Raw genomic sequence first — 473468 nt, forward strand, 5'->3', positions numbered from 1 at the left:
TTTCTTAAGGCTAGGTTCCCACCGTGAGTATTTGGTGAGTTTTTGATTTTGCAAATTCTAGCTAAATTAGATAACTCATGTCTTTTCATTGCGTTTTTTAGTGGAATTTTTTAGATGCATTTTTATTGTGTTTTTGACGCTGCATAAATTTCTATCAATCCCATTCTCTTCGCTAGACCTCAAAGACACTGCATTTTTGACACGTTGAAAATATGAAGCCTCAAAAATCAATTGTGGGAACTTAAGTTTTTAAAAGGCATTCCAAAACGTTTTGTGAGTGCTTTTTTTGGAATTTTTAGAAGTGGGGCTATTCAAAAAAAACAGCCCAAAAAGATGAAGTGTGAACATATTCTAAGAGTTTTTTATTGGAGCAGGTGTGTCAAAGAATAGGAAAATTCCAGACCAGATACTGTCCTATCAAAACGCTACATAAAACGCAGAACAATACTCTTCGAAGCTGCCAGACGAAACCAAAACCTCCGCAAAAAACGCCCCAGAGAAGAGGGTTTCTTGTAGCAATTTTCATCATAAAGTTTGTTTTTGAATGCCTTAAAAAAAAACTCAGTGTGCACAAAGCCTTATATCTCCTAACTGAATCACTTCGTGAATACTTTGTATTTTTTTAGAGATTTTTGTCATTTTTGGGTTCTAATCTCTGCCCTCTGATACAGAAGTTTAAAAGTCAGGATCACTGAGAAAGTATGAGGTAGGACAAAATATTTTATTTTCTTAAAATCGGTTTACATGGTCATATAAACACATCACTTCGATCACAAGTAAACAGTCATGATGTTCAGATTAAAAAATAAATAAAATTGAACGCAAGAGATGTATTTTATATTTGAGACCCAGAGTTTAGAATATGAGCAAAAAATATAAGGTGTTGCCAAAAAACCACATGTAGTGATGCCTGATTCCACCGTACCAGGGGTCAATTTTGCTCATTTAGAGTATGTGCACACAGCGGCTTTTTCAGGGGGTTTGGCTCAGGAATACCCCTGAAAAAGCCTTAGAGAAACAATCAAAATAATGAGCATATGTACTGCAATACCAAAACGACTTGCTGTGCGTATCGCATTGAAGAAACCCCCTGTTGTATACATAAAAAAACTTTGGAGTTTCAGCTCCAAAAACTCAACAAAAAGACAGTGTTTGCATACCCTGAGGATGTGTTGACACTGAACTGTCCTATGTTCGCGTGGAGGTTTTCTTTAAGAGTTTTCGGAGACAGATCCTCTCCAAAATCCTCCTCCCCGAAAAAATGCTTAGAAAACTCTTGCCATTCATTTTTATGGGAAATTCACTTGACTGTTCATATGAGCAGTATTGAAAACTTTTTTGTTTTCCTGAAAAAGTTTTGAAAACCGACAGGTGGACAAGAAGAAAAGTGCAGGTCACCTCTTAGAAGCAGATCTTGAAGGAAACATCTCCAAAGTAAGCAGACAAATGCTTCAGGAACAAAAATTTTCTTAAAACTTTTTCAAAAATATCCAAAACCCCTTCAGGAAATAAAAGTTTCCTCCAACAACTCCCCCCCAAAAAAGAGCGTTTCTTTAAACTTTTTCCATTTGAAAAACTCATAGTTTTTGAAGGTCTCAAAAACTCTGTGAACATAGCTTAAAAGGGCTTCTGTTACGGCATGTGGGCATTAGAAAATGGATCCTAATCTCAGGACCACCCATGAGCCAAAATGTAAAGTTCCTAGATAAGAGAAGCTCCCGCCCACGAGGATCCATTCTGACCATCTATTACATAGTAGTCAGCATTCATTCCCGTGTCTGAAATGTATAGAATACTACATTGTGCTGAAAGTCAAAATTTATGGTCAGAAGGGAGAGCAATCCGTTTGCGGCATCAGTTTTTTTCGAACTTTTCAGTTAGCGGGCTGTTAGACAAAAAACAGCCACTTCCAAATCAGTAAAGGTCAATAACCTAATCCTCTGTTGTCACATTACACAGTCACTATGTTCCTGTACTAAAACCAGAAACAGTGCCACATCTGTGCATGGTAGTGTCTGGTATTGCAGCTCGACTTTACTAAAGGGAATGGGACTGAGATGCAATACCACACATGACCGCTTCTGGGAAAAATCTGAGATAATTTAGTAACTATACTGTGAATGCACTAGATGTCTGTTTTTTATTGTTTTAATGATCAAATTAATTTTCCATGTGTTGTCATATCTAGATTCTTGCTTTGACAGATGGCGCTCCGGTTTAGCAAGATGCTCAGAATCTCTCATTTACATGTTGATGAGTTTTTTAAAGAAAAAAAAACACTCTGTGGACAGCTGACAATTAATGGATTGCACACATTTGGACAATATTTGTCATTTCTGAGATTAAAGGGAATCATTCGTCAAAGAGTGGTATTCTTTAAATCAGGATTTTATGTTAATATATTTAAAAAAAATGGATAATGTAATTTTACAATTTTCACCATGACCACTAGGCCTGATATAAAACCTATTGTGAGTGGTGGATCCTGTGTTATCTACTGTATATAGAGGTGTTATCAGTCATTGTACAGGAGGAGGAGGTGAGCTGTGACATCACCTATTGTGAATGGTGGATCCTGTGTTATCTACTGTATATAGAGGTGTTATCAGTCATTGTACAGGAGGAGGATGTGAGCTGTGACATTACCTATTGTGAATGGTGGATCCTGTGTTGTCTACTGTATATAGAGGTGTTATCAGTCATTGTACAGGAAAAGGAGGTGAGCTGTGATTTCACCTATTGTAAATGGTGGATCCTGTGTTATGTACTGTATATAGAGGTGTTATCAGTCATTGTACAGAAGGGGGAGGATGTGAGCTGTGACATTACCTATTGTGAATGGTGGATCCTGTGTTATCTACTGTATATAGAGGTGCTATCAGTCATTGTACAGGAGGAGGTGGTGAGCTGTGACATCACCTATTGTGAATGGTGGATCCTGTATTATCTACTGTATATAGAGGTGTTATCGGTCATTGTACAGGAGGAGGAGGACGTGAGCTGTGATATCGCCTATTGTGAATGGTGGATCCTGTGTTATCTACTGTATATAGAGGTGTTATCAGTCATTGTACAGGAGGAGGAGGTGAGCTGTGACATCACCTATTGTGAATGGTGGATCCTGTGTTATCTACTGTATATAGAGGTGTTATCAGTCATTGTACAGGGGGAGGTGAGCTGTGACATCATCTATTGTGAATGGTGGATCCTGTGTTATCTACTGTATATAGAGGTGATATCAGTCATTGTACAGGAGGAGGAGGTGAGCTGTGACATCACCTATTGTGAATGGTGGATCCTGTGTTATTTACTGTGTATAGAGGTGTTATCAGTCATTGTACAGGAGGGGGAGGATGTGAGCTGTGACATTACCTATTGTGAATGGTGGATCCTGTGTTGTCTACTTTATATAGAGGTGTTATCAGTCATTGTACAGGAGGAGGAGGTGAGCTGTGACATCACCTATTGTGAATGGTGGATCCTGTGTTATCTACTGTATATAGAGGTGTTATCAGTCATTGTACGGGAGGAGGTGAGCTGTGACATCACCTATTGTGAATGGTGGATCATTTGTTATCTACTGTATATAGAGGTGTTATCAATCATTGTACAGGAGGAGGTGAGCTGTGACATCATCTATTGTGAATGGTGGGTCCTGTGTTATCTACTGTATATAGATGTGTTATCAGTCATTGTACAGGAGGAGGTGAGCTGTGACATCACCTATTGTGAATGGTGGGTCCTGTGTTATCTACTGTATATAGAGGTGTTATCAGTCATTGTACAGGAGAAGGAGGAGGTGAGCTGTGACATCACCTATTGTGAATGGTGGATCCTGTTTTATCTACTGTATATAGAGGTGTTATCAGTCATTGTACAGGAGGAGGAGGTGAGATGTGGCATCACCTATTGTGAATGGTGGATCCTGTGTTATCTACTGTATATAGAGGTGTTATCAGTCATTGTACAGGAGGAGGTGGTGAGCTTTGACCCATTGTTGATGGATCCTGTGTTACCCACTGTGTATAGAGACGTTACAGTTCACTAGAACCCAGTCTGTGATGATAATGAGTCTGCTAAAATTCTTCTGTAAAGAATAGAAAGTGTAAGGTCCAATGTTGTAGGTGAATATTGCAGGGTTTCTATTTTTTATTTAAAATAGATGGTGATTGTAAAAAACATATTTAAAAAAAAAAAACATTATAAAAAGCATTATAAAACATTTCTTAAAAATATATATATTTAACATAAAAACCTGATTTAAATAATAGGTCATTTTCTGATAAACGATTCCTTAAAAAAAAATTTGCAGCAAGATTGCGATTATGTGATGAGCATGTCTGGCATCGCAGCTCAGTCACATTGAACTTTAGGCTGCAGATGTTTCGGTACATAAGGCTGAGCTGCAGTACCCAAAAACTGCCACTACTCGGTGACTGTTTACACCAGCTGATCGGTTGGGGTGTCGGGTGACAGACTGGCGCCAATTCTGATATTAAAATTTGGATTTTTTTAATTGTTAATTTTTTTTTTTACAACATTTACTAATGATACACTGGAACTGGAACCTGCAATCCTCTGTTTGCATTGACAATACACTGCACTACTCGTGTAGTACAGTGCATTACCTAACACATCAGGCTTTGACTGACATCTAGCCTATTAGTGCGGCGAGATCTGATAGGTTAAAGCAGTCGTTAACCCCTTTAAGCCCAAAGTTCGAGTGCTCATGGCAGGAATGAATGACGGCTGTCCGGACAGATGCAGGGGGACCGGAACGCACACAATGCAATGACGGAAACACATTGTCATGGTCGTACGGTGGACGTCCTCACAGTAGAAAAGTGGTACGATTTATCGTAAAGTGCTTTGTACGTGGATCAGAGATGCCTAGAAGACATCAACCTCCAGAACGTGGACGTGTAATAAGTGGTGTTCCCTAACTGGTGGCTCAGGAGTCATCGGCAGTGTAAGTCTATGGGTTCGTGGAAAAAATCGGACCGCAATCGGATGGAGTAGACTGTGCGTCTCCTGTACAGGTCGTGGGGCGTAGATCCACAGATTCCCTGCTAGATCAATCCTAGCTTGCTTACAGTGATAGACCATAGGTGACTGTGCCAGGGGCACTGGGTATCGGCCCAGCCTTCTCCCCTGGACTTTCCATACATAGTGGGCCCACCGCCACCGTCACAGCAGCTCCTGTCCATTCTTACCTTACCAAGCGGGCGTTCAATGATGACAAACTGGAGAACATAGGGCCCATTTTCTGTGCGATCATGTATTATTAAGCCCATCCATTGATAGCAATATATAACGAACAGAGAACTCGGCCAACAAAAATTATCTCCATTTTCAATAATTACTTGATAGAAAATATTATAGAAAAAAAAAAAGAATAAATTAGCATTGTATAAAAAAATAAGACTTCATGTATTGGGGTAAATAAATAAATATGATTTAAAAGCATCCAAAAAGCAAAATTAGGCAATAAGTTAGGTGACGATACAGACACACAACTCGCATACACCAATTTCCATCTTAGGTGCTGCCCATGATTGTATAGAAAACCTGATGCAAAAGAAGAATAAAAAGTTATAGAAAATAATTTACACTCCATAAGTTGGAACGATGGAAAGAAAGACCAACTTTTTTTTGGGGGGGAAGGAATCTCCTGCGTTGTATTAAATCATGCAGGCACCCTTTCTAACCTCCAATTCTGCTGCCTGGCACTTGTGGTTCCACATCTGCGCTTTAGCCCTTACAACATAGTAAAGTATGGCGGCCATTGCTTCTGGTCGGCATTGACGAACGAGTCATGGGCTGGTTCCTCAACAAAACCATCTTCTCTTTTAAATCAGTAAATTAGCAAATTTTTTACCTTTTTTTTCTTTTCGTCCAGCATGAAAAAACATGAATGCTGAAACCACCATCATCCATCCATTGAGGTATTAAAGGGAATGTGTCATCAGAAAATGACCCACTGTTTAAGGGTATGTGCACACGACGTCTTATTTCCACCAGCAGACCCATGGAGTTTTTCTAGGTCGCTACAGGAAAATTAGAACAATTTTTCTTTTCATGTATTAGCTGTAGTTTGGTCATTTTTGCGTCCCCACGAAGAATGAAAATGTTCCGCAGCATGAAGCGGTTAAAAAAAAAGTTGCAAAAGACTGAACATCAAGCGTTTTTTTCACATGGCTGTGCATTATGTTCATTTTTCAATGCGGTTTGGCGGCACTTTTTTTTAGGTGGAACGTGCCTGAAAAAGACATCGTGTGCACAATCTGTATTTAATTAAAAAAAAATGAGTTGCAATTTTCACAACAGTCACTGGGGTTAATCTCATATTTCCTGTTCTTTCAGGATATTCACATGCACATTAGCAGCAATAGACTGACCCTTTTTTTTTTTCGTATTGAAGCATCTAATGAGCGTGTGCAAGGGTCATTGTGAAGCGAGAGGGAAGAGGTGAGCTGTGACGTCGCCCATTGTGATTGATAATCACATCCTGCCTGTGATGATAATGAGGCTGCTGAAAACTCTTTTGGAAATAGGAGTCTAAAATAACCCAAGTGACCAGTGTGAACATTTGCAACGTTTTTAATATAGCGTGTTTAAAAACATACAAAAACCCCACTGATTTAAGGTCATTTTCTGATAACACGATCTCAGTATATATCATCCACATAAAATGCCACAATAATTGATGGACCCCTAGTCACTGGCTGCAAAAGTGTGAGTCTAGAGCTATGGTTTACCTGCTGGGAGTTGTAGTTTTACAATATCTATATAGTCACAGGCTGGATAACGTTGTCCTCATATGGATTTGGTATGATATAAAAATATATGGTTCGTGTTGAAATATGACCTTTAAAAAAAAAAAAAGTAAAAAAAAAAACTCCTAAACCACTGGTAGGAAGCAATGTAATTAGCAAATTAATAAAGATTCGTCGTCACTAGTGCTGCTCTCCGACAGGGGGTGCGAGGTCGGCGGCGTTGGTACCAACACTGTGTGTTCATAATGGTCATGGACCCCCAAAGGCTCGTCATGGCAAGAAGATGCACAGCTCGGCGGCTGCTCGTTCCCCTGATTTTGGACATTCGCTGAGCTGTCTGAGTGGCCAGAGTTTTTTAAAGGCAATCGCAATGGGTCCTTGATAGGTCTATGGCTATGGGTCCTTAAATAAAACGCGTCCAAGAGTTCAGCCGAAGACGTCTCTCCGTGTCTCACTCCTGGGTCTTCCCTTATGGCTGGATTGAAATACCCATGGCAAGGGTTTTCAGAGTCTGACATCTCTGTCTCCATCTCTGCTCGAGAGTCAGAGTGATCCTGCGGCAGGACGTTTAGAGGAAGCTGCTCCGCAGACCCCCGTTCCGGATGCACCTGGTAGTCCGCAGAATCAGAACTGTCTCCTTCTTGGCTAGAAGTTTGTGTTTCGGTGTTTAAAGTTTCCGGAGGGGTCATAGGGCTCGGCCAGGTGTCTTCACCTCTACCGGGGTCTGTCTCCCCGAACCGAGCCTGAGAAAGGAGTGATGAGGTCAGGAGGGGGATTTGCCCCCTTGCTCGGGGACGATGGAATAATCTGTTCCAAAGTCTTCCCAGACGTCTCCTGGAGGAAGCCCTTCTCGAAGAATGTCGCCTCATCTGCCGTCGCATTGCCGTCCGGATATTTTGCAGCATGGACACCTGGAAAAAAAAGGAATTGGGTGAATAACTGGACAGATCATTGTATCTCCTGTAATACTCTGTGCTGCTGTGTAGGTTATGGCACTGGGTCTTGTGCAGTGGTGGCCCAACACCACTCACCGTACCTTGCACCCCATAGACATGCACGCTCATATCGGCAGAGCGTGCATGTGTTTTCAGTGGGGAGGGAAATAAGCAGGTGCCAGAAACTTCTGGAGACTGCTTATCACCTGTGGGCACAAAGGATGTAGGGCTGAACATCAACAGGCATGACCCTTCCTTCTTTGGCATTTTTTTGGGGGGTACAGCCAGGATAACCTCCATAAACAGAAGATGGGTGACTGTTTTTTTCCCCCAAAATCATAGCTTTTGTCAGATCTTTATTTCATGTCCATCACCATCTTTCTACGAAATTGACACACTCCTAAGCTGAAATACTCTGTGCTGCAGAAAGAATACAGTGGAAGGGACTTTACTTGAGAGTCACTGACAGCTGGAAAATCTTCAACGGGAGGAATGAGCCCCTGTGCAATGAGCTGCCCGTAAGAAGGAGGAGCCTCGCGTCTCACAAACTCCGCCTCTAAGCGGGTCATTTGTGTTTCAAATGCCCTAGAGGAAAAAAAAATAATAATGATACAAGTGTAAATTAAAAAGGTACAAACAAAAGAAAAATGGTCACTCAAAAAAAATACAATGTTAATGCTAATTATTCTGCTTGTAAAGATAATACGTTTCCAGAAGATTTAGATTAAAAGTTACTGCCTTGTTCCAGAAACAGCGCCTCTCATGTCCGCAGGCTGGCAGAGCAGCTCAGCACAATTCTAATTGCTGATTTCTTCCGATATTAGCGCCATTCTTGCTCCTTGGCCCTGCAGGTTATTGCAGCACAGCCCATTCATTTGAATGCAACTAAACTGTAAAATTATATAGTTTGCCCTTTGACTATTGTATTACCCTACCTACAATAATAGACCTAGCCCTAACCCTAGCTTTAATCCTAACCATAGCCTTATGCTTATCACTATTCCTAGCATGATCTCTAACCCTAGCCTTATGACTATCACTATACCTAGCCTTATGTCTAACCCTAACCTTAACCCTAGCTTTATCCCTAACCCTATCGTTACTCCAATCCATATCTCTGTTCCTAGCCTTGTGCCTCACCCGATTTTTAGCCCTAGAATTATGCCTATCACTCTCTCTAGCCTTATTCCTAACCCTACCCTAAACCATATCCCTATGTCTATCAACAGCCTTATCTCTAACCTTAGCCCTAACCCTATACCTATTCCTAAGCTGAATCCAAGCTCTAACCCTTTACCTAAACCTATCCCTAACAATAGTTAGGGATAAAAATAAGAGTAAAAAACTTAACAGCAGCTCTTGGTAGTGGTGAAGTTTGTATTGAATCATGAACAAAGCTCCGGGAGCCCCTAAAGTCATAAGCATCCAGGACACCGGCTCTTTGGCAACCCCAACACTCCGCCTTTGCATACTACTCATAACACTAGGATGAGTAGGAAGCAGCTCATATTAATAGGGAACTCAAGACAAATTTGCAATTCAACGTCTAAGCAAACAATATTTCCACCCTATGGTGGAGGGATGCATAGTCTTACCTATACTCCCGGCTTCGAAGAGAATATAGCTTGAAGGCGCAGCCCAAGGCGATGACCAAGAGCAGACCGCACACCAAGCTGCCAATCAAAGCAGCAGTGATGACCTTTCTAGGCACAATCACCAGGCAGTTTTGTTCATCGCTTCCGTCCTGGCAATCTTCTTGTCCGTCGCAGCGCCACGTTTCGAAAATACACAAGTTGGTCCCACAGTGGAAATTCCCCGGTTGGCACGTGAAGCAGTTTTTTTCATCAGAGCCATCTGGGCAGTTTTTCTGGTTATTGCAGCGGTCGAGGTAAGAGTAGCACAAGCCGCTTCCTCCCTCGCAAGGATACTCGTTGCTTTGACAGGGTTTACAGTTTTCTTCGTCTTTGCCGTTGGGGCAGTGCCACCAACCATCACAAGTCTGACGTTCCGAGTAACAGATATCATCAATTCCACAAGGCTGCTCCCATGGCAGGCAGTAGCCTTTAACTTGGTAAGTGGCGTTAAAACCGTGGCCCATGCTCTTCGGTCGTGTGTGGTATGACAGGGTGAGCTGGCCATTGGCAGACTCGGCGCTGACCGTGTGGCGGTTGTTGCGGAAGGAGAGGGTTTGCAACAGTCTATCGCTCCTCTCGCCGATCCCTTCGTATACTTTCACGTAATCGCTGTAGCCCAGCAACAGGTCAATCTGAAGAATGACGTGGCGATTGTCTTGGGTGTCTACGTACCAAACGCAACGAAGATCCGACCGGCTGTGATCTGGGCGGAAAAAGTCTGGTGAAGCAAAAGAGCCATAAAAGTTGCTGAGTTTTCCGCCGCAGGTAAGTTCGGGACAATTCTCTTCATCAGCGCCGGACATGCAGTCTTTTACCGAGTTGCACCTCAATTCGTTAGACATGCATTGCGTGGAGTGAGCCGAGCTGCAGGGGAACGTTCCCACAGGACACAGGGTGGTCCGTATCTCGGTGGAAGGGTTCGTACAGTTCTGTTCATCCGAGTTATCTCCACATTCATCTACGGAGTTGCACCTCCAAGTATTCGGGATACACTTCCCATTCCCGCAGAGAAATTCATCGGTCGGACACGACGTTAGCCCCATTTTTCCTTTTTGGGAAATAAAAAAAGAAATATTCTATTAATCAATCAATATAAAGTGAATGTGATACAAATAAACTGGTGGTCTTGCAACTCTCGGGCGTTGGGTTTATTCCTTCAAAGCAACTTCTATAAGAAATTAGTCTTGTTTGGTTACGTTGCTGACATATGTAATTGCTAACAGTGTCATATGGACTGAATACTACAGTGGGCCACATTAGGGGTCCGCTGCACCTTGGCATCAGATGCCTACAGGTGTGCATTTTTTAGAAGAAATGAAGGAAAGGGCACAAAGCAAGGCTTGGGTCACACAACCGAATTTTCTCTCATCCAAGAAAATAGGGCAATTACGTAAACCCCAATCTGATCAAACACTGTGATCCGAGCGAAGGGGAACTGCAGCGTGGCCCCATTAAAGTCAATGGTGTCAGTTGTCTGGGAGCACAGCTGCATCCTTTCATTTTCAGGATCACTGAGGGTCCCAGGAGTCAGATCCCCACATATGTTATTTAAGGAAATAAATACCTCTCTAATACTGCCATATACAGCTAATGATTATACTCTCCTCCCTGGACAGTAATGCAATAAAAAGCGCATATTGCTACGATATGTCATAACATTTGGATTGTTGCATGTCTTATGTCTGAGACCCCTCTTGTAGAGGTGCCTGCAGTTTTTTTCCTGCACCTCTCGCTTCGGATCACCTGATGCACAGAGAAATATGACAACGCATTACCGACGTCACAGTGTGAATCCGTCCGTACATTTTTTGGATCAGTGATGTTCCCAACAATTGGATCTTAGCAATATGCCAAAATTTTACAATGCTGGGAATAATTACTTTAATTTATAGATAAATGCTTATCTTCCTCGGAAACTGTCACACCTTCGTCCTTCTGAGCCGACTGTCACACCTTCGTCCTCCTGAGCAGACTGTCACACCTTCGTCCTCCTGAGCTGACTGTCACACCTTCGTCCTCCTGAGCTGACTGTCACACCTTCATTCTCCTGAGCTGACTGTCACACCTTCGTCCTCCTGAGCCGACTGTCACACCTTCGTCCTCCTGAGCAGACTGTCACACCTTCGTCCTCCTGAGCCGACTGTCACACCTTCGTACTCTTGAGCAGACTGTCACACCTTCGTCCTCCTGAGCAGACTGTCACACCTTCGTCCTTCTGAGCCGACTGTCACACCTTCGTCCTCCTGAGCTGACTGTCACACCATCGTCCTCCTGAGCAGACTGTCACACCTTCGTCCTCCTGAGCAGACTGTCACACCTTCGTCCTCCTGAGCCGACTGTCACACCTTCGTCCTCTTGAGCCGACTGTCACACCTTCGTCCTCCTGAGCCGACTGTCACACCTTCGTCCTCCTGAGCTGACTGTCACACCTTCGTCCTCCTGAGCCGACTGTCACACCTTCGTCCTCCTGACCCGAGTGTCGCACCTTCGTCCTCTTTCGGCTCAGTAGGATGAAGGTAACAATTTTCCAGTGGAGAAATTTGGAAAAGCGTTTAGAATGAGGCGATCCCATTATCTGAACAACCGCGCTGTAGTTACCACTGTAATGACAACTGCTCAGAGTACTTTGCTTAATCTTCGCGGCTCGAGAGATGATTTCTATCAAATTGCACTCCACTTAAAGAGATTTTCAGGCAGTCACGTCCTGTGATTTACAACACCTCTGCTCCTCTGCCAGATGGATATTAACGGGAAATGTGAGAGATGTGGAAGGAGAGGAGACGGGTGGACAGGGGCGCTGAACAGGGAGACGGTAATGGAATATGAAATGGACAGAAGCGCGCCGTCTGGGCATACACAAGAGATCGACCTCATGCGAAAAGGAAATGGGAATGCAAAGAAGTAAACAAAAAGAAAAGAAAGCAATTATCTCTGTATCCAAGCAAAGAAAAAAGGGCAATATTTTATAAAATCAGAGATAAAACAAAAATGAAGTCCCCCAGTATATACCTCTTATGTACGACAGCCGGAATCCCTGAGACTGCCCGGAACTGAAGGGATCGGAATGAAAGAACATCCAAACATGATCCCGCAATGAAACGAAGGCCGGGGGAATAATAGATCCGCAGACTTTATATCCTTCCCTTTTAGAAGACGGACCGATCAGTAACCAGTCAATAGTGCACTTGTGAGAATCCTGAATATCAAAATTCTTAAAACTGTGGGAAAAAAAAAATTACATTAAAAATGTATTTTACGAGAGTCAGAAATTTAGGATCATAAATACATCGTAATCAACTAGTGATAACAGAATGGCTACTTGGGACCCTGGTTTGCCCGGATTTCGTGGCTGCCGGATCGTCTTGACAACTTTTTAACATTCCCAGGTGCTTGGTGGGCTATGGACACGTTGGGGGGTGTAAGTCGGGAAAGTGTGCAAAAACGAGATTTAATTCGACATTATATGCAAAAAAGCTGAGACACATTTGGGGGTGGAAGCGGCTGCCGATAGCGAGTCACCTAATTGTTATGACGTCTCCGTGGTCTCCTTGAATAAACCAGCTACAGTTCATGGTAGGGGGGTAGTTCAGGGGCCACGCGGGACTGTAAATGACGCCTCTCCGTTCCGTATGTTGTTCCAGTTCTCCGCTGCACGCAGCTGCTGAGATACAAAAAACATAAGCTCGGATTCTGCGCCAAAATAACGAGGATCGAGGCAACGAGAGGTATATAATCTAGTGCATGTATGGAAACTGCGACAAGAAGGTCGGACTCCTCGGCCAACAACTCCTATTTCCCAATCTTCAATGTTTTAGGACTTTCTTAATAACTGCAGCAATTGCAGTCGCCTCTTGCAGCATATGGATACGTTCACATGGGACTGATAAGCTGTCGATTTCCCACTGGGATATTCATATGTAAAATTCCCTAAAGTAGAGTAATCAGAACATTTTCCCCTGCAGAGGATCAGTCCTACATGGATGTAGCCGAAAAATTCAACAAAGCTAAAGTAAGCATGACCCTGGCACTCTAGTGTTGTAGGACTACAAGTCCCAGCACGTGCCATACCTAACCTTTCTAGAGCTCGGGTCAACAGAAACACAGGTAACTAAAAACAAAGCTAATATCACAGATGACATATCTACTTGAATTCATAACTGAAAAATGTGGAAAAAAACGACAGGGTTTTGGTCTAGGTATTCCCACCCCTATCCTTGATACCACAGCATTGGGAACAAGGTAAAAACAAATAAGTGTCTTACCTGTAAAAGGAAAGGTGGAATCTACCCATCCAAGTGCATTAACTAGAAGAACAACAGATGATATATTATGACAATATCACGTAGTATACAAGTTACATTTTGTAAATGACAAAAGATGCCACCTACTGTATGTAGAAGAATAGACTTAATATAATACTGTCATTGTATACAAAAATATAACTACTATAATACTGCCCCTATGTACAAGAATATAACTACTGTAATACTGCTCCTATGTTCAAGAATATAACTACTATAATACTGCTCCTATGTTCAAGAATATAACTACTATAATACTGCCCCTATGTACAAGAATATAACGACTATAATACTGCTCCTATGTACAACAATATAACTACTATAATACTACTCCTATGTGCAAGATTATAACTACTATAATACTGCCCCTATGTACAAGATTATAACTACTATAATACTGCCCCTATGTACCAGAATATAACTACTATAATACTGCTCCTATGTACAAGATTATAACTACTATAATACTGCCCCTATGTACCAAAATATAACTACTATAATACTGCTCCTATGTACAAGAATATAACTACTATAATACTGCTCCCTATGTACAAGAATATAACTACTATATTACTGCTCCTATGTACAAGAATATAACTACTATAATACTGCCCCTATGTACAAGAATATAACTACTATAATACTGCCCCATGTACAAGAATATAACTACTATAATACTGTCCCCTATGTACAAGAATATAACTACTATAATACTGCTCCTATGTACAAGAATATAACTACTATAATACTGCTCCTATGTACAGGAATATAGCTACTATAATACTGCCCCTATGTACAAGAATATAACTACTATAATACTGTCCCCTATGTACAAGAATATAACTACTATAATACTGCTCCTATGTACAAGAATATAACTACTATAATGCTGCCCCTATGTACAGGAATATAACTACTATAATACTGCTCCTATGTACAGGAATATAACTACTATAATACTGCCCCTATGTACAAGAATATAACTACTATAATGCTGTCCCCTATGTACAAGAATATAACTACTATAATACTGCTCCTATGTACAAGAATATAACTACTATAATACTGCTCCTATGTACAGGAATATAGCTACTATAATACTGCCCCTATGTACAAGAATATAACTACTATAATACTGTCCCCTATGTACAAGAATATAACTACTATAATACTGCTCCTATGTACAAGAATATAACTACTATAATGCTGCCCCTATGTACAGGAATATAACTACTATAATACTGCTCCTATGTACAGGAATATAACTACTATAATACTGCCCCTATGTACAAGAATATAACTACTATAATGCTGCCCCTATGTACAAGAATATAACTGCTATAATACTGCTCCTATGTACAAGAATATAACTACTATAATACTGCTCCTATATACAGGAATATAACTACTATAATACTGCTCCCATGTACAAGAATATAACTACTATAATACTGCCCCTATGTACAAGAATATAACTACTATAATACTGCCCCATGTACAAGAATATAACTACTATAATACTGTCCCCTATGTACAAGAATATAACTACTATAATACTGCTCCTATGTACAAGAATATAACTACTATAATACTGCTCCTATGTACAGGAATATAGCTACTATAATACTGCCCCTATGTACAAGAATATAACTACTATAATACTGTCCCCTATGTACAAGAATATAACTACTATAATACTGCTCCTATGTACAAGAATATAACTACTATAATGCTGCCCCTATGTACAGGAATATAACTACTATAATACTGCTCCTATGTACAGGAATATAACTACTATAATACTGCCCCTATGTACAAGAATATAACTACTATAATGCTGTCCCCTATGTACAAGAATATAACTACTATAATACTGCTCCTATGTACAAGAATATAACTACTATAATACTGCTCCTATGTACAGGAATATAGCTACTATAATACTGCCCCTATGTACAAGAATATAACTACTATAATACTGTCCCCTATGTACAAGAATATAACTACTATAATACTGCTCCTATGTACAAGAATATAACTACTATAATGCTGCCCCTATGTACAGGAATATAACTACTATAATACTGCTCCTATGTACAGGAATATAACTACTATAATACTGCCCCTATGTACAAGAATATAACTACTATAATGCTGCCCCTATGTACAAGAATATAACTGCTATAATACTGCTCCTATGTACAAGAATATAACTACTATAATACTGCTCCTATATACAGGAATATAACTACTATAATACTGCTCCTATGTACAAGAATATAAATACTATAATACTGCTCCTATGTACAAGAATATAACTACTATAATACTGCCCCCTATCTACAAGAATATAACTACTATAATACTGCTTCTATGTACAAGAATATAACTACTATAATACTGCTCCTATGTACAAGAATATAACTACTATAATACTGCTCCTATATACAGGAATATAACTACTATAATACTGCTCCTATGTACAAGAATATAAATACTATAATACTGCTCCTATGTACAAGAATATAACTACTATAATACTGCTCCTATATACAGGAATATAACTACTATAATACTGCTCCTATGTACAAGAATATAAATACTATAATACTGCTCCTATGTACAAGAATATAACTACTATAATACTGCTCCTATATACAGGAATATAACTACTATAATACTGCTCCTATGTACAAGAATATAAATACTATAATACTGCTCCTATGTACAAGAATATAACTACTATAATACTGCCCCCTATCTACAAGAATATAACTACTATAATACTGCTTCTATGTACAAGAATATAACTACTATAATACTGCTCCTATGTACAAGAATATAACTACTATAATACTGCTCCTATGTACAAGAATATAACTACTATAATACTGCTCCTATATACAGGAATATAACTACTATAATACTGCTCCTATGTACAAGAATATAAATACTATAATACTGCTCCTATGTACAAGAATATAACTACTATAATACTGCCCCCTATCTACAAGAATATAACTACTATAATACTGCTTCTATGTACAAGAATATAACTACTATAATACTGCTCCTATGTACAAGAATATAACTACTATAATACTGCTTCTATGTACAAGAATATAACTACTATAATACTGCTCCTATGTACAAGAATATAAATACTATAATGCTGCCCCTATGTACAAGAATATAACTACTATAATACTGTCCTCTACAGATAACAATATGGGCCTGTACAGAGAGAAGACACGGTATATGTTAGGTCTATTGCCTAGTATCGTTGGTATTACAGAACCTCTGAGGTCACATTGATGCTGTGAATTTGCCAGGAAAATAAGCATAACACCATATGTCACTGATAGAAATCTTTGTGTAGGACATGACAGGATTATGATTATGTTTGTCACATGGCTGCTAAAAATGGGGCTTTGTGCCAGTGTAATTAATAGGGCGGAAAAATAACACACAGGGGACATGTATTTTTCCACAAAACCATTAATATAATCTATGACTCAAAAGAAGAAAAACCTCAGATAACAAAAATAGACAGGGTTTGGTAAATTTGTACAACCTAGTCCATAATTCACTGCATACAAAACAAATATTATGTTGAAACCTATAAAAGTCGGTAACATATAAATACTTCATGTGGGTGATAAACCGAACGTATCGACGTCTGGAAAAACAGCATCTAAAACTGCCTGTATTACTATTCCAAACACATACAAGGTCAACACAAACATCTGCCCAATTATTTATGACTATGACCATGCTAAAAAACGAGGGATTAAGGACTGATCTGCTGTCAGAATCAAAAAAGTCCTTTATTCTAAGGAAAGGAAAAAGATCTCAGATGCACAAAAATCGCTAATGCAGTTTTATCATAATTTCCTCATTTTTTTTATTTTATGCATTAAGTTAGACTTTAATTGGTACAGGAATATAACTACTATAATACTGCCTCCTGTATACAAGAATATAACTACTATAATACTGCCCCTATGTACAAGAATATAACTACTATAATACTGCTCCTATGTACAAGAATATAACTACTATAATACTGCTCCTGTGTACAAGAATATAACTACTATAATACTGCCCCTATGTACAAGAATATAACTACTATAATACTGCTCCTATGTAGAAGAATATAACTACTATATTACTGCCCCTATGTACAAGAATATAACTACTATATTACTGCCTCCTATGTACAAGAATATAACTACTATAATACTGCTCCTATGTACAAGAATATAACTACTATAATACTGCCTCCTGTATACAAGAATATAACTACTATAATACTGTCCCTATGTACAAGAATATAACTACAATAATACTGCCCCTATGTACAAGAATATAACTACTATAATATTGCTCCTATGTACAAGAATATAACTACTATAATACTGCCCCTATATACAAGAATATAACTACTATAATACTGCCTCCTGTATACAAGGATATAACTACTATAATACTGTCCCTATGTACAAGAATATAACTACAATAATACTGCCCCTATGTACAAGAATATAACTACTATAATATTGCTCCTATGTACAAGAATATAACTACTATAATACTGCCCCTATATACAAGAATATAACTACTATAATACTGCCTCCTGTATACAAGAAAATAACTACTATAATACTGTCCCTATGTACAAGAATATAACTACAATAATACTGCTCCTATGTAGAAGAGTATACGGTAAGTACTATAACAATCCCCCCTTAGATACAAGAAGAAAACTACTGCTTTGGGTCCGTAATAAATTCCTTGGCCGGTACGGATAATATGTGCGTAGAATTACCATTGATCGATTATAATGGCCCAGACATTATATGGCATCCAACAGATTTCCACTTTTGATTATTTTGGACAGGTCATTCCTAGAGGAATTGCTCAGAGGTTCAGCCATTTTCGATAAGAGGTTGGAACACCCAGAAAGCAGCGGATGGCAGACCCTTAGAATCCATGGTGACATTTGGAGGGAATGTAGGCAGACGTTGGCGGGCCTGCCAGCTCTCATCTTCCCATCCTGTTCTTTCATCTGTATTTGAATTTAATTAGTGAGCCCCAAAGGCTGATCCGCAGAATCCTTCTCAACATCAAGCCAGTAAATATTCCCGCGATCTGCTCACAAAGTGAGCTAATTCTTCCCCATCAATAGGATAATGATCAGTCTGGATTCATTCCTCAACAGCCGAGGAATACGAGGAGATGGAAGCGAGAAGCTGTCTCAATATTGACTTTACAACATTGCCAGCAAGAAGACACTTGCCAAATTGCTGCAGGATTTCGAGCGACTAAGCAACTGCTTGTTCTATCTCTTCATTAATATGACGTCTGGGCCCACCTGCAGAAGTGGAGGCAGCTGGGGCGCGAGGTGCGGAGGGGGACGTCAGGAGAGGAGACAGAATGTAGATTTACATAATGATAAAAGACACACCGCAAGGCGAAAAACACAAACGCCTCTCCCCATCGGTCCAGGTGTCAATGTGATACCATCAAAATAACAGACATTTTAATGCTTTTCTGGGGCAGCGCGAGCATTTAACGGTAGCATCACATTTTGATGACTTAATGAAATCTTCAGAAAACATCTTGAGCGCCTGGAAGATTAGAGATCATGAGCACAGACGTATCGCGGATTTCGATGGTGCTCAAAATTAGAGGCGTAACGCAAAAAAAAGCGCACAGGATGCGGTTTATCACAACCAATTCCAAAAGTAATAAGTGCTCCCCAATAAACCTTTCCCCATCCCTCTAGGCCAGAAGGTCAGGAATCGACGGCCTCCTCTCCGCAGCTTGTTCCCATCCTTAGTGAAATTGTCTACTTGGAGAAGATGGGTCAGGGAGTTGAAGGGGAAAATGCAGAAGGTAACGGCAACACATACACCTCTTGACTGTTCAGGAAGGGACCCAAAAGAATGAAAAGAGTGAAGTGCGTGCAAATGTGCCACCATGAAAATGGGGTTCAACCACCTCCAGGCCATCCCTCCTGGAGCACTTCTGCACCTCGTGCTAAGTACTCAGCCCATGTCTTCAATCCTGGAGAACTGGGTCACCTACAGTCGAGTATATGACCTGTTTTGAAAACAGCCTGAAGCTTCAAGACTGTGACCACAATCCCTGTTTAAAAACTTTAGCACTCTCCAATACAAGCTGTATTAGGCCTCCTTCGCACATCCGGGTGATTTTGACACTTGAAAAAAAAAATAGTACTGGTGAGATCCTTGGTCTGTGTCGGTGTGCCATCCGTGTAAACATATGTGACCTCCGTGTGACACGTATGGAATGAAATGCAACATAGAAATTAAAGAGTGATAGGTATTAAAGATGTTCACAGATAGAGATAGTGATGAGGAACATGACAGATAGAGGTCAGTGTGCTTTATAATCATTGCTTTGTGCGTTTATTTTTCTGTACTTTATTTTATTAATAAATAAATATTAAAAAATGCCTTGGCATCCCTTGTAATTTTCATAACCAGCAGAGGGAAAGCCGACCACTGGGGGCTGATGTTACTAGTCTGGGAAAGGGGCCAATAGCCCTAAATGTTCCAAAGCTGTTAATAACAGCTCACAGCTGTTTGGTTAGCCTTTACTGGTTAGTTTACAGGCAACCCCAGAAAAAAAAATTACGGAAGGTCTAGAATCTCTACCCAGCAAAGGCTAAACAGACAGCTATGGGCCGATATTAATAGCCAGGGAAGGAGGAATGGATATTGGACCCCCTCCCAGGGTAAGAACATTATACCTTAGCCACCCCAGAAATGGCGTATCCATAAGATGCACCAAATCTGGAGATTAGTCTCCAAAAGAGGCGATTTGCAGTTCTTAAAAAAACGGACCGCACATGGACATAAAAAATAGACGTGTGAAGGGGGCTTTATACAGTTATTCTCGCTCAGGGAAGGCGCAGATGAGTGTATTTGCTGTCTGAGTGCTATCCGACAAAACGTGAGATCACACCCGGATCAATGTTAGTTCTGTGCACAAATCCGATTTTTGCTTGGACAGAGATGGAGGAAAAACTTGCGACATGCCTTAGTTTTCTTTTCAAAAGGTAAAAAAAAAACAAAGCTGCACTTTAAAGTACTATTTCTTCTGATATTTCTGAAATCGAATGCACATATTTATTTTTTTCCTTGCGGATTTGAACCATAAAAGATTTTTTTTTCAAACCTGCAGAATGTCAGTTCTTTTGGCATTATCCATGCAATAAACGGGGGGAAATAAAACACAAATAAAAACGTGTTAAAATCGAGTAAAAAAAAAAATGGCACAAGAAAATAAAATACCTTTTATTTGTGGTGTAAAAAATTGGTCTAAAAACAAGTGAAGAGTTGGTGTAAAGATAGAAAAAAGTATCTAAAGATGCACCAAATATACAATCCAGAATGGACCCCGTGATACATTTAGCACAATTTTTGGCTTCTATTTTTTTAGGCATTTTTTACATTACAAATTACGTGACACATAAATCATGAGATAACTTATCAAATAGAAAAAAAAATGCAGATCTAAAGGTCTAAAGAGCCAGACACTGGGTAAAAACGTCAAGCATACGGCACGCTGGGCTCATTTTTGCACTTTCTAGTTATAAATAAAATTATGATGCAAGCCGCATTCGGAGAGGTTGGCTCGCTCTGGTAAACAGGTCCCTGTGTGCACCGGCTTTGAGCAGAGTTCAATGAAGATGAAAGGGAATCGGCTGTGGATGGCAGAATTCATCTGAGAGGTTATTTCCTAGCAACTCAAGACATGGAATAGAAGCGACTTACAAGTAGCTACAAACATGTAAAACCCATTAAGTCACAAGTATGGGGCCAACTTAGAAGGAAAGTTTCTTAGGGAGACAGCAGGGTTTGTTTTTTCAACAGTCTGTATCAGTGACATCTGGAGTACTTCGTAGAGACAGACACAGTGCCCTCAAAACAGTGACACCCAGAGTGCCCACATAACACTTACGGTATTCATTATCATGCGCTCCATCTGTCACTGTTGTATGGGCACTCAGGCTGTCATCATGGAGCACTCCATCTGTCACTCTTATATGGGCACTCAGGCTGTCATCATGGAGCACTCCATCTGTCACTCTTGTATGGGCACTCAGGCTGTCATCATGGAGCACTCCATCTGTCACTGTTGTATGGGCACTCAGGCTGTCATCATGGAGCACTCCATCTGTCACTGTTGTATGGGCACTCAGGCTGTCATCATGGAGCACTCCATCTGTCACTGTTATGTGTGTACTCAGGATGTCATCATGGAGCACTCCATCTGTCACTGTTGTATGGGCACTCAGACTGTCATCATGGAGCACTCCACCTGTCACTGTTGTATGGGCACTCAGACTGTCATCATGGAGCACTCCATCTGTCACTGTTGTATGGGCACTCAGGCTGTCATCATGGAGCACGCCATCTGTCACTGTTGTATGGGCACTAAGGCTGTCATCATGGAGCACTCCATCTGTCACTGTTATGTGTGTACTCAGGATGTCATCATGGAGCACTCCATCTGTCACTGTTGTATGGGCACTCAGACTGTCATCATGGAGCACTCCACCTGTCACTGTTGTATGGGCACTCAGACTGTCATCATGGAGCACTCCATCTGTCACTGTTGTATGGGCACTCAGGCTGTCATCATGGAGCACTCCATCTGTCACTGTTATGTGTGTACTCAGGATGTCATCATGGAGCACTCCATCTGTCACTGTTGTATGGGCACTCAGACTGTCATCATGGAGCACTCCACCTGTCACTGTTGTATGGGCACTCAGACTGTCATCATGGAGCACTCCATCTGTCACTGTTGTATGGGCACTCAGGCTGTCATCATGGAGCACTCCATCTGTCACTGTTGTATGGGCACTAAGGCTGTCATCATGGAGCACTCCATCTGTCACTGTTATGTGTGTACACAGGCTGTCATCATGGAGCACTCCATCTGTCACTGTTGTATGGGCACTCAGGCTGTCATCATGGAGCACTCCATCTGTCACTGTTGTATGGGCACTCAGGCTGTCATCATGGAGCACTCCATCTGTCACTGTTGTATGAGCACTCAGACTGTCATCATGGAGCACTCCATCTGTCACTGTTGTATGGGCACTCAGACTGTCATCATGGAGCACTCCATCTGTCACTGTTGTATGGGCACTCAGGCTGTCATCATGGAGCACTCCATCTGTCACTCTTATATGGGCACTCAGACTGTCATCATTGAGCACTCCATCTGTCACTGTTGTATGGGCACTCAGACTATCATCATGGAGCACTCCATCTGTCACTGTTGTATGGGCACTCAGACTGTCATCATGGAGCACTCCATCTGTCACTGTTATGTGTGCACTCAGGCTGTCATCATGGAGCACTCCATCTGTCACGGTTGTATGGGCACTCAGGCTGTCATCATGGAGCACCCCATCTGTCACTCTTATATGGGCACTCAGGCTGTCATCGTGGAGCACTTCATCTGTCACTGTTGTATGGGCACTCAGGATGTCATCATGGAGCACTCCATCTGTCACTGTTATGTGTGTACTCAGGCTGTCATCATGGAGCACTCCATCTGTCACTCTTATATGGGCACTCAGGCTGTCATCATGGAGCACTCCATCTGTCACTTTTGTATGGGCACTCAGGCTGTCATCATGGAGCACTCCATCTGTCACTGTTGTATGGGCACTCAGGCTGTCATCATGGAGCACTCCATCTGTCACTGTTGTATGGGCACTCAGACTGTCATCATGGAGCACTCCATCTGTCACTGTTGTATGGGCACTCAGGCTGTCATCATGGAGCACTCCATCTGTCACTGTTATGTGTGTTCTCAGGCTGTCATCATGGAGCACTCCATCTGTCACTGTTATGTGTGTACTCAGGATGTCATCATGGAGCACTCCATCTGTCACTGTTAGGCACTGACAGCCACAGTGACCACATTACAGTGGCAGCTACAATGCTCAATTTTGATAACCAAGGGGTCCATATAACAGTGACAGCTGGCGTGCTTCTTAATGACAGCTACAGTGTCCATATAACAGTGGCAGCTTGAGTGTTTCATAGTGACAGCCACAGTGTCCATATAATAGTGACTGTTGGAGTGCCCCATAATATCAGCCACATGGACAATAATTCATCTTGGCTACCACGTAATTCTACACTTGCCATTGCAGAAGAAATTACTAGTAGGTTGCACCTTCCTTGTTTGCTGGGTGTCTTAATAGCCAGGATTAATGCGATATGGGGGGCCACATTACAGCCAACCAGTAATCTAAAAATCCATGGAGATAGAGTATTGTGGCTCCATTTAGATCAGATCTCTATTACAAAGCCCATAACCTGCTTCTTCTTTAAGGCCATTCTCGAGGAATTCTCATGGCCCCCAAAGGGAAAACAGGTCCTCCTATGGCGTAAAACAGAACCGCAAAGAATCCACATGACGCGTACTCTGTGCACCCCAAATTCATGGCTCTAGTACAATCAGAGCATGGATTCCTAAATAAAGAAGCCAGATCATCCACATGTGCCCTACTGGTAGACCAGTGACGAGGAACGAAATATATCTGCAATGTCTGTCAGCGCTTACAACAAAGAAGCTGTCTGGTATCATTAGGAAAAATGAAGCAATATAATGACTTAACTCCTAACCCAAGTCCGAGCCATTAGTAATGTCAGCAGCACTGGGCTGTGGCACATGATGTAATGCTTCATTATGAACTACTGTATGTTACATAATACTCCACGGGACTTATACATTTACAGATACAAGGTCTCACCGGCACTAGATATAATGTAGCACTCCCATTGTCACTGCCGCCAATGGAATCATCAATTTAAGCTTTCGCACATTTATCCAGACAGAAAATCAGACACAAAGGAGTCGATTCACTAAAGGTCGATATGAACCAAACCATAGGATCACAGCTAAGAGGAAAGCTGTTGGCGGATGTGAATTATTGGAAATCTGAAAAATGCTGAATATTTTTTTTAAATGCCTTTTTTTTTTTGCAATTATGTGTAATCGGTTGTGAAACTACAACCCTGTGCATGTCCTGACAACCTGTCACGTTAGGAGTTGTAGTATCAGAATAGCTGATAAGCCAATGGTTGGACATCCCTAAAGGAAAAAAAAGTAGGTTTAGGAAATGGATGGAGCTAGGTTCACAATAGCATGCAATATGTTTCTGTTCTGGACTATGATGCCATGCCGGGTGGAACCCATTTACTATAATAAGGAGGCTCAGATGCCAGTTTGGACCTACTCTTAAGGCCCCCATTAGACTAATGTCAGCCAAATCCGGCAATATTGACAGTCTAAGGGCAGTCCCACACGTCCAGATAATTCCGGTACCGGAAAAATCGGTACCGGAACTATCCGTGTCCGTGTGCCCGTGCGTTTCTGTGGCACATCAGTGTGGCACACGGGCGGCACATGTGTGCCGCCCGTGTGCCCACTGGGTACCACACGCACCGTGCAGGAGACAGCACTAAAGTTTAGCGCTGTACCCTGCATCTGGTGCTGAAGCCGTGATTCATATCTTCTCTGCAGCAGCGTTTGCTGTAGAGAAGATATGAATTTTCCTTTTTTTTTTTGTTTCTCATGTTTAAAATAAAGGTCCATGTCCCCACCTCCCTCCCACCCCCTGTGCGCCCGCCCGCTGTTCTTAAAATACTCACCCGGCTCCCTCGCTGGCTGGCACTGCTTCCTCTCCTGGCCGCACCTTTTACTGTATAAGCGGTCACGTGGGGCCGCCGATTACAGAAATGAATATGCGGCTCCACCTCCCACAGGGGTGGAGCTGCATATTCATCACTGTAAATGAGTGGCCCCATGTGACCGCTCATACAGTAGAAGGTGCGGCCAGGACAGGAAGCAGCGCCAGCCAGCGAGGGAGCCGGGTGAGTATTTTAAGAACAGCGGGCGGGCGCACAGGGGGTGGGAGGGAGGTGGGGACATGGACCTTTATTTTAAACACGAGAAACAAAAAAAAAAAGGAAAATTCATATCTTCTCTACAGCAAACGCTGCTGCAGAGAAGATACCCTGTTTTTTACATCTTTTACTAGCACTTGCGGATTACTGCAACATTTTTTCAAACTGAGTGTTTTTGGTTTTACTATTCTCTTTTGTGTCTGCAGAGAAGATATGAATCGCGACTTCAGCACCAGTGGGGGGGGACAGCGCTTACTGTAGCGCTGTCTCCTGCACGGCACACGGACTGCACATGGACAACGTCCGTGTGCGGTACGTGTTTTGCACGGACCCATTGACTTTAATGGGTCCGTGTAATCCGTGCGCTCCCACGAACACTGACATGTCTCCGTGTTTGACACACGGAGACACGGTCCGCAGAAAATCAATGACATGTGCACAGATGCATTGATTTGAATGTGTCTACGTGTGTCAGTGGCTCCGTTACGTGAGGAAACTGTCACCTCACGTACCGGAGCCACTGACGTGTGAAACCGGCCTAATGAGTATTGGGGAGAGATGTCAATCGTGCACAGGACCGGACTGACCGACAGGAGAATCCTCCGGTAGGCCACCCCATGTGAAAGAGTGCTAATGAGTAGTGATATTGCACTTGAGTCACAATTTGCAGAAAAAGATATAATCTATTTATTAAAAAAGCTAGCCAAATTATTACATAGAACCAAAAGTAAATTTGTGTACTAGAGTCAGGTTAGTTTTGCATGTAGCTGAACAGTGGGCCCCAAGAATCAATGTTACTGGTCAAGTAAAATCCAAGCATAGGGGCAAATTTATTGAGCACTTCACTCCAGTTTTGTGCTAAAATGTCGCAAAATGCTTGAGCGACTTATAGCAAGTTTAAAGGCTTTTTTTTATGCCAGTTGTAACCAACTTTTTGGTAAGTGGGCAAAGCTTGTCCCGAAGGGGGTAGGCCTGACAAACTCATCATAATTTAAGCCACAAAAGTTCCTGGCTGGCGTACATTTATTTTTGGCGTTGCATGGCACCTGAAAGAGATGCCAAATTCATTAAGAGGCGCAAACCTCTTTTGGCGCATCCTTTTCCGACACTCTTCTCACCAAGACTGACTTGCAACAGGCCAATCTTGATGAATTGGGGGGCAATAGTTTATTTTCTTACTGCTCCGGCCAAAAAAAGTGGGGACGCAGAGGGTACAAGTCTACTGGTTTGCAGCCTGTAAAAAGTTCTGTAAGCTTCTGAAGCTTCATTGATTGTTGGTAATCGATTGTTGCAAGGCTCATTGTCTCGTTGGGGCAAATCCACACACAGCAGACATTTTTGTCTCGGATCTGCAGCACAATGGGCGCATGTTTGACTTTTGCGGTCCCACCAATCAGCTGATTGAATGGGAGCCGTGCCATTTCATTGATGGGGACCCTGGAAGTTGAAACCCCCACCCCACCGATCGGCTGCTGAGCTTTATTGTAAACTATCAATCACAGTTCTATGCATAGCAGATCTTCCAGTGTAATGCATGCTCGTATTCCTATATTGCAAGTTAATGGCTTAGAGTGCACAATCATGTCTTTACAATATGCACACATATGTTGTATTTGACAGGTGAATGTTAGATAGATGGATCCCAACACGGACATCATTGATCTCCACCGGTGGATGTAAGGACAGAGCAGAAGATGGAAAAGGATGAAATGAGATCACATCTAAGGTACATTTACACTAATGGCAGTAGGCTCACACCTTCCACACTAATCCGAAATTTAAAGGGGTTCAACAAAATTTTTTTTTTAAGATGTATGGATTTACAAAAAAAAAAAAAAATCTACTACTGTCCATGTTACAGATGCAACTCAGATTGGGTTTGCTGGCAACTTGAAAGATGTATTCTGGTCCCCAGAGATTATCATTGATCCATTGAATAGGTGATAATGATAGATATGTGTGTGGACCCCCACTGATTGTCCCTATTCTGGTTCTCCTCTGACTGCATGGCTCTGTTCACATGTCCAGCAATCATCCGCTACAACTGATCCAGCACTAATCTGTTAACCCCCAAAAAAAGTTGTGCAGACAACTTTTTTTTGTCCGGCTTAAAAAAAAAAATGATTTCAAGTGGATCCATTTTTTTTTTTACATTGAAGTCTAAGGAAACGGATCCGTAAATTAGCTATTGGTTTTCTTCCATTTGAAACAGATCCAGTTGGTAATAAACGGATCCTTTTCAAATGAAAGAAAAACTGACGGATAATTAACGGATTCGTTTTTCTAAGACTTCAATGTTAAAAAAAGATAAATAAAATAAATAGATCCAGTAGAACAGTTTTTTACCCAGACAAAAAAAAGTTGTGTCTCCGCAATTTTTTGCCAATGGATTAGCGCTACATCCATTCTAATGGACGATTACTGTACATGTGAACAAAACCTTAAAAAAAAAAATACAGCTAGGAGGAGCTTAAAAAAAAAAAAAGGAGCACCAGGGTCAGGGGCAGACAAAGACAGAAGAGGAGCAGTAGATGGACCATTAGTTTTCAGAGTCTGTGATACAAACTGCTTGCAATTTTGGCAGTGGATATGGGCACAGGTGGCACCAATGATGTACCCGCTCCTGACCAGGGTGCGTGTGTCTGAACCTTTTGCATTCAGCTCCACCTGGCCATGGTCTTGCTGTCAGGTGAGACCAAGGGGGAAACACTAGTCCTATCTTCTCGCAATCGGTGGAGTCCATGTGGTGGTGATTTATGGAGACCGAAACATCCCTTTAAGTAAAGTCAATAGAACCACAGGTGGGTTGGGTATTGCAGCCTTAATAGTGACCCTAAAATGCGGCTGTATTATGACTATGGGAAGATGGGATATGGAGAGTTAGTTGCTGGGGTCAGAAGGGATATTTATTTTCCTTGGCTAAGAAAAGTAATGGTGTCTTTATGACCCTGCGTTCTTTCGTAATGTAATAATATGAGATGACGTACTCCGTGCACCCCAATAGCATGGCTCCACTATAATCAAAAGTAATGGTGTCTTTATGACCCTGCGTTCTTTCGTAATGTAATAATATGAGATGACGTACTCCGTGCACCCCAATAGCATGGCTCCACTATAATCAAAAGTAATGGTGTCTTTATGACCCTGCGTTCTTTCGTAATGTAATAATATGAGATGACGTACTCCGTGCACCCCAATAACATGGCTCCACTATAATCAGAGCATGGATTCCTAGATAAAGAAGCCGGATAGTCCACATGTGCCCTACTGGTAGACCAGTGACGAGGAACGAAATAAATCTGCAATGTCTGTCAGTGCTTACAACAAAGAACCTGTCTGGTATCATTAGGAAAAATAAAGCATTATTATGACTTAACTCCTAGCCCATGTATATATGAGTACCACCTGCCCTAGCTATGCACAGCGCTCCTCTCACCCAATGGCAGACGATCTCCACCTGTAATAATAACACAAGAGCTTGGTGTTGGCTGCTGTCAGCTGCTATGTGCAAGGAGATAAAGCCCAGAGATGGAAGGGCCACAGGAGCAGCCCAAGTCCTGAGTGGCACATTTAGAAGATGAGATCATAGTATTAACCCCTATCATTGCTGGAGTGGAAGCAAAACCCACACTGTACAGACAGACCCTGCGGATTCAACGCAGCGCCACAAACTACTGCAAATGCACCCAGCTGGGACCACCACGCAAGTTATGACCATTGCATTGCCCAGACACCCCCCAATATCATGCACAAACCTAATTCTCTGCCATCTGGAAGGGTTATAAAAGAGGATGACAGCAGGTACTCACCCAAGCAAATGACAGAAATATGATGGAGAAAGTCCAGCCTGGCTGTGCTGCGCATGGTGTTGAGGGGGGCTGCGATCCTTTGTCAGGCAGCCAGGGGGGTGCAGGAGGGGAGAGGCTCCACATCAGCTGTCTCTTTTGTTAGACAGGGGATGAGCACTTGTCATTTCCAGCAGCACATATGCATTAAAGTGGAGCCTTTTTCTCTTGTGTCTGTGTGCTGTATGGGAGGAGGAGGAGGAGGAGTGCAGGCTGGAGGAGGAGGAGAAAAGGAAGCATCTCCTAGTGCTGCAGCTGATGACACTACTTCCTCACATATATGCAAGACCCCCACTCCTCCTCTTCTTCCAGGCCCCCTTATTCTACCAGCAGGGCATCCTCACCTTCAGATACACCTTCTGGCAGATGCCCCCTAACTGCTCACCTCTCTCTGCCTCCCCCTACTGATCAGTCAGGGTACTGCCCCTTAGGGAACTGGCCAGCCCCCTCTATCCCTGCACTGAGATCACCTGGAAATCCTGACACTGACCAATGACTGGAGCCTCTCAGCTGTCACTGTCTGCTCATAATTTTATATATATATATATATATATATATATACAGTGGGGCAAAAAAGTATTTAGTCAGTCAGCAATAGTGCAAGTTCCACCACTTAAAAAGATGAGAGGCGTCTGAAATTTACATCATAGGTAGACCTCAACTATGGGAGACAAACTGAGAAAAAAAAATCCAGAAAATCACATTGTCTGTTTTTTTAACATTTTATTTGCATATTATGGTGGAAAATAAGTACTTGGTCAGAAACAAAATTTCATCTCAATACTTTGTAACATATCCTTTGTTGGCAATGACAGAGGTCAAACGTTTTCTGTAAGTCTTCACAAGGTTGCCACACACTGTTGTTGGTATGTTGGCCCATTCCTCCATGCAGATCTCCTCTAGAGCAGTGATGTTTTTGGCTTTTCGCTTGGCAACACGGACTTTCAACTCCCTCCAAAGGTTTTCTATAGGGTTGAGATCTGGAGACTGGCTAGGCCACTCCAGGACCTTGAAATGCTTCTTACGAAGCCACTCCTTCGTTGCCCTGGCGGTGTGCTTTGGATCATTGTCATGTTTAAAGACCCAGCCACGTTTCATCTTCAATGCCCTTGCTGATGGAAGGAGGTTTGCACTCAAAATCTCACGATACATGGCCCCATTCATTCTTTCATGTACCCGGATCAGTCGTCCTGGCCCCTTTGCAGAGAAACAGCCCCAAAGCATGATGTTTCCACCACCATGCTTTACAGTAGGTATGGTGTTTGATGGATGCAACTCAGTATTCTTTTTCCTCCAAACACGACAAGTTGTGTTTCTACCAAACAGTTCCAGTTTGGTTTCATCAGACCATAGGACATTCTCCCAAAACTCCTCTGGATCATCCAAATGCTCTCTAGCAAACTTCAGACGGGCCCGGACATGTACTGGCTTAAGCAGTGGGACACGTCTGGCACTGCAGGATCTGAGTCCATGGTGGCGTAGTGTGTTACTTATGGTAGGCCTTGTTACATTGGTCCCAGCTCTCTGCAGTTCATTCACTAGGTCCCCCCGCGTGGTTCTGGGATTTTTGCTCACCGTTCTTGTGATCATTCTGACCCCACGGGGTGGGATTTTGCGTGGAGCCCCAGATCGAGGGAGATTATCAGTGGTCTTGTATGTCTTCCATTTTCTAATTATTGCTCCCACTGTTGATTTCTTCACTCCAAGCTGGTTGGCTATTGCAGATTCAGTCTTCCCAGCCTGGTGCAGGGCTACAATTTTGTTTCTGGTGTCCTTTGACAGCTCTTTGGTCTTCACCATAGTGGAGTTTGGAGTCAGACTGTTTGAGGGTGTGCACAGGTGTCTTTTTATACTGATAACAAGTTTAAACAGGTGCCATTACTACAGGTAATGAGTGGAGGAAAGAGGAGGCTCTTAAAGAAGAAGTTACAGGTCTGTGAGAGCCAGAAATCTTGATTGTTTGTTTCTGACCAAATATTTATTTTCCGCCATAATATGCAAATAAAATGTTAAACAAAACAGACAATGTGATTTTCTGGATTTTTTTTTCTCAGTTTGTCTCCCATAGTTGAGGTCTACCTATGATGTAAATTACAGACGCCTCTCATCTTTTTAAGTGGTGGAACTTGCACTATTGCTGACTGACTAAATACTTTTTTGCCCCACTGTATATATATATATACAGTACAGACAAAAAGTTTGGACACACCTTCTCATTTAAAGATTTTTCTGTATTTTCATGACTATGAATATTGTAAATTCACACTGAAGGCATCAAAACTATGAATTAACACATGTGGAATTATATACTTAACAAAAAAGTTTGTAACAACTGTATATATGTGTGTGTGCAATAAATGTATCAAATTGCAAAGAATCAAATATTGGGTACTATTCATCTTAATTATAAAATGCTGCGGAATATGTTATAGAAATGAATTTATCAATATTTTGGGTTTATTATGTTTAAAAATAACAGTTTATTTATAAAACATAGTAACATTCCGCATAACAATTATTACAATGTAGAATATGTTTCTAACGAGTATTTAGAATGGGTATACTAACTCCTCTCCTTCTGCCAAACCTTACCTGGCAATAGGGTATTTTGGTGCAACTTTAATTTACATTTGCATAACTATAATCAGTTTTAGAATCCACCTATATTTCAGTATTTTAACGTTTTCTTTCGCAAATCCTAAAAACGAATGATGGCGATGGGACTGGCTTCTCGCTATTTACTCCAAAAGAACAAAACCACATTAAATATCGTGTGCGCACAAATGAAAGTTAACAAAAAATATATATTTTTTTTTATGAACAAAGAATGTAAAGGTATGAACACATCTAAAACCAATTATAACACCGACAATCCCCAATGATATAATGACTCAGTGGGGACCAAACGTATTTGTGTTATGTAATATTCGGATTCCTCCCTCAAAAACAATACTGCAAAATTAATGTAAAAAAAATGTGCAAAATAAAGAAATACAGTGTAATCAATGATTGCAGATAAATAAATCCCTGAAAATTTAAAAAAACATAAGTTTAAAAAATACAGGATGTAATTTGTTATTATTTCAGCATCAGTAATGTATGTACACAGTGACTGCACCAGCAGAATAGTGAGTGCAGCTCTGGGGTATAATACAGGATGTAACTCAGGATCAGTAAAGTAATGTATGTACACAGTGACTGCACCAGCAGAATAGTGAGTGCAGCTCTGGGGTATAATACAGGATGTAACTCAGGATCAGTAATGTAATGTATGTACACAGTGACTGCACCAGCAGAATAGTGAGTGCCGCTCTGGAGTATAATACAGGATGTAACTCAGGATCAGTAATGTAATGTATGTACACAGTGACTGCACCAGCAGAATAGTGAGTGCAGCTCTGGAGTATAATACAGGATGTAACTCAGGATCAGTAATGTAATGTATGTACACAGTGACTGCACCAGCAGAATAGTGAGTGCAGCTCTGGGGTATAATACAGGATGTAACTATGGATCAGTAATGTAATGTATGTACACAGTGACTGCACCAGCAGAATAGTGAGTGCAGCTCTGGGGTATAATACAGGATGTAACTCAGGATCAGTAATGTAATGTATGTACACAGTGACTGCACCAGCAGAATAGTGAGTGCAGCTCTGGGGTATAATACAGGATGTAACTATGGATTAGTAATGTAATGTATGTACACAGTGACTGCACCAGCAGAATAGTGAGTGCAGCTCTGGGGTATAATACAGGATGTAACTATGGATTAGTAATGTAATGTATGTACACAGTGACTGCACCAGCAGAATAGTGAGGGCAGCTCTGGAGTATAGTACAGGATGTAACTCTGGATCAGTAATGTAATGTATGAACACAGTGACTGCACCAGCAGAATAGTGAGTGCAGCTCTGGAGTATAATACAGGATGTAACTCTGGATCAGTAATGTAATGTATGTACACAGTGACTGCACCAGCAGAATAGTGAGTGCAGCTCTGGAGTATAATACAGGATGTAACTCAGGATCAGTAATGTAATGTATGTACACAGTGACTGCACCAGCAGAATAGTGAGTGCAGCTCTGGAGTATAATACAGGATGTAACTCAGGATCAGTAATGTAATGTATGTACACGGTGACTGCTCCAGCAGAATAGTGAGTGCAGCTCTGGGGTGTAATACAGGTGGTAACTCAGGATCAGTAATGTAATGTATGTGCACAGTGACTGCACCAGCAGAATACTGAGTGCAGCTCTGGAGTATAATACAGGATGTAACTCAGGATCAGTAATGTAATGTATGTACACAGTGACTGCACCAGCAGAATAGTGAGTGCAGCTCTGGGGTATAATACAGGAGGTAACTCAGGATCAGTAATGTAATGTATGTACACAGTGACTGCACCAGCAGAATAGTGAGTGCAGCTCTGGGGTATAATACAGGATGTAACTCAGGATCAGTAATGTAATGTATGTATACAGTGACTGCACCAGCAGAATAGTGAGTGCAGCTCTGGAGTATAATACAGGATGTAACTCAGGATCAGTAATGTAATGCATGTACACAGTGACTGCACCAGCAGAATAGCGAGTGCAGCTCTGGAGTATAATACAGGATATAACTCAGGATCAGTAATGTAATGTATGTACACAGTGACTGCACCAGCAGAATAGTGAGTGCAGCTCTGGAATATAATACAGGATATAACTCAGGATCAGTAATGTAATGTATGTACACAGTGACTGCACCAGCAGAATAGTGAGTGCAGCTCTGGGGTATAATACAGGATGTAACTCAGGATCAGTAATGTAATGTATGTGCACAGTGACTGCACCAGCAGAATAGTGAGTGCAGCTCTGGGGTATAATACAGGATATAACTCAGGATCAGTAATGTAATATATGTACACAGTGACTGCACCAGCAGAATAGTGACTGCAGCTCTGGGGTACAATACAGGATGTAACTCAGGATCAGTACAGGATCAGTGTTGCAGGTGACTTCTCTTCATATAAAGTCTATATCTATACGATCACTGTACCATTATAACCAGCGGTGGACATATTGTGTCCTATCACCTTCTCTCCAATAATACCAGCAGAATAGTGAGTGCATCACTATTTTCTATTGAATGGAGCCATCCATTGTACTTTTGCAATCTATTAATGTAATTTATTAATAATAATAATAATGGGAACTCATTTACCTTGAACATTACGATTATTTCTTTTTTTTCATGCGATTACTCATCTAGATTTCCCAAACGTCTCACACCAGGATGAAAGGCTTTTTTTCTCTCTATTATTTATTATTTATAGATTATTTTTTCATTCACAGATTTTTGCATTAGTTGTCAAATTATTAATATCTGTTCGCTGTTGGTTTTCCCTAGAGATTGCCCTCATTATGTCATTATCTCCAGTCTAGCACTAATACTGTTTAGTGCCTTTACAATTTTCTAAAGCATGTTGCCATGGATGGTAAGCGCACAGGGGTATATACACTGCTCCAAAAATAAGGAGAACACTGAAATACCGCATCCTATATATCATCGAATGAAATATTCCAGTTGCAATTCTTTATTTATTACATACTGGAATGCGTTGAGAACAATAAAACCTAAAAATGATCAATGTAAATCAAAATGAATATCCCATGGAGGTCTGGATTTGGAATGATGCTCAAAATCAAAGTGGAAAATCAAATTACAGGCTGATCCAACTTCAGTGGAAATGCCTTAAGACCATAAAATGATGCTCAGTAGTGTGTGTGGCCTCCACGTACCTGTATGACCTCCCTACAACACCTGAGCATGCTCTTGATGAGACGGCGGATGTTCTCCTGAGAGTTCTTTTCCCAGACATGGATTAAAGCATCAGGCAACACGCGGACAGTTTGTGGTGCAACGTAGTGCTGGTGGATGGAACAAAACATTATGTCCCAGATGTTCTCAATTGCATTAATTTCTGGGGAACGGACAGGGCAGTTCATAGCGTTAATGCCTTCATCATGCAGGAACTGCCAACACACTTCAGCCACATGAGGCCTAGCATTGTCATGCATCAGAAGAAACCCAGGGCCCACTGCACCCCCATATGGTCTCATAATGAGTCTGAGGATCTCATCCCAGTACCCCTTGGCAGTCAGGCTACCTCTGGAGTGCACATGGAGGGCTGTGCGGCCCTCCAAAGAAATGCCACCCCACACCATTGCTAACCCACTGCCAAATCGATCATGCTGTAGGATGTTGATGGCAGCAGGATGTTCTGCACGGTGTCTCCAGATTCTAGACACATCTATCATATCTTGGTATTCTCTGGCAAAAGCTAATTGCCCTGCACAGTTTTGGGCTGTAAGCACAACATCCACTTGTGGACGTCGGGCCGTCATACCACCCTCATGGAGTCTAGTTCTGACAATTTGAGCAGACACATGGTTGCTAGTGGCCTGCTGGAGGTCATTTTGCAGGGCTCTGTCACTGCTCCTCCTGTTCCTCCCTTCAGAAAGGAGGAGGTAGCGGTCCTGCCGCTGGGTAATTGCCCTCCTACGGCCACCTCAACATCTCTTAGTGTACTGGCCTCTCTCCTGGTATCTGGTCAATACTCTGGACACTACGCTGACAGACACAGCTACTCTTCTTGCCACAGCTCGCATTGATGTGCCATCCTCGATGAGCTTCACTACCTGAACAACTTTTGTGGGTTGTAGACACCACCTCATGCTACTCTACAGTACCTCTATGGTTGAGAGCAATGACAAAATACAAAAGTGACAAAAACAACAGCCAAATAGGATGAAAACAGATACACACGTGGTCAAAATTGTTGGTACCCCTCGCTTAATGACAGAAAAACCCACAATGGTTACAGAAATAACTTGAAACTGACAAAAGTAATGATAAATAAAAGATCTATGAAAATGAGCAAATGAAAGTCAGACATTGCTTTTCAACCATGCTTCCACAGAATAAAAAAAAAAATAAAACTCATGAAATAGGCTTGGACAGAAATGATGGTACCCCTGAAAATAATGTGACAAAAGGGACATGTTAAATCGCGGTGTGTCCACTATCATCACAGGGGTCTACAATCCTGGAATCAGTGAGTGGCCTGTATATAGGGCTGCAGATACTCACTGTGCTGTTTGGTGACATGGTGTGTATCACACTCAACATGGACCAGAGGAAGCGAAGGAAAGAGTTGTCTCCGGAGATTAGAAAGAAAATTATAGACAAACATGTTAAAGGTAAAAGTTATAAGACATCTCCAAGCAGCTTGATGCTCCTGTGACTACAGCTGGACATATCATTCAGAAATGTGAGATCCTTGGGACTGTAGCCGACCTCCTTGGAAGTGGCCGCAGGAGGAAAACTGATGACAAATCAAAGAGACGGATAATACAAATAGTAATGCGCTCCAGGTTCCTGGTCGTTGCAGTAATATCATTTTCCTCTACGGGAGAGTGGTGTTACGTTTGGAGGCAAAGAAGGACAACTGAAATCCAGGTATCACAAACATGCAACACATTTCGCACTCCAGGCCACCAGGGGGAGCTATGCTCCTATTTATTAGGGCACTCTTCACACTTAGGTAAAACTGGTTGTCTGGGGAGGGAGTTAGGCAGTTGCTGGCTGAGATTTGCTCAGGTAGTTGGTCCCTGGCAGGGGTGGGAGCCTGTCAGCGGCCGAGACAGAAGGACACGGAGCTGTGCCTGCCCTAAGTGCAGCAGTTCCTAAGAAAGAGACACATATTGTAACTGTATTGTAGAGAGGGTGAAGAAGTCATACCAAAGGAGTGGATACCAGGAGGAGTTCTGCCCTACACAGGCTGCCTTCTTCTAAGGCGCAGGTTCCCGGTAGCCGGAGCACCGAGGGAGCAACCGTCCTTTATGCCTTGCTCCAGAGACCGGTAGGACAGCTAATTTCACATTACTGATCCGCCCCTACACCCAGGAGGCAAGGTGGCACTGCTTAGAGGCTGGGGCATGATAGAGTCCCTGTAAAACGCCTCAAGCCACCGGTCATACGGGTTTGTCCTATCCATCTGGGGAACAGAGAGAGAGACATAACATCTACAACATCTGTGAGGACCTTAGGAGAAGCACAGCAGTAAGGTACTACAACATCCAGGCGCTAGAGGAAGGCTACTGATTTCTAACTGGACAAGGGCACTCTGGATTTGCCTCCAAACCGGCCGGACTCTGCCTGCCCTGTGATCTGTGCTCTGGACTGTGGATGCTGAAGCCTTCAGTAAAAGGTAAAGAGACTGCAACCTTGTGTCCTCCTTCTTTACTGCGCCTCTCACCATCCACCATCTACACACTGGGAAGCCCTGGGGACATACTTCACCTGTGCGAAGGTATACCATCTAGCTGCCATAACATCACCCCAGCGGAGCTCTAAGCAGCGTCGGTCACCCTGACCGCATACCACAAATGGCGTCACGAACATATCCCTTTAAAGACCTTTCACTTTAACACGGACGTCCCGAGGGCCACGGACCGGGTCAGCCACCGTGACATCCCCCTGAGAACCGAAGGACCCGGTAACGAGTACCCCACTGTCCACGGGTGGTGCTCCAGTAACAAAAGAGCCCAGAAAAACTATTAAACAGGTTAAAAGGTGAACTTTAAGCTCAAGGAACATCAGTGTCAGATCGCACCATCCGTTGTTGTATGAGCCAAAGTGGACTTCATTGGAGACGATCAAGGAGGACACAATTGTTGAAAAAAGCCAGACTGGAATTTGCCAAACTACATATTGACAAGCCACAAAGCTTCTGGGAGAATGTCCTATGGACAGGTGAGACAAAAATGGAACTTTTTGGAAAGCACATCAGCTCTATGTTCTCAGATGGAAAAATGAAGCATATCAAGAAAAGAACACTGTCCCTACTGTGAAACATGGAGGAGGCTCTAGTTATGTTCTGGGGCTGCTTTGCAACTGGCACAGGGTGTCTTCAATCTGTGCAGGGTACAATGAAATCTCAACACTGTCCCTACTGTGAAACATGGAGGAGGCTCTAGTTATGTTCTGGGGCTGCTTTGCAACTGGCACAGGGTGTCTTCAATCTGTGCAGGGTACAATGAAATCTCAAGACTATCAAGGTATTCTAGAGAGAAATGTGCTGCCCAGTGTCAGAAAGCTTGGTCTCAGTCGCAGGTCGTGGGTCTTGCAACAGGATAATGACCCGAAACACAAAGCTAAAAACACCCAAGAATGGCTAAGAGGAAAACATTGGACTATTCTGAAGTGACCTTCTATGAGCCCTGACCTAAATCCTATTGAGCATCTTTGGAAAGAGCTGAAACATGCCGTCTGGAAAAGGCAACCTCCAAACATGAGACGACTGAAGCAGTTTGCTCTTGAGGAGCGGCCAAAATACCTGTCAAGAGGTGCAGAAGTCTCATTGACAGTTACAGGAATCGTGTGATTGCAGTGATTGCCTCAAAAGTTTGTGCAACAAAATATTAAGTTAAAGGGACCATCATTTCTGTCCAGGTCTATTTCTGTGGCCATTGTGGGTTTTTCTGTCATTAAATGAGGGGTACCAACAATTTTGACCACGTGTGTAAATGGTCTGTGGTCACCCCTGCAGAACCACTCCTTTATAGGGAAGTCTGGTGTAACAGATCCACAACTATATGCCCAGTGCAATAAACTTGTATATTTCTGTATATTTATGATTTGAACATACAAGAAAACTTGTTTTTGTTTTTTTTTTCGTTATCGGAAGTTTAATTTGTAAAAAGTTAAAATTTTTCCCTTGTTTTTCATCTTAATTCATTTTCCCAGATTTTATGTATGTTGTCTCTGCTGATTTTAGAGTAGTACCATACATGAGAAGGGGTTGCATGCAAATTACAGATACCATTTACAGTAAGCAAACTAACAATTACAGACTGACACAGAGGGGTGAGGACCCTGCCCTTGCAGGCTTACATTCTACAGGATGGCTCAAGCCACTCATTGTCCCTCCCCCAGGAATGTCTTTGTTTGGTGACTCCAAAAAGTAAATAGTAGAAAGAGGAGTGCATGTCATTACTCAGCCCACTCAGTGATGTCACAACGAGAGGGTATATCTTACCCCTGTTCAGTTGGGAGTAGTGTTGGTCCAGGAAGTGAGCTAACAACAGCTCGGCAAGCTGTCCTCATGCATCTAGATATTTATGGACGTCTTTCTCCTGCTCAGTTCATGAGGAGAAGTAACACATGTAAGTGTTCTTTTCAATTTTAACTCCTGTTTATTTGTAATTCCATTGTACATATATTTGTCTTCTTTATAATATATTTTTAATACTTTGTAAACACTGCCTAGCTTTTTATGGAGTAAAATGTAAAATTACTAGCTTGCCTCTTCATGCTCTAAATGAACTGTCCCATCCTCTGAAGTGAATTACGCTATTGATTTGGGATGGCTACGGACACGTTAATCCTTAGGAAATCGGAGCTGGTGGCAGCATACTTTGTTCTGTGCTTTTTGGAGGCTTTGTAGTGATGGCGGCGTTGATAATTATTGTTCCCGCCGGAGTGGGAGTAGTTATATTGCCCTGCTGCAGTGTGCCCAATAGCCAGTACATAGCAGGCAGCCTTTTTGGCGACTAAATACCCTAGGTGCAGTACCTAGACTGACCTGAGGGTAAGGGAGGCGCCAGAGAGCTGCAAGTGCCAATCCGGAACTGGGAAGTGGGATGTGATGGTGGGAAATGGTATGTGTATATAATTTTGTTTGTATTAATATTTTACTGATTATCATGGTGTTCTCTTGTAGGATGAGTTATTTGCTAATTGATGAATGGCTGTGGTTGCCATCTGATATCAGCCCCCACAGTACTGTATTGTTGTCTTCTCACAGTGTCAGTGAATTAGCCTGTTTGCTAATATGCTAATGACATATTGAACTAGCTTGTTGAAACAATGAGCCCCTGAGATCTTCCACCTCCTGACCTGTGAATGAGGTGGGGGACTTTTAAAATATCAGGGAGGTGTCCATAAGTGCACCCATTGGCAGCAATGTTAACGCGCATCGCTAGCGCGTGCCATTTTCGGCACACGCTAGCGATGTGCCGTTCTTTTGTGACGCGCCTCGGACGCTGCTTGCAGCGTCCGAGGCGCGCCCGAGGTCCGTTCCCCGCTCTCGCAGATCGGGGATCTGCGCTAGAGGGAACGTTAAACGCGACCCCAAAAAATACATTGCGTTAGCGCAATCCGCTAGCGCTATGCGCTAAATGGATTGCCCTAACGCAATGGGAACCTAGCCTTACTGAACTGCATTCAGGTTCTGGACTATCTTATCCTTTGTGTGGTGAATTGTATATGGAACTTTCGTATTTTTGCCTAAATAAAGGTCTTGGGATTGTTCACTGTTCTCTTGCTCTGTTGATTGTGTGATACTGGAGAAGGACCCTGTGACAACTGTTGGCAGCAGTGGGATCAACAGAGCGTAACCAAATGGAGAACTGTCATGATCCCAATGGCAGGGGATCACAAAAGGACAAGCACAAAAAACAAAACAAGCTCTAGGGTGATGGAAACTAAGCTGACCGCGATCCTGAACCTAACACACAACTAGCTGTAGCCGGGGAACGTGCCTACGATGATTCCTAGACGTCTCGCGCCAGCCGAAGGACTAACTTCCCCTATTAGAAGAAACACAGACCTCTCTTGCCTCCAGAGAAACACCCCACATAAATAGCAGCCCCCCACATGTAATGACGGTGAAATGAGAGGAAAGCACATACGTAGTTATGAAAACAGATTCAGCAAAATGAGGCCCGCTGTCACGATATGGTATGAAATATCATAAGTAGTTCTTTTGCTAGCCTGAGTGGGCTAAGCCCCCCCTTCTTGGAGTAACAGTTGTAGCTGCAAATTCCTGGCTTTCCTTCTCAGAGAGTGTGGGGGTTAGAAGTTTTATGGCCGAACGGAATTTACGACTGGCATTTCCTGTGTAAGCTCTTGTCCAGCTAGAACAGGAAAAATGGCTCCAAAAATCCATGAAAGATTCTTTGTTTAGTTTTTGTTAGATATTAGGCAAACGATTTAAGCTAGAAATACGAAAATATATATTCGTAGTCCCACTCGGTGTAGCTACACATCTCATGACACTCGGGTTTCTAACTCCATCTGGTAAAGAAGTAGGGTTTTCTCTGTAAATATGTATCCCAGATAGGACATATTTGATCTCATTAGAATGCTCACGTTAATCCGAGATGAATTATGGGTTTGGTATGACTCTGTCATGTTTTGTAGTGAAGTTATAGAACTTAGAGAGAATAGTTTAAAGTTTAGGCAGAATGTAGAGAGAGGAGGGTCTGGATAAGCCAGCCTTTCTGTGATGTCACAGCCTTAATGTTTTAAGTGTCTGGCAGGCTCTGAGGCGTCACTTTTTTTTGTTGATTTCTCCCTCTGGACTGCTTGGTCCTATTGTCCTGGAAGAGCTGGTACATCCCATGGACTGGGATGTATGGAAACTGCACTAGCCTGGATGCCTGCAATGCTTTTAATATGTGAGTGTTATCTTTTCTCATTTATTCCCTTTATGTTATAATTACCCTTGTACATATTTGCAATTGTCTCATGTATAACATCTTTATAAACTATTTTTGATAACGCACTGCCTAGTTATTTTGAATGGGATATACTATTATATATTAGTTCGTTCTCCTGCTCTAAACCGTACCCTAAGTCTCTTGAAGGGAAAATACGCTACTGTTACTGTTGTGTTGGGTTAGCTTCGGACCCGTTTAATCGAAGCTGGTGGCAGCGAAAGTGTGCTGACGGTTGGATTATGCTGAAGCAACTGCGGGTTTGATAATTATTGTTCCTGCCTGTGTGGGAGTAGTTATCGCGTCGCTGCAGCGTGCCCAATAGCCAGTACATAGCAGGCAGCCTTTCTGGCGACTAATTACCCAGGGTGCAGTACCTAATCTGACCTGAGAGTAAGGGGGCGCCAGAGAGCTGCAAGTGTTAAGTGGAACTGTAAGCGGGATATACATAAATCCCTGCAGTTCGTGGTATATAGAAAAGCAGTGGGATACCTAGAATAAGCCCCTGCTGTAAACTAAGAGGTCAATAGCCTTGTGTGTGGTTTTTCATCACATTGTTAGCAGTGGAGGGATAACTAAGATAAGCCCCCCTGCACATGTGATAGCCGTCTGTTGGCCTAAAGTCACCCTGATCCGTGACGTAGGGGTGACGGTCACGGTGTGAATCCTGACCCAGTGGTGACAGCGGTCAGGGGAATCGTGACAATTGGTGGCAAGGCGGTGGGATATCTTAGAGCATTAGTGATTTGGTTTGAGTAATCATTCCTCTCACTAAAAACTTGCAGAAAGTTCTTGCGAGGACTCTGCGCAAATAAGTTTGGAGAACGAACTCAGTGCTTTTTAGTTGTGAGACAATTGCGTACTGGTAATTATCCCCTCCCTTTCTCTTCGTTTTTCTATCCTATCTTTTATTTGGCAACCATGGTTGTGCTGGGAGAAACCTTCTATGAGCAGCAGACCAGAGACACCCTTGTCGCCTTATGCAAGTCACAGCACATTGACTCTGCAAGCAAAAACAAAGCCCAACTGGTCGCAGATCTGGTGCAATGGGAAGCCGCTCGAGACCAATCTCAGAGCTCAGAGGCCGCAGAAGCCAGCACAAGCGAACATGGTGCTGCAGCAGAGGTCCAACCACTGAATGCTGGCCCTGTTAGCAATCCGGGCGAATTGGACCCCCACCTGCAGGCGGCCTTGAAAGAATTCCCCATTGACGACCATGAGGGACGTCGGCAGCTGATTCAGCAATACCGGCAGGAGGCCCAGCGAGCTGAGAGAGAGGCCCGAGCTGAGAGAGAGGCCCGAGCTGAGAGAGAGGCACAGGCCCAGCGAGCCGAGCGGCAAGCTGAGCGGGAGTACCAGCTGCAGTTAGCCCGACTGCAAATGCAGGGGTTGTCTCAGACCAACCGTGAGCCCAGCAGCGCTCAGATACCTAAGCCCCGGCCCGATCACTTCCCTGTTATGGAGAAGGACGGAGACTTGGACACTTTTCTGCGGGCCTTTGAGAAAGCCTGCAGACAGTACCGGCTGCCTACAGATGAATGGGCCCGATACCTGACACCAGGGCTGAAAGGTAAAGCTCTGGAGGCGTTTGCTGCCCTCCCTCAAGAACAAGATGGAGACTATGAGGCCATCAAGCAGGCTCTGATAGCCAAGTACCAGCTTACACCCGAGGTGTACCGTAGAAAGTTCCGGACCCTCCAACGTGGCCCACACGACAGTTACAGTGATGTGGTGCATGGACTGGGGACCCACTTTGACCAGTGGACCCAAGGACTGTCAGTGACCACCTTTGCACAGCTGCGAGACCTGATGATCAAAGACCAGTTTTTTCATCTTTGCCCAGCTGAGGTGCGACAGTTCGTGATGGACAGAGAACCCAAAGACGTGACGAAAGCAGCGCAGATTGCCGATGCCTATGAGGCCAACCGTAGATCGGAAGCGCGGAAGCCAGTCACCACCAGCTGGAGAGGGGGTAAGCCTGCAACCAACGCCAGTACCCCTGCCAGCCAACACACCAGAGGTCCTGTCCCTGTGGCCAACAGCACCAGACCTACCACCGAACCTCGCGCGTGTTACACCTGCAAGCGGCCTGGGCATATCAGTACCTTCTGTCCAGACAGGCCGAAGAACCCCCCAGCCAAGGCCCCAGGGCCTAATGCAGCAGTTCTTTTGGTGGGTGGTGTGGTTGGGAGAGTGTGTGACAACGTACAGCCCGTCACTGTGGGAGGCCATGTTGCTACAGGCCTCAAGGACACCGGGGCTGAACGAACCCTCATCCGACCCGAACTGGCGGCCCCTGAAGAAATCATTCCGGGGAAAACCCTAACTGTCACTGGGATTGGGGGCATCAGCTGTCCCTTACCAATGGCCCGGGTTTTTATTGATTGGGGTGCTGGGAGCGGGGTGAAGGAAGTGGGGCTGTCTGATAATTTGCCCACTGATGTTTTGTTGGGGACTGATTTGGGGAGGATGTATGCATACTACGTTCCTGACACCCCTCCCCAATCTACTAATGAGGGTAAAGTTAACCCTGATGATGATGATGATGGGAAATCGCATGTGTTACCTGACCATGCTTTATCTTGTGTTGATGCATCTACTAATGATTTTTTCCCTAGGATTGATGGTGAAAATGTTGTACCTGTGCCAGCTGAACCTGATAATGATTTTTCTGTGAAGGTTAATGTGTCCATAGGTACAGGTGTGCCCAGCCACGTCGCTCTGCGGAGTGAGACGGCTGAGGAACCCCTAACAGGGGCAAGTGTCGGTGCTACAGGAAATGGGGAGATGCATGGGAACCGTGAGGAAGGTGACGCCATGAAAGTGACCAGTGCCACCGAAGAAGGTAACTGGCCCATAAGTAGCCCAGCCCCTGGAGTGTTGGGGGTGGATGGGGAGGTAGAGCCCATAGCAGCGCCGGCTGATGGGCCTGTAGAAACCCCCGGGGAGACAGCCTACGTAGCTGCTGTCACCCGCAGTCAGAGTGCCCGGAACGCAGATAACTGTCAGCCTTCCGGACCCTCCTCCGTCATCACGGTGACTGAACCAGAGGTGGACCCAGAGCAGGTCCAAGAGGGTTCCCGTGGGGAAGGGACCCTGACGTCGCTTTTGGCTTCCCCTAGCCAGGAGTTTCAGGCCGCTCTGCACACAGATGCGAGCCTAGAGAGTTTGAGACAACTCGCCGAGACGCCCACCTCCGTGACTGATAAGGAGAGGGTGTTCTGGGAACAAGGAAGGTTATACCGGGAGACAGTACCCGGAGAATCACAAAAGGAGTGGTTGAGGGAAAGACAGCTGGTCGTCCCGCAGCAATTCCGGGGTGAGTTGTTGCGGATTGCCCATGAGATCCCGCTAGCTGGACACTTGGGGATCAGCAAAACTAAGGCCCGGCTGTCTCAACACTTCTATTGGCCTAAGATGGGGACAGATGTGTCAAACTACTGCCGCTCCTGTGTCACCTGTCAAAGAGTGGGGAAGGCAGGGCCTGCTCTTAAGGCTCCCCTGATCCCTCTGCCAGTGATAGAAGAGCCTTTCCAGAGGATCGCGGTGGACATTGTGGGCCCGCTGGCCGTCCCCAGCAGCTCTGGAAAGCAATACATCCTTACTGTGGTAGACTATGCTACCCGGTACCCAGAGGCAGTGGCTCTGTCGTCAACTAGGGCAGATAAGGTGGCGGATGCCCTGTTGGCCATCTTTTCATGTGTAGGATTTCCCAGGGAAATGCTTACTGATCAAGGGACCCAATTTATGTCTCGCCTAATGGAGGCTCTCTGTAAGAAAATGCAGGTGAAGCACCTGGTATCGAGTGCGTATCACCCACAGACCAATGGCTTGTGTGAACGCTTCAATGGTACCCTCAAACAGATGCTACGCATGCTGGTTGAGACTCAAGGGCGCGACTGGGAGCGGTACCTCCCACACCTGCTGTTCGCTTACCGAGAGGTTCCGCAGGCCTCGACGGGGTTCTCCCCCTTCGAGCTCCTGTACGGCAGGCGAGTTCGGGGACCCCTTGGGTTGGTAAGAGAATCCTGGGAAGAGGAGCCGAACCCTTCTGAAGTGTCCATAGTGGAGTATGTCATGCGCTTCCGTGACAAGATGCAGACCTTGACGCAGTTGGTGCATGACAACATGACGCAGGCTCAGGCTGATCAGAAGCACTGGTACGACCAGAACGCCCGGGAGCGGACCTACCACGTGGGTCAAAAGGTGTGGGTGCTGGTCCCCGTACCAACGGATAAGCTTCAGGCAGCCTGGGAGGGCCTGTACGTCGTCCACCAACAGCTCAACCCGGTCACTTACGTGGTCACGCTTGACCATGCTCGGGGTAGGCGAAAGGCCTTTCACGTCAACATGATGAAGGCTCATCACGAACGTGAACCTTTCGTCCTACCGGTCTGCAGCTTGCCCGAAGACGGTGAGGAAGACACCCCCCTGGACTTGCTGGCCCAAGCCAAGGCCAATGGGTCCATCGAGGATGTGGAGGTAAGCGCCTCGTTAACTGAACCCCAGCGGGTGCAGTTGCAAACCACACTGGAACCCTTCCGGGTCGTATTCTCCAACCGACCTGGGAGGACTGAGTTAGCCGTCCACGAGGTGGACACCGGGAATCACGCCCCACTACGGCGAACACCCTATCGAATCTCTGACCAGGTGCAGCAGACTATGCGCCAAGAGATCGATGAGATGTTACAGCTGGGGGTGATTCGACGGTCAAAGAGCGCGTGGGCATCGCCTGTAGTTCTCGTGCCAAAGAAGGACCGGACCACACGGTTCTGCGTGGACTACAGGGGGCTCAACGCCATCACAGCCTCGGATGCGCACCCAATGCCGCGCATCGAGGAGCTGCTTGAGAAGTTAGCTGGCGCAAAATACCTGACAATAATGGATTTGAGTAGAGGATACTGGCAGATTCCCCTGAGCCCCGAGGCGCAGGAGAAGTCCGCCTTTATCACACCCTTTGGACTGTACGAGTCCACGGTCATGCCCTTCGGCATGAAGAATGCCCCTGCCACTTTCCAGCGGATGGTCAACCGCCTGCTTCAGGGACTGGAGACGTACGCCGTGGCGTACTTGGATGACATTGCCATCTTCAGTCCCTCCTGGAAGGAACACCTGCAGCATCTCGAGGAGGTGCTCAGGCGGATTCACCAAGCAGGACTGACTATCAAGCCGGGGAAGTGTCAGATGGGCAAGAGGGAGGTTCACTACCTAGGACACCGGGTAGGCGGAGGCACCCTGAAGCCAGGGCCGGAGAAAGTGGGCGCGATCGTGAACTGGCCCACTCCCGTGACCAAGAAACAGGTGATGTCCTTCTTGGGCACTGCAGGGTACTATAGGCGCTTCGTACAGCACTATAGTAGCCTGGCAAAACCTTTGACGGACCTCACCAGGAAGAAGCTACCCCACATCGTCAACTGGACAGATGGCTGTGAGGGGGCTTTCAAGGCGTTGAAAACCGCACTGTGCAACGCCCCTGTGTTGAAAGCAGTCGACAGCAGTTGACCGTTCTTGGTGCAGACCGACGCCAGCGAGTTTGGCCTTGGTGCTGTACTCAGCCAGGTTGACTCGGAGGACCAAGAGCACCCCGTGTTATACCTGAGTCGGAAACTTTTGCCGAGGGAAGTGGCCTACTCCACCATCGAGAAGGAGTGCCTGGCCATAGTCTGGGCGCTGCAGCGCTTGCAGCCCTACTTGTACGGTCACACCTTCACTGTGGTGACCGACCACAACCCTCTGCGCTGGCTAAACGCCATGTGTGGAACCAACGGCAGGTTGCTACGCTGGAGCCTTGCCCTTCAGCAGTTTGACTTCACCATTGAACATAAAACGGGCAAAGAGCATGGGAATGCAGATGGACTCTCCCGCCAGGGTGAACCTACTGAGGTGCCCATGGAGGCATACCGTGGGGTACTGCCTCCCTAGCGCACACCAAAAGGGGGAGGTGTCACGATATGGTATGAAATATCATAAGTAGTTCTTTTGCTAGCCTGAGTGGGCTAAGCCCCCCCTTCTTGGAGTAACAGTTGTAGCTGCAAATTCCTGGCTTTCCTTCTCAGAGAGTGTGGGGGTTAGAAGTTTTATGGCCGAACGGAATTTACGACTGGCATTTCCTGTGTAAGCTCTTGTCCAGCTAGAACAGGAAAAATGGCTCCAAAAATCCATGAAAGATTCTTTGTTTAGTTTTTGTTAGATATTAGGCAAACGATTTAAGCTAGAAATACGAAAATATATATTCGTAGTCCCACTCGGTGTAGCTACACATCTCATGACACTCGGGTTTCTAACTCCATCTGGTAAAGAAGTAGGGTTTTCTCTGTAAATATGTATCCCAGATAGGACATATTTGATCTCATTAGAATGCTCACGTTAATCCGAGATGAATTATGGGTTTGGTATGACTCTGTCATGTTTTGTAGTGAAGTTATAGAACTTAGAGAGAATAGTTTAAAGTTTAGGCAGAATGTAGAGAGAGGAGGGTCTGGATAAGCCAGCCTTTCTGTGATGTCACAGCCTTAATGTTTTAAGTGTCTGGCAGGCTCTGAGGCGTCACTTTTTTTTGCTGATTTCTCCCTCTGGACTGCTTGGTCCTATTGTCCTGGAAGAGCTGGTACATCCCATGGACTGGGATGTATGGAAACTGCACTAGCCTGGATGCCTGCAATGCTTTTAATATGTGAGTGTTATCTTTTCTCATTTATTCCCTTTATGTTATAATTACCCTTGTACATATTTGCAATTGTCTCATGTATAACATCTTTATAAACTATTTTTGATAACGCACTGCCTAGTTATTTTGAATGGGATATACTATTATATATTAGTTCGTTCTCCTGCTCTAAACCGTACCCTAAGTCTCTTGAAGGGAAAATACGCTACTGTTACTGTTGTGTTGGGTTAGCTTCGGACCCGTTTAATCGAAGCTGGTGGCAGCGAAAGTGTGCTGACGGTTGGATTATGCTGAAGCAACTGCGGGTTTGATAATTATTGTTCCTGCCTGTGTGGGAGTAGTTATCGCGTCGCTGCAGCGTGCCCAATAGCCAGTACATAGCAGGCAGCCTTTCTGGCGACTAATTACCCAGGGTGCAGTACCTAATCTGACCTGAGAGTAAGGGGGCGCCAGAGAGCTGCAAGTGTTAAGTGGAACTGTAAGCGGGATATACATAAATCCCTGCAGTTCGTGGTATATAGAAAAGCAGTGGGATACCTAGAATAAGCCCCTGCTGTAAACTAAGAGGTCAATAGCCTTGTGTGTGGTTTTTCATCACATTGTTAGCAGTGGAGGGATAACTAAGATAAGCCCCCCTGCACATGTGATAGCCGTCTGTTGGCCTAAAGTCACCCTGATCCGTGACGTAGGGGTGACGGTCACGGTGTGAATCCTGACCCAGTGGTGACAGCGGTCAGGGGAATCGTGACACCCGCTAAAGCTAGATAGCAGAGGATACAAAAGTGAACTGCGCGGTCAGCGAAAAACCCTACAAAAAACCATCCTGAAATTACTTGAACTCATGTGCCAACTCATGGAACATGAGGAGTAATATCAGCCCACTAGAGCAACCAGCAAAAAGGAATCACATATCTGCAAGCTGGACTAAGACAAAAATTAAGCAAAACGTGGAACAGGAAAATCAAAAACTTAGCTTGTCCTGAAGATTACAGAAGCGGGAAGCAGAGGTAACAAGACACACTGATTACATTGATAGCCGGCGAGGAAATGACAAGAAAGCCAGGTTAAATAGGAAACTCCCATATCCTGATAGAACAGGTGGACACCAGAGACCGCAGAAAACACAAGTCACCCAGTACCATCTGTAACCACCAGAGGGAGCCCAAAAACAGAATCCACAACAGTACCCCCCCTTGAGGAGGGGTCACCGAACCCTCACGAGAACCACCAGGGCGACCAGGATGAGCCCTATGAAATGCACGGACCAAATCAGCAGCATGAACATCAGAGGCAACCACCCAAGAATTATCCTCCTGACCATAACCCTTCCACTTGACCAAATATTGGAGTTTCCGTCTGGAAACACGAGAATCCAAGATCTTCTCCACAACATACTCCAATTCTCCCTCCACCAGCACCGGAGCAGGAGGTTCAAGCGAAGGAACAACAGGTACCTCATACCTCCGCAACAACGACCAATGGAACACATTATGAATAGCAAACGATGCCGGGAGATCCAAACGAAACGACACAGGGTTAAGAATTTCCAAGATCCTATAGGGACCGATGAACCGAGGCTTGAACTTAGGAGAAGAGACCTTCATAGGAACAAAACGAGAAGACAACCACACCAAGTCCCCAACATGAAGTCGAGGACCCACGCGGCGACGGCGATTAGCAAACTGCTGAGCCCTCTCCTGGGACAACTTCAAATTGTCCACCACATGACTCCAAATCTGATGCAACCTATCCACCACCATGTCCACTCCAGGACAATCAGAAGGCTCCACCTGACCAGAGGAAAAACGAGGATGAAACCCCGAATTACAAAAGAAAGGAGAAACCAAGGTAGCAGAACTAGCCCGATTATTAAGGGCAAATTCGGCAAGCGGCAAAAAGGTAACCCAGTCATCTTGATCAGCAGAAACAAAACACCTTAAATAAGTTTCCAAGGTCTGATTAGTTCGTTCCGTCTGGCCATTCGTCTGAGGATGGAATGCAGACGAAAAGGACAAATCAATGCCCATCTTAGCACAGAACGTCCGCCAAAATCTAGACACAAACTGGGATCCCCTGTCAGAAACGATGTTCTCCGGAATCCCATGCAAACGAACCACGTTCTGAAGAAACAGAGGGACCAACTCAGAGGAGGAAGGTAACTTAGGCAAGGGTACCAGATGAACCATCTTAGAAAAGCGGTCACACACAACCCAGATGACGGACATTTTTTGAGAGACAGGGAGATCCGAAATAAAGTCCATGGAAATGTGCGTCCAAGGCCTCTTCGGGATAGGCAAAGGTGACAACAATCCACTGGCCCGAGAACAGCAAGGCTTAGCCCGAGCGCAAACTTCACAAGACTGCACAAAAGAACGCACATCCCTCGACAAGGAAGGCCACCAAAAAGACCTGGCCACCAAGTCTCTAGTACCAAATATTCCAGGATGACCTGCCAACACAGAAGAATGGACCTCGGAGATGACTCTACTGGTCCAATTATCCGGAACAAACAGTCTTTCAGGCGGACAACGATCAGGTTTATCCGCCTGAAACTCCTGCAAAGCACGTCGCAAGTCTGGGGAGACAGCCGACAAAATCACCCCATCCCTAAGGATACCAGTGGGCTCAGAATTTCCAGGGGAGTCAGGCACAAAACTCCTAGAAAGAGCGTCCGCCTTCACATTCTTTGAACCTGGCAGGTATGAAACCACAAAATCGAAACGGGAGAAAAACAGTGACCAACGAGCCTGTCTAGGATTCAGACGCTTGGCAGACTCAAGGTAAATCAGATTTTTGTGATCAGTCAAGACCACCACACGATGTCTAGCACCCTCAAGCCAATGATGCCACTCCTCAAATGCCCACTTCATGGCCAAAAGCTCCCGATTACCAACATCATAATTCCGCTCAGTGGGCGAAAACTTTCTAGAAAAGAACGCACATGGCTTCATCACTGAGCAATCGGAGCTTCTCTGCGACAAAACCGCCCCCGCTCCAATCTCGGAAGCATCAACCTCAACCTGAAAAGGAAGCGAAACATCTGGCTGACGCAACACAGGAGCAGAAGAAAACCGGCGCTTAAGTTCCTGAAAGGCCTCCACAGCCGCAGGAGACCAATCAGCAACATCAGCACCCTTCTTAGTCAAATCCGTCAAAGGCTTAACAACACTAGAAAAATTAGTTATGAAACGACGATAAAAATTAGCAAAGCCCAAGAACTTCTGTAGACTCTTAAGAGATGTAGGCTGCGTCCAGTCACAAATAGCCTGAACCTTGACGGGATCCATCTCAATAGTAGAAGGGGAAAAAATATACCCCAAAAAAGAAATCTTCTGGACTCCAAAGAGACACTTTGAACCTTTTACAAACAAAGAATTGGCCCGCAGGACCTGAAACACCTTCCTGACCTGCTGAACATGGGACTCCCAGTCATCAGAAAAAAACAAAACATCATCCAAATACACAATCATAAATTTATCCAGATATTCACGGAAAATATCGTGCATAAAGGACTGGAAGACAGAAGGAGCATTAGAAAGTCCAAAAGGCATCACCAAATACTCAAAATGGCCCTCAGGCGTATTAAATGCGGTTTTCCACTCATCACCCTGCTTTATCCGCACAAGATTATACGCACCCCGAAGATCAATCTTAGTGAACCATTTAGCCCCCTTAATGCGAGCGAACAAATCAGTCAACAATGGCAAAGGATACTGATATTTGACTGTAATCTTATTCAAAAGACGGTAATCTATACAAGGCCTCAAGGAACCATCTTTTTTGGCCACGAAAAAAAAACCTGCTCCCAAAGGGGACGAAGATGGACGGATATGTCCCTTTTCCAAGGACTCCTTAACATAATCCCGCTTAGCAGTATGCTCTGGCACTGACAGATTGAACAAACGTCCTTTAGGAAATTTACTGCCAGGAATCAAATCTATAGCACAATCGCAATCCCTGTGAGGAGGAAGCGAATTGAGCTTAGGCTCCTCAAAAACATCCCGATAATCAGACAAAAATACAGGAACCTCAGAAGGAGTAGATGAAGCGATAGAAATCGGAGGTGCATCATCATGAACCCCCTGACATCCCCAGCTTAACACAGACATCGTTTTCCAGTCCAAGACTGGGTTATGAGTTTGTAACCATGGAAGACCAAGCACTAAGACATCATGTAAATTATACAGTACCAGGAAGCGAATCACCTCCTGATGAACGGGAGTCATACGCATGGTCACTTGTGTCCAGTACTGAGGTTTGTTCATAGCCAAAGGTGTAGAGTCAATTCCTTTCAAAGGAATAGGGACTTCCAGAGGCTCCAGACTAAACCCACAGCGGTTGGCAAAAGACCATTCCATAAGACTCAGGGCAGCGCCTGAATCCACATAGGCATCGACGGAAATGGCTGATAATGAACAAATCAGAGTCACAGACAGAATGAACTTAGACTGTAAAGTACTAATGGCAACAGACTTATCAACCTTTTTTGTGCGTTTAGAGCATGCTGATATAACATGAGCTGAATCACCACAATAAAAACACAACCCATTTTTCCGCCTATAGTTTTGCCGTTCACTTCTGGACTGAATTCTATCACATTGCATTGTCTCAGGTGCCTGTTCAGAAGACACCGCCAAATGGTGCACAGGTTTGCGCTCCCGTAAACGCCGATCAATCTGAATAGCCATAGTCATAGACTCATTCAGACCTGTAGGCGCAGGGAACCCCACCATAACATCTTTAATGGCCTCAGAAAGGCCATCTCTGAATCTTGCAGCCAGGGCGCACTCATTCCACTGAGTAAGCACCGACCATTTCCGAAATTTCTGACAATATATTTCTGCTTCATCTTGCCCCTGAGAGAGAGCCAATAAAGCTTTTTCAGCCTGAATCTCTAGGTTAGGTTCCTCATAGAGCAAACCCAATGCCAGAAAAAACGCATCCACATTGAGCAACGCAGGATCCCCTGGTGCCAATGCAAATGCCCAATTCTGAGGGTCACCCCGCAGGAAAGATATAACAATTTTGACTTGCTGAGCAGGGTCTCCAGAGGAGCGAGATTTTAAAGAAAGAAACAACTTGCAATTGTTCCTAAAATTCAGAAAACTAGATCTATCTCCAGAAAAAAACTCTGGGATAGGAATTCTAGGTTCAGACATAGGAGCATGTACAACAAAATCTTGTATATTTTGAACCTTAGCAGCAAGATTATTCAGGCTGGAAGCCAATCTCTGGACGTCCATGATAAACAGCTGAGGTCAGAGCCATTCAGGGATTAAGAGGAGGTAAGACGCAGCCAGGCTGCAATTAAGGCTAGGCAGCAAACTCTGAGGGAAAAAAAAAAAAAAAACTTCCTCAGACTACTTTTCCTCCTACTTCAGCCAATACGATTACCACTTTTTGGCCGGCTATACTGTCATGATCCCAATGGCAGGGGATCACAAAAGGACAAGCACAAAAAACAAAACAAGCTCTAGGGTGATGGAAACTAAGCTGACCGCGATCCTGAACCTAACACACAACTAGCTGTAGCCGGGGAACGTGCCTACGATGATTCCTAGACGTCTCGCGCCAGCCGAAGGACTAATTTCCCCTATTAGAAGAAACACAGACCTCTCTTGCCTCCAGAGAAACACCCCACAGAAATAGCAGCCCCCCACATGTAATGACGGTGAAATGAGAGGAAAGCACATACGTAGTTATGAAAACAGATTCAGCAAAATGAGGCCCGCTAAAGCTAGATAGCAGAGGATACAAAAGTGAACTGCGCGGTCAGCGAAAAACCCTACAAAAAACCATCCTGAAATTACTTGAACTCATGTGCCAACTCATGGAACATGAGGAGTAATATCAGCCCACTAGAGCAACCAGCAAAAAGGAATCACATATCTGCAAGCTGGACTAAGACAAAAATTAAGCAAAACGTGGAACAGGAAAATCAAAAACTTAGCTTGTCCTGAAGATTACAGAAGCGGGAAGCAGAGGTAACAAGACACACTGATTACATTGATAGCCGGCTAGGAAATGACAAGAAAGCCAGGTTAAATAGGAAACTCCCATATCCTGATAGAACAGGTGGACACCAGAGACCGCAGAAAACACAAGTCACCCAGTACCATCTGTAACCACCAGAGGGAGCCCAAAAACAGAATCCACAACAGAGAACTACCCACAGAGTGAATACAGAAATTGGACTGTATCCAGTTTACAGGAGAGAGCCAGAGACCTGGGCCTGAACTACCAGGGACTGACTAAAGAGTCCTTAATTGATCTACTGGTTGGTGCTAACCAGACCACCTACTCCCATATGTCTGAAGGACAAGCCCAGGAGATGAGGACCCCCACCCCAAAAAGCCAGTGGGTGGTGTGGTACAAAGAAGAGATGGCGGTTCTGGGTCCAGGTGTCTCTCAGGAGGATAACAAGGAGGCTGCTTGCCGAGCACAGCGGAGACAAGAAGTGATGGAGCTTGAAAGAGGGAGTAATGCAATGTGGAGTGCAAACCCAACGATCTGGAAGCCTGTACAGATCACCCGGACAGACTTCAAGCCATTTGATGAGGCTTCCAGAGATGTGGAGGGGTTCTTCAAGGACTTAAAGCAGCAGTGTGCTGTGATGGAGGTGCCCCACTCTGGCTGGATGCGTTTCTTAGTGGGACTCCTGAACGGTAGCCTGGCGGAGGCTTACCGAACTATTGACTCACAGCGGAATCGGGATTATAACATTGTAAAGCAGACTATCCTGGATTACCATGCTATCACCCCAGACTCATATAGGGTCAAGTTCCGAGACCACCCATGCACCACGGGGGGATCGTTTAGGATGTATGCACATAAGATGTCCCAGGCATGTCGGAGATGGCTGGAAGCAGAAAACGCCTTTACTGTGGAAGATGTTATACAGGTGTTCCTTATAGAACAATTTCTTGTCACGTGGCCCGCAGAGGTACGGGAATGGGTCCGGGAGCACACGCCGTGTACCGTGGATAGAGCTGCAGCCCTGGCCGATGAAACCCTTACTATCCGACCGCAATGGAGGAGGCTTCTGGACAATGAACCACAGCCTGCTCCGGCGTCCCATCGCCCTCTGATTATGTCTGCCCTTCCACCTAGTCACAAGCCGATGACAATCATGTCTCACAATCCTGGGCCCCAACAGTTCCGACCATGACCTGGGGGTATCACCAAGAGGAGATGTTATGGGTGTAGGCAACCTGGGCATTTGCAATCCAGCTGTCCCTCAAGGATTCGGAGGGAGCCCCACACATCCCCAACTCGTCCAGTGCATTTTGTGCACTCCATCCTGCCTGAGGAAGAGTTACCACCACCCCCACCTAAGAGGACCAACGGCCCAAGTACCATAGATACCCCTCCTGGAGAGTATGGACTCCAGCCATTGTCCCTCAGAAATACAGAGCAACGGCATCGCCACCTGCAGGATGTCTTAATTGATGGATACAAAGTGTCGGGATTTAGAGACGGGGAATTCCTGATTATTGCTGACCCCCGTGTTGTTCGACCCGAGTCAATTCACCAAGGCCCGGGAATTCCCATTGTCCTGGTGGGGGGTGTCCGCAAATATATACTGCGAGCTTTAGTACATTTGGATTATGGTTTTGGAGAAAAATTTTGTTGGATAGGAGTTATGGGAGGACTTCCTGCAGATATACTCCTTGGAAATGACATTGGGTAGTTACAGTGCTGTGTCATTTTGTGGGAGCAGTCACCCGACTACAGGCCCTTCAAGCACCACAACATCCAGACCTCACTGGGGAGCAATCTGTTTGGCCAGAAGGTCTGTGCGCCTCGCACTCTTCTGAAAGAACAAATGGAGTGAGATATCGCAGATACCGGAATGCCCATCATTCCCTATGTTCTAGAGTTCAGAGATCATCTCGCCCAGCTAGCTACCTTGGCTAAAGAACATCAGCGAATGGCCCAGTCCAGACAAAAAATCTGGTATGACCATAAAGCCAGGACCTGGAATTTTATGGACAACAAGTGCTCATGATTATTGCAGCCCCTGCCACTGTACAAGGAACTATAAACAGTGGAGCAATGTGGACTAAAGTGAGCAGGCCAGAGGTTGGTGTAGACGGATGTTTCCAAGTCATACATCTTCCATAGCCCCCAAGGCTCCATTCAGAGACCTGGACTCTGTCCAATAAATCATCCCGTATAAACGGCATCCCGGAGGGACAATACATAATAGCCACATTTTCCAAAATCTCTTCCTTTTTTTAAAGTCCCGCATCTTCCATGTCCCCCCTGAGCCTGGGAGATTCGTGCATATTTCAGGAGCGTATGGGCCAATGGGCAGAAATAATGTAACGGACCCTCCTAGAGAGAGGAGTGGGTTGAGCCGCAGTACCAGATGTGGCCATGCAACTATAGAGGGCGCTAATTGTAAGGGGATAGTCCCATTTTCATAAATGGGTATTGTCAGATCGAGCTTATAAATACGAGCAATTTTTCTATTAAAATGTTCAGCCATTTTTGAGGTAACACTTTTGTTTACAGCTCGTCGTCTTGGAGACCGACCACTGCTTGTAGAACATGCGCGGTGTTTTTTTTTCTATTGAGCTTGTAGTCCCTGTTGTGAAGCTGGCGAGGATCACTGGAGCGCGCGCTGTCGTCACCTCCTAACCCCGACCAGCTTCGGGGGCAGTCCTTATAAGCTAGAGAGCTGCGGTGGTCGGTCTCCTTGGCAACGAGCTGTAAACAAAAGAAAAATGTGAATAGCTCAAGGACTAAATTACAAAAGTGCTTGTTTTTATGTGCACTATCCATCCATGAAGGTAGGAGTGACCCTTTAATTTGGCGCGGCGTGCAAATGAGCCTGCTCTGTTGGGGTCCCCCGCATGATCCCTCATTATCGGCCTGTCATAATTATAGACGATCACTGTAACACCCCTTTAAAAATACAGGGTACACAAGGGTGACTGCAAGCTGTTCCTAGAAATGGTCACCTCCCCGGCCTCCTCCAGCTGCAGGGTGACTACTGGAATCTGTATCTGACACTTCCGCCAAGTGGCCACTAGATGGCGCATTCCTACAGTAGTTTGGCCCAGCGCAGCCACCGTAGCCGTTGCTATAGAGATGAGAACTCCGGAAGTGAGATGTCCCTGCACTGGAACAGAATGAACCCGAGCGAGGAGGAGACCGTGTGGAACAGTGAGAGATTGTCCCAGGTGGTCACACTGCCCTCAGTCACTACATAAAGCTCAGCGAGCACTGTCCAAAGCAACCAATCAGAAAGTGAAAGGAGCAAGCTGATTGGTTGTAATTATAATTTTTTCTTTCAATCAACTTTATGTATAAATAACAGCAATAATTACTATTCTGTTACCCATAGCAACCAATCAGATTACTCCTTTTATATTTGAGAAGCAGGTGAAAAAATGAAAAGAGCTGTCTCATTGGTTTATAGTATTGTATTTTTTTTCCAGTCAGCTTTATATGTAAACTGTTTATATTCAGTGTGACACTAGAGAATGTGGATTAACTGAAGTGGTCAAATAAAGTCATACATTTTCCAAGAATTAGTTATGAAATAATTCTGTCATTAATTTTTTTTATCAGGAAAGACGGTGGTGTTATGCCTAATACCGCCATATAGTGCATAAACAGACGTCCACGCGCTATATATACACGCCGTGTACGCTTATACAGAGCGCTCATAAAATGTTCACGCTAAAATGGGTGTATGACAGATCCACGGTCCGGAGGGGCAGCGCGTCCCCAGGAATTACGCTAACAATCCACCGAAAAAGCATTCTCCATTTCTGATTTTCCTGTGGAAGCTGAATCAACGTTAACCAGTCGCTTGGGCGCTGCAGGCGATCAACAGACACTGATTGGCTGCAGTGTTCATGTCTTGTCCAAAGCAGAAGAAACCGTGTGGACAACAACTCCTTTCACACAATCGCCATTTTTGAGCACATTGTGTTTTTATAGATTTGTCATTTATATTATTTTTTTTCAGGTTCCTTTAAGAGTCTTAAAGGCACACGGCGGGGCTGTCACTTCTTGCCATTTCTGTTTTGAGGATACGAAACTCCTGACAAGTTCCCATGATACAACAGCAAAACTGTGGGTAGGTGACTCCCGGGGTACTGGGCTGGACCTGCAAATTTGGGGACTGTGTTTCCATGACTGTAACACTTCTGTAGTCCGTCATCGTCATCTGGTAGCCTGAACACCTAGTCATGGGCTATCCAGAATTACAGCCCATCATGGCTCTACTACACTGTGTGCAGAATTATTAGGCAAGTTGTGTTTTGATCACATGATACTTTTTATACATGTTGTCCTGCTCCAAGCTCTTCAGGTTTGAGCACCAACTACTAATTCAGTAAATCAGGTGATGTGCATCTCTTTAATGAAGAGGGGTGTTGTCTAATGACATCAACACTCTATATAAGGTGTGCTTAATTATTAGGCAACTTCCTTTCCTTTGGCAAAATGGGTCAGAAAAGAGATTTGACGGGTTCTGAAAAGTCCAAAATTGTGAGATGTCTTGCAGAGGGATGCAGCAGTCTTGAAATTACCAAGCTTTTGAAGCGTAATCACCGAATAATCAAGCGTTTCATGGCAAATAGCCAACAGGGTCGCAAGAAACGTGTTGTGCAAAAAAGGTGCAAAATAACTGCCCATGAATTGAGGAAAATCAAGTGCGAAGCTGCCAAAATGCCATTTGCCACCAGTTTTGCCATATTTCAGAGCTGCAACGTTACTGGAGTAACAAAAAGCACAAGGTGTGCGATACTCAAGGACATGGCCAAGGTAAGGAAGGCTGAAACACGACCATCTTTGTACAAGAAACATAATAATAATAATAATAATTTTTATTTATATAGCGCCAACATATTCCGCAGCGCTTTACAAATTATAGAGGGGACTTGTACAGACAATAGACATTACAGCATAACAGAAATACAGTTCAAAACAGATACCAGGAGGAATGAGGGCCCTGCTCGCAAGCTTACAAACTATGAGGAAAAGGGGAGACACGAGAGGTGGATGGTAACAATTGCTATAGTTATTCGGACCGGCCATAGTGTAAGGCTCGGGTGTTCATGTAAAGCTGCATGAACCAGTTAATTGCCTAAGTATGTAGCAGTAACGACACAGAAGGCTATTAACTGCACAAAGTGTATGAGAACATGATGCGAGGAGCCTGATTTTTTTTTTATTAAATAGGCCACACAGGGATCGTTAGGTTAATGCATTGAGGCGGTAGGCCAGTCTGAACAAATGAGTTTTTAGGGTACGCTTAAAACTGTGGGGATTGGGGATTAATCGTATTAACCTAGGTAGTGCATTCCAAAGAATCGGCGCAGCACGTGTAAAGCCTTGGAGATGGGAGTGGGAGGTTCTGATTATTGAGGATGCTAACCTCAGGTCATTAGCGGAGCGGAGGGCACGGGTAGGGTGGTAGACTGAGACCAGAGAGGAGATGTATGGTGGTGCTGAGCCATGGAGTGCTTTGTGGATGAGGATAGTAGTTTTGTACTTGATTCTGGAGTGGATGGGTAGCCAGTGTAATGACTGGCACAAGGTAGAGGCATCGGTGTAATGGTTGGTGAGGAATATGATCCTGGCAGCAGCATTCAGGACAGATTGGAGCGGGGAAAGTTTGGTAAGAGGGAGGCCGATTAGTAGAGAGTTACAATAGTCCAGACGAGAGTGAATAAGTGAAACAGTAAGAGTTTTTTTCAGAGTCGAAAGTAAGAAAAGGGCGAATTCTAGAAATATTTTTGAGATGCAGGTAAGAAGAGCGAGCCAGTGATCGGATGTGGGGGGTGAATGAAAGCTCCGAATCAAGGATGACCCCAAGGCAGCGGGCATGTTGCTTTGGAGTAATGGTGGACCCGCACACGGAGATGGCAATGTCAGGCAAAGATAGGTTAGTAGAGGGAGAGAACACAAGGAGTTCAGTTTTTGACAGGTTTAGTTTCAGATAGAGGGAGGACATGATGCTAGAGACAGCGAAACATAAGATAAAACGTCAAGACTGGGCCAGAAATATCTTAAGACTGACTTTTCAAAGGTTTTATGGACTGATGAAATGAGAGTGACTCTTGATGGGCCGGATGGATGGGCCAGAGGCTGGATCAGTAAAGGGCAGAGAGCTCCACTCCGACTCAGACGCCAGCAAGGTGGAGGTGGGGGACTGGTATGGGCTGGGATCATCAAAGATGAACTTGTGGGACCTTTTCGGGTTGAGGATGGAATGAAGCTCAACTCCCAGACCTACTGCCAGTTTCTGGAAGACAACTTCTTCAAGCAGTGGTACAGGAAAAAGTCGGTATTGTTCAAGAAAAACATGATTTTCATCAGGACAATGCTCCATCACATGCCTCCAACTACTCCACAGCATGACTGGCCAGTAAAGGTCTCAAAGAAGACAAAATAATGACATGGCCCCCTTGTTCACCTGATCTGAACCCCATAAAGAACCTGTGGTCCCTCATAAATTGTGAGATCTACAGGGAGGGAAAACAGTCCACCTCTCGGAGCAGTGTCTGGAGGCTGTGGTGGCTGCTGCACCAATGTTCATCGTAACCAGATCAAGTAGCTGACAGAATCTATGGATGGAGGCTGCTGAGCGTCATCAAAAAGAAAGGGGGCTATATTGGTCAGTAATTTTATGGGGTTTTGTTTTTGCATGTTAGAAATGTTTATTTCTAAATTTTGTGCAGTTATATTGGTTTACCTGATGAAAATAAACAAGTGAGATGGGAATATTTGGTTTTTTTACGTTGCCTAATAATTCTGCACAGTAATAGTTACAAAAAAAGGCAAAAAGAAAAGAAAGCAGCACAGCTCAAAGTCCAGAGATTAATAAATAACTGTGACACATCCTGAGTATGTAGCAGTCCGCGGGATAAATGGAGGTGCTTGCGTGGAATAAAGTCTGAGAAATCACAAATAGTTACCTGCACAAACAGATGTCCTCCTAAGATAGCCAAATCTAAAAAAAAAACCACTCCAACTTCCAAAAATATAAAGCTTTGATATTTATGAGTCTTTTGGGTTGATTGAGATCATAGTTGTTGATCAATAATAAAAATAATCCTCTAAAATACAACTTGCCTAATAATTTTGCACATAGTGTATGAATCCATATTGTAGGCAATACAGTGGTCATAGGCAAGTCCCATACTGCCCTTAAAGGGGTTGTCCACTACCATTAATAGCCTATCCTTATGATAGCTCATCAATGTCTGATCAGTCGGAGTCCAGCAGCCGTCACCCCCACCAATTAGATGTATTAGGGAAACATTGACCGGAACTGCTCAATTTGCAGAGCTGCTCCATCTTCTGATAGTGAGCGCTGGGTACTGCACATCTGCCTCCTATTCAAATAGATAAGGGGAGGATCTGCAGTACCCTGCGCCTCGCCACTATCAGAAAGACGGAGCAGCTCCGCAGTTGAGCAGTTCTGGCCACCACCAACACCAAGAACGTCTGATCATCGGGCGTGCTTTGTGTCAGACCCCGACCTAGGACATCAATGATAAAGTAGTGGGAACCTCTTTAAAGGGATTGTCCAGGAATTGTTGCATTCAGACGCTGACATGGTCGCTACTAACCTGTGATTCATGGTCATGTTATAGAAAGATCCCTTATTGAGCTCCCATTATTAGCCAGAGCAGAGATCTGCTGGATGTTAATGGTCACCTGGCCATGTAATGTCACTTATACAGAGAACTGTGATGATATGGAGGCAGCCATAACTGTATCTGATTCTTCCTGACTGAACAGTAATTTTTCTATTTTTTATTTTATTTTTTTAGGCTGTCTCTACTTGTTCCCCGATCTGTGATTTTAAAGATGAGCACAGTGGTCCTATCTCTGACTGCAATCCGACAGGTGCCACAGCAGGTGACAATTTTCTCATCAACTTTTAATTTTGGTCATCCAACATTCACGGTCCGACCGTGGCTCTCCCGACCCGAACTCTGCAGCCTCATATATTCCTATGAGGATGTTGGGTTAGGCTTAGGAGAACCATGGCCGGTTTGGACTTCTCGGGTCTTACTTGGACCGTCAATTTTTTTTGATGTGTGAAACCAGCCTTAAACGGTTTGTCTCAATGAGATAATATCCTTTTATTAATGAAGCCATCATGATGATGATATCTGCTAGGCCGCTGCAGAGAAAATGCTCCCTTACCTGGTGGCCTCTCGGCTGTATAACTGTCCCTGTAATGCATCATTGGGCCAGGTGCCATTCTGGCACATCGATGTGGGATCCAACCATGAGTGCAGTTTGCAATGGGGGATCAATGCTCCCTGTGCTTTTTATCATTAATGTTTCCTTCTATTGTGTTAATCATAATTTTCTTGACCTGTAGGATGGTGACATCATCATATGACAAAACTGTCAAGCTTTGGGATTTGCAGACCGGGAAAGTGCTGGTATGTAATGATTACTATTACTCTATATATACTGTATATGATGTATCATAAATAATATAATATTCTGTCACCAGTGGTCGGTGAGCCTGGATGGCCTTGTGTCACGATATTGTATGAAATATCATTTAAGTTTTGTTTCTCTGCCAGCACATATAGGGTGGGCGGTGACTCCCCCCCTTTCCTTTAAGTCAGGGTTTAGCTTTCCTTTTCAATGGATGTAGAAGAGCTTGCCTTGTCAATGCATGTGGGGGAGTTTTATTGAAGAAAGGTATTTACGACTAGGCTCAAATCTGCCTCCAGCAGAAAACTGGATTAGAAGCTTCCAGAATCCATGACAGTCTTTGTTCTAGATATTGGGCCAACGACTGGGGCTAAGAGAATATTAAATAGATATTGCTAAAGTCCATCGGAGCCTCTATCCATCACGGTAAACATGAGCTTCTAACTCCAGCAGGTAAAAAAGTAGGGATTTCTCTGTAATTATGCATCACACATAGGACATATTTGATCTCATTAGAATGCCAATGTTAATATGAGATGAATGCTGGGTTTGTTATGACCATGACATGTTCTGTAGCGGAGTTACAGGCATTAGACAAATTTAGGTTAAAGTTAGTTAAACTAAAGAGGTAGGAGGGACGGGGTAAACCAACCCCTTTCTGTGATGTCACAGGCTGCAGCTATAAGTTTTTGGCCAGACCCCAGCAGTCAGTCGGTCTGCTGGAATCTATGTGAGTCTGACTTGAAGAGCTGTTCCCAACCAGTTCTAATGCATTGAGACAGATGAAAACGCCACTAGCCTGGTTGCCTGCAATGCTCTGAACACATGTAAGTGTTACGTCTCATTTAACCCCTGTTTATTTTATAATTACCTTGTACATATTTTCAATTGTCTCATATTGTAACATCTTTATATGACTTTTTATAAACACTGCCTGAAACGTTTGACGGAGTATAATATTTAATACTAGAGTCGTTCTTCATGCTCTAAAACGTACCCTAAGTCTTCTGAAGGGAATTACGCTACTGTTTTGGGTTAGCTTCGGACCCGTTTAATCGAAGCTGGTGGCAGCAATACCGTGTGCCGGCCTTTGGGTGTCATTGTAGCGACTGCGGCGTTGATAATTATTGTTCCTGCCTGAGTGGGAGTAGTTAATCGCGTCGCTGCAGCGTGCCCAATAGCCAGTACATAGCAGGCAGCCTTTCTGGCGACTAATTACCCCAGGTGCAGTACCTAATCTGACCTGAGAGTAAGGGGGGCGCAAGAAAGCTGCAAGTTTCAAGTGGAACTGTAAGCGGGATATACATAAATCCCTGCAGTTTGTGGTATATTGAAGAGCAGTAGGATGCCTAAAATAAGCCCCTGCTGTAAACTAAGAGGTCAATTGCCTTGTGTGTGTTTTTTCATCACATTGTGGAGTGGAGGGATAACTAAGATAAGCCCCCTGCACATGTGATAGCCGTCTGTTGGCCTAAAGTTGCCCCGACCCGTGACGTAGGGGTGACGGTCACGGTGTGAATCGTGACACCTTGTTACATCATGCAACGTTTCAAGAGATGGAAAACACGTATTCTGCAGCGTTGATGTGGAAAATGGCATCTGTATCATTGTGTCACGCCGTTAACGGCGATAATGGGGCAGGACGGCGTACTGGGACCCGCACCTGTCCCTACCACTATAGTGGGGCCCTGGCTTTCCCTTATCTCAGGGGTACCTATGATGGTTAGGAGGCCTGTGCCACCAGCGTAGCCATGTCTCCTATGCAAGCCCTATCAGTGGCCCCCTCTCCCCCCAAGAGAGGTGGACTGCACCAGTGTATAAATACGACAATTAAACAGGGTATACAGACAAGGTAACTAAAAGTCTCAAACTCACCAAATGCTCACACAGCCTCAGAGGAAACACAGAGAAGGGAAGAGGGGGGGAAAAACTAGGAAGGAAAACAGGTTTAACATGCAACCAAAACAGCAGACACCAATCTCTGTAAATAAACCTCCAAGCTCCTAATACCACGCTCCTTCTCACTCCAAGCCAGGCAGCAGAACTGATCACTGACAACAGTTGTAGTCAAAGCTGAGTCTATATAGGAGCGGAGATTACCAAAACCAAATCAGCTGAGAGACCTGTTATGACCTGGTGGTTAGGAGCACCTGGAATGACCTGATAGTTAAACCTCATACAGGACGAGCTCTGGGATGTGGGAACTCTGCTGACCGCAAGCCCTAATCCTATCACACACACTAGAAATAGCCGTGGAGCGCTCCTGACCAGACCTAAGCGCCTCGTCACAGCCTAAGAACTATCTAGCCCTAGAGATAGAAAATAAAGCCTACCTTGCCTCAGAGAAATTCCCCAAAGGTAAAGGAAGCCCCCCACATATATTGACTGAGTAAAGATGAAAGTCACAAACGCAGAAATTAAAGCAAGTTTCAGCAAAGGGAGGCCAGACTTACTAAATAGACAGAGGATAGAAAAGGTAACTTTGCGATCAGCACAAAAACCTACAAAAGACCACGCAGAGTGTGCAAAAAAGACCTCCGCACCGACTCACGGTGCGGAGGGACCACTCTGCATCCCAGAGTTTCCAGCTAGCAAGACAAAATCATGATAACCAACTGGACAAGAAAACAGTGAACAAATAATGACTATCAGGAACTTAGCTTCTGCAGGAGAAGGCAGGTCACCAGAGAGATCCCCTGAACAAATGCAAAAACATTGACAGCTGGCATGGAGTAACGATCTGAGAGGAGTTAAATAGAGCAGCCAACCAAAGGATAAACCACGTCACCTGTGTAAGGAACCTCAGAAGCCGCAGCTTCACTCATAGCCACCAGAGGGAGCCCATAGACAGAACTCGCCGAAGTACCATTCACGACCACAGAAGGGAGCTCGACAACAGAATTCACAACAGAGACCCAGCTCTCAGTAACTTCAGTAACAAGGTTTAACTCCTGCCCTGCTGACACAAGACAGCCAGGTCAGAATTCAGGAGAAGAGCTTCTGTTGATCGTGTGTGAACGAGGCCCAGAGCGCTGCAGTTCTCTGGAACCTTTCTGTCGCTGTAGCCCCGTGACCTATTGATTGCACATTGGCTTCCAAAGTGATGTATATTAAAGGTAATTCTACTCATTAAAGGGTTATTCCTACGATAGTAAGGTGTCCCTGGAAATACTACTCTGCTTCCTTCCAGACTTTGAGATGGGGCCGATGCAACCAGTCAGATCTGTGCTTCCAAACACTGATTTGCTCCTAAAAAAAGTTCTGTTTGTTTACTAAGTTTCATATTTTTTCAGTGTGAACAGTGCAAGAAGCCGTTTCCTATCATGTACTGGGTCAATGCAAACGTGATCACCAAATGCTTCTTCTGTCGCCTCTCTGCCCCGTGTAGCAGTATGCCCACCCTGCCCATGGTGCTCCCCACCAGCCCCTGTGCCGTGTAATATCACATCTATATTAGATGTGAATTATAACGCCTGTTATTACAGCAGGAATAAAGGTGAAAATGCCGAAAAAAGCAAAATAAGAGACCTTTGTTTATGGCTTGTTATTGGATTCTGGTTCTTTATGATGTAATGAGTGTGTATATGTCTGTATGGATGTGTATATGTATATACTATATATGTGTGTGTGTACATGTATGTGCAGTGTGTTTGTGTGCATGTACGGTGTATGTGTGTGTTTATGTACTATATATGTGAGTGTGTATGTACTATATATGTGTGTGTGTACTATATATATATGTGTGTGTGTGCTATATATGTGTGTATGTACTATATATGTGTGTGTATATGTATGTATGCTCTGGACGCTATGCTGACACACAGCTACTCTTCTTGCCACAGATAGCATTCATGTGTCATCCTCAATGAGCTTCACTACCTGAACAACTACTGTGGGTTGTAGACACCACCTCATGCTACTGTACCTCTAGGGGTGAGAGCAATGACAAAATACAAAAGTGACCAAAACAACAGCCAAATAGGATGAGAACAGATACACATGGTCAAAATTGTTGGTACCCCTCGTTTAATGACAGAAAACCCAGAATGGTCACAGACATAACTTTAATCTGACAAAAGTAATAATAAATAAAAGATCTATTAAAATGAGCAAATGAAAGTCAGACATTGCTTTTCAGCCATGTGTCCACAGAATTAAAAAAAAAAAATAAAACTCATGAAATTGGCCTGGACAGAAATGATGGTACCCCTGAAAATAATGTGACAAAAGGGACATGTTAAATCAAGGTGTGTCCACTAACTATCATCACAGGGGTCTACAATCTTGTAATCAGTGAGTGGCCTGTATAGAGGGCTACAGATACTTACTGTGCTGTTTGGTGACATGGTGTGTATCATCCAACTTCCCTGATTCGTCTCACCCTGCATCCAACTGCTATTCCTGGTATATCCTCTAGCCCCAATCCCATCACCATCACCCAACTTTCCTGCTTCTTCCATCTGCTAATCCTGGTATGCAGGGCTGCCACTAGAAATTTTGGGGCCCCAGCTTTCTGCCCTCCCTGTGTCCAGCTTTCTGCCCTCCCTGTGTCCAGCTTTCTGCCCCCCATGTCCAGCTTTCCGCCCGTGTCCAGCTTTCTGCCCCCCCTGTGTCCAGCGTTCTGCCCCTGTGCGCAGCTTTCTGCCCCTGTGTCCAGCTTTCTACCCCTGTGTCCAGCTTTCTGCCCGTGTCCAGCTTTCTGCCCCCCGTGTCCAGCTTTCTGCCCCCTCCTGTGTCCAGCTTTCTGCCCTCCCTGTGTCCAGCTTTCTGCCCCCCATGTCCAGCTTTCTGCCCCCCCGTGTCCAGCTTTCTGCCCCCCCGTGTCCAGCTTTCTGCCCTCCCTGTGTCCAGCTTTCTGCCCCCCCGTGTCCAGCTTTCTGCCCGTGTCCAGCTTTCTGCCCCCCTGTGCGCAGCTTTCTGCCCCTGTGTCCAGCAATCTGCCCCTGTGTCCAGCTTTCTGCCCCTGTGTCCAGCTTTCTGCCCGTGTCCAGCTTTCTGCCCCCCGTGTTCAGCGTTCTGCCCCTGTGTCCAGCGTTCTGCCCCTGTGTCCAGCGTTCTGCCCCTGTGTCCAGCGTTCTGCCCCTGTGCCCAGCGTTCTGCCCCTGAGCCCACCGGTCTGCCCCCCCCCCCGTGTCCAGCTTCTGCCCCCCCGTGTCCAGCTTTCTGCCCCCCCCCGTGTCCAGCTTTCTGCCCCCCATGTGTCCAGCGTTCTGCCCCTGTTTCCAGAGTTCTGCCCCTGTGTCCAGCGTTCTGCCCCTGTGTCCAGCGTTCTGCCCCTGTGTCCAGCGTTCTGCCCCTGTGTCCAGCGTTCTGCCCCTGTGCCCAGCGTTCTGGCCCTAAGCCCAGCGGTCTGCCCCCCCCGTGTCTAGCTTCTGCCCCCCCGTGTCCAGCTTCTGCCCCCCCGTGTCCAGCTTTCTGCCCCCCCCCGTGTCCAGCTTTCTGTCCCCCCCCCTGTGTCCAGCTTTCTGCCCCCCCTGTGTCCAGCTTTCTGCCCCCCCCTGTGTCCACTGCCCCCCCCTGTCCAGCGTTCTGCCCCCCCCCTGTGTCCAGCTTTCTGACCCCCCCCCCCCCGTGTCCAGCTTTCTGCCCCCCCCCTGTGTCCAGCTTTCTGCCCCCCCCCTGTGTCCAGCTTTCCGCCCTCCCTGTGTCCAGCTTTACTGCCCTGGGCCCCCCCGGATCGCCGCTCTCAATAAAAAAAAACAAAAAAAACAAGTTCTGCTTATCTGCCGCGCTCCCGCTCTCTCCACGCAGCTGCAGCGTGCACTCGCCGGCGACTGACAATGACGTCAGACGCCGGTGACCTGCATGCTGCGGCTGACGTCAGCTGCCAGCCTCAGATTGGCTGGCGGCTGTTAACTATTGACGTGCGGGCGCGGGCCCGCACGTCAATAGCGATAAACAGCTGCAGCGCCGGCCGCCGCTAAGGGCCCGGTTCAGCTTGCGTCTGCCGGTAAGGTCCCGGTGAGCAGATAAGACGGGGCACGATGCGGGCCCCCTCTGCTCACCGGGCCCCATACGCCAGTCACGGCCGTCATGAACTGATGGCGGCCCTGCTGGTATGTCCTCTGGCTGCTATTACTATTTAATTTTTCCTTCCTGCATGTTTTGCCACCATAATTCTTTGATGCTTTATCTCTCCATTCGATTCTAATGATTTCCTTTTGCATTTACCCTTCTGACTTCTAATTAATCCCCTCCTGTGTCTGTGATCAGTCTCCCTGCTGCTCCTCCCTCCTGATCACACCGGGCCTATTTCATGTGCACTTAGCCTGCTATATTCAGAGCCGCAGGTCTGTCTGGACCGTGGTCTGTCTCTATAAGGATGGCTCTAAAAGGATGACAGCAGAAATATGCCATAAATTAGCCAGAAGATAACAGAAGGTATGACTAACCACTGTTAATGTTAGTCACCCGCCAGGGCCATGGGGTACTCGGTACCGGGTCCGGTACTTAAAGGGGATGTCACGGTGGCTGCGACCTGATCCGTGGACCTGGGCGCCCAAGTAAACGGGGAAAGGTCTTTTAAGGGATTAATAAAGTTTTGTATTTGTGACACCACCTGTGGTTCTCGGTTAGAGGGGATCGACTCTGCTTAAAGGGGTCCTCTGGGGTGATACTACTGCAGTAAGATTGTGACGCTTGCCACAGGTGAAGCGGGGTCCCCAGGGCTCCCAATGTGTGTGGCAAGGGTGGTGAATGCTGATAAAAAATGGAGGACACAAGGTTGTAACGTCTTTACCTGGTTTACTGATGGTAGCAGGCCACAGTCCAGGGTGCCAGGAACAGGTGATGATATGGTCCGGCTGGCCTGGAGGCAAAGGTGGATCCCTCTCCCAGGTGAGGTCCATAAGCCTTCCTACCCGCACTAGTTTGCGAGGTCCCTGCTGCCTGTAGCTTGCTGGCAAAGTCCTCTCTCTCCTGTCCTGGGACAGTTACCCGTATGGTGAGCAGCTTGAGCTGTTTTATAGGATCTCTATCACGACCCGGGCTCTTCAGGTGCTGCTTCACCTTCAGGAATGGTGAGGGCAAATAACATACAGTCCTATGCCCTCCGGTTCTGCCGTGTGACCTGGAGTACAACACGACCTCATGGGTTCCTGCGCTTCGGCTCTGAGGGTGCCTGGTCACAGTTCCCCTCCGGGCCCCATTCCTTCTTCTGTGCTCCTTTCCTCTAATCGTCACTGCACTCAACCCCTCGGGTTATCCTTCTTTCCTGGAGCTGCAGCACAGTCCTGGCTGCACGGCTCCACTCTCTGCTCCCCACTCCTCACTCTTCAGTGTCTGCTCCAGACTAATCTAACTCCTCCTCCAGGCCAGGATACTTAAAGCAAGGGAAGCTCCCCTGAATTCGGGTTCAGAGCTCTCCCGTCTGGCCTGGATTCAGAACATGGTGAATGTAGGTGCTTACCTGGTAAAGAGAATCCTCCTTGCCTCCAAGCATGATATCGCCTTCCCCGAAAGGATGGCAACATCACTGTAACAACTGGTTACCTGGGGTGTTACAAATGTACTAAATTTCTTTCCCTTTCCACCACACGTACTCTCATCATGCTGACATATGCTTAACAGTTTTGGCTCTATTACTCCTTAATCTTCTTCGTTATCCCCAAACCCCAGCACCCTCTAACCAAGTAATTATCTCTTCCTGCCTTCCCACCTGACCTCCTCCGCTGACTTGCTCCTCAACCTCAGATCTCTCCTAATAAAACACAAAACAAGCCGCCCACTCTCCTTCTCCCACCTGTTCTGTCTCTCTATGCTTCTCTTCACTGCTGGCGACATATCTCCCAATCTTGGACCCCCACATCTCATACCTCCCATTATTATCCCCTTCTATCGCTCCCAACCCAACATAAACACCCAAAATCTTGCCCACCTCAAATACGTGCCCTTGACGCCCACCACCCTGCTCCCTCTCTGGATCACTCTGGAATGCCCGCTCTGTCTGCAGTAAACTCCACGTGATTCATGACCTCTTTACCTGTTGTAATATTTCCTGTTATGAACTGGTGATTCAGAAACACAATAGACCTGGTGGTTAAGAGCACACAAAGTGACCTGATAGTTAATAATAACATAGGACGAGCTCTGGGACGTGGGAACTCTGCTGACCGCAATCCCTAATCCTATCATACCACACTAGAGGTAGCCGTGGAGCGCTCCTGACCAGACCTAGGCGCCTCGGGCACAGCCTGAGAAACTAGCTAGCCCTGAAGATAGAAAAAATAAGCCTACCTTGCCTCAGAGAAATTCCCCAAAGGAAAAGGCAGCCCCCCACATATAATGACTGTGAGTAAAGATGAAAATACAAACACAGAGATGAAATAGGTTTTAGCAAAGTGAGGCCCGACTTACTGAATAGACCGAGGATAGGAAAGATAGCTTTGCGGTCAGCACAAAAACCTACAAAAAACCACGCAGAGGGCGCAAAAAGACCCTCCGCACCGACTAACGGTACGGAGGTGCTTCCTCTGCGTCCCAGAGCTTCCAGCAAGCAAGAAAAACCAATATAGCAAGCTGGACAGAAAAAATAGCAAACAAAAGTAACACAAGCAGAACTTAGCTTATGCAGTGAAGACAGGCCACAAGAATGATCCAGGAGAGAGCAAGACCAATACTGGAACATTGACTGGAGGCCAGGAACAAAGAACTAGGTGGAGTTAAATAGAGCAGCACCTAACGACTTAACCTCATCACCTGAGGAAGGAAACTCAGAAGCCGCAGCCCCACTCACATCCACCAAAGGAAGCTCATAGACAGAACCAGCCGCAGTACCACTCATGACCACAGGAGGGAGCTTGACCACAGAATTCACAACAGTACCCCCCCTTGAGGAGGGGTCACCGAACCCTCACCAGAGCCCCCAGGCCGACCAGGATGAGCCAAATGAAAGGCACGAACCAGATCGGCAGCATGAACATCAGAGGCAAAGACCCAGGAATTATCTTCCTGACCATAACCCTTCCACTTAGCCAGGTACTGGAGTTTCCGTCTCGAAATACGAGAATCCAAAATCTTCTACACTATATACGCCAACTCCCCCTCAACCAAAACCGGGGCAGGAGGATCAACGGATGGAACCACAGGTGCCACGTATCTCCGCAACAATGACCTATGGAATACATTATGGATGGAAAAAGAAGCTGGAAGGGTCAAACGAAAAGACACAGGATTAAGAACCTCAGAAATCCTATATGGACCAATGAAACGAGGCTTAAACTTAGGAGAGGAAACTTTCATAGGAATATAACGAGACGACAACCAAACGAAATCCCCAACACGAAGTCGGGGACCCACACAGCGCCTGCGGTTAGCGAAACGATGAGCCTTCTCCTGGGACAATGTGAAATTGTCCACTACATGAGTCCAAATCTGCTGCAACCTTTCCACCACAGTATCCACACCAGGACAGTCCGAAGACTCAACCTGCCCTGAAGAGAAACGAGGATGGAAACCAGAATTGCAGAAAAACGGCGAAACCAAAGTAGCCGAGCTGGCCCGATTATTAAGGGCGAACTCAGCCAAAGGCAAAAAGGACACCCAATCATCCTGATCAGCAGAAACAAAACATCTCAGATATGTTTCCAAGGTCTGATTGGTTCGTTCAGTTTGGCCATTTGTCTGAGGATGGAAAGCTGAGGAAAAAGACAAATCAATGCCCATCCTAGCACAAAAGGTTCGCCAAAACCTCAAAACAAACTGGGAACCTCTGTCAGAAACGATGCTCTCTGGAATGCCATGTAAACGAACCACATGCTGGAAAAACAATGGCACCAAATCAGAGGAGAATGGCAATTTAGACAAGGGTAGCAAATGGACCATCTTAGAGAAGCGATCACAAACTACCCAAATGACCGACATCTTTTGAGAGACGGGGAGATCCGAAATAAAATCCATAGAGATATGTGTCCAGGGCCTCTTTGGGACTGGCAAGGGCAAAAGCAACCCACTGGCACGAGAACAGCAGGGCTTAGCCCGAGCACAAATCCCACAGGACTGCACAAACGAACGCACATCCCGCGACAGAGACGGCCACCAAAAGGATCTAGCCACCAAATCTCTGGTACCAAAGATTCCAGGATGACCAGCCAACACCGAACAATGAACCTCAGAGATAACTCTACTCGTCCATTTATCAGGGACAAACAGTTTCTCCGCTGGGCAACGGTCAGGTCTATTAGCCTGAAATTTTTGCAGCACCCGCCGCAAATCAGGGGAGATGGCAGACAAAATTACCCCCTCTTTGAGAATACCCGCCGGCTCAGGCAAACCCGGAGAGTCGGGCACAAAACTCCTAGACAGGGCATCCGCCTTCACATTTTTAGAGCCCGGAAGGTACGAAACCACAAAGTCAAAACGGGAGAAAAACAGCGACCAACGAGCCTGTCTAGGATTCAACCGTTTGGCAGACTCGAGATACGTCAAGTTCTTGTGATCAGTCAAGACCACCACGCGATGCTTAGCTCCTTCCAGCCAATGACGCCACTCCTCGAATGCCCACTTCATGGCCAGCAACTCTCGATTGCCAACATCATAATTATGCTCAGCAGGCGAAAACTTCCTGGAAAAGAAGGCACGTGGTTTCATCACCGAGCCATCAGAACTTCTTTGCGACAAAACAGCCCCTGCTCCAATCTCAGAAGCATCAACCTCGACCTGGAACGGGAGCGAAACATCTGGTTGGCATAACACAGGGGCAGAAGAAAAACGACGCTTCAACTCTTGAAAAGCTTCCACAGCAGCAGAAGACCAATTGACCACATCAGCACCCTTCTTGGTTAAATCAGTCAACGGTTTAGCAATACTAGAAAAATTATTGATGAAGCGACGATAAAACTTAGCAAAGCCCAGGAACTTTTGCAGACTCTTCAGAGATGTCGGCTGAGTCCAATCATAAATGGCCTGAACTTTAACAGGGTCCATCTCGATAGTAGAAGGGGAAAAAATTAAACCCAAAAATGAAACCTTCTGAACACCAAAGAGACACTTTGACCCCTTCACAAACAAAGAATTCGCACGCAGGACCTGGAACACCATTCTAACCTGCTTCACGTGAGACTCCCAATCATCCGAGAAGACCAAAATATCATCCAAGTATACAATCAGGAATTTATCCAGGTACTCTCGGAAGATGTCATGCATAAAGGACTGAAATACTGATGGAGCATTAGAAAGCCCGAATGGCATAACCAGGTACTCAAAATGGCCCTCGGGCGTATTAAATGCTGTTTTCCATTCATCGCCTTGTTTAATACGCACAAGATTATACGCACCACGAAGATCTATCTTGGTGAACCAACTAGCCCCCTTAATCCGAGCAAACAAATCAGACAGCAGCGGCAAGGGGTACTGAAATTTGACTGTGATTTTGTTTAGAAGGCGGTAATCAATACAAGGTCTCAGCGAACCATCCTTCTTGGCCACAAAAAAGAACCCTGCTCCCAATGGCGACGACGACGGGCGAATATGACCCTTCTCCAAGGATTCCTTTACGTAACTCCGCATAGCGGCGTGCTCAGGCACAGATAAATTAAACAGTCGACCTTTAGGAAACTTACTACCAGGAATCAAATCGATAGCACAATCGCAATCCCTATGCGGAGGTAGGGCATTGGACTTGGGCTCATCAAATTCATCCCGGTAATCCGACAAGAACTCTGGGACCTCAGAAGGGGTGGATGATGAAATAGACATAAATGGAACATCACCATGTACCCCCTGACAACCCCAGCTGGACACAGACATAGATTTCCAATCCAATACTGGGTTATGGACTTGTAGCCATGGCAACCCCAAAACGACCACATCATGCAGATTATGCAATACCAGAAAGCGGATATCCTCCTGATGTGCAGGAGCCATGCACATGGTCAATTGGGTCCAATACTGAGGCTTATTCTTGGCCAAAGGCGTAGCATCAATTCCTCTTAATGGAATAGGATACTGCAAGGGCTCCAAGAAAAACCCACAGCGCCTAGCAAAGTCCAAGTCCATCAAATTCAGGGCAGCGCCTGAATCCACAAATGCCATGACAGAATAGGATGACAAAGAGCAGATCAAAGTAACGGACAAAAGAAATTTCGACTGTACCGTACCAATGGTGGCAGACCTAGCGAACCGCTTAGTGCGCTTAGGACAATCGGAGATAGCATGAGTGGAATCACCACAATAAAAACACAGCCCATTCCGACGTCTGTGTTCTTGCCGTTCAGCTCTGGTCAAAGTCCTATCACATTGCATAGGCTCAGGTTTATGCTCAGATAATACCGCCAAATGGTGCACATTTTTACGCTCACGTAAGCGTCGATCGATCTGAATGGCCAAAGACATAGACTCATTCAGACCTGCAGGCATAGGAAATCCCACCATGACATCCTTAAGGGCTTCAGAGAGACCCTTTCTGAAAATTGCTGCCAGCGCACATTCATTCCATTGAGTGAGCACAGACCACTTCCTAAACTTCTGACAATATATCTCTACCTCATCCTGACCCTGACACAGAGCCAGCAAATTTTTTTCTGCCTGATCCACTGAATTAGGTTCATCATACAGCAATCCGAGCGCCAGAAAAAACGCATCAATATCGCATAATGCAGGATCTCCTGGCGCAAGGGAAAATGCCCAGTCTTGAGGGTCGCCACGTAAAAAAGAAATAATGATCTTTACTTGTTGAACTGGGTCACCAGAGGAGCGGGGTTTCAAAGCCAGAAACAGTTTACAATTATTTTTGAAATTCAGAAACTTAGCTCTATCTCCAGAAAATAAGTCAGGAATAGGAATTCTAGGTTCTAACATAGATTTTTGAACCACAATGTCTTGAATATTTTGTACTCTTGCAGCGAGATGATCCACACAAGAAAACAGACCTTTAATGTCCATCACTACACCTGTGTCCTGAACCACCCAAATGTCTAGGGGAAAAGAAAGGCAAAACACAGTGCAGAGAAAAAAAAATGGTCTCAGAACTTCTCTTTTCCCTCTATTGAGAAGCATTAGTACTTTGGGCCTGTTATGAACTGGTGATTCAGAAACACAATAGACCTGGTGGTTAAGAGCACACAAAGTGACCTGATAGTTAATAATAACATAGGACGAGCTCTGGGACGTGGGAACTCTGCTGACCGCAATCCCTAATCCTATCATACCACACTAGAGGTAGCCATGGAGCGCTCCTGACCAGACCTAGGCGCCTCGGGCACAGCCTGAGAAACTAGCTAGCCCTGAAGATAGAAAAATAAGCCTACCTTGCCTCAGAGAAATTCCCCAAAGGAAAAGGCAGCCCCCCACATATAATGACTGTGAGTAAAGATGAAAATACAAACACAGAGATGAAATAGGTTTTAGCAAAGTGAGGCCCGACTTACTGAATAGACCGAGGATAGGAAAGATAGCTTTGCGGTCAGCACAAAAACCTACAAACAACCACGCAGAGGGCGCAAAAAGACCCTCCGCACCGACTAACGGTATGGAGATGCTTCCTCTGCGTCCCAGAGCTTCCAGCAAGCAAGAAAAACCAATATATCAAGCTGGACAGAAAAAATAGCAAACAAAAGTAACACAAGCAGAACTTAGCTTATGCAGTGAAGACAGGCCACAAGAACGATCCAGGAGAGAGCAAGACCAATACTGGAACATTGACTGGAGGCCAGGAACAAAGAACTAGGTGGAGTTAAATAGAGCAGCACCTAACGACTTAACCTCATCACCTGAGGAAGGAAACTCAGAAGCCGCAGCCCCACTCACATCCACCAAAGGAAGCTCATAGACAGAACCAGCCGCAGTACCACTCATGACCACAGGAGGGAGCTTGACCACAGAATTCACAACAATTTCCTTCCTGGGCCTCACTGAAACATGGCTGACACCCTCTGACACAGCCTACCCTGCTGCTCTATGTTACGACGGCCTCCACTTCACCCACACTCTTCCTCCTGGCAACAGACATTGTGGAGGAGTGGGCCTTCTCATTTCTTCCAACTGTACCTTTAACCCAATTCCACCTCTACCCTCCCTTATCCTCCTCTCATTCGAAATCCACTCTGTCCGCATCTACTCACCCTCCAGCCTCCAATTGGCCATCATATACTGACCTCCGGGCCCGACCACTGCCTTTATTGACCAATTCTCCACCTGGCTCCTTCACTTTCTCTCTGCTGACATTACCACCATCATCATGGGTGACTTCAACATCCCCATTGACACCCACCAGTCAGCAGCCTCCAAACTCCTGTCCCTTACTTCTTCTTTTGGACTTGCTCAGTGGTCCTCCTCAGCCACTCACACAGACGGACACACATTAGACCTGGTCTTGACCCGTTTCTGCTCCCTATCTAACTTCACAACCTCCCCTCTCCCTCTATCGGACCACCATCTACTCACTTTCTCATCCCTGTCCTCCACACCTGTCACGCATGTCCAGCAACATGTGCACCCTCGCAGAAACATCGCACATCTAGACCCTCGCACACTCTCTGACTCTATTCAGCCACTGTCCTCCATAGCTTCACTACACGACACAGACAGTGCCACTAGTTTCTACAATGGCACTCTGGCATCAGCCATCGACTCGGTCATCCCTGTCATTCATAGAGTGTGACCAATCAATAGACAACCCTGGCACAATAACATCACTAAAAAGTTCCGGCAAGTATCAAGAATCGCAGAACAGCGTTGGAAGAAAACGCATTCGCAAGATGATTTCACTGCACGCGGCCGCAGCTGACCGAGACACAGATAACATTTCATCGCTTGAGTGAGGAAGCAACGCCAGCAGGGGGCATGGAGGTGCCTGGGGGCTCAATTAAAACATGCATGTCAGGTGGCTACAGGAGGACGAGTCTATTGTCGTCCCAGCCAAACCGTCTCCAACATGAAATCATGAATTATGGACGCACCGTCCGAGGTACAGGTTTATAAAAAATATCCTCATTACCCTGAAGAAATTGCGCATCTGACAGTGCAACTCCCGGGTCAGTGAGAGTTCTGGAACCTGAGATATAGAGATCAGCCTCCCACAGCGACCGAATGGGTCCAGGTTTGATCCCTGTACGACCGGCAGAACAAACCACATGCGCTGGTACCAACCGTGCACTGATCCGATCATCCTGAGAGAAGTGATTCCATTTAGTAGATATTAGGAACAGATTTTGCAGGGAAGCTGTGGGGTGGAGATTGCTAGCACACCCAGATACAGGGAGAGGGACACAGAAGGTTTAAGAGCTGAGAACACTTGGAGAGTTTGACACAACCTAAGATGATGATGAAATAAGGAAGAGGGCATATGCCAGCCAGAGGGAAGAAAGCACATGCTTTTTGGGGGCTGCCCGGCAACTAAGTCTTGTACCTGTGGAACGCAGAGCTCCCCAGCCTCCACAAGCGACCTTCAACCTGGTAAATTGACCTCCAGTTTTATACCTCTAAGCCTTGTACTGTTATTGTTATATTTTACTCAGACTGTAACTCTTGATATATTTTTACTGTATATATCTTGCAATTACCTAGTGCACCCTTAAGGCAATTAAATCATAAATTATTTTGGGCTGATCCTTTTATTCTGATTGCGAATCTTAGAATACCCAGCGTGGGTAACAGGGCAGTCTCTCCGGTGGCCATTTGGTCTAGGTGCAGTTCCCTTATTGACCTGAGAGACAAAGGGGGCACCGGAGAGCTGTGCCTGTGTAGTGACGTCACAGATTGGTGACGGGGGAGAAACCGGGTTTCCTTCACAACTTACTTTTAGCCAAAGCTAACAGACAGTTCTCTATACTCCCCCTTTGCAAATCCCTTCACTGGCTCCCATTTTCCCAGCGTATCCAGTTTAAACTACTAACACTGACCTACAAAGCCATCCATTACCTTTCTCCTCCATATATTTCCATACTAATTTCTCAATATCTTCCCTAATGTAATCTCCGGTCCTCCTAAGACCGCTTTCTCTTCTCCACGCTTATTCAGAAATGTAAGATCCATGGGAATCTACCCAACCTCCCTGGATGTGGCCCCGGGGGAAAACTGATGAAAATTCAATAAGACTGATCATACGAATGGTAACAAAAGAGCCCAGAAAAACTTCTAAACAGATTAAAGGTAAACTTCAAGCTCAAGTAACATCAGTGTCAGCTAGCACCATCCGTCGTTGTATGAGCCAAAGTGGACTTCATGGGAAGCGATCAAGAAGGAAACCATTGTTGAAAAAAATCATAAAAAAGCCAGACTGGAATTTGCCAAACTACATGTTGACAAGCCACAAAGCTTCTGGGAGAATGTCCTATGGACAAAAAAATTGAACTTTTTGGCAAGGCACTATCAGCTCTATGTTCACAGTCAGAAAAATGAAGCATATCAAGAAAAGAACACTGTCCCTACTGTGAAACATGGAGGAGGCTCTGTTATGTTCTGGGGCTGTTTTGCTGCAATTGGCACAGGGTGTCTACAATCTGTGCAGGGTACAATGAAATCTCAAGACTATCAAGTGATTCTAGAGGGAAATGTGCTGCGCAGTGTCAGAAAGTTTGGTCTCAGTCGCAGGTCATGGGTCTTGCAACAGGATAATGACCCAAAACACACAGCTAAAAACACCCAAAAATGGCTAAGAGGAAAACATTGGACTATTCTAAAGTAGCCTTCTATGAGCCCTGATCTAAATTCTATTAAGCATCTTTGGAAAGAGCTGAAACATGCCATCTGGAATAGGCAACCTTCAAACACGAGACGACTGGAGCAGTTTGCTCTTGAGGAGTGGGCCAAAATACCTGTCGAGAGGCGCAGAAGTCTCATTGACAGTTACAGAAATCGTTTGATTGCAGTGATTGCCTCAAAAGTTTGTGCAACAAAATATTAAGTAAAGGGGACCATCATTTCTGTCCAGGTCTATTTCATGAGTTTTATTTGTTTTTAAATTCTCTGGAAGCATGGTTGAAAAGCAATGTCTGACTTTCATTTGTTCATTTTCATATAATTTTTATTTATTATTACTTTTGTCAGATTCAAGTTATTTCTGTGACCATTGTGTTTTTCTGCCATTAAATGAGGGGTACCAACAATTTTGACCACATGTGTAAATGGTCTGTGGTCACCCCTGCAGAACCACTCCTTTATAGGGAAGTCTGGTGTAACAGGTCCACAACTAAATCCCCGCTGCAATAAACTTGTATATTTGTGTATATTTATGATTTGAACATACAAGAAAACTTGTTTTTTTTTTGTTATCATTGTAAGTTTAATTTGTAAAAAGTTGACATTTTCCCTTGTTTTTCATCTTAATTCAGTAGTGCTTATTAGAGTAGCTCTTTCTATCATATAGATGTCACTTCAAAGTTGGTGATAAGGAAAGTTTTAATTAATAAATCACAAAAGCGAAAAGAAAAATGGCAAATTTTCATTTTTTTTTACATGCTTATAAAATAAATGAAATAAAAGTGTCAAAATTATCTCTTTTAACTTGTATATTCAAAAATCTGCTGGTTTATTAAAATTGCTTTTATGTTTCTGTAAGGCAATTTTAATTACAAAAAGCATTGAATATCACGGTATAGTATTCACGATTACTATCATCCTTATTTTATGATGTATTAGATGTCATTACTGTTACTAGTTTACAATCTCTCCTTCATCAACTCTAAGCATTTCCTTTCTGTTTGTAAATTCCCTCTTCCATTGTGTAGATTTTGATGTGCTTGTATTTTTCTGACTTAAACCAGTTTTTGACAATTATTTTACATTTTTCATCATTTTTATGGTCAATGGTTATGTGAAGGTTATCTTGAGATCTCTCTTTAGTTATTTCTAGTTCTTCCGAATTATTAATGTATATTACATCTGCTTTACCATCACTGGCATAATTATCAATCATTTTAGTTCCTGTGGCGTCCATGAGATTATAGATATCTTTGCCTTCTCCTCCTTGGAGAAAGTCATTACCGCCCAATGGTTGAATCAGATCGTTACCTCCCGCGCCTCTGATATAGTTACTATCGTCGTTTCCTATCAAGATGTCGTCATAACTGGTGCCCACCATGTTCTCAATTCCAAAGTAGAGGTCACCTTCCGCATCTGAACCGGCTCCATATCCAAGATATAGATTTACAAACACACCAGTTTTCTTTTGAAGATCTCCAAAGAATAACAAAGTATCGGATCCTGTACCTCCATAAACTGCATCTGCCCCCTGACCGGGGTAGATAACATCATCACCTTCACCACCTAAAATAATATCGTTTCCTTCGCCTCCATGAATCTTGTCATCTCCGGCTCCTCCGGAGAGGTAATCTTTCCCACTAGAACCTTGAAGTATGTCATCTCCTTCTAGACCATAGATTACGTCTGTGTCCTTACCCCCTATGATTGTGTTATTTAAAGTATTTCCAGTAATAAAGTTTATTTTCTGGAGAGACCCATATACAATCGGTACTTCATGAAGAGTCTTACTAGAGAGATCAAAATGTAAATCCATAGACGAGAATCTTTCATCTACTAATAATGGCTGGATTTCCAAACGGTCGGTGAAAGTGAACAACACGTCATTTGTCTTAACTATCAAATGTATATGGTCCGTAGCTTTCTGCAACATTTCAAGTCTACATTCCCATTGGGCAACTGTTGGAGCACTTATTACTATTTGAGTCTTGTGATATGTGTCAAATCTGACTAAAATATCTTTAAAGTTGACATCAAGTATAAAATAATCCACCTGTAGATCTAAAGCGTAATTGTTAAGCTTGTATTTGCCTTTATAATGCTTTTTCAGTACATAGGTGTCACTGCCTTCTCCACCTGACATTACTCCTCCATTCGTCCCAGGATCAATATAATTGTCTTTCTCATTTCCGAATATGATGGTGTATCTGGGAGGACCCATTATCTTAGTTGCTCCTTCATAGATCCCGGACCTGGTATCAATGATAACGTCAGGGATTGTATCTCTGGAGTTATCTACAGCATATATTACAGGTGTGAGTCCACTGGGAATACTGAATGTAATTCCATCTTCTGTTTGTATTTGCAAATGTCTGTAGCTTTCTGATCTGAACCAGTTATGTAGTAAAATGCTGCAAAAGTCGGCAACTTGGATTTGAAGACTAACAAATGAAAAAGTGGAATTTGTCTGCGACCAAGCAAGATCGAATTTTAGTGAGCTGTATTTCTTCTTGATGAATAGGACATCCATGGCGCCATCTTCTGCGTAGTTATCAATGAACATATTCTCTTTCCCACAGTCAATGACATAGGTGTCACTTCCTCCTCTTCCTGTAAGAGATCCCCCACCTTTACCTGCCTGGATGAAATTTGGTTTCTCATTACCTTGGATGATATCATAGTGAGAGGATCCAATCACGGTCATTATATTCTCGTTTCTGGGAATGGTATTTAAATCAATATTTATCCCCTTAGGGAACTGACTGTAGTCTAATATTAGTGGAATAATCCTTGGCTCTGACGTGTTGGTGATCTGGAACACCACTAAATCTTGGGATTTGAATATGACGTGTTGCCAATGCCATCCTCTGTACCAATCCTCCATGATCACACACATTTTTCCTCTGGGTTTCCAAACCTTCAAAGAGTGCTGAGGAACAATGTCAACCTTCAGGTCTGCATAGCTTGCCGGCAACTGTACAATGTCTACCAGGCCATCGTACGCAAAGTTGTTAATGGTGTCACAATCTTCCTTTTCTTGTATAATGTACATATCCATCCCGTCACTTCCAGCCAAATAATTTTTACCACCTTTTCCCTGAAATACATTATTAAGGCGATTCCCGTATATAATGTCACTATTGTTACTGCCGATAACTGTGACCACTGTCTCCCAAAGTGAATCATTGAGATAAATCCGTGCACCAGAGTCTTTACTTGAAAAATCTAAACTAAAAGGCTCCATAGGAACAATCCCGTTTATTCTAACTTTTCCAGTCTTTAACAGAGCCCCTTCCACACTTTTAAAAGTCATATGCCTATATTCTTCTCCAAGGAACCAGTTTTTTATCAGGATTTCATGAAGGTTACTGTTGAAAAGTTTCAGATTATTTTGTACTTTTTTCGCATTGATTTGTTGAAGAGGAATGTTGAAAATGAGGAGGTCCATCTCGTTATCGTTTGCCTGATTACAGATCTCGGTTTGTCCCGCGTTTTTCGGGATGTAATAGATGTCCTGACCGTTCCCACCATGGACAAAGGTTTTCTGAGGCCCTAAATAAAAAATGTCATTACCATCATTGCCAAATAGTTCATAGTGGTATCTGTCCAGAGTGTAGGAAAGTCCTTTGATAATGTTCTGCTGCACGGCATAGAATCGATTTGGTTTGGAGTTGCCCACATATGTACCATGCAGAGATCTGTCTTCGGGTGCCATGGAAGAAATAACATCTTCTGTTTTCAAGGGTATGAACCAAAGCATGGTGGCGGTTTTATGCATCATTTTAATATTTACTGTTTCTCCAATCCCCATAACCAGATCCACCAACTCACAATTTGTTTCAAAGGGAATCACTTTCACAATTTTGTTGGAAGTAAGAGGATCGGTTAATGTAATGTTCATTGTACTCTGGTCCGTTAACTCAACCCGTAAATTTCCTCCATAGGCAGAATATTCCCCTTCAGTGAAGTCTATCTTTTTGTGACACCTGTGTCCATCATCTATATCTAAGATTTTGTAGTAGTTCTCAGCAGTCTGCAGGTTGTGTACAAGATCCATAGACTTTTTGTGCTCTTGTTCGAGGTTATAAACGCTATAGATAAATCCCGGGAGAGTTATCTGTTGCAATATTTGTAAAAAGCTGGACCCTATATCTCTTAGGGCTAATCCAATCCCCTTTAACACAGCCTTGAATTTGTCTTCTATGCCGGCATCAGAGGGTAAAGCATCCAACTCGTGTTTTATTTCATGGTACATTGGGTCAATACCAAGACGGACAATACTCAAAGCCACAGTGACTGGAAGCATTTCAGGACCAGCCAGAGATGTGATAAATATTATGCTATCAAGAGCAGCATCTGCTATCCCAACTGGAGTTTTCTGATGAAGATCCTCATATATATTAAATATTGTGAATCCTAAAGAAAGCATGGGGACTGTTTTAGCTACGGCACCGGCTTCAGTCAGAGCACTTGTGAACTTTACTGCTGAAGCTTCCTCAAGTCCGACAGATATCTGGGAAATGGATTTCTGTGCAATATCGCCAACAAATTTATTAACTGCTGAATTGATACCAGTCAGCTCTGTTATTCCATGGACACCTTGGGCTAACATTACTGCTCCTTCCGATTTTCGTCCTTCTGCAAACATCTGATTGGCGCCCTGAAATCCCATCAAGGTTCCATAGATTCCAAGTCCACGATTGACTTTTTCGTAACCAGAAACATCATTATAGTATGAATGTAAGACTTCATCTGAACTCGGAGATCCCTTTTTACCTGGTACTTTAATCTTCTTAGTCTCCAAGGGATTCATTTCATTTTCTAAGTCTATCGTAGTTGCACGTTCATCGCTCTCTATTGATTTTATTTTCCATTTCTCACCAAAGTTTGGAGAGACTAGTTCCTTTATATTCTTGGTGATCTGCTCCTTTAGTTGCTGTCTGTCCTCTGCCATTTTTAAGTGGAATTCTGTTTCTAAGCTTTTTCCCCTTGCTCTCTCTTCCAGATCTTTAAAAGAACTCATGCCATCGTCAGATAATTGCTCTGTATTAGGCCATACTTGCGTTCTGCACTTTTCATCAATATTTAGTTCATTTATAGGAAGATTTTCCGATATGCTTTGGGTTATTCTATTGTCTTCATTTTGAGACATTTCTATTGGTTCGGGTAGATTTTTAGGTTTGTAATGATAATATTTTGTTCGGAATTTTCTGGTTAACCAAAGCTTCATTGCCGATACTGTTTCCTGTGCAACCTGATCATTCATGTTCTCTGTTGCGGTGGTCTCGTAATCCAGTCCTATTGCGGCATTGTTTCCACTCCATGTGAACCCTCTTGCCATTGGGTTCCTGTAACGAAAATGTGACCATGATGATTCTGTATCCCACAGTAGACGATTTGTAATAAACATTGCTGGATTCCGAACAGCCTCAGAAATATGAGTGGCGAGGACAGCCATCCCGTTATAAGCATTTATCTTACCGATATCATGGTGGTGGTTGCCTACCCATTGCTGTGCCATCTCCACAAACAACCAAGGACTTTCCATGAATCTCATTTCATCATAAGTTACATGTTCCTGATTTCTAATGTTACAAAATTCTTCATTTATGAGATTAGCATTTGTTACGCCATATAATCTAAAATAAAAGTCTGCCAAGTTTATGCTGTAGATGTAGTCCTTAAATTGATAATATTTAACCGTGTTTTTCAAACTGTCTTGAATTTTATGATAAATATAATTAACTTGCCTAATATTTCTTTGATTTGAGAGACGATTCCATATATCCTTTAAATTCATATTATTGTCAATTGTAATTCCATTCCTCCTCAGTATACGAGCGAAGTTGTTCAGCTCATTCCTTCTCATCTCATTAGAACTTTGTATGATGTATTTGATATTTTCTTTTAAACTATCTAATCCTTCTACAACTTGGACCTGAATATTTTCTTCCATTATAGTTTCAGTTTCATCCATGCTTCTTCTATAATATACATCTAAACCTATGGTCTTTACCTCTTGAGCTTCTGTGTTAAACAACCCTCTCACATTGTCATCTATTAGTTGGCCAACACGTTCATCGTTAATGTGGTATAACACCCCATTCTCATTGTAATATAGTGGATAATTTTCTATATTCCTTGGCGCTAGAGGGTCAAACTCGTGTTCGATGTTCTGACTTTCTATCCATTCTGGTCTTCTATCCTTTGAGACGCTCTCTTCCACGAGATTTTTATTATTGTCTAAATAGAATTTTCGCTTGTGAATTGGGATGTATTTGCCCCACAGCTCTGGATTATTAAAATCAACAGTGCGTTTGCTACCATCTTCCTGCACTATGATCTTCGTTGTGCGAAGAGAGAGTGAACCTATAGATAATCCAGCATTATCCAGGTCCAAAAGGAAGTCTTTCGCAAAGGTTTTTCCTTCTTTTCCTGCCCCGGCATCACAAGAGACTATACTGATTTCTCTAATTTTGGGTGAACCTGAAGACCAGTGAATTGGGGATGAAGGTTCACGAAGCTTCAATATATCTTTTGCCAACTGATCAGATGTTTTTCCACCTACAGACACATGGCCATCTCTGTGACCGCCATGTCCAACCATAGTGATTTTGGTATCTCCAGTTATATCTATTGCATTATTTGCTTTTACAAGTCTGAATTGTTCAGATTCTGCATCATATTTCAGTAAGGCTTTCTGGCGATTTATTTCTGTCTCCTTGCTGAATAAGTGGTCTGCGGCACGTTGGACAGGTTCATCAGATCCAAGTTGGAGAATTATTTCTCGGTCTATTCTAATGTCAGGTATTTTCCTTTCTAGCTCCTTGTTGTTTTCTTTCACTGCTCTGGAAACCACCTATGAGAAGAAACATTTACGTAAAAGTAAGTTTTGGTAAAACGGGCATATATTGTAAATTTCTTACATTTTATGTGTGATACATATTAGCCCCTTACCGACATATGACGTATTGGCTCCCTAACTTTGATGCGTGCTCAGAAACTGAGCCTATATCTTTGCCGGCAGATGATTGCTGAGTTATTAAGCCATCATCTTCCTCTAAAAGCCGCAGATGGAGCAAAACTCCTCCAGCGGCTGTTAAGCATTTAAATGCTGCTATTAATCTGTGACAGTGGTATTTACAGCATTGTTGCGTTCATCAAAGTCCAATCTATCAAAGTATAAAATAAATTAGCCTGATTGGTAATCGACGTAACGAGAAGAAAAATAAAAACGCCAAAATTGTGGGTGGTTTTCCATCTGTCTCAAAAAATGTAATATGAGGCAATCAAAGTATTATATCTACCCCAAAATGGTGTCAATAAAACAAGCCTCCTACAGCTCCATTACCCAAAAATTGGAAACGTTACGGCTCTTGCAATATGATGACACAAGCAAATTTTTTTTGTACATATTCCTGATTTTTATTTCACCACTTAAAATGTTGCTAATAAAAGATTGCACAAAAAAAACAAGTCCTCAAATAATTCCATCAATGGACAAATAATAAAATTATGCTTATAAAAAAAGTTATTTTCTGTTGACACATTCCCTTTAAGTTGTATTATGTAATAGTTTAGTGCATCCCAGGCTGCATTTCCTTATGAGCCACTGTCTTTTATCTATGTGTTCACCCACCTGGGCTATCTCCTCTCTGTCTTCATTTCGTGAAGTTTCCATCCATAATTGTAAATTTTGATTTTCGGTCCTGTAAAACAAAATATATATATTACCATCCAATATTCATTAATTGCTACAAACAAACTTTAAACTAATATACCATATATACTCGAGTATAAGCCAAGAATTTCAGCCCATTTTTTTAGGCTGAAATTGCCTCTCTCGGCTTATACTCGAGTCATACCCAGGGGTCGGCAGTGGAGGTGGAGCAGCAGCTGTGTAATCATACTTACCTGCTCCTGGCGCGGTCCCTGGTTCCCCGGCGCTGGCAGCTTCTTACTGTAGTGAGCGGTCACATGGTACCGCTCATTACAGTAATGAATATGGACCCCTCTCCACTCCCATAGGGGTGGAGCCACATGCTCATTACTGTAATGAGCGGTACCATGTGACCGCTCACTACAGGAACCAGGGACCGCGCCAGGAGCAGGTGAGTATAACGCAGTGTGCGATATTCACCTTCTCCCCGTTCCACTGCCGCCGGCCACCGCTGCATCTTCTGCGTCCTCTGCACTGACGCTCAGGTCAGAGGGCGCGATGACACGATTAGTGCGCGCGCCACCCTCTGCCTGAACAGTCAGTGCAGAGGACGGGGAAGACACAGCGGCGGCAAGCGACGGTGGAACGGGGAGCAGGTGAATATAGCAAGTGCCGGGGGCCTGAGCGACGAGAGGTGAGTATGTGATTTTTTAATTTTTTTTATCGCAGCAACAGCATATGGGGCAAATGTCTACATGGAGCATCTTATGGGGCCATAATCACCATTTGTGTAGCTTTATATGGGGCAAATGTCTACATGGATTATCTTATGGGGCCATAATCAATGTTTGTGCAGCATTATATGGGGCAAATATCTGTATGGAGCATCTTATGGGGCCATAATCCGCATTTTTGCAGCATTATATGGGGCAAATGTCTGTTTGGAGCATTTTATGGGGCCATAATCAACGTTTGTGCAGCATTATATGGGGCAAATGTCTATATGGAGCATCTTATGGGGCCATAATCAGCATTTGTGCAGCATTATATGGGGCAAATATCTCTATGGAGCATCTTATGTGGCCATAATCCACATTTGTGCAGCATTATATGGGGCATATTTTAATATGGAGCATTTTATGGGGCCCATCATAAACTGTATGGAGCATTATATGGGGCTCCTGATTCAATATGGGTATTCAAAAACACTTAACCTACTGATGTCTCAATTAATTTTACTTTTATTGGTATCTATTTGCATTTTTGACATTTACCGGTAGCTGCTGCATTTTCCACCCTAGGCTTATACTCGAGTCATTAAGTTTTCCCAGTTTTTTTTGTGGCATAATTAGGGGTCTCGGCTTATACTCGGGTCGGCTTATAGTTGAGTATATACGGTAATAGAAAAACGATGTTTCATTAGGCTTTATACCAGCGGAAGACGACTATTTTTTATTTTTTTGTAAATAATTGTTTTGATTTTTTTCTGCAATTCTCTTTTAATACCTTTTTCCAAACCTACACATCAGACACAGTCCAGTCCATACACTACAGGTGGCACCTAGGATGCCAGCGTTCAACTACGGGCCGAGGAAGTTTGCACTACCCTGGACCGGCTTCTATGGAGTAAAGAAGTGGACTCCAGACCTGGGTAGTGTGAATCTATTAGATCTCTTCTGGATAGTATGTCAGGGGCAGACTGACCCGCTGATTCTTATCCATTAGGACAATGTTCTTACACCGATGTGCAGGGCCGGACTGGCATGGGACATATCTCACAAATTTCAGATGGACCACTCTGGCCGTGGGCAGGATTGATTACAACATTGTTAACAGTATCAGCGTTCTCAGGATATCAGTAGTGTTAACAGTTATGTCGGAGCATAGAGCCTCCGGCTCATTACTCTCTCTCTTATACCAGCAGGAGGCATGCAATGTCCAACCTGTGGTCTACTTTAGGCGGCGCCATGCAAGTGACGTCAGGTGGCACAATGTCATTACTGCATCACAGCGGTTCACTGCGCGGCAAGCCGGCAGAGAAGGTGGAGGTTGTGGTAGATAGGGAGCTGTGCAGCCATGATACTGTATGGGGGCCATCATACTGTATGGGGAGCTGTTGGTGCCTTCTTACTGTATGGGGGGCTGTGGGGCCCATCAAATTGTATAGAGGGTTGTAGGCACCAACATACTGTAATGGGGGCTATAAGGGGCATTATACTATATTGTAGGATGTGGGTGGACAGCATAATCTATTGGGTCTGTTGGGGACATCATACTATATTGGGGTTGTCAGGAACATCATATTGTGTGTGTGTGGGGGGAATACTATGTATAGGGAATTGTGAAGCCTTCATACTGTTTGTAGTACTATGGGGAGACATCATAATTTATGGGGTCTGTGGATGACAATACAGTGTATAGAGAGCTGTACAGTCATCAACTTTTGGGATGATCATTTTGGTGCGAATATCTCTTTTAAGTGGACCTATGTTATCCTGTTTCTATATTTGTGAGTTCTTACATGTATACCAATAAATAGATAAATAGATTTTTGTATAGGGGACTATTTGAGACATCATACTGTATGAGGTGCTTTGGGTGACATTATACTACATGGGAAAGGTGGAGGACATTATACTGTATGGAGACTGTGGGGAAAATTATACCGTATGGGGCCTGTGGGGGACATTATACTGTATGGGGGGCTGTGGAGGACATTATACTGTATGAGGGCTGTGGGTGACATACTGTATGAGGGCTGTGGGGGACATTATACTGTATGGGGGCTGTGGGTGACAAACCATTTGAGAGCTGTGGGGGACATTATACTATATGGGGGTTCTGTGTGACATACTATATGGAGGAGGTGGGGGACATTATACCGTATGGGGACTGTGGGTGATATTATACTATGTGGGTGCTGTGGGGTACTTTACACCGTATGAGGGCTGTAGGTGACATTGTAATGTATGAGGGCTGTGAGGGACATTATACTATATGGGGCTGTGAGTGACATTATACTGTATGAGGGCTGTTGGGGACATTATACTGTATGGGGGCTGTGGGGGACATTATACTGTATGGGGGTCTGCGGGGAACAATACTGGGCTTTACATGGAAAGCTAAATAGATAGGATGCACAGCCCAATGGGGAGGAGGCACACCCCCAAACGTACCAAGTAAGAAAAATTAAAGGAACACCAAAACCTTGGACCATCATTACTCCTGTATGTATAAGTGCAATGTGTAGGTGCACATTCACACTCTGACCAATAACAGACAAAACCTAAGATAAAACAAATGAATATATAAAATACTGACCCACTGATTTCTTTCGACTATGAAGATATTCTGCCCCTGATGTGTGTTGGATGAATGACACTACCATTATTGTGTTGGGAGCATGAATGCCCTATTTTATTTTATGTGTTTTTTTTATTTATTGCTCTATTGGTAATGTGAATTTAAACCTTTGTGACTTTAGCAAAAAAAATGTTGGCTCTGCATTTCTTTTTCTCAGGTAAAACTTATATTACAGATTTTTGCACCAACCTAAGATCCAGATTTTCCCCATCTGCTCCAGCGATCTTGGTTCTGTAGTGTTCCAAGTACTGAAATTCTCTAGGTGCTGAAAGCAAAACATACAGAATAGATGAGGCTTCCTGCGTTTATAGTCATAGACAGCTCAGGGATCATTTTTGTCTGGAAGCTTTTACACTTTCCTAAACTTTTGGGGTGGAACATTTAAGTGCGATCATCTCTTTGAGGTGTACCTATGTTACCCTGTTTCCATATTTGTGAGTTCTTACATGTGTAACAATAAACAGATGAATAGATTTTTGTTTGGATATATTATATTGGATTATTTCGGTCATTTTTAGCGCCAATTTTCTGCTCTGTTGCTTGCAGCATTGGAGAGGGCACAGTCAGGGCCAGTGGCTTGATGATACCACTGGTCATGAACAATCCCAGCTATTTTAGCTATGTCCTAACCCAAACTAAGAAGGGATTTACATAAATTCATCCCAAAAGTTGGATTCCAGCCCAGGTTGTTGCATCTCTAGGGGCATCAGACCTAAATTTCTACGGCAACGAAGGAGCCGAGATGGCCAAGTGGGGTGCTGCAGCTTATTTGATCCTCTGATCTGTGGAGGTTCTTGAGATTGCACACCAACGATCATATGGTAGTGGTATAACCTATGGATCAGCATTCACTCGGAAGTCCACTAACTCCATTAGTTTTTTTTCTTTATGATGACCAATCTAATTTGGAGTTCGGCTTCTGGAACAGTTGTAACCGCAGTTGAAAAGTTACATAAAACCTACGTAAAGCCATCTTACTCTCCTTACCATCATTTACACTGTTCACTCTCTGAATATTCAGCACGTGCACAGTGGTCCACAGGACGATGCACAACCAAAACGACCTCTTCTTTGAATCCATCTTTTAGATCATAAGCATAGTCTAGAGAAAAGGAAAACCAGGTGGAAAGCCGAATGACTGACAAAATGTAGTTCTTAAATGGTCACTGTCACTAAATCAAAACTCTGCATAAATCAATAGTACAAAGGAACATAAGAAACATTGTAATCTGTCTTATCGAAGAAATATTCTCTCTCCACTCATGAGCCACTTCTTCCAATGTTGTAAGTTGAGGTGTCCATTTTTAGGGTTGCACAGCAGTCATCCCTATTCTATATAGTAAAGAAACATATAAACATATGTTTTATAACATGGGAACCCATTGAGTGTGACAGATAGAATCTGCACTTTTGATTTAGAATAATCCAGCAACTATAGGGGTTTAAATTAGTTATAGCAGACAGGGAGTGGCTAGCTCAGCCCCAGCTATTGTGTCCTGGACATCCAAGAGGAAGGTGTGTGTTAGAGCAGGGGTCCCCAACTCCAGTCCTCAAGGCCCACCAACAGGTCATGTTTTCAGGATTTCCTTAGTATTGCCCAGGTGATAATTGCATTACCTGTGCAAAACAAAGGAAAACCTGAAAACATGATCTGTTGGTGGGCCTTGAGGACTGGAGTTGGGGAACACTGTGTAAGGGTACCGTCACACTATACGATTTACCTACGATCACGACCAGCGATATGACCTGGCCGTGATCGTAGGTAAATCGTAGTGTGGTCGCTGGAGAGCTGTCACACAGACAGCTCTCCAGCGACCAACGATGCCGAGGTCCCTGGGTAACCAGGGTAAACATCGGGTAACTAAGCGCAGGACCGCGCTTAGTAACCCGATGTTTACCCTGGTTACAAGCGTAAAACTAAAAAAAAACAAACAGCACATACTTACATTCTGGTGTCCGTCAGGTCCCTTGCAGTCTCTGCTTCCCGCACTGTGACTGCCGGCCGTAAAGTGAAAGTGAAAGCACAGCCGCTGTGCTCTGCTTTCACTTTACGGCCGGCAGTCACAGTGCTGGAAGCAGACGGCAAGGGACCTGACGGACACCAGAATGTAAGTATGTGCTGTTTGTTTTTTTTTAGTTTTACGCTTGTAACCAGGGTAAACATCGGGTTACTAAGCGCGGCCCTGCGCTTAGTTACCCGATGTTTACCCTGGTTACAAGCGAACGCATCGCTGGATCGCATCGCTAGATCGCTAGATCGGTGTCACACACACCGATCTAGCGATGACCGCGGGAGATCCAGCGATGAAAGAAAGTTCCATACGATCTGCTACGACGTACGATTCTCAGCAGGATCCCTGATCGCTGCTGCGTGTCAGACACAGCGATATCGTAACGATATCGCTGGAACGTCACGAATCGTACCGTCGTAGCGATCGAAATGGTATAGTGTGACGGTACCCTTAGAGAGTCTCCTGACAGACTGAAACCAGATAAGCTGTATAGACCAGTTAATCCTGGGAAGCGGTTGCTGTAATCATAGAAGCAGTCAGGAAAGCCAGGAGCATCTTTATTAGCTCAATATAGAAGTGGAAGAGCTACAGCACCAGACTCATCCCCCTACCCCCACCTTACTGCATGAGTAAGATACAGTTCTGCTTAGGTTAAGACACTGTGTGTGAAGAAAAGTTACCGTATGTATAAAGAGACTTTCATGTATGTTGATGAAGCATTGCATGAAGAGATGTGATTCTGTGTGATGAAAATAAGCTTCAATAAAGCCCCTGTGATCAACTCCAGCTCAGAACTGTCATAGCTGTGTGTTTGTAAACCGTTAGCTCCCCTCTAATGTGAAGAATTATAATTAACAGTCGCCCTGAGTAAGATTTCCCCAGGATTCCAAAAATAACTCATGTTTTTTTGCATCACCTTCATATACTGAGTGGCGTGCACGCAGCATGAGGACTGAGGCCGCTAAGGGTTGATTATGGGCTCCAACAGGATTCCGTTTTGTGTCAATTTTTAGAATGTGCAGAACTTTTTCTAAAAACGGATGCAAAGCAGATCCCAGTTGGAACCCATAACAATCGATGGGGTCCCTCTGCTTTAGTTTGCATCATTAATGCAACAGATCCGTTTTGTGCATTCATCGCAGACTTGCATTTTTTATGTACAAATCACATTTTTCCAACTAGACTTTAAAGCTCAGTTCACACTGCGCGTGTTTGCTGGTGGGGGGGTGGTTTCTGCACCAAAACCTGAGTGCTTGGCAGAAAAGGAGCTGCTGCAAAAATGCAGGTTTTTCTGTGTTTTTTTGGTGGCAGTTTTGCTGCATTTTTTCATGCTTTTTTTTCCAGTTCAATAGGTGAAAAATGCTGAAAGAAGTAACATGCCAAAAAAACATGTAAAGCACAAAATACTGATGAAAAAAAAATAATAATAATGTGTTCATGCGATTTCTGCCATCTCATAGGCTTTGCTAGTACTGTGTAAAGAAGGTAAAAATTAGCATTAAAAAAGCATGAAAAAAATGCAGCAAAAACACCCAGTGTGAACTTATCCTTTACGGTAAAATCAGGATCCAAACAATGTTTGCTGGAGCATTGCACTTTTTTTTTTTTAATATAAATTGGCAGTTTATGCAATGCATACAAAAACACCTCCTCTCAGTTGTGCCATGTCACAGGTCAGTGCAGGACTCGCAAAAAAAAAAAAGAAAGAAAGAAACAAAAAAAAAAGCTGGCACAGAGCTGTATTGTGACTGTGCACTTTGCAAAATTTTTCCCGTAAGTGAACTGATCTGCAGTTGTGGATTTTGAACATGCAACGCATAAAGTGACATAAATCTGCATACAGCAACTTTGATGTCGATTTGCTGCGCAAAATCTGCAGCAAAACCTTTTACCTGTGCATGTACCCTATCAGATAAATGTCGGCCAAAATTTCTGGTTTTGTCCATTTCGACCTTAGAAACTATACATGACTGATCTGTTGAGATAGCGGATTACTGTCTAACAATACAAAGAGTTAATGAGTACCTATAATTTATAGATATACAGGATAGGTAGTGACGAGCGAGTATACTCGATGCTCGGTTTTTGCCGAGCACGCTCGGGTGGTCTCCGAGTATTTGTGACTGCTCGGAGATTTAGTTTTTGTTGACGCAGCTGGATGATTTACGGCTGCTAGACAGGCGAGTACATGTGGGGGTTGCCTGGCTGCTAGGGAATCTCCACGTCTTCACGCTGTCTAGCTGCTGTAAATCATCCAGCTGCATCAACAAAGACTAAATCTCCGAGCAGTCACAAATACTTGGTGACCACCCGAGCATGCTCGGCAAAACCCGAGCAACGAGTATACTCGCTCATCACTAATGATAGGTACTAGCTAACGTGCAACAGATTGGTGGGTTTGGACCTGAGAGCCCATCCATGGTCTGAAAATGCCCCTTTGTGGTGCAATGAGCGAGTTCACAGTGTAGTGCACAGGATCAATACTAAATATAAGGGTCCGGACACCATATCCGGATCTAGAGCCTTACTACAGAATCTGTGCACTTTGTGGCTCATTGGTGGGGGTCTCAAGACCTGGATTGATCTGCTTTACATGTTAGGTACCACCTCTCATTCGGTCAATTCTGCCCGAATCCCGAATCTGCACAACTGCAGCCGGTATATTATCCTCTGAAACGCTTCAGAGGTTCAGAGAATGTATACGTTGAAGATTTGGCCAGCGACCATAGCGGTGGGCCAGACTAGTCCTGCTCTGCCCCCGGCCGGCTCTTCCTCGCCCCTCTGTAGGTGATTGACAGATCTCACTCTCATGTACATAGGGAGGAATCTGTCAGTCACTTGCCGCAGCGCTGGGAAGAGCCGGCCAGGGGCACCACAAGACTATTCTAGTACCCGGACGGATCTTCAAAGTATAATTTTTCTTAAACTCTGGAACATTTCAGGGAATAATATCCTTGGCTGCGATGGTGTAGCCAGGCCCTGATTCAGTTTGGGCAGCAGGAATCGCCTGACGTAAATATACATGAACTATAATAAGAGCGGACAGTGGCGCCTATAGGTGCACAACTCTCTCCTAGTGCGGGAACAGAATTGTTCTACTGATTGCCCAGGGTCCCAGTGGTCGGACATGGATGACATATCACTTACCATCACTTTGAAATCTTACCTGGACGCAGTGATGATGAGGATGATCTGATGAGGGAGAGATGACACCGTCACACAAATGAAATCCATAATGGCATCCTCTCCCCAAAATGTGCTGTATATCCCCAGTGTTTATACAGGAGGTTAATCAGTCCTGGTGGCAAACATTGCAGAAATACAAACCTGACGTACTGGAAATGTTCGGTTCAAGGTCGCCCCGTATTAACAAATATTTGCTACAAGTCGAGTTTTCACTTTTGGTTTTGCTTGTGTCCATCATTTTCTAGAATTTTTTTGTGAGTGACTGTAAGTTTGTAGGATGGAAACATTCTTGGCCCCGTTCATCAAACTGCTGGACACATTAGAGACTGAATTATGTGCACAAATAGGTTTAATTGAAATGCACGGGATCCCTAGCAACAGGGCTGGACCAGGAGGCACGAGACACCTAGTCCTGTAGTAATAATCTCCTGCTGATAAAACACTGATTTAATGATCTAATAAGGGACACATCACTAGAATCAAGGGTCTCTGCTCCTGCATAATTCTGCTCTCAGATTACATAGATAAATCCTGCTGCAGATATATTCCCTTTAACCTCTTAGACACCGTGGCTAATAAAGCATTTGGACCTCTTTTCCAAGTCATACATCTTCCATAGCCCCCAAGGCTCCATTCAGAGACCTGGACTCTGTCCAATAAATCATCCCGTATAAACGGCATCCCGGAGGGATAATACATAATAGCCACATTTTCCAAAATCTCTTCCTTTTTTTTAAAGTCCCGCATCTTCCATGTCCACCCTGAGCCTGGGAGATTCGTGCATATTTCAGGAGTGTTAGGGAGTATGGGCTAATGGGCAGAAATAATGTAACGGACCCTCCTAGAGAGAGGAGCGGGTTGAGCTGCAGTACCAGATGTGGCCATGAAACTGTAGAGGGCGCTGTTTTAAGGGGATAGTCCCATTTTCATAAATGGGTATTGTCAGATCGAGCTTATAAATACGAGCAACTTTTCTATTAAAATGTTCAGCCATTTTTGAGGTAACACTTGTGTTTACAGCTCGTCGTCTTGGTGACCGAGAGAGAACTCCTCAACCTCAGATCTTTCCTAATAAAACACAAAACAAGCCGCCCACTCTCCTTCTCCCACCTGCTCTATCTCTCTCTGCTTCTCTTCACTGCTGGCGACATATCTCCCAATCTTGGACCCCCACATCTCATACCTCCCATTATTATCCCCTTCTATCGCTCCCAACCCAACATAAACACCCAAAATCTTACTCACCTCAAATACGTGCCCTTGACGCCCACCACCCTGCTCCCTCTCTCTGGATCACTCTGGAATGCTCACTCTGTCTGCAATAAACTCTACGTGATTCACGACCTCTTTGCCTGTTGTAATATTTCCTTCCTGGGCCTCACTGAAACATGGCTGACAACCTCTGACACAGCCTCCCCTGCTGCTCTATGTTACGGCGGCCTCCACTTCACCCACACTCTTCCTCCTGGCAACAGACATTGTGGAGGAGTTGGCCTTCTCCTTTCTTCCAACTGTACCTTTAACCCAATTCCACCTCTACCTTCCCTTATCCTCCCAATGTATACAATAAACTTGGCACTCAAAACGGTAGTAAGGTGAAGTTAATTGACTTTATTGCACGTCCCAGATACAGTTTCAACAGTTAAACGTTTTCGGTCCCACCGGACCTTCTTCAGAACAATTTCCAATTTATCTGATGCAAAATACCAAGAAAGGCATATGGAACAATATTTTAGTTTCTGTCTGGTTACACAATATCACATATTAGGTGCAAAAATTAAGAGAAATTAACAAAAGATATGTCTACAAAGGAAAACAACAAAAAATAAAAAAAGGGCAGAAAAATATCAAACAAATATCAAAACCAAGTATATACACAATATACGATAATTAAGCGGATGCTACCGCAGCCTACGATTAACTCCAAGGACTAAACATTTAATGGAGATCTGACTCAGAAAAATTGCATATAGTATACTATGCTATAAAGAGCCCCTATGAGAAAAGGATATATGTTCATAGGTGAGGGGTGGAGCTCCCACGTGGATCAGAAATGAAGTGACGATATTTATTCATCTTTATAGCCTGATAAACTTAGTGCATGGTATAACGTGCCTAGGGAGATAAAGCATATAGGGTGTTGAAATCTAAACACAGACTAAACCTATATATGGAAAATAGAATAAGAGTACCTGGTAGTGGTGCTAAATGGTATGAGGTAAGATTGAAGCTGTAGATTAAAGTGTGTAGTGAGGATGAAGAGCCATGATGAATGGTAAAAAATGAATAAAAATGAATAAAAAATGAAAAATGAGTCACCTGGTTAAGCTGGTTACAACATGTGGAAGGAAAAATCACCTTCTAACGCGAAACTGTGGAGTAATGCTGTAAAAAGTAAAAAATTACCAGAGGGAGAATGTGAGTTGTGGTGAAAATAATGCAGCATGTGGGATAAATGTCCTTAAGAGAGGGTTGACAGGGGGCTTACCAATAAATGGGAAAACGAAGGGGCTCTAGGCGAACTAAGTCGCTAATGGAGTCTGTGGCCCATAATCTGCGTGATAAGGAAGCACACAATAAGATAAATGCCTGACCACCGTGTCTAATCAGACCGCTATTTAAGGACGCTGCATGTGGGGACCAGCCCGACTTACCAGGGTGAGGAGCTCAGATCTGCGTGGCACAGGATCGCCAGAGAGGGACGCACTGAATGCCTGGGTATTACTTCCGGGTTTAAGTGCAGTCTGACGCGTCACATGGTGCCACACGTCATCACAGAAAAAACGGGACGCTCTAGCGTTGTAATTTGCTCTAAAATGTGACGTTAGATAGTGCTATAAAGCGAAACGCTGGAGCGTTGTAATATGCTCTAAAAATGAGACGCAGGAGAGTTATATAAGTGTCTGCTGTCTGTGTAGCGCGCTGGAGCGCAATATAAAGATAGAAGGTGCTATATGAGCGTGCTATGAAGATGTGAGCAGGAGGTTAAGGGTAGAAACCTTCAGTAATAGTCTACTGAGTGGCATCCTATATACTATATACTATACCGTGAAGAGTGCAGGGTGCCACGAGGGAAGCATAAAGAGGGAAGAGGTTTTAGTGATTCTAAAAAGATAAAGAAAACAGGATCAATACTGACATATCTTATTGAACAAATGTCAACCACATGTTCAAGCATAATACAAGGGTACAGCTTAGAGGAAACTAGATGTATCAAAATCTCTATTAAGGCCTTTCGGTTCCAAAGTCTGTAAAGTGAAAATCCAATAGGCCTCACGTTTCTTGAGCAGCCTTGTCCTGCTCTGTCTTCTTCTCCCTTGGTTGACATGTTCCAATACCTGATAGCGTAGTTGGGCAACGCCACCATCCATTCTCAAGACAGGTTCAGGCCTCAATCCACCGTCATTGGAACATTCTAAGCAAGAGCTATCCTAGAGTTCCAGAATTTCAGCAACCTTTCCTGTCTTGTTACCGGCGCCCAACCAACATTAAGTACAAGTTGGTGAGGGCTGATGTAGGTTCTGACGTTCGAGTACCTAGACAGACTTTTCTACGCACTCAAAAACTGGGAACTTTTCCCTGCTTAAACTGTCTGCAGTGTAATAATGTCCAGAAGGGAGACAAGGTCTTCCACCCGCACACTGGAAAAGGCATTCCTATACGAGGCTTCTTCACTTGTGATTCCTCGTATGTAATCTACATCATTAAGTGCCCCTGCGGCCTGGCATACGTTGGAGAAACTACTCAAGCCATACGTGATCGTGTATCACAACATAAGTCGAACATACGGTGTAACAGGGACCATCTTCCCCTCCCACACCATTTCCGTACTATGGGCCATAGCGTTGCCCAACTACGCTATCAGGTATTGGAACATGTCGACCAAGGGAGAAGGGGACAGAGTAGGACAAGGCTGCTCAAGAAACGTGAGGCCTATTGGATTTTCACTTTACAGACTTTGGAACCGAAAGGCCTTAATAGAGATTTTGATACATCTAGTTTCCTCTAAGCTGTACCCTTGTATTATGCTTGAACATGTGGTTGACATTTGTTCAATAAGATATGTCAGTATTGATCCTGTTTTCTTTATCTTTTTAGAATCACTAAAACCTCTTCCCTCTTTATGCTTCCCTCGTGGCACCCTGCACTCTTCACGGTATAGTATATAGTATATAGGATGCCACTCAGTAGACTATTACTGAAGGTTTCTACCCTTAACCTCCTGCTCACATCTTCATAGCACGCTCATATAGCACCTTCTATCTTTATATTGCGCTCCAGCGCGCTACACAGACAGCAGACACTTATATAACTCTCCTGCGTCTCATTTTTAGAGCATATTACAACGCTCCAGCGTTTCGCTTTATAGCACTATCTAACGTCACATTTTAGAGCAAATTACAACGCTAGAGCGTCCCGTTTTTTCTGTGATGACGTGTGGCACCATGTGACGCGTCAGACTGCACTTAAACCCGGAAGTAATACCCAGGCATTCAGTGCGTCCCTCTCTGGCGATCCTGTGCCACGCAGATCTGAGCTCCTCACCCTGGTAAGTCGGGCTGGTCCCCACATGCAGCGTCCTTAGATAGCGGTCTGATTAGACACGGTGGTCAGGCATTTATCTTATTGTGTGCTTCCTTATCACGCAGATTATGGGCCACAGACTCCATTAGCGACTTAGTTCGCCTAGAGCCCCTTCGTTTTCCCATTTATTGGTAAGCCCCCTGTCAACCCTCTCTTAAGGACATTTATCCCACATGCTGCATTATTTTCACCACCACTCACATTCTCCCTCTGGTAATTTTTTACTTTTTACAGCATTACTCCACAGTTTCGCGTTAGAAGGTGATTTTTCCTTCCACATGTTGTAACCAGCTTAACCAGGTGACTCATTTTTCATTTTTTATTCATTTTTATTCATTTTTTTACCATTCATCATGGCTCTTCATCCTCACTACACACTTTAATCTACAGCTTCAATCTTACCTCATACCATTTAGCACCACTACCAGGTACTCTTATTCTATTTTCCATATATAGGTTTAGTCTGTGTTTAGATTTCAACACCCTATATGCTTTATCTCCCTAGGCACGTTATACCATGCACTAAGTTTATCAGGCTATAAAGATGAATAAATATCGTCACTTCATTTCTGATCCACGTGGGAGCTCCACCCCTCACCTATGAACATATATCCTTTTCTCATAGGGGCTCTTTATAGCATAGTATACTATATGCAATTTTTCTGAGTCAGATCTCCATTAAATGTTTAGTCCTTGGAGTTAATCGTAGGCTGCGGTAGCATCCGCTTAATTATCGTATATTGTGTATATACTTGGTTTTGATATTTGTTTGATATTTTTCTGTCCTTTTTTTATTTTTTGTTGTTTTCCTTTGTAGACATATCTTTTGTTAATTTCTCTTAATTTTTGCACCTAATATGTGATATTGTGTAACCAGACAGAAACTAAAATATTGTTCCATATGCCTTTCTTGGTATTTTGCATCAGATAAATTGGAAATTGTTCTGAAGAAGGTCCGGTGGGACCGAAAACGTTTAACTGTTGAAACTGTATCTGGGACGTGCAATAAAGTCAATTAACTTCACCTTACTACCGTTTTGAGTGCCAAGTTTATTGTATACATTGATTGACGGGTTGGAGACCCTACTTGAGAACCATATCTCACCATCCAGCAGAGTGCCGTGTTTTGTACATTATTTGTATTTCCCTTATCCTCCCCTCATTTGAAGTCCACTCTGTCCGCATCTACTCTCCCTCCAGCCTCTAAATGGCCATCATATACCGACCTCCGGGACCGACCACTGCCTTTATTGACCAATTCTCCACCTGGCTCCTTCACTTTCTCTCTGCTGACATTACCACCATCATCATGGGTGACTTCAACATCCCCATTGACACCCACCAGTCAGCAGCCTCCAAACTCCTGTCCCTTACTTCATCTTTTGGACTCACTCAGTAGTCCTCCTCAGCCACCCACACAGACGGACATACATTAGACCTGGTCTTGACCCATTTCTGCTCCCTATCTAACTTCACAACCTCCCCTCTCCCTCTATCTGACCACCATCTACTCACTTTCTCATCACTGTCCTCCACACCTGTCACGCATGTCCAGCAACATGTGCACCCTCGCACACTCTCTGACTCTATTCAGCCACTGTCCTCCATAGCTTCACTCCACGACACAGACACTGCCACTAGTTTCTACAATGCCACTCTGGCATCAGCCATCGACTCGGTTATCCCCGTCATGCATAGAGTGCGACCAATCAATAGACAACCCTGGCACAATAACATCACTAAAAAGCTTCGGCAAGTATCCAGAATCGCAGAACAGCATTGGAAGAAAACGCATTCGCAAGATGATTTCACTGCACTCAAACAAGAAACACTCGTATTCACATCAGCTCTCACCTCTGCTAAACAGGCCTTTTTCACATCCCTCGTATCTTCTTTGTCTCACAACCCAAAACGGTTGTTCAACACCTTTAACTCCCTCCTCCGTCCACCACTGCCCCTCCGACTTCCTTAATCTCTGAGGACTTTGCCACACACTTCAAAAATAAGATAGACCAAACAAGGCAAGTCTTTGTTGTCAAACCACGATCCCTTTGTATGCCAGACCAATGCCCTAACCCCATATCTTCCCTCTCCAAAAATCACTGAAGGACAGCTTGCTCGTCTTCTCTCCAAATCACACCTCACCACTTGTGCACTTGACCCCATCCCATCCCACCTCCTCCCCAACCTCACCACCACACTAATCCCATCTCTTCAATCTATCACTAACCTCTGGTACCTTCCCTTCTGCTTTCAAACATGCCACAATCACACCTATTCCCAAAAAGCCTTCCCTTGACCCGAGCGCTATGTCCAGCTACCGCCCCATATCTTTGCTACAATTGGCTTCCAAACTCCTTGAGCAGCACGTCCACGCTGAACTTTCCTCTCACTTTGCATCTAACTCTCTCTTCGACAACCTACAAACTGGCTTATGTCCCCACCATTCCACTGAAACTGCCCTGACCAAACTTACAAATGACTTATGTGATGAGGGAGCAGCCGCCATCTTTGGATACGGGGCATACTAACAAAGATTGGCGTGACACCATTTGGTCCCATATCAGAATTCACCTGGTCACACATCTGCAGGGATGAGCACTCCTGGCCCCCACCTTTTCCCCTACCTGAATGAAGACCTTTTAGTATGGTAATAGACTAGGCCAGTGTAACAGGCAGATAGCACTTCAAAGCTTGAGTGAGGAAGCCACGCCAGCAGGGGGCATGGAGGTGCCTGGGGGCTCAATTAAAGCATGCATGTCAGGTGGCTACAGGAGGACGAGTATTGTCGTCCCAGCCAAACCGTCTCCAACATGAAATCATGAATTATGGACGCACCGTCCGAGGTTCAGGCTCATAAAAAATATCCTCATCGCCCTGAAGGAATTGCGCATCTGACAGTGCAACTCCCGGGTCAGTGAGAGTTTTGGAACCAGAGATACAAAGATCAGCCTCCCACAGTGACCGAATGAGTCCAGGTTTGATCCCTTTACGACCGGCAGAACAAACCACATGCGATGGTACCGCCCGTGTACTGATCCGATCATCCTGAGAGAAGTCATTCCATTTAGTAGATATTGGGAACAGATTTTGCAGGGAAGCTGAGGGGTAGAGATTGCTAGCCCACCCAGATACAGGGGGAGGGACACAGAAGGTTTAAGAGCTGAGGACACTTGAAGAGTGTGACACAACTAAAGAAGATGATGATGAAATAAGGAAGAGGGCATATGCCAGTCAGAGGGGAGCAAGCACATGCTTTTTGGGGGCTGCCCGGCAACTAAGTCTTGTACCTGTGGAATGCAGAGCTCCCCAGCCTCCACAAACGACCTTCAACCTGGTAAATTGACCTCCAGCTTTATACCTCTAAGCCTTGTACTATTATTGTTATATTTTACTCTGACTGTAACTCTTGATATATTTTTACTGTATATCTCTTTTAATTACCTAGTGCGCCTATAAGGCAATTAAATCATAAATTAATTTTGGGCTGATCCTTTTATTCTGATTGCGAATCTTAGAATACCCAGCGTGGGTAACAGGGCAGTCTCCCCGGCGGCCATTTGCTCTAGGTGAAGTTCCCTTAGTGACCTGAGAGACAAAGGGGGCACCGGAGAGCTGTGCCTGTGTAGTGACGTCACGGATTGGTGACATGGGAGGAACCGGGTTTCCTTCACAACTTACAGCCAAAGCTAACAGACAGTTCTCTATACTCCTCCTTCTAGACCTGTCCTCTGCCTTCGACACAGTTGACCACTGCCTCCTACTACAGATCCTCTCTTCCTCTGGTGTCAAAGACCTTGCTCTATCCTGGATCTCCTCATGCCTCACCAACCGCACATTTAGTGTTTCCTACTCCCATAATACCTCTTCATCTCGCCCCCTCTCTGTTGGTGTCCCTCAAGGCTCTGTCCTAGGACCTCTTCTCTTCTCAATCTATACCCTTGGCCTGGGACAACTCCTAAAGTCCTATGGCTTCCAGTACCATCTATATGCCGATGACACTCAGATCTATCTCTCTGGCCCAGATGTCACCTCTCTGCTCTCCAGAATCCCAGAGTGTCTATCAGCCATATACTCCTTCTCCTCTTGCTTCCTCAAACTCAATGTGGACAAAACCGAACTAATTATCTTCCCTCCATATCGCACATCTTCCCTACCTGATCTATCTTTCACAATATAAGAATTCACACTTTCCTCGTCCCGGTAATCCGCTGCCTTGGAGTAACCCTTGACTCTGCCTTGTCCTTTAAACTGCACATCCAAGCTCTCGCCACCTCCTGTCGCCTCCAGCTCAAAAATATTTCCAGAATCCGTCCTTTCCGCAACCCTCAGTCTACCAAAATGCTTGTGCATGCCCTAATCATCTCTCCCCTCGACTACTGCAACATCCTCCTTTGTGGCCTACCCTCTAACACTCTCGCACCCCTCCAGTCCATGCTTAACTCTGCTGCCCGACTACTTAATCCCTCTCCTCGCTACTCTCCTCAGTTTAAACTACTAACACTGACCTACAAAGTCATCCATAACCTTTCTCCTCCATATATTTCCGTACTAATTTCTCAATATCTTCCCTAATGTAATCTCCGGTCCTCCTAAGACCGCCTTCTCTCCTCCACACTTATTCGCTTCTCACCCAATCGCCTCCAAGACTTCTCCCGAATATCCCCCATCATCTGGAATTATGTGTCCCAACACGTCCGGTTCTCCACCACATTTGGATCTTTCAAATGGAACCTGAAAACCCATCTCTTCAAAGAAGCTTACAACCTGTAATGACCAAACGATCACCTCAACACCAACGGAGCTACCTCAACCCCCGACCTAAGGTCTCCTTCCCCACAATCCCGTAGCATGTAAGCCCGCAAGGGCAGGGTCCTCTTCCCTCTGTATCAGTCGGTCAATCTTAGTTTTGTTTACTGTAAGTGATATTTGTATTTTGATGTAACCCCGTCTCATGTACAGCACCATGGAATTAATAGTGCTGTATAAATAAATAAATAATAATAATAATCACACTCAACATGGACCAGAGAAAGCGAAGGAAAGAGTTGTCCCAGGAGATTAGAGAGAAAATTATAGACAAACATGTTAAAGGTAAAAGCTATAAGACCATCTCCAAGCAGCTTGATGTTGCTGTGACTACAGTTGCACATATTATTCAGAAATGTAAGATCCATGGGACTGTAGCCAACCTCCCTGGAAGTGGCCGCAGGAGGAAAACCGATGACAAATCAAAAAGACTGATAATACGAATGGTAACAAAAGAGACCAGAAAAACTTCTAAACAGATTAAAGGTGAACTTTAAGCTCATGGAACATCAGTGTCAGATCGCACCATCCGTCGTTGTATGAGCCAAAGTGGACTTCATGGAAGACGATCAAGGAGGACACCATTGTTGAAAAAAATCATAAAAAAGCCAGACTGGAATTTGCCAAACTACATGTTGTCAAGCCACAAAGCTTCTGAGAGAATGTCCTATGGACAAAAAATGGAACTTTTTGGGAAGGCACTATCAGCTTTATGTTCACAGTCAGAAAAATGAAGCATATCAAGAAAAGAACACTGTCCCTACTGTGAAACATGGAGGAGGCTCTGTTATGTTCTGGGGCTGCTTTGCTGCAATTGGCACAGGGTGTCTAGAATCTGTGCAGGATACAATGAAATCTCAAGGGATTCTAGAGGGAAATGTGCTGCCCAGTTTCAGAAAGCTTGGTCTCAGTCGCAGGTCGTGGGTCTTGCAACAGGATAATAAGCCAAAACACAGAGCTAAAAACACCCAAGAATGGCTAAAAGGAAAACATTGGACTATTCTGAAGTGTCCTTCTATGAGCCCTGATCTAAATTCTATTAAGCATCTTTGGAAAGAGTTGAAACATGCCGTCTGGAAAAGGCAACCTTCAAACATGAGACGACTGGAGCAGTTTGCTCTTGAGGAGTGGGCCAAAATACCTGTCGAGAGGTGCAGAAGTCTCACTGACAGTTACAGGAATCGTTTGATTGCAGTAATTACCTCAAAAGTTTGTGCAACAAAATATTAAGTTAAGGGGACCATCATTTCTGTCCAGGCCTATTTCATGAGTTTTATTTGTTTTTAAATTCTGTGGAAGCATGGTTAAAAAGCAATGTCTGACTTTCATTTGTTCATTTTCATAGAATTTTTATTTATTATTACTTTTGTCAGATTCAAGTTATTTCTGTGACCATTGTGTGTTTTTCTTTTTCTGTCATTAAATGAGGGGCACCAACAATTTTGACCACGTGTGTAAATGGTCTGTGGTCACCCCTGCAGAACCACTCCTTTATAGGGAAGTCTGGTGTAACAGGTCCACAACTAAATCCACGCTGCAATAAACTTGTATATTTGTGTATATTTATGATTTGAACATACAAGAAAACTTGTTGTTTTTTTTTTGTAATCATTGTAAGTTTCATTTGTAATAAGTTGACATTTTCCCTTGTTTGTAATCTTAATTCATTTTCCCAGATTTTATGTATGTTGTCTCTGCTGATTTTAGAGTAGTGCTTATTAGATTAGCTCTTTCTATCATATAGACGTCACCTCAAAGTTGGTGATAAGGAAAGTTTTAATTATTAAATCACAAAAGCGGAAAGAAAAATGGCAAATCTTCTTTTTTTTTTTACATGCTTATAAAAGAAATGAAATAAAAGTGTCAAAATTATCTCTTAACTTGTATATTCAAAAATCTGCTGCTTTATTAAAATTGCTTTTATGTTTCTGTAAGGCAATTTTAATTACAAAAAGCAATGCATATCACGGTACAGTATTCACGATTACTATCATTCTTATTTTATGATGTATTCGATGTCATTACTGTTACTAGTTGACAATCTCTCCTTCATCAACTCTAAGCATTTCCTTTCTGTTTGTAAATTCCCTCTTCCATTGTGTAGATTTTGATGTGCTTGTATTTTTCTGACTTAAACCAGTTTTTGACAATTATTTTACATTTTTCATCATTTTTATGGTCAATGGTTATGTGAAGGTTATCTTGAGATCTCTCTTTAGTTATTTCTAGTTCTTCCGAATGATTAATGTAAATTACATCTGCTTTACCATCACTGGCATAATTATCAATCATTTTAGTTCCTGTGGCGTCCATGAGATTATAGATATCTTTGCCTTCTCCTCCTTGGAGAAAGTCATTACCGCCCAATGGTTGAATCAGATCGTTACCTCCCGCGCCTCTGATATAGTTACTATCGTCGTTTCCTATCAAGATGTCGTCATAACTGGTGCCCACCACGTTCTCAATTCCAAAGTAGAGGTCACCTTCCGCATCTGAACCGGCTCCATATCCAAGATATAGATTTACAAACACACCAGTTTTCTTTTGAAGATCTCCAAAGAATAATAAAGTATCGGATCCAGTACCTCCATAAACTGCATCTGCCCCCTGACCGGGGTAGATAACATCATCACCTTCACCACCTAAAATAATATCGTTTCCTTCGCCTCCATGAATCTTGTCATCTCCGGCTCCTCCGGAGAGGTAATCTTTCCCACTAGAACCTTGAAGTATGTCATCTCCTTCTAGACCGTAGATTACGTCTGTGTCCTTACCCCCTATGATTGTGTTATTCAAAGTATTTCCAGTAATAAAGTTTCTTTTCTGGAGAGACCCATATACAATCGGTACTTCATGAAGAGTCTTACTAGAGAGATCAAGGTGTAAATCCATAGACGAGAATCTTTCATCTACTAATAATGGCTGGATTTCCAAACGGTCAGTGAAAGTGAACAACACGTCATTTGTCTTAACTATCAAATGTATATGGTCCGTAGCTTTCTGCAACATTTCAAGTCTACATTCCCATTGGGCAACTGTTGGAGCACTTATTACTATTTGAGTCTTGTGATATGTGTCAAATCTGACTAAAATATCTTTAAAGTTGACATCAAGTATAAAATAATCCACCTGTAGATCTAAAGCATAATTGTTAAGCTTGTAGATGCCTTTATAATGCTTTTTCAGTACATAGGTGTCACTGCCTTCTCCACCTGACATTACTCCTCCATTCGTCCCAGGATCAATATAATTGTCTTTCTCATTTCCTAATATGATGGTGTATCTGGGAGGACCCATTATCTTAGTTGCTCCTTCATAGATCCCGGACCTGGTATCAATGACAACGTCAGGTATTGTATCTCTGGAGTTATCTACAGCATATATTACAGGTGTGAGTCCACTGGGAATACTGAATGTAATTCCATCTTCTGTTTGTATTTGCAAATGTCTGTAGCTTTCTGATCGGAACCAGTTATGTAGTAAAATGTTGCAAAAGTCGGCAACATGGATTTGAAGACTAACAAATGAAAAAGTGGAATTTGTCTGCGACCAAGCAAGATCGAATTTTAGTGAGCTGTATTTCTTCTTGATGAAAAGGACATCCATGGCGCCATCTTCTGCGTAGTTATCAATGAACATATTCTCTTTCCCACAGTCAATGACATAGGTGTCACTTCCTCCTCTTCCTGTAAGAGATCCCCCACCTTTACCTGCCTGGATGAAATTTGGTTTCTCATTACCTTGGATGATATCATAGTGAGAGGACCCAATCACGGTCATTATATTCTCGTTTCTGGGAATGGTATTTAAATCAATATTTATCCCCTTAGGGAACTGACTGTAGTCTAATATTAGTGGAATAATCCTTGGCTCTGACGTGTTGGTGATCTGGAACACCACTAAATCTTGGGATTTGAATATGACGTGTTGCCAATGCCACCCTCTGTACCAATCCTCCATGATCACACACATTTTTCCTCTGGGTTTCCAAACCTTCAAAGAGTGCTGAGGAACAACGTTAACCTTCAGGTCTGCATAGCTTGCCGGCAACTGTACAATGTCTACCAGGCCATCGTACGCAAAGTTGTTAATGGTGTCACAATCTTCCTTTTCTTGTATAATGTACATGTCCATCCCGTCACTTCCAGCCAAATAATTTTTACCACCTTTTCCCTGAAATACATTATTAAGGCGATTCCCATATATAATGTCACTATTGTTACTGCCGATAACTGTGACCACTGTCTCCCAAAGTGAATCATTGAGATAAATCCGTGCACCAGAGTCTTTACTTGAAAAATCTAAACTAAAAGGCTCCATAGGAACAATCCCGTTCATTCTAACTTTTCCAGTCTTTAACAGAGCCCCTTCCACACTTTTAAAAGTCATATGCCTATACTCTTCTCCAAGGAACCAGTTTTTAATCATGATTTCATGAAGGTTACTGTTGAAAAGTTTCAGATTATTTTGTACTTTTTTCGCATTGATTTGTTGAAGAGGAATGTTGAAAATGAGGAGGTCCATCTCGTTATCGTTTGCCTGATTACAGATCTCGGTTTGTCCCGCGTTCTTCGGGATGTAATAGATGTCCTGACCGTTCCCACCGTGGACAAAGGTTTTCTGAGGCCCTAAATAAAAAATGTCATTACCATCATTGCCAAATAGTTCATAGTGGTATCTGTCCAGAGTGTAGGAAAGTCCTTTGATATTGTTCTGCTGCACGGCATAGAATCGATTTGGTCTGGAGTTGCCCACATATGTACCATGCAGAGATCTGTCTTCGGGTGCCATGGAAGAAATAACATCTTTTGTTTTCAAGGGTATTAACCAAAACATGGTGGCGGTTTTATGCATCATTTTAATATTTACTGTTTCTCCAATCCCCATAACCAGATCCACCAACTCACAATTTGTTTCAAAGGGAATCACTTTCACAATTTTGTTGGAAGTAAGAGGATCGGTTAATGTAATGTTCATTGTACTCTGGTCCGTTAACTCAACCCGTAAATTTCCTCCATAGGCAGAATATTCCCCTTCAGTGAAGTCTATCTTTTTGTGACACCTGTGTCCATCATCTATATCTAAGATTTTGTAGTAGTTCTCAGCAGTCTGCAGGTTGTGTACAAGATCCATAGACTTTTTGTGCTCTTGTTCGAGGTTATAAACGCTATAGATAAATCCCGGGAGAGTTATCTGTTGCAATATTTGTAAAAAGCTGGACCCTATATCTCTTAGGGCTAATCCAATGCCCTTTAACACAGCCTTGAATTTGTCTTCTACGCCAGCATCAGAGGGTAAAGCATCCAACTCGTGTTTTATTTCATGGTACATTGGGTCAATACCAAGACGGACAATACTCAAAGCCACAGTGACTGGAAGCATTTCAGGACCAGCCAGAGATGTGATAAATATTATGCTATCAAGAGCAGCATCTGCTATCCCAACTGGAGTTTTCTGATGAAGATCCTCATATATATTAAATATTGTGAATCCTAAAGAAAGCATGGGGACTGTTTTAGCTACGGCACCGGCTTCAGTTAGAGCACTTGTGAACTTTACTGCTGAAGCTTCCTCAAGTCTGACAGATATCTGGGAAATGGATTTCTGTGCAATATCGCCAACAAATTTATTAACTGCTGAATTGATACCAGTCAGCTCTGTTATTCCATGGACACCTTGGGCTAACATTACTGCTCCTTCCGATTTTCGTCCTTCTGCAAACATCTGATTGGCGCCCTGAAATCCCATCAAGGTTCCATAGATTCCAAGTCCACGATTGACTTTTTCGTAACCAGAAACATCATTATAGTATGAATGTAAGACTTCATCTGAACTCGGAGATCCCTTTTTACCTGGTACTTCAATCTTCTTAGTCTCCAAGGGATTCATTTCATTTTCTAAGTCTATCGTAGTTGCACGTTCATCGCTCTCTATTGATTTTATTTTCCATTTCTCACCAAAGTTTGGAGAGACTAGTTCCTTTATATTCTTGGCGATCTGCTCCTTTAGTTGCTGTCTGTCCTCTGCCATTTTTAAGTGGAATTCTGTTTCTAAGCTTTTTCCCCTTGCTCTCTCTTCCAGATCTTTAAAAGAACTTATGCCATCGTCAGATAATTGCTCTGTATTAGGCCATACTTGCGTTCTGCACTTTTCATCAATATTTAGGTCATTTATAGGAAGATTTTCTGATATGCTTTGGGTTATTCTATTGTCTTCATTTTGAGACATTTCTATTGGTTCGGGTAGATTTTTAGGTTTGTAATGATAATATTTTGTTCGGAATTTTCTGGTTAACCAAAGCTTCATTGCCGATACTGTTTCCTGTGCAACCTGATCATTCATGTTCTCTGTTGCGGTGGTCTTGTAATCCAGTCCTATTGCGGCATTGTTTCCACTCCATGTGAACCCTCTTGCCATTGGGTTCCTGTAACGAAAATGTGACCATGATGATTCTGTATCCCACAGTAGACGATTTGTGATAAACATTGCTGGATTCCGAACAGCCTCAGAAATATGAGTGGCGAGGACAGCCATCCCGTTATAAGCATTTATCTTACCGATATCACGGTGGTGGTTGCCTACCCATTGCTGTGCCATCTCCACAAACAACCAAGGACTTTCCATGAATCTCATTTCATCATAAGTTACGTGTTTCTGATTTCTAATGTTACAAAATTCTTCATTTATGAGATTAGCATTAGTTACGCCATATAATCTAACATAAAAGTCTGCCAAGTTTATGCTGTAGATGTAGTCCTTAAATCGATAATATTTAACCTTTTTATCCAAAGTGTTTTGAATTTCATGATAAATCCAATTAACATACCCAATATTTCTTTTTTCTGAGAGACTATTCCATATATCCTTTAAGTTTATATTATTGTCAATTGTAATTCCATACCTCTTCAGCATTTCAGCGACGTTGTTCAGCTCATTCCTTCTTATCTCATTAGAACTTTGTATGATGTATTTGATATTTTCTTTTAAACTATCTAATCCTTCTACAACTTGGACCTGAATATTTTCTTTCATTCTAGGTTTAGTTTCATCCATGCTTCTTCTATAATATACATCTAAACCCATGGTGTTTACGCCTTGAGCTTCTGTGTTAAACAACCCTCTCACATTGTCATCTATTAGTTGGCCAACACTTTCATCGTTAATGTGGTATAACACCCCGTTCTCTTTGTAATATAGTGGATAATTTTCTATATTCCTCGGAGCTAGAGGGTCAAACTCGTGTTCGATGTTCTGACTTTCTATCCATTCTGGTCTTCTATCCTTTGAGACGCTCTCTTCCATGAGATTTTTATTATTATCTAAATAGAATTTTCGCTTGTGAATTGAGACATATTTGCCCCACAGCGCTGGATTATCAAAATCAACAGTGCGTTTGCTACCATCTTCCTGCACTATGATCTTCGTTGTGCGAAGAGAGAGTGAACCTATAGATAATCCAGCATTATCCAGGTCCAAAAGGAAGTCTTTCGCAAAGGTTTTTCCTTCTTTTCCTGCCCCGGCATCACAAGAGACTATACTGATTTCTCTAATTTTGGGTGAACCTGAAGACCAGTGAATTGGGGATGAAGGTTCACGAAGCTTCAATATATCTTTTGCCAACTGATCAGATGTTTTTCCACCTACAGACACATGGCCATCTCTGTGACCACCATGTCCAACCATAGTGATTTTGGTATCTCCAGTTATATCTATTGCATTATTTGCTTTTACAAGTCTGAATTGTTCAGATTGTGCATCATATTTCAGTAAGGCTTTCTGGCGACTTATTTCTGTCTCCTTGCTGAACAAGTGGTCTGCGGCACGTTGGACAGGTTCATCAGATCCAAGTTGGAGAATTATTTCTCGGTCTATTCTAATGTCAGGTATTTTCCTTTCTAGCTCCTTGTTGTTTTCTTTCACTGCTCTGGAAACCACCTATGAGAAGAAACATTTACGTAAAAGTAGGTTTTGGTAAAACGGGCATATATTGTAAATTTCTTACATTTTATGTTTGATACATAGTAGCCCCTTACCTACATATGACGTATTGGCTCCCTGACTTTGATGCGGGCTCAGAAACTGAGCCTATATCTTTGCCGGCAGATGATTGCTGAGTTATTAAGCCATCATCTTCCTCTAACAGCCGCAGATGGAGCAAAACTCCTCCAGCGGCTGTTGAGCAGTTAAATGCTGCTATTAATCTGTGACAGTGGCATTTACAGTATTGTTGCATTCATCAAAGTCCGATCTATCAAAGTATAAAATAAATTAACCTGATTGGTAATCGACGTAACGAGAAGAAAAATAAAAACGCCAAAATTGTGGGTGGTTTTCCATCTGTCTCAAAAAATGTAATATGAGGCAATCAAAGTATTATATCTACCCCAAAATGGTGTCAATAAAACAAGCCTCCTACAGCTCCATTACCGAAAAATTGGAAACGTTACGGCTCTTGAAACATGATGACACAAGCAAATTTTTTTGTACATATTCCTGATTTTTTTTTCACCACTTAAAATGTTGCTAATAAAAGATTGCACAAAAAAAACAAGTCCTCAAATAATTCCATCAATGGAAAAATTATAAAATTATGCTTATAAAAAAAGTTATTTTCTGTTGACACATTCCCTTTAAGTTGTATTATGTAATAGTTTAGTTCCTCCCGTTATACTGACACTCAGGCTGCATTTCCTTATGAGCCACTGTCTTTTATCTATGTGTTCACCCACCTTGGCTATCTCCTCTCTGTTTTCATTTTGTGAAGTTTCCATCCATAATTGTAAGTTTTGATTTTCGGTCCTGTAAAAAAAAAAATATATTACCATCCAATATTGATTAATTGCTACAAACAAACTTTAAACTAATATACCGGATATACTCGAGTATAAGCCGAGAATTTCAGCCCACTTTTTAAGGCTGAAATTGCCCCTCTCGGCTTATACTTGAGTCATACCCAGGGGTCGGCAGGGGAGCAGCAGCTGTGTAATCATACTCTCCTGCTCCTGGCATGGTCCCTGGTTCCCCGGCGCCAGCAGCTTCTTACTGTAGTGAGCGGTCACATGGTGCCGCTCATTACAGTAATGAATATGGACCCCACTCCACTCCCATTGTGGGAGGAGCCGCATATTCATTACTGTAATGAGCGGTACCATGTGACCGCTCAATACAGGAAGAAGCTGCCAGCATCGGGGAACCAGGGACCGCTCCAGGAGCAGGTGAGTATAACGCAGTGTGCGATATTCACCTGCTCCCCGTTCCACCGCCGCCGGGCGCCGCTGCTTCTTCCGCGTCCTCTGCACCAACGCTCAGGTCAGAGGACACGATGACATGATTAGACCGCGCCACCCTCTGCCTGAACAGTCAGTGCAGAGGACGGGGAAGATGCAGCGGCGGCAGGCGACGGTGGAACAGAGAGCAGGTGAATATAGCATGTGCCGGGGGCCTGAGCGATGAGAGGTATGTGATTTCTTTATTTCTTTGTATCGCAGCAACAGCATATGGGGCAAATGTCTACATGGAGCATCTTATGGGGCCATAGTCAGCCTTTGTGCAGCTTTATATTGGGCAAATATCTTTATGGAGCATCTTATAGGGCCATAATCAACGTTTGTGCAGCATTATATGGGGCAAATGTCTGTATGGAGCATCTTATGTGACCATAATCCGCATTTGTACAGCATTACATGGGGCATATTTTAATATGGAGCATCTTATGGGGCCCATCATAAACTTTATGGAGCATTATATGGGGCTCCTGATTCAATATGGGTATTCAAAAACACTTAACCTAATGATGTCTCAATTAATTTTAATTTTATTGGTATCTATTTGCATTTTTGACATTTACCGGTGGCTGCTGCATTTTCCATCCTAAGCTTATACTCGAGTCATTAAGTTTTCCCAGTTTTTTTGTGGCAAAATTAGGGGTCTCGGCTTATACTCGGGTCAGCTTATAGTCGAGTATATACGGTAATAGAAATACGATGTTTCATTAGGCTTCATACCAGCAGAAGACAACTATTTTTTATTTTTTTGTAAATAATAGTTTTGAGTTTTTTTGCAATTCTGTTTTAATACATTTTTCCAAACCTACACATCAGACAAGGGAGAGTCCAGTCCATACACTATAGGTGGCATCTAGGATGCCAGAGTTCAACTACGGGCCGAGGACGTTCGCACTACACTGGGCCGGCTTCTATGGAGTAAAGAAGTAGACTCCGGACCTGGGTAGTGTGAATCTATTAGATCTCTTCTGGATAGTATATCAGGTGCAAGACTGACCCGCTGGTTCTTATCCACTATTTTCTGACACCGATGTGCAGGGCCAGACTGGCATGGGACAAATCTCTCAAATTTCAGATGGACCACTCTGGCCGTGGGCAGGATTGATTACAAGATTGTTAACAGTATCAGCGTTCTCAGGATATCAGTAGTGTTAACAGTTATGTCGGAGCATAGAGCCGCCGGCTCCTTACTCTCTCTCTTATACCAGCAGAAGACATGCAATGTCCGACCTGCGGTCTACTTTAGATGGCGCCATGCAAATGACGTCAGGTGGCACAATGTCATCACTGCATCACACCGGTTCACTGCGCGGCAAGCCCGCAGAGAAGGTGGAGGTTGTGGTAGATAGGGAGCTGTGCAGCCATGATACTGTACGGGGGGCCATCATACTGTATGGGGAGCTGTTGGTGCCTTCTTACTGTATGGGGGGCTGTGGGACCCATCAAATTGTATGGAGGGTTGTAGGCACCAACATACTGTAATGGGGGCTATAGGGGGCATTATATTGTAAGATGTGGGGGGACAGCATAATCTATTGGGTCTGTTGGGGACATTATACTATATTGGGGTTGTCAGGAGCATCATATTGTGTGGTGGAAAATACTATGTATAGGGAATTATGAAGCCTTCATACTGTTTGGAGTACTATGGGGAGACATCATAATTTATGGGGTCTGTGGATGACAATACAGGGTATAGAGAGCTGTACAGTCATCAACTTTTGGGATGATCATTTGGGTGCGAGTATCTCTTTGAAGTGGACCTATGTTATCGTGTCTCTAGATTTGTGAGTTCTTACTCTTACATGTATACCAATAAATAGATAAATAGATTTTTGTATAGGGGACTATTTGAGACATCATACTGTATGAGGTGCTTTGGGTGACATTATACTACATGGAAAAGGTGGAGAACATTATACGGTATGGGGGGACTGTGGGTGATATTATACTGTATGGGTGCTGTGGGGTACTTTATACAGTATGAGGGCTGTGGGTGACATTATACTGTATAAGGAGGCTGTGGGGGACATTATACTGTATGAGGGCTGTGGGTGACATTATACTGTATGAGGGCTGTTGGGGACATTATACTGTATGGGGGCTGTGGGTGACAAACCGTATGAGGGCTGTGGGGGACATTATACTCTAAGGGGGCTGTGTGTGACATACTATATGGGGGAGGTGGGGGACATTATACCGTGTGGGGACTGTGGGTGATATTATACTATGTGGGTGCTGTGGAGTACTTTACACCGTATGAGGGCTGTGGGTGACATTGTAATGTGTGAGGGCTGTGAGGGACATTATACTATATGGGGGCTGTGAGGGACATTATACTATATGGGGCTGTGAGTGACATTATACTGTCTGGGGGCTGTGGGGGACATTATACTATATGGGGGTCTGCGGGGAACAATACTGTGCTTTACATGGAAAGCTAAATAGATAGGATGCACAGCCCAATGGGGAGGAGGCACACCCCCAAACGTACCAAGTAAGAAAAATTAAAGGAACACCAAAACCTTGGACTATCACTCGTGTATGTATAAGTGCAATGTGTAGGTGCACATTGACACTCTGATCAATAACAGACGAAACCTAAGATAAAACAAATTAATATATGAAATACTGACCCACTGATTCCTCGAGAATATTCTGCCCCTGATGTGTGTTGGATAAATGACACTACCACTATTGTGTTGGGAGCATGAATGCCCTATTTTATTTTATGTGTTTTTTTTTTTTATTTATTGCTCTATTGGTAATGTGATTTTAAACCTTAATGACTTTAGCAAAAAAAATGTTGGCTCTGCATTTCTTTTTCTCAGGTAAAACTTATATTACACATTTTTGCACCAACCTAAGATCCAGATTTTCCCCATCTGCTCCAGCGATCTTGGTTCTGTAGTGTTCCAAGTACTGAAATTCTCTAGGTGCTGAAAGCAAAACATAACAGAATAGATGAGGCTTCCTGCGTCTATAGTCATAGACAGCTCAGGGAACATTTTTGTCTGGAAGCTTTTACACTTTCCTAAACTTTTGGGGTGGAACATTTAAGTGCGATCATCTCTTTGAGGTGTACCTATGTTACCCTGTTTCCATATTTGTGAGTTCTTACATGTGTAACAATAAATAGATAAATAGATTTTTGTTTGGATATATTATATTGGATTATTGCGGCAATTTTTAGCGCCAATTTTCTGCTCGGTTGCTTGCAGCATTGGAGAGGGCACAGTCAGGGTCAGTGGCTTGATGATGCCACTGGTCATGAACAATCCCACCTATTTTAGCTATGTCCTAACCCAAACTAAGAAGGGATTTACATAAACCCATCCCAAAAGTTGGATTCCAGCCCAGGTTGTTGCATTTGTAAGGGTTTCAGACCTAAATTTCTACGGCAACGAAGGAGCAGAGATGGCCAAGTGGGGTGCTGCAGCTTATTTGATCCTCTGATCTGTGGAGGTACTTGAGATTGCACACCAACGATCATATGTTAGTTGGTATAACCTATGGATCAGCATTCACTCGAAAGTCCACTAACTCCATTAGTTTTTTTTTTATGATGACCAATCTAATTTGGAGTTTGGCTTCTGGAACAGTTGTAACCGCAGTTGAAAAGTTACATAAAACCTACGTAAAGCCATCTTACTCTCCTTACCATCATTTACACCGTTCACTCTCTGAATATTCAGCACGTGCACAGTGGTCCACAGGACGATGCACAACCAAAACGACCTCTTCTTTGAATCCATCTTTTAGATCATAAACATAGTCTAGAGAAAACGAAAACCAGGTGGAAAGCCCAATGACTGACAAAATATAGTTCTTAAATGGTCATCAAAACTGCATAAATCAATAGTACAAAGGAACATAAGAAACATTGTAATATGTCTTATCGAAGAAATATTTTTCTGTCTCCACTCATGAGCCACTTCTTCCAATGTTGTAAGTTGAGGTGTCCATTTTTAGGGTTGCACAGCAGTCATCCCTATTCTATACAGTAAAGAAACATATAAACATATGTTTTATAACATGGGAACCCATTGAGTGTGACAGATAGAATCTGCACTTTTGATTTAGAATAATCCAGCAACTATACGGGTTTAAATTAGTTATAGCAGACAGGGAGTGGCTAGCTCAGCCCCAGCTATTGTGTCCTGGACATCCAAGAGGAAGGTGTGTGTTAGAGTCTCCTGACAGACTGAAACCAGATAAGCTGTATAGACCAGTTAATCCTTACAGCGGTTGCTGTAATCATAGAAGCAGTCAGGAAAGCCAGGAGCATCTTTATTAGCTCAATATAGAAGTGGAAGAGCTACAGCACCAGACTCATCCCCCTACCCCCACCTTACTGCATAAGTAAGATACAGTTCTGCTTAGGTTAAGACACTGTGTGTGAAGAGAAGTTATGTATAAAGAGACTTTCATGTATGTTGATGAAGCATTGCATGAAGAGATGTGATTCTGTGTGATGAAAATAAGCTTCAATAAAGCCCCTGTGATCAACTCCAGCTCAGAACTGTCATAGCTGTGTGCTTGTAAACCGTTAGCTCCCCTCTAATGTGAAGAATTATAATTAACGGTCGCCCTGAGTAAGATTTCCCCAGGATTCCAAAAATAACTCATGTTTTTTTGCTTCACCTTCTTATACTGAGTGGCATGCACGCAACATGAGGACTGAGGCCGCTAAGTGTTGATTATGGGCTCCAACAGGATTCCGTTTTGTGTCAATTTTTAGAATGTGCAGAACTTTTTCTAAAAACGGACGCAAAGCAGAACCCAGTTGGAACCCATAACAATCGATGGGGTCCCTCTGCTTTAGTTTGCATCAGTAATGCAACAGATCCGTTTTGTGCATTCATCGCAGACTTGCATTTTTTATGTTCACACTGCGCGTTTTTGCTGGTGGGGGTGGTTTCTGCACCAAAACCTGAGTGCTTGGCAGAAAAGGAGCTGCTGCAAAAATGCAGGTTTCTCTGTGTTTTTTGATGGCAGTTTTGCTGCATTTTTTCATGCTTTTTTTTTTTATGTTCATTTCAATAGGTGAAAAACGCTGAAAGAAGTAACATGCCCCAAAAAACATGCAAAGCACAAAATACTGATGAAAAAAAAAAATAATGTGTTCTTGCGATTTCTGCCATCTCATAGGCTTTGCTAGCACTGTGTAAAGAAGGTAAAAGTTAGCATTAAAAAAGCATGAAAAAAATGCAGCAAAAACACCCAATGTGAACTTATCCTTACGATAAAATCAGGATCCAAACAATGTTTGCTGGAGCATCGCACTTTTTTTTTTATAAATTGGCAGTTTATGCAATGCATACAAAAACATTTCCTCTCAGTCGCGCCATGTCACAGGTCAGTGCAGGACTCGCCCAAAAAAGAAAGAAACAACAAAAAAAAAGCTGGCACAGAGCTGTATTGTGACTGTGCACTTTGCAAAATTTTTCCCGTAAGTGAACTGATCTGCAGTTGTGGATTTTGAACATGCAATGCATAAAGTGACATAAATCTGCATACAGCAACTTTGATGCCGATTTGCTGCGCAAAATCTGCAGCAAAACCTTTTACCTGTGCATGTACCCTATCAGATAAATGTCGGCCAAAATTTCTGATTTTGTCCATTTCGACTTTAGAAACTATACATGACTGATTTGTTGAGATAGCGGATTACTGTCTAACAATACAAAGAGTTAATGAGTACCTATAATTTATAGATATACAGGATAGGTCGTGACGAGCGAGTATACTCGTTGCTCGGGTTTTGCCGAGCACGCTCGGGTGGTCTCCGAGTATTTGTGACTGCTCGGAGATTTAGTTTTTGTTGACGCAGCTGGATGATTTACGGCTGCTAGACAGGCTGAGTACATGTGGGGGTTGCCTGGCTGCTAGGAAATCGCCACGTCTTCAGGCTGTCTAGCTGCTGTAAATCATCCAGCTGCATCAACAAAGACTAAATCTCCGGCAGTCACAAATACTCGGAGACCACCCGAGCAACGAGTATACTCGCTCATCACTAATGATAGGTACTAGCTAACATGCAACAGATTGGTGGGTTTGGACCTGAGAGCCCAACGATGGTCTGAAAATGCCCCTTTGTGGTGCAATGAGCGAGTTCACAGTGTAGTGCACAGGATCAATACTAAATATACGGGTCCGGACACCATATCCGGATCTAGAGCCTTACTACAGAATCTGTGCACTTTGTGGCTCATTGGTGGGGGTCTCAAGACCTGGATTGATCTGCTTTACATGTTAGGTACCACCTCTCATTTCGGGCAATTCATTCTGTCCAAATCCCGAATCTGCACAACTGCAGGCGGTATATTATCCTCTGAAACGCTTCAGTGGTTCAGAAAATATATACGTTGAAGATTTGGCCAGCGACCATAGCGGTGGGTCAGACTAGTCCTGCTCTGCCCCCGGCCGGCTCTTCCTGGCGCCTCTTTAGGTGATTGACAGATCTCACTCTCATGTACATAGGGAGGAATCTGTCAGTCACTTGCCGCAGCGCTGGGAAGAGCCGGCCAGGGGCACCACAAGACTATTCTAGTCCCCAGATAGATCTTCAAAGTAAAATTTTTATCAAACTCTGGAACATTTCAGGGAATAATATCCTTGGCTGCGATGGTGTAGCCAGGCCCTGATTCAGTTTGGGCAGCAGGAATCGCCTGACGTAAATATACATGAACTATAATAAGAGCGGACAGTAGCGCCTATAGGTGCACAACTCTCTCCTAGTGCGGAAACAGAATTGTTCTACTGATTGCCCAGGGTCCCAGTGCTCGGACAGCGATGACATATCACTTACCATCACTTTGAAATCTTACCTGGACGCAGTGATGATGAGGATGATCTGATGAGGGAGAGATGACACCGTCACACAAATGAAATCTATAATGGCATCCTCTCCCCAAAATGTGCTGTATATCCCCAGTGTTTATACAGGAGGTTAATCAGTCCTGGTGGCAAACATTGCAGAAATACAAACCTCACGTACTGGAAATGTTCGGTTCAAGGTCGCCCCGTATTAGCAAATATTCGCTGGAAGTCGAGTTTTCACTTTTGGTTTCGCTTGTGTCCATCATTTTCTAGAATTTTTTTGTGAGTGACTGTAAGTTTGTAGGATGGAAACATTCTTGGCCCCGTTCATCAAACTGCTGGACACATTAGAGACTAAATTATGTGCACAAATAGGTTTAATTGAAATGCACGGGATCCCTAGCAACAGGGTTGGACCAGGAGGCACGAGACACCTAGTCCTGTAGTAATAATCTCCTGCTGATGAAACACTGATTTAAGGATCTAATAAGGGACACATCACTAGAATCAAGGGTCTCTGCTCCTGCATAATTCTGCTCTCAGATTACATAGATAAATCCTGCTGCTGATATATTCCCTTTAACCTCTTAGACACCGTGGCTAATAAAGCATTCGGACCTCTTTTCCAAGTCATACATCTTCCATAGCCCCCAAGGCTCCATTCAGAGACCTGCACTCTGTCCAATAAATCATCCCGTATAAACGGCATCCCGGAGGGATAATACATAATAGTCACATTTTCCAAAATCTCTTCCTTTTTTTTAAAGTCCCGCATCTTCCATGTCCACCCTGAGCCTGGGAGATTCGTGCATATTTCAGGAGTGTTAGGGAGTATGGGCTAATGGGCAGAAATAATGTAACGGACCCTCCTAGAGAGAGGAGCGGGTTGAGCTGCAGTACCAGATGTGGCCATGAAACTGTAGAGGGCGCTGTTTTAAGGGGATAGTCCCATTTTCATAAATGGGTATTGTCAGATCGAGCTTATAAATACGAGCAACTTTTCTATTAAAATGTTCAGCCGTTTTTGAGTTAACACTTGTGTTTACAGCTCGTCGTCTTGGAGACCGAGAGAGAACTCCTCAACCTCAGGTCTCTCCTAATAAAATACAAAACAAGCCGCCCACTCTCCTTCTCCCACCTGCTCTATCTCTCTCTGCTTCTCTTCACTGCTGGCGACATATCTCCCAATCTTGGACCCCCACATCTCATACCTCCCATTATTATCCCCTTCTATCGCTCCCAACCCAACATAAACACCCGAAATCTTGCCCACCTCAAATACGTGCCCTTGACGCCCACCACCCTGCTCCCTCTCTCTGGATCACTCTGTCTGCAGTAAACTCCACGTGATTCATGACCTCTTTACCTGTTGTAATATTTCCTTCCTGGGCCTCACTGAAACATGGCTGACAACCTCTGTCACAGCCTCCCCTGCTGCTCTATGTTACGGCGGCCTCCACTTCACCCACACTCTTCCTCCTGGCAACAGACATTGTGGAGGAGTGGGCCTTCTCCTTTCTTCCAACTGTACCTTTAACCCAATTCCACCTCTACCTTCCCTTATCCTCCCCTCATTTGAAATCCACTCTGTCATCATCTACTCTCCCTCCAGCCTCCAAATGGCCATCATATACCGACCTCCGGGACCGACCACTGCCTTTATTGACCAATTTTCCACCTGGCTCCTTTACTTTCTCTCTGCTGACATTACCACCATCATCATGGGTGACTTCAACATCCCCATTGACACCCCACCAGTCAGCAGCCTCCAAACTCCTGTCCCTTACTTCATCTTTTGGACTCACTCAGTGGTCCTCCTCAGCCACCCACACAGACGGACACACATTAGACCTGGTCTTGACCCATTTCTGCTCCCTATCTAACTTCACAACCTCCCCCTCTCCCTCTATCTGACCACCATCTACTCACTTTCTCATCACTGTCCTCCACACCTGTCACGCATGTCCAGCAACATGTGCACCCTCGCACACTCTCTGACTCTATTCAGCCACTGTCTTCCATAGCTTCACTCCACGACACAGACACTGCCACTAGTTTCTACAATGCCACTCTGGCATCAGCCATCGACTTGGTTATCCCTGTCATGCATAGAGTGCGACCAATCAATAGACAACCCTGGCACAATAACATCACTAAAAAGCTTCGGCAAGTATCCAGAATCGCAGAACAGCGTTGGAAGAAAACGCATTCGCAAGATGATTTCACTGCACTCAAACAAGAAACACTCGTATTCAAATCAGCTCTCACCTCTGCTAAACAGGCCTATTTCACATCCCTCGTATCTTCTTTGTCTCACAACCCAAAACGGTTGTTCAACACCTTTAACTCCCTCCTCCGTCCACCACTGCCCCTCCGACTTCCTTAATCTCTGAGGACTTTGCCACACACTTCAAAAATAAGATAGACCAAACAAGGCAGGTCTTTGTTGTCAAACCACAATCCCTTTGTATGCCAGACCAATGCCCTAACCCCATATCTTCCCTCTCCAAAAATCACTGAAGGACAGCTTGCTCGTCTTCTCTCCAAATCACACCTCACCACTTGTGCACTTGACCCCATCCCACCTCCTCCCCAACCTCACCCCCACACTAATCCCATGTCTTCAATCTATCACTAACCTCTGGTACCTTCCCCTCTGCATTCAAACATGCCACAATCACACCTATTCTCAAAAAGCCTTCCCTTGACCCGAGCGCTATGTCCAGCTACCGCCCCATATCTTTGCTACAATTGGCTTCCAAAATCCTTGAGCAGCACGTCCACGCTGAACTTTCCTCTCACTTTGCAACTAACTCTCTCTTCGACAACCTACAAACTGGCTTACGTCCCCACCATTCCACTGAAACTGCCCTGACCAAACTTACAAATGACTTATGTGATGAGGGAGCAGCCGCCATCTTTGGATACAGGGCATACTAACAGATTGGCGTGACTCCATTTGGTCCCATATCAGAATTCACCTGGTCACACATCTGCAGGGATGAGCACTCCTGGCCCCCACCTTTTCCCCTACCTGAATGAAGACCTTTTAGTATAGTAATAGACTAGGCCAGTGTAACAGGCAGATAGCACTTCAAAGCTTGAGTGAGGAAGCCACGCCAGCAGGGGGCATGGAGGTGCCTGGGGGCTCAATTAAAGCATGCATGTCAGGTGGCTACAGGAGGACGAGTATTGTCGTCCCAGCCAAACCGTCTCCAACATGAAATCATGAATTATGGACGCACCGTCCAAGGTTCAGGCTCATAAAAAATATCCTCATCGCCCTGAAGGAATTGCGCATCTGACAGTGCAACTCCCGGGTCAGTGAGAGTTTTGGAACCAGAGATACAGAGATCAGCCTCCCACAGTGACCGAATGAGTCCAGGTTTGATCCCTTTACGACCGGCAGAACAAACCACATGCGATGGTACCGCCCGTGTACTGATCCGATCATCCTGAGAGAAGTCATTCCATTTAGAAGATATTGGGAACAGAGTTTGCAGGGAAGCTGAGGGGTGGAGATTGCTAGCCCACCCAGATACAGGGGGAGGGACACAGAAGGTTTAAGAGCTGAGCACACTTGAAGAGTATGACACAACCAAAGAAGATGATGATGAAATAAGGAAGAGGGCATATGCCAGTCAGAGGGGAGCAAGCACATGCTTTTTGGAGGCTGCCCGGCAACTAAGTCTTGTACCTGTGGAACGCAGAGCTCCCCAGCCTCCACAAGCGACCTTCAACCTGGTAAATTGACCTCCAGCTTTATACCTCTAAGCCTTGTACTATTATTGTTATATTTTACTCTGACTGTAACTCTTGATATATTTTTACTGTATATCTCTTTTAATTACCTAGTGCGCCTATAAGGCAATTAAATCATACATTAATTTTGGGCTAATCCTTTTATTCTGATTGCGAATCTTAGAATACCCAGCGTGGGTAACAGGGCAGTCTCCCCGGCGGCCATTTGCTCTAGGTGAAGTTCCCTTAGTGACCTGAGAGACAAAGGGGGCACCGGACAGCTGTGCCTGTGTAGTGACGTCATGGATTGGTGACATGGGAGGAACCGGGTTTCCTTCACAACTTACTTACAGCCAAAGCTAACAGACAGTTCTCTATACTCCTCCTTCTAGACCTGTCCTCTGCCTTTGACACAGTTGACCACTGCCTCCTACTACAGATCCTCTCTTCCTCTGGTGTCAAAGACCTTGCTCTATCCTGGATCTCCTCATACCTCACCAACCGCACATTTAGTGTTTCCTACTCCCATACTACCTCTTCATCTCACCCCCTCTCTGTTGGTGTCCCTCAAGGCTATGTCCTAGGACCTCTTCTCTTCTCAATCTATACCTTTGGCCTGGGAGAACTCATAAAGTCCTATGGCTTCCAGTACCATCTATATGCCAATGACACTCAGATCTACCTCTCTGGCCCAGATGTCACCTCTCTGCTCTCCAGAATCCCAGAGTGTCCATCAGCCATATCCTACTTCTCCTCTCGCTTCCTCAAACTCAATGTGGACAAAACCGAACTAATTATCTTGCCTCCCTATCGCACATCTTCCCTACCTGATCTATCTTTCACAATAAAAGAATTCACACTTTCCTCGTCCCGGTAATCCGCTGCCTTGGAGTAACCCTTGACTCTGCCTTGTCCTTTAAACTGCACATCCAAGCTCTCGCCACCTCCTGTCGCCTCCAGCTCAAAAATATTTCCAGAATCCGTCCTTTCCGCAACCCTCACTCTACCAAAATACTTGTGTATGCCCTAATCATCTATCTCCTCAACTACTGCAACATCCTCCTTTGTGGCCTACCCTCTAACACTCTCGCACTTCCCAGTCCGTCCTTAACTCTGCTGCCCGACTACTTAATCCCTCTCCTCGCTACTCTCCTCAGTTTAAACTACTAACACTGACCTACAAAGCCATCCATAACCTTTCTCCTCCATATATATACTAATTTCTCAATATCTTCCCTAATGTAATCTCCGGTCCTCCTAAGACCGCCTTCTCTCCTCCACGCTTATTCGCTCCTCACCCAATCGCCTCCAAGACTTCTCCCGAATATCCCCCATCATCTGGAATTATGTGTCCCAACATGTCCGGTTCTCCACCACATTTGGATCTTTCAAATGGAACCTGAAAACCCATCTCTTCAAAGAAGCTTACAACCTGTAATGACCAAACGATCACCTCAACACCATCGGAGCTACCTCAACCCCCGACCTACTGTCTCCTTCCCCACAATCCTGTAGCATGTAAGCCCGCAAGGGCAGGGTCCTCTTCCCTCTGTATCAGTCGGTCATTCTTAGTTTTGTTTACTGTAAGTGATATTTGTATTTTGATGTAACCCCGTCTCATGTACAGCACCATGGAATTAATGGTGCTGTATAAATAAATAATAATAATCACACTCAACATGGACCAGAGAAAGCGAAGGAAAGAGTTGTCCCAGGAGATTAGAGAGAAAATTATAGACAAACATGTTAAAGATAAAACCTGTAAGACCATCTCCAAGCAGCTTGATGTTGCTGTGACTCCAGTTGCACATATTATTCAGAAATGTAAGATCCATGAGACTGTAGCTAACCTCCCTGGAAGTGGCCGCAGGAGGAAAACTGCTGACAAATCAAAAAGACTGATAATACGAATGGTAACAAAAGAGCCCAGAAAAACTTCTAAACAGATTAAAGGTGAACTTCAAGCTCAAGGAACATCAGTGTCAGATCGCACCATCCGTCGTTGTATGAGCCAAAGTGGACTTCAGGAGAGACGATCAAGGAGGACACCATTGTTGAAAAAAATCATAAAAAAGCCAGACTGGAATTTGCCAAACTACATGTTGACAAGTCACAAAGCTTCTGAGAGAATGTCCTATGGACAGATGAGACAAAAAATTGAACTTTTTGGCAAGGCACTATCAGCTTTATGTTCACAGTCAGAAAAATGAAGCATATCAAGAAAAGAACACTGTCCCTACTGTGAAACATGGAGGAGGCTCTGTTATGTTCTGGGGCTGCTTTGCTGCAATTGGCACAGGGTGTCTAGAATCTGTGCAGGATACAATGAAATCTCAAGACTATCAAGGGTTCTAGAGGGAAATGTGCTGCCCAGTTTTAGAAAGCTTGGTCTCAGTCGCCGGTCATGGGTCTTGCAACAGGATAATAAGCCAAAACACAGAGCTAAAAACACCCAAGAATGGCTAAAAGGAAAACATTGGACTATTCTGAAGTGTCCTTCTACGAGCCCTGATCTAAATCCTATTGAGCATCTTTGGAAAGAGCTGAAACATGCCATCTGGAAAAGGCAACCTTCAAACATGAGACGACTGGAGCAGGTAGCTCTTGAGGAGTGGGCCAAAATACCTGTCGAGAGACGCAGAAGTCTCACTGACAGTTACAGAAATCGTTTGATTGCAGTAATTACCTCAAAAGTTTGTGAAACAAAATATTAAGTTAAGGGTGCCATCATTTCTGTCCAGGCCTATTTCATGAGTTTTATTTGTTTTTAAATTCTGTGGAAGCATGGTTGAAAAGCAATGTCTGACTTTCATTTGTTCATTTTCATAGAATTTTTATTTATTATTACTTTTGTCAGATTCAAGTTATTTCTGTGACCATTGTGTGTTTTTCTTTTTCTGTCATTAAATGAGGGGTACCAACAATTTTGACTACGTGTGTAAATGGTCTGTGGTCACCCCTGCAGAACCACTCCTTTATAGGGAAGTCTGGTGTAACAGGTCCACAACTAAATCCACGCTGCAATAAACTTGTATATTTGTGTATATTTATGATTTGAACATACAAGAAAACTTGTTGTTTTTTTTTGTAATCATTGTAAGTTTCATTTGTAATAAGTTGACATTTTCCCTTGTTTGTAATCTTAATTCATTTTCCCAGATTTTATGTATGTTGTCTCTGCTGATTTTAGAGTAGTGCTTATTAGATTAGCTCTTTCTATCATATAGACGTCACCTCAAAGTTGGTGATAAGGAAAGTTTTAATTATTAAATCACAAAAGCGGAAAGAAAAATGGCAAATCTTCTTTTTTTTTACATGCTTATAAAAGAAATGAAATAAAAGTGTCAAAATTATCTCTTAACTTGTATATTCAAAAATCTGCTGCTTTATTAAAATTGCTTTTATGTTTCTGTAAGGCAATTTTAATTACAAAAAGCAATGCATATCACGGTACAGTATTCACGATTACTATCATTCTTATTTTATGATGTATTCGATGTCATTACTGTTACTAGTTGACAATCTCTTCTTCATAAACTCTAAGCATTTACTTTCTGTTTGTAAATTCCGTCTTTCATTGTGTACATGTCGATGTGCTTGTATTTTTCTGACCTAAACCAGTTTTTGACAATTATTTTACATTTTTCATCATTTTTATGGTCAATGGTTATGTGAAGGTTATCTTGAGATCTCTCTTCAGTTATTTCTAGTTCTTCCGAAAGATTAATGTAAATTACATCTGCTTTACCATCACTGGCATAATTATCTATCACCTTAGTTCCTGTAGCGTCCATGAGATTATAGATATCTTTGCCCTCTCCTCCTTGGAGAAAGTCATTACCGCCCAATGGTTGAATCAGATCGTTACCTCCCGCGCCTCTGATATAGTTACTATCGTCGTTTCCTATCAAGATGTCGTCATAACTGGTGCCCACCATGTTCTCAATTCCAAAGTAGAGGTCACCTTCAGCATCTGAACCGGCTCCATATCCAAGATATAGATTTACAAACACACCAGTTTTCTTTTGAAGATCTCCAAAGAATAACAAAGTATCGGATCCTGTACCTCCATAAACTGCATCTGCCCCCTGACCGGGGTAGATAACATCATCACCTTCACCACCTAAAATAATATCGTTTCCTTCGCCTCCATGAATCTTGTCATTTCCGGCTCCTCCGGAGAGGTAATCTTTCCCACTAGAACCTTGAAGTATGTCATCTCCTTCTAGACCGTAGATTACGTCTGTGTCCTTACCCCCTATGATTGTGTTATTCAAAGTATTTCCAGTAATAAAGTTTCTTTTCTGGAGAGACCCATATACAATCGGTACTTCATGAAGAGTCTTACTAGAGAGATCAAGGTGTAAATCCATAGACGAGAATCTTTCATCTACTAATAATGGCTGGATTTCCAAACGGTCAGTGAAAGTGAACAACACGTCATTTGTCTTAACTATCAAATGTATATGGTCCGTAGCTTTCTGCAACATTTCAAGTCTACATTCCCATTGGGCAACTGTTGGAGCACTTATTACTATTTAAGTCTTGTGATATGTGTCAAATCTGACTAAAATATCTTTAAAGTTGACATCAAGTATAAAATAATCCACCTGTAGATCTAAAGCGTAATTGTTAAGCTTGTAGATGCCTTTATAATGCTTTTTCAGTACATAGGTGTCACTGCCTTCTCCACCTGACATTACTCCTCCATTCGTCCCAGGATCAATATAATTGTCTTTCTCATTTCCGAATATGATGGTGTATCTGGGAGGACCCATTATCTTAGTTGCTCCTTCATAGATCCCGGACCTGGTATCAATGATAACGTCAGGGATTGTATCTCTGGAGTTATCTACAGCATATATTACAGGTGTGAGTCCACTGGGAATACTGAATGTAATTCCATCTTCTGTTTGTATTTGCAAATGTCTGTAGCTTTCTGATCTGAACCAGTTATGTAGTAAAATGCTGCAAAAGTCGGCAACTTGGATTTGAAGACTAACAAATGAAAAAGTGGAATTTGTCTGCGACCAAGCAAGATCGAATTTTAGTGAGCTGTATTTCTTCTTGATGAATAGGACATCCATGGCGCCATCTTCTGCGTAGTTATCAATGAACATATTCTCTTTCCCACAGTCAATGACATAGGTGTCACTTCCTCCTCTTCCTGTAAGAGATCCCCCACCTTTACCTGCCTGGATGAAATTTGGTTTCTCATTACCTTGGATGATATCATAGTGAGAGGATCCAATCACGGTCATTATATTCTCGTTTCTGGGAATGGTATTTAAATCAATATTTATCCCCTTAGGGAACTGACTGTAGTCTAATATTAGTGGAATAATCCTTGGCTCTGACGTGTTGGTGATCTGGAACACCACTAAATCTTGGGATTTGAATATGACGTGTTGCCAATGCCACCCTCTGTACCAATCCTCCATGATCACACACATTTTTCCTCTGGGTTTCCAAACCTTCAAAGAGTGCTGAGGAACAATGTCAACCTTCAGGTCTGCATAGCTTGCCGGCAACTGTACAATGTCTACCAGGCCATCGTACGCAAAGTTGTTAATGGTGTCACAATCTTCCTTTTCTTGTATAATGTACATGTCCATCCCGTCACTTCCAGCCAAATAATTTTTACCACCTTTTCCCTGAAATACATTATTAAGGCGATTCCCGTATATAATGTCACTATTGTTACTTCCGATAACTGTGACCACTGTCTCCCAAAGTGAATCATTGAGATAAATCCGTGCACCAGAGTCTTTACTTGAAAAATCTAAACTAAAAGGCTCCATAGGAACAATCCCGTTCATTCTAACTTTTCCAGTCTTTAACAGAGCCCCTTCCACACTTTTAAAAGTCATATGCCTATACTCTTCTCCAAGGAACCAGTTTTTAATCATGATTTCATGAAGGTTACTGTTGAAAAGTTTCAGATTATTTTGTACTTTTTTCGCATTGATTTGTTGAAGAGGAATGTTGAAAATGAGGAGGTCCATCTCGTTATCGTTTGCCTGATTACAGATCTCGGTTTGTCCCGCGTTCTTCGGGATGTAATAGATGTCCTGACCGTTCCCACCGTGGACAAAGGTTTTCTGAGGCCCTAAATAAAAAATGTCATTACCATCATTGCCAAATAGTTCATAGTGGTATCTGTCCAGAGTGTAGGAAAGTCCTTTGATATTGTTCTGCTGCACGGCATAGAATCGATTTGGTCTGGAGTTGCCCACATATGTACCATGCAGAGATCTGTCTTCGGGTGCCATGGAAGAAATAACATCTTTTGTTTTCAAGGGTATTAACCAAAACATGGTGGCGGTTTTATGCATCATTTTAATATTTACTGTTTCTCCAATCCCCATAACCAGATCCACCAACTCACAATTTGTTTCAAAGGGAATCACTTTCACAATTTTGTTGGAAGTAAGAGGATCGGTTAATGTAATGTTCATTGTACTCTGGTCCGTTAACTCAACCCGTAAATTTCCTCCATAGGCAGAATATTCCCCTTCAGTGAAGTCTATCTTTTTGTGACACCTGTGTCCATCATCTATATCTAAGATTTTGTAGTAGTTCTCAGCAGTCTGCAGGTTGTGTACAAGATCCATAGACTTTTTGTGCTCTTGTTCGAGGTTATAAACGCTATAGATAAATCCCGGGAGAGTTATCTGTTGCAATATTTGTAAAAAGCTGGACCCTATATCTCTTAGGGCTAATCCAATGCCCTTTAACACAGCCTTGAATTTGTCTTCTACGCCAGCATCAGAGGGTAAAGCATCCAACTCGTGTTTTATTTCATGGTACATTGGGTCAATACCAAGACGGACAATACTCAAAGCCACAGTGACTGGAAGCATTTCAGGACCAGCCAGAGATGTGATAAATATAATGCTATCAAGAGCAGCATCTGCTATCCCAACTGGAGTTTTCTGATGAAGATCCTCATATATATTAAATATTGTGAATCCTAAAGAAAGCATGGGGACTGTTTTAGCTACGGCACCGGCTTCAGTCAGAGCACTTGTGAACTTTACTGCTGAAGCTTCCTCAAGTCCGACAGATATCTGGGAAATGGATTTCTGTGCAATATCGCCAACAAATTTATTAACTGCTGAATTGATACCAGTCAGCTCTGTTATTCCATGGACACCTTGGGCTAACATTACTGCTCCTTCCGACTTTCGTCCTTCTGCAAACATCTGATTGGCACCCTGAAATCCCATCAAGGTTCCATAGATTCCAAGTCCACGATTGACTTTTTCGTAACCAGAAACATCATTATAGTATGAATGTAGGACTTCATCTGAACTCGGAGATCCCTTTTTACCTGGTACTTCAATCTTCTTAGTCTCCAAGGGATTAATTTCATTTTCTAAGTCTATCGTAGTTGCACGTTCATCGCTCTCTATTGATTTTATTTTCCATTTCTCACCAAAGTTTGGAGAGACTAGTTCCTTTATATTCTTGGTGATCTGCTCCTTTAGTTGCTGTCTGTCCTCTGCCATTTTTAAGTGGAATTCTGTTTCTAAGCTTTTTCCCCTTGCTCTCTCTTCCAGATCTTTAAAAGAACTCATGCCATCGTCAGATAATTGCTCTCTATTAGGCCATACTTTGTTTCTGCAGTTTTCATCAATATTTAGTTCATTTATAGGAAGAGTTTCGGATATGCTCTGGGTTATTCTGTTGGCTTCATTTTGAGACATTTCTATTGGTTCGGGTAGATTTTTAGGTTTGTAATGATAATATTTTGTTCGGATTTTCTGGTTAACCAAAGCTTCATTGCCGATACTGTTTCCTGTGCAACCTGATCATTCATGTTCTCTGCTGCAGTGGTCTCGTAATCCAGTCCTATTGCGGCATGGTTTCCACTCCATGTGTCCTCTCTTGCCATTGGGTTCCTGTGACGAAATTGTGCCCATGAAGATTCTGTATCCCACAGTAGACGATTTGTGATAAACATTGCTGGATTCCGAACAGCCTCAGAAATATGAGTGGCGAGGACAGCCATCCCGTTATAAGCATTTATCTTACCGATATCACGGTGGTGGTTGCCTACCCACTGCTTTGCCATCTCCACAAACAACGAAGGACTTTCCATCAATCTCATTGCATCATATTCTACTTTTTCCTGATTTCTAATGTTACAAAATTCTTGATTTATGAGTTTGGCTTTAGTTACGCCATATAATCTAACATAAAAGTCTGCCAAGTTTATGCTGTAGATGTAGTCCTTAAATCGATAATATTTAACCTTTTTTTCCAAAGTGTCTTGAATTTCATGATAAATCCGATTAACATACCAAATATTTCTTTTTTCTGAGAGACTATTCCATATATCCTTTAAATTCATATTATTGTCAATTGTAATTCCAAACCTCATCAGTATATCAGCGAAGTTGTTCAGCTCATTCCTTCTCATCTCATTAGAACTTTGTATGATGTATTTCATATTTTCTTTTAAACTATCTAATCCTTCTACAACTTGGACCTTAATATTTTCTTTAATTCTAGTTTCAGTTTCATCCATGCTTCTTCTATAATATACATCTAAACCTATGGTCTTTACCTCTTGAGCTTCTGTGTTAAACAACCCTCTCACATTGTCATCTATTAGTTGGCCAACACGTTCATCATTAATGTGGTATAACACCCCATTCTCATTGTAAAATAGCGGATCATTTTCTATATTCCTCGGCTCTAGAGGGTCAAACTCGTGTTCGATGTTCTGACTTTCTATCCATTCTGGTCTTCTCTCCTTTGAGACACTCTCTTCCATGAGATTTTTATTATTGTCTAAATAGAATTTTCGCTTGTGAATTGGGATGTATTTGCCCCACAGCTCTGGATTATTAAAATCAACAGTGCGTTTGCTACCATCTTCCTGCACTATGATCTTCGTTGTGCGAAGAGAGAGTGAACCTATAGATAATCCAGCATTATCCAGGTCCAAAAGGAAGTCTTTCGCGAAGGTTTTTCCTTCTTTTCCTACCCCGGCATCACAAGAGACTATACTGATTTCTCTAATTTTGGGTGAACCTCAAGACCAGTGAATTGGGGATGAAGGTTCACGAAGCTTCAATATATCTTTTGCCAACTGATCAGATGTTTTTCCACCTACAAACACATGGCCATCTCTGTGACCGCCATGTCCAACTATAGTGATTTTGGTACCTCCAGTTATATCTATTGCATTATTTGTTGTTACAAGTCTGAATTGTTCAGATTGTGCATCATATTTCAGTAAGGCTTTCTGGCGATTTATTTCTGTCTCCTTTCTGAACAAGTGGTCTGCGGCACGTTGGACAGGACCATCGGATCCAAGTTGGAGAATTATTTCTTTGTCTATTCTAATGTCAGGTATTTTCCTTTCTAGCTCCTTGTTGTTTTCTTTCACAGTTCTGGAAACCACCTATGAGTAAAAACATTTACGTAAAAGTAAGTTTTGGTAAAACAGGCATATATTGTAAATTTCTTACATTTTATGTGTGATACATATTAGCCCCTTACCGACATATGACGTATTGGCTCCCTGACTTTGATGCGGGCTCAGAAACTGAGCCTATATCTTTGCCGGCAGATGATTGCTGAGTTATTAAGCCATCATCTTCCTTTAACAGCCGCAGATGGAGCAAAACTCCTCCAGCAGCTGTTAAGCACTTAAATGCTGCTATTAATCTGTGACAGTGGCATTTACAGTATTTTTGCATTCATCAAAGTCCGATCTATCAAAGTACCGTATAAAATATATTAACCTGATCGGTAAACGGCTTAACGATAAGAAGAAATAAAAACGCCAAAATTGTGGGTGGTTTTCCATCTGTCTCAAAAAATGTAATATGAGGCAATCAAAGTATTATTTCTACCCCAAAATGGTGTCAATAAAACAAGCCTCCTACAGCTCCATTACCCCAAAATTGGAAACGTTATGGCTCTTGCAACATGATGACACAAGCAAATTTTTATTTTCCATAGTCCTGATTTTTTTCCCCACCATTTTAAAATACTGCTAGTCAGTGATGAGCGAATATACTCGTTACTCGAGATTTCTCGAGTAACGAGTATATTCGCTCATCACTACTGCTAATAAAAGATTGCAAAAACAAGTCTTCAAATAATTCCATAAATGGAAAAATAATAAAATGATGCTTATAAAAAAAGGTTATTTTTTGTTGACACATTCCCTTTAAGTTGTATTATGTAATAGTTTAGTTCCTCCCGTTATACTGACACCCAGGCTGCATTTCCTTATGGGCCACTGTCTTTTACCTATGTGTTCACCCACCTTAGCTCTCTCCTCTCTGTCTTCATTTCGTGACGTTTCCATCCATAATTGTAAGTTTTCATTTTCAGTCCTGTAAGAAAAAAAAAATGTTACCATCCAATATTCGTTATTTGCTAAAAAAAAAACTAACTTTAAACTAGTATATAAGGCTTCATACCAGTAGATGACGCCTATTTTTTATTTTTTTGTAAATAATTGTTTTGTGGGTTTTTTTTGCAATTCTCTTTTAATACCTTTTTCCAAACCTACACATCAGACAAGGGAGAATCCAGTCCATACACTACAGGTAGCACCTAGGATGCCAACGTTCAACTACGGGCTGAGGACGTTCGCACTACCCTGGACCGGACATTATACTGTGTGGGTGCTGTGGGTGACATACTATATGGGGACTGTGGGTGATATCATACTATGTGGGTGCTGTGTGGTACTTTACAGCGTATGAGGGCTGTGGGTGACATTATAATCTATGAGGGCTGTGAGGGACATTATACTGTATGAGGGCTGTGGGTGATATACTATATGGGTGCTGTGGGGTACTTTATACCGTATGAGGGCTGTGGGTGACATACTGTATGGGACTGTGGGGGGACATTATACTGTATGAGGGCTGTGAGTGACATTATACTGTATGAGGGCTGTGGGGGACATTATACTGTATGGGGGCTGTGGGGGACATTATACTATATGGGGGTCTGCGGGGAACAATACTGTTTTACATGGAAAGCTAAATAGTTAGGATGCACAGCCCAATGGGGAGGAGGCACACCCCCAAACGTACCAAGTAAGAAAAATTAAAGGAACACCAAAACCTTGAACTATCACTCCTGTATGTATAAGTGCAATGTGTAGGTGCACATTCACACTCTGTCCAATAACAGATAAAACAAATGAATATATGAAATACTGACCCACTGATTTCTTTCGACTATGAAGATATTCTGCCCTTGATGTGTGTTGGATAAATGACACTACCACTAATGTGTTGGGAGCATGTATGCCCTACTTTATTTTATGTGTTTTTTTATTTATTGCTCTATTGGTAATGTTAATTTAAACCTTTATGACTTTAGCAAAAAAATGTTGGCTCTGCATTTCCTTTTCTCAGGTAAAACTTATATTACAGATCTTTGCACCAACCTAAGATCCAGATTTTCCCCATCTGCTCCAGCGATTTTGGTTCTGTAGTGTTCCAAGTACTGAAATTCTCTAGGTGCTGAAAGCAAAACATAACAGAATAGATGAGGCTTCCTGCGTTTATAGTCATAGACAGCTCAGGGATCATTTTCGTCTGGAAGCTTTTACATTTTCCTAAACTTTTGGGGTGGAACATTTAAGTGCGATCATCTCTTTGAGGTGTACCTATGTTACCCTGTTTCCATATTTGTGAGTTCTTACACGTGTAACAATAAATAGATAAATGGATTTTTGTTTGGATATATTTTATATTGGATTATTGCGGGTTTTTTTGGCGCCAATTTGCTGATTTGTTGCTTGCAGCATTGGAGAGGGCACAGTCAGGGCCAGTGGCTTGATGATACCACTGGTCATGAACAATCCCAACTATTTTAGCTATGTCCTAACCCAAACTAAGAAGGGATTTACATAAACTCATCCCAAAAGTTGGATTCCAGCCCAGGTTGTTGCATCTCTAGGGGCATCAGACCTAAATTTCTACGGCAACGAAGGAGCCGAGATGGCCAAGTGGGGTGCTGCAGCTTATTTGATCCTCTGATCTGTGGAGGTACTTGAGATTGCTCACCAACGATCATATGGTAGTGGTATAACCTATGGATCAGCATTCACTCGAAAGTCCTGGGTAACTCCATTAGTTTTTTTTCAAGATGACCAATCTAATTTGGAGTTTGGCTTCTGGAATAGTTGTAACTGCAGTTGAAAAGTTACATAAAACCCACGGAAAGCCATCTTATTCTCCTTACCATCATTTACACTGTTCATTCTCTGAATATTCAGCACGTGCACAATGGTCCACAGGACGATGCACAACCAAAACGACCTCTTCTTTGAATCCATCTTTTTGATCACAATCATAGTCTAGAGAATAATAATAATCTTTATTTATATAGCGCCAACATATTCCGCAGCGCTTTACAGCTTAACAGTTTCAAACACAACAGTCATAAGTAACAACGTTAGCAATACAATAATTAAAGCAAAATACGCCGTCCCTGCTCGTGAGAGCTTACAATCTACAATGAGGTGGGGGAGATACAAAGTACAGGAGCTTATTTACAATGATGTATTTACAATGATGGTCCAGCCATCTTCAGGGGGTGGGGGATAGATGGAGATAGTGAATGGGCTACACACAAACGTAAAATGACTAATTAGGGAACGTGATAGGCCGCTCTGAACAAATGTGTTTTGAGGGAGCGCCTAAAACTATGCAAATTGTGGATGGTCCTGATATCTTGGGGTAGAGCATTCCAGAGGATTGGCGCAGCACGGGAGAAGTCTTGGAGTCGGGAGTGGGTGGTACGGATTAGTGCAGAGATTAGCCGAAAGTCATTTGCAGAGCGAAGAGGTCGGTTAGGCCTGATAAGAAATGAGAGAGGAGATGTATGCGAGTGACGCACTGTGGAGAGCTTTGTGGGTGAGAACAAGTACTTTGAATTGTATCCTGTAATGAATGGGCAGCCAGTGTAATGACTGGCGAAGAGCGGACACGTCCGAGTAACGATTAGCCAGATGGACGACCCTGGCTGCTGCATTAAGGATAGACTAGAGAGGGGAAAGTCGAGTAAGGGGGAGGCCAATTAGTAGAGCATTGCAGTAGTCCAGGCGGGAGTGGATCAAGGCCACAGTGAGGGTTTTTGTTGTTTCCATGGTGAGAAAAGGACGGATTCTAGATATGTTCTCTAGGTGTAAGCGGCACGAGCGGGCAAGAGATTGTATATGGGATGTGAAGGAGAGATTGGAGTCAAACATAACACCCAGACAGCGTGCCTGCTGCCGAGCTGTTATTATGGTGCCACCCACGGAGAGGGTAATGTCAGGTTTAGGGAGATTAGTAGATGGCGGGAGCAGAAGAAGTTCAGTTTTGGAGAGGTTGAGATTCAGATAGAGAGCAGACATGATGATGAGACTGCAGACAGACAGTCAGTGGCGTTCTGTAGTACAGTGGGGGGTAAGGTCAGGAGATGATGTGTATAGTTGTGTGTCATCAGCATAAAGATGGTACTGAAAGCCAAATCTGGTGATGGTCTGTCCAATTGGGGCCGTGTAGAGGGAGAAGAGAAGGGGGCCAAGGGCTGAGCCCTGAGGTACCCCGACAGTGAGAGGAAGAGGAGATGAAGTGGAGCCAGAGAACAGAACACTGAAGGAGCGGTCAGAAAGATAGGAGGAGAACCAGGAGAGAGCAGTGTCCTTAATGCCTAGTGACTGGAGCCTAGAGAGTAGGAGAGTGTGGTGAACAGTGTCGAAAGCTGCAGAAAGGTCAAGAAGAATGAGCAGAGAGTGGTCACCATTACATTTTGCTGTCAGAAGGTCATTGGTCACCTTGATGAGTGCAGTTTCTGTCGAATGTAGGGGGCGGACACCAGACTGTGAAGGGTCTAGGAGGAAATGATTGGAGAGGTAACGGGTAAGGCAGGAGTAGATCAGGTGCTCCAAGAGTTTAGAGATGAAGGGGAGATTGGAGACTGGTCTGTAGTTGTTTGTGCAGGATGGGTCGAGGGCGGGTTTCTTTAGTAATGGAGTAATGATAGAGTGTTTGAAGGAGGAGGGTGTGATGATGATGTATAATATGATTTTTTAGTTGTCCCTGTTAGCACATATTGTGGGCTCTGACCCCCACCTTCTCTCTGTGTTTCTGCTGGCAGAGATGTATGTGGATCCCAAATACCTCATGGCCCCCCCCCACAAGAATGTTTATTGCGCTTGTAACTGCACAAATCTCCCTTCAGCTCCAGCTAAAACTGGTCTGATCTGTCTCAAAAGACAGGAGGTTCTTTATTCTATTATAGTAAGATATTGGGCCACCGATTTGGGCTAGAAAAATAATAAGTATATATTGCCAACTTCCGTTGGTAAATCTGCCAACCACTGTAACCACTAGCAGCTAAACGCAACAAATAAAAACTATGGATTTCTCCAGAACCGTGTGGAACAACTAGGATGAATTTGGTATCAATAGAAAGCTAATTTTAATGCAAGATGGATGAGGTGTGTGTTATGACTCTGCCAGATTCTCGAGTGAAGATATGAGAGTTTTATAAGAATTGTTGGAGAAAACTGTACAGCTGAGGAGAGGGGAGGGCGATGTTAACTCAACCCCTTTAGTGATGTCACAAGGCTGCAGTTATAAGTTTTTGCACTTCACCCATTCAGTTTTGCCTGAGGAGCTGTTACAGCAGGTCTCATCTCATGAATTGGGACATTTGGGGCTCCGCCTACCAGCATGGTTGCCTGAGATGATCTGAGCACATGTGAGTTTTATCTTTCTTCTTTAATCCATGTTATTTTATAATTGCTTTGTACATACATACTTTATCTCATATTGTAACATCTTTATATACCTTTTTATAAACACTGCCTGATCTTTATGGAGTAAAATATTTAAAATACTAGCTTCATTCTCCTGCTCTAAAACGTACCCTAAGTCTTCTGAAGGGAATTACGCTACTGTTTTGGGTTAGCTTCGGACCCGTTACTCTAAGCTATTGGCGGCATACCTTCTACTGTGCTTTTGGGAGTCGTTGTAGCGATGGCGACGTTGATAATTATTGTTCCTGCCTGAGTGGGAGTAGTTATATCGCCCTCGCTGCAGCGTGCCCAATAGCCAGTACATAGCAGGCAGCCAATCTGGCAACTAATTACCATAGTTGCAGTACCTAATCTGACTTGAGGGTAAGGGGGTCGCCAAAGAGCTGCAAGTTTTCAAGCGGAACGGTAAAGCGGGATATACATAAATCCCTGCAGTTCGTGTTATATTGCAGGGCAGTGGGATAACTAAAATAAGCCCCTGCGGTAAATTGAGAGGTCATCACTTTGGAGCAGTGGAGGGATAACTAAGATAAGCCCTCTGCACATGTGATAGCCGTGGGCTGGCCAAAGGTCACCCCGATCGTGACGTACTGTTGACAGTCATGGTGTGAATCGTGACAGAGGGGAAAATGCCAGAGGATAGGGAGAGATTAAAGATTGTAGTTAGGTGAGTTGTGATGACTGGAGAGACTGGAGGAAATGTGAGGTAATGGGGTTGGCAGTGCATGTAGTCGGACGAGAAGAGAGGAGCCTGGAGACTTCTTCTTCTGTGATGGGAACGAATGTGGATAGTGAGCCAGGGGAAATGCAGGGAAGGATGGGAGTCGCTGCCTTGGTGTCTGGGAGCGTATTTCCTGACGGATGTTATCTATTTTCTCTATAAAGTGGGAAGCCAGGTCATCAGCACAAATGTCTGTGATAGGGTCTTGTACTTTTGGTCTGAGGAGGGAGTGAAAGGTGTCAAAAAGTTTCTTGGGGTTGTTGGATAGTGAGGAGATCAGAGTGGTGAAGTAGGTCTGTTTGGCGAGGTGAAGGGCAGAGTTATAAGTTTTTAACATAAATATGAAGTGTATGAAGTCTTCTGGTGTGCGAGTTTTCTTCCATAAGCGTTCAGCACTCCTAGAGCATCGCTGGAGAAATCGGGTTTGCGATGTGAGCCGGGGCTGTTTTACTCTGTGTTTGGAGGATCTGAGGGTGATGGGCGCTACTTGGTCCAGGGTACTTGTAAGAGTGTCATTGTAGTGATGTACCGCCAGATCAGGACAAGAAAAAGTGGAGATTGGGGACAATGATGAGTGTAGGGAGTCTGAAAGTGTGTGAGGGTTGATGGCATGTAGATTTCTGAATGTGCGGTAGGTAGGAGGGTTCTGGGGTGGGCGAGGAATTGTGAGTGTGAAGGAGAGAATGTTGTGGTCAGAGAGGGGAAGCGGTGAGTTACCTAGGTAGGAGATTGAACAGAGCCGGACGAAGACCAGGTCAAGGGTGTTACCATCTTTGTGTTGTGATGAAACCTCCACCAGGGGGAGCTGGTGAGGGAAGAGAGGTTAAACATTAAGCGAAGTAACACAGAGCTCAGGCACAGGTGTCACAGGTAATGAGAGAAGTCAGACAAGCCTAAAGTCATACACAAGAATATCAGCGTGGAACAGAAGGGGTGAGCAGGGAATAGTCGGGGACAAGCAAGACGTCAGAGCCTACTGGGATCGTGGTAACCAAATCGTGAGACGTAATACAAAGTCAGTACACAAGCAAAGTCAGCACCAGGAGGGTAACGTGGTATCAGAGACAGAAAACCAGAGCCGAAGTCCAGGGAACAGATTGAGTCATACACGGGTACGGGCAGACAGAGACACAAGGATCACCAAGATCAGGATACAGGTCAGGGGCTCAAGCTGGGAAGCATGAACGATCACTCACAGTGGTAGGCAGGCTGTGAGGGACTGAAATAGCCCAGCTAGCTCAAGAACGAGGCTGATGAGATTAACCCCCGCATGACCAGTCTCAAAAGAGGAAAAATGAAAATAAACTCCGGACTGGACCATGACGTGTGTTTCAGAGGTTGAGAGCTGTGAGAGGCCTAGGAAAGTGGTTAGTGATAGAAGCTTGGATGCAGATGTAGAAGTGGGGCTGTTTATGGGGATGTTGAAGTCTCCCAGGATAAGGGTTGGGAGTTCTGAGGACATGAAGTGCGGCAGCCAGGCAGAGAAATGGTCCTGGAAGTGGGTGGGTGAGCCTGGGGGCCGGTATATGACCGCTACTCTGAGGGAGAGGGGACGAAAGAGCCTGATGGTGTGGACCTCAAAAGAAGGGAATTAGAGTGATGGAGCTGGTGGGGATAACCTGGAAAGTGCATTGTGGGGACAGGAGTATGCCGACTCCATCGCCATGTCTGTTTGTGGGTCTCGGGGATTGTGAGAATTGTAAGCCACCATGGGAAATGGCAGCAGGAGAGACAGTGGCGGGATCCTGTATCCAGGTTTCCGTGAGGGCCAACAGATTAAGAGAGTTTTTCAGAAAGTAATTGTGTAGAAAGAAAAGGAAGCTTGTTACATACAGACCGTGGATTCCAAAGGGCACAATTAAAAGAAGGAGATGAAGGAGTGCAAATAATATTAGTAAGATTATTCAGGTTTCGATGTGAGGTATGGTAGGGGTTGAGGTTGGGGGATGGTGGACCAGGGTTGGGGGAGATGTCCCGAAAACCAGGTGGAAAGCCTAAGTTCTTAAATGGTCACTATCACTAAATCAAAACAATGCATAAATCAATAGTACAAAGGAACATAAAAAACATTGAAATCTGTCTTATCGAAGAAATATTCTTTCTCCACTCATGGGCCACTTCTCCCACTGTTGTAAGTTGTGGTGTCCATTTTAGGGTTGCACAGCAGTCAGCCCTATTCTATACAGTAAAGAAACATATAAACATATGTTTTATAACATGTGAACCCATTGAATTTTTCCAACTTGACTTTAAAGCTCAGTTCACATTTTGCTAATTTTTTTCATGCTTTTTTTTACATTCAGTTCAATTGGTGAAAAATGCTGAAAGAAGTGACATGCTCTATGTAAAAAAAAAACATGCAAAGCACAAAATACTGATGACAAAAACAAACAAACAATGTGTTCATGAGATTTCAGACATCTCATAGGCTTTGCTAGTACTGTGAAAAGAAGCTAAAAATTAGCATTAAAAAAGCATGAAGAAAATGCAGCTAAAACGCCCAATGTGAACTTAGCCTTATGGTTAAATCAGGATCCAAACAATATTTGCTGGAGCATTGCACTTTTTTTTTTTTATAAGTTGGCAGTTTATGCAATGCATACAAAAACGCCTCCTCTCAGTAGTGCCATGTCACAGGTCAGTGCAGGACTCGCCAAGAAAAAAGAAACAAACCAAAAAAGCTGGCACAAAGCGGTTGCAAATGTATTTTCCCGTAAGTGAATTGATCTGCAGTTGTGGATTTTGAACATGCAATGCATAAAGTGACATAAATCTACATACAATAACTTTGATGCAGATTTGCTGCACAAAATCTGCAGCAAAACCTTTAACCTGTGCATAAACCCTACAAGATAAATTTCTGATTTTGACCATTTCGACTTTAGAAACTATACAAGATAGCGGAGTACTGTCTAACAATAAAAAGAGTAAGGGAGTACCTATAAATTAATGTGTATATATTGTGACAAAACACTCTGGGATCGCCTTTGCTGGGGTCAAAGGACACCTGGTTTGTGCATTGAATCTGAGGCGTACAGCAGGTTTCTGAGCAGGCTGACCTCAGGTCAGATTTATTAACGTGAAAGCAACACAAAAAACAAAACATAAAAATAAACCCTAGCCTGTCCGGCACTAACTAAACAAATACGTTGCTATCTCAACAACTGGGGGGGCTTCTCCCACCCAGCTAACATCATACAGATCTTGAGCAGAGCTCTTCACTCACGTTTGTCTCACACAGGCAGGCAATCTGTGTGCCCCAGGCAGACACTGGAAACACCCAGCTGGTCATCTTTTATTCCTGCAATCATTAACCCATTAGCACCCTGAAGATACTGAGTGGCCTAATTCACATAGGACAAACACCTGGGCGAGATATACCTGCCTCCATCTACCACACCAGCATGAGTCTTACATATCCCCCCCCCCTTGCTCAGACCACTCCGGTCGAGCAAGAACACTTTTGAAACAGTGCACTCGGGATAGGGCATCGGCGTTCCCCATCTGCACCCCAGGTCGGTGCTCCACCGTAAAAGAGTAAGCCTGCAGGGCAAGGAACCACCTGGTTACCCGACTATTACGGTCCTTGTGGAGGTGCATCCACTTGAGAGGGGCATGGTCTGTGACCAGCCTAAACTTCCTACCAGCCAGGTAATACTTGAGGGAGTCGAGAGCCCATTTAATGGCTAGGCACTCTTTTTCAACCACGGCATACCTCTGCTCATGTACATTCAGTTTCCGACTGAGATAGAGGACCGGGTGTTCGACTCCGTCCCTCACCTGGGAAAGTACAGCTCCGACACCAGTATCAGAGGCATCAGTTTGTACCACAAACTCGCTGCTGAAATCAGGAGTCACTAGTACGGGCTGAGAGCACAAAGCCCGTTTCAGGCTGTGGAAGGCCTCTTCAGCAGCTGAGGTCCATTTTACCATGACGGAACCCTTCCCCTTGGTAAGATCCGTCAAGGGAGTAGCCATGGCTGCAAAATTGGGTATGAACCGGCGATAATAGCCGGCAATCCCCAGGAAAGCCTGCACTTGTTTCTTGTTCACTGGTTGTGGCCAGCCCTGAATTGCCTGTATTTTGTCGATCTGGGGTTTAACCACTCCTCGGCCAATCACGTAGCCCAAGTATCGGGCTTCTTCAAGCCCGATGTGGCATTTCTTGGGGTTTGCCGTTAAACCTGCATCTCGCAGGTCATCAATCACGGCTTGTACCTTCTGGAGATGAGTTTCCCAGTCCATGCTGTAAATTACGATGTCATCCAGGTAGGCAGAAGCGTACTGTCTGTGGGGCCTCAAGACTCGATCCATCAATCTCTGGAACGTTGCGGGAGCTCCGTGAAGTCCAAACGGCATATAGACATACTGGAACAGACCTTCCGATGTAGCAAATGCCGTCTTCTCTCTGGCCGCCTCGGCCAGAGGAATCTGCCAGTACCCCTTTGTTAAATCCAGGGTCGTAATGTATCGGGCTTTACCAAGCCGGTCGATCAACTCATCGACCCGGGGCATAGGGTACGCATCAAATTTAGAAACTGCATTCAGTTTCCTAAAGTCATTACAAAACCGGATGGAGCCATCCGGTTTAGGTATCAACACAATTGGACTGGACCAGGCGCTGTGTGACTCCTCAATGACTCCTAAGTCCAACATTGCCATCACTTCCCGGGAGACGGCTTCACGGTGGGCTTCCGGAATCCGGTAGGGCTTCACATGAACAGTGACGCCAGGCTCTGTGACAATCTCATGTTTCACCAACTTCGTCTGGCCAGGTTTTTCGGAGAAAAACTGTCGGTTCTGTAACAAAAATTGCTTAACCTCAGATTTTTGTCGTTCTGAGAGAGTCTCAGCAACCTGCACCTCTGGTACAGTAGGTGAACAAACCGGACGGGGCAGATCCGCCGTTAGGGCAGAGCGGTCTTTCCAGGATTTTATCAGATTCACATGATAAATCTGTTCCGGTTTTCTCTTACCCGGCTGGTACACTTTATAGTTCACTTCACCAACTCTTTCTCGGACCTCAAATGGGCCCTGCCATTTTGCCAGGAATTTACTATCCACCGTAGGGATTAGGACCAACACCCTATCGCCGGGTGCAAATGTACGGACCTTAGCGCCTCTATCATAACTTTGCCTCTGGACTCCCTGGGCCTGTAACATATGGTCCCTAACAATGGGCATGACAGCGGCAATACGATCCTGCATTTGTGTTACATGGTCGATCACCGTTTTAAAGGGAGTGACTTGACCTTCCCAGGTTTCTTTTGCGACGTCCAGCAGTCCCCGGGGACGACGGGCGTACAACAGTTCGAAAGGCGAAAATCCTGTGGAAGACTGGGGAACTTCCCTAATGGCAAACAGCAAATAGGGTAACAAGTAATCCCAGTTCTTCCCATCTTTGTCGATCGCCTTCCGGAGCATCTGTTTTAAGGTTTTGTTGAAGCGCTCAACCAGGCCATCTGTTTGAGGGTGATAGACAGACGTACGCAACGGGTCTATTTGTAAGAGCCTGCAGAGCTCCTTCATTACCCTCGACATAAAGGGAGTCCCCTGGTCGGTGAGTATCTGTTTTGGAATTCCCACCCGACTAAACACTTGTACCAATTCCTTGGCGATCGTCTTGGTAGCTGTGTTACGCAAAGGGACGGCTTCCGGGTAACGAGTGGCATAGTCCACGATGACGAGGATATGTTGGTGCCCACGTGCGGATCGGGGAAGGGGCCCAACCAAATCCATCCCAATTCTCTCAAAAGGGACCCCGATGATAGGAAGGGGTACCAAAGGGCTACGGAACTGAGATTTAGGGGCCGCGATTTGGCACTCTGGACAGGACTCACAATAGTTACGCACATCACAATGTATTCCAGGCCACACAAAACAATGCAATATCCTTTCTGTGGTTTTCTGTACCCCCAGATGTCCCCCCATTATATGTCCGTGGGCCAAATCCAGTACCTTCCGCCGATAAGGTTTGGGTACCACTAACCGTTGCACTGTGTCTTCCCCTTTTTTTTCTACCTGGTAGAGCAAATCATTTTCAAGAACCATATACGGGTACGCTAGCCTAGTGTCAGGTTCTACGGGTACCCCATCTATCATTTTTACATTTTTCCTAGCCGGAGTCAGGGTAGGATCTTTCATTTGCTCGCTGTGGAAGTCATCCACCTGGACTCCCAAATCTGGCAGGCAGGGTGCCGGATGGCTGTCTGCCTCCGCCTCTCGCTGAGGTTCCTCAGTTTCCTCTGTTTCCCCCGCCATGACGGAGAAGGGGTACTGAAGGTTAGATTCACTAACCTCCCCAGCAACATCTTCCTGTGGGGTCTCCTCTAGGGACTCGGGACCTCCAGATGGCATGGGAGAAGATTCACGGGTACAGCTACCGTGAAGGAGTAACTGATTCTCCCACAACTGCCAGAAATAGGGAAAATCCCTGCCCAGGATTACATCATGTAACAATGCGGGAACGAGTCCCACTTTGTGCTGCACTGACCCATAGGGAGTAGAAATCCATATGACCGCTGTTAAGTACGAGCGGGTGTCACCATGCACACACGTCACAGAAAACTTGTCAGACGGACCAGACGGAAGTGCCACCAGACTAGCTTTCACCAGAGTCACCACACTTCCAGAGTCTAGTAATGCCACAACATTTTTCCCATCAACAGATAATTCACACAGGTGTTTCGCTGTATCATTTTGACCCGCATTCACACTCACTAGCTGTGTAACCAAAGACATGCGTTTTCTAGAGTCTATAACGTCGCACTGCATGGGTTCAGCGGTAACAGGACAGTTCGCAGAAACATGACCCTTCTCATGGCAGCGGAAACACCTAACAGGTCCCCTACTGAGACCACCGTCCAATACTCTTGGTCTCGGAGTGCGAGCAGTCCCGGACTCCTCCCCCACAGTTTTAAGCGATTTTCCTTCACCCGAGGTCCCTGGAACAGTCTTACCGGTTCCACGAGGAGGAGGCACAGTCCGGGGTTTGGCGGTGTCGTCGGGAAGTCCTTCTGCCACGGAATAACGCTCGACCAACTCCACAAGTTGATCCGCTGTCGTGGGATTTCCTTGGCTTACCCACCTTTTCAGCGCTGGGGGTAGTACTCTCAGGTACTTGTCCAGGACAACCCGCTGGATTATTTCGGGTATTGTCAGTACCTCGGGTTGCAGCCATTTCTTTGTCAAGTAGATCAGGTCGAACATCTGAGACCGCGCTGGTTTATCTTGCTGGTATGTCCACTGATGTACCCTCTGTGCACGGACAGCCGTCGTCACACCCAGCCGGGCCAGGATCTCAGCTTTCAGCTTCTCAAAGTCCTGAGCGACCTCCGGGTCCAAATCATGGTAAGCTTTTTGGGCCTCGCCGGAGAGAAACGGGGCAATTAAATCGGCCCATCGTGCCTTCGGCCACTTCTCTCTCAATGCCGTCCGCTCAAAAGTTGTCAGATATGCCTCGACGTCATCTTCTGCAGTCAGCTTTTGCCAGTATCGACTCACATGGATCCTTCTGGACTCTGCTTCCGGGTCAGCGTCAGGCATGCTCTCCAGGCGCTGCGCCACCTGTTGGAGAAGTTGGCGGTCTGCAACCGTCATGTCCAGTAACTCCTTCAGCTGTGCGGCCATCAAGCGATTAGCTTCGTGCTGTGCGGCAGTGGCCTGCTGCTGTACGGCAGTGGACTGTACTAAGGCTTTCACCACGTCTTCCATGTTGTCGCCTGTGCCACGGTATGCCCGCATTCTCCACCACAATGTGACAAAACACTCTGGGATCGCTTTTGCTGGGGTCAAAGGACACGTGGTTTGTGCATTGAATCTGAGGCGTACAGCAGGTTTCTGAGCAGGCTGACCTCAGGTCAGATTTATTAACGTGAAAGCAACACAAAAAACAAAACATAAAAATAAACCCTAGCCTGTCCGGCACTAACTAAACAAATACGTTGCTATCTCAACAACTGGGGGGGCTTCTCCCACCCAGCTAACATCATACAGATCTTGAGCAGAGCTCTTCACTCACGTTTGTCTCACACAGGCAGGCAATCTGTGTGCCCCAGGCAGACACTGGAAACACCCAGCTGGTCATCTTTTATTCCTGCAATCATTAACCCATTAGCACCCTGAAGATACTGAGTGGCCTAATTCACATAGGACAAACACCTGGGCGAGATATACCTGCCTCCATCTACCTCACCAGCATGAGTCTTACAATATACACAGCTCTGGAAAAAATTAAGATACAACTGCAAATTGTTCAGTTTGTCTGATTTTTCTCTTTTTATGTATATTTTTGAGTAAAATGTAAATTTTTCATTTATTCTACAGGAAAGACATTTATCTTGGTACCGTGTTAGCCAGTAGATAGAAAAGTATTCAGATGTCAGAGTCCTCAGTGGTTGATACCTTTTAATGGCTAACTGAAAAGATGGTAACAAATGGCAAGCTTTTGATACTACTCTGGTCTCTTCATTAGGCAAAGACTAATTCAAATTCTGAAGAATCACATATTTATACACAACACCACACAGAAGTAATGCAACAGATAAGACAGGTGACGTGAAGCTGTTGGAACAGTTCATAGATAAGGAAGTCTTAAGGTACCGTCACACTTAGCGACGCTGCAGCGATACCGACAACGATCCGGATCGCTGCAGCGTCGCTGTTTGGTCGCTGGAGAGCTGAACAGACCGCTCTCCAGCGACCAACGATCCCGAGGTCCCTGGTAACCAGGGTAAACATTGGGTAACTAAGCGCAGGGCCGCGCTTAGTAACCCGCTGTTTACCCTGGTTACCAGCGTAAAAAAACAAACAGTACATACTTACATTCAGCTGTCTGTCCCTTGCCGTCTGGTTCCTGCACTGACTGCTGGCCGTAAAGTGAAAGTGAAAGCACAGCACAGCGGTGAGTCACACAGCGGTGACTCACCGCTGTGGCTGTGCTCTGCTTTCACTTTACGGCCAGCAGTCAGTGCAGGAACCAGACGGCAAGGGACAGACAGCTGAATGTAAGTATGTAGTGTTTGTTTTTTTACGCTGGTAACCAGGGTAAACAGCGGGTTACTAAGCGCGGCCCTGCGCTTAGTTACCCGATGTTTACCCTGGTTACCAGTGAAGACATCGCTGAATCGGTGTCACACACGCCGATTCAGCGATGTCTACGGGGAGTCCAGCGACGAAATAAAGTTCTGGACTTTCTTCCCCGACCAGCGATCTCCCAGCAGGGGCCTGATCGCTGCTGCCTGTCACACTGGACGATATCGTTAGCGAGGACGCTGCAACGTCACGGATCGCTAGCGATATCGTCTAGTGTGACAGTACCTTTAATGTTTTATGGTCCTCTGAATGGGACTGGTTTTATGTTGTGGTGACCCCAGAAGGTCTGAAGAGCAAATTCCTTAACTGATGTAAAAAGACATAAATCCATGCGAAACATTCATTCCTGCACTGAGAGTGTCAAAGGTCATCATCAGTTTATATTTCCATATTCTTCTGTCTCTCTGAGATTTGAAATTACCTTTTAAAACAAGTAATTTCATGTCCATGATGCTGTGATCAGTGAGACAAAAATGTTTTGCTACCGCTAGGTCCATTCTTTTTTCTCTTATTGTGTGGCGATGAGAATTCATCCTTGTTTTAAGTTGTTGCCCTGTCTCCCCCACATACAGTCCCCCAGTTGGGGTTGATTCTGTGGTGAAACTCACAAAATTCATCCTCACCCACAATTACTTTGAATTTGACAACAAGATTCATCTACAGGAGACTGGCACGGCAATGGGAAGTAAAATGGCTCCACAGTATGCAAATCTTTTCATGGCCAAGCTGGAAAGCGACTTTTTGTCCTCATGTCCCATCAGGCCTCTGGCGTACTACCGCATTCATGATATTTTAATTATTTGGACGGAGTCTGAGCCACAGCTAAAGACATTCCATGAACAGTTTAATCAATTTCATCCTACCATCAACTTGACACTCAACTACTCCAGCACTGAAATTAACTTTTTGGACACCATCATTAAGCTGCAGAACAATGAAATAGAGACATCCCTGTATCAGAAGCCAATCGACCGTCCAACATACCTTAAATGGGACAGTTTCCATCCAAAACACATAAAAAACTCTATTGTCTAGAGCCAAGCCATCAGATACAATCGTATATGTTCCAAATCCATGGACACCTTCGTCGCCTCAAAAAGACCTTTTTGAATTAGGGCTACCGTCCAAGAACAATCCAAAACAAAATTACAAGAAGAAGCATCATTGTCAGAAGCTCCCTGTCCTCTCTAACAGCTGAAGGAACCTTTCCATGCAACCAGAAAAAATGTAAAACCTGTCCATCTATAATGACCACGGACAAGATAAAGATCCCCAACTCACATCAGGACTACAAGATCCCAGGTACCTTCAGCTGCGTCACATCTAATGTGGTGTACCTAATTATTTGTACTAAATGTCCAACCGGGGGTCTGTATGTGGGGGAGACAGGGCAGAGACTGAGAACAAGGATGAATTCTCAAAACCACACAATAAGAGAAAAATAATAGATCTACCTGTGGCCAAACATTTTTGTTTCCCCAATCATACCATTATGGACATGAAATTACTTGTATTAAAAGGTAATTTCAAATCTCAGAGAGACAGAAAAGTCTGGGAATATAAGCTGATGATGACCTTTGACACTCTCAGTGCAGGAATGAATGTTTTATGTCTTTTTACATCAATTAAGGAATTTGCTTTTCAGACCTTCTTGGCTCATCACAACATAAAACCAGACCCATTCAGAGGACCATAAAACATTAAGACTTCCTTATCTATGAACTGTTCCAATATCTATATCTATCCCTCTCACATAATGATAATTCTGCTTCACGTCACCTGTCTTGTCTATGGCATTTTTCTGTGCTGTGTTGTGTATAAACATTTGATTCTGCGCCAACGCAGGAAAGAAGAGCGTAGAGTAAGACAGGAGGTGGGGAGAAACGGCGAATAGGCCCCGCCCATCGGACAGGGGTAATTTACATACGAAAAAGGAGAGATTACAAAGGTATTTTGTCAGCAAAGGTGGGAAATCGGGGGATATGAAAGGTACTGCTGTAATGCAGAGCTCAAACACAATTGAACCATATTTTTATCTCAAATCGAAAAAAAAAGGGGTGACAGATTCCCTTTAACTCAGGAAGAGTTCAGAAATCAATATTTGGTGGAATAACCATGATTTTTAATCACAGCTTTCATGCGTCTTGGCATGCTTTCCACCAGTCTTTCACACTGCTTCTGGCTCAAAAATGTAAGCAGTTCTTCTTTGTTTGATGGCTTGTGACTATCCATCATCCTCTTGATTACATTCCAGAGGTTTTCAATGGGGTTCAAGCCTGGAGATTGGGCGGCCATGACAGGGATTTGATGTGGTGGATATAATTACTATATAATTGTCTAAGGGTCACTTCCTTCTGTCTGTCCTTCTTTCTGTCACGGATATTCATTGGTCGAGGCCTCTGTCTGTCGTGGAATCCAAGTCGCTGATTGGTCGCACCAGCTGCCTGTCATGGCTGCCGCGACCAATCAGCGACGGCCACAGTCCGATTAATCCCTCCCTACTCCCCTGCAGTCAGCGCCTGGCGCCCGCTCCATACTCCCCGCAGTCACCGCTCACACAGGGTTAATGCCAGCGCTAACTGTCCGCGTTATGCCGCGGGTAACTCTGTTACCGCCGCTATTAACCCTGTGTGACCAAGTTTTTACTATTGATGCTGCCTATGCAGCATCAATAGTAAAAACATCTAATCTTAAAAATAATAATTAAAAAAAAAATCATTATATACTCACCTTTCGCGACGCTCTGGTGACCGCTCCATGCAAGCGGCAGGTTCCGGTGGCAAGGATGGTATGGGAGAAGGACCTGCCATGACGTCACGGTCATGTGACCGAACTACAAGGGACCCTCGGAAGGTGAGTATATGTTTATTTTTTATTTTTTAACCTGTGACATACGTGGCTGGGCAATATACTACGTGGCTGGGCAATATACTACGTGGCTGGGCAATATACTACGTGACTGGGCAGTATACTACGTGGCTGGGCAATATACTACGTGACTGGCCAGTATACTACGTGGCTCTGTGCTGTATACTACATCACTGGGCAATATACTACATAACTGGGCAATATACTACGTGGCTGGGCAATATACTACGTGACTGGCCAATATACTACGTGGCTGGGCAATATACTACGTGGCTGTGCAATATACTATGTGGCTGGGCAATATACTACGTGGCTGGGCAATATACTACGTGGCTCTGTGTTGTATACTACATTAACTACATAAATAGTAAGAAACTAAAAAATGATAGTGTTGGCCCCCTTAAAAATAGTCTGGGTGAAATGGTGGATGAGGATGAGGAAAAAGCCAATATGCTAAATGATTTTTTTTTTCATCAGTATTTACACAAGAAAATCCCATGGCAGACAAAATGACTGGTGATAAAAATTCCCCATTAAATGTCACCGGCTTAACCCAGCAGGAAGTGCGGCGGCGTCTAAAAATCACTAAAATTGACAAATCTCCGGGCCCGGATGGGATACACCCTCGAGTACTGCAGGAATTAAGTACTGTAATAGATAGACCATTATTTTTAATCTTTAAAGACTCCATAATAACAGGGTCTGTGCCACAGGACTGGCGTATAGCAAATGTGGTGCCAATATTCAAAAAGGGAACAAAAACTGAACTCGGAAATTTTAGGCCAGTAAGCTTAACCTCTACTGTGGGTAAAATCCTGGAGGGCATTCTAAGGGACGCTATACTGGAGTATCTGAAGAGGAATAACCTCATGACCCAGTATCAGCACGGGTTTACTAGGGACCGTTCATGTCAGACTAATCTGATCAGCTTCTATGAAGAGGTAAGTTCCGGACTGGACCAAAGGAACCCAGTGGATGTAGTGTATATGGACTTTTCAAAAGCTTTTGATACGGTGCCACACAAAAGGTTGATACATAAAATGAGAATAATGGGGATAGGGGAAAATATGTGTAAGTGGGTTGAGAGCTGGCTCAGGGATAGGAAACAGGGTGGTTATTAATGGAGCACACTCGGACTGGGTAGCGGTTAGCAGTGGGGTACCACAGGGGTCTGTATTGGGCCCTCTTCTTTTTAACATATTTATTAATGACCTTGTAGGGGGCATTCAGAGTAGAATTTCAATATTTGCAGATGACACTAAACTCTGCAGGGTAATCAATACAGAGGAGGACAATTTTATATTACAGGATGATTTATGTAAACTAGAAGCTTGGGCTGATAAATGGCAAATGAGCTTTAATGGGGATAAATGTAAGGTCATGCACTTGGGTAGAAGTAATAAGATGTATAATTATGTGCTTAATTCTAAAACTCTGGGCAAAACCGTCAATGAGAAAGACCTGGGTGTATGGGTGGATGACAAACTCATATTCAGGGGCCAGTGTCAGGCAGCTGCTACAAAGGTAAATAAAATAATGGGATGCATTAAAAGAGGCATAGATGCTCATGAGGAGAACATAATTTTACCTCTATACAAGTCACTAGTTCGACCACACTTAGAATACTGTGCACAGTTCTGGTCTCCGGTGTATAAGAAAGACATAGCTGAACTGGATCGGGTGCAGAGAAGAGAAACCAAGGTTATTAGAGGACTGGGGGGTCTGCAATACCAAGATAGGTTATTACACTTGGGGCTATTTAGTTTGGAAAAGCGAAGACTAAGGGGTGATCTTATTTTAATGTATAAATATATGAGGGGACAGTACAAAGACCTTTCTGATGATCTTTTTAATCATAGACCTGAAACAGGGACAAGGGGGCATCCTCTGCGTTTGGAGGAAAAAAGGTTTAAGCATAATAACAGATGCGGATTCTTTACTGTAAGAGCAGTGAGACTATGGAACTCTCTGCCGTATGATGTTGTAATGAGTGATTCATTACTTCAATTTAAGAGGGGACTGGATACATTTCTGGAAAAGTATAATGTTACAGGGTATATACACTAGATTCCTTGATAGGGCGTTGATCCAGGGAACTAGTCTGATTGCCGTATGTGGAGTCGGGAAGGAATTTTTTTCCCCAAGGTGGAGCTTACTCTTTGCCACATGGGTTTTTTTTGCCTTCCTCTGGATCAACATGTTAGGGCATGTTAGGTTAGGCTATGGGTTGAACTAGATGGACTCAAAGAATTCCTTCAACCTTAATAACTATGTTACTATGTAACTATGTAACATCACTGGGCAATATACTACGTAACTGGGCAATATACTACGTAACTGGGCAATATACTACGTGGCTGGGCAATATACTACGTGGCTGGGCAATATACTACGTAACTGGGCAATATACTACGTGGCTGGGCAATATACTACGTGGCTGGGCAATATACTACGTAGCTGGGCAATATACTACGTGACTGGGCAATATACTACATCACTGGGCAATATACTACGTGGCTGGGCAATATACTATGTAGCTGGGCAATATACTACATCACTGGGCAATATACTACATCACTGGGCAATATACTACGTGGCTGGGTAATATACTACGTGGCTTTGCAATATACTACGTGGCTGGGCAATATACTACGTGGCTGGGCAATATACTACGTGACTGGGCAATATACTACATCACTGGGCAATATACTACATCACTGGGCAATATACTACGTGGCTGGGCAATATACTATGTAGCTGGGCAATATACTACGAGGCTGGGCAATATACTACGTGACTGGGCAATATACTACATCACTGGGCAATATACTACATCACTGGGCAATATACTACGTGGCTGGGCAATATACTATGTAGCTGGGCAATATACTACGTGGCTGGGCAATATACTACGTGACTGGGCAATATACTACATCACTGGGCAATATACTACATCACTGGGCAATATACTACGTGGCTGAGCAATATACTACGTGGCGGGGCAATATACTACGTCACTGGGCAATATACTAAGTCACTGGGCAATATACTACGTGACTGTGCAATATACTACGTGACTGGGCAATATACTACGTGACTGTGCAATATACTGCGTGGACATACATATTCTATAATACCCGATGCGTTAGAATCGGGCCACCATCTAGTACTAAATATACGGGTCCGGACACCATATCCGGATCTACAGCCTTACTACAGAGTCTGTGCACTTTGTGGTTGATTGGTGGGGGTCTCAAGACCCTGATTGATCTGCTTCACATGTTAGGTACCACCTCTCATTCGGTCAGTTCTGCAGCCGGTATATTATCCTCTGAAACGCTTCAGTGGTTCAGAGAATATATACGTTGAAGATTTGGCCAGCGACCATAGCGGTGGGCCAGACTAGTCCTGCTCTGCCCCCGGCCGGCTCTTCCTCGCGCCTCTGTAGGTGATTGACAGATCTCACTCTCATGTACATAGAGAGGAATCTGTCAGTCACTTGCTGCAGCGCTGGGAAGAGCCGGCCAGGGGCACCACAAGACTATTCTAGTACCCGGACGGATCTTCAAAGTATAATTTTTCTTAAACTCTGGAACATTTCAGGGAATAATATCCTTGGCTGCGATGGTGTAGCCAGGCCCTGATTCAGTTTGGGCAGCAGGAATCGCCTGACGTAAATATACATGAACTATAATAAGAGCGGACAGTGGCGCCTATAGGTGCACAACTCTCTCCTAGTGCGGAAACAGAATTGTTCTACTGATTGCCCAGGGTCCCAGTGGTCGGACAGGGATGACATATCACTTACCATCACTATGAAATCTTACCTGGACGCAGTGATGATGAGGATGATCTGATGAGGGAGAGATGACACCGTCACACAAATGAAATCCATAATGGCATCCTCTCCCCAAAATGTGCTGTATATCCCCAGTGTTTATACAGGAGGTTAATCAGTCCTGGTGGCAAACATTGCAGAAATACAAACCTCACTTACTGGAAATGTTCGGTTCAAGGTCGCCCCGTATTAAGAAATATTCGCTGGAAGTCGGGTTTTCGAGGATCACTGGAGCGCGCGCTGTCGTCACCTCCTAACCCCGGCCAGCTTCGGGGGCAGTCCTTATAAGCTAGAGAGCTGCGGTGGTCGGTCTCCTTGGCAACGAGCTGTAAACAAAAGAAACATGTGAATAGCTCAAGGACTAAATTACAAAAGTGCTTGTTTTTATGTGCACTATCCATCCATGAAGATAGGAGTGACCCTTTAATTTGGCGCGGCGTGCAAATGAGCCTGCTCTGTTGGGGTCCCCCGCATGATCCCTCATTATCGGCCTGTCATAATTATAGACGATCACTGTAACACCCCTTTAAAAATACAGGGGACACAAGGGTGACTGCAAGCTGTTCCTAGAAATGGTCACCTCCCCGGCCTCCTCCAGATGCAGGGTGACTACTGGAATCTGTATCTGACACTTCCGCCAAGTGGCCACTAGATGGCGCATTCCTACAGTAGTTTGGCCCAGCGCAGCCACTGTAGCCGGTTGCTATGGAGATGAGAACTCCGGAAGTGAGATGTCCCTGCACTGGAACAGAATGAGCCCGAGCGAGGAGGAGACCGTGTGGAACAGTGAGAGATTGTCCCAGGTGGTCACACTGCCCTCAGTCACTACATAAAGCTCAGCGAGCACTGTCCAAAGCAACCAATCAGGTTTCTGCTTTCATATATTAAACGTAGCTAGAAAGTGAAAGAAGCAAGCTGATTGGTTGTATTTTTTTTTTCCGTTCAATCAACTTTATGTATACATAACTGCAATAATGACCATACTGTTACCCATAGCAACCAATCACATTGCAGCTTTTAGAGTTCAGGAGCAACGGAAAAAAAATGAAAGGTGCCGTCTCATTGGTTTATAGTATCGTAATTTTTTTTTCAATCAGCTTTATATGTAAACTGTTTATATTCAGTGTAACACTAGAGAATGTGGCTTAACTGAAGTGGTCAAATAAAGTCATACATTTTCCAAGAATTAGTTATGAAATAATTCTGTCATTATTTTTTTTATCAGGAAAGACGGTGGTGTTATGCCTAATACTGCCATATAGTGCATAAACAGACGTCCACGCGCTATATACACACGCCGTGTACGCTTATACAGACCGCTCATAAAATGTTCACGCTAAAATGGGTGTATGACAGATCCACGGTCCGGAGGGGCAGCGCGTCCACAGGAATTGCACTAACAATCCACCGAAAAAGCATTCTCCATTTCTGATTTTCCTGTGGAAGCTGAATCAGCGTTAACCAGTCGCTTGGGCGCTGCAGGCGATCAACAGTCACTGATCGGCTGCAGTGTTCATGTATTGTCCAAAGCAGAAGAAACCGTGTGGACAACAACTCCTTTCACACAATCGCCATTTTTGAGCACATTGTGTTTTTATAGATTTGTCATTTCTATTATTTTTTTTCAGGTTCCTTTAAGAGTCTTAAAGGCACACGGCGGGGCTGTCACTTCTTGCCATTTCTGTTTTGAGGATACGAAACTCCTGACAAGTTCCCATGATGCAACAGCAAAACTGTGGGTAGGTGACTCCCGGGGTACTGGGCTGGACCTGCAAATTTGGGGACTGTGTTTCCATGACTGTAACACTTCTGTAGTCCGTCATCGTCATCTGGGAGCCTGAACACCTAGTCATGGGCTATCCAGAATTACAGCCCATCATGGCTCTACTATGAATCCATAGGCAAGTCGGTTGTCCACTACCATTAATAGCTTATCTTTATGATAGCTCATCAATGTCTGATCAGTCGGGGTCCAACACCCGTCCCCCCCAATCAGATATCTTAGGCTAACGTTGACCGGAACTGCTCAATTGAGGAGCTGCTCCATCTTCTGATAGTGAGCGCTGGGTACTGCACATCTGCCTCCTATTCAAATAGATAAGGGGAGGATCTGCAGTACCCTGCGCCTCGCCACTATCAGAAAGACGGAGCAGCTCCGCAGTTCTGGCCACCACCCACACCAAGAACGTCTGATCATCGGGCGTGCTTTGTGTCAGACCCCGACCTAGGACATCAATGATAAAGTAGTGGGAACCTCTTTAAAGGGATTGTCCAGGAATTGTTGCGTTCAGACGCTGACATGGTCGCTACTAACCTGTGATTCATGGTCATGTTATAGAAAGATCCCGTATTGAGCTCCCATTATTAGCCAGAGCAGAGATCTGCTGGATGTTAATGGTCACCTGGCCATGTAATGTCACTTATACAGAGAACTGTGATGATATGGAGGCAGCCATAACTGTATCTGATTCTTCCTGACTGAACAGTAATTTTACGTTTTTTTTATTTTATTTTTTTTTAGGATGTCTCTACTTGTTCCCCGATCTGTGATTTTAAAGATGAGCACAGTGGTCCTATCTCTGACTGCAATCCGACAGGTGACAACACCAGGTGACAATTTTCTCATCAACTTCGAATTTTGCACATCCAACATTCACGGTCCGAACGTGGCTCTCCCGACCCGAACTCTGCAGCCTCATATATTCCTATATGCTTTTTATGATTACTGTTTCCTTCTATTGTGTTAATCATCATTTTCCTGACCTCTAGGATGGTGACATCATCATATGACAAAACTGTCAAGCTTTGGGATTTGCAGACTGGGAAAGTGCTGGTATGTAATGATTACTATTACTCTATATATACTGTATATGATGTATCATAAATAATATAATATTCTGTCACCAGTGGTCGGTGAGCCTGGATGGCCTTGTTACATCATGCAGCGTTTCAGGAGATGGAAAACACGTAGTCTGCAGCGTTGATGTGGAAAATGGCATCTGTATCATCGATTGCACGATGGCTTCCAAAGTGATGTATATTAAAGGTAATTCTACTCATTAAAGGGTTATTCCTACGGTAGTAAGTTATCCCTGGAAATACTACTCTTTGCTTCCTTCCAGACTTGAGATGGGGCTGATGCAACCAATCAGATCTGTGCTTCCAAACACTGATTTGCCCATGAAATTATCGGCAGCGATCTGATTAGTTGCTATAGGGTTAAAGAGGGTTTCTCAGAAGATAGGGACCCCAATAAGGCTTTGCAGAGCCCCTTCTATGAAGTTAATGGCACAATTCACACATGCAATTGGGGAAAAACCACAGCATGCAGCTTCAGTCAGACGGGTGCGCAAAATTCCACATAGTGTCTATTTGTGCACGTTTCCTCTGGCAGTTGTGGGATGTAACTCGCAGACACGGACCCTCGCTCATATGTTCATATATAAAGCCAAGCGATTCTTCCCTCTGTCAGATCATCACTCGTCCACCATAACAAGATGCTGTTTTGATCCGGAAAGTCGGAGAATTTGTTCCGTATCATCTGACAGATCTGTGAAATTGTGGGACATAACTGCAAAACGTACGACCATCCAAATCAAACGGTAAGTAGCGGCAAGAGTGTGGACGAGTATTCTGCAGGATTACACAGGACGGCACCATTATCCTAGTGTCATTTTATTGCAGGGCACACGACAATGTGATTTCAGACTGCGGCTTCAGTCCCAATGGCACATCGCTGTGCACAGCATCCTGGGATAAAGGCTTAAAAGTCTGGGATGTTAACACCGGAGAATTCCGCCATAGAGGACCCGAACATCTCCAAAACGCTCACACGGGATCGGTCAGCTCTTGCGTCTTCTCACAGGATGGTGAGTTACTTTGGGGAATTCAAGCCCTGGGTCTCCTCCACTGCTCGCAGCGTGTGTAATTGTCTGTAGGGCAGACGTCACATTAACGGCTCTGCAGGCAATCAAATCAGGCAGAGCCGCTGAGCTCAGTGACTGGCTGCAGTGCTATCGGTGGGATGTCAGCCCTGCTGACAATAACAGACATCAGGAGCATCAGCAGAGACTCAGCCCTAGACCCGGAGAGGGTGAGTAAAGCACAGTTTGTATATATTTAGAAGAAAAAAAACAAGAAAAGAGGTTTTTCAAAACTGGGGAAACTGATCAGACTGTGACGTATAATGGAGAACTAGATAAGTAAAGAAGAGTTAGATTATGGATTGTGTGAGGCCTACGTAAAATTGTGGGTTTTAGGGCACGCGTGAAACTGTGGATGTTGGATATTAATCGGATTTTTTGGGGTAGCGCATTCTAGAGAAGGGCTGCAGCGAAAGAAAAGTCTTGAAGGTGGGAAGGGGAGGTTTGGATTATAGGGGCAGTCCAGGAAGAGATGTAAATACTAACCCGAGTCTCAATGAGACACTGTAATGCTCTTCTTCCTCCTCAGCGTCCGTCCTTCTATCCGGAGGATATGATAAAACAATTGTCCTCTGGGATGTTCTGTCCAAGTGCAAGAAGCTTGTGCTAAAGGTAAGTTCCCCTGAGTTCTGGTGACTGCATCTACCTACCTACCTGCGGAAGAGCAAAAGGAAGGCAGCGCTCCTATACAGGCCAGGTGAAAAAGTGATTTATTTATTCCATGTTTCAGAAATAATGCAAGCATGGAATAAATGGGTCACTAAGTCACTTTTTCACCTAGATTATATGGGACTGCAGCCCTTCTTTAATTGTTCTGTATTTACTGGTCCGTGGACGTGGAGGTTTCTACTGGCACTAAATTTTGATCCTTCCTTCCCTTCCTTCCAACCTCCTATCCCTCCATCCATTCATCCCTCTATCTATTCCTCCTTCCATCCTCCTATCCCTCCATCCATTCATCCTTCTATCTATCCCTCTATCCATTCATCTCTCTATCCATCCCTCCTTCCATCCTCCTATCCCTCCTTCCATCCTCCTATCCCTCCATCCATTCATCCCTCTATCTATTCCTCCTTCCATCCTCCTATCCCTCCATCCATTCATCCTTCTATCCATCCCTCCTTCCATCTCTCCATCCCATCGTTAGGGTCACACTGATTGGGTCCTGGATGTTGCACTGAGCGCCAACAAGAAGTGGATCTTGTCTTCCTCTAAGGTAAAATCATGAGCCGCTCCTGCTGCCTCTTGGGCCATGACAGCGGTTTCTGGATTAGTATACTGAGGTATATGTGGACGGTTTTGGGGTCACCGCACATGACTGATTCCAGAGCCCGATCCATGGATGACCCCTGTAAGGACAGATGCAATGCGCATGTGATTACTGACTGTCCATCCACACAGGACTCTACACTGCGACTGTGGAACATAGAGAATTACGAAGAAATCCCTGCGGTCATTGAGAACAAGAAGGCGATCGGCTCTCGGCTGACGCAGGTAAATACTCCTGTCAATCACTAAGGACTTAATGTGCCGAAGAACAAGAGAAAGGACGCCGGCCCCGCCATATATAAATGTGGTATAAGTGATGGAGGGGGCGATGAGGGTCACGTGGCGGTGAGACTGTTGTTTTATAGGCGGAAAGTTCTATTTGTTTACTAAGTTTTCATATTTTTCAGTGTGAACAGTGCAAGAAGCCGTTTCCTATCATGTACTGGGACAATGCAAACGTGATCACCAAATGCTTCTTCTGTCGCCTCTCTGCCCCGTGTAGCAGTATGCCCACCCTGCCCATGGTGCTCCCCACCAGCCCCTGTGCCGTGTAATATCACATCTATATTACATGTGAATTATAACGCCTGTTACTACAGCAGGAATAAAGGTGAAAAGGCCGAAAAATGCAAAATAAGAGACCTCTGTTTATGGCTTGTTATTGGATTCTGGTTCTTTATGATGTAATGAGTGTGTATATGTCTGTATGGATGTGTAATGTGTATATGTGTATACCATATACAGTATGTGTGTGTGTGCAGTGTGTTTGTATGTACGGTGTATATGTGTGTGTGTACTATATATATGTGTGTGCGTATGTACTATATGTACTATATATGTGTGTGTGGGTGTATATGTATGGATGTGTATATGTATATACTATATACGTGTGTGTACATGTGTGTGTATGTACGGTGTATATGTGTGTGGTATATGTGTGTGTGTGTATGTCTGTATGGATGTGTATATGTATATACTATATACAGTATGTGTGTGTGCAGTGTGTTTGTGTGTGTATGGTGTATATGTGTGTGCTTATGTACTATATATGTGTGTGTATATGTCTGTATGGATGTGTATATGTTCTGTGTGTGTATATGAATATACTATATGTGTGTGTATTGTATATATTTGTGTATCGATGTGGATATGTATGTACTATATACAGTATATGTGTGTATATGTGTGTGGTGTGTGTGTATGAATGTACTCTGTGTATTGTATGTATGTGTTTCTCAATTTGTATATGTATGTACTATATGTGTGTATATGTTTGTAGTATATATGTGTGTCTGTATATGTATGTACTGTACATCTACAGTATGTCTTTATGTATGAACGGTATATATGCGTATATATGTACTTTATATGTGTATGTATATACGGTATATGTATGTGCTATGTGTGTATATGTATGTACTAGATATGTCTTTATGGATGTGTATAGGTACAGTATGTACTATGTGTGTGTATATGTATGTGTGTATGTATATGTTTGTACTATGTGTGTATATGTATATACTATATATGTGCGTATGTATTATATATGAGTGTATATGTATTATATATATTTGTGTGTATATGTATGTACTATATATATATATATATATATACAGTATATATATATATATGTGTGTCTGTACATATATGTGTCTGTACTACATATGTGTATGTATGTATGGTTTTTGTGTGTATGTGCAGGTGTATAATTCTCTGAATATCTGAATGTGAATGTGTTCTATAAGTGTGTGTATTACTGTGTATATGTATAAGCCTATGTATATGTGATTACATGCGTATATGTCGGGCTTGGCAAATAAAAATTTCCTGAGGGGCCAAATGAGAGGTCATTACTGTTGTGAAATACCAAACCATAAGGCTGTAAATAAATTCTGCTCGATATTATTATTAAAATTAATTTTATTGCCTAATGTTGAGCAAAATTCTGGTGACGCGCTGCTACTGCTGCAACATGTTACAATAGCACTAATGGTGATTTGCATTCTTACTACTAGCAGCGAATCAAAGCAATATAATGTACTACTCTTTATAAAGTTTTTAGTCGTTTGATCCTGTTATTCAGGCCTAAAACCTTAATCAACAGCTCCCACCACACAGTATGATCCCCAGTCATCCCACCACACAGTATAATCCCCAGTCATCCCACCACACAGTATGATCCCCCCAGTCATCCCACCACACAGTATGATCCCCCTAGTCATCCCACCACACAGTATGATCCCCAGTCATCCCACCACACAGTATGATCCCCCCAGTCATCCCACCACACAGTATGATCCCCCCAGTCATCCCACCACACAGTATGATCCCCCCAGTCATCCCACCACACAGTATGATCCTCCCAGTCATCCCCACACACAGTATGATGTCCACACAACACCCTACACACAGTATGATCCCCCAGTCATCCCACCACACAGTATGATCCCCCCAGTCATCCCACCACACAGTATGATCCCCACGGTCATCCTCACACACAGTATGATCCCCAGTCATCCCACCACACAGTATGATCCTCCCAGTCATCCCCACACACAGTATGATGTCCACACAACACCCTACACACAGTATGATCCCCCAGTCATCCCACCACACAGTATGATCCCCCAGTCATCCCACCACACAGTATGATGTTGACACAACACCCCCACACCCAGTATGCCCACACACACGCCCAATCATCTCCACACACAGTATAATCCCCCCAGTCATCCCCACACACAGTATGATCCCCCCAGTCATCCCACCACACAGTATGATGTCGACACAACACCCCCACACCCAGTATGCCCACACACACACCCAATCATCTTCATACACAGTATAATCCCCCCAGTCATCCCCACACACAGTATGATCCCCCCAGTCATCCCACCACACAGTATGATGTCGACACAACACCCCCACACCTAGTATGCCCACACACACACCCAATCATCTTCACACACAGTATAATCCCCCCAGTCATCCCCACACACAGTATGATCCCCCCAGTCATCCCACCACACAGTATGATGTCCACACAACACCCCCACACTAAGTATGATGTCCACACAACGCCGCCACACAGTATGATCCCCCAGTCATCCCCACACACAGTATGATCCCCCCAGTCATCCCACCACACAGTATGATCCCCCCAGTCATCCCACCACACAGTATGATGTCCACACAACACCCCCACACTGAGTATGATGTCCACACAGCGCCCCCACACAGTATGTTCCTCCAGTCATCCTCACACACAGTATGATCCTCTGAGTCATCCCACCACACAATATGATGTCGACACAACACCCCCACACACAGTATGATCCCCCATTCATCCCCACACACAGTATGATCCCCCCAGTCATCACCACACACAGTATGATCCCCCCAGTCATCCCACCACACAGAATGATGTCCACACAACACCCCCACACAAAGTATGATCCCCCCAGTCATCCCCACACACAGTATGATCCCCCCAGTCATACCCACACACAGTATGATCCCCCAGTCAACCCCACACACAGTATGATCCCTCCCGTCATCCTCACACACATTATGATCCCCCCAGTCATCCCACCACACAGTATGATGTCAACACAACACCCCCACACACAGTATGATCCCCCAGTCATCCCCACACACAGTATGATCCCCCCAGTCATCCCCACACACAGTATGATCCCCCCAGTCATACCCACACACAGTATGATCCCCCCAGTCAACCCCACACACAGTATGATCCCCCCAGTCATACCCACACACAGTATGATCCCCCAGTCAACCCCACACACAGTATGATCCCTCCCGTCATCCTCACACACATTATGATCCCCCCAGTCATCCCACCACACAGTATGATGTCAACACAACACCCCCACACACAGTATGATCCCCCCAGTCATCCCCACACACAGTATGATCCCCCCAGTCATCCCCACACACAGTATGATCCCCCCAGTCATACCCACACACAGTATGATCCCCCAGTCAACCCCACACACAGTATGATCCCTCCCGTCATCCTCACACACATTATGATCCCCCCAGTCATCCCACCACACAGTATGATGTCAACACAACACCCCCACACACAGTATGATCCCCCCAGTCATCCCCACACACAGTATGATCCCCCCAGATCCCCCCAGTCATCCCACCACACAGAATGATGTCCACACAACACCCCCACACAAAGTATGATCCCCCCAGTCATCCCCACACACAGTATGATCACCCAGTCATCCCCACACACAGTATGATCCCTCCAGTCATCCCCACACACAGTATGATCCCTCCAGTCATCCCCACACACATTATGATCCCCCCAGTCATCCCACCACACAGTATGATGTCCACACAACACCCCCACACTGAGTATGATATCCACACAACGCCCCAACACAGTATGATCCCCTCAGACATCCCCACACACAGTATGATCCCCCCAGTCATCCCCACACACAGTATGATGTCCACACAACACCCTACACACAGTATGATGGAAACACAACACCCCCACACACAGTATGATCCCCCCAGTCATCCCCACACACAGTATGATCCCCCCAGTCATCCCCACACACAGTATGATCCCTCCAGTCATCCCCACACACATTATGATCCCCCCAGTCATCCCACCACACAGTATGATGTCCACACAACACCCCCACACTGAGTATGATATCCACACAACGCCCCAACACAGTATGATCCCCCCAGTCATCCCCACACACAGTATGATGTCCACACAACACCCTACACACAGTATGATGGAAACACAACGCCCCCACACACAGTAGAATCCCCCAGTCATCCCCACACACAGTATGATCCCCCAGTCATCCCAACATAGATAAATAATAAGGTTAGATGAAATAAAGAGCAATCTGACTAAAATGATTAGTGAGCGGTTCCCTTTGTGTGAGGCTTCCGCCGGCCCAGGCTGTAGCTGAGGGTTCCTGTTTTGAGCCTGAACCTCCGTGCGGCGCCGTGGCTTAGTTGGTTAAAGCGCCTGTCTAGTAAACAGGAGATCCTGGGTTCGAATCCCAGCGGTGCCTTTTGTTTTATGGACATTTGTTTTCTGCTTTTAATGTGTATTTTTCTTCTCTTTATTAATTGAAGTGGCCAGCTAGTGACCCAGCCCGTGTAGTACGATCACTGACACCCGGGGTGGGACATCATCTACACTTATATTATTATCCCATGGACGAGAAGTCCTCACTCATCGTGCACTTTGCCGGCGCCTGCCATCTCTGTGCAGAGAAGGGTCCTAGCGCCGACATGTCCTTCCTACTAATACTCAAAATAATCTGTGACGTCATATATTTCATATTGTAGTTGTAAGAATTATTACTGTGTGTATCGCCATCTAGCGGCGGCGGCGCGCTATAGTTTGGCCGTAGAAGGAGTCTGTATAGCGACAGCTGGCGGCAGAAGCGGGAATGGCGCCGTGCGGCGTCATGAGGTGACGAACTTTTCACGGTTTTGTTCCTTCTTCTATAATTTTAGTATTTTGCCCCCATAAACGAGAGGAGCCTTTAGCTTTGAGACCCCCGTGCGAGTGACGTGGTAAAAAGCTGCAGCCTGTGTCACCGGCGACGGTCATTGACGTCTGTTGAGCCTGTGTCATCCGCAGTACCCCCATTATCATCCAGAGAGGACCCCCATAACCTGTGTCATCCGCAGCACCCCCATTATCATCCAGAGAGGACCCCCCATAACCTGTGTCATTCGCAGCACCCCCATTATCATCCAGAGAGGACCCCCATAACCAGTGTCATCCTCAGCACCCCCATTATCATCCAGAGAGGACCCCCATAACCTGTGTCATCTGCAGCACCCCCATTATCATCCAGAGAGGGCCCCCATAACCTGTGTCATCTGCAGCACCCCCATTATCATCCAGAGAGGACCCCCCATAACCTGTGTCATCCGCAGTACCCCCATTATCATCCAGAGAGGGCCCCCCATAACCTGTGTCATCTGCAGCACCCCCATTATCATCCAGAGAGGGCCCCCCATAACCTGTGTCATTCGCAGCACCCCCATTATCATCCAGAGAGGACCCCCATAACCTGTGTCATCCGCAGTACCCCCATTATCATCCAGAGAGGACCCCCCGTAACCTGTGTCATCTGCAGCACCCCCATTATCATCCAGAGAGGACCCCCATAACCAGTGTCATCTGCAGCACCCCCATTATCATCCAGAGAGGACCCCCCATAACCTGTGTCATTCGCAGCACCCCCATTATCATCCAGAGAGGACCCCCATAACCAGTGTCATCCTCAGCACCCCCATTATCATCCAGAGAGGACCCCCATAACCTGTGTCATCTGCAGCACCCCCATTATCATCCAGAGAGGGCCCCCATAACCTGTGTCATCTGCAGCACCCCCATTATCATCCAGAGAGGACCCCCCATAACCTGTGTCATCCGCAGTACCCCCATTATCATCCAGAGAGGGCCCCCCATAACCTGTGTCATCTGCAGCACCCCCATTATCATCCAGAGAGGGCCCCCCATAACCTGTGTCATTCGCAGCACCCCCATTATCATCCAGAGAGGACCCCCATAACCTGTGTCATCCGCAGTACCCCCATTATCATCCAGAGAGGACCCCCCGTAACCTGTGTCATCTGCAGCACCCCCATTATCATCCAGAGAGGACCCCCATAACCTGTGTCATCTGCAGCACCCCCATTATCATCCAGAGAGGACCCCCCGTAACCTGTGTCATCTGCAGCCCCCCCATTATCATCCAGAGAGGACCCCCCGTAACCTGTGTCATCTGCAGCACCCCCATTATCATCCAGAGAGGACCCCCATAACCAGTGTCATCCGCAGCACCCCCATTATCATCCAGAGAGGACCCCCATAACCAGTGTCATCCGCAGCACCCCCATTATCATCCAGAGAGGACCCCCCATAACCAGTGTCATCCGCAGCAGCCCCATTATCATCCAGAGAGGGCCCCCATAACCAGTGTCATCTGCAGCACCCCCATTATCATCCAGAGAGGACCCCCATAACCAGTGTCATCCGCAGCACCCCCATTATCATCCAGAGAGGACCCCCATAACCAGTGTCATCTGCAGCACCCCCATTATCATCCAGAGAGGACCCCCATAACCAGTGTCATCCGCAGCACCCCCATTATCATCCAGAGAGGACCCCCCATAACCTGTGTCATCTGCAGTACCCCCATTATCATCCAGAGAGGACCCCCATAACCTGTGTCATCTGCAGCACCCCCATTATCATCCAGAGAGGACCCCCATAACCAGTGTCATCCGCAGCACCCCCATTATCATCCAGAGAGGACCCCCATAACCAGTGTCATCTGCAGCACCCCCATTATCATCCAGAGGACCCCCATAACCAGTGTCATCCGCAGCACCCCCATTATCATCCAGAGAGGACCCCCCATAACCTGTGTCATCTGCAGTACCCCCATTATCATCCAGAGAGGACCCCCATAACCTGTGTCATCCGCAGCACCCCCATTATCATCCAGAGAGGACCCCCATAACCAGTGTCATCTGCAGCACCCCCATTATCATCCAGAGAGGACCCCCATAACCAGTGTCATCCGCAGCACCCCCATTATCATCCAGAGAGGACCCCCCATAACCTGTGTCATCTGCAGTACCCCCATTATCATCCAGAGAGGACCCCCATAACCTGTGTCATCTGCAGCACCCCCATTATCATCCAGAGAGGGCCCCCCATAACCTGTGTCATCTGCAGCACCCCCATTATCATCCAGAGAGGGCCCGCCATAACCTGTGTCATCCGCAGTACCCCCATTATCATCCAGAGAGGGCCCCCCATAACCTGTGTCATTCGCAGCACCCCCATTATCATCCAGAGAGGGCCCCCTTAACCAGTGTCATCCGCAGCACCCCCATTATCATCCAGAGAGGACCCCCCATAACCTGTGTCATCCGCAGTACCCCCATTATCATCCAGAGAGGACTCCCCATAACCTGTGTCATCTGCAGCACCCCCATTATCATCCAGAGAGGACCCCCCATAACCTGTGTCATCCGCAGCACCCCCATTATCATCCAGAGAGGGCCCCCATAACCTGTGTTATCCGCAGTACCCCCAGTATCATCCAGAGAGGACCCTCATAACCTGTGTCATCCGCAGTACCCCCATTATCATCCAGAGAGGGCCCCCATAACCAGTGTCATCCGCAGCACCCCCAGTATCATCCAGAGAGGGCCCCCCATAACCTGTGTCATCCGCAGCACCCCCATTATCATCCAGAGAGGACCCCCCATAACCAGTGTCATCCGCAGTACCCCCATTATCATCCAGAGAGGACCCTCCATAACCTGTGTCATCCGCAGCACCCCCATTATCATCCAGAGAGGACCCCCATAACCTGTGTCATCCGCAGCACCCCCATTATCATCCAGAGAGGGCCCCCATAACCAGTGTCATCCTCAGCACCCCCATTATCATCCAGAGAGGACCCCCATAACCAGTGTCATCCGCAGCACCCCCAGTATCATCCAGAGAGGACCCCCATAACCTGTCATCCGCAGCACCCCCATTATCATCCAGAGAGGACCCCCCATAACCTGTCATCCGCAGCACCCCCAGTATCATCCAGAGAGGGCCCCCCATAACCTGTGTCATCCGCAGCACCCCCATTATCATCCAGAGAGGACCCCCCATAACCAGTGTCATCCACAGTACCCCCATTATCATCCAGAGAGGACCCCCATAACCTGTCATCCGCAGCACCCCCATTATCATCCAGAGAGGACCCCCCATAACCTGTCATCCGCAGCACCCCCATTATCATCCAGAGAGGACCCCCATAACCTGTCATCCGCAGCACCCCCATTATCATCCAGAGAGGGCCCCCCATAACCTGTCATCCGCAGTACCCCCATTATCATCCAGAGAGGACCCCCCATAACCTGTGTCATCCGCAGTACCCCAATTATCATCCAGAGAGGACCCCCCATAACCTGTGTCATCCGCAGCACCCCCATTATCATCCAGAGAGGACCCCCATAACCAGTGTCATCCGCAGCACCCCCATTATCATCCAGAGAGGACCCCCCATAACCTGTCATCCGCAGCACCCCCATTATCATCCAGAGAGGTCCCCCATAACCTCTCATCCGCAGTACCCCCATTATCATCCAGAGAGGACCCCCCATAACCTGTGTCATCCGCAGTACCCCAATTATCATCCAGAGAGGACCCCCCATAACCTGTGTCATCCGCAGCACCCCCATTATCATCCAGAGAGGACCCCCATAACCAGTGTCATCCGCAGCACCCCCATTATCATCCAGAGAGGACCCCCCATAACCTGTGTCATCTGTAGCACCCCCATTATCATCCAGAGAGGACCCCCATAACCTGTGTCATCTGCAGCACCCCGATTATCATCCAGAGAGGGCCCCCCATAACCTGTGTCATCCGCAGCACCCCCATTATCATCCAGAGAGGGCCCCCATAACCAGTGTCATCCGCAGCACCCCCATTATCATCCAGAGAGGGCCCCCATAACCAGTGTCATCCGCAGCACCCCCATTATCATCCAGAGAGGACCCCCATAACCTGTGTCATCCGCAGTACCCCCATTATCATCCAGAGAGGACCCCCATAACCTGTGTCATCCGCAGCACCCCCAGTATCATCCAGAGAGGGCCCCCATAACCTGTGTCATCCGCAGTACCCCCAATATCATCCAGAGAGGACCCCCATAACCTGTGTCATCCGCAGTACCCCCAATATCATCCAGAGAGGACCCCCATAACCTGTGCCATCTGCAGTACCCCCATTATCATCCAGAGAGGGCCCCCATAACCAGTGTCATCCGCAGCTCCCCCAGTATCATCCAGAGAGGGCCCCCCATAACCTGTGTCATCCGCAGCACCCCCATTATCATCCAGAGAGGACCCCCCATAACCAGTGTCATCCGCAGTACCCCCATTATCATCAGAGAGGACCCTCCATAACCTGTGTCATCCGCAGCACCCCCAGTATCATCCAGAGAGGGCCCCCCATAACCTGTGTCATCCGCAGTACCCCCATTATCATCCAGAGAGGGCCCCCATAACCAGTGTCATCCGCAGCACCCCCATTATCATCCAGAGAGGACCCCCTATAACCAGTGTCATCCGCAGCACCCCCATTATCATCCAGAGAGGACCCCCTATAACCTGTGTCATCCGCAGCTCCCCCAGTATCATCCAGAGAGGGCCCCCCATAACCTGTCATCCGCAGTACCCCCATTATCATCAGAGAGGACCCTCCATAACCTGTGTCATCCGCAGTACCCCCATTATCATCCAGAGAGGACCCCCCATAACCTGTGTCATCTGCAGCACCCCCATTATCATCCAGAGAGGACCCCCCATAACCTGTCATCCGCAGTACCCCCATTATCATCAGAGAGGACCCTCCATAACCTGTGTCATCCGCAGCACCCCCAGTATCATCCAGAGAGGGCCCCCCATAATCTGTGTCATCCGCAGCACCCCCATTATCATCCAGAGAGGGCCCCCATAACCAGTGTCATCCGCAGCACCCCCATTATCATCCAGAGAGGGCCCCCATAACCAGTGTCATCCGCAGTACCCCCATTATCATCCAGAGAGGACCCCCCATAACCAGTGTCATCCGCAGTACCCCCATTATCATCCAGAGAGGACCCCCCATAACCTGTGTCATCCGCAGCACCCCCATTATCATCCAGAGAGGGCCCCCATAACCTGTGTCATCTGCAATACCCCCATTATCATCCAGAGAGGACCCCCCATAACCTGTGTCATCCGCAGTACCTCCGATTATCATCCAGGGAGGACCCCCATAACCTGTGTCATCTGCAGCACCCCCAGTATCATCCAGAGAGGGCCCCCATAACCAGTGTCATCTGCAATACCCCCATTATCATCCAGAGAGGACCCCCATAACCTGTGTCATCTGCAATACCCCCATTATCATCCAGAGAGGACCCCCATAACCTGTGTCATCTGCAGCACCCCAATTATCATCCAGAGAGGACCCCCATAACCAGTGTCATCCGCAGCACCCCCATTATCATCCAGAGAGGACCCCCATAACCTGTCATCTGCAGCACCCCAATTATCATCCAGAGAGGGCCCCCATAACCTGTCATCCGCAGCACCCCCATTATCATCCAGAGAGGACCCCCATAACCTGAGTCATCCGCAGCACCCCCATTATCATCCAGAGAGGACCCCCCATAACCTGTGTCATCTGCAGCTCCCCCAGTATCATCCAGAGAGGGCCCCCCATTACCTGTCATCCGCAGTACCCCCATTATCATCCAGAGAGGACCCTCCATAACCTGTGTCATCCGCAGTACCCCCAATATCATCCAGAGAGGACCCCCATAACCAGTGTCATCTGCAGCACCCCCAGTATCATCCAGAGAGGACCCCCATAACCAGTGTCATCCGCAGTACCCCCAATATCATCCAGAGAGGGCCCCCATAACCTGTGTCATCTGCAGTACCCCCATTATCATCCAGAGAGGACCCCCCATAACCTGTGTCATCCGCAGTACCCCGATTATCATCCAGGGAGGACCCCCATAACCTGTGTCATCCGCAGTACCCCCATTATCATCCAGAGAGGGCCCCCATAACCTGTGTCATCCGCTGCACCCCCATTATCATCCAGAGAGGACCCCCCATAACCTGTGTCATCTGCAGTACCCCCATTATCATCCAGAGAGGACCCCCCATAACCTGTGTCATCCGCAGTATCCCGATTATCATCCAGGGAGGACCCCCATAACCTGTGTCATCCGCAGTACCCCCATTATCATCCAGAGAGGACCCCCCATAACCAGTGTCATCCGCAGTACCCCCAATATCATCCAGAGAGGACCCCCATAACCAGTGTCATCCGCAGTACCCCCATTATCATCCAGAGAGGACCCCCCATAACCAGTGTCATCCGCAGTACCCCCAATATCATCCAGAGAGGACCACCCATAACCAGTGTCATCCGCAGTACCCCCAATATCATCCAGAGAGGACCCCCATAACCAGTGTCATCCGCAGTACCCCCAATATCATCCAGAGAGGACCCCCCATAACCTGTGTCATCCGCAGTACCCCCAATATCATCCAGAGAGGACCCCCATAACCTGTCATCCGCAGTACCCCCAATATCATCCAGAGAGGACCCCCATAACCTGTGTCATCTGCAGCACCCCCAGTATCATCCAGAGAGGGCCCCCCATAACCTGTGTCATCTGCAGCACCCCCATTATCATCCAGAGAGGGCCCCCATAACCTGTGTCATCCGCAGTACCCCCAATATCATCCAGAGAGGACCCCCATAACCTGTGTCATCCGCAGTACCCCCAATATCATCCAGAGAGGACCCCCATAACCTGTGTCATCCTCAGCACCCCCAGTATCATCCAGAGAGGACCCCCATAACCTGTGTCATCCGCAGTACCCCCAATATCATCCAGAGAGGGCCCCCCATAACCTGTGTCATCCGCAGCACCCCCAGTATCATCCAGAGAGGGCCCCCATAACCAGTGTCATCCGCAGTACCCCCATTATCATCCAGAGAGGACCTCCCATAACCAGTGTCATCCGCAGTACCCCCAATATTATCCAGAGAGGACCACCCATAACCAGTGTCATCCGCAGTACCCCCAATATCATCCAGAGAGGGCCCCCCATAACCAGTGTCATCCGCAGTACCCCCATTATCATCCAGAGAGGACCCCCCATAACCAGTGTCATCCGCAGTACCCCCATTATCATCCAAAGAGGACCCCCCATAACCAGTGTCATCCGCAGTACCCCCAATATTATCCAGAGAGGACCACCCATAACCAGTGTCATCCGCAGTACCCCCAATATCATCCAGAGAGGGCCCCCCATAACCAGTGTCATCCGCAGTACCCCCATTATCATCCAGAGAGGACCCCCCATAACCAGTGTCATCCGCAGTACCCCCATTATCATCCAGAGAGGACCCCCCATAACCAGTGTCATCCGCAGTACCCCCAATATCATCCAGAGAGGACCTTCCATAACCAGTGTCATCCGCAGTACCCCCAATATCATCCAGAGAGGACCCCCATAACCAGTGTCATCCGCAGTACCCCCAATATCATCCAGAGAGGACCCCCCATAACCTGTGTCATCTGCAGCACCCCCATTATCATCCAGAGAGGGCCCCCATAACCTGTGTCATCTGCAGCTCCCCCATTATCATCCAGAGAGGGCCCCCATAACCTGTGTCATCCGCAGCACCCCCATTATCATCCAGAGAGGACCCCCCATAACCTGTGTCATCCGCAGCACCCCCATTATCATCCAGAGAGGACCCCCATAACCTGTCATCCGCAGCACCCCCATTATCATCCAGAGAGGGCCCCCATAACCTGTGTCATCTGCAGCACCCCCAATATCATCCAGAGAGGACCCCCATAACCAGTGTCATCCGCAGCACCCCCATTATCATCCAGAGAGGACCCCCATAACCAGTGTCATCCGCAGCACCCCCATTATCATCCAGAGAGGACCCCCCATAACCTGTGTCATCCGCAGCACCCCCATTATCATCCAGAGAGGACCCCCCATAACCAGTGTCATCCGCAGCACCCCCATTATCATCCAGAGAGGACCCCCCATAACCTGTGTCATCCGCAGCACCCCCATTATCATCCAGAGAGGACCCCCATAACCAGTGTCATCCGCAGCACCCCCATTATCATCCAGAGAGGACCCCCATAACCAGTGTCATCCGCAGCACCCCCATTATCATCCAGAGAGGACCCCCCATAACCTGTGTCATCCGCAGCACCCCCATTATCATCCAGAGAGGACCCCCCATAACCAGTGTCATCCGCAGCACCCCCATTATCATCCAGAGAGGACCCCCATAACCTGTGTCATCTGCAATACCCCCATTATCATCCAGAGAGGACCCCCCATAACCTGTGTCATCCGCAGTACCTCCGATTATCATCCAGGGAGGACCCCCATAACATGTGTCATCTGCAGCACCCCCAGTATCATCCAGAGAGGGCCCCCATAACCAGTGTCATCCGCAGCACCCCCATTATCATCCAGAGAGGGCCCCCCATAACCTGTCATCCGCAGTACCCCCATTATCATCCAGAGAGGACCCCCCATAACCTGTGTCATCCGCAGTACCCCAATTATCATCCAGAGAGGACCCCCCATAACCTGTGTCATCCGCAGCACCCCCATTATCATCCAGAGAGGACCCCCATAACCAGTGTCATCCGCAGCACCCCCATTATCATCCAGAGAGGACCCCCCATAACCTGTCATCCGCAGCACCCCCATTATCATCCAGAGAGGACCCCCCATAACCTGTCATCCGCAGCACCCCCATTATCATCCAGAGAGGTCCCCCATAACCTGTCATCCGCAGTACCCCCATTATCATCCAGAGAGGACCCCCCATAACCTGTGTCATCCGCAGTACCCCAATTATCATCCAGAGAGGACCCCCCATAACCTGTGTCATCCGCAGCACCCCCATTATCATCCAGAGAGGACCCCCATAACCAGTGTCATCCGCAGCACCCCCATTATCATCCAGAGAGGACCCCCCATAACCTGTGTCATCTGTAGCACCCCCATTATCATCCAGAGAGGACCCCCATAACCTGTGTCATCTGCAGCACCCCCATTATCATCCAGAGAGGGCCCCCCATAACCTGTGTCATCCGCAGCACCCCCATTATCATCCAGAGAGGGCCCCCTTAACCAGTGTCATCCGCAGCACCCCCATTATCATCCAGAGAGGGCCCCCATAACCAGTGTCATCCGCAGCACCCCCATTATCATCCAGAGAGGACCCCCATAACCTGTGTCATCCGCAGTACCCCCATTATCATCCAGAGAGGACCCCCATAACCTGTGTCATCCGCAGCACCCCCAGTATCATCCAGAGAGGGCCCCCATAACCTGTGTCATCCGCAGTACCCCCAATATCATCCAGAGAGGACCCCCATAACCTGTGTCATCCGCAGTACCCCCAATATCATCCAGAGAGGACCCCCATAACCTGTGCCATCTGCAGTACCCCCATTATCATCCAGAGAGGGCCCCCATAACCAGTGTCATCCGCAGCTCCCCCAGTATCATCCAGAGAGGGCCCCCCATAACCTGTGTCATCCGCAGCACCCCCATTATCATCCAGAGAGGACCCCCCATAACCAGTGTCATCCGCAGTACCCCCATTATCATCAGAGAGGACCCTCCATAACCTGTGTCATCCGCAGCACCCCCATTATCATCAGAGAGGACCCTCCATAACCTGTGTCATCCGCAGCACCCCCAGTATCATCCAGAGAGGGCCCCCATAACCAGTGTCATCCGCAGCACCCCCATTATCATCCAGAGAGGACCCCCTATAACCAGTGTCATCCGCAGCACCCCCATTATCATCCAGAGAGGACCCCCATAACCAGTGTCATCCGCAGTACCCCCATTATCATCAGAGAGGACCCTCCATAACCTGTGTCATCCGCAGCACCCCCATTATCATCAGAGAGGACCCTCCATAACCTGTGTCATCCGCAGCTCCCCCAGTATCATCCAGAGAGGGCCCCCCATAACCTGTGTCATCTGCAGCACCCCCATTATCATCCAGAGAGGACCCCCCATAACCTGTCATCCGCAGTACCCCCATTATCATCAGAGAGGACCCTCCATAACCTGTGTCATCCGCAGCACCCCCAGTATCATCCAGAGAGGGCCCCCCATAATCTGTGTCATCCGCAGCACCCCCATTATCATCCAGAGAGGGCCCCCATAACCAGTGTCATCCGCAGCACCCCCATTATCATCCAGAGAGGGCCCCCATAACCAGTGTCATCCGCAGTACCCCCATTATCATCCAGAGAGGACCCCCCATAACCAGTGTCATCCGCAGTACCCCCATTATCATCCAGAGAGGACCCCCCATAACCTGTGTCATCCGCAGCACCCCCATTATCATCCAGAGAGGGCCCCCATAACCTGTGTCATCTGCAATACCCCCATTATCATCCAGAGAGGACCCCCCATAACCTGTGTCATCCGCAGTACCTCCGATTATCATCCAGGGAGGACCCCCATAACCTGTGTCATCTGCAGCACCCCCAGTATCATCCAGAGAGGGCCCCCATAACCAGTGTCATCTGCAATACCCCCATTATCATCCAGAGAGGACCCCCATAACCTGTGTCATCTGCAATACCCCCAGTATCATCCAGAGAGGACCCCCATAACCTGTCATCTGCAGCACCCCAATTATCATCCAGAGAGGGCCCCCATAACCTGTCATCCGCAGCACCCCCATTATCATCCAGAGAGGACCCCCATAACCTGAGTCATCCGCAGCACCCCCATTATCATCCAGAGAGGACCCCCCATAACCTGTGTCATCTGCAGCTCCCCCAGTATCATCCAGAGAGGGCCCCCCATTACCTGTCATCCGCAGTACCCCCATTATCATCCAGAGAGGACCCTCCATAACCAGTCTCATCCGCAGTACCCCCAATATCATCCAGAGAGGACCCCCATAACCAGTGTCATCTGCAGCACCCCCAGTATCATCCAGAGAGGACCCCCATAACCAGTGTCATCCGCAGTACCCCCAATATCATCCAGAGAGGGCCCCCATAACCTGTGTCATCTGCAGTACCCCCATTATCATCCAGAGAGGACCCCCCATAACCTGTGTCATCCGCAGTACCCCGATTATCATCCAGGGAGGACCCCCATAACCTGTGTCATCCGCAGTACCCCCATTATCATCCAGAGAAAGCCCCCATAACCTGTGTCATCCGCTGCACCCCCATTATCATCCAGAGAGGACCCCCCATAACCTGTGTCATCTGCAGTACCCCCATTATCATCCAGAGAGGACCCCCCATAACCTGTGTCATCCGCAGTACCCCGATTATCATCCAGGGAGGACCCCCATAACCTGTGTCATCCGCAGTACCCCCATTATCATCCAGAGAGGACCCCCCATAACCAGTGTCATCCGCAGTACCCCCAATATCATCCAGAGAGGACCCCCATAACCAGTGTCATCCGCAGTACCCCCATTATCATCCAGAGAGGACCCCCCATAACCAGTGTCATCCGCAGTACCCCCAATATCATCCAGAGAGGACCACCCATAACCAGTGTCATCCGCAGTACCCCCAATATCATCCAGAGAGGACCCCCATAACCAGTGTCATCCGCAGTACCCCCAATATCATCCAGAGAGGACCCCCCATAACCTGTGTCATCCGCAGTACCCCCAATATCATCCAGAGAGGACCCCCATAACCTGTCATCCGCAGTACCCCCAATATCATCCAGAGAGGACCCCCATAACCTGTGTCATCTGCAGCACCCCCAGTATCATCCAGAGAGGGCCCCCCATAACCTGTGTCATCTGCAGCACCCCCATTATCATCCAGAGAGGGCCCCCATAACCTGTGTCATCCGCAGTACCCCCAATATCATCCAGAGAGGACCCCCATAACCTGTGTCATCCGCAGTACCCCCAATATCATCCAGAGAGGACCCCCATAACCTGTGTCATCCTCAGCACCCCCAGTATCATCCAGAGAGGACCCCCATAACCTGTGTCATCCGCAGTACCCCCAATATCATCCAGAGAGGGCCCCCCATAACCTGTGTCATCCGCAGCACCCCCAGTATCATCCAGAGAGGGCCCCCATAACCAGTGTCATCCGCAGTACCCCCATTATCATCCAGAGAGGACCCCCATAACCAGTGTCATCCGCAGTACCCCCATTATCATCCAAAGAGGACCCCCCATAACCAGTGTCATCCGCAGTACCCCCAATATTATCCAGAGAGGACCACCCATAACCAGTGTCATCCGCAGTACCCCCAATATCATCCAGAGAGGGCCCCCCATAACCAGTGTCATCCGCAGTACCCCCATTATCATCCAGAGAGGACCCCCCATAACCAGTGTCATCCGCAGTACCCCCATTATCATCCAGAGAGGACCCCCCATAACCAGTGTCATCCGCAGTACCCCCAATATCATCCAGAGAGGACCTTCCATAACCACTGTCATCCGCAGTACCCCCAATATCATCCAGAGAGGACCCCCATAACCAGTGTCATCCGCAGTACCCCCAATATCATCCAGAGAGGACCCCCCATAACCTGTGTCATCTGCAGCACCCCCATTATCATCCAGAGAGGGCCCCCATAACCTGTGTCATCCGCAGCACCCCCATTATCATCCAGAGAGGACCCCCCATAACCTGTGTCATCCGCAGCACCCCCATTATCATCCAGAGAGGACCCCCATAACCTGTCATCCGCAGTACCCCCATTATCATCCAGAGAGGGCCCCCATAACCTGTGTCATCTGCAGCACCCCCATTATCATCCAGAGAGGACCCCCCATAACCTGTGTCATCCGCAGCACCCCCATTATCATCCAGAGAGGACCCCCATAACCAGTGTCATCCGCAGCACCCCCATTATCATCCAGAGAGGACCCCCATAACCAGTGTCATCCGCTGCACCCCCATTATCATCCAGAGAGGGCCCCCCATAACCTGTGTCATCTGCAATACCCCCATTATCATCCAGAGAGGACCCCCCATAACCTGTGTCATCCGCAGTACCTCCGATTATCATCCAGGGAGGACCCCCATAACATGTGTCATCTGCAGCACCCCCAGTATCATCCAGAGAGGGCCCCCCATAACCAGTGTCATCTGCAGTACCCCCAGTATCATCCAGAGAGGACCCCCATAACATGTGTCATCTGCAGCTCCCCCAGTATCATCCAGAGAGGGCCCCCCATTACCTGTCATCCGCAGTACCCCCATTATCATCCAGAGAGGACCCTCCATAACCAGTGTCATCCGCAGTACCCCCAATATCATCCAGAGAGGACCCCCATAACCAGTGTCATCTGCAGCACCCCCAGTATCATCCAGAGAGGACCCCCATAACCTGTGTCATCCGCTGCACCCCCATTATCATCCAGAGAGGGCCCCCATAACCTGTGTCATCTGCAATACCCCCATTATCATCCAGAGAGGACCCCCCATAACCTGTGTCATCCGCAGTACCCCGATTATCATCCAGGGAGGACCCCCATAACCTGTGTCATCCGCAGTACCCCCATTATCATCCAGAGAGGACCCCCCATAACCAGTGTCATCCGCAGTACCCCCAATATCATCCAGAGAGGACCCCCATAACCAGTGTCATCCGCAGTACCCCCAATATCATCCAGAGAGGGCCCCCCATAACCAGTGTCATCCGCAGTACCCCCATTATCATCCAGAGAGGACCCCCCATAACCAGTGTCATCCGCAGTACCCCCAATATCATCCAGAGAGGACCACCCATAACCAGTGTCATCCGCAGTACCCCCAATATCATCCAGAGAGGACCCCCATAACCAGTGTCATCTGCAGTACCCCCATTATCATCCAGAGAGGACCCCCATAACCTGTGTCATCCGCAGTACCCCCATTATCATCCAGAGAGGACCCCCATAACCTGTGTCATCCGCAGCACCCCCAGTATCATCCAGAGAGGGCCCCCATAACCTGTGTCATCCGCAGTACCCCCAATATCATCCAGAGAGGACCCCCATAACCTGTGTCATCCGCAGTACCCCCAATATCATCCAGAGAGGACCCCCATAACCTGTGTCATCTGCAGCACCCCCATTATCATCCAGAGAGGGCCCCCATAACCAGTGTCATCCGCAGCTCCCCCAGTATCATCCAGAGAGGGCCCCCCATAACCTGTGTCATCCGCAGCACCCCCATTATCATCCAGAGAGGACCCCCCATAACCAGTGTCATCCGCAGTACCCCCAATATCATCCAGAGAGGACCCCCATAACCTGTGTCATCCGCAGTACCCCCAATATCATCCAGAGAGGACCCCCATAACCTGTGCCATCTGCAGTACCCCCATTATCATCCAGAGAGGGCCCCCATAACCAGTGTCATCCGCAGCTCCCCCAGTATCATCCAGAGAGGGCCCCCCATAACCTGTGTCATCCGCAGCACCCCCATTATCATCCAGAGAGGACCCCCCATAACCAGTGTCATCCGCAGTACCCCCATTATCATCAGAGAGGACCCTCCATAACCTGTGTCATCCGCAGCACCCCCAGTATCATCCAGAGAGGGCCCCCCATAACCTGTGTCATCCGCAGTACCCCCATTATCATCCAGAGAGGGCCCCCATAACCAGTGTCATCCGCAGCACCCCCATTATCATCCAGAGAGGACCCCCTATAACCAGTGTCATCCGCAGCACCCCCATTATCATCCAGAGAGGACCCCCTATAACCTGTGTCATCCGCAGCTCCCCCAGTATCATCCAGAGAGGGCCCCCCATAACCTGTCATCCGCAGTACCCCCATTATCATCAGAGAGGACCCTCCATAACCTGTGTCATCCGCAGTACCCCCATTATCATCCAGAGAGGACCCCCCATAACCTGTGTCATCTGCAGCACCCCCATTATCATCCAGAGAGGACCCCCCATAACCTGTCATCCGCAGTACCCCCATTATCATCAGAGAGGACCCTCCATAACCTGTGTCATCCGCAGCACCCCCAGTATCATCCAGAGAGGGCCCCCCATAATCTGTGTCATCCGCAGCACCCCCATTATCATCCAGAGAGGGCCCCCATAACCAGTGTCATCCGCAGCACCCCCATTATCATCCAGAGAGGGCCCCCATAACCAGTGTCATCCGCAGTACCCCCATTATCATCCAGAGAGGACCCCCCATAACCAGTGTCATCCGCAGTACCCCCATTATCATCCAGAGAGGACCCCCCATAACCTGTGTCATCCGCAGCACCCCCATTATCATCCAGAGAGGGCCCCCATAACCTGTGTCATCTGCAATACCCCCATTATCATCCAGAGAGGACCCCCCATAACCTGTGTCATCCGCAGCACCCCCATTATCATCCAGAGAGGACCCCCATAACCTGTGTCATCTGCAGCACCCCCAGTATCATCCAGAGAGGGCCCCCATAACCAGTGTCATCTGCAATACCCCCATTATCATCCAGAGAGGACCCCCATAACCTGTGTCATCTGCAATACCCCCATTATCATCCAGAGAGGACCCCCATAACCTGTGTCATCTGCAGTACCCCCAGTATCATCCAGAGAGGACCCCCATAACCTGTCATCTGCAGCACCCCAATTATCATCCAGAGAGGGCCCCCATAACCTGTCATCCGCAGCACCCCCATTATCATCCAGAGAGGACCCCCATAACCTGAGTCATCCGCAGCACCCCCATTATCATCCAGAGAGGACCCCCCATAACCTGTGTCATCTGCAGCTCCCCCAGTATCATCCAGAGAGGGCCCCCCATTACCTGTCATCCGCAGTACCCCCATTATCATCCAGAGAGGACCCTCCATAACCAGTGTCATCCGCAGTACCCCCAATATCATCCAGAGAGGACCCCCATAACCAGTGTCATCTGCAGCACCCCCAGTATCATCCAGAGAGGACCCCCATAACCAGTGTCATCCGCAGTACCCCCAATATCATCCAGAGAGGGCCCCCATAACCTGTGTCATCTGCAGTACCCCCATTATCATCCAGAGAGGACCCCCCATAACCTGTGTCATCCGCAGTACCCCGATTATCATCCAGGGAGGACCCCCATAACCTGTGTCATCCGCAGTACCCCCATTATCATCCAGAGAGGGCCCCCATAACCTGTGTCATCCGCTGCACCCCCATTATCATCCAGAGAGGACCCCCCATAACCTGTGTCATCTGCAGTACCCCCATTATCATCCAGAGAGGACCCCCCATAACCTGTGTCATCCGCAGTATCCCGATTATCATCCAGGGAGGACCCCCATAACCTGTGTCATCCGCAGTACCCCCATTATCATCCAGAGAGGACCCCCCATAACCAGTGTCATCCGCAGTACCCCCAATATCATCCAGAGAGGACCCCCATAACCAGTGTCATCCGCAGTACCCCCATTATCATCCAGAGAGGACCCCCCATAACCAGTGTCATCCGCAGTACCCCCAATATCATCCAGAGAGGACCACCCATAACCAGTGTCATCCGCAGTACCCCCAATATCATCCAGAGAGGACCCCCATAACCAGTGTCATCCGCAGTACCCCCAATATCATCCAGAGAGGACCCCCCATAACCTGTGTCATCCGCAGTACCCCCAATATCATCCAGAGAGGACCCCCATAACCTGTCATCCGCAGTACCCCCAATATCATCCAGAGAGGACCCCCATAACCTGTGTCATCTGCAGCACCCCCAGTATCATCCAGAGAGGGCCCCCCATAACCTGTGTCATCTGCAGCACCCCCATTATCATCCAGAGAGGGCCCCCATAACCTGTGTCATCCGCAGTACCCCCAATATCATCCAGAGAGGACCCCCATAACCTGTGTCATCCGCAGTACCCCCAATATCATCCAGAGAGGACCCCCATAACCTGTGTCATCCTCAGCACCCCCAGTATCATCCAGAGAGGACCCCCATAACCTGTGTCATCCGCAGTACCCCCAATATCATCCAGAGAGGGCCCCCCATAACCTGTGTCATCCGCAGCACCCCCAGTATCATCCAGAGAGGGCCCCCATAACCAGTGTCATCCGCAGTACCCCCATTATCATCCAGAGAGGACCCCCATAACCAGTGTCATCCGCAGTACCCCCATTATCATCCAGAGAGGACCTCCCATAACCAGTGTCATCCGCAGTACCCCCAATATTATCCAGAGAGGACCACCCATAACCAGTGTCATCCGCAGTACCCCCAATATCATCCAGAGAGGGCCCCCCATAACCAGTGTCATCCGCAGTACCCCCATTATCATCCAGAGAGGACCCCCCATAACCAGTGTCATCCGCAGTACCCCCATTATCATCCAAAGAGGACCCCCCATAACCAGTGTCATCCGCAGTACCCCCAATATTATCCAGAGAGGACCACCCATAACCAGTGTCATCCGCAGTACCCCCAATATCATCCAGAGAGGGCCCCCCATAACCAGTGTCATCCGCAGTACCCCCATTATCATCCAGAGAGGACCCCCCATAACCAGTGTCATCCGCAGTACCCCCATTATCATCCAGAGAGGACCCCCCATAACCAGTGTCATCCGCAGTACCCCCAATATCATCCAGAGAGGACCTTCCATAACCAGTGTCATCCGCAGTACCCCCAATATCATCCAGAGAGGACCCCCATAACCAGTGTCATCCGCAGTACCCCCAATATCATCCAGAGAGGACCCCCCATAACCTGTGTCATCTGCAGCACCCCCATTATCATCCAGAGAGGGCCCCCATAACCTGTGTCATCCGCAGCACCCCCATTATCATCCAGAGAGGACCCCCCATAACCTGTGTCATCCGCAGCACCCCCATTATCATCCAGAGAGGACCCCCATAACCTGTCATCCGCAGCACCCCCATTATCATCCAGAGAGGGCCCCCATAACCTGTGTCATCTGCAGCACCCCCATTATCATCCAGAGAGGACCCCCCATAACCTGTGTCATCCGCAGCACCCCCATTATCATCCAGAGAGGACCCCCATAACCAGTGTCATCCGCAGCACCCCCATTATCATCCAGAGAGGACCCCCATAACCAGTGTCATCCGCAGCACCCCCATTATCATCCAGAGAGGACCCCCCATAACCTGTGTCATCCGCAGCACCCCCATTATCATCCAGAGAGGACCCCCCATAACCAGTGTCATCCGCAGCACCCCCATTATCATCCAGAGAGGACCCCCATAACCTGTGTCATCTGCAATACCCCCATTATCATCCAGAGAGGACCCCCCATAACCTGTGTCATCCGCAGTACCTCCGATTATCATCCAGGGAGGACCCCCATAACATGTGTCATCTGCAGCACCCCCAGTATCATCCAGAGAGGGCCCCCATAACCAGTGTCATCCGCAGCACCCCCATTATCATCCAGAGAGGGCCCCCCATAACCTGTCATCCGCAGTACCCCCATTATCATCCAGAGAGGACCCCCCATAACCTGTGTCATCCGCAGTACCCCAATTATCATCCAGAGAGGACCCCCCATAACCTGTGTCATCCGCAGCACCCCCATTATCATCCAGAGAGGACCCCCATAACCAGTGTCATCCGCAGCACCCCCATTATCATCCAGAGAGGACCCCCCATAACCTGTCATCCGCAGCACCCCCATTATCATCCAGAGAGGACCCCCCATAACCTGTCATCCGCAGCACCCCCATTATCATCCAGAGAGGTCCCCCATAACCTGTCATCCGCAGTACCCCCATTATCATCCAGAGAGGACCCCCCATAACCTGTGTCATCCGCAGTACCCCAATTATCATCCAGAGAGGACCCCCCATAACCTGTGTCATCCGCAGCACCCCCATTATCATCCAGAGAGGACCCCCATAACCAGTGTCATCCGCAGCACCCCCATTATCATCCAGAGAGGACCCCCCATAACCTGTGTCATCTGTAGCACCCCCATTATCATCCAGAGAGGACCCCCATAACCTGTGTCATCTGCAGCACCCCCATTATCATCCAGAGAGGGCCCCCCATAACCTGTGTCATCCGCAGCACCCCCATTATCATCCAGAGAGGGCCCCCTTAACCAGTGTCATCCGCAGCACCCCCATTATCATCCAGAGAAGGCCCCCATAACCAGTGTCATCCGCAGCACCCCCATTATCATCCAGAGAGGACCCCCATAACCTGTGTCATCCGCAGTACCCCCATTATCATCCAGAGAGGACCCCCATAACCTGTGTCATCCGCAGCACCCCCAGTATCATCCAGAGAGGGCCCCCATAACCTGTGTCATCCGCAGTACCCCCAATATCATCCAGAGAGGACCCCCATAACCTGTGTCATCCGCAGTACCCCCAATATCATCCAGAGAGGACCCCCATAACCTGTGCCATCTGCAGTACCCCCATTATCATCCAGAGAGGGCCCCCATAACCAGTGTCATCCGCAGCTCCCCCAGTATCATCCAGAGAGGGCCCCCCATAACCTGTGTCATCCGCAGCACCCCCATTATCATCCAGAGAGGACCCCCCATAACCAGTGTCATCCGCAGTACCCCCATTATCATCAGAGAGGACCCTCCATAACCTGTGTCATCCGCAGCACCCCCATTATCATCAGAGAGGACCCTCCATAACCTGTGTCATCCGCAGCACCCCCAGTATCATCCAGAGAGGGCCCCCATAACCAGTGTCATCCGCAGCACCCCCATTATCATCCAGAGAGGACCCCCTATAACCAGTGTCATCCGCAGCACCCCCATTATCATCCAGAGAGGACCCCCATAACCAGTGTCATCCGCAGTACCCCCATTATCATCAGAGAGGACCCTCCATAACCTGTGTCATCCGCAGCACCCCCATTATCATCAGAGAGGACCCTCCATAACCTGTGTCATCCGCAGCTCCCCCAGTATCATCCAGAGAGGGCCCCCCATAACCTGTGTCATCTGCAGCACCCCCATTATCATCCAGAGAGGACCCCCCATAACCTGTCATCCGCAGTACCCCCATTATCATCAGAGAGGACCCTCCATAACCTGTGTCATCCGCAGCACCCCCAGTATCATCCAGAGAGGGCCCCCCATAATCTGTGTCATCCGCAGCACCCCCATTATCATCCAGAGAGGGCCCCCATAACCAGTGTCATCCGCAGCACCCCCATTATCATCCAGAGAGGGCCCCCATAACCAGTGTCATCCGCAGTACCCCCATTATCATCCAGAGAGGACCCCCCATAACCAGTGTCATCCGCAGTACCCCCATTATCATCCAGAGAGGACCCCCCATAACCTGTGTCATCCGCAGCACCCCCATTATCATCCAGAGAGGGCCCCCATAACCTGTGTCATCTGCAATACCCCCATTATCATCCAGAGAGGACCCCCCATAACCTGTGTCATCCGCAGTACCTCCGATTATCATCCAGGGAGGACCCCCATAACCTGTGTCATCTGCAGCACCCCCAGTATCATCCAGAGAGGGCCCCCATAACCAGTGTCATCTGCAATACCCCCATTATCATCCAGAGAGGACCCCCATAACCTGTGTCATCTGCAATACCCCCAGTATCATCCAGAGAGGACCCCCATAACCTGTCATCTGCAGCACCCCAATTATCATCCAGAGAGGGCCCCCATAACCTGTCATCCGCAGCACCCCCATTATCATCCAGAGAGGACCCCCATAACCTGAGTCATCCGCAGCACCCCCATTATCATCCAGAGAGGACCCCCCATAACCTGTGTCATCTGCAGCTCCCCCAGTATCATCCAGAGAGGGCCCCCCATTACCTGTCATCCGCAGTACCCCCATTATCATCCAGAGAGGACCCTCCATAACCAGTCTCATCCGCAGTACCCCCAATATCATCCAGAGAGGACCCCCATAACCAGTGTCATCTGCAGCACCCCCAGTATCATCCAGAGAGGACCCCCATAACCAGTGTCATCCGCAGTACCCCCAATATCATCCAGAGAGGGCCCCCATAACCTGTGTCATCTGCAGTACCCCCATTATCATCCAGAGAGGACCCCCCATAACCTGTGTCATCCGCAGTACCCCGATTATCATCCAGGGAGGACCCCCATAACCTGTGTCATCCGCAGTACCCCCATTATCATCCAGAGAAAGCCCCCATAACCTGTGTCATCCGCTGCACCCCCATTATCATCCAGAGAGGACCCCCCATAACCTGTGTCATCTGCAGTACCCCCATTATCATCCAGAGAGGACCCCCCATAACCTGTGTCATCCGCAGTACCCCGATTATCATCCAGGGAGGACCCCCATAACCTGTGTCATCCGCAGTACCCCCATTATCATCCAGAGAGGACCCCCCATAACCAGTGTCATCCGCAGTACCCCCAATATCATCCAGAGAGGACCCCCATAACCAGTGTCATCCGCAGTACCCCCATTATCATCCAGAGAGGACCCCCCATAACCAGTGTCATCCGCAGTACCCCCAATATCATCCAGAGAGGACCACCCATAACCAGTGTCATCCGCAGTACCCCCAATATCATCCAGAGAGGACCCCCATAACCAGTGTCATCCGCAGTACCCCCAATATCATCCAGAGAGGACCCCCCATAACCTGTGTCATCCGCAGTACCCCCAATATCATCCAGAGAGGACCCCCATAACCTGTCATCCGCAGTACCCCCAATATCATCCAGAGAGGACCCCCATAACCTGTGTCATCTGCAGCACCCCCAGTATCATCCAGAGAGGGCCCCCCATAACCTGTGTCATCTGCAGCACCCCCATTATCATCCAGAGAGGGCCCCCATAACCTGTGTCATCCGCAGTACCCCCAATATCATCCAGAGAGGACCCCCATAACCTGTGTCATCCGCAGTACCCCCAATATCATCCAGAGAGGACCCCCATAACCTGTGTCATCCTCAGCACCCCCAGTATCATCCAGAGAGGACCCCCATAACCTGTGTCATCCGCAGTACCCCCAATATCATCCAGAGAGGACCCCCATAACCTGTGTCATCCGCAGCACCCCCATTATCATCCAGGGAGGACCCCCATAACCTGTGTCATCCGCAGCACCCCCAGTATCATCCAGAGAGGGCCCCCATAACCAGTGTCATCCGCAGTACCCCCATTATCATCCAGAGAGGACCCCCATAACCAGTGTCATCCGCAGTACCCCCATTATCATCCAAAGAGGACCCCCCATAACCAGTGTCATCCGCAGTACCCCCAATATTATCCAGAGAGGACCACCCATAACCAGTGTCATCCGCAGTACCCCCAATATCATCCAGAGAGGGCCCCCCATAACCAGTGTCATCCGCAGTACCCCCATTATCATCCAGAGAGGACCCCCCATAACCAGTGTCATCCGCAGTACCCCCATTATCATCCAGAGAGGACCCCCCATAACCAGTGTCATCCGCAGTACCCCCAATATCATCCAGAGAGGACCTTCCATAACCACTGTCATCCGCAGTACCCCCAATATCATCCAGAGAGGACCCCCATAACCAGTGTCATCCGCAGTACCCCCAATATCATCCAGAGAGGACCCCCCATAACCTGTGTCATCTGCAGCACCCCCATTATCATCCAGAGAGGGCCCCCATAACCTGTGTCATCCGCAGCACCCCCATTATCATCCAGAGAGGACCCCCCATAACCTGTGTCATCCGCAGCACCCCCATTATCATCCAGAGAGGACCCCCATAACCTGTCATCCGCAGTACCCCCATTATCATCCAGAGAGGGCCCCCATAACCTGTGTCATCTGCAGCACCCCCATTATCATCCAGAGAGGACCCCCCATAACCTGTGTCATCCGCAGCACCCCCATTATCATCCAGAGAGGACCCCCATAACCAGTGTCATCCGCAGCACCCCCATTATCATCCAGAGAGGACCCCCATAACCAGTGTCATCCGCTGCACCCCCATTATCATCCAGAGAGGGCCCCCCATAACCTGTGTCATCTGCAATACCCCCATTATCATCCAGAGAGGACCCCCCATAACCTGTGTCATCCGCAGTACCTCCGATTATCATCCAGGGAGGACCCCCATAACATGTGTCATCTGCAGCACCCCCAGTATCATCCAGAGAGGGCCCCCCATAACCAGTGTCATCTGCAGTACCCCCAGTATCATCCAGAGAGGACCCCCATAACATGTGTCATCTGCAGCTCCCCCAGTATCATCCAGAGAGGGCCCCCCATTACCTGTCATCCGCAGTACCCCCATTATCATCCAGAGAGGACCCTCCATAACCAGTGTCATCCGCAGTACCCCCAATATCATCCAGAGAGGACCCCCATAACCAGTGTCATCTGCAGCACCCCCAGTATCATCCAGAGAGGACCCCCATAACCTGTGTCATCCGCTGCACCCCCATTATCATCCAGAGAGGGCCCCCATAACCTGTGTCATCTGCAATACCCCCATTATCATCCAGAGAGGACCCCCCATAACCTGTGTCATCCGCAGTACCCCGATTATCATCCAGGGAGGACCCCCATAACCTGTGTCATCCGCAGTACCCCCATTATCATCCAGAGAGGACCCCCCATAACCAGTGTCATCCGCAGTACCCCCAATATCATCCAGAGAGGACCCCCATAACCAGTGTCATCCGCAGTACCCCCAATATCATCCAGAGAGGGCCCCCCATAACCAGTGTCATCCGCAGTACCCCCATTATCATCCAGAGAGGACCCCCCATAACCAGTGTCATCCGCAGTACCCCCAATATCATCCAGAGAGGACCACCCATAACCAGTGTCATCCGCAGTACCCCCAATATCATCCAGAGAGGACCCCCATAACCAGTGTCATCTGCAGTACCCCCAATATCATCCAGAGAGGACCCCCCATAACCTGTCATCCGCAGTACCCCCAATATCATCCAGAGAGGACCCCCATAACCTGTGTCATCCGCAGTACCCCCAATATCATCCAGAGAGGACCCCCATAACCTGTGTCATCTGCAGCACCCCCAGTATCATCCAGAGAGGGCCCCCCATAACCTGTGTCATCTGCAGCACCCCCAATATCATCCAGAGAGGGCCCCCCATAACCTGTGTCATCCGCAGTACCCCCAATATCATCCAGAGAGGGCCCCCCATAACCTGTGTCATCCGCAGTACCCCCAATATCATCCAGAGAGGACCCCCATAACCTGTGTCATCCGCAGTACCCCCAATATCATCCAGAGAGGACCCCCATAACCTGTGTCATCCGCAGTACCCCCAATATCATCCAGAGAGGACCCCCATAACCTGTGTCATCTGCAGCACCCCCAGTATCATCCAGAGAGGGCCCCCCATAACCAGTGTCATCTGCAGCACCCCCAATATCATCCAGAGAGGGCCCCCCATAACCTGTGTCATCTGCAGCACCCCCATTATCATCCAGAGAGGGCCCCCATAACCTGTGTCATCCGCAGTACCCCCAATATCATCCAGAGAGGACCCCCATAACCTGTGTCATCCGCAGTACCCCCAATATCATCCAGAGAGGACCCCCATAACCTGTGTCATCCTCAGCACCCCCAGTATCATCCAGAGAGGGCCCCCCATAACCTGTGTCATCCGCAGCACCCCCAGTATCATCCAGAGAGGGCCCCCATAACCAGTGTCATCCGCAGTACCCCCAATATCATCCAGAGAGGGCCCCCCATAACCAGTGTCATCCGCAGTACCCCCATTATCATCCAGAGAGGACCCCCCATAACCAGTGTCATCCGCAGTACCCCCAATATTATCCAGAGAGGACCACCCATAACCAGTGTCATCCGCAGTACCCCCAATATCATCCAGAGAGGACCCCCATAACCAGTGTCATCCGCAGTACCCCCAATATCATCCAGAGAGGGCCCCCCATAACCAGTGTCATCCGCAGTACCCCCATTATCATCCAGAGAGGACCCCCCATAACCAGTGTCATCCGCAGTACCCCCATTATCATCCAGAGAGGACCCCCCATAACCAGTGTCATCCGCAGTACCCCCAATATCATCCAGAGAGGACCCCCCATAACCAGTGTCATCCGCAGTACCCCCAATATCATCCAGAGAGGACCCCCATAACCAGTGTCATCCGCAGTACCCCCAATATCATCCAGAGAGGACCCCCCATAACCTGTGTCATCTGCAGCACCCCCATTATCATCCAGAGAGGGCCCCCATAACCTGTGTCATCCGCAGCACCCCCATTATCATCCAGAGAGGACCCCCATAACCTGTGTCATCCGCAGCACCCCCATTATCATCCAGAGAGGACCCCCATAACCAGTGTCATCCGCAGCACCCCCATTATCATCCAGAGAGGACCCCCCATAACCTGTGTCATCCGCAGCACCCCCATTATCATCCAGAGAGGACCCCCCATAACCTGTGTCATTCGCAGCACCCCCATTATCATCCAGAGAGGGCCCCCATAACCAGTGTCATCCGCAGCACCCCCATTATCATCCAGAGAGGGCCCCCATAACCAGTGTCATCCGCAGTACCCCCATTATCATCCAGAGAGGACCCCCCATATCCAGTGTCATCCGCAGTACCCCCATTATCATCCAGAGAGGACCCCCCCCATAACCTGTGTCATCCGCAGTACCTCCGATTATCATCCAGGGAGGACCCCCATAACCTGTGTCATCTGCAGCACCCCCAGTATCATCCAGAGAGGACCCCCATAACCTGTCATCCGCAGTACCCCCATTATCATCCAGAGAGGACCCCCATAACCTGTCATCTGCAGCACCCCAATTATCATCCAGAGAGGACCCCCATAACCTGTGTCATCTGCAGCCCCCCCAGTATCATCCACAGAGGGCCCCCCATTACCTGTCATCCGCAGTACCCCCATTATCATCCAGAGAGGACCCCCCATAACCTGTGTCATCCGCAGCACCCCCATTATCATCCAGAGAGGACCCCCATAACCTGTCATCCGCAGTACCCCCATTATCATCCAGAGAGGACCCCCCATAACCTGTGTCATCCGCAGCACCCCCATTATCATCCAGAGAGGACCCCCATAACCAGTGTCATCCGCAGCACCCCCATTATCATCCAGAGAGGACCCCCCATAACCTGTGTCATCCGCAGCACCCCCATTATCATCCAGAGAGGGCCCCCATAACCTGTGTCATCTGCAGCACCCCCATTATCATCCAGAGAGGACCCCCCATAACCTGTGTCATCCGCAGCACCCCCATTATCATCCAGAGAGGACCCCCATAACCAGTGTCATCCGCAGCACCCCCATTATCATCCAGAGAGGACCCCCCATAACCTGTGTCATCCGCAGCACCCCCATTATCATCCAGAGAGGACCCCCCATAACCTGTGTCATTCGCAGCACCCCCATTATCATCCAGAGAGGGCCCCCCATAACCTGTGTCATCTGCAGCACCCCCATTATCATCCAGAGAGGGCCCCCATAACCAGTGTCATCCGCAGCACCCCCATTATCATCCAGAGAGGACCCCCATAACCAGTGTCATCCGCAGCACCCCCATTATCATCCAGAGAGGACCCCCCATAACCTGTGTCATCCGCAGCACCCCCATTATCATCCAGAGAGGACCCCCCATAACCTGTGTCATTCGCAGCACCCCCATTATCATCCAGAGAGGGCCCCCCATAACCAGTGTCATCCGCAGCACCCCCATTATCATCCAGAGAGGGCCCCCATAACCAGTGTCATCCGCAGTACCCCCATTATCATCCAGAGAGGACCCCCCATATCCAGTGTCATCCGCAGTACCCCCATTATCATCCAGAGAGGACCCCCCATAACCTGTGTCATCCGCAGTACCTCCGATTATCATCCAGGGAGGACCCCCATAACCTGTGTCATCTGCAGCACCCCCAGTATCATCCAGAGAGGACCCCCATAACCTGTCATCCGCAGTACCCCCATTATCATCCAGAGAGGACCCCCATAACCTGTCATCTGCAGCACCCCAATTATCATCCAGAGAGGACCCCCATAACCTGTGTCATCTGCAGCCCCCCCAGTATCATCCACAGAGGGCCCCCCATTACCTGTCATCCACAGCACCCCCATTATCATCCAGAGAGGGCCCCCCATAACCAGTGTCATCCGCAGTACCCCCAATATCATCCAGAGAGGACCCCCATAACCTGTGTCATCCGCAGCACCCCCATTATCATCCAGAGAGGACCCTCCATAACCAGTGTCATCCGCAGTACCCCCAATATCATCCAGAGAGGACCCCCATAACCAGTGTCATCTGCAGCACCCCAGTATCATCCAGAGAGGACCCCCATAACCTGTGTCATCCGCAGCACCCCCATTATCATCCAGAGAGGGCCCCCATAACCTGTGTCATCTGCAATACCCCCATTATCATCCAGAGAGGACCCCCCATAACCTGTGTCATCCGCAGTACCCCGATTATCATCCAGGGAGGACCCCCATAACCTGTGTCATCCGCAGTACCCCCATTATCATCCAGAGAGGACCCCCCATAACCTGTCATCCGCAGTACCCCCATTATCATCCAGAGAGGGCCCCCATAACCTGTGTCATCTGCAGCACCCCCATTATCATCCAGAGAGGACCCCCCATAACCTGTGTCATCCGCAGCACCCCCATTATCATCCAGAGAGGACCCCCCATAACCAGTGTCATCCGCAGCACCCCCATTATCATCCAGAGAGGACCCCCCATAACCTGTGTCATCCGCAGCACCCCCATTATCATCCAGAGAGGACCCCCCATAACCTGTGTCATCCGCAGCACCCCCATTATCATCCAGAGAGGGCCCCCATAACCAGTGTCATCCGCAGCACCCCCATTATCATCCAGAGAGGGCCCCCATAACCAGTGTCATCCGCAGCACCCCCATTATCATCCAGAGAGGACCCCCCATAACCTGTGTCATCTGCAGCACCCCCAGTATCATCCAGAGAGGACCCCCATAACCTGTCATCCGCAGTACCCCCATTATCATCCAGAGAGGACCCCCATAACCTGTCATCTGCAGCACCCCAATTATCATCCAGAGAGGACCCCCATAACCTGTGTCATCTGCAGCCCCCCCAGTATCATCCACAGAGGGCCCCCCATTACCTGTCATCCGCAGTACCCCCATTATCATCCAGAGAGGACCCTCCATAACCAGTGTCATCCGCAGTACCCCCAATATCATCCAGAGAGGACCCCCATAACCAGTGTCATCTGCAGCACCCCAGTATCATCCAGAGAGGACCCCCATAACCTGTGTCATCCGCAGTACCCCCATTATCATCCAGAGAGGACCCCCATAACCTGTCATCCGCAGTACCCCCATTATCATCCAGAGAGGACCCCCATAACCTGTCATCTGCAGCACCCCAATTATCATCCAGAGAGGACCCCCATAACCTGTGTCATCTGCAGCCCCCCCAGTATCATCCACAGAGGGCCCCCCATTACCTGTCATCCGCAGTACCCCCATTATCATCCAGAGAGGACCCTCCATAACCAGTGTCATCCGCAGTACCCCCAATATCATCCAGAGAGGACCCCCATAACCAGTGTCATCTGCAGCACCCCAGTATCATCCAGAGAGGACCCCCATAACCTGTGTCATCCGCAGCACCCCCATTATCATCCAGAGAGGGCCCCCATAACCTGTGTCATCTGCAATACCCCCATTATCATCCAGAGAGGACCCCCCATAACCTGTGTCATCCGCAGTACCCCGATTATCATCCAGGGAGGACCCCCATAACCTGTGTCATCCGCAGTACCCCCATTATCATCCAGAGAGGACCCCCCATAACCAGTGTCATCTGCAGCACCCCCATTATCATCCAGAGAGGGCCCCCATAACCTGTGTCATCCGCAGTACCCCCATTATCATCCAGAGAGGACCCCCCATAACCAGTGTCATCCGCAGTACCCCCATTATCATCCAGAGAGGACCCCCCATAACCAGTGTCATCTGCAGCACCCCCATTATCATCCAGAGAGGGCCCCCATAACCTGTGTCATCCGCAGTACCCCCAATATCATCCAGAGAGGACCCCCATAACCAGTGTCATCCGCAGCACCCCCATTATCATCCAGAGAGGACCCCCATAACCTGTGTCATCTGCAGCACCTCCATTATCATCCAGAGAGGGCCCCCCATAACCTGTGTCATCCGCAGTACCCCCAATATCATCCAGAGAGGACCCCCATAACCTGTGTCATCCGCAGCACCCCCATTATCATCCAGAGAGGACCCCCATAACCTGTGTCATCTGCAGCACCTCCATTATCATCCAGAGAGGGCCCCCCATAACCTGTGTCATCCGCAGTACCCCCAATATCATCCAGAGAGGGCCCCCCATAACCAGTCATCCGCAGTACCCCCATTATCATCCAGAGAGGGCCCCCATAACCTGTGCCATCTGCAGCACCCCCATTATCCAGAAAGGGCCCATAACCTGTGTCAGCCGCAGTACCCCCAAATGTGAGGGGTGACCGTCTCCTGGTGAGACCCTGTCCTTTGCTAGCATCCGTTTCACCCTGGGTCTGCTCCGTCCTCCATCTGTAGTCCGCACGTTTCTTCTGGACTCGCTCTGGGACTGATCGTCCTGGACTTTGTAGCTCCAGTGTGATTCCACTTTGCAGGAAGAATGATTTGTTTCCCGCTCGCTGATTTTCTGTGTGGCAGGTTCAATAATTCTTTCTGATACTGACTGGTTTATTACTGATCATTATTTGGAAACAGAAATAACCCACGAGCTCCGCGGGACATGGGGATCAGGCTCAAATAACCCACGGGTGATCGGCTGAGTTTTCATTTCAGAAGGTCTGGGTGGGGCAGGAACAGGTATAACAGCGCCCCCAGGGGCCGGGGTGCTACCTGCCCAGGAAAGGCTTGTCATAGGGACCTATCGTTCAGTGAGAAGACCCACTCTGCTGACCGTCTCGTCAATGATGTCACTGACCGGCCAGATGCCATCATTGATGTTGGACTGTCATATACACGGCACATGCAATGCCAAAGGGTGACTTTGCTGGCCCCACCGCAGAGAGCGAAGCTATGGCTTCTGACAAGCGATTGGCACTGGGGCAAGGTTAGGTAAATTGTGAATGAAGTTAGGGACCCTGCGCAGGAACAGAATGAAGGATTCTTGACTTCCAACTCCTAATTTGGTGGTAGCGTTGTGATGTCACAGCAGCGAACCCGATGGAAAGAGTTGTGATGTCACAGCAGTGAACCAGAAGGAAAGACAATTGTGATGTCACAGCAGCGAACCCGACGGAAAGACAGTTGTGATGTCACAGCAGCGAACCAGAAGGAAAGACAGTTGTGATGTCACAGCAGCGAACCCGACGGAAAGACAGTTGTGATGTCACAGCAGCGAACAAGAAAGAAAGACAATTGTGATGTCACAGCAGCGAACCCGACGGAAAGACAGTTGTGAGGTCACAGCAGCGAACCCGACGGAAAGACAGTTGTGAGGTCACAGCAGCGAACCCGACGGAAAGACAGTTGTGATGTCACAGCAGCGAACCCGACGGAAAGACTGTTGTGAGGTCACAGCAGCGAACCCGACGGAAAGACTGTTGTGAGGTCACAGCAGCGAACCCGACGGAAAGACTGTTGTGATGTCACAGCAGCGAACCCGACGGAAAGACAGTTGTGATGTCACAGCAGCGAACCCGACGGAAAGACTGTTGTGAGGTCACAGCAGCGAACCCGACGGAAAGACTGTTGTGATGTCACAGCAGCGAACCCGACGGAAAGACAGTTGGGAGGTCACAGCAGCGAACCAGAAGGAAAGACAATTGTTATGTCACAGCAGCGAACCCGACGGAAAGACAGTTGTGATGTCACAGCAGCGAACCCGACGGAAAGACAGTTGTGAGGTCACAGCAGCGAACCCGACGGAAAGACAGTTGTGATGTCACAGCAGCGAACCCGACGGAAAGACTGTTGTGAGGTCACAGCAGCGAACCCGACGGAAAGACTGTTGTGATGTCACAGCAGCGAACCCGACGGAAAGACAGTTGTGATGTCACAGCAGCGAACCCGACGGAAAGACTGTTGTGAGGTCACAGCAGCGAACCCGACGGAAAGACTGTTGTGATGTCACAGCAGCGAACCCGACGGAAAGACAGTTGTGATGTCACAGCAGCGAACCCGACGGAAAGACTGTTGTGAGGTCACAGCAGCGAACCCGACGGAAAGACTGTTGTGATGTCACAGCAGCGAACCCGACGGAAAGACAGTTGGGAGGTCACAGCAGCGAACCAGAAGGAAAGACAATTGTTATGTCACAGCAGCGAACCCGACGGAAAGACAGTTGTGATGTCACAGCAGAAAACCCGACGGGTTTCTCACCCTGGGGAACTTGGGCATTCCATCTGAACGACCTTTATGTATTACTATTCCTCCCTGTATAGGCTGGTACAGGTAAAATAAATCTGCAATATCAGCCAAAAATTTCAAGAGCCATGGCGAGTAACAGCATATTAAAGGGGTTGTCCGTTTTGAGTAACTTTTTAGCCGTGTTGCTCCCTATTTCATATAAGATCATGCATAGACCACCAGAGTATTGAATACACGCAGACCGCCTTATAGAACAAAGTCCTGAATTTATTTAATAGAAATACATTTCCTTATTATATATACACATTTACATTAAAGCTTTTGTACACAACTATATTTATTGTGGCCGGGGAAGAAGGTGACAAGATGCATTCACTGGCGGATAGATCTATCATTGCTTTGAGGGAGGAATGGGAAGATTTTTCAACCTGGAAAATAAAAGAAATAATGTATAATAATTAATACTGTACACAATAAATAAATATATCCATATACACACTGAATGCCAAATTGCATTTTGGTGTATGGGTGAATTTTCAGAAGACAGTTTTGTACATTTTTCAGAAATTATCCTAATTATGGCAGAAGAGACATTTTTAGTTTTAAAAAAACACATCTATGGTTTTACCATGATAAAAAAAAAAAATCACAGCAAAAAAAAACAAAAAACTTAAAGGTTGGCCTTTATGAAATATTAAAAGCTAGAGTCTATTAAATGTTCCTTTTCCCTATGCGGAGATGGCTCTTCTCAGGCACTGCAGCATATGCGACATATCAGAGGAGATACAGCAGCGGGATCACTCGAGGGAGTCTGTGTAGTGGGAAGGAGAAATTCTACAGACACCTGCCTGCAGCAGGAGCCTCCCCCCTTAGCCCTGTCTGCAGCAGGAGCCCCCCCCCCCCTTAGCCCTGTCTGCAGCAGGACCCCCCCCCCCCTAGCCCTGTCTGCAGCAGGAGCCCCCCCCCTTAGCCCTGTCTGCAGCAGGACCCCCCCCCTTAGCCCTGTCTGCAGCAGGAGCCCACCCCCCTTAGCCCTGTCTGCAGCAGGAGCCCCCCCCCCTTAGCCCTGTCTGCAGCAGGACCCCCCCCCCCCTTAGCCCTGTCTGCAGCAGGAGCCCCCCCCCCTTGGCCCTGTCTGCACCAGGACCCCCCCCCCCCTCAGCCCTGTCTGCAGCAGGAGCCTCCCCCCCTTAGCCCTGTCTGCACCAGGACCCCCCCCCCCCCCCCCTTAGCCCTGTCTGCAGCAGGAGTCTAAAAACAAAACCCACATCAACTATCGCTGATGTAGTTGTCCACAGAGTATAGGACCACCTACCTCTTCAGAAGCTCTCTGGGCGTTATGTCCCCTGTGTTTTTAGCCTCGCTGGGACTTCCGCTGCTGTCATCGTCGCAGTCTGTGCTCTTGTCATCGGTTTTCCTACATTTTTGTTTACTTTTGTGCTTTTGCTTTTTGTGTTTTTTCTTCTATGACAGAAAATCAAATTGGCATACAATCAATATTTTTTAATTAATTAATTAATTAATACTAATTTTCTGTTGCTTTCCCCCATATAAAAAGCATTACTTCTCTTCAATGCCCTTGCATTAAATTAAAAAATAAGGGCTAATTGGGATTTTCCTGTTTTAGCTCATTAAAGTGAATCTGTCAGTAGGATCAGCCCTTCTAAGCCGTCTATATGGTTATGTAAATCATAGAAAGCTGAATAAAATGATACCTTGATATCTGCGGTCAGATGATTTATTCCAGAAAAATCTATGATGTTCTTAATATGTAAATGAGCTGTTAAGATCTATGGGCTGGACATAGACCTCACCAAGAATCTTCCTCCAGATCTTATTATAAATAAAAGCAGTCGTTACCAGTGTGAGACATGTAATGACTGACAGTCTACATGTCTCACTGGTAATAAGCTCTGGAGGCAGATTCTCAGAGAGATCTCTGTCCCACCCATAGATCTTAACAGCTCATTTACATATTAAGAAAAATGTGGATTTCTCTGGTGCTGCTATTTTAATGCTCAGCGTATTTTCTTTCCCCGGATGCACTTACCCTAACTGATCGCGTCTCTACTATAACGATGACAGTTAATTATCATCATTACGACCCCGTGTATCTTTTAGCTGCAGAGAAAGTGGAGAATCTCGCTGGACGACAGATTAAAAGATACACGGTCTCACCTTTTCCTTCTTGTGTTTATGCTCCTTTTTCACCTTGTGTTTTTCTTTGTGTTTTTTATGTTTCTGCTTCTTAGTGGGTTCATTCAGAGTTCCTGATAAGTAAGTGCTTGACATCGGAGGACAGCCTGAAAGTGGGTGAGTACAGAAAAAACTAAAAATTTGATAAACCTATCTGACATTTATGTACACATGTAAGTACGATAGGGTCCCACGGTGTCGCTGCTGCATGACGGAGACAATGAGCACACGTTATATTAAGGAAACATGTGGGCACAAATTTTTTTTAAAATAGTGTTTTGTGTTCTCTACATTTTCTATGCACCAGCTGAACGACTTACTAGATGAAGGTGCCGGCGGTAACTTGGGACCAAATTCTTCCGTGTCCATTATTTCCAAATCTTCCTTTGCGGCAGAAACAGCCGGGGGATCCAAAATTTTTGATTCAGGTTCTGTGAATAAAAATGGGACAAAGATGTCAGTGATACGGTAATATTTATTTTCATGCTAGAACTACAACAGTAAATACTGCAGCGCAATAATCTGCAAAAATAAGACAAAGCAGAAGAGCCGCAGGATCCTGCGATTGACAGACTACGTAAAGTACGGATATGCTTTGCTATTCTACACGGAAAAAAAAATTAAAGTATATTATATACTTGTGGTCTGTCTAGTGAATGTCGACCCCTGGAAATGTTTGATGCATACACCAAGTGTACGATATGAGCGTTTGATCGGGTGGGAGAGCATCGATTGCTTCCTCTGCCCCATTTATCGGTAAGAGAGCGGTCATTAATGCTAAGATCCATTACCTTGGACCCTGGATGGTTCCGCAGCCTCCAACTTGCTGGTTTCAGCCTCTGCATTGGGGGCAGAAGACGAATCCTCTTCGCTTTCTTCATCTGAAGAGGAGGATTTCTCATCAGATGAATCTGCAAATATCGCTTTAAACAAGTCAATCGGCGGCCTCTTTTCCTCCTCTTCAGGATCCTGCTCTGTGCGATCTGATGGACCCTAGAAAAGTGACATATTTAGCCCTATGAAAAAAAAGCTTCACAATAAAAGGAAGTGGAATCCCCACAAGGAACCCATTTAGAGCGGTTGTAACTAAGAATATCTAAGCCACCGCAATTCCCTGCATCTGGGGTAAGTTACATAGCTAATCAGAAGCGCTATACTACATTTCAAAATGCAGATATTTGCTAATATTATTATTACTACACCTGCTATATATCAGATAGGATCTTGGAGATGGGAATACCTTATTAACGATTAATTTGCATCAGGCAAGAACTCTAAAGTAATTCGGAGATTTGATTAATTTCCTACTTCGGGCACCAATAAAGAATAAAAAATAATTGCAAAAATTGTGCATAGTAGAGTTTAGCAAAAAAGATTCACAAGAGTCCGGCGAACCTCCTACTACCTGCAGCATCTTTTCGGAGGCGTGCGTCTCACCTAAATGTAATGACTTTGCAGGGTCTAGTAGTCAGCAGTGGAGCCGGGAAAGTCAGCAAGTGGGAACAGGTTTGCAAATCTTTTAGCTCGAATCCAGTACGTAGCTTTTAAATGAAAATAATGACCTGTGCCCTTGAGCATAACCTTTTGCTTCTGGGACCGGCACTATTTTATGGAGGTGATTACACACAACCATTTACCTAAATCTATAAGTAAGCCTACACCGGAGCTATAGACATACCTGGGCTGGCACATCGGCAGCTGCTGTAGACGGAGAATCCGTTGGTTTTGTGGTGGTTTCTGCTTTCGTTCCTTCACTCTTACCACGCGCTACACTTAAAAACTTGCTGACCGAGTCTTTCTTGTCTTCTTCAGCAGCGGACATATCCCACCTGGATGATTTCTTTGGTTCTGTAGTGTATAAATCAATAGAATAAGTGACTACAAAAAGTAAGAGCGTTGCAATACTTATCCCATGCACTTTTGCATCCATTTTTATTTATTTTATTTGTTTTTAATTTTAAACATCTATTTTTTATTTCATTTTTTTTTATCCTACAAGTTTACAGTAAAATAAATAAAAATGAGCACTTACTGTCTTGAGACGTCAGCTGCGACTTCTCAGGCGCATGTGTTTCAGGAATAGTTAGGAAATTGAAGACGGAGAACTTGTCCCTTTTGACTTTTGGAAGCCCAATGATGGTCGACCTAGAAATAAACATGCAATAAACTAAAAAAATAAAGTCTCCAAAATATCTATAATCATTCCAGTTAGAATTTTTTTCAAAACTTGCATTCCATATGTCCTGGAATCATATCTTTTTCACTGGTGTTTAATGTGAGATTATGTGCGTTTTGGGCATGTTTTATGTTTATGACTTTCGAACGGTGTCTATTTACATGATGCTGGAAAGGCCGCAGACCAAGCGCCAGAGGAAGCTGGAGACAGCGAAACTCAACGTTGAGCTTTTTTTCCCCATCAGCTTGCCGTTGAATTTAAATGTTAAAAGCTCTTTTTTAAATGATGACTTTGTGAGTATTTGGAATGAAAGTGTACCAGAAAAAAAAAAGTGAATAGATTCTTCTGAAGGGAGCATATTATTCCTAATGTGTCCTTCTATTGACCAGACTGACAGGCAAGTCGGAGCCTGCAGACGCTGTATGAACGGCATTCTCCTGCAGCTTACCCTGGATAAGGATCGGGGATATTAAACCGTTTGCACAGCAGTCGGTCAGGGTGCCACTCGTATTTATCCCTCGTCAGTTTTCCAAACATTTTCATTTTCACCGCTGAGGCCTTGTCATTTATGTCACCCTGCAGGAGACAGGAGGAGGATGATAGAGTAAGTGCGAAACAAGAGGTGGTTACATCAAAGACAAAGGATGAAATTACACCTACTGATTTTTCATACACTCGCTATTGCTAATGTGCATGGTCAGCATCATGAGCAATATTAAAGGGGTATTCTAATGTCTTAAAGGGGCTATATCTATCTCAGACATTCAATTTATATTCAATATAGAAGCTGCTGAAAATAGTTCATAAAATATATATATATTATTTATTTTATTTTTTTCATTCAATTAGTATTTCCGGCAGTATATAAGAGTGAGTATATATATATTATATATATAATTTTACAATTATTCAATATTTTCTATGATATATCCTGGAATCCTATCTATTGGTTGTTGTAAATAAGAGATAATATATGTTTTGGGTAAGTTTTATGTTTATGAATTATGGACGGTGACAGCTTACATGGCGCTGGAACGATGGCTGACCATGCCCCAGAGGAGGCTGGTGGCAGCGAAACCCAGGGAGCTTTTTTGGGGGGACGGTGGGGAAGAAACAATCTTGAAACAATTCCCCTGCCGTATTTTGTGCACAGGGGTGTGTGTACACATACAGCTATACACACCTCCTCATCCCTCGGTACTTCAACAGTGTCTGAATCGTCCTCATATTTTCCCCTGGTGAACCGAGAGGAGAGATGGGAGTTGGTGGGCTTATACAACATGGCAGATCGCATGAATTCCTCTCGCTCACGGGATCGTTCCCATTCGGTCATGTTGGCATCTAGGCAGCTCTCCAAAGCATCTGAAAAAAAAAGAAGAAAGAATTCAGCTAAATTGTAAATATAAAGTTCATTTAAAGGGTATCCCAGCCACTAAAAATTATCAACTTTCAGAACAGCACATGAAGTCAATATTGGCAGACCCCATGTTACATTTCATCAGCTCATTGAGCGCTCATAAGTTAACAGTCCCTTTAACTTATTAGTCATTGGTACCTTTCTGTCCCTTGTGAAGGCTCCTAATATAATTTTCATATCTCTTTTGCTTTTCTGGATTTCTTTCAAATGGCCGAAACTCTCCGGCATGCTCCGGGATCATCTGCCTGTCAAGCAGACTCTGCTGCAACTTGTTGTCCTTCTCTTCTACAGCGGAAGCCTGGAAACGTTTTTTCAAAGCTTCCTGAGCAAGTTTCTGGGCCTTGGTTCTCTGTTCTTCCAGATTCTGTCTCACATCCTGGATTCGCCCTCTGTCTTTTTCAGAAAGGAGCTCCAACACAGATGTGGATCCTAAAGAATCAGACATAAAAAAACATTAATGAAAAGAAGAAGCAACATCTAAACTGAAGGGGTCATCCGGCACCACTACACCATTGATAGGCTGCAGTGGTCAAACACTGTCCAAGGAAGAAGCAGCAAAGAGAACGGCGGGGGACAGGGACTGCAAGGTTAGTAGAGATGTGTCCCACTCACCCTGAAGCGGAGCTTCTCCCAACAAGTCTCTGCGCTGGGAAGAATTGAGTTGGTGTCTGCTGGATGGTTGCTCTTTGACAGGTGCCACACTGGGTTTCGAGGAGGATTGAATCATGGCCTGGAGAACTGCAGAATTCTGACTGTTCTCAGCTAGAACGGGTCTAAAATAGTGAACTGGTCTGTAATCCTTGGGGAGGTCAGGAGGCGGATAAACCTGAGGATAAAAGAAGACAATAAATATTAAAAGTAATGGAAATCAATTCTTTGTTAATCACTGGCGTCAGATGGGCTTGTGGTTATAAAACACCAGCAATGTGAAATGTAAAGCATTGCGGTATCAAAAAAACCTTGAGTCCCCGGCAGAACTATTTTAGACGCCAAAAAAGCAGCCATTAGAAAAAAAAATGCAGATAATCTTTGATCATGATTGGACATGTAAAGAAACAAAAAAATAAAAAAAGATTTTTGTGTACTCACCGTAAAATCTTTTTCTCCGAGCCTATCATTGGGGGACACAGAATCATGGACTTCAGATCCCAACGTTTTTTATTTTATTGGAGCCACCTCCAGCTCAATCGATCCTCCCTATGCCGGGGGATGGAGAGCATCCTGATGTGTGCTTGCCTTCTCAGAGGACTTACAGCTGTGCCTGCCGCAGGGGGCTTACGGCTACTGTGGGGACAACAAGACGCCAAGGTGAGGGCTTGAGTGCGGTGGAGCCCGGGAGATGCACATAACAGGTATACTCTATGTGCTCACCATCTTACAGGGGGGAGATCGGGACCGTATAGGAACCGTCACCCTAGCGTAGATTAGGCGTGCCCCAAACGTCGCAGGAGAGGTACGGGGAGGTATACTCGCCGTGGTCGCCTGTTGATGGTTCGGGGGAGAGCGGACCCTGAAAGGAATCAGTTGCCCCCTTCACTCCGTTAATTAAAAAATAAAAATTTACAGAAAAATAAAAAGCTTTGGGGTCTGAAGTCCATGGTCCTGTGTCCCCCAATGAGGCATAGGAGAAAGTATTATGTTGTATATTGTTGTAATGTTGTATAACAAAAAAATGTCTCCTTTATCCTGCGTTGATCCAGTATAGATATGCTCTAGTGGTCCTCCCACTTGTTGTGACCACTGCAGCCAATCCATTGCCATGTACCATACGCACCATTCGTTTCTGAGCTATGGTGCCATTGCTATTGCACTGTTTGGCTGCAGTGGTCACATGCCTACAGCTTGTAAAGAAGAGATTGAAGGACTACCCATGAATCAGCGTTGGACTGCTGACGCATGGAAAATGATCTTTAGATCTTCTCCAGAGTAGGCTTAAAAACAAAAAAAAAAGCTGTTCAACCTCTTTAATGATATTTAGACATGTCCAATCCTCCATTCACCTACCTTTTTAGATGGAGGCACTTGTGCTGCCAGACAAAAACCTTCCAGCATTTTTCCGATATATTGAATTTCTTTGGACGGGCCTAAAACACAAAAACAAAAGAAAAAAGTTTAACTTTTTACAAAGTAAAAATAATTAAAAAATGCAGAAAAAAAAATAATGTCACATAGCGAGTCAATCATAGAGATAATTTTTTGGAGCAGAGAACTTTGAAGATTTTTTTTTAAGCAGCTCAGTGTCATCTTATTCTGGGGTTATAAACTGGAGTCCCAGATCTATAAGTCAGAGCATAAAGTAGAGAAGAGAAAATCTGCAAAACAGAATGGTGTATTCATGTACTATGCATCCGGCCAACTGGGATTTCATTTGCACTGTGCAATGCTTTATTCTCGCAGTGGGGGGCGCTGCAGGAATACTGAGCACGTCACCCTCAGTACACACTCACAGACGAGGTTCTTGCAATAGGAAACCCCGGGGAACGCTTTTAGAAAGTGGCCAACTCCTTTAATTAGAGCAAATGGACAGGTGAGGTCTCTGGACGTGAAAACGTCTCCCGACGGTCCCAATTAATTTCTGCAGAGGATAGGATTTCTTGCTCAAAAATTAAGCAAGGAAAGGGGTTAGTCTGACATCTGCGGTTATACAGAAACAGGAGTGCACTGCAAACACTCCGCTGCCCACAGCTACGCAAATAAACACATCGGGCACGCCTCTGTGCATACAAGCGCTTGGCACACAGCGTCCGCCAGTCTGTGTGAGAAAGAGAGGCTGCCGATAGATGGCTGCCCCTGCCGTCTACAGAGGCAGCTGCCACACAATACTCGCTCTTTCCGGAAGGAGGGTGGAAAGTGAACCCCACTAATAGATCTAGAGTCAGAATGTTTGGAAACTATGTACAAATTCCAGCTCTTTTTTTTTACTATTACTCTGCTGCAGTTATATTTTGTGTGTATACAGCTCTTATGCAGGCTTGTGTGTTTCCATGGTTACAGACTACAAACACACCGCGTGTAGTCAGATCCTGCAGTTTACTGTTACTCCGCTCCCAATTGCTGTGAAACTACAACTCCCAACATGCCATCACCGCAGTCAGCGGCTGTCAGGGAATCGTGGAAGTTGTAGTTTCACAACATTAAGGCTTGCTGAGGCTAATGGGAGTAATACATGGCAGGGTTTTACTTTCAGCTCAGATTGGCACAGCCCTCTGGTACCTTTGTTATTTTTGTACTCTTTTGGCGCCGTCCATCCAAAGAGTCCGTCTCCGGCCTCCTCTTCTCGCAGGACCGTGTCGTATTTCGACAAGGAGTCAATGGTGTAAATATCATCATCCTCATCTTCCATTGCACCAACGCCAAAAGCCTGAGGAAACAAAAAGGCAAAAGCCCATGATTCCATTAGCCAAAATAGCATCAGGCTTCTGTGGTTTGGCTTTTACACATATACATATTAGTGGATATCAAGTTGTGCCAACAACCTGCTCCCCACCTGCCCAGAGATTCCCACTTTCCTTCCTTTGCTCTGTCGCACATCACCCAGTAAACTGTTCGTCTTTTCCGAGGCGTCGCTGAATACATTCATGTGTGTGTTCAGAGAGCCGAACAAGGCTTCATGAGGATTAAGGCCCCGGTAACCCAGACCATGGACATTGTCTTTTACTGTGAAGTCTATGGGAGTCACATCTTTGGGTGCAAATGTAATATTCTCAGGTATGTAGTCATCCTCTTCTTCCTGTAAATAAGAAAAGGTAAATGTTCAGTCTTGTACAATGTCAGTTAACGTATAGATTTAATCTACAGAAAAAGTCACTACTGTAATCCCGATCTACCTCCTGTATTATACTCCAGAGCTGCACTCACTATTCTGCTGGTGCAGTCACTGTGTACATACATTACATTACTGATCCTGAGTTACATCCTGTATTATACCCCAGAGCTGCACTCACTATTCTGCTGGTGCAGTCAGTGTGTACATACATTACATTACTGATCCTGAATTACATCCTGTATTATACTCCAGAGCTGCACTCACTATTCTGCTGGTGCAGTCACTGTGTACATACATTACATTACTGATCCTGAGTTACATCCTGTATTATACCCCAGAGCTGCACTCACTATTCTGCTGGTGCAGTCACTGTGTACATACATCACATTACTGATCCTGAATTACATCCTGTATTATACTCCAGAGCTGCACTCACTATTCTGCTGGTGCAGTCACTGTGTACATACATTACATTACTGATCCTGAGTTACATCCTGTATTATACCCCAGAGCTGCACTCACTATTCTGCTGGTGCAGTCACTGTGTACATACATCACATTACTGATCCTGAATTACATCCTGTATTATACTCCAGAGCTGCACTCACTATTCTGCTGCTGCAGTCACTGTGTACATACATTACATTACTGATCCTGAGTTACATCCTGTATTATACCCCAGAGCTGCACTCACTATTCTGCTGGTGCAGTCACTGAGTACATACATCACATTACTGATCCTGAATTACATCCTGTATTATACCCCAGAGCTGCACTCACTATTCTGCTGGTGCAGTCACTGTGTACATACATTACATTGCTGATCCTCAGTTACATCCTGTATTATACTTCAGAGCTGCACTCACGATTCTGCTGGTGCAGTCACTGTGCACATACATTACATCACTGATCCTGTGTTACATCCTGTAATATACCCCAGAGCTGCACTCACTATTCTGCTGGTGCAGTCACTGTGTACATACATTACATTACTGATCCTGAGTTACATCCTGTATTATACCCCAGAGCTGCACTCACTATTCTGCTGGTGCAGTCACTGTGTACATACATTACATTACTGATCCTGAGTTACATCCTGTATTATACTCCAGAGCTGCACTCACTATTCTGCTGGTGCAGTCACTGTGTACATACATTACATTGCTGATCCTCAGTTACATGCTGTATTATACTTCAGAGCTGCACTCACTATTCTGCTGCAGTCACTGTGCACATACATTACATCACTGATCCTGTGTTACATCCTGTATTACCCAGAGCTGCACTCACTATTCTGAAGTCTTTGTATCTCTAATATTAAATACTCATAACTTCTGCTTTGTGATAGATCTCCCCTTGACGGAGCCCCCTGAACTTTCTCTCCTGTAAAAGAATCATTAGCTGTGGAAACCCACCTCAGTTTCCTCGGAGCCCGTAGGAGGCAGCGCACAGCCATACGTCTTCACATTACTTTCTGGAAGCAAAAATAACACTTTAACCCCTTAGTGACAGAGCCAATTTGGTACTTAATGACCGGGCCAATTTTTGCAATTCTGACCACTGTCACTTTATGAGGTTATAACTCTGGAACGCTTCAACGGATCCCGCTGATTCTGAGATTGTTTTTTCGTGACATATTGTACTTCATGTTAGTGGTAACATTTCTTCGATATTACTTGCGATTATTTATGAAAAAAACGGAAATATGGCGAAAATTTTTAAAATTTTGCAATTTTCAAACTTTGTATTTTTATGCCCTTAAATCAGAGAGATATGTCACGAAAAATAGTTAATAAATAACATTTCCCACATGTCTACTTTACATCAGCACAATTTTGGAAACAAAATTTTTTTTTGTTAGGGAGTTATAAGGGTTAAAAGTTGACCAGCAATTTCTCATTTTTACAACACCATTTTTTTTTAGGGACCACATCACATTTGAAGTCATTTTGAGGGGTCTATATGATAGAAAATAATGAAGTGTGACACCATTCTAAAAACTACACCCCTCAAGGTTCTCAAAACCACATTCAAGAAGTTTATTAACCCTTTACGTGCTTCACAGGAACTGAAACAATGTGGAAGGAAAAAATGAACATTTAACTTTTTTTTGCAAACATCTTAATTCAGAACCATTTTTTTTATTTTCACAAGTGTAAAAACAGAAATGTAACCATGAATTTTGTTATGCAATTTCTCCTGAATACGCCAATACTCCATATGTGGGGGTAAACCACTTTTTGGGCGCACCGCAGAACTTAGAAGTGAAGGAGCGCCGTTTGACTTTTTCAATGCAGAATTGGCTGGAATTGAGATCGGACACCATGTCACGTTTAGAGAGCCCCTGATGTGCCTAAACAGTGGAAACCCCCCACAAGTGACACCATTTTGGAAACTAGACCCCTTAAGGAACTTATCTAGATGTGTGGCGAGCACTTTGAACCCCCAAGTGCTTCATAGAAGTTTATAACGTAGAGCCGTGAAAATAAAAAATCGCTTTTGTTTACACAAAAATGATCTTTTTGCCCACAAATTTTTATTTTCACAAGGGTAACAGGAGAAATTAGACCACAAAAGTTGTTGTGCAATTTCTCCTGAGTACGCTGATACCCAATATGTGGGGGTAAACCACTGTTTGGGCGCACCGCAGAGCTTGGAAGAGAAGGAGTGCCGTTTTACTTTTTCAATGTACAATTGGCTGGAATTGAGATTGGACGCCATGTCGCGTTTGGAGAGCCCCTGATGTGCCTAAACAGTAGAAATCCCCCACAAGTGACCCCATTTTGGAAACTAGACCCCCCATGGAACTTATCTAGATGTGTGGTGAGAACTTTGAATGCCCAAGTGCTTCACAGAAGTTTATAATGCAGAGTCGTGAAAATAAAAAATATTTTTTTTTCCACAAAAAATATTTTTTAGCCCCCAAGTTTTTATTTTCACAAGGGTAACAAGAGAAATTGGACCCCAAAAGTTGTGGTCCAATTTGTCCTGAGTATGCTGGTACCCCATATGTGGGGGTAAACCACTGTTTGGGCGCACGGCAGAGCTCGGAAGGAAGGAGCGCCGTTTTGGAATGCAGACTTTGATAGAATGGTCTGCGGGCATTATGTTGCGTTTCCAGAGCCCCTGATGTACCTAACCAGTAGAAACCCTCCACAAGTGACCCCATTTTGGAAACTAGACCCCCCAAGGAACTTATCTAGATGTGTGGTGAGAACTTTGAATGCCCAAGTGCTTCACAGAAGTTTAGAATGCAGAGTCGTGAAAATAAAAAATATTTTTTTTTTTCACAAAAAAGATATTGTAGCCCCCAAGTTTTTATTTTCACAAGGGTAACAGGAGAAATTGGACCACTAAAGTTGTTGTCCAATTTATCCTGAGTATGCTGATGCCCCATATGTGGGGGTAAACCACTGTTTGGGCGCACGGCAGAGCTCGGAAGGGAAGGAGCGCCGTTTTGGAATGCAGACTTAGATAGAATGGTCTGTGGGCGTTATGTTGCGTTTGCAGAGCCCCTGATGTACCTAAACAGTAGTAACCCCCCACAAGTGACCCCGTTTTGGAAACTAGACCCCCCAAGGAACTTATATAGATGTGTGGTGAGAACTTTGAATGCCCAAGTGCTTCACAGAAGTTTATAATGCAGAGTCATAAAAAAAAAATATATATATATATATTTTTCCACAAAAAGGATTTTGTAGCCCCCAAGTTTTTATTTTCACAAGGGTAACAAGAGAAATTGGACCCCAGAAGTTGTTGTCCAATTTATCCCGAGTATGCTGATACCAAATATGTGGGGGTAACCCACTGTTAGGGCGCACGGCAGAGCTCAGAAAGGAGGGAGCACCATTTGACTTTTTGAGCGCAAAATTGGCTGTCGTGTTTGGAGACCCCCTAATGTACCTAAACAGTGGAAACCCCTCAATTCTAGCTCCAACTCTAACCCCAACACACCCCTAACCCTAATCCCAACCCGATCCATAATCCTAATCACTAACCCTAACGATAATCCGAACCCTTACCCCAAAAAAACCCTAATGTCAACCCTAACCATAACCCTAATCAAAACCCTAAATCCAACACACCCCTAATCCTAATCTCAACACTAACCTCAAACCTAACCCTAATCCCAATACACCCCTAATCACAACCCTAACCTTAACCCTAATCCCAAACCTAACCCTAATCCCAAGCGTAACGCTAATGCCAACCCTAACCCTAATACCAACCCTAATCCAAACCCTAACCCTAATCCCAACTCTAACCCTAACTTTAGCCTCAACCCTAACCCTGGCCCTAAGGCTACTTTCACACTTGCGTCGTTTGGCATCCATCGCAATCCGTCATTTTGGACAAGAAACGGATCCTACAAATGTGCCCGCAGGATGCGTTTTTTTGCCCATAGACTTGTATTGCCGACGGATCGTGACGGATGGCCACACGTCGCGTCCGTAGTGCACTGGATCAGTGTTTTGGCGGACCGTCAGCACAAAAAAAGTTCAATGTAAGGTTTTTTTGTACGTCGCATCCGCCATTTCTGACCGCGCATGCGTGGCCGTAACTCCGCCCCCTCCTCCCCAGGACATAGATTGGGCAGCGGATGCGTTGAAAAACTACATCCGCTGCCCACGTTGTGCACAATTTTCACAACGTGCGTCGGTATGTCGGGCCAATGCATTGCGACGGCCCCGTACCGACGTAAGTGTGAAAGAAGCCTAACCCTAAATTTAGCGCCAACCCTAACTCTAAATTTAGCCCCAACCCTAACCCTAAATTTAGCCCTAACCCTAGCCCTACCCCTAACCCTAGCCCTAACCCTAGCCCTAACCCTACCCCTAACCCTACCCCTAACCCTAACCCTAATTTTAGCCCCAACTGCTCTTCTCCTGCCGGCCGGCAGATGGAGACTGATGGCGGGCGCACTGCACATGCGCCCGCCATTTTCTTTTGCCCAGAAGATGCCGGCGGCCAGGAGGAGCAGCAGGAGGATCCAGGGACGTAGGTGGGTATTGTAGGGTTATTTCTCTGTCCTCTGATGTGCGATCACATCAGAGGACAGAGAATTACACTTTACTTTTTTTTTTGCGGTCGCCGGTAAACAGTTAATTACCGGCGATCGCAAACCAGGGGTCGCTAAAACCGACCCCCGATCATGCTCTTTGGGGTCTCGGCTACCCCCGGCAGCCGAGACCCCAAAGATTCTCGCGGGGTCGGCCGGCGGGCGCACTGCGCATGCGCCCGCCATTTTCAAGATGGCGGCGCCCACCGGGAGCCACGAGGAGCATCGGGGGAGATAGGTAAGTATTGGGGGGCTACCTGGGACCCCTTTTCTCTATCCTCCGATGTGCGATCACATCGGAGGATAGAGAAATTAAAAAGAGATCGCGGTTTTTGTTTTTTTTTGCGATCGCCGGTAAACGGTTAATTACCGGCGATCGCAAATGCGGGGTGGGTTAAAAAAACCCCGAATCATGTTCTCTGGGGTCTCGGCTACCCTCGGCAGCCGAGACCCCGGAGAAAATCCGACTCTGGGGGGCGCTATTTACTTTTTCCACAGCGCCGTTAATTAACGGCGCTGTGGTTTAAGTACCCTTAGCGGCCGCCGTTAAAAGGCGTATCGGCGGTCGCTAAGGGGTTAACAAACTTGACTCTTCTATCTGTTCTACAATGCATATATTTTATATTTTAGGATTAATCACTAGTTGTTTGCGCCTTTGCTCTATGTACTGCACAAGTGGATGTGATTATCAAAACCACATCTATACTTGGCACAAACAAATCATTCTTGTCCCAAAAAAGTAGCACATTTTGACATCAGCTCTTACCCCTTGATAGGAATAATGTGAAATCAACGGTAAAATCAAAACATAATGCACATTTCAGACTTGCAAAGATTTACGTGAACTTTCTTTAAAGAAAGACAACTCATTGTAAGTAGCTTTTTTCTGAGCAAATATGTAGAAAATCAGGTTACAATAATGATCAAGAATACGTGACACCTGTTTTATGAAAGATTCCGACATTCTGCACGATTCACATAAGTATATGACACAACTTATTCACGGGCGACTCGCCTGACCATCAAGTTCCAGCAGCCATATTTATTGCTAGATATTTGCTTTTTGATGTGTTTATGTTGCTATAACGTTCCCTCGAAATTGCTGGCGACGGATGAATCAGTGCAGGAATCCCTATAGATCTGGTTGCGGACACATTGCAACCTCACCCATCGTGGCTGACCACGCACGCTTGTAATCATACGTTACCGATCGCTTTCACGGTCAAACTTCTCCAGTAATGCTCTGTAACAATGTGCCTGTAAAACTTTACTACATTCCTTTTACACTTAAAGAGGTTGTCCACTTTTATAAAAGTAGGTGTATAAATAAGAGCTAATAAAAAGTTATATTGCTTACTCATATAAGGTTTCATACCTGCACCCCCACATACGATGCCCAGACCTAGTGTAAGGCCATTTACGATAAAAGACTATTATAGACGATCGCTCCCAGGACCTAGATAAACAGACTGCAGATCAACTGTGCAGCAAAAAATATCATCGTTCTCAACAGGGCATCATCCTGTGTAAAAAAAGGCTATTAAACAACCATCGACAGGCAAATAAGTAGTCGTTTAGCGGTCGCTTAGTGCTGCTAGTCAACTAATATAAATTGTCCTTTGGTTTGATATTTTCAGTATTGTTCCACCTACCGGCTGCTTTCTTCTGAGCTCTCCTCTTTATCCTGGGCCCTACTCCTTGCCCTTCTTTCCACCCCATCTGCCGTAAAAGTTGCACTCCTATCGTGATCCTGAAGATAATAAAAGTACATGAAAAAAACAAACAAAAAAAAACCAATGCAAAAAAAGAGTTGACACAAAAAATCTTGTTCAGAAAATGTTTTGGTGAACCTTGGCTAGTAGGGCAGCAATTTAACTTGACGTCTCATCTACTGATGACCAAGCTTGCTTGGATAGGGTGTTTTCCGAACATGCTCGTGTGCCAATAGCGTATCATCGGCGTGCTCGAATACTATCTTCGAGTCGCTGCGGCTACATGTCTTGCTGCTGTTCAACAGCCACAGCATATGCGGGCAATCTCTGCATGTATTGCGGCTGTCAAACAGCAGCGAGACATGTAGCCGCGGCGACTTGAACATAGAGTATCTTTGGCGTGCCCCTATACTACTAGCACACGAGTGTGCTGGGATAGCACCTTATCTGAGCGCGCTCCACTAGTCACAACATAATAAAAGTAAATTAAACTCGCAGGCTGCGGTGACCAAAATACTACAAAAAAAAAAAAAAAACTTGATGGATTGGATATTGTTTCTTAGAACTTTTGAGCAATACTAAAGTTGTCTGCTTCAAGGATCGCTACAGTAAATTATTCAGCATTGAAGCTGGGACGAGAGCGCTCAGGCCGGTGAAATGGTAACTAAAGTGTACTGTAAGTGAAATTGGCATAAAAGTTTACTTTGCTGGAGCTATTAGATCTTCCAATATGGTTGCTCCTGGGATTGGTGCTGTGACCGATGCAAGCTCTCTGGCTTTTTCCCGTATTCGATCTTTGGTTTTTGAGGCAAAATCGTCCGTAGTCAGTATTTCCTTTGGTGCTATCCCAAACTCTCCGAGATCCTGTAAATCAAGGGGGATTACATAAGTCAAGAGTCCAATGATGACGACTTAGGGTACCGTCACACATTGGCATTTTGATCGCTACGACGGCACGATCCGTGACGCTCCAGCATCGTAACAATATCGCTCCAGCGTCGTAGACTGCTGTCACACTTTGCAATGTACGACGCTGGAGCGATAATTTCATGACGTATTTGCGATGTAGAAGCCGTTGGTTACTGTGCGCACATCGTATACAATATCGTGCACACCTTTGTTACACCATGCGATCATGCCGCCACAGCGGGACACTAGACGACGAAAGAAAGTTTCAAACTATCTGCTACGATGTACGATTCTCAGCGGGGTCCCTGATCGCAGGAGCGTGTCAGACACAGCGAGATCGCTGGAACGTCATGGATATATCGCTGGAACGTCACAAATCGTGCCGTCGTAGCGATCAAAATGCCACTGTGTGACGGTACCCTTAGTAAGGATATAGACAAGGTGATATCTCAATACACTTAGGAGGCATCTGTTGCTCTTCGTCTTCCTGCAAAAGGACATTGCATTCACGTCCTGGGAAGGGGTCTTTACGTATGGAGGGGGCTCAGGAGTTGAGCAACTTGCACAAGGGGTAGAAACCAGGAATATGTAGTCGCAGCTGACGTCAAGCCTCAGCCGTGATTGTAATCATTTAAATGCCGCTGTCAATCTCTGACAGCGGCATTTAAATGAAAAGCATGCAAGTGCCAATGCGCATAGGCTCCCATGATGCGATCTCCGGAGACCTCAGGGTAATTGTGTCAGCCAGGGATCTGCTGAAAACTTCTGTCAGCATCATCTTGGCCCTCCACTGAAGCTTAGCCACAGGCTGAGACCGAGGATCACTCAGTTATCCTACGAACGGATTTATGGCCATGAAGATTCTTACGTTTCACTATGCATTAACACGTTGCTGTGTCTTTTCAGTACCTCATCATCCATAAAATCCTCCGGTCTACTGACATGTTTTTCCGATTTTCCTTGTCGCGAAGACACAAACGTTGATGGCGTCCAACCTAAAATAACAAAAGAGCAAATGATTCCCAATTTAGCATACGCCAATCTGACATCCTACACAATTGGAGGCTTCTTAAAGGGGTTGTCCTACTAAGTAACATTTAACATAAGTGATAAACGTATAATACTTGGGGTCTGACCATTAATACTCCCAGCAATTGGGGGCACCAAACTCCTTTGCCTGAATGGAGACTTATGGTAGTCGTGCACAACAGCCACAAATCATACAGGACTTTGGGACCTACATTCTCGGGGGTCTGCCATTAAAACATAAAATGTTCCTTTTCCAATTAAATGGGTTGTCCAGTTCCAGTAAATTAAAACAGGACCCTACCGATTATAGGATAAAACGTCTCACCTTCTTTTGACCCGACTGTGTTAAAGTATCCAGCAGAAAACCCTCCTGTGAAGGCGCCATGAAAGCGTTTATAGCGTCCTTTCTCATCTTTCACAGTTTGTTCTTGGAGAGGTATAGGCCTCTTGGGCTGCTCCCCTAAGAAAGCAGAACACAGGATATGAGATATTGCAGGAATAATGGCACTGGTGACACGATCACAGACAGAAACACAACAGTGAAAGGTCTGGAGGTAGACGACGTGGGCAGGAGCAAAGCCAGACAGAAGAGCCAAGTGGGGTGCTGCAAATGGGAGCTCAGGCAAAATGGGAACTGAAGCAACTGTCCGGGCCACAAGCAGTGACAACCACGACTGTCCATGCCACGAGCAGCGACGACCACAACAATTGTCCAGGCCACGAGCAGCGACAACCACAACGACTGTCCGGGCCACGAGCAGCGACAACCATCACGACTCTCCAGGCCACGAGCAGCGACAACCACAACGACTGTCCGGGCCACGAGCAGCGACAACCACAACGACTGTCCAGGCCACGAGCAGCGACAACCACAACGACTGTCCAGGCCACGAGCAGCGACAACCACAACGACTGTCCGGGCCACGAGCAGCGACAACCACAACGACTGTCCAGGCCACGAGCAGCGACAACCACAACGACTGTCCGGGCCACAAGCAGCGACAACAACAAAGACTGTCCGGGCCACGAGCAGCGACAACCACAACGAATGTCCAGGCCACGAGCAGCGACAACCACAACGAATGTCCAGGCCACGAGCAGCGACAACCACAACGAATGTCCAGGCCACGAGCAGCGACAACCATCACGACTGCCCGGGCCACGAGCAGGGACAACCTCCAGAACTGCCCGGTCCACGAGCACTGACAACCTACAGGACTGCCCGGTCCACGAGCACTGACAACCTCCAGGACTGCCCGGTCCACGAGCACTGACAGCCTTCAGGACTGCCCGGTCCACAAGCACTGAAAACCTTCAGGACTGCCCGGTCCACGAGCACTGACAACCTCCAGGACTGCCCGGTCCACGAGCACTGACAACCTCCAGGACTGCCCGAGCCACCAGCACTGACAACCTCCAGGACTGCCCGAGCCACCAGCACTGACAACCTCCAGGACTGCCCGAGCCACCAGCACTGACAACCTTCAGGACTGCCCGGGCCACGAGCACTGACAACCTTCAGGATTGCCTGGGCCAGAAGCACTAACAACCTCCAGGACTGCCTGGGCCACGAGCACTGACAACCATCACAGATGTACAGGCCAGTAGCACTGACAACCATCACAGCTGTACAGGCCAGTAGCACTGACAACCTTCACAGCTGTACAGGCCAGTAGCACTGACAACCTTCACAGCTGTACAGGCCAGTAGCACTGACAACCTTCACAGCTGTACAGGCCAGTAGCACTGACAACCTTCACAGCTGTACAGGCCAGTAGCACTGACAACCTTCAGAGCTGTACAGGCCAGTAGCACTGACAACCTTCACAGCTGTACAGGCCAGTAGCACTGACAACCTTCACAGCTGTACAGGCCAGTAGCACTGACAACCTTCACAGCTGTACAGGCCAGTAGCACTGACAACCTTCACAGCTGTACAGGCCAGTAGCACTGACAACCTTCACAGCTGTACAGGCCAGTAGCACTGACAACCATCACAGCTGTACAGCCCAGTAGCACTGACAACCTTCACAGCTGTACAGGCCAGTAGCACTGACAACCTTCACAGCTGTAGAGGCCAGTAGCACTGACAACCATCACAGCTGTACAGGCCAGTAGCACTGACAACCTTCACAGCTGTAGAGGCCAGTAGCACTGACAACCTTCACAGCTGTACAGGCCAGTAGCACTGACAACCATCACAGCTGTAGAGGCCAGTAGCACTGACAACCATCACAGCTGTACAGGCCAGTAGCACTGACAACCATCACAGCTGTACAGCCCAGTAGCACTGACAACCTTCACAGCTGTACAGGCCAGTAGCACTGACAACCTTCATAGCTGTAGAGGCCAGTAGCACTGACAACCATCACAGCTGTACAGGCCAGTAGCACTGACAACCTTCACAGCTGTAGAGGCCAGTAGCACTGACAACCTTCACAGCTGTACAGGCCAGTAGCACTGACAACCATCACAGCTGTAGAGGCCAGTAGCACTGACAACCTTCACAGCTGTAGAGGCCAGTAGCACTGACAACCTTCACAGCTGTACAGGCCAGTAGCACTGACAACCATCACAGCTGTAGAGGCCAGTAGCACTGACAACCTTCACAGCTGTAGAGGCCAGTAGCACTGACAACCTTCACAGCTGTACAGGCCAGTAGCACTGACAACCATCACAGCTGTACAGGCCAGTAGCACTGACAACCTTCACAGCTGTACAGGCCAGTAGCACTGACAACCTTCACAGCTGTACAGGCCAGTAGCACTGACAACCATCACAGCTGTACAGGCCAGTAGCACTGACAACCATCACAGCTGTACAGGCCAGTAGCACTGACAACCTTCACAGCTGTACAGGCCAGTAGCACTGACAACCATCACAGCTGTACAGGCCAGTAGCACTGACAACCATCACAGCTGTACAGGCCAGTAGCACTGACAACCATCACAGCTGTACAGGCCAGTAGCACTGACAACCATCACAGCTGTACAGGCCAGTAGCACTGACAACCTTCACAGCTGTACAGGCCAGTAGCACTGACAACCTTCACAGCTGTACAGGCCAGTAGCACTGACAACCATCACAGCTGTACAGGCCAGTAGCACTGACAACCTTCACAGCTGTACAGGCCAGTAGCACTGACAACCATCACAGCTGTACAGGCCAGTAGCACTGACAACCTTCACAGCTGTACAGGCCAGTAGCACTGACAACCATCACAGCTGTACAGGCCAGTAGCACTGACAACCTTCACAGCTGTACAGGCCAGTAGCACTGACAACCTTCACAGCTGTACAGGCCAGTAGCACTGACAACCTTCACAGCTGTACAGGCCAGTAGCACTGACAACCTTCACAGCTGTACAGGCCAGTAGCACTGACAACCATCACAGCTGTACAGGCCAGTAGCACTGACAACCATCACAGCTGTACAGGCCAGTAGCACTGACAACCTTCACAGCTGTACAGGCCAGTAGCACTGACAACCTTCACAGCTGTACAGGCCAGTAGCACTGACAACCTTCACAGCTGTACAGGCCAGTAGCACTGACAACCTTCACAGCTGTACAGGCCAGTAGCACTGACAACCTTCACAGCTGTACAGGCCAGTAGCACTGACAACCATCACAGCTGTACAGGCCAGTAGCACTGACAACCATCACAGCTGTACAGGCCAGTAGCACTGACAACCTTCACAGCTGTACAGGCCAGTAGCACTGACAACCTTCACAGCTGTACAGGCCAGTAGCACTGACAACCTTCACAGCTGTACAGGCCAGTAGCACTGACAACCATCACAGCTGTACAGGCCAGTAGCACTGACAACCTTCACAGCTGTACAGGCCAGTAGCACTGACAACCTTCACAGCTGTACAGGCCAGTAGCACTGACAACCATCACAGCTGTACAGGCCAGTAGCACTGACAACCTTCACAGCTGTACAGGCCAGTAGCACTGACAACCTTCACAGCTGTACAGGCCAGTAGCACTGACAACCATCACAGCTGTACAGGCCAGTAGCACTGACAACCTTCACAGCTGTACAGGCCAGTAGCACTGACAACCATCACAGCTGTACAGGCCAGTAGCACTGACAACCATCACAGCTGTACAGGCCAGTAGCACTGACAACCTTCACAGCTGTACAGGCCAGTAGCACTGACAACCTTCACAGCTGTACAGGCCAGTAGCACTGACAACCTTCACAGCTGTACAGGCCAGTAGCACTGACAACCATCACAGCTGTACAGGCCAGTAGCACTGACAACCTTCACAGCTGTACAGGCCAGTAGCACTGACAACCTTCACAGCTGTACAGGCCAGTAGCACTGACAACCATCACAGCTGTACAGGCCAGTAGCACTGACAACCATCACAGCTGTACAGGCCAGTAGCACTGACAACCATCACAGCTGTACAGGCCAGTAGCACTGACAACCATCACAGCTGTACAGGCCAGTAGCACTGACAACCATCACAGCTGTACAGGCCAGTAGCACTGACAACCTTCACAGCTGTACAGGCCAGTAGCACTGACAACCTTCACAGCTGTACAGGCCAGTAGCACTGACAACCTTCACAGCTGTACAGGCCAGTAGCACTGACAACCATCACAGCTGTACAGGCCAGTAGCACTGACAACCTTCACAGCTGTACAGGCCAGTAGCACTGACAACCATCACAGCTGTAGAGGCCAGTAGCACTGACAACCATCACAGCTGTACAGGCCAGTAGCACTGACAACCTTCACAGCTGTACAGGCCAGTAGCACTGACAACCTTCACAGCTGTACAGGCCAGTAGCACTGACAACCTTCACAGCTGTACAGGCCAGTAGCACTGACAACCTTCACAGCTGTACAGGCCAGTAGCACTGACAACCATCACAGCTGTACAGGCCAGTAGCACTGACAACCATCACAGCTGTACAGGCCAGTAGCACTGACAACCATCACAGCTGTACAGGCCAGTAGCACTGACAACCATCACAGCTGTACAGGCCAGTAGCACTGACAACCATCACAGCTGTACAGGCCAGTAGCACTGACAACCTTCACAGCTGTACAGGCCAGTAGCACTGACAACCTTCACAGCTGTACAGGCCAGTAGCACTGACAACCATCACAGCTGTACAGGCCAGTAGCACTGACAACCTTCACAGCTGTACAGGCCAGTAGCACTGACAACCTTCACAGCTGTACAGGCCAGTAGCACTGACAACCATCACAGCTGTACAGGCCAGTAGCACTGACAACCTTCACAGCTGTACAGGCCAGTAGCACTGACAACCATCACAGCTGTAGAGGCCAGTAGCACTGACAACCATCACAGCTGTACAGGCCAGTAGCACTGACAACCTTCACAGCTGTACAGGCCAGTAGCACTGACAACCTTCACAGCTGTACAGGCCAGTAGCACTGACAACCATCACAGCTGTACAGGCCAGTAGCACTGACAACCTTCACAGCTGTACAGGCCAGTAGCACTGACAACCTTCACAGCTGTACAGGCCAGTAGCACTGACAACCTTCACAGCTGTACAGGCCAGTAGCACTGACAACCTTCACAGCTGTACAGGCCAGTAGCACTGACAACCATCACAGCTGTACAGGCCAGTAGCACTGACAACCTTCACAGCTGTACAGGCCAGTAGCACTGACAACCTTCACAGCTGTACAGGCCAGTAGCACTGACAACCATCACAGCTGTACAGGCCAGTAGCACTGACAACCATCACAGCTGTACAGGCCAGTAGCACTGACAACCTTCACAGCTGTACAGGCCAGTAGCACTGACAACCTTCACAGCTGTACAGGCCAGTAGCACTGACAACCTTCACAGCTGTACAGGCCAGTAGCACTGACAACCTTCACAGCTGTACAGGCCAGTAGCACTGACAACCTTCACAGCTGTACAGGCCAGTAGCACTGACAACCATCACAGCTGTACAGGCCAGTAGCACTGACAACCTTCACAGCTGTACAGGCCAGTAGCACTGACAACCATCACAGCTGTACAGGCCAGTAGCACTGACAACCATCACAGCTGTACAGGCCAGTAGCACTGACAACCTTCACAGCTGTACAGGCCACGAACACTGGGGACATCTAACTCTATGGACGACAATAAAAAGTTGGACAACCACCGCAGACTACACAGGGTGCATCACTGCGGCCTGCTCTACCTTCATAAGCCTGTATTTATTGTTAATACTGTGTTATAAATAAAGATATACAAAAAAAAAGTCCCTCCCTGCCCACCAACCCTCTGCACAGCTAGAGCCAAGGCAGCAGCGGTACGAGGGCTCCCATGTCCCTGTGGAAGTGTCCGCACAGCCTCTCACCCTCCTCGTACTGCTCCAGAGGTTTCCCGTACGTGACAAAATCCTCCTCCCCGTCACTATCGTGCGCCGCCATCTTTGCTCCGACTACGGGCGCCGAGCAGGGTCCAAACACCTCCACGTGATTCGCTCTCCAGGGGCTGAGGGCGTTCCCATGGTAACCTGCCGGGCGCGGGAATGACGCCAGGCCTCTGTGCCGCTGTGTCCGTCAGTCAGGGCTGGCGGCTGTGTCTGACAGACGTTACATAACTGTGTGTAGTGTCATTGCCTGTACAGTGAATATCAAATAAATGAGGAGAAATAGCCAAAAATATAAAACCCCTCTACAATGTGCACACACCAAAATACCACGTCTGGTCTGGTGTGCCCCATGTATGTTATAGCCGATATTTGACTGAATTTTGAGACATATTTCGCCCCAAAATAATAATTACCATGTCCAACGCCGCCTCTAGGTCTCTGCGGACCGTTCACTGACAGGGAGCCCCTCTTTTTTATTTTTATTTATTTTATTTTTTTTGTAGAAAAAAAGCTATTCTGCCATTTTGATTTTTTTAGGTTTTTTTTTCAATTTCAGTACAAATATGATATCGCCATATTAGTCTGGACACTTATGGACGCGGCGATACAACATACATTTTTAAAATTTTATTTTTGCTTTTTTTAACGATATTTTTCATTATTTTTTTTTTACATTATTATATTAGTTGCCCGACTCCTTGAGTTTACCGCTTCTGTCGACGCCGTGAGGTGAAAAAAATAAGCGTCTCGCCTCAGGTGGAGGCCTGAGGTGTCTCTCGAAGTGGGGGACATTTTACTTCTTTTTGTTTTGTTTTTAATGAAAAAAATGTTCACCCCTTAAAAAAAAAAAAAAAAATCGTTCTGACTTGACAGGTTGACAGGTCATTTTTGCAAAACAAGGAATGCTGTAAATGCAAAAAAATTGTGTTTTGTAGCCTTTTGACAAGAAATAAGCAGAATCCACAGGAAATCCGCCTCAAATAATTGACATATCACTTACTTTTTTTTCCACGCCGAGGTTTTCAAAACCTGATAAAGCATAAAAAGAATTGAAAGTTGATTTAATTTGAATAAGAACAGTCTTAAAAAAGGCTAGATTCACACGGAGGCCAAAAAATCTGGCACGTTTTTTCAAAAGGAATCCACTTCAGGAAATGTTTCTTCATAGAATCCACCTCAAACTTGACACTGCCAAGTAAAAAACTGGATGCAAAACAGAAGACAAAAAAGCCCCAGAAAAAGCATTTCTTGATCGTTACATTTCCAGAATTTTTGGGGATTTTTTTTTTAACAAGTTCTGGTCCAAAACTTCTTCAAAAACAATTGGAAAACTTTCCCAATTCATTTCTAAGAGAAATCCACTTTTTTATGAGGATTTTTTTTTTGTAGCTGGTCTTTTTTTTACGGACATGGTTTTGAAGAAATTGGTGTAAAAAAAAAATGCATGTCATATTTTTTAAAGTGGAAACTTTGAAGCAGTAGATGCAAATTTAGGCCGTAAAAAAAAACCTTCCAAACTGTGTCAGTAAAGTATTTTTTTTTTCCCAAAAACTAATAAAAAAAAAAAAAGAGTATTTCCTGAAAAATTAAAATTTGTGGATTTTGGAAAATCATTTCTAAAATGATTTTAGAATCCAAAAAAGACACTTGAGGACAAATGACCCTGGCTTGTCCTGAAGCATCTTCCTGTAAAATTTGCTTGGTTCACACATGTGTAAAAGTGTGCCAAAACCCTCAGGGTGTTTTATGGGGCAAATACCCATTAATTGCACATTCAGCTCATGAGAAACTCTTAGATTTTTTTTTTTTACATTTTATTTGTACTGAGTTTTTCCAATGTAATTAATACAACTGCACAATTTTGCACCTAGCAGGTTCTGTGGACGGTGCAGGACTGTACGGCTCCGGATAATTCCAATTTTATTTTTATTTTGCCAATAAAAAACATAGCGAGCTGCAATGTAAGAATCCGACTAATGCAATTTATGTTTTCTTTTCCATGAATTTCTTATCTTCCCTTATACGAAAAGTGACAAAAAAAGTCTTAGAGATAAATAAGTTTGACCTATAAAGTGAAACAACAGCAAGACAAATCTGGATGGCTCAGGCGATGAGAACGCGGCTTTATTTTCAGTAAATACCCCACGTAGCTGTTACCATCAAACCCGGCCTGTTTATTCCACAATATTTCAGAGAAAAGATCTATAAATTCTGTCAGAGACTCATAAGACTTGAACAAGTTTGAGAAGTTGTGATTTAAAGGAGATTTTTTTCCTAAATTAAATCTAATCTCCTTGAGTCATACTTGCAGGGGTCTTTACAAATTGAAGGTCTGCAACATCATTTGAGTTTTTTTTTATTATTTTAAGTAACTTTTTTTTATCTTTGGGGTATTTGTTTTCAGGAAAGCTGGACTTCCCTAAAAATAAATAATATTTGCGGGACAAATCATCAAATACGCAGACGATACAAGAAGTGTAGATGGAATGAAGGACAAATCAGGGAGTGTCAAGATGGAAAGCTCAAGCATGGGACTTCTACTCAGCACAGAGATGACAAAGATATTGACTACTGCCAGGTACGACCGGGATACATTTGTGATGGCCGGCAATGAACTAGAAGGTGTAAAATGACTTCAACCTACTGGGATCAATGATCACTCAAGATGGGGCGACGACAGCGGAAGTCAATAGAAGACTAGCTATGGGCAAACCAACAATGAAGTCACTGGACAAGGTCTTCAAATAGAGGAACATTTCACTGGTGACGAAGACACGGCTCGTACATAGTCTGGGCTTTCCTGTTTTAACATACGGATCCGAAACCTGTACGATAAACAAAACAGAATAAAAATCAACGCCTTCAAAATGTGGTGCAGGAGAAGGATGTTATCAATATTATGGATGGCAAGACGAACAGACAAATCAATTTTGGAACAAATCAAGCCAAACATGTCACTCAAAGTAAGGATCACCAAGTTACGACTTGCCTACTTTGGACACATCATACGAAGAGAGCAATCACTGGAGAAGGACATTATGGTTGGAAGAATAGAAGGCTCAAGTTGAAGAGGAAGACCAGCAACCCAATGGCTAGATACTATCAAGATCGATCTTCCTACAAAGTGTTCATCCATCAAGTCGCCATGGCTCAAGATCGAGCCGAAGACTGTTAAATAATAAAAAATAATACACATGATCCTTGGCACTTCAGAGGTTCTCATGACTGGTACCCAGCCAGCTCCTCCTGCAATTATGTAATTTTTTGTTTTTTTTATTACCGTACTTTGTGCTTAAAAATAATTATCCAAAACACGTAAGTCGAACCATGCCTACCCGGTTCTATTTGAATTCGATAACTGCAGGATGTTAACTATTAAAAATGTTAAAATTGTATCTGGTTGATTCGGACAAGTATATTAAATCGTCCTGCAGCGATTGTCTGCACACCTATTACTAGATGCTACTCTGTTCAAGACCTCTTTCTATTTCCTTAATAAATATATGTACAGTATGTACATTTTGTTTTCCTGCATCAGCCCCCAGGGAAAACTAACTTTTGTTTAACGCTCTGTGTAATAGATGCACTTGTAGCAGAGAAAGGGACAATTGAGCCTCATGCATATTTAATAACGACGATCTAGTAAATAAAGACAAAGTCTTTGTACTGGAACATCTGGTAGGAGAGCGGCGACTTTGTGTATCGCATGCTAATGAATCACGTCTGCAATGCTGCCAGCAGCAAACACACAATACGTGTCCATTTAAAAAAAAAATGTTATACATTGTTACCTGTTTTTTTTTTTTTTACCTGTGTTTACATATGTTTTATTGGTACTTATGGATGCATGATTTGGGGGCAGCGTGTTCCTGGTTGTCCTGGCACTTCTGCAGCCCCAAAAATAGTTAAAAGTGTAAACAGCATGGCTAGGCTCTCCTCTGCACCAATGATCAGTGGCAGGAGCCTTCTCAGTATTTAAATGGGTCATTGGCAGTCCCATAGAGAATGGATTGAGTGGCGTTGCATTCAGATAAGTGTGTTCTCACACTGAGTTCAGGAACCTGGTCGCCCTGTTAGGGATTAAGTCTGAACCATCTGCAAAATGGAGTTCGGACATATGTGCCAATGGGGCCATAGACTAGGGCGTATATGTCTACTGGAGGCGGACATCCACACGCAGTCTAGTACCTCTGGATGTTTTCCGTACAGTCCCTAAAATTATGCACGTCAGAGAGCATGTTCTATGGCTCCGTCGGCACATACTTCTGAACCCCTTTTTGCAGAGGGTTCGGATGTAAGCTCTGACGGGGCCACCAGAACACAATGCCAGAACACAACATGAAAGCACCCTTAGGCTCTGCAGAGCCCCATTTTTTGGGATCACTAGTGGGAGTCCCAGTAGAAGAACCCTCAGCCGTCTGTGTGTTATCCCCTATGCGGTCTGAAGCCTTTAAAGGGTCTAAGTAAAGATCCTTTAATACTAGAGTATGCCATCAATCTGTCCACTTTGACCTCTGGCGATCAGTATAGGGAATTAATCTTTAGAGCGTAATTCTAGAATGAAAAGGAAAATGTTACTTTTTGTCAAAGATTTGCATTATATCTTGAGATTAGTCTGGAAATATGTCCCTGTATAGGCTTTATATGAGTTGCAGAGGAAAAAAAGTGCTAGATCTATAAAAAGGTGGCTTATTTTGGCAAAGTTTTAGTTTGCTGCCTTAACCGTGAAATTATCTGAATACCCTGGCCGAGGAAGAGCAGCTGGCTAATGTCTTTGAATAATGACATTTATTTACATAGGATGGCACCACCTAGTGGTCAAAATGTATATCAATGTGCACATCCACCTGAGTGGTCGCACATGCTCAGTTTCTCCACCCACAGACAGGTCTGTACATAGTGGATCCTATGTTCACTGTGTAGATCAACCATTAAAAATAGCTTTCTGCCTGCTTGTCAGAAAATGAACTACACACGGCAGTATAGACGAGAAGATTCCTTCTACAAGGGAAGTAAAAAGTAGTTATATTGTCAGCTGCCAGAGGCAGAAGGAGACTGATTCCATTTAGAGTCTGTCCCAGCTGCACAGATCAGCATATCATCTAAACGAGCAGGATCAGTACAATATGTTATTAATCTAATCCTAGCGACACAGTAGCCCAGGTTATAACAGCAAATAGTCTGCTGGAAGCAGTCTTATCACATACCTGAGATAAAGCTCTTCAAGGAAACGCCCTGAAATCTTGCAAGGCAATGGGGATTTCATGACAAAGAGAAAAAGACGTCAGCAGGGGGTAATAAAAGCTCATCTTTTCCAGTGAGAATTTTATACCCACTAGAAGCAACAAAACAATTACCGCTACTGCGAAAAGCGTATTTATAGCCTGAACATGGCACTGACAACCAGGCATCATGACCCCATGTCTCCTAACAGTATCCTCATGTCACTATGTGGCGGCTCCTGCAAGGTGCAATTATCCGTACACTGCCTTCTGAATAGAGGACTGGCAATTATCAGGGAAAGCACAAGAGCCCTACACTAATCAGGGTACGTTCATGATCACAGACCAGCCTGGCAACATCCGCATCCATTGTCGTAATATTCAGTGTATTGTGGGACACGCAGCTGTCATGGCGACTTGATGGATGAACGCTCTGTAGGAAGATCGATCTTGTGCAAGCCTAGATAGGTCCACCAGGGTCTTCTCTGCCATTATTTCGATAGTCATATGGTATTGATGACATCTTTACTTCTCCAGCACCACATTTCGAAAGCCGTTGATTCTTTATGGTTCGGGTTTTGCATCCATACCACAGAGTTATGTACGAGGCGCGTCTTCATCTCCAGTGAGATGTTCCTTGATTTGAAGTCCGTTGACTTCGTTGTCGATATGCCCGTAGCTGTTCACCTATTGACTTCCGGTCATCTTGAAACTCTGTAATAATTCCATCTACGCTTGTTGCTATCAATGTTGTATCGTCTGCGTATTTAAGGTTGTTGATGATCCGTCCAACAATTTTGATTCCTTTTATTTTTATTTTTATTCAAGTCCAGCCTCTGCCTATCAATTGAAGAGAAGTGATCCCTAATGGAACAAAAGGGCCACCATCATGTACCAAAACCCAATACGTCTTCTTAGCTGAGCAATATGGAAAGGAAAGAGTTAAAACAATATGGATTACCCCTAAATAATTTCCAGAAGGCACAGTTTCCAGATAGGACTGTTACCTGTGCGCCCCTTGTGATACGTTTGTGTTTGTTTTTCCCATGTCACATACACAGTGTCAATATTATCAGACAGGTTCTGATTGCAGCCTATAATGTTTCACGCAGAGAATTGGGGGAGACTCTTAACAACCCAGACCCCCTAGATGATTTTTTTGTGTGTGCTATACTAGTGATTCTTGCCATCTGTCGCGTGCAATACTAAAAATTGAAGAAGAATTACGATGACACTATCGAAAAGTTAAAAATAGTAACAAAGTAAAACCCGACTTAAAATAGTTATTTATTACTCATTTTATGATGTTTCCTTATATCAACTGAGTGACGCTTAGAAAGAAAACAACCTGTTACATTGTGTTCATTCCTGGTGAACTTTAAAGCTCGGTGCATGATGTCACACATCATGAATTTACTCATTTATTGCTTCTGGGGGATAATACAGCTGTATCATACAGCATACATTTCCGCTATTGCTTCTAATGACCTCGGACATCGTATATTTAAGACATGCCATGCGTGAAGTTATTAACGCAACCTAAACATTATGTCCCGGAAGACAATTGCTCAATTGCAAAGGTATTAGAAGGCTTAAGGTGACCGTACACATTAGATCTAAGTCCACAGAACACACACATTTCATCGGGACTGTCTGTGTAATATATAAAGAACTCTGTCTCTCTGCGAGTGGCAGGTGTTGAAGGAAAGAAGGGTTGGGTATGTTGGATTTCAATATGCCTGATTCCTATTTTTTAACCTTTTGCATCTGAAAATGCTCATACGTATGGAGGGATGATTGAGAAGTCATTGGAGGTAGAAAAAAAAAAACAAGGTGTATAGAAGATTTCAGTGATCTTAAAGTGTAATTTTAGAAAACTATTATGTTGTCTCAAAGATGGCGGTAGTTGCTGCGATCACTACTTTCTGGTAAAATGAAAAAGCCCCCAATAAAGTTGTTCTCTAGTATAGTATTGAGGATCCCATCTTTAGCCTTGAAGTGCTCAACTGAGGGCTTTTGCTCCATTGCTTTAGTGATTGGTAGGGGTCTCGGAAAATTGACACAGAGCTGTCATTAATGTATTACTGCTATAACTGATGTATGGGGCCCTGTGAGCAGAAGCAAAGAGGAGGACCCAGACTGGGTGAGACACGCTGCGCAGCCTGCGGTGAGGCAGCACAGCCAAGCCAATATATAAACAGCCTGGCAGACTGCGTGGCATGCCGGGGCCCAGGCTAATTACTAATTACTTTGCTTTTAGAAGCTCCAGTCTCTCACAGCCACGGCTACTTACATTGTATTGCCGCTGTCACGGGTGTGACAGGTGTGACAGACAGTCATCCTGGATCTGGCTGTAGAAGGTCTTTGCGTTTAGCTCAAGAACCTTCTTGATTTTTGCGTCTCTGTTATGGAGCAATATCCATCTCCCTCTAGGACCCAATAGTTACATCCACTTTCTGCTGCTAATCACACACCTGTGCTGAAGGATTAAGTACAGTCAATTGCTGCAGCATGGTGCGGATGTTAGCTCAGTCTTGTTGGAAGTTCTAGCACTCGGTTAGTGTCTTACCCTGAGGACCCTTGGAGAACTGCTGGTGTGACATCTCGGTTGTCTTCTCAAGCTAAGTGTTTTCCCCCATCCATCTTTCCTGTCTTTAGTTTTAGTGGGGACTGACTATTGTACATCCCCTCCCTATGTAGAGCCTATCGCTAGCGACAGGCAGAGATTAGGTTCCTGCTCAGCAATAAGTGCAGAACCTATTGTTGTGAATTCCGCTCTTGGGCTCCCTCCGGTGGTTGTAAGTGGCACTTTTGTGAGTTCTGCTCTTGGGCTCCCTTTGGTGGTTTTAAGTGGAATGGCTGCTCCTTGGATTTAGCAGTCTGCAGCTGCTTCCACTGATTGTTTTTCTGCTCGGCTATTTATGCCTGGCTCTTCCCTTCAGCCAGTGCCACTTGTCAATGGTTCCTGGTTGGATTCACATCTCTCTTGGATTTCCCTGATATCGTGACCAGTTCAGCAAAGATAAGTCCTTTCTTTGCTCTTTTCTGTCCACATGTTGTGGACTTATTCTTTCTGTGCATTCTATGTTTTGTCCAGCTTGTCAGTATGGATTAATTCAGTTAAGCTGGAAGCTCTGGGAAGCAGATTTACCCTCCACACCTTTAGTCAGGTGTGGAGATTTTTGTAAACTTTGTGTGGATTTTTGTAGTTTTTAATACTGATCGCACAGTATTCCGTCCTGTCCTATCTATCTAGCTAGACTGGCCTTCTGTGCTACATCCTGGTTTCATTCTACGTATGTCTTTTCCCTCTCCACTCACAGTCATTACTTGTGGGGGTCTAATCTATCCTTTGGGGATTTTCTCTGAGGCAAGATAGTTTTCCTGTTTCTATCTTTAGGGGTAGTTAGTTCTCAGGCTGTGACGAGGTGCCTAGGGAGTGTCAGGAGCATCCCACGGCTACTTCTAGTGTTGTATTGAGCTTAGGGACTGCGGTCAGTACAGTTACCACCTCCTTCAGAGCTCGTCCCATGTTGCTCCTAAACCACCAGTTCATAACACCTATATAGGGATGTTTAGGGCAGACAGGGAGATTTTCAATCAGACTAGGGGTGTCCACTCCCCTCTTCCTTAGTGTTTGGGCTCCCCCTTCCCTCTGTTTTGCACTTACTTATCTTTCACCCAGTGTAACAGCCGCAGCAGATGAGGCCTGGCCGGGTCAGACATTAGTGACATCAGAAGCTGCAGGCCCGCCCTCTGTTCTTAAGCTGCCTTGGCCCTTCCGGTCTATTATATGCGTAATTTCGGGCCCAAAAGTGATGATGTGCGTGCCCCCGCCCTTCTACAGTACATACGTGATATGGTGTTCCATGGGAACTGTCAATGTGTGATTGGCGATGACGATGACGTGGTTCAGAAGTTGAGTTTTTCCAAGAGTGGGTGGTGTGACTGTGGAAGGTTCGAGGGGTGGAGGTGAAGCTGGGGTGGACCCTGGGGCTCCGAAATGGGCTCAAAAATGTTGCTGGTATGGAGCCCTGAAATTCCTGATGTCAGCCCTGTCTGGACAAAAACTTTCGATGCGTCCCCATTACATGAGAAAAGTTTTATAAGAATTCAGTAATAGTTTTAATCAATTCTTTAGTCCAATCAATCACTTTTTAATAGTCAAGTTCACTGGCTACAGGGCAGTCATTGATTTCAGAGAACGCTGTAAAGCTGTTGTGCTGTGGGGGACGCTACCTAAAAACTATTTAATATGTCGGCATAATTTATGACATCACATCTGTTTAAAGCTCTGTTTGGGTCGTTGCTCAGACCTGATGATGCAGTCACCATACCTCTGATTGCCAGGGAACACCCGGCATTGACCACCACACCTCCTGGACAATCAAATCCTGGCAGTGAGAAGGAGAGTGCGAAACCCAAGTACAATGGAGCCTGGTAAATGATGGCATGGATTTGGATGCTCCTAAATGACATAATGATGAGTGCAACACAGTATAAGGGGTCCTATATGCAATAGACATCTGTAGGCCTAACGATGGTTCTATCGGAAGGTTCGGCTGATGGGTGTGGGGTCCTCAGGAGTCTCACTATTGATTCAGTCATACAGAATGCTGTATACTATGGAAAAGGCTGTGATGATCAAATAACAATTCCACGAAGAGTCTAACATGATTGTATCAAGTTGCTTATTGGAAGTAACAATACATCATTTTCTAGAACAATGGCAAATTGGCCAGAAAGTTTAGATACAAAGTAACAAAAACAATGGTGTCGGGATTATGGTCTCGGCTATGGACAATCTTTTTAAAATATGGTGGCGCTAAATAAATGATGAGTCCGGGCTACAGCCGGGGTATGAAATCTTCTCTTGTGTACGGGCTTGTTCACACGACCATCTGTGAAAAAAAACAAACAAACAAACAAACATCCGGAGCAATGTTATTTAATGGGGGCAGTGCAGATGAGTGATTTTTTTCACTTCCGTAAAATGAATGAGACTCGCCCATCCAAGTCTATGGGTGCACAAAATTAAAAAAAATCAGATCCATAATCTATCATCTGATGTTTACGTGCGCATTACAATTCTGTAACATAGGAAACTGAAGAGCAGATTGCACATGGGTGACAACAAGTAAGAAAAGGAATTGTCTGAGCTTTCTGGCTGCTATTTGTTATAGGCTGGTGTGAACTGAAACCTCTTATCTCCAATCTAGTAACTACTTTAAGGTGGCGGTGCCCCCAACCCGCTGTGCCCCTATACAGCTGCCCAGTTCCACTGATAGAATGTATACCAGCTCCATGCATTATACAGACACCACAATTTGTCACAGACAGGTGACAGCTGACAATGCTCCATTTTGCTCTGGTTGCTGCCCCAGTATCTGTCAGTACAGCAGCCACCCATGTTCTGCTTCTCTATTGTGCTCCTCTTTGCTCCTGTGTTTGCAGGTAGCAGGGACAAAGTGCAGAGACAGGGGGCGTATCTGAGCGAATGGGTGGTGCCAGAGGAAAGCACACCCCTGGCATTGGGAAAGTCAGACAGGTCTGCAAGAAGCGCAGAGATAGGAAGCAGCAGACACTGCTACAGCTGGAGGGATCAGCAGCAGCACAGAGGAGATCCAGAGGGGGAGCATACACCTATCCTGCAGCACACAGGCTGCCCACCTGCTGGAGGAAGCATGGCTGACACTCTGCACCCAAATGGCCTCCCTGATCAGAGCTACTTCAGAAAGGTGAGAGGCTCCCTGTACTGTATCCGATCCTGCTACTGCACACTGATACAAGGTATCCAATCCTGCTACTGTACAGTGATACAAGGTATCCATCATTTACACGGATTTGATGTATCCACATCTTATACACAGTGATACGATGTATCCAAGCCTTATACAGTAATACAATGTATCAACTAATTTATGTATATAGTGATACAATGTATACACAACTAGCTATATATACATTGATACATTATATCTATATATATTTTCTACAGTGATACAATGTATCCACTCCAGATTCTTTACATAGATACGATGTATCCACTCCTTATTTCTTTATTTACTTTACTGTAGGTAAATGCATTGCAAGCAGCTGCCAGAGCATGCTGGGGGTTGTAGTGCTACAAATCCATTGCTTTCTTGGGCTTGGTTGTACAGTCATTGCTCATTTATATATCTGGCACCAAATTAATAATCATATTATGATTTTATGACATCCTGAGACTTGTCGTGCTACCAAACCTAACTATATACGTCCATTTTATTTTAATCAGACCTATCTATATGTGCTTCCTGTTCCTGTCCAGCTGTTGTCATGCTGGGTTTTGTAGTTCTTTTTGTTATAAGTTCGATGTGCTGCCCCAGTCCTGGCACTTTCTCGTTCCCTTCTGATTCATTTGGATGATAAAAAATAATAATATTCTCCCAGACGGTCCATGCTGGGACCTGCAGTTCCACAAAAATATGGTTTCACAAGAGTGTTTTTATGTTTTCTGGTGGTAGTTCTGTATAAAGCAAAGCAAAAAATATAATTATATATAATGTAATGTGCTGATCTTTAAGCGATACTGTGACTTATAGTTCTACAAGAAGCTGATGACGTGCGAGTGGATGGTTGTGTAATGACACATAGGATCCCTGGTGTTTTCAGGTCTCACCGGTGGCAGCTGACGGGTTAACCCCACGGTCACACCTTGTGTACTGACTCATGTTTCTATCACAAGTTTCATAAAAACGTGGCTCTTATCGCTGTTGGTTTATGCAGGGCTTGGAGCTATGTCATTGGGTGGACCTACTAACAGGCCATTATTGAGGGCTGGAAGGGGGCAGCTGCTCATGGTATGAATGATTATTATGTGTCGCCCAGCAATAACTCCACAAATCACTGCTGATTATCTCCAATGCGCGATTTCTTTATGGCATGTTGTGATTTGCATCTAGTGGTGTCAGGGCTTCTGGTTGTGTGAATGTGGCTACTAGAACCAGCAGCTCCCACCCACTCCTAAGGCCTCGTTCCCACATAGCCTATAAACTGCGGTTTTCTGATGTGCCGACTAATTCGTTCAAGAAAAGTGGATGTGATTTCATGAAACCTAAAGCCATTATTCATTTAAAGACACTCTGGAATTGTGCTTTTTTTTTTTTAGTGCGACGTCTATTTCTTTTGCAGCAGAAATCTGTGGTTTTGCTGCTATTTTGGAAAATGATTGCAAAAAAATGCACTGTGGCTGTGATGCATGCACCCGCCATTGCCTTACAGCTTCCTGGTATCTATCCCTGACCATAGAGCATGCTGGGACATGTAGTTCCGCAACATCTGGTTAAATTGTTTGTCGTCCTTATTGTTTAACAGCTGCCTACTCTAATATTACTGTCTAGTCTTGTATACACTATTGCTTATGTACAGTGATACGATGTATCCAATCCCACTTACGTACAGTGATACAATGTATTCATTCTTGCTTTATGGACTGTAATACAATGTATCTACTACTATCTACATTTATACAATATATCCAGTCCTACTTTATGTATAGTAACACAATGTATCCACGTCCTCCTATCTACAGTGATACAATGTATCCACGTCTTCCTATCTACAGTGATACAATGTATCCACGTCTTCCTATCTACAGTGATACAATGTATCCACGTCTTCCTATCTACAGTGATATAATGTATCCACGTCTTCCTATCTACAGTGATACAATGTATCCACGTCTTCCTATCTACAGTGATACAATGTATCCACGTCTTCCTATCTACAGTGATACAATGTATCCACGTCTTCCTATCTACAGTGATACAATGTATCCACGTCTTCCTATCTACAGTGATACAATGTATCCACGTCTTCCTATCTACAGTGATACAATGTATCCACGTCCTCCTATCTACAGTGATACAATGTATCCACGTCTTCCTATCTACAGTGATACAATGTATCCACGTCTTCCTATCTACAGTGATACAATGTATCCACGTCTTCCTATCTACAGTGATACAATGTATCCACGTCTTCCTATCTACAGTGATACAATGTATCCACGTCCTCCTATATACAGTGATATAATGTATCCACGTCTTCCTATCTACAGTGATACAATGTATCCACGTCCTCCTATCTACAGTGATACAATGTATCCACGTCTTCCTATCTACAGTGATACAATGTATCCACGTCCTCCTATCTACAGTGATACAATGTATCCACGTCTTCCTATCTACAGTGATACAATGTATCCACGTCTTCCTATCTACAGTGATATAATGTATCCACGTCTTCCTATCTACAGTGATACAATGTATCCACGTCTTCCTATCTACAGTGATACAATGTATCCACGTCTTCCTATCTACAGTGATATAATGTATCCACGTCTTCCTATCTACAGTGATACAATGTATCCACGTCTTCCTATCTACAGTGATACAATGTATCCACGTCTTCCTATCTACAGTGATACAATGTATCCACGTCTTCCTATCTACAGTGATATAATGTATCCACGTCTTCCTATCTACAGTGATACAATGTATCCACGTCCTCCTATCTACAGTGATACAATGTATCCACGTCTTCCTATCTACAGTGATACAATGTATCCACGTCTTCCTATCTACAGTGATACAATGTATCCACGTCTTCCTATCTACAGTGATATAATGTATCCACGTCTTCCTATCTACAGTGATACAATGTATCCACGTCCTCCTATCTACAGTGATACAATGTATCCACGTCTTCCTATCTACAGTGATACAATGTATCCATGTCTTCCTATCTACAGTGATACAATGTATCCACGTCTTCCTATCTACAGTGATACAATGTATCCACGTCCTCCTATCTACAGTGATACAATGTATCCACGTCTTCCTATCTACAGTGATACAATGTATCCACGTCTTCCTATCTACAGTGATACAATGTATCCACGTCTTCCTATCTACAGTGATACAATGTATCCACGTCTTCCTATCTACAGTGATACAATGTATCCACGTCCTCTTATCTACAGTGATACAATGTATCCACGTCTTCCTATCTACAGTGATACAATGTATCCACGTCCTCCTATCTACAGTGATACAATGTATCCACGTCTTCCTATCTACAGTGATACAATGTATCCACGTCCTCGTATCTACAGTGATACAATGTATCCACGTCTTCCTATCTACAGTGATACAATGTATCCACGTCTTCCTATCTACAGTGATACAATGTATCCACGTCTTCCTATCTACAGTGATACAATGTATCCACGTCTTCCTATCTACAGTGATACAATGTATCCACGTCTTCCTATCTACAGTGATACAATGTATCCACGTCCTCCTATCTACAGTGATACAATGTATCCACGTCTTCCTATCTACAGTGATACAATGTATCCACGTCCTCCTATCTACAGTGATACAATGTATCCACGTCTTCCTATCTACAGTGATATAATGTATCCACGTCTTCCTATCTACAGTGATACAATGTATCCACGTCTTCCTATCTACAGTGATATAATGTATCAACGTCTTCCTATCTACAGTGATACAATGTATCCACGTCTTCCTATCTACAGTGATACAATGTATCCACGTCTTCCTATCTACAGTGATACAATGTATCCACGTCCTCCTATCTACAGTGATACAATGTATCCACGTCTTCCTATCTACAGTGATACAATGTATCCACGTCCTCCTATCTACAGTGATACAATGTATCCACGTCTTCCTATCTACAGTGATACAATGTATCCACGTCTTCCTATCTACAGTGATACAATGTATCCACGTCTTCCTATCTACAGTGATACAATGTATCCACGTCCTCCTATCTACAGTGATACAATGTATCCACGTCTTCCTATCTACAGTGATACAATGTATCCACGTCTTCCTATCTACAGTGATACAATGTATCCACGTCTTCCTATCTACAGTGATACAATGTATCCATGTCTTCCTATCTACAGTGATACAATGTATCCACGTCTTCCTATCTACAGTGATACAATGTATCCACGTCCTCCTATCTACAGTGATACAATGTATCCACGTCTTCCTATCTACAGTGATACAATGTATCCACGTCCTCCTATCTACAGTGATACAATGTATCCACTCCTGCCTATCTACAGTGATACAATGTATCCACGTCTTCCTATCTACAGTGATACAATGTATCCACGTCCTCCTATCTACAGTGATACAATGTATCCACGTCTTCCTATCTACAGTGATACAATGTATCCACGTCCTCCTATCTACAGTGATACAATGTATCCACGTCTTCCTATCTACAGTGATACAATGTATCCACGTCTTCCTATCTACAGTGATACAATGTATCCACGTCTTCCTATCTACAGTGATACAATGTATCCACGTCCTCCTATCTACAGTGATACAATGTATCCACGTCTTCCTATCTACAGTGATACAATGTATCCACGTCTTCCTATCTACAGTGATACAATGTATCCACGTCTTCCTATCTACAGTGATACAATGTATCCACTCCTGCCTATCTACAGTGATACAATGTATCCACGTCCTCCTATCTACAGTGATACAATGTATCCACGTCTTCCTATCTACAGTGATACAATGTATCCACGTCTTCCTATCTACAGTGATACAATGTATCCACGTCTTCCTATCTACAGTGATACAATGTATCTACGTCTTCATATCTACAGTGATACAATGTATCCACTCATGCCTATCTACAGTGATACAATGTATCCACTGTAATTGCCATCAGCATATTGTCCCTTCCTCTGTCTTTTTAGACTTTTCCCCCTCCTGTGATGATTTTTTCAATAAACACAATTAGGACTCCTTTTCCATTTACGATCCAAGGTGACAGAAGCTTTTAACATAATGAGTGGAGTGGGTGACGACCGCCAGCCGTGGAAACATCATCAGATCTTTGTGTATTTCAATTTTAAAAGGATTTTCGACATCTGTCTTTTAGTGACCATGGGCTACCCAAGAAAGAAACCACGTACAAGTCTGAGGGATTGGGGGGGAAAAAAAAGATCAGTTTGTCACTAAGTTTCTGGCACGGCCCATAAGAACCTAAAAGTCTTAATTAATTCTTAATTGTCATATTTAGGACACAGTGGAGCGTATTATGATAACACTCATTACATAATGATACAGTCACAACTTGGCGTCTAGTGGAATTGAGGAAGCTATCTTTGGTATCGATGCTGTACGTGTGTGTACAAACTCTACCCCACGCCAAGCTTTCCGTGGGCATTTTAGTGGCCATAAGTCAGACAGATGTTGGTGCCGCAGGACTGGAACCACGATTATTCTCAACTAAAGAAGTGGCGACAGTCAGGGTGAATGCCCACACATCCGTCCACTATAGGGACCCATTGTAAAAAAATATATATACATTTCTTTGCTGTGACCCCACTGTTCCCATATAATAAAACAAATGGTTTGCACATACATATTGGCCAGACGGAGGTGGAAAGAACAAATTTTTGGCCTCAGTCTAGTGAATAGACATAAAGGTTGGTCCAGTTCTGTATTATAGGAGGGTTTCCAATTGATCGGAGAGCAATGAAGGGTTGGAATTTTAGGATTCTCTCTAGTCCATGGCCACTTGATGAAGAAAGATAGGTCCACTAGGGTCTTCTCCACCGTAATTTTGATAGTATCAAGCCATCGGGTTGCTGGTCTTCCTCGTCGCCTTTCCCCTTCGATTCTTCTGACCAGGATGTCCTTCTCCAGTGATTTCTCTCTTTGTATGATGTGTCCAAAGCAGGCAAGTCATAGCTTAGTGATCCTTGCTTCTAGTGACACGTCTAGCTTGATTTTTTCTTCTTGCCATCCATGGTATTGATAACATCCTTCTCCAGCACCACATTTCCATGGCGTCGATTCTTCGTCTGTCTTGTTTCTTTATCCTCCAGGTTTGCACAGAAGAGACCAAACTGTGTAAGAGTATACTGTACATGTATTACAAGTCTTCCAGGATACTATGCAGAGAGAACATGAACAAAAAAAAGATCTGACAGCAAGAATTTCACTCTTTTATCTCGGCATTTTGCCTTTGTACCAGAATCCTACTTTTCCGGAAATTCCAGTCTTCGGTTACTGTATCGTCCTGTACTTCAGCTTGGTCTCAATCACTGATCAGAGCGAGCATTAACTCTTGCATTTCCACCTGCGGTTACTAGACCTGCATGATTCTGAAAATTATGACAAAATTGAAAAAAAAACAAAAAACTTTTCCATAAATACGGCCTTAGCAGGTATTTACATGGCTTTTTTTTGCTGTTGTTGAAGTCTTTGCTATGATATGCAGTTTAAGAAAAAAACTGCAGCCAAAATTGACTTGTGTAAGAACGCCCTCAGAAATGGCTGTCTCTTCAGCTATTTTATTGGAATCAATAGAACCACAAGTCTCAACATGTCCTAACAGCCACAGAACCAGGAATTTAACAAAGCCGGAGGGCCTGAGGTTGTGTAACAACAAACCCAAGACCGATAGGACACGAAACTGAGTGTTAACGTTCACCACATTTTCTTTTAAATGGGGTTGTCCACATGACAGATTTCTTGGAAAAAAACAATCCACAAAATAAAACAGCGCCACACATGACTACAGGACGAATATGATATTGCAGATTAACATTCGGTGGATGCAAAGTGAATGGGAAATATAAAAGGACTTTTACTTATACGTTGCCACTTATGGCTCAAAAAACTGCAGCAAAAACTCCATGTGTGATCCCAGTGCTCTGTTCACATGCTGCAGGTTTATTGCACAAAGTCCCTGCAGCTGTTCTGTTTCTCTATGGGGTTTGCGTAAATCAATGCACCTGCTTGAAAACACTTCCTTTCTTTTGTTGGATCTCAGAGATGGGATACAGTTAAGTCCATATATATATTTGGACAGAGACAACATTTTTCTAATTTTGGTTATAGACATTACCACAATGAATTTTAAACAAAACAATTCAGATGCAGTTGAAGTTCAGACTTTCAGCTTTCATTTGAGGGCATCCATATTAAAATTGGATGAAGGGTTTAGGAGTTTCAGCTCCTTAACATGTGCCACCCTTTTTTTAAAGGGACCAAAAGTAATTGGACAGATTCACTAATTTTAAATAAAATGTTCATTTTTAGTACTTGGTTGAAAACCCTTTGTTGGCAATGACTGCCTGAAATCTTGAACTCATGGACATCACCAGACGCTGTGTTTCCTCCTTTTTGATGCTCGGCCAGGCCTTCACTGCGGTGGTTTTCAGTTGCTGTTTGTTTGTGGCCTTTCTGCCTGAAGTTTAGTCTTTAACAAGTGAAATGCTGCTCAGTTGGGTTGAGATCAGGTGACTGACTTGGCCATTCAAGAATATTCCACTTCTTTACTTTAATAAACTCCTGGGTTGCTTTGGCTTTATGTTTTGGGTCATTGGTCGTCGTTTCATACTACAGATGGACAATCAGTTTGCTGCATTTGGCTGGATCTGAGCACACAGTATGGCGGCTCTGAAGACCTCAGAATTCATTCAGCTGCTTCGGTCCTGTGTCACATCATCAATAAACACTAGTGACCCAGTGCCACTGGCAGCCATGCATGCCCGCGCCATCACACTGCCTCCGCCGTGTATTACAGATGATGTGGTATGCTTTGGATCATGAGCTGTACCACGCCTTCGCCATACTTTTCTCTTTCCATCATTCTGGTAGAGGTTGATCTTGGTTTCATCTGTCCAAAGAATGTTCTTCCAGAACTGTGCGGCTTTTTTAGGTGTTTTTTAGCCTTTTTCTTCTTGATGCTTATGAGTGGCTTGCACCGTGCAGTGAACCCTCTGTAGTTACTTTCATGCAGTCTTCTCTTTATGGTAGATTTGGATATTGATACGCCGACCTCCTGGAGAGTGTTGGTCACTTGGTTGGCTGTTGTGAAGGGGTTTCTCTTCACCATGGAGATTATTCTACGATCATCCACCCCTGTTGTCTTCCGTGGGCGCCCAGGTCTTTTTGCATTGACGAATTCACCAGTGCTTTCTTTCTTTCTCAGGATGGACCAAACTGTAGATTTTGCCACTCCTAATATTGTAGCAATTTCTCGGATGGGTTTTTTCTGTTGTCGCAGCTTAAGGATGGCTTGTTTCACCTGCATGGAGAGCTCCTTTACAGCAAAACCTTCCAAATGCAAGAACCACACCTCAAATCAACTCCAGGCCTTTTATCTGCTTAATTGAGAATGACATAATGAAGGGATTGCCCACACCTGTCCATGAAATAGCTTTGGAGTCAATTGTCCAATTACTTTTGGTCCCTATAAAAGCAGGGTGGCACATGTTAAGGAGCTGAAACTCCTAAACCCTTCATCCAATTTTAATGTGGATACCCTCAAATGAAAGCTGAAAGTCTGAGCTTCAACTGCATCTGAATTGTTTTGTTTAACCCCTTCATGACCTTGGGATTTTTCGTTTTTCCGTGTTCGTTTTTCACTACACTCCTTCCCAGAGCCATAACTTTTTTATTTTTCCATCACTATGGCCATGTGAGGGCTTATTTTTTGCGGGACGAGTTGTACTTTTGAAAAACATCATTGGTTTTAGCATGTCGTGTGCTAGAAGACGGGAAAAAAATTCCAAGTGCGGTGAAATTGCAAAAAAAGTGCAATCCCACATTGGTTTTTTGTTTGGCTTTTTTGCAAGGTTCACTAAATGCTAAAACTGACCTGCCATTATGATTCTCCAGGTCAGTACGAGTTCATAGACACCTAACATGACTAAGTTATTTTTTATCTAAGTGGTGAAAAAAAATTCCAAACTTTGCTAAAAAAAAAAAAAAAAAAAAGAAATTGCGCCATTTTCCGATACCCGTAGCGTCTCCATTTTTCGTGATCTGGGGTCGGTTGAGGGCTTATTTTTTGCGTGCCGAGATGACGTTTTTAATGATAGCATTTCGGTGCAGATACGTTCTTTTGATCGCCCGTTATTGCATTTTAATGCAATGTCGCGGCGACTAAAAAAACATAATTCTGGCGTTTTGAATTTTTTTCCCGCTACGCTGTTTAGCGATCAGGTTAATGCTTTTTTTTAGTTGATAGATCGGGCGATTCTGAACGTGGCGATACCAAATATGTGTAAATTTTATATTTTTTTATTGATTTATTTTGATTGGGGCGAAAGGGGGGTGATTTAAACTTTTATATTTTTTTTTATTTTTTTAACATTTTTTTCAACTTTTTTTTTTTTTACTTTTGCCATGCTTCAATAGCCTCCATGGGAGGCTAGAAGCAGGCACAACGCGATCGCCTCTGCTACATAGCAGCGATCTGCTGATCGCTGCTATGTAGCAGAAATGGAGGTGTGCTGTGAGCGCCGACCACAGGGTGGCGCTCACAGATACCGGCGATCAGTAACCATAGAGGTCTCTAGGACCTCTATGGTTACAATGGAGACACATCGCCGACCCCCGATCATGTGACGGGGGTCGGCGATGACGTAATTTCCGGCCGCCCGACCGGAAGCGGTGGTTAAATGCCGCTGTCTGTGTTTGACAGCGGCATTTAACTAGTTAATAGGTGCGGGCAGATCGCGATTCTGCCTGCGCCTATTACGGGCACATGTCAGCTGTTCAAAACAGCTGACATGTCCCGGCTTTGGTGCGGGCTCACCGCGGAGCCCTGCATCAAAGCAGGGGATCTGACCTCGGACGGTATAGTACGTCCGAGGTCAGATAGGGGTTAAAATTCATTGTGGTAATGTCTATAACCAAAATTAGAAAAATGTTGTCTCTGTCCAAATATATATGGACTTAATTGTATATCATATCCAACCTCATTTGCTAAAAAAAAAAAAAGTAAATGACAGGTCAAGAAAATTGGAACAATACAAATGTAGGCTTGGCTAAATAAGGAAGGGAGGGCTCAGAACCAACCAAAAAAAAAACAAAAACAAAAACCGGTGCCCCTTTTTTGGTGACGGTTTAGGTTTCCATATCCTCTTATCGCCTAGAATAGAAGGTCCAGGATCATTTGCAGATCAGTTTTTTATATCTTCTGATGGTGTTTTTCACCTCTAAAACTTATACCTATGATAGTCTAGAAGGCTGTTCACATGTCTGTGTAATTTTGTGGACCAGGTTGTCCTCACCAAAACACGGAGATATGTCCAATTTTTATCCAAGTAATGGGACAAACTCATCAATGGTCCCTAAAAAAAAAAATTGGATGCTCAGTGGTTAGCACTGCATCCTTGCATCGCTGGGGTCCCAAATCCCACCGAGGACAACATCTGTAAGGAGTTTGTATGTTCTCCCCGTGTTTGCGTGGGTTTCCTCCGGGTTCTCCGGTTTCCTCCCGCACTCCAAAGACATACTGATAGGGAATCTAGATTGTGAGCCCCAATGGGGACAGCGATGATGATGTCTGTAAAGTGATGTGGAATTAATGGCGCTATATAAGTGAGTAAAATAATTAGGACTCTAATGCCGTCCATTTTTAATAACTATGATAGAAGCGTGATGGTAAAAACTGACACATGGACCAAACTCACAAAATTCAGATAGACAAAAACTGATGAAAATTGGTCTATTTTTTTTTTCGTGTATGATAAGAAAATGTAATAAGATCCTACTTGTGTAGAGGTGAGTTCTGTACAGGTTCTCACTCATGAGGCTATCTTGGGTTGACGTGGCCCCTTTTCTCATAGGGCCACAAAAACACAGCATGACCCATGATGGAGGATTTATTAGATCAAGTACAAAGCATCTTGAGGCCGCACAGGACGAGGTTCACTCATTGTCCTCATATCAGTAGCGCAGACAAGATAACGTTATTTTATTGATTTTGTTGTCACAAGTCGCCCATTGTTTTTGGAGAGTGGTCTTAATTCTTCACATCACAAGGAAATGGGTTTAATCCATTTTGTCTTATCTTCCAGGGGTCAGTTTCTTTTTTTAGGTGCTGTCAAGCAAACATTCAGATCCTTGCAAAAACACAGAACAAAGCCCTTTTATCCGAGGCATTAAATACAGTTTAGCCCCATCGGCCACCCCGCCAAGCGTCTCAAATCAGGGGTCTAAATCCTGCCTGTGAACAATCCATGAGAAGGGAACAGGGGGAAGGACAGGCCTATACTGACTATGGCCATGGTTTTCCAATGAAAAAATAAAAATTGACCATTTTTTCTTAAATGGCAATTATGTAACTACTGGGCTTCTAGGAATTCTATCACTTTGATTTTCCAACTAATGTTCCCTTTAGATGAGTTTGCTGTGACTTTATTAAATCACACGGCTAAAGGAATCTCCAGTAATTAGAAGGCCAGAGATTGCATAAAAGTGGCCCATTTTTTTTCCCCCAATGTTGTCTTTTGTTGGGCTGTTTTTTTGGCACAAGGAGACAAAGACAAAGGCTCCATTCAGCCGCAGGGCCTCACCGGGAGCATGGCCACATTCATTGCTAAGAATATGACGATCCCGATCTGACAGCGGGTAAACAGAGGTGATGTGTTACTCCGCTCATTTACATTCTTCGTCTTGTTAGACGGAGATATTACAAGGCTGCATCATTAATGAGCCATTGTCACGGGGGAATCTGCTGCTTACACTCCGCGGGGCGATGAAGTGGTCCATGTTATCGAAGATGTTTGACATGTGCCCCTGACCGAAATGGGGTCCTGATAGTGGGGTTTACTCCAGGGGCGGACATATCACTGGTGCAATCAAACAGGGGTCCAAGAGATAAGGGGCCATTTTCCACCTCCAAAGCTGGAGGAATGATGCATTTTGATGATTTTTTTCTGGATTGCAAATGTCCCATTGTTCTTGCACAAGGGCCCTTTTCTGTCTGTGTCCATCAGACACAAATTATCACTTACCCACGGGACAGGTTATAACTTACTGATCACCACTTCTAGGACCCCCAAAGATCCCAGGGTTCTGAAATATCATTGTCTATGGGACTGCCAAAGATGGAAAGCTCATTTAAGCTTACTTATGCATAGATGCGGGGCGGACACACCATTGGTGCCATTGAACAGGGGCCCAAGTGGTAAGGAGGCCACATCCACCTCCAAAGCAGGTGGAAATGTTCATTATGATGAACTGTTGGCCTGCAAATGGTCCATATAGTGTTCTTGTACAGGGGCCATTTTCTGTCTGTTCCCGTCAGTTCATAGATGCAACCATGTGGAAGGTGCAGTCCGTCTAAGCAGCACAGAGTGTTTAAGGAAAGGGCTGTGGCTGTCTTATGGCCCAGTGTCCTAATAAATGGTGATGAAGTTAGTGGCTCCATGGCTCAATTATAAATCGAAATCCACCATACTTTAGCAGCAAGGGGATTACTCTGGTAATCTGGTGATGGGAGGTAATGTGGAGTATTTCAGGTGAGGAGTGTGCAGATGTTTATTAGCTGCTGCGCAAAGTATTTCAGGAGAGGAGCGTGCTATTATTGCAAGAGGCAGCCTTTATGGGTAAAGACAGGGGAAACATTATGTGACAAGTAAATTGGGGTGGGTTATGTGGAAAGAACAGGTGCCTAAAGCAGCACAGAGGATTTCAGAAGAGGCGCGTGCTGTTCTTGCAAGAGGCAGCGATGTGTACCTTCTTGGCTAAAGACAGGGGGGTTTTGTGGAAAGATCAGGTGCCTAAAGCAGCACAGAGTATTTTAGCAAAGAGTGCTGATCTTGTGTGAGGCACTGGCCTTTCTCTTTATGTCATAATGTTAGTAAAGACAAGGCTCAAATGACAAGGGCAGAGATACAGAGTAATATGAGGACAAGTATAATGAGCAGTGACCCACAGCAGCACAGAGTATTTCTGATGAGTTTGGGATCAACTTTAAAACTATTTATCAGAATCCCTCAATATAATTTTTTTTAGCGTCATCATTGCATGTGACATCTCACTTTGTGTTGTGTTTGCAGAATTGTTCGCTGCTTACTTTCTTGATTTATTTTATGAACATTTTTGCATACATTTCACTACACAAGCACCTAGAGGAAAAACACACTGTATTTTCCAACTCAATAATATTTACACTTGCATGTGAAATATGAGAACCCCATTAGATTGGGAAGCCCATGCAATGTTTCGTCAATGTTGAGCCTCCCTACTTTCATGTTGGTCACTGGGAGCAAAACTATTGCACTGGCCTCTATGGTGGCGCTATTGCATTAGCTTCTATGGAAACATTGGTCTATTCCCTTTCTGGTGAAAAGTGGTACTGCAGGTTGGAAAACTAACAATTTGATCTTTATAGTAATTTCCATAGGAAATACTGTTTCCCTTTTCATCCTTTATATTTTTTCTATTGCATTAGGAATATTCTACTTATAAAATCCTACACTATGACAAATCATGCATATAATTTAACTTCATTATGAGTAATAGATAAAGTATGGAAGCTTACGTTCAGGAAGTGCGATAATTAGCGGATGGTTAATCCTCCGGCGTGTGTTATATAAAAATAACTCTTTTCAAGTGTATCCAACCTGTTCCTAATGAGGTTTTATGAGCTGTGAGATTAACATGGGAGGGACGGCCATTTTATCTCCGGATGACCCACCTAGTTTAACGTTTACTGACCCTCCTCTAATTAGCCAATGGGTCATTGTGTCTATTACATGGCTTCAAACAACACTCAATGACAACTTGCAACCTCAATGACCTAAAATCCTCTAGACGGTGGGAGTTGTAGCCTAAAGATAGGCAAAACTGGCCATGGAAGTTGGATAATGTAGCAATGGGGGATGATAATGGCCTCTTGTATCTATACCAGGGGACATCTGTCTTCATTTTAGACTTGCAAAGAGGGGCATAAGTAGAATAGGTGCAACAGTTGCAATGTCACCTTGGCCCTGGAGATTAAGGGGCAGTTTGAGAGTTCAGAAACTCAAACTTTTTTTTCCCTCATCCATTGAGCCAAATCGCTCACCTGTAACAGGAGAGTCGGAGAAGGTCTGGCCAAGTCGATTGTGACCTTCAAAGAGCTTTTTAGAGACAGGAAGCAGAGTCTGTTCTGGACTGGTTACCAAGTACAAATGTTTGCAGTCCTTGTATATGGCCTGCTGAGATTTGGAGAACTCCAACTATGGATGGTTTACAAAGGCAAGATCCGGATGCCAAGTCGAAAAGTAGATTGTAGCTTTAACATTAACCATTAAAGACATCAGAAATATAATAGATAGGATCACAAAATCAACACACTATCCACCTGGATGATAAGAAGTTCCATAGATGTATCTGCATGTTCCAAAGTTCTAAAGATGTATCTAGATGTTCCAAACATGTATCTACATGTTCCAAACTTCTGAAGATGTATCTATATGTTCCAAAGATGTATCTGCATGTTCCAAACTTCTCAAGATGTATCGATATGTTCCAAACTTCAAAAGATGTATCTATATGTTCCAAAGATGTATCTGCATGTTCCATAGTTCTAAATTGTAACTAGATGTTCCAAACATGTATCTACATGTTCCAAACTTCTGAAGATGTATCTATATGTTCCAAAGATGTATCTGCATGTTCTAAAGATGTATCTAGATGTTCCAAACTTCTGAAGATCTATATGTTCCAAAGATGTATCTGCATGTTCCAAAGTTCTAAAGATGTATCTAGATGTTCCAAACTTCTGAAGATGTATCTACATGTTCCAAACTTCTGAAGATGTATCTATATGTTCCAAAGATGTATCTGCATGTTCTAAAGATGTATCTAGATGTTCCAAACTTCTGAAGATCTATATGTTCCAAAGATGTGTCTGCATGTTCCAAAGTTCTAAAGATGTATCTAGATGTTCCAAACTTCTGAAGATGTATCTGCATGTTCCAAACTTCTGAAGATGTATCGATATGTTCCAAAATTTCAAAGATGTATCTATATTTCTAAAGTTCTAAAGACGTATCTATATGTTATAAAGATATATCAGTATGTTCCAAAGATGTATCTGCATGTTCCAAACTTCTGAAGATGTATCTATATGTTCCAAACTTCAAAAGATGTAACATAGTAACATAGTAACATAGTTAGTAAGGCCGAAAAAAGACATTTGTCCATCCAGTTCAGCCTATATTCCATCATAATAAATCCCCAGATCTACGTCCTTCTACAGAACCTAATTGTATGATACAATATTGTTCTGCTCCAGGAAGACATCCAGGCCTCTCTTGAACCCCTCGACTGAGTTCGCCATCACCACCTCCTCAGGCAAGCAATTCCAGATTCTCACTGCCCTAACAGTAAAGAATCCTCTTCTATGTTGGTGGAAAAACCTTCTCTCCTCCAGACGCAAAGAATGCCCCCTTGTGCCCGTCACCTTCCTTGGTATAAACAGATCCTCAGCGAGATATTTGTATTGTCCCCTTATATACTTATACATGGTTATTAGATCGCCCCTCAGTCGTCTTTTTTCTAGACTAAATAATCCTAATTTCGCTAATCTATCTGGGTATTGTAGTTCTCCCATCCCCTTTATTAATTTTGTTGCCCTCCTTTGTACTCTCTCTAGTTCCATTATATCCTTCCTGAGCACCGGTGCCCAAAACTGGACACAGTACTCCATGTGCGGTCTAACTAGGGATTTGTACAGAGGCAGTATAATGCTCTCATCATGTGTATCCAGACCTCTTTTAATGCACCCCATGATCCTGTTTGCCTTGGCAGCTGCTGCCTGGCACTGGCTGCTCCAGGTAAGTTTATCATTAACTAGGATCCCCAAGTCCTTCTCCCTGTCAGATTTACCCAGTGGTTTCCCGTTCAGTGTGTAATGGTGATATTGATTCCTTCTTCCCATGTGTATAATCTTACATTTATCATTGTTAAACCTCATCTGCCACCTTTCAGCCCAAGTTTCCAACTTATCCAGATCCATCTGTAGCAGAATACTATCTTCTCTTGTATTAACTGCTTTACATAGTTTTGTATCATCTGCAAATATCGATATTTTACTGTGTAAACCTTCTACCAGATCATTAATGAATATGTTGAAGAGAACAGGTGCCAATACTGACCCCTGCGGTACCCCACTGGTCACAGCGACCCAGTTAGAGACTATACCATTTATAACCACCCTCTGCTTTCTATCACTAAGCCAGTTACTAACCCATTTACACACAATTTCCCCCAGACCAAGCATTCTCATTTTGTGTACCAACCTCTTGTGCGGCACGGTATCAAACGCTTTGGAAAAATCGAGATATACCACGTCCAATGACTCACCGTGGTCCAGTCTATAGCTTACCTCTTCATAAAAACTGATTAGATTGGTTTGACAGGAGCGATTTCTCATAAACCCATGCTGATATGGAGTTAAACAGTTATTCTCATTGAGATAATCCAGAATAACATCCCTCAGAAACCCTTCAAATATTTTACCAACAATAGAGGTTAGACTTACTGGCCTATAATTTCCAGGTTCACTTTTAGAGCCCTTTTTGAATATTGGCACCACATTTGCTATGCACCAGTCCTGCGGAACAGACCCTGTCGCTATAGAGTCCCTAAAAATAAGAAATAATGGTTTATCTATTACATTACTTAGTTCTCTTAGTACTCGTGGGTGTATGCCATCCGGACCCGGAGATTTATCTATTTTAATCTTATTTAGCCGGTTTCGCACCTCTTCTTGGGTTAGATTGGTGACCCTTAATATAGGGTTTTCATTGTTTCTTGGGATTTCACCTAGCATTTCATTTTCCACCGTGAATACCGTGGAGAAGAAGGTGTTTAATATGTTAGCTTTTTCCTCGTCATCTACAACCATTCTTTCCTCACTATTTTTTAAGGGGCCTACATTTTCAGTTTTTATTCTTTTACTATTGATATAGTTGAAGAACAGTTTGGGATTAGTTTTACTCTCCTTAGCAATGTGCTTCTCTGTTTCCTTTTTGGCAGCTTTAATTAGTTTTTTAGATAAAGTATTTTTCTCCCTATAGTTTTTTAGAGCTTCAATGGTGCCATCCTGCTTTAGTAGTGCAAATGCTTTCTTTTTACTGTTAATTGCCTGTCTTACTTCTTTGTTTAGCCACATTGGGTTTTTCCTATTTCTGGTCCTTTTATTCCCACAAGGTATAAACCGCTTACACTGCCTATTTAGGATGTTCTTAAACATTTCCCAATTATTATCTATATGTTCCAAAGATGTATCTGTATGTTCCAAACTTCTGAAGATGTATCTATATGTTCCAAAATTTCAAAGATGTATCTATATGTTCCAAAGATGAATCTATATTTCTAAAGTTCTAAAGACGTATCTATATGTTATGTTATAAAGATGTATCTATATGTTCCAAACTTCTGAAGATGTATCTATATAGTATAGTCCAAAATTTCAAAGATGTATCTATATTTCTAAAGTTCCAAAGATGTATCTAGATTTTCCAAAGATGTATTTATATGTTCCAAACAAGTATCTATATGTTCCAGAGTTCTAAATAATATATCTATATGTTCCAAAGATATATCTATATTTATTGCTGACCCAATCAGGTGTCAGAAGAGATAATGAGCTTTCAACCAACAGCTATGGGAAATGGATACATGAAATGTAACATTCCTTTCATTTGATATTTGTAATAATTAATGAACTGGCTGATAATTTCCTTATGGTAATGTGTGTTTTCTGCATGTGCATCCCACAATAAAACTACTGAAGGTCCGATAGGGTCCAGTTTCTTGCTGTCTTCCTAATTGTATACATTAGACTAAATTTGGGATCTTGATGGGAGCAGACGACCCCCTAACATGTCCAGCCTGTCTGACCGTCAGTCGTGTCTATGGTTGATAACAACCTGTCGGGCATGTTGGATTTCCATATGCCTGATCGCTTTTCTCCCTAGAGAACATACAATCGCCTGCAATGTTTGGCAGCAGCTCCGTAAGAATGGAGGTGAACTAAGCATCTGTGTATCGGAGTAAGGCCTCGTTCACACGTTCAGTATTTGTAGCCAAAATCAGGAGTGGGTGGTAAATGCAGAAGTGGTGCATATGTTTCTATTATACTTTTCCTCTAATTGTTCCACTCCTGGTTTTGTCTTACAAATACTGATGTAAAATACTGACCAAATACTGCACGTGTGAACATAGACGAACCGGAAGAATAGCGGTCTGCCCAATAAGTGTTTGACAGTGCTTTCACATTGCGTTTTGCCACTCGTTCATTGCTCCCATCAGGGCTTACGTCTGCAAAACGGCATTCGGGAATATATGCTTTTCATATCCTATGAATAGACTGCAGTCTGTTCTCCTTTTTCTATTGGTATTATGGAATTGCCATTTAAGCAATTGACCAGGAATCTTTCCAGAAATTCCAAATAAGAACATCACCCATTTATGCCATGATCATGCATTATTTCAGAATGACAAGAGTTAACTCCCGAACCTCTGCGGGTTAACGTCGTGGTCACATGAACGTCGTCGCTCAATGTCTGTAACGTGTAATTTCCTCAGACACGGACTAATTACAGGACTCACGTAGGGACTTGCAGGCTACAAGACTTTCAGCTCAGCCAACGACCACAAGACTTCTGCCCCCTGGAAGATGCCCACAGCAAAACCGCCAAGAAACACAAGTTCTCCGGGGTTATTTTAATTTCTTAAATTAAGGGACAGATTAAAAAAAAAAAAGTTTCTAAATCATTGAGAAGTGATAATGTTATGCCAAGCAGGGCATTCTGTGATTTGTAGTTCCACTCTAGCCAGTCACATATCCTCTATATTTGGATTTTACTTAGATTATTGTGGTATTATAGCGACGTCAGTTTTTTTTCTTACTGTGGTCACATTGTGTCCTGTATGTGGGACGTGTCTCCTGACCCAGAATATAACAGAGGAGTGACCTCCATGATGTAATCCAATGTTATCCCACGGGTAGTTGTTCCAAGTACTATTCTATGTGCAGAAAGCGCAACCTCAGAAGCTAAATTCTAGGATCTGTAGAACATTGCCCCCAGGGTGGAGCGCGGCGTACTGTATTATCCAGGTGTGCGATGTCAGAGCTGGATATTGTATGCAGAAGCACTGATGACGGCATGAGCCTTCCTCCAGTTCTGGGTCAAGGATTATCTGTCTGTCTAGTTCTCTAGTGGCATAGACTGAAAGTTCATGGACCCCGAGGCAAAATATCCAAAAGGGCCTTTAATAATCATTGGGTCTGTCAGCAGGTTTTTGCTATGTAATCTGAGAGCAGTATGATGTAGGGGATGAGACCCTGATTCCAGCCACAGATCACTTTTTGGTTTGCATTATGTAATTTTGATACAACGCATATCTGGCAGAGATTGAGTGCTGAATTCTGTGTCTCTCCACCCCCACACCTCTGGCAGCTTTGTGTGTGCACTGTGCATAGGCAGAAAGCTGCTAATCTATGGTCTATTATCTCTCTCTCTGTTTGGCCTCATTAGATCTGTGTTTTTCAGTGCTGGACTTCTGGACACTCGGTTCCTGTAGTATCTGATTTTACATTCCAGGCAGGTCTCCAGTATTGGGCGCTCCTGCCAGCTATTGTTCACCAGCTCAAAGAGGGCATGCTCTTTCCATGGCGAGCCTTCACTGTGAGCAATAAGCGTAGCAAAAACTGGGTGTGAACTAAAAAATAAGCGTACACTGCACCAGGACTCAGCGTTATGCACATCCACACCCGTCTGCTTGTATTACAGGCTCTGCCGCTGACCCTTACTGCCTGTAGCTTCATGTGTGCATTAGTAATTTTATTGGTGACAAGTGTTATACATGTCACAGTCCTTCCAAAAGTACAATGCACTAAATAAGCTGAAGGATATGGGCACAGTTTGAGGCATTTTATAAAAATATAATTAAATATATTATTATTATTTTAATTTTATTTATTTATTTTTTTGCAAAAGGGTTTTGGAGCATTTGTCATCTAGAGCTTAAAAACGTTGTACATCAGTATTCATGCAATGTTTTTTCTTGTTTTTAGTGGAATGTGCACATTGTAGATTCAGATTGAAGGCAGCAAAACCACGAAGGATATGTATGGAAACTGGGAGTAAAGAAACAGGTGTGAAACAAAACAGAAAATATGTTGCGCTTGGTGTACACCTCCTTGGCATTATCTCCAGCCAGTTCATCCGGTCATAACCTAGAATGGCTTCAACAGGCGACAAGGACATCTCAGATGTGCTGGGCACTTGTTGCCTTCACTCTGCGGTCCAACTCATCCCAAGTCACCTCTACTGGGTTATGGCCAAGTGACTGTGGAGGCCATGTCATCTGATGCACCCTCCATCCCTCTTCTTCTTGGTCACAACACCCTTACAATAGCCAAGAAGTCTCCTTCTTGTTTGTGGTTCTCAATAGTGGTTCCTTTGCAACAATTCCACCATAAAGGCAATTTCTTATAGTCTCCTTTGGACAGTTGATGTTGAGATATGTCTACTACGTAATGTTTATGCATCATTTATGAGGGCTGTTATCTGACGTTCTGGCAATTTGTGGTTTCTTAGGCTGGTAACTTTGATGAACTTATCCTCTGCAGCAGAGATAATTCTTGGTCTTTTCTTTCTAATGTGATACTGATGAGAGCAATTGATGGTTTTCATGACTGCACTTGATGATACCTTCAAGGCTCTAGCAATTTTCTGGATTGATTGATCTTCATGTCTTAAAGCAATATTGGACTGTGGTTTCTCTTTCCTTAGTTGAGAGTTTCTTGACATTTTCTGGCTAGGGCTCAGCACTGTATGAACTGTGTACCGATGCAGCCTCTACCACAGCTGATGGTTGCAAACACTTTTTGTAGATCGGTGATTTCCACACAAACTCTTGATGAAGAAGGCTTTCCAGGTGACAACTTGATGAAGCTGCTTGAGAAACTGCTAAATGCTGGTAGAGCTGTCTTTACAGTAAAAGGGGGAGACTATGAGGAATCTAAGGCTTGACACATTTCCTAATCCATCTGTAATACCACATGTAACCTGCATACAGGGGTGGCGCTATATTTTTAAATCTGATCTACGTCTTTTAAATATGTAGTTGATATAATCTACGGAGAGAGCATATTTTTGCAAATTACATTCCTGGTATTAGGATACAGTGATAACTGAGTGCTCGTAAACAGGACCGTCATCAGAAAATTGGGCAATTTCCCGTTTTATTGTGCAAGGTCACATGAAAAGGGTAAAGACTCAATAAAACATATTGGGGTCTAGGTTTAGTGGTTTTCGGTGTCGTTCCTAAAGTAGTCACAAATTCTCCAGGGCTGACAATTCACCCAATTCAGACAGTAACGCCTCGTCTGCCGGCTTTTTCCAGAAAATTGCCTTTAACAGCCCCATTATACTGCTCGATTAAATAAAGGCCGAATGCAGGATATTCTGTGCGTCCAATGACTGCCAGCAAACAATGGCTGCTCCTCGCCTCCCGCAGACACCTCATTGTCTGGTGACATCACCCATTCTCATAACAAATCCTACGCTTTGTGGGCGCCTTTCACTAAGGGATGACTCAGATCCTGGGATGTGTAAACCCAAGTGACCAGGATAATGAAAGCCGACATGAATGCTTTGGGATATCCCCATAAACGCCGCTGTAGGCACAGTAAATATATACAGTATATATGAAGTGGAGGGGAGTGTCATACTTTTGTATCATCGAGTATTGGCCACGGCAGCATCTGAGTCTACACATAACTCCGTTTCATTGCCCTAGTGAAATGCGGACGCTTGGCCGCATACCAAAACATGGGCGCCCATTCTTATAGCTAGGCCGATACTTAGGAAGAAGCTCCATAAGGGCGAAACTGAAGCTGATTGGGTAATGGCCTGTAGACTATCACTACTTTAAAGGGATTGATAGGGTTTCCAAAAAAATCAGATCTGACCACTGAGGCTTTCACCGATCCCCCAAAACAAGGCTCTGAAATGTGTTGTGAGTTCTGTTTTTGGGCTCCCTCTGGTGGTTACTGATGGTACTGGGTGACTTGTCTTTCCTGGGTCTCTGGGTTCCACCTGTTCCATCAGGATATGGGAGTTTCCTATTTAACCTGGCTTTGCTGGCATTTCCTCGCCGGTTATCAATGTATCCAGTGTGTCTTGTTACCTCTGCTCCCTGCTCCTAGAACCTTCTGGTCAAGCTAAGTTTGGATTTTCCTGTTTTGGTGTTTTGCTTTATTTGGTTTTTAGTCCAGCCTGCAGATATGTGATTCTTGCTGCTGGTTGCTCTAGTGGGCTGAAATTGCTCCTCATGTACCATGAGTTGGCACATGAGTTCAAGTAATTTCAGGATGGTTTTTTGAAGGGTTTTTCGCTGACCGCGCAGTTCACTTTTGTATCCTCTGCTATCTAGCTTTAGCGGGCCTCATTTTGCTGAAACTGTTTTCATACTGCGTATGTGCTTTCCTCTCATTTCACCGTCATTATATGTGGGGGGCTGCTATTTCTGTGGGGAATTTCTCTGGAGGCAAGAGAGGTCTGTGTTTCTTCTAATAGGGGAAGTTAGATCTTCGGCTGGAGCGAGACGTCTAGGATCATCGTAGGCACGTTCCCCGGCTACTTTTATTTGTGTGTTAGGTTCAGGGTCGCGGTCAGCTCAGGTTCCATCGCCCTAGAGCTTGTTTGTATCTGTGCTTGTCCTTAGGTGATCCCCTGCCATTGGGATCATGACAGAAATGCCCCTGTAGAATGGAGAGGTCGTCAATGTAACTCCAAAAATGAAGAAAAATGAAGCGGCACTCACCCGATGTTGCTGTATGAAAATGTCCTTTATTCAGAGCATACACTCACAGACAAATAGTGGAGAGGCGGCTTGGTGAGGAGAGAGGTGCAGGAGGAGGCAAGAGGACGTCTTGCCTCCTCTTGCCTCCTCCTGCACCTCTCTCCTCACCAAGCCGCCTCTCCACTATTTGTCTGTGAGTGTATGCTCTGAATAAAGGACATTTTCATACAGCAACATCGGGTGAGTGCCGCTTCATTTTTCTTCATTTTTGGATTTACTTTACTATTTATGTTGTGCACCACCCCAACGTTTTTGCTTATTGCATGCCGCAGTGGTTCTTATCTGAGTCTCTCTGATCCATATTCCAGCGTTGGTTGCTTGAGGTTTGGGCAAACTCCACGTTTTGTTTTATTTGTGGAGGATACACCTGGTGCCATTCCACTTCTTTTGATACATATATTTGTCAATGTAACTGCCAGCGCTGTACTCCACTTTCTCCTGCAGTCAATGAGTAAAGTATATGTATAGTCGGCACTGCCTTATAATGGAATTGTTTCAATCTCTGTTGGATCTGCCTGGATTTGCAGAGAGTGGAATTCAGTTGCAGCATATTTGGCTGCGGATTTTCGACCGAATTTTCGTTGTCATCCACTATGGATTTTTTTCTTTAAGCGTTGAAGTCTTGGGTTCCTGCAGCGAGATCATAGCCTGCGTTCACACTCTGAGCCTCTACAGTATTTTATCTCCCCCCTTACATAAGATGAATAGCTGTTTCGCCAGTAGTTGTATCCGCCGCACAGCTTAGCAGAATTGATTGTGTAAAAAGGAGTTTAAAGACTGCATTGGCTCGTGGCCGTAGAGGATTTTGGCCCCTGCACCTGGACGCAATCATATAGCGATGTGATGGGTCGGGTAACTGGTTGCCACTTGCAAAAGAAAAGTTTTCTTTAAGTTTTTGCCTGCTGGATATTTATCTAACAAACATATATGTTCTTTATTAATTGCAGGGCAAGGCCATCGCACAGACCGGTCGCAGCAAATTGCAGAATCAAAGGGCCGGGTTGAACAATCAGATCCTGAAAGCGATGCGGATGAGAGCCGGGGCTGAGAACCTCCTGCGGTATGTTCCCATCTCCTCTGTACAAAATGAAGCCTTTGTTCCGTCGGCTTCGGTGATCTTAGATTTCCCAGAGCAGATTCCCAACAGATGCCGTGTACTAATGAACACAGCGAGACAGCGCATTGATTGTAGCAACAGTTCATGCGCAGGTTACCAACCTTCTCCCTCCGGAGGACATACACAGCGGGGGGGCACCACGCCAGGGATCACCGTGAACCCTTCCAGCAAGACGCAAACACACGCTTCCACTGTAAATCTTCAAGTCATTCCATAGATATCAAATCTTTACCTTTCTCTGGATTATTTGTTTTGGCAAACTCCAATAAAGACTGGTAGCCATTGCATGAGTAATCCTTTTCTAAGCAGTGGTCATTGAAAAGTCAACGTGTTCACTACACCGGCCATTGTTGTTTATAGAGGATCTGTGTTGGTGGTCCACCGAGAACAATGGTCTCCCATCCTCCTCTTTTCAAGAGAAGCAAAGAAAAACTCATAAAAGACCCACAGAAAGTTTAGTCATCTCTTATTTCAGAGAGAGCAGATTACTCCGAAGATAAGGCATCAATTGTGTGGGTCCTTTCAGATGTGGTGTAGGCGTATAATACAAGATGGGGGTGTCGCTATCCTTTGTACTCACCCAGATGAGAAGTAAAGTGTCTAAGCCGCCCAGAACATTTCCAAATTCAATACTTGGATCATGGATGGGGCTGCACCCCATCGTGTGGATATATGGAGGTATCCAACCTACCGTACACATTGTCCATGGCTCTCCCAACCCCAACTATGACACCTTCATATATTTCTATGAAGCTTGGGTCTGGAGAGCCGCGGCCAGTCCGTGTCTTGTGGTCCAGGATCAGACCGATTTGCCCGGATATCTGAAAGAGCCCTTGAACATCCTGAATTTGCAGAATTTTGCAATGACAAAAAATACCTTGCCCTTAGGAATTCGCCTCTAAATCTCTTAAGATACATTCGGATTTTATACCGCAGATTTGCAAGCAGAAAATCAAAGCGATAGTCAATTAAACACGCTGCAGAAAGTAATCGGTCTTGTAGATTGAATTTTCTGCAATGCAAACAAGGATGCGCCTTAAGGATTTTAATCACATTTGTTGTAGAAATTTCTACATCTTTTCCTTGCACCTGACATATTGATGTACTTGCCATTAAAGCAGCTCAGATTCAGACGAATGGATTACATTTTTGGTGTAGAAATTTTTTGCAATAAATTTGCCGCGTGTGAAAAGACACGGGGTTTGTGGAGCACTCTTTGGGGTCTGTAGCACCTAGAAACTCAATTGCAGTTGCAAAAAAAGACCCCGTAATAAGATATTGCGGCAGTAAGGAGGCATATCTTGCTGCTTGCACCACGAGTATCCTATCCACATCTTTACATTTTCTGTAGCCCCGATAGATCGTGAAGTCGTCAGTGGCAGAATTTTTATGGTGAGCCTTGAAGTTACACCTCTGGGGACGAGTTATATGAGGGTGCCCTATAAAAATCGCACACTGTTTAATATGTCTAACAAAGGACTCGTTCGATGGTTTTACCAACTGTAGCTGAATTCACCAATACGACGATTCGAAAGAGGTCATTTCTTTCAAACATCTTCACAATCCTCGAAAATGAGCCATAAAAGAGACGCGGTCTTCTCCACAGTCTTGATGACTGTCCTTCCCACCACGGAGCAGCATGCAACACTTTTCATGTTGGTCCTTGGATAATCCAATTCCCCTTCAAAATACTGAGAAAGTTGCTCCAAGACAATAGAGATGAGTGGAAGAGCGATATAAGGGCATGGTGGAGAATCTGAGAGCAAAGTTGACGACAGCCATCACAAATGGACAGTACAGCTGGAATCACACGTGCAGGTTTTGTGGAACTATGTGTTTCCTTTACGCTTTTCCTTCTTTTCTTTTTTTTTTTGCATCGAAAATTGAAATGTGATTCCAGAATAAAGGCTGATATTTGTGGCTGTGGATCAGCCATATTCTAAGTACTTTCCATGGTTTATTGCTAGAGATGATCGAAACCGCGCTTAAATGTCTACACCAAAAACTCATTAAAAAAAAAGATATAAAACAGTAAGAAAAATGCAGCAAAAATTCAAGCAGATTGTTGCATAATTCGTGCAGAAAAAGTGCAGAATTTTTTTCATATGGGAATATGATCATATAGGACACGACAACCAAAAGAGAAAGAAGCCGCTCATAAGAATGCACACCACAAGGCTAGTAAGTAATAAATAGAACAATATACGAATAGAATTTTTATTAGCAAACCACAACTTCAAGAAAAACATAAAACATAATTAAAAACAGTAATACCTCGTACAGTTGGTCCACATATCAATATATCTTGTATAATATAAATATCAAATATAATAAGTCCGCACACCTGATATATAATGGGAGAGCAACCCTCTGGCTCATGGAGCTACCTGCATGATAAATGTTTCATAATATAGCTCCCTATGGCATGTATAGTCCTGGAACAATAAAGAGGACAACAGCCAAAATAAGGGAGAAAACTCCACACATGGGGGCTAGAGTAGGTAGCAAAAGAATATGCAGTCTAAATGCAACACATGCCGAAAATAAGGCATCATAAGTGTAACGTTACCCACAAAAATAGGAGTAAGAAGGGAGGGAGAGGCCGTCCCTGGGTGCAGACCAACGTGGACCAAGTGATGCGACCCAGGGTCGCATCACTTGGTCCACGTTGGTCTGCACCCAGGGACGGCCTCTCCCTCCCTTCTTACTCCTATTTTTGTGGGTAACGTTACACTTATGATGCCTTATTTTCGGCATGTGTTGCATTTAGACTGCATATTCTTTTGCTACCTACTCTAGCCCCCATGTGTGGAGTTTTCTCCCTTATTTTGGCTGTTGTCCTCTTTATTGTTCCAGGACTATACATGCCATAGGGAGCTATATTATGAAACATTTATCATGCAGGTAGCTCCATGAGCCAGAGGGTTGCTCTCCCATTATATATCAGGTGTGCGGACTTATTATATTTGATATTTATATTATACAAGATATATTGATATGTGGACCAACTGTACGAGGTATTACTGTTTTTAATTATGTTTTATGTTTTTCTTGAAGTTGTGGTTTGCTAATAAAAATTCTATTCGTATATTGTTCTATTTATTACTTACTAGCCTTGTGGTGTGCATTCTTATGAGCGGCTTCTTTCTCTTTTGGTTGTCGTATTCATTTTTTGGCCGCTTGTCTGCACCCCGATTGGCGTTTGATACTAGCGGATATCGGTAGTGCGCTCTATATATTTATTTTTGCTTAGTATGATCATATAGGAATGCCGCTAAAACGGATACCCTTTCTAGGAAAAAATTTCTAGGAACTGTTGTCATGTCTCCATTCCAATAAGTGAATATCAACACATTTTACATGCCCACAATCTAAACTTCTAGGCTACATTGCCACAATTAGCATTTAGTGAGTCTTTGATGTTGCAGATTTTCTGCACCAATTTGCGAATTTACGTTCCGTTAATTTTTTTTATGGCTTTTTTTCAGCATATTTTTATTAGTTTTTTGTTGTTGTTTTTTTACGTTGCGGTTTTTGTTTCTGTTTAGTATTTAGTGTTTTAAATAAAAATTGCTTTATTTTGTAAACTTTCTGTTACTTAGCTTGGATAAAGTCGTGCAAATTCCATGCATAGTTACTGCATTTCCACTGGAGAAATGCAAATAAAAAAATGCAGTTTTTTTTTTTATCTGTGTATTTGTCTCATCTCGTTCAAATCTGTGGAAAAAAAATCCGCAAATAAAATGCTTATTCACAGAGAAATACTATGCGAGAGAAATTGTCATGTTGCGAATTTCAAACTCGCAAAGCATTGTTAATTTCCACAGATAAGCCTGATTTATGTGCCATAAATCCCGTTCAATTTTTTGGAACTGTAAAATTTCTTGGGCCAGAAAATATGCATCTGGAAGAAAAAAAGCACCAAAAACTCATGGTGGAACTGGGGCGTACAGGGTTATCTGAGCATTTAAATGAAAAATTAAAACATTTTTGAGACGTAGAAGCCCCCATTCAGTACTGTTGACCTGGACCACCACTGATTAATCAAATCAAGGGTTTCAAAGGAAACTCTTACACCTCTGCTGGCGTGCTCTGAGCGCTTTTGCCCCTTGGATTGAGCGATCGGTTGGGGTCTCAGAACCAAAATTATCGCCAGAAAATAGTGCAGGACAAGAGCTATAATGTCTCAAAAATGGTTCTTTCGATGGTTTATTTTTCTGGAGTGATCATGTGTTGTACACGGTGCTCCAGGAAGCTAAACAGAGACCAGCGGAGACGACCGGAGCGTTGGCGTTGGATCCACAGCTGTGGAGTCGGTAAGCCAAACCTCCGACTCTGACTCTTCAATTTCCATGACACTGACTCCACCAAAATGGGCTCTGACTCCGACTCCACGACTCCGACTCCACAGCCCTGACAAGGCTATGGAGTCAGTAAGCCAAACCTCAGACTCCGACCCCTCAATTTCCATGTCTCTGACTCCACCAAAATGGAATCCGACTCCACGACTCCGACTCCACAGCCCTGGTTGGATCGGCAGGTGAATACTATTTGATTTCCTGCTGTCGGATTAAACCCCCTTTAAAACAGAACAGAAAGGAGAATATGAACAATTCCGAGCATTTACAATATACCTCTCGATTGAAGAATATTCTAAGACTTCTTGCCCCTAACAATGTCTTATTCTTGTCTATTTATACAGGGCCACCAACAATAGCAAAGTCCGAGAGCAGGTTCTCCTGGAACTGAGCTACGTCAACTCCAATCTGCAGGTTCTCAAAGAGGAGCTGGAAGGTCTGAACATATCGGTGGAGGTCTACCAGCACACAGAGTAAGACCCCTCACCAACTTATGCTATCGCTTCACGGATAAAACTCCGAAGATCGTAAATAGGGCTTATACTATTATGAAGACCACGTTGACCTCTGAACGAGGAATTAATAGCAGAACTTCGAGCATTGCTCCGCTCCGGCCCTGCCTTTGTTTACCAGAGAGTCATATCTTGCATTCCTGATTACAGCGCTTGCCGTGGCACATTTAGACCCGGCTATTTCGAGTGTCTCTAAGGACACAATGAGAATTTCTTGGCAGATAAGGGCCACATTAGCTGTTTGGCAGTCACACTTGCTGTGATTGACTTTGTAGTTGCAAGGTTTGAATCACACATGGAGTTTTTTTTAATGCAGTTTATTTATTTTTTTTTTTTTGGGGGGGGGGAAGAAACAAAAGCGGATACTAAAGAGAGAAGTATCAGTTCAATTCCTTTATGCTTTACTTTATTTCTGGATCCACTGGTCAAAAAATTCCGCCCCCGATTTCACGATTTCACTAACAAAGTGCAAGAGAGTTCACCGCAAAAGTGTGCAAGCCCCGTAGAGATCATGTAAAGTGTCAGCATGACTTAAATTAAAGAGGATCTGTCTCTTGAGATATATATATATATATATATATATATATATATATATATAAATATATAAAATATGTCTATTACATAGTGTAAATGCCCCTGTTCTCCTGAATCCGGTGATGTTTTTCTTTTCTTCCTGCGCCTCTCCATTCCTGAGATATGGGCCCTTCTGCCTTGTTGCCAAGGGGGCCTGGCACACGGAGATGAGTTGGGAACCACACCCCCTTGGCTACCAGGACACAATTTGTACACCAGGAAGATGCGGCCATATCTCATGAACGCAGAGGCGCAGGAACAAAAGAAAAATATCGCCGGATTCAGGAGAACAGCGGCTATTACACCAGGTATAAAGGATTACACATTTATTGCAAGTGACAGGTCATCTTTAACTATTTTTTTTATGCTTTATAATAAATTACTATGACTTTTATGTCTGATCTATGGCTGTCCTGTGTTTATAGGTAGGTATTAGTAATAACTATAGAATGTGGACATGATTGCTGGGTGTGTATAGTACCGCTGAGGTAATGTCAGATTACAGAGAGCACATGACCCGGTTTCAAGCATTCGTCCTCACTTATTTGAGAACACTCCCTGCCTCCCTGTGTCTTGCAATATTCAGACTCATTAGATAAGGAAGCTGCAGATTCAGCGCTACTATGACAAGGAGCAGCTGGGCCTGTGCTGAGGTTGCCGCTTTAGTTTGCATTTTTTTTTTATATACTGGAACATTATTCTTTCGTTAGTTTGCCAAAATTTTTATATTTAAAAGGGTTGTCTAACGCTGTTCAGAAATATGGGCTTCTGAAAGAGGGTCCCTAATCAAGAGCACTCCTCCATTAGTCATGGCTTGTATTCCACTGGCTCAAATAATGGGGGGGTCCCCACTACTTTTCCACTTTTTTTGGACTACAAAAGAACAGATGAAGCTTTAGCAGTGGTAGTATTGGGATTAGAAAAAAAAAATGGCTCTTTATTTTTTTTTCTGGAAACAGCACCACACTGGTCTATAGGTTGGGTTTGGAATCACAGTTCTGTTCTATTAAAGTGAATGGCACTAAGCTGCAGTACCACATACAGCCTTTGAGCAGAGGTGGTGCTGTTTTCGAGAAAAAAAAAAGTATTGCTCTAATCATACACAACCACTTTAGACACTTTGTGTGGTGCTATATGGGGCTTCCATGTGAAATTGGTGGAGAAAGGTTGAATCTAGGTCTTTTTTTTTTTCAACCTATGCAACCTTATTATTCTAAGCAAAGCTTCCTGCTGTGCACAATCATAAGGAATCTATTAGTAGACACTTGTGTGATACCGAAGAGATAGAAGCCAAGATAATGATCAATTACATCTATTCTACAGTTATTCTATCCTTCTCCTTTGCACTCACATAAGACTGCACAATACTCTCTCGGGGCCGCGTTGCTATAGGATGTGCCCTCATTGATTGACTCGTAATACATTATATATTATAGGCAGGCCGCCAGCATTCCTCTCATCCCTCTCGGCCTTAAAGAGACAAAAGATGTTAACTTCACCACGGCGTTCAAGGTAACTGGAAATATTTTCTTTTTATTTTCTAAGAATAATTTTCTGCATGTTTGAGGCTGGATATGAGACATGGAAGATTCGGGTACTTTTTCCTGAGATTTATGGTTTAGGGTAGAATCGCCTATTTTGAAATCTATTTAGAAGCTCTTTAAAGGGGACTTCTTCCTGGATTTTTTTCATTTAAACCGAATACCTCCCCTAATTGCCACTGTTCCACAGATTGTGGAACCGTTTTTCTTTTTCTTCTGTGACCCTCTGTTCCAAAGATATGCCCCCCGATAAGAATGATGCAAATTTTGCCTTCTATCAGCTGAGTGCATACCCTGGGCGTATGCTGTTTCTCCTCTGATGCTGGTCAATCAAAACATGGCCACGCCCACAGAAGTTCTGTAGTATACGCCCAGTAGACGGAAGGGAAAATTTGCATCATTGTTATTGAGGAGCACAACTTTGGAACGGAAGGGCGCAGGAGAAAAAGAAAAACTGTTCCAGAATCAGTGGAACACCAGCAATTGAAAGAGGTACTCAATTTAAAGAAAAAAAATCCAGTTAAAGTTCCCCTCTAAAGCAAAACTTAAGGGTTTATACATACGAAGACATATTTGCTGCAAGTTATCTGTGGAAATTTCAGAATAATCATCTTTTACATCACGGATGATTTATTATCTGTACTGCCCTTGCTGTTATAGAAATCTCATCCCCATGTCATAGTGAGGCAGTTTTGGGTTTGTGTTTATGTACAGCAGCCAATCATTGGTGACAAAACTGTAGGAGGAGCAAAAGAACTTGAGCTGTCACCGGTTTACCGCAACAGAGAGGAGCCAGAAGACAGCAGCGTCTGATTGCTCCTACTCCTGCGCTGAAAAGAATCAATTCTCCTTATTTTTAAATGGATTTTTTTTTTGGACAGTACAGGGGATAATCGGCCATGTTAGAAACTCTGGGAGTATGAGCTCTCAGCTGAGCTCAGTTAGCCACATCCAACCCCTTTTATAATCTGGGTCCTGATTCAAATCCATGTCAGAGATAGCTTATGCTGCATGGCTTGGTGGAGAGGTGTTTATATGAGAAGGAGTTTTGGAGGAGTTATCAGTGACTTTTGCATGGGTTTGTAAGTGTGATAATTCCCTTCCCTCCTCTTATTTTGATTTTTTTTTTTCCCTCCACCCTCCACTCCCCGGTGCATTCCTCTGTTATATTTGAGTGAATATTTGTATGCCTGGTGTTTTCAGTTTACCCTTTTTTGCGTTGCCCTATTCGTCGGGTTGGTGTACTGCGGTGCACCGTAGCGCCCCTCTTCCCTGGGTGGGGCAAGAGAACAGACAGAGATAAGGCAAAGGTGGCGGCCCCGGCATCTTCACCTTCAGAAGTATCCCATTGAATAGGGCGCCCCCTAGTGGTAGGGACAGGGAAGGAGCCCCTGGGTCACCCGACAGCTGGGTCATGACATCAGCCTTAACCAATAATAAGGCAGGGGCTGTGTCTCAGACTACCCCAGACTCCCTTTAGCTAAACTGCAGCCATAGATTTCAACATTGACTGCCCTGGGCTTACTTTTTACACTCCTCAGCCATTTAGAGGAGGCAAAGTTACAGAGGAAAGGGCAGAGCAGAAGCCTCAACCAATGATAAGACTGGGGGTGTGTCTGAGACTACCACAGACCCCCTGTAAGCACTGTTGTCTTAGATCCAACCACACCATGCGAAACATCCTAAAGAAATGTAGGAATTTAGAGGACTCGACCCCACTGACGACTCATCCTACAAATATTACTCCAGAGGTTTTTATCATTCTTCTATCGTCTCAAGATGAGCAAGAGTGAAAGTTCCTATTCTTAGGATGACGAGCGCCGTCTATTTTTAGAGAAGTGAATGTAGATTCATTCGTTCACTTAATGGAAACGTGACCCGAGAGCTACAGTACGTCACGTATTATCGTGCCCTGAATCATCCTGACCCTCCCTCCGCAGCGGAGGAAACTTACAGCATCGAATTTGGAGCATATCTCCGACAGTGGGCAACACCCGCCACTTTTCTCCAAAACTGCCACCCGGGGAAAGATCTGTCAGTGACTAATTCAGAATACACCCAGGATTCCTCTCTGGAGCTACTCATCCTGATGTATTAGCTGTTATAATAATGATTAGCAATTTTCCTTATTAAAGTGGAACTCCGCCTAAAACTAAATTATTTAGCGCCAAGTCCAGTGACATCATTTCATCTGCAGTTTACTTTTGCTTTGCATTCAGACACTGATCTTACCCTTAAAGCGGACCTGTCACCAGGTCAAATGTGACTAGCATTCCGGATCCTCTGGGGCGTGTCTTTAGGCTTCACTGTGGGTAAAAAACATAACAATTAGCACTAAAATTAGCACTAAATAAAAAGGTTCCTATCTCTGAATCCATGATTGAAAAAAAACCATATATATATTTATGTGTGTAGTAAAAGTAAAATAAGAGCAAAAGCTGGCCACATTTGACCAGCTCCATTTAAGGATTTTCATAGAACAGCAAATATTTTTCGACAACCCTATTACTCTTACTGGTGAAGGTGATATGTCGATATGTTGATCTTAAAGGGAATCTGTCCACTTTTTTGCTATACAATCTGAAAGCAGCATAAAGTAGAGGCAAAGACCTTGATTCCAGTGATGTGTCACTTACTGAGCTTGGTTTTGCTGTTTTCAAGACAATCAGTGTTTTATCAACAGAAGATTATCACTGCAGGACTAGGTGTCTAGTGCCTCCTGGTCCAACCACACCCCCAACCCTGATACAGTATACACAGAAAGCAGCCAATCAGCGGTGTGGGCGGGGTTATACAGAGCCCAACATTCCGAGCTCTGCTAAATCTGTAGCAGGGAAAACTGTGATTGTATCACAACTGCTGCACCCAGTAAACTAAGTGATACATCGTTGGAATCAGGGTGTCTGTACCTACATCATACTGCTGTCAGACTGCATAGCAAAAATCTGCTGGCAAATTCCCACTTTTGAACAGATTTGGGTTACTGTTTTGCTTAAAGGGTTTGTACCAAGTTGTAAAATGAACCCCTATGTTTGGGGACTATATGGCAGGTCCGTAGACATTACGTCGTCAGTATGGGCATAACATAGGGAAATAACAGACATGTTCTTTGCGCTGCTCCTTTGTCTACACTCATGTTGAGGAGTCGAGAAGGGCCATCCTCTGTAGAATATTATATTATTGGACCAGATTACTGTTCTATATATATCAGAATATGGACAGTCCAAATTGAAAAAGACCTGGTCCCTGGCCCTAAAAACTAACATTTTATTGGTGAGCGGAGCCTAAATTTATGACTTCTAATGAAATTCTGTAAAGATAGGAAACTGAAGGAGGCGTCAAAGTGGTCAAACATTGTATAGTAATAAAAATGCCACATCGGTTAATTATTCATAGAACGCTCCGTCCTTTTTAGCCCCTTGCTAATTACTCTGAAATGTTTCTGGGAAAAGGTCAATGAGTATTAACTTTGTACACACTGATAAACCCCCAAAATACCATCCCTTTGATAAAGCAACTTTAACAGGGCTGTTCGGTCTAGAAAACCCATTTTTATTCACCCTATCCGGGAATTGTTGCAATGATCGTCACTCGTTCTGGAGGAACTCTACTGTCCAGCATTACACATAGATATGAATGTCTCGTGTGCAATTCTATACTTGCCCTGTGGGGGCGCTGCAGGAAAGTTGAGCACTTACTGCAAAGTTCGCACGCCGATCACTGTCGATCCCAGCAGTGGGACACTCCATGATCCTCATATTTTCTATTAGGTAGCGATTTTCTAAAGTGGAGAACCCCTTTAATTTTTTTTTCTTTTTCTTTATAGGACTTTATACTGGAACATTACAGTGAAGATGGAGCTGATTATGAGAACGAGCTGGCTGACCTGATGGATCTCAGACAGGTAGAGGCCTTATTATTAGCAGCTTCCGCATATCGGCGTTGGGTACAGGGGAGCAACATTTTTAGCAAATTTTTAAATGTGCAGTATATTAATTGTGTTGGGGAAATGCTGTGGATTTTATCCTCCATCCCTCCCAATTGTTATAAGGGGTAAAATCCACAATAATTCCGCAGCATAATCTCTAGTATCTCTGTAAATTTACAACTTCCACCAGCTCTGCAGTTTCACGTATAAGGATAGGTTCCCATTTAATTAATTATCAGAACGTCACCCCCCACCCTCTCAGGTTCCTGATATAAAAGCCAAAGTTCACCAAAGCGAAACCTTTAAATCAACTCTAAACTGTTAAAATTTAACTTTTTGGAAGCTTTGCAATACAATGCAATCTAAGTCATTTTTTTTTTCCGCCTGCACCCTCCTTTTATCCTGCTGCTGGACCCGTGCCCACTTTAGTAGTGTGACAGGTGTACAAGGGTACATTTGGTGACTATTAGAGACTAGCAATTGTGCAAGGGTTAAAAAAAAACAACCGAAAACGGTGCCTGACATACTTTTATGTCACTCATACTGCACAATTAGTGTCTCAGACTCCTTTGTGCATTACTGTTTCCTTTTTATAGGCATGTCGAACACCCAGCCGAGATGAAGCTGGCCTTGAGATGTTGATCAGCTATTTTCAGCAGCTTGGATTCCTGGAGAACCGGTTCTTTCCATCCAGCAGAAATATGGGGATACTGTTCACATGGTAAGAAATACCAAAAATCTACATACCGTATATAAAGAACATTAAAGGGTCTATTCTACCAGATCAAGTATTACCGGTAGGTCCTGTTTTAGAGGGGTTGCAAACAGCTGCTCCGAAGGTTAATGCAGCCATGTATTTGAATGGGCACTATGAAATGGCAATTTTTGATTGTTACATACAGGGGAGAGGGGCAGGGATCTTTGTGTTCCCCTGTCTGAGTTTTTCTCAAAGTATTTTCCCTTTGGGAGCTTAGTAGACTTCACAAACATGTAACCGGAGACTCTGTGTGGGTTGTCAGAACAGGTTTGCTTAGACAAATATCTTCACAGTTCAGATTTTCATCTTATCACTTTTGTGAAAGCGACAAGGGCCGTTGCCTTGTCGAGGGCCGTTGCCTTGTCGAGGGCCGTTGCCTTGTCGAGGGCCGTTGCCTTGTTGAGGGCTGTTGCCTTGTTGAGGGCCGTTGCCTAGTCGAGGGTTGTTGCCTTGCCGAGGGCCGTTGCCTTGCCGAGGGCCGTTGCCTTGCCGAGCATTAGAAGATGCTCAGGCCACCAGGATCTTAGAGTCCTTTTGTTGGAACTGTCATGGGGCTATGAATCAAACAATGCAAAAAGGGACTTGAGAATTATAGGAGTATTGTCAAGTTTGGAAATTATCCTCTATCCTTTGGTTAGGGGTTAACTTCCCAATCGTTGGGGGCTCAATCCGCTGGGGGCTCAATCCGCTGGGAGCTCAATCATGCCCACATCCGCACATGTGCTCGTCTGGTCTTTGGAACTCCCATAAGAATGAATCAAGCAGCAGTGCCATGATCAAACACAGCTCCATTCTGGGGATAGGTGGGGGTCCCAGAAATCGATCCTCCAACAATCGGGAAGTTATAACTTCCAAACTTGAGAATAATCCTGCTCATACTACTCTACAAAGACTATGAAAACTTACATTTAAAGGAGTATTGATGTCCGCACTTAATCTTGACCACCCTAAGGTTTCCTCACCATGAATTTCAAGTAATTTTTATATACCGGTATTTTTATTTTTTTAATCTATTTTTTGATGATGCTTTTGGATGTGCCTTTTTTTGGGGACATATATTCAAATATTTTCGAAAAATGCCCCAAAAATCAAAAGACAGAGCATTCTGAATATTGTTGACCCCCAAAAACGCTACTAAAACTCTAGAAAGCAAAACAGAATTGGCCAAACCTGTCCTACCTCGTCCATACAAATCAATCAGAGCTTATGAAATCTAGGCTGTAATTGATTGATTGCTACATATTTGGTATCGCCACTTGCAATATGGTTGATAACAGAGGGTAAAAGCTGCAGATATATTATCCCTTTAAATATGTCTCTTTGGCATAATAACATGAATTTATATGGCACATTTTTTGATCATTCCCTTTAAGTCATAGGAATAGGTTAGAAGTGGCCAGTGTTTATTTAGCCTTAACTAATTAGCTGTGTGGCCAGGTAGGAGTGCAAACATGGCCACAAATGTAGGCTTGTGTTCCTCCTCCGCATCTGCTGAGTGCACAAAAATAAAAGGAAAGGCTTAACATCAATGACAGGCTGCGTTTTGATTCTTAGATTATAGGCCTGACTCAGCCTTTCATGAACCCACGGGCCTTTATAAATGTCGCGATGAATTGCCAGGGAGGGGGGATTAATTATCTTGTTGCATCACTATAATAAACCAGAGTTTAAAAAAAAAAAAAAAAAATAAATATCTATATATATACTGTATGTATGTATGTGTGTGTATATATATATATATATTTATGATATATTTGTTATTTATTTGATATTTATTTATAATATTTATTTATGATATATTTACATAATATTTATTTATGATATATTTACATAATATTTATTTATGATATATTTACATTTATTTATTTCCTTTCATGTTTACGATTTATAATGAGCTATCTAACCAATCACAACGCGGCTTTCATGATACCAGAGCTGTTTTTTAAATGGAAGCTGATCTGATTGGTTGCTATGGGCAACAGACTGTTTTGATAAATGAGGCCTAGTAACGTGTTTAATTTACACAGTACGCTCAGACGCTAAAACGATGCTTCATATGATCTGTCACCATTGAAATCCACTGTAAAAAAAACAAAAAAAAACAGTAGAATATTAATTGCTAAATTAGATCAATTAAAACTATTAATCTTGTATCATTATCAATAAACAAGGTTTAACAAAAAATATTATGTTTCCGAATTATAATGCACTCGGCTGTGGCGGCCATGTTTAGTCTATGGTTAGGGGGAGACACATGAAAGGAGAACTCTTTGTTGTCCATAGCAACCAATCACAGGGCAGCTTTCATTTTGCCAGAGCTGTTTTACAAATGAAAGCTGAGCTTCCATTGGTTGCTATGGGCAACAAAGACAGTTTTGATAAATGAGGCCTAGTGGCCTATTAATTTCTTAGTGATCCCAAACTATGTCAACACCATATTTTAGCCATGGGTTTAATGTATACACTTACATGCTAATCTGATGCTTCATGCGATTTGTCACCTTTGGAATCCATTGTACAACATATATACTGTATATATATGGTATATACTGGATACCGCAGTCGACTATCATTAATTAAAATTATTGAATTAAATCTAATAATCTAAATTTTTTTTAGGTATGACTCCTTTACTGGCGTTCCTGTCAGCCAGCCGAATATCTCGCTGGAGAAGGCCAGCATTTTATTCAACATGGCCGCCCTATACACACAGATCGGGACCCGCAGCAACCGACAGACGAAAACCGGACTGGAGGAGGCCGTGACCATGTTCCAGAAAGCTGCAGGTACTGTTATACCCTCCACATTGTATATAATATAAACATGATGAGTATCACCTAATGATCGCCATAGACAACAGGGAAAGGGTTAAAACGTAATAAAAGATTATGCTCCTCTATAATGTCCGTGCAGCTCTCCGCCAGGTTCCTCCGTGCACTTTCTCCGATTTTCGGGACTTTTGACACTGACTAGGTCCCACATAGTCGCGTGGGGCGTGACGCACATCAATGAGGGAGCGGGCGGAGGACCCCAAAAAGAATCCAACAAAATAGATTTAGTCCTGAAATATTCGGATATTGATAAATCTGAATTTTTTAGGAAATTTATGTCGCATTTAATTTGCGACAAATCGATTCTTCTCTACAAGATTTCTGCCGCGGATTTGCATGAGAATCAGCTCCATTATCTATCAATGCAGCTGATCCTTACAATTTTCGCGTGGCGTGCGCCGAAAATTAGTAGCAAGCTACTTTTTGCCATGGCGACACACAAAAAAGCCACATAAATTCCCGACCCCTTTCACATGCATGGCATATGGATTTTATATTGATTCAATTACAAAATATGTGCCAAAAACTCCGCAAAAAAAAATGCTGTGTGACCATAAACTAACGTATAGTTGCAAGATGCTCAGAAATATTTAACCTAGTACACGATACTGTGGCCATGCTTGTTTGCTTGTTTGTTTGTTTTTTTTGCTGAAACCTGGACAAAAATGCACATTTTTTTTCTGCAATTTATAAAAATCAGGGCAAAAAAAAATAAAGTTTAATAAAAAAAAAAGCGTATTTTCAGCTGCTCTAGCTGTTAATTTTGCCCCACCTCTGTCCCTTTAGGGGAGGAATAACCAGAACTTGTATATTCTTGTAATTCCTACCTTTTATATCGCTGCCTTCCAGCAGATCTCCTAATTATATGATATTTGGTATAAAGCTTTTCTCTTGAAGAATCTGTGAATGTTTCGAGCGGATTTTGTTGCAGATTTTCTATTGCAAAGGGTGAAATTTGTGCCAATTCTGCACAAAAATTTGCAAATTAAAAAACAAAAAAACAATTTCTTCCAAATAAAAAAAAAACAAAACACCATATGCATGAGATTAAGTTAAAACTCATCGACTTTGCAGCTGCTTGTAAAAAATAATAATTTTAGATGCAGAAAATTCAAGTGGAAAATCTTCACCGAATACGTAAGTTATGAACCCAGTCGTAGGCGGAAGTTCCCTTTAAGACGAAGTGAAATGACGTTTTTCCTTACAATAACTGTAAACCTAAAGTTTTTCTTTTGTGGATGTAAAGTACAAGTAGAACAATCCCACAAGTAAATAATGGATCAGAACAGATCTTGTGCACACAGAGCTGACGGCCGTTTATAAAAGAAGAAAGCCAGGCCGGCAAGTCAACTGTCATGGGCTGATTGAGTGTAACGAGTCCGACCGGTTACAGTACAAATCGTGGAATTATAACCTGGTGTTTACAGTCAGTACCTGAAATAACTGAGGTGTGCGAACATGTTCAACACTTGAGGAGAGGGGCCGTGCTCCGAGGAGGAGGGCCGTGCTCTGAGTAGAGGGCCCGTGCTTGAGAAGAGGGGTTGTGCTCCGAGGAGAAGGGCCGTGCTCTGAGTAGAGGGCCCGTGCTCCAAGGAGAGGGCCCGTGCTTGAGAAGAGGGGTTGTGCTCCGAGGAGAAGGGCCGTGCTCCGAGGAGGAGGGCCCGTGCTCCAAGGAGAGGGCCCGTGCTTGAGAAGAGGGGTTGTGCTCTGAGGAGAGGGCCCGTGTTTGAGGAGAGGGGTCGTGCTCCGAGGAGAGGGGTCGTGCTCTGAGAAGAGGGGTTGTGCTTCGAGGAGAGGGCCCGTGCTTGAGAAAAGGGGTTGTGCTCCGAGGAGAGGGCCTGTGCTTGAGAAGAGGGGTTGTGCTCCGAGGAGAGGGTCTGTGCTCCGAGAAGAGGGGTTGTGCTCCGAGGAGATGGCCCATGCTTGAGGAGAGTGCTTGTGCTCCGAGGAGAGGGCCTGTGCTTGAGAAGAAGGGTTGTGCTTCGAGGAGACTGGCACAAGGGAGCATTCTTTGCGTCTGGAGGAGAGAAGGTTTTTCCACCAACATAGAAGAGGATTCTTTACTGTTAGGGCAGTGAGAATCTGGAATTGCTTGCCTGAGGAGGTGGTGATGGCGAACTCAGTCGAGGGGTTCAAGAGAGGCCTGGATGTCTTCCTGGAGCAGAACAATATTGTATCATACAATTATTAGGTTCTGTAGAAGGTACTTAGATCTGGGGATTTATTATGATGGAATATAGGCTGAACTGGATGGACAAATGTCTTTTTTTCGGCCTTACTAACTATGTTACTATGAGATGACCCGTGCTTGAGAAGAGGGGTTGTGCTCCAAGGAGAGGGCCTTTGCTTGAGAAGAGGGGCTGTGCTTCGAGGAGAGGGTCCGTGCTCTGAGGAGAGGGTCCGTGCTCTGAGGAGAGGGTCCGTGCTCTGAGGAGAGGGTCCGTGCTCTGAGGAGAGGGTCCGTGCTCTGAGGAGAGGGTCCGTGCTCTGAGGAGAGGGTCCGTGCTCTGAGGAGAGGGTCCGTGCTCTGAGGAGAGGGTCCGTGCTCTGAGGAGAGGGTCCGTGCTCTGAGGAGAGGGTCCGTGCTCTGAGGAGAGGGTCCGTGCTCCGAGGAGAGGGCCAATGCTTGAGAAGAGGGTCTGTGTTCCGAGGAAAGGATCCGTGCTCCGAGGAGAGGGTCCGTGCTCCGAGGAGAGGGTCCGTGCTCCGAGGAAAGGGTCCGTGCTCCGAGGAAAGGGTTTGTGCTCTGAGGAAAGGGTACGTGCTCCGAGAAGAGGGTCTGTGCTCCGAGAAGAGGGTCCGTGCTCCGAGGAGAGGGTCCGTGCTCCAAAGAGAGGGGCCGTACTGGATTTAAAAAAAATAAAATAAATAAATAACCTCTCACAGTTCCTAATTTTGCAGCATTGCCCCTTTTACGGCCGTTATTTGGCTGCATATTAGATAGCCAGGGTTTTCCCCCCCCCCCCAAAAAAAAAAAAAGAACAGTAAAATAGGAAATGTAATAAAATATAAAACCGTGCACCAGTCCTAGAATTATAGTGTACAACGCTGATACAAGCGATAGACCTGGTATGTCTTATGGGATTAGCTCCTGCAAATAGCGATTATCATGCGTCGTATCAGGACATCAGACGTACTTTTGAATATTAGAAAATATTAAAGGGAACTTGTCATCAGGTTTTTAAAAATCTACCTTACCCATAAGACTGGCACTGGGCTTCTTCTCAATCAAAAATTTGACTAGGTCTTCGGATGATGTAGGAGACCTCAAAAGGAGGATTAGCTTTGGAGAGTCAGAGATAATCGCGCATGCGCTGGTCTTCTGAACATTATCTTTTACACTCTGGTCACAGGCAGAGCAGCATTCACAATTCTGCAGGGTGATACTGAATATCAGTCAACACTGCTTGTAAATGAACGCCCTGGAAAGCATCTGGTCACTCCTGGAGGGAGATATGGCATCAGTGAAAGCTGCAGAATTATGAATGCTGTTGTTCATTGTGAGCTAGTACCCTTGAAACCTTCTTTATGCCCCTCAGCATAGTATCTAAATAATGCCCAACTTTACTAGTGATCGATTGATCAAACTATAGTAAATGTATAGCTTTTGTATCTTATTTAATGCGCACTAAAATACGGCTTGCTTTTGCGGCTGCAGCTTGGCATTGAGTGCCATTTAATAGTTTATTGGTAATCAATGGACACCAGTCAATGTTTTTGGGGTCCAGTAGCTGGGACCCCTATTGGTGCTGAAACATGAGCCCTATCTCAATGGAGCGGAGGACAAGCACATTGAGAATCAATGAATATGAACATGCTCAACCCCCGCTTTATTCAGATGGGGATCAGTGGGGACCCCAGCATTCGGACCCTCCAATGATAAATAAATGATAGGGAATAGCATATACTTCTAATCAGAGAACCCCATTCTGTGTTTAGCATTTTTGGGTTGTGTTCGATTTTGACTAGAACTTAACTTGCTTTGGCAGCTGCTACTTGGCATTGAGTGTCTAATGTTCACCAGTGCGCTAATGATTTGCTGTCTTTTTTTTTATGACTTTGCTGACAGTCTCTTCCTTTCTTCCAGGTGTACTCGGCTACCTTAAAGAGACGTTCACCCACACCCCCAGTTATGACATGAGTCCGGCCATGTTGGGAGCCCTCATTAAGATGTTTTTGGCAGAAGCCCATGAGTGTTATTTTGAGAAGCTGATCGTGGCAGGAGTGCAGAATGAGTTCTGCACTTTGGTGAGGATGGCGCAGGAAGCGGCCAAGGTACGTCAGATACCACATCCGGCTGTGCCCTTTTATCATCCTCCGTTGCATCGCAATCTAATGATATTTCTCACTGCAGGTCAGCGAGGTTTACTTGCAAGTCTTTACCGCTATGAACCAGGCTCCCATCAAGGAGAACGTTCCTTATTCTTGGAGCGTTATGGTGCAAGTGAAAGCCGAACATTACAAAGCCCTGGCTCACTATTTTGCAGCAATAACGCTCATTGATCACCAGTGTAAGTGTCACCAAAGCAGAACTTTGTGTATTGTACATATTGTGCATAAAGCGGCTACATGAGCGTTGCATTGCAGCCACTGAGCCGTCAGCTTTGGATTCTTTACGGCAATTTTATGGGCGGCGGTATAAGAGCCCAATGCAAAACTTTTCATTTTCAGATAAACTTTGATAACTATTAATGGAGATTCTTTCTGACAGTGACCCCTCGTGATGATGAAGACAAGCAGGAGAAAGCGTTATCTCAGCTCTATGACCACATGCCAGAAGGAATGACCACAACGAAGATACTGAAGGATAAACAGCAGCGGACCCTGCTAGGTAATCACTACATGGAAGACATGGCGTCAGTAATAATCATTACTACTGACCATTGAGAACCAGCAGAATAGTGAGTGCAGCTCTGGGGTATAATACAGGATACAACTCAGGATCAGTAATGTAATGTATATACACAGTGACTGCACCAGCAGAATAGTGAGTGCAGCTCTGGGGTATAATACAGGATGTAACTCAGGATCAGTAATGTAATGTATGTACACAGTGACTGCACCAGCAGAATAGTGAGTGCAGCTCTGGGGTATAATACAGCATGTAACTCAGGATCAGTAATGTAATGTATGTACACAGTGACTGCACCAGCAGAATAGCGAGTGCAGCTCTGGAGTATAATACAGGATACAACTCAGGATCAGTAATGTAATGTATGAACACAGTGACTGCACCAGCAGAATAGTGAGTGCAGCTCTGGGGTATAATACAGGATGCAACTCAGGATCAGTAATGTAATGTACGTACACAGTGACTGCACCAGCAGAATAGTGAGTGCAGCTCTGGGGTATAATACAGGATACAACTCAGGATCAGTAATGTAATGTATGTACACAGTGACTGCACCAGCAGAATAGTGAGTGCAGCTCTGGGGTATAATACAGCATGTAACTCAGGATCAGTAATGTAATGTATGTACACAGTGACTGCACCAGCAGAATAGCGAGTGCAGCTTTGGAGTATAATACAGGATACAACTCAGGATCAGTAATGTAATGTATGAACACAGTGACTGCACCAGCAGAATAGTGAGTGCAGCTCTGGGGTATAATACAGGATGCAACTCAGGATCAGTAATGTAATGTACGTACACAGTGACTGCACCAGCAGAATAGTGAGTGCAGCTCTGGGGTATAATACAGGATACAACTCAGGATCAGTAATGTATGTACACAGTGACTGCACCAGCAGAATAATGAGTGCAGCTCTGGAGTATAATGCAGGATGTAACTCAGGATCAGTAATGTAATGTATGTACACAGTGACTGCACCAGCAAAATAGTGAGTGCAGCTCTGGAGTATAATACAGGATGTAACTCAGGATCAGTAATGTAATGTATGTACACAGTGACTGCACCAGCAGAATAGTGAGTGCAGCTCTGGGGTATAATACAGGATGTAACTCAGGATCAGTAATGTAATGTATGTACACAGTGACTGCACCAGCAGAATAGTGAGCGTAGCTCTGGGGTATAATACAGGATGTAACTCAGGATCAGTAATGTATGTACACAGTGACTGCACCAGCAGAATAGTGAGTGCAGCTCTGGGGTATAATACAGGATGTAACTCAGGATCAGTAATGTATGTACACAGTGACTGCACCAGCAGAATAGTGAGTGCAGCTCTGGGGTATAATACAGGATGTAACTCAGGATCAGTAATGTATGTACACAGTGACTGCACCAGCAGAATAGTGAGTGCAGCTCTGGTCTATAATACATGATGTAACTCAGGATCAGTAATGTAATGTATGTACACAGTGACTACACCAGCAGAATAGTGAGTGCAGCTCTGGAGTATAATGCAGGATGTAATTCAGGATCAGTAATGTAATATATGTACCCAGTGACTGCACCAGCAGAATAGTGAGTGCAGCTCTGGGGTATAATACAGGATGCAACTCAGGATCAGTAATGTAATGTACGTACACAGTGACTGCACCAGCAGAATAGTGAGTGCAGCTCTGGGGTATAATACAGGATACAACTCAGGATCAGTAATGTATGTACACAGTGACTGCACCAGCAGAATAATGAGTGCAGCTCTGGAGTATAATGCAGGATGTAACTCAGGATCAGTAATGTAATGTATGTACACAGTGACTGCACCAGCAAAATAGTGAGTGCAGCTCTGGAGTATAATACAGGATGTAACTCAGGATCAGTAATGTAATGTATGTACACAGTGACTGCACCAGCAGAATAGTGAGTGCAGCTCTGGGGTATAATACAGGATGTAACTCAGGATCAGTAATGTAATGTATGTACACAGTGACTGCACCAGCAGAATAGTGAGCGTAGCTCTGGGGTATAATACAGGATGTAACTCAGGATCAGTAATGTATGTACACAGTGACTGCACCAGCAGAATAGTGAGTGCAGCTCTGGGGTATAATACAGGATGTAACTCAGGATCAGTAATGTATGTACACAGTGACTGCACCAGCAGAATAGTGAGTGCAGCTCTGGGGTATAATACAGGATGTAACTCAGGATCAGTAATGTATGTACACAGTGACTGCACCAGCAGAATAGTGAGTGCAGCTCTGGTCTATAATACATGATGTAACTCAGGATCAGTAATGTAATGTATGTACACAGTGACTACACCAGCAGAATAGTGAGTGCAGCTCTGGAGTATAATGCAGGATGTAATTCAGGATCAGTAATGTAATATATGTACCCAGTGACTGCACCAGCAGAATAGTGAGTGCAGCTCTGGGGTATAATAACATGAAAGGTGACTATACACTTAATACCTTTCTTCTTTATATCACTTTCTGGGACAGATGGGATTTTTATCCTTCGCTTCTCAGCAAATGCCTTTGCTCTAGCACTCGGAGATCGCATGTCGGTGCCACTATGTTCTGTCGGACAAGTATTTGATTACCATATACAGATAACGTCCAGGCCTTGCGCCACTTTATAAAGTTACAGTAAAGTTCCATAACACTTGTTGGCACCACCCTCGCTCCTGGCTGCACCGTGCGACACAGGACATGACATAGTTTACATTCCTCTATACTCGGGGACAATAGAAAAACATCCCTGTAAAATGGTCAGCAAATGCCGTGACCGTCTTCCAGTCCTCACCCAGCTTCCATTGTGCATTGTGTATACAGCCGTGTCGCGTCTCAGCCCGTTCTCATCCCAGTTATTGTGTTACTTGAGGGTTGTTTTGTTTTGTGTGTAGGAAAGGCGCATTTATCCAAAGCGATCATGTGTCACGAAGAAGCCCTGAGGTTATCCAACCTGTGCAGCCAACTCAAGCAGATCGATATCCTGCAGGAGATACTGTCCGCTTTCCACAAGAGGGCGCTGCTGAAAGACTCCTATTACAAGAAAGAAGAAGACTTCCTCGGCATTTTGGTGGCTCCCGAAATAGTTTGTAAGTGCAAGGAAAGTTTGCTGCTCAGTTACTGGTCCAATAATTTAGAATTGGTCCGTGAACCCACCGAGAGCTGGTCGGACCTCTACTGCTTCGATACGGAGCGCTGACTGCATTTCATTAGTGCTAGAGGGGAAAGCTGATTTATAAAAGGTTCATTGACCTCAAAAGGTCCTTAGTACTTCAAAAGGTCCTTAATACCTTTCCAGCAATTGGCCCTGTTGATAACTCCAAATCTGGCCATATAACCCCTTAGATGCCACAGTCAATGCTGATTGTGGCATTTAAACGGTTAGTGCAATTTTGGGGTACAAGTAATGAACTAATAAAAAAAAAAACCTTATGTGGAAATTAAAAAAACATGGAAAAAAAAAAAAAGAGAACCACAATATTAATGTGCTCCGTAAAAAGTAACTAAAAGTCTACTGATCCTCCCCAGGTAAAACGGAGTACAAAGCAGAGATGATTCCTCCTCCGCTCTCCAGGGTGAAAGTGATCGATTTCTTTCAACGACTGGTACGTACCGCCATAATGCACGGAGATTTGGTTACCGCTTTGTAGCCTGTGTCGTCTCTGTAGGTCCAAAGATACTTTTACATGGTGTGAACAATAATCTGAATTATTCTGCAAATATAAAGGGCTTATGAGCAGCAGACTGGCATTGTCCTTACCAACCTCTCGTCACAGTACAGAGTGCCCTCAGCACCCCCCGTCACCTGATTTTCCACTTAGATGATCATCAGATAACTTCTTCCTATGTTCACATAATACCAGATCGTGAAAACCACATTACTGCTGCAAAAACAGTATGAAACTAAATGGAGAAAGTCCTAGGTTACACACTTTGCCCCTCTCTCTTTTTTAGGGTCCGCTGTCAATATTTTCAGCAAAACAGAGGTGGTCGGCGCCAAGAAAGGTCCTCCTGACTCTAGAAGATGGGGAGATGGGGTTCATCTTAAAGGGAGACTGTCCTGTACAGATAACCTCGCTGGATCCGCTCTGCCCGGCCGCGGTAAGTTCTGCAGCTTAAAGGGGTGATCTACTGTTCTTTCTTCAGGAGCGCAGCGCTCCTATGCCTCTCTGCTCGCCAGGGGCGGTACACTCCTGAAGATTCGGACCAGCAACATGGTCGATCCGAACTCAAACTGTGTGCAGTCCAATGGCAGCTTGTACTCCTTTCTTAGGAAACTGACCGCCTCTACGTCACTCCATGCTTTACACTTCTGCTGTATAAGTATTTAGGATTATTAGTAAGTTGGGGCATTGAGAACATCTTTACAATACAAAGGACTGCAGGATGAGAAAGGAGGGGATGAAAGAGTCAATGAACCAACCAAGGTGTAAAATAGGCTTTATGAGGCGGGAACGGCGAAATGCATGTTCGACTGATGTTCCCGAATCCCCCCCCTATAGCGCTGCACGCGTCAATCAGCCGAGCATGCATGTGTTCTGCATATAGCTGCAACAAAAGGATCGGGCACTGTCGTTTATCATTGGAAATTAGCCAATAATTAGTGGTTTGTCCAAATCATATATATATATATATTTTTTTTTTGCTTTAATTTTTTCTTCGTGTTAAGTAATTTTTTCGTTTTTTTTTTTTCATGTTCCAGCGAGAAGGCGTGAAGGAAGGAGATTACATTGTGGCGGTGGAAGACAAGGACTGCAAATGGCGCTCGATAAATGAAGTCATGGGCATGCTGAGCGGGATAAGGGAAGAAGGGAAGGAGATCAAAGTGATCAGTATCCAGGACCAGACATCCAGCATGGTAAGGGCGGCTCCTGAAGAGTAGCGGTAACATCCATGCACACCAACAGCACCACCTTTACCCAGGAGCTGTGTCTGCTCCCATGGAAAGGAATGGCGCCGTTTTGGAAGAAAACTACCTTTTTTATTACTATGATTATAACTGTATTGCAAAACTTATCTCTTCTTCTTTTTACTAGTATTGTATTAACCATTAGAGCCGAATAAAGCGGTACACAGTGCACGAGCTATCCCGACGAGAGCGTGACAGCTTTCTGTATTTCTATGCTGCCGTCACCCTCAGGCTGGGAGAACCATGATCCGATCTCTGACCGATTTATACGGCTGTCTGTCTGTGACAGCTATATTTGTAGATAGTATCTAATAATGCACAAATGTGGTCAGATAAGGTGTTATCTGAGCATGCTCGGGTGCTAAGCGAATGTCTTCAGCGTGCTCAAATAATATATTTGAGTCCCTGTGGCTCCATGGGGACTCACATAAATTATTCGAGCACACCTGGGTTAGCACCCGAGCATGCTCAGATAACACCTTCATTCTCTCATCACTAATAACATTCCATTCTCCCCTTTATACAGCATAACAAGAGTGCCACGTACTCAGCTGGGATGCAGAAAACCTACTCCCTGATCTGTCTAACAATGGACGACGACAAGAACCCCAAAATTCAAAAAGCAACAAAAAAACTATCCTTCCTCAGCTGGGGATTCCGAAACCGCCAGAAAGCAGCAAGCACCTTATGCCTCGCTTCCCCCACCGCCGCCAAGCCTCAAAGCAGCAAACTTTTCCTCTCCCCCTACGACTCCCGGGCATGTGACAGTGCCATGTACTGAGCCCTCATATCCCCCCCCAAAAAAAGACTCACATAGAGACAACTGTGACAATCCCGAGACCTGTGACAATTAATTTATACTTTTTCCTCATTGAACAGGATTTATTTTACCTTCTCTTCCAAGGTACTGAAATATGGATCTGTTCTTCAGTAGTTCAAAAAACAGTTTTCTTAATTTTTCCACTCATTTTCAGATTGCAATAAGTAGCCATTTTAACTTGCCAATTACCGCAGAAAACGCTGGGGGAATATTACAGGGAGTAAACGACAAGAAAACTTTTAGCGGGTGAAATGCTGCCACCTGCAGGTCATAGGCAGGTAATGCATTCTTAAAGGCTCCGTCCTTCACAACCAACTTTTTTTTTTTACCGTGTCCCTGCATCTAAACTTAAAACATTTTTTGCTTACACAGCTCCTGTGCAAACTTATGCATTTTCATGGTAACAGGTAACAAACCGTGCATTTTTTTTCTTCCTTTTATATTGCCTTGCAACCTATGAAATGTATGCTAGAAGAAAGGTTGACTCCAGGGTAAGAGTTTACAGATTGTGTGTGTTACCAGAGAGGTGGCAGGAGCTGGAGACCTAAAAAAAATCTATATCACTGCTCATCCGCCAATACTGCAGCAACATGTCCATCAATCATGTGACTGTCTGCAGCGGTGATACATGTACCACACAAGAGGTTTGCCATTGACAAGAAAGATGGATGCGACATCCTCGCTGCAGAATCTGCAATGGTCAGATGCCGCTTCAGGAAGCATTCAGTGCGTAAAGACAGCAGAAAAGGATGGGCTAGAAACTGAACAAGCCCTTTAAGTGACCCTTTTTGTTGCATTACATGAGTAGGAATATTCTTTATTTTTTTTTTCTTATAACATTACTATTATTTTTACACATGGACCAAAAACGTAGAAGGGACGTCGGCTTAGATTAACACCGACTTCCCTCCTCCGGATGCTGCTATAGACGGTGATCACTGCAGTCAGTGACTACAACCACTATCTGGTACGATGCTGGACGTATTGTGTCGCATGGATGTTATCTTTATACGGTATTATCTGTAGGTCGGTGGTCCGCAGGTCTCCCACTCCTCCTTACTGGGAGTTGTAGTACCAAGAGCAGGAGATTTGCACGGTTTCGGATCGCTGTCGTTTCTCCGTGCAAATATTGCATTTTTTTTTTAATCCCTTCTCTTCATAGATGCGATTTAAGAAGGAACAAGGTTAAAACATTTTGTTTTCCACTGATATCCGACACCACGATTCCCCTATTATAAAGGGAAAGATTGTAAATATCTGTTAAATATAGATTCTATGTTTCTTTTTTTAGGTTTATATAAGATTGTATATATTTAAGTGTATTTAAGAGGACGCAGGATTCCTGATCACAGTCCTGCTGGTGCCACAGAAAAGCAGAAATTAACATTTAAATAAAAAAAAAAAAACTAAGGACCCTGGTGCCAGCAGCAAATATCCACATTACGGAAAACCTATTACTGGTTGAGATTACATTGTGCAATATTGAGTTGTATAATGGCGATTATAGAAATATTGTCTGATGGGCGGCAGAAAATAGTCTGTCCATGAGGAATAAAATTACCTATATTACATAGTGTGAAGCTTGGCCTTTTCTTTACTTGTTGAGGGGGGTGGCCATTGGCTGCTCGCCATTTATTATGCTTCCCATTTTATTTAATTAGACACGTATACAAGACAGGGGAAGCGTCTGATGTGCAGCACCTCTCACCGTCTACATCAGGAAAGGCTACGTTCACACTAGCGTTGTGCGTCGCTGCGTCAGCGACGCGACGCACAACGCACCGAAAAACGCGTGCAAACGCACGCAAAAACGCTGCGTTTTTCGACACGTGCGTCGTTTTGACGAAAATCGGACGCAAGAAAAATGCAACTTGTTGCGTTTTCTTGGTCCGACGCTAGCGTCAAAAAAGACGCACGTGTCGGAAAACGCAACAAGCAAAAACGCATGCGTCCCCCATGTTAAACATAGGGGCGCATGACGCGTGCGTAGCCCGACGCTAGCGCGACGCACACTAGCCGAACGCTAGTGTGAACGTAGCCAAAGTTATAACATATTACCACCAGGGGGCAGAAGCATACACTACACGGTAGGCAGGAATATAATAATAATCAATAGGTTACTTTTAGGGGTTTTCTGAATGTCAAAATACCCTAACCAAAATCTGCCTTGGACTCTAGTCCCAGGTCCAGAGCCCAGTTTCTGCTACTGCCCCTATTCTTCTTTTGCACCCTGAGTTTTTCACGCAGATACATTAGTGTTAAGTTTGTGTTAAGAATGAATGGATGTTGCCAGCGATTCCTCTTCCCACCACGGCCTCCAGCTCCTTCAGGGAAGCGTTGGAAAGTTGCTGAATGCTAGGGAAATACTGAAGGAGCTGAAGAGCCTTCACCCGGCCGACCCCTGGTATCCTCTGTACGGTCTGCAGGATGCCGGCTTCACAAAGATGGCTGCGCTTCTTGCCAATAAAAGGGTTGCTTCCCCCTTCTTTGCTTCGCTCTCGTACCTGGGAAATATTTAATTTTAAATAGTTAATGCACTTTATCCATTGGTTTCAACTATAAAATAATAATAAAATAAGATCAAGTCCTTCCAAATGTGACTCTTTGCTATTTCATACCACTTACCTACCACTAGGTGGAGCTAACCACATGCAGATGTATACAGCTCTCACTGCTTTTAAAATCTGTGTTCTACAAGCTCCCTCTAGTGGTGGCAGAAAGTTAGCACCGAAATGAACAAACTGCATAAACTAATATTACATTATATAACAAACGTTGCAGTATTTCAAACAGAGAAATATACTTTCTCCACCAATGAGCCACTTCTCCTTCCCCAGTTTGGATCATTTACTTAAACAGGACAGACTTTTAGCAATATTTTTAAGCTCACTTTGGGATCAGATTACAATTCCCTATATATAAAACAGGAGGAGCAAGAGTGAAAGACACACAGATGGGGCTGCTGCTTTAGAGTGTTTTTGAACCCAGGTCTGGATTCACAGCAACACTGCAGTATTACATCCTCCAAGATGCTGCTGATTGTGACCATGTGCCACATAGAGCTATAAGAGCAGGGATCCCTCATGTCTGTGTACGGGAGACATAATAGAAGCTGGTCTACACCCACCAGCTCAGAGACAACTGAAAATTAGAAAGCGACTCAGGGGAAGACTACAGAAAAAGACAGGATAAAAGTCATATAATGGTCATAAATTGTGTTATTTCTTGTGTACACACGATAACTTGTTTGCGCAATTTAGCCTCCTGCAATGAGTGGGATAATAATTATATTAATAACACCTATATACTTACTAAATGAGTTATTAGCTGAGCCGCTTCGCTCTGACTAGTAACAGGGAGTAACGCCATGCCGAGCTCCAGCACCACAAAGTTCTGCACCGGAGGAAAGTACTGATCACTAAGCCGAGTCCTCTCTGCTATAACAACGCCTTTCAAGCTGCTGGCCTTTGAAGTAAAAAAAAAAAAATAATAATATATATTTTTTATAATCAGACAGGAGTGTAAGGGTATGTGCACATGTTAAGTGCTTGCTGCATCTCTTGGCAGGAAAAACACCGTGAAATAAAAGCTTTTTTGCATCAGTTTTTGTGGCAGATTTTTACAACTAGTTGCGACCCAGAGAGCACTGCAATTACGATAAGCAAGTAGCCGAAGCACCCATGTCGTGGTCGCAACTCAACTCACTTGTATTGTGCTGCGACGTGGAACAAAACATAGCGAACTTTACCAGTGCAACATGTGTTGTGGCCAAAGTGTGAAGCCCAGAGATTCCAGGACATAAATCCAGGCCTGATCTCTGCTGCAGATACACACACTGATGTGTGGAGAACATGGCGGAGTCAGCGTGGAATCTGCTCCGAGATAACACAGCCGCAGTGATTTACCTTTCGAAAGCGCACGAGTCTTCTCCTGAAAGCGTTCCCGGACACCAGGTCAGTCTCCGAGATGTACAAGATGCAAGCGCGGTGCGACAGATGGAAGTCTACCAGCCCCAGGCCGTCTTCAAACAGCAGCTTCACCTTCCCTAAGGGAGGAAGAGCGACATGAATCATGGCACTGTATGGGAAAGCAACTGATCGCAAATGGTGCTATTGTGGTGGACCCTACTCAGTCCTGCAGATCCCATCGTGCATTGGTAGACCCTAGCTGGCTCTGGCAGACCCCACAGAGCCCAGGAGCATCCTACCTGGCCCTGGCAGACCCCACAGAGCCCTGGCGAATTCTACCTGGCCCTAGCAGACCCCACAGAGCCCAGGCGGAGGATCCTACCTGGCCCTGGCAGACCCCAGGCGGAGGATCCTACCTGGCCGACCCCACAGAGCGCAGGCGGATCCTACCTGGCCCTGGCAGAACCTACAGAGCCTTGGCGAATCCTACCTGGCCCTGGCAGACCCCACAGAGCGCAGGCGGATCCTACCTGGCCCTAGCAGACCCCACAGAGCGCAGGCGGATCCTACCTGGCCCTAGCAGACCCCACAGAGCCTTGGCGAATCCTACCTGGCCCTGGCAGAACCTACAGAGCCTTGGCGAATCCTACCTGGCACTGGCAGAACCTAGGCGAATTCTACCTGGCCCTGGCAGAACCTAGGCGAATCCTACCCGGCCCTGGCAGAACCTACAGATCCTAGGCAAATCCTACCTAGCCCTGTGGACCCTACAGACCTCTGGCGGATCCTACCTGGTCCTGGAGGACACCACAGAGCCCTGGCAGACCCTACCATGCCTTGGCAAACCCTACCTGGCAGACCCTACCTAGCCCTGGAAGACCCTACCTGGCCCTACCATGCCTTGGCAAACCCTACCTGGCACTGGCAGACCCACAGAACCCTGGCAGAACCTATCCGCCTGGCATAACCCACAGAACCCAGTTATGCCTTGGCAAACCTTACCTGGCTTTTATAGACTCCACAGAGTCCTGGCAGATCCTACCTAGCCCCACCATGCCTTGGCAGACCCCACAGAGCCATGGCAAACCTTACCTGGCCCTGGCGGATATAACACATCCTTGGCAGACCACATAGAGCACTGGCAGTCGCTACCCAGCCCGATCATGCCTTGGCAGACCCATACAGACCCCACCATTCCTTGGCAGACCCATAGAGACCCCACCATGCCTTGGCAGACCCATAGAGACCCCACCATGCCTTAGTAGACCCATAGAGACCCCACAATGTCTTGGCACACCCATAGAGACCCCACCATGCCTTGGGACACCCATAGAGACCCCACCATGCCTTGGCAGACCCATAGAGACCCCACCATGCCTTGGGAGACCCATAGAGACCCCATCATGCCTTGGTAGACCCATAGAGACCCCACCATGCCTTGGCACACCCATAGAGACCCCACCATGCCTTGGCAGACCCTACCTGGTCCCACTAGGCCTTGGCAAACCCTACCCGGCCCTGGCGGACCCCATACAGTCCAGGAGGCTACTGGATTGCACTCTGGCCGTACGTTTCGCTCGTACCCTGTAATAACTGCGCCAGTTCGCTTCCTCTCCACTTTTCGCTCCCGATGATGTGTCCATAGGGAACGGCGGAGGCCCCGGCCCAGACTGGCGTGTTCTGGGTAACAGACATCACTGCGAAGAACAACGACCACATGAAACCCATCACACGCAGCTCAGGGAGTCATATATACAACACACAGGAGAGCAGCACAGACATCGAGGGGACAGGAAATCTGAGGAAAAGTTTTCTAGGTGCAAAGTAGCAGCAGAGCGGCCTCCTGCAGATACAGACCCGGCACACAGCACCGGGAGCACCCGCACCGCTCCGGCTCCTCTCTGCAGCTCCCCGCAGCTCTCCGGCTCCTCTCTGCAGCTCCCCGCAGCGCTCCGGCTCCTCTCTGCAGCTCCCCGCAGCTCTCCGGCTCCTCTCTACAGCTCCCCGCAGCGCTCCGGCTCCTCTCTGCAGCTCCCCGCAGCTCTCCGGCTCCTCTCTGCAGCTCCCCGCAGCGCTCCGGCTCCTCTCTGCAGCTCCCCGCAGCGCTCCGGCTCCTCTCTGCAGCTCCCCGCAGCGCTCCGGCTCCTCTCTGCAGCTCCCCGCAGCGCTCCGGCTCCTCTCTGCAGCTCCCCGCAGCGCTCCGGCTCCTCTCTGCAGCTCCCCGCAGCGCTCCGGCTCCTCTCTGCAGCTCCCCGCAGCGCTCCGGCTCCTCTCTGCAGCTCCCCGCAGCGCTCCGGCTCCTCTCTGCAGCTCCCCGCAGCGCTCCGGCTCCTCTCTGCAGCTCCCCGCAGCGCTCCTGCTCCTCTCTGCAGCTCCCCGCAGCGCTCCGGCTCCTCTCTGCAGCTCCCCGCAGCGCTCCGGCTCCTCTCTGCAGCTCCCCGCAGCGCTCCGGCTCCTCTCTGCAGCTCCCCGCAGCGCTCCGGCTCCTCTCTGCAGCTCCCCGCAGCGCTCCGGCTCCTCTCTGCAGCTCCCCGCAGCGCTCCGGCTCCTCTCTGCAGCTCCCCGCAGCGCTCCTGCTCCTCTCTGCAGCTCCCCGCAGCGCTCCGGCTCCTCTCTGCAGCTCCCCGCAGCGCTCCGGCTCCTCTCTGCAGCTCCCCGCAGCGCTCCGGCTCCTCTCTGCAGCTCCCCGCAGCGCTCCGGCTCCTCTCTGCAGCTCCCCGCAGCGCTCCGGCTCCTCTCTGCAGCTCCCCGCAGCGCTCCTGCTCCTCTCTGCAGCTCTCCGCAGCGCTCCGGCTCCTCTCTGCAGCTCCCCGCAGCGCTCCGGCTCCTCTCTGCAGCTCCCCGGCTCTAAACTCCCGCCAAAATCATAGTCTTAAAGCTGATTTGACAACCAACTGTCACTCACCCTAAATAACCCAATCAGGATTCAAAGGGGCGTGACTATATTCTACTTCTGCTAGTTTTTCCAGGACAAACTTTTCTTCCGTCAGTTACGCGTCGCGTTGCCAGGGACAACAGTATCCCACACGCTGATTGGTCAACACGGCAGAGCCGGCCAATGACAGGCGGCGATGATTACGGGGTGACTCTGAGATAGCGGACGTTGACGTGACAGGGTCGGTTCGTTGTGTGGAAGTGACTGGGAGAGAACGACGTCCCCGGGAGCGACAGGCAGAGGGCACCGGGCACCGGGCACCATGTCCTTCCCGTTCAGGAGCCGAGGCGCCAACCAGTTTGTGAGTAATTGTGGTCGGCGGAAGGTGCAGCGGAGGCGCCCTGACATACTGACGGGTCCTAGTGTATACAGTGCTGTGTGTGACCGTATATAGTGTATACAGTGCGGAGCCTGCAGAGCTGTGTGTGACAGTATATAGTGTATACAGTGCGGAGCCTGCAGAGCTGTGTGACCGTATATAGTGTATACAGTGCGGAGCCTGCAGAGCTGAATGTGACAGTATATAGTGTATACAGTGCGGAGCCTGCAGAGCTGTGTGTGACAGTATATAGTGTATACAGTGCGGAGCCTGCAGAGCTGTGTGTGACCGTATATAGTGTATACAGTGCGGAGCCTGCAGAGCTGTGTGTGACAGTATATAGTGTATACAGTGCGGAGCCTGCAGAGCTGTGTGTGACAGTATATAGTGTATACAGTGTGGAGCCTGCAGAGCTGTGTGTGACAGTATATAGTGTATACAGTGCGGAGCCTGCAGAGCTGTGTGTGACAGTATATAGTGTATACAGTGCGGAGCCTGCAGAGCTGTGTGTGACAGTATATAGTGTATACAGTGCGGAGCCTGCAGAGCTGTGTGACCGTATATAGTGTATACAGTGCGGAGCCTGCAGAGCTGAATGTGACAGTATATAGTGTATACAGTGCGGAGCCTGCAGAGCTGTGTGTGACAGTATATAGTGTATACAGTGCGGAGCCTGCAGAGCTGTGTGTGACAGTATATAGTGTATACAGTGTGGAGCCTGCAGAGCTGTGTGTGACAGTATATAGTGTATACAGTGCGGAGCCTGCAGAGCTGTGTGTGACAGTATATAGTGTATACAGTGCGGAGCCTGCAGAGCTGTGTGTGACCGTGTATAGTATATACAGTGCGGAGCCTGCAGAGCTGTGTGTGACAGTATATAGTGTATACAGTGCGGAGCCTGCAGAGCTGTGTGTGACCGTGTATAGTATATACAGTGCGGAGCCTGCAGAGCTGTGTGTGACCGTATATAGTGTATACAGTGCGGAGCCTGCAGAGCTGTGTGTGACAGTATATAGTGCATACAGTGTGGAGCCTGCAGAGCTGTGTGTGACCGTGTATAGTATATACAGTGCGGAGCCTGCAGAGCTGTGTGTGACAGTATATAGTATATACAGTGCGGAGCCTGCAGAGCTGTGTGTGACCGTATATAGTGTATACAGTGCGGAGCCTGCAGAGCTGTGTGTGACAGTATATAGTGTATACAGTGCGGAGCCTGCAGAGCTGTGTGTGACCGTGTATAGTATATACAGTGCGGAGCCTGCAGAGCTGTGTGTGACAGTATATAGTGTATACAGTGCGGAGCCTGCAGAGCTGTGTGTGACAGTATATAGTGTATACAGTGCGGAGCCTGCAGAGCTGTGTGTGACAGTATATAGTGTATACAGTGCGGAGCCTGCAGAGCTGTGTGTGACCGTGTATAGTATATACAGTGCGGAGCCTGCAGAGCTGTGTGTGACCGTATATAGTGTATACAGTGCGGAGCCTGCAGAGCTGTGTGTGACAGTATATAGTGTATACAGTGCGGAGCCTGCAGAGCTGTGTGTGACCGTGTATAGTATATACAGTGCGGAGCCTGCAGAGCTGTGTGTGACAGTATATAGTGTATACAGTGCGGAGCCTGCAGAGCTGTGTGTGACAGTATATAGTGTATACAGTGCGGAGCCTGCAGAGCTGTGTGTGACAGTATATAGTGTATACAGTGCGGAGCCTGCAGAGCTGTGTGTGACCGTGTATAGTATATACAGTGCGGAGCCTGCAGAGCTGTGTGTGACCGTATATAGTGTATACAGTGCGGAGCCTGCAGAGCTGTGTGTGACAGTATATAGTGTATACAGTGCGGAGCCTGCAGAGCTGTGTGTGACAGTATATAGTGTATACAGTGCGGAGCCTGCAGAGCTGTGTGTGACCGTGTATATAGTGTATACAGTGCGGAGCCTGCAGAGCTGTGTGTGACAGTATATAGTGTATACAGTGCGGAGCCTGCAGAGCTGTGTGTGACAGTATATAGTGTATACAGTGCGGAGCCTGCAGAGCTGTGTGTGACAGTATATAGTGTATACAGTGCGGAGCCTGCAGAGCTGTGTGTGACCGTGTGTCACGATTCCCCTGACCGCTGTCACCACTGGGTCAGGATTCACACCGTGACCGTCACCCCTACGTCACTGATCAGGGTGACTTTAGGCCAACAGACGGCTATCACGTGTGCAGGGGGGCTTATCTTAGTTATCCCTCCACTGCTAACAATGTGATGAAAAAACCACACACAAGGCTATTGACCTCTTAGTTTACAGCAGGGGCTTATTCTAGGTATCCCACTGCTTTTCTATATACCACGAACTGCAGGGATTTATGTATATCCCGCTTACAGTTCCACTTAACACTTGCAGCTCTCTGGCGCCCCCCTTACTCTCAGGTCAGATTAGGTACTGCACCCTGGGTAATTAGTCGCCAGAAAGGCTGCCTGCTATGTACTGGCTATTGGGCACGCTGCAGCGACGCGATAACTACTCCCACACAGGCAGGAACAATAATTATCAAACCCGCAGTTGCTTCAGCATAATCCAACCGTCAGCACACTTTCGCTGCCACCAGCTTCGATTAAACGGGTCCGAAGCTAACCCAACACAACAGTAACAGTAGCGTATTTTCCCTTCAAGAGACTTAGGGTACGGTTTAGAGCAGGAGAACGAACTAATATATAATAGTATATCCCATTCAAAATAACTAGGCAGTGCGTTATTAAAAATAGTTTATAAAGATGTTATACATGAGACAATTGCAAATATGTACAAGGGTAATTATAACATAAAGGGAATAAATGAGAAAAGATAACACTCACATATTAAAAGCATTGCAGGCATCCAGGCTAGAGCAGTTTCCATACATCCCAGTCCATGGGATGTACCAGCTCTTCCAGGACAATAGGACAAAGCAGTCCAGAAGGAGAAATCAGCAAAAAGTCACTCCTCAGAGCCTGCCAGACACTTAAAACATTAAGGCTGTGACATCACAGAAAGGCTGGCTTATCCAGACCCTCCTCTCTCTACATTCTGCCTAAACTTTAAACTATTCTCTCTAATTTCTATAACTTCACTACAAAACATGTCAGCGTCCTAAAAAGCTCATCATTCATCTCAGATTAACGTGAGCATTCTAATGAGATCAAATATGTCCTATCTGGGATACATATTTACAGAGAAAACCCTACTTCTTTACCAGATGGAGTTAGAAACCCGAGTGTCATGAGATGTGTAGCTACACCGAGTGGGACTACGAATATATATTTTCGTATTTCTAGCTTAAATCGTTTGCCTAATATCTAACAAAAACTAAACAAAGAATCTTTCATGAATTTTTTGGAGCCATTTTCCTGTTCTAGCTGGAGCGAGATTCTACCCTGGCCGTAAATTCCTCTCGGCCATAAAACTTCCCCCAGTGCAGGGGCAAAGCGGCTCTTGGCTGAATGAAAGGGAAGGGGGGCTTGTTAGCCCACAGCCTTGAGCAAGAGAACTACTTATGATATTTCATACCATATCGTGACACCGTGTATAGTGTATACAGTGCGGAGCCTGCAGAGCTGTATGTGACAGTATATAGTGTATACAGTGCGGAGCCTGCAGAGCTGTGTGTGACCGTATATAGTGTATACAGTGCGGAGCCTGCAGAGCGGTGTGTGACAGTATATAGTGTATACAGTGCGGAGCCTGCAGAGCTGTGTGTGACAGTATATAGTGTATACAGTGCGGAGCCTGCAGAGCTGTGTGTGACAGTATATAGTGTATACAGTGCGGAGCCTGCAGAGCTGTGTGTGACAGTATATAGTGTATACAGTGCGGAGCCTGCAGAGCTGTGTGTGACCGTGTATAGTGTATACAGTGCGGAGCCTGCAGAGTTGTGTGTGACAGTATATAGTGTATACAGTGCGGAGCCTGCAGAGCTATGTGTGACAGTATATAGTGTATACAGTGCGGAGCCTGCAGAGCTGTGTGTGACAGTATATAGTGTATACAGTGCGGAGCCTGCAGAGCTGTGTGTGACCGTGTATATAGTGTATACAGTGCGGAGCCTGCAGAGCTGTGTGTGACAGTATATAGTGTATACAGTGCGGAGCCTGCAGAGCTGTGTGTGACAGTATATAGTACATACAGTGCGGAGCCTACAGAGCTGTGTGTGACCGTATACAGTGCGGAGCCTGCAGAGCTGTGTGTGACAGTATATAGTGTATACAGTGCGGAGCCTGCAGAGCTGTGTGTGACAATATATAGTGTATACAGTGCGGAGCCTGCAGAGCTGTGTGTGACAGTATATAGTGTGTACAGTGCGGAGCCTGCAGAGCTGTGTGTGACCGTGTATATAGTGTATACAGTGCGGAGCCTGCAGAGCTGTGTGTGACCGTATATAGTGTATACAGTGCGGAGCCTGCAGAGCTGTGTGTGACAGTATATAGTGTATACAGTGCGGAGCCTGCAGAGCTGTGTGTGACCGTGTATAGTGTATACAGTGCGGAGCCTGCAGAGCTGTGTGTGACAGTATATAGTGTATACAGTGCGGAGCCTGCAGAGCTATGTGTGACAGTGTATATAGTGTATACAGTGCGGAGCCTACAGAGCTGTGTGTGACCGTGTATAGTGTATACAGTGCGGAGCCTGCAGAGCTGTGTGTGACAGTATATAGTGTATACAGTGCGGAGCCTGCAGAGCTATGTGTGACAGTGTATATAGTGTATACAGTGCGGAGTCTGCAGAGCTGTGTGTGACCGTGTATAGTGTATACAGTGCGGAGCCTGCAGAGCTGTGTGTGACCGTGTATAGTGTATACAGTGCGGAGCCTGCAGAGTTGTGTGTGACAGTATATAGTGTATACAGTGCGGAGCCTGCAGAGCTATGTGTGACAGTATATAGTGTATACAGTGCGGAGCCTGCAGAGCTGTGTGTGACAGTATATAGTGTATACAGTGCGGAGCCTGCAGAGCTGTGTGTGACAGTATATAGTGTATACAGTGCGGAGCCTGCAGAGCTGTGTGTGACAGTATATAGTGTATACAGTGCGGAGCCTGCAGAGCTGTGTGTGACCGTATATAGTGTATACAGTGCAGAGCGTGCAGAGCTGTGTGTGACCGTATATAGTGTATACAGTGCGGAGCCTGCAGAGCTGTGTGTGACCGTATATAGTGTATACAGTGCGGAGCCTGCAGAGCTGTGTGTGACCGTATATAGTGTATACAGTGCGGAGCCTGCAGAGCTGTGTGTGACCGTATATAGTGTATACAGTGCGGAGCCTGCAGAGATATGTGTGACAGTGTATAGTGTATACAGTGCGGAGCCTGCAGAGCTATGTGTGACAGTATATAGTGTATACAGTGCGGAGCCTGCAGAGCTGTATGTGACAGTATATAGTGTATACAGTGCGGAGCCTGCAGAGCTATGTGTGACAGTGTATAGTGTATACAGTGCGGAGCCTGCAGAGCTGTGTGTGACAGTATATAGTGTATACAGTGCGGAGCCTGCAGAGCTGTGTGTGACAGTATATAGTGTATACAGTGCGGAGCCTGCAGAGCTGTGTGTGACAGTATATAGTGTATACAGTGCAGAGCTGTGTGTGACAGTATATAGTGTATACAGTGCGGAGCCTGCAGAGCTGTGTGTGACAGTATATAGTGTATACAGTGCAGAGCTGTGTGTGACAGTATATAGTGTATACAGTGCGGAGCCTGCAGAGCTGTGTGTGACAGTATATAGTGTATACAGTGCAGAGCTGTGTGTGACAGTATATAGTGTATACAGTGCGGAGCCTGCAGAGCTGTGTGTGACAGTTTATAGTGTATACAGTGCGGAGCCTGCAGAGCTGTGTGTGACAGTATATAGTGTATACAGTGCGGAGCCTGCAGAGCTATGTGTGACAGTGTATAGTGTATACAGTGCGGAGCCTGCAGAGCTGTGTGTGACAGTATATAGTGTATACAGTGCGGAGCCTGCAGAGCTGTGTGTGACCGTATATAGTGTATACAGTGCGGAGCCTGCAGAGCTGTGTGTGACAGTATATAGTGTATACAGTGCGGAGCCTGCAGAGCTGTGTGTGACCGTGTATAGTGTATACAGTGCGGAGCCTGCAGAGCTGTGTGTGACAGTATATAGTGTATACAGTGCGGAGCCTGCAGAGCTGTGTGTGACCGTATATAGTGTATACAGTGCGGAGCCTGCAGAGCTGTGTGTGACCGTATATAGTGTATACAGTGCGGAGCCTGCAGAGCTGTGTGTGACCGTGTATAGTGTATACAGTGCGGAGCCTGCAGAGCTGTGTGTGACAGTTTATAGTGTATACAGTGCGGAGCCTGCAGAGCTGTGTGTGACAGTATATAGTGTATACAGTGCGGAGCCTGCAGAGCTGTGTGTGACCGTATATAGTGTATACAGTGCGGAGCCTGCAGAGCTGTGTGTGACAGTATATAGTGTATACAGTGCGGAGCCTGCAGAGCTGTGTGTGACCGTGTATAGTGTATACAGTGCGGAGCCTGCAGAGCTGTGTGTGACAGTTTATAGTGTATACAGTGCGGAGCCTGCAGAGCTGTGTGTGACAGTATATAGTGTATACAGTGCGGAGCCTGCAGAGCTGTGTGTGACCGTGTATAGTGTATACAGTGCGGAGCCTGCAGAGTTGTGTGTGACAGTATATAGTGTATACAGTGCGGAGCCTGCAGAGCTATGTGTGACAGTATATAGTGTATACAGTGCGGAGCCTGCAGAGCTGTGTGTGACAGTATATAGTGTATACAGTGCGGAGCCTGCAGAGCTGTGTGTGACCGTGTATATAGTGTATACAGTGCGGAGCCTGCAGAGCTGTGTGTGACAGTATATAGTGTATACAGTGCGGAGCCTGCAGAGCTGTGTGTGACCGTATATAGTGTATACAGTGCGGAGCCTGCAGAGCTGTGTGTGACAGTATATAGTGTATACAGTGCGGAGCCTGCAGAGCTGTGTGTGACCGTGTATAGTGTATACAGTGCGGAGCCTGCAGAGCTGTGTGTGACAGTATATAGTGTATACAGTGCGGAGCCTGCAGAGCTGTGTGTGACCGTATATAGTGTATACAGTGCGGAGCCTGCAGAGCTGTGTGTGACAGTATATAGTGTATACAGTGCGGAGCCTGCAGAGCTGTGTGTGACCGTGTATAGTGTATACAGTGCGGAGCCTGCAGAGCTGTGTGTGACAGTTTATAGTGTATACAGTGCGGAGCCTGCAGAGCTGTGTGTGACCGTATATAGTGTATACAGTGCGGAGCCTGCAGAGCTGTGTGTGACAGTATATAGTGTATACAGTGCGGAGCCTGCAGAGCTGTGTGTGACCGTGTATAGTGTATACAGTGCGGAGCCTGCAGAGCTGTGTGTGACAGTTTATAGTGTATACAGTGCGGAGCCTGCAGAGCTGTGTGTGACCGTATATAGTGTATACAGTGCGGAGCCTGCAGAGCTGTGTGTGACAGTATATAGTGTATACAGTGCGGAGCCTGCAGAGCTGTGTGTGACAGTTTATAGTGTATACAGTGCGGAGCCTGCAGAGCTGTGTGTGACAGTATATAGTGTATACAGTGCGGAGCCTGCAGAGCTGTTTGTGACCGTGTATATAGTGTATACAGTGCTGTGTGTGACCGTGTATAGTGTATACAGTGCGGAGCCTGCAGAGCTGTGTGTGACAGTATATAGTGTATACAGTGCGGAGCCTGCAGAGCTGTGTGTGACAGTATATAGTGTATACAGTGCAGAGCCTGCAGAGCTGTGTGTGACAGTATATAGTGTATACAGTGCGGAGCCTGCAGAGCTGTGTGTGACAGTTTATAGTGTATACAGTGCGGAGCCTGCAGAGCTGTGTGTGACAGTATATAGTGTATACAGTGCGGAGCCTGCAGAGCTATGTGTGACAGTATATAGTGTATACAGTGCGGAGCCTGCAGAGCTGTGTGTGACCGTATATAGTGTATACAGTGCGGAGCCTGCAGAGCTGTGTGTGACAGTATATAGTGTATACAGTGCGGAGCCTGCAGAGCTGTGTGTGACAGTTTATAGTGTATACAGTGCGGAGCCTGCAGAGCTGTGTGTGACAGTATATAGTGTATACAGTGCAGAGCCTGCAGAGCTGTGTGTGACCGTATATAGTGTATACAGTGCGGAGCCTGCAGAGCTGTGTGTGACAGTATATAGTGTATACAGTGCGGAGCCTGCAGAGCTGTGTGTGACAGTTTATAGTGTATACAGTGCGGAGCCTGCAGAGCTGTGTGTGACAGTTTATAGTGTATACAGTGCGGAGCCTGCAGAGCTGTGTGTGACAGTATATAGTGTATACAGTGCGGAGCCTGCAGAGCTATGTGTGACAGTTTATAGTGTATACAGTGCGGAGCCTGCAGAGCTGTGTGTGACAGTATATAGTGTATACAGTGCGGAGCCTGCAGAGCTATGTGTGACAGTATATAGTGTATACAGTGCGGAGCCTGCAGAGCTGTGTGTGACCGTATATAGTGTATACAGTGCGGAGCCTGCAGAGCTGTGTGTGACAGTATATAGTGTATACAGTGCGGAGCCTGCAGAGCTGTGTGTGACAGTTTATAGTGTATACAGTGCGGAGCCTGCAGAGCTGTGTGTGACAGTATATAGTGTATACAGTGCAGAGCCTGCAGAGCTGTGTGTGACAGTATATAGTGTATACAGTGCGGAGCCTGCAGAGCTGTGTGTGACAGTTTATAGTGTATACAGTGCGGAGCCTGCAGAGCTGTGTGTGACAGTTTATAGTGTATACAGTGCGGAGCCTGCAGAGCTGTGTGTGACCGTATATAGTGTATACAGTGCGGAGCCTGCAGAGCTGTGTGTGACAGTATATAGTGTATACAGTGCGGAGCCTGCAGAGCTGTGTGTGACAGTTTATAGTGTATACAGTGCGGAGCCTGCAGAGCTGTGTGTGACAGTATATAGTGTATACAGTGCGGAGCCTGCAGAGCTGTTTGTGACCGTGTATATAGTGTATACAGTGCTGTGTGTGACCGTGTATAGTGTATACAGTGCGGAGCCTGCAGAGCTGTGTGTGACAGTATATAGTGTATACAGTGCGGAGCCTGCAGAGCTGTGTGTGACAGTATATAGTGTATACAGTGCAGAGCCTGCAGAGCTGTGTGTGACAGTATATAGTGTATACAGTGCGGAGCCTGCAGAGCTGTGTGTGACAGTTTATAGTGTATACAGTGCGGAGCCTGCAGAGCTGTGTGTGACAGTATATAGTGTATACAGTGCGGAGCCTGCAGAGCTGTGTGTGACCGTATATCGTGTATACAGTGCGGAGCCTGCAGAGCTATGTGTGACAGTTTATAGTGTATACAGTGCGGAGCCTGCAGAGCTGTGTGTGACAGTATATAGTGTATACAGTGCGGAGCCTGCAGAGCTATGTGTGACAGTATATAGTGTATACAGTGCGGAGCCTGCAGAGCTGTATGTGACAGTATATAGTGTATACAGTGCGGAGTCTGCAGAGCTGTGTGTGACAGTTTATAGTGTATACAGTGCGGAGCCTGCAGAGCTGTGTGTGACCGTGTATAGTGTATACAGTGCGGAGCCTGCAGAGCTGTGTGTGACCGTATATAGTGTATACAGTTCGGAGCCTGCAGAGCTGTGTGTGACAGTATATAGTGTATACAGTGCGGAGCCTGCAGAGCTGTGTGTGACAGTATATAGTGTATACAGTGCGGAGCCTGCAGAGCTGTGTGTGACCGTATATAGTGTATACAGTGCGGAGCCTGCAGAGCTGTGTGTGACAGTATATAGTGTATACAGTGCGGAGCCTGCAGAGCGGTGTGTGACAGTATATAGTGTATACACTTGCAGCTCTCTGGCGCCCCCTTACTCTCAGGTCAGATTAGGTACTGCACCCTGGGTAATTAGTCGCCAGAAAGGCTGCCTGCTATGTACTGGCTATTGGGCACGCTGCAGCGACGCGATAACTACTCCCACTCAGGCAGGAACAATAATTATTAAAGCCGCAGCCGCTACCACATAACCCAAAAGTCTGCACACTTCTCGCTGCCACCAGCTTCGATCAAACGGGTCCAAAGCTAACCCAACACAACAGTAACAGTAGCGTATTTCACTTTAGAAGACTGGGTAAGTTTAGAGCATGGATGAACGAACTAATATATAATAGTATATTCCATTGAAATTAATTAGGCAGTGCTTTATGAAAAAATAGTTTATAAAGAAGTTATAAATGAGACAATTGCAAATATGTACATGGGTAATTATAACATAAAGGGAATAAATGAGAAAAGCAACACTTACATGTTTAAAGCATGACAAGCAACCAGGCTAGTGGAGTTTTTCCATACGTCCCAGCTCATTGGGACGTGAGCAGGGCTCTTCCAGGACAGGACAAGAAATCCAGCAGCAAGCGACTCCTCCGAGCCTGCCAGACACTTAAAACATTAAGGCTGTGACATCACAGAAAGGCTGGCTTATCCAGACCCTCCTCTCTCTACATTCTGCCTAAACTTTAAACTATTCTCTCTGATTTCTATAACTTCACTACAAAACATGTCAGCGTCCTAAAAAGCTCATCATTCATCTCAGATTAACGTGAGCATTCTAATGAGATCAAATATGTCCTATCTGGGATACATATTTACAGAGAAAACCCTACTTCTTTACCAGATGGAGTTAGAAACCCGAGTGTCATGAGATGTGTAGCTACACCGAGTGGGACTACGAATATATATTTTCGTATTTCTAGCTTAAATCGTTTGCCTAATATCTAACAAAAACTAAACAAAGAATCTTTCATGGATTTTTGGAGCCATTTTTCCTGTTCTAGCTGGACAAGAGCTTACACAGGAAATGCCAGTCGTAAATTCCGTTCGGCCATAAAACTTCTAACCCCCACACTCTCTGAGAAGGAAAGCCAGGAATTTGCAGCTACAACTGTTACTCCAAGAAGGGGGGGCTTAGCCCACTCAGGCTAGCAAGAGAACTACTTATGATATTTCATACCATATCGTGACACCTCCCCCTTTTGGTGTGCGCTAGGGAGGCAGTACCCCACGGTGTGCCTCCATGGGCACCTCAGTAGGTTCACCCTGGCGGGAGAGTCCATCTGCATTCCCATGCTCTTTGCCCGTTTTATGTTCAATGGTGAAGTCAAACTGCTGAAGGGCAAGGCTCCAGCGTAGCAACCTGCCGTTGGTTCCACACATGGCGTTTAGCCAGCGCAGAGGGTTGTGGTCGGTCACCACAGTGAAGGTGTGACCGTACAAGTAGGGCTGCAAGCGCTGCAGGGCCCAGACTATGGCCAGGCACTCCTTCTCGATGGTGGAGTAGGCCACTTCCCTCGGCAAAAGTTTCCGACTCAGGTATAACACGGGGTGCTCTTGGTCCTCCGAGTCAACCTGGCTGAGTACAGCACCAAGGCCAAACTCGCTGGCGTCGGTCTGCACCAAGAACGGTCGACTGCTGTCGACTGCTTTCAACACAGGGGCGTTGCACAGTGCAGTTTTCAACGCCTTGAAAGCCCCCTCACAGCCATCTGTCCAGTTGACGATGTGGGGTAGCTTCTTCCTGGTGAGGTCCGTCAAAGGTTTTGCCAGGCTACTATAGTGCTGTACGAAGCGCCTATAGTACCCTGCAGTGCCCAAGAAGGACATCACCTGTTTCTTGGTCACGGGAGTGGGCCAGTTCACGATCGCGCCCACTTTCTCCGGCTCTGGCTTCAGGGTGCCTCCGCCTACCCGGTGTCCTAGGTAGTGAACCTCCCTCTTGCCCATCTGACACTTCCCCGGCTTGATAGTCAGTCCTGCTTGGTGAATCCGCCTGAGCACCTCCTCGAGATGCTGCAGGTGTTCCTTCCAGGAGGAACTGAAGATGGCAATGTCATCCAAGTACGCCACGGCGTACGTCTCCAGTCCCTGAAGCAGGCGGTTGACCATCCGCTGGAAAGTGGCAGGGGCATTCTTCATGCCGAAGGGCATGACCGTGGACTCGTATAGTCCAAAGGGTGTGATAAAGGCGGACTTCTCCTGCGCCTCGGGGCTCAGGGGAATCTGCCAGTATCCTCTACTCAAATCCATTATTGTCAGGTATTTTGCGCCAGCTAACTTCTCAAGCAGCTCCTCGATGCGCGGCATTGGGTGCGCATCCGAGGCTGTGATGGCGTTGAGCCTCCTGTAGTCCACGCAGAACCGTGTGGTCCGGTCCTTCTTTGGCACGAGAACTACAGGCGATGCCCACGCGCTCTTTGACCGTCGAATCACCCCCAGCTGTAACATCTCATCGATCTCTTGGCGCATAGTCTGCTGCACCTGGTCAGAGATTCGATAGGGTGTTCGCCGTAGTGGGGCGTGATTCCCGGTGTCCACCTCGTGGACGGCTAACTCAGTCCTCCTAGGCCGGTTGGAGAATACGACCCGGAAGGGTTCCAGTGTGGTTTGCAACTGCACCCGCTGGGGTTCAGTTAACGAGGCGCTTACCTCCACATCCTCGATGGACCCATTGGCCTTGGCTTGGGCCAGCAAGTCCAGGAGGGTGTCTTCCCCACCGTCTTCGGGCAAGCTGCAGACCGGTAGGACGAAAGGTTCACGTTCGTGATGAGCCTTCATCATGTTGACGTGAAAGGCCTTTCGCCTACCCCGAGCGTGGTCAAGCGTGACCACGTAAGTGACCGGGTTGAGCTGTTGGTGGACGACGTACGGGCCCTCCCAGGCTGCCTGAAGCTTATCCGTTGGTACGGGGACCAGCACCCACACCTTTTGACCCACGTGGTAGGTCCGCTCCCGGGCGTTCTGGTCGTACCAGTGCTTCTGATCAGCCTGAGCCTGCGTCATGTTGTCATGCACCAACTGCGTCAAGGTCTGCATCTTGTCACGGAAGCGCATGACATACTCCACTATGGACACTTCAGAAGGGTTCGGCTCCTCTTCCCAGGATTCTCTTACCAACCCAAGGGGTCCCCGAACTCGCCTGCCGTACAGGAGCTCGAAGGGGGAGAACCCCGTCGAGGCCTGCGGAACCTCTCGGTAAGCGAACAGCAGGTGTGGGAGGTACCGCTCCCAGTCGCGCCCTTGAGTCTCAACCAGCATGCGTAGCATCTGTTTGAGGGTACCATTGAAGCGTTCATACAAGCCATTGGTCTGTGGGTGGTACGCACTCGATACCAGGTGCTTCACCTGCATTTTCTTACAGAGAGCCTCCATTAGGCGAGACATAAATTGGGTCCCTTGATCAGTAAGCATTTCCCTGGGAAATCCTACACGTGAAAAGATGGCCAACAGGGCATCCGCCACCTTATCTGCCCTAGTTGACGACAGAGCTACTGCCTCTGGGTACCGGGTAGCATAGTCTACCACAGTAAGGATGTATTGCTTTCCAGAGCTGCTGGGGACGGCCAGCGGGCCCACAATGTCCACCGCGATCCTCTGGAAAGGCTCTTCTATCACTGGCAAAGGGATCAGGGGAGCCTTAAGAGCAGGCCCTGCCTTCCCCACTCTTTGACAGGTGACACAGGAGCGGCAGTAGTTTGACACATCTGTCCCCATCTTAGGCCAATAGAAGTGTTGAGACAGCCGGGCCTTAGTTTTGCTGATCCCCAAGTGTCCAGCTAGCGGGATCTCATGGGCAATCCGCAACAACTCACCCCGGAATTGCTGCGGGACGACCAGCTGTCTTTCCCTCAACCACTCCTTTTGTGATTCTCCGGGTACTGTCTCCCGGTATAACCTTCCTTGTTCCCAGAACACCCTCTCCTTATCAGTCACGGAGGTGGGCGTCTCGGCGAGTTGTCTCAAACTCTCTAGGCTCGCATCTGTGTGCAGAGCGGCCTGAAACTCCTGGCTAGGGGAAGCCAAAAGCGACGTCAGGGTCCCTTCCCCACGGGAACCCTCTTGGACCTGCTCTGGGTCCACCTCTGGTTCAGTCACAGTGGGGACTGAGGAGGGTCCGGAAGGCAGACAGTTATCTGCGTTCCGGGCACTCTGACTGCGGGTGACAGCAGCTACGTAGGCTGTCTCCCCGGGGATTTCTACAGGCCCATCAGCCGGCGCTGCTATGGGCTCTACCTCCCCATCCACCCCCAACACTCCAGGGGCTGTGCTACTTATGGGCCAGTTACCTTCCTCGGTGGCACTGGTCACTTTCATGGCGTCACCTTCCTCACGGTTCCCATGCATCTCCCCATTTCCTGTAGCACCGACACTTGCCCCTGTTAGGGGTTCCTCAGCCGTCTCACTCCGCAGAGCGACGTGGCTGGGCACACCTGTACCTATGGACACATGAACCTTCACAGAAAAATCATTATCAGGTTCAGCTGGCACAGGTACAACATTTTCACCATCAATCCTAGGGAAAAAATCATTAGTAGATGCATCAACACAAGATAAAGCATGGTCAGGTAACACATGAGATTTCCCATCATCATCATCATCATCAGGGTTAACGTTACCCTTATTAGTAGATTGGGGAGGGGTGTCAGGGACGTAGTATGCAAACATCCTCCCCAAATCAGTTCCCAACAAAACATCAGTGGGCAAATTATCCGACAGCCCCACTTCCTTCACCCCGCTCCCGGCACCCCAATCAATAAAAACCCGGGCCATCGGTAAGGGACAGCTGATGCCCCCAATCCCAGTGACAGTTAGGGTTTTCCCCGGAATGATTTCTTCAGGGGCCGCCAGTTCGGGTCGGATGAGGGTTCGTTCAGCCCCGGTGTCCTTGAGGCCTGTAGCAACATGGCCTCCCACCGTGACGTGCTGTACGTTGTCACACACCCTCCCAACCACACCCCCCACCAAAAGAACTGCTGCATTAGGCCCTGGGGCCTTGGCTGGGGTGTTCTTCTGCTTGGTTGGGCAGGAGGGACTGATATGACCAGTCTGATGGCAGGTGTAACACTTGCGAGGTTCGGTGGTAGGTCTGGTGCTGTTGGCCACGGGGACAGGACCTCTGGTCTGTTGGCTGGCAGGGGTACTGGCGTTGGTTGCAGGCTTACCCCCTCTCCAGCTGGTGGTGACTGGCTTCCGCACTTCCGATCTACGGTTGGCCTCATAGGCATCGGCAATCTGTGCTGCTTTCGTCACGTCTTTGGGTTCTCTGTCCATCACGAACTGTCGTACCTCAGCTGGGCAAAGATGAAAGAACTGGTCTTTGATCATCAGGTCTCGCAGCTGTGCAAAGGTGGTCACTGACAGTCCTTGGGTCCACTGGTCAAAGTGGGTCCCCAGTCCATGCACCACATCACTGTAACTGTCGTGTGGGCCACGTTGGAGGGTCCGGAACTTTCTACGGTACACCTCGGGTGTAAGCTGGTACTTGGCTATCAGGGCCTGCTTGATGGCCTCATAGTCTCCATCTTGTTCTTGAGGGAGGGCAGCAAACGCCTCCAGAGCTTTACCTTTCAGCCCTGGTGTCAGGTATCGGGCCCATTCATCTGTAGGCAGCCGGTACTGTCTGCAGGCTTTCTCAAAGGCCCGCAGAAAAGTGTCCAAATCTCCGTCCTTCTCCATAACAGGAAAGTGATCAGGCCGGGGCTTCGGTGTCTGAGCGCTGCTAGGCTCACGGTTGGTCTGGGACAACCCCTGCATTTGCAGTCGGGCTAACTGCAGCTGGTACTCCCGCTCAGCTTGCCGCTCGGCTCGGGCCTCTTGCCGGTATTGCTGAATCAGCTGCCGACGTCCCTCATGGTCGTCAGTGGGGAATTCTTTCAAGGCCGCCTGCAGGTGGGGGTCCAATTCGCCCGGATCGCTAACAGGGCCAGCATTCAGTGGTTGGACCTCTGCTGCAGCACCATGTTCGCTGGTGCTGGCTTCTGCGGCCTCTGAGCTCTGAGATTGGTCTCGAGCGGCTTCCCATTGCACCAGATCTGCGACCAGTTGGGCTTTGTTTTTGCTTGCAAAGTCAATGTGCTGTGTCTTGCATAAGGCAACAAGGGTGTCTCTGGTCTGCTGCTCATAAAAGGTTTCTCCCAGCCCAACCATGGTTGCCAAATAAAAGATAGGATAGAAAAACGAAGAGAAAGGGAGGGGATAATTACCAGTACGCAATTGTCTCACAACTAAAAAGCACTGAGTTAGTTCTCCAAACTTATTTGCGCAGAGTCCTCGCAAGAACTTTCTGCAAGTTTTTAGTGAGAGGAATGATTACTCAAACCAAATCACTAATGCTCTAAGATATCCCACCGCCTTGCCACCAATTGTCACGATTCCCCCCGACCGCTGTCACCAACGGGTCAGGAGTCACACCGTGACCGTCACCCCTACGTCACGGATTGAGGTGACTTTAGGCCAACAGACGGCTATCACATGTGCAGGGGGCTTATCTTAGTTATCCCTCCAGTCCACGATGTGATGAAAAACCACACACCAGGCTATTGACCTCTTAGTTTACAGCAGGGGCTTATTCTAGGCATCCCACTGCTTTTCTATATACCACGAACTGCAGGGATTTATGTATATCCCGCTTACAGTTCCACTTAACACTTGCAGCTCTCTGGCGCCCCCTTAGTCTCAGGTCAGATTAGGTACTGCACCCTGGGTAATTAGTCGCCAGAAAGGCTGCCTGCTATGTACTGGCTATTGGGCACGCTGCAGCGACGCGATAACTACTCCCACTCAGGCAGGAACAATAATTATTAAAGCCGCAGCCGCTACCACATAACCCAAAAGTCTGCACACTTCTCGCTGCCACCAGCTTCGATTAAACGGGTCCAAAGCTAACCCAACACAACAGTAACAGTAGCGTATTTCCCTTCAGAGACTTAGGGTACGGTTTAGAGCAGGAGAACGAACTAATATATAATAGTATATCCCATTAAAAATAATTAGGCAATGCTTTATCAAAAATAGTTTATAAAGAGGTTATAAATGAGACAATTGCAAATATGTACATGGGTAATTATAACATAAAGGGAATAAATGAGAAAAGCAACACTTACATGTTTAAAGCATGACAAGCAACCAGGCTAGTGGAGTTTTTCCATACGTCCCAGCTCATTGGGACGTGAGCAGGGCTCTTCCAGGACAGGACAAGAAATCCAGCAGCAAGCGACTCCTCCGAGCCTGCCAGACACTTAAAACATTAAGGCTGTGACATCACAGAAAGGCTGGCTTATCCAGACCCTCCTCTCTCTACATTCTGCCTAAACTTTAAACTATTCTCTCTGATTTCTATAACTTCACTACAAAACATGTCAGCGTCCTAAAAAGCTCATCATTCATCTCAGATTAACGTGAGCATTCTAATGAGATCAAATATGTCCTATCTGGGATACATATTTACAGAGAAAACCCTACTTCTTTACCAGATGGAGTTAGAAACCCGAGTGTCATGAGATGTGTAGCTACACCGAGTGGGACTACGAATATATATTTTCGTATTTCTAGCTTAAATCGTTTGCCTAATATCTAACAAAAACTAAACAAAGAATCTTTCATGGATTTTTGGAGCCATTTTTCCTGTTCTAGCTGGACAAGAGCTTACACAGGAAATGCCAGTCGTAAATTCCGTTCGGCCATAAAACTTCTAACCCCCACACTCTCTGAGAAGGAAAGCCAGGAATTTGCAGCTACAACTGTTACTCCAAGAAGGGGGGGCTTAGCCCACTCAGGCTAGCAAGAGAACTACTTATGATATTTCATACCATATCGTGACACTGGGATACATATTTACAGAGAAATCCCTACTTCTTTACCAGATGGAGTTAGAAATCCGAGTTTAAAGGGATGGGTACCTACACCGAGTGAGACTACGAATATATATTTTCGTATTTCTAGCTTAAATCGTTTGCCTAATATCTAACAAAAACTAAACAAAGAATCTTTCATGAATTTTTGGAGCCACTTTTCCTTATAGCTGAACAAGAGCTTACACAGGAAATGCTAGTCGTAAATTCCGTTCGGCAATAAAACCTCTCTTCCCCCATACTCTCAGAGAAGGAAAGCCAGGAATTTGCAGCTACAAACTGTTGCTCCAAGAAGGGGGGCTTAGCCCACTCAGGCTAGCAAGAGAACTACTTATGATATTTCATACCATATCGTGACAGTGTATATAGTGTATACAGTGCGGAGCCTGCAGAGCTGTGTGTGACCGTGTATATAGTGTATACAGTGCGGAGCCTGCAGAGCTGTGTGTGACCGTGTATAGTGTATACGGTGCGGAGCCTGCAGAGCTGTGTGTGACCGTATATAGTGTATACAGTGCGGAGCTTGCAGAGCTGTGTGTGACCGTGTATATAGTGTATACAGTGCGGAGCCTGCAGAGCTGTGTGTGACCGTGTATAGTGTATACAGTGCGGAGCCTGCAGAGCTGTGTGTGACCGTGTATATAGTGTATACAGTGCGGAGCCTGCAGAGCTGTGTGTGACAGTATATAGTGTATACAGTGCGGAGCCTGCAGAGCTGTGTGTGACAGTATATAGTACATACAGTGCGGAGCCTACAGAGCTGTGTGTGACCGTATATAGTGTATACAGTGCGGAGCGTGCAGAGCTGTGTGTGACCGTATATAGTGTATACAGTGCGGAGCCTGCAGAGCTGTGTGTGACCGTATATAGTGTATACAGTGCGGAGCCTGCAGAGCTGTGTGTGACCGTATATAGTGTATACAGTGCGGAGCCTGCAGAGCTGTGTGTGACCGTATGTCACGATTCCCCTGACCGCTGTCACCAATGGGTCAGGATTCACACAGTGACCGTCACCCCTACGTCACGGATTGAGGTGACTTTAGGCCAACAGACGGCTATCACATGTGCAGGGGGGCTTATCTTAGTTATCCCTCCACTCCACGATGTGATGAAAAAAAAAACACACAAGGCTATTGACCTCTTAGCTTACAGCAGGGGCTTATTCTAGGTATCCCACTGCTTTCAATATACCACAAACTGCAGGGATTTATGTATATCCCGCTTACAGTTCCACTTAACACTTGCAGTTCTCTGGCGCCCCCTTACTCTCAGGTCAGATTAGTTACTGCACCCTGGGTAATTAGTCGCCAGAAAGGCTGCCTGCTATGTACTGGCTATTGGGCACGCTGCAGCGATGCGATAACTACTCCCACTCAGGCAGGAACAATAATTATTAACCCCGCAGCCGCTTCAGCATCACCCAAAAGTCTGCACACTATCGGTATCACTGCCACCAGCTTCGATTAAACGGGTCCGAAGCTAACCCAACACAACAATAACAGTAGCGTATTTCACTTCAGAAGACTGGGTAAGTTTAGAGCATGGATGAACGAACTAATATATAATAGTATATTCCATTGAAATTAATTAGGCAGTGCTTTATCAAAAATATTTTATAACGAAGTTACAAATGAGACAATTGCAAATATGTACAAGGGTAATTATAACATAAAGGGAATAAATGAGAAAAAGCAACACTTACATGTTCAAAGCATGACAGGCAACCAGGCTAGGGCAGTTTTTCCCATACGTCCCAGCTCATTTGGACGTGAGCAGGGCTCTTCCAGGACAAGACAAGAAATCAAGCAGCAAGTGTCTCCTCAGAGCCTGCCAGACACTTAAAACATTAAGGCTGTGACATCACAGAAAGGCTGGCTTATCCAGACCCTCCTCTCTCTACATTCTGCCTAAACTTTAAACTATTCTCTCTGATTTCTATAACTTCACTACAAAACACGTCATAGTTCTAACAAACCCATCAATCATCTCGGGTTAACGTGAGCATTCTAATGAGATCAAATATGTCCTATCTGGGATACATATTTACAGAGAAAACCCTACTTCTTTACCAGACGGAGTTAGAAGCCCGAGTATCATGGGATGTGTAGATACACAGAGTGAGACTACGAATATATATTTTCGTATTTCTAGCTTAAATCGTTTGCCTAATATCTAACAAAAACTAAACAAAGAATCTTTCATGGATTCTTGAAGTTTCTACTTCCCTTATAGCTGAACAAGAGCTTACACAGGAAATGCTAGTCGTAAATTCCATTCGGCAATAAAACCTCTCTTCCCCCATACTCTCAGAGAAGGAAAGCCAGGAATTTGCAGCTCAAACTGTGCTCCAAGAAGGGGGCTTAGCCCACTCAGGCTAGCAAGAGAACTACTTATGATATTTCATACCATATCGTGACACCTCCCCCTTTTGGTGTGCGCTAGGGAGGCAGGACCTGATGGTTCTCCTCCATGCGCACCTCAGCAGGTTCACCCTGGTGGGCCAACCCATCACCATTGCCATGATCTGGCTCCATGGTGCCTTCGCCTACCCGGTTTCCCAGGTAGTGAACCTCCCTCATGCCCATCTGACACTTTCCCGGCTTGATAGTCAGTCCTGCTTGGTGAATTCGCCTGAGCACCTCCTCGAGATGCTGCAGGTGTTCCTTCCAGGAGGGACTGAAGATGGCAGTGTCATCCAAGTACGCCACGGCGTACGTCTCCAGTCCCTGAAGCAGGAGGTTGACCATCCGCTGGAAAGTGGCAGGGGCATTCTTCATGCCGAAGGGCATGACCGTGGACTCGTACAGTCCGAAGGGTGTGATAAAGGCGGACTTCTCCTGTGCCTCAGGGCTCAGGGGAATCTGCCAGTATCCCCGACTCAGATCCATTATTGTTAGGTAATTTGTGCCAGCTAACTTCTCAAGCAGCTCCTCGATGCGCGGCATTGGGTGCGCATCCGATGCTGTGATGGCGTTGAGCCCCCTGTAGTCCACGCAGAACCGGGTGGTCCGGTCCTTCTTTGGCACGAGAACTACAGGTGATGCCCACGCGCTCTTTGACCGTCGAATCACCCCCAGCTGTAACATCTCATCGATCTCTTGGCGCATAGTCTGCTGCACCTTGTCCGAGATTCGATAGGGTGTTCGCCGTAGTGGGGCGTGATTCCCGGTGTCCACCTCGTGGACTGCTAACTCAGTCCTCCCAGGTCGGTTGGAGAACACGACCCGGAAAGGTTCCAGTGTGGTTTGCAACTGCAACCGCTGGGGTTCAGTTAACGAGGCGCTTACCTCCACGTCCTCAATGGACCCATTGGCCTTGGCTTGGGCCAGCAAGTCCAGGAGGGTGTCTTCCTCACCGTCTTCGGGCAAGGTAGGACGAAAGGTTCACGTTCGTGATGAGCCTTCATCATGTTGACGTGAAAGGCCTTTCGCCTACCCCGAGCGTGGTCAAGCGTGACCACGTACGTGACCGGGTTGAGCTGTTGGTGGACGACGTACGGGCCCTCCCAGGCTGCCTGAAGCTTATCCGTTGGTACGGGGACCAGCACCCACACCTTTTGACCCACGTGGTAGGTCCGCTCCCGGGCGTTCTGGTCGTACCAGTGCTTCTGGTCAGCCTGAGCCTGCGTCATGTTGTCATGCACCAACTGCGTCAAGGTCTGCATCTTGTCACGGAAGCGCATGACATACTCCACTATGGACACTTCAGAAGGGTTCGGCTCCTCTTCCCAGGATTCTCTTACCAACCCAAGGGGTCCCCGGACTCGCCTGCCGTACAGGAGCTCGAAGGGGGAGAACCCCGTCGAGGCCTGCGGAACTTCTCGGTAAGCGAACAGCAGGTGTGGGAGGTACCGCTCCCAGTCGCGCCCTTGAGTCTCAACCAGCATGCGTAGCATCTGTTTGAGGGTACCATTGAAGCGTTCACACAAGCCATTGGTCTGTGGGTGATACGCACTCGATACCAGGTGCTTCACCTGCATTCTCTTACAGAGAGCCTCCATTAGGCGAGACATAAATTGGGTCCCTTGATCAGTAAGCATTTCCCTGGGAAATCCTACACGTGAAAAGATGGCCAACAGGGCATCCGCCACCTTATCTGCCCTAGTTGACGACAGAGCTACTGCCTCTGGGTACCGAGTAGTATAGTCTACCACAGTAAGGATGTATTGCTTTCCAGAGCTGCTGGGGACGGCCAGCGGGCCCACAATGTCCACCGCGATCCTCTGGAAAGGCTCCTCTATCACTGGCAAAGGGATCAGGGGTGCCTTAAGAGCAGGCCCCGGTTTCCCCACCCTTTGACAGGTGACACAGGAGCGGCAGTAGTTTGACACATCTGTCCCCATCTTAGGCCAATAGAAGTGTTGAGACAGCCGGGCCTTAGTTTTGCTGATCCCCAAGTGTCCAGCTAGCGGGATCTCATGGGCAATCCGCAACAACTCACCCCGGAATTGCTGGGGGACGACCAACTGTCTTTCCCTCAACCACTCCTTTTGTGATTCTCCGGGTACTGTCTCCCGGTATAACCTTCCTCGTTCCCAGAACACCCTCTCCTTATCAGTCTCGGAGGTGGGCGTCTCGGCGAGTTGTCTCAAACTCTCTAGGCTCGCATCTGTGTGCAGAGCGGCCTGAAACTCCTGGCTAGAGGAAGCCAGAAGCGATGTCAGGGTCCCTTCCCCACGGGAACCCTCTTGGACCTGCTCTGGGTCCACCTCTGGTTCAGTCACAGTAATGACTGAGGAGGGTCCGGAAGGCCGACAGTTATCTGCGTTCCTGGCACTCTGACTGCGGGTGACAGCAGCTACGTAGGCTGTCTCCCCTGGGGTTTCTAAAGACCCATCAGCCGGCGCTGCTATGGGCTCTACCTCCCCATCCACCCCCAACACTCCAGGGGCAGTGCTACTTATGGGCCAGTTACCTTCCTCGGTGGCACTGGTCACTTTCATGGCATCACCTTCCTCACGGTTCCCATGCATCTCCCCATTTCCAGTAGCACCGACACTTGCCCCTGTTAGGGGTTCCTCAGCCGTCTCACTCCGCAGAGCGACGTGGCTGGGCACGCCTGTACCTATGGACACATTAACCTTCACAGAAAAATCATTATCAGGTTCAGCTGGCACAGGTACAACATTTTCACCATCAATCCTAGGGAAAAAATGGTTATTAGATGCATCATTACAAGATAAAGCATGGTCAGGTAACACATGCGATTTCCCATCATCATCATCATCATCAGGGTTAACTTTACCCTTATTAGTAGATTGGGGAGGGGTGTCAGGGACGTAGTATGCAACCATCCTCCCCAAATCAGTCCCCAACAAAACATCAGTGGGCAAATTATCAGACAGCCCCACTTCCTTCACCCCGCTCCCAGCACCCCAATCAATAAAAACCCGGGCCATCGGTAAGGGACAGCTGATGCCCCCAATCCCAGTGACAGTTAGGGTTTTCCCCGGAATGATTTCTTCAGGGGCCGCCAGTTCGGGTCGGATGAGGGTTCGTTCAGCCCCGGTGTCCTTGAGGCCTGTAGCAACATGGCCTCCCACAGTAACGGGCTGTACGTTGTCACACACCCTCCCAACCACACCACCCACCAAAAGAACTGCTGCATTAGGCCCTGGGGCCTTGGCTGGGGGGTTCTTCGGCCTGTCTGAACAGAAGGTACTGATATGCCCAGGCCGCTTGCAGTAGTAACACTGGCGAGGTTCGGTGGTAGGTCTGGTGTTGTTGGCCACAGGGCCAGGACCTCTGCTGTGCTGGCTGGCAGGGGTACTGGCGTTGGTTGCAGGCTTACCCCCTCTCCAGCTGGTGGTGACTGGCTTCCGCGCTTCCGATCTACGGTTGGCCTCATAGGCATCGGCAATCTGCGCTGCTTTCGTCACGTCTTTGGGTTCTCTGTCCATCACGAACTGTCGCACCTCAGCTGGGCAAAGATGAAAGAACTGGTCTTTGATCATCAGGTCTCGCAGCTGTGCAAAGGTGGTCACTGACAGTCCTTGGGTCCACTGGTCAAAGTGGGTCCCCAGTCCATGCACCACATCACTGTAACTGTCGTGTGGGCCACGTTGGAGGGTCCGGAACTTCCTACGGTACACCTCGGGTGTAAGCTGGTACTTGGCTATCAGAGCCTTTTTGATGGCCTCATAGTCACCATCTTGTTCTTGAGGGAGGGCAGCAAACGCCTCCAGAGCTTTACCTCTCAGCCCTGGTGTCAGGTATCGGGCCCATTCATTTGTAGGCAGCTGGTACTGCCTGCAGGCTTTCTCAAAGGCCCGCAGAAAAGTGTCCAAGTCCCCATCCTTCTCCATAACAGGGAAGTGATCGGGCCGGGGCTTAGGTATCTGAGCGCTGCTGGGCTCACGTCTCTGGGTGGTGGAGGGCATCCCCCCCTGCCGGAGCATCTCCAGTTCATGAGCTCGCTGGGCTTGGCGCTCGGCTCTCTCAGCCTCCCGCTCGGCTCGCTGGGCCTGAGCCTCTCGCTCAGCTCGGGCCTCTCGCTCAGCTTGGGCCTCTTGCCGGTATTGCTGAATCAGCTGCCGACGTCCCTCATGGTCGTCAGTGGGGAATTCTTTCAAGGCCGCCTGCAGGTGGGGGTCCAATTCGCCCGGATTGCTAACAGGGCCAGCATTCAGTGGTTGGACCTCTGCTGCAGCACCTCTGCTCGTGCTGGCTTCTGCGGCCTCTGCGCTCTGAGAGCGGTCTCGAGCGGCTTCCCATTGCACCAGATCTGCGACCAGTTGGGCTTTGTTTTTGCTTGCAAAGTCAATGTGCTGTGACTTGCATAAGGCGACAAGGGTGTCTCTGGTCTGCTGCTCATAGAAGGTTTCTCCCAGCACAACCATGGTTGCCAAATAAAAGATAGGATAGAAAAACGAAGAGAAAGGGAGGGGATAATTACCAGTACGCAATTGTCTCACAACTAAAAAGCACTGAGTTCGTTCTCCAAACTTATTTGCGCAGAGTCCTCGCAAGAACTTTCTGCAAGTTTTTAGTGAGAGGAATGATTACTCAAACCAAATCACTAATGCTCTAAGATATCCCACCGCTGCCACCAATTGTCACGATTCCCCTGACCGCTGTCACCAATGGGTCAGGATTCACACCGTGACCGTCACCCCTACGTCACGGATTGAGGTGACTTTAGGCCAACAGACGGCTATCACATGTGCAGGGGGGCTTATCTTAGTTATCCCTCCACTCCACGATGTGATGAAAAAAAAAAAACACACAAGGCTATTGACCTCTTAGCTTACAGCAGGGGCTTATTCTAGGTATCCCACTGCTTTCAATATACCACAAACTGCAGGGATTTATGTATATCCCGCTTACAGTTCCACTTAACACTTGCAGTTCTCTGGCGCCCCCTTACTCTCAGGTCAGATTAGGTACTGCACCCTGGGTAATTAGTCGCCAGAAAGGCTGCCTGCTATGTACTGGCTATTGGGCACGCTGCAGCGACGCGATAACTACTCCCACTCAGGCAGGAACAATAATTATTAACCCCGCAGCCGCTTCAGCATCACCCAAAAGTCTGCACACTATCGGTATCGCTGCCACCAGCTTCGATTAAACGGGTCCGAAGCTAACCCAACACAACAATAACAGTAGCGTATTTCACTTCAGAAGACTGGGTAAGTTTAGAGCATGGATGAACGAACTAATATATAATAGTATATTCCATTGAAATTAATTAGGCAGTGCTTTATCAAAAATATTTTATAAAGAAGTTACAAATGAGACAATTGCAAATATGTACAAGGGTAATTATAACATAAATGGAATAAATGAGAAAAAGCAACACTTACATGTTCAAAGCATGACAGGCAACCAGGCTAGGGCAGTTTTTCCCATACGTCCCAGCTCATTTGGACGTGAGCAGGGCTCTTCCAGGACAAGACAAGAAATCAAGCAGCAAGTGTCTCCTCAGAGCCTGCCAGACACTTAAAACATTAAGGCTGTGACATCACAGAAAGGCTGGCTTATCCAGACCCTCCTCTCTCTACATTCTGCCTAAACTTTAAACTATTCTCTCTGATTTCTATAACTTCACTACAAAACACGTCATAGTTCTAACAAACCCATCAATCATCTCGGGTTAACGTGAGCATTCTAATGAGATCAAATATGTCCTATCTGGGATACATATTTACAGAGAAAACCCTACTTCTTTACCAGACGGAGTTAGAAGCCCGAGTATCATGGGATGTGTAGATACACAGAGTGAGACTACGAATATATATTTTCGTATTTCTAGCTTAAATCGTTTGCCTAATATCTAACAAAAACTAAACAAAGAATCTTTCATGGATTCTTGAAGTTTCTACTTCCCTTATAGCTGAACAAGAGCTTACACAGGAAATGCTAGTCGTAAATTCCATTCGGCAATAAAACCTCTCTTCCCCCATACTCTCAGAGAAGGAAAGCCAGGAATTTGCAGCTCAAACTGTACTCCAAGAAGGGGGAGCTTAGCCCACTCAGGCTAGCAAGAGAACTACTTATGATATTTCATACCATATCGTGACACCGTATATAGTGTATACAGTGCGGAGCCTGCAGAGCTGTGTGTGACAGTATATAGTGTATACAGTGCGGAGCCTGCAGAGCTGTATGTGACAGTATATAGTGTATACAGTGCGGAGTCTGCAGAGCTGTGTGTGACAGTTTATAGTGTATACAGTGCGGAGCCTGCAGAGCTGTGTGTGACAGTTTATAGTGCATACAGTGCGGAGCCTGCAGAGCTGTGTGTGACAGTATATAGTGTATACAGTGCGGAGCCTGCAGAGCTGTGTGTGACCGTGTATAGTGTATACAGTGCGGAGCCTGCAGAGCAGTGCAGTGTGTGACCGTGTATATAGTGTATACAGTGCGGAGCCTGCAGAGCTGTGTGTGACAGTATATAGTGTATATAGTGCGGAGCCTGCAGAGCTGTGTGTGACAGTATATAGAGCATACAGTGCGGAGCCTGCAGAGCTTTGTGTGACCGTGTATAGTGTATACAGTGCGGAGCCTGCAGAGCTGTGTGTGACCGTGTATAGTGTATACAGTGCGGAGCCTGCAGAGCTGTGTGTGACAGTATATAGTGTATACAGTGCGGAGCCTGCAGAGCTGTGTGTGACCGTGTATAGTGTATACAGTGCGGAGCCTGCAGAGCTGTGTGTGACCGTGTATATAGTGTATACAGTGCGGAGCCTGCAGAGCTGTGTATGACAGTATATAGTGCATACAGTGCGGAGCCTGCAGAGCTGTGTGTGACAGTATATAGTGTATACAGTGCGGAGCCTGCAGAGCTGTGTGTGACAGTATATAGTGCATACAGTGCGGAGCCTGCAGAGCTGTGTGTGACAGTATATAGTGTATACAGTGCGGAGCCTGCAGAGCTGTGTGTGACCGTGCATAGTGTATACAGTGCGGAGCCTGCAGAGCAGTGCAGTGTGTGACCGTGTATATAGTGTATACAGTGCGGAGCCTGCAGAGCTGTGTGTGACAGTATATAGTGTATATAGTGCGGAGCCTGCAGAGCTGTGTGTGACAGTATATAGTGCATACAGTGCGGAGCCTGCAGAGCTGTGTGTGACCGTGTATAGTGTATACAGTGCGGAGCCTGCAGAGCTGTGTGTGACCGTGTATAGTGTATACAGTGCGGAGCCTGCAGAGCTGTGTGTGACAGTATATAGTGTATACAGTGCGGAGCCTGCAGAGCTGTGTGTGACCGTGTATAGTGTATACAGTGCGGAGCCTACAGAGCTGTGTGTGACCGTGTATGTCACGATTCCCCTGACCGCTGTCACCAATTGGTCAGGATTCCCACTGTGACCGTCACCCCTACATCACGGATTGAGGTGACTTTAGGCCAACAGACGGCTATCACATGTGCAGGGGGCTTATCTTAGTTATCCCTCCACTCCACGATGTGATGAAAAACCACACACAGGGCTATTGACCTCTTAGTTGACAGCAGGGGCTTATTTTAGGTATCCCACTGCTTTTCTATATACCACGAACTGCAGGGATTTATGTATATCCCGCTTACAGTTCCACTTAACACTTGCAGCTCTCTGGCGTCCCCCTTACTCTCAGGTCAGATTAGGTACTGCACCCTGGGTAATTAGTCACCAGAAAGGCTGCCTGCTATGTACTGGCTATTGGGCACGCTGCAGCGACGCGATAACTACTCCCACTCAGGCAGGAACAATAATTAGCAACGCCGCAGTCGCTTCAGCATAACCCCAAAAGTCAGCACACTCTCGGTATCACTGCCACCAGCTTCGATTAAACGGGTCCGAAGCTAACCCAACACAACAATAACAGTAGCGTATTTTCCCTTCAACAGACTTAGGGTACGGTTTAGAACAGGAGAAAGAACTGGTATGAAATAATATACCCCATCAAGAGTTTCAGGCAGTGTTTTATCAAAATATTTTACAACGATGTTACAAATGAGACAATTGCAAATATGTACAAGGGTAATTATGAAATAAACAGGGATTAAATGAGAAAAGTATCACTCACATGTTCAAAGCATTGCAGGCAACCAGGCTAGTGGAGTTTTCCATATGTCCCAGCTCATTAGGACGGGCTGCTGGCTTCAGGAGAAGACAAGAAGTCCAGAAGAAGAAATCAAGCAGAGAGAGTGAGCTGGGGATGTGTGCAGCCAGTTATAACTTCAAGGCTGTGACATCACAGAAAGGCTGGCTTATCCAGACCCTCCTCTCTCTACCTTCTGAGTACTTCAATCTTAAATTTATCTACTTGCTATAACTTCGCTACAACACATGACAGAGTCAGAACATACTCATAATTCATCTCGGATTAACGTGAGCATTCTAATGAGATCAAATATGTCCTATCTGGGATACATATTTACAGAGAAAACCCTACTTCTTTACCAGACGGAGTTAGAAGCCCGAGTTTCAAGGGATGTGTAGATACACCGAGTGAGAATAAGAATATATATTTTCGTATTTCTAGCTTAAATCGTTTGCCTAATATCTAACAAAAACTAAACAAAGAATCTTTCATGAATTTTTGGAGCCACTTCTCCATTGTCCAGCTAGTGGAAGATTCTAACCTGGTCGTAAATACCGTTCGGCCATAAAACTCCCCACACTCTCTGAGAAGGAAAGCCAGGAATTGGCAGCTACAAACTGTTACTCCAAGAAGAGGGCTTAGCCCACGCAGGCTAGCAAGAGAACTACTTATGATATTTCATACCATATTGTGACAGTGTATATAGTGTATACAGTGCGGAGCCTGCAGAGCTGTGTGTGACAGTATATAGTGTATACAGTGCGGAGCCTGCAGAGCTGTGTGTGACCATGTATAGTGTATACAGTACGGAGCCTGCAGAGCTGTGTGTGACCGTGTATAGTGTATACAGTGCGGAGCCTGCAGAGCAGTGCAGTGTGTGACCGTGTATATAGTGTATATAATGCAGAGCTGTGTGTGACAGTATATAGTGTATACAGTGCGGAGCCTGCAGAGCTGTGTGTGACAGTATATAGTATATATAATGCGGAGCCTGCAGAGCTGTGTGTGACAGTATATAGTGTATACAGTGCGGAGCCTGCAGAGCTGTGCATAACCTTGTATAGTGTATACAGTGCGGAGCCTGCAGAGCTGTGTGTGACAGTATATAGTATATATAATGCGGCACCTGCAGAGCTGTGTGTGACAGTTTATAGTGTATATAGTGCGGAGCCTCTTACCTGCAGAGCAGTGCTGTGTGTGACAGTATATAGTGTATATAGTGCGGAGCCTCCTACCTGTAGAGCAGTGCTGTGACAGCATATAGTGTATATAGTGCGGAGCCTCCTACCTGCAGAGCAGTGTTGTGTGTGAGACAGTATATAGTGTATATAGTGCGTAACCTCCTGCCTGCAGAGCAGAGCTGTGTGTGACAGTATATAGTGTATATAGTGCGGAGCCTCCTACCTGTAGAGCAGTGCTGTGACAGCATATAGTGTATATAGTGCGGAGCCTCCTACCTGCAGAGCAGTGTTGTGTGTGAGACAGTATATAGTGTATATAGTGCGTAACCTCCTGCCTGCAGAGCAGAGCTGTGTGTGACAGTATATAGTGTATATAGTGCGGAGCCTACTACCTGCAGAGCAGAGCTGTGTGTGACAGTATATAGTGTATATAGTGCGGAGCCTCCTGCCTGCAGAGCAGAGCTGTGTGTGACAGTATATAGTGTATATAGTGCGGAGCCTCCTACCTGCAGAGCAGTGCAGAGCTGTGTGTGATAGTATATATAGTGCGGAGCCTCCTACCTGCAGAGCAATGCTGTGTGTGACAGTATATAGTGCGGAGCCTCCTACCTGCCTGCAGTGCTGTGTGTGACAGTATATAGTGTATATAGTGCGGAGCCTCCTACCTGCAGAGCAATGCTGTGTGTGACAGTATATAGTGCGGAGCCTCCTACCTGCCTGCAGTGCTGTGTGTGACAGTATATAGTGTATATAGTGCGGAGCCTCCTACCTGCAGAGCAATGCTGTGTGTGACAGTATATAGTGCGGAGCCTCCTACCTGCCTGCAGTGCTGTGTGTGACAGTATATAGTGTATATAGTGCGGAGCCTCCTACCTGCCTGCAGTGCTGTGTGTGACAGTATATAGTGTATATAGTGCGGAGCCTCCTACCTGCAGAGCAGAGCTGTGTGTGACAGTATATAGTGTATATAGTGCGGAGCCTCCTACCTGCAGAGCAGTGCAGAGCTGTGTGTGATAGTATATATAGTGCGGAGCCTCCTACCTGCAGAGCAATGCTGTGTGTGACAGTATATAGTGCGGAGCCTCCTACCTGCCTGCAGTGCTGTGTGTGACAGTATATAGTGTATATAGTGCGGAGCCTCCTACCTGCAGAGCAATGCTGTGTGTGACAGTATATAGTGTATATAGTGTGGAGCCTCCTACCTGCAGAGCAGAGCTGTGTGTGACAGTATATAGTATATATAGTGCGGAGCCTCCTACCTGCGCAGGGATCTGATGTCCTGTGCTATCATGCTATGTCGTGACATGTCACCTGACTCATTTCTCCACGTCACAGACTACAGATGATACCTTCTGATCCTTCCATAGTTTGCTCCTCTGTTTTATGTCTTGATTCACTTTATTGATGAAAGTTTTTCCCTCACAATTTTTTTTTCTTGTTTTAGAAGCACATAGCGCACGGCCTGATCCCTGCAGCCACCGTAGCTCCCCGATCTGCCGTCCCTCGCACCCCTCCCCCACGTAGCCCGAACCCTTCTCCAGAGAGACCCAGGTAAGTGTCTCCCCCGGGTGCTGTGATAATGGGGGGCTCCGTCTATGAGACGTATAATCGCACAGTGGAAGGTCTGATCCAGCAATAATCCTGCTAGAAGACCCATGACGTAGGACGTAAACCCAACTTTCTGACACTGGGCACTACATTGCCACCCAAAATCCGTTGGTAACCTCCAGATTTCATGATGCAATGCTCACAGTCAAGGCACCCAGTCTCAGAGGCAGCAAAATAATACCAAAACATCTTTCAACCTCCACCATATTTGACTGCAGGTACTGTTTTCTTTTCTTTGTAGGCCTCATTCCCTTTTTGGTAAGCAGCAGAATTATATGCTTTACCAAAAAGCTCCATCTTGGTCTCATCTGTCCACAGAATGCTTTCCCTGAAGGATTTTGGCTTGCGTACATTTTGGCAAACTGAAGTCTAGCATTCATATGTCTCTGTGTCAGCAGTGGGGTCCTCCTGGGTCATCGGGACTATCGTGTGTTGCAACCTTTCATCAATTTTTCTCTGCTGTCCACGTCCAGGGAGATTAGTTACAGTTTTAGGAACATCAAGATTTCTAGAGGTGGACTTGTAACCTTGATATCGTTGATATTTTTTAACAATTTTGGTTTCTGAAGTCCTCAGACAGTTCTCCTCACCTCTTTGTTCTCCATGCCTAGTGTGGCACACACAATGCAAAGATTGAGTCAACGTCTCCCTTTTTTTATCTGGTTTCAGGTATGATTTTCATCCTACCCACACCTATTACTTGCCACAGGCGAGTGTGAACGAGCATCACATGCTTGAAACAAAGTTGTTCACCCACAATTTTGGAAAGGTGACAACAATTTTGTCTGGCTCATTTTGGGGGGTTTGTGTGAAATTATGTCCAATCTGCCTTTTTTCTCTCTTTTTTTTTTTGTGTTCTAACACACACGCAGGAAATAAAGATGTGTATAACAAAACATGTCATTGCAAAAAGTTTCTGGGAGAAATACTTCCATTTCTGGAACAATTTCAAGGCCATGACTGTATACTGTCACTTATGGAGTCGTAGTTTTGAATTTTTATCACTAGTGCAGCTTACCATGCATAAGAGGTGGCAGAAATTGCAAAACGCAATAGATTTGGCACATTACATTCTGGATAACAACCCATTAGGGCTAGCCTTAGAATCGTTGGCCACCTAATTCTGCCTCCTAAATTTCTCTCCTTGTTGTATTAATCTGATTTCTTGTTCTGTTGCTTTCTAGGTCCGCTCTTGCTGCCGCCATTCTGATGACCTCTTTAACTGGTCGTACGGTGGCGATTCCCCAACCCCGCCAGAGGTCCTATTCTGAGAATGACAGCGCTCGAATGGAAGATCAGATTGAGCCGTACGCCACCGCCAGAGATCTAGGAGTACAGTACGTCGGCTTTGTCTTATTTCTTTTTCCTTCCTTTTCATTGTCTTGTATGACTCTATAGTTAAAGGGGTTTTCAGAAACCCCCTGTTAGGTGAAGTTGAGCGGTGGCGCCAATATTGCGAGCACCAGCCTCCGCTTTATAGGGGGCATTGTTGTTAGGGGTAGTATCCCCTTACCCTTATTACTCCTATCTGATGCCCTATACCCAATAGTGGATCTAGCACTCTCTTTAGAAATTTATTATTTTTTTTCCTTTTTTTTTTTTTATGTAAGAAGTTTATCTAAAAAAACAAAAACTCCGGCGTATTCACCCTCCCCGGGTCCAGCGATGAGTTTCTGACTCTGCTGCAAGTGTCTTTTATTGTCTGCAGTGCTGACATCCCGTCCAGTGCTGCAGCCGATCAGTGAAGTCAGCTGCTCTGCCCAAGTAGAAAGTGTGAACCGGCGAAATGAGTGATTCTTTCTTTATTTTACAGCAGAGGCAGCGTGCCTGATATCTACAAGATCGCTGCAGCCGATCACTAGCCTCATTGTTGACACTAGCACGTATGGCACACAACTGCCGAGGCCAGTGATTGTTTGCAGCGGTCACGTGGTTGAATGCACTGTTCCTTTAGCAATTAATAAACTGTCTTGTAAATATTAATTGAAAATTGTTTTAGACAAAACTGGAACACTTACGCAGATGGCGGAGACATGAGATCGCCCGTCATGTCTTTCGATTTTGAGGACGACGACACCGAGGAACAGATGTCTGACATCGAGAGGGAACAAATTGAGCAGCGGGATGAAAGGAGAGGTGAAGGTGAATCTCCGGAACCGCTGTATGCCACCCCGCTTAAGGACCGACAGGTAAGTTATAAATCGCCAGTTCTGTCCCGTACCTGACCCATAGCTGTGTGGGACAGGAGCGCACGGCTTCTGCTCGAGTTCACAGTAGTGTACGGGCTCATAGTCTTTCTATTTGAGTCCATACACCGCTATGTGCACCCTCTGGCCCCCTGAACCGGGCTCCCCTAATGAGTCTTTGGAGAAAAGTCAAGTGTCATGTGTACATATGTGTGCCTTTATACACCATTTTCAAGGGTATTCATGCCCTGCAGCTGATCGGTGGTGGTCCTGTTGTTGGGACCCCCATGACTGATCAAGCATGAAGTCCCGCACAATAATATTCTGAATAGACGGCGTCTCTTCTCGCCCCCCTGCGGTTCTTTATGCAGCAGCGTAGCTCTTTTGCTGCCCGTATTCTATCCCTCTCCATTGGTTTTCCGCTGATCCCTGCTTTTTTGCTATTACAGAGAATATACACTGGCCATAAAAAAGCGCTCCAATGTCATCAGCATTTTACATTGTGCCACACGGCTTTCAGGACAGCTCGTTACATAATATATTTGCCTAATCGAAGCGCGCAGGGATTTGCGGCATTTTCATCACGTTCCGAATTAACCCTGACAGTAAAAAAGCATTGTAGAGGAGTTAATTGTACAAATTAAGGCTCGGAGGCTTGAAAAAATTTTTTTTTATCATGATGCGAGCTGACGCAAAGATAATTATCTAATGGCTCGTTATTATCGCCGAGTGACTTTTTTTTTTACATGGCTGCAAAGGAAAGATGCCACGGAAATAAAATATATATATATATATATATAATGCATATACACACACACACACACACACACACACACACACACACACACACACACACACACACACACACACACACACTACAGACCGAAAGTTTGGACACACCTTCACGTTTAAAGATTTTTCTGTATTTTCATGGCTATGAAAATTGTACATTCACACTGAAGGCATCAAAACTATGAATTAACACATGTGGAATTATATACTTAACAAAAAAGTGTGAAACCACTGAAATTATGTCTTATATTCTAGGTTCTTCAAAGTAGCCACCTTTTGCTTTGATGACTGATTTGCACACTCTTGGCATTCTCTTGATGAGCTTCAAGAGGTAGTCACCGGGAATGGTCTTCCAACAATCTTGAAGGAGTTCCCAGAGATGCTTACCACTTGTTGGCCCTTTTGCCTTCACTCTGCGGTCCAGCTCACCCCATTCCATCTCGATTGGGTTCAGGTCTGGTGACTGTGGAGGCCAGGTCATCTGGTGTAGCACCCCATCACTCTCCTTCTTGGTCAAATAGCCCTTACACAGCCTGGAGGTGTGTTTGTGGTCATTGTCCTGTTGAAAAATAAATGATGGTCCAACTAAACGCAAACCTGATGGAATAGCATGCCGCTGCAAGATGCTGTGGTAGCCATGCTGGTTCAGTATGGCTTCAATTTTGAATAAATCCCCAACAATGTCACCAGCAAAGCAACCCCACACATCACACCTCCTCCTCCATGCTTCATGGTGGGAACCAGGCATGTAGAGTCCATCCGTTCACCTTTTCTGCGTTGCACAAAGACACGGTGGTTGGCACTAAAGATCTCAAATTTGGACTCATCAGACCAAAGCACAGATTTCCACTGGTCTAATGTCCATTCCTTGTGTTCTTTATCCCAAACAAGTCTCTTCTGCTTGTTGCCTGTCCTTAGCAGTGGTTTCCTAGCAGCTATTTTACCATGAAGGCCTGCTGCACAAAGTCTCCTCTTAACAGTTGTTGTAGAGATGTGTCTGCTGCTAGACCTTTGTGTGGCATTGACCTGGTCTCTAATCTGAGATGCTGTTTACCTACGATTTCTGAGGCTGGTGACTTGGATAAACTTATCCTCAGAAGCAGAGGTGACTCTTGGTCTTCCTTTCTTGGGGCGGTCCTCATGTGAGCCAGTTTCTTTGTAGCGCTTGATGGTTTTTGCCACTGCACTTGAGGACACTTTCAAAATATTCCCAATTTTTCAGACTGACTGACCTTCATTTCATAAAGTAATGATGGCCACTCATTTTTCTTTACTTAGCTGCTTTTTTCTTGCCATAATACAAATTCTAACAGTCTATTCAGTAGGACTATCAGCTGTGTATCCACCAGACTTCTGCACAACACTACTGATGGTCCCAACACCATTTATAAGGCAAGAAATCCCAATTATTAAACCTGACAGGGCACACCTGTGAAGTGAAAACCATTCCCGGTGACTACCTCTTGCAGCTCATCAAGAGAATTCCAAGAGTGTGCAAAGCAGTCATCAAAGCAAAAGGTGGCTACTTTGAAGAACCTAGAATATAAGACATAATTTCAGTTGTTTCACACTTTTTTGTTAAGTATATAATTCCACATGTGTTAATTCATAGTTTTGATGCCTTCAGTGTGAATGTACAATTTTCATAGTCATGAAAATACAGAAAAATCTTTAAATGAGAAGGTGTGTCCAAACTTTTGGTCTGTACTGTATCCGTCGCTGATTGGTCGCGGCAGCCATGACAAGCAGCTGGCGAAACTAATCAGCGACGCGGGATTTCCGTTAGGAAGTTGCCGACAGAAAGACGGAAGTACCCCTTAGACAATTATATATACCGTACCTAATACATGCATTTAAGTAAAAAAGAAAAATAATGTCCCCAATGGTGGACAACCCCCTTTTTAACAGTAAGACTAACCACCCACAAAAGTGATCTACTAATCTGTGGATGGGCTGTATATGTTTATGAGAGGAAATACTTTTAAAGATTATGATATATAAAATCAGAAAAACTTCTTCACATTCTACCCCATGATGCTGCTGTTTCGCATTTATTTGCCATTGCCAGTCCATTGGTATTGGAGCTCATACATAAAAGTAAAAGCAAGATGGAAGCTGTATATCCAGCTTTACCGCTGTATATTGTGCATTTGGCGTCTTTGCACTTGTTGGGTATTTGTAGACACACATACGGCGGATGTCTACTCATTCACGGCTTTTTCTGCACTTACTCTAACAGAATCATTTGCATTCACACTAATTTGTTTGTGAGAATCATTACTAAACAGCGATAATGCATTCACAATCCCAAATATGCACTTTTTTTTTTTTTTTAACAGAGCGCTGTCAGTTGGGGGCGCTCTACTGCTGAATGTGAAAGTGTGTGTGTGTGTGTGTGGGGGGGGGGGGGGGGGGGGGGGGGGACAGAACCTAAAAAGTAAGGTGTGCATGGAGTGAAGCTCAATATAGCATCTTCACTCAAGCGAGAGAGTGGACTTCTGACTCGTCGGACAGACAGTCTCTGCGCCTTCGGGATTTAATTACGTTAACTCAAACCTAGATTGTCACATAAAAAAACCTTATTGGTGAGACTATAGGACCAATCCCCCCGGCATGTGGTCAGCCCACTGAGCAGAGATCAGCGGAGGTCAGGAAGAAGCGGCAGGGGATTATAAAGGTGAGTATTACTTAGTTTCTTATTTAATATTATTGCGAGCCTTTGTGTATAATGTCAAGGTCTGGGACAATTCTTATAATGTTCAGTCTAAAATATACAGGACACATATTGCACTTATTGGGTAATAAAAGAGGAAACTTTTTTTTTTCTCATTCCTTCCAGAAGAAGACACAGCCAGTGATAAGACAAGAAGAGGAAAGTGGGCGATCGTCTCCTGAAGTCAGCAATTATCCTGTGGAGACAGAGTTTCATACGACAGAAGGTATGACTCCAGGAGGGGGGCCAACTTATGTTGGATGAGCATGTGCCTGCGCACCCCTGTTCCTGCTGCCACTATGCATCTGCGCGCCCCTGTCCCAACTGCTACATGCCCCTATCCTGGGTCCTGGCATGTGCCTGTGTGCCCCTGTCCTGGGTACTGGCATGTGCCTGTGCGCCCTGTCACAGCTGCTAAGCGCCCCTGTCCCGGGTACTGGCATGTACCTGTTCGCCCCTGTCCCAGCTGCTACATGTCGCTGTCCCAGCTCCTGGCATGTGCCTGGGTGCTCCTGTCTGTGCTGTTTCTGTGCGCCTTTGTTTTGGCTTCTACTAGCCACTGTCCCAGCTCCTGGCATGTGTCTGCGCGCCCCTATCCCAGCTGCTACGCGCCCCTGTCCTAGCTCCTGGCATGTGCCTGCGTGCCTCTGTTCCAGTTGCTACTAGCCACTGTCCCTGCTCCTGACATGTGCATGCGCTCCCCTGTCCCAGCTCCTGGCAGGTGCCTGCGTGCCTCTGTCCCAGCTGCTATGCGCCCCTGTCCCAGCTCCTGGCATGTGCCTGCGTGCCCCTGTCCCAGTTGCTACTAGCCACTGTCCCTGCTCCTGACATGTGCATGCGCGCCGCTGTCCCAGCTCCTCGCATGTGCCTGCGTGCCCCTGTCCCAGTTGCTACTAGCCACTGTCCCTGCTCCTGACATGTGCATGCGCGCCGCTGTCCCAGCTCCTCGCATGTGCCTGCGTGCCCCTGTCCCAGTTGCTACTAGCCACTGTCCCTGCTCCTGACATGTGCATGCGCGCCCCTGTCTCAGCTCCTGGCATGTGCCTGCGTGCCCCTGTCCCAGTTGCTACTAGCCACTGTCCCTGCTCCTGACATGTGCCTGCATGCCCCTGTCCCAACTGCTAAGCGCCCCTGTCCCAGCTCCTGGCATGTGCCTGCGTTCCCCTGTCCCAGCTCCTGGCATGTGCCTGCTTGCCCCTGTCCCAGCTGCTATGCGCCCCTGTCCCAGCTCCTGGCATGTGCCTGCGTGCCCCTGTCCCAGTTGCTACTAGCCACTGTCCCTGCTCCTGGCATGTGCCCGCGTGCTCCTGTCTCTGCTGCTACACTCCCCTGTCCCAGCTCCTGGCATCTGCCTGGATCATACTACATACTTCCACACTCCTTAAAGCCCAGAGCACTTTAGGTTTTGGGACGACTTGCTCAACATTGGAGTACCCTTGTGTAGAAGAGCGGGTGTTCTATGCTCCTATTATGTAGCACTCTGATATACAGTGTGGGGTGTTCGCCCACTCATTGGCCGTGATTATATAGCCAGCGATGAAATGTCAGACCATATGAAGGATGTTTGTTTTTATTAATGATTGTGTCTTGTCTTCCAGATCACAGAGTTGAGTCTCCAATTCCTCATCCTGATTCAGAAGAAAGCAAAGAGCAGCTTGAACATCGGGTCGGATTGGGTAATTTAGGCTTTATTTTTTTTTTTCCATACAGCTGCTTGTGAAATCGAACTCCTCTTCAGCATTTAGCACTGGAACCCACAGCCTGACACCTGTAGGGGGCACTATTCCTCCATTCATAGAGAGGATTTGATCGACGGAGCGGGTTTGGACCCACATGACCTTACATTTATCACCTATCTTGTGGATTGTATGTTTATGGGATAATCCCTTTAATGAAAACATGTCACAGATCAGCAATCAACTAAGTTCCTGCAGATTTTTTTTTTTGTGTGTGTGTGTCTGGACATTTATGACGAATGTCAATAACAGAGTTTTGCTTTCTACTTTTATACCAGATTCGTCTGTGGATGCAAATTGCAGGGCTCCCGAAAGACGGCAAAGCCATGAAGACGATGATGACGGCGTCCAGCTGCGGGCAGAAACTCTGCAACTGACAGACAGGAACCTGGAGCTGAACTCTCAATTGCAGCAGCTCCGGCAGCAGATAAAAGCCATGCGGGTGAAGATGAAGACTCTGAAGGACGAAAAGAAAGGTTTTCACGAATTGTTAAAAAATTCCCATGCAGAAGGTAAGCATTGCAACAGTAAAATGGTGATTACACGTTAACATTTTTAGTGCTTTGGACTAAAGGTACCGTCACATTTAGCAACGCTGCAGCGATCTAGACAGCGATCCCGATCGCTGCAGCGTCGCTGTTTGGTCGCTGGAGAGCTGTCACACAGACAGCTCTCCAGCGACCAACGATGCTGGTCCCCTGGTAACCAGGGTAAACATCGGGTTACTAAGCGCAGGGCCGCGCTTAGTAACCCGATGTTTACCCTGGTTACCAGCGTAAACGTAAAAAAAAAAACACTACATACTTACATTCCGCTGTCTGTCCCCCGGCGCTGTGCTTTCCTGCACTGTCAGCGCCGGCCAGCCGTAAAGCAGAGCGGTGACGTCACCGCTGTGCTTTACGGCTGGCCGGCGCTGACAGTGCAGAGAAGCAGAACGCCGAGGGACGCGACAGACAGCGGAATGTAAGTATGTAGTGTTTTTTTTTACGTTTACGCTGGTAACCAGGGTAAACATCGGGTTACTAAGCGCGGCCCTGCGCTTAGTAACCCGATGTTTACCCTGGTTACCAGTGAAGACATCGCTGAATCGGCGTCACACACGCCGATTCAGCGATGTCTGCAGGAGGTCCAGCGACGAAACAAAGTTATGGACTTTCTGCTCTGACCAACGATGGCACAGCAGGATCCTGATCGCTGCTGCCTGTCAAACTGAACGATATCGCTAGCCAGGACGCTGCAACGTCACGGATGGCTAGCGATACCGTTCAGTGTGAAGGTACCTTAAGGCATTGACACAGAGAGCAATGGAGGATCAGGTGGGTGAGGACTTCGGCTGCGACACCTGTTGTGTGACCACAGGTCACCAGGTGTCTCTTCTGCTCCACACCGATACAAGCGAGGGGTCACATTGTGACCTCTAGGGTAATGTGACTGCGACAAACAAGTTGCAAAAATTAATGCGACACGGTTGGACTTCTTGCCACTTTTCATGGTCACAGTTTCCAGTGAATTTTGGTGGTGCACCCTAAGTCTCCATGTAACCCCAGTCTTATGCTCCAAGGTGTTATGATTAGGCCTTATTGCGTAATGTTTTTTTTTTTCAATATCTCAACCACAGCAGAGCTGGTGTCTCTCAGAGAGCAGGCACAAGAATTAGTAGATGAGAACGACGCTTTAAAAACTACAATCCATCGACTGAATGTGGAGCTAAGCCGCTATCAAACGAAGTATCGCCCTTTATCTAAGGAAGAGGTAAGGTCTTATAACAATTTTTTCTTTTTTCTTCAAACCGCCTTCAGACATCCGACATTCACTGTCTCAGTGCGGACCACGATGTACGGTCTCGTAAGCAAACATTAGGCTGTCGAGTACAGGTCAGGAGACAATGTGGCCATTCCAAATTTGGAAGCATGTAGCCGGCGTTGGTTATATTTTATTAATTATTTTTGTTCACAAAAGAAGATGGCGATGGGTAAAAAATATGCACACAATACTCAAGAAACCATAATGAAGTATTTTCGTAAACACCAGCCCTCTCAACTTTCTTAGTAAAGGTACCTTCACATTGAACAACATTACAACGATAACGATAGCGATCCGTGACGTTGCAGCGTCCTGGATAGCGATATCGTTGTGTTTGACACGCAGCAGCGATCTGGATCCTGCTGTGACATTGCTAGTCGGAGCTAGAAGGCCAGAACTTTATTTTGTCGCTGGATCACGCGCTGACATCGCTGGATCGGCGTGTGTGACGCCGATCCAGCGATGTGTTCACTGGTAACCAGCGTAAATATCGGCCGGCCGTAAAGCAGAGCACAGCGGTGACGTCACCGCTCTGCTTTACAGCCGGCCGGCGCTGACACAGGGTGCAGGAGGAGTGCATGGAAGCGGACGCCGGGGGACGTGACAGGCACCGGAATGTGAGTATGTGTTTTTTTTTTTTACTTTTACAATGGTAACCAGGGTAAACATCGGGTTACTAAGCACGGCCCTGCGCTTAGTAACTCAATGTTTACCCTGGTTACCCGGGGACTTCGGCATCGTTGGTCGCTGGAGAGCTGTCTGTGTGACTGCTCTCCAGCGACCACACAAGGACTTTCCAACGATCACGGCCAGGTCGTATCGCTGGTCGTGATCGTTGGAAAGTTGCTGAGTGTGACGGTACCTTAAGGCTGCACAGATGCTTTAGTTTAAAGTCCTGTTATTTGTTTTTTAATTAGCGCTGATTATTTGCCACTTTTGTGCAATTGCATTCTGTCGTTGCCAATCAGATAATTTGAATCTGACGTATCCTGTGGTATGCCCTAAATCTCTAACATGGGGGTGTTACACACCTGTCCCAGGTCTGGGCTTTGCTCCCTACGCCTGATCCGCTGAACTTTTTTGTTCTCCAAGTAGGGCTTTGCAAGTAGTTCGGTGTGGACCGGTGTAAGGCCTCCCGTGACATACATCTAGGTCTTGCTATTAAGATTTTTAGTTTGTCTGCACACAGATCCTTTCTGTGGTCTCTAAACATCTACTGGCTGCCGGTGGCTTCCAGTCCCCCTATTAACTATTACTTGGCTTTGGACCCTTGGACGTCTCCGGTCAGCCTGTGGCTTCTAGTACCTCTTCTACTCGTTTCCAGTCTTCCAGGATTTTTGCTACATGCCCGCCTGCGGTTTCCAGGAACTCTGCATCCTGTCTGCCGTCTCCAGAACGTCTCTTGTCTGCATGCAGCTTCCGGTACTTCTGCTACTTGTTCCTCATCTTCCAGGATGTTTTCTGTCTGCCTATGGCTACCAGTATCTGCTACGTCTCTGAGTTTCCGGCGTACATCAACTACCTTGGGCTTCATGGATCCACCTCGCCTAAAGAGGCCTTGACAGGGGCTAGCACTTCAAATGAAACCTGACAGGCTGATATGTCGCCTGATTCACGAGCTGCATGTATCTGGCTGTAACTGTATGATTTCAGCCAGGTATGTTTGCTGCGTTTCAGAGAAAAACATACTTTTAAAAGCTACCGGGGACTGAGCTGCAATGGAGACTAATCAGACAGGCAGGTCCCCAGTGACTTTTCTCCTCCCACTTCTCTTGAGTGACAGGTCTCTCCCTGCATGAGTGTATACGGAGAGACCTGTCACTCATGGAGAGTGGGGAGAAGCCACTGGGGACCTGCCTGTCTCTTGCAGCTCGGTCTCCATCAGCTTTTAAACTCTGTGAAGTTTCAGAGAAAATATAGTTTGACAAACCGACTATGGACTATATAATGAGACCTGACTAATCCGATGATGTTTCCTGACCGAGATCCGTTTCATTTGACCGACAGGTCTCTTTGTAACACATGGAGGAGACCAGTCAATCAACTGGGGCAGAGCAGGAAGGAGGCAGTCAAGGTTAGGCTACGTTCACATTAGTGTCGCGTCGCTGTTGCGTCGGCGACGCAGCGGCGACGCGCCCCTATGTTTAACATAGGGGACGCGTGCGTCTTTTTGCACGCGTTTTCCGACACGTGCGTCGTTTTAGACGCTAGCGTCGGACGCAAGAAAACGCTGCAAGTTGCATTTTTCTTGCGTCCGATTTCGGCAAAAAACAACGCACGCGTCGCAAAACGCGCGCGTTTTTGCGCGCGTTTGCGCGCGTTTTTCCGTGCGTCGCCGCTGCGTCGCCGACGCAACAGCGACGCGACGCTAATGTGAACGTAGACTTACCTGCAGCCCCATGGCCAAAAAGTCAGTTATCCTCACAGCTTACATCGCCCCATACTGCACATCGGCTGTGCTGGGTTTTGCATCTTCGTCCTTTTCACTAGAAGGGAAACATTTTCTGCCCTAATAAATTTCATTTCGGTCATGATCCTCTTCCAGTGCGAGCGGAGCATTTTCCTCCAGGTCCGCTGATTTATTTTATTTTTTTATTATTTCTTATAAGTGACATTTAGATCCAGGCTGAGGGACGTACGGTGTCGGTGGGGTGTCTGTGCTCCAGTGCCGGCCCAGCGCTTTGCTCCTGCTGTTTGCTGGAAGCTTCCACTTTTGCAGCCATGAATAATGCAGAAACTCATTTATACTGTCAGTGTAAATGCGATCTGCAGGGTGCAGAACCAGGGAGAAGCCTGCAGCTCCGCACCGCAGAATCGACTGCTCCGATTAATTACGAGCCTTCTGTACCCATAGCTTGCTAACCTCAACCTACGTGGGTAAAGTATGATTTAAAGGGATAGTCCCTTCTTGAATCTAGTGCCATTCAATACTCTTTTGGGGTCCCAGCAGTTGCACCCGCAACAGTCAGTATCTTAACCCCATTTATCATTTTAGCAAGGACTGCAGAGATGGAAGGTATTTAACCCTTTCCATTAGATATCTACTGGGGCATACCCCAATTTTTCAGATCAGCGGACTTGTTCCTCCATTTTTTTTTTTTTGCCTGGTGACAAATCTGCTTTCAGGAGGAGTTCGATGGCGACTCCATTATATTAAACTTGGATCACGGTGATCTTCGTAAATGGTTAGCAATATAATCTTCGAATGGAGATGATGATTTATAAAAACTGTGTTTTTAAAAAAATAAATAAGTAGAAGATAATAATAAAAAAGTGTTTGTATAGGACTTTGTGCTTTAATTAAATTGATTTAATTTAATTGACAGATTAAATAAAAATAAGCAGTAAATGAGGCAGCGAGTTGTTGCGTAAGTCGTCGGCGGAGGAGACTCCCTTTGCAGACTCCTTCCCGTCTCTTAGTGACTGGTGAAGCTCGGTGAACTGTGATTGAGACGTCCCGATCTGTAAGCCTCGTACATCACCGCGCCAACCTTCTGATCCTTCTGACAGCAGACACCCCCCCCCCCCCCCCGCTCTGGTCTCTCCCGAGGGACATTGCTCCAGTCTAAGAACATTTCAGAGTCAATTTTCCTCCTTAATCGCAAGGCTGAGCCTTGAACTAGTATTTCGACGGAATAAATAAATCTTTATTTTATTTTTTTTATTTATTTTAAAGCTTTCACATGTCAGAAAACTAATGGATCCTATTAGCATACAATTCCCGTTTCTTTTCCTGTAAGGGTAGTGCTGCCGAATATATTATTTGCACCATCAAAATCGACAGCTATCCAATATAAAGTACAGACATTTCTACTGGGGTGTCAAACTGTTGCTGCGTCATTTGAAAACAACTTTCCATACATCTATAGCACAAGTGACTATAAGATACTTAGTAGTATTTATCATATTTTTTTTTTCTCCACTTGTAAGCCACTTCATATCCCCTCCCCTCCTCCTGAAGTCATTTAACTGCTAAAATCTGTGACATGTCAGTCTGCCATCTCACTGAAGGGTCCGATTATAGATGCATGGTGATGTCTACATATAGGGGAGAGGCGGAGGGACACACACAAACAGTGGTGCTGATTTATAGTTTGTGTATCTCATTCCAAAGCTGGATTCCCAGTTACACTGCTCAGTACTGCTGTATAACGTCCTCCATGCTGCAGCTTTTTAATAAGTGACTTAACTGACCCACAGTTACACTGTTCAGTACTGCTTTATAGGGTCTTCCAGGCTGTAGCTTTTTAGAACTTGATAATCTGGCCCTAGTGCTGGATTCGTAGCTGCACTGCTGTATAATGTCCTCCATGCTGCAGCTTTTTAGAAAGTGTTTAATCTTGCCCTAGTGTTGTGTTATGATCCGGTGACCTTGGAGCCGCATGAAACTTTCTCTGGAGTTGGTGGAAACTATACTGACCGTAAATCCTGAACTTAACACCGCAACTAGAAGTAGCCGTGGGGTGTGCCTAACAAATCCTAGACACCTCGACACAGCCGGAGGACTAAATACCCCTATAAATGGAAATAGGAATTCTACCTTGCCTCAGAGCAGAACCCCAAAGGATAGGCAGCCCCCCACAAATAATGACTGTGAGTAGTAGAGGAAAAGACACACGCAGGCAGGAAACAGGATTTAGCAAAAGAGGCCACTCTAGCTAAATAGGAAAGGATAGGAGAGAATACTAAGCGGTCAGTATTAAAACCCTTCCAAAAAATATCCACAGCAGATAATACAAAAAATTCCACCATCTAACTAAAGACATGGAACGTATATCTGCATCTCCTGAGAATCCAACAAGACTGAGAAAACACTGACACAATCTAAGCTGGACAAGAGAAAACAAATGAATAGCACTGAATAATTATGCACACAGCATGTGTGCCAAAGAAACAAAAAACCAGACACTTATCTTTGCTGATTTCGCAGCCAGGCAGGAGGAACCAGACAAAGATCCAAAACCTCCCAGGACAATGGACAACTGGCAAGGACTAATGAATCCTGCACACCTAAATACCCCAGTCAGAACTGCAATCAGCAGAAACACCTGACCAGGACTGCCCCTCAGGGACAACTGCATTACCACCTACAACCACCGGAGGGAACCCAAAAGCAGAATTCACAACAGTGTTGGATTCACACCTACACTGCTCAGCTCTGCTTTTTAATAAGTGATTTATCTTGCCCTAGTGCAGGATTGACACCTATACTGCTCAGTACTGCTGTATAGTGTCCTCCATGCTGCAGATTTTTTTTCTCCTTCACCTCATTGGGGGACACAGACCGTGGGTGTATGCTGCTGCCACTAGGAGGCTGACACTAATTAGTACAAAGAAAGTTCTCTCCTCCTCTGCAGTATACACCTTCCTGCTGGCTCTCAGCTAACCAGTTCTTGCTTAGTGTCTATAGGAGGCACATAGGTCTAGTTCAGACCCCAACGTTTTTATTTTACTTTTTACTTTTCTGTAAATTTTTATTTTTTAATTAACGGAGTGAAGGGGGCAACGGATTCCTTTCTAGGGTCCGCTCTCCCCCGAACCATCAGCAGGCGAGCACGGCGAGTATACCTCCCCGTACCTATCCTGCGACGACTGGGGCACGCCTAATCTACACTAGGGCGACGGTTCCTATACGGTCCCGATCTCCCCCTGTAAGATGGCGAGCGCATAGAGTATAGCTCTTTTGTGCATCTCCTGGGCTCCTCCGCACTCAAGCCCTCACCTGTTGGCGTCATGTAGTCCCCACAGTAGCCTTAAGTCCCCTGTGGCAGGCATATATGAAGAAGCACAGACGCTCTCCATACCCCGGCAAAGGGAGGATCGATTGAGCATATTCCCTCGCAATGGAGGCTGCATCTCTCCTCGGTGGCAGTGAGTAGTTTCCTTCCTCACGCTGCCTGTGTGGGAAGGTGCGGCCCGGGTCCCTGGGGAGAGGTACCGCTGGCTGGACGCCAGCAGCGATCACTCGGCGGTACGTCGCTGCCGCCGGCGCGCTCTGCCGGAAGGCTCCATTAATTTAGTCCCCGGCTTTTTGATCCGGACTAGGCCGCAGTTAAAATCCCCGCCCATCGCCAGAGCCTCGCCCACTACTCAGGCGCTTCTCGCTCTGAACGAGAAGAGCCCTGCAGATCTCGGGCGCCATCTTGGGACTCCACTTCTGCGGGGAGGGGGCGACGTTTCCTTCCAAGGCTCCAATCTCCCCAGAATCATCAGCAGGCGAGCATGGCGAGTATACCTCCCCGTACCCTCTCCTGCGACGTGGGAACCCATGCCTGAGCTCACTTCCGGGGTGACAGTTCCTTCAGGTCCCGATCTCCGCACACCAGCAGCAGGCGACCACATGGATTGTCGCCTTCATGTGTCCTCTCCTGGAGCCAGTCCTAATGCCGGACAACTGGCCCTGTCCACCCGGACTGAACTCCGTGGATGTACTGAGGCCCTCTCTATGGCGTCCAAGCAGCCCCCACTGTCCCACCACTGTGAAAGCGGATGGCACAAGGAGGCAGACGGTTCCTCTCCACCTCCCTAACAAAGGGATGATGGATTGAGGTTCATCCCTGCACCGTCCACGCTGCACAGAACAGCTCTGAAACCCACATCCGCGGCGGCTCCATGCCGGGACACGCACCGATGGTGAGTGGATCCATCTTCAGAGGGATATCCACATGCTGACAGGCAGCCTCAGCCACTTCCCTGTGGCCCACCTCCCTGAGGTAACGCTCCAGCCGGCTGAAAAAATTTAGCCCCCGGCTTCGGCCGATGTGTAGGCCGCATCCCGGAAGCCGCGCCCTAAGGCTTTTCTGGCGCTTCTCGCCTGGCACTACATCAGTACCTAAAGCCATTCCCTGGTCTTAAATGCACACGACCAGTATTCTCTGGTCTTAAAGGCGTATGACCAGTATTCCTTGGTCTTAAAGGCACATGACCAGTATTCCCTGGTCTTAAAGGCGCATGACCAGTATTCCCTGGTCTTAAAGACGTATGACCAGTACTCCCTGGTCTTAAAGGTGCATGACCAGTACTCCCTGGTCTTAAAGGCACATGACCAGTATTCCCTGGTCTTAAAGGTGCATGACCAGTTTTCCCTGGTCTTAAAGGCGCATGACCAGTATTCCCTTGTCTTTATAGGCGCATGACCAGTATTCCCTGGTCTTAATGGCGCATGACCAGTATTCCCTGGTCTTAATGGCGCATGACCAGTATTCCCTACTCTTAATGGCGCATGACCAGTATTCCCTAGTCTTAAGGGCGCATGATAAATCCGAGGAGCCCTCCGCCCCGACCCCAGCTTATCCCAGAGTACCTAGTTTCCCCTCAGTGGACTTCGTCACTGACCGCAACCATGGTTCTCTGACCAAGAGATTGAATCTCTCTGTGAACCCTCTGTGGCTCGGAGTGCTTGCAGGACCGATATACATGGTCTCTATCCTACATGGGAGCCGTCGGCTAGCAGGGGCTGCAAGTATTCTAAAAACGTACAGGCGTCTAGAAACATACAGGCACAGGGGCGACGGTTTTTGCATTAAAGGGGCACCTAGAAAACAAAAGTTTTTCGTTTCCTGTTCCCTCACCAATGATTTGATGACCGCAACACTCTGAATATGGATTGGATATTGCGAATTGCCAGAGCTTCAGGGAAGGAACCATCAACCGATCTCGGTACATTGACGAGGACTCTGGTTCTGCTCTAGACTACGCAGTGTCCCTCATAAGGAGACTAAACTCCCTCGTAGAGCATTTGCCATTCAGTCCGATAAGCGATTCACTGGACAGAAGCCTCTACGTGGGATGCCATGCCTGGTCTGATTAACGGCGACGGGTCCTTTAAAAGGCTCCAGTCTCCCCACACCATCAACAAACGAGCACATGGAGTCGCCTCCATGTATCCTCTTCTGCATCCAGGCCTAAAGCCAGACAACCTGTCCTGTCCACCCGGAGATTTGAACTCTGTGGATGTACAGAGCCACCCATTTTTTTTGCGTACGAGCACCCCCCTCTGCATCACCACTATTTAGCGGATGATGCAAGAAGGCGGATAATTCCTCTCCACTTCCCTGTTAAGAGGTTGATGGATCGAGGGTTCCTAATTTTTATCTCTGCACCGTCAAAAGAGCGGTGATGGCAAGAGACTATGACCTGCTGGATGCAGCCACGCATTCTACCACTTGGCAGACCGGGTAGAATCTCCTGTGGTATACCTACCAGTATCCCTACCCGATGTATCATCACTTAAAAATACCACGGACTGTCAGATAACAAATCTGGTTCGTTCCATCTTGTGTCTTCGGGTTCAGCGCTCTATCCTCCCTAGCCGCCGCATGGATTGCTGGAGCAATGGTCCCCTGGCTGGAGACCTTAACTACCTTGGTTCACACTTTTCCCGAAGACGGTACAACTGACCAATCAAATCTTTTGAGTGGGAGACTAACAAAGGATTGTATAAGGGTTGTCCAGGACAGTCTAGATCTAAGGGATCTTGGTTCCAAACAAGGGGAACGAAAAGTAAGACCGATCCTGGACCTCAAGGAAAAATGAGACGACAATGGAGCGGTTTCATTCGTTCCGCTTGTTTTCAGCAAGTCAAACAGACGATAGTCTCTGAGCTCCTTCTTCATCCAGGGCCTTTCTCCAGGTTCAATGGTTATTAGTAACTACCAATGCCGTCTTCTTCTTCTCCCTATCATTGCTCTGGAGATCCGAACGGTAGTCCTACAGCATGTCCACTTCCTTCTGGCGGGTCACCCTATCCGAATTCAATTGGATAATGCCACGGCGGTGCCATACATCAATCATCTAGCCGGTACCCCCGGTCAGGCGCCATGACCGAGGTACATCACATTCTCTGTTTGTCCAAGATCTATCATTCGGTGATCTCGGCAGTATATATCCCAGGAGTAGAACTCTGGACGGCAAACAAATTCAGCCGTCAGGGTTTCGCCTCAAGTCAGTGGGAACTTCACCCCGAAGTCTTCCATCAGATCTGTCCTCACTGGATCTCTCCAGTTGTAGATTGGATGGCGTCCAGACTGAACGCCAATGTACTCAAGTTCGTGGTTCGGCCTCGAGATCGCTCTGCACGCTCTGGTTCTGCCGTGGTACCAGTTTCCATAACTCCCCTTCCACTACTTCCGAAAGCCTTTCAGAAGCAGAAAGGGCCCCAGTGATCCTCCGAGATCTGCACTGACCACGGCAGTTTTTGTTTGCAGAGCTAGTATCTTCCCGCCTTTATTGCAGCAAAACTGCAAGTAGGGACTTTCTCACAGGGAGTTTTCACACGTAGTTCTTTTCTATCGCATACCGTTAGTTCATTGGGACCTTAATGTTCCTAGGAATCTTACAGTAGACTCTTTTTAATCTGGGCAGCCTTTACTATCAGGGAAGGTCGCCCTTTCTTCTCTGCGATATCCTCACTCTGACGAGTCTTCGGAGCTAGCTGCTCTGCTCTTTCAGACCTTATTTTCCCTTATTGCCTTCAAGGCAAGGTTGTCCTCAGGCCATCCCCATCCCTTGTTACCAAGGTGGTATTGTATTACCACTGTTCTGAGGGCTTAGTTCTTCCCTCATCTCTTTCGGCACCAGTCCAAAAAATGGAATGAGTTCCCCATATTCCGGATGAAGTGAGTGCTCTGAGTAGGTACATCTCAAGGACGGCGTCCTTCCGAAGGTTGGATGCTTTATTTGGGCTTCCTGACATTTTTAGGAAAGGTTTAGCCGTTTCATCGGCCATGATAGCCTGGTGGATTCATTTCACCATCCAGGAGTCCTTCCATGATAGATGTCAGCCTATCTCCCGGTCTATCGAGGGTTCTAGGCACCAGGCGTCGGCAAGGCACGCCTGTAAGTTTGCGGATTCGTCCAGTCCGCATGCATTCTTGAGGCACTATAAATCCCACACTTCCACAGATGTGAGTCTGGGCAGGTGGACTCTGCAGGCCGCGGTGGCGCACTTGTAAGTAGCGGTTACAAGAGGGCCTGATCTGATGTTGTCCCCACCCAGGGACTGCTTTGGGACGTCCCACGGTCTGTGTCCCCCAATGAGGCGAGGGAGAAAGAGGGATTTTTGTGTACTCACCGTAAAATCCTTTTATCCGAGCCAATCATTGGGGGACACAGCTCCCACCCTGTTATTAGCTTATGCTCGTTTTTTATAATCTGACATGCTATACTCTCATATATAATATGACATGCTATATGCTCATACGTTGTTATTGATCTCCTACTGCTTTTGCACCGAACTGGTTAGCTGAGAGCCAGCAGGAAGGTGTATACTGCAGAGGAGGAGCTAACTTTCTTTGTATTAATTAGTGTCAGCCTCCTAGTGGCAGCAGCATACGGTCTGTGTCCCCCAATGATTGGCTCAGAGAAAAGGATTTTACGGTGAGTACACAAAAATCCCTCTTTTTGTAAGTTTTTCACAATCAGAATAACCACAAAATATTAAGATTTTAACAATCAAAATAGACAAAGAATAGAATCAATGAGGATAGGGTACATTAAAGGTTAACTGATGGAAAACATTTCCCTCTAGTGGCATTAAAACATGTTGCAAACTAAAACAATAAAAGTCTAAAGTTCAAGATAAAAAATTTGTATATATTTGTTACACCTCATGTCATAATAAACCAAACCCTATCCACTTATGAAATTCAAATTTCTTATTTAACAATCATCAAACAAGACAGGACATGCACACATTAAGGGGTGGGAAATAGGGGTACAGTAGTCCTAAAAGGTTCTCTGTTGAGCCCAGAAATAATCCCAGGAAGTCCAGATAGCGTTAATGATTGCGAAGGTGGACAGATTTGATACTGTCATGTATTCCATTATATGAATATCAGATGCTGCAGCTTTTTAGTAAGTGATTTCTCACCCCAGTGCTGGATTCACAGTTACACTGCTCAATACTGCTGTATAGTGTTCCTGATGCTGCAGCTTTTTAGTAAGTGATTTATCTCTCCATAGTGCTGGAGGCACAGTTACATTGCTCAGTAGTGCTGCATAATCTCCTCCATTCTTCTGTCACTTCTGAGCATGTTCTTCATAGAGACGGGAGAGCAGGAATCCATCATGTCTGTATGGGAGACATGATAGCAGCTAGTCTACACCCATTAGCTTAGATGCAACTGAAATTTAGAAATAAAGCCTGCAGAGGAAAAATGCGGGATACAAGTCTTATAATGGCCAGTTCCTTACAATGGTTGTTATATTTTAAGAATGCAATGTAATGTAGCTATCATTTTTTCACACCCCTCTGTTAAATTTGTTCCTTCTCATCTGGGTTTCAGAATGTAAGGATCGGTGGATTACCTTCCAGAGGACCTCCACCACCGTGGCTGGTAAGTTGTTGTTTTTTGTTTTTTTTTCTATTATGGGTGCGGGTAAAAACACGTCTAGGTTGCAGCTTGTGGCGGCCATCTGTCTGTGACTCCTATTGCAGAACAAGTAGGGGGAGACTAATTGTTGCTGAAACCCTGCGCACGTCAGCTGTTAAAGGTCTGAACGTTTTTCCTTCATCCCCCAAACAACCCGTCATTTTATTGGAAACATTTCTGGCAGGAACAGGCAACCTTTACATTGACCTTTTCACAGCTTGATATTGAGCTTTTGAAGTTTCAGATACAAAAATCTCTAATCTCCTACATTTACGAATGTGAACTTTTATGTTGTTGAGTATTTTTTTTTTCACTCCCTGGTTGAATCGCTCTATTATTCATATTGCCCAGCGATTTTACTGTATTTTCTTACCGTCCCATTCAAGACTTTGACCAGGTGACTTGTGTTCAGGGCCAGTTTTAGACAAAGTGGGGCCCCAAATGCTGACATATTGCACCATAACAAAGAAACATTTCGATTGTGTTTACACGCGCTGACTTCAGACAGCTAAACTAGCGCGATAGACAATATTGAAGTCATTCGACGCTTGTTTCCTGGCCTCTTTAAACTGGCCGAAGAACAGTGATGGAGACAGAGCTGTCACTAATAGATCAATCTGTCCCCATACAGTATCCTGTTATTAGCAGCACTTCTGCAGTTTTCACTGGACGATGTGCTGCTGAGAACAATAATTTCTGTTCCGGCATAAATCCAATCACTTGATGAATAGGCAGCATTTTGCTTGTTTAGTATAATGTACTACGTAGTCCTCCACATAGTTTAATGCACCCCATAGTTCTCCACATTGTATAATATACCCCATGGTCCTCCACATAGTATAAGGTGACCCATAGCCCTAAATTTAGGATAATACACCACACATAGTCCTCCATGTAGAATAATAATGCACCCATATAGAATAATGCACCCACCATAGAACTCAATATAGAATAATGCACCCCCCATAGTCCTCCATATAGTATAATGCACCCCAGGTAAATGCTTAGTCCTGGCCCGAACGCCTGCCCTGCTTGTCTTAGATTTAATTCCCTTTTTTTTTTAGCAGGTGGCTGATATGTAATATTAGACTTGGCTGCCTTAAATTCATCCATTAGCTTCTAGTCATTAATTTCTTTCTTCTGCAGTTGGATATGAAATATTTGTCACCGCTGTTACTCGCCTATGAAGACCGAATTAATGAGAAGGATAACCTGATCCTGGCTTTTGAGGTGAGCCATGATTTACCTTTTCGTGAAAGGAGTTTAGGTTACGTTTCTAAATTTAGAGATTTTCCTTTCAATTATTAGATAATTGCTGAAAGGGGACCTGTCGAATGATTTTGTCCACCACCACCTGACCCCTCTTCTTCGCTTTCTAAAAGTCTCTTTTGTAGCCTGAGCAGACACCTCATCTCGCAAAAAAATGTCTATTACTTGTGCGCTATGTACAATTTATCGCTTTGCCGTCAAGGACCAGGAGACCCTTGAGTCAGATCAAGCTTCCCAGCACCTCTGGGTTTGGCTTGATTGACATCTCCAAGGACAAGGATTGGGATGCCGAGCTACAAGACAGGCGGTGACAATTTGGGGTACTAAAAATGGGCTCCTTTTCAAAGATCAGATGGGATAACTTCCCAACTATCTGAGAACGTGAATCTGAAGAACCCTGTCTTCTCTTCATACGGGCAAAGAGCCCTGTTTCAGAATCCGGATGGATTCCAGCTGTCAGATCCCTAGCCATTCGGGAAGTTATACCCTATCCTATTTGGCGCAGCCGCTTTCAAATAGGAATAATTCAATTTCATTCAGTCTAGTAAGATCGCAGTGGTTTGGATCGCTCAATGCGACTGTCCCCGAAAGCCACATTCACCTACAGAGACAAATGGGCGCACTGGTTTGCTACATCTTTGAAGTGTTACCTGCGAACGCGTGTGCTCATTCGTCTCGCACATAAGTGTTGTCCTTGGCTGATTGTGGCAGATGCAACCTTGGCACATTGTGTTTAGCTAACTGCGCAGACTGGTCCGTGCTGCATACGGCTCGTAACTCTACATTGCAAGACGGAGCGTCCTGCTTCAGGACTATAAGGTGTTAAGTGATTCTACATCGCCGGCTGTCGTACTGCATACAGGGGATGGATCAGGATTGATACTGGTCATGGCCAGTGTGTGCTGCAATGTAGATTATTGTGCCCGCTCATCCACTTCACAATAATCATTTCTCTATTTGACGGAGCACTTCAAATTCCCACAACCTGAAAATTGTGCACACAGTTATGGAAATGGCTTTTCTCTATCGCCTTTCATTGGGGGACACAGGAACCATGGGTGTATGCTGCTGCCACTAGGAGGCTGACACTATGCAAATAAAAAAGTTAGCTCCTCCTCTGCAGTGTACACCCTACCGACAGGAAGTAGGATATTCAGTTTAGCTTAGTGTCAGTAGGAGGTGGACACGGGTCTTTCATTAGAACCTTATCTACCTCAATGTGCGTCGTTTCCTTTCAGATTTTCCAGAGGGATACAGGGTGAACAGTCACACCTGTACTCCCACATTATGAACTATGAGTACGGCGTGTACTGCCACCCCGTATCCTCATAGATTCCACAGCAGGATCAAGATCCTAGCACACAAGCGTGCTTAGAAGTCCGGTCCTGCCTCCGTCCCCCACCCACTCGCCCACCAGAGCCTGTCGGTCGGAGGAGACGAGGACATCCATCAGCTCCCTGGACGTCTGATATTTTCCCCGGAATGAGGTTAGTAAGGACGGCGTGGGATGTTTTAGGTAAGTATTCCAAAGTACCTCCGAGTCCTCAGTTCCAGGGTAGTCATTTGGGGGTCCCTTAAGATATTTTTCCAGACTGCCTAGACCGGGTTGACATTTTTTCATGGGGTGGGGGTCGCCACCCCATTCGCGTGGCAGCCGCGCTACTTCCTTGGCGGCTGCGCTGTTCTTGGCCTTACAGGCGGCCGCACTGCCTTTCCCCAGCCGCACTGTGCTCTGACCCGGCGCAGCAGCCGTGCAGCAGCCGCTGCCTTTTCCCCTGTGGCCGCGCTGTTTCTGTCCCGGTGCGGCTACCTGATTTCCTCTTACGGCCGCACTATTCTTTCCTGACACGGTGCGGCTGCCTCGCTGGCAGCCGCGCCGCTTTCTCCTGCGGCTGCACCGTTTTCTTCTGGCGCGGCGGCTTTGCAGGCACCGCGCCGCTTCCTCCTCCGGCTGCACTGTGCCCCTTTTGCCACGGCGCAGCGGCCTTGCAGACAACCGCTCCGCTTTTCCCGGCGTCCGCACTGCACCCGCCGCCGGCTTCTACCGGGGCCTACTTCCGGCGCCGCATCTCCTCCCACTTCCTTTCCTTCGGGCGCCCGACTATCATTGGCAAGCTCCGCCCACCGGCGCCATCTCGGTGCTCCTGGCCTGGCGGTTAAGCCCCGCCCACCACCCCCAGGCAGCCACAGTTACTTATTTCAGCGCCAGAAACGTTTTTTCTTCGCCATCTTAGAGCGCAAATTTCTGGCATCCTCGCATCTCCCCACTACTGTTCTTCAGGCCTGCAGCAAGTTTCGGACAAGAGAGTGCCCCAGATGTGTCTGCCTGTTCTCATCATTCCTGAGGAGCATCTTCCAAGCCGTGCAGCCTTCCATCTGGAAACCTCAGCGTCTGCCGTGAGTAGCTCTGCACCGCAGACTGACACAATCCCCTGCCCCCTCCCTGTCCCCATATCTTCTGACATTTCCCTCGGGCCCGTTTCGGTATAATTTTAAGGGAGGTCGCTCCCGGCCTCCTACTTTTGCCTGTGCCTTTGTGAAACACCTTCAGGGTTCGTCTTATAACCGCAAGCTTCCCTCAGGCAGGCCTGCAACAACCAACATCATGTTAACCGCCCACGGTCCCCCCCGCTGCTCCGCCTCAGAGCGAAGTCCCCACCCCAGGCTGGACCTCACCTCTGACTCTATCAGTAGCGGATCCCACATGGGTGTCCCAGACCCTTGTCAGTGCTCGATCGGTTGCCCCTGCAGACTTCTGTAGTGGCCAGCGGGTCTCAAGAAGCTCCGTCCGAGTCTTCCTATACAGGCCACGAAAGATCCAGACAGGAACGCCGGTCTGATTTCTCTTCTAGGTCCATCTCTCCCCACGGTCCTTCTCTGTGGTCGACTTCCCCCTGATCCTCCCCAGAGCCCCGGAGTCAGGCGAGGCTTTCTCTGATGCGCCTTCGGAGGATAATTTGGGGCCGGAGTCGAACCAAATCATAACATGAGGGATATGGTTCAAAGTCTAATTGGAGCGTCCAATCTGACCTGTGGCATCAAAGATTCCTCTACGGAACCCGTAGATCAGGCGGTTTCGTTTAGACTGTTCTAAACTACCTCCCAAAGTATTCGCTCCTCATCCTGAATAGAGGAGCTTCTGGCCAGAGACAGAGAGAATTCGACCAGACGTTCTCAAAGAGGCAAGCGTCTTAGAGTCTCATTCCTCTGGATCTCATCGCCAACCGGAATGAGAGGCGATAGAGAACGTCCTCTCCCTCTGTGGATCCGCCGGCTGCTAGACTTGCCACCAACACAGTCCTCACACTGTCCGGTGGGGCGACCCTGACAGATTCCATCGATAGGATCATGGAATCCTTTGTGAATTCGGCTTTCGAAGCTGCCGCATCATCCCTATGCCCGGCTTTCGCTTCCACTTGGGCTTCGAAGTCTGTATCCGAAGGGGCTAAACAACTCCGTTGGGGCATTGAAGCTGGAGCTCCACCAGACCGGCTGGCGGAAGTTGCCATCCATCCAGATTACTCACGCCGAGGAATAATTTGTTCCCTGGATGTCGCGTCTTCTGCCGCTCAGGCGTCCAGTAATGTTGTTGCAGCCGTCGCTCTGTTTGGCTCAAGAGTCATCAAAGAAGTCCCTTTCAAGTCTGCCTTTTTCAAGGATTACGTCTTTTCGGTTCCAAGCTGGACCAAATTATTAAGGACGCCACTGGTGGCACCAGTTCCCTTCTTAGGCGACAACTTCGGTCTTTTCGGCTTTATTTCGTCGTTTCGCGGCATCAGATTCCTCTTTGCAACAGCAGAGGCCACAGGCACGTTAAGAGAAGAAGGCATTCTTCGGACTCACTCCTTCCTGGCATTCCCGCTACTCCTAAGGTGGATTCTCCAGGTCCAGGACTGGAAGTTCCACCTAAGCATGACCCACGACTAGACCCCAGCCCGTTTCCCAGGCTGGGCAGCCGTCTCCTGTTCCTCAGGGACGTCTGGGTCTCCTCAGTAGAGGACGCATGGGCCAGGGAACTTGTATCCTCTGGATACAAAATAGATTCATTTCACGGCCCTGGGATCGTTTTCTTCGAATCCCAACCTCCAAGAGACCCCCGGTCTATTCCCGGGTTTCTTTACAGCCATTGTTTTCCTCCTTAAATCCGGGGTAATCGTTTCCGTCCCAGAATAGGAACGGTTCAACGGTTCACAGGCTTCTCTTCGAATCTCTTTGTACTGAAAGAGGACGACAGGGTTCGTCCCAGTCCGGATCTCAAATTGCTGAACAGGAAGTTTCGTCTGAGACACTTCAGGATGATATTCCTTCGTTCAGTAATCGCTTTCATGGAGGCTCAGGAATTTCGGTTTCAGGCTCCCGGAAGTCTATCCATCTTCCCCGACACTCTAGCCGTTGCGGGTGGCTCGTCATCAGGAAGACGTTCTGTCTTGTTCTTTCTCAGCGCCTCGTATCTCTGGGCATGTTCTTCGACACTTGTCGGACCAGAGTCTTCCTTCCCGAAGACAGGATATCCCGCCTTTGTCTGGAAGTTTGCTTGCTCCAGTGTTCTCGGCTCCCCTCCTTTCCGATGGGCCATAAAGGTCCTAAGGAGGTTGGTTGCAACATCGGAAGCGATTTTCCCTTCGCCCGTTTCATTCAAGACTTCAACAGGCTATTCTATCACGGGGACAGGTCTGTCTTCTCCCTGCATCGTCCGATACGGCTTTCTCCCGGCTCAAACGGTTCCTCGACTGGTGGCCGAGGTCACTTCTCTTATCCCAGAGCAGATCCTTCACAGCATATCCTTCCTTCCAGTTCCCTGGTAGGTGGTGACGACGGACGCCAGCCTACTCGGCGGAGGCGCGGGGCTTTGTCACCTGTTCTTTTCAGGGTTGTTGGTCGGCGCAGGAGTCCTCTCTGCCGATCAATGTCCTCGAGTTCCGGATCATCTTTCTCAGCAGCCTGCCAATTCGAATCCAGACAGACAATGACACAGCAGTGGCATATGTAAACCACAAGGGGTGGACTCAGAGTTCTCTGGCCTCGGCCGAGATTCCAGGATCCTCCTTTGGACAGAGGCAACGGTCCTGGTGAGATCCGCAGTGCATGCCCCCGGTGTGGACATTTAGGCCGCCGACTTCCTCGGCCGCGAGGGCCTCGCAGCAGGGGAATGGTCCTTACTTCAGGAGGTCTCCTATCGGATTGCTCTTCGATGGGGGACTCCGGAGGTGGACCTCACGGCGTCCCGATTGAACAGGAAGGTCCCTCGAGTCTTCCCTAGGTCCCGCGATCCTCTCGCAGTGGTGTGTCAACGCAGTTCGTGCTCCCCTTTTGGTTCCCACCCCTTCCCTTGCTTTCCAAGCTGTCGAAAAAGATCAAGGCGGAAGGGGTGCCGGTCATTCTGATCGTCCCGGATTGGCCCAGGAGGTCTTGGTTTGCGGAGATCGTCAATCTTCTCGCGGACGCCCCTGGCGCCCTCCAGACAGACCCGATCTGCTGTCCCAGGGTCCGATCTGCCACCCGAATTATCGGTCGCTCAGTTTAACGGCGTGGCTGTGGACTCCACAGTTCTTTGGACTCGGATGAGTCACACTATAATCCAGGCTAGGAAGCCTTTGTCTTCCAGGATCTACTATCGTACCTGGAAGGCTTACTTTCATTGGTGCGAGTCAAACCGTTTTTCACATATGTCCTTTTCCCTGCCTTCCATTTGGTTCTCCCTCAGGCAGGACTGGATTCCGGCTTTGCTCTTAGTTCCCTAAAGGGCCAGGTTCCCACGCTGTCCCTCTGTACAGGGCCTCTGTGGATTCATGGGATTTAAAGGTTGTGCTGGTCGTTCTTAGGGGTTCCCCCTTTGAGCCTCTCAGGGAGTTTTCCCTGTCAGTTCTATCTCGGAAGGTGGCTTTTCTCAGGTCCATCACTTCGATCCGCCGCGTTTTCGTTTTCCGTCCTTCTTTCTTGATCTTCCACCAGGACAAGGTGGTCCCAGGCCTCCGCCTTCCTTCACGAGGTGGTTTTCACCTTTCCACCTCAACGAGGACATCGTGCTACCTTCCTTTTGTCCAGCTCCGCCTCATCCTCTGGAGCGATCGTTGAACAGGCTGGACCTCGTCAGGGAAGTGAGAATCTCCCTGGCTAGCACGGCCGCTTTCTGAAAGATGGATTCTCTTTTCGCCATCCCTGATGGCGTGCGTAGAGGCCTGCCGGCTTCCAAGGCGACTATTGCTCGCTGGATCAGAACGGCAATTTTGGAAGCTTACCGGGTCAAGAACAGAGTGCCCCCTCCTGAGATAAAGGCTCACTCTACCCGGGCAGTCGGCGCTTCCTGTGCGGTACGTCACAGGGCTTTCGCCGACGGCTTTGCAAAGCGGCAACCTGGTCTTCCATCCACACGTTTCGCCGAACTTTACAAGGTCCATACCTATGCTTCGGCGGATGCCAGCCTGGGCAGAAGGATCCTGCAGGTGGCAGTGGTGAGTCCTCTCACCTGATGGAAATCTGTTTTTCCCACCCCAGGGATTGCTTTGGGACGTCCCATGGTTCCTGTGTCCCCCAATGAAAGGCGATAGAGAAAACAGGATTTTTGGTTGCTTACCGTAAAATCTGTTTCTCGGAGCCTTCATTGGGGGACACAGCACCCTCCCAAGTTGAACAGCTCTGTTTACGTTTGAGTTCTTTGAACACTCTTTGAGTGTTTGAAGCTGTTGATCTGTGGAGCGCCGTGGAATTTGTTGGCGCTATATAGATAAAGTTTATTATTATTATATTATTCTTTCTCTTTTACACGTTGTTTCTCCTACTGCTTTCTCACTAACTGAATATCCTACTTCCTGTCGGTAGGGTGTACACTGCAGAGGAGGAGCTAACTTTTTTATTTGTATAGTGTCAGCCTCCTAGTGGCAGCAGCATACACCCATGGTTCCTGTGTCCCCCAATGAAGGCTCCGAGAAACAGATTTTACGGTAAGCAACCAAAAATCCTGTTTTTCCAGTTCACCACCTGACAGCACCATTGGAGGACGTCCTTCTTACCCTCAGTGGGACAGGAACAACAAGCGGTTAAAAGGACCCTCCCCACTCCACCCACCAGTGTTTTTTCTGTCCCACTGTGGATAGGAACGGCAAGCTTTTCCTCCGACCGTGCTGTGCAGATGGTGGGGATCGGGGGGCCCAGCATTTCCCTTCCCTGCCGCAAAACATCTGCGGCTGATACCTGCTATGGGGGGTCCAGTGCAGCGCTGCTCCTGGGGTCGGGTCTGTCTCCTCCGCTCAGGGGGCTCTCGGTCCGGGAGCCTGTCTGCCGAGGGGTGAGTGCGGCGGCCGCTTCCAGCATGCGGCCGCTTCCAGCATGCGGCCGCAGCTTTCTCCAGAGACCGCTTCCAAGCGGCCACTTCCGGGTACAGCGGCTGCGTCACTTCCGGTCGCGTCACTTCCGGTCGCGGCCAGCGCGGGAGCATGGCGCCAGCAGCAGCGCCGGCCTCGGATGAGGCGTTACAGCACGGTCAACCGCAGCGGCGGTAAGGAGGGCAGGATCAACCAGGTAAATCCTATATAAACATCTGACAGGGAGCAGTCGGCTATACGGCTAGAACTGTCCTCACTATGGAGGAAACGGCCAGACCTGATGGGACTGACCAGCTTCAGGGGCACGTGAGTGGGCTATACTAAGCCATACCACAATGCTCACCCCTCCCCCTACTTCCCTATCTATGGAGTATATCTATGTATCTCTATCTATCCTAGGCAGAGCCTCCCATCCCCGCACCCGAAAGGAAAAAATCAGGGAAAAGTAAATGCCCGATATGTGCTGCTAAATTTCCGGAAAATTGGCGGAAGCCACTATGCAAGTCGTGCACATCTAAGATTGTGGGTGATGAACAGACTGCATTATTAGCCAGAATGAGCACAATGATTCGTCAGGAGGTTCAGGCATCCGTCTCAAGCTTGAATCTTCCCCAGACAAGTCAGTCGGAACCGCAAACCTCACGGAGAAGGCCAAGAGAAGTATAGTCCTTCTTCCGAAGGAGAGATTTCGGAAGATTCAGACCAGGAAGAAAGAGACGGATCATTGGGCAGAGGGAAGAGATATCTCTTCTCTGCGGCAGATACAGATGAGCTTCTTCATGCAGTTCGTAACACCATGCATTTACAGGACACGCCAGAGGAGACCTCGATCCAGGATGAAATGTTTGGCGGGTTACATGCCCAAGTCACAAAAGTTTTTCCAGTCAACAACCACATCCGTTCCTTGATTCTGGATGAATGGCAGGAAGCGGAGAAGAGACTAGTAGTACCTAGAGACTTCAGACTCCGTCTGCCTTATAATCCAGAGGATTATATGTATGGGATGAAGTTCCCAAGATTGATGTTCCACTAGCAAAGGTGGCGAAGAAGACCTCAATTCCATTCGAGGATTTCTCCGCTTTAAAGAATCCAATGGATCGCAAAGCAGATGGACTGCTCAGGAGAACTTGGGAATCCTCGGCAGCAATAATACGGGCCAATATAGCTGCAACATCGGTAGCCCGGTCAATGCAACTATGGATAGATAATTTGGAGGAACATCTCAAAGCTAAGACTTCCAGAGATGTTATTCTCAAATCTCTACCTTTTATTTAAACTCGCAACAGGCTTTATGGCGGACCCTTCAGCAGAATCCGTGCGCTTCGCCGCCAGAAGCGAGTCCTTGTCCAACGTGGCCAGAAGAGCTATCTGGCTAAAGACTTGGTCAGGGGATATCCAATCAAAAAATAAACTGTGCGGAATCCCATTCTCAGGCAATAAAGTATTTGGGCCTATTCTAGATGACATTTTAGAAAAAGCCTCAGATAATAAGAAAGGGTTCCCTGAGGAGAATACTAAAAAATTCCAGCTCTTTCGTAGATCCCAACCTGGTCAGAAGACAGATTACAGGGGGGAAAGGGAAGACTGAGAGGTGGCCTTATCCCAAGGGTGGAAAGGGTAGAGACTCCATCTTCCCAAGTGCAGGTGCAGGAAAGCCGAATAAATGACATCAAGGTGGGTGGTCGGTTACAAAAATTTTTAGGGGGTTGGCAGAAAATATCCCAAAATCCTTGGATTCTGCAGGTAATTGCTCAGGGGTAGAAGCTACAGTTCTCCAACAGTCCCGCAGAAAGGTTTGTTGTAACCCGACCCTGTCCGCTCTCAGACTCCTCTATGTGGACAAACATCCAGGAGTTGTTAGAGTTAAACGCAATAATCCCAGTACCCATCTCAGAAAGGCAAGGGCCATTACTCTCACTTGTTTTCAATAAAAAAAAAACCTTTGCGAGACTCCCGAACGATCATAAATTTAAAACCCCCTAAACAGGTGGGTCCGGTAGAAAAGATTCAGGATGGAATCTATAAATTCCACAACGCCTCTCATAGACAAAGACATGGTGATGTGCACCTTAGAGCTAAGCAATTCATACTACCATGTCCCAATACACACTTCCTACAAAAAGTTTCTGCGATTCGCCCTAATGAACAAAGGAATAATGTATCACTTCCAGTTCAGATGTCTCCCCTTCGGGCTTGCTTCGACGCCCAGAATATTCACCAAACTAATGCCTGAAGTTGTAGCCTATCTAAGAAACCATAATGTGACCATAGTGCCATATCTGGACGACTTTCTGATAATGGCGAGATCAGAGAAACTTCTCGAGATATACTGCAGCTTCACACTTTCCATTCTACAAGACCTGGGGTGGATTGTGAATTGGAAGAAATCATGCCTGGTCCCAAATTCCAGAATGAACTTTTTGGGGGTCATTTTAGACTCCAATGTCAGAACATCTTTTTTACCGGAAGACAGACAGGAGGCCCTGATCAGGCACATACACCAATTCAGAAGGAGTACCCCCTCCATAAGAGTGGCAGTGAGGATTCGGGGCTTTATGATGGCATGCATACCCTGTGTGAAATGGAGCCAATTCCACTTGCGGGGATTGCAGAGAGGGGTTTTGAAATCTTGGAACAGGAAACTGGGCTCCCTGGACAGGAAGATGATTGTTTCTCCGTCAGTAAAGAAATCCCTAACCTGGTGGACCACACTGAAGAACCTAAAAGAGGCAGTTCCATGGATCCTCGATCCCTGTGTTAAGGTTACCACAGACGCCAGTCAATTCGGATGGGGCGGACATATAGGAAAGACATTACCAGGGAGAATGGACTCCTCAGATTGCTGCAAGGTCGTCAAACTTCAGGGAGCTGTATGCGATCTGGAAGGTGTTGTACCAGGCCCAGTCACAGGTCAGGGGCAGAAACGTAAGGATACTGTCCGACAATGTCACAGCAGTGGCATTTCTAAGACACCAAGGAGGTCCGAAACATCCACCGCTGCAACATCTAGCAGGCCAAATTTTCAGATGGCCGGAGAAATCTGTCAAATCCATCTCGGCAGTTCACCTGGAAGGCGCCAAGAATCAAGTAGCAGACTTCTTGAGCAGAACATCTGTACATCCCGGAGAATGGGAACTGAACCCAGAAATATTCAGCAGCCTGTACCAGAAGTGGGGAACACCTCAGGTGGATCTTTTTGCCACCAGGTCGAATGCAAAGACCAGAGCATTTTTCTCTCTCAATCCTCTAAATGGAGCCACAGCAGTAGACGCCTTGTCTCAGTATTGGGGAGAAGGTCTTCTGTATGCATTTCCGCCTCTTCCTTTGATACCGAAGACACTCAGGAAGATACGAGATGAGAGAGCAACCGTAATCCTGGTGGTTCCTTTTTGGTCAAAAAGTAGACGGTTCTCTCTACTATCCAGAATGTCACAATCTTACTACCGAACAGGCAAGACCTTCTACTACAGGGGCTGGTGTTCCACAAAGACCCGGACTCTTTACACCTATCTGCTTGGATCCTGAACGGCAAACCCTAAGATCCAGAGGCCTGTCAGAAGAGGTCATTACCACACTCCAGGCAAGCAGGAAGCCGGTGACCTCAGCGATTTATAACAAAATCTGGAAGCGTTATTGTTCCTTCCTAGGAGAGGTTCCTGTGGATACTTCAAAACCTGACATTCCCAAAATCCTTGACTTCCTGCAACTCGGTTTTGAGAAGGGCCTCCGGCCTAGTACTTTAAAAGTACAAATTGCAGCGCTTCGTGTCTTTTTTGATATGTCACTAGCCTCCCATCCTTAGATAGCAAGATTTTCCAGTGCCACGCAGAGAATGAGACCACTTGTGAGAAAATCAACTCCTCCTTGGGACCTAAACCTGGTCCTTAATGCCCTGTGTAAAACCCCGTTCTTGTTATCAGAAGATATGGGCATATCCAATCTCTCCTTTAAAATTGCCTTCCTGATTGCCATCACGTCGGCTAAAAGATTGGGGGAGATGCAGGCTCTTTCCACTCAGGACCCATATCTTCAGATCTTTGACGACAGGATAGTCTTAAGACTTAACCCAGCCTTCCTCCCCAAGGTAGTATCCTCAACGAATATAAATCAGGAGATAATCCTTCCCTCATTCTGCCAACACCCTAGAAACACAAATGAAGGGGTCTACCCTAACCTTGACGTTAGGGAGACGGTTCTAAAATACCTGGGGGCGACGGAAGGTTGGAGACAGGACACTAACTTGTTCATACAGTACGGGGGTCCAAATAGAGGTTGTAAGGCAGCAAAATCAACCATTGCTAGGTGGATCAAAACCATCATAAACTTAGCGTATACAGACCAAGGGAAAGATCCCCCGGATATTCTTAGAGCCCACTCAACTCGAGCTATCTCTACATCATGGACGGAGAAGGGGGGAGCCTCAGCTGAGCAAATCTGTAGGGCGGCGACTTGGACCAGTCTTTTTACCTTTGCTAGACACTATAAATTAGATGTCTCATCAGATCAGTTAGCTTTTGGTAGAAAAGTATTACATGCAGTAGTCCCACCCTCGTTTACCATCCTTTGGTATTTCTCCAAGGTGCTGTCAGGTGGTGAACTAGAAAACGGTTATTAGACATACCGGTAATTGTATTTCCAGGAATCCATCCTGATCGCACTACTAGTTCCCTCCCACTGCAAGTTTATACTATTGGCTAATGTGATGTAACATTGGTGTATGACTGTTAATAAACTCTCTTTTTTTTGCATCCATCCAGATGTGGTACTTAAAAAATCACTGGTGGGTGGAGTGGGGAGGGTCCTTTTAACAGCTTGTTGTTCCTGTCCCACTGAGGGTAAGAAGGACGTCCTCCAATGGTGCTGTCAGGATGGATTCCTGGAAATACAATTACCGGTAGGTCTAACTACGTTTTCTTCACCTTCGTCGCTGATTATTCTCATCTGTTAAGCAAGCAAATTCCTTCGAGCCTACTTGTTTTCATACATATTAATGGCCGGCAGGGAGGGTTTACAAGGTAATTTGCCTGCGCAGGCAGCAGCAAGGCCGATGTGTTGTCAGAAGCCTGGTAACTAGCATTGCCTTACCAGATACCCGGGGGAACCATATCCAACTGACTACAACCAATTAACCATAACGACCGTGACTTGCTTTATAAAGGCCCCCCGTCCATTTTATCTTAATGTGTTCTGAACCCGCCGATTGGTAATGTTCATCTCCAACACACCTTCCTTGCTGCCGGACCTCCGCTGCCGATCCGTGGGAATGTAGGTGAAAGGTTTTATATTTGCTGCCTTATCATCCAGGGTCAGAGGGTACAGTAAAAACAGCAGCTCGATCTCCAACTTTACCCACCCTTGTGCAAAGCAGCAATTTCAGCAAATCTTTGGTCAAACTCCACGGTCCGTGTGCCGGAGATTTCTGCCTGCATATAGGAAACGGTTGTCCCATGCAATCTTTAGATTGTCTATGGACCGCTCTACGATAGACTAAATAATTTTATTTTCTTTATTCCCCAAATATCACTTGGCTAAATAAAGCAGAATTAAGTTTACACGGATCAGCTATTTCCGAAATATTGTTTTGCTCATAGTCCTCGGTGACTTCTCCCAGGAGCATCTCACCTGCGGATAGACAGAAGTGGATTTGGCACCAGCGCTGCACATTTTACAGCAGATGGCTGCACACTTTGGCTGCGCGGTTTCATCTGGCGAAACAAGTTGAAAACATAAAGCATGCGTAGTTTAGTTACTTTTTTTTTTCCTTTTTTGGGGATACATTATTGCAGATATATTCTGTAAAAAACAGTGGTACTTAAGTTCTACTTAATCCAGAAATGTCAGTGTTTTCACAGGTTTCCTGTGGCAGTTAAGGGGTTAAAAGCCCCGTTTCCAGTTATTTACAGCTCTATAAGTGTTGGTGAGGGGGCCTCAAATGCGTCTGTTTCTATTAGTGTGGATTTAGAGAAGCTAATAATGTGGAAATGACTTGAGGTTCAGGAGCTTGAATGCGTTTCTACGATAAAATTGTGCCATTAGGATTCCAGTTATAATGGTTTTATATTTCCACCAAAACGAGGATGATGAGGGCCCAAAATACAATCGGATGCAATATTTAGATCACAGTGTACCTTCATGTTGTACGAGCATGGATATTTATAGATCTGTGGTTTGAGCACTCATGTAGCATGTCATCTGACCTATTATGGATTGTTATATGTGTACGAGATTAGAACAACCGTCGCTACATGAATCCATCACCAGAACCACCATCGCTACATGAATTCTGCACCAGAACCACCATCGGTACATGAATTCTGCACCAGAACCACAATCAGTACCTGAACTCTGCACCAGAACCACCGTCAGTACATGAGTGCTGCACCAGAACCACCGTCAGTACATGAACTCTGCACCAGGGCCACCGTCAGTACATGAGTGCTGCACCAGAACCACCATCAGTACATGAATTCTGCACCAGAATCACCACCAGTACATGAATTCTGTACCAGAACCACCATCACTAAAACATGCCTTTTTTATTTTATCCTTCTCTACTATATAATTGTCTAAGGGTCACTTCTGTCTTTCTGTCTGTCCTTCTGTCTGTCCTTCTGTCTGTCCTTCTGTCACGGATATTCATCGGTTGCGGCCTCTGTCTGTCATAGAAATCCAAGTCGCTGATTGGTTGCGGCAAAACAGCCACGACCAATCAGCGACGGGCACAGTCCGGAAGAAAATGGCTGCTCCTTCCTCCCCGAAGTCAGTGCCCGCTCCATACTCCCCTCCAGTCAGCCCTCACACAGGGTTAATGGCAGTGCTAATGGACCGCGTTATGCCGCGGTGTAACGCACTCCATTAACGCTGCTATTAACCCTGTGTGACCAACTTTTTTACTATTGAGGCTGCCTATGCAGCCTCAATAGTAAAAAGATCTAATGTTAAAAATAATAAAAAATCATCATATACTCACATTCCGGCGCCTTTCCCGCTCCTCGCGATGCTCCGGTGACCGCTCCACGCAAGCGGCAGGTTCCGGTGGCAAGGATGGTATGCGACAAGGACCTGCCATGACGTCACGGTCATGTGACCGCGACGTCATCACAGTTCCTGCGCCCATACCAACCCTGGGACCGGAAGCTGCCGCGTGCGCCGCACACAGGCGCCAGGACTTCAACGGAGGGTGAGTATATGTTTATTTTTTATTTTAAGTCTGTATACTACATGGCTCTGTGCTGTATACTCCTTCGCTGTGCAATATACTACGTGGCTGGGCAATATTCTACGTGGCTGGGCAATATATTACATGGCTGGACAATATACTACGTGACTGGGCAATATACTACGTGGCTGGGCAATATTCTACGTGACTGGGCAATATACTACGTGGCTGGGCAATATACTACGTGGCTGGGCAATATACTACGTGACTGGTCAATATACTACGTGGCTGGGCAATATAGTACGTGGCTGGGCAATATACTACGTGGCTGGTCAATATACTATGTGGCTGGTCAATATACTATGTGGCTGGGCAATATACTAAATGGCTGGGCAATATACTACGTGGCTGGGCAATATACTACGTGGCTGGGCAATATACTACGTGGCTGGGCAATATACTACGTGGCTGGGCATTATACTAAGTGGCTGGGCAATATACTAAGTGGCTGGGCATTATACTAAGTGGCTGGGCAATATACTACGTGGCTGGGCAATATACTACGTGGCTGGGCAATATACTACGTGGCTGGGCAATATACTACGTGGCTGGGCAATATACTACGTGGCTGGGCAATATACTACGTGGCTGGGCAATATACTACGTGGCTGGGCAATATACTATGTGACTGGGCAATATACTACGTGGACATACATATTTTAGAATACCCGATGCGTTAGAATCGGGCCACCATCTAGTTGATACCATAAGATGCCATTTATATGCTGTCATTGGGTCACTTTTCCATACACCTACCGTATCTTTTAAATCTGAAGATCTCTTGCATGGCGTATTAGCGAACAGTTCTTCAGAAATTAAGGGGATATGTATAAAATAAAATACATTTTGTACATGTTTCCTTTAATTTTTAGGTGTATTTTTGACTTTTTTTAATGAGCCAGAGAAGTTTTTAGACTTCTGGAAGTTTTTATGCCTCCACTTGTTCTTCTGCAAAGTCAAAATGTAACATGCGTGAAGACAGGAGAACAGATCTGAGTACGGACGATCTGATTATTGCTCTCTAGGGTCATTTGATGTGGGTATGATTTCTCAATTTTAGTTGGTTCTTGATTGTTTCTTTTTTTATTTTTTTTTTTTACACCCATCCTGATTAGGAGGAAATGAAAACCTTCAAAATGAGAGTGAAAGATGTTATCGGGGAGAATGAAAAACTACACCAGCTTTTGAAACAGGAGCACCCTGTTTCTAATAAGGAGTGGTAATTATATATTCTTTTATCTCTTTCTAAATATATGTAATGTGTGTGTGTGTGTGTCTGTACGCCTCAACGATGGAATTGGCACAGCAAAAAGGAAAAGTTGGGAATGCTGGAAAAAATGAAAAATGCTGCTGAAAAAATTCCCTATTTCGTCAGTCTGGAGTATGAGCCACACGCAGAAATCCTGGCACTTCCAGGCTCGGCTGCTATTGGTGAGGTTATTAATTGATCATCTGAGGAAAGTTCTACTGGGCAAATCATCAAGATCCACTGCTGGCACCACTGGTTCTAATGTAACTCCGAGGTAGAGGGGTCCAGTCTGTCTTTGTTTTTTTTCCCCTACAAATATTAATCTTTATGATAATTTACCATTGATTGATTGTCACCTCTCGTTTTAGGGATCGACTGCAAGCTCATTATAAACTCCTCCAGGAAGAGAACAGTATTCTGACAGAGAGACTAGAACTGCAAGAAGGAAAAAGCCGAGAGACTCACTCCCAACATGTCCAAGAAGGTGAGATTACCTGCCCTGGATTTTCCTGGAGGCCGTTAGACTCTTTGCCTCTGGCTCTGATACTTTGCACCCCGTGTATCACCAGCAGGTGACACAGTTATTCCAATATCTATAACCTCATTAGTGATGAGCGAGCGTGGTCTGATGACGTGTTATCCGAGCATGCTCGTGTCCTAATCCGTGCTCGAAAAATACGCATGAGCCGCCGCCGCTGCTCGAGAGCCGCAACATTTGCTGGGATTACCTGTTTGTTAGGCAATCCCTGCATGTGTTGCGGGGACTCGAGCATACTTTTCGAGCACTGTGAAAATACTCTATTAGGACACGAGCATGCTCAGATAACACCTTACCCGGGCACACTTACTCATCACACCTATTCCCAATATAGCTGACTTTTTTGCTGATCATTTTTTGGGATTGGTCCACCACTGAAATCCCCAAAAATCACAAGAATGGGGTTCCCGAGGCTCCTTTTTTTTTTTTAACGGAGCTGTAGTTGTGTATGTGCACTTCTGCTCTGTTAACATCTATGGGACTGACAGAGACCTCTTCCGCTCTTTGCAAGCGGTAGCTTACAATTTTGATACGGTGATTTTACTCTAAACAAATAAAGAGAGCTTAAAGTTCATGTACACTTTTAGAACAGCCTTTTTTTAAAAACTTTTTTGACCATTTTTTAACATATGGAAGTTACCGGTAAGTCGTATAAAGCAGGAGCCAGAACGAGGCTCCTCATTGGTGAACCACCCTCTAAAATTTGACTTTTAAGTCATTTTTTAATGTACTGTGATATGTAGAGGCGTTGCAAAATTTTTAATGCAACCCTGGTGCAGGAAAGTTCCCAGTGCTTGAAATTGCAGGAGTTTGAAAATCATAATTTACATTTTCCCATTATAGCTATGCAGATTTTTATTTTTGCATCTTTAAGACATAAATCTGATTTGCTTAGCAGCATAAGAGCGACTTGAAGTGTCGTGATATTGGTTATGCAGCCGATCATCACACAGTTTGCATGTAGATGCTCGGAGCTGGTTTTAATGGCTCCTTCCATCTTCGGCTCATGCTTGTTACTTGCAGCCGCCTTAGGGAAATAGAATTTAAATAGACATTTGCATTGCAGGGCCGAACTATTGATTACTGGAATTATGCCGTAAAGTGACCTTGTCATGTACGACGCAGCGTTCGCCATAGATTAACCTAAATATTCCTCCCCCTCGCAGCCTCCCAATTAACCAAGCAGCTAATGGTTTTGGAATCTACAAAGCGGAGTCAAGAGGAAGAATTGTCAGAATTTCAGAAGCAGCAGGAAGTTTTACGCTCCAAGTACAACGAGCTGAAGGCGAACATGGATGGCAGAGTCGCCGCCGAGGAGCACGTTGCCATGGTGAACGAATTAAAAAGGTACAGCTCCTCGCCCCGTGTAATGAGTAGTAACATCTCCCATCAACATTTATTCACTTTGTACTGGCGCACCGAGCAGATCAGCGGCACAAAGGGGGATCAAAGGTCGGAAATGATTCCTCTGTAATGTCTGACCGGAATAGCTCAGCGTTTCAGATTTGGCTCTTCAAGCATCCGAGGCACATATCGGCTTTCCTATTATCTGCCCCTAATCAGTTATTAGTGCTGGAAGTTTTCAGTCCGCTAGACCATAAAGTTTGCACCGATGAGATTTCCACTCATCAGGGAAGAAACAACTGATGGCAACAACACTTTTATTTTTGTCCCAGTGACATGTTTGCATCAATTCAAAGGGGTTTTCTGACTTTAGACACTTAGGCAAAGGCTATACCATACCGTGTAGCACGAAAGTGATCTCAGAAAAGGTGCATGACTATTGTATAAAACAGATAAGTTGAAGGTCGCGTGGAACTTGCATTGAAGCATATGGCAAGTGTGATGCTTGCAACAAACAACATGGAAACATTTGTGAATCTATGTCGTGGTCATAAAGCGACAAAATAGGATGTCAATACATCCAATGTTACAATGAATCATTGCAATTTCAGAGTCACGCAACACATGTTGCCGTGTAGCCTCCGCCTTATCCACAGGATATGACATCAGTGATTGTCAGACCTTCAAGATCTACACATATCTCTGGAGAGAGGATTTCCCCAGCGACTAGTGGAAAGTGGCCATGCATAAGTGCAGCTCGCTCCATTTATTTCTATAACAGTCATAGAAAAACTCCCTCCCTGACCGGATGGAGCAACAGTTCTTGAGATGAGTAGGGTCCACACCTTTCAGACATCTATGGCGTTTTTTCTGGAGATGCTATTAATGTGTAGATTGGGAATATCCCTGTAAATCTTTACAACTTGTAGTGTAGTAAATCCTAACTTTCTGAATGCTACTTTAACAACTACATATTCCTCATTCACCACTGTGTGTCCAAAAGGGTTTACCTTTAATACAAAAATCTTGAAAGGCCTTTAATGATTGTTTTAAAATAACCTTCAGTATTACTAGCATAAAAATTTAATTTTTAATAAATTTTTGCTTCCATGTGCCCTTCTTAATAGAATCAATCTCCTTCCTCATCTGGCAGCTTCTTACTTCCAAGAAAAGTCTTCTAAGCTATACTGAGGCTCTGCTCCTTTCTTGACAAGCAGGCATCTGATGTATGCAGGAACCTGGAAATGGGGAGAGTGACTGAGCATGAGTGTGCACCACTGGGGAAGAAAAAGCAACGCCAGTCTGGTATATAAATAATTGCAACAGAAAGGAGGATACACGTGCTGCCTCCCTCTCTAAGTTTTTTACTTCCATCTATCTTGCCGACCATTGCCTGTTGACAACAAGTAGCAGAGACGCCGAGACGGGTTGCCAGAAGTTGGGTCGCAGCGTTATATCTATGCCGGGAGTATAGACGCGTCCTTGTCTCTGCTTCACGCTGCACGCAGAGAGGCAGGCTTTCAGTTCAGGGCAGGCAAGCGGAAGTAAGGAAAAAGGAAGTTCCAGCACCTTTGGTGCTGGTAATATGCTGATGGCTGGCAAATTACAGAGCAGGCTAATCAAGACTGTTCAAGGACATATTAGACTGGTATATGCACCAACAACAGCTTTATCTGCTCTAATCATGGGTGAAATGGCAGATGCTTTTTAAAGCGAACCTGTCACTTGCAATAAATGTGTTTATTATTATTGCTGCTGCTTTCCTGAATCCGGCCATGTTTTTCTTGTTTTCTTTCTCCCCTCTAATCCTGAGATATATGGCCCCATGTTCCTTGTATATAAATGTATCCTTTTTTAGCTAAGTGGGTGTGGTCGTCTGATCTACACCACGCCCAGTTGGTTAAAAAGACAAGGCTTATGTACAGGGAAGAAGAGGCCATATCTCAGGAATGGAGACGGTCAGAAATAAAAGTAAAACATTGCCAAATTCAGGAGAACAGCGGCGTTTACACCAGGTTAAAACATCACTTATTTTTGGCAAGTGACTAGTCCTTTTTAGACATTTCTGATCAGCCCTTGTAGACCACCTCACCCACCCCCCAGGGAATATAATGGCCGTCAGTCTGATCCGGTCATGTCCCACTTATGTTTTATCATTTATTGTAATATGTTTTGGCTACAAATAATTCATTTGATGATTTATGCAGATGAAGGACAATCTGAGCAGAGAAAGCCGTACGTTATGCAGAAAGTGAATGTAGCACACGTCCGCGCCATCTGTGAATGAGCCATATCTCGGGTTCATTGTCATTGATGGTTATCTCTCTCATAGATGTTACGTGCCGGAAATATGGATTCTCCATGCTGTTGCCTGCTCTCGGGTGCGGAGTCTAAGGGATGCTATGGTCTTCACCCTTAAAGGGGTTGTCTGGTGCCGCCCGCTTCCACATTGGTAGTTGATCGTCGCTGATAACGCTGTGGCTTCCTATAGCTGTCAGGATGGGCAGACCTCCTTGGCGGGTTCTGTGCACCTGTCCGATTGGTTAGTATGCTTGTGTGGCAGGTATGTGCAGACGCCACCTTATCAGGACCCCCGACGTGGACGTGATCAGCAGCGACCAACCCCTTTTAAACCCTGAAGCAGGTGTAAAGTTTTCATCATTAGGACCGTGTGTCTCTACCGCTGCTTCTGTCTCTGTTGATTGGCTGCAGCTGTGACATCACATTGACAACAAGCTTAGTAGGCACAAGCCGTAGGGGGTCAGTGATTGGCTGCAGCTGCACTTGCAGAAAAAATAAAATAATAAAAGGGGGAACAAAAGGTAAACCGACCCCAAAGCCGCCTCATTCTCCGGATCGGTCCCTAACAATATGAGCCCTCTCTTTGTACAGTGGTAATACCCCTTTAAGACCCACCGTCTATCCTTTTTTTGTCCAAGTATCCACCCTGAAGGATTGATAATGGAGAGCATCACTCTCCGTTTTAAGGAGCATTGCGTGCCGTTTTAAGGAGCATGGCGCGCCGTTTTAAGGAGCATGGCGCGCCGTTTTAAGGAGCATGGCGCGCCGTTTTAATGCAGCAGCTGATTAGGCTCCTGCTGACTTTTCTGCCATTTTTAGGGCATCTCATTGTGCTCTGAGCAGTCATCTGTTTCATCATCTGGAATCACTAGCCCAGAGGCAGGAAGCAATCTCTTTCACGCTTCATCCTCAATCATCCAGACTGATTTCCTCTGCATCTTCTGCCCTGGTTTGATCTTTCCAGTGTTAATATCAATATTAGACCAAGAAGCTGTTCTTTCCACCATCCCCCTCCTCATCCATCAGGTCCGCTCCACCGCAGGAGCATTGTGGAGTATATCTCACACTCCAGAGAAATGTTGCACGAAATTGAAATTCCTTTGCAGAGTAATGAAGGTTTCGGGTCCATTTTCATTGCCTTGTGATTGTGCTCTTCTCCGGCAGACAACTTCAGCAGCAGCAGGAGGATGGCAAGAGAGACGCAGACGATCTGATGGGAAAGATCTCTGCCCTGCAGGCGGAGAAAAAGGCGCTGCTGCTCCAGAGGAACGACCTATCGGCAGACAACAAGATCCTCGAAGCGGAAGTGGAGGCGACTAAAAAGTCCAGAAGGTTGGCATTGTTTAGGCTCAGGAAAGAACACTACGTGCCCCCCTAAAAACAAACAAAATGTCAACCCTAAATGTATGATTGAACCTGCAATCCCTCCAGCACTGGAGACATTACAGGCAGTGGCGTATCTAGAGTCTGATGGGCCCCGGTGCAAGATTTGGTCATGTCGCCCCCCTGCATGTAGGTCAGATGTATGGACCCTTGTAGCTTTCTAAATCCTATAAAGATAAACGTGTTCCCCCCCCCCCTTCCCCGTATACTCTCCCATCCAGGGTTATATGTCCCTCATCCTGGGCCCTATCCTGGTATATATGTCCTCCATGCTGGGCCTCTTCTTGTATATATGTCCCCAATCCTTGGCCCCTTATGCCCGTTGGACAACCTCTTTTTAAATGAAGTAGTCCCCTTAGTAAAATAAAAGCACCATATACTCGCCTCATGCACCAACGCTGCTCCAGTGGTATCCAGTCCGGTTTTGCCGGGGTTCGCGTGACATTATTATGAGCGTCCGCTATTAGGCGCTGTGCTCTTCTTCTTGAATGTGTGAGCCACGGTTGACCTGGAGCCGACGTCGCTGGAGATGGGCCACTGCAGGAGTGGAGTATGTGATGTTTTTTTTATTTTGCAAGGGGGACAATTTTTGGGGTACCATAAATACTCTGCTCTTCAGCTATTCTAATTGGCACCATACATGGCTTCCTGACTTTTGGGGATTGGGTACTGAATTGCTCAGATCCTCAGAAACCCGACATTTCCGGCGTCTGCAGTCCGTGAGCCACGTCAAGGTTTAGGCTACAAATCCCAGATATGGAGAATTTGCTTCATTAAGTGCTTTTGCTTTGTGTCGGAACACGGGCGCACCATGCCCTCAGTCTTTATATCCCACCTGAAATGACGTGCGCCGGGGTTTTAATGCATGCAGTGAATACAGAACATTAGTATTTATGCCGTGCAGAGAATGATATCATTGCATGCACCTCCACCGCCGTGTAACAGGTCGTTATATACCCAGTAGCCCGACAATTAGGGATTTCAGCTTGACGTGCCGCCGGTAATTAAGCATCTGGTGACTGTATAATGTAATGCATTGTGTTCATGGCAAGCCGCCCAGCCCCGCATTACCGAATTGTGCCGCCACTCATCCGTTTTCTACGTATTTGTGCTTTCAGGAAGCTGCAGAGGAGGGTCGGCCAGCTAAAGCAGCAGCTGGAGGACGCGATGGAGAAGGAGGTGACAGCACATCAGTATCTGGCCAATCTTATAACCCTGGCGGAGAGCATCGCTGGGGAGAGAGATGAGCTCGTTAATATGGTGGGTAACCTACAACTTATAGTGATCCCTATGATGGAAGGTTTTGATTTTTCGCTATTGGTCCGGCACAGTTTTATCGCATCGTGAGTGTTTTTTTTTTCTTTCCCCATTTAAATAAATGGGGTAATAATGCATAAAACACATGTAAAAAAAAAAAATAATACAAGCATATGTTACACTGAATTTTTCATTAAAATCCCTGCATATTTTAGGCACATTTGCTGCAATCTGCTGCACATACCCTCACAAACGACTTACATGGAATATGCTGGAAAATTAACTTTAAAAAAATGGAACCAGTTTTTATTCTCTGCGTCTGCTGATATTCTGTGCTGGAACACTCTCACATTCACGATTACTGACGGCAGCATCACTTTCCTATCTTTTTGACGCACGACCAATGTCCCTACCAATAGCGGGTCTTGGGGGCTACTCCAACCCATTATTGTCCCACGATCGGGTGACAGAGGGAACGCCCCTGATCTTACTAACCACCTAAATGCCGCGGCGGTCACCTAAGGGAGATAGTGCCGCAGTGTTGTCCTGCTGCATCCGCCAAGTACGGTAATTGCTGCCGCATAATACAGCAGGCATATGAAATGACTCTGAAGGAGCCGCTCGGTGGTACGCAAGTGGTTAAAGAAGTGATGGCGTCTGATATAGTTTCCTATGACCTCTGAATACTCCAGCATATGGGATAATGAGGGTGGTATTACTGTCGGTCTGCATCATCCTCAGCTGACTGCAGCTGGGTCGTGTGGATGTCTCCGTTCCATTTTCTTGCTTTATTCGCTCTGTCGTTGGTGTGACAGAGGATCTGGTTTCTTGCCTTCTCCAATCTCTGGAGTAGAGCAGTTATAACAAGCTGGCAAGTCGCATCGGGCGGACTGTCAGCATCCATCATACTCTCGCCGCTCCAGGTTGGCTTTCGTGATGACAAGATGAACTCAGCATTTTTGGAAAGTTAATTCTAACAGGGCTTCAGAAGTGCTGCGGCGCCCATTGGTGTCTGGTGGGGGGAAAACCTCACACTGTATCTTCTGCTTGTCATACTGTGACCTCACTGGGTGCCTTATCCCTACGCTGTGACCTCACTGGGTGCCTTATCCCTACGCTGTGACCTCACTGGGTGCCTTATCCCTGCGCTGTGACCTCACTGGGTGCCTTATCCCTGCGCTGTGACCTCACTGGGTGCCTTATCCCTACGCTGTGATCTCACTGGGCGCCTTATCCCTACGCTGTGACATCACTGGGTGCCTTATCCCTGTGCTGTGACCTCACTGGGCGCCTTATCCCTGCGCTGTGACCTCACTGGGTGCTTTATCCCTGCGCTGTGAACTATCATGGGTAATGTGTTGTGGTAATTCTGGGCGTCTGCCGCTCACCCCAATGATAACGGTTGGCACCCGTGGTAATTCTGGGCGTCTGCTGCTCACCCCAGCGAGAACATCTGGCACCGGTGGTAATTCTGGCCGTCCAACCCTCACCCAAGTGACACCTCATTACACTTCATTTTAATTCTGTGACTATTCTGTTTAGACTAAAGGTCTGGAAGCTGAAAAACAAGGCGTCCTGTCTCAGATGATGGAAGGCAGCGTGCGGCTGGGGAGACTGGAAGAGAAGGTGAAGGTAAGAGCTTTGCTTTGTGACAATTTTTTGGAAGAGGGTGACGTGCTACAGGGGGCGATCTAGGTCACATGACTGTTTTATCTAAAGGGGGCACCCTCATTAGAGAGTCCCATAACTAACATACCTTGCAATCTGGTAATATCTCCAAGTAGAAACCTCTCACAAGTCCATAATTCTCTGCAGAAGAAATATCAGATTTGATCGTGCCCAAACCGCAATATTGGGCACAGCCTGTGGACGGGAGGGGATAGCATTTTTGGGAAAGGTAAAGCAGACTTGTGCAGAGAGAGAGAGACGCTTTCTGCAGCATCTGTTCTGTCTGGTTGATAGGATCTTGCGGGTCCTGATCAGATTGCAGCCGCCCTGTCTTTTCATTATTTGGCAGCGCAGGATAACGCTGGTGTTTCTCATCTCGCAGAGCGACTGTCTGTTCTGCAGCATCGTTCTCTCCCAGATAATGAGCTGAGAAGCTGCAAATAGGGATATAAGACGATGACGTCACGCCTTCGTATTTTATCTAGCAGGAGCTCCCACACAGTTTACCAAAAGCCTCGGAATCCCCAAAAAGTGGCGTGACTCACCGAAGCAGTCCAAACCGTGCGGATCCGTGGGTGACATTCTCCTTACAGCAAGTAAGGATGTACAACTCCATCCCACCTCATCCATTTCTTCTGTCGTTCCGCCTGGACAATCATTAGGATGTCTGTTTTTTTATTCTCTAGCTGCAGTTTACATACCCTTAAAGGAGTATTCCCAACTCCAAGAAATTATCTGCCCGCTACCGTTTGTAGCGGGCAGATAAGTATCCGAAGTATACTTCACTGCCCGCTACAAAAGGTTCTGATGAATGGAAGACGTCCAGGTACCCACACTGATCGAAACCAGGAGAAATGGACTTTTCACTTTGCTCTGACGAAAGGAAGACGTCCAGGTGCCCACCCTGACCGAATTCATGAGAAACGGACTTTTCTGCTACTGAATTACTGGTATCGATCCCATAGAAACCTATGGGAACAGGTCTAATGTTTGGGGTGGAGAGGTGAAAGAACAGACAGATGCATAAATGGAAACGAGGACTACATGGCTGAGAAGTGGGAAGATCAGAAAAACAGCCGTCACAACATGTGATTTCAAAAGTGTGCATTATCAAACACATTTTTTTTCTAGGGTAAGGCCAAATGGAGCAGCTGCAGCTCTACCGAAAACTGCAGCAACCAAATGCGGCTGCGGTATTGTGATTTGTTTAAAAAGCAACCACTTAATTTTGCGGGTGAACAGCAGACAGGCAATTATTTTAATAGACAGCAGCAGCTACTAGCCTCTGATGGTTTCAACTGTGCATGGCTGCTCCAGTTGGCCTCACCCTAAAATTAGTATAATTACTTAATTGATTCATTTATCATCTTTCAGAGAAAAGAAGTATATGTATGATTATAAAAGGTGACCTGTAAAAGGGAAAAGTTTTATATAACTGGAGGTATCTGATGTTTGTACAGTCCTGACCGAAAGTGTTGGCCTTGAAATTGTTACAGAAAATGAAGTATTTTTCCCAGAAAATTATTTAGATTACACATTTGGTTATATACATGTTTATTTTTGTGTGTCTATTATAACAACACACAAAAAAAAATCTGAGATAAAAAGGCAATTTGGACGTAATTTCACACAAAACACCAAAAATGGTCCTGACAAAATTGATGGCACCTTTCTAAAATTGTGGGTAAACAGTTTTGTTTCAATCATGTGATGCTCGTGCACACTCACCTGTGGCAAGTAACATATGTGGGCAATATGAAAATCACACTTGAAGCCAGTTAAAAAGGGGAGAAGTTGACTCAATCTTTGCATTGTGTGTCAGTGTCTGCCACACTAACCATGGAGAACAGAAAGAGATGAGAACTGACTGAGGACTTGAGAACCAACATTGTTGAACAAGATCAACAATCCCAAGGTTGCAAGTCCATCTCCAGAGATCTTGATGTTCCCTTGTCCATGGTGCACAATATAATCAAAAGGTTTACAACCCGTGGCACTGTAGATAAACACCCTGGACGAGGACGGCAGAGAAAAATTGAGGAAAGGTTGCAATGCAGTATAGTCCGGATGGTGGATAAGCAGCCCCAATCATGTTACAAAGAAATTCAAGCTGTCCTACAGGCTCAGAGTGCATCAGTGTCGGCGCGAACTATCCATCCACTTTTGAATGAAATTAAATGCTATAGCAGTAAAACCAGGAGGACCCCACTGCTGACACAGAGACCTAAAAATGCTAGAATGCAGTTTGCCAAAATGTACGTGACTAAGCCAAAATCCTTCTGGGAAAGTGTCTTGTGGACATATGAGACCAAGACAGAGCTTTTTGGTAAAGCACATCATTCTGCTGTTTACTGAAAACTAAATGAGGCCTAGAAAGAAAAGAATACAGTGCCTACAGTTAAATATGGTGGCGGTTCAAACATGTTTTGGGGTTCTTTTGCCTCTTCTGGCACTGGGTGCCTTGACTGTGTGTAAGGCATCATGAAGTCTGAGGATTACCAAATTGTTTTGGGAGGCAATGTAGTGCCCAGTGTCAGAAAGCTGGGTTTGCGTCTTAGGTCATGGGGCTTCCAGCAGGACAATGACCCCTAACATGCTTCAAGAAGCCCCCCAGAAATGGATGGAAACAAAGAGCTGGAAAGTGGCAGCAATGAGTCTGGATCTAAATCCCATTGATCACCTGTGGAGAGATCTTAAAATTGCTGTTGCAATAAGGTGCCTTTACATATGAGAGACCTGGAGCAGTTTGCAAAAGAAGAGTGGTCGAAAATTCCAGTAGAGAAGTGTAAGAAGCTTGTTGATGGTTATAGGAAGCGATTGATGGAACTAAATATTAAGTTGAGGATGCCAACAATTTTATCCGTCCTATTTATGCAGTTTTGTGTGAAATTATGTCCAATTTGCCTTTTTTTTTTTTTTGTTGTCGTTGCTATAATGCACACAAAATATATAAACATATGTATAACAAAATATGTGTAATAGCAATAATTTTTTGGAATAAATAATTAACCTTCAGGAACAATTTCAAGGGTGCCCACACTTTCGGCCATGACTATTTGTTGTTGTATCATCACCCTCCAGATTTACATTACCAGCAAGTGAAATGATCTTGCATAACCATTCCTCGAATGGTCCTCATAAATTATACTTTACCTCTAAGATGGTTACGGAGATCCTCTCGTATGAGATACACGGAAACAAACACGAGCCACGCGAAAGATGTTGGACTTTTACTGTGCAGTAGATTCACTTACATCCACGTTTCAAGTAGATCTCATAATACACGTTATATAGGAAAACATGGGAGCCGTACCAAACAAATCCATTTACCGGTGCGGTGAGAACGTCTCTCAGAGGTCACCATTAACATTCGTCAACTTCTCGAGGAGCAGTCACACATTCCTTGGCACAGGCACTGGCAAAAGCCGTAGACCAGACACACGGTTAAACTAGAGGGCACCAGACTGACGCAAACAATCCCAAGCGTCACTTTCTGAATTACCAGCAGATAGATCCCGAGGGGTAAGGAACCAAAGTAAAAAAAGCCGAGGAGCCAGACTAGTATCCGGGGGACGTGGTTGCAAAGTTTGGAGAACAGGTCGTGGTCAATTTGGCCATGAGAAGTTATGGAGGCCGAGTCAAGACTGTGGTCTGCATAGTAGTCCGAGATGGTGTTTTGGCTCGGAGTCCTGCTCGCGTCCCTTTGTACTTCCATAATCGTGATGACTAGGCAGTTAGAAGATCCATGAGAAGGACTCGAAGACGCCAGGTTTTTGGGCGTCAAGACAACTTCATTGCTATCCGATTTGCACATGGTTTTCTCCACCAGCTTGGACAAGATATTGGTGTCATCCGGGAGGCCTGCAACTACCTCCTCTCCCTGGAGTTCAGTCTCATTGCGACAGAAGGGGCAGCTGATGCCTGGAGCGCCTCCTCCTACGGTCAGGATCTTCGATAGGCACCTGGCGCAAACTCGGTGAAGGCAGTCTAGGATCTTGGGCCTACGATTATGAGTGTTGAATTTCTGGTAGCATATCTTACACTCCAGCTCGTCCACTGTTAGCTTCTCCTCCGCGCTCATCTTTTATGCTTGCAGAAATGCTAAAAAAATAAATAGAAAATTAGTTCTGCTATGTTTCCAACATTAAAGAACAGGCAATGTATTGGTCACACTGTTAAATTAAAAATCCCCTATAAATTATTGTTTTTGTTTTTTTTATCTTGGAAGACGTAGCAATAATGGGGTCAATAACTACCCCATTGCGGTCTTTAAAAAAAAAAATAAAAAAGTTTGTATATTTACTTCTAGCCCCGTTTTCCCCCCCTTCCCGTTACATTGGAGCAAGAGGTCGTGATCTGTCCACAAAAAGGTACTTTACCTTTGAAGGGTCCGCTGATCTTAGAGAGGATGATGCATGAGTTATTGGTGTTGGGCAATCCCTGTAGCTGGGAGGAGGACCGTAAGGGTATGTGCACACGTATTCTTTAGGTCTGCGGATTTTTCCGCAGCGGATTTGTGAAAACCTCAGGTAAAAGGCACTGCGTTTTACCTGCGGACTTCCTGCGGAATTACTGCGGATTTGCCACGGTTTTTGTGCGGATTCCACTGCGGTTTTACACCTGCGGAATCCTATTGAGGAGCAGGTGTAAAACCGCTGCGGATTCCGCACAAAGAATTGACATGCTGCGGAATGTAAACCGCTGCGTTTCCGCGCGGTTTTTTTCCGCAGCATGTGCACTGCGGATTGCGTTTCCCATAGGTTTACATTGTACTGTAAACGCATGGGAAACCGTTGCGTACCCGCAGCTGCGGAAACGCTGCGGATCCGCAGCAGAATCCTCATCGTGTGAACATAGCCTTACACTATGCTTGGACTGGCCGTCTGATTTCCTGGCCTGAGCGTGACCGCATGTATTTTTATGTCAGCCCTAGCATTGCGTTGCGATCCGCATAAATTCTGTGAATTTATTATTATTTTTTTTTTATACATACCGTCTGCCATCACACGTGAATAGATTCTTTATTCTGCAAAAGGCTACAGCTCTGGTGAAGACATAACGGCAGCGGGGCACTAGCGGGCTGTCACTTGCAATCCTCAGTGCTGTCACAATAATGACACGCTGCCTGCGATGACGTCCCGGGCCCCTGCTGCTGCCTGACATTAACATCCTTAATAATGTATAGAAGATGCACAGCAAGCCCATACACAGGGCGGGGGCGCCATATGGCAGTCATATAGCCAGCCGCGCTTACAGATGCGTAGGGGTGCAGTAATCACCACGATCAGCAGGAAGGTCGAAATGGAATTTTGTATTAGTCATCACAAATAAAGAAAGGGAACCTAATTCATTTTCTTGAATGACTAGACTCAAAATCGCATATACGTTTAATTCTCTATTTTATTTTTTCATTTTATTTTTTTTAAGGTTGGTATTGTGCAGTCTGACTATTGGCTGTAATTGTTAGAAGACTGTGTGTCCTGACAATCATAAACCAGTGCATTTGTGCAAGTCTTTAATTCAAATGTTTATACTGAATACTACCTTACAATTCTAAATAATAGTCCCGTATAATGCGCACATTCAGTTCCCAAATACAGTGCCCACATAGCGCAGCAATTCAGTGCCCAAATAATACCTAAATTACCAAATAATAACACCTAAATTACTCCATACAGTATCCATTTATTCCTACTGTATAATGCCCATACTGAAGACAGATATGCCATTAAGTGTCTGAACACAATCCCACACCATACCGCCAAATATTACCGCCATACAGCGCATAAATAACTCCACACAGAATCCATTGATTTCTACAGTATAGTGCCAGTACTATGCTATATACATAAATTGCCATTAAGTGCCCGAATACAAACCCACACCATACCGCCACATGTTCCCAAATAATACTGCCATACACTGCCTAAACAACTACGTACAATATCCATTTTATAATGCTCAGACAATATCGCCATTCAGTGCCCCAGTACAAGCCCACACAGTGCAGCTTTTCCGTGCCCAAATAATATCACCATACAGCCCCTAAATAACTGTACATTGTATCCATTTATTATTGCCATATAGCTCTCATACAATCTTGCTGTTCAGTGCCCAAATAATACTTCCATACAGTATTCATGTAATGCTAATATGTAGTTCCTAAATACAAGCTCACACAATACCGCTATTTAATGCACATATAATAATACTGCCATACTGTGCCTGAATAAATACACCCTGTAGTCATTTATTACTACCATATACTGCTTATACAGTGGCCATTAAATACGCTGCTGTAGCTTCTAATCATCGTCCTAATAATACTGACGCAGAAACATTGCCTGGTGATCAGTTTACACTCACAGGATCGGACCCCCAATACCCCCCAAACTAACCCGGCTATAACCCCGTGTTGGTGGCGGCATTCGCCCTGTGATGTCCTCCTGCTTGGTAATATGCAGCCATTTCTTGTATAGACTATGATTATATTTTCATTTTTTTTATTTATTTTTCTATATATTCCTCGTTGGTTTCAGTTTCCGGACAGCATTGCTGTGAATGGAGGTGTCAGTCACTAAATTATAAGACTTGACAGATCTATTATTTGACTCCTTACGGGACCCCCATCCCTCCATCCTGCTCACAGCAGTCAAGGGCATTGCATCGCAAAGACATTCATTAATATTAATTTCCACTGATATAATATTTGACCATGATTCATCCATTATTAATACGCGGGAAGATAGAGAGTGTGCATTAGCTGTCTGACAAATGTTCTTCAAGAGAGACTGGATTAGCAGCGTAATTTGTACTGATGACAGACCGCTATTAGCAGCGCCGGGTGTCGCTAAATAGTATCAGTGTCCGATAATTAAAGTCGCTATTGAGCTCATCGAGATGCACGAGAGTCCGAATCCTGCAAATCACGACCGAGCAACGGGGGTTCGGTTTTTGCAGCATTTTCTATTTCAGATGCAATTAATCAGACTTCATTAAAAAAAACAAACAAAAAAAAATCCTCCCTTTTGCATCCACAGCACCTATGCAGACCTATGAGTTTCCATGGTGACAGACTACAAACAATCCCCGTGTAGTCTGATTCTGCAGTTGTACCTTTTAGTTCTGTATGTCCTGATCTACGTTGTAGCTACAGACTGAAAACGGGATTATTTTTTTTAATGGAGACTATTCACGCAGTTGTTCGATTTTTCGTTTTAGAAAAATTTGGTTGCAACTCAGTGCAAAGCCTTTAAACTGTTCCAACTTTGCAATTTATAAGTTACCCATGGGGTCTTATGGCACAGCTGAGGGGCTGCAATCACCACTGAGAAAGGAAAAGGGGGCCCCATTTTTCAGAATCGGTGGCCAACGCTGGGGTCGGCCTCCTACTGATCACATCCAAGCGCTGTGTTTTTGCTTATGGCACCCCAAAATTTCCAGACGCTGATCCTCTTGGAAATGCCACCCTCCCGAGGCTCGTGGAAGTGTCGCCCTCCTGAGACTCGTGGAAGTGTCGCCCTCCTGAGACTCGTGGAAGTGTCGCCCTCCTGAGACTTGTGGAAGTGTCGCCCTCCTGAGACTTGTGGAAGTGTCGCCCTCCTGAGACTCGTGGAAGTGTCGCCCTCCTGAGACTCGTGGAAGTGTCGCCCTCCTGAGACTCGTGGAAGTGTCGCCCTCCTGAGACTCGTGGAAGTGTCGCCCTCCTGAGACTCGTGGAAGTGTCGCCCTCCTGAGACTCGTGGAAGTGTCGCCCTCCTGAGACTCGTGGATGTGTCGCCCTCTGGAGACTCGTGAAAGTGTCACCCTCCTGAGACTCTTGGAAGTGTCACCCTCCTGAGACTCTTGGAAGTGTCGCCTTCTGGAGACTCCAAGTCGTCCGTTATATTAAATCGGAGCCTCGCACACAAGCGTTTTGGCCGTTTACGACCCAGATTCCCCAGGTGCTGAGCCCGCAGAGCAAAATTGAATCAAGGAGCGTTGGTCCTAAAGCGGCACGCGCCTGTGATCCAGCGCTATGTTAGTTTTATTAGACAGCCGTTTTCATTACAGACTGGAGAGGATGAAGTGCGCCAAGTCCCCGAGCTGACTCCTTGATGTTTACGTCTGAACCTTTTTAAAGGATCGTTATACCATAGACTTCCAGCAACCGCTTAACGGCTTCTACTAGCTCAGCGGTACTGGACTGATTTAAAAAAAAAAAAAAGCAGGAGCACCAGATGCAAAAAACTTTTACATCCTCAATTAAGGGGGTCCGTTTTCATGCACCGAGCCATTCTTTTTCACAGGACGGGGGGTCCGATAGTGCAGCTTTCCCTCTCTTAAGTCAGTAGGACCTGCAATGAAGAATGGCGCCAATGTAGAGCCATTTTTACTAATTCTGTTAAAAAAAATCAGGGGTTTTCTGACTCGTTCGTGATCGGCAAGCATCGTGCACTTACCTAGTGACGAGGACGATACCTGCCAATCGTGCAGGTATGCGCAAACCAGACGACATCCCGATGCAGGAAAAACCTTTTAAAAATTCTGTTTTGGCAATTTTATTTAAAAAAAAAAAAAATAAATTAAATCCTTATTTAAGAAATGTTAAGAAAATCCCAATTGGACTGGACTGTAGAAAATCGGGCTGACAACCCGTGTGCTAGTCGTATCCGATGGGCTTGTTGGTTGTCACCCAGCTTTCCTTGATGCAAGCAAAAAAAATGGATGAATGAGCCGCCATCTATCTAGATATATATTATATTAGTCCCTGCTCTTTCCCAAGGCTACTTGTAGCATGCACGCTACTAGTGAACCAACTGTTAGATTTTGCAAGCTTTGCTGCCATTAATAAAACATAGCCGCGGATTGTGAGTGCGCTCCGGCATCCATGTGCCTGTGCATAATCATCATCACGAGCAAAAAATGATTTAATCCTTCAACCAAATGAATGCACTGTCTGCATTAGCGGGGATGGGTGGGGGGGTATAAGATTACATAAGGCTGGCATACCTGACTTAAGGGGTCAGCAAGACATCACGGAGCCTCAGCGACGGACGGCGCCGGGTTGTTGCAGTCATCCTGCCAGTGCGGATCCTTCACCACCGTATTCTCTGCTTACAGGTGTACAGGAAGAAAGCCGCAAGCACCGTGCAAGGCATCACTCACAAGCTGGCCGAGCAGGAGGAAGACTTTGCAGGGAAGGCAGCCCAGCACCAACGCGAAATGAAGTATCTCCGCTGGCTGCTTCAAGACAAGCAGCAAACCCTGAGCGAAGTCATGCAGCAGAAAAGGTAAGAACAAAACAAGCCAATTAGACGTGACTGGTAGGAGGAGAAGAGCAGCTGCATTCTTCTTCTTCTTTTTTTACATCTAAGTCCCATCTGCTGTGGATGTGCAGGCAGAAAATGGAGGCTTCCTCCCCTTCCCCTCTCCAAAAAGAAATTCTGATTCCCAAAGATAATGATCAAGTAGCGAGCGGAGAGCGCGCCTCCTTCACCGAGGCTCCTTCTGCACGGTCGGGTTCCCCCGCCACCCAGCGATGGGCACACGCATCCTGCTCGCACATCTTACCGGTAGGATGAACGAGCTACTTTGTGCATGTTGGATATGAAGCAACATGAGGGTGGAAGTGACTTCATTGGCAGTAAGGAGCGCTTAATTGGTTGATTGATTCCGATGTTGATGTGGACTGTGCATCAGATCTCGCTGCTTTTTTTTTCTTTCTGCAGCCGGGGACATATTAGCCGTAATCGCTTCTTTTAGCAGCAGTAGCTCTGTCACTCTCCTGACTCTGCTGCACTGAAAAACCTGTGAACAGACAGGGGAGTCGCTGAGGATAAGACTGCCTTATAATTAAAATACTACATCAATGACTGATGCGATCAGATGCATCTAAAAAGATCAAAAAACTTTGCAAAATGGCATTTTTTGTGCCCATGTGTCTCCATGGTAACAGACTACAAACAAACCTTGTGTAGTCTGATAGTGCATGGGTTACTATATACCTTTTCTCCCGGCTATAGGTTACAAATAAGCCGAGATTGGGGTATAAAACTGGACTACACGATTATATATAGGGTTTTGTTTGTAGTTATAGAGATACATATGTCTGCACAGGAGCTGTTTACGCAGAACGGTAAACCATTGGGTTATTATTGGCTTACTAACTAGTCCTGTAAATGACTGATAGATGAAGGTCTCCATTTGCCAAGTGAGACACCTCTCTGACATCCAGGCCGGGATGGCTTCCTCACCAGGTAGTTAGTCTTTGGGTTTAGAGACCCCAATTTTCAATCCAGGTACAGATCATGCACCTTTCAGACATTTATGACATTTCCTGTGAATACACCACGTATGTTTTAGGAGAAGTTTTACAAATCAGAACTTCATAGTCCGTAATTATTTGGAACGGGCATAGATCTCCGAATTTAGCATCATACTGGTCAGGAGACCTCAGGTCTGGACATTACTTGTTTGGAGACCTGACGGCCGGTCTGGACATCACTTGTCGGGAGACCTGGCTGCGTTCTGGACATCACTTGTCGAGGAGACCTGGCAGCCGGTCTGGACATCACTTGTCGGGGAGACCTGGCGGCCGGTCTGGACATCACGTGTCGGGAGACCTGGCTGCGGTCTGGACATCACTTGTCGAGGAGACCTGGCAACCGGTCTGGACATCACTTGTCGGGGAGACCTGGCGGCCGGTTTGGACATCACTTGTCGGGAGACCTGGCTGCGGTCTGGACATCACTTGTCGAGGAGACCTGGCAACCGGTCTGGACATCACTTGTCGGGGAGACCTGGCGGCTGGTTTGGACATCACTTGTCGGGAGACCTGGCTGCGGTCTGGACATCACTTGTCGAGGAGACTTGGCAGCCGGTCTGGACATCACTTGTCGGGGAGACCTGACGGCCGGTCTGGACATCACTTGTCGGGAGACCTGGTTGCGGTCTGGACATCACTTGTCGAGGAGACCTGGCAGCCGGTCTGGACTTCACTTGTCGGGGAGACCTGGCGGCCGGTCTGGACATCACTTGTCGGGAGACCTGGCGGCCGGTCTGGACATCACTTGTCGGGAGACCTGGCGGCCGGTCTGAACATCACTTGTCGGGAGACCTAGCGGCCGGTCTGGACATCACTTGTCGGGAGACCTGGTGGCCGGTCTGGACATCACTTGTCGAGGAGACCTGGCAACCGGTCTGGACATCACTTGTCGGGGAGACCTGGCGGCCGGTTTGGACATCACTTGTCGGGAGACCTGGCTGCGGTCTGGACATCACTTGTCGAGGAGACCTGGCAGCCGGTCTGGACATCACTTGTCGGGGAGACCTGACGGCCGGTCTGGACATCACTTGTCGGGAGACCTGGTTGCGGTCTGGACATCACTTGTCGAGGAGACCTGGCAGCCGGTCTGGACTTCACTTGTCGGGGAGACCTGGCGGCCGGTCTGGACATCACTTGTCGGGAGACCTGGCGGCCGGTCTGGACATCACTTGTCGGGAGACCTGGTGGCCGGTCTGGACATCACTTGTCGAGGAGACCTGGCAACCGGTCTGGACATCACTTGTCGGGGAGACCTGGCGGCCGGTTTGGACATCACTTGTCGGGAGACCTGGCGGCCGGTTTGTACATCACTTGTCGGGAGACCTGGCTGCGGTCTGGACATCACTTGTCGAGGAGACCTGGCAGCCGGTCTGGACATCACTTGTCGGGGAGACCTGACGGCCGGTCTGGACATCACTTGTCGGGAGACCTGGTTGCGGTCTGGACATCACTTGTCGAGGAGACCTGGCAGCCGGTCTGGACTTCACTTGTCGGGGAGACCTGGCGGCCGGTCTGGACATCACTTGTCGGGAGACCTGGCGGCCGGTCTGGACATCACTTGTCGGGAGACCTGGCGGCCGGTCTGAACATCACTTGTCGGGAGACCTAGCGGCCGGTCTGGACATCACTTGTCGGGAGACCTGGCGGCCGACCATGGCATCACTTGTCGGGAGACCTGGCGGCCGACCATGGCATCACTTGTCAGGAGACCTGGCGGCCAGTATGGACATCGCTTGTCAGGAGACCTCGCGGCCAGTATGGACATCGCCGTCCATATTCGGGACCGTAAACCAGTCTGAGTTAAGATTATTTACAAAATCACACTTCATTCATTTAATCCGGTTCTTGAACGGGAAGACCCTTTTTATAGCCTTTATGAAACTAGATGGTGTGAGAAGGCTGAGGTTCTGGAGCCGCCCGTACATGACGGGCGGGAGGCCATTGCTTATTATGTGCGGGTACATATGTGACTAGCACAATCATTGCTCCTTGCTCCCTCCCCTATTACAGTGTTCAGTTTCCTTCAAAAGGAGAAGAGTTTATTAGATTCTTCACAGAGACGAGCGGAAGTAATGAGGCTGCTGGGAACCTGATACCATGCGATTATCCAATTCTGCCATACAAAGGTCAATTCTACATCCATTAATACAGGGTATTGAATACATCTCCATATTCTGCCTCAGGCATTAGAGCTACGTTCCCTGTATCTCTGTGTGAGCAAAGGCAGCATTCACACTATGTTGTCAGCGAGCCTGTTGGGGATCTGGGTACTGCTCCCGCCAAGCCAGAAAATACAGAACTGCAATCCGATATAGAGGGTTGCATCCAGATCTCATGCAGCGATGGTTATTGTCTGCATTTTGGGTGATCTAGAGCAGAGAGAGGTTAATTTTTGTATCCCTGGTGGCCTAGGGTAGTGAGTTTGGTTACCTCAATCACTATTGGTAGTCTAGGGCAGTGACACTGTTAATATTGATATAGATTCTGTTTTAGCACCGCAAAAGGGTAATTGTTGATATTCCTGGTGGTCTAGGGTAGTTAATGGGTATATGTAAGGAAATTCAACGGTGGGCTAGGGCAGTGAAGAAGTAACATAGGAATCCTTGGAGCCGGTCTAGGGTAGAGAAGAGGTAATGTAAGGATCCCTGGTGGTCTAGGGCAGAGAGGAGGTAATGTAAGGATCCCTGGTGGTCTAGGGCAGAGAGGAGGTAATGTAAGGATCCCTGGTGGTCTAGGGCAGAGAGGAGGTAATGTAAGGATTCCTGGTGGTCTAGGGCAGAGAGGAGGTAATGTAAGGATCCCTGGTGGTCTAGGGCAGAGAGGAGGTAATGTAAGGATCCCTGGTGGTCTAGGGCAGAGGGGAGGTAATTTAAGGATCCCTGGTGGTCTAGGACAGAGAGGAGGTAATGTAAGGATCCCTGGTGGTCTAGGGCAGAGAGGAGGTAATGTAAGGATCCCTGGTGGTCTAGGACAGACAAGAGGTAATGTAAGGATCCCTGGTGGGGGCGTGGCCTGAACGTCCATGTGAGCGGACGGGTGATAGAGCGCTCCCGCTGCTAAAGCTGACATTATCCTTATAAGCCGCAGCTGAGCGGCGATTCAAGGTGCTTACCGGCTGCAGGAGAGTCCCGGGAGTGCGCAAGTGAACAGCGGCGGCCCCGAGGTCAATGAGTATGACCAGGAGGAGGCAAAGAGATGCAGGAGCCGGCGAGGCTGGGATCAGCCAAGATGGCGCCGACACCAGAGAGAAGGCGGAGAAGGACAACGAGGCATGCCAGAAGAGAATGGCGGCGGCGGCAAAGCTCCAGCAGTTTGCTAGAGTGGAGGCCGCAGGGAACTCAGGAAAAGCAGAGGAGGACGCTGGAGCAGACACAGAAGGAGAGGAGGAAAGACCAGCAGAGGAGCAGGAGGTACAACAGGAGAGTGGGGATGGTGACATGGCGGTGGTAGTAGGGGGATCTGAAGATAAGGAGCCAGGAGCAGAGCCCACCCTTAGAGATGTCTTTGCACTGGTATCATCATGCAAACAATCCCTGACCCAGCAGATACAGGAGGTCAAGGGTGACACAGCCCAGATAAATGCAGCCCTGCAGAAGATTGACAAACGTGTGGGGGCTGTGGAGGAAAGAGTGAGCACGGCAGAAGACCATATAGTGCAGCTGCAGAAAGCGGAGAGGAAGTTTACTCAAGCAATATTGGAGCTAGCTGCAAAAAATGAGGATCTGGAGAATAGGTCCAGAAGAAATAACATTCGTATAGTGGGTGTCCCTGAAAAAACTGAGGGGAGGAATCCCACGGAGTATATTGAAAGCTGGCTCCTTGAGACCTTTGGTGATGCAGCACTGACAAAAGTATTTGCGGTAGAGAGAGCCCACAGGGTCCCACCGAAACCACCTGTCCCTGGAGCAAGTCCCCGTACCATGCTTGCCAAAATCCTAAACTACAGAGACAGAGACATTATCCTGAGGAAGGCTAGAGACATGACGGATCTGACAATTGGAGGTTAAAGAATTGCTATTTACCCTGACTATTCCGCCCTGGTACAGAAACAACGGATGATGTTCACGGGTATCAAGAGACGGCTGAGAGAACTGGGAGTGCAGTACTCCATGATGTTTCCGGCACGACTGAGAGTGGTAGCGTTGGATAAGATTCATTTTTTCCAGACGCCGGAGGACGCTACCCAGTGGATTGATCTTAATGCTAAAAAGCTTAAAGGGAAAGGAGATTGAAAATGTGGGGTGGGTTAGTCGGGAGGTATTTTAATTCTTTCAAAAAGGAGAAAAAGAGTTTGACTGACCGTACATTGATAATTGAAATGTGCAGGTTGGAGGGTGGAGCTGGGTATTATTCAGGGAACGCACTGGGAGTGCTGATACGGCGGAGAAGTACGAGGGAGGAAGGGTGTGCAGAGTACTAAAAGTTTATTTAGTTTCTTGTAGTTGTAATGTAATACAGGTTGAATTATATTGTTCTTCTAAGACTTGCGCCGAATTCTGTTATAAATGGTAGCGGGAGGCGGAAGGAGAAGGTTATGTTAACAAGAGTGTTCGCAATGGGTGATGGTGCCCCACTCTTGATAAGAGGCAGAATGTATAGTATTGGGGGGTGTGGGGGAGGGCGGGTGGGGAGGGAAGTTAGACAGCTCAGAACCGGGAGTAACGACATAATTAAAGATGATGAGTCATATAATAGGGGACCGCTTTAAGATATTAAGTTGGAATGTGAGAGGTCTGGCGGATAAATCTAGGAGAGCTGCGAGCTTGCAGTATGCGAAGGATCAGCGGGCTTCTATGATATGCTTGTTAGAGACGCACTTGATATGGGAGAAAGTGGACGTACTGAATAGACGATGGATACAGAAGGGGTATCATTCTACCTTTTCGACGTACTCAAGAGGGGTGTCAGTGTTGGTGCCGATGGGAGTGCAGTATGAAGAGGTGAAGGTATGCGTGGATGCTGATGGTCAGTATGTGGTGATACAGTGTATATTATATGGAGTGAGAGTGTGTGTTGCGGCAATGTATATTCCACCTCCATATTCAAGTAAGAAGATCAGGGAGGTGTTGGAGAAGGTGGAACGATGGGAACCACTACCACTCTTAATTATTGGGGATTTGAACAATATCTGTGATGACTTTTGGGATAAAAATAAGATCACCCAGAACAGGTCGGAGGGGCACACTACAACGTTTGGTACCTATGTGCGTGAAATAGGCATGATTGATTTATGGAGAGTTAGACATGTTGGGGAGAGAGGGTACTCGTGCTACTCGCCGGCTCATGCTACGCTATCCAGAATTGATATGGCGCTGGGTAACCGCCTGTTGGACACAATGGTGGGAGAGGTGCGTTATCTGTCGAGGGCCCTTTCGGATCACAGTCCAATTGAGGTGGAGGTTAGGTTGTTGGGGACACGGACCGCAAGTGGGAGAGAATGGAAGATCCATCCTAACTGGTTACAGAGTATTGACTTGGACGGTATAGGGAAGGAGGTGACGGAATTCTTTGCTTTAAATGATGGGAGTACAGATGCTTTAACTGTTTGGGATGCAATGAAAGCGTACCTGAGAGGGTTACTATTTAGAGACATTAGTAGGTGTAAGAGGAGGATAAGGGAGGCGGAGAGGGTGGCGATGGAGGAGCTGAAAGCCGCAGAGGATGAGATGGTAGTGCTGGGGACTTCCGAAGCAGAGAAAAGGTTGAGAACAGCGCAAAATTGTATGGAAAAGATACTGCTGGGAAAAGCTGAAAGGAAGCGGGAGTTTCAGAGGGTGACTTATTTTCAGGAGGGAGAAACAGTGGGTCACATGCTATCGGTGGTAGTCGCGGCTCAGCATAGTACCTCGTATGTGCACTCGTTGGTTTCAGATGGGGGGAGCAGGGTATCTGAAACACCTGAAATTATAAAGGTCTTTGCGGACTTCTACGCGGACTTATATTCCTCCAGGGTCAATGAGTCAGCCGGAGATACGGAGACTTTCCTTGAGAGTCTGGGTCTTCCGAAATTGAGCGAGGAGGATAGGGTGAGCCTAGATGCCCCTATCACCGAGGAGGAACTGAGTCGGGCGCTGAAGTCTATGGCCAATGGGAAGGCACCTGGAGTTGATGGGCTGCCAGCTGAAATCTATAAAAGTTTGGAGGAAGTGCTGATTCCTAGATTAAAGTTAGTACTGGAGGAGGCTGGGTGCCAAGGGTATCTCCCAGCATCTATGAGGGAGGCCACTATAGTGGTTATTCCGAAGGAGGATAAGGATCTGGGGAAGCCTGAGTCATATCGGCCAATCTCTCTGTTAACCATCGATGTCAAGCTCTTGGCCAAGGTGTTAGCTACCCGTTTGTCCAGCGTCATTGCTAACCTTGTACATCCGGATCAGTCTGGTTTTATGCCTGACAGATCTACAGCGGTTAATCTGCGGAGGCTGCATATGAACCTGCAGCTGAAGTCTGACAATTGTGGCCGAAGGGTTATTGCGTCCTTGGATGCCCATAAGGCGTTTGACAGTGTGGAGTGGGGATATCTCTGGCGGGTGTTGAAGTGTATGGGTATTGGACCGCAATTTGTGGCGTGGACTCAACTGTTATATTCACTACCAACAGCTAGAATTAGAGTGAATGGGGAACTCTCTCAGCCTATAAAGTTGGCCAGAGGCACGAGGCAGGGTTGCCCACTGTCGCCCCTTCTGTTTGCCTTAGCTGTGGAGCCACTGGCCGCTAAGATCCGACAATCGGATGAGGTTCCTGGGTTCAGATATGAGAGTGTTGAGGAGAAAATCGCGTTATATGCAGATGACATCTAAGGGTATGTTCACACGTTCAGGATTTCCATCCTTTTTTTTTTCAGGACAGTTTTTTTAAAAAACTGCAGCTCTTGGCAGAAAACGCAGGTCCTTTTTTTGGTCCTTTTTTTGTCCTTTTTTGATGCGTTTTTTGATGCGTTTTTTTATCCTTTTTTTATGCAGTTTTCTATGCAGAGACTGTGTTTCCTAGGAAGCTTTTTAGGGCTAAAATGGCTGAAAATACCCTAACCCTACCCCTAACCCTAACCCTAACCCTACCCCTAACCCTATTCTAACCTTAGTGAAAAAAAAAAAAAAAAATTCTTAATTTTTTTATTGTCCCTACCAATGGGGGTGACAAAGTGGGGGGGGTGTCATTTACTATTTTTTTATTTTGATCACTGAGATATAACCTATCTCAGTGATCAAAATGCACTTTGGAGCGAATCTGCCGACCGGCAGATTCGGCGGGCGCACTGCGCATGCGCCCGCCATTTTGCAAGATGGCGGCGCCCAGGGAGAAGACGGCCGGACGGACACCGGGACGCCGGGTAAGTATAAGGGGGGGAGATTAGGGCACACGGGGGGGCATCGGAGCACTGGGGGGGGGGGGGCATCGGAGCACGGGGGGGGCATCGGAGCACGGGGGGGGGGGGGGCATCGGAGCACGGGGGGACGGGATCGGAGCACGGGGGGGGCAGCCACACTCCGCCCACGCACTTCCGCCCGCTCCCCCGCACTTCCTGCTGCAGCGGTTCTGCACATCAAATCGCAGTAAAACCCGCAGATATATTTTTGATCTGCGGGTTTTACTGCGATTTTGACCTCACAATGGAGGTCTATGGGTGCAGAACCGCTGCGGTTCAGGAAAAAGAAGTGACATGCTCCTTCTTTTTTGCCGCAGCTATTCTGCGCGGCTTTTTAAACGAAATTACGGACCATGTGCACAGCAGTGACTGTTTTCCATAGGGTTACATTGTTATGTACCCTGCATGGAAAACTGCTGCGGAACCGCAGCGGCAATACCGCTGCGGTTCCGCAGTAAAAAACGCACTGTGTGAACATGGCCTTACTGTTCCTGGCGGACCCGGATGAAGCCTTGAATGGGGCTATCGAGATCATTGGGAAATTTGGAGACTTGTCGGGATTGAGGATAAATTGGGATAAGTCGGTCCTCTTTGAGGTGGATGGGGTGGAGGAGAGCAGAAGTGAGCCATTGGGAGAGGGGCGGCTTAAGGTGGCATCCCTTTTCAAATACCTGGGAATATGGATCTCGATGCCAGTTACAGAGTTTTTGTATAGGAATTTGACACCTCTCATGGGCGCTCTTAAAGCAAAAGTGGATGCGTGGAATAAATTGCACCTATCGGTGGTGGGTAGGGTTAATCTCATTAAAATGGTTCTGATGCCCAAATTACTTTACGTCCTACATAATGCGCCAGTTTGGATTCCACGTGGGAAATTCCGGCAGATTAGTGCTCTTTTTAGAAGTCTGATATGGGGGAGGCGGTACCCACGTATTCGCCTGGAGACGCTTCAGCGACCCAAGGAAGATGGAGGATTGGCTTTACCCAATTCTGAGTTATATTTTCTTGCAGCCCAAAGTCAGCATTTGAAGGGCTGGGCGCGGGAGGCGTCCTCCAGTGCGGTACAACACTTGATGGAGAGGGTGACGGACCGACGACCGGTAGCGCAGTGTCTGGAGGATGGCTCCTTGGGAGTATTGGGGAAATTATACCCAACTATGTTTTTGATATATAAATTATGGACCAGACTGCGACAGATTCGGGGGGTCACGGGGCTGACTAAATTTACACCGATATGGTTTAATAATAATTTGGTTGAGTTTGCGGCTCTTGGAGTGCTGGCGGAGTGGCAGGCCAAAGGAATCCACTTGGTGGCTCAGATAGTTCAACAACGAGGATTAAAGTCCTTTTCGCAGCTGCAAGGGGAGTTTGGATTGAGACCGACTGGGGAATATCAATATGCTCAGATGAAACATGCTTTTAAAGCTCAAAACAAGGGCGGAGGTATTGAGATCCAGGAGGACATAGTTCTGGAATACGTATGTGGGGAAGGATCCACAAGGGGAGTCATTACCACCCTTTATAAGGACCTTCTACATGCATATTTGCTAGACTTCCCCCTAAAAGCGAGAGCGAAATGGGAAAGAGAGTTAGGCCCAATGGAGGATGAAACCTGGGAGTCGGTGTTGGAGTGGGTTCCACGAGTGTCACTGAGCGAGCCGTATAGACTATCGCAGCTGTACATCTTGCACAGAGTCTATAAATCACCGGAAGTGTTGTGCAGAGCGGGGTTGCGTGCTGACTCTGAATGCCCGAGATGTAAGACTGAAAATGCAGGAATATACCACATGATGTGGACATGTCCAAGACTGGTTGCTTTCTGGTTGGTGGTAATGAGCCGTGTGGAAGGGGCGTATAAATGCAGAGTGCCGAGGGATCCGATAGTGTGTATACTGGGACATGTAGAGGAAATTAAAGTGGATAACACCTGGAAGATAGCAATAGCTAGGCTATTATATATGGCAAGGAAGGTAATAGCAAGGAACTGGATCAAGGAGGAACCGCCTACAAGGGGTGAATTTCTGAAATATGTTAAACATGGTCTCAATTTGGAAAAGGGGGTCTACAAAAGATGTGGGAAAATAGAAAATAGAAAATTTGACAAAATGTGGTCTCTGTGGCTCGAGCTAAGATGAGTAGTTATGGGAAATGGGAGGATGAGGGCCTCTGAAAGGAAGAGAGTGCTAAAGGAACAAGCGGACATAAGTGAGTCAAATGGCTCAAAGAACCATCAATACTGGTAACAAAAGTATAAATGGGTATGAGCTGTCAGGGGAGGGGGAGGTTTGGGTTTTGTTGGGATTGTTGGGGATTTGGAAAATGTAAAAATTTTGTAAAATAATGGAAAAATGCATAAATTGTATTGTTCATATTCGACTTTAATAAAAACCTATTTTATAAAAAAAAAAAAGGATCCCTGGTGGTCTAGGGCAGAGAGGAGGTAATGTAAGGATCCCTGGTGGTCTAGGACAGACAAGAGGTAATGTAAGGATCCCTGGTGGTCTAGGACAGACAAGAGGTAATGTAAGGATCCCTGGTGGTCTAGGGCAGAGAGGAGGTAATGTAAGGATCCCTGGTGGTCTAGGGCAGAGAGGAGGTAATGTAAGGATCCCTGTTGGTCTAGGACAGAGAGGAGGTAATGTAAGGATCCCTGGTGGTCTAGGGCAGAGAGGAGGTAATGTAAGGATCGCTGGTGGTCTAGGGCAGAGAGGAGGTAATGTAAGGATCCCTGGTGGTCTAGGGCAGAGAGGAGGTAATGTAAGGATCCCTGGTGGTCTAGGACAGACAAGAGGTAATGTAAGGATCCCTGGTGGTCTAGGGCAGAGAGGAGGTAATGTAAGGATCCCTGGTGGTCTAGGGCAGAGAGGAGGTAATGTAAGGATCCCTGGTGGTCTAGGACAGACAAGAGGTAATGTAAGGATCCCTGGTGGTCTAGGACAGACAAGAGGTAATGTAAGGATCCCTGGTGGTCTAGGACAGACAAGAGGTAATGTAAGGATCCCTGGTGGTCTAGGGCAGAGAGGAGGTAATGTAAGGATCCCTGGTGGTCTAGGGCAGAGAGGAGGTAATGTAAGGATCCCTGGTGGTCTAGGGCAGAGAGGAGGTAATGTAAGGATCGCTGGTGGTCTAGGGCAGAGAGGAGGTAATGTAAGGATCGCTGGTGGTCTAGGGCAGAGAGGAGGTAATGTAAGGATCCCTGGTGGTCTAGGGCAGAGAGGAGGTAATGTAAGGATCCCTGGTGGTCTAGGACAGACAAGAGGTAATGTAAGGATCCCTGGTGGTCTAGGGCAGAGAGGAGGTAATGTAAGGATCCCTGGTGGTCTAGGGCAGAGAGGAGGTAATGTAAGGATCCCTGGTGGTCTAGGACAGACAAGAGGTAATGTAAGGATCCCTGGTGGTCTAGGACAGACAAGAGGTAATGTAAGGATCCCTGGTGGTCTAGGGCAGAGAGGAGGTAATGTAAGGATCCCTGGTGGTCTAGGACAGACAAGAGGTAATGTAAGGATCCCTGGTGGTCTAGGGCAGAGAGGAGGTAATGTAAGGATCCCTGGTGGTCTAGGACAGACCAGTGGTAATGTAAGGATCCTTGGTGGTCTAGGGCAGAGAGGAGGTAATGTAAGGATCCTTGGTGGTCTAGGGCAGAGAGGAGGTAATGTAAGGATCCCTGGTGGTCTAGGGCAGAGAGGAGGTAATGTAAGGATCCCTGGTGGTCTAGGGCAGAGAGGAGGTAATGTAAGGATCCCTGGTGGTCTAGGGCAGAGAGGAGGTAATATAAGGATCCCTGGTGGTCTAGGACAGACCAGAGGTAATGTAAGGATCCCTGGTGGTCTAGGACAGAGAGGAGGATGATAACAATCCCGGATAGTCTTAGGCAGCAAAGTGCTGAATTGTAAGCTCCTCCGTGGAGGGCAGTTGAAGGGTTAGTTCTACATATTGGGGATTAAATAGTTACTCACCCCGCCCTGTAATAGAAGACTGATCAGACTGATCGCTGATGGTTCAGCTTCCTGAGCAGCTGCACAGTTCTCCGTGATCGGGCAGAGCAATTTACAGGCACTCTGCACCATCATTATTTGCTTTTCTGGAGCTGCATGGGGTCGGTGCCACAAAGCCTGGAAGGAGCAGTGATCCGAGGCCTATCCTGGAGTCTTACTGGACGATTGTAGGGCAAGGACTGGTGCAGGGTTAGGGCCTACCTGCAGCTGCACACCCTCCTTACCCCTGCTCCTTGCTGGTCTAGAAGGGGCTGTCCAGACTCCACCATCCTTACAATGAAAGCCTTTTCTTTTCATGATTTCATCATTCTAGGATAAACCTTGAATTTTCCCACCTCTGAGCCCAGTGTAGTGTGTCTATAAGAGAACAGTCACCCCTTCAAGGCGGTTTCTTTTTTTCCCCCAGGAGAGACGCATTCATACAGTCCTCATATATTCGGTCCTTATCAGTCGCCATAAACTCCCTGCTTTATTTTTTTATGATTTGTGTGTGAATGGAGGCAATCCGCCCGTGATTGGTGATGAATCTGTGTGTTTTCCCGTCTCCCTGGGACTAGATTATGTACATCATTTCCCATTATCTGTGAGAGGCTGTAGAGCCTCGGAGAAAAAAAGTATTGCGGCTTCAGATAAGAGCAATCCATCAACTCCAGGAAAGTCAACATGATTACACATCTAATCCCAAGTCCCTGATAATGGCGGCACAGGCTCATTCAGACCCGCCTGCGGACCGCAACCCAATAATGCACATTTCTGATGCTTGCAGAGTGTCGCACGCACCACCAATATTCAGAGCAAATACTGCATGTGCTGATACCACATACTACCGCCCAAATACTAAACATATGCTACCGCACTACTACCGCCCAAATACTAAACATATACTACCGCCCAAATACTAAACATATACTACCGCCCAAATACTATTAAACATATACTACCGCCCAAATACTACTAAACATATACTACCGCCCAAATACTACTACACATATACTACCGCCCAAATACTATTAAACATATACTACCGCCCAAATACTAAACATATGCTACCGCACTACTACCGCCCAAATACTAAACATATACTACCGCCCAAATACTAAACATATACTACCGCCCAAATACTACTAAACATATACTACCGCCCAAATACTACTAAACATATACTACCGCCCAAATACTACTAAACATATGCTACCGCCCAAATACTACTAAACATATGCTACCGCCCAAATACTACTAAACATATACTACCGCCCAAATACTACTAAACATATACTACCGCCCAAATACTACTAAACATATACTACCGCCCAAATACTACTAAACATATACTACCGCTCAAATACTACTAAACATATGCTACCGCCCAAATACTACTAAACATATACTACCGCCCAAATACTACTAAACATATGCTACCGCCCAAATACTACTAAACATATACTACCGCTCAAATACTAAACATATACTACCGCCCAAATACTACTAAACATATGCTACCGCCCAAATACTACTAAACATATACTACCGCTCAAATACTAAACATATACTACCGCCCAAATACTACTAAACATATGCTACCGCCCAAATACTACTAAACATATACTACCGCTCAAATACTAAACATATACTACCGCCCAAATACTACTAAACATATGCTACCGCCCAAATACTACTAAACATATACTACCGCTCAAATACTAAACATATACTACCGCCCAAATACTACTAAACATATGCTACCGCCCAAATACTACTAAACATATGCTACCGCCCAAATACTACTAAACATATACTGCCGCGCTAATACTATAATATGCACACAATACCCCCAAATACTAAAAATACACTGGTGCCGCCCTGATACTGCATATGCACCCTATTACACCAATTTAGGCACACGACCGCCCAAATAATCAGCATATACTTCCACACTACTATATGCGCCCTGCTTCACTAATATAAGCACACTTTCACTCCATTTCTAAACATTTACAACCGCACTAATACTATGTGCATCTTGCTGCTATAATATACATATATTACCGCCCAAATACTACAATATTCCAGCGCTGCACCAATGCTATATGCACCATGTTGTACTATTGTGTCACAACCCTGTCCAAATACCAAAGGTGTACTGCCGCACTAATCTTATATGTACTGTGCTGTAATCATATATCCACACTTCTGCCCAAATACTAAAAATATACCAACATTATATGTACCCATGCTATAATAATATATGCACACTCCCAGTCCAAATACTAAGCCTATAGTACCACCCGTATATTATATGCACACTCCTGTCCAAATGCTGAACATATAACTCTGCACAAATACTAAACCTGGTGTATACTACCGCACTAATACTGTGTGCATCGGAATGCACTAATATATGCCCACTACCGCCCAAATACTAGACATATACTACCGCACCCATACCATTCACATGCTGCTGCCCTGCTATTATTTGCCCCCTCTCTCCCCTGTAGAATAGCCCCCCGCCTGCTCTCCTTTGCCCGTCTGGTGCTCTCCAGACTCCGCTGCCCTGAAGCCCCCTCCGGGATCTGCTGACTTATCGAGGATAATTGGGGAGATAGGGGGTCTGCCACCTCGGCTCAGCGTCACGCCCGGCACGCGGCACGGTTTAGCGCAGACGGTCGTGTACACTGGAGCAGTGCTATAAGGACACGTTACATAATCTGCCCCCCAATCTAAGGACATCAGAAATGTTCCTAGCCACGAGTATAATGGAGAAGAACGCTCCGCCGATGCCGCCGCCCGGTGCTGATCGTGAGCGCTCAGTGTAAAGTAATCTGGTAATTGCCCAGAGCACAGGAAGCTGCGATGAGACTGAAGAAAGCAAATGACAGCGGCAGAAGAACACAAGCACACTGCGTCCTCTCCCATTGTATCCCTCATCAGACGACAGACGACAGAGTGTCAGCGACTCAGCGCAGATCATTAATCACTCACACAGCGACAGCCGGACCCCCGTCCATCGGACCCCCAGGAAAGCGTCATCGGATCCACAGTGTGGAGAAAGCACAGTGATAAGAGGCAACATCCAGATGTAGACGAGACCGTGGTACTACAACTCCCAGCATCTGTAACCCACACTACATGCCTTAGCTATACACTACACTCTCATACTACTACTCCTAGTATCCCCAACTCACACTACATGCCATCACTGTACACTAGTGCCTTACTACAACTCCCAGCATCTCTAACCCACACTCCATGCCATATCTATAGACGATACTGCGAAACTACAACTCCCAGCATCTTACCCACACTCCATGCCATATCTATAGACGATACTGCGAAACTACAACTCCCAGCATCTCTAACCCACACTCCATGCCATATCTATAGACGATACTGCGAAACTGCAACTCCCAGCATCTCTAACCCACACTCCATGCCATATCTATAGACGATACTGCGAAACTACAACTCCCAGCGTCTCTAACCCACACTCCATGCCATATCTATAGACGATACTGCGATACTACAACTCCCAGCGTCTCTAACCCACATTCCATGCCATATCTATAGACGATACTGCGAAACTACAACTCCCAGCATCTCTAACCCACACTCCATGCCATATCTATAGACGATACTGCGAAACTACAACTCCCAGCATCTTACCCACACTCCATGCCATATCTATAGACGATACTGCGATACTACAACTCCCAGCATCTCTAACCCACATTCCATGCCATATCTATAGACGATACTGCGAAACTGCAACTCCCAGCATCTCTAACCCACACTCCATGCCATATCTATAGACGATACTGCAAAACTACAACTCCCAGCATCTTACCCACACTCCATGCCATATCTATAGACGATACTGCGATACTACAACTCCCAGCATCTCTAACCCACATTCCATGCCATATCTATAGACGATACTGCGAAACTACAACTCCCAGCATCTCTAACCCACACTCCATGCCATATCTATAGACGATACTGCGAAACTACAACTCCCAGCATCTTACCCACACTCCATGCCATATCTATAGACGATACTGCGATACTACAACTCCCAGCGTCTCTAACCCACACTCCATGCCATATCTATAGACGAGACTGCGAAACTACAACTCCCAGCATCTCTAACCCACATTCCATGCCATATCTATAGACGAGACTGCGATACTACAACTCCCAGCGTCTCTAACCCACACTCCATGCCATATCTATAGACGATACTGCGATACTACAACTCCCAGCATCTCTAACCCACACTCCATGCCATATCTATAGACGATACTGCGAAACTACAACTCCCAGCATCTCTAACCCACATTCCATGCCATATCTATAGACGAGACTGCGATACTACAACTCCCAGCGTCTCTAACCCACACTCCATGCCATATCTATAGACGATACTGCGAAACTACAACTCCCAGCATCTTACCCACACTCCATGCCATATCTATAGACGATACTGCGATACTACAACTCCCAGCGTCTCTAACCCACACTCCATGCCATATCTATAGACGAGACTGCGAAACTACAACTCCCAGCATCTCTAACCCACATTCCATGCCATATCTATAGACGAGACTGCGATACTACAACTCCCAGCGTCTCTAACCCACACTCCATGCCATATCTATAGACGATACTGCGATACTACAACTCCCAGCATCTCTAACCCACACTCCATGCCATATCTATAGACGACACTGCGAAACTACAACTCCCAGCATCTCTAACCCACACTCCATGCCATATCTATAGACGAGACTGCGATACTACAACTCCCAGCGTCTCTAACCCACACTCCATGCCATATCTATAGACGATACTGCGAAACTACAACTCCCAGCATCTTACCCACACTCCATGCCATATCTATAGACGATACTGCGATACTACAACTCCCAGCATCTCTAACCCACATTCCATGCCATATCTATAGACGATACTGCAATACTACAACTCCCAGCATCTCTAACCCACACTCCATGCCATATCTATAGACGATACTGCGAAACTACAACTCCCAGCATCTCTAACCCACACTCCATGCCATATCTATAGACGATACTGCGATACTACAACTCCCAGCATCTCTAACCCACACTCCATGCCATATCTATAGACGATACTGCGAAACTACAACTCCCAGCATCTCTAACCCACACTCCATGCCATATCTATAGACGAGACTGCGAAACTACAACTCCCAGCATCTCTAACCCACACTCCATGCCATATCTATAGACGAGACTGCGATACTACAACTCCCAGCGTCTCTAACCCACACTCCATGCCATATCTATAGACGATACTGCGAAACTACAACTCCCAGTATCTCTAACCCACACTCCATGCCATATCTATAGACGAGACTGCGAAACTACAACTCCCAGCATCTCTAACCCACACTCCATGCCATATCTATAGACGATACTGCGAAACTACAACTCCCAGCATCTCTAACCCACACTCCATGCCATATCTATAGACGAGACTGCGAAACTACAACTCCCAGCATCTCTAACCCACACTCCATGCCATATCTATAGACGAGACTGCGAAACTACAACTCCCAGCATCTCTAACCCACACTCCATGCCATATCTATAGACGACACTGCGATACTACAACTCCCAGCATCTCTAACCCACACTCCATGCCATATCTGTAGACGATACTGCGAAACTACAACTCCCAGCATCTCTAACCCACACTCCATGCCATATCTATAGACGATACTGCGAAACTACAACTCCCAGCATCTCTAACCCACACTCCATGCCATATCTATAGACGAGACTGCGAAACTACAACTCCCAGCATCTCTAACCCACATTCCATGCCATATCTATAGACGAGACTGCGATACTACAACTCCCAGCGTCTCTAACCCACACTCCATGCCATATCTATAGACGATACTGCGAAACTACAACTCCCAGCATCTCTAACCCACACTCCATGCCATATCTATAGACGATACTGCGAAACTACAACTCCCAGCATCTCTAACCCACACTCCATGCCATATCTATAGACGAGACTGCGAAACTACAACTCCCAGCATCTCTAACCCACATTCCATGCCATATCTATAGACGAGACTGCGAAACTACAACTCCCAGCATCTCTAACCCACATTCCATGCCATATCTATAGACGAGACTGCGAAACTACAACTCCCAGCATCTCTAACCCACACTCCATGCCATATCTATAGACGAGACTGCGAAACTACAACTCCCAGCGTCTCTAACCCACACTCCATGCCATATCTATAGACGAGACTGCGAAACTACAACTCCCAGCATCTCTAACCCACATTCCATGCCATATCTATAGACGAGACTGCGAAACTACAACTCCCAGCATCTCTAACCCACATTCCATGCCATATCTATAGACGAGACTGCGATACTACAACTCCCAGCGTCTCTAACCCACACTCCATGCCATATCTATAGACGATACTGCGAAACTACAACTCCCAGCATCTCTAACCCACACTCCATGCCATATCTACAGACGATACTGCGAAACTACAACTCCCAGCATCTCTAACCCACACTCCATGCCATATCTATAGACGATACTGCGAAACTACAACTCCCAGCATCTCTAACCCACACTCCATGCCATATCTATAGACGAGACTGCGAAACTACAACTCCCAGCATCTCTAACCCACACTCCATGCCATATCTATAGACGATACTGCGAAACTACAACTCCCAGCATCTCTAACCCACACTCCATGCCATATCTATAGACGAGACTGCGAAACTACAACTCCCAGCATCTCTAACCCACATTCCATGCCATATCTATAGACGAGACTGCGATACTACAACTCCCAGCGTCTCTAACCCACACTCCATGCCATATCTATAGACGAGACTGCGAAACTACAACTCCCAGCATCTCTAACCCACACTCCATGCCATATCTATAGACGATACTGCGAAACTACAACTCCCAGCATCTCTAACCCACACTCCATGCCATATCTATAGACGAGACTGCGAAACTACAACTCCCAGCATCTCTAACCCACATTCCATGCCATATCTATAGACGAGACTGCGATACTACAACTCCCAGCGTCTCTAACCCACACTCCATGCCATATCTATAGACGATACTGCGAAACTACAACTCCCAGCATCTCTAACCCACACTCCATGCCATATCTATAGACGAGACTGCGAAACTACAACTCCCAGCATCTCTAACCCACACTCCATGCCATATCTATAGACGATACTGCGAAACTACAACTCCCAGCATCTCTAACCCACACTCCATGCCATATCTATAGACGAGACTGCGAAACTACAACTCCCAGCATCTCTAACCCACATTCCATGCCATATCTATAGACGATACTGCGAAACTACAACTCCCAGCATCTCTAACCCACACTCCATGCCATATCTATAGACGAGACTGCGAAACTACAACTCCCAGCATCTCTAACCCACACTCCATGCCATATCTATAGACGATACTGCGAAACTACAACTCCCAGCATCTCTAACCCACACTCCATGCCATATCTATAGACGAGACTGCGATACTACAACTCCCAGCATCTCTAACCGACACTCCATGCCATATCTATAGACGATACTGCGAAACTACAACTCCCAGCATCTCTAACCCACACTCCATGCCATATCTGTAAACGAGACTGTGATACTACAACTCCCAGCATCTCTATCCCACATTCCATGCCATATCTGTAAACGAGACTGTGATACTACAACTCCCAGCATCTCTAACCCACACTCCATGCCATATCTATAGACGTCACTGCGATACTACAACTCCCAGCATCTCTAACCCACACTCCATGCCATATCTATAGACGACACTGCGAAACTACAACTCCCAGCATCTCTAACCCACACTCCATGCCATATCTGTAGACGAGATTGTGATACTACAACTCCCAGCATCTCTAACCCACACTCCATGCCATATCTATAGACGAGACTGCGATACTACAACTCCCAGCATCTGTAACCCACACTCCATGCCATATCTATAGACGAGACTGCGATACTACAACTCCCAGCATCTCTAACCCACACTCCATGCCATATCTATAGACGAGACTGCGATACTACAACTCCCAGCATCTGTAACCCACACTCCATGCCATATCTATAGACGAGACTGCGATACTACAACTCCCAGCATCTCTAACCCACACTCCATGCCATATCTATAGACGACACTGCGAAACTACAACTCCCAGCATCTCTAACCCACACTCCATGCCATATCTGTAGATGAGATTGTGATACTACAACTCCCAGCATCTCTAACCCACACTCCATGCCATATCTGTAGATGAGATTGTGATACTACAACTCCCACCATCTCTAACCCACATTCCATGCCATATCTATAGACGAGACTGCGATACTACAACTCCCAGCATCTCTAACCCACATTCCATGCCATATCTGTAGATGAGATTGTGATACTACAACTCCCACCATCTCTAACCCACATTCCATGCCATATCTATAGACGAGACTGCGATACTACAACTCCCAGCATCTCTAACCCACACTCCATGCCATATCTATAGACGAGATTGTGATACTACAACTCCCAGCATCTCTAACCCACACTACATGCCTTAGCTATACACTACACTCTCATACTACTACTCCTAGTATCCCCAACTCACACTACATGCCATCACTGTACACTAGTGCCTTACTACAACTCCCAGCATCTTACCCACACTCCATGCCATATCTATAGACGATACTGCGAAACTACAACTCCCAGCATCTTACCGACATTCCATGCCATATCTGTAAACGAGACTGTGATACTACAACTCCCAGCGTCTCTAACCCACACTCCATGCCATATCTGTAAACGAGACTGCGATACTACAACTCCCAGCATCTCTCACCCACACTCCATGCCGTATCTATAGACGAGACTGCGATACTACAACTCCCAGCATCTCTAACCCACACTCCATGCCATATCTATAGACGAGACTGCGATACTACAACTCCCAGCATCTCTCACCCACACTCCATGCCGTATCTATAGACGAGACTGCGATACTACAACTCCCAGCGTCTCTAACCCACACTCCATGCCATATCTATAGACGAGACTGTGATACTACAACTCCCAGCATCTCTAACCCACACTACATGCCATATCTGTAGATGAGATTGTGATACTACAACTCCCAGCATCTCTAACCCACATTCCATGCCATATCTATAGACGAGACTGCGATACTACAACTCCCAGCATCTCTAACCCACATTCCATGCCATATCTATAGACGAGACTGCGATACTACAACTCCCAGCGTCTCTAACCCACACTCCATGCCATATCTATAGACGAGACTGTGATACTACAACTCCCAGCATCTCTAACCCACACTACATGCCATATCTGTAGATGAGATTGTGATACTACAACTCCCAGCATCTCTAACCCACACTCCATGCCATATCTATAGACGAGACTGTGATACTACAACTCCCAGCATCTCTAACCCACACTCCATGCCATATCTATAGACGAGACTGCGATACTACAACTCCCAGCGTCTCTAACCCACACTCCATGCCATATCTGTAGACGAGACTGCGATACTACAACTCCCAGCATCTCTAACCCACACTCCATGCCATATCTATAGACGATACTGCGAAACTACAACTCCCAGCATCTCTAACCCACACTACATGCCATATCTGTAGATGAGATTGTGATACTACAACTCCCAGCATCTCTAACCCACACTCCATGCCATATCTATAGACGAGACTGCGATACTACAACTCCCAGCGTCTCTAACCCACACTCCATGCCATATCTATAGACGATACTGCGAAACTACAACTCCCAGCGTCTCTAACCCACACTCCATGCCATATCTATAGACGAGACTGCGAAACTACAACTCCCAGCATCTCTAACCCACACTCCATGCCATATCTATAGACGAGACTGCGAAACTACAACTCCCAGCATCTCTAACCCACACTCCATGCCATATCTATAGACGAGACTGCGAAACTACAACTCCCAGCATCTCTAACCCACACTCCATGCCATATCTATAGACGAGACTGCGAAACTACAACTCCCAGCATCTCTAACCCACATTCCATGCCATATCTATAGACGAGACTGCGATACTACAACTCCCAGCGTCTCTAACCCACACTCCATGCCATATCTATAGACGATACTGCGAAACTACAACTCCCAGCATCTCTAACCCACACTCCATGCCATATCTATAGACGAGACTGCGAAACTACAACTCCCAGCATCTCTAACCCACACTCCATGCCATATCTATAGACGATACTGCGAAACTACAACTCCCAGCATCTCTAACCCACACTCCATGCCATATCTATAGACGAGACTGCGAAACTACAACTCCCAGCATCTCTAACCCACATTCCATGCCATATCTATAGACGAGACTGCGATACTACAACTCCCAGCATCTCTAACCGACACTCCATGCCATATCTATAGACGATACTGCGAAACTACAACTCCCAGCATCTCTAACCCACACTCCATGCCATATCTGTAAACGAGACTGTGATACTACAACTCCCAGCATCTCTAACCCACACTCCATGCCATATCTATAGACGACACTGCGAAACTACAACTCCCAGCATCTCTAACCCACACTCCATGCCATATCTATAGACGACACTGCGAAACTACAACTCCCAGCATCTCTAACCCACACTCCATGCCATATCTGTAGACGAGATTGTGATACTACAACTCCCAGCATCTCTAACCCACACTCCATGCCATATCTATAGACGAGACTGCGATACTACAACTCCCAGCATCTGTAACCCACACTCCATGCCATATCTATAGACGAGACTGCGATACTACAACTCCCAGCATCTCTAACCCACACTCCATGCCATATCTATAGACGAGACTGCGATACTACAACTCCCAGCATCTGTAACCCACACTCCATGCCATATCTATAGACGAGACTGCGATACTACAACTCCCAGCATCTCTAACCCACACTCCATGCCATATCTATAGACGACACTGCGAAACTACAACTCCCAGCATCTCTAACCCACACTCCATGCCATATCTGTAGATGAGATTGTGATACTACAACTCCCAGCATCTCTAACCCACACTCCATGCCATATCTGTAGATGAGATTGTGATACTACAACTCCCACCATCTCTAACCCACATTCCATGCCATATCTATAGACGAGACTGCGATACTACAACTCCCAGCATCTCTAACCCACATTCCATGCCATATCTGTAGATGAGATTGTGATACTACAACTCCCACCATCTCTAACCCACATTCCATGCCATATCTATAGACGAGACTGCGATACTACAACTCCCAGCATCTCTAACCCACACTCCATGCCATATCTATAGACGAGATTGTGATACTACAACTCCCAGCATCTCTAACCCACACTACATGCCTTAGCTATACACTACACTCTCATACTACTACTCCTAGTATCCCCAACTCACACTACATGCCATCACTGTACACTAGTGCCTTACTACAACTCCCAGCATCTTACCCACACTCCATGCCATATCTATAGACGATACTGCGAAACTACAACTCCCAGCATCTTACCCACATTCCATGCCATATCTGTAAACGAGACTGTGATACTACAACTCCCAGCGTCTCTAACCCACACTCCATGCCATATCTGTAAACGAGACTGCGATACTACAACTCCCAGCATCTCTCACCCACACTCCATGCCGTATCTATAGACGAGACTGCGATACTACAACTCCCAGCATCTCTAACCCACACTCCATGCCATATCTATAGACGAGACTGCGATACTACAACTCCCAGCATCTCTCACCCACACTCCATGCCGTATCTATAGACGAGACTGCGATACTACAACTCCCAGCGTCTCTAACCCACACTCCATGCCATATCTATAGACGAGACTGTGATACTACAACTCCCAGCATCTCTAACCCACACTACATGCCATATCTGTAGATGAGATTGTGATACTACAACTCCCAGCATCTCTAACCCACATTCCATGCCATATCTATAGACGAGACTGCGATACTACAACTCCCAGCATCTCTAACCCACATTCCATGCCATATCTATAGACGAGACTGCGATACTACAACTCCCAGCGTCTCTAACCCACACTCCATGCCATATCTATAGACGAGACTGTGATACTACAACTCCCAGCATCTCTAACCCACACTACATGCCATATCTGTAGATGAGATTGTGATACTACAACTCCCAGCATCTCTAACCCACACTCCATGCCATATCTATAGACGAGACTGTGATACTACAACTCCCAGCATCTCTAACCCACACTACATGCCATATCTGTAGATGAGATTGTGATACTACAACTCCCAGCATCTCTAACCCACACTCCATGCCATATCTATAGACGAGACTGCGATACTACAACTCCCAGCGTCTCTAACCCACACTCCATGCCATATCTATAGACGATACTGCGATACTACAACTCCCAGCATCTCTCACCCACACTCCATGCCGTATCTATAGACGAGACTGCGATACTACAACTCCCAGCATCTCTAACCCACACTCCATGCCATATCTATAGACGAGACTGCGATACTACAACTCCCAGCATCTCTCACCCACACTCCATGCCGTATCTATAGACGAGACTGCGATACTACAACTCCCAGCGTCTCTAACCCACACTCCATGCCATATCTATAGACGAGACTGTGATACTACAACTCCCAGCATCTCTAACCCACACTACATGCCATATCTGTAGATGAGATTGTGATACTACAACTCCCAGCATCTCTAACCCACATTCCATGCCATATCTATAGACGATACTGCAATACTACAACTCCCAGCATCTCTAACCCACACTCCATGCCATATCTATAGACGAGACTGCGATACTACAACTCCCAGCATCTCTAACCCACATTCCATGCCATATCTATAGACGAGACTGCGATACTACAACTCCCAGCGTCTCTAACCCACACTCCATGCCATATCTATAGACGAGACTGTGATACTACAACTCCCAGCATCTCTAACCCACACTACATGCCATATCTGTAGATGAGATTGTGATACTACAACTCCCAGCATCTCTAACCCACACTCCATGCCATATCTATAGACGAGACTGTGATACTACAACTCCCAGCATCTCTAACCCACACTACATGCCATATCTGTAGATGAGATTGTGATACTACAACTCCCAGCATCTCTAACCCACACTCCATGCCATATCTATAGACGAGACTGCGATACTACAACTCCCAGCGTCTCTAACCCACACTCCATGCCATATCTATAGACGAGACTGTGATACTACAACTCCCAGCGTCTCTAACCCACACTCCATGCCATATCTATAGACGAGACTGTGATACTACAACTCCCAGCATCTCTAACCCACACGCCATGCCATATCTATAGACGAGACTGCGATACTACAACTCCCAGCATTTGTAGCTTATTCTCCCTGCCGTAGCTATTGGCAGAAGTCTACACCCTGTGGCACTGTTGCTGTCCTGGCATGCTGGGACTTGTAGTTTGGAGAGACGCGGGTGGAAGCTGTGCTTACCGTACGGTTATTTCCTGAGCTCCTGAAGGACACCCGTGTGATAAACCTGTGGAAAAGCAGGATGACAACTCCCATGGGAGTCACAATGGTTCTCCATATTGATTGCCACCCAGCTTTCCAAGAAGCCGAGAATATGGAGCAACGTGACCATTGAGCGTCTCCTCGTCCCGACACCGGGATGGGGAATGATTTTTCTGATGCCGAATTGAAAGGGCTGCAAATGGCCTCCGCTGGTTGAAGCCTCATTGTAGTTTTTGCTGTCTGAAACCATTAAATATATATATTTTTCTTTCAGACAAGTGGAAGAACAGCTTGAAGTCGTCTGGGAGTCGGCGACCAAGGACAAGACAGAACTGAGGGCGCTTCTATACGACGGACTGAAAACCGCAGGAGGCAGCGACTCCTTCCTGCAGCAGGACTCCGTCATCAGATACGGCTTCAGCTACTGCGACGTGAACTCGTCATCGCACGCCGACGTCCCGGGGAAGTAGGAGAGAACCAAAGCCTTACTGACAACCGACAGTCTCCGGAATAGCAAGTCTTATTCTCACCTTCGCTGCAAAAGGCGCTGGTCACATCTGGGTCAGAGGCAAAAATACCGAAAAACCCAGACATTACCCCATTATGGTCAATGGGGTTCATCAGGTGCCGCTGGTGTCCGGGGTGTCAAAACTTGCTTAAATGCATGTAACCAAAACATTTTGCTATTGGGTTTCATTAAAAATTGAGCCCCGTCTACCTTCTACAACTTCTGCTGGCTGCAGAATGAGTTAAGGAAGAATCCATCAGCGAGCTCGCTGTGCCTCAATGGGAGTTTATAACTCTGAGCTCCTCACAGACCACATCAATGTGTAAAAACCAAACCGTGCAACATTTTGTAATGAATCCCAATTACGAAAATGTTTTTTTACCCCAAAATAACATGTATTTAAGTACAAAAAATAGACAAACCGCTTAATTTGTCAGATCCGAACAGCAGAAAGAAGAAACGCAGAAGTGAACACGGCCTGGATATTTCCTATAGTTAGGGGTTTTTTGTATCATTTTTTTTTTATTTATATTTTTTCTTTATAATGTTCTTATTAGAAATCTTTTGTACCAGGTGACAACATCCACGGCCTCACAAGATGGCGGTCTATGGTTGCAAATCCCCCGTAATTCAATTTATAGTAGGAAGAAGAGCAGCTCTGGAGCACAAACCGCTTCTTTAATAAAAGTGGGAGAATACGTAGAACAGGGACAGTTTTAAAGCCAAAGTGTTAGAATAAATCACGGAATTACGAATTGGAGTCTCCCTATTGGCGAGGAAGAGTCATGGCGATATTATTTATAGGGCACGGCTCCATCTGCAGCACTTTAATCCATATTCATTCAGCGCCTTTATCTGCGGAATCTTTTTTTTCTTCTTCTAATTGCACAATTAATATACTTTGTAGTATTTCAAGTATTTTTGCTACATTAAAGAGCTCTATTTAACGCTGATGCTCATCCAGTCCTTGCTGGTGCATAGGTTGCAGTCTGGGATGGAATATTACTAGTCGGGCTATAGAAAGCCTCAGTATGGCTGTGTGTATACTGTCAGGTGTATACGCCCATGAGGTTTACATCTGACAGTGGCCATAGTCTTGATGAATAGAAAAGAACCATCAGGAACCAATTGCAAAAGAAAAAAAAAAAAGTCACATGGTATGTGTCCCCCCCCCCCCCCCCCCCAAAAAAAAAAAAAAAAAAAACACTCGGAAGGATAGGCCGAGCACTTATGCACCTTACTTTTGAGCGATTGCTGGGGGTCTCGGAACCCAGAGATTATCAATGTAAACTACTACACAAGTTTTCAAAACTTTTGAAAAAGTTTGTCGCCATTTAAGTTTAACCCTTTCCCTACATAGGACGTCCAGGTGAGTGCTCCCAGGTCATCTGCTGGTGTATGGAGTGGGCTCAGGAGCGGTATTGTACAGCGAGCAGCGATCAGAGCGCACTCCGATCAATGCTGTTCAGCCATTTCAGTGACAATCTCTAATAGCGTTTATGTAAATGGGACGGCGCAATTGTTCCAGCACCCATTCCTGATGATGATTGCGGTGGTGCCGACGGCCTACCGAAGCCCATGTTACCACCATCCTGGCACTCATGTAAAGTCTAAGCCAGGGCTGGGCTTCATAGAAAATCAGCAGTTGTAGGTTTAAGTCCCCTAGTTTGTAGGTTTAAGTCCCCTAGTCGGGAACTAAAAAATCACAGGTTCAAGTCCCCTAGGAAGACCTAAAAAAAAAAAAAGTTTACTTGATCCCCCCCCCCCCCCCCTTCATGTAAAAGCACTAACACTATCAAAATATATAGTTTTTTGTAACCCGTAGAGTGGCATCTAAAAGTCTCGGCACCCCTGGTTCAGATCAGGGGACTGTGAGGGCCATTGTAAAACCTTCATCTTGCTCCTTTTGATGTCGTCTATTGGGGATTATGTGTGCATCAAGAATTTGTTGAAAGTTAATTGAATTCATTCTTCCCTCTACCCGTGAAACGTTCCCCGTGCCAATGGCTGCAACACAACCCCAAAGCATGATTGATCCTCCACCATGCTTTTTTTTTAATTCAAATAAATTTTTATTAAGAATAACAAGGCAATTAACATGTTACATTTACATTTTCAATATAGAGTATTTCCCCCCCCTCCCCCTTCAAACAGCCCCCTTCGATCCCAAAGCCCCCCTCCCCCACCCCACAAAGCAGCTCATCTTGTTAATTACTACCATCATTAAAACAATAGAGTATCTAATCCCTCAACCATTCGTATAAGCCACACTTATAATAATAATAATAATAATTTTTATTTATATAGCGCCAACATATTCCGCAGCGCTTTACAAATTATAGAGGGGACTTGTACATACAATAGACATTACAGCATAACAGAAATACAGTTCAAAACAGATACCAGGAGGAATGAGGGCCCTGCTCGTAAGCTTACAAACTATGAGGAAAAGGGGAGACACGAGAGGTGGATGGTAACAATTGCTATAGTTATTCGGACCAGCCATAGTGTAAGGCTTGGGTGTTCATGTAAAGCTGCATGAACCAGTTAATTAATTTTTTTTTTTTTTTTTTTTTAATATAGGCCACACAGGGATCGTTAGGTTAATGCATTGAGGCGGTAGGCCAGTCTGAACAAATGAGTTTTTAGGGCACGCTTAAAACTGTGGGGATTGGGGATTAATCGTATTATCCTAGGTAGTGCACTTCACATTACCATCCCATAGCAATCCATGGAGACCACATTTTATTGAACGTTTCAGTTTTCCCTTTCTTCTTATAAATCCCTTTTTCCAGTGTCAGGCCCTGTTTCACATACTGGAGGAACTCTCCTCTTGACGGCGGCTCTTCTCTAATCCAGTTTCTAGCTATCACCTTCCTAGCCATATACAACAATCTGGCTATAGCTATCTTTAGGTGTTTATCCACTCCAATCTCATCCACGCATCCCAACAAACAGACAACTGGATCCCTTGGCACCGTGCATCCATACGCACCTTCCATACGACTCAAAACTACCACCCAGAAGGCAGCCAACCTCGGACATGTCCACATCATATGGAAAATGTCTGCATCCGTAGACTTACACCTCGGACATTCAGAGTCATTACGCAATCCTGCCTTATATAGCACCATCGGAGACCTATAAACTCTGTGTATCACATAGAGCTGTGACAGTCTATACGGTTCACTCAGCGACAGTCTTGGGATCCATTCCAACACCGACTCCCAAGTCTCGTTATCTATTGGGCCCAAATCCCTTTCCCATTTAGCTCTTGCCATTATTGGAAACCCCAATAGAAAAGTGTGCAACAGATCCCTGTACAGAGTGGATATGACCCCTCCAGTCGTCCCATCATTACACACATACTCCAGTACTATATCCCTTTGAATCCTAATACCTCCGTTCCTACTCTGAGCTCCAAAAGCATGCCTCATCCGCAAATATTGATACTCCCCTGCAGACCCAAGACCAAATTCCGCCTGCAATTGGGAAAATGATTTCAGTTCACCTTGTTCAATTATTTGATACACATACTGAATCCCTTTGCCCAACCACTCTATCAGTACCCCCAATGCCTCAAATTCTTTCAGATTGTTATTATGCCATAGCGGCGAGTATCTAGTCAAGTCCGTGATCCCACGTATGTGCCTCAATCTACTCCACAGCTTGCGTATCAACAGCAAAGTCAGATATAGCTTCCCCAAACTCTCCAAGGATCCATCCTCCAAACATTGCACCACTGGCCTTCTGTTTATCCTCCACCATGCTTAATGATTGGAGAGATATTATTTTCACAAAATTATGTTCCCTTTTCTTCTCCTCTCATACCTTTGATCATTGTGGTCAAATGTTCTATTATAACCTCATCGGTCCACAGGACTTATTTCCAAACTACATCACGTTTGTTTAGATGTTCTTTTGTATACTTCTGATGCTGAATTTTATGGTCAGGATGCAGGAGAGGTTTTCTTCTGATGACTCTTCCATGAAGGCCATATTGGTTCATGTGTCACTGATCAGTATAAAAATGTACCACAACTCCAGTCTACTAAATCTTTCTGAAGGTCTTTTGCAGTCAGGCGGGAGTTATGATTTTCCTCTATAGCATTGCTACGAGCAGCTCTCACTGAAATTTTGCTTGGTCTTCCAGACCTTATCTTGACCTCCACTGTTCCTGGTAACGGCCATTTCTTAATTACTTTTCGAACTGATGAAAGGGCAACTGGAATAAGCTTTGCTGTCCCAAATAATGCAATTAAAAAAGTGATCCCATCATCATATGTACTCCAAAATGATGTTGAGAAAACTTCCAACTCTATGCGTAAAAAAAAAAACACCAAAAAACCGATGGAAAAAGGGTTTGGCTCTTGGAAGAAGAGAAGGGAAAAAACAAAATGGCAAAAATTGAATAATCATCAGAAGGGGAAGGGATTACACAAAGGGAGAATATCCTTTCATAAGAGAAGGCAGGGTGATGGCAGCACACGTGCCAGCGGTGGTGGCGGTATTATTGGCATCTTTGGAGAAATGACTGATTCGCTAACACCTTGGCAGCAGCCGGTGACTCTTTGCTTCCATTATACCCATGAGTGCGGGCGGTTACACAACGTTCACAGCACAATTGAGCCTTAGTGATACCGAGATACAGTACACGGTTGGTGTGTGCTATAGTTATATAATCCACTCATTGCGCCGACCTGTCTAATGCAAGAGCCACAGGAGGACGGAACCGCTACACTGTAAGCTGTTCACTCGCAAATACTGCAGGACGGACCGGACCCTGGAGAACACTAAGCCCTAATGTCAGAGACTGAGGAGCCTGGAGGCTGCACAGACCCATCAGAGGCATCATTGCTGACATACGGTGAGTGTCAATTAATTATTGAAAGTGAGTTTGATACATTTTGGCTGCAAAATGAGTCAACTTAGAATCCACCAGTGAGCTCGACCCCCACGGGAGAGTTTGACTCCTCTCTTCTTTCTCCTGAGCTCCTTTCTGCTTATAATCTCAGTTCAAATTTCATGTGGTCAAAGAAAAAAAAAACAGCCGAGAAGAGCTCCGAAGAAAGAAGATATGAGTCAACTTGGCCATCAAAGCGAGCTCACTTGCAGATCCTCATTTGGCTCATTCTGCAGCTGACAATAGAGAGCACAGAGGCTGTAGAAAGTAAACAATACCAAATTTTTAATGGAAACCAATTGTAAAATGTTTTGCTGGGAAAACAAATAACAAATATATTCCAATATTGTGCATCCATCTAATGTTAAACGGAAAAAAAAATTACAATATTGGGTTAGAAAATGTGCTGACATAATAGATTTATTTATATATAAAACATTAATGCTTTAAAGAAATAAGTAAAAACTTAGACTCCTTTTACAATAAACTTGAATAATAAGTGATCTTTTCAACATTAATGTACAGATATTTGCTATTGTCATCCGGTAAAGTACACCTATAAGATCAGTTAAGATTGATGTTTGGCTTTATTTAAACCAATAAAAAATCTGAATTAATAGTAGGGACTAAGACATAACAAATGGTACAATCCCGCCTGCAAAAAAAAGATGATTATAAATCTACACCAAACAAGAAATACAAGTGTAAGGAAAAAAAAAAATATTCTGGTTCCCAAGGAACAAATTGGATCTGATTTTCAAAGGTCTGAAATATTGTGATGCAGTTGCCTAGTGTCAACTCTAAAGGGAGCTCAAGAGCTTATTGCATAGTCCATGACTAATCTGTGTGCATGGAGCTCCCTCTAGTGGTGGCCACGGGCAGAAAATTTATGAAATGATCCAGAGCCCTTGCAATCAATTAATTTGCACCTTAGAGTTATTCTTGATTTCACACAGTGGATCGTCTCTGAATTCAGATGTCAGTAGAGCGAACCTGGCTGTAACAGAGGGTCATTGTCCTGGATCCTGCACCATCACAGGGACCATCCTGCTCATCCGAATTCCTCCGACTCGCCTTCTCCCGTAGTTAAGAGAGTAAGTTATATTGCTGATGAGCCATTACTAAGGACGTGGTGTCAGCAGGTTTATTCTCCTCTGCTACTTTCCAGGGAGATATTTATTGCTTTATTGTGTAGGAATGGATGGAATTAATGAACGAGGCCGTGGGATCATTTATGTTATAGATTGTTAACCCCTTAGCGACCGCTGATACGCCTTTTAACGGCGGCCGCTAAGGGTACTTAAACCACAGCGCCGTTAATTAACGGCGCTGTGGAAAAAGTAAATAGCGCCCCCCAGAGTCGGATTTTCTCCGGGGTCTCGGCTGCCGAGGATAGCCGAGACCCCAGAGAACATGATTCGGGGGGTTTTTAACCCACCCCGCATTTGCGATCGCCGGTGATTAACCGTTTACCGGCGATCGCAAAAAAAAAACAAAACGCGATCTCTTTTTAATTTCTCTGTCCTCCGATGTGATCGCACATTGGAGGACAGAGAAAAGGGGTCCCAGGTAGCCCCCCAATACTCACCTATCTTCCCCCGATGCTCCTCGTGTCTCCCGGTGGGCGCCGCCATCTTCAAAATGGCGGGCGCATGCGCAGTGCGCTCGCCGGCCGGCCCTGCGAGAATCTTTGGGGTCTAGGCTGCCGGGGGTAGCCGAGACCCCAAAGAGCATGATCGAGGTCGGTTTTAGCGACCCCTGTTTTGCGATCGCCGGTAATTAACTGTTTACCGGCGACCGCAAAAAAAAAAAAAAAAGTCAAAGTGTAATTCTCTGTCCTCTGATGTGATCGCACATCAGAGGACAGAGAAATGGGGGGATTCGGGGACCCTGCCATACTCACCTGTGTCCCTGGGTCCTCCTGCTGCTCCTCCTGGCCGCCGGCAAACGAAAATGGAGGGCGCATGCGCAGTGCGCCCGCCATCTGTCTCCATCTGCCGGCCGGCAGGAGAAGAGCAGTTGGGGCAAAAATTAGGGTTAGGGGTAGGGTTGGGGTTAGGGTTAGGGGTAGGGGTACGGCTAGGATTAGGGTTAGGGCTAAATTTAGGGTTGGGGCTAAATTTAGGGTTAGGGTTGGGGCTAAATTTAGAGTTAGGGTTGGCGCTAAATTTAGGGTTAGGCTTCTTTCACACTTGCGTCGGTACGGGGCCGTCGCAATGCATCGGCCCGACATACCGACGCACGTTGTGAAAATTGTGCACTACGTGGGCAGCGGATGAAGTTTTTCAACGCATCCGCTGCCCAATCTATGTCCTGGGGAGGAGGGGGCGGAGTTACGGCCACGCATGCGCCGTCAGAAATGGCGGATGCGACGTACAAAAAAAGTTACATTGAACGTTTTTTTGTGCTGACGGTCCGCCAAAACACTGATTCAGTGCACGACGGACGCGACGTGTGGCCATCCGTCACGATCCGTCGGCAATACAAGTCTATGGGCAAAAAACGCATCCTGCGGGCACATTTGCAGGATCCGTTTCTTGTCCAAAACGACGGATTGCGACGGATGCCAAACAACGCAAGTGTGAAAGTAGCCTTAGGGCTAGGGTTAGGGTTGGGGCTAAAGTTAGGGTTAGAGTTGGGATTAGGGTTAGGGTTGGCATTAGGGTTACGCTTGGGATTAGGGTTAGGTTTAGGATTAGGGTTAAGGTTAGGGTTGTGATTAGGGTTAGGGTTGTGATTAGGGGTGTATTGGGATTAGGGTTAGGTTTGAGGTTAGGGTTGAGATTAGGATTAGGGGTGTGTTGGATTTAGGGTTTTGATTAGGGTTATGGTTAGGGTTGACATTAGGGTTGTTTTGGGGTAAGGGTTGTGATTATGGTTAGGGTTAGTGATTAGGATTATGGATCAGGTTGGGATTAGGGTTAGGGGTGTGTTGGGGTTAGGGATGGAGCTAGAATTGAGGGGTTTCCACTGTTTAGGTACATCAGGGGGTCTCCAAACACGATAGCCAATTTTGCGCTCAAAAAGTCAAATGGTGCTCCCTCCCTTCTGAGCTCTGCCGTGCGCCCAAACAGTGGGTTACCCCCACATATGGGGCATCAGCATACTCGGGATAAATTGGACAACAACTTCTGGGGTCCAATTTCTCTTGTTACCCTTGTGAAAATAAAAACTTGGGGGCTACAAAATCCTTTTTCTGGAAAAAAAAAAAAATATATATATATATATATATATTTATGACTCTGCATTATAAACTTCTGTGAAGCACTTGGGCATTCAAAGTTCTCACCACACATCTATATAAGTTCCTTGGGGGGTCTAGTTTCCAAAACGGGGTCACTTGTGGGGGGTTACTACTGTTTAGGTACATCAGGGGCTCTGCAAACGCAACATAACGCCCACAGACCATTCTATCTAAGTCTGCATTCCAAAACGGCGCTCCTTCCCTTCCGAGCTCTGCCGTGCGCCCAAACAGTGGTTTACCCCCACATATGGGGCATCAGCGTACTCAGGATAAATTGGACAACAACTTTAGTGGTCCAATTTCTCCTGTTACCCTTGTGAAAATAAAAACTTGGGGGCTAAAAAATCTTTTTTGTGGAAAAAAAAAATATTTTTTATTTTCACGACTCTGCATTCTAAACTTCTGTGAAGCACTTGGGCATTCAAAGTTCTCACCACACATCTAGATAAGTTCCTTGGGGGGTCTAGTTTCCAAAATGGGGTCACTTGTGGGGGATTTCTACTGTTTAGGTACATCATGGGCTCTCCAAACGCGACATGGCGTCCAATCTCAATTCCAGCCAATTCTACATTGAAAAAGTAAAACGGCGCTCCTTCACTTCCAAGCTCTGCGGTGCGCCCAAACAGTGGTTTACCCCCAAGTATGGGGTATCGACGTATTCAGGAGAAATCGCACAACAACTTTTGTAGTCTAATTTCTCCTGTTACCCTTGTGAAAATAAGTTTTTGTGGGCGAAAAGATCATTTTTGTGTTAACAAAAGCGATTTTTTTATTTTCACGGCTCTACGTTATAAACTTCTGTGAAGCACTTGGGGGTTCAAAGTGCTCACCACACATCTAGATAAGTTCCTTAAGGGGTCTAGTTTCCAAAATGTTGTCACTTGTGGGGAGTTTCCACTGTTTAGGCACATCAGGGGCTCTCTAAACGTGACATGGCGTCCAATCTCAATTCCAGCCAATTCTGCATTGAAAAAGTCAAACGGCGCTCCTTCACTTCTAAGTTCTGTGGTGCGCCCAAAAAGTTGTTTACCCCCACATATGGGGTATTTGCGTATTCAGGAGAAATTGCATAACAAAATTTATGGTTACATTTCTGTTTTTACACTTGTGAAAATAAAAAAAATGGTTCTGAATTAAGATGTTTGCAAAAAAAAGTTAAATGTTCATTTTTTCCTTCCACATTGTTTCAGTTCCTGTGAAGCACGTAAAGGGTTAATAAACTTCTTGAATGTGGTTTTGAGCACCTTGAGGGGTGCAGTTTTTAGAATGGTGTCACACTTGGGTATTTTCTATCATATAGACCCCTCAAAATGACTTCAAATGAGATGTGGTCCCTAAAAAAAAATTTTGTTGTAAAAATGAGAAATTGCTGGTCAACTTTTAACCCTTATAACTCCCTAACAAAAAAAAATTTTGTTTCCAAAATTGTGCTGATGTAAAGTAGACATGTGGGAAATGTTATTTATTAACTATTTTTCGTGACATATCTCTCTGATTTAAGGGCATAAAAATACAAAGTTTGAAAATTGCAAAATTTTAAAAATTTTCGCCATATTTCCGTTTTTTTCATAAATAATCGCAAGTAATATCGAAGAAATGTTACCACTAACATGAAGTACAATATGTCATGAAAAAACAATCTCAGAATCAGCGGGATCCGTTGAAGTGTTCCAGAGTTATAACCTCATAAAGTGACAGTGGTCAGAATTGCAAAAATTGGCTCGGTCATTAAGTACCAAATTGGCTCTGTCACTAAGGGGTTAAAGTAGCCGGGCATCGGAGAGTTCATGGAATAATCAGGTCACATTTATACAGGGCACTGCGCTGAACATATACAGTCATGGCCGAAAGTGTTGGCACCCTTGGAATTGTTCCAGAAAATGACATATTTCTCCCGGACAATTATTAGAATTCCCTATGTTTTGTTATACACAGGTTTATTTCCTTTGTGTGTATTGGAACAACACAAAATATCAGAGAAAAATTGCCACCCAAAATCCTTTGGTAATCTTCAGATTTCATTATGCTTTGCACACAGTCAAGGCACCCAGTGCCAGAAGCAGCTAAACAACCCCAAACATCTTTGATCTTCCACCATATTTGACTGTAGGTACTGTGTTCTTTTCTCTGTAGGTCTCATTACGTTTTTGGTAAACAGTAGAATGATGTGCTTTACCACAAAGCTCTATCTTGGTCTCATCTGTTCACAAGACACTTACCCAGAAGGATTTTGGACCTACTGTGTCACAGGAGCCGGCCTGCCCAGAAAGCGGCTACCCGGTAGCCGAGACAGACTGGACTCCTTTAGCCGCCAGGTACCACTCCTAGGTAGATCCCGATACTGCAGCTGTTAACCCCACTGGTCAGGTTAGCTGAGACAGACTAGGGCGATGTTCAGACACACCGGTCTAGGGTACTGGATCAGGGACTGGTCGCATGCGTATCGAGGGACAATGTTAAGGCACTGGCCACAATGAGACCAGGGGACTTTGAGAACAGGACTCTGGCTGCACCGGGACCCAGGAATTCGGGTTCAGGACACTGGCCGCAGTGGGACCAGGGCACCTCACAACTGCACTGGTAAAACACCAACTACCTAATTATTCAACTTGATGCTTATCGACTCATTAAGGGAAAGGGAGTCTCCCTGAGAGCCATCTTGCAGGTGTACTATTTATACTAAATGCCTCGCAGCCACATGCTCAGGGCATCTACTATATGAGCGTGGGTGCCTTTAAGAACAGATGAGTGAGTGCAGTAGGCGTGCCGCCGGGAACCGCACCATGCACATCAAGATGAAGCAGGACCACGCCACAGGGCCGGAGATGTGAGTAAGCCAGCGGCAGTAGTATAGTAGTTATATTCTTGTTCATAGGAGCAGTATTATAGTAGTTATATTCTTGTACATAGGAGCAGTATTATAGTAGTTATATTCTTGTACATAGGGGCAGTATTATAGTAGTTATATTCTTGTACATAGGAGCAGTATTATAGTAGATATATTCTTGTACATAGGGGCAGTATTATAGTAGTTATATTCTTGTACATAGGGAGCAGTATTATAGTAGTTATATTCTTGTACATAGGAGCAGTATTATAGTAGTTATATTCTTGTACATAGGAGCAGTATTATAGTAGTTATATTCTTGTACATAGGAGCAGTATTATAGTAGTTATATTCTTGTACATAGGGGGCAGTATTATAGTAGTTATATTCTTGTACATAGGAGCAGTATTATAGTAGTTATATTCTTGTACATAGGAGCAGTATTATAGTAGTTATATTCTTGTACATAGGGGGCAGTATTAACGTAGTTATGTTCTTGTACATAGGAGCAGTATTATAGTAGTTATATTCTTGTATATAGGAGCAGTATTATAGTAGTTATATTCTTGTACATAGGAGCAGTATTATAGTAGATATATTCTTGTACATAGGGGGCAGTATTAACGTAGTTATATTCTTGTACATAGGAGCAGTATTATAGTAGTTATATTATTGTACATAGGAGCAGTATTATAGTAGTTATATTCTTGTACATAGGGGCAGTATTATAGTAGTTATATTCTGTACATAGGGGCAGTATTATAGTAGTTATATTCTTGTACATAGGAGCAGTATTATAGTAGTTATATTCTTGTACATAGGAGCAGTATTATAGTAGTTATATTCTTGTACATAGGGAGCAGTATTATAGTAGTTATATTCTTGTACATAGGAGCAGTATTATAGTAATTATATTCTTGTACATAGGGGGCAGTATTATAGTAGTTATATTCTTGTACATAGGAGCAGTATTATAGTAGTTATATTCTTGTACAAAGGAGCAGTATTATAGTAGTTATATTCTTGTACATATGAACAGTATTATAGTAGTTATATTCTTGTACATAGGGGCAGTATTATAGTAGTTATATTCTTGTACATAGGAGCAGTATTATAGTAGTTATATTCTTGTACATAGGGGCAGTATTATAGTAGTTATATTCTTGTACATAGGGAGCAGTATTATAGTAGTTATATTCTTGTACATAGGAGCAGTATTATAGTAGTTATATTCTTGTACATAGGGAGCAGTATTATAGTAGTTATATTCTTGTACATAGGAGCAGTATTATAGTAATTATATTCTTGTACATAGGGGGCAGTATTATAGTAGTTATATTCTTGTACATAGGAGCAGTATTATAGTAGTTATATTCTTGTACATAGGGGCAGTATTATAGTAGTTATATTCTTGTACATAGGAGCAGTATTATAGTAGTTATATTCTTGTACATAGGGGCAGTATTATAGTAGTTATATTCTTGTACATAGGGGCAGTATTATAGTAGTTATATTCTTGTACATAGGGGCAGTATTATAGTAGTTATATTCTTGTACATAGGGGGCAGTATTATAGTAGTTATATTCTTGTACATAGAGGCAGTATTATAGTAGTTATATTCTTGTACATAGGGACAGTATTATAGTAGTTATATTCTTGTACATAGGGGCAGTATTATAGTAGATATATTCTTGTACATAGGAGCAGTATTATAGTAGTTATATTCTTGTACACAGGGGCAGTATTATAGTAGTTATATTCTTGTACATAGGAGCAGTATTATAGTAGTTATCATTATAGGTGGATATATATCCATTACAGAGTGATGCCGTCACTTTAGGCTATGTGCACAAAAACCTCTGCGGATTTACCGCGGTTTCACAACTGCGGTTTTCCATAGGAGCAGCTGTAAAACCGCTGTGGAATCCGCAGAAACAAGTGACATGCTGCTGAATGTAAACAGCTGCGTTTCCGCGCATTTTTTTTCCGCAGCATGTGCACAGCGTTTTTTTGTTTCCCATAGGTTTACATTGAACTGTAAACTTATGGGAAACTGCTGCGGATCTGCAGCGTTTTCCGCAGCGTGTACTGTGCACTTACCCTCATAGTACGGGAAGCAGCAGATACGACCACTTATCTTCTCCGCAGTATATATAGCCATGTATATAACCTCTGATATTTAGGTGGTTTCTAGAGGACCTGACTATCTGACAAATCATCTATCTATATATTTTCAGTGTTATTTCCTGGCTTTTCATCTTTTATACTATGATAATAATTACTAACGATAGATAGTGGATAATCGGGTGTTCTGCTCCCGGCGAGTGGCGACGCTCTGCAGGTTGTTGATGCCTTATCTGAAGTGAAGCATTTAGCGGTGATAACAAGTCGTGTTCAGCTGGTTTATACGTAACCCAGTAATTTCACTTGTCAAAGTCTACATGCTAAGTGCCAGATAGCACAACGCATCCGCCATATCATGTCTGTATAATGTAATGGCGATATATAGCAATCAACACAGAGATAATCCAGTGGCTCCTAATTCTAAGAATTCAAGAACGTTTATAGGAACGTCGTCAAATTCTTGTTGGGAAATAAAAATAGTTTGCTCTGTGGCGGAGTGTGACCAATGTCACTTCCCGTGGTCTGGTAGCGCTTACTGTAAGACTTCATATGTACCGCAGAGCTGTGCGCACTCTACGTGGCGCCATAGGGTGGGCTATATAGTGTCGTAACATGGCGTTGCACTATTCTAGAACCAACGTATCTGGGGGAAAATTCTCCATAAATCTGGTGTTTGAGTTAATGGAAGCACGAACCGTGCGTGCGTACATGACGCCTTGTATACGGGATATATTTGTGTCCCGCACTCCGTCTTGTGGATTCCATTGCTGTGACATGTTTCGGTTGGCAGGGTGGCATACACAGCAGCGGTGCCAGCTCAGTCCGCACTGCGCTCGTTACCTTGGCGCCTGTTCATAAATCACTAACTTTTCACTTAATTATGTCATTTCCCCAACACAAAGTGTTCTCGTCCAGGAGGAACGTCGCTCGTCAGGGAAAGTTCATGTTGTTACGGCACAGGGTTTCTTAACTAATTTGTTATGCTATTTGCACAGTCTTTATTGCTGTTTTGACTTTTTTTTTTTTTTTTTTTCACTCTCATTTTTCCTTTTTGACTCCTCTCTTTTGTACGTGCCGCATTGTATAATGCGGCATATGAATAATTATGGCAGAGCTGCAATTCCAGGTCCTGCCTCTTCACAAGTGTGGCGCTGCAGCCTTGGTTTTCTGACTCTACACCTTCACTTTTTTTTTTTTTGTAAGGTAATGTTGAAAAAAAGGGGTTATTCGCGTTCCCCAGATTGCAGAAGCTGCACGTCGGTGATGTGGACCGATGTAAGATGTCAGGTCAGTGGAGAACCCCTGCAGATATCGCACACTGGATCCCATATCTCCATGTTCTCCGCTTCCCCTGATACTGGAAATGTGTCATCACGGGACGTTTTACGGTGGGTGAATAACCCGCCTGCTCGTAGATTGCGTTACCCTCATTAATGCCCACAGTAAATATAATAAATAATATCCTTCCTAATTTTCAGGGTTTCCTCTTCCAGTCTCCAATAGATCAAACGCTGCATTGAATTTAATGCAAACTTCCAAAGAGGAGGAAGCGGAGGCCGAGCGTGTAAGGAAGCACAGGTGACTCTGTGACCAAACTCCGCATCCACAAAGAAATGGCCTCTATAACTGGGGGACAAAACTTTACTGGGAAATTGGAGGCTAAATATTACTTTCCAGATCTTCATATCAATATAATCTCTGCTTACAGTATGTCAGTGCTGTGTAGATTATAGTAATCCACCATTAAACCCACTAATACAGAAGTGAGCCTTGTCAGACAGACCTTTTATTGCAAACTTTACAATTAAAGGATTGGGCATGTTGATACCCAACATGCCTGATTCTTCTTGGCCCCCAAATCAGCTGTAGGATAGTATCTGGATACCTCCACCATATTATGTTCATGGTTTTCTTGACCTTTTTCTCCATCACAGCTGATTCCAGGAACGTGCGGGTCCATGGGCGACATACAGGTGCATCTCACACAATTTGAATGTCGTCAAAAAATTTATGTATTTCAGTTCTTCAATACAAAAAGTGAAACTCATATAAAGAGTCGTTACAGACAGAGTGATCTATTTCACGTGTTTATTTCTGTTAATGTCGATGATTACGGCTACAGTCAATGAAAACCCAAAAGTCATTATCTCAGTAAATTAGAATACTTTATAACACCAGCTTGAAAAATGATTTTAAATTCTGAAATGTTGGCCTACTGAAATGTATGGTCAGTAAATACACTCAATACTTGGTCTGGGCTCCTTTGGCATCAATTACTACATCAATGTGGCGTGGCATGGAGGCGATCAGCCTGTGGCGCTGCTGAGGGGTTATGGAAGCCCAGGTTGCTTTGATAGCAGCCTTCAGCTCCCCTGCATTGTTGGGTCTGGTGTCTCTCATCTTCCTCGTGACAATGTCCCATAGATTCTCTATGAGTTTAAGGTCAGGCAAGTTTGCTGCCAATCAAGCCCAGTGATACTGTTGTTTTTACACCAGGTATTGGTACTTTTGGCAGTGTGGACAGGGGCCAAGTCCTGCTGGAGAATGACGTTTCCATCTCCAAAAAGCTTGTCGGCAGAGGGAAGCATGAAGGGCTCTAACATTTCCTGGTAGATGTCTGCGCTGACTTTGGTCTTGATAAAACACAGTGGACCTACACCAGTAGATGACATGGCTCCCCAAACCATCACTGGTCACACTAGACCTCCAGCAGCTTGGATTGTGGCCTCTCCACTCTTCCTCCTGACTCTGGAACCTCGATTTCCGAATGAAATGCAAAATTTGCTTTCATCTGAAAACACCTTGGACCACTGACCACAGTCCAGTTCTTTTTTCTCCTTGGCCCAGGTAAGACACTTCTAGCCTTGACTATTGGTCATGAGTGGCTTGACACAAGGAATGTGACACTTGTAGCCCATGTCCTGGACACGTCTGTGTGTGGTGGCTCTTGAAGCAATGACTCCAGCAGCAGTCCACTCCTGGTGAATCTCCCCCACATTATTGAATGGCCTTTTCTTAACAATCCTTTCCAGGCTGCGATTATCCCGGTTGCTTGTGCACCTTTTTCTACCACACTTTTTCCTTCCACTCTCCATTAATATGCTTGGATACAGCACTCTGTGAACAGTCGGCTTATATAGCAATGACCTTTTGTGGCTTCCCCTCCTTGTGGCGTGTGTCAGTGACTGCCTTCTGGACATCTGTCAAGTCAGCAGTCTTCCCCATGATTGTGGAGCTACTGAAACAGACGAAGAGACCTTTTATAAACATTTAGGAAGCCTTTGCAGATGTTTTTTGTTAATTATTCTAATTTACTGAGATAATGACTTTTGGGTTTTCATAGGCTGTAAGCCATAATCATCAACATTAACAGAAATAAACACGTGAAATAGAATCACTCTGTAATGACTCTATAGAATATGAGGTTCACTTTTTGTATTGAAGAAATTAAATAAATTTTTACTTTTTCATGATATATTCTAATTTTATGAGAAGCAAAACGCCACTAGTGATCATATACAATAATTGTGCAAAGCACAAAACCTTTCTAAATAAATAGTGTTAGTGCCCTAATTGCATTTGCACTTTATCCTTTATGTCTGTTGTACTAAGTGACGTTGACCTGCCAGACACGTGCTAAATCGATGGCGGCTACAACAACAGGGAGCAGGTAAAGTGCATGTGCAAAAGAAGCAAATGGAGATATATGGTCCCAGACCAACCCACTTGGAGATATTATTTATTTTTTTTAATGATTTGTGCTGTGTCCCGTTTGTTGGTTCAGCTGACTTTTATGTACTTTTACTATATTTATATTCCCTCAATAAAGCGGTGGAAGAACAGCAGATCTTACGGATTATCGAATCCCTACGAGCCCCCATGGCGTGCACCATCAAGTGCCCATAAAACATCCGCCATGCTGCATCCACAACCCTAACTTTGAGATTTGCAGCGCTCCATCCTTCTCCTGACTATTCTGCATCTTACTTATCCATCATCGATCCAAGAACTTTTTCCGAATGTCTCCCGGCAGTCGTCGCTCTCCTCTCATAATGGGATGCAATGTTCTGATGTGTGTAGGCTCCGCAGAACAACACCACTTTGTGTGCGGCCGCCCGGCCTGCCATTGTGTGCCCACTGAGTGCAACAAGGCGACACACATTGTCAACAGATGTATAATGTGCCGGCGGAGGTGAAGCCGAGCGTTGTGCAAGCGGCAGCATTCAGGGCCGCACTCCCCTTTGTCACTGCTGTAATAATTAGGGCATGTTTAATAATTACTGACGGTGACCTCTGCTCTTCCCCGGATCCTTCCCTGGATTGGAAAGATTATTTGTGAACTTTACCTGTGGCTTATAAAACTTCTGAAGACTCTCAGCATCCACTCCTCCGCCTCATATCCCGGGCTCCGCAAACACCAGGTAAGGTCTCTCCATCTTACTATGGATCGATTGATTGATTCTTGGGGGGGCTCTACATTGGCTTCATCCTGCGTGACCCCACTATTGTGCAAGCACATCGGTCTATCTACTATTGTTTTGCTTAGTGGACAATGGACCATCAAGGTATTAGAGGACACAAGTTTGCAACCCTGGCACATTTGCTGCCACAACCTGAACCACAACTTTGGATTATGGAAATTATCTCTGTGTTCATGATCTTAATGATTGCATCCGCCCCATCACATCACTTTTGGAGCTGCAAATTTTCATTTTTTTTTTATGGAGTCACAGGTTAAAAAAAAAAAAAAAACAGTTGGGACAAAACAAAGACCTTTGCTGTTCTTGTCTACAATCAGGCTTCCTAGACAGATGGTGGCGTGGTGTGGATGGAGAACCTATATCCATGTGCCATGCTACGGTATGTGGTCATCAGAGGGTTCCCCATGTAAGTCACTTCAGACAGTGGCTCCCTTAATGGCAGACTCGGTGCCTTCGGGAATCACCACAGTCATCCATTCATCTGATGCCACCAGGCATCACTATATACATGGTCATCTATTTACCTGGTGCCATTGGGATCACCACATGGTAACCCATTCATCTGGCTCCTTTGTGGATCACCACATGGTCATCTATTCATCTGGTGCCTTCGTGGATCACCACATGGTCATCTATTCATCTGGTACAACCAGGGATCACCACAGTCATCCATTCATCTGATGCCACCAGGCATCACTATATACATGGTTATCTATTCATCTGGTACAACCAGGGATCACCACATGGTCATCTATTCATCTGGTGCCTTCCTGGATCACCACATGGTCATCTATTCATCTGGTACAACCAGGGATCACCACATGGTCATCTATTCATCTGGTACAACCAGGGATCACCACATGGTCATCCATTCATTTCAGAGCAGCCATTGTAGCTTCCCATGGAGGACCCCTTGCAATCATAAATGAAGGGGGTGAACCCCTAAAATGCCTATGGAGATTAATGCTGTCGCACTACATGGATGTGTTTTTGGGGTTTCATCCATGAGAGAAGCGGCTCCACCGGTGATCCAGAACCTGGCATGTTGGCCACTACCTATACTGACCTGGTTCTTTTACAATAAAGCTTGGACGTAAGCCGCTCTCTTAGTATTACTTCCAGTTGGAATGCTCCCATCTATTTCATGCGTGAAGACACTGGTGCCCATTGTTACTTGCCCTGCCCCGTGCCCGGTGTTTGTTTTGTAGCACCGGGTAAATAAAAGATCCAAAGTAACAGATGACAGCCATTGTGTATCCTGATAATCAATGAGCAACGAGACCGTCCGATCGTCTAATGTGGATCCTGCTTCCAAGGAGATTGTGCTGTTGGATTTCAACATGCTCAGTCATTTTGTTCTGAAGGGAAGATAATCCCCTACGGACAACTTCCTCTCCCAATTCAGAGCACTCTTGGCCAAACTATATGGGGGAACCCAAAATAAATAGCCGTCATCCAATAGAAGTGTATGGCCACCATTAGCCTATCATCTTGAGAACATGTGCCTCATCTCCTCCGATGTCACAGGAGACATAGGAGAAAGGCGCAGGTGACCTTCGTAAGGGGCATAAAGAGAGAAAGGCACAGGTGGCATCAGTGAGGGGCGCAGGTGGCATCAGTGAGGGGCGCAGGTGGCATCAGTGAGGGGCGCAGGTGACATCAGTGAGGGGCGACTTCTATTCCTCATGGAGACTTTACCTATGTTGTGCCGTTGATGTATGTGGCATTGGGCGGCACATTGGGTATCGGGCGGGCATGATGCGAATCCGGCAGGTGGACATTCGCCCGTGATTCATCTTTATGATGTTTGCGATGTGAATCGCCTGGTCATATAATGTAATAAAGCAGTACCGTGCCCGCGAGTGCCAATTAAGAAGTAATCTCACCAGGAAACGACAGGACTGCATCATGTAAAAGCCATTATGTTTTTATTGCGGCACGTGATGGCGACTCGCGACCCATTTACTGCTTTCTCATCATAACTCATGGCTTCACTTTGTGATTTAGGACTCGGCAACAGCGGGCACAATGGACGAGAGCAGCATAAAGAAGAGAAAAGGGGGGAAAGATGAAGACAACCAGTCCACCCAGAGTGAGGAGTCCACAGCCATGCAGCTCAAGAAACAGGCAAGTAGAAACTGGTTATTGGGGGCACTGCATGCCGCGGGGGACAGCGAACAGCAGGGATATTGAACACTTATTGCTGTGGTCTTCACCTGCCACAAGACTACAACTCCCAGCATGCTCAGACAGCCATTGGGCTACAAAACTACAACCCGGCAAGCTTGGATAATTGTTGGCATCTTTTGCCTGGATTATTTAGGATTTTTGTGTATTGGCCTCCAAATTGGGACTCTCCACTTGTTGCCATCACTACAACTCCCAGTATGCCAAGAGTTGTAGTTTTGCACTAATTGAATCCGCCCTTTCTCCTCTGGACCCATTGGTCACGTGATCATCGGGTGTCCGGGAACGAGCTAGATCTGCTAGATCCAACCTGGTCAGATCTGCTGAGCGGGTAGCTGAATTTTTTCTGTAATTGGGATCATGTACCCTCCACGGTTACAGGGGAAATCGGACATAAGGAAAAAAGCATTTAAATGTTGCAAACGTATTTTATGACTTTACGGGGTCATAATGTGTGAAAAATTATTTAAGAAGGCAGAAAAAAAGAAAGAAAGAAAACACTGCTGTCAAAATTGTGGCCACTAGTACCGTAACTGCAAAAAAAAATCCAATATATACTATATAATTGTCTAAGGGTCACTTCCGTCTGTCTGTCTGTCACAGATATTCATTGGTCGCGGCCTCTGTCTGTCAAGGAAATCCAAGTCGCTGATTGGTCGCGGCAAAACAGCCACGACCAATCAGTGACGGCACAGTCCGGAAGAAAATGGCCGCTCCTTACTCCCCGCAGTCACTGCCCGGCGCCCACATGCTCCCCTCCAGTCACCGCTTACACAGGGTTAATGCCACCGGTAACGGACCACGTAATGCCACGGGTAACGCACTCCGTTACCGCCGCTATTAACCCTGTGTGTCCCCAACTTTTTACTATTGATGCTGCCTATGCGGCATCAATAGTAAAAATGTAGTGTTAAAAATAATTTAAAAAAACAAAAAAAACCCTGCTATTCTCATCTTCCGTTGTCCGCCGAGCCGGCCACCATCTTCCGTTCCCGGCGATGCATTGCGAAATTACCCAGAAGACTTAGCGGCCTCGCAAGACCGCTAAGTCATCTGGGTAATTTCGCAATGCATCCTGGGAACGGAACATGGTGGCAGCCGCGCGCTACAAGGGGCCCTCGGATCCGAAGGTGAGTATGTTTATTTTTTAACCTGTGACATACGTGACTGGTTAATATACTACGTCACTGGGCAATATACTATGTAGCTGTGCAATATACTACGTCGCTGTGCAATATACTACGTGGCTCTGTGCTGTATACTACGTCGCTGGGCAATATACTACGTCGCTGGGCAATATACTACGTCACTGGGCAATATACTACGTGACTGGGCAATATACTACGTGGCTGGGCAATATACTACGTGGCTCTGCTGTATACTACGTCGCTGTGCAATATACTACTCACTGGGCAATATACTACGTGGCTCTGTGCTGTATACTACGTCACTGGGCAATATACTACGTGGCTGGGCAATATACTACGTGACTGGGCAATATACTACGTGGCTGGGCAATATACTACGTGGCTCTGCTGTATACTACGTCGCTGTGCAATATACTACTCACTGGGCAATATACTACGTGGCTCTGTGCTGTATACTACGTCACTGGGCAATATACTACGTGGCTGGGCAATATACTACGTGACTGGGCAATATACTATGTGGCTGGGCAATATATTACGTGGACATGCATTTTCTAGAATACCTGATGCGTTAGAATCGGGCCAACATCTAGTATAAAAATAATTATGGAAAGGGGAACACCATTTCACATTTATTTTACTGCCTCCTTGGGGCCGATCGGCAGAACAGGGCACTTTTATCTAGGTTAGAATTTGGGGGGCAATGTGCATGTCCGTTCATTCCCTATGGGACCAGCCAGTCCGAGCGTGAAAGGCATGCTCTGCTAATACGAGCGTGCATGTGTATGGACGGGTCGTAAGGGATAGCTGTTAGTTTACAGCGGTTGTAGGTGCATGGGCACGTTACATCGATGGTCTCTCACCTGCGACTCCTCAGCTGTTGCACAACTACTACTACTACCACCATGCCAATGACTTCCAGACTGAACAGTCGCTGCCTTGATCCAGTGTGAATGTCATAGGCCACATACAGAGGTGAGATCATCTGGCAACGCGGACCGCGAAGCCTGACGGCGTCCAAGAATAGACTAATAACTCAATCTGCAGACACCTCGTATCGATCGCTCCATCGCTGCGCTGGGTTTATATATAGCCAACTCCGAGAAGATATTTTCATCAGATGACTCAGCCTGCTACTTATTAAGCCACTATCAATAGTCAGGGGGACGCTATACAAAGGCGGATGTGCTGTATGAATGCCATCTTATTTAACTAGACCCAAAAGTAGAAAAAAATAAATAAAAAAATGGATTCGAATCATGCAGTTATATCCTGCTCCAGCAGGGGATGCTATTTTGACTTTGTGGACTGGTTCCTCTCCATCGCTCCTGATGTGCTGGATCAGGATAAACTCACAACTCTGAAGTGTCCACTGGACAGCGGAGCTTGCGTTTCGTAGCAGTCAGCACCTGTTAATGAATACAGCCTTTAGTTAATATCTATCTGCTGCAGATTATCTCAGGCACAGTCCTCATTATTGGGATAAAGAAAGATGCAGATAAGATAACGACACAAAACTAACTGCACCGCCAACATGTTGCTTTATTTTGGCTCGGTGGCACAATCTCTGCACCGATGACTGGAGATTATGGAGTAATCACGTAGCCATTACCCCATGCTGGAGATTGTATGGCAGCACGCACATGCTGCAGCTCCCTACTACTGGGCTGTGTGCCGCCACATGGTGCTCCACACAGCGCTGTATAACTGATTATTTTCTCCAACAATAAGATTTTTTTTTTTTTGTTGGATTCATGCAGAATTTGACAAAAAAAAATATTTCACAGAGGGTACAGTAAAGGGGTCCCACAGAAGGCCATGGGTTAGAAATAAGCAAATCTATTGTGGTCCAGTGGCCACGGGCTGGGAGCACTGCGAACTTACTACCTGGAGACATTTTGTAATTCCAGACACAGCCATTGCACAACGATGGTGCTGTTTTTAGAAGAAAAAAAAACATTTCTAAAAGTTTTAATATCTGTAATTAAATTGCTTAAATACCCTGATACGAGACTTATTTTCCCTTTCTCCTCTGCTGACGTTTATACATATAGAAGGTGGAGCAGTTTTACATTTTCCCTGGTTCCCTCTTACTACTTGCCGAACCAGAGAGCTCTGGATTAGCAGCAGTGCATGCATTATATGATGTAGCTCATGATTATCAGCCACCCTGCAGTCTATGGAGTTTCCTAGGACGCCAAATAATTTTACCAAACTGCAAGACTAAAATCATTTCCTTCCAAGAAATAAGATGCGGCTGAGACCGCTATGCAATAAGACACTTTGCGAGTGAGTGATGTCCTGGTCCCTCAAGGCCACGGATTGGTGGATGACGTACACGATGTCAGCTTTGTACATAAACATCGCCCGGGTCGAAAGGTTCAGCTTTTATTACGTTTCATAAATTTCAGATATTGCTCGTTAGCGTCCATAAAAATATGCAGTTATTGGTCATCTAGTGTTAATTAGCAAGGGAAATGTTCTTATTTATTGTGAGGTGCAAAGTCTGAGGCCAAGTGTGAATCCTCTTCTCCGGGGAAAGGTATTAATGACGTTCTGGACGCGGCTCGCCTGTCCTCTCGGCGCTCGTTATCTCATCCTCCGGTTTCTCATTAAATACAAGAAAGTCCCAAGAAAAAATGTGTTTAAATTAAAGGAATTCTGACAATGCATGCACCCAGATATGTAATCCTTTCTGGTATGGAGCCTAGTACGGGGGACACTGGGCACCGTGACCGCGGCTGGATGCAGACATTGTTGACCTGCACCTTTATTTTGCGCAGGTCGGACTGCTCAGCGGGATCAGCCTCATCGTCGGGACAATTATTGGGTCCGGGATCTTCATCTCTCCAAAATCCGTTCTCAGAAACACAGGAGCTGTGGGGCCGTGTCTGGTCATCTGGGCGGTGTGCGGGGTGATTGGAATAATGGGTAAGTGTGGAAAAGATTTCTTTAAGAATTTTTTAAGTCTTTTTTTTTAACACAAGCATCCACCATTCACAATAGGTGATGTCACAGCTCACCTCATCTGTTATGAACTGGTGGTTTAGGAGCAACATGGGACGAGCTCTGAAGGAGGTGGTACCTGTACTGACCGCAGTCCCTAAGCTCAACACAACACTCGAAGTAGCCGTGGGATGCTCCTATCACTCCCTAGGCATTTCGTCACAGCCTGAGAACTAACTACCCCTAAAGATAGAAACAGGAAAACTATCTTGCCTCAGAGAAAATCCCCAAAGGATAGATAGCCCCCCACAAGTAATGACTGTGAGTGGAGAGGGAAAAGACATACACAGAATGAAACCAGGATGAGCACAGGAGGCCAGTCTAGCTAGATACATAGGACAGGATGGAATACTGTGCGGTCAGTATAAAACACTACAAAAAATCCACACAGAGTTTACAAAAATCTCCACACCTGACTAAAGGTGTGGAGGGTAAATCTGCTTCCCAGAGCTTCCAGCTTAACTGAATTAATCCATACTGACAAGCTGGACAAAACATAGAATGCACAGAACGAATAAGTCCACAACCTGTGGACAGAAAAGAGCAAAGCAAGGACTTATCTTTGCTGAACTGGTCAGGATATCAGGGAAATCCAAGAGAGATGTGAATCCAACCAGGAACCATTGACAAGTGGCACTCGCTGAAGGGAAGAGCCAGGCATAAATAGCCGAGCAGAAAGACAATCAGTGGAAGCAGCTGCAGACTGCTAAATCCAAGGAGCAGCCATTCCACTTACAACCACCGGAGGGAGCCCAAGAGCGGAATTCACAACACTCCTGTACAATGACTGACAACACCTCTATATACAGTAGATAACACAGGATCCACCATTCACAATAGGTGATGTCACAGCTCACCTCCTCCTCCTGTACAATGACTGACAACACCTCTACATACAGTAGATAACACAGGATCCACCATTCACAATAGGTGATGTCACAGCTCATCTCCTCCTCCTGTACAATGACTGATAACGCCTTTATATACAGTAGATAACACAGGATCCACCATTCCCAATAGGTGATGTCACAGCTCACCTCCTCCTCCTGTACAATGACTGACAACACCTCTATATACAGTAGAGAACACAGGATCCACCATTCAAAATAGGTGATATCACAGCTCACCTCCTCCTCCTGTACAATGAATGATAACACCTCTATACAGTAGATAACACAGGATCCACCCTTCACAATAGGTGATTTCACAGCTCACCTCCTCCTCCTGTACAATGACTGATAACACCTCTATACAGTAGATAACACAAGATCCACCATCCACAATAGGTGATGTCACAGCTCATCTCCTCCTGTACAATGACTGATAACACCTCTATATACAGTAGATAACACAAGATCCACCATTCACAATAGGTGATGTCACAGCTCACCTCCTCCTCCTCCCGTATGGTCTGGCGTGCGGTCCACGTGATTCCTCCATCTGGTGTCTCTGCAGGCGCCCTCTGCTTCGCTGAGCTGGGCACAATGATAACGAAGTCCGGAGGCGAGTACCCGTACCTCATGGAGGCCTACGGACAGATCCCGGCCTTCCTCTTCTCCTGGGCCAGCGTAATCGTGATGAAACCGTCATCGTTTGCCATCATATGTCTCAGCTTCGCAGAATATGCGTCGGCGCCATTTTATCCTGGCTGTGAGCCCCCTGAGGTGGTCATCAAATGTCTGGCTGCCGCCGCCATCTGTGAGTATGGGACCAGGACGGCTCCCTGGCCATAATTGTCGGATATCGGTTATTTCATATATCTCCTCTCTGTTCCCGGCAGTGACGATCACCGTGGTGAACTGTCTGAGCGTGAAGCTGGCGAGTTATTTGCAGAACTTCTTAACTGTGGCCAAACTGATCATCATCATCATAATCATCGTCAGCGGCATCGTCCTGCTGATACAAGGTACGGGAGGCTTCAGAGTCACATTCTGTTATTTTTATCTGCATCCTCCCCAGACAGCGCCATCCCTCTCTAGAGGCGGTGTTGGATATTGCAGCTCAGCCCCATTCCTGTATATAAGCTGTAATACCAGATCCGGCCTGCAGACGGAGGTGGCGCTGCAGCTCATTCAGGTTTTCTCTCCCTTAGGAAACACTCAGAACTTTACCAACAGCTTTGAAGGCTCCAAAATCACAGTCGGAGGGATCGGCCTGGCGCTCTACAATGGTCTGTGGGCCTATGATGGATGGTAGGACGATGTCACCTTTATGACCCATATGGTGCCCGGAGCGTCGGTGTCTGTGGGGTCCCGGGCTGGGTGGTCACTGACAGTTGTGTCATAAATAAGCCATATTGGACCGCTCTTTAAGTCTAATGGAGGGTGGACAATCTAACCTCTCAAATAATGCTGGGAGTTGTAGTTCTACAATAATCTGAAAGTAACAGTACTGGGGATTGCTGCTTTAATAGTACTAATTACTCTTAAAGGGCCGGTGCAGCACCACTTATTTCCACATCGGGCATGATGTCGACCATCAGCGACTCTTAGGACCTGATGGAGAAATGAAAGCTGCTGCACAACCCCTTTAAGGGGAGACTGAAAATTGTAAATGTTCCCCACTCCAATGCATGGCAGATAGGCCGCCCATGTGAATGGTGAGCTTCTCTGTGTCGCCACTAGAGGGCGACTCCTGGAAACTCTTCCCTGCAAGAGCAGAGATGCGCAGGATGCAGAATCGGCCATCACTTTGCTGCTGCAGAACCTCATTGAGGCCAACGTCTGAACGGTAACAGTATGTCTCTAATGTTACCTACCGCCATGTATGACACCCCCGTCTCCCAGTCAGACCCTCACTCTCCGCTTTATAGTCCCCTTTCTTTGGTGCAGTTTCTGTCCATTAATCCCTCAGTGATCGGAACCCAACTGACGTCTGTGAATTCTGCTTCTCCCTTTAGGAACCAGCTCAATTACATCACAGAGGAGCTGAAAAATCCATACAGGTAAGAGGCGATCGCGGCTGATTTATTACCTAGGAGTTATAGACGGACGGACGGACGGGACCTGAGTATCGACTGCGGGGAAGAAATGTATAGATTAACCCCCCAGGGGTCGGTCGGAACTTAAGGGGAAGATGTAAAGAAATCCTGTAATATGGACCGTGCACAAAACCGCATCCCCTGTCTGATCGATGTGTGCAGCAGGAGGCCATTATAATATGGTAACACCACTCAGCATCTCCAAAACGGCAGTGCGGGGTGTTCCTGGTATATGGCAGGTCTTGTAGGGTGTTGCCGGTATACGGCAGGTCTTGTGGGGTGTTCCCGGTATACCGTGGCTCCTGTGGAGTGCTCCTTGTATACAACAGGTCTTGTGGGGTATTCCTGGTACACAACAGGTTTTGTGGGGTGTTGTCGGTATACGGCGGGTCTTGTAGAGCATTCCCGGCACACAACCAGTCTTGTTGGGTGTTCCCGGTATATGGTGGGTCTTGTGGGGTGTTCCCGATATACGGCAGGTCTTGCGGGATGTTGCCGGTACCCAGTGGCTTTTGCGTGGTGTTCCCAGTACGTGGCGGCGGGTCTTGCGGGGTGTTGCCGGTACCCGGTGGCTCTTGTGAGGTGTTCCCAGTATGCAGCGGCGGGTCTTGCGGGGTGTTGCTGGTACCCAGTGGCTCTTGCGGGGTGTTTCCGGTACCCGGTGGCTCTTGCGGGGTGTTGCCGGTACCCGGTGGCTCTTGCGGGGTGTTCCCAGTACGTGGCGGCGGGTCTTGCGTGGTGTTGCTGGTACCCGGTGGCTCTTGTGGGGTGTTCCCAGTACGCAGCGGCGGGTCTTGCGGGGTGTTCCCAGTACTCGGCAGGTCTTGCGGGGTGTTGCTGGTAACCGGTGGCTCTTGCGGGGTGTTCCCAGTACGCGGCAGCGGGTCTTACGGGATGTTGCTGGTACCCGGTGGCTCTTGCGGGGTGTTCCCAGTACTCGGCAGGTCTTGCGGGGTGTTGCCGGTACCGGGTGGCTCTTGTGGGGTGTTCCCAGTACGCGGCAGCGGGTCTTGCGGGGTGTTCCCAGTACTCGGCAGCAGGTCTTGCGGGGTGCTCCCTGTGCGTGCAGTTGTTAGTACCTACTAAAAATATTCCAACTAAAGATGACTAGTAAACTGGTTTCGGGTTTTGGAGCGTGAGAAGTGTCACCTGTGTGATCCGACCCCACAGCGACGCTGTAGCACTGGCTGAGATACAGTTGTTGGATGGCGCAGAGCAGCGCAGCTTTTTCTTGCCGTTTCTGTATATTCATTAATCATTCTGGATATTTTATACATAATTCGGTGGCATCGGCCTTTGTGATTGGACGGTGTCGGCACAGTATGGATCTGTCACACGCAGAGATCAGTGTGCATGTGCTGCCACCTAGTGGTGACTCTTGAAATTAACATTGATTTAAAATAGGACTTTATAATGTTTTTGTGTTTTTTTTTTTTGGTGCAGAAATCTCCCATTAGCCATTATACTCGGGATCCCGCTAGTCATGGCCTGTTACCTGCTGGTCAACATCTCCTACTACACAGTGATGACCCCCACCGAGCTCCTGCAGTCTCCGGCTGTTGCTGTGGTAAGTGATGGGAGTCACATCTCCTGTTGGTTTCTGCAGTAAGTGATGGTGGGATCCAGGAGATCTGTCATGTAAGTGGATCCTCTATCCACACTTAGTCAGAGAGCACAAATCAATGTAAGTTCTGGATTAGATTGTGAGCTGCTGGGGAGGGAGGAGCGGACCCCTGGAAGTTTAGGTTTGACTGAACTTTACTCCAATATTTGGTTCGGGTACCAGAACTGTACTCAAACTTTTACCCAAACTCCATAGAAATCAATGGGGACCTGAACTTTGGAGCTGAAAATCTTATAACACCCCCTGAACTGCAAATCGGACTTTCAGGAGAAGTCCACGTTCGGCGTTCAGAACTAGGTATGCGTCAGATGCAGTGGGGTGCAGTATACAGTGGTTATTGGGGGTGTTCCCAGTATGTGGTCTTGGAGCATGTTTCCAGTATACGGTGGGACTTGGCTGGTGTTTCTCTTATATGGCGGCTCTTGAGTGAGGGGGGAGGGTGTTCCCGGTATGGAACTTTCTTGGAGGGGGTTCTGGAATACGTAGTGGTCCCGGTATGTGGTGGGTATTTCTCAAAAATGCAGGGTCTGGGGAAGGGGGGGGGGGCCTTACTGGTTTACAACACGTCTTGGGGTGTTTCCAGCTTACGTCAGTTCTTGGATGTTTCCAGTATATGGAGATGTTTCCAGAACACAGTGCTGTGCGTCTTCTGGGGGCTGTTTCCGGCAGGTCTAGAGGGGTGTTTCCCGAATACAGTGGTTCTTGTGGGGGATGTTCTTGGTATATGGTGGTTCTTGGGGGCTGTTTCCGGTATATGGTGGGTCTAGAGGGGTGTTTCCCGAATACAGGGGTTCTTGTGGGGGATGTTCCTGGTATATGGTGGTTTTTGGGGGCTGTTTCCGGTATACGGCAGGTGTAGAAGGGTGTTTCCCGAATACAGTGGTTCTTGTGGGGGATGTTCCTGGTATATGGTGGTTCTTGGGGGCTGTTTCTGGTATATGGCGGGTCTCGAGGGGTGTTTCCTGAATACAGTGGTTCTTGTGGGGGATGTTCCTGGTATATGGTGGTTCTTGGTGGCGGTTTCCAGTATATGGCGGGTCTAGAAGGGTGTTTCCTGAATACAGCGGTTCTTGTGGGGGATGTTCCTGGTATATGGTGGTTATTGGTGGCGGTTTCCGGTACACGGCGGGTCTCGAGGTGGGTTCATACAACCTTCCTTACAGATTGCCGGTGCTGGGATGTATGGTGTAAGCTGTAGGTGACAATCTGTGCTTTCCTGTAGACGTTTGGGGACCGGGTCTTGTACCCTGCAGCCTGGATTATTCCTCTGTTTGTGGCCTTCTCGACCATTGGATCAGCGAATGGAACGTGCTTCACGGCTGGCCGGTGAGTGATGTCCGCCGGTGAGTGATGGCCGCCGGTGAGTGATGTCCGCCGGTGACAGGCGCACAGTATAGAAGCATTTGATAGTTCTTCTCCTCCCTTGTTACATCATGATATTAAAGCAGAGGGGACACCGCACAGCGTCCTACCAACAATGGACCCCACTAATACGCCCTTGTCCGTCGTCTCTCCCCAGGCTTACATACGTGGCCGGACGTGAAGGACACATGCTGAAATTCCTATCGTACATCAGTGTCAAGAGGCTGACCCCGCTGCCGGCCATTGTGTCCTATGTACGTCAGTGTTTACTTGTCATATGTGATGGAAGATCCCTTTAAGCCTCCAGATATTTTTTCCGATCCGTATTTTCCGGTTCTGTCTCATGTAGCGCAGCTCCCGTTTCTGCATAATCCTAACCGCCGTCCCCTTCTTTTTTTCCAGGGCATCATTGGCATGATTTACATTATCCCGGCGGATATTAACACCCTCATTAACTACTTCAGCTTCGCCGTATGGTTGTTTTATGGATTAACTATCGCCGGCCTGGTAGTTATGAGGTTCACAAAAAAAGACATGAAGAGGCCGATTAAAGTGAGTGGAATTCATGCATCTAAAAAAAAAAAAAAAAAAAGTTTTGCAATACAAATATCTGACAGTTCCCACGCTGGTCTATGTATCTCCATGTTAACAGATTGTAAACAATCCTGTGTAGTCTGATCCTGCAGTCACATGCTCCCATTGCAAGGACTGTTGTCTGACCGCAGAGGGCTTATGGCCTGTAACCATGGCAGTACATGGGTCCGCACAGGGGCTGCATGCACAAAACTTTTAATTAAGATTAAAAATTATTTCCAAGTTTAGGATCAAAAAGTGAAAACTTTTGCAACACAAAAAATCTCCAACATGAGTCCGAGTAGGATTATATTATTACAGTTTCTATTTTTCTGACATGGAGCTCCAAATCTCCTGCAGAGTTAGGATATAATAAAATGTGGTCCATCTGCAGCCGCCACTAGAGGGAGCTCAAAGCTCACAAAAATCCAAGAGCTCCCCCTAGTGGTGGCTGAAAAAAAATATTTTTAATATTATGTCCACGCTGAGGATTTTGGGTTCTGTATCCGAGCCCCTGACCCCAGTCGTGATACATATTTAAATCAAAAAGTGTTTTCACCCCAAATTTTAAAATAAGTCTTATATTAGTAAATTTTTGCACGCTGCCATTTTTGCAAAAGTGCAGTATAATTTAATGTCACTCAGCATATTCAATGCAAAATACTATAAAAATATAGTAAAAGCGGAATTGAAGGGTGACGAATTAAATAGAAAAAAAAACCTGATCGGTTGTGCACCTGCATCTTACAGTCTTCTGGTTTCTCCTCTCCAGATCCCAATCGTGATCCCCATCCTGATGGTTCTGGTGTCGATTTATCTGGTGCTGGCGCCCATCATCGGAGAGCCCGAGTGGGCCTATCTCTACTGCGTGCTCTTCATTCTGGGAGGCCTCATCTTTTACTTCCCTTTTGTGCACTTCAAGGTCAAATGGGCTCAAAAGATAACGAGTAAGTGACAGACACGACTTCCGTAATAAAGCGGGGAACTGTACCCTTTATGTGGATGCCTGAGGCAGTCTATATTCTTATATCTAGAAAACCAAAAAGTGTCTTCTGGATAAGAAGCTATAACTTCATAAAAAGCACTATGAAAGTATTCAACGTAGAAATAATGTTCCTAAATGTTCAGCTGTAGAGCTTCTATCTGCCCTCCTATAATACAGAGGTTATATTAAAGATTAGAAACAAGTGTGTAGTCGCTTACCAATATAATACTTTATTAGTAAATAGTAATCATTCAATAATTATACAGAAGAAAGTATCACAAGTGTGTGAGACTGGTAAAGGGAGACATAGAGCGACAGACAGGGCAGTTTTTAAGAACTGATGCGGCCTGGGGCAGCCTAGCCGGCGACGCCTGCAGAGGAGGAATCCCCCGCAGCCATATACAACATGTGTATGCATAACACACAGGTAAAGGAACCGATGCTGGAGGTGTGGGTATGGGTGTCACCGATCGGCGCACGTCATCGTGATGCCCGCCTTTGGATCCCACATACGCGACCTGCAATCCGAGGGAGGATGATACATCGTCCCACCGATCACCACCGCACCCGAACGCCCCGGGTGTATAGAATGTAGGGAGAGAACCCGGCTGCCAGGATTCACTCCTTTCATATTTTATGCACAGGTTCTAAACCGAAAGCTCCACTATCGAAAAACCAGTCCTCAGGAATAAGCACAATGTAGCTGATCTATAATACATCTTTACAAAGCAAGCAATAACAAATCTAAAGAAAGAATGATCAATAAATCATAATAATAATCACACAGTGAATTCCATATTCTTTAGCTTATTATCATGAGTTGATAAATGGGTGTGAAAGGCAGGAGAGCGGGATTTACCCTCCAAAAGGGGACGAAGATCAAAAGAGCAGGTAGTAGCAGACCCATAGGAGTATAATAAACAGTATACATAATATGCATACCAAACGAGGGGACATAAATAGTGTAAGATGTTATGTGAAAAGAATAAAATATTATGTTAACAAGCAGGGGCCTGTCAGACGATAGACGACAATGTTAAATGTTCCATCTCCCGTGGCGAGTAAAACGCGCTGCTTTTCGGAATGTATTTCTATATTGAGCACGTCCCGCAGGAGAAAGGCCCGAGGTGGCCCGTTACCGCCAAAGAGGAACAAGTTAGTTTTCGATGGAACGTAATGACTTTTAGTTAAAATGTCCCTGAGATGGCGCGATCTCCGCCATGTAACTGATGGGGCAGGGGTTAGATGATGAAGGTGTCTATCTGTGAGAAGTCTCGGCCAATATTCTGTGAAGATGCCTCTTGTCTGCATCCAGTGTGAATTACACGTAGATATGAAGCGCGGTTCGATATCGGCATTACTCCGATGGCGATGAGATGATTTATAGGCGATTGTCTTTACATGTATGATCGCATTCTCTGAATCTATTTATCAGGGTCTCCAGCCTGTTGATGATGGGTACGGTTTTCAGAGGAAATGCGTCGAGTTCTTAAAAACTGCCCTGTCTGTCTCTATATGTCTCTTTTTACCAGTCTCACGCAATTGTGTTACTTTATTCAATATATATTTATTAAATGACTACTATTTACTAATAAAGTATTATATTGGTAAACGACTACACGTTTGTTTCTAATCTTTAATATAACCTCCTCCGTGCTCTGTACTAGAGGAGGGCAGATATAAGCTCTACAGGTGAACATTTAGGGAGATTATTTCTATGTGTTTTCCATATTCTTATGTCTAAGCTACAAGGTCAGAGTCTCCCCCTCCAGAACCCGGCATCCCACTATAAGCTGCAGTCTGTGCATCACCCTCTAACACAAGGTATCGCTCTTATTCCAGAGCCCATCACCATGTACGTACAGATGATTATGGAAGTGGTTCCTCCAGAAGAGCCCAAGAATTAAGGATCAAGGTACCAGACTAATGATAAAGCCACACAAAGACTGCACAGGAGCGCAGCTCCGCACCTCCATTGTAAATAGTGTAAATATCACGTGACTCAGGAACCGGACGGATGCTAAAGGATTGCTGGGGCGAAGCTGCGCGGTTCAGCGTCCCGGCCGTGGGGCTGGATCTGTGGACGTGTCTCTGAATATTTTGTACATTTTGGTTTACTTATAATAAATGTCTCTTCTACCTCTCTGTGCATGTAAGGTGGATCCAGGACAATAAATATATAGGGGGAATCACAGCCTCAAAACACTGAGCCGCGAGCACCGAAAATGAGACAACTGAATGTAAATGTCCAGTGCTCAACATAAATCACTGTCTGTGGAGCACAGCCGCAAAAGTAGGAGAGGAGTAAAGGATCGATGAGCCGGAGGCCGCAACAAGTCCGGCAGCTCAGAAACGTCACATTACTACATACAATACACAACTGACCCTGAATTATACCCCAGAGCTGCACTCACTATTCTGCTAGTGCAGTCACTGTGTACATACATTACATTACTGATCCTGAGTTACATCCTGTATTATACCCCAGAGCTGCACTCACTATTCTGCTGGTGCTGTCACTGTGTACATACATTACATTACTGATCCTGAGTTACATCCTGTATTATACCCCAGAGCTGCACTCACTATTCTGCTGGTGCAGTCACTGTGTACATACATTACTGATCCTGAGTTACATCCTGTATTATACTCCAGAGCTGCACTCACTATTCTGCTGGTGCAGTCACTGTGTACATACATTACATTACTGATCCTGAGTTACATCCTGTATTATACCCCAGAGCTGCACTCACTATTCTGCTGGTGCAGTCACTGTGTACATACATTACTGATCCTGAGTTACATCCTGTATTATACTCCAGAGCTGCACTCACTATTCTGCTGGTGCAGTCACTGTGCACATACATTACATTACTGATCCTGAGTTACATCCTGTATTATACCCCAGAGCTGCACTCACTATTCTGCTGGTGCTGTCACTGTGTACATACTGTTATGATAAGGTAATTCAGTACCACAATGGACATAGAGGTCAGAGCACATACAGTGACCTGACAATAACCCAAAAACATAGAACGAGCTCTGAGACGTGGGAACTTTGCTGACCGCAATCCCTAATCCTCTCCAACCACAATAGAGGCAGCCGTGGATTGCGCCTAACGCTCCCTATGCAACTCGGCACAGCCTGAGAAACTAGCTAGCCTGAAGATAGAAAATAAGCCTACCTTGCCTCAGAGAAATACCCCAAAGGAAAAGGCAGCCCCCACATATAATGACTGTGAGTTAAGATGAAACGACAAACGTAGAGATAAAATAGATTTAGCAAAGTGAGGCCCGACTTTCTGAACAGAGCGAGGATAGGAAAGGTAACTTTGCGGTCAACACAAAACCCTACAAAAACCACGCAAAGGGGGCAAAAAGACCCTCCGTACCGAACTAACGGCACGGAGGTACACCCTCTGCGTCCCAGAGCTGCCAGCAAGCAAGAAAAAACAAATAGACAAGCTGGACAGAAAAAAACAGCAAACAAAATAGCAAAGCAAAACTTAGCTATGCAGAGCAGCAGGCCACAGGAACGATCCAGGAGGAAACAGGTCCAATACTAGAACATTGACTGGAAGCCAGGATCAAAGCACTAGGTGGAGTTAAATAGAGCAGCACCTAACGACTTCACCACATCACCTGAGGAAGGAAACTCAGAAGCCGCAGTACCACTCTCCTCCACCAACGGAAGCTCACAGAGAGAATCAGCCGAAGTACCACTTGTGACCACAGGAGGGAGCTCTGCCACAGAATTCACAACAGTACCCCCCCCTTGAGGAGGGGTCACCGAACCCTCACCAGAGCCCCCAGGACGACCAGGATGAGCCATATGAAAGGCACGAACAAGATCGGGAGCATGGACATCCGAGGCAAAGACCCAGGAATTATCTTCCTGAGCATAACCCTTCCACTTAACCAGATACTGGAGTCTCCGTCTTGAAAGACGAGAATCCAAAATCTTCTCCACAATATACTCCAACTCCCCCTCCACCAAAACCGGGGCAGGAGGATCAACAGATGGAACCATAGGTGCCACGTATCTCCGCAACAATGACCTATGGAATACGTTATGTATGGAAAAAGAATCTGGAAGGGTCAGACGAAAAGACACAGGATTAAGAACCTCAGAAATCCTATACGGACCAATGAAACGAGGTTTAAACTTAGGAGAGGAAACCTTCATAGGAATATGACGAGAAGACAACCAAACCAAATCCCCAACACGAAGTCGGGGACCCACACGGCGTCTGCGATTAGCGAAACGTTGAGCCTTCTCCTGGGACAAGGTCAAATTGTCCACTACATGAGTCCAAATCTGCTGCAACCTGTCCACCACAGTATCCACACCAGGACAGTCCGAAGACTCAACCTGCCCTGAAGAGAAACGAGGATGGAACCCAGAGTTGCAGAAAAACGGCGAAACCAAGGTAGCCGAGGTGGCCCGATTATTAAGGGCGAACTCGGCCAAAGGCAAAAAGGACACCCAGTCATCCTGATCAGCAGAAACAAAGCATCTCAGATATGTTTCCAAGGTCTGATTGGTTTGTTCGGTCTGGCCATTAGTCTGAGGATGGAAAGCCGAGGAAAAAGACAAGTCAATGCCCATCCTACCACAAAAGGCTCGCCAAAACCTCGAAACAAACTGGGAACCTCTGTCAGACACGATATTCTCTGGAATGCCATGCAAACGAACCACATGCTGGAAGAACAATGGCACCAAATAAGAGGAGGAAGGTAATTTAGACAAGGGTACCAAATGGACCATCTTAGAGAAGCGATCACAGACCACCCAAATGACTGACATCTTTTGAGAGACGGGAAGATCTGAAATAAAATCCATAGAGATATGTGTCCAAGGCCTCTTCGGGACTGGCAAGGGCAAAAGCAACCCACTGGCACGAGAACAGCAGGGCTTAGCCCGAGCACAAAACCCACAGGACTGCACAAAAGAACGCACATCCCGCGACAGAGATGGCCACCAAAAGGATTTAGCCACCAACTCTCTGGTACCAAAGATTCCAGGATGACCAGCCAACACAGAACACTGAACCTCAGAGATAACTTTATTCGTCCACCTATCAGGGACAAACAGTCTCTCCGCTGGGCAACGATCAGGTTTATTAGCCTGAAATTTTTGCAGCACCCGCCGCAAATCAGGGGAGATGGCAGACACAACTACTCCCTCTTTGAGGATACTCGCCGGCTCAGATAAACCCGGAGAGTCGGGCACAAAACTCCTAGACAGAGCATCCGCCTTCACATTTTTAGAGCCCGAAAGGTACGAAATCACAAAGTCAAAACGGGCAAAAAACAGCGACCAACGAGCCTGTCTAGGATTCAACCGCTTGGCAGACTCGAGATAAGTCAAGTTCTTATGATCAGTCAAGACCACCACGCGATGCTTAGCTCCTTCAAGCCAATTACGCCACTCCTCGAATGCCCACTTCATGGCCAGCAACTCTCGATTGCCCACATCATAATTTCGCTCAGCAGGCGAAAACTTCCTGGAAAAGAAGGCGCATGGTTTCATCACCCAGCAATCAGAACTTCTCTGCGACAAAACAGCCCCTGCTCCAATCTCAGAAGCATCAACCTCGACCTGGAATGGAAGCGAAACATCTGGTTGACACAACACAGGGGCAGAAGAAAAACGACGCTTCAACTCTTGAAAAGCTTCCACAGCAGCAGAAGACCAATTGACCACATCAGCACCCTTCTTGGTCAAATCGGTCAATGGTTTAGCAATACTAGAAAAATTGCAGATGAAGCGACGATAAAAATTCGCAAAGCCCAGGAACTTTTGCAGACTTTTCAGAGATGTCGGCTGAGTCCAATCATGGATGGCTTGGACCTTAACAGGGTCCATCTCGATAGAAGAAGGGGAAAAGATGAACCCCAAAAATGAAACCTTCTGAACACCAAAGAGACACTTTGATCCCTTCACAAACAAAGAATTAGCATGCAGGACCTGAAACACCGTTCTGACCTGCTTCACATGAGACTCCCAATCATCCGAGAAGATCAAAATGTCATCCAAGTACACAATCAGGAAGTTATCCAGGTACTCTCGGAAGATGTCATGCATAAAGGACTGAAACACTGATGGAGCATTGGCAAGTCCGAATGGCATTACTAGATACTCAAAATGGCCCTCGGGCGTATTAACTGTAGTTTTCCATTCATCGCCTCGCTTAATACGCACTAGATTATACGCACCACGAAGATCTATCTTGGTGAACCAACTGGCCCCCTTAATCCGAGCAAACAAATCAGATAACAACGGCAAGGGGTACTGAAATTTAACCGTGATCTTATTTAGAAGGCGGTAATCTATACAAGGTCTCAGCGAACCATCCTTCTTGGCTACAAAAAAGAACCCTGCTCCTAATGGCGACGATGATGGGCGAATATGCCCCTTCTCCAAGGATTCCTTCACATAACTCCGCATAGCAGCGTGCTCAGGCACAGATAAATTAAACAGTCGACCTTTTGGGAAATTACTACCAGGAATCAAATCGATAGCACAATCACAATCCCTATGCGGAGGTAGGGTATCGGATTTAGGCTCATCAAATACATCCCGGTAATCAGACAAGAACTCTGGAACCTCAGACGGGGTGGATGACGAAATAGTCAGAAATGGGACATCACCATGTACCCCCTGACAACCCCAGCTGGACACAGACATGGATTTCCAATCTAATACTGGATTATGGACTTGTAGCCATGGCAACCCCAACACGACCACATCATGCAGATTATGCAACACCAGAAAGCGAATAACCTCCTGATGTGCAGGAGCCATGGTCAGCTGGGTCCAGTACTGAGGCTTATTCTTGGCCAAAGGCGTAGCATCAATTCCTCTCGATGGAATAGGACACTGCAAGGGCTCCAGGAAAAACCCACAACGCCTAGCATACTCCAAGTCCATCAAATTCAGAGCAGCGCCTGAGTCCACAAATGCCATGACAGAATACGATGACAAAGAGCAGATCAAGGTAACGGACAAAAGAAATTTTGACTGTACCATACCAATGGTGGCAGACCTAGCGAACCGCTTAGTGCGCTTAGGACAATCAGAGATAGCATGAGTGGAATCACCACAGTAGAAACACAGCCCATTCAGACGTCTGTGTTCTTGCCGTTCAACTCTGGTCAAAGTCCTATCGCACTGCATAGGCTTAGGTTTAAGCTCAGGTAATACCGCCAAATGGTGCACAGATTTACGCTCACGCAAGCGTCGACCGATCTGAATGGCCAACGACATAGATTCATTCAGACCAGCAGGCATAGGAAATCCCACCATGACATCTTTAAGGGCTTCAGAGAGACCCTTTCTGAAAATAGCTGCGAGCGCACCTTCGTTTCATTGAGTGAGTACGGACCACTTTCTAAATTTCTGACAATATACCTCTATCTCATCCTGACCCTGACACAGAGCCAGCAAATTTTTCTCTGCCTGATCCACTGAATTAGGCTCATCGTACAGCAATCCGAGCGCCAGGAAAAACGCATCAATATTACTTAATGCAGGATCTCCTGGTGCAAGGGAAAATGCCCAGTCTTGAGGGTCGCCACGCAAAAAAGAAATAATAATTCTCACTTGTTGAACTGGGTCACCAGAGGAGCGAGGTTTCAAGGCCAGAAACAGTTTGCAATTATTTTTGAAATTCACATACTTGGCTCTATCACCATAAAACAAATCAGGAATAGGAATTCTTGGTTCTAACATAGGATTCTGAACCACCAAATCTTGAATCTTTTGTACATTTATAATGAGATTATCCATTGAAGAGCACAGACCCTGAATGTCCATGTCCACACCTGTGTCCTGAACCACCCAAATGTCTAGGGGAAAAAACAGGCAAAACACAGTGCAAAGAAAAAAAAATGGTCTCAGAGCTTCTTTTTTCCCTCTATTGGGAATCATTAGTACTTTTGGCTTCCAGTACTGTTATGATAAGGTAATTCAGTACCACAATGGACATAGAGGTCAGAGCACATACAGTGACCTGACAATAACCCAAAAACATAGAACGAGCTCTGAGACGTGGGAACTTTGCTGACCGCAATCCCTAATCCTCTCCAACCACAATAGAGGCAGCCGTGGATTGCGCCTAATGCTCCCTATGCAACTCGGCACAGAGAAACTAGCTAGCCTGAAGATAGAAAATAAGCCTACCTTGCCTCAGAGAAATACCCCAAAGGAAAAGGCAACCCCCACATATAATGACTGTGAGTTAAGATGAAACGACAAACGTAGAGATGAAATAGATTTAGCAAAGTGAGGCCCGACTTTCTGAACAGAGCGAGGATAGGAAAGGTAACTTTGTGGTCAACACAAAACCCTACAAAAACCACGCAAAGGGGGCAAAAAGACCCTCCGTACCGAACTAACGGCACGGAGGTACACCCTCTGCGTCCCAGAGCTGCCAGCAAGCAAGAAAAAACAAATAGACAAGCTGGACAGAAAAAAACAGCAAACAAAATAGCAAAGCAGAACTTAGCTATGCAGAGCAGCAGGCCACAGGAACGTTCCAGGAGGAAACCGGTCCAATACTAGAACATTGACTGGAAGCCAGGATCAAAGCACTAGGTGGAGTTAAATAGAGCAGCACCTAACGACTTCCCCACATCACCTGAGGAAGGAAACTCAGAAGCCGCAGTACCACTCTCCTCCACCAACGGAAGCTCACAGAGAGAATCAGCCGAAGTACCACTTGTGACCACAGGAGGGAGCTCTGCCACAGAATTCACAACAACATACATTAGATTACTGATCCTGAGTTACATCCTGTATTATACCCCAGAGCTGCACTCACTATTCTGCTGGTGCAGTCACTGTGTACATACATTACATTACTGATCCTGAGTTACATCCTGTATTATACTCCAGAGCTGCACTCACTATTCTGCTGGTGCAGTCACTGTGTACATACATTACATTACTGATCCTGAGTTACATCCTGTATTATACTCCAGAGCTGCACTCACTATTCTGCTGGTGCAGTCACTGTGTACATACATTACATTACTGATCCTGAGTTACATCCTGTATTATACTCCAGAGCTGCACTCACTATTCTGCTGGTGCAGTCACTGTGTACATACATTACTGATCCTGAGTTACATCCTGTAGGTCTTTTATTAAATAAAATAGAAATACTTTACATGACAATAACTGTGATACATTACAAATAAAACACAACAGAACAGAACAGAAGAACAAAGCTCCAATCAGATGACAACAAACAACAAAAGCCACAAAGTAATAAACCGGAAATGGAACAAAAATGGAGAAAGTTCATGACCTACAAATCAGTGACGAGAAAGAAAAATTCCAATAACATAAAAAAACAAAACTAAAAGACAACAAACAAAATACTCATAACTTACGTGAATACCTGTAAAAAATTATAAATAATAAATAGTATAAAATCATGTAAGACCCCCGGCCCAGCTTCATTCATACTACTATATACAACCCCAACTACATTCACACCGTCCTATATACAATATTATATACAATATATACACTATAAACACATTATACTAAACCAAACACTATACAACACCGCAAACACAACAAAACCCTACTGGTCCCACTGCCTCACCTTACAGCCCCCCTTACACCACCACATTCACCCTACAACAAACCTAAATACAATACAGTGTACAACATTAACATTTTTTTTTTGTTTGTTTTTATTATTATTTTTAATTTTTTTTTTATTATTTTTATTTATTTGTAATTTTTTATTTTATTTTTTTAAATATATATGCACACACCTACTCTAACTATCCCACCACCCCTGATCCAGCTCTGGCCACAAAGTTCAGGAATCATCCAAGCTAGGATCAGGCCCCAAAGTTTTTCCCCAGACGGGGCCTGGGCCAGGCCAGATCAGTCTCTTATCACCGCCGTTGAACCCCCCACTCCCCCCACCAAACCTAAGACCCTCTATTAAACACACTATATACAATATACTATATACAATATATACATAAACCAACATCACAGAACACAACCTACACTCCAGAGAACGCACCTTCACCAGGGCACCTAGGATGCTGCTACAAACTTCATCTACATGGAGGATTTTACTCTGCGTCAAAACTAAAACTCGTGCGTTCCACGTGAAGTACCTGACCACTGCGCTGACTAAGAATAAAGTGGCTCGGTCCCTTCTCCCGAGGTCTCTGAACGCTCCATAGGCCCACTCGGCATAGGACAGAGTGGCCAGCCGCGGCCAACCAATGGAAGCGCCCACCCTGTTGTACACCTCTGTATTAAAGGGACAATGAAGCAGGAAGTGCTCCATGCTTTCCAGCATGGTAGCGCAAGCCTCACGGGGACAATTCCTGTCCACGGAGCTCCTGTGCTTCAAATTGTCCCTCACATACAACTTACCTTGGAAGCAGCGCCAAGTCAAGTCCCAATACTTCTTGGGGATCCTGCTAGAATTTAACAAACTCAACCCAACCTCTAGATCCTGACTCGGGCAGTCCTTGAGGACCAATGGTCTCTGAAAATGCGAAAGCAAGACCCGCATATCGAGGAGTTTCCTCGGGAGGGACCTCACCTCCCACATTCCCAGACCCCACCGGCGCATCATTTTCAGAACCGGGGTAACATAAGCCAGGAGATGCCCGTGGGGTGTGCGAAGATCCTTCAATCTTCCCCCTGTCTCCCATTCCTGGAAGAAAGGCTGAAACCATCCTTTGCAGGAGAATACCCATGGAGGAGCCCTCTCTTTCCAGAGGTTTGCCACGTTAACTTTCAAAAAGGTGTTCACTAGAAACACCACGGGGTTCACCATATTCAACCCCCCTAGTCTCCTCGTGAGATAAGTGACCTCCCGTTTGACTAGGTTTAGTCTATTCCCCCATAACATCTGGAAGAACAGACTGTAGACCCGTGTCCAGAGAGGCTCCGGCAAGACACAGACGCTGCCCAGGTAGATTAGCAAGGGGAGCAGGAAAGCTTTGTACAGGTCAACCCTCTCCCTCAGGGTCAAAGACCAACCCTTCCATTGTTCCACTCTTTGGGCGACACCTTTGATTCTGCCTTCCCAGTTTTTCGTGGGGTAATCACCCTGGCCAAATTCGATGCCTAGGACTTTGGCATGTTCTTGGGGTTCGGGGAGGGTGTCCGGAAGATCAAACGTGGGATCCCCGCCTCCCAGCCAGAGACTCTCACCCTTGTCCTGGTTGACCTTGGACCCGGATGCCTCCGAGTAGCTCTCCACTTCTGACATCACCACCATCGTCTCCTCTTGCGAAGAAACAAAGACGGTAACGTCGTCGGCGTAGGCCACTACCCTCAGGATAGCCTCTGGCGTCATCCCGCCCATCCTTGCCCCCGCCAACGGTCCACAATCAACCCTTCTAAGGAAGGGATCGATCGCAAACGCGTAAAGCAAAGGGCTAAGAGGGCAGCCCTGGCGGACACCAGATCCCACCCCGAAAGGTTGTCCAATCCACCCGTTTACCAGAGGGAAAGTCTCAGCCCCTGCGTATAAGGTCTTAAGCCAGTCCACAAACCCTCCAGGCAGACCATACCTCAAAAGAGTGGACCAGAGGTACTCGTGGTCGACCCGATCAAAGGCTTTTGCCTGATCCAGGGTCAGCAAGAACCCCTTCCAAAGGCCCGCCCTGCCCCGCTCCACGGCCTCTCGGACACCCAGAACAGCACTGAAAGTGCTACGGCCAGGAACGCAACAGTGCTGGGCCTCCGAAAGGAGCCGTGGCGCAAACTTCACCAGCCTGTTGAAGAGTATCTTAGCCAAAACCTTCCTGTCCACATTGAGAAGTGATATGGGACGCCAATTCTCAATGCGTGACGGATCCTTACCCTTTGACAAAATGATCAAAGCTGACCTCCTTAATGATCTCGGCAGAGTGCCCGAGGAGAGACACTCATTAAACACCGAGTCAAGAGGGGGACCAAGGAGTCCCTAAAGGTCTTAAAGAACTCGGATACGTGTATGAGTTATATTCTGTATTATACTCCAGAGATGCACTCACTATTCTGCTGGTGCAGTCACTGTGTACATACATTACATTACTGATCCTGAGTTACATCCTGTATTATACCCCAGAGCTGCACTCACTATTCTGCTGGTGCAGTCACTGTGTACATACATTACATTACTGATCCTGAGTTACATCCTGTATTATACCCCAGAGCTGCACTCACTATTCTGCTGGTGCAGTCACTGTGTACATACATTACATTACTGATCGTGAGTTACATCCTGTATTATACCCCAGAGCTGTACTCACTATTCTGCTGGTGTAGTCACAGTGTAATACATTACATTACTGATCCTGAGTTACATCCTGTATTATACTCCAGAGCTGCACTCACTATTCTGCTGGTGCAGTCACTGTGTACATACATTACATTACTGATCCTGAGTTACATCCTGTATTATACCCCAGAGCTGCACTCACTATTCTGCTGGTGCAGTCACTGTGTACATACATTACATTACTGATCCGGAGTTACATCCTGTATTATACTCCAGAGCTGCACTCACTATTCTGCTGGTGCAGTCACCGTGTACATACATCACATTACTAATCCTGAGTTACATCCTGTATTATACCCCAGAGCTGCACTCACTATTCTGCTGGTGCAGTCACTGTGTACATACATTACATTACTGATCCTGAGTTACCTCCTGTATTATACTCCAGAGCTACACTCACTATTCATACATTACGTTACTCATGTATAGAGGAGAATGCATTCTGATTACAGCAAAATTGTAAATACAGCTCTGGGTGTGAATTACAGTAAATCAGGAGAGAAAACAGACAGATAAATAGACAAAACAAGGAAGAGAGATCTAGTTAGACAAAGATATGAGAGAATTAAAAGTAGAGGGAGAGGGGAAATAAATTGAAAAAGAAAAATAAAGGAAGAGAGAGAGAAAGGAGAAAAAATAAAGACAGAGAAAAGGTATGTATAAAAAATAAGACAAAGAAAAAAACATGATAGATAGATAAAAGGTAGATAGATGGTAAATAGATAAGATAGATAATAGATAGATGATAGATATATAATAGACAGACATAGATAATACAATGCTTCCATGATGGCGCAGACGTCGTATACGGACCGGTCGGGGGATGTAAAAAGTGGCCTCCGGAAGATGCTAATAAACAGCAGAGAAATATCGGGGTCTGAGATCTCAGCAGAGCGATCCGAGGATTATTTCTGGGATCTAGGACACACGACATTCGCAGGATATTATTTTCAGAGGTCGGAGGAGCCACTAACACAGAACACCGGCACTATCTTGTCTACTAATGGCCGACTTGGAACTACTGAGAGCGACCTCAGCACAGAGGATTTCAGGAGGAGCTGTGAAGGATCCGCTGTAGAGATGGCGCGAGGCCGGGGACAACGTCAGCATTAGGCAATAAAGGAAAAGAAATGCACCATTCACAAAAGAACGGCATTCCAGCATTTGCGGAACTACAACTCCCAGCATGCCCTGCACAGACGAGCTCCACCCACCTGGCCTCCATGACACTGGCCGGGATCTTGCCGGTATTCTGGAATATCTGTACGGCCTTCTCCACTTCTTGCTGCGCCTTGGACTGTGTCTGCGGAGCCGGAGAAACACGGGGCAACGTCATCTACATTACGGACTTTATGGATCAGGACTTTCGAACAGACAGCAACCAATCCGAGCTCAGCTTTCAAAGCTAAATCAGCTGAGATAATGTGAAAGCTGCTCTGTGATTGGCTGCTGTGGATAACGAGGACTGTTTCCATAAGGATGGCATATTTTAACCCCTTCCTGACATAGGATATAACAATGCAGCCTACGTCGGGTGCAGGGTGTGTGGAACGGGCAGCTGAACACCTACCGTACGTAGAGACGACGGCTGTTATATAGAGCCGGCACGGGTCTCACCCAAACAGGACAGGAAAACTGGTTACCACTGAAGGACACATGAATGCGGCCAAGTACAGAGATATCCTGGGTGACAACCTCTTCCAGAGTGCTCTGGACCTCAGGACCTACGTCGCTGGGCAATATACTACGTGACTGGGCAATATACTACGTGACTGGGCAATATACTACGTAGCTGGGCAATATACTACGTAGCTGGGCAATATACTACGTGGCTCTGCTGTATACTACGTAGCTGGGAAATATACTACGTGGCTGGGCAATATACTACGTGACTGGGCAATATACTACGTGACTGGGCAATATACTACGTAGCTGGGCAATATACTACGTGGCTCTGCTGTATACTACGTAGCTGGGAAATATACTACGTGGCTGGGCAATATACTACGTGGCTGGGCAATATACTACGTAGCTGGGCAATATACTACGTGGCTGGGTAATATACTACGTGGCTCTGCTGTATACTACGTAGCTGGGAAATATACTACGTGGCTGGGCAATATACTACGTGGCTGGGCAATATACTACGTAGCTGGGAAATATACTACGTGGCTGGGCAATATACTACGTGGCTGGGCAATATACTACGTAGCTGGGAAATATACTACGTGGCTGGGCAATATACTACGTGGCTGGGCAATATACTACGTAGCTGGGAAATATACTACGTGACTGGGCAATATACTACGTGGCTGGGCAATATACTACGTAGCTGGGAAATATACTACGTGGCTGGGCAATATACTACGTGGCTGGGCAATATACTACGTAGCTGGGAAATATACTACGTGGCTGGGCAATATACTACGTGGCTGGGCAATATACTACGTGACTGGGCAATATACTACGTGGCTGGGCAATATACTACGTCACGGGGCAATATACTACGTGGCTGGGCAATATACTACGTGACTGGGCAATATACTACGTAGCTGGGCAATATACTACGTGGCTGGTCAATATACTACGTGGCTGGGCAATATACTACGTGGCTGGGCAATATACTACGTGGCTGTGCAATATACTATGTGACTGGGCAATATACTACGTGGCTGGGCAATATACTACGTGGCTGGGCAATATACTACGTGGCGGGGCAATATACTTCGTGGCTGTGCAATATACTACGTAGCTGGGCAATATACTACGTGGCTGGGCAATATACTACGTATCGGGGCAATATACTTCGTGGCTGTGCAATATACTACGTAGCTGGGCAATATACTACGTGGCTGGGCAATATACTACGTAGCTGGGAAATATACTACGTGGCTGGGCAATATACTACGTGGCTGGGCAATATACTACGTGGCAGGGCAATATACTACGTGACTGGGCAATATACTACGTGGCTGGGCAATATACTACGTCGCGGGGCAATATACTACGTGGCTGCAATATACTACGTGGCTGTGCAATATACTACGTGGCTGGGCAATATACTACGTGACTGGGCAATATACTACGTGACTGGGCAATATACTACGTAGCTGGGCAATATACTACGTGGCTGGGCAATATACTACGTGGCTGGGCAATATACCGTATATACTCGAGTATAAGCCGACCCGAGTATAAGCCGACCCCCCTAATTTTGCCACAAAAAACTGGGAAAACTTATTGACTCGAGTATAAGCCTAGGGTAGAAAATGCAGCATTTACCGGTGAATTTCAAAAATAAAAATAGATGCTCCATACCGTTCATTATTGCCCCATAGATGCTCCATATACAACTGTGCTATATAGAATGCTCTGCACCGTTGATTATGGCCCCATAGATGCTCCTTATAATGCTGTGCCCCATATATGCTCTGCACCGTTGATTATGGCCCCATAGGTGCTCCTTATAATGCTGTGCCCCATATATGCTCTGCACCTTTGATTATGGCCCCATAGGTGCTCCTTATAATGCTGTGCCCCATATATGCTCTGCACCTTTATGGCCCCATAGGTGCTCCTTATAATGCTGTGCCCCATATATGCTCTGCACCTTTATGGCCCCATAGGTGCTCCTTATAATGCTGTGCCCCATTTATGCTCTGCACCTTTATGGCCCCATAGGTGCTCCTTATAATGCTGTGCCCCATATATGCTCTGCACCTTTATGGCCCCATAGGTGCTCCTTATAATGCTGTGCCCCATACATGCTCTGCACCTTTATGGCCCCATAGGTGCTCCTTATAATGCTGTGCCCCATTTATGCTCTGCACCTTTATGGCCCCATAGGTGCTCCTTATAATGCTGTGCCCCATATATGCTCTGCACCTTTATGGCCCCATAAGTGCTCCTTATAATGCTGTGCCCCTTATATGCTCTGCACCTTTATGGCCCCATAGGTGCTCCTTATAATGCTGTGCCCCATATATGCTCTGCACCTTTATGGCCCCATAGGTGCTCCTTATAATGCTGTGCCCCATATATGCTCTGCACCTTTATGGCCCCATAGGTGCTCCTTATAATGCTGTGCCCCATATATGCTCTGCACCTTTATGACCCCATAGGTGCTCCTTATAATGCTGTGCCCCATATATGCTCTGCACCTTTATGGCCCCATAGGTGCTCCTTATAATGCTGTGCCCCTTATATGCTCTGCACCTTTATGGCCCCATAGGTGCTCCTTATAATGCTGTGCCCCTTATATGCTCTGCACCTTTATGGCCCCATAGGTGCTCCTTATAATGCTGTGCCCCTTATATGCTCTGCACCTTTATGGCCCCATAGGTGCTCCTTATAATGCTGTGCCCCATATATGCTCTGCACCTTTATGGCCCCATAGGTGCTCCTTATAATGCTGTGCCCCATATATGCTCTGCACCTTTATGGCCCCATAGGTGCTCCTTAGAATGCTGCTGGTGCTGCCATAAAAAAAAAAAAAAAATCACATACTCACCTCTCTTCTCAGGACGCCGGCGCTTTCAATAATTACCTGCTCCTCTGCGGCTCCGTCTCCAGCACTGACGCTCAGCAGAGGGCGCGCACTGACTACGTCACAGCGCCCTCTAACCTGAGCGTCATTGCTAGAGGACGCTGCAGACGGAGCCGGAGCGAGGAGCAGGTAATTATAGCGCTGCGCTCCCCTTACCTGCTGCGGCGCGGTCCCTGCAGTCCCTGGCTTCTCCGGCGCTGCAGCTTCTTCCTGTAATTGAGCGGTCACATGGCACCGATCATTTACAGCAATGAATATGCGGCTCCTCCCCTATGGGGGTGGAGCTGCCTATTCATTTCTGTAATGAGCGGTGCCATGTGACCGCTCAGTGCAGGAAGAATCTGCAGCGCCGGAGAAGCAAGGGACTGCAGGGACCGCGCTGGGAGCAGGTAAGTATGATTACACAGCCCCCGCTCCCCCTCCCCTGCTGACACCCGGGTATATGACTCGAGTATAAGCCGAGAGGGGGACTTTCAGCCCAAAAAAATGGGCTGAAAATCTCGGCTTATACTAGAGTATATACGGTACTACGTAGCTGGGAAATATACTACGTGGCTGGGCAATATACTACGTGGCTGGGCAATATACTACGTGGCTGGGCAATATACTACGTGGCTGGGCAATATACTACGTGTTGTGAATTCTGTGGCAGAGCTCCCTCCTGTGGTCACAAGTGGTACTTCGGCTGATTCTCTCTGTGAGCTTCTGTTGGGAGAGGGAAGTGGTACAGCGGCTTCTGAGTTTCCTCCCTCAGGTGATCTGGTGAGGTCGTTAGGTGCTTCTCTACTTAACTCCACCTAATGCTTTGATCCTGGCTTCCTGTCAATGTTCCAGTGTTGGACTTGCTTTTCCCTGGATCATTCCTGTGGCCTGCTGCTCTGCATAGCTAAGTTCTTCTTTGCTATTTGTTTGCTATTTTTTCTGTCCAGCTTGTCTAATTTTTTTGCTGGAAACTCTGGGACGCAAAGGGTGTACCTCCGTGCCGTTAGTTCGGTACGGAGGGTCTTTTTGCCCCCTTTGCATGGTTTTCTTTAGGGTTTTGTGTAGACCGCAAAGTTACCTTTTCTATCCTCGCTCTGTTAAGAAAGTCGGGCCTCACTTTGCTGAATCTATTTCATCTCTACGTTTGTCTTTTCATCTTAACTCACAGTCATTACATGTGGGGGGCTGCCTTTTCCTTTGGGGTATTTCTCTGAGGCAAGGTAGGCTTATTTTCTATCTTCAGGCTAGTTAGTTTCTCAGGCTGTGCCGAGATGCATAGGCAGAGTTAGGCGCAATCCACGGCTGCCTCTAGTGTTGTTTGGAGAGGATTAGGGATTGCGGTCTGCAGAGTTCCCACGTCTCAGAGCTCGTTCTATGATTTTGGGTTATTGTCAGATCACTGTATGTGCTCTGACCGCTATGTCCATTGTGGTACTGAATTGCCTTTCACAACAACTATGTGGCTGGGCAATATACTACGTGGCAGGGCAATATACTACGTGACTGGGCAATATACTACGTGGCTGGGCAATATGTTGTGAATTCTGTGGCTGAGTTCACTTCTGTGGTCACAAGTGGTATTGCAGTCTCTGGGCTTCCTCCCTCAGGTGTTTTGGTGAGCTCGTTGGCTGCCTTGCTATTTAGCTCCACCTGAGTCTGTCTTCCTTGCTCCTTGTCAATGTTCCAGTGTTGGATCTGAGCTACTGCATCTTTCCTTGGGCCTGCTGCTCTGCTAGATAAGTGCTTCTAGTTTGTTTTCTGTTTTTTCTGTCCAGCTTGCTATTGTCTTTTGCTGGAAGCTCTGAGAAGCAGAGGGGTGCACCGCCGTGCTGTTAGTTCGGCACGGTGGGTCTTTTTGCCCCTTTGCGTGGTTTTCGTTTTAGGGTTTTTTGTAGACTGCATAGTTCTCTTTGCTATCCTCGCTCTGTCTAGAATATCGGGCCTCACTTTGCTGAATCTATTTCATTCCTACGTTTGTCTTTTCATCTTGCTAACAGTCATTATATGTGGGGGGCTGCCTATTCCTTTGGGGTATTTCTCTGAGGTAAGTCAGGCTTGTATTTCTATCTTCAGGCTAGTCAGCTCCTCAGGCAGTGCCGAGTTGCATAGGTAGTTGTTAGGCGCAATCCACTGCTGCTTATAGTTGTGTGAGGATAGATCAGGTACTGCAGTCTACAGAGATTCCACGTCTCAGAGCTCGTCCTATTGTTTTTGGTTATTGCCAGATCTCTGTATGTGCGCTGATTACTGCACGCTGTGTTGCCTGATTGCCAGCCATAACAGTACAAGGAGCCACACCAATGATTCCCAATAGAGGGAAAAAAGAAATCCTGACATCATTTTTTTTTCTTAGCTCTGTCTTCAGTCTTTTTTTTCCCCTAGACATTAGAGTGCTTCAGGACACAGCTGTGGACATGGATATTCAGGCTCTGTGCTCCTCAATGGATAATCTCGTTGTAAATGTACAAAAGATTCAAGATACTATTGATCAGAAATCGATGCTAGAACCAAGAATTCCGATTCCTGATTTGTTTTTTGGTGACAGAACTAAGTTCCTGAGCTTCAGAAATAATTGTAAGCTATTTTTGGCCTTGAAACCTCATTCTTCTGGTAATCCTATTCAACAGGTTTTGATTATTATTTCTTTTTTGCGCGGCGACCCACAGGACTGGGCGTTTTCTCTTGCATCAGGAGATTCTGCATTGAGTAATGTTGATGCATTTTTCCTGGCGCTCGGATTGCTTTACGATGAGCCTAATTCAGTGGATCAGGCTGAGAAAAATCTGCTGGCTTTATGCCAGGGTCAGGATGATGTAGAAGTATATTGTCAGAAATTTAGGAAATGGTCAGTACTCACTCTGTGGAATGAATCTGCACTAGCGGCTTTGTTCAGAAAGGGTCTCTCTGAAGCTCTTAAGGATGTAATGGTGGGATTTCCTATGCCTGCTGGTTTGAATGAGTCTATGTCCTTGGCCATTCAGATCGGTCGTCGCTTGCGCGAGCGTAAATCTGTGCACCATCTGGCGGTACTGCCTGAGAATAAACCTGAGCCTATGCAGTGCGACAGGACTATGACTAAAGTAGAACGGCAAGAACACAGACGTCTGAACAGACTGTGTTTCTATTGTGGTGATTCTACTCATGCTATTTCTAATTGTCCTAAACGCACTAGGCGGTTCGATAGCTCTGCCGTTATTGGTACTGTACAGTCCAAATTCCTTTTGTCCATTACCTTAATGTGCTCTTTGTCATCGTATTCTGTCATGGCGTTTGTGGATTCAGGCGCTGCCCTGAATCTGATGGATTTGGATTATGCTAAACGTTGTGGATTTTTCTTGGAGCCTTTGCGGTGTCCTATTCCGTTGAGGGGAATTGATGCTACACCTTTGGCCAAGAATAAGCCTCAGTACTGGGCCCAGCTGACCATGTGCATGGCTCCTGCACATCAGGAAGTTATTCGCTTTCTGGTACTGCATAATTTGCATGATGTGGTCGTGTTGGGGTTGCCATGGCTACAAACCCATAATCCAGTATTGGATTGGAACTCTATGTCGGTAACCAGCTGGGGTTGTCAGGGAGTACATGGTGATGTTCCATTTTTGTCTATTTCGTCATCCATTCCTTCTGACATCCCAGAGTTCTTGTCGGACTTTCAGGATGTATTTGAAGAGTCCAAGTCTGATGCCCTACCTCCGCATAGGAATTGTGATTGTGCTATCGATTTGATTCCTGGTAGTAAATTCCCTAAGGGTCGTTTATTTAATTTGTCCGTACCTGAACACACCGCTATGCGCAGTTATGTGAAGGAGTCCCTGGAGAAGGGACATATTCGCCCATCGTCGTCACCATTGGGAGCAGGGTTCTTTTTTGTAGCCAAGAAGGATGGTTCGCTAAGACCGTGTATTGATTACCGCCTTCTTAATAAGATCACTGTTAAGTTTCAGTATCCCTTGCCATTGATTTCTGACTTGTTTGCTCGGATTAAGGGGGCTAGTTGGTTTACTAAGATTGATCTTCGTGGTGCGTATAATCTGGTGAGAATCAGGCAGGGAGATGAATGGAAAACGGCATTTAATACGCCCGAGGGTCATTTTGAGTATCTGGTGATGCCGTTCGGACTTGCCAATGCTCCATCTGTTTTTCAGTCTTTTATGCATGACATTTTCCGTGAGTATCTGGATAAATTCTTGATTGTTTACTTGGATGACATTTTGATCTTCTCAGATGATTGGGAGTCTCATGTGAAGCAAGTCAGAATGGTTTTCCAGGTACTGCGTGCTAATTCCTTGTTCGTGAAGGGATCAAAGTGTCTCTTCGGTGTGCAGAAAGTTTCATTTTTGGGGTTCATCTTTTCCCCTTCTACTATCGAGATGGATCCGGTTAAGGTTCAGGCCATCCAGGATTGGACTCAGCCGACATCTCTAAAAAGTCTGCAGAAATTCCTGGGCTTTGCTAATTTTTATCGTCGCTTCATCTGTAATTTTTCTAGCATTGCCAGACCATTGACCGATTTGACCAAGAAGGGTGCTGATTTGGTTAATTGGTCTTCTGCTGCCGTGGAAGCTTTTCAGGAGTTGAAGCGTCGTTTTTGCTGTGCCCCTGTGTTGTGTCAACCTGATGTTTCTCTTCCGTTCCAGGTCGAGGTTGATGCTTCTGAGATTGGTGCAGGGGCGGTTTTGTCACAGAGAGGTTCTGGTTGCTCAGTGTTCAAACCATGTGCTTTCTTTTCCAGGAAATTTTCTGCTGCTGAGCGTAATTATGATGTGGGCAACCGAGAGTTGCTGGCCATGAAGTGGGCATTCGAGGAGTGGCGTCATTGGCTTGAGGGTGCTAAGCATCGCGTGGTGGTATTGACTGATCATAAGAACTTGACTTATCTCGAGTCTGCCAAGCGCTTGAATCCTAGACAGGCCCGTTGGTCGTTATTTTTTGCTCGTTTTGATTTTGTGATTTCATACCTTCCGGGCTCTAAAAATGTGAAGGCGGATGCTCTGTCTAGGAGTTTTGTGCCCGACTCTCCGGGGTTATCTGAGCCGGCGAGTATCCTCAAGGAAGGAGTCATTGTGTCTGCCATCTCCCCTGATTTGCGGAGAGTGTTGCAGAAATTTCAGGCTAATAAACCTGATCGTTGTCCGGCCGAGAAACTGTTCGTCCCTGATAGGTGGACTAGTAAAGTTATCTCTGAACTTCATTGTTCGGTGCTGGCCGGTCATCCAGGAATCTTTGGTACCAGGGAGTTGGTTGCTAGATCCTTCTGGTGGCCATCTCTGTCACGGGATGTGCGTGCTTTTGTGCAGTCCTGTGGAATTTGTGCTAGGGCTAAGCCCTGCTGTTCACGTGCCAGTGGGTTGCTTTTGCCCTTGCCGGTCCCGAAGAGGCCTTGGACACATATTTCGATGGATTTCATTTCTGACCTTCCCGTTTCTCGAAAAATGTCGGTCATTTGGGTGGTCTGTGATCGCTTTTCTAAAATGGTCCATCTGGTGCCCTTGGTTAAATTGCCTTCCTCCTCTGATTTGGTGCCTTTGTTCTTCCAGCATGTGGTTCGTTTACATGGCATTCCTGAGAATATTGTTTCTGACAGAGGTTCCCAGTTTGTCTCGAGGTTCTGGCGAGCCTTTTGTGGTAGGATGGGCATTGACCTATCTTTTTCCTCGGCCTTCCATCCTCAGACTAATGGCCAGACCGAACGAACCAATCAGACCTTGGAAACTTATCTGAGATGTTTTGTTTCCGCTGACCAGGATGATTGGGTGTCATTTTTGCCGTTGGCTGAGTTCGCCCTTAATAATCGGGCCAGCTCGGCTACCTTGGTCTCTCCATTTTTCTGCAATTCTGGGTTCCATCCTCGTTTCTCTTCAGGACAGGTTGAGTCTTCGGACTGTCCTGGTGTGGATTCAGTGGTGGACAGGTTGCAGCAGATCTGGACTCAGGTAGTGGACAATTTGACCTTGTCCCAGGAGAAGGCTCAGCTTTTCGCTAATCGCAGACGCCGTGTGGGACCCCGACTTCGTGTTGGGGATTTGGTTTGGTTATCTTCTCGTCATATTCCTATGAAGGTTTCCTCTCCTAAATTTAAACCTCGTTTTATTGGTCCGTATAGGATTTCTGAAATTCTCAATCCGGTGTCTTTTCGTCTGACCCTCCCAGACTCCTTTTCCATACATAATGTATTCCATAGGTCGTTGTTGAGGAGATACGTGGCACCTATGGTTCCATCTGTGGAGCCTCCTGCCCCTGTTTTGGTGGAGGGGGAATTGGAGTATATTGTGGAGAAGATTTTGGATTCTCGTGTCTCTAGACGGAAACTCCAGTATCTGGTCAAATGGAAGGGTTATGCTCAGGAAGATAATTCCTGGGTTTTTGCCTCTGATGTCCATGCCCCAGATCTTGTTCGTGCCTTTCATGTGGCTCATCCTGGTCGGCCTGGGGGTTCTGGTGAGGGTTCGGTGACCCCTCCTCAAGGGGGGGGTACTGTTGTGAATTCTGTGGCTGAGTTCACTTCTGTGGTCACAAGTGGTATTGCAGTCTCTGGGCTTCCTCCCTCAGGTGTTTTGGTGAGCTCGTTGGCTGCCTTGCTATTTAGCTCCACCTGAGTCTGTCTTCCTTGCTCCTTGTCAATGTTCCAGTGTTGGATCTGAGCTACTGCATCTTTCCTTGGGCCTGCTGCTCTGCTAGATAAGTGCTTCTAGTTTGTTTTCTGTTTTTTTTCTGTCCAGCTTGCTATTGTCTTTTGCTGGAAGCTCTGAGAAGCAGAGGGGTGCACCGCCGTGCTGTTAGTTCGGCACGGTGGGTCTTTTTGCCCCTTTGCGTGGTTTTCGTTTTAGGGTTTTTTGTAGACTGCATAGTTCTCTTTGCTATCCTCGCTCTGTCTAGAATATCGGGCCTCACTTTGCTGAATCTATTTCATTCCTACGTTTGTCTTTTCATCTTGCTAACAGTCATTATATGTGGGGGGCTGCCTATTCCTTTGGGGTATTTCTCTGAGGTAAGTCAGGCTTGTATTTCTATCTTCAGGCTAGTCAGCTCCTCAGGCAGTGCCGAGTTGCATAGGTAGTTGTTAGGCGCAATCCACTGCTGCTTATAGTTGTGTGAGGATAGATCAGGTACTGCAGTCTACAGAGATTCCACGTCTCAGAGCTCGTCCTATTGTTTTTGGTTATTGCCAGATCTCTGTATGTGCGCTGATTACTGCACGCTGTGTTGCCTGATTGCCAGCCATAACAGCAATATACTACGTCGCGGGGCAATATACTACGTGGCTGCAATATACTACGTGGCTGTGCAATATACTACGTAACTGGGCAATATACTACGTAGCTGGGCAATATACTATGTGGCTGGGCAATATACTACGTGGCTGGGCAATATACTACGTAGCTGGGAAATAAAAAGCAAGTAATACCTGCGCTGAGTGACAAAAAATCCTCCAAACCACACGAATTATGTTCTCAAGAAAAAATTTTTTTTATAGGTTACCATACCAGAATAACAAGAGCATAACCGTGGTGTGGACAAGTGTTCTTATTTCATAAGGTACCAGGAGCGTTTTGGTTGTCAAATAGATAAGTATAACCAATTGTTATCCTTGAATAATCAATAGAACTCACCGGCTCCTTGTGGTGGTCTTTACTGAATCATGTCCGTTATATCCATAGTATAGAAGAAACTGGCAGGCTTCCTCCAATTGTCCTATTAGGCTATATCCACTGCGGTTGTAGTCTTCAGATGAAGCCACTCTGGGTTGAGTCCGCTGCGTCCGTAGTTCCGGTGTGTATCTTCAGGTGGAGCCGCTCTGTGCGCTGCCCCGGCCGGCGGCAGAACGCTCAAAGCACGCTCCCCGCTTAGGACTAATGAGCGCTGGAGTAGCCGCTGGGTTCTCTGCCGAAGCAGGACCTTCCGTGACGTCACGGTCACGTGGATAAACACGTGACTAGGCTAAGGAGAGCAGCGAGGACCAAATCCTACGCGTTTCGGAACTACCGTGTTCCTTCTTCAGGGAAAGTCCATACTAGCAGCTCTCCATCTTATATATCCTCCAGTGCTCTTGCAATGCCCTTAATTGGTGAACGCAAACAGCTCTACTTCGCTATTAAGGCCCCTTGGGGCCAGTGTATCCAGTTCAAAGATCATTTTTGTTTCTTCTCTTTACATTTGTCTGATATAGTCACCCTTCCTCCAGCTTTTATGTACAGTTTTCAAACCTGTGATACATGTACCGCTGGGTGAACTTCCGTGATAGATAAAGAAATGCTTAGATAAAGGGTGACCATGAAATTTTTTCTTTATGTTCCTAAGATGTTCATTTATCCTCACATATAGGGGACGCTTCGTCCTTCCGACGTAGATCTTATCACACGGACACCTAATGGCGTAAATTACCCCTTCAGTCTTGCAGGAAATGTGATCCTTAATGCGCCAGTTGGTATTTGCATTTGACAATAAAAATTGTTTTTTGGTGTTCAGTAACTTGCAAGATTTACATTTTAGGCAAGGATAGAAACCTGGTGGTTTATAGACAAATGGATATGACTTCACTGCGTAGGAGTGTGGTACAGTGGGGGCTATTTTATTTCCCAGGTTGTTTGCCCTTCTATAAATAAATTTGGGACGATCCGGAATCTTCTCCCCAATTATTTTGTCTTCTTTTAATATGTCCCAATGTCTATTGACTATGCGTTTCAGGAGATACGTGTTCGCATTAAATTGTGTAATAATAGGAGTGATCTCCAATGGGAGTTGTTTTTCTTTCTCTCTCGTATTTTTATTTGTATTCAAAAATTGGGTTCTTGGGATCTCCCCAATTATATCCTTAGTTTTAAACAGAGAGTTTTGATTATATCCCTTCTGCACAAATTTCTGTTCTGTGTCAAGATATCCACCTCTTTATTGAAATCCTGTGTCTTAGAGCAATTTCTATGCGCACGTATGAACTGACTCTTGGGAATGTTTATTAACCAACTGGGGAGATGACAACTACCCAAGGAGATATAATTATTCACATCAGTGGACTTATGAAAAGTTTTGGTACAAATATGTTTATCCTCTATAAAAAATAGTGAGATCCAAAAAATCTATGGATACGGTGCTGGTGACCGCTGTGAAATTTAAAAAATACGAGTTTTTATTTAAATTAGTAATAAAATCCAACAATAAACTAGGGCCACCAGACCAAATAAAAACAATATCATCAATAAAACGCTGCCAGAGTACCAGGTTCGCACCAAGGGAGCCATTCTCATAAATGGTATGATGCTCCCATTCCCCCACATATAAATTAGCATAACTCGGTGCGAACCTGGTACCCATCGCAGTACCCCACTGCTGGGAGTAGTAGTGCACATTGTGTTTAAAATAATTATGTGTTAAAATAAACTTCATACAATCTAAAATAAACTCCATTTGCTCACCCGGAACATCCCCCTGTGTATCTAGAAAGAATTTAGTAGCCTCACACCCTTTGTCATGCTGTATAACTGTATATAAGGATGTGATGTCCAGGGTTCCCAGGATATAGTGGTCCTTCCATTCTACATCCTCTAGAATTTGCAATATATGTGTACTGTCCCTTAGATACGAGGGGAGTTTCGGAACAAGTTTCTGTAGATGGCTATCCACATATTTCGACATGTTCGCTGTTAAACACCCAATCCCTGATATGATTGGTCTCCCAGGGGGATTGATTATACTTTTATGAATTTTAGGGAGATAGTAAAAGAATATATAAAAAAAATGTTTTCTTGAGAACATAATTCGTGTGGTTTGGAGGATTTTTTGTCACTCAGCGCAGGTATTACTTGCTTTTTACTTCTGTATATAGATTTCGATACAAAAAGGTGGAATTGTATCATTACTTGCTGCCGAGTGTCTTCAGGGTTGAAGCGCTACTGGTATTTTTATAGAAACACGTAGCTGGGAAATATAGTACGTGGCTGGGCAATATACTATGTGGCTGGGCAATATACTACGTGGCTGGGCAATATACTATGTGGCTGGGCAATATACTACGTAGCTGGGAAATATACTACGTGGCTGGGCAATATACTATGTGGCTGGGCAATATACTACGTCGCTGGGCAATATACTACGTCGCTTGGCAATATACTACGAGGACATACATATTCTAGAATACCCGATGCGTTAGAATCGGGCCACCATCTAGTATATGATAAATAGCAAGACAGAAGAAAATAGAAACAGCAAAGAGGTGCGTATAGGAGATCACATATCGGTGCAGGACCCTGAACAAATACTCTGTCTAGACAGCAAAACCCCCAAAGGGGGAGAAGGGGAAAAGGAACAGACGAACCAGGGGGTATACTTCTTTAGATTGGTAATATTCTACCTCCCTCTCTTTCTTCTGGTTGCCTTCCTTTCTATTTCCCTCTTTTGGTTCTTCTCCAGACAAGAGTATTCCTTTAGGGTTACCTGGATACATTCAGGGGGCTATGCCCATGTGCTGGACTCTATATGCACCTACTAGCTCTTTCTATTTTCTTCTATTTAGCTCTTTGTCTCGTATATCAGACCTGTGCAAGTATCAGCCACAGAATCCAAGGAGTGGGAGCTATTGCGGGGGTCATTATACAACATGAGAGCTATTGCGGGTACCATTATACAGCGTGAGAGCTAATACGGAGTCATTATACAGCGTGGGAGCTACTGTGGGGGCCTGTAAAGAGTTTGGGGCTACTGTGAGGGCACAAAGGAGACATTTTACTATGTAAGGGCACAGTGGTGGTATTACTATGAGAATCAGTATGAGGAGCATTGCTGTTGTGCCGCACAGCAGGTGCAGTAATAGGGACACATACGGCAGCAGCGGCTCAGTATTGGGGTGACATAAGGATGAGGAGTTTGTGCAGGTTGAGAATAGTCCCATTGGGGACAGTGCTGAAAATGTGAAAAGTGAACTGTGTCTTTGTTGTAATCTCTGCAGCAGTCCTGGGTGGAAGAAGTCATGTCGGTCTGGTCCAGATGGAAAAGACGGGAAAAATGAACGTTTCAATCAAAAAGAACGTCAGCTGTAGGTCACCATCTACAAGTGTACTGTAATCACTTGTATGCTTTGTACGACTAGTACAAACAATATCCATACCTTCCGCAGATCTGTAAAGTCCAACGATGTAAATCCATCTGAAGGGGTTAAAATATTTTGCAGCCACGAGCTTTGCTAATGCAGCGCTACTCCTGCCTGCAAAACCCCGGAGAATGTAGGTAAAGTAGGTCATTGACCTATATTTACCTGCATTTGCGGTGAGGCGCCCTCTGCTGGCTGTTCCTAGATCGTGGGAACTTTCCTAGAAAGCTCCCTGGCTCGAGATCATAAGAGGCGCCCTCTGCTGGTTGTCCTCATATGATCTCGAGCCAGGGAGCTTTCTAGGAAAGTTCCCAAGATCTAGGAACAGCCAGCAGAGGGCGCCGCACCGCAAATGCAGGTAAATATAGGTCAATGACCTACTTTACCTTCATTCCCTGGGGTTTTGCAGACATGACCAAGGCTGCATTAGCAAAGCTCGTGGCTGCAAAATATTTTAACCCCTTCAGATGGATTTACATCGTTGGACTTTACAGATCTGCGGAAGGTATGGATATTGTTGGTTTATTATGTTTTTTTTGTTACAGAACGAGGGTCTTCAGTGATTGGATTGGGCATTCAATAAAATATTACAACAACCTTTGTTTTTATTGCATTAAAATAATTTTTAATAATGTGTTTGTGTTTTTTTTAACCCTTTACTAGTATTGGATTAATAATGGATAGGTGTCATAATTGACGCCTCTCCATTATTAATCTGGCTTAATGTCACCTTACAATAGCAAGGTGGCATTAACCCTTCATTACCCCATATCCCACCGCTACACGGGAATGGGAAGAGAGTGGACAAGTGCCAGAATAGGGGCATCTTCCAGACGTGCTTTTTCTGGGGTGGCTGGGGGCAGATGTTTTTAGCCAGGGGGGGGCCAATAACCATGGACCCTCTCCAGGCTATTAATATCTGTCTTCAGACACTGGCTTTACTACTCTGGCAGAGAAAATTGTGCGGGAGCCCACGCCAATTTTTTCCGCCATTTAACCCCTTAATTTACTAGCTAGAACTGCCAAATTTTGCACATACACACTACTAACATTAGTAGTGTGGAATATGCAAAAAAAAATGGGGATATGAGATGGTTTACTGTATGTAAACCAGGTCTCATATCATGTCGGGTTTTAGGAAGGAGAAAGCAAAAGCTGGTAATTGAATTACCGGCTTTAAAGCTGTCTAGCGCTGGAAGAAATATTAATATATATACATATATGTGTCTACTGATATATATATATATATATATATATATATATCTATTCTATGTGTACACATTTATTCTACCTATTCTACTGTAAGCTGTCAGTGTGATTTTACTGTACACCGCACTGAATTGCCGGCTTTTCTCTCTAACACCGCTACGTATTTCTCGCAAGTCACACTGCTGGTCCGTGTGTGATCCGTATTTTTCTGGCTTCCATAGACTTTCATTGACGTTTTATTTGCGCAATACGGTGACAAACGCAGCATGCTGCGATTTTCTACGGCCGTAGAAAGCCGTATAATACTGATCAGTTTAATACGGCAGATAGGAGCAGGGGCATAGAGAATAATTGTGCCGGATTTTTTGCGAGTTTTACGGACGTAGTTTCTGCGCTCTTACGTCCGTAAAACTCGCAAGTGTGAAGCCGGCCTTAGAGTTCACCATCATAGTTGTAATCAGGGGTTAGGGGCCCACTGAGAAGTTTCGCCCCCCTGAGCTGAACCCCTAGCTACGCCTCTGCCACCACCACATTCCTTTCTCCAAACTCCCACTGTCGAAGTGTCCCTATCTGACAGCCCCTCCAGCACTATCTCCACCCCGACTTATTCAAACCTCTAGGTTTTTTGCGCAGCCAAATAAAGTTTATTTTTGTGTTGCCAAAGAGAAGTTTATTTTTGTTTTGTTAAAAAAAAAAAAATTGTAATAAAACTGTTTTTAAAGCAAATTTGTATTTTCTTTATAAGGTATAGTTAACACTTTGGTTAAACAATGTATATTGGTTAGAGGTAAAATACTTTGGGTAGAACCCAAACAGGTACCCAACTTGGGTACAAGAAGGTAATATACTTTGGGCAGAACCTAAACAGGTGCACAACTTGGGTACAAGAAGGTAATATACTTTGGGCAGAACCCAAACAGGTACACAACTTGGGTACAAGAAGGTAATATACTTTGGGCAGAACCCAAACAGGTACACAACTTGGGTACAAGAAGGTAATATACTTTGGGCAGAACCTAAACAGGTGCACAACTTGGGTACAAGAAGGTAATATACTTTGGGCAGAACCTAAACAGGTGCACAACTTGGGTACAAGAAGGTAATATACTTTGGGCAGAACCCAAACAGGTACACAACTTGGGTAATTAAAGGTTTAATACTTTGGTGTGAACACAAACAGGTACACAACTTGGGTACAATATGGTAAAATACGGTTAGAAGGTCAAAGACAAATTGTTCAAACTCTCTCATCCTGTCAGTCTATTCTTCCTTCTGGTGAAATAAAGTATTCTGCGAATTGGTCCCTAATTCGGGAAACTGCCACAGAACTTCTATACGTAATGTTGTTATAATCGGCCAAGGTGGTTTCTTCAGAGTGGTCCTCAATGGAAATCTGTTCCTTGGATATCACATAATTGTGCAGGACCACACACGCTTTCACCACCTCGTCAACAGTGTCTTCAAGTTTATAGATGTCAGTAGAACTCTCCATTTGGTGGTCAAAAGCGCAGTCCACCATTCTCCGTGCAAGTGTGAGGCGGTATTTAAAAATTCTTTTAGTTTGGGTTAGGCTACTTTCACACTTGTGTCGGTACGGGTCCGTCACTATGCGTCGGGCCGACGTACCGACGCACGTTGTGAAATTTCTGCACGACGTGGGCAGCGAATGCAGTTTTTTCGATGCATCCGCTGCCCATTCTGAAGTTCTGGGAGGAGGGGGCGGAGTTTCGGCCGCGCATGTGCGGTAGAAAATGGCGGACGCGATGGACAAAAAAGTTACATTGAACTTGTTTGTGATGATGGCCTGCCAAAACACGACGGATGCGTTGCACGAAGGACGCGACGTGTGGCCATCCGTCGCTAATACAAGTCTATGGGCAAAAAAACGCATCCTTCGAGCACATTTGCAGGATCCGTGTTTGCCCAAAATGACGGATTGCGACAGATCTGAAAAGCTGGAAGTGTGAAAGAGGCCTTAATCCACGGCTGGAGTAGGGTTTCAAAAGATGTTCTGACAGCTGGAAGGCTTCATCCCCAACACAAACAAAAGGCATTGGTGGCCCAGAGGTTTGAGGCAGTGGTCTTGGGGGGGAATTGAGGTGTTTCCACACAAATGACGCCCCATTGCAGACAGTTTGAAAACTTGAATCATTTGAGCGGCCATACGCCCCAATATCCACCGCTACAAATTTGTACTCCACATCGGCGATGGCCATCAGCACGATGGAAAAGTACTTTTTATAATTAAATTATTCTGATCCAGAACCAGCCGGTTTCATGATACGGATATGTTTCCCATCCACCGCACCCAAGCAATTAGGAAACTGACACACTTGCTGGAATTTCACAGCTACTTCCAACCAACTCTCCATCGTGGTATGTGGTATAAAATCATCGTGCAAAGAGTCCCACAGCGCACATCAAGTGTGCTTTACCATTCCGGAGATGGTTGAAATTCCCAGTCTGAACTGGAAATGTAGTGACGAAACGGATTCTCCAGTAGCAAGGAATCTGTGAACAAAATCAAGGCAGAAATTACTACAAAATCAAAATACAATCAATGAAACTGTGCTACAAGAGTACATACAATAAAAATGGCTTACCGAAGAGTGACCATCAGACGCTCGGCCGGTGAAATAGAGCATCGGCAATACGCATCACTCCTTCGGATGAGATCTTCAATTCGGTCCACCAATACATCAAAGTTCTCCGCTTTCATCCGCACATATGAGAAAAATTTCTCTGGGTTTCCTCGTAGCTCCATGTGCAGAGTATAAAAGACCCCACGTGTCATTCTCTATGCGGTGATGGGGTGGATCCACAAACGGCGTCGGCGCAGACGCATGATGCTCTGTCTCTCTCGCTCCTTCTCCAGAAGCGATTCGCCTCCACAATGAAATCCACGTTGTTCTGCAGAATATTCGCAATAACGACATCCATCTTTCTCTCCAAACACTTGCTCCTCTCCAACCTGTCACTAATGGGCTGTAGGAAGACTGTATATATAGTTTTCAGGGGGCCAATCACATTTTGGAGCCTCCCAGGGGCGTTCTTTAAAACCGGATCCGTCAAAAACAGGATGGAAAAACGGACGAAACGGATGCCAACCGGATGGGACGGAGCCGGTTTACTGCCGGATCCGATGGTAAACCGGATCCGTCCCATCTGGTTTTCACAAATTACGCCGGATCCGGCACTGCGGCGCGATGCTGGAATCGGCATGTCGCGAAAAACCTGATGTATGAAAGTAGCCTAAGATGAACATGCACAATCACTTTCCATAGGATGGAATCTACAAAGAATCTCTCTGATTGAAGTCTTCAGGCTCATTTCCGTCACCGTGAAAAAGAAGAAAAAAAATGGTCCGATTTCGGTCCAGAAAAGTCGTGCGCAGTATCAGCTATCAGATCACCTGTCTATACACCAATAGCTGCTACTGTGCAGGTGCGGCCTGCGCCATTTTGCAAGGCCTTTTTTTTTTTGTAGGAACTTCAGAATTCCAGAAACCAAATGTGTATATAAATGTGATCAGGCTGCAGCGCTGGGGGATTTTTTTTTATCTCGTTGCTCTCGTCCGTTTTCCTCGCAGATGGGTATGAGCCATTAAAGGGATATTTACATCGCAGATATTAAAGAGGTTATCCAGCCTTTTAACCCCTTCTTAATAGTCACTGCATGTGTTTGGCACACATCCAGTGTGTGTGGAGCAACGCCAAAAGCTAAGCCTGAACCTCTATGGTCAAGTTCACACGTGCAGTATTTGGTCAGTATTTAATATCCATATTTATAAGACCAAACCCGGAGAGGAACAATCAGAGGAAAAGTATGACAGAAACTCGTCACCACTTCTGGATTTATCACCCACTCCTGGTTTTGGCTCACAAATACCAAAATACTGCACGTGTGTGAACGTGGCCTAACAGGAGTGATCAGAGTCAACTCTGATCTCTGCCGTTTAACTCTCTGAATGCTGCTGTCAATATCAGACAGCAGTTAAGTGGTTTATGTCCCGTTTGGTTCACATCGCATCCTTCCGTAGGTGAACTTAAAAAAAACAAAAAAAAAAAACGCAGAATTATGATTTTTGGAGGGGATTTTTTTCACCATTATACTGCAGTAGGACTTTACTTTTTTTTTTGTACATTATACATTACAAATGAATGGTATCAACCAAAACTACAACTCCACACAAAAAAGGAAAAAAAAAATAAGTTATGTCTCTCGAAAGAAGGGGAGGGGAAAAAGTAAAAAAAAAAAATTAAAAAAATGGCTGCTTCAGTAAAGGGATAATGGGATAGAGGAGGCTGGTTGTAACTATGATATTTCCCATAACAACCAATAGTTCACTAAATTGGTTGCTAGGGGGGAAACCTTATTGTTTCCCCTATGGCTGTGACTGCTGAGCAAAACTCGGTCTAAATCCGCTATGATTGGCTACAAGGCTACAACAAGATGGCCGCCGCTGAGGCACACTCGCCTGAAGCTCCGCCCTCTAGCGTCAGCAGTAGAGAAAGCTCACTTTTCCGCGGGGGAAAGGTAGCCGGAAGTGACGTCAGAAGCGCGGGAAAGTTCCGGAAGTGTGCTCTTTACGTTAGAGGTGAGCGGGGACTGAGCCGGGGCGTCTAGTAAGTGACTGAGGGGGCGGAGTGAGACCGGGAGAGCCCCGTGTGGGAACGTATGTGCTCCGTGTCCCTCTGACGTCACATGCAGTGTGTGGAAGTGTCACAGTATGTCGTGACATATACTGTGTTTATTTTATCAATGGCTCTGTTCACACCTTGCGGTTTTTTTTTAGCAGCTGTTTTTTTAATGCAATTTATGCAAGATTTCAGAAATCCGCACATTTTTTTTCTTTTCTTCCTGTGGCAGGAAATTATTTCTATGTACCATTTTCTTCAACAATTAGTAATGAGAAAATGCGAAAAAAACGCTCTTGATATTTTCCAGCTCTCGTATTCCTAACACTGAGAGCTTGTAACCGTCACTGCTGACATCCGGCCAGTCACAAGATGGCGGCGGCCAGTCACAAGATGGTGGTGCGGGACTGGAGTGGCGCTGACTAAAGGTGAAGAAGACGCCGAGGGATAAGTATAAGATTGGCAATACAGCGCCGTTTCCAGTCCCCTAAGGGGACTTATTACCTCCTTCACCCTTTCATTTTCATTTTTTTTCCTTCCCTTCTTCCAAGAGCCATAACTTTTTTTTTTTTTTTTGGTTCCAGCCATTTTTTTTTATTTTTTTGCCGGATGAGTTGTACTTTTTTTAATGACACTGGTCATTCTGCCACAAAAAAAAAAAAATAATCTAAGTGCATTGGAAATTGCAAAAAAAAGGGGCAATTCCACAATTGGGTTTATGTTTGTTTGTTTTGTTTTTTTTATTTACCATGTTCAATGTCTGGTAAATCTGCCCTGGCAATAGGATTCCCCAGGTCGCTACAAGTGCGCAGATACCAAACATGTATAGTTTATTTATTTTTTTTTTAAGTGGTAAAAAAAACAATTAAGATATTTGTAAAAAAATAAAAATAAACAAAAATTGTTTTTATTTCCATTTTTCAACATCCGTGACGTTCTCATTTTGGGGGGGGTGTTTGGGGGGCTGGGTGAGGCCTGAGCTGTTTTTAATGATACCATTTTGGGGTAGATAACGATATTTTGATCGCCTTTTATTGCAATGTTGCAGCAACCAAAAAAAAACCACACAATTCTGTCACTTTTATTTTTCTTTTCGTTACGCCGTTTACGGATTTGAATAATTTTTTTATATTTTGATCGGACTTTTCTAAACTCACGGATACCCAATATGTAGGAAAAAAAAAAAAAAAAAAATATATATATATATATATATATATATATATATATATATATATATATATATATATATATATATATATATATAGCGCTAAAGGGTTGAAGTTTTGTGTATTTTGTAATATATTAAACTTTTTTATTTTTATTTTTTTCATCTTTTACACTTTTAAAAATTCTTACGGTACTTAGTAGTTCCCTTGGGAGACTTGTGTCTGCTATCATCCGATTACCAGTGCCATACATACTGTGCCATTCAGCATTGCCGAAATGACTATCTCCTATGAAATCGGCCCTCAAGTTCTGGTAACGATGCGGGCTCCGACATGGCCGATGACGTAAATATACATCATCTGTCGTGAAGGGGTTAAGAGTAGTGATGACTGAGCATGCTCGGTTAAGGTGTTATCTGAGCATGCTTGAGTGCTAATCGAGCATCCCGCCGTTTCTCGAATGCTATGCTAGAGTCACCTTGGCCTGCATGCCTCATGGCTGTTCGACAGCAGCAACACTTGCACACAATTCCTGCATGTGTTATGGCTAACAACAAACTGCCGTGACTCGAGCATAGTATTCGAGCACATCAAAATGCTCGATTAGCGCTTGAGCATGCTCAGATAAAACCTGATCAGACCACTCTCGGGCATCACTAATTAAGAGCAGTGTAAAGTAGGGGAAAAAAAGTTTTAAAAAGGTTAAAAATATAAAAAGCATAAGTTTTTTTGGTTGCTGCAATTTCACAAAAAAATGCTGTGACAAGGGATCAAAACATTATCTATCCAAAAAAGGTATTAAAGGGAACCTGTCACCCCGTTTTTTGAGATTGAGCTATAAATACTGTTAAATAGGGCCTGCGCTGTGCGTTACTATAGTGTATGTAGTGTACCCTGATTCCCCATGTATGCTGAGAAATACATTACCAAAGTCGCCGTTTTCGCCTGTCAATCAGGCTGGTCTGGTCAGGTGGGCGTGTTCACAGCGCTATTTTCTTCCCCAGCTTTCCGTTGGTGGCGTAGTGGTGTGCGCACGTCCAGAGTTCCGACTTCCCTGCGCCCACGTGAAGACACAGCGCGCGATCTGCGCTGTAATCCCTTGCATCGGTGGGGGCGGCCATCTTCCTGGGGCCGCGCGTGCGCAGATGGAGTGCTCTGCTGCACGGGGCTTCAGGAAAATGGCCGCGGGATGCCGCGCGTGCGCATTAGAGATCGCGGCGGCCATTTTCCCAAAGCCGAGCAAACTCGGCTTTGGGAAAATGGCCGCCGCGATCTCTAATGCGCACGCGCGGCATCCCGCGGCCATTTTCCTGAAGCCCCGTGCAGCAGAGCACTCCATCTGCGCACGCGCGGCCCCAGGAAGATGGCCGCCCCCACCGATGCAAGGGATTACAGCGCAGATCGCGCGCTGTGTCTTCACGTGGGCGCAGGGAAGTCGGAACTCTGGACGTGCGCACACCACTACGCCACCAACGGAAAGCTGGGGAAGAAAAGAGCGCTGTGAACACGCCCACCTGACCAGACCAGCCTGATTGACAGGCGAAAACGGCGACTTTGGTAATGTATTTCTCAGCATACATGGGGAATAAGGGTACACTACATACACTATAGTAACGCACAGCGCAGGCCCTATTTAACAGTATTTATAGCTCAATCTCAAAAAACGGGGTGACAGGTTCCCTTTAATAAAATGTTGTCTTGCCCCACAGGCCCCCACACTGCTCAATTGACCGAAAAATGAAAATATTACTGGTCTAGGAAAATGGTGACAAAAGCAAAATTGTTTTTCTTCTTCAAATTTTTTTATCACCACTTACCGTATATACTCGAATATAAGCCGACCCGAATATAAGCCGAGACCCCTAATTTCGCCACAAAAAACTGGGAAAACTTAATGACTCGAGTATAAGCCTAAGGTGGGAAATGCAGCAGCTACCGGTAATTTTAAAAAATAAAAATAGATACCAATAAAAGTAAAATTAATTGAGACATCAGTAGGTTAAGTGTTTTTGAATACCCATATTGAATCAGGAGCCCCATATAATGCTCCATACAGATCATGATGGGCCCCATAAGATGCTCCATATTAAAATATGCCCCATATAATGCTGCACAAATGCGGATTATGGCCACATAAGATGCTCTATAGACAGATTTACTCCATATAATGCTGCACAAATGTTGATTATGGCCCCATAAGATGCTCCATAGAGATATTTGTCCCATATGCTGTTGCTGCGATTAAAAAAAAAAAAAAATCACATTCTCACCTCTCGCCGCTCAGGCCCCTGGCACTTGCTATAGTCACCTATCCACATTACACCGTCAGCGCCGCTGTGTCTTCCGCATCCTCTGCACTGACATTCAGGCAGAGGGTGTGCACTCTAATCGCGTCATCGCGCCCTCTGACCTGAGCATCACTGCAGAGATGGAGCCCAACGGTGGGACAGGTGAATATTGCGCACTGCCCCCCGTTATACTCACCTGCTCCTGGCGCGGTCCCTGCACATCCCTGGTTCTCCGGGCGCTGGCAGCTTCTTCCAGTATTGAGCAGTCACATGGTACCGCTCATTACAGTAATGGATATGCGGCTCTACCTCTATGGGAGTGGAGTCCATATTCATTACTGTAATGAGCGGTACCATGTGACCGGAGAAACAGGGACCTGCAAGACTGCGCCAGGAGCAGGTGAGTATTATTACACAGCTGCCGCTCCCCTGCTGACCCCCGGGAATGTCTCATGTATAAGCCGAGAGGGGCAATTTCAGCCTTACAAAATGGGCTGAAATTCTCGGCTTATACTCGAGTATATATGGTAAATAACAAAAACAAAGGTAAATTTGGTATCTGTGTTCTTCTAGTAATGAGCTAAGCCATCATATTAACAAGTCAGATTTACCATGTAGTAAACATAATACCGTAAATAATACCCACAAAATTATTAAATTGCACTTTTTTTTTTTTGCAAATTAATGGTGTCATTCAAAATTACAACCCGTCCCGTAAAAAACAAGCGCTCGTATGACCATGGGGTCAGAAAAATGAAAAAGTTATAGGTCTTAGAAGAAGGAGAGGAAAAAAAAAAAAAAAAGGAAAATCACCTAGGGAGAAAAAGAGTTAGGATTTGGCTGCAGAGAAAAATGCAATGTGTGAACAAAGCTTAAATCACGTGAATATTTGTTTGTGACCGCCCGTCGCCTTCATTAGTCTTTTCTGTATATTTGCACACAGGGTTTTTGTAGGATTATAGTTGGGGGTGTAAATAACCAATTCTACCAAATGGCTGATAATGATCATCATTTTCATATGTAGGTTGAAACACAGCCATTAACAGAAACCGCTGTGTTGGAGGCTTACAACTGGGTGAGGAACAGACAAACTCTGGTACAAAGGTGAGGTTGTGGAAGATAGTTTCATGTCACCGGTTAAATGTAGATGCACCAATTCTGGTACTTTGCCTTCACTC

The 473468-nt window shown here is 45.8% G+C and overlaps 10 protein-coding genes and 1 non-coding gene across 16 annotated transcripts; 6 read left to right on the forward strand and 5 right to left on the reverse strand.

Annotated features, from left to right (window-relative positions):
* Positions 1-5258: 5258 nt before the first annotated feature.
* Positions 5259-29832, reverse strand: LRP3 (LDL receptor related protein 3). The gene is made up of 7 exons (XM_069739233.1): positions 29422-29832; positions 13608-13649; positions 12865-13006; positions 12355-12563; positions 9307-10393; positions 8164-8296; positions 5259-7687 (listed from the first exon to the last, which is right to left on the reverse strand). The coding sequence occupies exons 1-7, from the start codon at positions 29474-29476 to the stop codon at positions 6929-6931; spliced, it is 2427 nt and encodes an 808-aa protein (XP_069595334.1). The 5' UTR covers positions 29477-29832; the 3' UTR covers positions 5259-6928.
* Positions 29833-42951: 13119 nt separating this feature from the next.
* On the forward strand, positions 42952-44136 carry LOC138649741 (uncharacterized; the record flags this gene model as incomplete). Its single annotated transcript, XM_069740391.1, has 1 exon — positions 42952-44136. A coding segment is annotated over one exon (1185 nt), but the record flags the coding sequence as incomplete, so codon positions are not given.
* Positions 44137-44714: 578 nt separating this feature from the next.
* On the forward strand, positions 44715-404573 carry CEP89 (centrosomal protein 89). Of its 3 annotated transcripts, none has more exons than XM_069739248.1 (18): positions 44715-44851; positions 321415-321521; positions 322763-322915; positions 323578-323767; positions 327396-327495; positions 328868-328945; positions 329284-329517; positions 330624-330757; positions 342094-342144; positions 343327-343410; positions 359106-359209; positions 359608-359723; positions 360944-361124; positions 364587-364754; positions 365924-366065; positions 367605-367694; positions 376833-377002; positions 403387-404573. In XM_069739248.1, the coding sequence occupies exons 3-18, from the start codon at positions 322788-322790 to the stop codon at positions 403580-403582; spliced, it is 2166 nt and encodes a 721-aa protein (XP_069595349.1). In that variant the 5' UTR covers positions 44715-44851; positions 321415-321521; positions 322763-322787; the 3' UTR covers positions 403583-404573. The 3 variants fall into 3 exon arrangements, with proteins under 3 accessions (XP_069595349.1, XP_069595347.1, XP_069595348.1); XM_069739246.1 differs by lacking the exon at positions 44715-44851 and adding an exon at positions 290415-290558; XM_069739247.1 differs by lacking the exon at positions 44715-44851 and adding an exon at positions 290415-290558 and having other exon boundaries at positions 327399-327495.
* On the forward strand, positions 157229-162329 carry WDR88 (WD repeat domain 88). Its single transcript, XM_069740392.1, has 11 exons — positions 157229-157310; positions 158136-158246; positions 159029-159117; positions 159277-159340; positions 159415-159553; positions 159980-160109; positions 160192-160376; positions 160960-161042; positions 161578-161646; positions 161832-161924; positions 162107-162329. Exons 1-11 carry the CDS (start codon positions 157239-157241, stop codon positions 162251-162253), a joined length of 1182 nt encoding a protein of 393 aa, XP_069596493.1. The 5' UTR covers positions 157229-157238; the 3' UTR covers positions 162254-162329.
* Positions 166698-166771, forward strand: TRNAT-AGU (transfer RNA threonine (anticodon AGU)). Its single transcript has one exon. It is a non-coding gene; the product is annotated as a tRNA-Thr (tRNA).
* On the reverse strand, positions 198878-223444 carry GPATCH1 (G-patch domain containing 1). Its single transcript, XM_069739235.1, has 20 exons — positions 223240-223444; positions 217221-217355; positions 216776-216861; positions 215661-215821; positions 214898-214995; positions 209602-209660; positions 207908-208150; positions 207634-207781; positions 206425-206504; positions 205033-205246; positions 204559-204849; positions 204187-204365; positions 203452-203579; positions 202860-202972; positions 202506-202675; positions 201619-201820; positions 201148-201258; positions 200810-200934; positions 199947-200095; positions 198878-199059 (listed from the first exon to the last, which is right to left on the reverse strand). Exons 1-20 carry the CDS (start codon positions 223310-223312, stop codon positions 199023-199025), a joined length of 2802 nt encoding a protein of 933 aa, XP_069595336.1. The 5' UTR covers positions 223313-223444; the 3' UTR covers positions 198878-199022.
* On the forward strand, positions 234020-284985 carry RHPN2 (rhophilin Rho GTPase binding protein 2). The gene is made up of 15 exons (XM_069739241.1): positions 234020-234217; positions 258154-258266; positions 263026-263154; positions 265203-265278; positions 269134-269211; positions 269832-269956; positions 272612-272778; positions 276911-277098; positions 277178-277334; positions 277535-277654; positions 280580-280774; positions 281214-281290; positions 281640-281786; positions 282388-282543; positions 283121-284985. The coding sequence occupies exons 1-15, from the start codon at positions 234164-234166 to the stop codon at positions 283373-283375; spliced, it is 2037 nt and encodes a 678-aa protein (XP_069595342.1). The 5' UTR covers positions 234020-234163; the 3' UTR covers positions 283376-284985.
* Positions 285538-289537, reverse strand: FAAP24 (FA core complex associated protein 24). Of its 2 annotated transcripts, XM_069739244.1 has the most exons (5): positions 289180-289537; positions 288906-289019; positions 287320-287459; positions 286727-286879; positions 285538-285918 (listed from the first exon to the last, which is right to left on the reverse strand). In XM_069739244.1, exons 2-5 carry the CDS (start codon positions 289015-289017, stop codon positions 285673-285675), a joined length of 651 nt encoding a protein of 216 aa, XP_069595345.1. In that variant the 5' UTR covers positions 289018-289019; positions 289180-289537; the 3' UTR covers positions 285538-285672. The 2 variants fall into 2 exon arrangements, with proteins under 2 accessions (XP_069595345.1, XP_069595343.1); XM_069739242.1 differs by lacking the exon at positions 289180-289537 and having other exon boundaries at positions 288906-289161.
* Positions 305064-306092, reverse strand: LOC138648758 (uncharacterized; the record flags this gene model as incomplete). The annotated part of the gene is made up of 1 exon (XM_069738625.1): positions 305064-306092. A coding segment is annotated over exon 1 (1029 nt), but the record flags the coding sequence as incomplete, so codon positions are not given.
* Positions 370940-459594, reverse strand: LOC138649103 (E3 ubiquitin-protein ligase RNF182-like). 3 transcript variants are annotated; one of them, XM_069739251.1, is made up of 2 exons: positions 459521-459594; positions 370940-371831 (listed from the first exon to the last, which is right to left on the reverse strand). In XM_069739251.1, the coding sequence occupies exon 2, from the start codon at positions 371809-371811 to the stop codon at positions 371104-371106; it is 708 nt and encodes a 235-aa protein (XP_069595352.1). In that variant the 5' UTR covers positions 371812-371831; positions 459521-459594; the 3' UTR covers positions 370940-371103. The 3 variants fall into 3 exon arrangements, with proteins under 3 accessions (XP_069595352.1, XP_069595351.1, XP_069595350.1); XM_069739250.1 differs by lacking the exon at positions 459521-459594 and adding an exon at positions 389359-389396; XM_069739249.1 differs by lacking the exon at positions 459521-459594 and adding an exon at positions 376722-376789.
* Positions 420848-437272, forward strand: SLC7A9 (solute carrier family 7 member 9). The gene is made up of 13 exons (XM_069739245.1): positions 420848-421140; positions 423208-423327; positions 427319-427466; positions 428997-429239; positions 429322-429447; positions 429634-429733; positions 430441-430485; positions 431965-432088; positions 433368-433471; positions 433665-433761; positions 433910-434059; positions 434853-435027; positions 436908-437272. Exons 2-13 carry the CDS (start codon positions 423229-423231, stop codon positions 436970-436972), a joined length of 1476 nt encoding a protein of 491 aa, XP_069595346.1. The 5' UTR covers positions 420848-421140; positions 423208-423228; the 3' UTR covers positions 436973-437272.
* Positions 459595-473468: the final 13874 nt, after the last annotated feature.

Source organism: Ranitomeya imitator, chromosome 9, assembly GCF_032444005.1.
Source record: "Ranitomeya imitator isolate aRanImi1 chromosome 9, aRanImi1.pri, whole genome shotgun sequence".
NCBI classification, from domain to species: Eukaryota; Metazoa; Chordata; class Amphibia; order Anura; family Dendrobatidae; genus Ranitomeya; species Ranitomeya imitator.

Coding starts and splice junctions, on each gene's coding strand:
- LRP3 (XM_069739233.1), bottom strand. CDS start 29,476: ATGCGCAGCACAGCCAGGCTGGACTTTCTCCATCATATTTCTGTCATT. Junction 13,650..29,421: donor TATTTCTGTCATTTGCTTGG/GTGAGTACCTGC, acceptor TTGTTCTTCTAG/TTAATGCACTTGGATGGGTA. Junction 10,394..12,354: donor CCGGCTGTCGTACATAAGAG/GTATATACTGGG, acceptor TTTCCCAAAAAG/GAAAAATGGGGCTAACGTCG.
- WDR88 (XM_069740392.1), top strand. CDS start 157,239: ATGTCCCTGCACTGGAACAGAATGAGCCCGAGCGAGGAGGAGACCGTG. Junction 157,311..158,135: donor ACAGTGAGAGATTGTCCCAG/GTGGTCACACTG, acceptor ATTTTTTTTCAG/GTTCCTTTAAGAGTCTTAAA. Junction 160,110..160,191: donor ACGACCATCCAAATCAAACG/GTAAGTAGCGGC, acceptor ATTTTATTGCAG/GGCACACGACAATGTGATTT.
- GPATCH1 (XM_069739235.1), bottom strand. CDS start 223,312: ATGGCGGCGCACGATAGTGACGGGGAGGAGGATTTTGTCACGTACGGG. Junction 215,822..216,775: donor AGGATTTTATGGATGATGAG/GTACTGAAAAGA, acceptor CTTGATTTACAG/GATCTCGGAGAGTTTGGGAT. Junction 200,096..200,809: donor ATAAACACAAGAAGGAAAAG/GTGAGACCGTGT, acceptor TTTCTGTCATAG/AAGAAAAAACACAAAAAGCA.
- RHPN2 (XM_069739241.1), top strand. CDS start 234,164: ATGGCTGACACTCTGCACCCAAATGGCCTCCCTGATCAGAGCTACTTC. Junction 277,099..277,177: donor TGGCGCAGGAAGCGGCCAAG/GTACGTCAGATA, acceptor TTCTCACTGCAG/GTCAGCGAGGTTTACTTGCA. Junction 277,655..280,579: donor ACAGCAGCGGACCCTGCTAG/GTAATCACTACA, acceptor TTTTGTGTGTAG/GAAAGGCGCATTTATCCAAA.
- FAAP24 (XM_069739242.1), bottom strand. CDS start 289,050: ATGGGTTTCATGTGGTCGTTGTTCTTCGCAGTGATGTCTGTTACCCAG. Junction 286,880..287,319: donor GACTCGTGCGCTTTCGAAAG/GTAAATCACTGC, acceptor TTTACTTCAAAG/GCCAGCAGCTTGAAAGGCGT. Junction 285,919..286,726: donor CTCAGCTAATAACTCATTTA/GTAAGTATATAG, acceptor AATATTTCCCAG/GTACGAGAGCGAAGCAAAGA.
- CEP89 (XM_069739246.1), top strand. CDS start 290,520: ATGTCCTTCCCGTTCAGGAGCCGAGGCGCCAACCAGTTT. Junction 328,946..329,283: donor TGAACATCGGGTCGGATTGG/GTAATTTAGGCT, acceptor CTTTTATACCAG/ATTCGTCTGTGGATGCAAAT. Junction 343,411..359,105: donor ACCTGATCCTGGCTTTTGAG/GTGAGCCATGAT, acceptor CATCCTGATTAG/GAGGAAATGAAAACCTTCAA.
- LOC138649103 (XM_069739251.1), bottom strand. CDS start 371,811: ATGAGCGCGGAGGAGAAGCTAACAGTGGACGAGCTGGAGTGTAAGATA.
- SLC7A9 (XM_069739245.1), top strand. CDS start 423,229: ATGGACGAGAGCAGCATAAAGAAGAGAAAAGGGGGGAAAGATGAAGAC. Junction 429,240..429,321: donor TCTGGCTGCCGCCGCCATCT/GTGAGTATGGGA, acceptor TGTTCCCGGCAG/TGACGATCACCGTGGTGAAC. Junction 433,472..433,664: donor ACGTGCTTCACGGCTGGCCG/GTGAGTGATGTC, acceptor GTCTCTCCCCAG/GCTTACATACGTGGCCGGAC.